At 46.1% G+C, this 576,716-nt stretch overlaps 5 protein-coding genes and 1 long non-coding RNA gene across 16 annotated transcripts; 4 read left to right on the forward strand and 2 right to left on the reverse strand.

Moving 5' to 3' along the window:
* Window positions 1–11,966: 11,966 nt before the first annotated feature.
* On the forward strand, window positions 11,967–74,173 carry APLP2 (amyloid beta precursor like protein 2). Of its 7 annotated transcripts, XM_083162870.1 has the most exons (18): window positions 11,967–12,124; window positions 51,754–51,927; window positions 52,226–52,355; window positions 53,491–53,603; window positions 56,003–56,208; window positions 56,429–56,640; window positions 58,369–58,536; window positions 60,400–60,530; window positions 60,635–60,709; window positions 61,322–61,480; window positions 62,570–62,698; window positions 64,745–64,844; window positions 64,937–65,110; window positions 67,243–67,278; window positions 68,295–68,371; window positions 68,679–68,753; window positions 72,074–72,229; window positions 72,637–74,173. In XM_083162870.1, exons 1-18 carry the CDS (start codon window positions 12,008–12,010, stop codon window positions 72,736–72,738), a joined length of 2,334 nt encoding a protein of 777 aa, XP_083018996.1. In that variant the 5' UTR covers window positions 11,967–12,007; the 3' UTR covers window positions 72,739–74,173. The 7 variants fall into 7 exon arrangements, with proteins under 7 accessions (XP_083018996.1, XP_083018998.1, XP_083018997.1 ...); XM_083162872.1 differs by lacking the exon at window positions 68,679–68,753; XM_083162871.1 differs by lacking the exon at window positions 67,243–67,278.
* A 65,792-nt stretch (window positions 74,174–139,965) lies between these two features.
* ST14 (ST14 transmembrane serine protease matriptase) lies at window positions 139,966–172,583 on the forward strand. The gene is made up of 19 exons (XM_083162877.1): window positions 139,966–140,746; window positions 157,359–157,518; window positions 157,620–157,747; window positions 157,881–157,951; window positions 158,493–158,644; window positions 161,148–161,183; window positions 161,767–162,007; window positions 162,351–162,490; window positions 163,291–163,388; window positions 163,795–163,904; window positions 165,305–165,435; window positions 166,285–166,389; window positions 167,280–167,390; window positions 167,780–167,893; window positions 168,007–168,135; window positions 169,645–169,831; window positions 170,184–170,461; window positions 170,786–170,922; window positions 171,522–172,583. The coding sequence occupies exons 1-19, from the start codon at window positions 140,702–140,704 to the stop codon at window positions 171,681–171,683; spliced, it is 2,535 nt and encodes an 844-aa protein (XP_083019003.1). The 5' UTR covers window positions 139,966–140,701; the 3' UTR covers window positions 171,684–172,583.
* A 62,682-nt stretch (window positions 172,584–235,265) lies between these two features.
* On the reverse strand, window positions 235,266–276,856 carry ZBTB44 (zinc finger and BTB domain containing 44). Of its 2 annotated transcripts, none has more exons than XM_083162878.1 (6): window positions 276,568–276,856; window positions 259,062–260,126; window positions 253,520–253,604; window positions 251,201–251,364; window positions 249,675–249,975; window positions 235,266–241,520 (listed from the first exon to the last, which is right to left on the reverse strand). In XM_083162878.1, the coding sequence occupies exons 2-6, from the start codon at window positions 260,062–260,064 to the stop codon at window positions 241,232–241,234; spliced, it is 1,842 nt and encodes a 613-aa protein (XP_083019004.1). In that variant the 5' UTR covers window positions 260,065–260,126; window positions 276,568–276,856; the 3' UTR covers window positions 235,266–241,231. The 2 variants fall into 2 exon arrangements, with proteins under 2 accessions (XP_083019004.1, XP_083019005.1); XM_083162879.1 differs by having other exon boundaries at window positions 241,378–241,520; window positions 249,892–249,975.
* Window positions 276,857–276,928: 72 nt separating this feature from the next.
* LOC146042709 (uncharacterized) lies at window positions 276,929–451,984 on the forward strand. 4 transcript variants are annotated; one of them, XR_014463986.1, is made up of 10 exons: window positions 276,929–277,009; window positions 277,909–278,168; window positions 283,215–283,274; window positions 295,643–295,712; window positions 298,605–298,711; window positions 329,502–329,608; window positions 353,822–354,038; window positions 366,557–366,697; window positions 399,439–399,556; window positions 451,803–451,984. It is a non-coding gene; the product is annotated as an uncharacterized LOC146042709 (long non-coding RNA). The 4 variants fall into 4 exon arrangements; XR_014463983.1 differs by lacking the exon at window positions 451,803–451,984 and having other exon boundaries at window positions 399,439–399,687; XR_014463985.1 differs by lacking the exons at window positions 366,557–366,697; window positions 451,803–451,984 and having other exon boundaries at window positions 399,439–399,687.
* On the reverse strand, window positions 300,386–355,205 carry ADAMTS8 (ADAM metallopeptidase with thrombospondin type 1 motif 8). Its single transcript, XM_083162880.1, has 9 exons — window positions 353,803–355,205; window positions 332,580–332,819; window positions 329,425–329,557; window positions 327,204–327,371; window positions 317,714–318,012; window positions 316,708–316,891; window positions 314,032–314,204; window positions 312,321–312,496; window positions 300,386–307,314 (listed from the first exon to the last, which is right to left on the reverse strand). The coding sequence occupies exons 1-9, from the start codon at window positions 354,631–354,633 to the stop codon at window positions 306,579–306,581; spliced, it is 2,940 nt and encodes a 979-aa protein (XP_083019006.1). The 5' UTR covers window positions 354,634–355,205; the 3' UTR covers window positions 300,386–306,578.
* A 39,205-nt stretch (window positions 451,985–491,189) lies between the features above and the next one.
* On the forward strand, window positions 491,190–540,484 carry ADAMTS15 (ADAM metallopeptidase with thrombospondin type 1 motif 15). Its single transcript, XM_083162881.1, has 8 exons — window positions 491,190–492,929; window positions 518,920–519,052; window positions 522,105–522,272; window positions 525,322–525,605; window positions 530,949–531,126; window positions 533,013–533,188; window positions 534,959–535,134; window positions 537,772–540,484. Exons 1-8 carry the CDS (start codon window positions 491,967–491,969, stop codon window positions 538,511–538,513), a joined length of 2,820 nt encoding a protein of 939 aa, XP_083019007.1. The 5' UTR covers window positions 491,190–491,966; the 3' UTR covers window positions 538,514–540,484.
* The last annotated feature ends 36,232 nt before the right edge of the window (window positions 540,485–576,716 follow it).

Consider the following 576,716-nt stretch of genomic DNA (forward strand, 5'->3'; position numbering starts at 1 on the left):
CTGGCGTAACTACTGTTAGGCAGCCCCAGCTGCCGCTTGGGGGAGCAAGTGGCAGCAGAGTCTGTGTTGGCGCCGGCACCACTGACATGCTGCTGTCTGCCGCTGCGGCCCACTGACTGAGCACCAGAGGCGAGTCAGTCGCAGCACGGGTACGACCATGGCAGAGACGACAAATCCCCCCACTGATTCAATTGACTGTACACAGAGCCAGCTATTGGCTGTGTACAGGATGGGCGCAGATCGGCGTTCTATGGTGGTCTGGGATGCGTCGGAGCCAAGGGAAGCAGCAGAGTCTGCAGATCTCTCTTTCTCTCTCCTGCTTCAGCTTCTCCGTTATGCCGGGGGGGGGGGGGGGGGGGGCACAAACATTTTGGCAGGGGGGAGCAAAATTTATAGTTACGCCACTGTATGTAACATGTGTAGAGAGAGTTACATTTTTGTCAGTTATTTTGTTTCTGGGCAGGGTAAATACTGGCTGATCTATTCTAACACTGCAATTTTGATTTCAGTTTGAACACACCCCATTTAAATCCAACTCTCTCTGCACATGTTACATCTGCCACACCTGCACTGCAGCATGGTTTTGTCCATCTGTGAAAATTGCAGCCTTGCTAACAGCTCTAAATTAGACTCTTGTTATCTAGAAGAAAAGAGGTTCGGTATATAGCTGTGGTACCCACTGGGGGTTTTCCCTGTACCTCTGTTGGCCCATCCGGCCCAGCTGGTATGCTTCAGTAGCAGTTTTCACAACCACCTCCGATATATAGTTGTCCAGACAAATCTGTGTACGCATAGAGGCAACGCCGCGGTGATAGCATACTGTACACACAAAGCAGATTTACTACTACATACAGTGGCGTAACTACTGTAAGGCAGCCCCAGCTGTCACTTGGGGGAGCAAGCGGCAGTGGGGTCTGTGTGGCCGCTGCCACCTTCTCAATGCACTGACATGCTGCTGCCTGCCACTGCCCATTGGCTGAGCACCGAAGGCGAATCCGCCGCAGCGTTGGTGTGGCCATGGCAGAGATGACAAATCCCCCCACTGATTCAATTGACTGTACACAGAGCTGGATATTGGCTACTAATGGGGGGTTTCAAGGGCACCAAAAACTGTTCGGCAGGGGGGAGCAAAGTTTATAGTAACGCCACTGACTACATATCATTGTCTAAGAAATGATATTGTACTGTACGGTGTCTTATGAGTTGATAAATCATAGAACTGAATGAAAATGATTTACATCGTGATGTGTGCGCTGAGTGCAGTCGCCACATAAGTGTGTCAGAATCCTGCATTGTGCTGATGAATTGCTATTTCTATTTGATTAAAATTATAATTAATTGGGGAGATGTGAAAGGCTTTGCCAGCTGTAAGAGCATAAAAACTTTGGAACTTCATCAGCTCATGATGTCATCGGTGCTGGTAAGGGGTATGCACGATTACTGTCCATGTAATGTCTTCTGAAGCGGTTTGCGGGAGGGGGTAATCCACACAGAGGAGAACGTAGAATAAAGAGTACGGAACTACCACCTTCTATTTGGGGGGGGGGGGGGGGCACTGCTTTCGCTGAACTCCTTGACCACTGCCGCTTTTCCACCGCTGCCTGCTATTGGCATCCCGATCGGCAACTATGCGGGGCAGGCTAACATGCAGCCAGGGAAGGGAGGATTAGGTCTAGGCACTAGTGAATGGGGGGAATAGTTAGGCTTCGGGTGAGGGATTGGAAGGTTAGGTTTAGGCTGCGGGGAAGGGGGTTAGGTAGTGAGGTGCTTGGGTTAGGCACTATCGAGGAGGGTTAGGGTCAGGCTACGGGGGGAGGAGGAGACGGTTAGGTTACTAATGGATCCCCGGTTAGGATTCTCCATATCGCCAGGATATCATATGTATCTTGGTGCACCATCCAATCAGCTGGAAGCTACGGGAGTCTCCCGATTATTGGGGTAGTCTCCTATAGCCCAGGGAGAGTAGGTGACTTACCTACATCCTGCCTGCTTCCCAATAAAGTGGGCAAGATGGCATGTTACTCACCGGGTAGCTGCGGGAAGGGGACAGGGCTAAATAACTGGATTGCATTGTTTAGCTTTGCCCCCTCGTCCCGAACCTGCGAATCAAGGGCGTTGTCCTATGTTGGGGGTGGGGCCTAAGGGTGAGACCATTAAGCCCCACCCCCTTCTTCTCCCAAAGAGACTTACAAAGAAGGTAAGTATGTCCCAACTTTGAACACATTGCAGGAGCCAATTGGCCGGAGAAACATTTATCATACGCACCGAGTATTAAAAAAATTGTTGCATATGATAAACCAGCCATATGGTTACATGGAGGAAGTGATGTTAGGTAGAAATTACAGTAACTAGATAAAGCTGCTGTGACCTGTTGGTGACATTTCCTGCACCATCATACATTAGTTCTCCAAGTGATGGAAAGTGAAAGCATTAATAGTAGCCTTTAGTACATGAGGGTTCTCTAGTATTGTGCTGAGCACTGATAAGAACAGGTCACAGCAGGATTAGAGGAATTATTACTAGACTAGTGTTTCCAGATAAGAGCCGAGGGCGGGTGATGTTATACAGGGGAAACAGACTGGCTTTCACAATATCTTCAGGATGGTTGGAGGATCGTTAGTAAATGCAGGAAAACCTCCAAAAACTGGTGCTTTCTGAGGCTTACTGTAATACATACTGCAGGGTTGCCTACCCTCCTGGACCGCTAGAAAGGTGGGCAACCCTCCCCATACCTCCCAACTTCTCCAGCAGCCTTAAGGCCCCCACAGACTAGAACGATTTCTTGTCCGATTTCCGAGCGATCATCCGATATATCGGATGATTTTTATCGATAATCGGCAATAGCCAGCCGATTATCGGTTTAAATCGGCTGATATATCGGACAATCGGTCGGAAATCGGACAAATAATTCTTCTAGTGTGTGGGTGCCTTAAGAGGGACACTAGTGCAGCTAAGCCACACACATGCCTAGAAAGGGTGTGTGGCCTATGCTAATTATGCAAATGAGCCAAAAACAGGACAATTGGGAGGTATGCCTCCTGGATACCGGCGTGCCCAGCCCCCCCCCACCGCGGCAGCATTAATTTAACACTTTGGGGGGGGGGGGGGGGGGTGCTAAAGGTGAAAATGACATCATTTAGCCCTGCACCCTCCTCAAAGACCTGCAAATTGAGGGGTTTGCAGAACTGGGCGGGGATCTGGTGATGCCCCATAGAAGCCAATGAGCTTCTAACGCGAACCCACCCCCTCCCCCCTCACCTGTGTCCGGGCAGCACAGAGCTGTGTTGCCCGGACCTGTGACCTCCTCCCTGAACAGATCCTCTTCCGGGTGCAGGGAGGAGGAGAGCCCGGTGCAGCAGCAGCGGGTGTGGGAAGCCGCCGGGACTCGGCGACTCTCACCGCAAAGGACAGCTCTTAACGCAAGAGCTGTCCTTTGCTATAATTATCGCATTTGTTAGAACATATGCGATAATTATGATTGCGATGGGCGGCGAAGGGGGGCGGAGCTGGGCGGCGAGTTTTAGAGAATCTCCCCCGGAGAGAGATAAAAAAACAGCCAATCAGCTCCTACCTGTCATTTTTCAAACTCATCCTGTAACATGGCAGTTAGTAGCTGATTGGCTGGTTATTTATCACGCTCCCTTTTATCAGTTTTTGAAGCTTGATATATCTGGCCAAAGGTCTGAAGTGGGTATTCTGATATCTGCTGTGAATCCACAGCACAGCATTCCATAGGGCATACCTTGTCGGCATTGACCATGAGGAGGCCACTTGCTGCATTTTGGGAAGAGGTGTCAAGGGATGGGACTTGGAGTGCAAATAGCTGGATGTGATGGCTGTTCATTGCTGGCCTGGCTACACCTTTATTGTGAAATCAGCAGTCATCAGTGTGTGTAGCATTGTGATGTTGCGAGCGGGGGCACGCTTATGCTCATTCGGGTGTGGTTGGAGTTGTTATCACTAGTGAGCTGTATGGTGACGCAGTAGAAGGTGTCTATTACAAGCAGACATGATTCACCCTATGTCCTAGGGTACAGCATCAGATCTAGGCTTACAGCGCCTAAAAGAGGTAGTGTATCTACACTATGCATTCCACTGTAACTTTGGGAAGATGCCTCTTGGTGCCTCTTCTTTGCCTCGCAGCAATGCATTCTCTAAATGTTCAGTCCTATGAAATCATTTGCTCAGAGCTACAAAAATAGCCAGATTTTCCAGTCTGCCAGGTTTTGGCCACAGGTAGGAAAGATCAGGGAAAATCAACAAGAAAACAATGGACAATGGGCCTAATTCAGGATGGTTTGCGTAAGCGCTCCATCCCGCAGTTTCCTGATTATTCTGTGCATGCGCCGACCAGGTCCTGCAATCACATCACTATAATGCAATCACCTCCACCTGATTGACAGGCAGAGGCGTTAGTGGGGAGGGTTCTGGCTGATGTTCAGGACTGCATTAAGTTCCTTGGCCTCGCACAACCCTTGTGACTTCAATTTGACTAAGATAAGACGTATGCCCACATTTATCAAACAATATTTGCGGCTAAATGCCAGAAAACGGGGGTTAGCCGCAGATATTAAGTATCATACTAATATACTAAAGGGCGACTGCAGCAGGGATCGGATCCCCTCTGTACTGCCACCGGCCGCATCCCCCATAGGTTTCTATGGGAGATGCGAAGCTGCCCGATGTATGAACATCGGGCAGCAGTGCTTCATATCCCTGGGCTATTGCCATTCTGAGATGGCGGTAGCCCATTGTAGCCTATGGGCTACTGATCGCACCGCTGCCGGGGCAGTGCAGTCAGCGGGGTTGTCGGAAAGGTCAGAGCTAACTGTGCATGCGCAGACCCCCCGGCTTCCAGCTCAGCATATCACAGGGATGGGCTCCTTTTGGAGACCTGTCAATGCGAGCGAGGGATGATACATCCCAGCCACCTTACAAAGGCTGCAGTTGCCGAGAAATATCTTGACCGATGGTCCTCTATGTGTGGGAGCAGCGTGTCAGTACACCTGTGTATGTGGGTGCTGGGTGTCAGTGCACCTGTGTGTGGGGAGGAGCAAGGTGTCAATGCACCTGTGTCTGTGTGTGGGGGGAAGCAAGGTGCCAGTGCATACCTCCCAACTGTCACGATTTTAGAGGGACAGTCCCGATTTTCGGGTCCTGTCCCGCTGTCCCACCCGCGGCAGGCATTGTCCCGCTGCGGGGGGGTGGCAGTTGGGAGACCCCCAATCTAGTAGAATAGACGCTGTGCGCATGCGCACAGCGTCTATTCTCGTATGAAAATGAGGTCGCGGCTAATTAGCATAAGCCGCGCCCTCATTTGCATACGCCCCGCCCCCTTTTCGGGCGCCCCGCCCCTATTTCGTACGGACAGAAGTTGGGAGGTATGCCAGTGTACCAGTGTGTGTGTGCGAGGAGGTTGTCAGTGCACCTGTGTGTGTGGGTGCCAGTGCACCTGTGTGCGGGAGGAGGGTGTCAGTGTACCTGTGTGTGTGTGTGTGTGTGTGAGAGCAGGGTGTCAGTACACGTGTGTGTGTGTGAGCAGGGTGTCAGTGCACCTGTGTGTGTGTGTGTGTGGGGGGGGGGGGGGGTGCTGGCTGCCAGTGCACCTCTGTGTGTGTGTGTGTGTGAACAGGGTGTCAGTGCACATGTGTGTGTGTGCAGGGTGTCAGTGCACCTGTGTGCTGGAGGAGGGTGTCAGTGAACATGTGTGTGTGAGAGAGCAGGGTGTCAGTACACATGTGTGAGCAGGGTGTCAAGAGCACCTCTGTGTGTGTGTGGGGGGGGGGGGTGCTGGGTGCCAGTGTACCTCTGTGTGTGTGTGTGTGTGTATGAACAGGGTGTCAGTGCACCTCTGTGTGTGTGTGTGTGTGTGTGTGTGTGTGTGTGTGTGTGTGCAGGGTGTCAGTGCACCTGTGTGTGTAGGTGTCAGTGCACCTCTGTGTGTGGGTGCTGGGTGTCAGCGCACCTCTGTGTGTTGGTGAAGGGTGTCAGTGCATCTCTGTGTGCGGGTGCTAGATGACAGTGCACCTGTGTGTGTGGGTGCTGGGTGTCAGTGCACCTCTGTGTGTGTGGGAGCAGGGTGTCAGTGCACCTCTGTGTGTGGGAGCAGGGTGTCAGTGCACCTCTGTGTGTGTGGGAGCAGGGTGTCAGTGCACCTCTGTGTGTGTGGGAGCAGGGTGTCAGTGCACCTCTGTGTGGATGCTGGGTGCCAGTGCACCTGTGAGTGCAGCTCTGTGTGTGGGTGCAGGGTGTCAGTGCACCACTGTGTGAGGGAGCAGAAGGTCAGTGCACCTCTGTGTGTGTGGGGGTGCTGGGTGCCAGTGCACCTCTGTGAGTGTGGATGCAGGTTGTCAGTGCACGTGTGTGTGTGGGTGCAGGGTGTCAGTGCACCTCTGTGTGTGTGTGTGAGCAGGGTGTCAGTGCACCTTTGTATGTGTGTGGGTGCAGGGTTTCAGTGCACCTCTGTGTGCAGGGTGTCAGTGCACCTCTGTGTGTGTGGGTGCCGCGTGTCAGTGCACATGTGTGTGTGGGTGCTGGGTGTCAGTGCACCTGTGTGTGGGAGCAGAGTTTTAGTGCACCTCTGTGTGTGTGGGGGTGCTGGGTGCCAGTGCACCTCTGTGAGTGTGGGTGCAGGTTGTCAATGCACATGTGTGTGTGGGTGCAGGGTGTCAGTGCACCTTTGTATGTGTGTGGGTGCTGGGTGCCAGTGCACCTGTGTGTGTGTGGGGGCGCCAGTGCACATCTGTGTGTGTGGGTGCAGGGTGTCAGTGCACATGTGTGTGGGTGAAGGTTGCCAGTGCACATGTGTGTGTGTGGGTGCATGTTGTCAGTGCACATGTGTGTGTGGGTGCAGAGTGTCAGGGCACCTCTGTGTGTCGGTGCACGGCACCTCTGTGTGTGTGTAGGTGCTGGCTGTCAGTACACCTGTGTGTGTGGGTGCTGGGTGTCAGTGCACCTCTGTGTTTGGGAGCAGGGGACAGCGGGTGTCAGTGTGTATATCAGGATATTACCTATACCTCCCTCCTTACAAGGCCATGTCTGACAGCGCTGGATTCCGCCAGCAGCAGGACAAGCTTTTCTAGCTGTGTAATGTACTACAATAATTTCCTATTTTCCCCATCACTGAGCACAGTATGAGGAGTTCAGCTTATAGATGGATCTTGCTGCTGGGGCTGCAGAGAAACCAAATCATTTCCCCCCCTCCCGAAACACGCTGGCGTGCACCCCCTCACCATCACAGTCCCATAGTCTGCAATAACAAGCGCCATCATCCTTCATCTACATTCTCTCTCATTTGGAGCTGGGTCAGGTCCAGACCACTGGGCTGTAGACATAAATGAGTAAACACAGTGATTAGCTAATTGGACTGTTTCTTAGCCCCAGTGCTTATTGTCTGTCATAGAATGTCGCATCCAGCAACCTACAGAAATGATCCCCACACATTGATTTCAGCGTACTCTCATTATGTCACATGACTGCGGCGCACCCACATTCTGGCACCGTACACAGGATGTATCATCAGGTGTTAAGGCCAACAGAAATTATTATGTGGGGTGTTCAATTGTTTTCATGCTGAAATATTATTGCCACAATAAATATACGGATTTACAGAACAAAGCTGCAAATGCAACGTAATAAGAAATTGTATCCAAAACAGACAAATATAATAAGATCATTCTGACCTGGAATAGATGCTTTATGGAATTCCTATATTAGATAGATAGATAGATAGATAGCTGTAGAGATGAGGTATATGTGACACAATTATATAATAGACAAACAGATACCTGTAGATAGATATGAGATATACAGTATGTGATGACACTATGGGCCTTATTCTGGTTGGTGCGGACGGAGCCGAATATGCGGGCAGGACCGTGCGTCCTAAACCCCGCCTTCCGTACGGATCGCTCACTCCGTCCGAATGCGGTAAGCCGCTGACCGCACGGAGCATGAGTGGATTTCTCACGGATACACCTCCTCCATCTCTTGGAACCTCCCCCATCATTCGATGGTCGCAGACCATCGAATGCAGGACCGAGTGGTCCGCCAGCTCCCGCAACCTCAGACCACACGGGCATTTCTCCGTGCAAAAGCAGGGATCTGGGCGGGCAGCTGACATCCGGCAATGTCATATGTCCGCCCCCTACACGTGCGTCACGGCCGCATTACCATACGTACGCCCAGCGTTTTCATGGGAATGCCCATGAAACGCGGGGTGTAAACATATGGTAATGAGCCCAAACAGCCCTTCACTCCCCTCTCCACCCCCTGTTCGTAGTGTACACATTTCATGCGGAATTTGGACGTGCGTCCCGTTCGCACATGCGCAGAGACGCCTCTGCACATGCGCAGACACAAAACATCGGCGGCACGAACGCACGCGGACATTACCGCACCAACCAGAATAAGGGCCTATATGATAGGTAGATATCTCTAAAGCCCCATACACAATGGGCTACGGGTGCAAGGAGGCTGAGTGACGGACATAAGCACAATCGCTCAGGCACACATCACAGTACACCCACTATGCTGTGTGCTGAGCGATCTGTGCAGAGCAATAGGCAAAATCCCAGCAATCTATCAGGAAAGCCAGCGCAAGCCCTTTCTTTCCCTGCGGGCAATGGTGACATGTGGGACCATGCATCCCCATTGCCTGGGGCTAAAAACATGAAGTGATCAGTGCTCTATTTCTAATGCTGTGTACACACGGTACAATTTGACATTCGATTTTAACTATATAGTCAAAATCGAATCGGGATCGCATATACATCGTATGGAGAGGAGATGCCAAGTTTTTAAGCTTTCTATACCGATTCGATGACAATGCGCGCTCCCGTTCAGCTGAAAATCGAAAAGCCAAAAACACAGTGCAGCAATGACTATATATATAGTGCAAATCAAATGTACATAGTATGAATTGTATGTAAATATTTAGCAAAGATTGCGTAGAAATCGAATCTTAAGTCGAATAGCAAAGGAATCTCATTGTGTGTACACACCATTAGTCAGTGGGTCAGAAAACAAGATATGGCAACGTTACATAACATACAAGGGGCAGAGGAGATGGGGTTTAAGAAAAAACAATTGGGTCCAAGTTTGGTTAGCAGATACTAAGACCCCCAATAAGCACCCCGTGGGAGTCCCAGGGAGTGCTAAATGGCCTCCCACCAGTCAGTACATGTCACGGTACGGTCATTACACCGACGTTGAAATCCTTGGTGAGATTTAATAGGATGAGAGATTCAGAAAGTGAGAGACTCGGTAAGAAATCTCAAGGTTTTTTTAAAACGGCAATCATTTACACTTCAAAATCAATACTGGTATTGCAGTGTAAATGATTGCCGCTTTTAAAAAAGTGGAGAGTTCTCACCAAATCTCTCACTTTCTGAATCTCTTACCCTATTAAATCTCACCCCCTGACTTTTAAAAGCCAGACAGTTGGGATCCCGACTTACACAGGCTATTCTCCCTTGTGGGTGTCCACCACCATGAGAGTTACAGGCGCATGGTGACCATACTCTTTATCACAGGGGTTCTGTTCATTGTGAGAGGACCCCCCCTTCTCTCCGTCCGCCACTGGTGGATCTGTCGCTCCTTCTACCATTAACGTCCCTGCCATAATGGCCAACACCTCCTCCAGCATTAATGAGAACTGTCTTCTGTGAGGAGGTGGCCATTTTGAGAGGCACATTTTTAATGTAGGCAGGCATATTTACAGTTCCTGATAGGGGCGTAGCAAATAGCCCATGCAGACCTACATCGCTCCAAGGCTTTCCCAGAACGTGCTGTTGCTCTGAAACAAATCTCCATAGACAGCAACACCAACAGTGCCTCTGTGTGACTGAAGACAGGAAATTAAGACCTTCCTGTCCCATTGTCACATAAGAACATGACACAGCGAGTTAGCACAGACATATGACACTCTGTGTTGTAGGTTATAACACAGTCACCAATTCTTCTAACACAATTATAGCACAATTATTTATAAATATCTCTAGTGCACAGAAGGGGATAGGTACGCTCAGGTGTTGTGAATCCTCGGGGACTGAGGAAGAAGCTCAGGGACCTTAGGTAACTGTTGCAGGAGAAGACTAAGTAGGGGAGGGGCGGAAAAGCTTATTATTGGGACACAATCGGCAAGGCAGAAATCGTAAAGTGACACACTACTAAGTATATTTACTAAAATGTGGGTTTTAAGTTGTGGAAATGAGAAATCAGATTATGGCTTTTATCTTCTACAAGGCTGCTAGATAAATGAGAAGTACAATTTGATTGGTTGCTATAGGCAACTTCTTTTCTGGAAAACATGCACCAAGGCCCTTATTCTGGTTCACTCGCAAAGGCAAATTCCTTCTCAAATGGACAAAACCATGTGCACCACAGGGGGGCAGATGCAGCATGTTTTGCGACTGTGCATGCACATAGTCAGTTATGCGCAGGTGCAGCCACTATGTGCAAGCGTCATGGCGAATAGATTATTTACCGGGCGCTCACACACAACAGTGCGGGCGTGGGGTGGTGGGCCGGGTGATACACCTATGAACGCCCAGTGTTTCATGGGCTTTCCCTGAACGGCGCTCTCATGGTAATTCCCTGATGATTGGGGGGGGGTCAGCTTACATCAGCTGCCCGACCGCTTCCCGCACAGGTCGCCTGCAGCTCTGAGACACCACAGATCTGCAAGCACTTGCAAAATGTTGTCCCGCACGAAAGGCTGATAATGGATGTTTATGCAAAATAGCAGCGTGCGAGAAGGGAGGAGGGGCAATGGGCTGTGCGGGCAGCGTTTGGTGGACTCACAATGGAGCAAAATTCGCAGCTCTGCGAGTCAACCAGAATAAGGGCCACTATGGGGGTCCTTTTGCAAGGACCGTACGTTCACACGGGGAGCGATGTTTAGTGTAGCTGCATTTCTGCGCATGTGCATACACTGGGCGCGTGTGGCTACGGAAAACAAACTGTTCGCTGGGTGAAGGCCCCCAAGGCTGCAGATAGTTGCACCCATAGGAATGCCTAGTGTTTCATGGGTGTTTCCATGAAAATGCTGGACGTTCCCATGGAAATTGAGGTATTACAGGCAGTATAGGGATATTACAGGTAGTATAGGGATATTACAGGTAGTATAGGTATATATTACAGGTAGTAGTGATGATGCAGGTAGTATAGGTATATTAGAAGCAGTATAGGGATATTACAGGTAGTATAGGTATATTAGAGGCAGTATAGGGATATTACAGGTAGTATAGGGTTATTACAGGCAGTACAGGGATATTACAGGTAGTGCAGGGATATTACAGGCAGTATAGGGATATTACAGGTAGGGATATTACAGGTAGTATAGGGATATATTACAGGTAGTAGTGATGATGCAGGTAGTATAGGTATATTACAGGCAGTATAGGGATATTACAGTCAGTATAGGGTTATTACAGTATAGTGATGATAGACAGTATAATGATATTACAGGCATAGGGATGTTACAGGCTACGGGCAGAAAAGGGATATTACAGGCAGTATAGGGATAATACAGGTAGTACAGGGATATTACAGGTAGTATAGGGATATTACAAGCAGCAGAGATATAGTACTGGTAGTATAGTGATGATACAGGCAGTATATAGTAGTGATATATTACAGGTACACAGTCAGATTCCACAGATCCCGTCCCAGCACACTGTCTCTGTGTCCGTCGGCAGGCACTGCAGGCAGCAGCATCTCTTCTGCACTTAAGTTCTGCACTCTGCAGGCAGCCTTTATCGTGGGCGTGGCCTTCCCTAGGAAGGGTGTGGTCTCTCTCCTGCACAGTCAGGTCTCGGTGCGAGACAGAGCCGCAGCTGAAGGGGCGCGGAATTCTGCTAGCACTGCCCACAACCTCGTTACTACCTGTTCTGGGCGGGGCATCTGCTGCTGGACCGTACTGGTTGGAGACACTGTGAGGGTTGGAAGGCGTGGTCTGATGACGCTAGTTCCGGATGGGCGTGTCTATGGGCTGCAGGCGCTGTGTATGCTCAGTTTAACGCTGGTTGCTGCAGAGAGAGGATCTGTGGCTATGGGTAGCCTTACTGCTGTTTGCGCCTTCGTGGCCGTGGTGATCGTACCCAGCCTGGCCGGCTACATCGAGGTATGGGCGCAAGAGAGAAGCGGGACCTAGCGGTCTGTTCTGCGCGTTGTGCGATGCTGGCTTCTATAGGGTGATAGCGCTGCAGAGACCTGGACGCTATAGGGTAATAGTGCTGTATGGAGCTGGACTCTAGGGTGAGAGCGCTGTATGCAGCTGGACTCTGTAGGGTGACAGCAGCGCTGTATGGAGCTGGACTCTAGGGGCGATAGTGCAGGGTGTTAGCGCTGTATGGAGCTGGGTTCTATAGGGTGATAGTGCTGTATGGAGCTGGGTTCTATAGGGTGACAGTGCTGGCTGCTATAGGGTGATTGTGCTACAGAGCTGGACGCTATAGGGTGAGGGTGCTGTTTGGAGCTGGACGCTATAGGGTGAGGGTGCTGTTTGGAGCTGGACGCTATAGGGCGAGGGCGCTGTATGGAGCTGGACGCTATAGGGTGAGGGCGCTGTATGGAGCTGGACGCTATAGGGTGAGGGCGCTGTATGGAGCTGGACGCTATAGGGTGAGGGCGCTGTATGGAGCTGGACGCTATAGGGTGAGGGCGCTGTATGGAGCTGGACGCTATAGGGTGAGGGCGCTGTATGGAGCTGGACGCTATAGGGTGAGGGCGCTGTATGGAGCTGGACGCTATAGGGTGAGGGCGCTGTATGGAGCTGGACGCTATAGGGTGAGGGTGCTGTATGGAGCTGGACGCTATAGGGTGAGGGCGCTGTATGGAGCTGGACGCTATAGGGTGAGGGCGCTGTATGGAGCTGGACGCTATAGGGTGAGGGCGCTGCATGGAGCTGGACGCTATAGGGTGAGGGCGCTGCATGGAGCTGGATGCTATAGGGTGAGGGCGCTGCATGGAGCTGGATGCTATAGGGTGAGGGCGCTGCATGGAGCTGGACGCTATAGGGTGAGGGCGCTGCATGGAGCTGGGTCCTATAGGGTGAGGGCGCTGCATGGAGCTGGGTCCTATAGGGTGAGGGCGCTGCATGGAGCTGGGTCCTATAGGGTGAGGGCGCTGCATGGAGCTGGGTCCTATAGGGTGAGGGCGCTGCATGGAGCTGGGTCCTATAGGGTGAGGGCGCTGCATGGAGCTGGGTCCTATAGGGTGAGGGCGCTGCATGGAGCTGAACTCGGCAGGGATGGGGATCCTTCAGCCCTCCAGCTGTTGTTGAACTACACATCCTAACATACCCTGCAACAGTTTTAGAATGGCAAACTTTTAGCAGGACATGCTGGGATGTGCAGCTCAACAACAGCTGGAGGGCCGAAGGTTCCCCATCCCTGCTATACAGTGAAAGGGTGGGACAGAGCTGGATTCTATGGGGTGAGAGGGTGGCATGGAGCTGGATTCTATGGGGTGAGAGGGTGTCACGGAGCTGGACTCTATGGGGTGAGAGAGGGTGGCACGGAGGGTGATAGTGTTGTACTCCTATAGGGTGAGAGCGTGGTATGGCGCTGCACTCTATAGGGTGATAGTGATGTTTTCCTATAGGGTGATAGTGTGGTATGGAGCTGGACTTTATAGGGTGATAGTGCGGTATGGAGCTGGACTTGGTACAGTATGAGGCAGCATAAATATGGTATACAGTAGGTGCTGTGTATATATAAATGCTGACCTGTGTGTTGTGCAGGTGCTGTGTGTGTGTCATTGCTCTAGTCTGCCCTCTGCTGGCAGCACATTCTGTTGATGCTTTATGGCCTATAGATCTGGTGGTGTTAGTCATCTCCCCTCTCACCTGAGGCTGCGCTATCCTCCCCCTGTTGCATTGTCTGGGTGATGGCTGAGGGTTAAGCAGGTGCGTCCTTAGGCTATGCTCCTACATGTGTGGTATTCCACCCCCCTCCCACCTTCTCATGGGTTTCCTTAGTGCCAGGAAAAGGAGATGAATAAGAAGGGTACGGTACCTGTGCCTTGTATGGGGTTTCCGCCTTGGTGGTGATGGAATCGCAGGTGCATTGTTTTCTTGCAGGCCTAGTCTATACGTGCGACCATGTAAACAGAGCTGTGTTTGCATATGCTCAGTGTAGAGGCTGCTTTGTGTGCAGGCCTCCTCTTGTGCGGATTATGTATATCTCTGTTTAACTTCCCATCCCAGGTAGATAGGATTGTATGACACTGTGATTCTTATATACAGCACTCGCCGTGTTCTAGAAGTCCCGTGGAACGTTAACTTTATCTTGGTGCTGGACATCCCCTGGCTTTCCAGCCTTTGTGTAACTACAAGTCCCAGCATGACCTCTCCTAGAGTCTGGAGTTGGAAAGATCCAGGTTGGCCTCTGCTGATTTAACTATTGTACTGCCAGAATAGTTGTCTGGCCTATGTGTGGGACTGGGGGCCCGGTAATGATATTGCTGCGCAGTATCGCCTGTACATAGAACATACTGACTGCATGTTTAGGCTTAAAGCTATTTTGTCACACGCAATATCTTCCACTTACGTGCTTGGAAAATAGGTAACAACATGACATGTAAATGTGTGGTTAGTTACGCTTCAGCTTCTACAAATACAAATTGTGTTGTTAGTGCACGTTAACCCATCAGTGTTAGGGTGCATTTACCATTCAATGGCAGTGTGGTGGCTGCATTAGTGCCCAGTAATTCTGCAGTGGCTGCATTAGCGCCCAGTAATTCTGCAGTGGCAGTGTGGTGGCTGTGTTACTGCCCAGTAATTCTGCAGTGGCTGTGTTAGTGCGCATGGTCCCTTCAGTGGCTGCGTTAGTGCTCATGAACTCTTCAGTGGCAGTGTGGTGGCTACGTTAGTGCCCATGAACCCTTCAGTGGCTGTGTTAGTGCCCATGAACCTTTCAATGGCATGGTGGTGGCTATGTTGGTGCCCATGAACCCTTTAGTGGCAGTATGGTGGCTGCGTTAGTGCACATGTACCCGTCAGTGTGGTGGCTGCGTTATTGCCGATGAACCCTTCAGTGGCAGTGTGGTGGTTGCGTTAGTGCCCTTCAGTGGCAGTGTGGTGGCTGTTAGTGCCCATGAACCCTTCACTGGCAGTGTGGTGGCTGCGTTAGTGCCCAGTAACCCTTCAGTGGCTGCGTTAGTGCCCAGTAACCCTTCAGTTGCAGCGTGCACAACTTTATTGAGCACAGCCACTGTTTTGTCCTTTAAGTTTATGTGAGTGTTTTTATGTCAGCGTGCCCTACGTGAGACTGCCTGAACGAGGCTGGATAAATAATTGTGACATCACCCCATTGTACTTCATGAACCAGTCCTTTGTGTATCTGTACTTCATATTGTAGAGGTGATGTCCCCTCCTATGATCCTATTGGAAGCAGATATTAATAATTAATATGCTTTAGATCTGCCCAAGGTCGTGCATGTCATCATTCGGCTCTTACTTCCCTCCGCTGCAAAGCCTCCCCCCACGCAGTTACAGCTCTGGCCTAGTTCTCTGTCATCTTCCCAGTAATGTTCCCCAGCTCAGGTGGCTGGGATGGAGCAACGAAGGGCCCTGCTCTGTCGTAGCTGTGTGTGGTGGGGTTATTGCCATTCCAGAGCTAGTTATATAGTTGGCCTTTGCTGTGTGCCTTCTGAAGAAGCAATCTTTCATGCCACAAGGCTTCTCCTAGATAAGGCTGCTTAGATTATCAGTGGCATAGGGTGCCACGTCATGCCTTGTAAATGCCCCGTGGCCCAGTCTTACCAGCAGGAGTGATTAGCAAGGTACCAGGGTAGGTGGTGCACACAGCTAATGGAAATCCTGTCACTCATTGTGGTGCTGCCTTATCTTCTGCCTTCAGATGTTAAATGTAAGTGAGGACAATGGCAGTCTCCCCTTTGATCCCGAGCAGGGACGCGACACCCTGCTGGGTTACCGGACGCTCTTTGATGTGATTCTCTATGTAATGTAGACCCCAGGTCATGTAACTGATGCACCTGCAATATAGGAAGCTGGATCTTTTTTTTTCGTGTGTTTAGCTTAATTCTCCATTCGTCTAAGCAATAGGTGTAGGTGGCATTTTCCCCGTGTACTTGTTGGCCCATGCACCCTCTGGATACCAACATCCCTACTAGTGTGGGCAGAACGGATGGTGTAGTGGTTAGCATTACTGCCTTGGCCACATCTGTGTGTTGTTTGCATCTGCTCCCCGTGCCTGCGTGGGTTCCGGTATCACTCTTTGGTGTATGACTTCCATTAGAGCGACCTGGTACTGATGGACAGCGCAGCGCAGGTGTTCGGTTATGAGCGACGCGTCTCTTCCTGGCAGACTGCTGTGGTCCTGGATCAGATTCCTCTTAATGCATAAGGCTCTTCCTCTGTACCTGTTAAATGTTCCGGAAGCATTGTCAGTATCTGGATATGGCCTTTTATCTTCCTGCTTGGGCGTTCTCAGGCAGCTAATCATTACTTTTGCTTCCTCTGAAAGCTTCGTTGGAGGGTTACACTCTCCTCCATCATGCATTATCCTGTGCCGGGTGCTTGCTGTAGAAACTGGATTAATACTCCCCTGAGGATTTGCTAGGTGCAGTCTACAGATGATGGTGCCTCTGGTGATGAGTTTTTGCTGGTGACTGTAGACCAGGAGTTCTCAAACTCTGTCCTCAGGACCCCACACAGTTTTCCAGGCGACCCGACAGGTGCATTCATTACGCATTGACACATTAAAAAAGATCCCCATGTGGAGGTAATTATTTCGCCTGTAATTTCTGTGAGGAGACCTGCAAAACATGCACTGTGTGGGGTCCTGAGGACCGAGTTTGAGAACCTGTGCTGTAGACCAAGGTTGGCCAAACATGTCCTCAAGATCTTCTAACAATCCATGTTTTCCAGGCCACCTGTGGATCTGTAGTATGCGTCGGTTAGAAATGCATGCAGCAAATGTTTCAAAATATGACCATAGTAATGACTGCACCTGTGCACTAGCTATGTAGTCTGGGAAATGTGACCGTTAGTAATGACTGCACCTGTGCACCAGATAGGTGGTCTGGGAAATGTGACAGTTGGTAATGACTGCACCTGTGCACCAGCTTGGTGGTTTGGAAAATGTGGACTGTTGGTAGATCTCGAGGACTGGTTTGGCCAGCCCTGTTGTAGAAGTTCCCATTCCTCATGGCTGCCTTTCCTAAGTAGTGCCATTTCCAGACATTTTTTTTATGGAAGTTATGGCACTTGCTTCTCGCTGGAACCATCTTCTCGGAACTCCAGTGATGGCATCACCGGAGGCTTCGGTATAATTGGAATTACATGAATAGCACTGAATGTTATGTCTATATCAGTGGTTCTCAAACTCTGTCTTTAGGACCCCACACAGTTCACATTGTGCAAGTCACTAGGAGTATAATCATTACTCACTGACACATTTAACCGGTGGAGCTAATAATTGCACCTGTGATTCTTTGAGACTACCTAAAAAAATATGAACTGTTTGGGCTCCCAAGGACCCAGTCTGAGAACCTGTTGTCTAGGTCAACCAACTTTTGTGAACCTTTTCTCTTAACTGTTCTCTATAGTGTTCTGATTATTTTGGATATATACTTTTGGGCCCCCATCCTACACCCCAACCTAAGTGCACAATATGCAACACGGCAGTGGACCCCTTATGCGGGATACACACCAGGACGACCGCTCACGATGTGAGCGGGTAGTCAGTGATTCTTCCGACCTGGTCACTATGACGCAGGGGGGCAAGACCCGCTCACGATGTGCATCGTGAGCTCGTCTGATGGCGACCCGCACCCGGGAGTATAGTCGTTTCCAGATCCTACTTGCTGCAGGTAGGATCTGAATAACGAGTGACCCGCGGGGCCGCGCATTGGATCGGTATAGGTACACACTAGGACAGAAAAGGGCCCAATCACCACACAATCTACATCCAATCGATGGGAGCGGACCCTTGTCGTCCTGGTGTGTACCCAGCATTAGTCCTCAGGGCTCCGGCACTGCACCCGCTGCAACAATAGTAGTTACAGCCATGTGCATTATTGTCTCCCACCTTTGGGATAAACTTGGTCTGGTGTAGGTTCAGTGTCTCATTTGGCAGGGTCTGCCTCGTTCGGGCCTAGCTTAGCATAGGGAACTATACTATAGTGGAATGAAGGAGAAGCCGGTGACTCATTTTATGGAGCTGCACACACGGGACTGATGAGCAAGGACACAACATGCAATTATGTTATATAGATGTACATTGTCCTCGTGCCAGTCTCATTATAGAGTGTCAGTGTTAATGTTGCCTATTTGTCATCCAGTCCGCTGTGTTTGGAGAATCACGGGACATCTGTATACATCCGTGTGATTTTTTTTTTTTTAATAGTACATTGTTTTAAAATTAGCCCTTTACCACCTCCAATTAGGAATGTCCTAGAAAGGAAACCGGATCCAGGGTGTTATGGCCCCTGGTGGAACGGAAATGTCACTTCTCCCAGGCACATGGGCCAGTGATATTAACCCTTTATGTATCTACGTCTTGTCACGTGACTTCTGAGAATTATTGGAAGTCTATGCTGGTTAATTATGCCATTAATATTATTGGAACGCTTCATTACCTAGATAAGCATTTCCCAAACTCAGCTGTTACCAGACAGGTTTTAAGGATGTTCATGCTTGTGCAGAGGTGACTTAAATAGTACCCAAGTTAATTTGATTTTAACATCTGGACTCAAGCAGTTAAACCTGGACTATAATGGCAGTTTGGGAAACTGACCTAGATAGCGTAGGAAGGCATGTTGTCTTGTCAATGTAAAATGGCCGCTTGTGCATTTGTGGTCAAAACAAAGTAAATATGAGGGGCTCTCTGTGTCCGTGGTCTGATAATATGGCGGACAAGTTGCGTCTTACATGCTGAGTATAGGGACTGTGGATTTTGGAAGCGTTGTTGACTTTGTATATTACGCAAAGTTTTGACACTTCCAACCAATGGTTCTAAACTGTGTCCCCAGGCCATGTTTTCCAGGTAACCCAGCTGATGTGCTGTGTATCCCCACCTATCCTATTTTACACATTAACAGGCGGCCTGGAAAATGTGACCTGTGTGGTTTGATGAGGGCCAAGTTTGAGAACTTGTGCCTAGATGGCTCCTCTCTGCACTCGTGAGCTTTGGTGTTTGGATGGCTGCGCATTCATTTATTCTTTGTTTAGTTAGCCCGTGCCATCCATATAACACAAAGTATTCCTTCTAGCACCTGCTATATTTGAAAACCCATGCAGTTCCTCTTCCCTGCCTGGACTATCGCTGTCTGCTTCTAGCACAGTGAGGTCAGCACTGATATGCAAACCATACCTGTGCTACAAACACCACAGCAGACAGCAACACCATAGGCAGGGAACAGGAACCGCATGGGTTTTCAAAGATAGTGGGTGCTAGAATGAACACTAAACACTGATATAAAGATCCTACAGTCTTGTTTTTCCACTCAGCCCTTACTTTCATACAAGATGTTGTGTGGGCGTTTTTGCTTTTGTTTTACCCTGTGTATGGAGTCTGGACCTGTTCAGTCTCCTGAGTTTTTGTATGTGGTTATATGACTGTAGTCTGGTTCAGTCTGCCCCATTTTATTTTATGACCATCCTATATGTTGGTGTGCCCATGTATTGTACACCTTATTTCAGGTACCTGTATAAGCTCCAGACCACTTTTCCCCAGTAACTTTGCTAAATCCCTGTGATTTCCTGTTCCTCGGGAGCAAGATAGACCGCACAAATGCTAGGTGTCTGCTTTTGGCAAAAGGAATGCTAAAGCCCGAGCAGCAGTGTTTGTAGTCAGGAATACATGTTGTGGTGATCATGCTATTTGCGTGTACAGTCTTCCACCTGTCCCTGTGGTTTTGTCATGCTAACTGTCTGTCTGCTCTTATGCCGCCAGGAAGCCACCCATTTGTAAAGAGGAAGGCTGTGGTAGGGCACGTGTTGAACGGCTGGCATGTCGCTGCTCAGAGCATGCCTGGTTCTGCCTTGTATGCATGGTGCCAATGCTCGGGTCCATGAAATTATTTTGCGCTGCCTGGGGTTTTTGTCCAGGATTTTTTCTAAACATAGAAGTCCTTAAAAGTGGCAGATTTACTGAGCCTTGGAGAGTGATGGAAGGAGTTAGGGCAGACACATGCTAGCACGATTTTCTGTATCGACACGGCAAATTATCTACATTGTGCCGTGTGTACTCACTGTTGCATGCTTCCATTGCTCACTTTATTGCTGGGAGTCGTAGGGCCGATCTGTTTCTCAGCAGGCACATATGCAAACCTGATTTCTGCCATCCAGATAGCATTTATGTTTTTTCAGTACAAGTCGAGACCTCCTTCCTGACATCTCTTTAATTAACAGGTCCTCGTTGTTTTCCTACAAAGAGCCAGCTAAGCATTTCTTTTCATACAAGCTGGGCGCCGAACTGACATTACCCCATCCAGCCAGGCCCTGAGGCTGTATCCTCTTGGTGCTCCTATTAAATGCCTGTAATGCTTCTGTGCCCTGGCAGGCCTGGCGTTGGATGGGGTCAGGTTTGTTTGTGTCTCTGCTGCAGAGATTATTTAAAAACCCCCACACATTTTTTTTCTTTTCCCTTCGTGCGAACTCACCAATCTTTTTCATATAGCAGTTACGGTAAAATCAAAGCTACGGTGAAGACTAAAAGAAAATCTAGCGTTACTGCTGTACCGCTGTTACGGCATGGTGACCCTAAAAATAATTTTAAGACCCTCGATTTGGTAGCGCTCGCATGACTCCTACATTACAAACTTTTTTGGAAAACTGGAATTCGCTCCTGTTTCCCGAGGTTATTACTATCTGCATATGTAATGGGTCGTCTGAAGCAGTGTTTTCGTTAGCTCCACTTGTACTGGGCTGAGGCCGCAAATCTGCGTGTGATATATGTACTGTGCACATTCCATGGCTTCTTTCGTGTCCAGGAGACTGAGAAAAGGGGTGGAGGGTTAGGTTTAGGCACGAGCGGGAGCAGAATTTGCATTCACTCTTCCTTGAACCGCCTGGGAGCTTAAAGCGATCTAGAGGCTCCAGATGTGCACGGGACTGGGCATTGGATCTAAAACATGTGTTTTTGCCCCATTTCACCCGATTTTTTTTTTTTGGCCCAATGTGTTGTAATTTGGCAAAATTGGAATACCGGAATAAGGTGGCTAGGTTTAGGCTATAGTTTGGGGGTGGAGGGCAGGGGAAGGTATTTACCAGACCCTTCTTGGACATCCCGCTATTGGTTATGCTGATGTTGGTAATCTGGCTGCTGGCACCCCTTCGTCTATACTTCTTTTCCACCGAACAAATAACCCGGGTCTGACAGTTTGTTGTGGTGTCTAGACGAGTCTCTGTATGGTGCTAATGTGCAAAAATGAAAATCCCATGTACAGCAACCTTCAATCCCACCCGGGTTAAAAGAAGGCAGACCTGGGTTGCTGGGCAGTGTAAATGGATAACCTGGGTCAGGCGACCCGGTTCCCTCCTCCACTATAGGGAGGAGGCCCCATGTGACGCCAGCGACCCAGCATATTGCCGGGTCTCTGAGGGGAGCTTCACATGGCAAATGCCGGGTTGCTACCGGGACGGACCAGGCATTTGCGATATGAAAGGGGTATTGGTGATATGGTAGGAGCTAGGTCCAGACTATAAGGGGTATTGTTTACCAAGATGGGAGTTCTTTTTGAAGATGGGATGTTGCCCATAGCAACCAATCAGAATCTACTGGTTTTATTTAGCGCCTTCTAGATTAGAAGATGGTATGAGGTTGATTGGTCGACACGCAATAGGTAAACCACTATTGGTGAACACTTTTTAATAAGTTGTACACTGTCAATACAAGTTTTTCACTTATTTTTTTTTTTTTTTAAACAGGTGTAACTATCCACATAGAGGGAGAATATAATATAGCCTGTAGCATGGCGAGCGCAGCAGCACACTGATCACGTGTCCATGTAAATCGACAGACACCCCAAAAACCGTGAAACTTATATCAACATTTTCCATGTTGCCCTAATGCTTATATCGACATTTTGTCCCTGTCAACCTAAGCCACGCCAACCTTTTTAAGGTGTCAACCTATGGTCTGTTGACCTTTATTGGGTCGACCCCTACTAGATAATAGATATAATCTGATTGGTTCCCCATCATAACATCCCATCCTCAATCGAACTCTTAACTAAGTAGGGTGATCGAAAAGAAAAAAAAAACCTACATGAATCTGTGACAAGTGATGGACACCCTGGATATTTGAGTTTGCTTGTCTAACAGGTCTCCCTTTCTGTGCGGTCAGGGATGGAAGAGCGCACGTCACTTCAGTCGGAGGGATTGTGTATAGTAGGAAGTGCAACATGGCCAAACACAACCATAGCAGCACCCAACTCCTGGAGCGCCAGGATAGAGAGTCCGTCTGGCCGTACATTGGCGAAGGGGAATGTTCTACACGATGGGAGTCTCATCTCTCTAGGTTACACTCGTAGCAATTAAATGTACATTTGCTAATATCTGCCTCTTCATCATAACTGAATGGCTCCATCTCTAAGCGGTGACTGATACTGGCTTTATATATCTGGGTTCTTTATATTCAGAGCAAACGTAGCCGTGAGCCTCAGAAAGCAGGCCTTCTAATCACCACCACTCAGAAGTATATATCTAGATATCCAGGACAACACGCTAGGTGCGGTGGCACTTCCAGTGTGCACACACATACACACGGTGATACCTGCTGGTTTTGTGCTGTAATATTGGCCATACTGATCTTTATCTGGTGCTTGGCTGCCTTGTGCTCTCTCCTGGAGACAGGTGTGATCACACAGGGCCTCGGAGTCACCTTGGAGACTTGGTGTAATCAGACGCATGCACCTGCACGCCATCATTAATGATCCTAAGCAGATTAGGCTTCCTGCAGCCTCCCTAGCACAACAGTGCTGGTACGACACGGAAACTTCCTCTCGTTAGGGCCGCTCAGTCGCCATGCTGACGCCCCTCGTGCCTCTCTGCTGTCTCTGAAGTGACTGTTTTAGTTGCTTTCTGGGGATTTCGTATGGTCCGTGACTCTAGTGTTGCGCGGTGTTGAGGCTTCCAGCGTCCGCAGTTTGGCTTAGTGCAGTATAGAAATGGCAAAAGTTCCAGCCTTGATTCCAGCATTTTGCCTAAAGCACTGATTTCCTATGGTTCTAGAGCTGGACAGTATGAGGGGAACAAAATTGCCCAACATTTCCCTTCTTCAAAATGTATATTCCAGTATGGAGAATGTTCAACTCTAGTGTTCGGCGCACATGCAACAGAAAGGTTAATTTGGTCTCTGTAACTGTGCTGTACTTTAATATATTTTTCTCTATGCTAACAGAATGAGGCCCAACCTCATAAAATATATAACCATTATCTGTGGAACATGCACCTTCCTAACTTGAAAGTGTGGACATACTTCCACGGATGGTGTAGTGGTTAGCATTACTGCCTCACAGCACTGAGATCATGGGTTACATTCCCACCATGGCCCTAACTGTGTGGAGTTTGTATATTTTCCCTGTGCTTGCTTGAGTTTCCTCTGGGTACTCCAGTTTCCTCTCACAATACAACCTTAAAACCTGTCCTTTCATGGAATTATCCCACTGTTTCCTGGACTCCTCCGATTATGCACTAGGGTTTGGGCATGAAGCCACTGTATAACCGGATTGCATAAAGGGTTTGTGTTCCTGGTTTTCTGCCCCACCTAGAGCCATCTAGTTGCTGTATAAGTGGAGTTTGACCCATACGGGGATGACTGTATCCCTCTCTGTCTGTTTTGCACAAGGAGTCGGTGTGTAAAGGCAAGTGTAGCCTGTTGTGTTTGCCAAAGTATGACATAATATAGAGTTCTAGCTATAAATATACTGTATATTTTGTATATATTTTTCAGTATTGCACCGTGTAGTGATCATTTTAGAACCCTGCTCCTTTCAAAACCCTTGCAGTTTCTCTTTCCTGCCTGGGGTGTTGCTCTCTGCTGTGGTGGTTCTAACAGTCATGCAGTATCACAGCACTGAGGTGCCAGGGTGATCACATTTTTGTCTCAGGACTCCCGACCACTACTGATTATGCTCATTAATGTAATGAAGGGTGATAACGTCTTAACATTCCCAGACAAAGGGATTTACACTTCCCCCTTTTCTGCCACATGTCCGTATGGACAATCCCCTAATTGCATTGTTATCCTAGATGGGATTGTCCAAAGCTGCGCTGCTTGCATGGCTATTTACCATCTCCCCAGTGATTCCCCCTGTAATCCGCACATGCTGCGCGCTTTTCCCGCCATGTTCATTAATGATTCACGGAGTGTGCTTGTCCAACGTGTATGCGTCATGGTTGACTGTATGCAGGTTGACCACTAAAGATCGACATGGCATAAGGTTGACAGTTAAAAGGTCAACATGAGTTTTTCACGTTTTTTTTATATTTTTTTTGTCCTGAATTTCTATTTGAGTTGGCATGGACACAGTATTGGTATACCGGATCCCATCACCTAACTTGTTGCGATCGACACCCTTTTATATTCTCCCTCCACGCCTTAGTGAATGGTAGGGTAAATGCCGCCTGTCGACACAAGTTGGCTCAAAAAACCTGGTACTTGTGTATTTGCAGGGCGCCCAATTAACATACGTACACAGGCGTAGCACGTTTTTGTGCGATGCGATCTCGCTAGTTAATATGGTACTTGTATATTTAGCACGGCGCCCGTTACTCAGTTAGCGTTGCTGTGCTGTCAGAATCCACGTAGTGCTGCGTAGATAGCGTAGTCAGTCAGAAGTAGCGTAGTGTTCCCGCTCCCTGTCAGATTCAGTCAGAGGTGAAGGAGAAGTGACGCAGTAATGGCTGCAGAACCTGTCACAATGTTCACCTTGCCGCAGACAGAGGAGGCGGCAGTGGTATTCTTCCAGCAGCACCAATTGCTGTCAGTGACACAAACTTGTGTTAATGGCCACCCAATGCGCTTAAGTATTAAAGAGTGCAAGTGGCGCTGCCATATTAAAACATGTCGGAAGAACGTGAGCATCCATGCGGCACATTGGTTGCCGTTTACCTTTCCTGATACGCTTCTTTTATTCATGGGCGGAGGAGCTCACAACTATCAGTTTCTGTGAGTGACAACTCAAGTTGCCAAATAAAACCACGGTGCTATATAACAACCTGATGCGGGAGCCCTGCACCGTGGACCTAATGGCGAAGCCCCAACGCCGTATTGGCAGGCCAGGGAAAATCGTGGAAGTCGACGAGAGCCTCTTTGTGCAGAGGAAAAGTCACGTGGGACGAATGCTGCCTCAACAACAGTGGCTATTCGGAGGCATTTCATGAGACACCGGTGAGTGCTTCGTGACACCAGTACAAAGATGTGACGCCAGTACCCTGATGGCCGCCATCAATAAATTCATTGATCCGGGGGGCGACTATCTACTCCGATTGCCAACGTGCCTATAATACTGAGCAGCTGGAGCAGGCAGGGTACCACCATGATCGGGTGAACCACAGGTTTAACTTCGTTGATCCAGAGACAGGTGTTAACACACAGAACATTGAGCGCCTTTGGGGATCCTGTAAATGGCGCAACAAGCGTCAAAAAGGCACCGCGCGCCAGAATCTGGACTCCTACTTACAGGAGTTTATATGGCGAAAAACTCTGGGAGCAGAAAATGCTTTTCAGCGTATTATTTATGCACTTTTGCTTCTTGCAAAGGTTGATGCAGAAGAATTACTTTTTTCTTGATTAATTATTGTTATAGTAATTTGTTCATTTGATTACTACTTAATTATGTAAACCACATCGGCGTGGAGTTGATCTTTATAAAGTCTGGCGAGCCCCCGAGCGCAGCGGATTACTTTACATGTATTCCGTGTCCCCTCGCTGCGCTCGCCACACTTTATAGAATCAACACACAGACGTGGATAGTGGGGGTATGAAAAGGTCTCGCGGGGCTCGCTGCGCGCGCCACGCTTCGGGGTGACGTGGATAGTGGGGGGTGCTAAATCCCATTGCACACAAAAATGCAAGCGATTTTACGGGTGATGCGGTCAGGGTGCAGTGAATAAATTAAGTATTGAGATCGCATTGCATCACATCGCATGAAAACGTGCCATGCGATGCGATTTCACTAAGCAGAATAACCCACTAAGCAAATAGCTTAGTGGGCGCCCTTCTACCCTAGCCATGTTGACCTATTTCATGTGTCAACATTTAGCCATCGACCTTATGTATATTCGTAGTGTCGACCAAGCGACCGTACCCCTGCCCAATGTTGCCCTGCACCATTTGCTTTATTTAAAACTCCTTTGGAAGTGCGGAGCAATCTTCCAGCAGCATGTACTCCTATCCATACTTTCCTGTTCTTCTCCACTTCACAGAGCACCGAATACAGACCCTGCATGACCTGCCCTGTACCAATGCGGTTGGCACCAATCTGTATCTGGGCCCTGTCCGTACATGGGGTAACTGGGTTATGTACAGGAAGGTGAGGAAGTGACTGTTCCCTGATCTCTTCCTGGCACCTCTCCTCCGGTCTGACCTCCTATATAACAGTCTCTTCCTGTGCTATTCTGCTACCCCAGGAACTGCGTGCGGTACAAAGTGTGCAGCCTGCTCCGAATACCAACCTGCGCCGTCGCTGCCTGGCAAACGCAGCTCGTGAGGATCATTCCATCCCCGCTTAGACCAAAGCTTTGTGCAGTTTTAAAGGGACACTGCACAGAAATGTTGCCTGCTCTTTGTTCAAGTAATAAAAACCAGTCCGACTACTATGGCGCACTGGCAGGATGCCCTGTTATTGGATTAAGTGGATGATACTGGCTTCATCGCTGGATTTGGCCAAGCGACCAGCGGCTGCTGCTTTTCTGGTTAATAAACTGAAATGAGTTGTGTGCTTCCCTATCCTCTGGTTACCTGCACACACAGCTCTGTGTGGGATATATATCAGGAGAGTCCTGCGTGGGGGGGGGGGGGGGGGGGGGGGGTTGGTGGGGGTATGCTGCTAATGAGGTCTCCGGGGTACTGCAGTCATACTAAACAAGCTCCTGGACTCTAATCACCTCCACCTATCCTTTATATAGGAGGTCGCTGGGGCCTAATTGCTACCCCACTACTGCATGTTTGATGCACTACTACTACTGATGCCTGCTCCTGTCCTTCTGAAGTTTGTGTAGAACAAGCTAGTTCTGCGATTACCACCCCATCCCCTTCCCCTTCATCTCGTAGGTCAGTAAGTCAAATGCTCTGCATGCAGCTTGGGCGGCCAGTCACATCCATTATGCTACTGATGGGTAGAATACAAAAGGCTTTTACAGCTTTCATTATGGAAACAACAGACTCCGTGTCCTGTTAGCACTCTGTAATATGTAGAAGGTGTGACGAGCGTGTTACAACTAGAGGGATAATCGCAACGGTGCCATCTGATTTTGCTTGGGGCACCCGTCTTTGAGGTGTCCCGTGAGTCCTTCAGAATGCTGCTCGGACCCGCAATGCAAAGGTGTAGAAAACCTACTACTCCAATTACTAACGTGGGTACGTAGGCTGTTGTCAGTTCATGTATACAGCGGAATATGGCTGTATACATGAACAGACAGTGTCCTCCTACAAGCAGCAGTGTAGACCGCGTCGCGAGCTGGCGTAATAGCGGCAGGCAAGGGGCACACTCCAACTGCGGTGGTATGCAGTTTTACTGTTAGGCCATGCTGGTATGTGTAGTTCCACAGCAGTGTGAGCATCACATGTTGCCTATTGCTATATAGCTTGTGTTCCGAAGGCTAATGACCTGCAGAACGTGCGTGTACAGTCCATGCAGTTGCCTTGTCTATTCCTTTTTTATGTACACTGTAATAGGGCACAGGTTCTCAGAGTCGTTCCTCAGGGCACCACACAGTGCATGTTTTGCTGGTCTTCTCACATAATCAAGTGAAATAGCTCCACCTCTGGATCTTATAAAATGTGTCAGTCAGTAATGCGTGCACCTGCCGGTGATCTGGGAAAACATGCACTGTGTGGGGTCCTGAGGACCGACTTTGAGAACCTGTGTAATAGGGTATAACATGCTGCAGGAATGATCTGACGGTTGACCAGCAGTGATTGGGTCGCACAACAAAAATGCAGTTCAGACTGATAAAATGTGCGGTATAGAACATTTAACCCATGTGCCTGAATCCAAACCTGAGTAGACCAAATACCAGCCAGTCGGCTGTGCTTGCAAAATGACAGTTTGGGGTGGTTTGGTTCCTCCTTGATATCTCTCCAAGCTTTGATAAATCTAGACCCCAGTCTACGAACTGGTCCATGGTACAAGGCCTTCTGGGTGAATTCTCTGCAGCCTTTGTGGATCTACTTCAGTGAAGACCCCCTATTGAACTTTGGCAGTGCCGGTTAACCATTGGGATTGTACAGGTCTATCCACTTACACTGAAGCATTCAGGCTGTAAGAGTGCACGCTCTATGCTCCTGTGTATAGAAGACACTGCGTCGTGCGTTTCCCATGGTGCAGGCCCGTCCTGTACGTGACCAGTCTCTCCGTGTAACTGCAGCAGCGTGAAAGCCTCTCTAATCCCCCATTGGATGACCTAAATTCCAGCCGACAACACTGAACACTTCACTTTGATTCTTAAAAGCGCGCACAAGATAAAAGACTTGTCCTCTGGTTTATATATTCCAATGCTTCGGTTACATGGCTCCCTTCCCCCCCACATACCTTCATCATGGCCGAATCTAAAGCCATTAAATAGTGAACAGCAAACTAATGAAGGATATTGGCAACCTGTTTCTATTACTACAGTATATTATTAGTAGTAATGTTTTGTGTAAAAATAAGTCAGACATTACTATATAAAGTGATGTCATCTCCTCTTACTGCATCACATGTAAATCTAGTGACGCGTACAAGTGTCTGGATCCCAACAAGACAATCATACATGTAAGGTCTCTCACCCCCCTGCATATGCGTTACACATCGTTAGTGGTGGTTGGGTGCAATCTTACAGACTCTATGGTGATGTGTGCACTCAGAATATTAGTGTGCTGCAGAATCTCAATAATATGGCAGTGCTCTATGAACAACTTGTCATTGGTTTCCTGACCATGCAAGGCCGTTCTGATACTTTGGAAAATTAAGCCAAGCGCATGTTCTGTTTTGCAAAAGTGGTAGTGATCTATAGTCATGCCGTGTAGAGTAGAATGGGGGTAGTCATCCCCTGACCCCGCCTTTTTTTTTTTTTTGGTGTGTGTGAGACCCTTATGCAGGTATTCTCCGGCCGTTTTTGACTAATTTATGAAAGTTTATTACTACTAAAGATTTCTACGCTCTGTGATTGTATTATATTAACGCGCAGTGGAGCTTGTACAGTGATGGCGTAGGTTGTTCGCTGCTGAAAACTGCATTTTCAGCAGTCCTTCCCCAATAAGAGTAGAGTTGGCAGAGATAATATCAAAGCATTGGTTGCGTATGAACGCCGTGTTACTGAAGTGTTTTTGTTCCGCAAAGTTGAACCGCCCTGAGTGGTGGTAGGATAATGACCTATCCAGCAAGTTTGATCACCTAGCACAGTGGTTCTCAATATCAGTTCTCAGGACCCCCCAACAGTTCACTTTTTCCAGGTCACCCTGCCGGTGCACTCATTATTTACTGACACATTTTAAAAGACCCAGAGGTGGAGCTAATTCCATCACTTGTGATCTGTGTGGAGACCTGGAAAACGTAAACTGTTGGGGTGTCCTGAGGACCGAGGTTGAGAACCACTGACCTAGTGAATGGCCTACAAATAACTTTTATTGCTTTTCTGTAGTACTGCACAGGCACGAGACAAAAAATGGATTCCAGCGGACATGAAAATATAGCGGCTGCGCTTTTCTTGGTGAAGGCAGTCCATTTATCAAGCTGTCGCCACCATAGTCTCGACAGTATGGGCTGAATAAGGTGCTGCCTGGAGAATTCGTGATTTTGCTGTGGTTTTCTAAATGTTAGTGTTAACTCCTTACTCTGGCGCAAATCTTGGAGATGCTAGACCCTTAGTAATTCTAGTGCAGGGGTGGCCGAACCAGACATCGAGATCTGCCAACAGTCCATGTTTTCCAAGCCACCTGTGGGTCTGTAGAATGTCTCTGTTCGGAATGAATGCAGCACATGTTTGAAAATGTGACTGTTAGTAATGACTGCACCTGTGCACCAGCTACAGTAGGTGATCTAGGAAATTACAGTAATGACTACACCTGTGCACCGGCTAGGTGGTCTGGGAAATGTTACAGTAATGACTGCACCTGTGCCCCAGCTACAGTAGGTGATCTAGGAAATTACAGTAATGACTACACCTGTGCACCGGCTAGGTGGTCTGGGAAATGTTACAGTAATGACTACACCTGTGCCCCAGCTACAGTGGGTGATCTAGGAAATGACAGTAATGACTGCACCTGTGCACCGGCTAGGTGGTCTGGGAAATGTGAGTTCGTATCAAAGACCATTTTGTCAAGCCCTGTTCTAGTGGATTGATAAGAATCTATATATTGATACTAGTAACACCTTTTGAAGCAAATGCTTCGAACCTATATATTTATATAGCTCAGAAAGCTGCTGCTTCTCACCTGGTTTTTATTGGTCCACTGTTATAAAAAGGGACATTACATTCAGTGTGTTTCCCTTTAAATGGGTCGTGTACAGCTCCGAGACCCAGGACAAGTGATATACACAACGTTTTGCCCTCTGGATGTGATCTGCCTCATTAGTGGCGGGTGGAGATGAGTTAATTAGTACGAGCCTTTTCAGGGGGGTCTCTTAGCAGAATAAGGCTCCTGGGCTCTGTCATGTAACGTATCTCTCTGCAGGGCGATACGCTCGCTCTAGTCAGTGGAGCTGACACGCCGCCTCTAATCCCCTTTATAGCTGGGTAAGATTGTGGGCGTTGCGTGCAATGCATTGCAGTATCTCTCTGCTGCACGTCTGGGTAGAGATGGATTGGAATGGCTTCTGCCGCTGTGCAGGGAACCGCCGGAGGCCTGATCACTACAATGTCTTACAACAGTCTATCTTATTATTCATTAGAGTGCTGCCTCTATTGCTTGTAACTGTGTGTGTGGGGGCTTCCTTCCTCCACCGCCTCCATATAATACATTCTAGATTTATCTATGGCACTAAAACCTGGAAATACGGCACAAGCAGAAGCCCGTCACTAAACGCACGGCTGCTGTTCCACAGGAGCGCTGCAATTTCCCTGTATTAAAACAAGTTGCGGCCAGTTCTGGTCGTTCAACTGGAATATTCTGGTGTATTTCTAAAATGCAAGTATCACTGTCATGTCTTTGAGTGCCAACATCTGTGAGATGCGCAAAATATCCACTAAAAATGCCATATTATATCAATTCAAATAAGAAATGTTGTGTAAAAGTTAAACATTACAAGACATTATGATGAATAAGAATTTTCACGTCGATTTTGATATTCACTTGGCAATCAAAGGGTTAAAGAGGCCATCACCCTTCTCCCACTTGTTTAGCAAAATGGTCCTGTCACTGGCATATTATTAATGGGTGCAGTGTGTAAGGTGCATACCAGGTCCTGGGGGACCTAATTGCATAACTTAAGCTGGTCAAATACCTGAACAAGGTGTACACGATCGGTACAATTGTGACAGATCTTGTGCGCAGGTCGAGCGGTCGGCCCACAGATCAGATGTGCTGCTCGTCTGATCCATCCGCTTCCATTGTGGTCCTAAGCGGATCATATGTACTTTTAAAGCACATACATCGGGGGGGGGGGGGGGGGGGTTTGTTGAGATAGATACGGTTTGCTTGCCAGTTTTCCAGGCCGCAGCGATGATAGAATAGCTGCATTATGTTGACAATGGCCTCAGGAACCTCCTCACTTCACGATTCCCTGTGGCGTGAGGTACGGATTGAATGAGATGTGTCTTTACTATAGTGGGAACCACTGGATACGGAAGGGGCAGATGTCCTCTGGGGCGGTGCAGGTGATATCCCCGCCGTTCGCAGTCTCCTGGCGACAAGTTGTTTAATACTGATAACATGTCCTGCCATCCTAAAGTGCCCTGTGATGCCCTTTCTGCAGGCCATGTGACACAGGAGCCAAGCTAGGCCCAATGTTGGCTACCAGTCCTCTCCCTCCCAGGCTGGGTGTTCCTGCATTGCTCACATAACTGGTTTCCATGGCTGCAGAGAATTTCTAGGACGAGTGTTTTCTGGCCAAATACTTCAACCTGTTCATTTGTTTGTGCTGGTTTTATGGACTTCAGATTAATCATTGTCTGTGTTGGCTTCTCTCCCCCCTCCCCCCCTAGTCCTCACTAATGTTGCTGCCAAATCTCCTAATTACCCAGATGTCCAGTGGGTTTCATCTTCTAAACCTTTTATTTTTCATGATAGCGTATGAAACGTGTCTCATTCTTCTAGGGAGTCAGAACACGGTAGCCGTAGGCCGACCAGGTAAACATGGACCTGAAGCCAGGGGTCTATTGGTGCTGGACTTGGTGTTTGTAGGATCGGCCTGTTCACTGCCTGGCAATTTGCTCCAGGGTGGTCCTATGACCCCATAATGCTGTGTCGGGGCTCAGGGGGATTACACAGCAGCCCTTTCTGATTACAGGTCATTAATCCTCTCTGGCTGTGTATTTGTTATATGGGGTCATGTAACTGCCAAACTGGTATTGTAGGGGCCGATGTACAGTACAGACATTAGACTGACTTTCTAATTTATTTTTAACTGCTTATTGTGCAGTGTCCCATTAGAGGGGTCTGCATCCTGTGTCATTGACACACACACACACACACACACACACACACACACACACACACACACACACACACACACACACACACACACACACACACACACACACTGCACCTTGCAATTTAGCTTAGCCAACCTTGCCAATGGCTGTTGTATAAGCCGCATGCTCTATTACATAATACTACTACTTCATCATATTTAGGAGGCCTGTAACATTTACAGCTGACATTTTGTGCATGACCACCTCTCCAATAAATTCATTAAAATGCCGTTCTCAATCCCTTCCCCGCGATGTTTGCCTTATATATATTAAAATATATATCCGCAGCTTTATCTGAAGTATTAGTTTCTGGTCTAGAAGTCGTTGCCCTGTGGGTACACCCTGATAATGTTGTGGAAGGGTTTACAATGTTCAGTTGCTCGCAGAGTATCGCACCTCCTGCTGCAATCAGATGTATAATATCGCCGCGTGGGACTCTCCAACCATACAGCTTTTTATCAGGCTTTGGAGTTCTCTGCAGTCGTGCTCAATTCTGAAGTTATGCAAAATAAACATTAATTACACAAGCTTACTCGCCAGTTCCCTGCCACCGGCAGCCCCTGGTGAAGCTGTGGCCTTGCATTTTCTGGCTTGTGCATGGTTTGTTAAATATCCTTTTCTCTTATGGGCCTATACTGGACATGAGTCATATATTGCAACGGAAATGAAACCATGAGAATTCCAGCTAATTTATTAAAGGCAATCGTGTAAATGACTTATTTGCCAGATTTCACAAATGACTCAAGGTGCCCATACACGTTACAATTATTGTATACAATATTGTATACAATATCGCATCTCATAGCATATCGGTTGTGCAATGAGATGAGATCTAGTACAAAAAATATGTGCAGCACATACTTTTTGTACTAGATCTGATCTCATCGCAAAACCGATATGCTATGAGATGCGATATTGTATACAATAATTGTAACATGTATGGGCACCTTCAGTTTTTTTGACCCTACTAAATTTGTATTGACTTTCGTGCTCTTCATTACATTAAAGGCATGACCTTTTATTATACTAGCCCAGGAGTTCTACTCTGTCCTCTGGACCCCACACAGTTCACATTTTCCAGGTCGCGAGGCAGGTGCACTCATTACTCCTTGACACAATTTAAAAGATCCACAGGTGGAGCTAATTATTTCACCTTTGATTCTGTGAGGAGACCTGCAAAACATGCACTGTGTGGGGTCCTGAGGACTGAGTTTTAGAACCTGTGCCCTAGCCCATAGGTTCTTAAACTCCATCCTCAGGACTCCATATAATTTATGTTTTTCAGGTCTCCTCAAAGAATCGCAAGTAACATAATTAGCTCCACCTGTCTTTTAGAATGTTCGTAATTAATGGCTACACCTGCGTAACTGATAGGTGACCTGGAAAACATGACCTGTTTGAGTGTCTGACTCCTGAGGGCCATGATCATATCTGCATTAAGGTTTATCTCAAGAGCTTTCAATATAAATTTAAAAAAATCCAACCAACCCCTAGCCTTCCACCCAATCATTCCTTTCATGGTCTGTGTCAAAATAGTCCTGTATGTGGATAAATGGTTGCTGAACTCCATTAATGTACTAGGCGTGCATTGACACAGGTGGAAACTGGTGGCCTAGAAAAAGAGGGTGTCACCCACAGCCACGTGTGAGGTGTTGGTTTTTCTTCTCACTGTACCGGTGATGGTCACCTAGATGGTAGTGCCAGAAATATTGCAACAACTAATAATTCTACTAGCGCTGCAGAATTGCCCTGCTGGAAACTCTCCGCCGTCTGGGGACAATTACTTATCGGTGGCTGAATACTGCAGATTACTTGAGATTTAAAACTCCCGGTGCGCTTAAGCAGTTTTTATTGCAGCCTAATTACTGAACTAATTAATTTTTTTCACATACACTGGCCACACTTAATAAAAAAAAAAAAGAAAGCTACTTCAATCTTAAGCTTCTCCAGATATCACTGTGGGACCCATGCGATGCGGCGGATACCATCGAATGGTGCCCTCTGAGATGGCCTGTATCCGAGGCTAGGAGGTGATTTGGGTTGGTGGGACTTGGTCACGGTCGGAATGATGCAGTGCCATTGTTGTTTCCCTGCTAAAAGTAACAATGATCTTGAAGGCAGTAGCAGGATGGAAAGTGCTGCTCTGTGTTGCACAAAATATGGATATGTTACTGGAAGTTCCAGGGTTTGTTGCCATAGTGACAGGAAGTGCTGCGTTTTCGGGGAAAATTATTTTTTTAAATTCAAGTGAAAAACCGCAGTATTTTAAGGTATAGGGAAGTTAGGCAGACCGTGTTTTTCCATTTAAAGGTATGTGATTTGCGAGGTCTCCTAGCAAAAGAATTGGGCAAATTACAGCTGGTACAAAACACAGCTGCCAGGCTGTTACCCTACCAGCCCTGGTCTAGCCACATTACTCCCTTCGCTGGCTGCCTGTAATAACCCTTTTACACCAGAGGTTGGACCTGGGATATTGCCTCTCCAGTCCGGAGCGGGGTGTAAATGGGCTAAAAAAAAAATAACACTGGTACTGTTCCCCTGGAAACTAACTGGCAAATGTTCAGGGTCAGACACAGGGCTTATCTGGGGCTCAGGGTAGTGTAAATGGTCATTATCCGGGTTATTTGGCGGGGAGAAGGCCGCGAAGAGCTGATTGGTGCTTCTGCGGCTTTGGCAGATTGTCATCTGCCGGAGACCCGCACATGGAGCAGCGCAGCAGCAGAAGCGGCATTACCACGCTGTTTGCAGCCTGTACCCTACACTACAGCAAGTCTTTGCTGGAAGCACTCTCCCCAGTGAGTTTACAGCCTCATCTGCAGGAACACACGCTGGCTGTCACACAGTGTGTCCCAGTGTGTTACAAGTTTGTATTCATACGCATCTTCATCTATGAGAATACATTACATCTATAAAGATTCCAATGTATGATGATTTTATGCATATTTTCAGCTTAATAAAGCAAAAATCTTGAGTGTCATGTTTCATTTGTTGTGACCTCATCAACAGGCCAAAATCCATTTTTGAATGACCGCAGCAAGGAAAGGCAGGGCTGATCCGTTTTTAGTGTAAAAGGGCATTACCCGGTAATAACGTGGATTGAAGTGCAGTGTAATGCTGCGTTTTCTTTGCCGCCCGTGCAAAATCCGGTGCTTTTCTTGCCGGATTTTTGGCAGGGTACTCAGCTCAACAGACTCCCTTCATACTGAACCTCAGACCTGGGAATTTCCAGTGTCTGCCCCTTTCACACTGCTTTCCATGGTCTGCCTTCCAACAAGTGTGTGGAATTTGATTGGGTGTTGGGAAATTTGTACAAATTGCTGTGATTGGCTGTTTAAAAACCAGCTTTTATTGGCTGGCTGTCACATATCACATGACTACACACCCTAATGAGCTTGTTTTTTGGCATCATGTGTGAAAAACACGGGTCTGTGCAGTTCACACTGCCGTACACCCGTGTATTACCCAGGAAAAAAACCTGTCTAATTCCCAGGGCAGAACACCCGGGAATTTCACAAGGACCCTTTCACACTGAGACAGGACACAGGAAATTACTGCTTGCCCTGGCAAATACCTGAATTTTTGCTGCAGTGAGAATGGGGTATTAATGGGGTCTGAGGCAGGGCATGCCCTGACAATTTCCCGGTTCCTACCCGGCATTCTGGTGTAAAAGTGGTATTAGATGGTGAATTACCTCTAACATTAACTTACTGAGTTTCAAAGCCCTACATGACCAAGGTACCTGAAGCAGCTCCTGATTCCATACTGTCCCACCTGATTACTGCCATCTGTAGATGAAGGACTTTTAGCAATACCTAGGATCTCGTGTAATTCATCTGGGGGTCGAGCTTTTAGCCATGCGGATCTGTCTCTATAGAACTCACTTCCCCACACATTTCGAGAAAAACCCATTCTAGAATTTCCTGTTTACTCGTGCATTTGCATAATTCCTATAAGTGTTGTTTATGAAAAGCTTTTCTGTACTTCATTGTTCCTGGACTGTATTACAATTATTCTATGTGTTAAGTCCTACTGGAAAAAGAGTGCTATATAAATAAAATGTATTCTTATAGGTCTCTCTCTGTCTACTTCCCTCTCATAGGGCCTCAGGGGCAAATGTACTGGGGTCATTGGCTTGATGTGTTGGGCACATTTACTGTACATGTGCCCACCCAATTATCCTGTAAGAAGTAAATTTACTAAGATGGGCGTTCTATTGAAGATGGGATGTTGCCCATAGCAACCATTCAGATTCTATCCTCTTCTAAAAGGCACTAAATAAGCTTTATATTCTGATCGGTTGCTATGGGCAACATCCCATTTCTAATAGAACTCCTTTCTTAGTAAATGTAACCACTCACAGTCCACAGTATGGCGGACACACTAGCCTAGGACTCCTTAGCTTGTACGGTTGATCTCCTGTCATGCTGTGGACCCCCCCCCCCCCCATTTTGGGATTTACATGTCATGCTGTGTCCCCTGTCCCCCCCAAATTGTGGGCTCTGCCTGTTGCCATGGGCACCACCAGTGTGGTGATCACCTCTGTGAACTGCATCTTGGTGTTTGTGTGTGTGTATGTATGTATGTATGTATGTATGTATGTATGTATGTATATAATAATACACACTCTATAAATAAAGTATGATAATGTTCCTGGTGAAGCATCTGGTGCTCAGCTCTCGACGCGTTGAGCCATATGTTGCAGACGGGCAGGCTCCTTACTCTGCTGGAGGTTGGCGGACGAACAGACCTTTTATCAATGATATGTCGGTGGCTGCTGTCTGATGCTTCCTGATGCATGGCTGTCAGTACCCCTTACTACCTGTGCCTGCAATATCTGCCTGGCTAATAACATGCATGCCCTCTCCTTGCATTCATCAGTGACTTTATGGGAATATTGCTGAAGACTACATATTCCCAACTGTATTGTGTGCAGTATAATGAGGTGTTATTGGCACCTTATATCCAGCCGCCTCCTCCTCCATCACGTGGCCTTGTCTGGGAGCAGCTGGGAAATTTGCAGGATGCAAATATTAAAGCAATCCCTTTAAATGGCAAGCCTTGTAATCAATACTGGCATTACTAGCTGTTCTAGTCCCTAGCAACCCCCTTCCCATTAATGGAGCGCAGAGTTATTGGGGCTGACGTTCTGCAAGATCCACAGTAATTAATACCAATCAATTCCAGGGAGACGGAAGGAGCAGTGATCTCATAATCTACTTTTATAATGAGAGAGAAGTGCATCCACGGTTTAATACAGAGGGGAGGGTAAGGTATAGATATAATCAGGATGGTGGTTAAGCGTCACCCACCCTGTGCTGTTATCCTAAGTGGTCGGAATAATGGGTGATGGATTCTGCAGCCTGTCATACACAGCCATGCAAGGAATAATTAAAATAAAAGGTTTAATGAGGCAGGAGATTACTCTGCTGAGTTACTGTCCGCAGGTTCGCTTTCTGCTGCGGAGGGGGTGGGGGGGGGGGGTCTCGGGTGTGTTTGGGGAACAGGAGTCTTTGTGAGTCTGATTAAACACATACGTCATTCACAGGCTGCTCAGTGCTGCAAAATAATGGAGGCAAGGCGGCATCCTGAGGATCTATGCTCCCGTTAGACTTGAAGGGGGGGGGGGCTCTCCCAAATAAAACTATATCTTAACTGGAGACCTGCCAGCTGCATCATTTAATAATACTGAGTGACACTTGGGAAAGGTCTGTTGTAAATTGGTTTTGGGACTCCCAATCTGTCTAAAAGGGGTTTGTGAGGGATTTACTTCTCCAAATTAGATAAATGAGATGAAACCTATAAAGGGAATGATTTTCATTCCATATACAGTTGTTCTGTATTTGTCTTGTTTATCTATATGGCTAGGATTATAGCACCCCACTGAGTGGGCTATGTTGGAGCGTCTGACTATAAAAGCCACGGTCATTTGGACCAGTTCAGATGATGATGATGATGATGATGATGATCAGTGTCCTAGAGTGTAAGATTTAGTCTACTGGGCTACAGATCATGGGGTGGAAGCAGTAGGGACCACTAGTCCTGGCCTAGTCTCTATTTGCAGTCATCGCCTATTACTTCCCATGAACAGTCACTACCTCTCACTTTCTCGCTACGTCTGCCATAGCTAATCAGCAGTGGCAGATTTAGAGGGTAGGGGCTACAGCACAGTTCAAAATTCAAATAGGAGAGCGGCACCCATTGCTACCAACTGCCATTCCAAACTGACTGTGGATGTAGGTGTGACTCCCCTATATGAATTTTGGACTGTGCTACAGCCACTCTCCTGGAGCAGTCACTACTGATTGGTCATTGCGTGCACGCTGTGCAACTGACAACACAAAAACTATCCTATAACAGCACAAACATCTGCACTTTTCCATCAAATTGCAGGTATCTTAAAGTAGCCAGCCCTCGGATTCAGCTTTCCTGTGCTTCTATGCAACTGCAGACACCTGGAAGTTATATCTGCAGCTCAGCTAATGTGTGCATGCGTGCACTATATATTGATGGTTGTACCATTGGATGGTTTCGATGCTACGACTTGAAGCCATTACATTGGTGGATGCCTCACCGTTACAGATTACCATCCCTAGCTTATACCATCTGTCCACAATCATGGGTATCCTTCGTAACAATATATATGGGGCCATAGAGTGTATCCAACTTCACTACCTAGAGAACTGAGAGGATATCTTCGCAAATTGACTAGGACACACAGAGACAGACTATGTTTATTTGACACCTGTATATCTGTGTGCAACTGAGTCTCTTAGTCTGTACACTAAATGCTACAATGTGGCAGCCACAGCTTTTGTCCAATACAAGTTCTGTTCTTCTTCGTGTACAGACTTAAGGTGCCCATACACTATTTTGGGCAGATTTCACCCAATTTCGGCACTTTGGGTGTGAAATCAGCCCAAAATCGCATGTGTGACATTTGATCCGATGCGCACGGGACCGTGCATCGGACCGGAACAGGAGGTTGGACGTACAGCATGTAAGATGACGTCCGACCTTCGGCAGCAGCGGCTATTAGCATTTTAAAATAATGTGTTAAATGACTGGCCGGCCTCTAAAGGGAAGGCAGTTGATTGTCTGAGCGTGCTTTCTCTCTCAGCCAATCAGAGGGGAACCAGCCATGTGAGATTATTTCAAAATTCTAATAGCCGCCCTGCCTGGCCGCTGCACTGATCACTGCCCCTAGCCCCACTGCTCAGAATCCTCACCGCCGCTGCCCACCCCGCTGCTCCTCACCGCCGCTGCACCTGCTGCCTGCCCCGCTGCTCCTCACCGCCCTTCAGCTCTCCAGTTTTGCATGCGATTAATCATTAATAACATGTCAAAAATGGCACTTAAGTGCCAAATTGTATGTGAGCCTCCCAGGGAGAGGGCACCATCGCAGGAGAATTGGGTCTGACTTGTCCTTAGGACAATTGGATTTCATCAGATTCAAGGTACAGGTCGAGTATCCCGTATCCGAATATCCGTTATCCAAATTATTCCGAAATACGGACATTCCAGAAAGTGAAAAAAATTTTTTTTTTTGCTAAAAACTCACTGGGGACATTTGTAACAGCACTACTGAGGACATGATATGTAACTGGCACTATATATGTACAAGTAAATGATTGCTTGGCATTCAAATTCAGTGCTGAGATAGTACACACATTTTGTTTCACGTTTTGAAACCTTGTTTTTTGAACAATTAAAATATATTTGTGTATTTTATGTGGTAATAAAATATATTTGTGTGTATATTATGTGTTTATACAGCATAAATGCGAGATACTTCAAAATACATCATTGAAATATTAAAATATTCCGAAATACGGAATAATCCGTTATCCAAAATTCTCCTGGTCCCGAGCATTTTGGATAAGGGATACTCAACCTGTACGTGTACACGTACAGTTTTTTTTTTTCTATATGATCTATCTGGTGGGAACAAAAACCTGGAAATGTTTGGGAGCATATGACCATAAAAAATTTCCACCCAAATGCGGGAAAACAGAAAAAAATATATGCTTAGATAAATTTGTTATATCAGAATGATTTAAACAATTTTTCTGACTGATCACTGTCTGTTTTCAAGCGTTTGGGAACAATTTTTGATTGTCATTTGCTCCCCTACATTTCCAGATTTTTGTTCCCACCAGATAGATCAGACAGAAAAATCTGTATGTGTGTACACACCTTCAGATGGATCTGATGAAAAAAGGCCAAATCTGAGCTCCCTCAGATCAGATGTGTAGCTGAGTCTCAGATCCATCTGACATAAAAATCTTGGTGCTGCACCAAAGATCCATCTGATCTGAAGCTGTCTGGTTTATAGGTCTGATCAGATGTATCTGACTTGAATAGAGTGGAATATTAGCCCAGGGGCAGATCAGATATCTGGGAGAGTTCAAGGGAAATCTGGGGAGACTTGTAGCTTCAGATATGTCTACGTCACAATATTAGTGTAATATCACATTATTCAGCACAGTCTACTATTGCGACTAAGTCGCACTTTCAGCAAATAATTATACTGGACTTGGTGGCTCATGAGCAAGCATCTGTTGCTTGCAGAACGGTTCCACCTTGCAACATTCTATCTGGCTAAAGGGTATGGTTCCGTATTCTGTGAACTCATCGCATTATGTATCCGCCTTGTTCCGCTGTACAAATATAAACATCTATAGGTTCCTACAGTGCTGCATTAGCTTTATATTTCTATATCACCAGCGTAGTCCTTCCTGATGTTAAATGTAAATCTGCTGAAATAGACTCATCTGAGCTGCCCCTGCCCTCTGGTGCAGCGTCTGATTGCTGAGTAGGCTTTTGTCTTCACTGATCATTTACACCCTGAACCAACACAGGCACATTACACAGCCGTGTACCTCGTAGTACAGTACAGCCGTAGGGTGCTGAAGTGCAGCTGACGCCCTTTGTGTCTCGTGTAGAGGCCATGTCTGTGCTTGAGTTGTGGGTTGCGGGTGTGTGTGCGTTTTGTACAGGATCCTGAAGCCCATGATCTGTGATGCTGCGACAGAGGTTTTTATCCTCCTACCTGCAGTGCAGGATTTTTTGCCTACTTGTATTTGCAGTTTTGTAGTTGCATTGATGATATGACCTTTATTCTATATGCATCCACAGTGTAATGACAGTCTGTCTGTTCGGAACCTGCAGTTTTGCATTACATTGACACCTGCCCTTTGTAAAGCTATCTAAGGGAGGTCTTGGACCCGGTGACTCTGGCCCCCTAAGCTCTGTGGCGAGCCAGAGGCTGGCATTTAACCCCCTAGTGCCTGGATCCTGATTACCGACCTAAAATGCACTGTTAAGGGCACGCCGAAGTCTATATGTGTATCAGAGGCCTATGCTGGGCACTTACACACGTTGAGTGGTGTCACCATGATGGATGAGCAGCTCTGTGCAGTCAGGCAGCTGAGGAGAGAACATGGTCCTGCTTCCTGGGACAGTGAATGCCAGAGGGGTGGTTATAAGACAACAAGGTCCCCTCTAGGGGCAGGAGATGCTGGTGGCTATTTTTGTATGCGGAGATTGCAGAGCATTTCCTTCCTACAATTAAAGGCGGCGTGAAGAGTTAAACCTGCGGCCTTCGGAAAGGTCCGCTCCTTTTGATCAGAAGAAACCCCGGGGGTTTTTTCCTTGTCAGAGTTTGGATACTACCCTTCAAATGCTAAAGAACAAATCTAGCTCTAAATCTCTTCTCTCCCAGGCCCGGCAGAGTCCTTGCCGCTGCCCTTGGTGTTGATGTGCGGGGAGCATGATCTGAATGCTTATTAGCTCCTGGGCCAGATGCATCATTCTGGCCACGCTTGTAGGTGCTCCCCCCAGCCTGTGTGGTCTTCACGGCAGCCTCCGTCTGTCATGAATGTGGCCTGCTCTGATTACCTTCTTGCCCAGCGATATACCCCGGTGCCTTAATGTCAGATCATGTACTAGATCATAATTTGAAATGTTGTCAGCCACCCTGACCTGATGAGCCCACACTCAGTAGTGCTATAGCACTTTGCCACTCAAGTGCATGAAACCTATCCACTATAACACCTTAGCGGCACTGACTGACGTAGAGCAGCGACATCTTGTCAGAGGAGCCAGTGATGTGGCCTTTGTATTGGCTTTTCACCAGACGTCGCCCGCTTGAGGCTGTGAGCGAGATGGCGAATGTCCCTTTCACTGATGGCAATTGTTTTTGGGTTTACAGTCATCTGCTAGTTGTTTCTGTATAGGCGCTATTCTGGCTAATGTCTTGTCTAAAGCAAGGCTGGGAGCATATTGCGGAAATCAGTAGCAAGATTTTCTAGGAGCAAGTCCAGGTTTTAAGAAAAATGCAGCTCATGGGTAGAAGGTAGCAAATTTAGGGGGCACCACCTTGGGAGCAATATCAAGTGGTGCAGGGGAGTATGGAGATCTACATGAGGTAGTACACCTGAGGCTCTACAACAGGTAGCACAGAGAATTAGTAGTGCACCACCTTGGAGCTATGCGAGGTAGCACAGAGGAATAGTAGTACTCCGCCTTGGAGCTATGCGAGGTTGAATAGAGTATTAGTAGTGGACCACCTTGGAGCTATGCGAGGTAGCACGAGGAATAGTAGTGCACCACCTTGGTAATATACGATGTAGCACAGAGGATTAGAAGTACACTGCATAGAGGTCTATATAAGGTAATACTGCGGATTATGAGAGCACCACCTGGTATCTATACAGACTGGTTGATAAGATTGTTGTGTGCACCATCTTGGGAATCACAAGGCAGTAAGGGTCCATCACTTGGGATGAGGTCATATAGATGATTATGGGGTGCAGCACCTGGGCATTTGTATGAAGTAGCACTTATTTATGTATTCACTAGCTGTGCGCTGTACAAGGTTGTGATGTGAACTATGGGGTAAACACCTAGGGGCTGTTCAAGGTACCTGCAGAATTTTTTTGGTATACATTAGGGAGTCCATTATGAAGTGTGCTCCTATTGGCTGTTGATGGATAATATCACCAAAACCCATAACAGGAGAATGTGGGAATGTTTAACCCATGTCCTGGTTTTGGCTCTGTGACTGTAGCCTTTTTGTTGTATTGTTAAATAAATTGGACCCACTCGCTCTATTGAAGCCTTGGTTTCCACACTCTTCTGTGTTCTCCATGCTGTGTGTATGGCAGTCTCTTTACGCCGGGAGACCATGCTCCCACTTTCCTACAAATCTAGGACCGGCTTCAGGTTCTCATCTGAAGTAAAACTGGCATTCTTATGGAAGTTGCAGCTGCGGAAGCCAGAGGCAGACTTGTATAGCAATGATATCTGGATAAGCCGGGTGCCTTTGGTTTTCTGCAGGCTAGTTGATTCTCCGACCCCTTGCCTGTTTACATCTTTCTATCTAGCCACCACCCACTTGCTTGCACCTCTTGTAATCTGTCTGTCTCCCCTTCCTACTAGATTGTAAGCTCCTCCGAGCAGGGCCCTCTTCCCTCCTGTTGTCAAAGCCCTCTTCTCTTCACATTTCACTCACAGCTCTCCTATACTCAAACACTCAGTGATCATCTTTGGCTGCATACTCATCTCCATCATTGGCCTCAAGCCTCTAGTTGTATGTTTATTGAGTCCTTACTACTTATATTTAAGCTGTAATGTTTATTGAACTGTGCGCTTTTTATTTGTACTCTACTTTTGTTATTTATTCAATGTTATGCCAAGTTTTGTCTACCTGTATTCCTTTGTACGGCGCTGCAAAACACTTGTGGCGCCTTATAAATAAAATGATTCATCTCCATTTATTTATTTAACAGTTTCTTATATAACGCAGTATATTCCGTTGCACTTTACAAAGGAGACAGTGATACAACAAACAGGGTATTTACAGACAGTCAAAAGTTAGAAGGGCTGCATAGGTGTGCATGAGCCAGTATTGCATAGAAATGCACAGAACTCACAATGCACCCAGTGATTGTGTTGTCGCCTCTCTGGATCCAGCTTTCTAGCTGTGCGAGTTGTTCATGGTGAAGATAGACAAGTGCAGAATTGTGTTTTGGGCAGTATGTTGCTCAAAGTGATTAGGAGTTTGTGCTCCGAGTGTGGCAGGATCTGGCTGGGGAAATTTAGATGCTCATCTTCCTAATTAAATCTTCCGAAGAGCCATGAAATTTGTGTCCCATTCACAGCAGCCATAACAAATCAACTAAAGGCCAGGATCCAGGCAGCCCCTCCCTCTGCGTCTTCTCTACCTGTCAGACTTCCATTATCCTTCATTAGCTCATAGTAATGCAGAATGGAGGGGTAATGAATGGGAGCAATTTCTGAGATCAGCGACCTTAGGAAAAAAAAAAAATTACATTTGAAGGGGTAGCATGGCCTTCATTGCTCCTGGATTGTAAACCAGTGGGGCACCCGCTTTCTGCATCTCTGTGCACCATGAACACTTTACACTGGCCTTATGTCAGGTGCAGTATCGGTCTACGCGAATGGCCTCTGGTGGTGATTGTGCATCTGACAACGCAGCCACTGTAGCGTACCCACAAGATGGCTTACTGATGTGCCCTACTGTGACTGTTAGGGGATTGATAGGCCGGGTATTGTGTTGGCCCATGAACTTAAACTCAATGTCAGCATTATGACAAAAGGTCAACTTGAGTTTTTTTCTTACAATTTTTGATGAATTTTTTGGACTCTTCTATTCTTTCCGATCCACATGGGCTTTGAACGGGAACCGTAAAGTGTGCCATGCAAGGCACCATGCCTCTTTCTTTTGAAGCATGCACAGTTCCTCCTTTTGAATCAGGGTGATATAATGAACACTAGCGAGAGAACGCAGTACTCTAATTGTGACTCCATGTTGACATTGACGCTAAAACCTGTGAAACTCATGTCGACTTTTTCATGTGGTGACCTTTTTACCTTCTGCAAGTTGACCTTTTGGCAATGCCGAATTATTGCATGTTGACCTTTTTGGTGTCGGCCTATTGACCTTTTTCCACCCACACCCATGGGTGACGTGTACTGGAAACCACCAAGTCTGGCATTCTAGATCATTCTCTGTATGTATATACAAGTTATCTGAAGGGTCTGTTTGCACCTGTGCAGCGGAATTCTCCTCTTCGACCAGGGGCACTTGTGGAGACACGTTCTCATACTGCAGAGTAGTTTACCTGGTTTTGTTTTTTATATATGTATTTTTTGTGGCTGGTTTATATTCTAAATTGGCAGCTAAGGATTGTCTTTATGGCACCTCAGACTGTACCCTGTGTCTATATGGCACCTCAGACTGTGCCCTGTGTCTTTATGGCACCTAAGTCTGTGCCCTGTGTCTATATGGCACCTCAGACTGTGCCCTGTGTCTATATGGCACCTCAGACTGTGCCCTGTGTCTATATGGCACCTCAGACTGTGCCCTGTGTCTATATGGCACCTCAGACTGTGCCCTGTGTCTATATGGCACCTCAGACTGTGCCCTGTGTCTATATGGCACCTCAGACTGTGCCCTGTGTCTATATGGCACCTCAGACTGTGCCCTGTGTCTATATGGCACCTCAGACTGTGCCCTGTGTCTATATGGCACCTCAGACTGTGCCCTGTGTCTATATGGCACCTCAGACTGTGCCCTGTGTCTATATGGCACCTCAGACTGTGCCCTGTGTCTATATGGCACCTCAGACTGTGCCCTGTGTCTATATGGCACCTCAGACTGTGCCCTGTGTCTATATGGCACCTCAGACTGTGCCCTGTGTCTCTATGGCACCTCAGACTGTGCCCTGTGTCTCTATGGCACCTCAGACTGTGCCCTGTGTCTATCGGTCATGTAAGATTTGGTTTATATACAGCGTGAGCTTATTTTGCTGTGTTTTATACAACATGTCGCGTCTCTTATTTGTATTTATCTGAAGAAAAAGCCGTGTAATCTGTTGAAGAGCTGATAATTACTGCCCTTCACAGCTGGAATCAATCTGCCAGGATTTCCTAAACCCAGCTAGGAGCTGGCACCGCAGAATGCTGATTACTGGCGGTCCCTGCGGGGGAGGGGTGGGGTGTCACCCTGGTTAGTCTGGTGTCCTTTTTTGGTTATTCTCGGTACCGCGTGTGAATATGGGTCATTGGGTTGACCCAATTTAGGTCCACATGCATTAGGTTGACACCTGAAATGTGTTGACACAGGTAAGGTCAACAGAGTTGGAAATGTCGACACAAGCATTAGTTTGACAATGGGAAAGTTGACAGTCAAAAGGTCGACATGAGTTTTTCACATGTGTGTGTTTTTTTTTTTGTCCCAAATGTCGACATAGCCAACATGGACACTAAGTGTACAGCGTCCCCTCGCATGGCTCGATGCACTTGCTATGCTTTGGGCACGGTGCCGAGTGCACTATTCTATTCTCCCACCACGTCAAAGTGGATGGTAGGGCATGAAATACCGCCTGTCGGCAAATGGCTAAAAAAAGGTGAAAAAAATCATGTCAACCCAATGCTTGTGTCGACCTAAGGCATGTAAAAGACTTCTCCTCTGGTTTGGTCAGTGAGCAGGGTCCATCTTCTTTCAGGCAGAAATGATGGGTCTCTACACTTGATGCTAACATGACTTGATGCTTCTGTCCTTGGGGGGGCTCCTTGGCTTGTGGCTCTGTCGTGTTCAGACTAGTACAAAGTGATCTGTATAATTAATACAGAATCCTTCCTGCTCATTGTGCAGGTGATAACGAATTTTCATGGTCTGCCAGTCTCTCCTTGTATCCTTTCCAGATGTTGCATCAGAAAAGTAAACACGAAAATACATCTTATACTGCAGGTCAGGGACTTTAGATAAAATGCCTTCTGTGAAGGGCTGTGCAATAGCCTATTGGCTTTGGGTACTTGTGTATTATCACGGCGCCTGCGAAATCGGCCGCAAATCGGATGCAATTTTTTTTTTTTGCCCGATTTTCCGCGATTTCCATGCTATTTCATCCTTGCACACCACCACTATCCAAGTTAGCCCAGAGCATGGGGAGCGGACGCGGTACGTGTCCTCCCGACCTGTTCATACCCCCACTATCCACGTTGGCGTGGAGTCTATTTTATAAAGCGGGGCGAGCCACCGAAGCGTGGCGAGCGGATGCGGAATACACGCCAAGCAATCAGTGTCCCCCCGCTGCGCTCGCCACAATTCGGGATCGGTTTCTGGGTCCCCTCGCGGGGCGCTCACCACTCTTTATAAAATCAACTCCACAACGACGTGGATAGTGGGGTATGAACAGGTCGGGAGGACGCGTACCGCGTCCGCTCACCACACTTTGGGCTGACTTGGATAGTGGGGGTGTGCAAGGATGGAATAGCATGGAAATCGTATGCGATATAGTATACGATTTAGATAAAATCGGGCGCCGTGATAATACACAAGTACCTGGCTTTGTTCTAAAAGTTATATACACCTGGTACAGAGAAGTTTTCATGTTGTATTTAGTGTGTGTGTGTGCGTGTGCACGTTTTACTGTACAATAGCTTACACTCTAAATCAGGCATGTCCAACCTGCGGCCCTCCAGATGTGCTAAAACTACACATCCCAGCATGCCTTGCCACAATTTGGCTATTAGGGAATGCTAGAATGATGGCAATGCATGCTGGGATGTGTAGTTTTAGCACATCTGGAGGGCCGCAGGTTGGACATGCCTGCTCTAAATGCTGGAGGAGATGAAGACCCCCTTCTGATGCTTGTGAAGTAGCAAAATCTCTTTTGAACACACGTGCTGCATTTTCCCAGCGTGCTGAGTATAATTGTTTGTATTCAGTATTGAGTCCAAACCTTGGTAATGCATCCCCTGAGGTGACACCCATCCCATAAACATTTATGGCTAGATTTTTGTAATCAAAAGGTCGACATGCAATTTTTTTTTTTTACTACGTTGTCAGCCTACGTATGCCGTCAGGCGGTATTTCATGCCCTATCCATTACGTCGTGAAGGGAGAATAAAATAGTGTTCCGGGTGCAGCAAGGCACCCTGCTCGAAGCGAAGCGTGGCGAGCACAATGAGCCATGCGAGGGGGCGCGGTACACTTAGACAGTGTCCATTTCGACCTATGTTGACAAAGACACCCATTAAAACATTAAAAACTCATGTCGACAGTTTGACCCTGTCGACCATATGACTGTCTATCATGAGTCAGTCTATGATTTATACCATAACCGTACCCAGCAGCCTCTGCTCCCTATCCTGGGACCTGGCACGCCGTAAGATGGTGTATAGTACGGTTACACATTGCCAGTCTGACGCACAGGGTTTGTGACTTCCATAGCACATAGCCATAAGGGGCGGTGCAGACCTGGCCTAGGCTCTGGGCAGAACCAGTGTAATTACCTTTTTTTTGTTTTTTTTTCCCTTCCTTTTGGAATGTGCAGTGGTTCAGTCACCAGACTTTATTGCAGCGTTTTTGCCTGAGCAAGAAACAAAGGGAGCATTGATAAGTCAGGAGGATTCCTGGTCTCAGGGGGGGTTTCTCCTCTTCCCTTTAGTCTGATCCCCTGGCTACATTTATTTTGGTCTTTAGACCCTGACATTCCAGCCATGTTTCTACCTGCGCAGCGATGGCACGGAGCTGGGATGGTGACTGGATCCACAACTCAGGCGGTTTATTTTTAACAATGTTCTGCCTCCAAATTAGAAGTGTTAGAAGGTGGCTGACTTATGCATTACCACTTATGTTCAGCCTGCGCCATGAGCGGTGACTACAAGCCCGATCCGCGCTTTTGTTTTTCTTTCAGGTGTGTGTGATAGATTATTTTAGGTCCTATATCTTTCCACATTCCCTGCCTTCTCTACAACGCCCGGGGGTCAGTCCTCATTATTAGAACCGTCGCTGCTATCTCGTGGATTTGGACATTCATGGTTTGGCCACTCTCCTCTGCAACACGTGTGGTAAACACAGCCATCTTGTCAGGGGTACTAGCTTCACTGCAGGCTGAATGTTTGTTTTGGAATCGCTCCGTCCCTGGAGGCTTGGGTGAAAGCCAGGCAGCAACTAAAACAAACATCCCGGCCCATCCTGTCCTTACAGCCTTTGTTTTCTGACAGTCTGTCCCCGGAGGGGGGGAGGAGGCTGCTTTCTACCTGAGTAAAATGATTCCGCCGTCATGCTTGTGCTTAATGGAAGGTACCGCCCTACCGCAGGATTTGTTTATGGGAAATTCAAGCTATTGGGGCTGTTGCTTTCACTGATTATAATAAAATGCTGCATCGTGTTGTATCTGTGGCCGCAGAGAACAATGTCTCCAGCTTCTTTTTGAATGGATCGGTGATCCATAGGGAAATATGGATCTCGATGATGGGTCAATAGTTCAGCTACACTTGGTTGGCATTGACAGAAGTTAGACACCTGGAATGGACGTCATGGGTTTTTCACTATTTTTATTTTTCGGGACTTTTTCTTAGTACTTTAACATCCTCCTGGGCTCCTATTGGAAGTGGAGCGAGCCAATGGGGGGTAGGCACTAGACTTACTGGGGCGTCCATGCTGGACAGAACGAATGATCACTGGACGTTATTTTTATTTTTGTGTTCTCCCGATAACTTCAAAATATTCCCAACATCTCCCTTCCCCTTGTTCTACTAGCTGGTGTAATAAAAGTGCCACTTGTGCATCTTCCATAATGTTACATCGGCGACAAAACCGCTGATCTGTTGTTCACATTAATTTGCTTTTTAACAGTGTGTCATGCTTCCATCGCTTCAGTGCCATTTCCCACAACCCCCTTCTAAATGCCCATCACAGTGCCCCTACTGGTTGGCCTGTGACTGGGTGCATTAGCGCTAGCACAGGAAGTATGGCGATATATGTAATCGGGCAAGTGGTGAAAGAATGTTGCATTTTCTGCTGCTGATGACCAGATAGCCTTCTGCTGCACTCTATCCCTGTGAGTTGGGGATTAGTGTTACACTGTTCCACACACGTGAGTCGGCTTACCAAGCATGTGCTCTGAATGCCAACACGCACGGGGAAAGTCTACAATTTAGGTCATGAGCTGTTAAAAGAAGAAAATAAAATGTTGGTTTCCACTCGGGGCGTTCAGATGTAAAACCATATTTTTGCTAAAAGCAGAGTGAACACCTCTTTGCCCTGTGTGATGTACTACATGGCCCAAGTGTTGGCCGCTGTCTGTTCGTGGTTGCTATCCTGATTTTTTAGATAAACCACTTAAGTTTTTGAAAAAGATACATATTTTTATAAACCACTTCAATTTGTCTTGTATCGTTACGCTGGTCTTTAAAATACAAAGCTAAACGGTCAGTAGACAGGGAGGGATTACCACTGGGTATACAGATATATCACATTGAGGATCAATGTATGTGGACATAAGTTGCGTAATACCGAATGCATGAGCCTGTGTGACTCTGTGGTACCAGTCTCTCGCTTTTTTCCGGTTTTATTTTTCTGTGTAAACGGAGTGAATAACACACACAAGCAGCTTCTGCTGATTTAAAAAGGTAATGCAGCAGGCCTATATTCAGTGTGTAACTCGCTGTAACCGCTTAAAAAACAACATGTTAGTGTTTCCCAGGAAAACACTGTATCCTAGCATTTCATGTGCAGATAAAGTGCCAGTCACACACTAAATATAGGCATGACCTTTTAATCAGCAGAAGCTGCTTGTGTGTCCTATTTGCTCAGTTTTAAAAATAAGAAGCATTTTAACAGAAGTTTAAAAAAGACTGGTGCTACCGAGTCATACAAGTCTGCAAATTAGGTTCTTGGATGAAGTCCTCTGGGGGTGACTGTTTAACGAAAAAGGAGGCCAAATGTATGTGGGCACATCTGTAACTTGACTATGAAATAGGGCAATACCTGGTTTGGAACATATATGTGGTTGTACACATTAGGATTGCGTATTTCCACCATTTTTTTTCTGTTGACTGTTAAAAGCAGTTGCCGATGTGATGTTTGTAGTAGAATACCTTAGTAAATATTACTTTTCTTCCTACAGGCCCTGGCGGCAAATGCTGCCGTAGGATTTGCAGTTTCCGAGCCACAAGTGGCAATGTTCTGCGGAAAGCTAAACATGCACATAAACGTTCAGACTGGCAAGTGGGAGCCTGATCCTTCGGGGAGCAAGAGCTGTTTTCAGACTAAGGAGGAGGTCCTGCAGTATTGCCAGGAGGTGAGTGGAATAAAGTTATTGGGGGGGTGTTTTTTTTTTTTTTTTTCATGTGGGGGCTGTTGTGTAATTGTACATTGGATGGATGTATTCCCTAATGCAAGTTTCTCCTGGGTCTCCTAGCATTGTTTCCCTGCTTGTCCTGTAATGGTGAGGCTGCTGTCTCGTGTTACATGAACGATCCATGAAATGTATCATGTAAACGTTCTGCTCAGTAGATTTGGAGGGGGGGGGGGGGGGGGGCAGATAAATGTAGCTGTCGGTCTTCACTCATCTCTCGCTCCTCTCCTTTGTTATACAGGTCTACCCAGACTTACAGATCACCAATGTGGTAGAAGCCAACCAGCCTGTCAGCATCGATAACTGGTGTAAGAAGGGCAAGAAGAACTGCAAAGGGCACAGTCATATCGTCCTGCCCTACAATTGCCTAAGTAAATATCTTCCATTGATTTGATGGCTTGTAGCCTACAAAATACCATAAAATCAGATTATTATTATTATTATGCTAGTAGCTTTGCATGCAAGGTTGGAAATTTCTTTACATGGAACCCCTCAAGAAATGGGGCTGACCATCAGTCTTCTGGTTACTTCTCCAGAGGCGATCCAGGTCACAGTTAATCATGTTTTCCTACACTGAGTTCCTATTGATAACACGGTGCCATGGGCACATTTCCATGGGAAATTTATATACCTTTTTTTATAATCAATAGAGGCGGAGGATCAAACGCACCAGAATTTGTGGCCGCCTCATGAGCACGGCTTATTGAACCATCAAGGTCACAGCTATTGCATCCGAGAAGCCATCCCTGCTAGTGATTTATTGATTGGTGTTTTCCGCTTGTCTCCCGGTGTAATTTACAGTCCACAGAAAGGATCTTTTCTGCACTCCTCCGGGATGCATTAGTTCAGTACAAGCATCCTTTTATCGCTGTGGACAAAGAAGCATCCTATGTTTCTTACATGTAGACCTAAAGCTAGCCTTCTCTAAATGGTATTTTCAGGCGAGTTTTTGTGCGGTCTAAACGCGGAAATATTTATTTCCGGAATTATAAGTCCATGTGTTAAGGGATACCCTGTTAATACCAGAACATCTGGGCTACCGTTTAATTTTGCGGTCGCACGCTGAGATTTTATTGGTAATGTTGGTAATATTCCATGAGATTTGGTAGACACTATTACCACGGGTGCCGGGTGACCTCCCAACAGACGAAGTTCCAACGGTCAATATACAGACATAAGAATCCTGACTGTTGAATGCCCGACATTCGGGATCCCAACTTACAGGGTCTATTATGCTTCATAGGGGTCTATTCTCCCATGTGGCAAGCGCTACAAGCCCGCATGTCGGAGTACCGGCGGTTGGGATTCCGATGTCTGTATACTGACCATTGGAATCCTGACTGTCGGGCCGCTATACCACATTATAGCCTCTGAAAAGTCACTCTGATTCCTAGGCTTTCTTTGTCCAGGCTGGAGACAATCTAGTAACCTTTATTTTAATTGTCGTGCTTTTATTTTATTTTCTTTTTTTATTGACTGACTTTGATGACCACTTTGTTTCTGTAGTGGGAGACTTTGTCAGTGATGTACTTCTGGTGCCCGAGAAATGCAAGTTCTTCCACAAGGAACGGATGGATGTGTGCGAGAGCCACCAGCACTGGCAGAACGTAGCTCGAGAGGTAACCTACTAGATTCATCACTGTAAAGAAAAGGGGGGGGGGGTATACGGTCACTAGGACAGTTTAACGGGCGCTACCCCTTGGGCTCCTTACTCAAATAAAGCAGCAGCTGGGTAGGGGGGTTGTCAATTCCCAAAAAGACCACATGCAATAAAAAGAGAAGAAAGCTGCACTCTGAGGAAATTAACCAATTACTACACAGTGTGCTGGATTATTAGTTTATAAACATTGATACATTTAATATATCACTGAACATAATTATACACAATATAAATGACAATTAAAAGAACGGGTAGTGGAAATATATTGCATTGATATCATGTCTGGATACTGGTGTGGGCACCCCTGGAAAAAGTTCCTTTATTAAGGATCCTGTTCCAATTGAAGGACTAAGTACACCATTTGTATGGACAATTCTGTGAACCACTCACTATTGGAGGGAAAAGTCCTGCGCTGGTTTGCAGATGAAATGGCTGGTCCCTTGGTGTGGTGCCGACGGTACCCACCGCAAGCATCAGCTGCTGTGCACTAATCAAAGACGATTAGTGCACAGCAGCTTATGCTTGCGGTGGGTATCAAAGTCCTGGTTCAGGAATCCAATATTTGTAATACACAAGGTGGGAGGATAGTAGGTGGGGTGCCTGTGCCTGACTTGTTTCAAAGGTAATTGCTCCCTTGGTTGTATCCCTATATTTATACCCAGGCCAATATGGCCGCTAATTGGTACAGCTGTCAGCGGTTTAACCTGCACGCTGTGGACATTTTTTCATTCTAACATAAAATCAATTTGCACAAAACATCATTTTATTAAAAAATAGAAGGCAGACCTAAAACATTAAAATTATATGCATATAAGGTGTTTGAATTGGATTTGATACACTTTACACTTGGTCACATGACCTTATTTATGTCACATGACCTAGAGCAGTGTGCAGTATCATATTAAATTATTTACACTGTGCTGAGCAGACCTCTCCGGCCCCCCTTTTGGGTCTCCACTTCATTCATTTCTAGGGATGTTATTCCATTCCCTATCCTTTAGAAGTTTTCATTGTCCGCTGGAAAACCGGAAGTACCGGGTATTCTAACTCACTCATGTGACCCGGAAGTTTGGCTTGTGTTCCAGACTGCATTTTTCATGTCCGCTCACGTGACCGGAAGCCGGGTAACATTAAACATACTCCGGATACGCGGTTGAGTGTGTCAGTCAATTTCTGTTTCCTGGATAATATATCTCAGACTGCGTGTTTAGGTGACATACACTGCATAGATGGACAAACCGTGTTGTCATGGGGATAGATGCCGCTTTCGGTACATCACACTTATTGACATTCATTTTGTTATTAGATTACCCTTTCTTGTTTCCATGGGTATAGGTACTTTTAATACATAACAATTCTTAGTTAGTGGAGTTACACTTTCTTTTATAGCTCACGGGTCTACATATAAGTGGAATGCTGATCTTTCTATATTACGGCAAATGATTCATTTCTGTAACTGTGTCCTGGTGCTTTGACAAATTTTTGGTCTTACCTTGCCTAAACAATTTATTTGAAAGTAAAAAAACAATGTCTCTAGTGTAGAGACTTTGTAGAGCTGGTTACATCTTGGTAGAAGGTATCGGAGACAAATTGTGGAGCAAACCAAATGCAACCACTCACGGCTCTGTGACTTTCTTTGACTCGTTTCTGTACGTGAAGAAGAGGGCAGCAACCTATAAAACTTGTAATACTTGACAAAGATGTGGGATGTTACAGGCTCACTGCTTCCATTTTGTAATTAATATTTTTGGTGAATTTATACCTTTTTTTGTTTGTCCAACAATTTGCTCTTAAACCGGGTGACACCCTAGGATTATCATCTGTCATTGACCCGATGTGTTGTGCTTGGCATCACAACTGGTTGCAGTTTGCAGATACATTGGTTGTTGGCTGTGTTGCAGGACCAACATGATCTGTCTGTGAATGATGACAACGTATTGGGAGTACATACCTGCCGACACACCAACGTTCAATGTTGGCTACTCAAATGATTGGGCGATCTATTGGGACCTCTAACAGAAATGTGATTAGTCCTAACATTACTTCAGTAATAGGTTTCTTGTCTTCCAAAGACCACCCACCATGACTCCTGCTTCACTCTGCACAATATGCTCTGCAGTTACCTGGTGTATAAACTATTAATTCCCTTGTTATACTGTATTAAATGAATTGGAAATTTGGGGAGCATAGCACATTCTACTGGGGATGTGGAGGGTTATGTTGGGTTGTGTAAGAAGTTTAGCGTCAATTAGTTGAGGGACATCTCTACTTTGATATAACAATCCTGTTAATGATTCTAGTTTAATACATAAATCCTAACCAACCCCACTCATTGAATTTTTGTTGTGACCTCTCCAGGCCTGTATGACAGAGGTCATGGTCCTCCACAGTTACGGCATGCTGCTTCCATGCGCCATTGATCAATTCCGCGGTACGGAATACGTCTGCTGCCCCCAGGCCAAGAAGGTAGAGGAACCACTCTCCAAGGAGGTAGATGAGGATGGTGATGATGATGATGAGGACGACGATGAGCAGGAGGAAGATGATTATGACTCTTACAAAAGGTTGGTGGCCTGTTGTAACACTTACCTTCCACAACTAGTAACATCCTTGAAGACAGACGTTAAATGGAACTAGCAGCTACGTCTGGCTGTATGTAGATGGAGATATTCTTGTAGGACCACATGTATTACGCCGCCTTGTCATTATTATTCTTTGTTATCAATATTCCCCATCCCCTATCTTGCTAAATGTTTTTCTTTTTTTTTTTTCTCCCTTTCTCAGAGAGTTCCCAACAGAGGCAGATGTGGAGGACTTCACGGCGGCAGCGGCGGAGGATGAGGAGGAAGAGGTGGAAGATGAAGACGATGTGGTCGAAGACAGAGATTACTATTACGACAATTACAAGGATGAGGAAGACTACAACGAAGAGAACCCCACCGAGGTGGTGAATGGACATACACTATCTGGGAAGGAAATAATGACAGATGTAAAAGGTGACTGCTGACCTTTTGTATTACCATGTGTTTTACTCATTTACTCTTCATTGTCGGCTTCTTGCCGTATGGCACTCATCCGCCACATTGACTGTAAGCCTTTATATGTAATCAGGGCGAGCGGGTAGCCTCTGACCCAGCAACCCGCAGTGTCTCCTATATCTTCCTATCGGGAAGCTGACAGCCAAGTCCCCTTCTAGTGTTACTCCGTTCATTTTCTGTTTACAAAGTTCACTCCGGGTTAGGCAGTCCGTTATCACCACCGTGTGCATCACTTCATAAGAGCTCATTAAATCATAATGAGGGTCTTCAAATGTTCTAGGCTTTGTTGCTATTCTCGGCATGGATATACATTGCCCGCGGGAGTGTCTGGGCATCAGTGGAACATTATAGAAACTATCTTTTCTGACGAGTCATTTATGGTTTGGGGGTCCCAAGTGTCCGTTGGGGGGACGACGACTATAAACCCCTTCTGTAATGTGACATGAATCTTGCATTTGAGGAGGGGGTGAGACAGGGACCTTTAGACAGATCTTTAAACCTGCAGTCTAGTTGTGCCGGCACTTGGGCAGTTTTTTTTTTTTTTTTACTTTATGGAACGATGTCAAATGTTTTAGACATCTTTATTTTACAGTTTCTTCCCAATAAGAAATCCATAGGACCTCATTGCTTTCTTAGGAACATTATTATTATTATTATTTATATATATTTCTTTGTGTGTCTTATATAGAGCAGCAAATTCCATTGCACTTTACAATTGGACACACACCTAAAATACATCTGGGTAATATAACAAATAGTAATAGAGGTAGGAAGGCCCTGCTTACAATCTACAGGCAAATAGGCATTAATACATAAGGGTAGGTGCTATCTATGCCATAGATGTCCACCGGATTGTAAGGGTTCTAAGTGGGCTGCTTGATATCTCATCACAGCAATGATTAACCAGGGTCAGAATTAAGAAAATAGTAAGAAAGCAAAGATATGTTTGGCCAGTACAGTGGGGATAAAATAGGATAGGAAATCTTATGATGGTTGAGTGAGCGATTTTGAAATGTGATAGGCTGCCTGAAGCGATTCGTTCTCAGGGAACCCTTTGGAGACTGGAGTAGTCTCTTATTGTGCATGGGAGGGGATTCCACAGAGTGGGTGCAGCCCGAAGAGAGTCGTGCATGTGAGTAAGGAATGCGTGTGGATTAGAGACGTAGATCTGGTGAGGAGCGAAGAGGTCTGGTTGGGATATATCTGGTAATAAGCAAAAAGATATAAATTGGTGTAGTTTTGGTTGATGGCCTTCCAATACGGTATCCGGATGGTTGGCAGACATCCGATCCGGATGGTTCAACTAACATATGGTCAAAAGGTTGACGCAAGCAACAGGCTATGGTCGATGCATAAGGTTGACATACCTTTTTTTTTAGGGGGGGGTGGTCTATGCCACCCCCCAAACTAGGTTATTTCATGGCATTTTAGAATGTGAGCTTGTTGCTCCAGTACCAGTAAACCAAGGCTCTGTGTATATGTAGGGAAGACTGGTAAGAGCACAGTTATTCTGTGCCCGCTAGCAGCCATATGCACATCGGGGAACAGCACGCAGATACATAAAGTACATGATAATATGGTGTAAGACCAGCGAGTGCTGTGAGATAAGTAAATGTGGGGCAAAGACACGATTTAATGTCTCCCCCCTGGTTCCTCACTTCATGCTGTTTGTAACCCATCTCACAGCTGTCTGCTCTGAAGAGTCTGTTACTGGCCCCTGCCGTGCCATGTTTCCACGCTGGTACTTCAACGCCCACCAGAAAAAGTGTGTCCAATTTGTATACGGCGGCTGTGGAGGGAACAGGAACAATTTTGAGTCTGAGGAGTATTGCATGGCGGTTTGCAAAGTGACCAGTAAGTCTGCTGCTCGTCGGCAGCTTTCCTCGGGCTCACCACGCTAATTCTGGTGCAGCGCTATCTGTTTAACCTTTTCCATCTCAGAGACGCTTCTCCTAACCGTTCCAAGCACTAAAACTGCTGCATTAGGACCATCCTTTAGCCAGAATGGTGTATGAGCCAACCCCAGGAGTGCTTCCCTTTTTGTGAATGGATGTAAAGGGTTAAAGTCTCTAACATCATGTCTGCAGAGTCTTTGATGTTGCTGCGTCTGTTCCTCCTGTGTCTCTCGCTTCCCAGCACCGTGTCTGTCCGCAACCTAATCTCCGCACAATCCAGCAAATTGCTTTCTTCTCGTCTACAAGTATGCGTGCCTGCTCTCCGCTAAACCATTCTGATCTCTGACTATTAAATATACATATATACTGCTCAATGTCTCCTGGCTGGGACGGGAAAGCCGGCGTGGACTGCAACATAGAGACTTTTCCTTACGTCTTACTGCTGAAGACCGTGCTAGAGATGCACGCCGCCATTCAGCAATCTACAAATTGCGTCATGGGGAGGGGGATGTTCATTGATGTAGAGGGTGGTGTATGAGCACATGGTGTCCTGACTCTGAGCACTCCGCTGCTGATCCCTGGCCAGAAGTCATGAAGGTTGATGAAGAGGTTAAAACTCTTATTTGGAAAATGCTATTGGTCGGATCGGGCCATTAAGTTTGTACTTTAGCCATAGTGTTTTCAGAGGTAAGATCTTTGAGGAGGCACAGAGTTCCTGGTGCCTCAGTGATGCAGTTATTGTTGCTGACTGGCAGTCACTTACTGAATCATCCAACTATATAAGTAGTAAGTGGGTTGTGAATAACTGGTGATTACAATGGGTAGAGCTGTCATAAATCGCATTCAGGCGAAGGGTGCTTTTAGCTTTGGCTTCTTGAAAGGAAGTCCTATAAATGAGGTTACAGATCTGTTCTAGCTGCGCCTGGAACCCCTGGGTCACATCGGTAACACGGGCGTAGAATCCGCTTATGGGACACCTCTTTCCTGGCATCTTACTGCAGCCTGTTGATTTCATAGATTGCCTACATGCACTTAACCACATTTCACAGCACTTCATAAGCCATGCTCGGTCTGCTTACAGAGTACCAGAGAGTGTTAGCTGCCTATTAGTACATACCTGCACTGATATTGGGAAGAGGGATTTCTAGGGTTCTCTTCTAGATGGAATTGCATCTTCAGTGCTGCGTCATGTAATTGCAGAGAACCAACTGTACCAATGTCATTCTGCTTCCTATTACATCTTCTGCTCAGATGCTTCCCTATGTTATGCCAGTCTCTCCAGCTTTGTCTGCTCTGTTGGTCTCTGGCTTTGCCATACTTGTAAATGAGGTTGTCCCCACCCTAACCTTTTCCCCTCTGTTACGTAGTGAACCTCCGGTCTGGGAAAGATGGGTGGTATACAGGAACATACAGTATGCATTGTAAGATCAGAGGGGAAATGTGCATCCTAAAGCAAAGATATCTCTGTCTTGAGCACCTTTTGCAGTCACTGTTCCTATTCCTTGAGTCCAGACTTCTCTTTAGGAAACTCTCCCCTGGTGTTTGACACCCATTTCTTTGGGTCAAGCCAGTATCACAACTACCACTCACCTCAAGCCTGATCTCCAGGTGGGATGCGCTCCACTATGGTAGTCACTGGTGGACCTCGTCTGGCGGGTTACATTTTTTTTTTAAGTCTCCCACTACCATGTAACATTTAATGAACTCCTCTTCTATTGCTTATCTGCATCTACCGTTGCACCCCTTCTCCAATGTCTAGCTGTAGTACAACCCCTGGGGGGCATTAATAATCGTGCAGGATACTGATTGTTGGCCTCTCTAGTTCCCCCTACTGCCGCACCGGCTGATGACGTGGACATCTATCTAGAGACTCCGGCTGATGACAATGAGCACGCCCGCTTCCAGAAGGCCAAAGAGCAGCTGGAAGTCCGACACCGGAACCGCATGGATCGGGTGAGTCCGGGGTCCTTTGAACAAGTGTGTGTGTGTGTGTCTTTGGTGGCTATAGGACTGTCTTATTCGAACCATCCATGTTGTCATTTTGTCTATTATTTCAGGCCAGACAAGAATGGGAAGAGGCCGGACGTCAGGCTAAAAACCTGCCGAAGGCTGAGAAGCAAACTCTGATACAGGTAAGGGCCTGAGGTGCTAGGGGACACTGATACAGGTAACGGACTAGGGGTATTTGGTCAAGTTCCATTAGCAACGTGTGAGATAAGAAGTGGACTGCTAGGAATTCTGATGTACGTACATTTTGACCGCTGCTGTATAGCGTTAATTCCTTGCATGTTACTTTCCTTTTTCTTTTGGTCCTTGGAGAAAACATAAAGCAAATAGGAAAGTCTGACGACAAGTTCTTGAACGGACGAAATGTAAATAATTGTTTCAGAGCGTTTCCCAGCGTTGCTGCGTTGGGCTTGGAATCTTATCTATGCATTTTCCACCCATCGTGTCCTTCTGAAACCTTTAGAAACAGGAGAAGGAAAATCAGCTGTTTGGCTCTGGCTGACTTTGTAATCATCTACAGTTCATGGTTAATGAGTATCCGCTGTAATGAGAAGTGTCGAGCAGATGACTTTAATGATACGCACCTGAGTTCTGGCTAATAGATTTTTTTTTTTTAACCCTGGGATCGTTCCGGCCATGGTGAAGTGCAGTCATGTCTTCCAGATGTGACCAGTGTCCTAGTGATAACTATGTATAGCGTGCCTTGTTATAACCTTCCGCCCTGTCTTTCCTTGCAGCATTACCAGGCCACCGTGAAGGCTCTGGAGAAGGAGGCCGCCCATGAGAAGCAGCAGCTTGTGGAGACTCACCTGGAGCGTGTGGAAGCCATGCTGAATGACAAACGCCGCGTTGCTCTGGAGAACTATCTCTCTGCCCTGCAAGCTGACTCCCCAAGGGTAAGTCCTATATAGGCCCTTGTTCTAAAGAGCCAATGGTCCATCCTTCCTTTTTATAATTCCCAGTGAGACACCCAGGCTCCACTTACAGGACGTGGCTTGTGAAAGGATCTCATACGCTGGATAGGAAACAAGATGTTTTCTTTATTTTCAGCAGGTAGAGAGCATACAGGTCTTGGCAGCAACAGCTCACAGGTTTTACAGCAGGCAATTCACTGGTTTCCCAAGTTAGTACAATCCAGAGGCCCCTAGCATAGTACTTACTGCCCAGCCACTAACTGGCATTGGGGACATTGACTCTGTCCTGAACAGATATTTAACAGCAAATGGCAGGTGGTAATAATTAGCCAAACAATTATTCACCTACCTTATTCAATTATTTACAGACCTTAGGAAAAACCTGGACTGGATCTAATCAGTCCTGCTGCTGCTCTAAACCTGAGATATGCAGCTGGTCTATATTAACCTAATGTGGTACTGTTTCGACCACAGTATAATATATAAATATGTACCAGCCGATTTTGTACTTTGGTGTAATTTTTGCATAAGATATCTCATGCGATTGATCAAGCCAAGATAAGTTCCATGAGATCTATCTTATGCCATACAATTGTACCTTAAAATATATCTGACTGGCTGGATTAGGGGGCTACAGGGGTTGAAAATGCCAGTCAAACTTCCTGCAATATACTGATTCCATGCAATTCTGTTAAGTCAATGGTGCAGGACGAGCGATCTAGGGGCTCCTATTTGACATTCACGGGACTTCAGATGCAAAACACAAACTATTTGATACTTTACAAACAATATATCGTCCCAAAACATTGAAATTGAATGAGCTCATGCTAAATATTTGTACTGTATATTCAGTTCTTATAAATGTCACGTTTGACATTGACAGTTTTATAAAATGAAAGGTTACTATTTGAGACTTGTACTGGTCGGCCTCACAATATATGCTGAAAGTTAAACCCTTTCCCAGTTGTGCCTGCTGCTTGTCATCACAGCGCTGTAAAATTTATAAAATCGGTGAAGTAACGCGTTTCGCCAGCACGATAATGGTATCACCTGCGTCTTGTTGTTTCTCAGCCTCATCGTATCCTCCAGGCCCTTAAGCGGTATGTGCGGGCTGAAAATAAGGACCGGCTACACACCATCCGCCATTACGAGCATGTTGTCACTGTGGATCCAGAGAAAGCCGCACAGATGAAATCCCAAGTAAGCACTCAGTTTCAGTTTGTGGCCCCGTGACCAGGGGCCGGTTTCTGTTGAGCGGATGATGTGACTAAGCTCGCAGCAATGGTGTGGTCGCCACTTTCTGCAGGTACTGGTTTTTAGCACCGTTTTTTTTAAGGGAGCACGGGGTCACGGTGCTCCCAGGGAGAAATAGGTGCTGTAATGATATATACAATCATAACAAGCGGAGGTAGCGTAGCATGATGTCGTTAAAAATGCAGAACATGGTTTCCCATGTGTCTCCTACCTCCGGCCATTCGAAAACATTAGCGTGTTGGACCCAACTTCCAGCTCTGAACCCCCCCCCCCCTACACTAACCCCAGCTGCACCGTTGTCCCTTCTGACCACCCGCCATAGGAACCCGCCATAGGAACCGTTACTGCACGTGCCTGATTTGAGGGAGACTTTAGTATCTACTGTATATAATACTACACGGTACAATGGTATCCAGGCTTTAGATCTGCTGCTATTGCTTGACATGGGCAATACAGCATAGGGTCAACAGTGGTTTTAACAATTTTTTTCGCTTTTTGCATTCCACGTGGCTACGATTAGGATTGGTGACCGGCTAATCGCAATGAGACAACTCATGTTGACCATTCACGTGGTGGCTCTAGAATTGGGATTGAGGCACAGCCCAAAATTCAAATAGAGAAACCGTCACTGCCAGTGAGTCGGTTAGGAATGGCAGTTGGTGACAGCGGGTGTGGCTCACCTATTTGAATTTTGACCTGTCCTGTAGCCCCTACTCTGGAGCCTCCCCTGGTGTGGACCCCTATCCCCATATCTTCCTAGTGCATGTCAGCCTTTTCAGATTTACCAATTTACTGTTGACCCTATTATTCATACCCACCAGAATACAGTATACCCTGCCACATTTTTAGTATTCCCTAACAGTAGAACTGTAGCATGTCATGCTGGGAGATGTAGTTCCACAGCAGATGGAGTGCCCTATTTTAGGAGTAAGATTACTAAGCTGGGAGTTCTATTGAAGATGGGATGTTGCCTATAGCAACCAATCAGATGCTATTATCTTCTAGAAGGTTCTAAATAAATAGCATCTGATTGGTTGCCATGGGCAACATATGATCTTCAGTAGGTCTCCCATCTTGGTAAATTTACCCCCTAGTGCAGGAATTCCCAACCACGGTCCTCAGGGCACACCAACAATGCAGGTTTTAGTGATTTCCAGGCCTGAGCACAGGTGACTTAATTAGTACCTGAGGGATTCTGATTAAACCATCTGTACTGAAGCCTGGATATCACTAAAACCTGCCGTGTTGGAGTGCCTTGAGGACCGTGGTTGGGAATGCCTGCCCTAGTGCTTGATGTAGGATGGGCCTGGATGTCAGTAAGCAGTCGGCAGCCTCTGATGCAGATGGCCGTGCTTTATGCACAGAAAGGTGATCAGCCCCTGATACAGCCCATCACCGGTTCCTGGGGCTTGCAGCTTAGTGTGATGCTGGCGGCAGCAGCAGTGTATTATCTTTTTTTTTGCCTGATCACTGCAACGTTACATATCTCTTACACGCCACCCACTTCACGTACAGGGTTAATGTTCATAGGTTGATCCCTGTGCAGCATTCTTTCTGTAAAACCTTAGGAGGTGGGAAATGTTTGGCCTTTGTTCAGTTGTTTTCTGTACCGGAGGTCAGAGCGTGTCGCCGTCTCCCCCTGGTGGTGAAACACTTTAATATCCTGCCCAGTATGATGTGGTTTATTAAACGATAAACAAGGCAAGAAAAGAACGCAATGCAGTTCTCAGTGTATGCTTACTGTTCTGTAACTACAATCCTTATGGCGTACACTAATGTTTGCTATTTGGTAGAATAGAACATATAGGAAATCCTACCCCATATAGCGGTTAGACAGGTTTTTGGGGCTGCAATGCATCTTGTTTGGCCAAGGCGTATTCCTGTGTAATTCATTAGGGACTTTGGTGCGTAACGTCTGTTTCCAGTATTGGTGTCCTCGCTCCACCATATACAGACATTGCGGAGATAACGGTGGCTCTTTTGTGTTGTCAGGTGGTGACCCATCTTCGTGTCATTGAGGAAAGGATGAACCAGAGCTTGTCCCTCCTCTACAAAGTTCCGTATGTTGCAGACGAAATTCAGGATGAGATCGGTAAGTAACTTCAATACCATAAATACTGTTCACCTTTTTTGGAGGTTTGAGGGTCCTCACTTCTGCCTTCTCCCCTCCATCCTACCTCGCAGATGAACTGTTCCAGGAGCAGCGAGCAGATGTGGACCAGTTCACTTCCTCGTTCTCAGAATCACAGGGAGACGTCCAGGTGAGCTCAGAAGAGAGCGAGGAGACCCCAGTAAGGGAGGGCTCCCCCTTCCGCCCCTTCCAGGTGAAAACCTTCCCGGCCATCACCGAATCAGAAGGTATTTGCTCCTCTGTAGTTTGTGGGCAGTCTGGGGACAGGACGCTGTTTTGCAGGGTATTTCATGCACAAATTACTGGACCATGGACATCATCAAGAGTACATGGGCCTGCGTGGTCCTGTTATGCCAACCATACATCTAGTTGCGTTCTACATAATGACATTTTCCATTAACTAGTCTTTGCAAATGAATGGAATAATATGCACAAGCAGTTTCTGCTGATGAAAATGATACACTGCATGCCTTTTATTCAGTTTGTGAGTGCGGCTGTAAGTAGTGGAATGTTAGTGTTTTCCTGAGAAACCGTGTAACATAGCATTTTGTATGCAGATACAGCCACGGTCATACACAGAATATAGGCATGCGGCATATTTTAATATGCAGAAGTCTCTTCTGCATCCTTTTTGAGCCGTTTTGCAGATAAGGTGCTATTTAACATAAACGACGTCCGGTGCTACAGTATCCCGCCATGGCATGGTGTGAGAGGGGCTGTTTAACTCAAAAAGAAGCTAGACGTATGTGCACACCTCTACTGTTATTACACCCTTATATGGAATGGAGTGTTTTTTTCTCCAGTGTGGAATTGTGCAATGGTCAGCATGCAGGGATTATGGGAGCCTTGCAAAAGGCTGCTAATAAGCAGTAGGACTGTACAGTAATATTCTCATATTATGGGGTCCGTCGTTTGCGGATTGTCCTTGTAGTTTACAGTGCGCTTGAAAAGTTCAAATAAATGTTTGTAGTGTGTGGACTAGACATTACCGTTACAGAAGCAGTCCTCAATTATGAAAAAAAGAACAAAAACGAAATACTAGCGCTATAAAAAAAATGTAGATAGAAAATTATTATATATTTTTTTCCTTTTTATAATTAATAGAATGGTCCCCTGCAGCGTTTTTAAAAAGGAATGCTCAATCCTTAATGTAATAAGATTTATTATCTAAATACAGATCACTGGCCAGTGAGTATTAAATGAAAAAGGTTAATAATTGACCATGCATAAGTTTACCAAAAAATTGACCAAAAATACATAGAACTTAGCAGTTTGAAATGTTAGATGTTGTAGTAACTTTGCAGAAGATGTTTTGCAGAGAAGCATGCATGTTAATAGCTGCAAGCATGTTGGTAAAAAGAGTCAAAATAGGTTAAAAGTTATTAGTAACGTTACCAGTCCTGGTGTGTCTGGCCAGACAAAAAATAAGGTCCCTCTCTCTGGTCCTGTTGGTTTCCAAACCCCAGTAGCGCATATTCAATTGTGGCTAATCTGAGGAAGCCGCTGATCCCGGAAGGAGGCGGGGAAACGCGTCATCGCTGTTTACTGATCGCTGAATGCTTTTTCTAAAGTTCCATCTGATATAACCTTTCTGGAGTACAAGGAGGCTCTCTCAGGTACCTGGGAAAACAACAAAGGAGCCATTTCCAGCCTGATCCCCCAGCCTGCTAAACAGAAATGTGCAGCCACAATTGAATATATGCTACTGGGGTTTGGAAACCAATAGGATCAGAAAGAGGGACCTTATGATTATTTTTTGTCTGGCCAGACACACCAAAACTGGTAATGTTACTAATAACTTTTAACCTGTTTTTACTTTTAACCGACCTTTACTTCATTTTTATTGTGTTTAACTTTTTTGTTCTACCGAAGACCAGGGGTGGTGAATACATTGTGTTTTTAAAATGTTTTATTATGTTTTTGTGTTTTTTAGTGTGTTTTTTTTTTTGTTCCCCATTGTTTTAGAAGTTTCTACATTTATAGTGTACCCAGTGTCACAACCAAGCCTAAAATGACAATGTTATTCGTAGCTTTGCACGATAACCTGGTAATGCTGCATACGCACTGCATAGTGACGTCTCCACCGGCATGCTCTATAGACTGGAGGGCACCGTGTGGTTCTTGTCTGCCTGCGCACATAATGTGTACCCTAGTTCCTGTACGTGACGGCAATGTGAAACCTCTTTAACAAGGGACAAGTACTCTCTCGGCTCACACATGATGCCTGATGGTCACACAAACCTTCCAGTTATTTTTAATCTCTTCTGCTTTTTTCTATTTTTTTTGTTTTCCTTTATTAACCCTTTCCCTCTCACCTCCCCATCCCCCCTCCCCCTCCTCCCTCCAATCTCCTGCTTAGAATCGTCAAGGGACTCCTACTTACCAGTGAGAAAAGGTTGGTTATGCTCTCACGCTGCTCCCCTTCCCCCCCGCCCCCATCCATCTCTTCTTCTACCACTATCAAAGTCATTTTCATGCGTGACCCTCTTACCTCCTGCTGAAGACAGCAATTCCCACCTGGTTCCACATTCGTGGAAGTCTCTAAACTTATCAATGTCTGGTGATTTTTTTTTTTTTTTATAAATATCTTGTTCTCTTTTGGTTCTTGAGCCTTTACTTGGTGAGTTGCTGACTTCTTCCTGGTGAATGGGGATTGCTACTGCTCCGGTGTTCTTGGTTTTCATCCCAATCTAGTACAGTATGTGAGGTGTAGGGGTCATAGATCAGGGTACTTGTGTGTCTCGCTCGCTACTGGAGCTGCAACCAGGTGAAGGAACATGAGGAGCTTTTTGGTGCATACCACACTGGGATATCCCAGGTGGTGGTAGTGTGTAAGGTGGGTGGGCTGGCTGTTCGGTTGGTGTCTCATGATCTCCATGACAATTAAGATGGGAATCCACCAAGGCCACAAACAAAAATGAAATTTCAAAAACATCACCAGAATCTCTCCCATTGGCCACAAATCAGACTTTTAGAACCTTCTAGTTAGATACATTCTGCTAGAGTGTTCCTGCACAATTAAAGTTACTTTTTGCAAAATTAAGGGGTCCAGCCATCAGAGGTAATGTAACTTACTGTTAAACTGTGATATGCTACCATCACTGTCTCAAAGACATCAATCGGTTCAATAGTTTTATCCACCCTATTTAATAAATATTTTGGTAAACCAGAGTCAAACTAGCTTTTTGGTTAAATGGAGGATGATGCCTGAGGAACTGTGCCTCCTATAGAATTGTGTAGAGCAACTTTGTTCACGCAGAAGATCTGGGAACGGGGGTAGTGTAGAGTAATTCAGTTGTTATGCTCCTCAGCCTTCATGTGGTAGCAGCTCCAGGTACAAACCCTCTCCTCGCTCTCCCTGTGGTTTCTGAGCACCACACACTACTAATGTTCCCCTTGTTTTCCTATCAGGCTCCGGCATGGCGGATAAACCCCTCATTGGAGCAGAAGAGAAGATTCTCAACAGCAAGAGTAAAGCCGACAAAGTGGTGAGATGTTCCATCTGCCCGGGCTCCTCCAGCTGTCCAGCCCAACCTGTAGCCATAGAGATTGTTCTGCCAGGAAAGGGTATTGAGAGAGGAGGGGGGGGATATAGGTCTGCAATGCCGATGGTTTAGTGGCATGAGTCCGTTATGAACTATAGGGCAGTGTAGTCATTTACTTTGATCACAAAGGCTGAATTATCAGACCAACCCCATCTCAAGCTTCCTACCTGTTCCTTTGCGTTCCATGTTTTCTGGTGGGTTTTTTGTTTTTATATATTTTTTGGTTGTTAACTTCCATAACTGTTTCCAGGTGATTGATGAGACGCTTGATGTGAAGGAAATGATTATCAATGCAGAAAGAGTCAGTGGACTAGTGAATGAGCCGGTATGTATGAGAACCTCGCTAAGACCTGCAATGGGTGCTGTGATAAAGTGCTACTCATAGCTTCCCAAACGTAGCCCTCAAGCCACCCGAATGGTCCATGTTTTAAGTATATCCAAGCTCAGGAACGGAGAACTTCGGATGACACCACAGTAAATTAGAGTTAACCATCAGGAATTGAGCATGCATATCCATAAAACGTGGACTGTTGAGGACTGCATTTGGCGACATTTATGTTAACTTCCGACATTGTTCTATAGATCATCCCTACATGTGGTAAGCTGTGAATGTTTTTGTGTTCTCCATTTATGGAAGTGGTTAATATCCGTGTTGTGTCCTCATACGAAAGATCTTGTGCTACTTTATAGTTCTGCTGGTCGTAAATGGGATCATATTTTATAAAATAGTACATTGTATGTAGCAAAACTCTGTGTGCAGTGATTAGATCGACCACATTGGTAGACAGGTAAAAAGTTGACACATGAAAAGTCAACATGCATTAGGTCGACACTAGAAAAAGGACGTGAGTTACATGCTTTTTTTTTTTTTAAAGTTAACTGACTTTTCCTACTTTTACCATTCAAGTGGACATGAAGTTAGATTATAATAGGAGGCAGCGAATCCGAAGCATGGCAAGCACAGTGGCACACTTATATGGTGTCCGAACCGTCCTATGTCTACATAGACACACAAAAACAATGTCTAACTTTTTGTATTGACCTTTGACAATGTTGACCTATTGCATGTCTACCTTTTTTACTGTTGACAAATAGTGATCGACCCTTTGACTGTCAACCTTTTTACTATAGATCTACTGACCAGTACCATCAAAACTCCATATTTAATGCAAATAGTCAGATATTGCTTATTGGTGAGGTTTCAGTTTTGTTTCTGTACAGCCTCAACAAATGGTCAGCAGGTGTGGTGGTGGGTAAGGGGAGTATGTGCAGTGTGGAGACTGGAGGAGTTATGGTCCCAAACATCTTTTTCATATTCCAGCCTATGTGATGGTCACACTCTGGTCTAAGAAGACAAACAGTGGTTGTAGTTTTCACTCTAGTGGGTTACGCTCCCCGGGCGGGAACCAGATTTCGAAAAGACTTGCTGGACGCTGATTGGCTGAATTCACTCAGCCAATCAGCGTCCGGCAAGTCTTTTCAAAATCAGCAGCGCTTCCCGCCGCCAGGCAAATAGCGTAGCTTGCTACAAGTGAAAGCCGCCGCTGCCAGTCCCCTGCTGCCAGTCTTGTCTGCTTCTCCTCTGGGAACTGTGGTTTCATTTGATAATAGATGCCTGCTTGAGAGGAGATTTCCTACATCGCCAGAAGTTTTCAACTGTATGACTTTTCACGATTTGTCTTCCTGGAAACCAGACCAAGCATTCTGCCATTCAGTCCTAGATGTTGTGGAAGAGCAACAAAATTATTTAATCTTAATCTCTTCTTGGTCCAGAGAGAGGACATGTTGTTCTTCCGACCCCATTGAACATCTGAACCTTAAATCAGCTACAGGGTAGATCGGTTCCTTGAGTTTCATCCTCAACAGTATGGAACCGGGTGCAGTGTCCATGGACCTCAATGGCACATAGTTGTATGTTCTTGACTGTGAAGGAAACCAGTGCCATCTCAGATTTTTAATTCAGTTCCTTCACTTGGTTTAATTTTTGACCTGGGTGCAGCCCCAAAGGGTTTTCTCAAGACTGTGGTGCCTGCCCTTCTTACGTTCTTCCATCTGAACCTTCTTTCGGTGAAAGGTTGTTTCCAGATTAATCAGGACACTGGTTTCTGTACTTATACCGGGGATGTTTTCAAAGGAAAAGGGCTCTTCTGGTTGCATCATTACCTATGCAAAATTCTCTGCCTGTGCAAAGGAATGAGTTTGGATCACAATTAGAGTTGCACTATGTGTTTTGTGGCCATATCATGGTATTCTTTGTGTGTGCATCCACGCAGAGCCACTATGCAACCATCTGTTTCATCTCTACAAGTGTCTGACTAGGAGACTGCAGGACATCTGCAGGTGAGCGTAGTGTTCTGGACGATTGTAGGTGCATTTGTAAACTATGCAGAGATCCATCTGATCTCAAATGGATCCCTTGCGCCAATAATGGGAATGGGGCAAGTGTCCACTGAAAGTGCTGCTGGCAACTTGGGATCATCCTCTGTGTTGGCATGTGCCTCTGAATTTGTGCAAACCTGAGTACTGCCACGGTCATGATTCTGATTCTATAAATGAATTCTCACGTTGTGTCCTTCATGATCAGACCAGTCATCGTTGCTCTTCAGACTGTATCATCCTATTCCAGCTTTGTCCATTTTACCTCCTGGAAATTTCCAGCTGCCATATCTGGGCTTTTCCTGTTAGACCCAAATGTCTGTTTTGCTGCGGTTCCTCCACTGTGTATGACCCTCTGTAGGTTTATATGAACTTAATGTGTTTATCTGGGAAGACCTTATTGTTGGCAGCCCTGTCTGTCTGGTGGTGGACTGCTCTAGGTAACAGTATATAGGGGAAGCTGCGTATCTGGCGCTCAGCGGCTGCATAGACTGGCATCGCTTTATGGATGAGCCTCGTTACCATCCATCCTATTACCACTGACCAAAACTGTGGAGTGAAGGAAAATGTATTTGATACCATTGTTAAATCCCCGTACTTACTTCAGGAAGACTTGCTTGTGGGGGGGAAGGGAATTTAATTAGGAGATACTTATGTTTGCTACAGATCTATGTGTAAAAGTATTAACCCTTTGAGTGCAAACTTCTAAAAGTTGTGCAAAATATCCACTAAAAATACCAGCGTCCCTCACATTTGTTATATAAATTCCAATAAAAATGTTGTGTAAAAAATGTAGATTTCCTATACAAGGTAACATTACATGTCATTATGACAAATTCACTTGGCACTCAAAGGGTTAAGCGTTTGAAAATGCTGCATAACAAACCATCTTGCACTTTCCGCTATTCATCCAGACGCTGTTGCGGTCATAACCTGCTGTATATGCCATGTACATGACATTCACTTTGGGGGGGGGGCTGTCCAAGAAAGGGGTTGAAGTGCCATCAGGTTACAGATTTTAGTTAAACCTAATAAAAGTCAAAGGGTGCGAAGTCGCAGCGGTGTATGGCCACCTGTAAGACGGAACGTATATTATGGTTCCCTCTCCCGTTCCTCGAGGTGTATTGCTACATGCTAATATGGGGTTTATGTTCTGTCTCTTTACCCCAGTTTCCAGGTACAGTTTTTTGCATGTTCCTAGTGGGCTGGTTTGTAGGCTGTGTGTACACTCTTTACTTAAACGGATGATTTTATGTTTATTACTTGCAGGACACAGACGGACCCCTGCGCAGTGAGTTCAGCTTTAGCAGCGGCACGCTAATTGGCCTACTCGTCATTGCAGTGGCGGTTGCGACAATCATAGTCATCAGTCTTGTTCTGCTGCGGAAGAGGCAGTATGGGACCATAAGTCACGGGATTGTGGAGGTGAGTGCCTGCAGTAACTGTGAACAATAACCTAACACTTCAATGCTGGCATAGACAGATACCTGTAGCTCACCCATTATAAGGCAACCTGGAACCATTTTATATTTAATCATGTGATTTAAAGTGGTCAGGGGGAGAGGGGCTATTTACAGAGTACGCATGAATTGATCCGCACAGGTGGAGTAGAAGACAATGCTACAGTGATGGTCCACTATAAACACACATTGGTACTGCTGACTTAAATTGGTCCGGATTTTGGTGGTAGCGGATGTTGACTGCCTTCGCGCCTGTTAACGCATTGGCTGTCCACCATCACCTCAAATAATGTGTGGAATTTCGCCAGCCAACATGTTTGACTTCTAGGTTTTTATTGTGCTTTGTGTACTAGTTTCCACTCTGTTTTCTAGGTGGACCCCATGTTAACCCCTGAAGAACGTCACCTGAACAAGATGCAGAACCACGGTTATGAGAACCCCACTTACAAATACTTGGAACAGATGCAGATCTGAGACGCCTGATGGGGTTTGGGGGGTGGGGAGGGTAGGGGTTGGGTACATAAGCCTGGGTAAGGGGGTATTTAGTGGGAAATGGGGCCAAAGTTAATGAGTGGGGGTTGATTTGGATTTCACTGATGACCAATCGTGTTGGAGAGAGGTTGTCCGTTTCCCTGGGCACTCTTGGACTCTGAAGTATCACTTCTACAAGATTTAATTTTTATTTTTAAACGGGTGACAGAATAGATAATACGGAGTCTTCACTGAATATTTTATCGCTGATCTCTGAAAATGTAGATTTTTTTTTGGGGGGGGGGGGGGGGGGGGGTGTAAATCAGAAAGATGCCATTCAGATCACTTTGTGTGTGCGTGTCCGTCTCTTGCATACTATATAAATATATATATAAATATATAGATAGATGGGAATATGTTCATTTCTGTTCTCAGTAGAACGTGTTGTCGCCGCCTCTTTCTATTCCGCCGGCTTATTTAAAAAAAATAAAACAAAAGAAACAAAAAAGCAAAAAGTACAAACATGAATGAATCAAATCATTGAGGACGTTAAGAGGTTGATTACCATGGAAATTGCTATCACTTTTTTTTTTTTTTTCTTTAACATTGAACATTGAACGGCTGTTAATAGTGTGGTGTTCGTGGCAACCGACCGATTAAATCCAAGGGGTCCCCATGTCCTGAATGGGGTGACTCCTATAAGCTGCTGTCGCACTATCCTGTTAGACTGGACGTCTTTAGAATCCTGCTGGTGGGCAGCCAATGTGTACTACTGATGTACCCTTTGGGTATCCGGGCCTGTGTGTCTGATGTTAGGAAGCGAAGGTTACCAGGGAACAATGCTCTCGATTTTGAGACCAATACATTTGGCCTGTCCATAAGTTGACTTCTAGCCATTGGGGTTTTGTGTGGGATGGCCAAAATTGGTACAGTTGCACTTTACTCACCCCTTCCCCCAAATTCTAATATTGGTAATGAGAAGAAGACAATGTTGGGACCCTGAATTGCCAGCTCATGGTTTTGGGTCCAGAGTCAATCACTGTGCGGAGAGACTGAGCAACACTCAGTCTTCCGTCCTGGTTTTAAAATGGGGGTATTAGGGGGGGGGCAATACCGGTTTTTGGAGTTTAGATCCCCTGCCCTGTGTCTGTACTGCTTGTATATTTACTGTCTGCAATCACTGCCTCATCTCAGATTTTATTACGTTCATTGAGGTTCCGATAACTTGTGGTTGTTTCGTCTTTTTACTTTTTATTCCGCTTTTTGATTTTAATGTGTTTTTTAGTTTTTGATTTTTTATTATTTTTTTCCCTGTCCTTTAAACTTTGATCGCACTATGCACAGACCCAGCATTAACCTGCAAGATCCTTTTGTGTGTTCTGTGGGGAATGTAAGAATTGGAAAACACATCAATAAACACTAACTTCCATAAAATGAACCATGTCTGTGTCTATCATTCTCTGTACCACTATTCACTATGGCAGGCATTCCCAACCACGGTCCTCAAGGCACACCAACAGTGCAGGTTTTGTAGATATCCAGGCTTGAGCACAGGTGGCTTAATTAGTTTCTGAGGGATTCTGATTAAACCATCTGTGCTGAAGCCTGGATATCACTAAAACCTGCACTGTTGGTGTGCCTTGAGGACCGTGGTTGGGAATGCCTGCACTATGGTGTATTCCTGCCCCTTGTATATAATGAGACGTCAGAGCTGCTTGGGTCCAAAATACACATTCAATTTCTATTAAAAATAAGGTTGTCGTACAGGACAATAAATAAAGGTTGTCCTATCTGGTCATATACAAATGTATAGAAACTGTGTAATACTATTAGAACTGGCATTGATGGAGTTGTAAAATATCATCTTCAAGGGTTTCATCTGGTTTTAACCCCTTCCCGCCCGCGGACGTACCGGTACGTCACGGCAGCGGGGTAGTTTGCGCACCTTGCCGTACCGGTACGTCCCCGCCGTGTCATGTCGCCTTGTCAAGTGACAAGGCGACATAGTAAAGATGGCTGCTGTCATCGACAGCAGCCGATCGTGTCAGTGCGCCGGCGGACCAATCAGAGTGGTCCCGCCCCGCCGATCGCTGTGATTGGTTAGTCAGTCCTGACTAACCAATCACAGCATTTCTATTGAAAAAGGGATGTTTTGCTTCTCTTTCCGGGCTCTAACCCTCTCACTCGTGTTAGAGCCTTGGAAGGAGAAGCTGTGTCAGAGCTGTGTTAGAGTTTAGGCTGTGTAAAATTGCGCTGATCACCACAATACCCCTGCCTATATCACCCTCCCTGTGGTCATCTGTGCTGTGATCACCCTCCCTGTAGTCACCACCTAATTTTGTGTGTTGTGATCCGTATAATTGTTCTGTACCTTATCCGTACACCATAATTTTTCTGTGCGTTATTCGTACCCCATAATTTTTCGGTGCATTTGTACCCCATAATTTTTTCTGTGCGTTACTCGTACCCCATAATTTTTCGGTGCATTTGTACCCCATAATTTTTTCTGTGCGTTATTCGTACCCCATAATTTTTCGGTGCATTTGTACCCCATAATTTTTTCTGTGCATTACTCGTACCCCATAATTTTTCGGTGCATTTGTACCCCATAATTTTTTCTGTGCGTTATTCGTACCCCATAATTTTTCGGTGCATTTGTACCCCATAATTTTTCAGTGCATTCGCACACCATAATTTTTGCAGTGCATTTGCACATTGTCAGTGCTACAAAACCCCACACGTGTTGAAGCACCTCATAAATACATACACCAATAAAACTATGGCCCACCGAACATATACTGCCGAGGAGGCATATGCGTTTCTGGCCTCTGAAACTGAGTCTGCTAGCGAGGATGAGACAAATTTCCGTTTGTCATCCTCTTCATCATCTAGTGACTCTGATGAACCCCCGAGGAGGCAACGCAGGACTCCCACTGCAGTAGTCGAGTCCTCTGACCCCACATGGACAACCACTGAAAACTACGTACCCCAGGTCCCTGAGTTCACAGCGAATCCAGGAATACAATTCAATTCAGCAGGGTTCAGAGAGCTGGACTTTTTGAAAAAAAAATTTACTGATGATTTAGTTAATCTAATGGTCACCCAGACGAATGTTTATGCCCAACAATTTATTGAGCAAAACCCCACCTCTAATTATGCCCAGCCCCGCAAGTGGACCCCTGTACATAAAAATGAAATGGCTATATTTTGGGGCCTTGTACTGTGCATGGGGCTAGTGAAGAAGCCCACGATTAGGTCCTACTGGAACACAGACATATTATACAATACACCAATGTTCCGTGTGGCTATGTCAAGGACCCGCTTCGAAGCGATCCTTAGGTTTCTCCATTATAGGGATAATGCACAGTGCCCACCCCGGGATGACCCCAATTATGACCGGTTATATAAACTTAGACCCCTAATAGACCATTTTAGTACCAAGTTTGCCCAGGCATACATCCCCGAGAAGCACATTTCAATAGATAAGTCCCTGGTACATTTCAAAGGGAGGCTCCAATTCTGCCAGTACCTGCCAAGTAAGAGGGCAAGGTATGGCGTGAAGATGTACAAGCTGTGTGAGAGTACATCAGGGTACACACACAAATTTAGGATATATGAAGGTAGAGACACAAAAATAGACCCCCCACAATGCCCCCCCTTACTCGGAATTAGTGGGAAGATAGTGTGGGATTTGGTGCACCCACTGCTGGACCAGGGATACCACCTGTACCTGGATAATTTCTATACCAGCGTCCCACTATTCAAAAGCCTCGCTTCCAGAAGTACTGTGGCATGCGGCACTGCACCTAAAAATAATAGAAGCCTCCCTAGGTCGCTGCTTGGGCAAACACTTAGAAGGGGCGAGAGCAGGGCATTATGCAGCGACAATGTACTGTGTGTCAAGTATAGGGACAAGAGAGATGTCCTTATCTTGACAACAGTGCATGACCATAGCAGCACCCCTGTCCCAGTGCGGGGCACAAGTACCGAAACCCCAAAACCCAACTGCATTGTGGATTATAATAGGTACAGGGGGGGGGTCGACCTGTCAGATCAAGTGCTGAAGCCTTACAGTGCCATGAGAAAAACAAGGTTCTGGTATAAAAAATTAGCTGTACACATAATACAAATGGCACTGTACAACGCATTTGTACTACATCGATTTGTAGGCCAAAGGGGGACATTCCTGGAGTACCAAGAGGTAGTAATAAAGGCCCTTATTTTTGGCAACCAGGAACAGGGGGGCCCTAGTACTTCTGGAAGCGAGGCCTCGCGAATTGTACCAGGGCAACATTTTCCGAGTGAAGTCCCCCACACTGGAAAGAAAGGAAGGTCCCAGAAACGATGTAGAGTATGCTACAAAAAGGGGATAAGAAAGGACACAACTTACCAATGTGAAACCTGCCCCACACAACCCGGCTTGTGTATCAAAGATTGTTTTAAGATATATCACACTTCCCTTGAATTTTAATGTTTTAAAATTTATTTAGATGTACTCCACACAGCTTGTACAAAGAGCCGCATGCCATTACCTTCCCTTCTGAGTCTTGCCATGTGTCCAAACAGAAATTTACAAACACATATATGCTATTGCCATACTCAGGAGAAAAAGCACCCCATAATATGTTATACAATTTCTCCTATTAACCCTTGTGAAAATGGCACATTTTGATCTAAAGCTACATATTAATGGAAAAAAATAGTTTTTTTATTTTCACAGCCCATAACAATTTGACAAAACACCAGTGGGGTCAAAATGCTCACTACGGCCGTGAGTTCCATGAGGGGGGCTAGTAACAAAAAGGTATCACTTGCTTGGGATTTCCACTGCACAGGTACAATATGGGCTCTGCAAATGCAAGATGGCGCCCGAAAACCATTCCAGCAAACTGTGATAAAATGGCACTCCTTCCCTTCTGAAGCCTGCTGTCTGCCCAAATAGCGTTTTACAACCATATATGGGGTATTGCCATACTCAGGAGAAATTGTGTAACAAATTTTGGGGTGCTTTTTCTACTATTGCCCTTTGTGGAAGTATAAAATTATGGGGTGAATCTACAAATTAATGGAAAAAATGTCATTTTTCATTTTCACGTATCGATGCCTAACAATTTGACAAAACACCAGTGGGGTCAAAGTACTCACTATACCCATAGATGAGTTCCTTGAGGGGTGTAGTTTGCAAAATGGGGTCACTTGTCGGGGGGTTCCACTGTATTGGTGCTTCGGGGGTCTTGCTAATGCGACATAGCAGCCACCATTCATTCCACCAGAATCTGTGCTGCAAAATCCAAATATCACTCCTTCCCTTCTGAGTCCTGCCATGCACCCAAATGGTATTTTTTGGTCACATATGAGGCATTGCCGTACTCGGGAGAAATTGCGGCACAGATTTTGGGGTGCTTTGTCTCCTTCATTCCTTGTGAAAATGAAAAATTTTGAGCCAGAACTGCATTTTTGTGTAAAAAAATGTAATTTTGCATTTTCACAGCCCAGTTGTACCAAAATTGGTGAAACCCCTGGGGGTTTGAAATGTACACTATACCCCTAGATAAATTCCCTGAGGGGTGTAGTTTGCAAAATGGGGTCACTTGTGGGGGAGGTTCCTAACTTTTAGCATCTTATGGTGCCTAGAACCCTACATGGTGCCTAAAAAATAATCTCATAAAAAGAAGGCTCCAAAATCAAGTAGGTGCTCCTTCTATTATGAAGACTGTGGTTTGGTCAACGTGCACACTAGGGCCACATATAGGATATTTATGAAAAGAAAAGAATTGGGGGAATCAATTTTTAGTCAAATTTCTCTAGTAAAATTTACTGTGTTCCTTAGAAAAATGTATTAAAATTGAAAATCTGCTAAAAAAAATGAAATTTTGAAATTTCACCTACACTTTGTTTTAATTCCTGTGAAACACCTAAAGGGTTAACAAACTTCCAAAATGCTGTTTTGAATACTGTGAGGGGTGCAGTTTTTGAAATGGCATCATTTATGGGGGTGTCTCACATACAAGTCCCTCAAAGTCACATCCGAACTGAACTGGTCCCTAAAAAAATCAGTGTTTGAAATTTTCTTGAAAATTTGAGAATTTGCTATTTATATTTTAAGCCTCCTAGTGTCCAAAAAAATTAAAAGGAGGTTGAAATAATGATGGCAACATAAAGTAGACATATGGTCTTTGTTAGTTATTAACTATTTTGAGTGGTATGATTATTTGTCTCACAAGCAGAAAATTTAACATTTTGCAAATTGCAAAATTTTCTATTTTTTTACGACATTTTGGTATTTTTCACAAATAAACACAGACTGTATCGACCAAAATTTACCACTAACTTAAAGTACAGTGTGTCACGAGAAAACCATCTCAAAATCAGTTGGATAAGTAAAAGCATTAGAAAGTTATTCCCACATAAATTGACACATGTCTGATTTGAAAAATAGGGCTGCGTCCTTTGGGCCCAAATAGGCCGCGTCCTTAAGGGGTTAATTCAATCACTTTGAAGTCTTAGGAGCCTAGAAGAGAATTCTTCCCCCACTCCAGTGATTTCCTCAAATTCTGTGACTAGAAAAATACATTTTGTGAAAACCACCAGCAACCATAGTACAGTAAAATTACAGACCTCTTGAATACCCCTTTCACCTGCCGCATCTTCTTCTCTTTGAAATGGAACCAGCTGCTGTGTAGTAACTGATATAGTAAACTATATTTAACATTACTTCTCTTAGGACTAGGATGGCCAAACTGGTCCTAGAGATCTACCAACTAGGCCACCTGTGGATCTGTAAAATTTGTAAGTTAGGAATAAATGCAGCACATTTGAAAATGTGACAGTTGGTAATGACTGTGCCTGCGCACCAGCAAGGGGGTCTGGGAAATGTGATGCTTAGTAATGACTGCACATGTGCTAGGTGGTCTGGGAAATGTGGCGGTTGTTAATGACTACACCTGTGCAGCAGCTAGGGAGTCTCGGAAATGTAACCTGTTGGTGGATCTCTAGAATCTGTTTGGCCAGCCCCTATACTAGGACATTCTGTTTGGATTACCCCAATCTGGTTATGATATTGCAGCCTCAATAAGTGAAGAGAGAACAAAGTATAAAAATGAACTGTTGTAACGCATCGCTCGCGCCCTTAACACACAATCAGATTTATTAATGCTATTTCTTCGTTATGGTGTAGTGTGTCTTTGCATCTTCACATAATACATCACCAAGGCCAATGTCTGAATAAAATGTTGGGACAGATGCATCAAGTAATATAAATAGTTGAGACGTTGCCCACAGCAACCACGAGCTGATGCCCTCTGATGGTTCTACCAAGGAAATGGTCTTTCCCAGATTTCATAATGCCGCAAATAGTCTTGGAGAAGCCTACTGTAATTTGCAAATAGGAGTAGAATAAATGATCAACAGTGTCTAGCTACAGTTAGTAGGTGCGAAGGGTCAAAAGTTGACCGTTAAATGGTTGATATGGTTTTGCAATATGCGTTCTAATCTCCTGGATATATGTCCCTGCAGATGCTCTCAAAGGAGCCTGTCCCTGCATTCTTCTTTGCTGGGGGGAGGAGGGGGCGCGGGTCTGCACATGCGTTGGCAGCGCTGACCGCACTACCCCGCCAGCAGTGCGGTCTGTAGCTCATGGGCTACCACCATCTCAGAATGGCAGTAGCTCAGGGACCGAATGTGATGCTGCGTGATATTGATACGTGAGTTAGCTGCAAATATTTCTTAGTAAAGGGTCCCCCTTTTAAACCTTTTTTAAAGATTTTTGTTTCTGCATATACGCATAAATTTGAGCAATCATCATCCAGAGTTTCAATGCAATCATCGTGAAACCTAAATATAGAATGGATACCTAACTGCAAAGTATACAAACCACTGCTTGGTATAACTCAGAGACAATAATGGGACATATCCATTTTAAAGAAACGTTTCATATAGACTCCTATTTGAGTAGTAAAGGCGCAAGATCTTTAGACCTGAAAAGTAGACTAGGAAACAAAGACTAATTAGTGGAAAGAGAAGAGGTTGTTTTGTTAATATAGATATTTAATGGTAAATTTATCGATAAGATGTAATGGAAAAACGCTAATATGTAAGGTATGAAAATGTTAAAGAAACTTTATCTTTAAATTTGTATTTTATTGTATTTAAAAGATGTATTTTATATAAGATTTTCAATAAAGTGTGTGTGTGTGTGTAGATAGAGCTAGAGACCTGTCCCAGGTGGTAGAGATGATCTTATACCCGGTATCGGTCATATAGAGATGAGTCACTTTGTGTTATGGATTAAGGGATATTTGACTTATTTTATATAGTCCTTCCTGCATGGCAGAGAGAACAAAAAATAGTGTCAAACTGAGCGATCCCACACAAATAAAATTCACTACTTCTTACATCAATGTTTTCTGTATAGGTAAGAAGGTTCAATGACAGTCCTGACGGTATTCTGAAACAACTCGGAGAGAAAAAGACATAGTGCAGATGGTAGAATCACCATAGAAATTTTGATATCCCACTCACATAGTAGATTATTTTATACATGCAGAATAGGGACACTGGGGTCCTTGTATTAGGCTTAAAGCGTGTTTTCGGACCTCTGTGGTCCTTCCTCAGAAGCTCACCACACCATCTCCCTGGAGCCATTTTGTGGGTTGGAAGAAAATGAGAAGTTCCGGCTGGATTAGGCGTACCGGAAATGCACTGTGCAATCATGAATGCTTCCCCAATTCGGATTTACACAAGTGGGCAGTATATGATATATATAAAAACTATGACCTAGAACAATAGTAAATCTAAGAGCAAAAGGTGTGGGAGGCAGGGTAAAACATAAGTCTTTGCAGAAGAAACGCAGCTTCTGCGTTCCATACACCCGATACCCGGAAGTGACGCAAATGCGTTCCATTTGGCCGAAAAGGCAGAAGTAGACTGTTGGATATGCGTTCCACTGTTCTGTATGTGTTCCATTCGGCCAGAAGGAAAATACATTGTTGCATATGCGTTCCACTGTTATGCATGGGACCTTTTTGTGTTCCAAATACCCGGAAGATGGTTATCTTTGTTTTCATATGACACCTTGTCCCATAGTATTTTGTCCAATGTACAAGCGGGAAATCAATCCAAATTTCATCATATGAGAAAAATATAAGTATATCAATACATCAAATATGTAGCAGAAACCTAAAAATATTATCATTGGAAGAATATTAGTAAAAACAACAATTACAGGAAGAAATAAAATGGTCATAGGGATTAAGCAAAAATTTTATGTATAGGAATGCTAGAGTGTATGTATGTAGTATATATGAGTATATATGTGTGTGTATGTATATACAGATAGCATACTGTATTTTTTTCTGGAGTGCCACCCGTCTGTGCTGCTGTGTGTGTGTGTGTGTGTGTGTATATATGTATATACGTGGGTACAGGTAAGGTCACTCGCCAGACTGAAGTTTTTAAATCATTGCTTTATTTCATCATGTTCATACGCTGCCAACACTCTGGTCAACGATTCGACCCGAATTAGGGCCTTTTATCAAGACTTGTTTTGACAGCCATCATAAATACATCGAACAAAGTACACACCTTGCGGTGTGGAAAGAGTAGCAACACTATCTGTTGCACGTTATAATAATATAATAACGTATATAATTTCCCTAAAAATCATAAACACTTCAATTCAAATTCTCCCTTTAGACCATATGGGACTAGCGTTTTTAGCTTGTAAATCCACTTCATCTCTGCTTTTGCTAGTCTCTGATCTAAATCTTTTCATCTCCAAATGGATTTGAGATTGTGACCCCCCAAAAGGTTTTAATTTTGGTCGGGTCACAGTTATGTTTCAATTTAAAATCTAAGGGAGGAAGGAGAAATTTCAATACATTTGATCAAAGATCACCTCTAAGACAAATTAGAAATCAAAATCCCTCCATTAATGAACGCCAAGGTGTTGAGAGATCTGATAGAGAGTATAGGCAGGCCAGATCTAACGATCACAGATATAAAAGAGATAATGAATACCAATACCCTAGAAAATATAGAAGGAATAGCATCGAAAGGGATAGAACTCAACATTGGTCATACAATAACAACAGATATAGAGTTCTGGATTACCTGGACACAGGAAAATTCGTCCTTTTTTTTTTTTAGACTACAGGACATACAGAGGGAGAAACAGATAAAACCAATTGTGGTAACAAACAGAAAGAAAAAGAAACAAAAACGAGGAAAAAGAGGGGGCGCTAAAAGAAATAAGAACAAGAAGAATAAAAATAAAAAGAAACCCACTACAGGTGACACTTTAACCCCTACAGAGGAGATAAAATTATTCAATTTAAGCAAAAGAAAATTAACCATACATGAAGAGAAAGTGCTTAAAAGAGGTCTTAAGTATGCACCCACACACACACGTTAGACTCCTTTGACTTTTATGTAGATTTGCAAAAATACATACGTAAACTACCCCTTAAAAAATTATTTTTAAATAAAGACCCTGAAAAAGAAGATACTGGGGGTCAACCCAGATCAGAATTCATGAACAAATCCACGTTCTATCCTAGTGGTCAAAAGGGTTGTTTCATTGATTGCTTCAGCAAAATGGTACTAGAAGAAGTAGAGCAAACACTAAAGAAAAGGAAGAATTGTAATCTAACACAGAACGAATGGATAGCTCTAAAGGCATTAAGAAATGATAGTGACCTAATCCTTAAACGAGCTGATAAGGGTGGAGGGGTAGTTCTTGTGGATAAAGTAGATTTATATTAAAGAAATCAATAAACCGTTATCAGAAGGTAATACTTATGAAAAATTAAAATCAGACCTTATCACAATAATTACAAATGATTTGACAACGAAAGCTTTAAATAGTAACGTAATATCAAAAAATAAATATGATTATATAAATATTAAAAATCCTTCCACTCTTACTCTCTATACATTTCCTAAAATCCACAAGGGCCCCCTCCACTCTCCTGGCAGGCCAATAGTTTCAGGCAATAACAGTATAACGTCTAATCTATCGGCAATTATAGATTTTCATTTACAACCACTGGTTAAAATCACAAAAGCCTATCTTAAAGACACTGGAGAACTTCTTAGAGTATTAGAAGAAGTGAAATGGGAAGATAGCTATACTTCAGCCAGTGCCGATGTTTCCACGTTATATACAATTATTAGAGAGGAAAAAGGTTTAGAAGCGGTTTCATATTTTCTGAATAAATGAGATTATTCAGAAGACCTTCATTTTAGATGGAATTAAATTTATCTTCAGGAATAATTATTTTTAGGGAACATCACATCCAGCGTGTTGGGAGCGCTATGGGATTCGCCCCTAGTTATGCAAACCTCTTCATGGCCTACTGGGAAGATCTTGTAGTGTGGCATGGAGGGGTTCTGGGGGCAAACCTGGTGCTCTGGCGAAGATACATTGACAATATTTAATTTTTCTGGAGAGGTACACCTGAGGGCCTAGAACCTTTCTGTCAAAGCCTAAATAACAATGACTTTATTATTAATCTGTTTTTCTTCTACGATCCCCATGGCAGCCATTAATTAGGGATTTGATCCCACATCCTTGAGTTAGACAGGCTACTTTTTTCCTTGGGAACCTCCCCTTCTGGTATAAATCCCAGCTCCTCCCTATCCTGAGTGTCTTTTTTTCCTGTCTCCTTGTTAGTTTGAGATAGGTAGTGTTTTTTTTTTTTCCTGGCTTACCTCATTAGAAGGGTTCACTCTGGTGGGAAGCAGCATGGAAGTGTGGCCCCTTTGGGGTGTCTGTCCATGTATATCCATGGTGGAGAAGCTGGCTGGGCTGTGAGACTTCAGGAGGTAAATGCTCTATTCTATGGGCGCCAAGAGCCGGGGTCCGGCCGGTATATGGAGACGCTAGTACAGCATGAGACCTCAGGACGCGGCTAGAGAGCAGCGCGGTACTGGACTCCATTTCCCAGCGGTCAGTGCCCGTGTGAGGTGAGCCATAGTTTTTTTTGATGCACTACAAGGGTAGTGTTTTTATTTATAGTATTAGTGATATAAATCTTCTTCTTTCTTCTTAGTGTGCCTGTAGTAGTCCCTAAGAAGAAAACTGGGAAGAAGTAGCATATCAACCTTAATTGCATGGCCTGTGATAAATTATTTGAAGGGTCACAAGAGAAGACTTTATGTGAAAATTGTGATGTTCAGTCTACACCGGTGGATAGTCATAAGAAGATGTTAAGGGATTTGATGGACTGGATGAGGCAGTCGTTTGTATCTAAGGAGGAATACAGTCAGTCACAGGGCCAAAAGAGGTCTAGGACACCGGCTGAGTTTGAAACAGTGTCCTCTGAAGAGGAGTTTGAGGCTGTAGTGGATTCAGAAGAGGAACCAGGGGAAGTTAAAGAAGAGAATAGAGTCTTTAACTTCGAGACTGTAGAAAATGTATTGAAAAATATATATAAAACAATGAACTATAAAGAAGAGGTAGTTCAGGCAGAAGGAGAAGATTTATTATTTGAGGACAGATCTAAGAAGACTAAATATTTCCCAGTACATCAAGTTATGAAGACACTGATATCAAAAGAGTGAGTGAATGTTGAAAAGAAGCAAGGAAAGCTATTTCGCATTGACCGTATGTATCCTGTGAAAGCTGATCTGTTTTTACAATGGTGCGGACTACCGAAAGTAGATGCTGCGGTTGCAGAGATAACCTCTCGGACAACCATTCCACTGGAGGAAGGTGCTTCCTTTAAGGACCCTATGGATAGGAGAATGGAGGGGTCTCTGAGAAAGATACACTTGTCTGCAGCAGTATCCTTGAAAGCCAGTGTTTTTATTGCTTCAGTAGTTAGAGCCTTGAGGCTTTGGTGTACTACGCTTCATTCTGATATTGGAGATGGAACCTCTAGACAGTATATTCTTAAGAAATTAGAGACTGTTCAAAAAGCGATAGAGTTTCTGTGTGAAGCGTCCCTAGATGTCACGTCATTTTCCGCCAGATCAATGGCAGCAGGTGTAGCAACCAGAAGAGCGTTCTGGCTGAGATCTTGGTCGGCAGATGCACACTCGAAGAATAAACTGGTGTCACTCCCCTTTGAAGGGTCGTTTCTGTTTGGCTCAAAGTTAGATGCTCTCATACACAGACTAACAGGAGGGAAATCCTTAAAGTTACCACAAGAAAAGAAGTTTAAATATCCAGTTTCTTCTTTCTCAGCGAAACAGACGTACAGAGAAGTGAAGGCATATAGGCCAGGAAGACCGTATTCGCAAAGAGGAGCGTTTGGCACTTCTAGAAGATTTTTTCGTTCCAATTTCAAGCGGGGAGCAAGACCATGACAATCAGTCACCCATCAGTAGGAGCACGTCTTCTTCAGTTCGCAAGCATTTGGGAGACTTCGATACAAGACAGATGCGTGAGAAATATAATACTAGAAGGCTACAAGATAGAATTTGTACAAGTACCGAGAGAAAGTCATTTTATTCGATCAAGGATGCCTACGGCTGTTTTGGAGAGAAAGGAGCTACTGAAGAATGTGAAGCAGTTGATAGACATCAGAGCGGTAGAAGGAGTTCCGTTCCATCAACAGAAGAAGGGGTTCTATTCCAGCCTGTTCTTGGTGGAGAAGGCGACAGGCGGGTACAGGACCATTATAGACCTAAGAAGACTAAATCGCTTTATAGAACTAAAGAAGTTCAGAATGGAAACGCTAAAGACAAATACAGCGGGCATAAAGAAGGGAAGTTTGATGGTCTCCTTAGACCTGAAGGACGCATACTATCATATACCAATACATCCCTCGCATCAACAGTTTCTAATATTTTGTATCCAGGGGGAACACTTCCAGTTTACGTGCCTTCCATTCGGACTCACAACATCCCCAAGAGTGTTTACAAAGGTGCTGGTAACACTAATTGCGAATCTAAGAAGAACAGGGATTCAACTTTGGCCGTACCTCGACGACATTCTTATTGCAGCTTTGTCAAGAGAGAAAGTTCTGAGAGACCTGGATACAGTAATGAGCATGCTTCAGGAGCACGGGTGGTTAATAAACCTTCCCAAGAGTCAATTAATACCAACTCAGGAGATAAAATTTCTAGGAGTAATCATCGATGCAAAGAACTTCAAATTGCAACTATCGAAGGAGAGATGTACAAAGGTGATTTCTCTGGCAAAAGACCTCACTGCAAGGACGACGGTTTCATTGAGGAAATGTCGACAGCTTTTGGGGATGATGTCCTCTACAATTGGAGTTGTGCCTTGGGCACAGTGGAAGATGAGGTCACTACAATGGGCCGTGCTACCTTACATAAAGAAGGTAAATCCAAAGAGAGGCGGTGTGAAGCTGAGCCCTTCGGTAAACAGATCCCTAAGATGGTGGACAGATCCGGCGCTAGAACACAGAGCAATGTCTCTATATCTTCCACCTTTCCATGTAATAACGACAGACGCAAGTCAAACAGGCTGGGGAGCTAATTTCAAGGAGCACACCATTCAGGGTCTTTGGACGAAGGTCGAAAGCCTAAAGTCATCGAATTGGAGAGAGGCAGAAGCAGTCTGGAGGGCAATATCAAGATTCAGTCACAGAATCATTCAGTCACACTTGAGAGCATTCTCAGACAACACAACAGTGGTGGCATATATAAACCATCAGGGAGGCACCAGAAGCGAGGATCTTATGACGGTGATAGCCAAGGTACTCTCTTGGGCAGAGATAAACCTAAGCTCTCTAACAGCGGTTTTTGTACCAGGAAAGGAAAATATTCTGGCCGATCTGCTCAGTCGGAGCAAAATACTGCCAGGAGAATGGGAGCTGAACATAGACATCTTCAAGGAGGTGGTGAGAAGGTTTGGAGAACCAGATGTGGATCTCATGGTGACGCATACCAACAGGAAGGTGAGAAGATACTTCTCAAGATATTCGCTTCCGCAAACATCAGCAGTGGACACCTTCTCAGTAAGGTGGAACTGCAGGCTGGGTTATGTGTTTCCCCCTTTCCCACTAATATACAGAGTGCTCAAGAAAGTAAAAGAAGACCAGGCAGGAGTGATAATTATACTTCCATATTGGCCCAGAAGGGCGTGGTTCTCGACAGTACTCAATCTAGCAGTAGAGGGGCCTTGGACTCTACCAATAAAACCAGACTTACTTTTGCAGGGTCATCAGAAGCATCCAAATCCAGCAGCATTGTCATTGACGGCATGGCGATTGAGAGGGAGTTCTTGAAGCAGAAAGGACTAGCGGACCAGGTGGTTTCGGTACTTCTTCACGCAAGAAAGAAGGTATCATCCTCAGTTTATTACAGAATCTGGAAAGCTTTCATAAACTGGAGAGGAACTATAGAGGAAGTGCAGGAAGCCTCTACAGCAGAAGTCCTGCAATTTCTATGTAAAGGTTTCTTTGATGGACTTGCTACCTCTACACTGAAGGTGCAAATATCGGCACTAAGTGTGCTTTTGAATAGGAGATTAGCGGAGGATGATCTTATTATTAGATTTGGAAACGCGATAAAGAGACTGAGACCATCGGTGAAATCATTAGTAGCACCTTCAGATCTAAATATGATTTTGAAAGCCTTGGTGAAGGAACCGTTTGAACCTCTGTCTGAGATTCCTCTGAAGCTACTGACCTGGAAGACCGTGTTCTTGGTAGCTATTACTTCCGCCAGGAGAGTGAGTGAAATCCAAGCACTATGGGCGGAAGAGCCATACCTGAAAATTATGCCGGATAGGATTGTACTAAGAACCAATCCTCACTTCTTACCTAAGGTTGTCTCGGTGTTTCACCTTAATCAAGAGATCATGTTGCCGTCATTTTACCCAAATCCTGAAAATAAGGAGGAGAAATTATGGCACAACTTGGACGTGGTAAGAAGTATTACTACGTATTTGGACAGATCAAGAGGAGGTCAGAAAGTCCAAAAATTTATTTGTGATCCCAGAAGGGACAAGAAGTGGTCTTCCTCCAACAAAACAAACCATCTCGAGATGGATAAGAAAACTGATAACGTTCGTATATAAGAGAAAATAAGGAAGTTCCTCCCATTATTAAGGCACACTCCACCAGGGCAATAGCGACTTCGTGGGCTTGGAAGGCGAAAGCTTCTATCAAAGATATATGTGATGCAGCGACTTGGTCCTCAGTACACACATTTACTAACCACGATGAGCTTGACGTATCTCAACCGCAATTTGGGGTGCAAGTCCTGCAAGGAGTCCTTGATGATTAAAAAAATTAGTTAATTCAATCTATATTGGGTCCCTCCCTTATTTGTTCATAAGCTTTGGTATTTCCCTAGGTAATAGCTGCCATGGGGATCGTAGAAGAAAACATTGGATTATGCTTACCGATAATTCCTTTTCTTCCTAGAGATCCCATGGCAGCCATCAAGTTGCCCTCCCTTGTTGTCTCTTTTTTCCTAGGAACCTTAGAAGAAGGAGACACTCGAAAAGACACTCAGGATAGTGAGGAGCTGGGATTTATACCAGAAGGGGAGGTTCCCAAGGAAAAAAGTAACCTGTCTAACTCAAGGATGTGGGATGAAATCCCTAGGTAATGGCTGCCATGGGAAGAAAGGGAATTATCGGTAAGCATAATCCGATGTTTTCTCAAGTAGGAAGGAACTAATCAACTTCCTAGACCTTAGCCCATGGGTCTTCAAACTGTGGCCCTCCAGATGTTGTGAAACTACAAATCCCAGCATGCCTTGCCAAAGTTTTAACACTCCCTTATAGCAAAACTGTGGCAAGGCATGCTGGGATTTGTAGTTTCACAACATCTGGAGGGCCCTAGTTTGAAGACCCATGCCTTAGCCTATATATAGAAAACATAATAACCTTGAGACCAAGATTTATAGGAAATTAACTGATTGCAATGGCTATATCGAGAGATCTAGCCAACATCATGATAATTGGCTCGATGGGATACCATACAGTCAATTTATAAGAGCAAAAAGGAATTGCACTGAAGAAGAAGAGTGTGAAAAACAAATAAAGGATATAAGCCAGAAATTCCTAGACAAGGGCTATAACAAAGATATGATATCTTTTTATGATCACACGAAATGGGCCTTTATCAGCCAATTCCATATCGAACACAAAGAAGTTGAATATATAAAAAAAAAAAACTGGAATTTCCTGAAACAAGACCGCACCATAGGAAAAGATTTACCTTTTAAACCTTCATTCATTTACAGAAGGGCCCCCTCAGTAAACGATAATGTAGTGAGGAGTGCAATTGAACCCCAAATTAGAAGCAGCATAAGTAGTAAAGGTCTCTACAGGTGCTGTTCTTGTAAAATCTGTAAATGTACCAAGGGAATAAGCAAAATAAATGATTTTAATGTGAATGGTATCAAATATCCCATAAGAAATTTTATTACCTGTAATTCCAAAAACATTATTTACGGGATAGAATGTGTATGTAGTCTTTTATACATTGGTAAAACCACTAGATGTATGAAAACGAGAATGGCTGAACATATTTATAACATACAGAAGGGACTGGATACGCACACCCTTTCGGCCCATTTCAAATTGAAACATAACTGTGACCTGACCAAAATTAAAACCTTTTGGGGGTTACAATCTCTTAAATCCACTTGGAGATGTAAAGATTTAGATCAGAGACTAGCAAAAGAAGAGATGAAGTGGATTTACAAGCTAAAAACGCTAGTCCCAAATGGTCTAAATGGTGAATTTGAATTAAAGTGTTATTTATTTTTATGCAAATTAGTATGTGTGTATATATATATATATATATATACACACACACACACACACACACACACACACACACACACACATAGAAAGAAAAACCCCTACCGCACCAGGAAGGTTTAAGAGCAGCAACTCTGGGAGATCCCCTGTAAGGCGGGATCCGAGGGATTTTAGAAATGAAAGAAAAGGGTTTCAGAGTGCGCTAATAACAATTGCAGTAACACAATAGTGATTAAAAAAATGATAACATTTTTTATAAAAACATTCAGTATAATGTCTGATATTTCATATTTCAACAAAAGGACTTTAAAGGGAAACTTTAGGTATGGGCGGTGGAATGACTCAATACCTAATCACCCTTTTCACACCAAGATTATTACTATAAGAATTATGTCACCTGTATTATTGGCAATAAAAACACTTTCAACCATAACATCTTTTTAAGCACTTATCACCTACACTCATTCCAATTCCTCGTATTTTGGTCTGTCTGATTGTTTTTCCTATGTAGTTTAAATTGCAGCTGCAAGTAATCATATAAACTACGTGATCTGAATTACAGGTAACGGCTTCAGTGATGTTCTACATTCTGCCGTTATCCTAAGGAAAACAAAATTGGGACTTGTAAAAAAATTGACAACAGATGCATTTATTGCAGGGGGTTGTCCCTTTTTTTTATTAAAAAAATTTGTTTTGGAACTTGGGGGGGGGGGGGGGATGATTTCAATTGGCTAGGTGCTAGGATGGACTTCAGATTCTTTGTTCGTCGATAGACCAAATTGGGTTGATGATGGGAGATGTTGCCCCAAGAACTGGTCGCGTAAGAGGATGTTTCAATGCTTTTTTTTAATTTGTTAATTTGATAGTTTTTCGCAATTATATTGTGTTACGAAAGGTCTACATTTGAATTCTTTTTTGGGTCTGGCAGACTTGATTAAAAGGTCATTTCTTACATTAAGGAAAGGAAGGAGTTGAGATTGGCGCCAAAAATCCACTTCATCACTACAATTACGCCTGATTCTAAGGAATTGGGCTTAAGGGACATTGTTCTTCCAAGCCGGAAAATTACAACTTGATACAGGTACAAAACTGTTGGCGTCCACTGTCTTGAAATGGGTGCGGATATTTCTTCATCCGGTTCCCCTTCTAGTTCCAAGTTTAGAAATTCCATTTTTTAGGGTCAGTTTTAAAGGTGAATTTCAAATTGAAGTCATTTTCTTGGATGTATGTTATGAATTTCGCGATGCTTGTTTCGTCTCCTTGCCAAATGAGGAGTAAGTCGTCGATATATCTTTTGTATATGATTATGTTGTCTTCAAAGCGAGACCCATAAATAAATTGTTCCTCCCAGACTCTCATGTGTAAGTTGGCATATGCTGGAGCAAATTTTGTCCCCATGGTGGTTCCCTGTTGTTGCAGGTAAAACTCCCCATTAAATTCGAAGAAATTATGACTGAGGATATGGTTTATGCTGTCTAATAAGAAGGAGATCTCGGATTCCGTTTTTGTTGAGTCATTTCGCGAGATTGGATTGTAGACTCAACGGATTGTAGACCCTTGGTATGGGGAATCGATGAGTACAGCTCTTGGACATCTGTTGTCAGCCAACAGTAGTTGGTCGACCATATTTTGCCCTTAAGTAATTGTAAAACCGAAGAGCTATCTTTACGATATGACGTATTCTGCAACACGTAAGGTTGCAATTTCAAGTCTAGAAAGTATGAAAGGTTCGATGTTAAGGAGTTTATCCCTGCAATTATCGGCCGTCCGGGTGGGCTGGATAGGTCTTTATGGACCTTTCGGACTTGATAAAGTAGATGTAACAAGGGTCGCATAGGCTCGAGTGTAATTAAGAGCCTGTGAATTTGCAGAGATAAATAAAGTTGTAAACATTAAGATAAGGCCGGAGGCAAATAGTGAGTGGCAGTTAGATCTGCCCTATCAGGTAGCTGGGGGGCGGCAGCGTAGAGAGGGGGTACTTATAGGCAAGCAGACAGGAAAGGACTTCCTCTTTGAGTCTGGATTTCAGCTGGGACACTCCTGTTGGAACAAACGCAAGGACACTAAGCTAAGTATTACAATTATTTGGTCCATCCTCACAGTTGCTTTTCACTAAAATGTCAGGGCGTCCTAAGCGCAGCGCTCCCCCCCCCCCCCCCCCCCGTTGGCTGGCTGACGCCGCCCGCCCCCTGATCACTGTAGCCGGGCGTGGGGGTGGTAGAACACCAGCTGCGGCCCAGTACATGGCGTCCACAGAGCCCCAGCGCGGCTCTGGGCGCCCTCTCTCCCCTCCGCTACAGCACGGAATTGTTCCCCTGTCAGCAGTCAGTCCCAGCAGCGGCAGAGCATCCGTCACGGGGGTCACGCGCTCCCCGGCGGCTGCCCGCTTTGATCCCCAGGCCGCGTCTAGCGCGGCTGGAAACCACAGCGACACACCACCACGTGGGGGGATGCCAGGCACCTCGGATGAGTCGCTGGCTGACCCCGAGTTACAAGCCGCGGGCTCCCCCGGTCCTAGGGCGGGGGGTCACGCGGCACAGATTCACCATGAGGAGGAGCAGGGGGGTAGGAGTACCCCTCCTCCAGCGCTAAGCATCCCTGTATATGCGCTGCCTTATGCAGGCAGCAGGGGTGCCTCAACTCCACCCGCACCCAGTGTCAGCCCCATGCAAGTGTCCTTTGCTGGGGGACAACCTGCGTTAACTCGCAGCAGCAGGGAGGGCACGGGGCCTGCCACGGCGCAATTGTTTCTGGGGCAGCAAGCAGCGTGGCACCAGGGCTCTGTGCAAGCCCAGGCACCACAGGGTATGTTCGCCCCACCAGCACCCTTGCAGCAAGGGCCACAAGGGTTTGGCCCCTCGACCTTTCATTCAGGGTTCCAGCATTTTCAGCAGCCCCCCGCTAGTCACCACCAGCAGGCGGCCTGGCCTTTCCCCACACCAGTAGCAGCCAGTCACGCGGGGTACCCAAAAGCGCAGCACCATGTGGCACACCAGCCTACATGGGGCCAATCCCCCAGCTTCCCATACTTCCAGCAAAGCAGTGGGACACCACAGGTGCCTTACGGTTCTGCTTGGCCGATGTTCCCCCAGCAGCCCACAGCTAACTGGGCGTCAGGGCTGCAGCATTCTTATCAAAGCGGGGCTCATACCCACGCATATGCACAGCAACCGAACTTCGCCCCTCCACGGCCGCAGTTTTCACCCGCGGGGAGTGCCGAAAGGGGGTGGGCATCCATGGGCGATACAGGGTTTTCCGCTACTTCAGGCTCCATGGGTAATGCCTTGCCTTTGTCTCCCGAAACATCAGCAGGTCCGGACAGGGCCATAGGGGCCATGAGGTCAATGCAGAGTGCCGACCAGGGGATTTTGCGAAGCTCCGGGTCGGCACCGAGGTCATCTACCCCGACCGCCACAGCGACCACCAGCGGCAGGGACTCCTTAGGCGTCTCCGGGGACGCAGAACAGTCCGGCGGGTCGTCGAGGCCCAGACTTTCCGAACCACCTGTGACACAAGAGGCGGCGGCAGATCCCGAGGAAGGGGTGGAATCCACGGAGGGTGAGAACACTGACAATTCATTGTGTGAATCCTCATCTTACCACTCCACCGCTAGCAGCGGGGACGAGGGGCAGTCCGGGCGCCCGCGCAAGCTTGCTAAATTGGTTGCGCGAGCAGTAGCAAAGAGGGTCAGAGGCACAAAGTGCAAGCAGAGAGACGCGCCCGCCCCCAGTAGAGACACGGCTGGGGACAAGGTTCACTGCTCAAACACGGCCATTTCCCGGGGTCTTCGTAGGGGAGTTAAAGAGAGGATTAAGAAGGGTAAGTTTGTAGACCTCTTTACATTAACGGCCGACATGAAAAAAGATTTCGATAAGGCCAAGAAATCCTCAGCCAATGGGGAGCTCGCCTTCAAAAGCTTCCATAACTGGCTCAGGGGCTTTCTCATCTTCTCCTCGTGCTACCTTAGCACCAGGCCAGAGGAACATCTGAATGTTCTTCGTTACCTGTTTCTGGTAAACGAAACATTCATTAGCTATAGAAACGGGGCCTGGCGGGACTACGATGAGAAGTTCCGCCGGGCGCACGAGGGGTCCACAAACATGCCTATGGGTTGCAAACACGTGGAGATATGGCTGGAGGTGATAGGAAAAGGCCAGCCATCCACTGAGCAATCTGGCAGGAAGCCCTTTCTCGGGGGGAAACCCGGGGCGAAGTCTTCGGGCAAAGGTAGATGTTTCGCCTTCAATGACGGCAAGTGCGAGAGGGGCGCAAAGTGCCGCTACAGGCATGAATGTCGTTGGTGCGGGGCAGGGCACTCGGGCAAATCTTGTAAGTCGGGAAGGGCCCAGGAGCAGGGTGACGCAGGGCCTAGCAACAAGTAAGGCACCCTCCCCCATAGTGCTGGACGAGTTGGCTCGCCGCCTAGCCTCTTACCCTGATAGAGAAGCGTCACATTTCTTATATAGTGGTTTTAAGTTTGGCTTTCAATTACCTATTCCGGAGTCAGTTTTGGTGATATCCCATAAGAACCTCAAATCGGCGAGGGATTTCCCTGGGGTTGTGAGACAGAAGGTGTATGCTGAGATAGAACTGGGAAGGATGACAGGCCCGTTTGCCGCCGAACCCTTACCACGCATGTGCTTTTCCCCTTTGGGTGTAGTTCCCAAGAAGACGCCGGGGAAGTATAGGTTAATACAGCACCTGTCTCACCCCCCCGGAAGGTCCATCAACTATGCCATTCCGGAATCCCAGTGTAGCGTACAATACCAGCTCTTCGACGAAGTACTGGAGATTGTGAAGGGTTTTGGACAAGGGGCACTCATGGCGAAATTAGACATAGAGTCCGCTTTTCGGCTGCTCCCTTTGCACCCCAACTCTTTTCGTTTTATGGGTTTTAGGCTGGATGGGGGCATCTTTATAGACAAATTCCTGCCGATGGGGTGCTCAGTCTCCTGTTCCTACTTCGAGAAATTCAGCACCTTCCTGCATTGGTGCATACAGGAAGGTACGAGCTGCAGCGATGTAGCTCAATATTTAGATGATTTTCTCTTTGTGGGAGCGGGAGAAGACGACACATGTCGACGCATCCTAGAAGGGGCCCAGGACATGCTGACGGCTCTAGGGGTCCCCATAGCAGCTGACAAGACAGAGGGTCCCACCAGGGTGTTATCATATTTGGGCATTGAAATAGACTCTGAGGGCGGTTGTTGCAGACTGCCGGAGGATAAGGTGGTGAAGCTGCAGGCGCTTATTGAGGAGTGCCGGCGGAAGGGGAGGGTCCGGCTGAGGCTGATTCAGTCCCTGCTCGGATCCTTCAATTTCGCTTGCCGTATCATTCCGATGGGTAGGGTTTTCTGCAGGAAGCTGGAGAGGGCCACTGCGGGGGTAAGAGACCCTCACCATACAGTTAGGCTCGGGCAAGATATAAAGGGAGACCTAGCGGTCTGGTCGAGTTTCCTGGAACATTTCAACAGGGAGCTGCTGTGGCCGGCAGACCCAGCCTCCAGTGTAGAGCTCAGCTCTACACGGACGCTGCAGGCTCCACAGGATTCGGGGCCTACTTGCAGGGCGAATGGTGCTGCGCACCATGGCCACAGTCATGGATTGACCGGGGTTTCACGGTCAATCTATTACTGCTGGAACTTTTTCCCATCATTGTGGCGGTCGAGTTGTGGGCCAGCCAGTTGGCGGACAGGAACATAGTGTTCTTGTGTGACAACCTAGGCGTGGTCCATGCAATTAATAACCAGCGGGCCACATCACCAGAGGCATTGCGCCTACTGAGACACCTAGTCTTACACTGTCTGCAACACAATATTCACTTTAGAGCCTGACATGTCCCGGGAGTCGACAACAGCATAGCAGACGCACTCTCGAGGTTCCAGTTTGAGAGATTTCGTGAGCTGGCACCAGAGGCTGCTATCACAGGGCTCAGCTGTCCCCCTTTTGTATGGCAGGTCATAGAGTCGGCATGAAGTCCCTGGCCCTGCTATCTTTGGCCCCTTCCACACGTAGAGCTTACGGGGTGGCTTGGAGGGATTGGTCAGCCTTTCGGGTTTCACCGGAGGCCTGTGGTAAGTCGGTCGAGGACCAGTTACTAGCCTTCGTCTGGGATCATCATAAAAAAGGTAGATCAAAGTCGGCTATGGCGGCGGCTTTGGCAGGGATAGCTTTCCATTCCAAATTGCGAGGTGAACCAGATCCCACTAGGTCCTTTGTACTGGCTAAAGCGTTGAAGGGGTGGGCTAGGGCGCAGGCGGGGGTTCCAGACTCCCGTCGCCCAATTGACGAGCGCATGCTGGGGGATCTCATGCAGTGTTTAAATACGATAGCTGAGAATGTATTTGAGGCGGCGCTCTTCAAGGTAGCATGTTCATTCGCATTTTTTGGAGCCTTTAGGGTAAGCGAGTTAGTGGCCGCTAACAAACACGCGCTTTCGGGGCTCCTCAAAGAAAATGTAGTTTTCCGTGAGGGGCGGATACTATGCAAGATAGGGAAATCTAAGACAGACCAAGCGGGTAAGGGCGTCTGGATAACATTAAGAGCGCAATGCAATAAGGCGATATGTCCTGTATCTTTGGCTGAGGAGTATGTCTCGGGCTGACCGGGCACCGCGGCACAGTTCCTGGCACACAAGGAGGTGGGGCCACTTACCCGATTCCAGTTTGCGGCTGTGTTTCGGAAGTGTGTGTCGCGGCTTTGGGTCTCCCTGAGAAAGAGTATGGAACGCATTCGTTCCGAATTGGGGCCGCAACTTGCGCGGCCGCGGCGGGGCTTCCACCTTCCTCCGTTCAGGCTATAAGAAATATGTAAGGTTAGATAAGTTGTAATTAGCGCCTGTTGCGCTGGCCCGAAAACATATTGTTTACAATCGGTTTTGGAACGTTTAGCGTTCCGGAATCGACGGTGTGAAGGGAATTTTTTTACTTTTTCCTCTGCAGGGGACTTAATTACTATTGGCTCCCCCCAACAGTCCACCAGAGGTTTTTTAAGATTTTTCCCCTTCACTCGGGTCTATAGTCAATGCATTTCGGTTGTGTTTTACAGTATAATGTTGTATGCTAACCTTAGGTTTTCTCTTTTTCAGCCCCTCCCTTGATGACTCTGGGCAGGGTTTGGTTAGTGGGGCACTCCTATATATATTGGGCTGCTAGGCACCCTTTGGCGGCCACGGCCCCGGAGCTGTCTCGGGCCCGGGAGGTGCAGTGGCTCGGCATTAGGGGTTTTCAGTGGGATGGCCTGTGGGACCTACTGGTCTCCAAAGCCCGAAGATTGGGCAGACCCGACGTGTTAGTCATACACCTGGGAGGCAATGATTTGGTCAAGCGGACCGGCATTGCGCTGACAATACAAATTGAGACGGACATGGCGAGGATACAGGCGCGTTGGCCCGGTGTACTGTTGGTTTGGTCGGACATAGTTCCCCGCTTCACATGGCGGGAGTGTGGAGCATAGAGGCCGTTGAGAAGGCCAGAAAGAAGGTGAACCACGCTGTAACTAGATACATAGTGACGAGGGGAGGTAAAGCAGTCAGGCATCCCACTATTGTAAAAGACAACCCGAGGCTGTACAGGCCGGACGGGGTTCATTTATCGGACCCCGGTATGGCAATTTTCCTGCAGGATATTCTTTTGTGTTTAGCATAGTTAGGGCGTAGTTAGTTGTTTTGGGGTGGCGGGCCTTGTGGCACAGGTTGACCCGGCTGGGTAGTGGTGCCAAGGCAGTGGCGGTTGAGCGCTCTCGACCAGCACTCAGGTGTGGTGTCAGGTGGTCTCCGTGGGGTATGGCCCACCCCTCTGCCAAGAAGGTAGGCGAGTCCCGACTCAACGCGGTGGGGCGCTGGACACTTCCTGGAAGTGCCCGCGTCGGGCCCTAGGAGGGGCGTGGCATGCCGCTGCGGAGCGGGCTGTACACACAGTTGTTGAGTGATGCCAGCGAGTGGGGCGACCTGGTCGCCGCCATGAGGGGCATCCGCATTTTGAGGGTGCTGGTCTCAAGTGCTTCTTCTTGCCATCCCTAAACAATTAGGGTCATACCATCTTTACAATAAATATTCTAGATGACCTTTAAACTTACGCAGTTGGTGTCCGTGTCTTATTTATAGTTAAGGTGTCAGTGTGAGTTATTTCTAGGCTTAAGTGTTAGAATAAGGTATAGGATAAAGCAGCATAATTCTCTAGGCGCCTTATAGAGATAATAGGATGTTTGACATTCATATATTCGAATTCTTCCTTGCAAATAGCACCACTTTGGAGACCCGATGTTAGCAACCTGTAGTTGTGCTTGGAAACTTGTGGTGGAATTATTTTGGAGTTCTGCATAGGTGGCTCAATCACTGAGTATTTTGTTGGCTTCAGTTAAGTATTTTACTTTATCTTGTAGAACCACTGCACCACCTTTGTCGGCGGTTTTTATGATGGTGTTTTTGTCCTTTTTTAGTATTCTAAGAGCTTTGCCTTCTTGTATTTTTATATTCTTGGTGAAATGCTTTTTAGGTTTGATGGTTCTGACGACCTCCCGGACTGCCTCGTAGAAAATGTTGAGGTGGCTACCCCTTGATTCAACGGGGTAAAAGCGTGAAGGTGGAGCCACAGTTGGTTTTGCCTCCGTTAATTTGATGGGGTTGGAAGGGTTTTTCAAAAAGTGCCTCTACTGTGAGGTTTCGAATATATTTATTTAAGTCGATAAATAAATTGGTGGTTTACATGTCCGTCTGGGGAAAATTTGAGATCTTTGCTTAATATCGCATTCTCTGCTGTAGATAGTTCTTTTGTTGCAATTTTGATGATTCCTGTCCTTGGGGTACTGTAGTTGGTGATCCCTTTTTCTTTTTTGGAGAGCAATTTGCTCCCTCTGGATCCTCTGGGTCTCCATTGAGTGTTCTTTTCAAACTGTGAGGGGATTCCAAGCGCGTGTGGAGTTCTTCTCTTATAGGGCCTTATTTTGGTTCATTCTTTCTGACAAAATCCTTCTTAGATGGACAAAACCATGTGCACTGCAGAGGGGGCAGATGTAACATGTGCAGAGAGAATTAGATTTGGGTGAGTAATTTTGTTTCTGTGCAGGGAAAATACTGACTGCTTTATTTTTACACTGCAATATAGATCTCACTTTGAAGTAAAACCCCACCCAAATCTAATTCTCTCTGCACAAGTAACACCTGCCCCACCTGCAGTGCACATGGTTTTGCCCATCTAAGAAGGATTTTGTCAGAAAGAATGAACCAAAATAAGGCCCATAGTGTGGTGAGGGGGATCCCGGTCTTCGCCTAAAAAATTCTTATGTTGGTTTTTGTGGGGGGACGGTGATATAAATACTTCCCCACGATTGTGACATAGTGAAACAGCGCCGGCGACTGTCACTGGGAGCAGCAGGGCCGTGGATGGGATCCACACAACAGAGATCCGATTGGGCTCCCTCCCCCCCGGTAGCGTCATGACGCCGTATGCAAATTTGGCGCTGTGCGCTCAGCACAGTGATACCCACTGCTGCGGAGTCAAGTAAGGACAGAATCGGCCCAGCTGGTCATTGGCCCCCTCCCTGTAGTATTATTTATATTAACAGCTCCCTGTCCTCTTATAAAGATTTCTGCACCCACCCCCCCCCCCTTATATTAACTTATAACTTTGGCTGGCACATGCTGCTTCCAGAGCAGAGCAGGATTAAGGCTCTGGCGGGCCAGGGATACTTAAGACGGGGCCCTAAGGTAATGTGACATCAATTTAGTTATTCCCTCTTTCCCTGCACCTCTTCTTCCATCTGTTACCCCTGCAGCTCTCACTCCCTCCTACCATGCACCTCTCCACCCCACTGTACTTCTCTGACCCCATCCCCATTGCCCCTCCCTCTCTGTCAGCGATTAACCTCTCCATCCACCTGCACCTCTACACCTGCTGTTACCCCTACACTTCTCCACCCCCTTGTCACCACTGCATACCTCCCAACTTTTGGAGGTGCCTGGTCGGGATAGGGTGCGCGCCGGATGCTCGCGTCGATTTTTCGGGGGGGGGGGGGGGGGGGCGTCCCCATTTTCACCGCTCGTCGGCGCTGAATAGACGCTGTGCGCATGCGCACAGCGTCTATTCTTGGCAGGCTGGGGGGGCTCCCAACTGTCCCCCCCACCGCGGGACAATGGCGGCCCCGGGCGGGACGCAGGAACGTCCCCGAATATCAGGACTTTCCCGCGGAAATCGGGACAGTTGGGAGGTATGCCACTGCCAGCCCACATACACCCCTAACAGCTATCTCCATACCCCTATACCCACCACACACACTACTCCCCCTGTCCACCCACAAACATCCCATATGCCTCTGACCTTACATAACCTACTGCCCATATCCTCCCACATGCAGACCATACCCCTTTACCCCCAACATACATTACTCCCCCTATTTCCTACAAATACCCCATATACTGCTACACCCAACACATCCTGCACTTCAGCTCCTGTCCTCATCATACACCCCATAACCGTCTATCCCCGGTATTCTGTTTCAGAATACCATCAGGACTTTCATTGAACCTTCTTACCGATACAGAAAACATTGATGTAAGAAGTAGTGAATTTTATTTGTGTGGGATCGCTCAGTTTGACACTATTTTTTGTTCTCTCTGTATACCTCAAACTTTGAAACTTTTATTTGGTGTCATTAGAGCTGTACCCCACCAGGTGGCGCATTTAGGAAGTTTATAAACCTTTGCTCATTTTGTCTTCCCTTATGGCAGTTTACTTGATTTGTTTCTTTTATTTTGAATCTTGATTTTGTATATTCTAGATTTTTTTTTTATTGTTTCTTAGAAATTTTACATTTTATGTAAATATTAAACTTCTGTAATTTTATACCAATGAGCCTTATTTGTTTTTCATAAGGAGAAATCCCTCTAAATTAATGAATTTAAGAGTATTCCTAGTGCAGTGGTTGGTGTTTTAGACGTTCTAGCAAGATAATAACCACGCTGCTGGGAACTCTTAGTAAACACTTATACCCCTTTTAGACCAAAACGCCGGGTCGCACACGGCTTTTTGGACCCTGGTTGAAGCCGGGTGCGACCCGGCGTTTAGGGGCATTTACACCGGACGGGCTTAAACGCCAGCACCCCCCTCCCGCCCCTTACCGGCGCTTGAAGATGACAGCGCGATGTCATCTTCAAGCGCCGATCGCGCCGCCGTACCCGGAACGCTGCTGGGGGCAGCCCAGCACTAAGGTAAGCTGCTAGGCTGCCCCCAGTCCCCGCGCGCACCCCCCCGCCATTGGACAGGAGGTGAATGGATGCCGCACACAGGCATCCGTTCACCTCCCCCGCCGCCGCCGCTGCTGTCTGCAGAGTATAGCAGACAGCAGCGCCGGCTGTCAGTGTCAGACTGACAATCCGTCCAACCTGCGCACGCTGCGGTCCGCAGGTTGGACGTTCCCCATTCATGTAAATGGGAGCCGGGTCATCCGACCCGGCGTTCCCATTTACACCGCCCTCTACCCAGGTCCTAGCCGTGTTCTACCCAGGTCAGGACCTGGGTAGAAGTCCCGTGTAAAGGGACACGGCGTTAGGGATTTACACTGCCGAAGATCCGGGTCTGACCCGCCGCTGACCCAGATTTTTGGGCGGTGTAAAAGGGGTATAAGTGATACATCATCTGATATATGGGGCTCATCTAGTGCAGGGGTTCTCAAACTCCATCCTTAGGACCCCACACAGTTCACTTTCCAGGTCACCTGACAGGTGTGTTCATTAATCATTGACACATTTTGAAACATCCACAGGTGGATACATCGGGCAGCATTGCATCCCCATAGAAACCTATGGCGAATGCGCAGGGCCGGCGCTACCCACTCAGCAGCTCCTGCAAAGCAGGGAGGCGCCATGCTGAAAAGGCGCTGTCTCCCTCCCTGCTCTGCTAAAGCTGCCTCAGCCCTCACTGTCACTACCTCCTGCACACTGCCAGCAGCGCCTGTCTGAAGCGGACGGTAGTATAAAGAGCTGCTCCCTGCACCGTGAGTGCACACAACCTGCATGCCGCCCACAGTGCCTGTCTGACAGCGGACGGCAGTATGGAGAGGCTGAGCAGCTGACAGCCACACTGTCCTCCTCCTGTGACCTGCCCCCTCTTCCTCACGGACACTTGCGCTGAGGCATGTAGCGCTGTCTGAATGCCTGAATGACATGTCCTGTCCGGATCCGCCCCCTACCCATTGCTCCCTGCGCCTGTCAGCTGTCAATCTAATGACGAACATACAACAGCGCCGACTCCCCTTCCTTCCCTCTTCTCAGTGTGCTGTGCCAGTGCCACTGCCAGTCCTCAACACTCCGCCCCCTCTATCTCCTCTCCTCTTCTTCCATCTGCTCTTTCTCTTCCCTCCTTTCCCCCTCAGTAATGAGAGGGGTGTAATGGTGTCCTGCCTACGCAGATAGAAGAGGAGGGACTACACAAGAGTTAAACAGCAAAAGAACAGTGAGTCTTTTATTATACATGTTTATAATTTTTTTTTACTAATTCTAGATTTTTTTATATTAATTTAGACACTTTTTAAATAATGGTCTGGGTTATGTGCCTAAAGGTGGCCATACACGCTGCAATAGCAGCATGCGATGTGCGCTCCTGCGGTTATGCACATACTTTTTGTACTGCTTTCGGATCGCATCACACACACATTGTATGCATGCCGTGCAATGCGATCTAGCCCATAATGTATGCAATTCTCGCTGCATGTATGGGCACCTTTAGTGTCTGCAACATTTTGCGGACAGAGCACTGAGATGGTGTATGCATAAATGTACATGCACCCGAGATTCTCCATAGGATCACATGTTGCATACGCTCCCACAATCGAGCTGTAGCTTGTTGCAATGGCAATGTGAAAGGGCGAAAAATGTATGGTTTGCAGGAGGGCGCCGGACACCCTAGCACCGGCCCTGCGAATGCGGCTGGTGGTGGGGAAGTGGAGATGTTGGGGGTACTTAAAATTTGAGGCTAACCACTGAAAACTGGTGTTTCTCTGGGAATTAGCTGCAAATATTTCTTAGTAAATGGTCCCCTTTTAAACCTTTTTAAAGATTCTTGTTTCTGCATATGCGCATAAATTTGAACAATCCTCATCCTGCTCCAGGGTTGCCTACCCTTCCGGAATGGCTGGGAGTCTCCCGAAAATCCCTGCTGTGCCCCCGATCGCAGCATTTAAATGCCGCAATCTGTGGGTCTCAGAGGAGGGGGCGGAGCTAAAATGGCAAAATCACGTCATTTTAGCCCCGCCCCCTCCACGGAGACCCGTGAATTCACCTGTTTAGCCTAATGGGGGCAGGGCTTAGTGGCGTGACGCTCAAGCTCCACCCCCGAGCAGCTGCTGAAACTCTCCTCTCCGGGCTTCTCCTGGAGAGGAGAATATTAAAGTCGGCAACCCTGTCCTTCTCCTTTCTCAGAGACACTTGAGATTCAGCATGCTGCAGCAGCAGCAAGTCTCCAGAAGTGTTTGAGTTAGTCTCCCCTGTAAAACTGTCCACAAGCTGTGAATGCTTTTACAGACACCCATATCCCACTGGTTCTTTGGGGCTTAATGGTTGATTGGGGTGCAGTGGCATAGATTTGCCCCAGCTATTATACTGTGTATGTGACTTGTGCTAGTCTGTTTTTTTCTCTCTGTACATGCTTATTACTGTCCCTTGTTGTTTCATATCTTCTGAGTCATAAAAATTATTCTGGGTACACACCAAAACGATTTGGGCACAATCCCATCAATCTGGATCCAATTCAGGCCGACTGGATGCAGATTGGGTCAAAATCGTTTGGTTGGATCCAATTCCGATCCTACCTGCTGCAGTTAGGATCTGTATAAGATCCATTCATCTGAATACAGATGGGATCGGATTGGATCGTTTGCGAATCGTATGCAAATGGTATCGCACTATTTGCATACGATTTGCATCCAATCCAAATCGTTTTGGTGTGTACCAGGGACGTGCAGTCAGGGGAGGCAGGGGAGGCAGAGCCTCCCCTGTCATTAATGATTAAAATAATACAAAGAAGATACTTATGACACTTAGTCTGTGTCATAAGTATTTTCTTTATGTTAATTTAATCCTTCTCATTGTTGCTAGATTTTTTATGTAACTTCGGAGGCACCGAAGGCGGTGCCTCCAGCTGCCCCTTACAAAAGGCTGGAAGCAGGGGGCGGGCATGGGGTGGGGACATGCAGAGGGCTGTAAAAGCCCATTTAAAAAACTAGTCGAAGCGGCACCACTACAAGTGCCGCAGTGACAGGGGCGTGCATTCAGCCCTGTCACTGCAGCCATCGGAAAGCCACCCCCGCCCCTTCCCTCCCTCTCCCCTCGCTGTCGGCACCCGCCATAGGCGTGTGTACGGGGGGTGCCGGGGGTGCACAGGCACCTCCTAATGCACAGGCACCCCCCGCTAGGTTGGAGCACCAGTTCGGCAGCAGAAGTGCTGATGCGGCTCGGCCGGGCTAGATGGATGCTGGCCAGTGGAGCGGCCGCGCATTGTAGTCCCCGCTGCAGCCCGCCCACCCGTGTACAGCAGCCTCCTTCTTCTGAAAAAATGTCCCCAGTTATCTGAAGGTAAGGAGGGGGGAAGGGGAGAAGTAGCCCGCATACATCAGGCACCAGCAGCCGTCCGTCCACCTGTCCACACTGTGCTCCTGTCCTTCTGTGCACCAGCATGAAACATGCCAGCGGTGCTGAGGAGCCGACATAAGCAACATGGAGCTGTACTGGTCCAGCTCAAAGCAAATAATTTGCTTGGGGCATTTTTTTGTGTGGGACATAAAAAGGTGTCAGCGGCATACCTATGTGTGGCATAATGTCCAAATGGGCATTACGGTGTGTGGCATAATGTTTTATTGGCATTACGCTGTGTGGCATATTCTGTCATTGCCATTATGGTGTGTGGCACAATATTTAATGGGCATTGCAGTGTGGCATAATATGTAATGGGCAATATGTTGTGTTGTATAATATGCAATAGTCATTACAGTGTGTGGTGTGATATGTAATGGGCATTATGTAGTGTGGTATTATATGTACTGGGTATTACCTTGTGTGGCATAATGTGTCATGGGTATTACGGTATGTGGCATATTGTGTCATGGGCATTACAGTGTGTGTCATAATGTTTAAGGGGCATTACTGTGTTTGGCATAATGTGACCATGCCGCTATTGTTATGAATTTTGACCACAACTATTTTTGGTACCACCTAAGAAAAAAATTGTACTTGCACCACTGCTTACAGACCAGTGCCTCACCAGCCACTGACCTCACCGCACGTCACTGGTGTGTACCCAGCATTAGTAGTCACATACTGCTGTGTTATCACTCTAGGTTTTCCAATCAAGGCTATATCTATTGTGTATATTACCTCCTTGTCTGTCTGTTTTCAACATGACTGCTAAACGGGGGGCGTACTCAGACAGAGTCTCCTATGCTCTTATCATGTAAGGCTTGTGCTGCAGGCCTGTCTGAGCAGGATGTTATCCAGGAGGGGTTATGTGTCAATTGCTTTATCCCCCAAGGCCAATCCTCTGCTGTACAGGAGCCTTCTTGGGCAGCATTTCAGTAGCTTCTGGGCACCTTAGTGGATCGACTGCAGCCCCCTGTAATTACACCGGCTGTACATGCTCCTCCACCATGGGTAGATACATGACATCGGTGGCTATGCAGAAGTTACTGCATCTATTACTCCCATTGTTAGATGATGACACTACAGGAGATGAAAATGATGATAATGGGAATGTAGATGATGACAAAGCTGATGGGAGTTACGGGGATCCCACTCTACCAGACAAAGCCAAGCGAAACACGTGTCAGGACGACGCCTCTGACACACCCCCAGCCTCCGTCGCTACTGCCGATTTCGGCACCTCACTCCCCACGGCGTCCCTGTCAATCTGGTGACGGATGCCGACCCTCATCGGTCTACGCTTCTACTGCTGCCTCCAGAACCCGGCTCATCCCGTCCGATAGTCTTAAGGGCAATTTCAGCTTCCCTTCCGTTTTTCATTCTCTCCCGGCGCCTGGAGCCCGGCATGGGGAACCTGCACTGTTAACATAAATGCATGCTGAAATCTCTCCAGCTTAGCACAACAGATCATTAGTGCTTAGCACACGGGCCACACTATCTGTAAAATTGTACTATACCTTTTCTGATACTTTGTGGAATATTTGCTCTTTCTGTGAACAGTGTAAGGCAAAAGCTAATTTAAAATACAATTGCCTAACCACTAATATATTGACACACTCTAGCCCTGCAAGGCCATATGTTCATCCAATCCTTCTCTGAAGCTTGTTAATTATCGTACCCTATCTTGTGCAATATATTCACAGTCAAACCGGCAGTATATTGTGTTGTGCATAACAATATTCACCACTATATATATATATATATATATATATATATATATATATATATATATATATATATATATATATATATATATATATATATATATATATATTTTTTTTTCTGCAACATATTTTTCTACAAAATATTTTTCTGCAATATATATTTTTCTGCAATTTATTTTCACTACTGTGCAATTGCACCTCTCGACTGATTTTGACTATTTTGTCCGGGTCAGGGGAATGACAGATGTCAATTTACCCATAAAATCCTCTTAAAACCATACAGACCAGGCAATTTAGGATCAAATTCCTCAGGTTGTCACAGTGGTTCCAGTAAAATTATACTGATACTGGTGACAAACCATTTGCACCAGCAAAGAGGATACATCCATTGTTTTATCTTAGAATCTGCTAATCTTTGTACCTATACCAACTGGTATTCAAATCACTAATACTATTCTCATCTCCACCACTTTGTTTTTCCCCCCTCCCCTTTTTTCCTTCTGTCTCTTACTAACTCACTCACGCCTAAAAGCCTATACCTCAGGGAAGGGGTGGACGTTACTCGCCTCTCTCATCCACCATTGGATACTATCAGTAGATGGTGGACAGCAGAAGGTGAGACACGCCGGAGACACCTACCCATTTCCTTTTGATCTATCTAGTTCTATGCTCTTTTATCAGTTGTGTCATACCATAAATCCCCCTGCAATACAGGCAGGTAACAGGGCGACATACTGGTGACACCTCTGAAAGCAGAAGCATTCTACATCTCCTTGGGTATCAACACAGGTGCCCTCTCACTTGGTAAACTTACTACCATACATCACTGAATCGCCTGATCCCGTACCGATTTCAGCAGCTAAGCAGTGATTGGCCGGCTTAGTACCTGGGAATATCCGGTGTAGTAATACTACGGAATAGCAGAAACACCCAGTGTCTGACCCAAGCTTATAAATTTATACCAATTCTATACCTTTCCCTTTTTACTACAGCAGTATTCCATCTCAATTTATTTCACTGTACCTCTTACCTATCTGTTAGACGGAGGCTGCGTATATCTATATTTATATATACAATAATTTTACTTTTGTGTCAAGCGTCCATAATAGACCACTCTGTCGAACCTTACATACGATTAAATTGTATTCTTTATTGTCATATGTGACTTTGGCCGACAGGTGGTACATATACTTATCCTCTCATTGCGCCGGCTGTAGCAATATTGTTCAGGACTCTCACCGACAGGTGACTAATTTGCTCATTTGTCAATTAAAACAAGTGACCAGTTCACCTTTTTCTCCTTTTAGCGCATATCTAATAAAAATTTAAATTTTAACTCATTACCATCAAACCATATCATCCCAATTAATTTTGTAAAGTGTGCCCCAAAAAACCTCATGTATGTTCCCTTGTAGTCACCCTTGTGACAACCCCTTTTTTTCAGTTTTATTGCAGAACATCTTTTGGGAGCACCACCAACCGGACACTGCAAATCATTTAGTTGCCGCAGTAAAAATGTTGGTCTTTCATATGTACAGCTGAAACTCTGTATACTATACCGTCATATCAGCCAGTGCCTTTCCCCCCCCTTCATTCTCCATGGTACCAGCGGATATGGCAGATGTACCAGGCCTTATTGACACAATACGGCTAGTGCTCTTATCAGACACTGATAAGCCTGAGCCAGTGGCAAAGCCCAGTGATGTTTTCAAAAAACAAAAGGTTATCAAAGCCCAATTCCCACACTCGGACCAATGGGTGGCTTTGAGCAAGAAATCCTCTTTTTCTATAGTTCTAGCCAGGAACCCCTTGCCACCAGAAGATTGCAAATTGTGGGAAGCTCCTCCCCTGGTAGATTCCCATGTTACACGACTGGTTAAACCATCTGTCCTCCCTATTACCACAGGATCTTCTCTAAAGGATGCTACGGATATGCGCTTAGAGCACTCTCTTACAGCCATTTTTTCCCTCACAGGAGCGGTCCAAAGACCTACTGTGGTTGTGACCTGGGACGCAAAGGCTTCAGGTCGTGGAAGACAAATTACCCATTGATGCATCGGAAGAAGCAAGACTATGCGCGTCTCATATTAAGCAGGCCGCAATATATATAATGGAGGCATTGTCTGATGCTGGAGTCATAGCAGCAAAGGCATCTGCAAACTCTGTATTGGCACATCGTATCCTGTGGCTATGGCCATGGAAGGCTGATCTAGAGTCTAAAAAGACACTAGAAATCCTACCCTTTAAGGAGGATGTTTTGTTTGGGGAAAAAAAAGTGTAGCCTCACTGGCAGTGGGTAAGACTGCATGCCTTCCCTCAGCGACCGAAAGCTACACCTTTGCAGTCCTTTTGTCCCTAAGGTAAAGCGAGAGGTCAATCCTATCCTCGCACATCAACCACTGCCAAGACAACCAAGTCTAAGCCCAAACAAGCCTGGGCTACTAGACAACCCCCAGTCAAGCCAGATAAACCTGCAGCATGACGGGATGGGCCTCCCGCAGGGGGACTTCAAAGTTGGAGGCAGACTTCTGCAATTCACACAACAGTGGCTCACCACATCGGCGGATGTTTGGGTAAGAGAAGTAGTGTCAAGGGGATACTCCATTTCATTCAAAAGAACCCCCCCACAAAAGTTATTTTGTACAGGCCTCCCTCACAATCCACAAAAAGCGGAACAATTATTGCAAATATTGACCTCCCTGTTGCGGTCTCGGGTCATTATACCAGTCCCTCAACACCAGCGAGAGATAGGTTTTTACTCCACCCTGCTTCTAGTCCCAAAACCAAATGGGACTTACAGGCCCATACTAAATTTGAAGGCACTCAACAAATTTGTCAGGGTGCAAAAATTTTGCATGGAAACCCCGAGGACAATAGTTCTAGCATAAGAACCGGGAGATTACATTGTCTCCCTGGATGTACGGGATGCATATCTACATGTACCCATAATCCTTCACACAAGAGATTTCTCAGGCTTGCGATTCTGTCCCTCCATTTTCAATTCCAGGCCCTTCCATTCGGCTTGGCCACTGCCCCTTGGGTGTTTACCAAGGTCAAGGCAGTAAGGGCGGCATATCTGCATCTCCAGAGGATCAGAGTATTTCCCTACCTGGACGATTTGCTCCTCGTAGCAAAGTAGTGCTATTAGCACATTTACAAACAACGATTGCTGTTCTCCAACAGTCACGTCAGATGTGGCACCTGGGTTCTTGTCTAGACTCCCAGACACAGAGATTGTTCGTGCCAGGGGACAACTATCAATCTCTACAACGAAGGATACGCCTCTTCTTACAGAGACCCAGAGTATCCATCCATCTGGCAATGCAAATTCTGGTGTCAACATTCGACATAGGCACAATTTCACTCCCGTCCCCTCCAGCATCTGATCCTTCAGAAATGGGATGGACAACATCAGCGCATAAGGACCACATTCATTGCACTGACTCCAGAGGTTCGGTTATCTCTCCAGTGGTGGCTATAATTGCCTCACCTGAACCTGGGACGTCCTTTCTGGTTCACAGATTGGATTCTCCTCACTACCGATGCCAGCCTGGGAGCGGTAGTAGAATTCTGGTCCTTGCAAGGCAAGGCAAGCTGGAAACACGCCTGTCCGTCAATGTCCTGGAGCTTCGAGCAGTCTACAACGCTCTTGTCCGCTCATAGGATCTTCTTAAAGGCAAATCAGTACAAGTCAGGTCAGACAATGTCACAACAGTGGCATACATAAACCATCAGGGGGCACAGTAGCCATGCGAGAGGTGTCCAAAATCCTAACTTGGGTGGAACAACACCTACTGGCACTGTCAGCGGTGTTCATACCAGGAAGTCTAAACTGGAAAGCGGACTTTCTAAATTGGCAAGACGTTCATCTGGGGGAGTGGTCACTCCACCAAGAAGTCTTCTCCCTCCTGAGCCGTTGGGGCCTTCCAGACGTGGATCTCATGGCGTCCCATCACAACAACAATGGGTCGGGGTCCAGGGATCATCAAAGCCAGCCTTGCAGATGCTCTGTCAGTTCCATGGAACTTTTATCTTCCGTATGTTTGTTTTTCCTCCGGTGTCTATGATACCCAGAGTAATTCGGAAATTCAAACAAGAAGGCGGGGATCTCATTCTGATAACCCCCATCTGGCCTCGACGTCATTGGTCCGTAGACCTAAAACAGCTGTCAATACAGCAGCTGTTCAGGTTGCCACTACAACCAGACCTGCTCAGTCAGGGTCCTTGTCTACATCCAGACCTTCAGCGCCTGTCTTTGACAGCGTGGCACTTGAAACTGCCATACTTAATGAGAAAGGGCTTCCTGCAAAGGTCATCCAAACAATGATCAAAGCACGTAAACCCGCATCGGCAGGATTTACTACAGGGTCTAGCACACTTATTTCTCCTGGTGTGCATCCCACAACTTTGACACGAAAGTGTTCAAAACTGTTAGAGTCCTTGCTTTCCTGCAGAGAAGTTTAGATATAAGTTTAAGGTTAGCTTCACTTAAGGTGCATATCTCGGCTCTGTCCGTCTGGTTTCAAGGGAAGATTGCTTCTCTTCCGGATATACGTACTTTCATCCAGGGTGTCATACATAAACAACCACCATATATTCCTCCAACGACACCGTGGGACTTGTCCCTGGTGTTACAGGTTCTAGCCAAACCTCCCTTCGAACTGCTTTGCTCTGTAGAATATAAGTGGCTCACAGCTAAGACTGTTCCTTTTGGCAATTGCGTCTGCCGGACGTTTATCGGATTTATCTGCTCTTTCCATCCGGATAGGGTGGTGCTAAGAACCAAAGCTTCTTATCTGCCCAAAGTAGTCTCCACGTTTCACATCAATCAGGAGATAGTTGTCTCTGCGTTCAATTCAGATGTTTTCTCTCCAGCTGAACGCTCCTTGGATGTAGTTAGGGCTCTAACTATATATCTGGACCGCACTGCTTCCATCAGGAAATCAGACACCCTCTGTTGCTTGCTGGACTCGTATGGTCATTCAGCAAGCTTACCAGCAAGCTAATCTCCCTCTACCATTGTCAATAAATGCACATTCTACCAGATTGGTAGGTCCTTCATGGGTGGCACGCTGCAGGGCGTCCGCTGAACAACTGTGCAAGGCTGCAACATGGTCATCTGTTCATACCTTTACAAAGTTCTATGCATTTGACACATTCGCCTCCCAGGATGCTTCCTTTGGTCGTCAGGTCCTTCTGACACCTTAGGTGGGTACCCTCCATTGAGTACTGCTTTTAGACATCCCCAATGTCACCCTGTTGGACCATGGAACTCGAAGAAGAAAACGAGAGTTATGTTAGGCCTAACTTAGGTTAACGCTTTCTCCTTCCTACTTCATGGCAGCCTTACAATGGGTTAACCCCTTATCTCCCAGTCTGTAGACAGGTAGTTTTTTCATCTATGATGCTAGGATCCTCCCCTTGCTCCTCCTCCTTATGGTATATGTGCTCTCTCCCCCTGCTCCCCCTCAGTCTTTTTCATGTCTCCTTACGAGTAGGTGTAGGTAGATAGGTTTTTTTGTTTTACCTGGTCAGCTTGCTGGTTATGCAGCTGGTCCCTGGGCAGTAGGATGGGATGGCGTTGCCTATATCCCAGTGCTTCGTCCGGGCCAGCGGCAGTGACATGTGCAGACAAGGCTTCTCCTTACCCTTCTCAGAACGCCAAGCTCTGGAGGCGTCTTCCGCTTACAACGTGTGTTTACTGGCCTGGATCTGTACAGCCCGGCAAGATGACGCATTTCCGGTCCCGGAAGTTGTGCGTTCCACTGCAGCGGCGTGTGTTCCAGGGGGCGGAAGGGAATATTTTGGCACTATTTAAGCACAGTGTTTAAAAACAGCAAGGCTGTAAGGAGCTGGTGGTGTGTTGTGCCAATATGGAGGAGTCCTCTTAGACTATTATTGCTCATCTCAGAAAAAGGTATCAAGATTTGAGCATATCTTGACCTCCTCATAACAGGGTCCTCAAGAGAGTCTGTAGCAGCAGATGCTACAGTGGTCATAGAAATACTTCAAAATCATGGATGGTTAATAAACTGGAAAAAGAGCCAACTTCAGCCATCCCAAGTAATTTAATTTCTTGGAGTGGTAATAGATACAGCAGAATTCAGTTTCTCTGTCAGAAGATCATTGTTTAAAGATTCAACAACTAATTTCTATTACTCAAACAAGAAAGCGGGTTCAGTTAAGGACAGCAGTAAGCCTTTTAGGCATGATGTCATCCACTATCAAGATTATTCTTTGGGCCAGATGGAGGATGAGAGTGTTTTAGTGGAGCCTGCGCAAGTATGCCCGGTAATAAACGGCTCAAAGCTACTATGTGACCATCCCTATGGAGGCAAACCTTTCCCTAAACTGGAGAGAACACAGTCTTCTGAAAGAAAGATTCTCCTAACTAGAGAATCCTCAATTTATCGTTATCACCACGGACGCAAGTGCAATAGGTTGGGGAGCTCACCTCCAGAACAATACCTGTCAAGGGGCCTGGTCTACTCGAGAAAGCAAACTTTCCTCCAATTAAAGAGAATTAAGAGCAGTATGGTTGGCAATTTGTTACTTCAAGAGTCAGATTCAAGGTTCTCATGTAAACATTTTGTCAGACAACATCACCACAGTGACGTATATAAACAAACAAGGAGGCACAAAAAAAGTGCAAACCTGCTAAAAGAACTGACAAATATTATGAATTTGGCAGAACTAAATCTGCAGTCAATATCAGCCTTTTACCTTCCAAGCAAAGAGAATCAGAAGGCAGACTTTTTGAGCAGGAAAGTAATTTGCCCAGGAGAATGGGAATTGCAGACTTCTCTGTTTCAGTTGATAGTCCAGAGGTCGGAAGACCAGAGATCGATCTAATGGCAACCAGCACCAACAAGAAAGTGACTCTTTACTTTTCCAGATACCAGATGCAAGGGTCTTATGGTGTACATAGTCCCACCTTTTCCTCTGATATCCAGAGTTTTGAAGAAGATTCGGGAGGAGAATGTACTGGCAATAGTTATTCTGCCATTTTGGCCCAGGAGGTCTTAGTTTCCAATGGTTCTGGACATGGCACTGGAAGAACCTCTGACCTTACCGATATCTCCTTACATGTTTAGCCAGAGTCCTGTCTTCTACCAGGAACCTCAAAAGCTGGCTTTAATGGCCTGGAAATTGAAAGGCAATTATTAAAAAATAAAGGACTGTCTGTTTTTGTAGTAGACCACCTTCTTCAAGCAAGGAAGAAGGTTACATCAGAAATGTATTATAAAATATGGAAAACTTTCCTTGACTGGTGTAAGGATAAATTTGACACATCTAATTTGAAGATCTCAGATGCACTACAGTTTTTAGGTGACGGCTACAAGAAGGGTTTGGCTAGCGCAATGCTAAAGGTACACATTTCGGCCTTGAGTATCCTATTGGACAAGAAGTTGTCAGAAGACAACTTAATTCATAGATTTTGTCAAGCCATTAAAAGGACAAGACCAAGGATAAAATCCAATGTTCCTCCATGGGATCTCAATTTAGTCCTTAATACACTTATGAAGCCACCTTTTGAACCACTGGATTGGGTTAAATTTACATTTTTAACCTGGAAAGTTATATTTCTAGTGTCCATCACATCTGCCAGAAGAATTGGAGAAATACAGGCACTGTGGGCACACAATCCTTACTTGAAGATTTTTGAAGACCGAATAGTCCTCCGGACTAATCCATCTTTTTTACCGAAAGTGGTTTCCACTTTTAATATAAATCGAAAGATCATCTTACCTTCTTGTTTCCCGAATCCGTCCAGTAAAAGGGAACAAGATTTACATATGCTGGATGTAGTAATGGCGTTGTCTATTTATCTGAACAGAGTAAAAACATTTAGACATTCAGAAACACTGTTTGTTATTCCGTCAGGCATAAGGAAAGGATTTATGCCTTCGAACCAAACTTAGTCCAGATGGGTTAAAGAAACTATTATGTTTTCTTACAAGAAGGTTGGACGTCAATTACCAGGAATAGTGAGGGCACACTCGGCAAGAGTAATGGCTGTGTCTTGGGCTAAAGAGACAAAAGTATCCATGAAGGATATTTGTGAAGCTGCAACTTGGTCTTCTATTCATACGTTTGTCAAACACTATGAATTGGATGTGACTAAAGAACAGTTCGGAAGACAGGTTCTCAATCAGGTCATGTCTTAAGGTATTGTATTTCCATCCCTCATATATGCGTTGGTAGGACAATTGCAAGGCTGCCATGAAGTAGGAAGGAGAAAATAACGGATTATACTCACGATAATTCCTTTTCTTCAGAATACTTCATGGCAGTCCATATATATCCCTCCCTGTGTCTATTTTTTCGTTTGCTAGGATCCAGCGGAGACATTCAAAGACTGAGGGGGAGCAGGGGGAGATAGCAGATATACCATAAGGAGAGCAAGCAGAGGATCCTAGCATCATAGATGAAAAAACTACCTGTCTACAGACTGGGAGATAAGGGGTTAACCCATTGTAAGGCTGCCACAAAGTATTCCGAAGAAAAGGAATTATCGTGAGTATAATCTGTTATTTTCTTCAAGGTTCATGGTACCCACCCTTAATTAAGCCTGAGGTATTCCTTTGTGATACATAGAGTGAAGGAGGACTTGACTAAGGTCGTGGAAGTCCCAATTTGTGTATGTGTGAGTAAGTGCCCTGCATGCTCTTGTCTATCGTCTTCCTTCTCTGCTTCCTGCTATTCGCTGGCTAACAAACTGATGAGCTAGGCATGGAGGCGGAGTTATATATACGTGCATCCTGGGAAACCTGAAAGCTTCGCTGATTGGTGCCATGGTCCTCTGAACCACCTACAACCCCAATGTCACCCTTTGGGTACAGTACCATGAATTTTGAAGAGATTTAACCTAAGGTAGGTCTACCGTAACTCTAATTTTATGTAATCTTGTCGTCCTAGCTTATACCCCTTTCACTCCGCAGCTATAACAAGGTATATTGCCATTTTTTAAGCATTTCAAAACAGTTCTAGCTGCAGTGTGAAAGTGCCAGAGTGAATTTACCAGTTACAAAAACACGGTATTTGAAACTGTTAAAAGAAGGATCTTACAAGTTGCAAAGCCAATCCATTTCAGTGTAAAAGCCTCAGAGCCGGTATTTTGAACACATGACTGTGCCATAGAAGGGGATAGGCTGTCTCCCTGCCTGATGACACAATCCTGAATCAGGGAACAAAAGAAATCGCATTGAAAGTAGAGGAGAAGCATTGCTGGTATATTTCTACACTACAGAGCATACACTTAGGAGGGGAGGGAGATGCTTAGAATAAGAAGGGAGGCAGACATTGCCAGGTAAATCACTGGCACTGTAAATGATTCTCTAATATATAACTAAATACATTTGTAATTGGTACAGAACATAATTATCAAGAAACAGACTTATTTTTAGCTATAATACAAATGTAAGCCATAAAAGTCCATTACAAATTACATCCATGGTTTTCTATGGGTGAAACGGGTTCAGTGTGAAAGGTACCAACCCAATAATGAATCAGTAATATACTGGCTACAACTGCCGATGGGAAAGGGGTTTAACTTGCTCAGACCCATTTTAAGAAACATTTTCAAATACCGGGTCCAAGCAGGTTTTGCGATGTGAAAGCAGTATAAAGGTGGGTATACACGGATAGATGTGGGAAAAGATCTGGGCGTTCCCGATCGATCGAAAAGACCAATCGTTCAAATCGTTCCTTGTTTTGGAACGATATGGCCAGCGATGCGCGCACCCGCCAGTCGTTAGTAGAGCTCGCTGATCTTTCCTGCATGCAGAAAGATCAGCGACCAATCGCTAACGATGTGCACAATCGTTTTGCTAATTGTTTCTTCACTGTACAATTTGGGTTTGGCTGACGACTAGGAAACCACTCCCCTCCTCCATTACGTCAACCTGTCCCACCCTGGCTGCGTGGAGAGGAGCACCGCATGGTGAAGGAGGAAGCAGCGCGTAAAAAACTGTTTACCACCGCGATGTAAGTAGATTTCTGGCCACCAATGTTGTACACACTGCACCCCCTGTGTATGTAGCTGCCGCTGGCCACCAATGTTGTACACACTGCACCCCATGTGTATGTAGCTGCCGCTGCCCACCAATGTTGTACACACTGCACCCCCTGTGTATGTAGCTGCCGCTGGCCACCAATGTTGTACACACTGCACCCCCTGTGTATGTAGCTGCCGCTGGCCACCAATGTTGTACACACTGCACCCCATGTGTATGTAGCTGCCGCTGCCCACCAATGTTGTACACACTGCACCCCCTGTGTATGTAGCTGCTGCTGCCCACCAATGTTGTACACACTGCACCCCATGTGTATGTAGCTGCCGCTGGCCACCAATGTTGTACACACTGCACCAAATGTGTATGTAGCTGCCGCTGCCCACCAATGTTGTACACACTGCACCCCCTGTGTATGTAGCTGCTGCTGCCCACCAATGTTGTACACACTGCACCCCCTGTGTATGTAGCTGCTGCTGCCCACCAATGTTGTACACACTGCACCCCCTGTGTATGTAGCTGCCGCTGGCCACCAATGTTGTACACACTGCACCCCCTGTGTATGTAGCTGCCGCTGGCCACCAATGTTGTACACACTGCACCCCCTGTGTATGTAGCTGCCGCTGGCCACCAATGTTGTACACACTGCACCCCATGTGTATGTAGCTGCCGCTGGCCACCAATGTTGTACACACTGCACCCCCTGTGTATGTAGCTGCTGCTGCCCACCAATGTTGTACACACTGCACCCCATGTGTATGTAGCTGCCGCTGGCCACCAATGTTGTACACACTGCACCCCCTGTGTATGTAGCTGCTGCTGCCCACCAATGTTGTACACACTGCACCCCCTGTGTATGTAGCTGCTGCTGCCCACCAATGTTGTACACACTGCACCCCCTGTGTATGTAGCTGCTGCTGGCCACCAATGTTGTACACACTGCACCCCCTGTGTATGTAGCTGCCGCTGGCCACCAATGTTGTACACACTGCACCCCCTGTGTATGTAGCTGCCGCTGGCCACCAATGTTGGACACACTGCACCCCCTGTGTATGTAGCTGCTGCTGCCCACCAATGTTGTACACACTGCACCCCCTGTGTATGTAGCTGCTGCTGCCCACCAATGTTGTACACACTGCACCCCCTGTGTATGTAGCTGCTGCTGCCCACCAATGTTGTACACACTGCACCCCATGTATTGCGAACAATCCAAAATACTAAAACTGAACTGAAGTAACAGCAAAATAACATTTATTTTGTAAGCAAAACCATTATATTGTCTAACAACTAGATATTTTTGTGAAAAATAACATGAAATCATAACTTTTTAATTACAGAGACATGACCACTGACCGGGAGCGGGAGTTCCTTACAGGTTTTTTTGCTATCAGGAACACGAATGCCTATGGAAGGTAAAATCCCGCGACTATGCAAACAAAAATAAGAAAGACCTCGCCATACAGCACCTCGTGACCTACAGCCTCCAATTCCACGAGGAAGCCTGCCCAAATTGGGTGCGCCGTAAAATCCAGAATGTGCGCACAGTTTTTCTAAAGGAGCACAAGAAAATTGTTGCATCGCGGTCTTCAGGTGCTGGTGCCCAGGACGTGTACCAAACCAATCTGTGGTACTACGACCAATTAAAATTCGTCCTAGAACAGGATCCAGAGCGCCCATCAAGAATGCTTTTGGTCGAGGAGGTGCCAACAGATGACACAGAAGATAATGGGGATAATTCAGCCAGTGATTTGGTAAGTTGACTGCAACAAAAGGCCACAATTCACAGCTCTATTAGTGTAGGCACTCCTCCTGCCATGGCACTGCACCAACACCATTAAAATATGTCAAGTACTGCTCGCGGACAGCTTTAGCCCGTGCACTCCCTATCTCATGGAGGGCAGGTGCTCCAACAGAGGCAATATTCGACACTTCCTCTGCTTGATTGGGATCATCGACCATGCTGATGGCAGTTTGTTGTTGCATTGCTTTGCGTCGCAAGTAGTTGTGCAACACACAACATGCCAGCACAACCCAGTCGATTTTATCAATCCGCAAGTTAATTGCCGTGTGTAGCACACGGAAGCGGTTGCTCAGAATCCCAAAAGTGTTCTCAACAACACGCCTAGCCCTCGACAGTCTATAATAAAAAATTCGCTGTTGAGGTGTCAGCCCCCTTTGAGCATATGGCTTCAACAGATGTTCGTGTAGAGCAAATGCTTCATCAGCCACAAAAACATAATTTAAGCCATATTTGGTATCAGGCACAGTTGGCAACCTTAGCCTATTAGAAATCATGCGCTCATAAAATTCAGTTCTTTTAAAGGATCCCCCATCCGAAGCGCGTCCATTTTTCCCAACATCAACAAAAATAAATTCATAGTTCGCATTTACCACCGCCATCAGTACAATACTGAAGTATCCTTTATAATTGAAATAATAAGATCCTGAGTGTGCAGGCGGTGTGATGCGAATGTGTTTTCCATCTATTGCTCCCCCGCAGTTTGGAAAGTTCCAACGCCGATCAAACTCGTTGGCAATTAAAGTCCAGTCCTCTGTGCTTGATGGAAACTGTAAACAAAACAAAAAAATAAAAATTGATTAATATCATTTTTGTACTTTCAACAGGCTTCCACACCGGATCTGGAACAACTCACACCCCCTGTTGTCTCCAGCCCTACCGAAACATCCACAGGCCTCGCCTCCAATGCTGGAAGTGATAGCTCAACTACCAGAAGAAGGTACAGATGTCAGGATGCAACGGCCAAATCTACCAATGATCAAAATGCGGTTCTACTACAGAAAGTAGAGCAAGTATTAAACAAGGCACCCGATTATTTTGCAAATTTTGCAACTCACGTTGGGGGTGCATTACGCAACCTGGATCCTGACCAACAGGTTGAATTCGAAAGACTTGTATATGATTTGCTGCACCGTGGCAGGAACAAACGCCTAAAACCAGAAACAAGTGTTTGCGATTACACTATGCCTCCGGCTATTATAGGCCACCCAAGCTCATACCTAACCCCTCCAAACATTGGTGAACCTCCATGTGCCGTGCTGAACGCCACGCCTGTTCAGCATGACCCCAGTATAACATACCAAGCCAGTGCTGGAATGGTCGCCTCCAAATTACACATAAGTAGCCCACCCACCACCTATCCCTGTACAGTGACGCCCACCGAGCCAGACCTGCATGAACCAGGTAGAACATACCAGTCCAATGCAGGAATGGTCACTGCCCCATTCCACATTACTAGCCCACACACTACCTATCCCCGCACAGTGATGGCCACCGGGCCAGACCTGCATGAACCAGGTACAACATACCAGTCCAATGCAGGAATGGTCACTGCCCCATTCCACATTACTAGGCCACCCACTACCTATCCCCGCACAGTGATGGGCAGGCCAGAGCAGAATCAACCTCCAACCTCATTTCCCTCGACCTCATTTGACGTCATCTATAGTGCATTGCAGGAATGCAATGATGACGGCAAAAATCTGGTTCAACTGTAACTACTGTTAAACTCACATTTTTGTTCTTTCCACTAATGCCTTTAATATGATACTTGAATACCACCATCCATCTTTGATTAAACATTCAGCTTCCCTTTCATAGTTATTGCTGTCTGCTGCAGTGCTTGTTGCACTGGTGGTCTCTGTCTATTTTTTTGGTACAAAATGAACCATGGGTGATGGAAATAGACCCCCCTTTTCATTCACCATGTATCCAACAATGCATGTACTTGATATTATATAGCGTGACAAGCATAGCGAGCGCCTGAGACAAAAGCATGTCTAGCATAGCAAGGCCACCCCACTGAGGATAATAGGCTGTGTTCGCCACACTTTTGTCTCGCTGGCTTGCTACGCACGCCACACTATTTAACATCAACTCCATACCTTCTTGGATAGTGTGTGAATGAAAAGGGAGGTCCTTAACATTTTTTAACATACATGGGTCACTTTTAATTTATTTTGGCACTTTAAACTCATGTGACATGTTATATTTTATTATTTATACTCCAAAAGCAGCAATATGTTTTGCGTTATGTGTACCGGTGTACAAATTAAAAAAAAAAAAGTGTTGCACCTGAGTATATTGTATGTGTTATTTACGCTTACCTTAAAGTACTGAGACTTCAGGACTTCCACAATAGCCTGGCAAGTTTCAGGGATAATCCTCCCCAATGCCTGAGGTGAGATCAGGGAGCCAAACTTTAGATCAGCCAGGGATCTTCCTGTGGCAAGGTACCTCAGGGTGACGACCAGTCTCTCCTCTGCAGAAATTGCCGCCCTCATATTAGTGCTCTCTTTCTGGATGATCGGAGTGACCAGACGTACCAATTCCTGAAACGTGTCCTCATCCATTCGCAGGAAATTGCGGTAGTCACAGGGGTGGGTACCTCGGATCTCCACCAGGAAAGACATGTGGGACCGAGTGTCCCTCCGCAGTAGCCACTCCTTGGTCCAACAGGATCTCGCCTGCCTCCTCCTTCGGGCTGGATCCCGATTATGTTTCAGCATGAGATATGCGTAGCACAACGCAAGCTGGTATTGATAGGAATCCATAATGTGAGCAAAACAGGCCAAAATCACACTTTGCTAACAAAAGGAAAAACACTGCAGTAGCTGGATAAATCCGGTATACACCTAACCTCTCCAACAACAATACTGGTGTGAGGTAGAATGGAGGATGCTTGTCTACCCTGTTTTAAGTCACACCCATTATTCCGCCCATTATTTATAATTCAAAGGACACTAGATCAATCGTCTGTGTTTTAAGAGGAACGACCAACGATATCGACTCGCTAACGACCGGTCGTTTGCTACAAATCGTTAGGTAAATCGTTTCACATTGACATGAAATCGTTGGTTCAGGAGTTCAGACCGAATCGTTAGCGAGATCGAATCGTTGGACACATCTATCCATGTATACCCACCTTTAGAGTATCAGAATTTTTGTTCACAGCACCCCTAGGCCAACATATCCTTATAGAGAAATATAGAAAAAAAAATATTAAAAGTGAATCGTGTGTATGTGTATATATATATATATATATATATATATATATATATATATATATATATATATATATATATATATATATATATATATATATATATATATATATATATATATATATATAATGTTCAATTATTTTTAATGACATATTTTATTATTGGCATCGACCAGCCCTGGTTCTGTTTATTACATTGACCATAATAAATTGGAATTGGTCCTGGCCCACCTACCCAGGGCATCTGCGTCTAGTGTTGCTTCATTATAATTATTCCGGGCACCTATGTATACCAATGTTGCTATCTCTCCCAAAAAAAAAAAAAGGATGCGCTCGTGTTAAAATAAATTATAAATGATTCCTTCATTCATATGATCACAAACCTAATAATGAAATGCAAATTCACATACATAAAACAATATACAATATTTAATGTACATCTAAAATGCTTTCACTAGTCTTTATCCAGCTGCAAGATGGTCTATTTTTTAAATTGTGGCAATATACAAATAAAGTTAAATAAACTGCAACAATGTAGAAAATATAGCAGTGGTTCCAATCTTTTCTGAATCACTGGGCCTTGGAGTATCAGAGTTCTTTATATGGCACCCCAAGGCCCGAAAAAAATTATTACTTTAAGTAAATTGTGTTTATATCGAATCCTTGGGGTTAGTTATGTGGTAATAAACCTGATTCACTTCTGTTTGTCCACAATTTGCCTATTACATTGGTCAAGGGTCACCAATCCAGAGCACCCCTGTAAGTCCCCCAAGGCACCCCACGTAGCCACGGCACACAGTTTGGGAACCACTGAATTAGTATTATGCAGACTTGTGTCCGGAGCTGCCGACAGCGCGGGATACGGTCATTGGGTCACCAGTAGGTCGACATGACTTTAGGTAGACATGCAGGAAGGTCGACATGGGTTAGGTCAACAGGATCATTTTTTTGTGCCGATAGGGGGTATTTAATGCCCTACCATCCACTAGGGCGTGGTGGGCGAATAAAATAGTGTGCCGAGCGTAGCGAGCCATGCGAGGGGACGCGGTGGTACGTTTTGGTATTTATGTTGACTGTGTCGACATTCGGGTGAAAAACAAATGTCGAGTTTTTCACTGTCAACCTTACCCATGTCAACCTAATGACCCTGTCGATCTAACCCATGTTGACCTTAAGTCATGTCAACCTAAGACCATAATGCTGGTGACCTAATGATCCATACCTGACAGCGCTGCCGGTCGCTGGTAAAAGGGGGCGTGAATAACAGGAGGGGACATGGTCTCACTCCTGTAACAAAAAAAGTGCTGGCGGCCGCCTGTCCTCTCTACTCCCACTGCCTGGCTCTCAGTAGTGGGGGAATGATACCCGGGGCCTGGGTAAAAAGTCCCCCCCCCCCCCCCTTCCCTCTCGATGCCACTGGACTTGTGTATCCTGTCTGGGGGGATGGATTTGATGTCCCAATTTCACATCCACTAGTGCAATAATTAATCTGTATTTACCATTAGTGGTGATATGCTGCCATCCCGGCTATAGGATTTGGGGTACAATTGACTGTGGATAAAGTCCTTTGCCCTGGATTTAAACAGGTTAACCCTTGCAGGTATGTAACCATGTGGGTTTTCCTCTGAATGTGCCGTCACGCTGTAAGGGAAGAATCCATCCATTCTTATGACATGAGCCCTGGTTCACCTCTGTTCATAGTATCTTTAACATCCATGTGGACTTATCTGTGAATGGTGAAGTGTATCGAGTGAAGGGAGGCGCCGGGCCCAAAGCACGGCGAGCAAATTGGGGGCCCATGCCACCATCGGCCCAATAAAGCCTGGGAATTCATGTTGACCTTTTTCATGTCGAACTTTTGACCAAGTTGACATTTCTGTCATTGTCGACCTAGTACATGTTGACCTTTTGCTGCTGACCTATGGACTCTCTAATTAGACACTCACACATCATGTAGCGTGTACCCAGCTTTATTGGTGTATATAAGTTCACTCAGCGGCAGGCGTTTTCCATTCTCTAATAGGATCAAAAAGTGATAAAGTGGAGAGTAATAAAGTGCCAGCCAACCAGCGCCTAACTGTAATTTTTCCAAACCCAGTCTGTGATGTGGCAGTTAGGAGCTGGTTGGCTGGCACTTTATCACTCTCCACTTTATCACTTTTGAAGCTTAGTACATCTGACCCAGTATGAGATACAGAGGCAAATGTATCAGAGCTTGAAGTGAGGTCATGAGTAGCAAAATCCGTAGCCTGAGTAAATGTAGGTTGTAATTTTTATTATAAGATGAATATTAGTGGTTTCCTATAACTGCCCAGAAGTGTGTTGGCAGCAGGGCAGGCGACAGGGGGGTCAAAGGGGACGCTCGTACCGGGCCCGACCAGTTGAGGGGCCCCAAGTCCTTTAAGGGTCTGTAAACATGGCTGCCTAATCACCTGTCTGGCTACCCACACTAATGAGTTTAGTGACATCGCGCAACACACCAAACCACACAATGCACAATGCTGCGCCCTCCCATCTGCCTTTTCCTATTATATTGCATTGTAAAAATGAATTAACTGTTTATTTCTAATAATAAAAAAAATACATAAAATATGCAATGTAATAACAATCCGCATTCGGTGTTAGGGGGGGCCCCAGAGATATCAATGTTCCGGACGGTCTAATGGCTAGCATTGCTGCCTCACAGAACCGAGGTCATGGGTTAGATTCCCACAATGGCCCTAACTGTGCAGAGTTTGTATATTCTCCCTGTACTTGCGTGGGTTTCCTCCGGGTACTCCGGTTTCCTCCCACATTCCAAAAATATACAAACTTACCCTAGAATGTCTGTGTGTGCGTGTACATGTGGTAGGGAATATAGATTGTAACCTCCACTTGGGAAGGGACTGATGTGACTGTTCAACTATACTCTATAGAGGAATATGTTTGCACTATATAAGAAACTGTTAATAAATCAATAAATAACCCATCTGATTTTTGGACTTTGAACATTAAACATTGAAGCTACTGACATGCTTTGTACACCAGGGGGCAGCCTATAACACATTGATGTAGATCAGTGTTCCCTACCTGTTTTCTCTCCTGTACCCCTTTATTTATGAGTGCCCCCTCTCACTATGACATATCCACAGTACTTACAAGTGGAGGGGTATGGCTCATTTGGTCGACAGTCATTAGGTCGACATGGGACAAGGTCGACAGGTCATTCTTTTGATACAAGCATTAGGTCGACAGTCAAAAGGTCAACTTGGGGTTTTTCACAGGTTTTTTTTACCCAAATGTTGATACAGTCGACATGGACACAGGCGCTGTGCTCGCTCGCCATGCTTCGGGTTTGGTGCCTTGATAAGCTCGGCAAACTATTTTATTCTCCCATCTTGCCCTATTGGATGGTAGAGCATGAAATGCCGCCTGTGGGCACATGTCAGGTCAAAAAACTGTGAAAAACCCCAAGTTGACCTTTTGACATGTCGACCTAGACCCATGTTCACCTTTCAGCATGTCTAGCTAATGACTGTCGACCTTATGCTTGTCGACCAAACGACAGAATCCCGAGTGGAGTGGTAGTGAGAAGTATGCGTGTCTTTATATTAAGTAGCGGAGAAGTAGTGTCTGGTCAGGAATCTGGTCCCTCTGTGTCTGGCCACTGGCTGTGTACTGTCTCCGGGGTTGCCACTAACACCTGTAGGATTAATGTCCTTGCTGCCTCCACCTGTGTCAGCGTGGGGCCGATGACTGCTGATGACTGAGGGCAGCACAGGTAGCTCCCAGTGGATTTTTGGTCACCAAAATCACGAAGGGACGCTGTGACGCAACAGAACCGGAATTGACGCAACGGGAGACGTCCGCCATTGGGAGACTTCTTCATCTATTACCAATATTAATTTCAAGTACCCCCAACTGGTCTGCAGTTTACCCCCAGTGGCACAAATACCCCAGGTTGGGAACCGCTGATCTTTAACTGATAAATATTGAAAACACAAGAGAATCCCCTTTATTGAGTTTTCAATATTTATCAGTTAAAGATCAATTAGACTTCACAGCGTTTATCTCTATAGTAATTAAGGAGGTAGTGCGGCTGGGCTGGCGGTATGGCGTCCTTGCTTTTGGGTGAGTATGGTCTGCTCCACCCATTCTTAAAGGTCACTTGGGCTTCTAATTGATTTGATACCCTTTGAAAAAGGTGCATGAGCACCGAAACGGCCCGTCAGGGTATTGATTGGCCCTACGGCTTGAAATTGTTGCGATCAGCTATGCTGTACCTGTGCTGTAATGGCTGCTGCCTGTAGATAAGTATCAAGGCCTTTCTTTTTCTACTTTAAATAAATTGCACTGAGTATGCTACATGGATGTGCTGGTCCCTATCACTTGCATTATCTTTGGATGGTTACACTTGGTATAAAGCTATAACATTTTTCTTCTCCTGGCACTCATTATTGATATAGATGAGTGTGCGTTTCCCTCAAGCAATATATAGTAAGGCCATGGATTTCTACGGGGCTGCAATATTGTGGGAATTTCTATTCTATACTGGATGGGAGACTGACGGTACAACCACCAAACAGCTTATAGCAGATGGATGACTACTGTTATCTTTGTTCTGGAAGGAATAAAAAAACTTTAAAAAAAAGTATGTTTTTCTTATGACGGGGCAAGAATTATTATTTTGTAGCTGCACAAAAAATGTAATCAAATAGTCCATGCTTCCCTCGTTATAAAAATAAATCAATAAACAATATTGTTTCTTAAATATCAATAATATTCTCTTAACATAATGACACAATTTTCACTTAATATATGAGAACCAATATTATAGTATTATTCGATACCTAATGGCCTTGTTATAAGTATATGGTGATTTCTCTCCTGATTGGCCAGTTTATCGCTCCCTGCCCGCACCATCTCCCCAGTGTCTTCTATCGCTGGTGTCCACTCTCCCTGCCCGCACCATCTCCCCAGTGTCTTCTATCGCCGGTGTCCACTCTCCCTGCCCGCACCATCTCCCCAGTGTCTCCTATGGTCAGTGTCCAAGCTCCCTGCCCGCACCTTCTCCCCAGTGTCTCCTATAGTCGGTGTCCACGCTCCCTGCCCACACCATCTCCAGTGCCTCATATTATCAGTGCCCACACCATCTCCCCAATGCCTCCTATCACCAGTTCCCATGCTCCCGCACCATCTCCCCAGTGTCTCCTATCGCCAGTGCCCACGCTCCCTGCCCGCACCATCTCACCAATGTTTCCTCTCTCTCTCCCAGATTTCTCTCCCATGTATCCACACTCCCTTCACTACTACAGGTTGTAGTAGTGCTCGGGACCAGAAGTATTTTGGATAAAGGATTATTCTGTATTTCTGAATATTTTTATATTTCAATGAGGTATCTTGCATTTATGTTGTATAAACACATCAAATGCATGAAATACACACACACACATATTTTATTTGTACATAAAACAAGATTTTAAAACATTAAACAAAGTTTGTGTACGATCTCAGGTATCAGCAATTTTATCTTGCACACATTTAGGGGGTTATTCTAATCCCTTTGCATCCCCCGTTTGTTCGCACGAGGGACCGATGGTGAGCATCTGCGCATGCACAGACGTATATCTGAGCATGTGCATATGCAGGATATGTGTGGCCATGACGAACAGGGTGTTCACGGGACGCACACATCCAAGAGGGGGTGGTGGACTGGGCGATTCCGCTTTTCATGGGCGTTCCCATGCAAATCACCCAGTGATGTGGGTGCAGTTGGTGGGAGAGTGCATATATATATCTAGGTGACCTGAGAGTCACTTAGATATGCGTGCACCTTCAACATCATTCAATGGTCGGCACCAATGGTGCAATGAGGAAGGGGCGGCCCGGCGGGGTCTGATGGACTCGCAAGGCTGTGAATTTGCAGCCTTACGAATCAACCAGAATAACCCTCTCAGTGCCAGTTACATATCATGTCCCCAGTAGTGCCAGTTACATATCATGTCCCCAGTAGTGCCAGTTACATATCATGTCCCCAGTAGTGCCAGTTACATATGTCCCCTGTAGTGCCAGTTACATATCATGTCCCCAGTAGTGCCAGTTACATATCATGTCCCCTGTAGTGCCAGTTACATATCATGTCCCCAGTAGTGCCAGTTACAGATGTCCACAGTAGTGCCAGTTACAGATTTTCCCCAGTAGTGCCAGTTACATATCAGGTCCCCAGTAGTGCCAGTTACAGATTTCCCCAGTAGTGCCAGTTACATATCATGCCCCCAGCAGCACCAGTTACAAATGTCCCCAGTAGTGAGACGCAGCGGGCCCGGTGCCTCGCTACGCTCGGCACGCTAATTTATTCTCCCTCCAGGAGAGTCGTGGACACCCATGGAGGGAGAAAGTGTTGGGATTTCGGCGGTCGGGATTCTGAACGCCGGGATCCCGACTGCCGTTATTTTAACTGCATCCCCGTGAAACTGGGCTGTTTGGTTCCAGAGAAATCTGCCCTCAAAGAACATAAACAGTCATGAAATTACATTTAAGAAATGAAAAAAAAAAAAAAGGTTTAACCTCAATATCCCTGGAAGTAATTAACCCATATGGATCCAGCCTGGTATCAGATTGAAGGCCCAGCGATTTGGGTTCGACTGAGATCAACCTCGAGCTTCAGTGATGCCGAAGGAGGAACTGGCAGCCGTTGAACTGGGGGGGGTCCCATGTTATCCTATAGGGAAAACGTTCCAGCTTTGCCTGGCAGTATCTTCGGTTCCCAGGGGGCAGGGGCAAACGCAGGATTTTCAGAAGGGGGTTTCCAGAGGGGCGGAGCAAAGCCGGGTCAGTTAAAGTATTATAGATCGACCAAATGTATATAAATAATAATAAATATATATAGTGGAATGGGCTTATTATTCATAATTTTCTGGTGGGAGGACAGCTTGCTTGACTGCAGATATCTCCAGTTCCCTAAAATAGATTTCTTAGATTTTAATGGACTTAAAAACTAGAGAATCCCTCCTACCAAATGGTATTGGGGACTGGGGGATCAGAGTTCAGGAGGCAGAGAAATCTGCCAAAGAGCATATAAAACTACATACCAGGTGTGTGGAGCTGGAGCAGTAACCAGCTGCTGGAAGGCTGATATCTCTGGTTTTGGGAACAGTAGAGACAAACTACTAGTGTTCATCAAAGAGGGAGAGTCCCAGCTTTTGGAATATACCCTCAGAAAAACTCTACATCAGACAGAACCTGAAATATCTGACTGGGAAAAGCAATTAACAGGCTTGGATGGGGACCACTGCTTTGAAGTCAGATATCTCTGGTTCCCAAGGGCCGATTTTTAAAATTATTGTTCCAATGGAAAGAGGGGACCCTCAGCTTTCAGCCTAGGGCACTTGGACTCCTGGGGGGGGGGTTCTGGGTACTCAGAAACCCCCCTGCGTGCGCTACTGGGGGGCTAGAGACACGGGGCTGGGCTCGTTGGAAAGCCCCATCCCTCAGCTACCAAATGGGCTAATGGGTGGTCCTGTGCACCCCCAGACCACCCCATAGATTCGCCTATGCCCAGTAGTCTCTCACATTGGGGCACATGTATTAGACCTGGTTAAGTGATATAGTAGAAGGTGATAATGCACCAGCCAATCAGCTGTGTTTGAAAAAATGACAGTTCTATATGGGGCTCATCGTCTAGTGCACAGGTTCTCAAACTCAGTCCTCAGGACCCCACACAGTTCACGTTTTTCAGGTCACCCGGCAGGTGCACAGGTGCATTCATTACTCATTAGCACATTTAAAAAAAATGCACAGGTCATTTTTCAAACACAGCTGATTGGCTGGTGTGTTATCACCTTCTACTATATCACTTAACTAGGCCTATACCTATGTGCCCCAATGTGAGAGACTACCAGGGGGTAGATTCTCTAATCCAGAAATGTGGTAAAAAACCCGTTATCTAAGCATCCCCCGCCGGGTTACCGCGATGGGCGGCATTTCCAGAAAAATCTCCTGATGTCCCATAGAAGCCTATGGCTTCTAACGCGACCCCCCCGCCACCCCACACCGACCCCCCGCCACCCCACACCGACCCCCGCCGCCCCGCACTGACACCCCCTCACCTGTGTCCGGGCAGCACAGAGCTGTGCTGCCCGGACCTGTGACCTCCTCCTCCCTGCACTGTACATCCTCTTCTGGGTGCAGGGAGGAGGAGAGCCAGCCCCCCCTGCTGCAGCAGCATCCAGGCCAGGTAAGAGAGAGAGGGGGGAGCCGGGTCAACGCAAAAGACACCTCAAGAGCTGTCTTTTGTCATAATTATCGCATGTGTTAGATCATATGCGATAATTATGTTTGCGGTAGCTGGTGATGGGTGGCGGTAAGGGGGCACGGATGTTAGAGCATCCCCCCTATGTGAGGTAAAATGCCCATGACATCAAACAACCCTGCGCTAGAGACAGTGGTGTAAGTTCGTTCCAGATATATAGTAGTGCCCTTCACACACACACACACACACACACACACACACACACACACACACACACACACACACACCTATATAAAATATATATATTCTGTTCAGAATATAGATAGATAGATCGATAGATAAAACATATATATATATATATGTATATTTCAGAACTCAGCCACAGAAGCAATATCGTTGGCTTTTAAATAACTGATTTAAACTTCAAGGGAGAGGTGCCCCTTTGGGAGCAGGAGCCCAGCGGCAGATGACTCCATTGCCTCCCAGAGTTCTGCCTCTGGCTAGAGAAGTGAAAATACTTCAGCTTCCTTGTTCTGTAATTCTTCATAGAAATCATTGCAGCGTCTGCAGCAAAACTAGAACTGTCAATTATTTTACCACCAGCTTCTGACTGGGATGATTGAATCCAGAAAGGGTATAACTTATCAATTAAAATAGGATGTGCTGATTAAGATGCTGCGCTGCAGCATCACCTACTGCTAAGGAGCCCTGTGCGGTAGATGTACAGAGAGATGAAGACGGGGGAGATATATTGTTGAGCAATATCATACCTCCCAACAGTCCCGAATTTAGCAGGACAGTCAAGATTATCAGGGCCTGTCCCGCTGTCCCTCCCGTGGCCGGCAGTGTCCCGCGGTGAGGGGGGGCTGTATGGAGTCCCCCCTGTCGGCTGCTAAGCAGCGGGGAATAAACGCTGTGGGCATGCACACAGCGTCTATTCCCGTAGCCAGGGGGCTGGGGGCATGGCTAGAGGCTCACAGAGCCTCTGGGTCATGCCCCCATAGCGTCAAATGGGGGCGTGACCTCGCGGGGGAGCCGCGAGTATAGGCCACGCCCCAAAATTTTTTGGCGCGCACCATCATTGTCCCGCCTGCTCATCCGTCAAAGTTGGGAGGTACAATATTATTCAATGTCTCCTTTTCATCAGCGACCAGAAGTGGTCGCTGATGGAAGGGAACCTCTGCCGGCGGTGCTGCAGAGGTAATAATCAAACTCCTGCGACCAGCGATTAGAACGGGGCTGAAAACGGGAGTGCGCACCTGGCGATTTATTGCCGGGGCACACTCCCATCACTGGCAATATGGTCACCAGCGACCATATTCCCAGCAATATCAGCCCCTATCGCAGCCGTGTGTACACGGCTTTTGACAGGATTGTGACAACTTTCCCTTGTACTTCCTGCCTTAGCCTGTCTTTGTTTTAAATTATAGCAAATAAGTCTGTTAATGAGGATAGATAAAAAGATAGGCCTGATCCAGAATCCAGAGACCGCAGTCACAAGTGGACACTGCTGGGTGATGCTGCAGCTGGATGTCGTCTATATACTGTATATAGTATTATAATTATTATTATTATCATTATTATATTTAAATAGTGCTTTTCTCCAATAGGACTAAATGTGCTGTACAAATCGTATGAACATAATACAGAGGTTTAAATTTGCATGAAATACAGAAACCATAAAGATAACACAAAGGTGTACTAGTTATTCGTCCTAGCCATGGAGCATCCAGGTGTGGGAGCCATTTTGGATCATCAGTTGCAGGGTTTTTCATCTTACCAGGAAGATGTGGCAGCCATTTTGGGCCATCAGTTGCAGGGTTATTCATCTTACCTATGGAGGTTCCAGGAGTGGGAGTCATTTTGGATCATCAGTTGCAGGGTTATTCATCCTAACCATGGGTCCTCAAACTGCGGCCCTCCAGATGTTGTGAATCTACAAATCCCAGCATGCCTTGCCACAGTTTTGCTATAAGGGAGTGTTAAAACTGTGGCAAGGCATGCTGGGATTTGTAGTTTCACAACATCTGGAGGGCCGCAGTTTGAGGACCCATGATCCTAACCATGGAGAATCCAGCTGTGGCAGCCATTTTGGATTATCAGTTGCAGGGCTATTCATCCTACTCAGAAGCACTTTAAGAGAGGAGGAGGTCCCGTTTCCAGGTTCTGATAGGGCACCCCCCTGTGGTGTGGAGGCTCTGGCATTGTCCCAGAGTCTACTGCGCATGCCCAAGTCTCTGTTAACATGGTGCCCACACCGCATTTACGAGTACACATCTATTTCGCATGTGTGAATCACTAGTAAATGTTGCAGTGGCTATTTTACCAGTGATTTTTGTGCTGCACAGCCGGTTCTGGTCCGACAGAGAGATAAGTATCAGTGGGAGCAGGGTGTGTGGGCACACCCTTGACCAGGGGCCACATACCGATCACCAATTATAGATGCACAAGTGATCCTACCTAAGAAGGTGTGGCATACATTTTTTGTCATCAGTTGTAGGGTTATTCATCCTATCTACAGTGGATCCAAGTGCGGCGGCCATTTTAGGTGCACTAGACATCGTATTACATTTTGCATAATAGGCAATGCTAGAAAGAAATGACATATAATGGGTGGGAGGGGCAATAAATCAGACAAAATCATCAGAACCATGCACTGACACAACAAAGAACCAGTCGAGGCAGCCATGTTAGGCATGCTACATTGATTACAACATGCGATAAGCAATACATGTAAATAAGACATACAATACATGGAATAAATACCTACAGCATAACTAATTCAATTGGTTGTTCAACCTGCCCTTGAAATTACCATGGGCCTTATTCTAGTTCACTCTTTCTGACAAAATCCTTCTTAGATGGACAAAACCATGTTCACTGCAGGTGGGGCAGATGTTACTTAGATTTGGGTGGGGTTTTACGTCAAAGTGAGATCTATATTGCAGTGTAAAAATTAAGCAGTCAGTATCTACCCTGCACAGAAACGAAATAACTCACCCAAATGTTATTCTCTCTGCACATTTTACATCTGCCCCCCTGCAGTGCACATGGTTTTGTCCATCTAAGAAGGAATTTGTCAGAAAGAGTGAACTAGAATGAGGCCCCATGTGAGGCAGTCATCTCGGGTGCACTACATGGGTCACAGTGAGTAGTATAAGCAGTGCAGTGAGGAAATACAGAGTGAAGTGAGCAATGATACTGGGGCAGTGGGACTGGTAAGATGGGGCAGAGGAGGGACAGCAGAATAGGGGGCTTAGTATGTGGCAGTATGGAGAGACATGCATAGCAGTCAGTGTGTATTGCAGATAGAAGGATAGGGTAAATCAATAACATACTGCACAGTGAGTGCTGACAGAATGCCGCAATAATAATAATAATAGTTCATACTAAGCACGAATGTGTCATATTACCGGGTGCGGCTGCAGGAGGTGGTGGAAAGTAGCATGCAATGGTTGTAATGCCTCAGAATCTGAGGTATTCTCAAGGTTAGGGTTTGGGGCAAAATTCAGTTTAAAGTCAGGTTAATCCAGCACCAGCTTCGCTCACATCAGTCCCTCTCTATTGGAGCTTTCAGTTTCTTGTAGGAAACACCCTTCCTCCATTCTTTCCAGGAAAAATACCTCAAATATAATATTTCCTTCGAGAGCAGAGGCATGGCCTAATTGTGGATGTGCGACCAAGCCCCCTACTAAAAAATGCTGGCCGTGCATTACACAGGGGGGCACCATGTGCCCCTTTGCCAGGGGTAGATCTGAAGGGAGGGGGATGCCAGTGCAGGATGCAGTCAATTTACCTACAATCAAAATCCCGACGTTCAACATACCAACAACCATTGACCAACGGTCAAAATAACGATACGGTCAAAATACCGACATTTAACTTGTTCATACGTTACCATCCCAGTGGACATGGAGGGGGAATATAATAGTGTGCCCGAAGCAAGGCGAGTGGAAGCGGTACTACGTTTGACTATCCATGTTGCACCAACATGTGCCGACAGGTGGAATTTCATGCCCTACCATCCACTAGGGCATGGAGGGAGAATAAAATAGTGTGCCGAGCGTAGAGAGGCACCGTGACCGAAGCAATCCGACCACAGCCAGGGCTGTCAACAGAAATCTTGGGGCCCCATACACTGATACTTCTGGGGGCTCCCCACCCCCTCAAGTACCAGTAGTTATGTGCAGGGCCGTTTCTAGACAATTTAGCTCCCAGGGCAAATAAATAAAAATGCGCGCGCCCCCCCCCCCCCCAAATACATAACATGAAATACAAGAAATTGCGCGCGCCGAAATAGGGGGCGTGGTTTATTTTAAAAGGGGGTGTGGCTTAAAATAAGGGTGTGGTCTAGCAGCAAAACAATTACCTTACATCTCACTTTTGCAACCTGCATGTCCAGACATTGGTTACCGCAGGAATTGTCATTGTCCTCCCGCACTTAAGTTGGCGGGCTGAAGACCACACGGTGACATAAAAATATAAAGCCCCACACAGTTACCTAGTATGCCTCACAGATCAAGGCCAAACAATGACAGGCTACTTAAATCATACACTTTTTTTATCCGTGATGCCAATTACACATTACATATTACGCCGCACACCATGATGGCAAGTACACAATACTCCCCACAACGTAATGCCTATTACACATTATGCCCAACGCGCCGCTGCCGCACAACTGATGCCGTTTACTAATATGCCCCCACAGTGCCATACATATATGCCCCCACAGTGCCATACATATGTCCCCACAGTGCCACACATATATGCCCCACAGAGCCACACATATATGCCCCCACAGTGACAGCTATGCCCCCACAGTGCCACACATATATGCCCCCACAGTGAGAGCTATGCCCCCACAGTGCCACCCATATATGCCCCCACAGTGACAGCTTTGCCCCCACAGTGCCACAGATATGCCCCCACAGTGCCAGATATGCCCCCACAGTGCCACACATATGCCCCTACAGTGCCAAATATGCCCCCACGGTTCCACATATATGCCCCCATAGTGCCACACATATGCCCCCACAGTGCCAAATATGCTCCACAGCGCCACACATATGTGCCCACAGTGCCACACATATGCCCCCACAATGCCAAATATGCCCCCACAGTGCCACATATATGCCCCCACAGTGCCACATATATGCCCCCACAGTGCCACATATATGCCCCCACAGTGCCACATATATGCCCCCACAGTGCCACACATCTGCCCCCCTCAGTGCCAGACCTATATGCCCCCACAGTGCCAGAGGATAATATCCCAGCAGCAGCACAACTCACCGTTGCTGCTGCTGGGGATAGCAGAGTCCTGGTCTCTGAGTCCCGTTGCCGCCGCTGCTTCTGTTTCCCAGGGGAGGAGAGGGGAGCGCATAGCGCATCTCTCCTTCCCCTTCACTGTGACTGGGCTGTCAGACAATCATATCTCGCGGGCTGGCTTCTTATTGGCTGCCGGCCCGCGAGCTGATTGGCTAACAGCCCAGTGACACAGCGAGGGGAAGGAGAGACTTATGCGCTCCTCTCTCCCCTCCAAGTACAAGAGAGATCATCTTTTTGGGGCGGCGGACGGGGCGTGCGGGGGGGACAGCGGCGTGGGGGAAGCTGGCGGGCGCCCTGGCTGCTAAACAGAGGCAGACAAGCCGTGCGGCGCCCCGGGCGGCTGCACGGCTTGTCCGCCTCTAGAAACGGCCCTGGTTATGTGGAGCAGGGATGGATGGTGGGCGTATTGGTGTCAAGAAGTCCCGTATAATGGCTGCCCCCAGCGCAGACAGTATAACTTCTGAACTGATAGCTACTACACATTATGCCATACACCCTAATATCTACTACACATTATACCACAAACCGTAATGCCCATTAAGACATTATGCCACATGCCAAAATGCCCATTAGGCATTATGCCACACACACCGTAACACCCATTACATATTATGCCACACATCATAATGCCCATTACACATTAGGCTACATGCCATAATGCCCATTACATATTATATCACACATCATAATGCCCATTAACTTTATATGACACACACACAATGTTCGTGAAAACCCCCAAAATATAGTGGGTCCCCGGGACCCCTCACTTAGAAAAATTGGGGTCCTACCCGACCTTTTCTGGGTCCCAATGGAATAAAGCCTCCTCTCTCCTTCCCCCAGCATGACACATGTGGGTCGGGGGGAGGGAGTGTGAATTGGCCTACTCATATAAAGCAGAATACATAGAAAACTAGAAAAGACATAATTCTGAAAACAGGGACAGTGCGTGTCTAAGGCGCGCACAAAAATTTAGGGCATGACTTTGCTGGAAAAGGGTGATGCCACATAATAGTACCAATTCACATTACACCACACACTGTAATGCCCCCAGTACACATTATAGCACCCACCGTTATGCCCAGTACACATTATAGCACACACCATTATGCCCAGTACACATTATAACACATAAGTCCTGCTTACCTATATGCTTGTTGCAGGGGTTACATGCTGGTTGCCACAGAGGGGGTTGTGTATGCATGCTGGTTGCCCAGGGTGCATTTCGTGCTGGTGGCCGGGGCATTTTGTGTTGGTTGCCATGGGGCATTTTACGCTTGTTGCCCAGGGGGCATTTTATGCTCGTTGCCCAGGGGGCTGGAAAAGCTGATAGCCGCTCAGCAGAGTAGGTGAGCAGTGTGTCTGCGCGGCGGGGAAGTGGATGTGGGTGGCATAGCTGACATGCTGCTCTGAGTTGAGCAGCCACATCCAGTCCCCTGCCAAACAGACAGCCCACTCACCTCTTCTGTTGAGAGCAGCTTTCATATTAGCATCCTGTCAGCGGCAGGAGGATGCGCGGCTTTTGAAATAATACAAACCACTAGTGATTGGCTGCCTGGTGGCCACTGGGCCCCTGCGGCTGCTACAGTGATTGGGGGGGGGGGGGGGGCTTATTCTAGTTCACTCTTTCTGACAAAACCATGTGCACTGCAGGTGGGGCAGATGTTACTTGTACAGAGAGAATTAGATTTGTTTAGGGTTTTACTTCAAAGTGGGATCTATATTGCAGTGTAAAAGTAAAGCAGCCAGCATTTACCCTGCACAGAAACAGAATAACTCACCCAAATCTAATTCTCTCTGCACATTTTACATCTGCCACCCTGCAGTGCACATGGTTTTGTTCATCTAAGAAGGATTTTGTCAGAAAGAGTGAACTAGAATAAGGCCCAGTACCCCTGCATAGTCTGGTAGATCAATTCATTTATCCAACAGCAATGAAGAAAGCCAATTTTTTGGAATAGGTTCGACATGACATTGGCTGACACACAGGGCCGTTTCTAGAGGCGGACAAGCCGTGCAGCAGCCCGGGGCGCCGCACGGCTTGTCCGCCTCTGTTTGACAGCCGGGGCGCCCTGCAGCTTCCCCAATGCCGCAGCCGCCGCAGCAGCCTCCTCCCCGGCGTCCACACACAAGCAGAGGGAGGGGAGGGGAACGCATCGCGCGTCTGTCCCTCCCCCTCGCTTAGTGTGTCACTGGGCTGTCAGCCTATCAGCGCTCGCGGGCTGGCAGCCAATAAGGAGCCAGCCCGCGGGGTATGAATGGCTGATGGGCGACGGCTCAGGACAGACAAGTACACACTACACAGTGAAGGGGAAGGAAAGAAGCGCGATGCGCTCCGCTCCCCTCCTCAAGGAATCAGTGCTGCAGCAGCACTCCCCAAGGAAGCAGCAGCAGAGGCGATGGCACAGGGGGAGACACAGAAACAGTGAGTTTGGCACTGTGGGGGCATAGATCTATGGCACTGTTGAGGCATATTTGGCACTGTGGGGGCATACATCTGTGGCACTGTGGGGGCATATTTGGGACTGTGGGGGCATATGTTTGGCACTGTGGGGGCATATGTTTGGCACTATGGGGGCATAAGTGTGGCACTGTGGGGGCATATGTGGCACTGTGGGGGCATATGTGGCACTGTGGGGGCATATGTGGCACTGTGGGGGCATATGTGGCGCTGTGGGGGCATATGTGGCGCTGTGGGGGCATATCTGGCACTGTGGGGGCATATATCTGTGGCACTGTGGGGGCATATGTGTGGCACTGTGGGGGTATATATTTGTGGCGCTGTGGGGGCATATCTGGCACTGTGGGGGCATATTTGGCACTGGTGGCATATGTGTGGCACTGTGGGGGCATAGCTGTCACTGTGGGGGCATATATGTGTGGCGCTGTGGGGGCATATCTGGCACTGTGGGGGCATATTAGTAAACGGCATCAGTTGTGCGTCAGCAGCGCGTGGGGCATAATTTGTAATGGCCATTACGGTGTGGGGTCTAATGGGCATCACAGTGTGCGACATAATGTGTAATTGTCATCACGGTGTGTGTGACATAATGTGTAAATGTCATCACGGTGTGTGACATAATGTGTAATTGTCATCACGGTGTGCGGCGTAATGTGTAATTGTCATTACGGATAAATAGTGTATAATGATTTAAGTAGCCTGTCATTGTTTGGCCTTGATCTGTGAGGTGTACTAAGTCCCTGTGTGGCCTTCAGCCGGCCAATTTGAGTGCGGGAGGACAATGACAATTCCTGCGGTAACCAATGTCTGGTCATGCAGGATGCAAATGTGTGATGTAAGGTAATTGTTTTCCTGCTAAACCACGCCCTTATATTAAACCACACCCCTTTTAAATTAAGCCACACCCCCTATTTCGGCGCGCGCCGGAGGCGCGCGCAATTTCCACAGTACCATGTAATGTATTTCATTTGGGGGGGGGGGGGCGCATTTTTTTTCCTTCGCCCTGGGAGCTAAATTGTCTAGAAACGGCCCTGCTGACACATGAAAAGGTTGAAACATTTTTGGGGGGATTTTCATTGTTATTTATTTTTCATAATTTATGACCCACTGGGCTGAGCCATGTGAGGGTACGTACACTAATTTGGGGCAGGCATGACTACTTTTAGACTACCCTCTCAGAGAGGGCAGCCACTTCTGAGCAGAAGGAATGGGGATGCCGGGTGATGCCTCAATAGAGGCAGGATGGGGCAGAGCTTATAGGAAAATGTGTTTGTTGGCAAGGCCAGCATCGTAGGCATTGCACAGCAGGGAGTGGGGCTATGATTACGCAATTCGCATCATTTTATCCCCCCGGACCCCAGAAGAGGGTGTGTGTGAGAGACCGGTGGCAGGGGGACTTGCCACGATTTTCGGGTCCACATGATGTAATGTACAAACTGACATACCATTTAGACAAGGGATGGGGAACCTTTATCCCTCCAAGTGTTGTTTAACTACGCATCCCAGCATGCCCTGCAACAGTTTTACCATGGCCAAATAGCAAAACTCTAGCAAGGCATGCTGGGATGTGTAGTTCAACTAGAGCTGGAGTGCTAAAGGTTCCCTGTCCCGGTTTATACCATAACCAAAGTTACTATCACTGTGATACTAAACACACATTGCACTGGTAATAAGTCTTGGTATTTAATAGGTCTTTGAACTGCTGCTGGTTATAAATAATTATACAGGGGTATATTTACTAAAGCAGGGATTCCCAACCCTGGTCCTTAAAACAAAGTCAAAGTCCAGGTTTTAAGGATAGCCATGTTTGAGTACAGGTAACTTAATTAGCATCTCAGTTGCTCACAGCACCCAGATTTCATGATTTCCCTGTTGCATACTAGCAGCTTTAGTACATCTTCCCTGTAGCTGTGTCCCAGCATTATAGGCAGAGCCCCCCCCCCCCCACCCCCACACACACATACACATGTCCCCCCTAATCATGTTTATATCTCTGCAGCCAGAATCAGGCTGTTCCCCCATGTCTGGGCTCCATCGCTGCATTCTTTGTTTGTTTGTTTCCACTTCCTAATTCTACTGATTACAACAGACTGCAACAAAGATAACCAAATGTATCATCCAGCACAGACTATACTACTATAGGGTGCTACTCAGCTGGATCCCCCCCCAGGCAAGCTGCTGTATTTATAGATTATATACCAGGAGGTGGTGGTGGTGCTTTCCCATGGTGAATCTGGGCTGGGGGGCTGGTTTCACCTCCCCCTCCCCTGCTGCAGTTTCTGTCCCTCTGCTCACCTGCCCGGGGGGAGGGGCCGGCAAGGCTGTCTGATGTCACAGAGGACACACCTTGAAACTCTTACCTGAGACTGAGAAGGGGGAAGTCCGGAACAGACTCACAGGAAGGCAGCAGAGGGTCCCTGGTACATTTACTGCTCCCACAGAGGGGTCCCTGGCACAGTCACTGAGCACTCAGAGATCCCTGACCTTGGAACGGTCTCGGGGGTTCCAGGAGAATTAACAGCAGCGCTGTGTGGGGTCACTGGAAGGCTTACTGCTGAGGGAGTCCCTGGAGGGTTTACTGCGCACTGAGGGGTCCCTGGAACAGTTCTTGCGCACTGAGGAGTCCTTGAAACGTTGACTGGTCTTTGGAACGTTGACTGCACCCTGAGGTGTCCCTGAAACGACTGCACTTGTGGGGTCCCTGAAACGTTGACTGGTCTTGGAACGTTGACTGCACCCTGAGGGGTCCCTGGAACAGTCCCCTAGCTTTCTGGGTGTCACCTCTTCTTCAGGGGAAAAGGCTTTTGTACATACAGACCCGGTTACTCCAGAGACTTAGGCAGGGGTGCTATCCCTGTCCCCCAAACAGGCACCATGAAGGACCCCAATTCTAATATCAAATACAACAGCAGACCACAGGTGAGTTAGGAAGTTACCTGGGGTGAGGGGAGGGGGATAAGAGTTCTCCATCCTGTGTAATATACTTCCATTAACCTGTAGTGTGTGTGTGGGGTGTATGGTTACAATATTTTTATTATTAATATTATTATTACTGTGCTGCTTACTATCGCTGGCGGGTTCCAGTTGGCATGTTGACCACTAATGGTCAGCAGTAAGTATGTAGACATTGACATAAGGCTGACACAAGTGAAAGGTCAACATGGTAGGCACATGAAAAGGTCCACACAAGTTTTTCATTATTATTTTACCCCCAGGAGGAGGGAGAATATAATGGCGCGCAGCAGTACACTTATATGGTGTCCATGTTGACATCTCAATGTAGACCTAGGACCTTATTCAGGTTCGCATGCAAAGCTGTGAAATTCACAGCTTTGCGTGTGGTTTACACGCTGTCCACTGCCTGATGTTTAGCATCCATTCGTTGCTTGAGTGTGGGGAGGAAATCATTTGATGGTTGCCGACCATCGAATGATTTCTAAGGTGCACGCAGATCTAAGACACTTTCTGTCTACCTTGTACGGGAAGATGGCGGGCAGCTGGAATGCCAGACCCCCACACTGCATAACGGCCACATTAGATTGGGAACACCCAGGAAACGCTGGGCATTCCCATGAGCGCAGCCCGTCTCCACCACCCCATGCTCCCCACCTGCACTGCTAGGTGCGAATGGGATGGCGAATAACCATGCGCTAAGCATTGCTCGGGAGCAAAAGGACCTGAATAAGGTCCCTAGTGTATTTCAAACTACTCACTATCGACCATTACTGGCTACCCTAGCGATTGTCAACCTAGACCATGTGGACCATTTATACTAGAACCAAATCCATTACTGTGCTGTGTAGGGCCGGATTTGTAACTAGGCACGGGCCTAGGGGCGGCACCTAGTATGGGCGGCAGCTACTGCCTGTGAGTCTGTCTGTGACCAGGCAGGCAGCATCTGCAGCTTGCCAGATTGGGCAGTGGCAAGTGACGAGCGGCGCCACCAATGCGATTCAGTCGGCGCCAGAGCTGCTCATCACTCGCCGCTGCCCGTTCACTACCCGCCACATCATTAATCACCCACCGGTGCGTCCCGGAGGCTCCTTCGCCGCTCAGGCTCACTAGCGTCCATCTCTCCCCACGCCATCTGCTTCCTCATCATAGCCCTTCATGTCCACCTGCCTCTATAACCTCCCATGCTGCCCAGTTTCTCCATCTCTCCCCACGCTGTCTGCACTAGCGCCTGGTGCCCATTCCCATAAGCTGTACTATACACACAGCCTATTGGCTGCTGCCTGCTGTGTATAGAACAGGGGGGACAACTGAGCAGCTAAGCGGCCCCCTGTTTCCTGAATTTGTTAAAGTGGTGGGTTGGGGGGGACAGGGGGCGGCAAAAAATTTTGTGCCTAGGGGCGCCCTGACCCCTAAATTCGCCCCTGGTGCTGTGTGTTGCATTAATGTACTGTAGTTACTTCTATCTGGTTTAGTTACAGTACTGCAAGCTTTTCAGTACTGTATAAGATTAGAAGCACAACTCCTTATGTTTGAGTGAATGTTAAAGGTTTACACGGAATACATACAATATATCTGCAGCCTAAAGGTCCATTCGCATTGGGCGATTATGCCCAGCGTGTATAGACAGCGATGACAGCTATCATCGATGGGGTGGAGAATCTGCTCAGTGCATACACACTGAGAGGCTTTCCCTCTGCCCGGCACTGTCAGGGGGGGGGGGGTGTGCTACATAGTACAGCACTATGTAAAACCGCCCTAAAAGCCGCTCATCTGCTGGTAATACCAGTAGATGAGCGGCTTTCCCGGTTATGATGCGGTAGCATGCATCACCGCTTATCACCGGGCCGTACACACTGGGCAGCTTTGAGCTGAAAGCCGCTCAAAACACCAAATTTGAGTGGATTCCAGCTCAAAATCACCCAGTGTGTATGAGCCTTAACTAAGTTCTCCTCACTACTACCTAAACCTATATAGCTAAATTGACCTGCATGTTCAGAAGACCTCAAGTATCGTTAATGGTGTGTGTGAGCGTGCATCAATATCAATATTGAGTGTACACCAGTGGCGGAACTTGTGAGTGGTGGGCCCAGGTGCAAAAGAACAATTTAGGCCCCACACCAGTGGGTGACAGGGGTACAAGCTGCTGGTCTAGACAGCAATGGGCCCCTTAGTCCTCAGGGGCACCTGCTGCACCAATGGTAGTTCCGCCTCTGGTGTACACACTAGAGGATATAGCTCAGAAGCCACTTAATGAGCGATATCTTTCACAATATCCTCTAGAGCAGGCATTCCCAACCACGGTCCTCAAGGCACACCAACAGTGCAGGTTTTAGTGATATCCAGGCTTCAGCACAGATGGTTTAATCAGAATCCCTCAGAAACTAATTAAGCCACCTGTGCTCAAGCCTGGATATGTACAAAACCTGCACTGTTGGTGTGCCTTGAGTACCGTGATTGGGAATGCCTGCTCTAGTGTGTATGGGGCTATAGGCACAACTTCAGCCTACTGAGACCCCCAACCCCACACTGCCACCAATACCCACTTCCCAAACCCTCAAGTGAAAGTGTGGAGGTGGCATCCTAAGGCCCTATAAACTAGGCCGAATCACATGCAACTTGATCATTTTTCATGCGAGTGCATACAAATTGCATGTGAATGAAATCAGGTCCGATATATATTGCATGCAATCCCAACATGGATGTCTTCTTCGTAGACATCCCTTATTGTGTGGTAGGCAGCGCCCCTCCCCCAGATTCCAACACACTACAGCTGTCTAATTGTGAAGTCAGCCCTGGGATTACTGATGCTGCTTTCACACATGTGACATTTGAATTTGCCGGGTCTAGGGTTCTAGCAAGCTGGCTAATTCCTGGATCTCTGCTCCATGATCTTTCACACATCAGGTCCTGTGGCAGGGGTAGTCAGTGCTCACTGCACAGTAGTTGATACTTTTAATATTTATATTAGAAATTGTGGTTTACCAGCTGCTGTTGAACTACAAGTCCCAGCCTGTGCAGTGGTTACATAACGCCACATGACTTCAAGGCATGTCCTTGGATTTTCAAAGACACTGTTTGTGTAACTTCAGCAGACAATCGCGCCACACCTGAGCCATTTGTTTTACGGGCCCATAACTTGGAAGAAATGAGGTGTGAACTGAAGGAAATGTGCATTTTCTAGACCGCCCCTTCCGGACTGTCGTAGGCCATAGTTTCTGGGGGCATAATATATTATAATTTTTTAGCCCCAATGAGTGTGACACTAATTAACCCTTTGAGTGCCAAATGAACTTGTCAAAATAGTTATGAAAATTGACAAACCTTTTTGTTCATCGTAATGACCTGTAATGTTTACATTATATAGGAAATATAATTTTTTTTATTTGAATCTATATAACAAAGGTGGGCATTTTTAGCGGATATTTTGCACATCGCTCACAGATGTTGGCATCCAAAGGGTTGCTGTAATGATATAAATATTGATTAGGAGACCTAAGCTCACTTTTCAAATTGACATCGATCATCAGTAGTTATTCAGAGCTGATCGCTGATGTGTGAATTTGCAAGTCTATCGGTTATTGTCAGCAACTGCACATACATACGGGTTGTCGCATGCATGTACGAGGCCAAATGTCAACATAAAACAGCAATGAATCTAATCGCAATCCCCTCATAATGTCACTGACAGGAAGCCGCCAATTGTGGGTGGCACCTGGCCATTTTATGGGAGTGTCAGGGAAAACACAGGCGTGCGCAGGCATTTAAGGGAGGTCTGTGACATCGACCTGATTCTGTCGCACAGTTGTGGAAGGGTCAGGGTTGCGCTCACTTGCATGGACTGGGAAAATCATTCGATGAGTGAGTTGCGTATGGATTTGCAGATGGAATGTGATCAGCGATTAATTTGCACATGATCATTGGTCTCTGCCACTTTGCAGAGCAGCGATTATGTATGAATCAGGCCCATTGATGAGAGTACTATTGTTTGCTAGGAACCTTCCACAGAACACACATGGATTTCGTTATCTGTACCCTTCCAACCTGATTTGAATGATGATCTTCGAAAAACAAACAAAAATTAAAGCAGAAATAACTCCAGCACTTTCTGCCTGAGATTAATGGGCTGGAGATGAGAATGTGACTAAGCAGGCTGGATTGTATTGTGTGTGTGTGTGACTCATTCCTGAGACAGCATGTAGTAATGTGACTGCTTAAGGAAATGCCTCAGTATTCTCAGAAAAAACATCCACAAAGCACAGATGAAGTGGGTATGCCCTAACATCCGTGACCCCTACCGCCGCACATCGGCGGCTACCGCTAACATAATTATCGCATATGCTCTAAAATATGCAATAATTATGGCAAAAGACAGCTCTTGTATTAAGAGCTGTCTTTTGTGGTGAACCGGCGGTGCACGGCGGGTCCCGACGGGCTCTCCTCCTTGCACCCGGATGATTTTTAAATGCAGGGTAGAGAAGGTCACAGGTCCGGGCAGCACAGCGCTGTGCTGCCCGGACACAGGTGAGGGGGGGGTCGGTGCAGGGCAGCGTGGGTCGCGTTAAGAAGCCCATAGGCTTCTATGCGGTATCGCCAGCTTTTGCTGGTGATACCCCTGCAGTGAAAACCCGCCGTATGGGTTTTGCTGCATATCAAAATGCGGTAAAAGCCCTGATAACTGGTTTTTTTTTTTTTTTTTTTACCACAATTCTGTTTTAGAGAATCTCCCCCGAAATCTGTGTCCAACAAAGGATCTGTAGAATATTTCAGTTAGGAATGAATGCAGCACATGTTTGAATACGTGACCGTTAGTAATGGCTACACCTGTGCACCAGCTAGGGGGTCTGGGAAATGTGGCCGTTATAAATGACTACACCAGTTCCCAATATCCACATGGTCATTGTCATTTAAAATGTCAACGGGCACAGTATCAACAGTATGGGGTTATGTCTCTAGCAGGAGCAAAAGGCTACTGTGTCGGCAATTTTTAATGTCGAAATAACATACCACACCCAACTCCTACAGTCAGAGACATAGTCTTCACAGTGCAGGAATGTTAGTTTTTGTTTTATGTGGGGAATAGAGGTCGCATTACACACAATATTAATGTCATTTTGTTGCACATTATAAATGTGTGCGTTTTTATGTTGTGGCTTGTTTTGTTGTAACACATGCAGTGACCTTTGTTCTGTCTGACGGCACTGACCATGTAAGATCTGGGCAGGCTGCTGCTGTAGATTCCCCCTGGCCTGACTCCTCATTTGGGTCACGTGAACATGCCCAGAAGATTGTGACTCTGATTATTTGGTGCAACATCAGCGATGTGTGGTTACAGGTTATCATCCATGGACATTGATACATTGTCTGTTATCACACACATGTCAGTAGTTTTACTTTTTGTATAGTGCTGGCATCTTTTACCTGCGGGACATCCAATTGACAGCCTGATCTAGTACTCTGGGTGATAGATATATATTCCCATCCTGGGAAGTGGGTGCTGTTTGCACCCCATTCTTATGAATGGCGAGTGTGTTGATACTTGTGTGTATGTATGTATGTATATGTGTGTGTGTGTGTGTGTGTATATATGTATGTATATATATATGTATGTATGTATGTATGTATGTATGTATGTGTGTGTGTGTGTGTGTGTGTGTGTATATATATATATATATATATATATATATATATATATATATATATATATATATATATATATAATATCTATATCCGGGAGGGGCCCATATACACTCCTATGGGGGAGACGTCTCATCTAATTTTCATGGCGGCAGAATCGCATGTGGCCCTTCTGCATGCGATGTATTGCATGCAATCCCTGCTCCTTGCCACTAGGAGGGGGGCCAACCCAGAGATCTTGCAGCACGCATGATCTCCGAGTTCGAACCGATGCGCACAGGACCGCGCATTGGCTCGAATCGGACCTCAGACACATGCTATTGGGGCCGATTTCCCAGCCTTATCTGCCAGTTTTGGGTGAAAACGGACCCAAGACCGGGGGGCGGGGTGGGGCTAACAGGTGGGATGTATATTACATTGTGCATACAGTATCTTCCCTCATGACCCGTTCCAAGAGGGACAAAATGCTCCCTGCCTGGTCTTCCCTCCAGTGGCGTAACTATAGAGGGTGCAGGGGATGCAGCTGCTACGGGGCCCGGCGGGTTGGGGGGCCCGAGGCATTCCCCTGCACCCTCTACATTCTTTTCCCTTAATTTCATTTTTTTTTTTTTAAAGCCCTCTACAGGCCAGCAGCGGCGCCGGTTGTACACAAGCAGTGCGCTTCATGGCTTCTACTAGTCGCGCACAGCCTGCGCTACTGCAGGTGCCGGACATCATGAAGCAGCTGGACTGCGAGCATACCGCTGTATGTCTGCGCGAGGGCATCGCGCTGTGTATCTGCATGAGGGCATCGCATGGAGGTTGGAGGCTGCTGCTGCGGGAGCCGGTCCAGTGGGGTTGGAGGCGGCGGCAGGAGACAGCGATAGGAGAGGCTGCAGCTAGAGTTGGTTCGGGGTGCACTGCTTGGAGGCTTCTGCAGGTGCCGGGGAGGACGCTTCATGGGAGACAGACACGCAGGAGGGTCTGGCCTGTGGGAGGGCTGCTGCTGGTGGTGCGCATCTGAAGGGTCTGAAATACTATCATTCAGGTTAGAGTGGGAGTGGAATAAGGATGTGTAAACTGCAGTAACTGAATATGAAAAGTTAAAACCCCAGGACCTCTCTCTCTCTCTATTTCTCTATGCCCCTTCTGTCCATCCCTCTATCTTTGTGCCCCCAACCGTCCAACCCTCTCTGTGTCCCCTCTTGTCCATCCCTCTCTCTCTGTGCCACCTCCCTTCCACCCTTATCTCTGTGCCCCATCCCTCTCTCTTTGTGCCCTCATCTGTACATCCCTCTCTGTGCCCCTTCCTGTCCATCCCTCTCTCTTTGTGCCCCCTCCTGTCCTTCCCTCTCTCTCTGCACCTCCCATCTTGCCCTATTGTGCCCATCCCTCTCTGTGCCACCTCTTGTCCATCCTTTTCTCTGTGCCCCCTCGCATCCATTCCTCTCTCATGGCCCCCTGTGTCTCCTCCTGTCTGTCTGTCTGTCCATTTTAGTCCTCTCCATCTGTTTATGTCCCCACTGTCTGTTCTTCTCCCTCTCTCTTACTCCTCTATTTCTCTTGCTTTCTCCCTCATTCCCTCCTTTTCTATGAAAGCTCCCTTTCTCCCTATCTCGCTCCTCACTCTCCTACTAAGGGACATTTCAGTGACTTGGGGTTTGGGGGGGGGCCCTTTTCAAGATTTTGCTATGGGGCCCCCAAAGTTCTAGTTACGCCTTCCCTCCTCTTACTATATGATTGACGTAACCTGTGTTGAACTATTTAAAAGGGAAGTCCAGGTAGAGAGAATTGTGTCCCTTCTGAAATAGGTCATGTTGGGATGTATGGACAGTATGCATTACATATAAACCACAGATGTATTTATATTTAAACGAATAGTATAATAATGTCTGGATACATTTTATAACGCCACCTAATTAGAGACAATTTGTTTTTTAAGTTTCCAAAATAACATCTTCTGTATCATCAATTTTGTCACATAATAGCAGCAGTTTCTTTACTACTTCCACACTGGTGCAGGACTCTGAAGAGCTGGTGATGTCACTGTGCTCTGGCCGAGTGGTCTGGGAAATGTGACCGTAAAGGCCCATACATACACACTGGGCGACTGAGCTGAAAGTCGCTCAAAACAGCATGTTTAAGCGGCTTTCAGCTCAAAGCTGCCCAGTGTGTATGCCCCGGCGGTGAGCGGGAAAGTCGTTAATCTGATGGCAATACCAGCAGATGAGTGGACTTGATCCACTTGATTTGCTATGCAAAGCCGTCCTCCCCACTGATGGCGCCGGGCAGAGGAAAGCCGCTCAGTATGTATGCACTGAGCGGCATCCCCCCCCCCCCCCCCCCCCCAGCGATGAACACGATCATCGTTGTCCATACACGCTGGGCATAATCACCCAGTGTGTATGGACATTTAGTAATGACTAAACCTGTGCACCAGCTAGGAGGTCTGGGAAATGTGACGGTTAGTAACGACTCCACCTGTGCACCAGCTAGGTGGTCTGGGAAATGTGACAGTAATGACTCCACCTGTGCACCAGCTAGGTGGTCTGTAAAACATGACCTGCTGGTAGCTCTCAAGGACCGGTTTATTTGTTTTCAGGTTGGTAAATTTCCAATGGGGAGTGTAGTCCTTTATATGCCCTGTGAGTGTGTAGGGCTTCTACACCACAGTATACGAGGTGCTGACCATTAAGTGCCCTAGTAGGAGAGTGTCCCATGTCTGTCTGGTCGGATGCTCAGAGATGACCAGGCTAAACATCTGCCAGGACAGAAATTGCTGGGTAACTGTTCCTCTCCACTGCAAATACAAGTCCGGGACCATAACATGCTATGTCAATATATCCTCATACTTCCGCTTTGTGTGTCATCCCCATTTACACTAATGATGCCCGATTACTGCAGCGTGTATACATGCCTCTAAATGCTCCATTGACTTCAGTTAGGATGTAATTCTAGAGAATATAAAGTCACCGGATAGAATTGTGGAAATCACGCAATGATTAATCAGACAATGTCCGAGACAAGGGCGTAACTAGCATAGGTGCAAGGGGTGCAGCTGCTATGGGGCCCAAAGGTAATGGGGGCCCATCTTTGCTGTCTAACTAATGTTTTACATACATTTATCACCCTCAGTTGCTAAATAGAGGGCCCTTACAAACTTTTGCTATGGGGCCTAATAATATCTAGGTACGCCTCTGGTCCGAGACATGCTACAGTGTTCTCCTAATATGGCATACAGTGTGCAGCATATTTTTGTCAGGGGCACTGCAGTGTGTGCCATAATGTGTAATAAGCATTTCAGTTTGTGGCATAATGTGTAAGGGGCATTTGGCGGTTATTAGCCAGATTTCTTTCCCTTTTTAGTAGCTCTTTAGGAGGATTATTTTGTCTCCAGTACTGTAACTCACGCCTGGTTAAGGTTGCAGACCACTGCAATATAGCCTACTTGTGTGGGATGTATTGGGTATTCCGGTACTTGGGATGCCGGATGTCAGGAGACCAACAGCGGTATCCCAGTAGTGAGGGCCCAGACACCTTTTTTAGGTAAGTATACTAACTGCCTATACCTGAAGCTCGAGCGTAAAGCCGTGTACACACTGCAGTGATGTATGCCAATATCGTGGGCAATATGGTCACTGGCGACCATATTGCCAGTGATGGGAGTGTGCCCCGGCGATAAATCGCCAGGTGCGCGCTCCCGTTTTCTGCCCCGTTCTAATCGCTGGTCGCAGGAGCCAGCTGATTACCTGATTACCATCTCTGGTCGTCGGAGAAAAGGGGGCATTGAGCGATATATCGCCCCGTGTGTACGCACCTTAACACTTGCTCTAGTTGCTAAAGCTACCCCCCCCCCCCCTTTCCTGGAACATTTGCAATCGATGTGACAGCAGATATGCTATCCAGATCACTACTTGTGTATACTGTATGTCCTAACACCACGACACCAAATTGTGATATTCACCCATCTCCATAGACCTCTTTACGGGGATGTGGGACCATTTGTAGACAACAAGTAGATAGACAGCCATTAGGTCGACACCATTAGTTCGACATGCTTTTAGGACGACATGTCATTAGGTCGACACTGCCTTTAGGTCGACATGGTTTTTTTCACTGTTTTTTTTTGGCTGAAATGTCGACACAGTCGACATGGACACAGTTTAAAGTGAACCGCAGACCCTCGCATCGCTCGCAATGCTTCGGGCACGGTGCCTCGCTGCGCTCAGCACACTTTTTTATTCTCCGACCACGCCCTAGTGGATAGTAGGGCATGAAATACCGTCTGTCGGCTCAAAAAACAGTGAAAAAAACCATGTCGACCTTTTGGCTGTCGACCTTTTGGCTGTCGACCTTTTGGCTGTCGACCTTTTGGCTGTCGACCTTTTGGCTGTCGACCTTTTGGCTGTCGACCTTTTGGCTGTCGACCTTTTGGCTGTCGACCTAATGGCAGTGTCGACCTTTTGGCTGTCGACCTAATGGCAGTGTCGACCTAATGGCTGTCGACCTAATGGCAGTGTCGACCTAATGGCTGTCTATCTACTTGTTGTCTACAAATAGTCCGGATACCTCTTTACGGACAGAGGTACATAGCGGGACCCTACAAATATCTGGTTTCTCCGGCGTAAACCTTTTAAATGATCTGCTCTTCTCCACTTCATACACAGACTCAATTCCACACCCACTTGAGGACCAGGGGTTAGACATCACACTGGATCTCTGCTCCATAAAATTATCATTGCATATACCTGATCTTTGTACCAATGGGAGACTGGTGACTAAAATATTACTAGAACCTTGTGGAGAGTCCACAGCAGGCATGTCCAAGCTATGGCCTTCCAGCTGTGGCAATGCATGCTGGGATGTGTAGTTTCACAACAGCTGTAGGGCCATGCTTGGTCTACAGAATATGCATGGCCTACCAGCAAAGCCACACTGTGGTTGTATGGTGGAAAAATACTAATCCTTGCATGGAGATAAAGTAGCAACCAGTCACCTCCTAATGTTATGTTACAAGCTGTGTTTGAAATATAAAAGGAACTGATTGGTTGGTACTATGGGGTTTATTCTAGTTCATTCTTTCTGACAAAATCCTTCTTAGATGGACAAAACCATGTGCACTGCAGGGGGGGCAGATGTAACATGTGCAGAGAGAATTAGATTTGGGTAAGTTTTTTTGTTTCTGTGCAGGGAAAATACTGACTGCATGATTTTACACTGCAATATAGATCTCACTTTGAAGTAAAACCCCACCCAAATCTAATTCTCTCTGCACAAGTTACATCTGCCCCACCCGCAGTGCACATGGTTTTGTCCATCTAAGAAGGATTTTGTCAGAAAGAATGAACTAGAATAACCCCCTTTATCTCTTAATACTCTGCCCCGTTGTCCCTTTAACATGCATGGGAAGTAATCCATTAGGTGGGATGTACTAACCATTTGTGATCCATCCTGCCTGAATATTATTGGCAGATTTTATAACCTATGCAACTAGTATTGCAAAGGGACGCTCTTCCGATAAGCCCTACTCTTTGCGCCATCCAAATTCCGGTTTCCAGACCCTGTTGTTAACCGTTCTTCATTTTCCTTTTTTTCCCTTTTTTCCCAGGAGTATATGTGAGCGTAGAATCAGGCCTAGGGCGTGACAGGAGATCTCTGTGTGTATTGCACAGAACTTTGAATTTGTCAAGTCAGAAATAGTTTTGTATCTGGTTTCGGCTTGTTTCTAACAATGGTTCTACTTTCACTACTGGAAGAAGTGTGTGTGTGTGTATACTGAAGCGTCACTTGGCCTGGACACAGCTCTTGTCCTGTTTCGGGCAAGGCTATTGTACTCTTATTAACCTCTTATGCAGCAACTTGCATATAATCAAATAGATATTGACAGCCCATATGTACTCACCATTAGATATAACTTTAATCCTCTCCACTTTATCACTCTTCAAGGCTTAGCACATGCCTCCTCTATGATTTGAAAATTATATTTCCTCTACCTCCCCATGGCAGCCAACCTCTGGGTTCTCTCCCTATAGGTAGATATCTGGAAAGGAACAAAAAAGACACCTCCCCTATATAAGGACTGCCCCTATGATTTGAAAATTATATTTCCCTAACCACCTATTGTTGGAGTGGTTGCATAAAAAAAAAGTTTTCAATGAGCTATGGACAGGTGCTATGGGGGCCACCTTCCCTGTCCACTTATGTGTTATTCACCATTGGGGGTACATAAGGACCCTTACAAACATTTGCCTTGCAATATGTCTAGTTATGCCCATGAATCAGCTCATTGTGATGCAGTATAATAATTGACAGGCATTATGATGTTACATAATGTTACCTAGGGGTGCAGTAATGTGACACAATATGAAATGGAGGTGCCATATTGTGGCATAATTCCATTCCGGCTGGACCTGCACCCATCGCTCCAAATTGTAGTATTATTGGGACAGCGGCCCCTTAAAAATGTTGCTATGGGGCATACAAAGTTCTGGCTTGCCTCTGGCCATTGACATTTGTTACTAATGCCCTGTTTCCTCTTTTTACCACACGGAAACTTGCACGCCAGAGTTAGTGGCCCATTTTATCAACGAGTGTTCTGACACTTGTGCATATGTTCTCACGCTCCCAACTGTCATGTGTTTGAAAAGATGGATTAAGTTTAGTTGGGGTGCCCAGGGCAACAAACTTGTGGGGGCTATAACCAATAAAATCCTTAATAAGAAATACCTGCAGTGGTGCTGCTAGCTCAGGTCTGGGAAGATGAAATGCATGGGGTTTGAAAGATGTAGGGTGCTGGAATGAACACTACTGCAATGGTAATAAAATGTGTAATGTAAATGCTGTAATCCCCCCCCCCCCCTCCCTCCATTCACATTATGCCACACAGAAACCCCAGTTTATATATGCCATGGTGCCCCCAATTCAGATGGTGTAGCTATGTGGTGGGTATTTATTTCTCTGTGTTTGACGTCCATGCTGTCCCTGTCTTGTATGAATCATCGGATTACATAGGTGTGCAGCTCCTGTGACCTTCCTTCAGGGGACTCTGACAGACGACAGGGCAGATATGTGGGCACGATACGGGCCCCCGGATATGAATGGTTGCTCCTGTCTGTGTTCCTCCTGAGCCTTTCTCCGTCCTCACTGCACGGCCACATTCCTGGCAGAGCAGGTCTGGCCGTGTCCTCGGCTGCGGGAAGCAGTTCTACCAGTTTTGCTGACTCTGACACTGACGTCTGTGTGTACCTTAGTGATGATCAGCCCTCTAGAAACAGCAGCTTGTTACTGTGCCGAGCAGTGCTGATGGCTCGCGGGCCAGTGCTCAACTGACCCCCTCCCTTCACTTGCTGTTTTTTTTTCAGTGAGGTGGAAATGGCGAGTGCCGCCATCAAAACGGCGAGGCTTGTTGCATTTGCAGCAACCTCGGCGTTCCCAGAACATTGCATACGGCGAGGATTTTCCTTGCCAAAAAAACATTAAATCAGGCCCAGAGTTGCTCACCCTATTCAGAGTTGATCGCAAACACAAAATCTTTCTCAAATGGACAAAACCATGCTGCACTGCAGGTGGGCAGATGTAACGTGTAGATTTGGGAGGGGTGTGTTCAAGCTGAAATCTAAATTGCAGTGTAAAAAGAAAGCAGCCAGTATTTAGCACTAAAACAAATCTAGTGCCCTCTGCACGTTACATCTGCCCCACCTGCAGTGCAGCATGGTTTTTTCCATTTGAGAAAGCTTTTGCAATTGTCTGAATCTGGCCCACAGTCTGTACCTTTTATCTCTCTTGAAGGCTTGTATACCCCATAGTTACCTACCCTCCTGCATTCTGCAGGTGACTCCCTGACATAGCAGCAATCTCCCTCATGTCACCTAGCCCACATTATACTGTTACATTATTGGGGAAAAAAGGAATGAGAGATAGATACATTTACATTGAATCATCAGCACCATTTACCAGCACTTTACCAAGTATAGTAGCTCTTGCTAACTGCTTTGGGGCTCATCTACATTTGGATATAAGTAAATTTAACAGATTCCTCTCAGATGTAGCAGTGCACCCCCACGCTCCTAGGTGCCACATTCACAATCTCTTTTCACAATCTCTCCATATATGTAACTAGACACGCCCTGTGGGTCATTGGTCATTCCTGTTTGCCCGGAAATGACAATCTGTCATATCAGGCAGTGTGTACACGCTTGCCCATATGGTCCCATCGCCCACCGGATCGGCCAGCTAGATGTTATTGTGATGCGTACCTGGACCATAAACTGTATATAGAACCCTTAGTGTGACCGCCGTGGGCTTATTTACATGTTATATACTATAAGTATGTATGTCCAGGCTGTTACCCAAGAGTAATGAATCTGTTATGTACAATATTTTGTAGAATGCGATAGAAAATTATAGCTAGGGAGTCATTCATTTCTTACCAGCGCTGCTATAATTAATGGGCACCCAATGGAGTAATTTAGTAGTTCTTGGCGCCCATTAATGATGGTGCCTGTCATGCCTCATTAGACCGGGTTTATACACGTAAAAGTGCAAACGGTGAACGCTGCTTGGGATTATTTTCACTTTGCACAGATGCGGCATTATCACCTTCTGTTGGGGGACATTGCAGCACTACTATTATTTTGGAGCAGAAGCACACCCCCAAGCATGTGGCATCAGTGCTGTCAAATGTGCCTCTTGCTAATTTTTTTTAATTCTAGCTCCCATGTTCTGGATCATTAGAGATGACACTGGCTGACTCACTGCGACTGGTTCCCAGTATTTGGCTTTCCCTGTGTTATGTCACTACTAGTGTATTATTAATACTGTGTTACCCACATCTGCACATTCTGTCTGTATTTGCCATGTTCTAGTTCCACTGCAATACATGCTCCTCATCCTGCAGCTGCAACCACCAGGTCCACAAATCTACCACTCGAGCGACTTCTTGGGTGGTTTATCCCTTCTGCTTGTTGGGGCAGTTATTATGGTGTTCCTGCAGCATCGGCGACCTTCTCCCATAGTCGGGAATAATCATCCGCTGAAGCCACACACAGTCCTGGCAGCTGTTGGTGTGAATCATCTCTTGTCCTGAAGTGACTCCCATTGCAGATAATGCACATTAACCCCTTCTTCCCCCTGGTTGTATAACTGCTAATAGCGCAGGATACAGCAGCTCTCCGGTATAGTGATTCCTTTTAGCAGTGGTCAGGGAACTCAGTCCTCATTACCCCACGCAGTGCATGTTTTGCAGGTCTCCTCACAGAATCACAAGTGAAATAATTAACTCCACCTGCGGACCTTATAAAATGTGTCTGAGTAATTAGTACACCTGTGCACCTGCTGGGTTACCAGCAAAACATGCACTGTGTGGGGTAAGGACACCCGAGTTCCCTGACCACTGCCTTATAGCGTTAGGCAGATTTATTTATTTAGAGGACACCGTTACCATTCTATGATTCTGTGGGTATTGGTCATTGTGTAGAACAAATTAAGGTTGACATGCAGTGGGTCAACCGCTGAAGGTCGACAGAGATTAGGTAGACACATGAAAAAGTCAACATGGCTAAGGTCGAGTTTTTCACTTCTTTGTCCTGAATGCCGACAGGGTTGTCATGGGTACCATATTGGTATGTTCGGCACACTATTCTATTCTTCCGCCTAGCCCTAGTGGATGGTGGGGCATGAAATTCCACCTGTCGGCTCAAAGAAAAGTGAAAAACTCATGTCAATATTCCCATTGTTGACCTAATGCTTGTTTTTTTTCATGTGTCGGCCTTTAGTGGTCGACCCAATGCATGTCAACCTTAATAGCTTTGACCTAACAACCTTATATCAATTCAGTGATTCTATGGTGTTCACTTTTTTATTTGGTTTGCGGTCTGTAAATCAACAGTGTCTAGGTCAACAATCAATAGATTGACGCCGTTAAGTCGACACCTAAAGTTATAGGTGTGATCACTCATGGTGGTTATATGCATGGTGCCTGCAGCACTGAAAGGTTTAGCTCTCGGTATGAAGCAATGGAATGTACACAGTGATGTCAGGCGTATGTTTGTACGAGCGTGAATAGGGCAGAAGTGGGTGTAGTCACATCTGTGCTACTGGTGAAACTGTGTCACTGCCGGATATCCAACAGTTTCTGTGTGAGTCGCTTTCCCGGTGAGCCGTCAGTGTCTTACTGTGATGTCATCTGTCCTTGTGTGATCACTGGGAGGCATTGTTACCCAGCACAGCTGATATATTAATGTTAGTAGGATCAGGCGTGTTACATGGTGTTCCTGGAAAGTATTTACAACCCTGTTAGAGGAGCCTACAATCTAAAATGTGTGTGGAACGCCTGATAAATAAGTGGGTCGTATAACGTAGGGAAAGATAAAGACATGTAGATTATACTGTAGAGGTTTTTTACCTCCACCCCCTTGACCTGCTCTCCTAATAATGGCTGAGTTTAGTGCCCCCCCTCCTTGACCTGTGCCCATATTGAGCACCATCCTGGGCAATCCGTAGTTCTAGCTCTGCCTTCTACCTCTCTGCAACAAACCATTACTAATGTTGTCCATGCTACACATTGACCAAAGTGATGATTACCATTATGTGGGACTTAATGCTGTTGCATATTTGCAGTTGGTAATGGAGTATGTTTCGATTGATTGCCTTTTCTCAGGTATATAGGATTGGTCTATGGGGGACAGATGTAGAATGGTGCGTGGGCATGACCAGCAGCTTAAAGCCCCTTATTTGTGTGGAGACATATAGGAGTTTGGGGAGATGAGCACCCCTTGATAGGTGTGGAAGTTCCTTCAAAATGGTTTTCACGAGAATAGTTTGTGTTTCCATAGATAATGTGGCCCTGTAAGGCAGAAATCTCTGCACCCCTTTGTTGTTTATCTGCCTGTCTGCAACGCAGGCCGGTAGGTGGGCCCCATTCGGTTGCTCCATGCTCATCTGGTTTCCCCTTTATTTTCTTTAGAGCCTCAATGGATTTGAAGAGATGGTGGAATTTCTTCCGGCCACAAACACGAAGAAGGTGGAGAAGATGGCCACCAAGCAGAAGGTCCTTATTGCCGGTGTAGTGGTGGGGGCCGCTCTGCTTTCGCTCACCGCCGGCCTCCTTGTGTGGCACTTTGCATGTAAGGATGTTATGTCTTCCTGTATTGAAGAATGATTATACTGCATTGCTATGAGGACAAATGCTGAGCGTTCTGGCCTTGCTTTTTCTTCTGTCCCTCAGATCGGAATGCCCCTGTACAGAAGGTTTATTCCGGTTACTTGACGGTTACAAATTATAACTTCATTGAAGCTTACGAGAACCCATCATCTCCAGAGTTTGCTGAACTCTCTTCCAAAGTCATTGACATGGTAAGTTGTTATCTTCCTGGAGCCTTGTTTAAATTGTTTGAAACACTCGGTATAATATGTCTCCTTCTGGGTGACAGTCCTGATTGGTTCTACATGATATGTTGACCGATTTCTGTCTTTCCTATTTCTGTAGCTACAAAGTACTTATAAAGCTGACCCAGCCATCGGACCCTACTTTGTCCAGTGCAATGTTACCGCATTTAGGTGAGTGTTATTTTTCTTTTTTCTTATCTTTCTATCAACTTTAAAAGGGGGACACATTTGTTCTAGAATTATTGATTTACAGGAGTCCCATAATAAGAAATGAATAACACAGTATAGAGTGATAAATTGGAGAGTGATAAACTACCAACCAATCAGCAGCTTCTAATCATTTTACACTCTGTTTGCAAAATTACAAATGGGATCTGATTGGTTGTTCCTTTATTTCTTGCCGCTTTCTCTGTCGCCAAGTTTTGATATATCTCATGCAATCTCGGCTACTATAGATGCTAGGAAATGCCAAGCCAGATAAGAAATGAGAAAAGTCTTAAACTTGATGGCCACTGCATTGGTTACGTGGACTGATTAAAGGCAACGCATCTGTTTCTGGTATTTTGTAAAGATTTGGTTTGGTCCATCCAACATGATGAGACTATTGCCTAAATCAGCGCATCATATATAGTAGGATGAATATATGCTCTGTTCCGTGGAATCTTCTCCGGGCTCTGATATGTTCTGCAATCTGTCTTTCTTCATTCTACAGTGAGGGCAGCGTGATCAGCTATTACTGGTCGGAGTTCTCTGTTCCGGCATACCGGGAGTCCGCCCTGGATAAAGCCATGTCTAATCTGAAAGTGCAGACAACCATACTGCGGCGACAGTCCACCCTGGCTGTCAGCTCCTTCGTGGCCTATCGTAAGCCGGATTCTCATTGTTCATGTGACCATTTACCGCTTAGAATTTTTATATTGCAAAAATGTAATAAGTCTAATTACAGATGCGTCCACATACACCTATCCTTCAATTGTGCCAACTAGCCTGTTTTGGTGATTCGCAGACATTGCTATTAGGCCGTGCCATGAGCATCTTAATCTGCTACTTTTAATGCTGAATCTTTTGCATAGTAATCCTAAATGTTCTGTACCCTTCGGGGTATTGGGGTTGTACCAATCCTTGACGAGCGATTAAAGTACCAACTATTCTGCTCCTAACTGTCACTAGACTAGCTGTGTTTGAAAAATAACAGGAGCTGATTGGTTGGTATATTAACATATATATATATATATATATATATATATATATATATATATATATGGAGAGTATGGGGAGAATCAAGGTGCCTTACAGTAGACTAATATTTCTCAACATCAAGTATGGACGTATATGCAAAAATATACTATAAAAATGTATTTATTAAACCAAAGTAAAAGAATATGAATATAAAACAAAAGATTTTTTTGGATACACTTAATTCATACAATGCACAGAAACAAACACATGACACTTGTACAATGGGTTGGGATGGGCAGTGGGGATGGGAAAGGTAAAATGGAGATGACACGAGAGTGGGAGGTAAAATGGCAAAAATGGTATTAAAACAGTATGAACATATAAGAACAATAGGTCTATCCCCTTTGTTTAAAAAGTATGGTTAGTACTTAGCTGGATATGGGGTAAGTGAAAAAAAGTTCAAAGTCTTTTTCGTGGTTGAAGACCTGGAGGTAGTGCTGCAGTCTCTTGGCTCAGTGGCAGAAAGGATTGGAGGGTAGTCCCGACGCGTTTCGTCCACTTAAGGACTTCTTCAAGCTCCCCTTGAAGAAGTCCTTAAGTGGGCGAAACGCGTCGGGACTACCCTCCAATCCTTTCTGCCACTGAGCCAAGAGACTGCAGCACTACCTCCAGGTCTTCAACCACGAAAAAGACTTTGAACTTTTTTTCACTTACCCCATATCCAGCTAAGTACTAACCATACTTTTTAAACAAAGGGGATAGACCTATTGTTCTTATATGTTCATACTGTTTTAATACCATTTTTGCCATTTTACCTCCCACTCTCGTGTCATCTCCATTTTACCTTTCCCATCCCCACTGCCCATCCCAACCCATTGTACAAGTGTCATGTGTTTGTTTCTGTGCATTGTATGAATTAAGTGTATCCAAAAAAATCTTTTGTTTTATATTCATATTCTTTTACTTTGGTTTAATAAATACATTTTTATAGTATATTTTTGCATATACGTCCATACTTGATGTTGAGAAATATTAGTCTACTGTAAGGCGCCTTGATTCTCCCCATACTCTCCATCTAAAACCCCTCCGGTTCACCAAGCCGGCACCCAGAGAATTGGCCAGCCACCCTAAAGATTTTACAGTTAGATCTCTGAAATCTATTAGGTTTTATTTAACACCTTCTACATAGGGTAATCTAATGCGCCAGTGTCCTAGAGCTTCTTCTTGATATATATATATATATATATATATATATATATATATATATATATATATATATATATATATATATATATATATATATATATATATATATATATATATATATATATATATATATATATATCTATATATATATATCCCCCAGAATTTCCATGGGGCATTTTTAGGATCACTTTTTGTAAAATGGCAAAATTCCCCAAGGTTATACAATATGTGAATTATACATTAACATTATTCAACCTTGGTAGGCAATGTCATACCCCAAGCAGAGGAAATGGGCCTTGCTCACCACCTGTTGGCCAGGACTGGTATGGGAGTTTGTGCTTCTCACCCCAAAGTAATGTTATTAATATAAGATTTATTCTCCTATATACCACACTTTTGTGAATTCTAATGGAGAGCTCTTTTTGTTTGTAGAACAGTCAATATCTGATCACTTTTGCACACAGTAACAAATGCATTAATTTATTCCAACTGCCCACTCAGCCTTTAAACTTGTTTAAATACTGGACAATTATATTATAATATAACACGGCTGAGATTAATTTTAGATGACCTGTTGTACTGCATAACTTAATATCCTCGGTGCAGTGCATGTGCAGTGGTCATTAGAACATTTTACTGAATGTTGGGCCTGAGTATTCGTAGCTGACGCCCACCGTGCTACCACCGCCGCTATGAAATGGTTAACACATGAAAAAGGTCGACATGGGTTTTTGTGGACTTATTCATAACGCAGCATGGCAAGTCCGCATGCTCAGGTGTTGTCGCTGACATCCCCCAAAACTTTGAAAAACTCACATTGACCTTTTCATGACCTTTTGCTTGTGGCGACCATGTGCATGTTGACCTATGACTGTTGACCCTTTTTTATACCATAAAGGTTATGGTAATGAATATGATCACACTGTGGGCAATAGAATTTCTGATACAGAAAATAAGTTGACCATTTCATTTGTTTTTCCAGCTGTGGAAGTGAATACAGCGAGGAGTTTCCGCAACAGTGAGTATTTTAATGTTTTTGTATACTTTTACTGATATTACCTTAGACGTTCGTTTTACTTGGCACCATTGCTGTTTATGGGTAAAGGAGTGGAAGTTGTTGCCATTAAATTAGTGTTCTGTTTATAACTTTTTTATTTTACTGAAACTACTTCTGCAGACTAGGGCCAGTGCCCCATTTTTATGCCCGCACAAAATCTTTAAAGTATCAGTCCCGTTATTTATTCTATTTTTATTGCTGGGATAGGTTCCTTGGTGTGTTTTTTTTTTTTTTTAGACTCATACTATTTGCTTAAAATTCAGAACACTGTCATGATGTGACTACTATGGCAACCACAGTCACAGGGCACATACTGTAGCGAGCAGAGGTGCTTCGGAGCATACTCTGAGCACAGGAAAATCATAATTTCCTAGGCAGAGTCAGCAGATTACCTCTGTAGCCAGGCACACAGCAGCATATGCTGGGAAGAACCAGCATAAGCCACTGACTGGAAATGAGGGTGAGGCGAACGGAGGACCCAATCAGGGGGATAAGTATAAAAATGCATTTCTGATTTTTTATTTTTTGTCTAATTTCCGCATAGATCACTGCAGTTTTGACCTGCATGCCAGCGCTGGAGCAATTACCTCATTTTCCACGCCTGGATTCCCCAACTCACCGTACCCAGTCAACGCTAGATGCCGGTGGTCACTCCGGGCAGATGCTGGTCACATGATACTGCTTCATTTCAAAACTTTCAAGATGGAGTCCTGCAAAATACCCAACGGAGACTACGTAACTGTGTACGACTCGCTGACAGCGGTGGAGCCTCGCATCATGGTGAAGTGGGTATTGCAGACTCCAATTATATAGTAGTACAATAGCGCTCATTTCTACACCCTGCACCGTTCAAATCCCATGCAGTTCCTCTTTTCTGCCTGGGGTCTCGTGATCTGCTGTGATGCTTCTAGCACAGTCTGGACTGTATCTCAGTGCCGAGGTATAGACAAGAGTGTGCTAGAAGCACCCACAGCAGAGAGTGATACCCCAGGCAGGAAAGAGGAACTGCACAGAATGATTGGTGCGGGGTGCTAGAATGAACACTATAGTGGGAGCACTTGGAAAAGTGGATTATAAGAACCTATATCAATGGGAGACCCCTCATCCTCCGCTGTTTCCCTTATCCAGGCTATGCGGCAGTTACCCCCCTTCCTACAACCTGACCTTTGTCTCCTCTCAAAACGTTATGTTGGTCACTCTGGTCACGGACAACATTGGAAAGCATCCCGGGTTTATGGCTGATTTCAAACAGATCCAAAAGACCACACGTAAGAATTATTATTATTTTTTTTATACCCTATATAAGAAGAACCTGGAAAGTCTCTAGCTTATATGGATGAGCCATCCAGTCAGTGGACCGTGGAAGCTTATTGGTCAGAATGTTCATAATATATGTAAATGAACCCACAGACACATTTACTGTGCCGTTATCATTTCCATGGGTCTGAGAAGTTTCTGGTCTGTGTCCTTCAATAGAATTAAAGACATAGCAGCATATCGCCCCTCCCAATTATTTTTTTTATTTAAATTTAGTGGCAACATCCAGATATCAGAGACCACAAAGAATAACTGTATTCCCTCCCACATTATTAGCAGAAACCGTATCCCCCCAATGGGTGGTAATGCATGCAGCATCTTGTCTAATCGCTTTCATGTTGCCAGGGGATTGGGGGTGGAGACCTTCAGATGATACCTAGACCTTAAGCGAATCACAGCAGTTTTATTGATGCATGCATGCCGGGAGTTCTAATACTCCCCAGTACTCGAACAATGCGCTATAACAAAAATTAATAATTCAAATAATACAGTGGACATTATATTTTAGGCAGGTTTTTATATTCTATTTCAGTGATGCTGATGAGAATATTATTATTATTATTATTACTTGTGAGTTGTACACTATTAATAAGAGGATACACTTTATGTGGGTAGTTTGTAAGTCCCTCATATTTTGGGATTAAGATTGGCTCTTGTTGGGGGCATGTTGTAGTAACTGTGATGAGGCTTTGGGAAGGTGACGTACAGTAGATGTGGTTGGATCCAGCTCTGACCTCTGCCTTCATTTCAGTCTGCGGGGGATCCCTGAGAGATGCCACTGGAGTATTCAGCACCCCCTTCTACCCAGCTCACTATCCACCAAACAGAGAGTGCACATGGGACATACAGGTACAGTATATTTTGTATTTATAATTAATTTTTACAGGTGCTGACTGCAGTCCCTGTCCCAATTTTTTTTTAACGTATTTTTGTGTTCATGCAGCCAGCCTGTAACCCGCTCACCCCATTAGTGCCACCCTTCCAATCCCATGTGCCAGTAACTGGCAGGTTAGCGATTCACCGCTATAGCCACTGGTGGTGGTTCTGATGTGCTAAGGGACATAAACATTTACTATATGCTGTAAATTCCCAACACATATATACCTCACGTGTGGTTACTATTACATACAAGGATTTGCATGTTAGCACTGGGTCATGGAGTTCCCCAAATATTTTTATTTCACTCTTCCAGCTTTGAAAATTTTTCTCCAAAGCTGAGCTCTGTGATATTTTATTGTTTTGTGGCTTTTTGCAGGTTCCTGGGAATATGTTTGTGAAAATCCAGTTCCTCATGTTCTACCTTCTTGAGCCTGGAGTCCCCATCACCAGTTGCCCCAATGATTACGTGGAAATCAATAATCAAAGGTCAGATTAATTTGTTCTCTTTGTGGTTCTTAGCCAATGTAATGGACAAGGGGGGAGAGAAGGGGGCGGATGTCACCGTGCACAGAACAGCTTTACTAATCACATAGAAAATAATTACCATTATACTGTAGTTAACTAGCTCTCACATTGATGGAGAATTTTTTGGGGGGTGACTAGTTGCACAGAAAATATCTGAGGTAAATTTTATGGTGGACCCCTCCTAAATAGATCTGATTCAGCTTGACATACATCTGATAAGGGGTGTGCTACCACAGGACACAGGGTTACTGGTACATAAGAAAGAAAAGAATGTCTCTGTGTGGTGCACCTAGAGAGTTTCTAAAATGTAACTTTTATTCAATAATTTTTTTTAAAAATGCGAAATATAAAACAAATATACACATGAAACAAAACAATGACATATAGAATGCTCACACCGTGGGGCCCCAGGGTATGTCTCCCCTTAGTATGGTAGTTAGCTGATAAGTGTGTGTTTTTAGAACTGCTGTCTCAACCCTATAGGTATATGGCAGTGTTGACACAGTATGTCGGCATCTCTGATCCAGAAATAATTTAATTAGCAGATATGGGTATGGATAACATAATAATTAGCGGCGGGAGTGATATAAATGCTGTTTTATTTCCGTGTGATGCCGTGAGCCTGGATTGCTCAGTATTCGGCAGGGAAAACAGCAATACACACAAGCCGCCGCAGCTTATCTGCTATGAGTGACAGTGGTTAAGGTACACTGCTGCACTCTCACTACTCCGTCTGCCTGAAGGTGCTGTAAGCTGGACGCCGTGTGCCACGGTGAGACATAGAGTCTTCAGGCTGAGACGGGTATGTTACCAGAACCGAGACCGCTCATTAGGTTTAAGCTAAACCGTTTCAAATTTCAACATTTTCATGAGGGAGGGGGAGGCTGGTTCGCGCACACACACAATGTGTTTGGTCTGCGTACACTTCGCAGAGAGAGCTTCAGAGCTTATTTCTGGATCAAAAATGCTGACATACTGTGTCAACACTGCCATATACCTATAGGGTTAAGACAGCAGTTCTAAAAACACACACTTATCAGCTAACTACCATACTAAAGGGAGACATACCCTGGGGCCCCACGGTGTGAGGATTTTATATGTCATTGTTTTGTTTTATATTTCGCAGTTTTTTAAAAAAAAAATATTAAATAAAAGTTACATTTTAGAAACTCTCTAGGTGCACCAAACAGAGGCATTTTTTTCTTTCTTATGTGCTAGCTCTCACATTTTCACCCCAGCAAGTCCCCCAAAAGCCCGCTGCTGATCAGCTCACTGATTCTTCCTGTTTATATGTGGGTGTATAATCGATTTTTCCCAAATAAAAGAAGGGATTCTTCATCCTGGCACCTTCTGTTTCACAGGTACTGCGGGGAACGAGCTCCATTTGTTGTTTCTAACAACAGTAGCAAAATTGTAGTAAAGTTCCGCTCTGACCAGTCCTACACGGATACGGGCTTCACCGCAAGATACCTGTCTTACGAGCCGAAGAACCGTGAGTATAGCGCGTATTTCTAAGCAAATAAGCCCATCTGCTTTCAACAATATATGTCCAGCATGTGCAGAGAACTTAGGGTGTGCTTTATAAAGCAGTGTAAATAGGGGAGATATCCACCAATCGGCACTAACCTATATGAAATGTAAAATGCCACCTCAAAGATGATTGGTTGCTATGGTCAGGTTTAGTCCTAGACCATTTGGCTCCCACTGCGAACACCAAAAAAAAAAAAGTATTTATGCCTCCGAAAAAAGGGGAGTAGGAAACACTACATTACACTAACACACCTTGCACCCTATTATTCCCCACAGTTATGCCCCTGGCTCAATACTATGGCTTACATCATAATGCTGCTTACAATTGCTACATGCTCGTAGTCAGGGATTGTTTCATGTTGCTGCACTTCTAACACCTCTTTTCACACCAGCATGTCTAATAAGTGTCCCTTCCAAAATGGCTGTCGTTCATAAGTCTCTCTATTCTGAGGTGGCGGACATTTTGGTTGGGACCTTTTTCAACATACGGTCTGAAAGAGGTAGTGACCCCTGTGCTTTTGCATGACTCGTCCGTTGTTTTTTCTGAAACTTCCCTGCAGGTCCCACTCCTTCAAATTATATGGCTTGATGCATCTCCCCACTAGTCTCCATTTTTTTTCCCCTCTTGGAATGCTGTTCCCATGAGGCATGGGGCACATGGGTGGGGATGGTACACCTATGTGTAGGCTGGGTTATTATGGGGTGGATCCTGCAATGCGGCATTAGAGCACTGTTTCATTCTGGAGGTTATTTTCATAGACAAAATATACTTTGGAACTAGTGTGATCCTTAATTATTCTGTTTTCCACAGCCTGTCCTGACCAGTTCACCTGCAAGAATGGGCGCTGTTTAGACCCTGCCCGTCGGTGCGATGGGTGGAATGACTGTGGAGATTCCAGCGATGAGGTCACTTGCAGTGAGTATATACTATATACCATGTGATATGCAACATCGCATTCAGGCTGTGTCATCAAGTTCTGAATGTCGACCGTATAAATATTGTCAACTGTGAAAATGTCAACATGGTTAAACTGCCATCATGTTTATAATGCCGACATTTAACATGTCGACAAACAGTTAATTGCTTAAAAGCGATATAATAACCCTGCGCTACTTTTGAGGAGAAATAAAATCTATTTACCACCAAGGGTTGCGGGTGGGCACTGGGGCGCCCCCATCCCCCCCTCGCCTGGGGCGCTCCGGTGCCTGGGGTCATATCCCTTATACAATTGGAGGTCACTATAGGAACGGGACTTGGACATTATCCAAAATTGTCTATTCCCAGAGAGACTGGTAATCCAAACACGGTATATATTTCTAAAGAAAGTGCCATTTACATGCTGCTAATCAACTATTTTTATAATTATTATTTGTTTTTAGTTTTATTATTAATACAAGAGTACCTTGTTTTTTCAGAGGTATCTATGAATAAATGTTTACATGTTTTTATCCCATGGTGGTAAATAGATTTTATTTCTCCTCAAAGTAGCACAGGGTTATTATATTGCTTTTTCCTCTTTCTAGTGGGCCTGACTATCCCACCCCACACAGCAGCTGGGAATTAACCCCTATTAAGCCTGTTAAGTCCCTAGTGGACAACTTGTTGTTTTTTTTCTATTGCTTAAAAGTGTCTGAAGATTAAGGGGCTATCCAATTATCGGTGAAATATTACTGGGTACAAAAAATGTTTTTATTTTTTTTCCTGATGTTTTGCTGATATTTTTATTGGGCAGTTGAAACAAAATCCCTTGGATACGGATACATTGTGATGTACTAAAAATAAAATCTTTTTCCACCTTCTTCCAGCCTGCTCCGCCCTCCAGTTCCGTTGTAAGACCAGTCAGTACTGCAAGCCCCGCTTCTTCCTGTGCGATGGGGTCAATGACTGTGGTGACGGCACAGACGAGTTGGACTGTAGTAAGTATCAGTGAATCCAATAACTGTGCTGACTGTCGCTGTGTGGTCCTCACTGTGTGGGTTATTCTGGTTTACTCCTTCTCGCAAATTCCTTCTTAGATGGACAAAACCATGTGCACTGTAGGGGGGCAGATGTAATGTGCCGAGAGATTTAGATTTGGTTGATTTATTTTTTTCTGTGCAGGGTAAATACTGACTGCTTTATTTTTACACTACAATATAGATCTCACTTTGAAGTAAAACCCCACCCAAATATAACTCTCTCTGCACAAGTAACATCTACCCCACCTGCAGTGCACATAGTTTTGTCCATCTAAAAAGGAATTTGCCAGTAGGAGTAAACCAGAATAACCCCCTGTATTGTGATCTTTATCCCGTCTATTTCCCAGAGTGCCCGGACAAGTATTTAAAGTGTAGAAATGGTAAATGTTTCCCGGAGGCCCAGAAGTGTGACAAGACCGATAACTGCGGTGACGGGACGGATGAGTCGCAGTGTAGCGAAGGTGAGGGACTAGAATTTATTGATATTATAATTAATGTAATTCTTTCATTTGCAGCCAGGCCTGTTATTTTACAGAGGGATTATATATAAATGCATGCCCCTTTTTTGTTGCAGCTGTTGTCATCAGTTGCACAGACTATACGTACAAGTGTAAAAACGGGCAGTGCATCACCAAGCTGAACCCACAGTGCGACGGGGTGAACGACTGCTCAGACGGCTCAGACGAGAACCCAGCTTTATGCGGTAAGAAGTCGTTACTCTTCTCCATTCTATACTGATGCACCATTGTAGGGCTGTGATATTTTTAATTTTCCTTTTTCGACTACAAAAAAAAAAAAAAAATACAAAAAGGTGTCAAATAACAGAAATGATATACTATAAAGCTAACTACATGAAATGACCACATGGGGGCAATGATGAATACACAATGACAATCGGTATTACACAAGGAAGTGAAACAAACCTAGCAATACATCATAAATAAACCCGACAGTCCAGAAAAAAAAAAGTTTGTAATAAATATATACATACATCAAAATGATATGTACATACAGAAATAGGCTAGATCCGTCCTAAAACGTGTATTTAGATCCCCGTAAACTAGGCATGTCCAAACTGTGGCCTTCCAGCTGTTGTGAAACTACACATCCCAGCATGCCTTGCCAAAGTTTTAGCACTCCCTAAGAGCAAAACTGTGGCAAGACCTGATGAGACTTGTAGTTTCACAACAGCTGGAGAGCCATAGTTTAGGCATGCCTGCCGTAAACAGAAGATCTGTAATGGCTAGAGCCCAAACACAGAACCATTGTATTTAAGTGGACCAGAGGATATAACTGGCAGTGGCGTAACTATATAATAGGAGCCCCTCCTCCAAAAAAAATAAGATAAAAAATTACTTGTCCCGCCGTTCCCCACCCTCTTGGTACCTGGTCATTGTCAGGGAATACCTCCTTGCCCGCAGAGCTGCTTGTTGTCCCCGCTTCAGCCACCGCTACTGCAGGTCTGTCGCACTTGCCTCCAATATAAATGTCTCTTCCAGCATCCCTAACAATGGTCACCTCTGAGGCAGTGGCCATTTTGGGAGAGACATTTCAATAGGGACTGGCCCAGGTGCACACCCCCAACGCCCACAAGCTAACCAGGGGCTATTACTAAACAAATGTGGAGGGGGTCTCATTATATTGAAAATTAATATGAAAATTCTCCTGCTGTTGACCCAGGGAGGTAAATCCACATATTATCTGCTGTAAGCTTATACAAGTCAGGGTGCAATGGGTTAAACCTTGACACCGAGAAACCCAAAAGTATCAATGATGGAGCAGAGAGTGAAACCCAACAAAGTATGCTACCCAACCTGCTTAATGTATCATTTGAGGGCCATGTGATATATAAAGGAAGGATAGGGGACATAAACCACCAGAGCAATTGGCTTTTGATAAGGTTTTAAGAGCTTCTTGTACAGACTTGTCCTCCATAGGAGAGAGGTAAGGATACCCCCAGACCCGAAATAAAAATGTAAACAAATCTAGAAGTTTATTATTGGTTTAAGTATTGAATTCTATCTAAAAGTCAGCACTTCCAATCGTGTTTATGCATGCAATTTAAAAGGCCCATGGTTTTTAGTACCTGTGTATTTGCTTGAAAAAGCATTTCCCTTGAAAATGTCAGGAAAAAACTGCACTGGAAGTAAATAAACCCACCTAGTGTTGTCCTCTTATATAATATAAATGTTGTTTCTCTTCTTTCTCTAAGATTGTGGGAAGCGCCCTTACAGCCGGAAAACCCGTATTGTGGGTGGTGTGAATGCAGATATTGGGGAGTGGCCCTGGCAGGTCAGTCTGCAAACGGCAAAGGACGGACATACATGCGGAGCATCCCTGGTCTCCCCAACGATCTTACTATGCGCCGCACATTGTTTCCAGGACGCCCCGGGAATGCGGTACAGGACCCATTTATTTTCTGTCTCTCTCTCTGTATTTTATTAAATAATGTTAGAGACCATTTAATAAGGGAAGAACAAGCTGTATATGCATACACTGCCCTCTACAATTGTGTACGCCTGGCATGTCTGAGCTGCTCCATTAGAGTTTGCAACTTTTTCAACCTGTACAGATTAAGTCATAGATGAAGCCACGGCCGCAGTTCAGACAGATGCTCAAATATCACGCAACAAATGAATCCGTGTTGGATTGTGTAGTTCAACAACAGCTGGAGGGCCAAATGTTCCTCATCCCTGTCTTAAATCCTAGAAATTCCAGGTTTCTTTGCTTATACGCCGTGTTTCCCTGCAGATACTCTGACCCAAGTGTATGGACTGCCTATCTGGGACTGCACGACCAGGGCACGAAGACCACCAGCAAGGACGTCGTACAGAAGAAGATAAAGAGGATTGAGGCTAACAAAGGATTTAACGACTACACCTATGACAATGATATTGCAATGTTGGAGCTGGAGTCTCCCGTGTCGTATACAGATTTTATTCAACCTATCTGCATCCCTGAGAGTACCCACGTCTTCCCAGAGGGGAAATCCATATGGGTGACGGGATGGGGCGCCTTGACGGAAGGAGGTGAGGATTCTCCAAGGGGCACCAGAGGGGTGCATTTTGTAGGGGGGAGGGGGAGAGAGCTGATAAGGAGATTAATATAATTATACTAAATTTATTAACGTTGAGGGATTAGAAAGACTTTGGACCAAATATAATGGGATCTGTGTTAGACAATGCATTTAGTTATTTATTTCAATTAGCCAAATATCAGCACTTTAGCAAACCTTGACATGTCAACTGGCTTTATCAAAGGTGATCATTACATGGCTATTGTTATTGGGAATAAGGGACAATTGCATTGATCATATTCGATGCGCATTCAATCCTGTGCTCGTTTACCTGCAGGTTCCGGAGCCACCGTATTGCAGAAAGCCGAAATCCGGATTATTAATCAGACGGAGTGCAATATACTTCTAGATGGCCAGCTGACTCAGCGCATGATCTGTGCTGGATATGTCAGTGGGGGTATCGATGCTTGCCAGGTGAGCTTGCACTTTATTACTGGGCTATTTTACTTTTAGTAACACAGAATGAGGACAAGGTAAAGAACAGTGGTGTCAAAACGCATGACTCTCCAGCTGTTGTGGAACTACACGTCCCAGCATGTCCTGCCACAGTTTTAGCAATCCATTATATAAAATCTGTGGCAGGGCATGCTGGGACGTGTAGTTTCACAAGAGCTGGAGGGCCATGAGTTTGACACCACTGGTATAGAACATCAGAAATCCAGGCTTTAATGTACTGCCCAAGGTACAGTATGAGTAGACGGCCTATCCCGCTGGTAAATAAGGCTGTATCCGGTTGATAAGTTGGCATTAACCAAAAGGTCGACATATATACAGGGTTGACATGAGGTTTTTTCTTCACTTTTCTTTTCCACTTTTTTTCATACTTTACCGTTCCCAATCGGAGTCCGCAACGATGGTCATGTTTCCTTTCCTGAAAGCTCATGTTGACTTTTTGGTGTTGACCTATTGACTGTCTACCTAGGCACCGTAGACCTTTTTGTCAACACACCCCACAAACCTCTACCTCTTTGAGAACCTATGTAATGTACCGTTTGTGTCTTGTGCACTTGTAGGGCGACTCCGGGGGGCCTCTATCCAGCGTGGAGACTAACGGGAAGGTGTACCTAGCTGGTGTCGTCAGCTGGGGGGAGGGGTGTGCTCGGAGGAACAAGCCCGGCGTTTACACAAAGGTCTCGGCAATGAGGGACTGGATAAAAGAGAAGACTGGTTTGTAACAAGGTTTTGGTCAACTTTTTTATAGACCTTATATACTTTGGATTATTTTTTAATAAGTTTTTATGAGTTTTTTTACTCTGATCATCCTGTGATTTGAGACTGTTGAAAATACTTCATCCATTTAATGGCAGTAATAGCAGACTGTGAACTCTCAAGCGGTTTGTTACTTGGTCTCCCCACGCTGCCATGTTGGACTACTGCAATATTCCGCTGATGAGCCACTTTTACGTGAACAGTAATAATACATTTACTGGTGGAAAACCAGTAGTTTGGAACTTTGTGAATGGAGGGAATGGCTGACATTCCTACGCTGCTGAGATCGTATTGGTAGACTGATCCTCCCAACCACTACCGTGTGGAGCATAAGGGGACGTGGAGATTACTTACTGGGAATATGCAAAATGGCGGCCAGTGTCGAGGCGATTGAAACGATGGAAAGTCACGTCGCACCTACAGAAATCCTCATTGTTCTTTTTTTTTTTTTTTTGAGTCAATATAACAAATGTCCTGTGTTTTGGATGTGTAGCATTAATACATTTTACATATTATTTTTTTTTTTTTATGTATTTTTAATTAACCACTTCATCTCTGGCTTTTAGCTGGTAAATTTTCTTGTCATTGTGATTGTAATACACTCCTTTTTAGACCCATACCCAAGTTTGGCGACTGCCTAATAATAATGTATATATTATATTTTATACTATGTGTCATAGTCAAATGTAAATTTTTAATTAAAAAACAAACAAAAATACTTTATCTATGACATCTAGAGTTGATGTGGTTAATGTAGTGCAATGCGCGTGTTGTACATTTCCGTTGTTGCATCATTGTCTCGAGCCATCAATGTTCATTTCTGTTTTTATTTTCTTCATGTTTATAAATAAAAGAGATTTGTTGAAGATTTTTGTCCAAGATGGCCGCCCGACAGGCCGGGACGGTCTGGATGTCTTTATTGGATTGTTACTTGGACCTTGCTGAACAATGTTTTCGGTCGCTAGGGCAGCCTTAACTTTTGATGGTAGGGCATGCTGGGAAATGTAGTTCCTTGACAGCTGGGATGCCCTCATGTGCCAGGTACACCAACTGATTTGTTACTGTTGGGACCGATACTAGAGGGGGGGGGGAGGAGCTATAACATCTTAGTACCTGTAGAGCTACCCAGACTGTACCGCAGTCCCAGCCTCCTCATTATGTCTTATGTTCAGGGGTGGAGCCTATACAGTACACATCATCGTACTGCTCCAGTAATGATTACTGATAGGGCCGCCCATACCGCCATATATTTATTTGAGTATGTCTGGGGCAAGCTAAAATGACGACCTATGGCCGCCAGTCATACTGTACAGCAGGAATTTGCAAGATCTCTGTCCATCTGTAGGACAGACTCTCGATATCCAATTAGCCCCAATACCCAGCATGTATTGGCGATTTATGTGTCGGGTGCCTCATGCACACAAAGCGGAGTCCACGAAAAGCCAATCGTCAGTGCCATGATAGCGATAACATGCATAAGTTTCCAGATCAAAATAGAACTTAATATATTTTGGGTCAACAGACTTTAAAAAAAAAAAGAGAAGCAAAAGTTATCCCCTTAACCCATTAAGGTCCCAACATTCTCCCTGCAGTTGGGTGCTTCCTCCTAAAACGATGCCACTGACCTGTATCATACATAGAGGCGGCAATCCCTACGGGCACTCTTCACACCGGCGTAAGGGGCTGCGCCCCCTTCATTTGTGAACTTTTGTATTGTGAGAAATATGGTTAGTATTGTATGAAAGATGCCCTGTATTGCAACTTAACTTATAGGTGAAATGTGTTAAATAGAGAGCATATGATTTGGAAGGGGGTGTGTATTGTTTTGTTTAATTAAGAAGCGGTTACAGAGTAAGATGTACATTGATAGTGTGGAGGGTACAGTGACATTTGTGGGTGTGTGTGTGCAATAGTATAGTAGGGTGTTTTTGAGTCAGCGGCTCCCTGCTGGCGGAGGTTATGACACAGGTAAACAGGAGGCTGGGTAGTGATAGGGGTGTATGGGCATAAGGGGGACTAAAGAGGAGGGTGGGGGACACTGTTCAGCGTCTGCCAGTGGGTGAGGGTCCAGCGTGGCAGCAGAGGAGAACAGGACGGTGCCCCTGAGTCAGTGTCTCCTCCTACTGGGTGGGATGCATGAGAGCAGGAGGCTGGGCGGTAAAGCAGGATAGGGGAATGTGGGCAACACAGGGTGAGCAGGTCCCACTGGCGAAAGTTACGTGGCAGGGCAGTGATAGGGTTATGTGGGCATGAGGGGTAGTAAAGGTTTTGGCTGTTGCAGAGTAGGGATGGCCATTGGTGCAGACGCCATCGATGGTTGGCATTGATGGCGATTTTGCACCCTGCCATCGATAGTAGTAAAATATTACTTGGATAACGGCCACCGCTTATCTTGTGGCCGCTCTCAGTACATCTGCCCGCCAGCCACTTACCAGCTACAGCGGCGCCGGTTTGATCCATCCTGCCCCGGCTGGTGCAGAGAGACTTCCATCACTGGCCTGCCTTTTTCCCCGGAACACATTGGGGCTGTCCGCTGCAGCGTCACAAGCGCAAATTATCTTGCTCCATTTGAAACTGAGAAACTCCGATCCAGGAGTCTACACCTTACAGACCTCACATCAGGGTAGAGCTACAACTAAGTTATGCTCCCCCAGCGGCGTAACTACATTTTGGGCACCCCTCCGCCGTTAAAGGGAGGGCGCCCAGTCACTCACCCACCCCTCCGCCTGCCTGCCGCCGCCCGCCGCACCAACCCCCGAAGTCTTACCTAGGTTCAGTACGCGCTTGTCCCGGCTCCCTTCTTCTGCTATGAGGACCACCACAAAATGTCCGCCCCCATACAGCAGACAGTTTCAGAGAACTGTGTGCTATATGGGGGCGGCCATTTTGTGGTGGTCCTCCGCAGAAGAAGGGAGCCGGGACCAGCGCATACTGAACACAGGTAAAGACTGGGGATGGGGGGGTTGGTGCGGCGGGGTGTAACGTAACTATAGCACTGCAGCCCCCGGCGCCCGCACATGCATAGCGCCCCCCCGCGGTCGCGGGGGCTGCGGTGCTATAGTTACGCCACTGTGCTCCCCGCTGCTACAACTATCTGTAGGTGAGAAACTGTATTGCTACAAATTCAACTAAATATTGTTACCTTTGATGAACTGCCTCACACCTAGTGCATGTTCCGTATACATGCTACTTGGCATTAGTAACACTATTTGCGGGCTGGAAACTTGTGATTTCTAATCAAAATACACAGAAAGATTCTGGACAAATTACCACTCATATTTGATTGTTTGCATTATTGGAGAGCCTAATTAACCCTTGGAAACACACTTGTTTGACATTGAGTCATTTATGCTTTTATATTATTTAGGTGCTTTTAATATAAATTGTACTGTTTAATTATATGTTTTCTTTTTTTTCATATTTTTATAAAATATAAATAATAATTCTACAGAGCGAGTCCAGTGTTATTTTTGGTCAAGAAATCACTACTCAGAGTTTACATATCACTTAGCAGCGCAATTGTGTTAAAAACCTCCCAATCAATAGTCTTCCATGTTCTGGGAATATCTGGCTGATCCTCCACCAGAGGTCCCCACAGAAACTGGTATAACCACTTCAGTTTGGTAATGAGATCACATATATCCGGTTTATCAGACCCTAGGTGCCCTTTGTGAGGGGATGGCTGGTAAATGTAAACAATTTGTATGGTCGGCCGGCTAGTATTGTGGAAATGTACAATTTTTAGACCTTTTTAAAATGTTTGTTTTGTATTTTATAAATTATTCTATAAAATATCTGATCTTGTCATTGTGGTGAATAATGATATCATTGGGTTTTCTTGTGTCCTGAAATTTCTGCTTTGACTCTCACCAGCCTTCAGGACCTCCTGCGAGGGGAAACCCACTGATGGCTGGTCAAGCATTTGTGCTTACCTGTTATGTAACCGTGGAGAATCTCTAGGAGGGAATTGTAAAGAAAAAGCACTAGCCAATCAGCTTCTACTCTACATTTTGTATGTTTTGGGGTCTATGTCCTCAGCTGTGGAGATCGATAAAGTTCCAAACAACCAGCTCCTAACCCAATGTTAAAACAGAACCTGTAGCATAGAGCTGATTGGTTGGTACATTATCTCTTTACAGTTAATAACTCTGAGGCTTCGTACATAGACCCTGCAAATTGTTTGTTTGGAATGGATGGCATGATATTCATTCAGTGATCGCGACTTTCCCAGCCTGACAACCCCTTCTCTGATTGTGAGACATTACGACCTGTAGGTGGGACAGGCCAGAAGGACTATCTTCAATTAGTGGGACTGTCTAACTGTAATCGGGACAGTTAGGAGGTATCTGCATACCAAATTATTGTCTGGAAAACAGTGTAGTATAACACTTTGTATGCAGATACAGTTGTAAGTACATTCAGAATATAGGCATGCTGCATATCATTTTAATTATCACAAGCTACTTGTGCATCTATTCACAGGAGACTGGGGGTATGCCAGCAGATTATGCTGGGTGTGCCCCTATAGTGACAAAAACAGAGGCGTGGCCTGCGGAATTCTTCTTTTTTTTTTTTGTACTGCTTTGTCTATGTCTTAGTGCAGAGCCTGGTGTATGGTCGCACACTCAGTGATGCTGCATCCTCATTACTGGGACGTTTGGTGGCAGAAAACAGTAGAAACTGACTGCATGGGGTTATTAATGGCTAAATAACAGCTGTGACAGAGGATAGGTCATTACAGCCCCAGAATCTCTCAGTGCCTATTTGATGAACAGTATCTACGTAGGAATAATGAGCGAATGAATGCAGAAGACGCTTGGAAATTCTGTGAAGTCCCCAAAACTGTTGTTTGTTTAGAGAAGTTTTCCTACATAGGGCCTCAAATGCTCTTGCCCCTGTAATATCTCAGAATGACCCCATGTCCTAGTGATTCTCCCTGGACCTGCTCTCCTACCTCTGAGACCCACGCTTTGTAAACACTCAGACACTGAGCTCAGAGCTTTGGTTCTAAGGAGGACCCTTAGTTGGCGAGAGGTAATTCTAGACTGTTCTGTTGGTGGCTACTGACAGAGATTTTACATAACAGGGTGCTTTAAATAGTGCCTCCTGTACATAATTAGTGCAAGATTGTAGATTTAATTTCCTTCCTCCCAAATTATTTGGCATGGAACCACAGTCGTTGGCACAATGAACCGCTAGAGGCAGCATCAAACTTAGATCTACTGTAATACTGTAGTCAAAACTTTGTCATCTCTATTTCAAAGTTATTACCTTGATATCTTAAATTTTTTAATTGTTTATTAGAAGATTCCCATTCTTTAAATTTCTAGTGCAAATAGGAGTTTTCCCCTTTAATGTCTGTAAATCTGAATATTCTTCATATAGATTTTGCCTGTAGAACATCCTTCAGATAGTTACCAGGGTTCAAGTGGATGGAGGTGAGTTTCGGAGCAACCCTATCCAGCCCCGCGGTATGACGATAGTACTCTGACTTGTCTTGAGATAAGCCTGGTGTTGGCAGTGGGGAGACCTCAGTGTCTGGGAAGCTGGGATATTTCAGGAATGTGACAGATTCCGATTGCAAAATTAAAGAAGCGTTTATTGTTCCTATGATCTGAATCTTAATGGTCCCGAATTGTGATGCTTCGCCAACCGGAATTATGGCATGCTTCAAGTATGGAATCCTAACCTCGGGGATGGCCAAGTTTATTTATATGCATATCGCTTCTGGGAAAAGAAACTTACAGGCTGTCAAGTTCCATGGATGTATTTACCAAGTCACGTCATTGTGCGTCAAACATTTAGTGATAGTGCCCAGTACAATGGGCCTGTAAAGTGTTTACGGAACTCGCTGCCGGTGGCCAGAGGCGATGACGCAGATGTAAAACAGGCAGTCATATTTTCACATTCATTTTGGGATGAGAGAACACATATCCCTGCTGTTATCTCTGCCTTGTCTGGGAGAGTTTTATTAGATGGGTGTCACATTTCTTACACATTTAAGTATTTTGGAGAAACCAACGTACGCTGATCTCATCCCGCAGGCTCTGTCCCAGGACCACCAGCCCTACGCAATAAATTAAGTATCCCTGCTTGTATTTATCTTATATTATTATCAGTTATTTATATAGCGCCCACATATTTTGCATCGCTTTTACAGATTATTTTATTTGATGATGCATCACAGTTCATAGCTTGCAATGTACCTGCTGCATCATAGTTCTGCCTCTGGGTTGCCATACAGTACATTTAACTGCCTGGATGTGGTGTTACTGTACAGAAGCCCATTGACTTCTGTCTCTTTCCCCCTGAGAGGTAACCAATCTTATCGCTCCCTGTGGTGTGAGTTCTGAACTTCTAGTCTAATTTCTTAATTTCTATCACAAAGGTCAGTTATAACGCTTTTTTTACCAAAATCCCAGATCCGACCCGGTATTTGGAACACGGTTTCAATCTGGGTCAGATCCAGGATTTTCCCCGTTTACACCGCGTTGGAGACCTACAATATACCTGGGTTGGCACAGTTTACATTGCACATGGGTGCAGTGCTTGGAGATGACATCATCTCCAAGTGCCGGGACCTCCACACTGGGGGCAAGCCCAGCACCAAGGTAAGCTGCTGGGCTGCCTCCAGCCTCCATGCACCCTCTAGCCCCCAAGGTGAATGGATACCGCACGCAGGGATCCATTCACCTCCACCCCGGGTCCGCTGCTGTCTGCGCGGTACAGCAGAAAGCAGCAGAGGCTGTGTGTGCCCTCTGCCCAACCTCCATACTGGCCGCAGGATGCTGCAGTCCAAAAGTTGCGCTCCCCTTTGGTGAAAACGGGAGTCGGGTCGAATGACCCGCCATACCAGTTTACACTGCCCCACCACCCGGGTCCTCCCTGTGTTTCACCCTCGTCATGTCCTGGGTAGGATTTCCGGTGAAATGGACCAGTTAGCAGGGATTTCCAGGATATGAGGTGGCAGGTAGGGAGAGCGGCCTTGGTCCTCTGTTATGGGGAAGGGTATGCTTTGATGAACAGGTGGGGTTTCAGTGCGTATTTGAAGCTTTGCAAGGTCAGGGAGAGTCTAATAAAGTGAGGGAGCTCATTCTACTGAAGGAGGCAGCATGGGAAAAATCGAGGTATAGGAGAAGCGAAGGTTGTTTTTAAGACTAGTGTGGATGGAAATGAGGCTGGAGATGTTGGGAGCAGTGGAGTTAGAGAGGGCTTTGTATGTGAGGGTGAGGATTCCATGGGGAGTGGAAGTCGGTGCACTGCATTGCTTGACTCAATGGAGAATTACAGGGCAGCAACAGTGTTTTTGGGGCACAGTCCTTTTTTTTTTTTTGCTGCTATGTGGTGATGTCACATGTAGTACCACTTATGCACAATACACAACACAGTAGTGCGCTACATTACACCATAGTAGTGTTAACATTACACCACACAGCAGTACCCTTTTATACACAATAGACCAAACAGTAGTACCACTTATGCACATCACACCACACAGTAGTACACTGTATTCACATTACAATGCATAGTGGTACCCTAATTAAAATAACACTTCACAGTAGTACCACTTATGCACAAAACACCACACAGTAGTATCACTTATGCAGAATACACCACACAGTAGAACACTGTATTTACATTACACTGCACAGTGTCCCATATTCCTTTGTACAGTCTCTGCATCGCCTGTAGTTGTATACATTGGATCCAGACTGATTATCCAATCGGCTGATTAGGATGCAGGCTAGGGTATAAAATTAAGGCCTAATTTATTCTGTGCTTGTAAGCTGTCACCCATCCCGATGTACTGTGGTGGATAAAGTTATTAAGGTGACTGCAGGTGGTTGTGCCGAACTTACTGATAGAACCATTCGTTCATGTACATTGTGCTACAGCACCAGCTGGGCAGCCTAAAGTCAAAGGGTCACATGCCCAGTGGCGTAACTAGGCCTCCGCAGCCCCCGCCATGGCGGGGAGGCGCAGAGTAACTATGGGCGCCGGGGGGGGCTGCGGTGCTATAGTTACCCGCTGCGCTGCTGCCCGGCCGCATCTTCGGTCACTGTCCCGTCACTCGCTCCCGGCGCCGGCTCCTGCTGATAATGAAAAGTGACACTTAGAAAATGGCTGCCCCCGTATTGCAGACAGTTTTGGCAGCCATTTTCTAAGAGTCACTTTTCATTATCAGCAGGAGCCGGCGCCGGGAGCGAGTGACGGGACAGTGACCACAGATGCGGCCGGGCAGCAGCGCAGCGGAGACTGGAGCAGCGCAGCGGAGCTGAGGGAGACTGGATGCGGCTCTGTCAGGTATGGGTATGGGGAGGGGGGGGCGCCGACATTTTTTGGCGGGGGGGGGGCGCAAATGATATAGTTACGCCACTGCACATGCCCCATGTCTCCTTCACACGCCACAAGCATTAGATCCTACATGCCAGTTGTATAACCTGTGTTACATGCACATGAGCATCCAGAACATGCGCAGAGCAACACAGTCACATGTGGTGCACTCTGCAAACAGAAGAAATTGTTGTAAAAATCATTGTTTATCTTTCATCCATTGAAGTCGTTTACAACAAAAGCTTTCAGCTCCTCTCTGTAAAGATCATTGTCATGCTGGACGCGTCACGCAGCCTCATTCTGTGTATTGTCAGTGACGCACAGGCCAATAGACACATATATACTTAACCTAATGCAATTTATCAACATATTTTAGTGTCATTTTATTCCCCAGAGAAGAAGTTTTTGAAGTTTCTGTATTGAGATGTTGACGTCAAATAAAAAAAATTTCCAAGGTCAAAAAACGAGTTTCTTGTCTATTTCCTCACACTTGGCAGACAAATTCCTGCCTGTTTTCAGACTTTTCTTTCAGCTTGTGTCTGTGACTGTTCTTCCTTGGTCTGCACTGAAGTCTGCACATAAGGAGCTTTCAGTATTTCATTATCTGTGGCTGCCACTTGTCATTATTCGGTGCACAGCTCGTCGTGGTGTTGGGTAAAGTCACCGCAAACGCCTCTATAGTCTATTTACCATTAATGATGAACACAGGGTGATGAAAAATGTTGTAATAACATTTGAAACGTTGGATCACCACCACCCTTGACTGCTGTATTTATTTCTGGAGTGCCACCCGCCTTTGTATCTGTGAGTGTGTATGTATGTATATGTATATGTATGTATATGTATATGTATGTGTATATATATTTTTATATATATATAATCTCTGTACTGTTACTGGCTACCTATCTGGCTGTGCAATCACCATGTGGCGCCGCTGAATTGGCTGCCTGGGTGCTGCACAGCTCTGTAAATATGTTTCCCATGTCCGTGTCCCTTATTAGAATGCGTCTTGTGCATATCTGTACGTGTGATGTATATCTGTACTGCCATTGTTGCCTGTTCCTTGTACTGATAACCCTTTGTATTACAGTATGTTTATTGCTATTTTTAATGTCTGTAAAGCGCCTTGAGTCCTGTTTCCTAGCACGGCACCCATCGCACACCATACTAAGGGGCGCATTTATCAAGATCGCATTTTACAATGTGATCTGGGTGGAATATTACCGCCCAGGATCGCATTGTAAAATGCGATCATATCGGGGCAATGTATAATTTTTAAGGGCGCAGGGACAGGGCTCCGATAGGAGCCCGTCCCTGCGAAGCCCTAACCCGGAAGCCGCGAGGTCAGTGCATGCGTGGTTATGCGCTGACCCCCGCCGACCTCTCTGACTGCACTGCCCTGCTTGGGCAGTGCGAAGTGTAGCCATAGGCTTCAAAGGGCTATCGCCATCCCAGAATGGCGATAGCCCATGGGTGCGATGCCGGGCTACCCGATGTTAATACATCGGGCAGCTTTGCATCCCCCCATAGAAACCTATGGGGGATGCGGCCGGCGGCGCTGCAGGGAGGATCGCAGCAGGGATCGGAGATCCTTGCTGCGGTCCCCCTTTGATACATTTAGGAGATGCTTAATAATTGCGGCTTTAGCCGCAAATATAGTTTGATAAATGGGCCCCTTAGTGTTGTGTGATGCGATATTAATGTTAAATTAACAGGAGTGCTTGTGCAATGAAATATCGCATAGCATTGCATGGCAGCAAATGGCATGCAATGCGATTTTTAATTGTACAAGCACCCTGATGGGTGCTTACAATGTTAAATGCACCCCCATTGTCAACGCCACCCCCACTATCAACGCCAACCCGAAGCGTGTCGAGCGCAGCGGTACGCGTCCGCCGACCTTTTCATACCCCCACTATCCACGGCGGCGAGGAGTTGATTTTAGATAGTGTAGCGAGCCTGAAGCGTGGCGAGCGGACGCGGAATACGAGCCCGAAGCGTAGCAAGCAGACGCCGAATACATGTAAAGTAATCCATGTCCCCTCGCACGGCTCTCCACGCTTTTCGGGCTCGGTGGCTCGCCACGTCGGCGTGGAGTTGATTCCAGATCTAGAATCAACGGTACTTGTGTAATATCTGGGCTCCCGTTTTTCTTATGAGACCGCGTCCCCTCGCGGGGCACGCTGCGCTCGCCACGCTTCGGGCACGGTGGCTCGCTGGCTCGCCACACTATATAAAATCAACTCCATGCGTAGTTGGATAGTAGGGGTATGAATAAATGGGGTGCATTTAACATGGGAGCACAGATAATACATAAGTACCGAATCAACTCCACGCCGACGTGGATAGTGGGGGTATGAAAAGGTCGGAGGACGCGTACCGCTGCGCTTGCCACGCTTCGGGTTGGCATTGATAGTGGGGCTGGCATTGCCAATGGGGGTGCATTTAACATTGAAAGCACCTGGGTGCTTTTACAATTAAAAATTGCTTTGCATCGCATGTCGCTATATTGCATGCAATGCGATTGTACTATGATCAAAATCATGGGCGTAACTATAAATTTTGCTCCCCCAAGCCAAAATAGTTTCAGGCGCCCTTCTACCATAATGCCCTTTATACATTACACCACATACCGCAATGCCACTTGCACTATGCACCACACGCCGTATTGTCACTAACTGTACACTCCCATGACATTTTAGTGCTGTTTATACATAAAGTCCCCAGTAGTGCTATTACACACAGAATGTCACCCAGTAGTTCCATTTACATAGCAAATGCCCCACAGTAGTGACATTTACATAGGGAATGCCCCTCAGTAGTGCCATTTACATAGCCAATTCCCCCTCAGTAGTGCCATTTACATAGCAAATGCACCCCAGTAGTGCTATTTACATAGAGAATGCCCCCCAGTAGTGCCATTTACATAGAGAATGTCCCCCAGTAGTGCCATTTACATAGAAAATGCCCCCCAGTAGTGCCATTTACATAGAGAATGTCCCCCTGTGGTGCCATTTACATAGCGAAAGCGCCCAGTAGAGAAGGGGGTGAGAGATGGTGTCAGGAATAGAGAGGGGATGAAAGAGGGAAGAGATAAGGGGGTGAGAGAGAGAGAGTGTCAGAGAAGAGAGAAATAGAGGGGATGTAAGGAGGGAGTAACCAGGAGAGGGGTGCAGTGGATGGACGTGTGAGGAGAGAGTGAGCAGCAGAACCTGTGTAGATGGGGGAGCAGCAGATAAGGGCCCTTATTCTGGTTGGTGCGGATATTCCCGCTTGCGTACGGGCCGCCGATGTTTATCTTCTGCGCATGTGCAGAGGTCACTCTGCGCATGTGCAGGCGATTTCGCCGCAAGGATTCTCTATACGCCGCACAGGGGGCGTAGAGGGGCGTGAGGGGCTACTTAGCCTCATTACCCTATGCATACGCCCCGCGTTTCATGGGCGTTCCCATGCAAATGCGGGGCGTATGCATGGTAATGAGGCCGTGACGCGTGGGTACGGGGCGGGCATCTGACATCGCCGGATGTCAGCTGCCCGCCCCCATACAAGATTTCACACGGACAAGTGTCCGTGTGGTCTTGTGTTGCGGGACCTGGTGGAGCGTGCGGCCCTGCATTCGATGTTCGGCGACCATCGAATGCAGGGGCTGCTCCCACCATGGAGGAGGCGTATCCCCGTCCAATTTCATGCGGATCGCCACATATCCGCGTACGGACGGCCGTGGCGATCCGTATGGAAGGCGGGGATTCGCCTGCACGGTCGGAGCCGCACCAACCAGAATAAGGGCCCTTAGGAGAGGAGAGAGATACCAAGACACTGAAATAAAGAAGACACTGCATACAATGGAGACTTTCAGTAACCGTTCGGGGGGCGGGGCTTGACTGTGACATCATTAAGCCCCGCCCCCATTGCGGGAAATAGTCAAAATCACTGATCTCCATGGAGGGGGCGGGGCTAAAATGACACAAGTGTGTCATTTTAGCTCTGAACCCTCCTCTGAGACCCGCGGATTGCGGCATTTAAATGCCGCGATCGGGGGGCTCAGTGGGGGTCCCCCTGATTCCGGGAGGGTTGCCCACCATTCCGGGGGGCCGGGAGGGGGACCCGATTTTCGGGAGACTTCCGGGAGGGTCGGCAACCCTGATTTATACTGCCTCTGTCATCCATCCCCTCACCAAACACACAGTATATACATATATATGCAGCCACACAGCCTCTGTCATACATACATACATACACATCAATACACTGCCTCCATACATTGAAGCATACACACACGCAGGGCCGGTGCAAGCCCCCTGCCCGCCCCAGGCCAGTACCTATAGTAATATATAATTCCAGTCTGCTGTTGCCACTGGCTACCAGTACCTATTGCAGTATATAATTCCAGTCTGCTGTTGCCACTGGCGACCAGTACCTATCGCAGTATATAATTCCAGTCTGCTGTTGCCACTGGCTACCAGTACCTATTGCAGTATATAATTCCAGTCTGCTGTTGCTACTGCCTACCTACTGCTGTATATAATTCCAGTCTGCTGTTGCCACTGGCTACCAGTACCTATTGCAGTATATAATTCCGGTCTGCTGTTGCTACTGCCTACCTACTGCTGTATATAATTCCAGTCTGCTGGTGCCCTGCCTACCAGTACCTATCGCAGTATATAATTCCAGTCTGCTGTTGCCAGTGCCGTGCCTACTAGTACCTATTGCAGTATATAATTCCAGTCTGCTGGTGCCACTGCCTACCTACTGCTGCATATAATTCCTGTCTGCAGGGGCCTACCTACTGACGTATATAATTGCACTCCAGTGGTGCTGTCCTGTGGCATAACTCCACAAAAATAATGAAGATCCAAAATATAGAGGATAAAAAATAGGTACCGTATATACTCGAGTATAAGCCGACCCGAATATAAGCCGAGGCACCTAATTTTACCTAAAAAAACTGGGAAAACTTAGTGACCCGAGTATAAGCCGAGGGTGGAAAATGCAGCAGCTACTGGTAAAGTCCCCTGTATAATAATACAAGGACACCACAGGCTGCTCCCCCTACATAATACAAGGACACCACAGGCTGCTCCCCCTACATAATAACAGGACACCACAGGCTGCTGCCCCTACATAATAACAGGACACCACAGGCTGCTCCCCCTACATAATAACAGGACACCTCAGGCTTCTCCCTCTGCATGGGACACCACAGGTTTCTCCCCCTGCATGGGACACCACAGGCATTGTTCAATCCAGCTCACGGTGCAGTGTAAATGGGTGACCCGGGTCACAGCAACCCGGGGCCCATTCTCACCAATGACATAGCCAGCACTGAGAGATGATCCCATCTCCAAGCACTGGCTCCAAACCCACATTACATGACAGCAACCACCTGGCATTAATGTCAATAGGGACACTGGTGTAAAACGCCACAAGCCTTTTAGCCTCACTTAAAGTGTGACTGACCTCCATCCCCTGTACTGGGGGGTTGCAGCTGCCGCGCTGTCTGGCTCCACAGAGAGGCGGGGGGAGGAGGGTGCACAGCCGCCGCTGTCCTCCTGGTGTGTCCGCCGCTGCCCTGCTCGCCGCTGCCGCTGCCCTGGTCGCAGTGCTCAAGAGGGAGGTAGAGGGTGCCGCTGACAGGCTCCACGTGGGGAGGGGGGTGCGCGGCGGCAGCCGCTGACTTCGTCGCGCCGATGCTGTCCTCTGCTCTGTAATGGCCAGGCCTCCTGCACCATACATGTCCTCAATGCAGGAGGCCGGCGGCCATGTTTCTGTAGCCGCGGCCATCTTCCCTAAGCCGCGGCTACAGTATTAAAGCCACTGACTCGAGTATAAGCCGAGTGGGGATTTTTCAGCAAATAAAAAGGGCTGAAAAACTCGGCTTATACTCGAGTATATACGGTAGTTCTGAAGCTGCTGCCACTTGTCATGACATAGACGATGACATGCCAGCAACGTCGTCTGCCAAGGCCGATGCCCAGTGTCAAAGTAGAGGGCATGTAAAATCGAAGCCAAAGTTTGGTAAAAGGACTCGAAAAAAAAAAAAAGTAAATCGTTGGATGAAAAATTTAAACTTGCCAATATGCCATTGACGACACGGAGTGGCAAGGAACGGCTAAGGCCATGGCCTACGTGCATGACTAGTGGTTCAGCTTCACACGACGATCAAAATCGTCCTGCTCCTCTCCCCCCGCCCTATAGTAAATTTAAGAGAGTTAAGGTGTCATCGACAAAAACACAGCAAACAACTCTGGACTCTCTTTGGGGATTTGTGATAAAATGTCTTTAGAAGGCAAAGGTGTCGGTGGTTGTGATGCCAGACCTTCCCATCACTGTACGGCAGGGGTGGCCAAACCTGTACTCAAGATCTACCAACGATGCATGTTTTTCAGGCAACCTGTCGATCTATAGTAGGAATGAATGCAGCAGGTTTGAAAATGTGACCGTTAGTATTGACTAGAGCTGTGCACCAGCTAGGTGATCTGGAAAACATGGACCGTTGGTAGATCTCGAGGACCGGTTTGGCCACCCCTGCTGTATGGGATGAGGTGGCTTCTTCCACCATTTGCAGTACACCCTCTGCATATGCTGGAAGGATCACCCACAGTCTAGTTCCAGAATTTAATAATGAAGGTGTCAATGTTGTACACCAGGAGGAGGATATTGATGTAGCTGGCGCTGAGGAGAAAGTTGATGAGAAGGATGCTAACATGGTTTGCTTAAATGAGGCACCAGGGGGGTAAATAGTTGTTGTTCATGGGATGAAAAAGCCCATTGTCGTGCCTGGGCAGAGGACCAATAAATCCACCTCTTCGGTCTGGAATTTTTTTTTTTATCCAAATCCGGTCAACAAATGTATTTATGATTTAGATGGTTGATGGAGGTATTGTGTCCCCGGTACCAAATCCCGTCTAGACTCCACTTCACTAGGCAGGCGATAACCGGGATGTACAGAGACGTACGAAAAGGTGTCCTCAGTGCCCTAAAAAATGCGGCTGTACCCACTGTCCACTTAACCACAGACATGTGGGCAAGTGGATCAGGGCAAACTAAGGACTATATGACTGTGACAGCCCACTGGGTAGATGCATCACCTTCCGTAATAACAGCAGCAGCATCTCCTGCATGCCAGCTGCTTCCTAGGCAGGCTACGCTGTGTATCACCGGTTTCAGTAAGAGGCACAATGCCGACAACCTCTTAGAGAAACTGAGGGAAATCATCTCCCAGTGGCTTACCCCCTTAGACTCTCCTGGGGAATTGTGTTGTCGGACAACGCTAGTAACATTAGAAAAGACAAAAAGAATAAGTCCCAAGGCGCAAAGCCCTCCTTCAGCCGGATCCACAAAGATGGGTCACCACTCAACCCAAACGTAGGAAAACTTGCTCTGGAAAATGGACCAATGGGCGCTGGAGGGTAGTGTACACAAATTCAACGATGTTCCTCTCCCGTATAGATAATATGGGGGAAAAAATACAAAACAATGTATCAGAAATGTTATGGTCTGATAATCAAAAAGTGGGGTTCACAATGAGGGTAACCATAAGCGTACCATCACTCACTATAAGAGAGGTATAGACGTGCCCGTAAAGGTTTCTTTTTTAGGGGTTCACCTCACGTGCGGTTACAAGAACAACTGGATGCGTACCGTACTCACAAGGGTATACGTAAATTCAGACGCATCAGGGTATCTTTCACTCTCAGAAGGTGGGAATACTCTCATGTGGATGTCAAAACTCCATACGGATATATATAAAAACAAGAGAGCCCACTTTCAAAGATACGCAAATTTTATTCTGAACGGATAAACAAAAAATAACTGGGATAAGCTGGATGGAACAAAGCACGGTACCTTGAGGCTGGGGTATTGGCCTTATACCCCAGTCTATCACCGTCTGTCAGCATAAAATCCCAGTCAAAGTAACAGCAAAGTCCGCTCCTCTCCTGCCAACGCGTTTCGACAGAGGACCTGTCTTCTTCAAGGCTTGGAGAGGAGTGATCATAAGCACATATTTATACCTATGCACATTAGGTTAATTAGGCATACTTCCGCCGGAAGTAATCATAGGGCGGAAGTTCCCATGAATGGAATCTACGTTGCATTTAAGGCATGTACCTAAGCAGGACTAAATCAAATTAAACAGGACAATAAACATTACCTGCTTATCATGCAGGAAAGTTCAGTTTAATAATACTCCCGCGGCTAGAACATAGGTAACGGGTCCCCGTTACCAGTGGAACGCATAGTTCCGGACTTGTGACACGCATGACTGCTTCCGGAGTGTGTCACTTCCGGAAGCCGCCTGCTTACTCGTACACTAGAATGGAGCGCATCCCCTTCGGGATGCTAAGACGCCGTCACATGACGCGCTCTGACGTCAGGACGGCGATGTGCGTCTAGTGGAACGCACAGATGCTCAGTGTATGGACCGCACAGAGTCACGCTGTATACACCATGAACCGGCTAATAGATTGTATCCGGAGGGGCCTGATTCAGCGCTGTCTGATCAGCGGGGCCAAAGTGACAAAGTGCATTTAATATACAAAAACTGCTAGTGTATAAGCGTAAAGTGTCCAATGCTTCTTAAAGTGACATGTGCATAGAAAAATATGGCTTTTACAAAGTACATAAAAAATACAATTATATGAAAATAACAGCATTAAAATGATTCAGAGAATATAAAAATATTTTAAAATGCTTAAAAGACTCATAAAAACTCATAAAAACCACTTAAGCTCAAAATCTGCATTCAGACCATGAGGTGCCAAAGAATTAAGGTCATATATCCACCTCATTTCCTTTTTAGCCAGACTTTGTTCTTTATTTTTATATCTCCAATTGTCTTTGACAAGTTCAAGACCCCAAAAACCTTTTATATGGTTGGGGGAACATTGATGGAGTTCTTTGAAGTGCAAAGAAAAAGGATGATCAGGATTACCCTTTTTTATGTTCCGAATGTGTTCGGACCACCGGATTTTTAAAGTTCTGGTGGTCTTTCCCACATATAGTTTGTCACAGGAACACATAATGGCATAAATTGCATATTTTGAATTACATGTCATGAAGTGATTTAGTTTGAACTGGTGGTTATTCAACATGAGTTCAACCGTTTTTTTAGCAGTGTTGGTGCAAGACTTGCACATAGCGCAATCTCCACACCGGTGAAACCCTTTATTTCTAATGATGCCACCTAGTGGTTTCTCTATGAAAGCACTTGAAACCAACTTATCTTTAATACTAGGTGCTCTTTTGTAGATGAATTTGGGTTTATTAGGTAAAATCTCTGATAAAATAGGATCACGTAAAAGCAGGTTCCAATTTTGATTAAAAATCTTCTCTATGTGGCGATGGTGACTGCTATAGTTAGAAATGAAGGCGAGATTAGCCCCAGTTTCTTTGGTCTCCTTGGGCTTGTTTTCTAGGAGACTCTCCCTGGGGATCGCGTCAACTTCTTCTATAGCTTTAGCTAATATTGCTGGCTTATAGCCCTTATGAAGAAATTTTGATTTAAGATTCTGAACACTCCTGTCATATTCTTCGGGCTTGGAGCAATTGCGCTTCATCCTAATAAATTGCCCCTTAGGAACATTTGTCAGCCAGCGACTCAAATGGTTACTTTTGCTATCAATATAGGTGTTTGAGTCTGACGGTTTGGTGTACACCGACGTTTGTAATGTGTTGTTCTCCACATAAATATTTAAATCCAAGAAATTGATGCTGGATTTGCTAATGGCAAAAGTAAGTTTTATGTTCAATAAATTAGTGTTTAAAAAACTACAAAATTCATTGAGCAAAGATTCCTCACCACGCCAAATAAATAAAATATCATCAATGTAGCGCCACCACTGGACCAGGTTCGCACCCCATTCATGGCCAGACCATACCATGGTGTCCTCCCATCTGGCCATGAAGATATTTGCATAACTGGGGGCGAACCTGGTCCCCATGGCGGTGCCAACTTGCTGAAGATAAAAGGAACCATCGAAGTTAAAATAATTGTTGGTTAAAATAAACGAAATTCCTTCCAATATAAAAGTTTGTAGATTGGCCTCCATTAAGGTGCTGTCTAATGTCTGTTTTATTGCACTCAACCCGTCCTCATGTTTAATAATAGTGTACAGGGATGTCACATCTGCTGTCACTAAAAACAGAGATTCATCCCATGTGACATCTTTAATCTTATTCAATACATCCTTCGTGTCTTTGAGATGAGACCTGTTATTGCACACTAAAGGTTGGAGATGGTGATCAATAAAAAAAGAAAGGTTGGAGGTAATGGAATTGGTCCCCGCTATAATAGGGCGTCCGGGCGGATTAATCACATCCTTGTGCACCTTCGGTAAAAGGTATATCACAGGTACTGTAAACTCGTCCACCACCAAAAACTCCGAAATATCTTTATCGATGGTATTTAGATCGGAGTATTTGTCAATCATTACTTTGAATTTTTTAAAAATCCTTGGAGACACTTATAATTAATTCCTTTTAAGGATCAAACAGAATTTAAAACTTTGGAGGAAAGAGTAAGAACCCGCATAAAAAAGAATAAGATGGAAATTATGGTAAAAAAAACAAAAGAAATTTCTAAGGGACTCTACAGCACGTAAGGAAGAAGTTGCTGGGAGGCCCGTTCCAGGGCCACCAATAACTGAAACCCCAAATCCTGTACCCAAAAAGATTCCAAGGAATCATGCGAGAACGCCGGCCAAACCAATACCCACTCCTCGATTTCGGTATCAGAAACCGAACCAGAGGCCGAACAGGTATAATCAAAGATTTAATGAGAATTCCAATCATTACACCCCTACAAATTATAGAAATTTCACCAAGAAATCTCATCAGCGGGATCAGCCCAATTATAACTGGGAAACTAGGAGAAATCAGCGAGTTTACCCCACACCTGAAGAATTAAGACCGGAGAGGAATGAGATTAACACTCATAATAGATTCGAGCCTCTCCAGCCCTTAAATGATAACAGTGGTACAAATTTTTTATCTAGGAGAATGCCTCGCTGGAGAGTAACATAGAAATTCCCCATCCCTCTAAAACCAAACGGGGAAAAAGGGGGGGCCTGAGGAAACGTGATAGAAAACATAAGAAGCATAAAATTACTGATGCCCCTATCACAGAAGAAAATCTTACAAAAATTTTCAATTTAAGTGACCATATTTTGAGCCCCGAAGAGTTTTCGGTCCTTCAAAAAGGCCTTAAATTCTGTCCTAGCAATCAAATTAATTTCTTTGATTTGTATATTGATGTCCAAAAATTTATTAGACGCCTATCTTTAAAGAAATTTTTCTATAGAGATGGTGAGATTTCAACCACCCCAGATCCTATTAACCCTTTCAAAAAAGCTCGACTTTTTACCCTAGACATATTAAAGGGTGTTTTGTTGAAAGTTTTCACAAAGTTATCAATGAGGAACTTAATAGTTTGAAAGATAACTTACCTCTGTATCAGAATAATCTCAATGTAAAAGAAAGAGAGGCCTTAAAATCTCTCAAAGAGAATGATGGGATTATTATCAAACCCGCCGATAAAGGCGGGGGGGGGGTGGTAATTTTAAACAAAAGCATGTATATTGAAGAAGTTAACAGACAATTACACGATGGACTCACATACAGAAAGCTTAGGGCGGATCCATCTACTTCTGTTTTTAAAAAATTCAAAGTAATGATTGACAAATACTCCGATCTAAATACCATCGATAAAGATATTTCGGAGTTTTTGGTGGTGGACGAGTTTACAGTACCTGTGATATACCTTTTACCGAAGGTGCACAAGGATGTGATTAATCCGCCCGGACGCCCTATTATAGCGGGGACCAATTCCATTACCTCCAACCTTTCTTTTTTTATTGATCACCATCTCCAACCTTTAGTGTGCAATAACAGGTCTCATCTCAAAGACACGAAGGATGTATTGAATAAGATTAAAGATGTCACATGGGATGAATCTCTGTTTTTAGTGACAGCAGATGTGACATCCCTGTACACTATTATTAAACATGAGGACGGGTTGAGTGCAATAAAACAGACATTAGACAGCACCTTAATGGAGGCCAATCTACAAACTTTTATATTGGAAGGAATTTCGTTTATTTTAACCAACAATTATTTTAACTTCGATGGTTCCTTTTATCTTCAGCAAGTTGGCACCGCCATGGGGACCAGGTTCGCCCCCAGTTATGCAAATATCTTCATGGCCAGATGGGAGGACACCATGGTATGGTCTGGCCATGAATGGGGTGCGAACCTGGTCCAGTGGTGGCGCTACATTGATGATATTTTATTTATTTGGCGTGGTGAGGAATCTTTGCTCAATGAATTTTGTAGTTTTTTAAACACTAATTTATTGAACATAAAACTTACTTTTGCCATTAGCAAATCCAGCATCAATTTCTTGGATTTAAATATTTATGTGGAGAACAACACATTACAAACGTCGGTGTACACCAAACCGTCAGACTCAAACACCTATATTGATAGCAAAAGTAACCATTTGAGTCGCTGGCTGACAAATGTTCCTAAGGGGCAATTTATTAGGATGAAGCGCAATTGCTCCAAGCCCGAAGAATATGACAGGAGTGTTCAGAATCTTAAATCAAAATTTCTTCATAAGGGCTATAAGCCAGCAATATTAGCTAAAGCTATAGAAGAAGTTGACGCGATCCCCAGGGAGAGTCTCCTAGAAAACAAGCCCAAGGAGACCAAAGAAACTGGGGCTAATCTCGCCTTCATTTCTAACTATAGCAGTCACCATCGCCACATAGAGAAGATTTTTAATCAAAATTGGAACCTGCTTTTACGTGATCCTATTTTATCAGAGATTTTACCTAATAAACCCAAATTCATCTACAAAAGAGCACCTAGTATTAAAGATAAGTTGGTTTCAAGTGCTTTCATAGAGAAACCACTAGGTGGCATCATTAGAAATAAAGGGTTTCACCGGTGTGGAGATTGCGCTATGTGCAAGTCTTGCACCAACACTGCTAAAAAAACGGTTGAACTCATGTTGAATAACCACCAGTTCAAACTAAATCACTTCATGACATGTAATTCAAAATATGCAATTTATGCCATTATGTGTTCCTGTGACAAACTATATGTGGGAAAGACCACCAGAACTTTAAAAATCCGGTGGTCCGAACACATTCGGAACATAAAAAAGGGTAATCCTGATCATCCTTTTTCTTTGCACTTCAAAGAACTCCATCAATGTTCCCCCAACCATATAAAAGGTTTTTGGGGTCTTGAACTTGTCAAAGACAATTGGAGATATAAAAATAAAGAACAAAGTCTGGCTAAAAAGGAAATGAGGTGGATATATGACCTTAATTCTTTGGCACCTCATGGTCTGAATGCAGATTTTGAGCTTAAGTGGTTTTTATGAGTTTTTATGAGTCTTTTAAGCATTTTAAAATATTTTTATATTCTCTGAATCATTTTAATGCTGTTATTTTCATATAATTGTATTTTTTATGTACTTTGTAAAAGCCATATTTTTCTATGCACATGTCACTTTAAGAAGCATTGGACACTTTACGCTTATACACTAGCAGTTTTTGTATATTAAATGCACTTTGTCACTTTGGCCCCGCTGATCAGACAGCGCTGAATCAGGCCCCTCCGGATACAATCTATTAGCCGGTTCATGGTGTATACAGCGTGACTCTGTGCGGTCCATACACTGAGCATCTGTGCGTTCCACTAGACGCACATCGCCGTCCTGACGTCAGAGCGCGTCATGTGACGGCGTCTTAGCATCCCGAAGGGGATGCGCTCCATTCTAGTGTACGAGTAAGCAGGCGGCTTCCGGAAGTGACACACTCCGGAAGCAGTCATGCGTGTCACAAGTCCGGAACTATGCGTTCCACTGGTAACGGGGACCCGTTACCTATGTTCTAGCCGCGGGAGTATTATTAAACTGAACTTTCCTGCATGATAAGCAGGTAATGTTTATTGTCCTGTTTAATTTGATTTAGTCCTGCTTAGGTACATGCCTTAAATGCAACGTAGATTCCATTCATGGGAACTTCCGCCCTATGATTACTTCCGGCAGAAGTATGCCTAATTAACCTAATGTGCATAGGTATAAATATGTGCTTATGATCACTCCTCTCCAAGCCTTGAAGAAGACAGGTCCTCTGTCGAAACGCGTTGGCAGGAGAGGAGCGGACTTTGCTGTTACTTTGACTGGGATTTTATGCTGACAGACGGTGATAGACTGGGGTATAAGGCCAATACCCCAGCCTCAAGGTACCGTGCTTTGTTCCATCCAGCTTATCCCAGTTATTTTTTGTTTATCCGTTCAGAATAAAATTTGCGTATCTTTGAAAGTGGGCTCTCTTGTTTTTATATATATCCGTATGGAGTTTTGACATCCACATGAGAGTATTCCCACCTTCTGAGAGTGAAAGATACCCTGATGCGTCTGAATTTACGTATACCCTTGTGAGTACGGTACGCATCCAGTTGTTCTTGTAACCGCACGTGAGGTGAACCCCTAAAAAAGAAACCTTTACGGGCACGTCTATACCTCTCTTATAGTGAGTGATGGTACGCTTATGGTTACCCTTATTGTGAACCCCACTTTTTGATTATCAGACCATAACATTTCTGATACATTGTTTTGTATTTTTTCCCCCATATTATCTATACGGGAGAGGAACATCGTTGAATTTGTGTACACTACCCTCCAGCGCCCATTGGTCCATTTTCCAGAGCAACGCTAGTAACATTGTGCAAGCATTACACATGGCAATTTCCAGCATGTGGCATGTGTTGCCCACACAATAAATTTGGTGGTGCAGCATTTCATCAGAAGTGACAGGAGCGTGCAGGAGATGCTTGCGGTGGCCCGCAAAATTTTGCATTCTGCCACTGCCTGCCGAAGGCTGGAGCGGCAGCAAAACTCCTCAACCTGTTCTGCCATCACCTTAAAAAAGAGGTGGTGATGCGCTGGAACTCCACCCTCTATATGCTGCAGAGGATGGAAGAGCAGCAAAAGGCCATTCAAGCCTACACGGCCACCTACGACATAGGCAGAGGAGTGGGGATGCACCTGACTCAAGCGCAGTGGAGGCTGATTTCCGTGTTGTGCAAGGTTCTCCAGCCATTTGAACTTGCCACACGTGAAGTCAGTTCTGACAATGCCAGCTTGAGTCAGGTGATTCCCCTGATCAGGCTTATGAATATCTATTATTTAATAAGCCAGTGGACAATAAAATAGTTACGGTGTTTGCTTAACCTTACTACCTATCCGTTGTTACACTTAGCAACCACCATGCCATCATTTCATTTAATGCAGTGGAGCTGTGTCTAAGGCATCTCCTTTCACAGACACTGTGAAAGTTTGTAAAATACATTTGCATATAAATAGATGCTACCACAAACCATTGTAATGTGTCTTATCAGTTTTACCCTTACAGTTTGCCTTTGAATAAGAAAACCTTTTAAGGCATCTTATACGCTATATACTTATAAAGCAATTGATATGCACAAACAATCTGTTATGGTGGGATCACGGATCTAACCCCGTGTCCGAGTATATTTAACTTCTTAATGGAAAAAGGTTATAAGAGGGTAACAATCACTATACAGGAACAATTCTACAATACAGAGATACAATGAATAGGTATTACATAAATGGTTTAAACAAACAGTGACTGTGGAACGCAAGTACAGCTGACAGTGTAACAAACACACATATAAATATATAAATTACCGTCACAGGCACAGAAAGATATGATCGCACGCGCTTCCCCCAGGATCCCAGGATTGTGCACTGTAAGATCACATGTGTCCAGGAAGCCAGTGCAGCTCTTTTTTTAAAGTAAAGGGGCTGGAGGGTCATTCTTGATGGTCATTGGGTAAGACAAAGAGACCAGGCGTCTTCTCATTGGTTTCTCATTACTTTGGTTTCAGATGTACAGTTGGGGTGTCTTCTTGTCCATGGTTTAAGCCAGTTTTACAGTTCTCTGTCCTTTGTTTGGGGTTATTTACACATGTCTCTATACACATACATATGGGCGTGGTTACTGGTTCCCGACGTGGTGACGTCCTGGTCTGGTCCGTGCTGTAATCTGTGGAAGCTCCCGGCCGGCTGCTGTGTACCTGCTGCGCTCCGCCTGCAACTGATCACTGCCTGTCATCATCGGCGCCTGGTCCTGTTACACCGCCTAGTCCACACGGCAAGCTACCTACTTATATATACAGTGGAGTACTGGTAACATGCGGCACTCGGAGGCTTTGACGTGGTATAAACAAGTGAAAAACTTTATTGCTCAATCAACGTTTTGGGGTCGAGTTCACCCCTTCTTCAGGATTCTGAAAAAGGGGTGAACTCGACCCCGAAACGTTGATTGAGCAATAAAGTTTTTCACTTGTTTATACCACGTCAAAGCCTCCGAGTGCCGCATGTTACCAGTACTCCGCAGTATACCACGCTCCTGAGGGAGCGATCAAGAGGGCACCGGAGCAAGGAAGTCCTTGGGGACACAAGGAGTGCCGGAGCACCGCTTTGCTATATATATATATATATATATATATATATATATATATATATATATATATATATATATATATATATATATAGAAGATGGAAGGTGCGGCACTCACAATCTTTCTCTCAATAAACTGCAAGAAGCCTCAGCGGTATTTGCATCAACATTTCAAAACTTTATTGTTTTGTCATCAGGATCCTGATGACAAAACAATAAAGTTTTGAAACGTTGATGCAAATACCGCTGAGGCTTCTTGCAGTTTATTGAGAGAAAGATTGTGAGTGCCGCACCTTCCACCTTCTACATTAAGCATATCCAGAGCCGAATTTCCCATTAGGCACGTGAGGCACGTGCCTAGGGGCGGCACATGTTTGGGGGCGGCACTCGGAGGCTTGTGATAGTACGGTCAGCCTGAAATGTACCAATAACTGCAGATTATCCACTGTACTGTACCATATTCCATCTTAAATAGAGTGTAAATGGATAGGACATGCAGATACTGTCCCTGTAACTGTCCTACTTAGTAAATATGCATACAGAATAACAAATAAAAATGTCACAGTGATACAATTAGGCCGCAGGGAGGGGGACATTATTGTTGTGCCTAGGGGCACCCTCACCCGTAAATCCACCCCTGAGCATATCCTATGCTGTGAAGGCACCGATCACAAAGGTATATCGTTATTGGGAGTGCCGGACCCATCCCCCCTATATATATATATATATATATATATTTCTGGGGTTAGGTAATTAATCGCATTGCGATTAAAATAATGAACGTGCGTCTGTGATGGCGGTCATTCATCATTCTCCTTCCCTCCATGCATGAGCTCCAGATATCTCAAGCTATCAGCTTCCGGTTCCCTGCGCCCTCCACTGGCTCACCCAGGTCATTGCTGGGAACACAGCAAGTCCAGGCCGTGACATCTAGGAGCCGAACGCGCTCATCTCTAATAACAGATAGAATCTGACTGGTTGCCTATAGCAACATCCCATCTGCAACAGAACTCCTGTCTCATACCCCTTTTCCACTGACTTCCTGGGTATTTGCATGTGCACCGACCAGGGATTTTTGTCAGTGGAAATGGTAACCAGATAAAAATACCAGGTCTAGCAAACCGGGAACCAATCAGGGTTTTTAGCGGGTTAAACCCAGGTAACGAGCCATGGAAATGTCTCTTACCTGGATTTTTCGAGCCATCGCGACCTACCCTGCTGGTGCCCATCCCCCCACTGGTGCCTGCCGCTGACCACCCCCCCCCCCCCCTCCTGCCATTGTCTGCCCATTGCTGACCTTCCTGTCGGAGCCCACCCTCCCTGCTTTCCCAGGTTTCTCTTTTCAGTGGAACAGGGATCAACCTGGGAAAACAATATAGTGAAATTGGGGACTATGGATGGGATCCACCAAAATCCTGGGTGTGTGACCCGGGATTTTAGTGGAAAAACGGAATCAGTGTCTGTCAGTCATTCGGACTTTACTGCCGACTTTCATAGCTAGTAGAACCCACCTAATTGAGCGTACACGCACTGAAATCTTACTTACGACCAACCGATATTTTACCTCGTTTGGGCGCTAGCAATATATCGCTACTCCTGTACACACTAGATCAACGATTAAATTAAACAATTAAATGTCAATATCAATGATGAATTTATTAAAATTCCACTTGTCTTACTGTGCTCTTGGGGCATTGACATACGTCTAGCAGACTTTTGGTACAGAAAAAAAAAATAAAAAAATGGTTCCTGCTCAAGTGACATAGCGGAGGCGATGTGTAGTGCATTGGTTTACGGCCAGCATTATAAGGTGCACTTGTGTTTATAGAGTGTATCCCCTGTGCCCCAGCTAGTAGCTGCTGAACTCGCTGCTATGTGGGGGGGTAATTGGGAGATAAAATTCAAACTGGCTCTCATGAGTCTCTCTTTTTATTAAGGAACATTCAGTCCAGCCAGGGACAACAGCCCTTGTTGGAAGCTGCCCCAGTTACCTCAGGAGGTACGGTAGAGCTGCCCCCTTCTGGACAGTAGGCCAGCATATAGGAAGGCGTCGCGGCCACATCAGTATGGGAATGCCCATGAAATGCTGGGTGTTTCCATGGGCGCTACCCATCCACGTCACCCCCGCCCGAACTGCTCTGTGCGAACAGGCTGGTGAATAATTAATTTGCTATGCCCACTCGCAAATGGAGCCTGCACATGCACATAACTAGGTATGGCAGTCCCAAACCATCGCTTCCCTGTGTGAACGTGCAGGAGAGCGTATGGATCAGAATGAGGGACAATATGCATCCAGTATGTACTTCTGCTTCTAGGAGAATCCTACCCCCCCCCCCCCTTCCCGCTACTACCACAGCCATTACTAAGATAAGGAGCCCATACACGCTCCGTTCTGGGTGTCCGTTCTGTACTTTTAAAGTACACATCGTATCGCATCGCATGCCTTGTGCAATGCGATGCGATACGATGTAAAGCTAGTACAAAAAGTATGTGCAGCACATACTTTTTGTACTGTACTATGAGATGCGCGGGAGCGCGCATCTCATAGTACAGAACAGACAGAGCACAGAACGGAGCGTGTATGGGCTCCTATACAGTTACAGGGCCTGATTCAGAGCTGGCCGGAAATGTCATAGCAGCTGGGATCCTGTACACAACGGCTGTGCGAAGATACGAAGATATGTGAATGTCATAGATGCCAGGATTTGTATTGTCACCAACTGAAGGCGCCGGGGATCCGCCACTTGTGTGCGAAATACACAACCACTAGATGCACATTGATTGAACACTGACCTTCTGGAAAAACCAATGGTCTCCCTGCATGTGCGCGGGAAGTAAGATACTGGAGACAGTGTGGCTTTAGAAGCAGGCATAGTGGCAAAAAATCACATGGTCTAGGTCGTCATTGAGAAAAGGGCAACCAGATCAAGCGGTTGACATGTCATGATTTTTTTTTTACCGACTTGTTGATACTTTACGATACAAGTGAGCATCCGTTCCCGAAGCAATGATGGGGCACAGTACACTAATACTCAATCGAATACAAATCGACAAATGGTGACATAGACGGCACAAAAACAGTGAAAAACTTGTGTCGACCTTTTCCTGTGTTGACCATTTTCATGTCGACCTTTTGCTTGTGTTAACCTTTTGTCAATGTCACACACTTTCAATCTAATAATACACACCTCTGGCAGTCAGGATGCTGGTGTTCACTGTACCATCGCCAGCATCCCGATTGGTAAGTATGCGGGGACCCAGGGAAGGGGGTGTGTGTTAGGCTTAGGTGCTAAAGGAATGGCTTAGGGTCAGGTTGTGGGAGGGGGTTAGGCTAATACAACTAGTGGGATGGGTTAGGGTCAGGTTGTGGAAGGGGGTTAGGCTAATACAACTAGTGGGATGGGTTAGGGTCAGGTTGTGGGAGGGGGTTAGGCTAATGCAACTAGTGGATGGGTTAGGGTCAGGTTGTGGGAGGGGGTTAGGCTAATGCAACTAGTGGATGGGTTAGGGTCAGGTTGTGGGAGGGGGTTAGGCTAATGCAACTAGTGGATGGGTTAGGGTCAGGTTGTGGGAGGGGGTTAGGCTAATGCAACTAGTGGATGGGTTAGGGTCAGGTTGTGGGAGGGGGTTAGGCTAATGCAACTAGTGGATGGGTTAGGATCAGGTTGTGGGAGGGGGTTAGGCTAATGCAACTAGTGGATGGGTTAGGGTCAGGTTGTGGGAGGGGGTTAGGCTGAGGTGTGGTGTGGGGGTTAGGCTAATGCACTAGTGGGATGGGTTAGGGTTAAGCTGCGGGAGGGGGGAGGGTTAGGCAGCTACAGGGGAGCTTGCAGAGAGGGTTAGGGTGCCTTCAGTGCCCATTGGGCGATTGTTCTGTGTGCAATCGCTGTCCCCACCATCGGATTTATAAGTAAGCCAACAGTAACCAGGCCCGTACATAGGTTTTCGGACTAAACCTTATCACAATATTAATAGTACTGTACATCCCAAGCCCACGTAATAGCGTGCAGTAGATTTGTGACACCGCGTCATTGTACCATTTCTCACCGATATGACCAAATGATATCCGGCCAGAAGGATCATTAGGTGGGGACACAACATCTGTACTTGCAGCTTCCTCCTGGAACTCATCACCTAAATCACAGGTCTTCAACCTGTGGCCCTCCAGATGTTGTGGAACTACATGTCCCAGCATGCCCTGACAGTTTTGGCATGCTCTTATAGGAAAAAATGTGGCAATGCATGTTGGAACATGTAGTTTCACAACATCTGGAGGGCCACAGGTTGAAGACCCATGACCTAAATGAACAAGCCCTGTTCCCCGCATTAATCACAGGAGGAGTGTTTGGGACTGTTATGGCGGCTCAGTGTTGCAGGACAGAAGAATGATGAGCTTCTCTCCGTCCTGGGTTAAAGGTTTAGTACCTGTGTCACTGGCTGCTATAATTTAGGGTGCAGATGATTGACAGGGAATGCATACATAGAGCTATGAGGAATGCCCACCCGGGTGCTGGCATTCTGCGGTAATACAACATTCTTACAGCATGGGCAGCTGGTGTCTTACCACTGCAGCTTCAGAACACCAGGTGGCGCTCATCAGTATCACAGGAGGCAAACACTGCACAATGGCCCTTATTCTGAATCGTGCGGCCGGAGCCGCACACGGTGCTCCGGCCGCACAAACCAATCCCCGCCCACACTACGGATCGCCACGGCCATCCGTACACGGACGGCTGGCGATCCGCATGAAAATGGTGGGGCGTACGCCTCCACCATGGTGGGAGCTGCCCCCTGCATTCGATGGTCGTCGACCATCGAAGGCAGGGCCGCACGCCCCAGCAGCTCCCGCAAGCTGAGACCACACGGACAATCGTCCGTGTGATAGCTTGTATGGGGCCGGAGAACTGACATCCGGCGACGTCAGCTTTCCGCCCCCATCACTGGCGTCATACCCTCATTACCATGCATACGCCCCGCGTTTGCATGGGAACGCCCATGAAACGCGGGGCGTATGCATAGGGAAATGAGGGTATGAAGCCCCTCACGCCCCTATACGCCCCCTTTGCGGCGGACGAAATACGTCTGCGGCGAATTCGGCTGCACATGCGCAGATTGACCTCTGCGCATGTGCAGACTGAAAACATCGGCGGTACGGCCGCACGCGGCCCGTACCGCACGATTCAGAATAAGGGCCAATATGCTTTCAGCTTAGTTTGCATGAGGTATGTTCATACAGTGCAAATGAGTAGCACATGGAAGTATAGGCAGAGGTGTATTCTGACTGGGGTGAGGTGTATCAGGAGCAGACATGCAGAACAGGACACAGTACAGCTTCCAAAATCACTGCAGGTTCAGACATCATGGCCAAGCAAAAATCTCTGCAGACCAACACCATGGACACGTATTTTGCTATGATCAGTAATAGTCATTTTGGAATACATCCAAGTGGACAGGGGCGTAAATCTGAGAGGCAATGGAGTGCTGCTGCCGGGCTCCTGCTACCAAGGGGGCACCTCTCCTCTCTGCAAGTTTGAATCAGTTAATTGAAAGCCGTCAATATTGCTTCTGTGTTTGGCTTCCCCAGCCTTGCAGGACCTTAGACATCACACCCTGTATTAGAACCCATGATCTGTTACACTAGAAGCAGACACCTTACTGATTGAGCTATTTGCTCCTGCATTGGAAGTATGCAAATTCTAACTACAGTATATGAAGTTACTGCAGTACATAGCTCTACCTCTGGTACAAACCTACACCGCTGCATGAGGACTACATGCCCTAAATAATAGGTGTTATATGAATATTCTGAATAATGGTGGTGGGTTCATAGATAGAGAAAAGGGACTATTCAGTCCTCTGTGGGGCCCAATGTACAAGTGCGGATGTTTACCTGAACAACAATGCTCGGAGAAATATTGCAGATTATTTATTGTTAATTAATGATTTGCTCATCTGTGCTGTTCACAATCCTGTTCTCATTCCATACTGACAGGTGTAGGCAGTGAACATTGTACAGGGTTACAATGTATCAATGTCTTCTAAGTCATGGAAAGTAAATTGATGTCAATAAAATGGAAACACGAACGGTCGGGATTCCTCATTTTCAAGTTCTGTTCGATGTCCATCGACACGTTTATTGCTTGTTAGGTAAAGTGTCTCATTCCTTTCTTTCCACATTGATACAGATATGTACATACGTCACATTATTGTGACCCATACAAGTAAGCATATCATTCCCCATAAGTTTTCCTAGAGCGTGCGCCTGATAAGACCTGGAACTTGCACAGGGAATTGCAGAGGAACAAAGCAGAATTCTACCCTACTTAGGGCTGTGTGAGCTATGAACCAAACTGAAGGCTGGGGGCAGTCTCAGAGAAAAATGACAGGGGGCAGGTCATTTCATGAGTGCTGAAGGGTGTGGCCTTGAAGCAATGGGCATGGCTTCACTTCCACAAGCCACACCCTCATTTTTATCACAATGGGGGCATGGAGTGTGTGAGGACAGGTTTGGTAGATGACAAGGTGAGAGAGTGTTCAGGGACAAGTGTGGTAGGTGACAGGGAAAGAGTCTATGGGGACATTTTTGGTGGGTGACAGGGGAGAGAGAGACTGTGGGGAGAGGTCTGGTGGGTGACAGGATGAGAGAGTGCATGGGGACAGGTGTGGTGGGTGACAGGATGAGAGAGTGCATGGGGACAGGTGTGGTGGGTGACAGGATTAGAGAGTGCATGGGGACAGGTGTGGTGGGGGACAAGGGGAGAGAGCGCAAGGGACAGGTGTGGCTCCCTGAGCAATCAGAAGGGTGCATTATCATATGTAACAAGTAGGATAGGGGAGTACATATAATCATAGAGGGACACGTGTCAAGAAGAGAAGGATAGGGGAAGCACATGTGACATGAGGGAAGGGCACGGGAGCACATGTGACAGGAGAGAAGGGTAGGGCAGCACATGTGGCATGAGAGAAGGGTAGGGGAGCACATCTGACAGGAGAGAATGGTAGGGGCAGCACATGTGACAGGAGAGAAGGGTATGGGCAGCACATGTGACAGGAGAGAAGGGTAGGGGCAGCACATGTGACAGGAGAGAAGGGTAGGGGCAGCACATGTGACAGGAGAGAAGGGTAGGAGCAGCACATGTGACAGGAGAAAAAGGTAGGGCAGCACATGTGACAGGAGAGAAGGGTAGGGGCAGCACATGTGACAGGAGAGAAGGGTAGGGCAGCACATGTGACAGGAGAGAAGGGTAGGGCAGCACATGTGACAGGAGAGAAGGGTAGGGGCAGCACATGTGACAGGAGAAAAAGGTAGGGCAGCACATGTGACAGTAGGAGAAGGTTAGGGCAGCACATGTGACAGGAGAAAAGGGTAGGGGAGCACATGTGACAGTAGGAGAAGGGTAGGCAAGCACATGTGACATGGGGAGAAGGGTAGGGGGACACATTTGACAGGAGAGAAGGGTAGAGAAAGCACAAGTGACATAGGGAGAAGGGTAGGGGAGCACACGTGACAGGAGAAAAGGGAAGGCAAGCACATGTAACATGAGGATAAGGAAACACATGTAACAGCAGAAGGGTGGGGGAGCACATTACAAGTGGGCATGGGAAGAAGGGTAGTGGAGCACATGCGACACGGGAAAAATGGTAGGTAGAGCCCATGTGACAGGAGAGAAGGGTATGGGAGCCCATGTGACAGAAGAAGGGAAAGGGAGCACATGTGACAGGAGAGAAGGGTAGGGAAGCACATGTGACATGGGGAGAAGGTAGGGGAGCACATGTGACATGGGGAGAAGGTAGGGGAGCCCATGTGACAGAAGAAGGGAAAGGGAGCCCATGTGACAGGAGAGAAGGATAGGGAAGCACATGTGACATGGGGAGAAGGTAGGGGAGCACATGTGACATGGGGAGAAGGGTAGGGGAGCACATGTGACATGGGGAGAAGGGTAGGGGAGCATATGTAACAGCAGAAGGGTGCGGGAGCACGTTACATGGGGAAAAGGGAAAGGGAGCACATGCCACATGGGAAGAAGGGTAGTAAAGCACATGCAACACAGAAAAAATGGTAGGTGGAGCACATGTGACATGGGGCGGGATTCTCTAAAATCTGCCGCCTCTTACCGCCCCCCTCTGCCGGCTACTGCATCGATATTAGAGCATATGTGATTAGTATCGCAAAGGGAAGCTCTTGAGATAAGAGCTGCCCTTGCGAAGCAGCTGGCGGGTGGTGATCGGGTCGCTGCGGCTCTCCCCCCTCCTGCTGTCCCCGGTTGCTGCTCCAGGGCTCCCCTACTCCCTGCACCCAGAAGGGGAAGTACGGGGATAGGGAGGAAGAGGTCACAGGTCTGAGCAACACAGCAGGAGGCTGCCCAGACACAGGGGGAGCAGCGCGGCGAGGCAGCGGGCGTCATGTAGGGCAGCGGGTGATGTAGTAAGAAGACCATAGGCTTCTATGGGTTATCACCAGCTTTTGTTGGCGATACCCCCGCAGCAGAAACCCGCTGTCCTCATTTGCAAAGAACCTGAACTTCCATATCGGCGCCCTAGTGCTTGGCTGGCGGAGGCTTCCAATAAGTAACTGTTGAAGCAAACCCAAAAAGTTTCTAAAATGTGTCTCTGTCCATAGTGGGCAGCCACTGGTAGAACAAAGCCGTAATGACGAGGGCAATTACCAGAGTCTGCGCTGAGCCCCATATTCCATGGCCATAATACTCAAAACATAAAACGTACAATATAAACCAACGCTAAGCAGACACCTCTATTCTTATCTAATGATCTCATGTGTAATAGAGAGCATATGAATACCGCTCTGATAATATCCTCTCCGTGTATACAATTACTAGAATATCCCCCGCAGACAGCGCTGCTGAGTATTTCTGGGCACGTGGCTATAAACAGACATGCTTGTCTCCTAAATATTCCCCGAGAGGTTGTGGCCATTCTCTATATTTAGCGCTGTGCACTTATAAACAGCTGCCTTATCTAAATCCGACGCACATACATAACCTGTCCCTACTAACATTAATATGGGTGCAGTCAGTGTGTTGGTGCCTGGCTAATGTCACAGCCGTGCTATAGCTGCCCAGAAAATGATTCTGCCTTCTACATACATGGGTTATGTACAAAGTGGCCGGTGCATTTATCCCCATCTCATTGGCTGCTGGACTGTACCTGTGATTATACTGAGGAAGGATTACACTAATACACATGTTCTCAAACTCGGTCCTCAGGACCCCACGCAGTGCATGTTTTACAGGTCTCCTCACAGAATCACAAGTGAAATGTGTCAATGAGTAATGAATGTGCGTGAGGTCCTGAGGACCGAGTTTGAGAACTCCTGCACTAATATATCATTCAGCCAACTTAGGAGCAAATGCAATGGGGCTATAACAAAATTAAGGATGACTCTAACGCCACTTCCACACGTTCACCTGAGGTTCTGGACAGTCGGTATTGGTGTGTCGGTAGTGAGGGGAGCAGTAAGTTTTGCCTAGGGCACAGGCCCTGCCACCGGGCACAGCAGCACTTCCATTAGGAGGCTGCTATTGCACAAGCCATGGCTTGCTTCTGTCGGTAGGTTACCCGGACAACGGGTAGACAGAAAAAAGGTCGACAACCATTAGGTCGACACCATTAGGTCGACATGCATTTAGGTCAACATGCATTAAGGTCGATATGCCGTTAGGTCATCACAAGCATTAGGTCGACATGGGGAAGGTCGCCAGTCAAAAGGTTGACATGGTATTTTTCACTTTATTTGGAGCCAACATGTGCCAACAGGCGGTATTTCATGCCCAACCATCCACTAGGGCATGGTTGGAGAATAAAATAGTGTGCCGAGCGAAGTGAGCCATGTGAGGGGACGCGCTGTTACGTTTTAGTGTAGATGTTGACTGTGTTGACATTTGGAACAAAAAAATTTGAGAAACCCCATGTCGACCTTTTGACCGTCGACCTTCCCCATGTCGCCCTAATGCTTGTGTCAACATAATGACATGACAACCTTTTTGCATGTTGACCTTTTTGCATGTTGATCTTCTTGCATGTCGACCTAATGGTGTTGACCTAATGGTTGTTGACCTTTTTGCTGTCTACCCGACTCCCATACCCGTCGGTAGTGGGATGGGGTGATGCTAGCGCTCTGATCCTAGTGTTTGTGATGGAAAGTGTTTCTCCGCGTAGCATGAGACGCGCGCACAGAACTGCTGAGCTGTTGCAGATCATGTCAGGAGGGACATTAACCAGAAAACTTGGCACAGATCTACGGCTAACATAAATAAATAGCATTTTATTTCATCTGCTCTTTATAACACTATTGTTGGCTTTTCGGAGATCTCTGGGATTATAATTATTCTAGGTCATCATCACAATGACCGTATCCTAGCCTTGTATAGAAATCTTTTATGGCAACCTGATTAACATTACAGATGCCGTTTACGTTGGTTATTGATTCACTTATTTATTAAAGAAAGCTGCAAAGCAGAGGTTAAGGAAAAACATACTTTATATAACTAGAAAGCATTGTATAAATGGAAAGAAGACCACCCAGTTAGCATAACCACTGCCTCACCCGTATGTGCGCATACCAAAGTCATTTTATTGGGATATTAATAAGCGCATTGGCCTACTGTATTGTAGGTGGAATATAACACTGTACTGCCTGATCAGGTGGGAGGTACAGTACCACAGATATCTGCACTTTAATACATGCATACTGCTAAGCACCTTGGCTCTACAGCAGGGCATCCTGTAGCTCCAAGAGGGTCCACACTGAGGGTGTGGGCTCCGGGAGCGCGTGGTATGAGTGGTTTGGTCAATTGGGGCAGCTGCTTCAAGGGGAGGGTCAGTCCCCACAATTGGAAAAAAGCAAAACAACAAAAATTGCAAGCAGCGCTCACAGTAAATTATTGAGAGTGAATCAATTAATAAAAGTTGAAACATTTATTAAATCATGTATTGGTATACATTTTTCTCATAAAATTTATGTGCATATACACATTTAAAGAGCAAAAGATAGTGATCACATTAAAACATGAAAAAATATTTTAGTAAAAAAAGGGGGGAAAAATTGGGTTATTATAAAAAACCACAATTGGTGACCAGATCTCACGTGTGTGTATGGGTCCCTGGTTGGAAATTGGAGGAAAGAGTGGTTGAAGAAGTCCTGCACTGTCCACACAGTGGTTATTCCCACAAGATAGATGGAATTCAAAGTGACGGCAATTTGTAATCCTCTGGGCACAGCGAGGGAGTGGCTGATGTTTGGTAGCCTACCTTCGACCTCGTGGCCTGGAATGTCCAGTGCAATTGAGCCGGATAATTCCAATTGTTGAAGCAGTGGTCAGATGAATTAGCAGGTATATCCTCCAGAGGGTTCCCAAGATCTGGCACCAGCAACACCAACGCGTTTCGCTGATCCAACGCCAGCTTTGTCTTGAGGTCGAAGGTACTTTTTTTTACTCAAATATTTTTTCATGTTTTAATGTGATCACTATCTTTTGCTCTTTAAATGTGTATATGCACATGAATTTTATGAGAAAAATGTATACCAATACATGATTTAATAAATGTTTCAACTTTTATTAATTGATTCACGCTCAATAATTTACTGTGAGCGCTGCTTCCAATTTTTGTTGTTTTGCTTTCATCCTGTAGCTCCGCCCAGTACCTGTCAAGGTGAGCAAATACTAAGGAGCTAATTTATCAACAGGTAATAAAAACCATTGTGAATGATAAACGGTGCTCCAGCCAATCAGCTCCCAGCTTCTCCCAGCTTCTGTCATGTGTTTAGCTTCTAATTGTCATGTGTTTGAAAAATGACAGGAGCCGATTGGCAACAGAACAAAGTTTTATCAGTCATTGATAAATAAGCCCCTAAGTGCACACAGGTATGCAGAGAGGGACATGGTGGTGAGTGAGGCCCAACAGGGCCAGCTACACCATTCGGCAGCTTTTAGGCAACTGCATTGGGTGCTGGGATCTGGAGCGATGGCACTGCGCCTTCTCTGTACATTAAAGGATTGTCCATATTCTACTTTGCAAAGTTTCGACTCTCTGCAATTCGGTACATAGCATATGAGGATTTAGATTTTCACTCCATCTGGTCCTGCTCCTTCTGGTCTGACCGCTGTTCTCTCCCATTTCATCCTCTTATCAACCCTCCTAAACCAATCCCAATCCTCCAAATACCATCAATGCCCAAATTTAGTCACTGACAGTTTAGCACCACACAAAAAAAAAGTAAATAAGGGGAGACAACCAGCAACCAATCAGATGTCTAGCTAACATTTTATACAATGAACTTTATAAATAGTAATTAGAAGCTGACTATAGGCAACTTCTCTACTTGACCTCTGTAGAAGGTTTGATACATCTCCCCATAGATTATAGATGACAGCAGAAATAACAAGCACAAGGCTATGCAGGCAGATACAATGTCTTAAACAATGATTCATATTTTATCCCCAGGGGAAAAAAATACATAAAAATTTCAATAATATTTTGCTTTTCCAGAATGGACGGAACCTGTCATGTGGTCAGTCTGAGCTATAAACAAACACACACATGTCCAATGTCAAATGCTGATCTATTGATCATATTTACTGACATACTATGACACAACGATATGCTGATCTATTGATCATATTTACTGACATACTATGACACAACGATATGCTGATCTATTGATCATATTTACTGACATACTATGACACAACGATATGCTGATCTGAACCATCTGCTCCGTCACATATTTATGTGCGTTGGTGAATCTCTACATTTGACATGTATTTGGATAGTTCTATTCCCCTGAGCCGAGGATGTGCATCCGAGGGGTGGAAATTAATCAAATTCTCTACTGTGGAAGCAGAGATTGAAAAAACTCCCCGCTCTAAAAACTGCATTCCGTAACCTGTGAATAGTATTCATACAGAACGAATAGCTCTGAAGGTCATGATGTATTACTGGATCCTAGGCAGTCCTCCGACGCAGTCCCAATTATATTACTGGGCTAATGCATTACAGGTTGACAGTAACACAACATAACAGAGAGGGGTAGAAACACATTTATTGAATTGTCTCAGGATGCCTGTATTAAGTAAGATGTTGGTCCCAGTCCAACTGCAAATGAACTTGCAGTGGCTGGCTAGGACATGTCATCCAACATCGGGCCTAAAGAAAGTGGTAAGAGGACTCTGCATGCAAGCTCACAGTCTATAACAGACATGTCCAAACTGTGGCCTTCCAGCTGTTGTGAAACTACACATCCCAGTATGCCTTGCCATAGTTTTAGCATTCCCTAATAGCAAAAGTGGGGCAAGGCATGATGGGACTAGTTTCACAACAGCTGGAGGGCCATAGTTTGGACATGCCTGGTCTATAGCGTAATAGGACTTTTAAACCTGGGGATAACCGCTACACATTTCAAGTGACTCCAGCCTTATGGTGAAAGTGAAAGGAACTTATGTAAGTTTTGTGTTATCTGTGTACAGGGAAGTGAATTGAGTACACTAGTTTATGGAGGGTCTTCAGGAACTTGATAAGCTGGCCTAAGGAGCTCTGTTTTCAAGCAATGACTGAAGGTTTGAAGATAACATTGATGTGGGAAGGAGGGCATTCCACAGAGGGCAGAGTCTAGGATAATACCTAGGCCGCGGGCGTGAGGCATAGGATTTATTGTTGTGTTGTCAATGGAAACAGTTGTTAACTACTGTGGGTCAGCAAGAACATTATTCTTGTAGATCTGTATTTGAAAGATTAAGTTTGAGGAGGTGAGATGACATCCAGGATGAACTGGCAGAAAGACATTCAGATAACATGCCCAACGCAGACAATAAGAGAACAAGTCATGTTGACCCCTCATGTTGCTATTGGAAACTCTCAGCCAGATGGCAACATCAAGTAAAAAAAGATATGGACTTCCCTTTCACCTCATTCCAGCAAAAAATAAAATAAATATCATGTTATACAATAAGACTTAATAAAGCACCAATAAAGGGAATGATATTCACTGCACTTTGAAATATCAGAAGTTCCTGATCATCTTTGTTGGATTTGGTTTGAGTCACACAGCATTCTACTTTGCATAGACTCCTCTGCTGTAAATGTCAAGCAGAATACTTTTGGTGCATCCGGATACCTATTGCAAACCCATCATACATGTGCGGTGCCACTTACACGCATGCAGAGGGCATGATGATGGTTTTCTGATATGGTACTCACGCTAAATCTTCTCTAGCTACAACCTTTGCCAAAACTATATACATAAATGTACTAAAACTAGGGATGTGCACCGGCCACATTTCGTGTTTTGTGTTCTGATTACCTTCAGGTTTTGGGTTCTAATGGGTTTTGCCAAAACACCTCCTAAACGTTTTGTGTTTGGATTTTTGGGTTTTGAGTTCTGATTTTTTTTTAAAAAAGCGGTACTTGTTTCCTAGCACGGCCACAATCTTAAGTAATCGTGTCCCTTAATTAAGGGACACGATTACCCCCGATGGACCCGATTTCTTTTGAAATCAGGTCCATTTAGCCGGCTAGTAGACAATATCGGGGGCATCGCGTCGGTCGGGACCATTAACATTGGTCCCGACGCGACCGACGCGATGCCCCCGATATTTCCATAGACTTCAATGTTAAAAAAAAATTTAACATTGAAATCTTGTCGGGAAAGGTAAAATATCGGGGGCATCGCGTCGGTCGGGACCATTAACATTGGTCCCGACGCGATGCGACGCGATGCACCCGATTTTTGCATAGGCTTCAATGTTAAAAAAATTTTTAACATTGAAATGCTGTAAAAATGTGAAAAAATGTGAAATGGGCCAATATGACCCATTTCACATTATAGATGTCCCCGTCGTCACCCCACGATAGACGCCAACCCGAAGCGTGGCGAGCGCAGCGAGCCCGCGAGGGGCGGCGGTACGCGTCCTCCGACCTTTTCATGCCCTACTATCCACGTCGGCGTGGAGTGAGAATAGAATAGTGTGGCAAGCGCAGTGAGCCACCGAGCCTGAAGCGTGGCGAGCGCAGCGAGCCCCGCGAGGGGACGCGGATACCTTCACAGTTATACGCGTCCCCTTGCGGGCTTCACAGGTGTCCGTGGCGACGCGGACACCTGTGAAGCCCGCGAAGGGACGCGTTTACCTGTGAAGGTATCCGCGTCCCCTCGCGGGGCTCGCTGCGCTCGCCACGCTTCGGGCTCGGTGGCTCGCTGCGCTCGCCACACTATTCTATTCTCACTCCACGCCGACGTGGATAGTAGGGCATGAAAAGGTCGGAGGACGCGTACCGCCGCCCCTCGCGGGCTCGCTGCGCTCGCCACGCTTCGGGTTGGCGTCTATCGTGGCCTGGGGTTAACGCGCTTAAATTTGGGGGGGTTGGGAATTTTTTTCATTGAATCCAATGTAAAATTGGGTCCCAGGGACCCAATTTACATTGGATTCAATGAAAAAAATCGGGTCAAAAATCGGTCGGTCGCGTCGATCGCATCGCATGCGACCAAATCGCATGCGATGCGATCGACCCGATTTTTCCGACACGACCACTCCGATCTGAATCGGTGTGGCCGTGCTAGGAAACAAGTACCAAAAAAGCATAAAAACTGTTTTTTTTTTTTTTTGCTCCTACACTATTATTAACCTCAATAGCATTCATCTCCACTCATTTACAGTCTATTCTGAACACCTCACAATATTGTTTTTAGACCAAAAGGTTGCACGGAAGTACAGATGGGTCTTGTCCCATCTTGGCAGGGGATGGCGCTGGCGTCGCCAGCCGCCATCCCCCGCCAGCGCCATGGCGATGGTGAGAAGGGGACGCGCGCGCACGAGAGGCGCGCGCGTCCCCTTCCGACGGCGCTTCCATCCGTTCCCCCGGGTCCCCGCCGGCTTGCCGGCGGTAACCCGGGGTCCCCGCCGCCTGCCCGCATCCCCCCCTAACCCCCCCTAACCCTGTCCGTCTCCCTGAGGCGGAGACGGACAGGGTTTCCGTCGCGCTGGCGACGGAGACTGAGACGCGCATGCGCGTGAGACGCACGCGCGTCTCAGTGCATTCGCTGGCGTGGCTGCTGGCGGGTCGCCAGCGCAGACGCCATGGCGACCCGCCAGCAAGGATGGGACCTGACCCATCTGTAGTTGGATAACTATGATAAGCGACACAAGTGGGCGGCACAAACACTAGACTGATATGGCACACTTAATAGCACCCCTGGACTGATATGGCACACTTAGCATCACCCCTGGACTGATATGGCACACTAAGCATCACCCCTGGACTGATATGGCACACTAAGCATCACCCCTGGACTAATACAGCACACTTGGTAGCACCCCATGAATTATACGTCAGACTTGGCTCACCCCAGGAATTATTTGGCAGACCTGGTTCACCCCTGGACTGATATGGCACACTTAGCATCACCCCTGGACTTATATGGCACACTTAGCATCACCCCTGGACTTATATGGCACACTTAGCATCACCCCTGGACTAATACAGCACACTTGGCAGCACCCCATGAATTATACGTCAGACTTGGCTCACCCCAGGAATTATTTGGCAGACTTGGCTCACCCCAGGAATTATTTGGCAGACTTGGCTCACCCCTGGACTGATATGGCACACTTAGCATCACCCCTGGACTAATACAACACACTTAGCAGCACCCCATGAATTATACGACAGACTTGGCTTACCTCAGGAATTATACGGCACAGATGGTGGCACCCCTGACCTGATACAGCACACATGATGGCATACATGGTATTATACGGCACAGATGGCGGAACCCCTTGACTGACACAGCACACATGTATTATACGGCACATATAGTGACACTCCTGCAGTAAAAATAGTTATTCTTTTAATAAAAAAATGGCAGCACCCCTGGATTGATACAGCAGACTTAGCAGCACCCCATAAATTACACAGCACACTTGGCTTACCCCTGGACTGATACAGCACACTTAGCATCACCCCTGGACTGTGACAGCACACTTAGCAGCACCCCATGAATTATACAGCAGACTTTGCAGCAGCTCATGAATAATATGACACACTTGGCTCACCCCAGGAATTATGCGTCATACATGCAGGCATCCCTGACCTGATACAGCACACATGGAATTATACGGCACAGATGGCGGCACCCCTGAACTGATATGGCACACATGGCGGCAGGCATGGAATTATACGGCAGATTATACTGCAGTAAAAATAAAAATGTGTATTCTTTTAATTATAAAAAAGAGCAGCACACCTGGAATTATACAGCAGACTTAGCAACACCCCATGAATTATACAGCACTCGGCTCACCCCTGGACTACAGCGCATTTAACAGCAGTAAAAAAAAAAAAAAAACACCTTATTATTATTTTCATTTAAAAAAAGGGCAGCTCCCCTGGTTTGATACGGGACACATGGGGGCACCCCTGGAATTATACGGCACACATGCGGGCACCCCAGGACTGATACAGGACACATGGAGGCACCCATGGAATTATATGGCACACATGCGGGCACCCCTGGACTGATACGGGACACATGGGGGCACCCATAGAATTATACGGCACACATGGGGGAGAATCCATGGAATTATACGGCATACATGGGGGCACCCCTGGACTGATATGGGACACATGCGGGCACCCCTGGACTGATACAGCACACATGTGGCCACCCCTGGACAAATACAGCACACATGTGGGCACCCCTGGATGGATACAGTACACATGCGGGAACCCCTGGACTGATACATCACATATGTGGGCATACCTGGACAAATACAGCACGTGTGCTGTATCACGTGTGCTGTATTTGTCCAGGGGTGCCAACATTTGTGCTGGATACAGTACTCATGTGGGCACCCCTGGACTGATGCAGCACACATGCAGGCACCCTGGGCACTGGCAGCAGTAATTAAAAAAAAATTGATTTTTTTTTTTAATTAAAATAATGCAGCCCCCTCTGTAGCACTAGCAGCCCCCTCTATGCATTAATAACCCCCCCTTCCCCCAGCAGGTTTCCCCCTCACACCCCTCAGCAGACAGCACGGACACATCCGTGCTGTCTGAAATCACCAGCCTGTTTGAAAATGGCACCGACCGCCGGGAACTATATATCCCCAGATCTCGCGAGAATCCAACGCGGGATGATGACGTTTTAGCCTTGATTTGGACTCGGAAAGATAGTGGGAACCGGCGAACTCCTCGGATCCGGCAAGTTCGTGGGGGTCCGGATCTCTAGGATCCGAACCTGCTCATCTCTAACTAAAACCACATGGTGACACGCTCTTTCATAACCAGAATGTTCTGTTCAATTTATCAAGCTACCTAAACTTAAACTTCATTCATCTTCCCCCCCTGTAATAAACAGCTAGATATCCGGAGAGATTCAACCTACTCATGGAAACTATCTGATCATTTTTGTTTCTTAAAAACAAGGTTGAGAACAGTGTAAGGAACCTGATTATTAGGTTCTAGCCTTGCATGGAAGCCCAGCATTATAGTATAGGCATGTTACATAGCATTGCCAGGAAGCCTTATAGACCATGTTCAGCGCCTGGGTGTGTGAAGAGGCTGAAAAATGACTATAGAAGATGCACAGAGTATCCCTCTACTAACTGACGTACCAACTGATGTAATCCTATCTCAGCCTACTGACATACCAATTAATGTCATTCTATCTGTCTGAGTGTACAAAGTGGTGTAATCCTAACCTTTGTACACTGCGATGCCAAGTGATGTAATCCTGTCCCGCTCTACAGACATACCAAGTGATAGAAACTACTTGTGTGGAGCCTATTGCAAGACCATGGAATGTCATTTATTATTGGTCAACTGTTGATATAATCCTATATTAAGGCCTGCAGCGTCCATTTGTGCATACATAGACAGTGGCACATGTGAGATTTCAGGGATTGGTTCTAAATCCCGGCGGTCGGAATCCCAGCGTTCAAAATCCCGACGCCGGAATGCCGACAGCAGAAATCCCGACAAGTGGGGGACGTGGATCGCCCCCCCTTGCAAGCTCACTGCGCTCGTCACACTAATTTATTCTCCCTCTATGGGTGTCGTGGACACCCATAGAGGGAGAAAGTGTCGGTCGGGATTTTGAATGCCGGGATTCCGACCGCCTGGATTGTAACTGCATCCCGCATAGACAGCTACAAGCTCTTACCTTGTTATACAGCTACACGTCTGCCCACCCTGAGCATCATTAGATGCAACTATCGGTGGCAGCATCGAATGCAAGGTGCCAATTTTCAGTGGACTACAATGTGAGCAATTAAAGAGAACATAAAACACAGATGGGCACCGCCACTAGGAGGGAGGAACGCTAATGTCATCTTGCCATGGTAATCGGAGCGCTGAGTAAGTTGGACTTATTCGGTGCTGCATATAGGGGGGAGGGGCATTCCATGGTGAGTGAATTGTAATGGATTTCCCTCTCTTCGCAGCTGTGCACAGGGGAGGGATTTCACTCTGGCGGGGAAAGAAGAAAAAATGTATACAGCGCTTGGGTTTGACTGAAAGATACACACTACCACTAATAAAAAAATATGAATTTATTACTTATGCAAATATAATGACATAATTAATGAGTATTTTCATAGCCAATTAACAAATAATAAATTGCTAAAAAAAAACAATATTATATTAAATGCTGTTAAAAATTGAAATAAGTTAAAACAAAAAGGTTAAGCTCCACAGATATTGAAGGAGAGCAGTTCACTTCACCAGCATATATAGTTACCAGTAGGAGAAAAGACAATGGAGTTGATCTCCTTATAATTGCAGCTGTATATGTATTTCAAGGTTCCAGATAAACGCCCAATGAATCCAAGTTCCTCAGAGCAGCAGCATGATTAACGGCAGTCCTTTTGGTATAAAATACCTTGCATGACACTGCAGGAGTTGCTGGAGTGGAGGGAGTCCTGGAGTAAAAGCAGGTGTAGACTGGTCCTGAATAAAGTGCAAGCTGGTTTGTGCAATGGATGCAAACTGGTTTGTGCAAAGGTGCAGTTTGACTAAATGGCAAGTGGATTGTTCAATGCGTTTCAATGTGATTACGTGATCGTGATCAACGTCTTCTTCAGGAGCTGGGATCAGTGTTCCCTCTAAGCTGTGCGCACAACTCGACGAGCGTGCGCAATGACATAACAACAGAGCGCACAAAGCAGCAGTGGTCCCTTTTTGCAGTTTTGGACTCAATTAATGTGTGTTTCACCCATTAACTACATTGTGTGCTGTGTTTTGAATGTTTAAATGTTTAATATCATTTTGAAGTAAAGTTAACACAAATGCTGAACGTCATTTTCCAGTTATATATAAGTGACGCACAAAAATGTAAATTTCCTTCCAACGTTGCACAGCCAAAATCTTTTGCCGCACAAAACCTTTGTGAAATTAGAGGGAACATTGGCTGGGATGTTTGGTCTGTCCAGGGTTCCTCCATATATAACATAAATTAATTGGTTCAATGATTGCAGGTGTGAGGAAACCCAATTGTTTAAAAACACATTAAATAAACAATATAGAGCATAATGAAAACTTATTTAGGTAATGCACATGGTAGGTATGCACGGGGGGGAAATATAAAAAAAAATATTGTTCATATTAAACATATAAACCTGATTAAAACATATTACTCTGATGAGGTCATGGGATCACGTGATCGTGACTGGTTACGTGACCCCGGCAGAGAGGTATTAGTGTATAGTGGGACTATGTAAAAACCGGACCGGACTAGACTCCGGACCGCCGGACAGGACAGCAAAATCTGCAGTCCGGAGTTTATAGGGTCCGGTCCGGGGGGTGTCCTGTCCGGGGGGTGTCTTGTCCGAGGGGGTCCCTGTGATAGCTATCACCAGGGACATGGGGGAGGGGAGATTACAGCCTCCCCGTGTGGTCCGGACCGTCCGGTTTTTGCTACATGCCCGGACCATTCAGGGAGACTTTATTCTACCCCTCCTCCTCTACCTGGTGACAGGTGTGACAGGCAGCCCCCCCGGACAGGACACCCCCCGGCGGTCCGGGGGTTTTGTCCTGGTCCGGTTTTCACCCATACCCACGTATAGTTGATATCTTGATCCTGCCAATACGGGTCTCAAACAATATATGGTGTTTTGCTATCTAGCAACACACATACCTGATTCGCCATTAGGTAAAGTACAGGAATCCGTATTGGCGGAGATCCGTTGGAGTAAAAACAGATCCCGTTCCGGCCGCCGTGGTTTTCGGAAGTGACAGGGCTTGGTTGGCGGAAGTAGTGGCAGTGTTAGAGACTGATCATATCCAGTTTGCCAGATATGGTATAATGAGTAGATAAAGTATTTCTAAATATGCTTAGTTTAATGGACTCATATTAGCGGGAGAGAATCATATAATCTTTTTCGTTATATAATAACAAAGAAAGAGGGTTCTATTAACAATGTCATGATGGGCGAAAAAAACCTGTTTACACAGAACATGATTAATAGAGTGACATCATTCGTCTGGAAAGAAAGGACATATGGTGGATGGCAGAAGTAACGTCAAGATTACACTTTGATTAGCAAATATATAATAACGGTGATGGAGGTAAAATCTACTTGGCCATAATAAGAATAAAGATCATTTAGATGGGAAGAAATATATTATATTATTTTGAGAGAGGGAGGGACATCCAAGAAATATTAAACATAAGCATAATCCAAAAGTTCCCCTTCTTGCTAAATGCATATGTATTAAATGTACATCCAAGAACAAGTTTAATATAAATATCAAAGGTTCACCTTTAGTAAAAAATAATATATGTCAGTGATTATCTTGGATCACAATAAATTTTCATAGAAGAATAGTAGGTGTAATTAAGTTTTTTTATTTTTTTGTGTTAATAAAAGATGATGATACAGGCTAACCTTAACGGACACTGTTCAATTCAAGGGCCTCATTGAGGCCATCAGGGTACAGGCTGTTTAGTTTAAATGTCCAATATACTTCTTGACGGCAAAGTGATTTGTATCTGTCCCCTCCTCTTGTTGAGACTGGTATATGTTCTAGACCAGGCATGTCCAACGTTGGCCCTCCAGATGTTTTAAAACTATACATCCCAGCATGCTTTGCAATAGTTTTAGCATTCTCTAATAGCAAAACTGTAGCAAAGCATGCTGGGATGTGTAGTTTTACAACATCTGGAGGGCCAACGTTGGACATGCCTGTTCTAGACCGATGATTTGTAGACATTTAGGGTTGTTCATATGTACTCAAGAGAAATGTCTAGGGACACTGTGACATGTTAAACCTTTGATGATATTGCAACGGTGTTCCATAAAACGGATTTTTAATGAGCGTGTAGTGCGTCCCACGTATTTAAGTCCACATGAACAGATCAAAGGATATATCACGAATTTCGTGTCACAGTTGATAAAATTTCTAATTGTGACTAATTCATCTTCGATCTGTACATGCAGAGTCCTGTTGGGAACGTGACTGCAAATTGTAAATTTTTTCCACATTTGTAGAAGCCTAAAGGTCGAGAAATCAACCATGGGTCTGCACCAATGTTCTCTTTTTTGTCCTGGGTCATTTTTAGATGGCTAGGGGCCAAAATAGTTTTGAAAGATCTGTTCTTTTTGTAAATAATGGAAGATTTATTGGGCAATATGTCCTTCAAAATTTTGTCTTGTTTGAGTATACCATAATTTCTATTTATTATCTGTTTGATTTGAAAGTGTGCTGTATTATATTTACAAATAAAAGCTGTTTCACAATTACGATGTATTTGGCTCTTGGGTTTGTTAACTCGTAGATCTTCCCTCTTCATTTTACGGAATTCTCTAAGAGCCTCTTGGAGGAGGGGGGCTGAATATCCTCTTTGTTGGAAGGAAGTGACAATATCAGCGGCCTGTTGATCAAATAGATCTAAGGAGGAACAACTGCAACTAATATGCATCAACTGTCCCTTAGGAATATTAGTCTTCCAAGATTTGTGGTGAGAACCTTTATAATGTAAATATGAGTGTGTGTCCACAGATTTAGTATAATTCGAAGTGGTGATATATAGATCCACTATGTCCAAGGAAATATCTAAAAATATGTGAGGGATGAAAATGTGAAGTAAAGGATAAATTAGACTTATTGTGATTAAGTGAGGTGACAAAGTGTTGTGCTAATTTAAAATCACCATCCCAAATAATAAAAAGATCATCTATATAACGGCCATAGAACACCAGATTTATGCCAAAGTCGCGCTGCCCCACACATGGGTGTTTTCAAATTCGCCCATGTATAGGTTGGCATAGCTTGGCGCAAATCTGGTGCCCATGGCCATACCCATCACCTGGAGATAATGTGTGTTGGAAAACAGAAAATAATTATGGGTAAGGATGAAAGAAATGGAAGAGATAATAAACATCTGTTGTTCCTGTGTCAGGTCACTATCTCTCCTTAGTTTATTCATAAGATGCATGATGCCAAGGACATGTGGCATATTGGTGTATAGAGCCTTGACATCTAAGGTCATAAATGCATAGGTTTCTTTCCAGACTATATTTTGAATATTTTGTAGAAAGTGTGTTGTATCTTTCAAGTGTGACCTGAGCATATCCGAATAGCACGATAGATTCCCCACATAGTCCCCGTTCTTATCATCCCAGAGAACAGGGTGCTAGACCAAAGGAAAGATGAAATTACAATAGAGGATAGAATAGATCACCCCAACAGGAATTTCTGGAACTCTGACCCCGTCCCAAACACTAGGAGAACAACTATACCCCACAACAACAAGGGACACCAAAAAGATTAAGGGAAAGAAGCCAAGAGGAAACAGAGGATGGGCTAAATCAAAGAAAAAATATCAGGAACAATTAACCAATAAAGATGGAGGAAATAATCCTGAAAATCAGAGACACAAAAATGTATTTAATATTTCTTCAAAAAATCTTAGTGAGGATGAACTATCTTTTCTAGCTAAGGGCTTAAAATATGTTCCCTCTAATAACCCAAATATATTTGAATTATATGTGGAGTTAAACAGATATATACGTACCCTCTGTCGCAAGAGATATTTTGCGAACAAAGACTTGAGAAGAAATTCAGAGGAGGGACATCCTATTGTCCTTGACTCATCTGACGATCTGGCAATTATTGCCTTACAGGAACTGATGCTGGATAACCATAGAGAGTCAGATGATGAATCCCAGATTAAAATTTCTGATTTTCAAACCCAAACATTTAAACGTAAATCAGAATTTTTTCTGCAAAGAGCGCTAATATAGAAACTTTTTTTAAAGTGACTTTGAGAACCTCTGTAAACAAAAACCAAAAGGAAAATCCTATAATTCCAATCTCACTAGAGCAGAAAAGAGAGCCTTAAAATCACTTACTATGGACACATTAATCATTATAAAGGATGCGGATAAAGGGGGGGGGGGGGGGGGGGCTGGTTGTCCAGGACAGACAAGATTATATTCAAGAATCTCAAAATCAACTTAACAATAGCAATTTTGACAAAATTTTGAAAACAGACCTTCCAGAAGCTGGTTACTGCTCCAGCTCCACACACCTGGTATGTAGTTTTATATTCTCCTTGCAGATTGCTCTGGCTCCTGAACTATGATCCCCTAGTCCCCAGTACTGGTAGGTGGGATTCTCTAGTTTTTAAATCCATTAAAATCTAAGAAATCTATTTCCGGGAACTGGAGATATCTGCATAGCGATTCCAATCCGGGGGCATTTTTTCAATCCCGGGAATCAGGATTGAAAAATGCTCAATCCCGGGATTCCATAAAAGAAAACTGCCCCCCTGAGCCCCACATTTACTTACATTAGGGGAGTGGGTATGACGGGGCGTCAGCGGTGATGAGGCAGCGGGTATGACAGCGGTGGCCGGAGGCACTTGGGACCCTGCATACTGTCTGGAAAGGTCAGGTGGTGAGAGGGTTCCGGCGCTGGAGGTGCGGCACTGCGGCCTGTGCAGTGTGACCTATGACCTAATCACGCTGTGCAGGCCGCACGCCGGGTCTGGAATAGCCGGGCAGCATCTGAGAGGGTGCTCAGATGCTGCCCGGCATTAGACTGCGCATGCGCAGTCTAATCCCGAAATCCCAGGATTGGATTCTCCAATCCCGGGATTGAAATCCCGGACATTTTGGGGCCAAATCCCGGGATCCCGCCGATCCCGGGATTGGCCACCCTATATCTGCAGTCAAGCAACCTGTCCTCCCACCAGAAAATTATGAATAATAAGCCCACTCCTCTATACACCCCTGCGTATTAAACATCCTCTACCACCCTGGAAGTTATGTATCAGGACCCCTTCATTCAGCCCAATGCCCTCTTCTCCCACCTCATCTCCCACCATCTGTGCAGTAAAGGGGTTATTAGTGGAAATTACTGATCCAGGCCCTACATGCTGAGCAGTTGATATAATACCCCCTACCACCCGCGGGACATCAAAGCTTCCCCCACCCCTACCACTGCAGGATCGGTAGGGGCCCCAATACATTGATATGCCCAGGGGTCTACACTGCTGTTGACGCCCCTGTATGCACAAATATATGTATGTATATATGTTTGTGTGTATATATATATATATGTATTTATCAATATTGCATTATCAATAAAGATGAATATCAATTTTTATTTTAAAATAACCCAGTGATACCAACATTTTATTGTCTACCCAAAGTACATAAGTAACTTCCCAGGCCGTCCGATAGTGTACGGTATAGACTCGTTAACCTCAGGATGCTCAGAATATGTGGAAGTATTTTTAAATAAATATGTAAAAAATTTAAAATCGTATTTCAAAGACACAACAAGAGTATTACAAATCATGCATTCGGGACTGCAATGGGTATGGTTTTCGCTCCCAGCTTCGCCAATCTCCATATGGGAAGTTGGGAGCGTAAATACATCTATGGGAACCATGTTTTTAAGTCCAATCTAATTGCTTTTTATAGATATATTGATGATATTATCATCATATGGGATGGCACCAAAGAAGCTTTTTTAGAATTGATGGAATATCTGAAAACCAATTAATATAATCTTTCTTTCATGTTTAAAATTGATGATAAACAAATTGAATACCTTCATCTAATACTAAACTGTATGGAAACAAAAGTTGAGACAAACAATTTTATTAAGACAGTAGACACCAACCGCTATGTGCATTTTAAAAGTGGGCATGCAAGTAAATGGAAAACTAACATTCCTTTCTCCCAATTTTCAAGAATCAAGCAAAATTGCAGTTCCACACCGGAGTTTAACAGACAATTAGAAATTTATACAGACAGGTTTAGGGACAATTTTCTTAAAAAAGCCACAGAAAAAGTTAATAATGTGGAAAGAGAAGACCTTTTAGTTTATAAGAATCAGGAGTCAACTACCAAAGACCAATGTATATTTGTCACCCAGTACAATGAAAAAGAACATCTAGTTAGGAATATTATTTATAAACACTGGGAAATTCTAAAAACAGACCCCGTATTGAGTACTGTCTTACCAGATAAGCCCTTAGTAGCCTTCAGAAAGGCCAAAACCCTCAAAGATCATATTGCACCAAGCCCATTGAAATCAACCAATGTTACAAGTCAAAATTGCTTACATGGTACTAAAGGTTTTTATAAATGCAACTCATGTATCATATGCAGATATGTAAGTCCTAACAACCAGGAGTTCAGAAATTATGATGACACTAAAAGCTATAGGATAAAGGAACTGATGAATTGCAATACTACTTGGGTAATTTATCAACTGGAATGCACCTGTAAACTGAAATATATTGGTAAAACCAAAAGAAATGTAACATTAAGAATACAGGAACATGTTAGGGCTATCAAGAATAAATAGGAAAACCATTCTGTACCAAAACAATTTTTAAGAGTTTACAACTGCAATCCAGCCCATTTACCTTTTAAAACAATTGAACATGTGAATTTGGGCCCAAGAGGTAATGATCATGAAAAACTTCATCTACAGATGGAAATGTTTTGGATTTTTACTCTTAACACCATGGTTCCACATGGGTTAAATGAGTCGTTTGAAATGACATCCTTTCTGTGAAACTTATTAACCACCCTGTCCATTTTTCACATTATATTGTTTACATCTGTTTGTGTATATTTGTATTTTAATGTAAAATGCCTATTTCTTCTGATCTTATACTATTACTGCGAAACCCATTTTTATTATTATTATTTTTTAACTACGATTTACTATTCAATTAACAGTCAAAATGTAATCCTTTTTACTCTAAACAACTGTAATAATATATATGTGTAAAAAAAAAAGGGTTTTATGCTTCCTAAACCCACAGAGATAATAAGGAATGTGAATTACACTCTGTCGGTACTAAGTCAATGCTTCATAATAAGTTCTGTCCAATATATTAATCTTGTGTATTAATCAATGAATTGTATTACTCCAATTTTTTAGTGTGGTCAAATAGCTGGGTGAAATATAACATACAAAGAAATTAACACAAATATATGTTTCTTCTCAAAATGAAGAAAACATATTTTATATACCATTATACATTTATCTGACATACGTGAATTTAATGGGGCACAGTGCGTATTAACTAAGCTATATACATTAGCCTCAATGTGAATTACATTGGGCTGGTAATCACGCGAGATTTCTAATGCGACATTTCAGAGTTAATAACACCTGAAATCTCCCTACAAATAATATGCTATTCCATGTCATCTATATAGCCCGCACTCTCATATGAATAGCGGGGACTTTGAATAAGTAAAAATAAGATAGTTTGAGACCCAGCGCCAAGCACTATAGATTCCAATACGGACGTTTTAGTCCAACATACAACAAAAAGCGGATACTTCTGCAGAAACCTCAGACATGCGCAATACACATTGCGGACGCTGAATACCTATCTTTAAAACTCACGAGATTAGCGCATGCGCATATGGGCTTAGGCAATGAATTACAGAGTGCGAACATTTCGCACATGCGCATATTGAATCTGGACACTAACACATCAACATTATGCCTGCGAGATCACGGTAATCCCGTGCATGGGCAGATGCGCTTAATTACAGAACCCGTAGTTCCATACATGTAGTAGCCATCTAATTAACATAGAAACATAGAATTTGACGGCAGATAAGAACCACTTGGCCCATCTAGTCTGCCCCTTTTTTAAAACATGTTATCTCAAACCATATTTGATCCTTATTTTTTTGTAAGGATATCAATATGCTTATCCCAAGCATGTTAAAATTGTACTACTGTATTTGCGTCTACCACCTCTGTTGGGAGGCTATTCCACTTATCTACTACTCTTTCTGTGAAAAAATTCTTCCTCGCATTTCCCCTGAATCTTCCTCCCTCTAGTTTCAGTGCATGGCCTCGTGTTCTGTTGCTCCTCTTCCTGTGAAGAATGTCTCCCACCTGTACCTTGTTAAAGCCCTTGATATATTTGAAAGTTTCTATCATGTCCCCCCTTTCCCTTCTCTGCTCTAAAGTAAACATATTAAGATCTTTTAGTCTTTCCTGGTACGTTTTGTGATGTAGGCCATGCACCATTTTAGTTGCTCTTCTTTGTACAGTCTCTAATGTATTTATATCCTTCTGGAGATATGGCCTCCAGAACTGAACACAATACTCTAGGTGAGGTCGTACCAATGACCTATATAGTGGCATTATTACTTCTTTCTTTCTACTGCTGATACCTCTCCCTATGCAACCAAGCATCTGACTTGCCTTCTTCATTGCTTTGTTACATTGCCTACCTGCTTTTAAGTCCCCTGAAATAGTGACACCTAGATCCCTCTCTTCCTCAGTAGTTTCCATTATAGTGCCATTTATACTATATTGAGTCTTTGGATTTCTGAGACCCAAGTGCATGATTTTGCATTTTTTTGGCATTAAACTGTAGTTGCCATTCTCTTGACCATTTCTCTAATCTGCCTAGATCCTCAATCATTTGTTTTACCCCTCCTGGTGTGTCTACCCTGTTGCATACCTTTGTGTCATCTGCAAAAAGGCACATTTTACCCTCAATTCCATTTGCAATATCACCAATAAAGATATTAAAAAGCACAGGTCCAAGTACAGATCCCTGGGGTACTCCACTTGTAACCTTTCCCTCCTTTGACTGTACTCCGTTTACTACAACTCTCTGTTTTCTGTCCTGCAACCACGCTCTTATCCATTCAACTATCTTAGAATCCAATCCCAAGCTTTCAAGTTTATTTAACAGTCTGCGATGTGGGACAGTGTCAAAAGCTTTACTAAAGTCTAGATAAGCTACATCTACAGCCCCACCTTGATCTATTACTTTAGTCACCCAGTCAAAAAAGTCAATAAGATTTGTTTGACATGATCTTCCCCCAGTAAACCCATGCTGTTTTGGATCCTGTAAATTGCTGGTTTTGAGATATTCTACAACTCTTTGTTTTAAGAGTGTTTCCATCAATTTCCCTACTACTGATGTAAGGCTCACTGGTCTATAGTTGCTTACCTCTTCCTTGCTTCCACTTTTGTGCAGTGGGACTACATTTGCTGTTTTCCAGTCCTCTGGGATTACTCCAGTAGCTAGTGACTGGTTGAATAATTCTGTTATTGGTTTTACCAGCTCCCCTTTAAGCTCTTTTAGTATCCTTGGATGTATCCCATCTGGCCCCATTGATTTATCCACTTTCAGTTTTGAGAGTTCTGTGAGGACTTTCTCCTCTGTAAATGTACTTGTCTCTCCCTCAGTTTTCTGACTATACTTGCAACTTAACTGTGGCCCTTCCCCTCTCTTTCAGCAGTGAATACTGAGCAGAAATATTTATTAATATTATCTGCTGTTACATTGTCCCCCTCAAGAAAACTTCCACTCTCTGTCTTCAGTCTAATTATTCCACTTTTTGTTTTTCTCCTTTCACTTATATACCTAAAAAAAGTTTTCCCCCCTTTACCCACTGACTGGGCCATTTTCTCTTCAGCCTGTGCTTTTGCACATCTGATTACCTTCTTAGCCTCCTTCTGTCTAACAAGATACACCTCTTTGTCCTCATTCTTCTGCGTCTGCTTAAATTTCTTAAAGGCCAACTTTTTTGCTTTCACAATACTTGCTACTTCTTTTGCAAACCACAATGGCTTTCTTTTTCTTGTGTTTTTCCTAACTCTTTTGACACAAAGTTCTGTTGCTTTTAGAATTGCACTTTTTAATTTTTCCCACTTATCCTGCACTCCTTCCAAGTTCTTCCAGTCTGCCAAAGAATCCCTTACAGAGTTTCCCATCTCTACAAAATCAGCCTTCCTAAAATCTAACACCTTTGTTTTTGTGTGCGATGAGTCAGTCTCTGTCTTTATTTTGAACCATACTGCTTGATGGTCACTGGATCCCAGATTTTCACCCACATTTATGTCAGATATTCTGTCACCATTCGTAAGAATTAAGTCTAATATTGCGTCCTTACGAGTGGGCTCCCTCACCAATTGCTGGAGGGATGCTCCTTGCAAGGAATTCAGCATGTCCCTACTTCTGGTGGAACTTGCAACAGGCAGCTCCCAGTTTACATCAGGTAGATTAAAGTCTCCCATGATTATCACCTCTCCTTTTAATGCCATTTTATTGATGTCCTGCAATAGGCTCTTGTCTAGTTCCTCTTCCTGACCTGGTGGTCTGTAGATCACCCCTATACGAAGAATCGCCTTCTCCCCTGTTTCTATGGTCACCCAAAGGGCCTCCGTTTTTTCTTCAATACTTTGTATTAAGGTAGTCTTTATATATTTTTTCACATATATTGCAACCCCTCCTCCAATTTTTCCCATTCTGTCCTTCCTAAATAAAGTATATCCTGGTATAGCTATGTCCCAGTCATGATTTTCATTGCACCATGTCTCTGTAATAGCCACAATATCCAGTTCATCCCTTGTCATTATTGCAATTAGTTCTGGGATTTTATTTCCTAAGCTCCTAGCATTTGCACACATAGCTCTTAATTGTCCACACTATAAATATAGCATCTCTGGTATTCTACCTTTACTCTCCTGATGAAGTCCAACCCATACCTGTAGGGTGTAAGAGACAAAACGCGTAGAGAGGAGCCTGTTTCTACCCCAGCACTTTATTCATGTAAGCTTGTTTTTTATTCACTTTATGCACTTTAAATAAACTCCCAATTTTAATTTTAAACTCCCAATTTTAATTTTTAATTCCACATTGGTACTCGTGGGGAGACAACTGGAGTGTGTCCAGATTTACAGTCTGGGTAGCAGCCTGGTAAACCATGAGACCTCTGTTTTAAAGATTCATTTGATGAGCAAAATAATCACTTGAACACGGTACGCACACTACTTTTATTTACAAGGGTAAATACCCACTTATTACACTAGAGAGCGCTGTTTCTCATCCATTTCCTTATATATATAAATATATATAAATATATATATATTTTATTATTATTTATATCATTATAATTTATATACTGTGCATTTGGTCTATCTATAATACTTTAACTGACCCGGCATATACTGGGTCACATAAGTGTCCATCTCCGTGCTTTGCTCCGTCCCTCTCTGGAAACCCCCTTCTGAAAATCCTGTGTTTGTCCCTGATATTTGAAGTAATAAATTCCTATTTTTTATTAGTGGTAGTGTGTATCTTTCAGTCAAACCCAAGCGCTGTATACATTTTTTTCTTCTTTCTTTGTTGCATATTTGGGAGATTTACACACTCCCTATACAGCAGCTTTGGCTATACTAGTTTTTGGCTATATGTTTTGGGTAGCAGCAAATGGTCCAGACATACCTTCATTGTCCGGAACACACCTACCCAAACACGTCCAGCTGGCACAGAGACTGCGGCCGCATTTTCCTGAATGCAACCACAGTTTAAGGGCTACCGTGCCCACACTTTTGCAACCAGTTCTGAATCAGGCCCATAATGACTATAAACAATAGGCAAAGCTCCGCGCTGAACAGATTGCGGTGTGCATCGCGGGTGTACCGCAATGTGTGCTGAGCGATCGCGCTGCTTAAGCCCTTTGCTCAGAACAGAGGCCGGGTCGCCATGTGTGTCCGAGGCTTTACACGTTTTACATCTCTCTAACTAGAGTTGAAGTAGAGGTCGCGGAGGAGGAAAGAGCTGAGGACAAATAAGAAGCCCACAAAGACAAACATTGGGTATTCTTATTGTTATTATTTGTAATAAATGCGTATTTTAAATGAATAACACCAGGACACTACTTTGATTGTGGCTCAGAATTGCATTCAGCAAGGCAGACCAAACTAATGGATCATAGAACCCAATCTACAATAGATACCAAAGAGTAATTCTGGATATTATTCCTGGAGCAATCGGATGCTGGCTGTGACCCGGCCTTGCTACGATAAATGAGTGAGACAGGCGCCATGAATTATCCTGTGATTCCATTATGCAGCACATGGGAGGATTGGATACCCGGACAGCAGGACACATCTCCATGGCGATGCCTCACATAGAGGACTGTGAGACCTCTTTGTACAGACCCCCTCTCTATAGTGAATGTCAAACGGTTTCCTGGCTTGTCGCAGAGGCATGAAGCGATGTCCTACAAGTGCTGACAGTAAGGAACAAGCGCCAGCACACAGGTATTACAGGATTTATCTTCAGCAAGGATGATACGGGCCTTGCTATGTACCAAGCTTCTGGCTGGAAGGGAAATAACAGGATTAACAACCGGCGATTAATTTCTTGTGAATTCCCTGTCACATTCCCTAACAGCCCCTATACAGTCCATTTATGTGCCCCTGTTATTATTAGCGTTGATATCTACAAGATAGTAGGAGTTAAGTTGCCCATACGTGGTGTGAGGGTGCTTTGCGATGCGCGATCCCACGGGCATCCCATCGCACAGCACATAAAGTGCTTTTTTTAACTAGGTCCCGATTGTATCGCACACAAATCGCATGTAATGCGATCTAGTTCAAAACGCTCAGGAATATTGTACCGTGTATGGACACCAGTTGCACTGATTGCTCCGACACCTGTAGCTATCGATTTTGATAGCTGCAGGTGGCACTGTCCCTGGCTGCGGCATCTGCCGGCTTTATGAGAGTTCTGGCGCGAGCAGCGAGATCTCATGTATGCCCAGTGAGCCGGCTGGGGGTGAGCCATCGCGCATCAGCACTAGGAGAAGTTTTCACTCCCCCACTTCGGCATCCAAAATGTGCCGCGGCTTAATGGTTTGCCTCATTAAACCCCTTCTGAGCAATATCTTTTACTATATCCTCTAGTGCAGGGGTAGCCAACTCCAGTCCTCGAGAGCTACCAAGTTAACGTTTTCCAGGTCTCCACCTGTGGATCACTTATAATGTGTCAGTGAGTAATGAATGCACCTGTGCCCCAGATAGGTGATCTAGAAAATGTGAACTGTTGGTAGCTCTCGAGGATTGGAGTTGCTACCACTGCTCTAGTGTGTACGGGGCTTTAGACACCTGATCACCTCTACAGGGGGATTCAAGTACTTTGTGCAATGATGGTAACTAGCTGGAAAGCAACAGAGCAATTCAATAGGTGGCCAGGTAATAGGGTTACACATCACTATGATTAAAGGTTTACAGGGGATCGTTAACACAGTTATCGATTAACGGATCAACCTAGTTTAAGTCGACAATACTATGGTCAATCACTAGAGGTCAACAGCAAAAAACCCATGCAAAAAAACCTCTTAGACCTTGCTACTGTTGACCAGGTTCCCGTCTATGCCTTTCTCCTTTCAATATAGCATCCCTGTCTATCTAAACGCCAACAACCAAGCATCGGTGACGCAGTCCAGCCCTAGTGGTTGACCATGGTATTGTCGAGCTAAACCCGGTCGATCTGCCTTCCGGATGCCGTTAAATACATCCATGAAACCAGCTTTACTAACATTAGGTAACTAGAAATAGTTGGCGCACATGCCAGGGAGGACCGGCTTTAGCCGAGCAAATCAACACAAAAGTACTGCTTTGGCCTTCCACTCTCCCGTTTGGGCACATAAAGTGCTGATTTATCGCACACTTCAGCTGGCACCTCAGAAGGCTGCACATGTACCCCAATCCCCAAGTATATATATATGAGGTACTTATGTAGTAGCCAGGCGCCCAATTAACATACGTACGCTTGCGCATGTCCCGTTTCAGTGCCGTGGGATCCATGCGATGCGATCTCAGTAGTTTATATGGATGGAGTATGGATGGACATTTGTCAGTTACCATAGCTATGCTTTCAGAATAAGCTTAAGCTACGGAAATAGTGTAGTCAGTCAGAACTTGCGTAAGTGTAACCGGTCACTGTCAGAATCATTCTGAGGTGATTATCTGACAAAGATGGCTGCTTCAGTCAGTGCCCAGAATGTGACAGAGGTGACAGGTGAACAACTGACCATGTTCACCTTGCCTAATTCTTAGGAGGATGCTGTGCTGTTTTTCCAGCGACACCAGCTGCGGCCCGTTACGCAGAATTGCGTGAACGGCCATCCAAAGCGTCTGTCCATGAAGGAAAGCACATGGCGCTGCCGCATAAAGTCATGCAGGAGAAAGGTCAGTCTTCGAGCAGACCACTGGTTCCTGGGGTGCCGGTTACCCGTTCTGACCCTTGTCCGCTTCATATACTCCTGGGCAGAGGAGATGACCAGTGTACTGTACTGTGAAAGGGAGCTGCAGATGTCAATAAAAACAACTGTGCAGTACAACAGAATGATGAGGGAGGCATGTGCCATGGATTTGCTGTCCCAGCCGCAGAGGCAAATTGGCGGCCCTGGCATGGTGGTGGAGGTTGACGAGAGCCTCTTTGTCAAGAGAAAATACCATGTTGGGAGGATGCTGCCACAGCAATGGGTGTTCGGCGGTATCTGCAGGGAGACAGGCGCCTGCTTTCTAACTGCAGTGGAAAGGAGAGACGCCACTACTCTGATGGCTGCAATAAACCTACATTTGGCTCCCGGGTCTGTCATTTATTCCGATTGCTGGATGGCATACAATTCAGACCAACTACAGCAGGCAGGTAATGAACATGTCAGGGTCAATCGTAGATACAATTTTGTCAACCCAGACTCAGGGGTACACACCCAAAACATAGAGCGGCTGTGGGGGGCCTGCAAATGGAGGAACAAACGGCACAGAGGAACCTCCAGACAAAACTTGCAGTCGTACCTCCAAGAATTTATGTGGAGGAAGAGTTTGGGCGCTGACAATCCCTTTGGCCGTATTTTGTACGCTCTGACCCTCCTGCCAAAGGCGAATTCAGTGGCTTCACAGTGACTGTTATTTTTTGGTTCTTTTATTATCTTTATTATTGTTATCTATATTGATTATTGTTTATATATGTCATTAATTCTTTGTCTTTCATTGATTAATCACTACTAAGCAAATTTACAGTTAACCGTTAACACATGTCCTCATTACTGTGTCAGATGTATTGTATCGCTGGTGTGAATGTGTTCTTAAACTCCCCCACTATCCACGCCAAGCTTGGCAAACGGCGACCGAACGTGTCCTCTTTTCATATCCCCACTATCCACGTCGGCGTGGAGTTGATTTCATTTAGTGTGGCGAGTGCAGCGAGCCACCAAGCCCGAAGCGTGGCGAGCGCAACGAGCCCCACGGTTTACTTTACATGTTTTCCACGTCCCCTCGCGGGGCTTGCCATACTATATAAAATCAATTATACGCGACATGAATAGGGTGGCGTGGATAGCACTAAAACGGGTCATGTGATGCGATTTCCTTACGCAGAATAGCCCACTAAGCAAACTGCTTAGTGGGCGCCCGGGTACTACATAATTACCATATATTTGCACCCGACCTAAGAACAATTGACTTTCTAGTGGTAGCCATGGTGTAAGAAAATTGATTAGTCCCCAAAAGAGTACCGTATGTACTCGAGTATAAGTCGACCCGAATATAAGCCGAGGCACCTAATTTTACAACAAAAAACTGGGAAAACTTATGGACTCTCACTCGGGTATAACCCGAGGGGGGCTTTTTCAGCATACAAAATGTTCTGAAAAAGTAGGCTTATACTCGAGTATATATGGTAATTCGCAAAAGAGATTCACTAACATTTGCTGTGATAACATTAGCGTTTAGGCTTCACGCAAATAAACACATCTATGATACAGCTCGGACAGCACGGATGGTGTAATGGTTAGCATTACTGCCTACCAGCACTAAGGTCATGGGTTCAATTCCCACCATGGCCCTAAAGGCCCCCATACATTAGGCCGACTTGTCCTAAGGACAAGTCGGACCCAATTGTCCTACAAGCCGCCCAGCAGCTCTCCGGGAGGCTCACATACAATTTAGGACTTGAGGTGCTATTTTTTACATGTAATAAATCGCATGCGATTTATCACATGTAAAAAAAATAACAACGGGGAGCTGCAGGGCGGTGAGGAGCAGTGGGGGCGGGCGGCGGCTCTCAAATGAGTGGCCGGCTGGGGAGGAAGCAGTGGGGCAGCAGCGTTAATCAGATCAGTGCTGGGGCGGGCGGCGGTGACCAGATCATCAATGTCTGTCCACTGTCCAGCGCCGTAGCGAGCGGGCGGGCAGCTATTACAACTTTAAAATAATGTGTCAAATGACTCTACGGCTTTTGATTGGCTGAGATAGAGCACTCTCAGCCAATCAGCAGCCGCGGAGGGAGGTCACTGATTGGCTGAGAGTGCTCTATCTCAGCCAATCATTAGCCGGGCAGTAATTTGCCATGTTATTTTAAAGTTGTAATTGCCGCTGCTGCCCGCCCGCCCGCCCCAGTACTGATTTGATTACGGCTGCGGCCGCACTTGCTTCCTCCCCAGCCGGCCACTTCCTCCCAAGCCGGTTGGTCCTCTTCCTCATGGCACCCCCGCCCACTGCAGGAGGTCGGACGTGATCGTTCATGCTGACCGTCCGACCTCCTGATCCGGTCCGATGCGCACGGGACCGTGCATCGGATCGGATCAAATGTCAAACACATGCGATTTTGGTCCGATTTCACGCGATTTATCGGCCCAAGTGCTCAAATCGCGTGGAATCGGTCCAAAATCGCATAATGTATGGGGGCCTTAACTGTGCGGAGTTTGTATATTTTCCCAGTAATTGCGTGGGTTTCCTCCAGGTACTCTGGTTTCCTCCCACACCCAAAAATATACTGTTAGGTTATTTGACTACCAACAAAATTAACCCCAGAATGTCTGTGTGTGTGTACATGTGGCAGGGAATATAGATTGTTAGCTGCACTGGGGCAGGGACTGATGTGAATGTTCATATATTCTCTGTACAGCGCTGCAGAATGTTTGTGCTATATAAATAACTGAGAACAAATTAATAGAGCAGGACAGGGGAGGTAAGATGAGATATGTCCTCTACTGTAAGTCACTGTTTACTTATTCATTTATGTTGTCTGTAACTGGGCGCCATATAAAAAAAGGATAATAATAGGTGAATTAAAAGCACTTGTAGGAAAAAAAAAACATAGTTTATATAGTATACACCAGTACATAACACCTTGCCAAAGCACCACCTGGGATCCATCCAGGTTCCGGGCAGAACTGTACATCTCCCAGGCATGCAGCTGGATAATTGCATCCTTCCTGGTATCTTCACCAATGGGCGGGCTTGGAGCAGATCTCTGTGACCGCTGGTGCCAGCAGGTAACGAGTGTCTTCATGTCGGAACCTTTGGGAAGTATATATAGCTGTCACGGGAGCCAAGGTGCATGTGTGGTTTGTTCTCAGATGTAAAAGTGTGTGCAGGAGGTAACAATCACAGGTATGAGTAAGCCGCTGGCAGCACTACATGGGAACCAGGTGTCAGGGCTGGGGCAATAGAGATTACCTATACAAGAGGCATGTTGAGGTAGTGTGAATAGAAGATGCAGTATAAAAGGGAAGGATAATTAGCAGAGTACATTACAAAGGATTTCTTGTGATCCCTCCTTCGCCCTGTCGGTATTCTTCAGTGGAAGTCTGTTGTGTCGACCGCCTGAGTGCGGTGCAGTGACCTCTGATCTGCCGACTTCACCCCCCCATGAAACATGCTACGATGCTTTCTGCAGAAGGGGGGCACTGGGGAGGGTTAATACCACAGGGGGTAAGATTTATTGCCAGAGACATTTATTGTTAATAGGGTTGGGGGTAATAATAAAATGGACACATACGGGGGAAATTTACTAAGATAGGAGTCATATTTCACATGGGATGTTGCTATGGGCAACCAATCAAAATCCACTTCTTGCTTATTTAGCGCCTTCTAGAAGATAAAAGATAGTATTTGATTAGTATCTGTTACATCCCACGTGAAACAGAATTCCCATCTTAGTGGGAGTGGGGGATGGGTTCGGTTTAATGGGCAGGTTAGGAACTAGCAGAGTGTTAGGGTCAGGCTTCTGCAAGGGAGGGTTAGGCCCCTTACGGCGCCCCTGATGGGATGCTCTGTATCGGGATGCCAGGGTCGTTAGTATCCTGACCGCCATGGATCCCTCCCACAGAAGAGAGAGCCTAATCTCAGAAGTGTTTTTGGAGTCATTTGTAATTTAAAAAGACTACGTAATAATCCCGGGGACATTGTGGATGAGGAAAATGGCATTCCATTTGATCACGACATACGCGGCGCAAGAAAGAAACACCCACACTATAAAACATTAATAATAATATATTTTAATGAAAAATCTTAGCATCATGTTCCTATCCAAAGACACTCAAAACTAACTTTTTTGTCCTTATTTTGACCTATGACAGAACCAGATGAGAACTGAAATTCTTTCAGCATGTTTCAGCATGTTTTTTTAGATTAAAACAACCAGGTTAGCAAAATGTACCCAATACATACTTCTCTTATATCAAACAAGCTAGGTATTCCATACAATGTAGCTATACAGAGTATATACATTACACAACAGGGGTGAAGCCAAACTTGGTCCTGGATCAACAGTGGGGTACGCGCAGATATACTGTAGTGCGCAGAAATGCTCCCATAATATTTAGGGGAACTGATACATGATCTATTCTGCTTGAGGCGAATCTGCTTCTTGTACTTAACTGAGGCCCTGATTGTAAATAATGAATCTGCGTCACAAGGGAGAACATTAAGCCCTTGCGGACCAGCTGCATCACGTCAGGGTCCCAGACGACAAGTTCTCACATTTTTAAATGAATCAGACACAAGACGTCAATAGTTGCCAGAACGGTGCAGAGCAGGGAAATGGCCGCCCTTCCAGTTTGTTCCTGCAGACAATGATTACCAGTAACAAACAGTTAAAAAACACTTAGTGTATTCTACACTTATTAATACGGGAGACAAAAACTGGAACATGAGAAAGAAAATGCGAGTGAACCCGTCCTGTATACAGGTAGAAGCAGACACTTTTGTGGGTGACTATATTCAGCCTGAAAAATCACAGCAATGCCCCTGAGCATGCATAGATTTACACCATCCCTGGTCATTGAATGCGGATGTCACAGGGAGGGCTAAAACTAGCATCCGCATATGACCACAGCCGCGAATCCAGAACAAATCGCAACAGCGAATACAACTGTTCCCACTCTTAATCAGAGGCTATGAGTTACAAAACCTGCACCACCCACAAAATTGCCGCTTCCACCGGATTTAGGTAACTGGTCAGCTCCACTAACAAGACATAAAGTACTTTGTCTAATTAAACTTATTATGCTGGTATAAAAAAATGAACAAAGAAATCATGGATACTTGACATCTGCCTGAAATCAGCAGTTAAAGACTCTCATGCCTGTTGCTGAGGACACTCCTTAGCAACATCTGTCAGCACTGAAACAAACGTTGTGGTTCAGTGACTATTTTCATGCTACAGATGTTGATAAGGAGACACAACATGTTCATCAAATGGCAGAAACAGTCATGTCTGAGTCTTCCAACTGTTCATTTCAGGCAGCAGTCAACTATCAGCAACTACTTCAGGATGTTGCAGTCATCAGAATAAAGATTTCATTAGGCAAAATAGTTATAAACAATTTGTGAGTGAGGCTACATGAAGATCTTAGGTTAAAACTTTACACATGATGATATAAAGTCCATGTAGACGGGCTAGTTGTCATGCTGGCCTATTAATAATGTCATAATCCTTGGCTGCATCACAACAGTGGCTCTCCTGTCACTCTCGGCCCTAGCCCCAAAAGTTTGACACTCCGCTATGTTACTTACTTACTAGGACACGGGGGCTCCTCATGGTGGTAAAACAAAGTTGCTAAACTTTTTATTTATTTATTTATTTATTTTTTATCAGATTTTTAGTCTCCCCCAAGTCCTAAAGGGAATGATCACATGACATGGAGTTTGGCTCTACCCCTCTCAGACATATTTGAAAACATCAAAAGCTTTACTGCTACGGGCTCAAGGAACAGATCGGAAAACGAAAGGACAATAAAATCAAACAACTGTGACCTTCACATTGATTACAAGAACTGTAGAAATAATCGTAACATTTCCAAAACGGCACTTGTTTTCCAAAAATGGACACAAAAATAGATATTGTCGCCACCAAGAACAATGGGGTACTATAAAAATGTTAAAAGCCAGATACAAGTATATAAAATGTGTACTTTTTTTGTTAAACATTGTGTACATTGAAACAAAAGAAAGCTACCTTTGCCAACAGATTAATATACATGCTAGGTGTTTCAAATGAAAATCAGACTCATAGTGGGAACCCAACAACTGAATTGTAGAAGTTACATTAGGACAGTTCACCAAGTATCAAGGGCTTGAAGGGAAAAGCAAAAAAGGTTTACAAACCAAGGACTCTTATCCGGACCCCCAATGTGGGACTTCCAAGGGGCTGCTTGCAAACAGCTCATGTGCACAGTGGCACTTCCTCCAGGCCAGGGTAAGGGATGGTATAGTTGGCAGATTTAAAAAAACACACAGACATGGACTTACCCAAATCTGTACCATCTACACAAATGTGACACCTGTGCTTAACTACAACATAATGGGCCGGATAGAGTTGGGCGATATGGTACATTTCCCGATGATTACCGTATGGAAACGCAGAATGAATTAGAGGCAGGGAGTGTGGATTTTAGTGGGCGTTTCACACATAAGCACAATTCTTAGTCCGGACCAACACAAACTCACCTAGTTGCCACATCCCTTGCGTAGCAAGTGACAAATGTAACTGAATTGCAAGCTGCATTGCGCATAGTTGCCTATACGCGGTCTGGGCATATGCACAGAGCAAAAACATGCATATGCTCCGCAGAAGGACTTCTGTTCATCTGTGCATCAGCCTCTTATTGTTCTGCCAAGGAACTGTGTACCAGTAACAATCGGTACCCCTTAATGTATACAGGCTCTATTGTATGACGACTGGACACGAGGTTAGCACACTCAAGTGTGCTGTAGTTACAAGTAACCAATCAGATGCCAGTTTTCATCTTATAGTGAAAAGGTAACTGCTACATGCAGCGTTAGCATTATACATACAGGGAGGAAAATAAACAATATCATTAACATGTCTTTCTACCGGATGAGGATGATGCACAGCTGAACCCGGCCGACTGTCCCTGTGTTTGCGGCGTGCGCATGGAACTCAATATGTACAGACGGACCCTTCTTCAACTAGCTTTCTCTTGGTAGACATGTCTCATGACCAACCTATCAGCTGCAATACAATACAGTAGGGGCTAGCATAGGATTGAGTCAGGCAGCTCTAGATCACTTAATCCTATTAAAAGGGCTAGATGCGGATGGCTCTATCTGTAGATGCGGAGTTCTACAGATCCCGCGCAGGATACATTCTGCAAACGTACTAGATTGTAAGCTCACATGGCCAGGGGTATCTAGAATAGCTCGTTTCCGGTCTTGTAATTGTGTCCTAATGCCATCAATGTACAGTTGAAGCGTAATAAGTCAGCGCTTTATAAATAAATGAGAGACTGGTGCCTCATTATTGGGGTTGAAGGAGACGCACAGGGGAAAATAAAAAGCTAATTTGTAAAAGTGGCATTTAGCGTGTCACTGGCACTAGCAAAAGAAGAAATGTGCTATGATCATGGTTATACAAACACATTCTGGGAGAAGTTGTAATAGGTGCTATCCCGCTGGCTGTGTGTGAGAGCAATAAGCATCAGCAGTGACTTGTGTAGATATATATGTACAATATTTATATAGTACCTTTTATTCTTACGCAAGTGTTTCCATGTTTCAGTACCTTTACAGATACAATCCCATGTAGGTGTATACCATTAGGTGACTTGGGTCAGAGGCGCTGATAGGGAGCGGTAATACGGAGATGTGAGTGCAAGAGGCGTAGCTAATGATGGCTACAGCGTCCAAATCACAACGCCATCTGCTGCCAGTGATAGCTATAGGACAGATGGTGGAAACACTGGAAGACAATAAGTTTTGTAGTGTAGTAATGGTTATCCATTTAGCAGGGCTCTTTGTACTAGACTAAATAAGGTCTTCTTCTTAGATTCTTATGTGGCAGAAGGTTCATCTGAAAACAAAATTCCTGCAAGTGCTCAGCCCCGGCCGCACCCAATCATGAGTATCTGGCCAATTTGAACAAACCCCACACGTAGTTTATTAGCATTAAAACCAGGTGTTGCAGAATCCCGAGGGTGCACCTGTCTGCCAAATTCTCTCATATCCTCATTTCCCGCCCACCCTCTGATCTGTGACATGTAATGGCAGCAGCGGTGAAACACCTGAAGTGGGGGGAGGCAGATGTAACCATTTACATGCATTAACCTTGTTATTGCTTGCACAGCTGGTCCCTAAACCAGGCTTTCCGTGTTATTCGGGATCTCTCGAAAAGCAGTGGTTATCCTACAACAGGTAATGTTTTGTGGATTTAATTTAATCATGCAAAGGTGAGTGAATCTTTTATGCTGGGACAGTAATCCTTGCACCTGCTTCCACCGGCAGAAATCCTTAAAACAGGACCTGTTATGGCGTAAGGGTTGAGGCCCACTACTTTAGGGAACAGATATGGCATCGGTACTCTCACCCAGACCTGGAACTCTGTCCAACAACTGGTATGATTGGTATAGATGTCTATAAAATATTAGCATTCTTCTTTGCCAGACTTGGTGGGATTGGTATATACAGTGGTCCCCAAACTGTGCAAGGCTTATGCAGGGTTGCCTGGGGTTGGTGGTCTAGGACCATGTGACATTATTGATAGGCAAAACCAGCAAATCATAAACTGTGTGGACAATCAGAAGCACAACTGTGCACCACCATATATCTGACACTAAGGGTTTTTTTTTGTTTTAAATATATCAAGTAAAAAGCTGTTACAATAGGGTGCTGTGATTTAAGAATGTTTGGGAACCACTAGTATATAAATTACACTATATAACGTTGCTATCTGTCTTGGGACTAGAGCCACTTCTGTAAGGAACCGCTAGTGATTGGCATATATGTAGGCCAAGTTTTCACATCTCATTAGCACGAGAACGTCCTAGTAAGGAGACCTTTCACGTGATGTTCCAGGTAATTAGCTTATAATCTACTGGTGGCGTTCCCTGAGCAGAAATACCACGTTCCTCTTTCTTTCTTACTCAGGCAGTCATCATACGCAATTATGCAGACGGCCAAAGGAGCCGGCTCCCAATTTCCATTGGGACCGGTAAATCCATACGTCAGAAATTTATGAGCTTGGATAAAGGCTTACAGAAAAAAAAATATATAATATATATATATATAATAATAAACTCCTAGAAAGTAGGAGAATTAGCATTTTTAGATACAATACAAAGGTTAGTAAATAAAAAGAAAAATACAGGTAATATTGTCAAGAGAAAGCAACAAGAGCGGAACTGTCAGTAAAACGTTAGCCAATTAGATCTTTGCTTCGACTACTCTAGAAGAAAGATTTTGTGCTTGCCAAGTTTAAAACCGTTAAAATTATACTAATCAAGCGAAATGTCTTTATACGACTCTCGGGGGTAAACAAAATAAGCGGAAGCAAGCGAATCCATTCATTAGGAGATGATTTGTACACTTTTCTTTGCTGGTGAACACATTTGGTCTAAGAGTTGGCTGAAATGAAAACACATTGAGCGAGTGGACAGTGGAGATAAATCTGTGTACCGGAGCGGTGACAGTCCACACCGAGACAATACAGGTCACTCTTCACATTAAAATACACTCCAATCATGTAACACAAATTACAGTAAAAAAAAAAATTCTGTTCTTCCTATGATGAAGAGAAAGTTCTGGAGCTCTCAGTGTCGCCAGTAACACGAGAAATAGAGGATCCCTGCTGCCAACGCACACATCCAATGCAGATACCATGGAGAACGGTCTCGCCGGATAAAGCCGTTAAACTCCGCCAGGGGCAGTCCCTTCAGTAAAGCAGCCTCCGCTGCCCCACCCCTTGGCTGGCCACACAAATGCAGATGTTTGAAGACTCACCAGTGTGCCAATTGGATATATTCTGGTGAAGGGATCGGGCGTAAAATAAAAGAAGGGAAAGGTTACTCCGATATATGGGTGAAGATTCCAGCTTTCTGCCTGCGGGGGAAGTGGCTGTCCTCGGTTCATTGGTGGAAAGAGTCGAAGAGGAGAACATGGTGAGAGTCCCGCTAACAGCCTCAGGAGCCTTGATTACTTCCCTTGGAAAAAGTGATGTAAAATATAATTGACCAAGCACAGGCATTTCCGAAAAGAGGAAGAATTTTTTTTAAAATAAAAACAATCATTAAAAGGAGAAAAAAAAAATAAAAAGCATTGGATGAAGTCCAGATATTTCCAGACATCGGCTATTCAACAGCAATGGAAGCCACCTCTGTTTTCGGGGTGTCATCTCTGCTGGTTTCTTCCATAGGACTGACCTTCGTAGGCTCGGTCATTTCATCCTCTTCCTCTTTCTCGGCAAGGCCACTGAGGGCGCCCAGGGGAAAGGTGCTCTCGCAGTTCTGTGTGGAGGAGACCTGGGAGATGACAGGCATTTGAACAGAGGAGTTGCTTTCAAAGCTGTGTTCTGCCAGCTCGTACTGCCCAAGGGCCTCTTCCTGCTCCTGGCTCAAGTAATCCGGCACTAAGAAATCGCTGGGGAGAGAGATAGACATGAGAGAATCACACCAAGGTCTGACCATTGCAAACACCCTGCCTTACGGCACCTTCTAACAGGGGGGAGCCCTCATCTACACTAACATCCTCTGCTGTAACCAACCACTGGTTCATATGAACACACTATATGAAATGCTGTCAAGGAGACCTGGCATACTTATTAAGGGGCATACACGGAGCAAATATGTGCTATTTTCTAAGCAATCTGACTAGATTGCTTAGAAAGTAAGCACAGATCTCTCCGTGTGTATGCTCCAAGAGATTAAATATCTCTTGCTAACTAAATCAGTGCATGCAGTCAAAATCTAGTCAGATTACTTAGCAAATGACTGCAAATCTCTCTGTGTGTACAGAATGAGAGATACTGATTGCAATCTCTCATTCTGATCCACTACCCGGCCTACTTTTGCTTAAGCAAAATTGTTTAGCACAAATCTCTGCGTGTGTATGCCCCTTTAGGAGCCATACATAGGTCACCATCATTCTCCTGCCGGTAGCTATCTCCTACATATATAAATATGATGAGGGTCTCGCTTACACGTCACAAATCGGGTCTGCCAGAAAGGAGAGGAGGGAGATCTTTTGGGGTCACATGTAAATATACAGCTTTATATTTTAGATCTAGTAGCTAATCACACAAAAATATTTCCATCACATATCCAATGGTCACTATTATATCAACAAATCACTTTTTTTTAGTAATAGTAGATCCAAAACAAACTGGATCCCCTAGTAACTACAATGGCATTAGATCCTGTTATGGAAGGAGAGGCAAAGCTTTCCTTTATAACAGAGCTTCAGGAAAATGGCTGGGGAGCACGGACAGCGTACTGTATGTTACCTCCATTTCATCAGTTCAGTTGTAAGGATTCAGTTGTCGTTTTAAAAAGAGCTAAAGTGATTTGATGGGAACACTACTGGTAAACTAATATGTGCGGGAGAAATGGGATTGTAGAACAAATTATAATCTCTGTCACAGACAAATGCAGCCGTGTCCCTGGCAATATGTAACAGGACTGAGCAGGGACTGTACACAGTACAGACGAATGCAGCAGTGTTCCTGGGTAATATGTATATCAGTACTGAACAGGGATGTACACAGTATAGCGTAATGCAGCAGTGTCCCTGGGCAATATGTAACAGGACTGAGCAGGGACCGTACACAGTGCAGACTAATGCAGCAGTGTCCCTGGGCACTATATATAAGGTCTGAGCAGGGACCATACACAGTATAGTGTAATGCAGCAGTGTCCCTGGGCACTATATATATATATATATAGTCTGAGCAGGGACCATACACAGTAAAGTGTAATGCAGCAGTGTCCCTGAGTAATATGTAACAGGACTGAGCAGGGACCGTACACAGTACAGACTAATGCAGCAGTGTCCCTGGGTAATATGTATCAGGACTGAGCAGGGACTGCACACAGTACAGACTAATGCAGCAGTGTCCCTGGGCACTATATATAAGGTCTGAGCAGGGACCATACACAGTATAGTGTAATGCAGCAGTGTCCCTGGGTAATATGTATCAGGACTGAGCAGGGATTGTACACAGTACAGACTAATGCAGCAGTGTCCCTGGGTAATATGTATCAGGACTGAGCAGGGACTGCACACAGTACAGACTAATGCAGCAGTGTCCCTGGGTAATATGTATAAGAACTGAGCAGGTACCATCCACAGTATAGCGTAATGCAGCAGTGTTCCTGGGCAATATGTAACAGGACTGAGCAGGGACCGTACACAGTACATACTAATGCAGCAGTGTTCCTGAGTAATATGTATCAGGACTGAGCAGGGGCCATACACAGTACAGACTAATGCAGCAGTGTCCCTGGGTAATATATATATATATATATATATATATATATATATATCAGTACTGAACAGGGACGTACACAGTATAGCGTAATGCAGCAGTGTCCCTGGGAAAAATGTACCAGGACTGAGCAGGGACCGTACACAATACAGACTAATAATGCAGCAGTGTCCCTGGGTAATATGTATCAGGACTGAGCAGAGACTGCACACAGTACAGACTAATAATGCAGCAGTGTCCCTGGGTAATATGTCTCAGGACTGAGCAGAGACTGCACACAGTACAGACTAATGCAGCAGTGTCCCTGGGTAATATGTATCAGTACTGAACAGGGATGTACACAGTATAGCGTAATGCAGCAGTGTCCCTGGGCAATATGTAACAGGACTGAGCAGGGACCATACACAGTACAGACTAATGCAGCAGTGTCCCTGGGCACTATATATAAGGACTGAGTAGGGACCATCCACAGTATTGCGTAATGCAGCAGTGTCCCTGGGCAATATGTGACGCCGCCGACCGGGCCCGCCCCTTTTGTGACGTCGGCAGCCCGGGCACGCCCAAAACAGTGACGTCGGCGGGCCCGGTCCGACCCCCTCCCGCCCTAGTTCCTAGAAGGAACACTATCAGGACTGAGCAGGGACTGCAAACACTACAGACTAATGCAGCAGTGTCCCTGTGTGATATGTATCAGGACTGAGCAGAGACTGTACACAGTTTGGCGTAATGCAGCAGTGTCCCTGGGTAATATGTATCAGGACTGAGCAGGGACCATACACAGTACAGACTAATGCAGCAGTGTCCCTGGGTAATATGTATGAGGACTAAACAGGGCCCGTACACAGTTTAGCGTAATGCAGCAGTGTTCCTTAGTAATATGTATCAGGACTAGCAGGGACCATACACAGTACAGACTAATGCAGCAGTGTCCCTGGGCACTATATATAAGGTCTGAGCAGGGACCATACACAGTATAGTGTAATGCAGCAGTGTCCCTGGGTAATATATATATATATATATATATATCAGTACTGAACAGGGACGTACACAGTATAGCGTAATGCAGCAGTGTCCCTGGGAAAAATGTACCAGGACTGAGCAGGGACCGTACACAATACAGACTAATAATGCAGCAGTGTCCCTGGGTAATATGTATCAGTACTGAACAGGGATGTACACAGTATAGCTTAATGCAGCAGTGTCCCTGGGCAATATGTAACAGGACTGAGCAGGGACCATACACAGTACAGACTAATGCAGCAGTGTCCCTGGGTAATATGTATCAGTACTGAACAGGGATGTACACAGTATAGCGTAATGCAGCAGTGTCCCTGGGCAATATGTAACAGGACTGAGCAGGGACCATACACAGTACAGACTAATGCAGCAGTGTCCCTGGGCACTATATATAAGGACTGAGTAGGGACCATCCACAGTATTGCGTAATGCAGCAGTGTCCCTGGGCAATATGTGACGCCGCCGACCGGGCCCGCCCCTTTTGTGACGTCGGCAGCCCGGGCACGCCCAAAACAGTGACGTCGGCGGGCCCGGTCCGACCCCCTCCCGCCCTAGTTCCTAGAAGGAACACTATCAGGACTGAGCAGGGACTGCACACACTACAGACTAATGCAGCAGTGTCCCTGTGTGATATGTATCAGGACTGAGCAGAGACTGTACACAGTTTGGCGTAATGCAGCAGTGTCCCTGGGTAATATGTATCAGGACTGAGCAGGGACCATACACAGTACAGACTAATGCAGCAGTGTCCCTGGGTAATATGTATGAGGACTAAACAGGGCCCGTACACAGTTTAGCGTAATGCAGCAGTGTTCCTTAGTAATATGTATCAGGACTAGCAGGGACCATACAGCAGGGACCATACACAGTACAGACTAATGCAGCAGTGTCCCTGGGCACTATATATAAGGTCTGAGCAGGGACCATACACAGTATAGTGTAATGCAGCAGTGTCCCTGGGTAATATGTATCAGGACTGAGCAGGGATTGTACACAGTATAGCGTAATGCAGCATTGTTTCTGAGTAATATGTATCAGGACTGAGCAGGGACCATACACAGTACAGACTAATGTAGCAGTGTTCCTGGATAATATGTATCAGGACTGAGCAGGGACCGTACACAGTATAGCGTAATGCAGCAGTGTCCCTGGGCACTATATATAAGGACTGAGCAGGGACCGTACACAGTACAGACTAATAATGCAGCAGTGTCCCTGGGTAATATGTATCAGGACTGAGCAGGGACTGCACACAGTACAGACTAATGCAGCAGTGTTCCTGAGTAATATGTATCAGGACTGAGCAGGGACCATATACAGTACAGACTAATGCAGCAGTGTCCCTGGGCACTATATATAAGGACTGAGCAGGGACCATCCACAGTATAGCTTAATGCAGCAGTGTCCCTGGGCAATATGATCTCTGAGGACGGACAAGACCCGAAACATGTTGGATCGTGTTTGAAAATAAAACCACACGTTTGTTCACTAAGAAATCCTGAGAGTGCCGCCTATCTGTATCTACTATCTGCAAGGGCGTAAGACCCCACTGAGGAGGGCACCGGGTGCTACCAACTTATTTTAACAGTGAGTGCCGGGCAACAAGAATCTATCTATATATATATCAGTACTGAGCAGGGACCGTACACAGTATAGCGTAATGCAGCAGTGTCCCTGGGCAATATGTAGCAGGACTGAGCAGGGACCATACACAGTAGCAGCAGTGTCCCTGGGTAATATGTATGAGGACTGAGCAGGGACCGTACACAGTACAGACTAATGCAGCAGTGTCCCTGGGCACTATATATAAGGTCTGAGCAGGGACCATACACAGTATAGTGTATTGCAGCAGTGTTCCTGGGTAATATGTATCAGGACTGAGCAGTGATTGTACACAGTATAGCGTAATGCAGCAGTGTTCCTGAGTAATATGTATCAGGACTGAGCAGGGACCGTACACAGTACAGACTAATGCAGCAGTGTCCCTGAGTAATATGTATCAGTACTGAGCAGGGACTGCACACAGTACAGACTAATGCAGCAGTGTTCCTGGGCACTATATATAAGGACTGAGCAGGGACCATACACAGTATAATGTAATGCAGCAGTGTCCCTGGGTAATATGTAACAGGACTGAAAAGGGACTGTACACAGTACAGACTAATGCAGCAGTGTCCCTGGGTAATATGCATCAGGACTGAGCAGGGACCGTGCACAGTCAAGCGTAATGCAGCAGTGTCCCTGGGCACTATAGAGAAGGACTGAGCAGGGACCATACACAGTACAGACTAATGTAGCAGTGTTCCTGGGTAATATGCATAAGGACTGAGCAGGGACCATACACAGTATAGCGTAATGCAGCAGTGTCCCTGGGCACTATAGAGAAGGACTTAGCAGGGATTGTACACAGTACAGACTAATGCAGCAGTGTTCCTGGGTAATATGTATCAGGACAGAGCAGGGACCATACACAGTACAGACTAATGCAGCAGTGTTCATGGGCACTATATATAAAAGGACTGAGCAGTGACCATACACAGTACAGACTAATGCAGCAATGTTCCTGAGTAATATGTATCAGGACTGGGCAGGGACCGTACACAGGGGCGATTCAGGTTGGTCTGCAAAAGCAAACTTCTTTAATTGACAAAACCATGTGCACTGCTGGTGGGGCAATGTAACAGGTGCAGATAAGAGTTTAATTTGGATGAGTTATTTTGTTTCTGTGCAGAGTAAATACTGGCTGCTTTAGTTTTACACTGCAATTTAGATTTCAGTTTGAACACACATTTCGCCCACCTGCAGTGCACATAGTCTTGCCCATTAGAGAGAGATTTTGCTTTTGTGAGCAAACCTGAATTAGACCCACAGTACAGATTAACCTTTACCTTCCCAGTTCCTAGATTGCACCAACTGGATTCTGAATTGAAGGTAAAGTGTACTGCACTGACCCTCTACCTGCACTTATGGCCTGATTCAGGTCTGCTCGCTAAGCAGTGGTCATTCGCTTCTTAGCAAAGGGCTTAACACCGAAATCCAATAAAGACATTATTAGGCTTGTGTACTATTATGGTTTCTAGGGCCGTACACTTGTATAATACGAATGAATGACTATGACCCCTTTCAGTATCTTCTGGATCAGCGTGAATACGGAATCGGAACAAAATTACAGCTCACAAATAGACATTTGCAAATGTCTGGTAAAATAATGGTTACTCTTGCGCTGGTGCACTGTAGTTCTGCAAAAAGATGATCAAACTACATACACAGTATAGTCTGTAGCCTAGAGCTGGACCAATACCCTATACAGACTTATTATGCACTTACTCAGACTGGTTATACATTATATGGTTTACAATGCGAAGGATGCTTCGATTTTCCTTTGCCATGACTTGCAGTGCAGAACCAGAGGAGGTTTCTGTGGCTTTATAAAGCATAAAGGCCAGCACCTATCACACACAAACACACACACACACTGCAGCTATACAGGGGTGGTTTGCATTGTCCATCTCCAGCAACACCCTTCTATGGGAAAATCACATGAACACATAGTATCAGTGTTGCGCTAGTTATTTTGTTCTATCGGGGTTATTTACTCAATCTTACAGCACCGAGAGGGAAAAACAAGGTCAAAAATCGTATTTATTTTGCCAGCAAATAACTTGGCCTGGAGACTGAGAGATCTTGGAATTCTGACACGCAGCAGAAGAAAAACAAGTCCTAAGGATTCATCTATAGTAGAGAATAGCAAGGCTACAATCCCTAAATCACAGAGAGGTCGACAGATGAAGTGCCGCCTTGTTAAATCTACAATTTCATATTAACCCCATACAGGATATGTGCCCCCCAAATCCACTGCACTGGACTAGAGCCCTAGAGATGAGGAGAAATAAGGTCCTCTGTATTTTTATTGCTCTGAGTGCCAACATATTCACTAAAAATGCCAGCGTCGCTCAGATTTGTTATATAAATTCAAATAAAAAAATGTGTAAAAAAAAAATAATTAGATTTTCTATGTAAGGTAACATTACAGGACATTATGATGGAAAAACAAAATGTTTGCTTGGCAATTTTCACACTAATTTTGACAAATTCACTTGGGGCTAAGAAAGACCATGGGTGAAATTTAATAGGATGAGAGAATCAGAAAGTGAGAGATTTGGTAAGAAAGCTCCAGTTTTTTTTAAAGCGGCAAATCATTTACACTGCAAAATCAAACTGGTTTTGCAGTGTAAATGATTGCCGCTTTAAAAAACCTGGAGATTTCTTACCAAATTTCTCACTTTCTGATTCTCCCATCCTATTAAATTTCACCCCATGTGTCAATTCATAGGTTTAGATCTTTATTTATATAACAGAGAACATTGCATGAAACAGGTTAGATACATTTACTAAAAGAATGCATCTATCATGCCCTGCTCCCTGTATTGAATGCGGTCTGCTCACTGCACCTGGCAGCCCCTGCTGTGCTCGATGTACCTGACGGCCCCGGCTGTGCTCCCTCTACCTGGCGGCCCCTGCTGTGCTCCCTCTACCTGGCGGCCCCTGCTGTGCTCCCTCTACCTGGCGGCCCCTGCTGTACTCGATGTACCTGGCGGCCCCTGCTGTACTCGATGTACCTGACGGCCCCAGCTGTGCTCCCTCTACCTGGCGGCCCCTGCTGTGCTCCCTCTACCTGGCGGCCCCTGCTGTGCTCCCTCTACCTGGCGGCCCCTGCTGTGCTCCCTCTACCTGGCGGCCCCTGCCCTGCTCCCTCTACCTGGCGGCCCCTGCTGTGCTCCCTCTACCTGGCGGCCCCTGCTGTGCTCCATCTACCTGGCGGCCCCTGCTGTGCTCCCTCTACCTGGCGGCCCCTGCTGTGCTCCCCTCTACCTGGCGGCCCCTGCTGTGCTCCCTCTACCTGGCGGCCCCTGCCCTGCTCACCACAGAATATGACTTACCTTTTTCTACAATTACGACACAAAATACACTAAGAAACCCTGGTGTGTTCATTTACCATTGCAAATGAATGTGTGAAATGTGCTCCTTAATAGAGTTAATATAATGAATATTAAATCTTTATAATGAATGTATTGTAACCTTGGAAATCCCCAGCACTCATAAAAGGAAGAATATCCTACATTACCAATAATACAGCTACAATCGGTGTTACAGCAGGACTAAGATGCGGGCATGTAGAAGTAGGCCCAATCACAGAGATCGCCTCTGCAGGACCTCTCAGGAATTGCTGTGTAGAGGAATATTTGGTTATTTATGGCTGCGACTGTCTGCTGCCGTCTTGCTGGGCACCTCACCTGCTCTGGAAGTAGTTTGCTAGCTCTGACGCTTCGTGGTTCAGGCTCCTCAGGTGCACGATTAAATTTCCAGAGTTGGTGAACATGGCGCCGCATGTTTTGCACTCGTATATCCGAGGCTTGCGGATAATGTGCCGGGAAACCCGCATGTGGTGTTTGTATTCCCCGAAGGAAGTGAATGTGGCGCTACAAATCTGGCACCGGAAACAGCGTTTACCTTCGTGTTTCAGCCGATGCATCTTTAGGGAGTAAGCCCGTGTGAATTTTTTCCCGCAGCGATCGCATTGAAATGGTTTAATTCCTAGGAAAGAGAGAGATATGCAATTAGCTTAACGATCTGCACTCCACTTATGCTTTAGATACAGTCCATTAAAATGACCACTGATCCTAAAGTGTATTATTATTAAGGGTTATTTGTGGGTGCGTTACATGTGAAAACTGGTATTTAACAATGATTGGTCCATTGGTTCTAAGGGCTGGAAGGTGAAGAGTTGGTTCTGTTTAGATAATCAATTATGTATGTATGTATGTATGTATGTATGTATGTATGTATGTATGTATGTATGTATGTAGTCGGTTTATACATAACACGTGAGCATAATGTGATCTGTACTGCCGACTTGTTTTTTGCAACCTTTTCTGTTAAAATTAAACTTATTTACAAAATGTAATATGACACAAACAGCATCTACTGATTAAAATGATATGCAGCATGTCTATATTCAGTGTGTTAGTGCTACCATATGCAAGATGGAAGGTTACAGTATTTTCCTGAAAAACACTGAAACACAGAATTTAATATGCAGATACAGCCAGTGTCGCACACTTAATATAGGCATGCTGTATATCATTCTAATCAGCAGAAGCTGCTTGTGAGTTCTATTCACACATATATCTGTTTTGCAAATAAGACACTTTTCATGGAAATAATTACATAAAAGACAGTGCCAATGAAAGTGGCACACACCTGCAGTGATAGGAGGCCAGCTTGAGACGGTATATTACACCTACCATATGGCCACTGAAAGTGATGTAACAATGTGCAGAGGTGCACAGTCAGACACCCGGCTGTAGACCAGTGACAGGGCTGATATTAGTATTTGCATATACTTGGAGCTTAGACTATGGCAGAAAGCACCAGAACAAACACAGCAACACTGTTAGGATAACATACCCTAAGGGTCCTAACAGCTGCTGTAGACTTAAATAAGGAAATAACTTGTTTTTTATTTGAACTATGTGATTAATTAAGCATTATGACAACACAGTAAACATTGAATAATGCTGTAACACATGCCGAGAGTACCCATATCATCATTATCTATGAAAATAAAAGGAGATTATTACATGTGGTTCATTATCGACCTGAGTGCATCATTATCGCCTGACCAATCAAGTTGTCGTACAATGAGCAGAACAAAGTTGAATGTGGCCAAGCTGGATACTGCAGAACTGTACAATGTATGTCTGAATTCTGTACTTTGACAGGACAGAGCAGTGGTTATATAGGAAGGCAGGTAACTAACCAGAATGTATGAGCATGTGCTGCTTCAGGTTCTGGATCCGGGTGAAGCGCACTCCGCAGGTGGGGCACTGGAAAGGTCTGTCGGGCCCATTGGGACTAGGCCGTTCTGTGCTGCTTGTGGAAGGAGTCAGGTACAGCTGGTAGGGATACTGGACATTTTCCAATCTGGGGGCAAAAACGGTGTTAGAATTAGAAGAGGGTCTCCCAGAGCAATAGATACCAGCCTCGACGTACCACAGAAATGCATAGAATAATGTAGTCACACATGCCTGTGCAACCTCTCTACCAATAAAGGTTTATATATTGCCATAATGGCCTAATATGCGTGCAGGCATTTATTTCCAACACAAAACGACTCAAAGCCAATTAAATGTGCTCGGACAAGGGCAGGCCAAACGGTTCTGTGAGTGACCTGTATGCACAATTTCTGACAGAGCAGGCTGCCTGCAACTCACAGAAATGCTGACACACTGAAAAACACAATAGTGTTCCATGGGAACGCTGCCATAAATACATAATACACAATGCAGAAGGGAAGCTGCAAGACGTGGCAGTGAGCTTGAAACGACCAGATTGTGCCTACACATTACTTAGTACTATGGGCCTGTTTCAGACCTGTGGAGATAAAAGCCGCCCCGCCGAATGCAATCTGCACGGGTAGACCCAGCGGTTTTTGCACTCGCCCATAAAACACTGTGTGTTCCCCTGCAGACACCACCACTGAGCGTGCGGCCCGGGGTTTGCGCAAACCCTGACCACTAGACAGGGGAGCGGATTCGGTCATAGTTAGACTGTATCATTCACAAGCAGCTAGTCACAAAACATATGTAACATGGTGCCTGTATAGATTTGAGCTGTCAAACACAGGCACCTGCTTAGTCGGTTACAACAATGGGTGTCTGCATATTCCTAGTACCATAATATGGGCCCCTCATGACTGCCCAATTGGCCAGGTGCTGAATGCTAATCTATCTATAGGATAAACTAGGGCCGGATTATCCAAGGGGCAACATGGGCGGTAACCCCGGTGCCCCCACACATAAGCACCCCCACAGACTGCCTCCCTGAGTTCTCTCCCAGCATTTGCCCTGCTGCCGGTCATTGCTGATCGGTCAGCACGACAGGACCCCTGTCCCACCGGCTGCAGACGTTAGCAGCCACTGGGCTGTGCCAAATGCTGAGCCCACACTGAGCCCCTGTTCCTACTCAGGCGAGTGTGAGCTGCCTGTAGGACTCTGGCAAAACATGACCTTGCTCCGGGCACCGTGGCACCTAGGCACCTGCCACTGAAGGCAGGGTGTCAAGCAGAGAGGGAGGTGCTTCTCTCTGACCCAGCTAGGGCAGGGCGTCATGCTGAGAGGGAGGTGCTTCTTTCTCTGAGCCGATTAGAACAGGGCATCATGCTGAGAGGGAGGTGCTTCTCTCTCTGAGCCAGCTAGAGCGGGATGTCATGCTGAGAGGGAGGTGCTTTTCTCTAGGAGCCGGCTAGGGCAGGGCATCATGCTAAGAGGGAGGTGCTTCTTTCTCTGAGCCATTTAGAACAGGGCATCATGCTGAGAGGGAGGTGCTTCTATCTCTGAGCCGTCTAGGGCAGGGCGTCATGTTGAGAGGGAGGTGCTTCTTTCTGAGACGGTTAGAACAGGGCATCATGCTTCTCTCTCTGAGCCAGCTAGAGCGGGATGTTATGCTGAGAGGGAGGTGCTTCTCTCTCTGAGCCAGCTAAGTCAGGCTTATTGACATATATCTAATCCCATATATATTTACTTTACCATAGATTACATGGAGATTACAGGGTAACAAGTATTTTTAAGATTACAAAACACGCTCCCATCATTCTAGTTTTGGAGGCAGCCATCTGAACTTAAGCTGCAAATTACTATGCAGAACTGTGGGCCTGATGAAAAAAGGTGTGCAACTGTGCTGTGGAAGGTGCACATTGTGCACCTTTAGAAAAGTACTGCACTGGTGCTTCATCCATTTCCAATTACCATTCTACATGCACATACAAACATGTGAAAACAAGGAATGGCAGTGCCACTGTCCCATAATATTCTACTGTATTTGGGGGTGTAACAGTAAATGTGGACAAACATGAAGAACATTCATTCAAACTGGTGTAAAAAGTAATAAGTATTACCGAGACATTTGCATTTAATATTCCAAAGTATAAATGAGAGTAGAATTGGTTGTCATAGGTTAACATCACTGCCTAACCTATGGCATGACGTGCTGTATATGCCATCTGCTTGCTGCCAGAACACAAGGAGGAGGACAATGAGGAAGAGTAAGGAGACAGATATAAGATACGATGTGCACATACCGGTCATCATCATCCGCATGGACATTGACGCTGGCCGTTCCCTGGAGTGTGGGCATTCCCTCCCCGACACCCTCATCGATGGAACCTGAATTACAGAGAACACTGGTCATGGACTGCAGAAAGTCAGATTGTATTTGCAATGTAACACCAAGGAACACTAGAAATACAAGGACTGAACCAAATACTCATTGCTGATATGTGAGGAGGAAATGGTTTTCTGAGGAATATATATATATATATATATATATATATATATATATATATATATATATATATATAGATATATATAGATATAGGCTACATTTCCTTTCTGAAGTGTAGTCTGCTACAGCATAGATTACACATCTGGGGAGTTGGACAATTGTTGCATTAACAATGACAATATAAGACCATAATATCCCGTCATTCTGCAAACCTTGCCGAGCCCAGCAGGTGTTATGCCATGAGATATGTGTGAGTCGGGTTACTGGTACATGTTATACCCCTTTCACATCGCACTTTTAAAACGGTAAATTGCAGTTTTTTTCCCTTTTTAAAACGTTTAAGCCTGCACTGTGAATGCACCACAGCCGATTTACCGTTTAAAGTTAACTGGCATTTCGAACCGTGTAAAAAGCAGAGTCCTACACGGTTCCTTGCCGTTTTTTGTGCAATGTGAATGTGTACAATGCTATGCATTTACAGTGCAGGCTTAAACGTTTTAAAAAGGGAAAAAAAAATGGCAATTTACCGTTTTAAAAGTGCGATGTGAAAGGGGTATAAACCGGTATTTAAAACGGTAATCTGTGGCAATGTTAAGGCTCTGACCCGTTTTAATTACCGTTTTAAATACCGGTTTTTAAAACGTGTCGGCGATGTGAAAGTGGTATTACAGTACTTGTATGCCGTGATGTGTACATTACATGCCGGTTCCTGGATGGTCCTAATAAGATTGTTGCATTTAGCATTGCACAAAACTCAGATGATTTTTATTTATTTTTAAATATTAAGTTCAATTAAATACAAGAATCTCCGTTCTTCCACTTTACGTATCGGAGGGAGAGAAGGTGTAAAAATCCCCAAAACAACCAGTTAGCTTCAGTCATTTGTCTAGCACAATCTTTGAAATGACAGCCGCTAATTGGTTGCTTTGGCCAACGTCTCCACATTACAAGCCTTCTGAAGAGTGGAGAAGAGGACAAGTTGCCCATAGCAACCAATTAGTCCCCAGTGATCGCGAAAACCCCCCAAAATGATGGGTCCCAGGGACCCCTCACTTACAAAAATCAGGGTCCTACTTGACCTTTTCTGGGTCCCAACGGAATAAAGCCTCCTCTCCCCTTCCCTAACATGGCACATACAGAAGCCTCCTCCTCTCTTCCATATGGAATATACCCTGAGCCAAGGGCCAGACTGAGCCTATTTTTTTTTTTTGGTAAGCAAACATAGATTTGGGCACCCCAAAACTGTGGGTTGGGGGGGGGGGGGTGGAATCATTTGTCAATTTGCCTACTCGCATAAAGCAAGATTCACATATACTAGAAAGGAATAGGGACACCTGTGCTGCACCAATCAGGATTGTAAAAGTAATGGCAGCAGGAACAGGAGGGATAGGGTTAGTGAAATCCCAGCAGAGTCTATAGGCTCCTCTGCTACAGGCAGCTCTGCCTGTTAAGAGTTCATTGGTGAGCTGCAGCCTCTCTGCCAGCCGTGCAGTGAGGGGAGGAGGAGACAAGTGGGCCAATAACAGCCAGCACTCAGAGCCTGGAGGATGTGACAGTGACACACAAGAAAGCAGCACCGCGAGGTAGGAAAGGAGGGAAGTCTGCAGCTCCAGTCCTGCTAGCAATAAATCCCCTTACATGACACAGCCAAGCAGCCTGCTAAATGGACCACGCACCCCTCTTACCTCTACTTCCTGCTCGGGTCTGCTCCGTCCTCACTGTCACACCTCCCTGGTTCTGGCCCCCAATGCTGGTTTCAGTTCCTTGTGCACCGTCCTCACACCAGCCGCAGCTCTGTTCCCCTGCTGAGCAGCTGCTTCTGGTGTTGGCTCTAGCCGGGGGGTGTTGAGGCACAGTGCAGGAGCCAGCTTACACGGCTTCCGTGCAATGCTGCCTATGACTCTGTGGTTACAGGGACCCTTTCATTTCCGCGCTTATCAGATGTGTGAAGCGGCCGTAAGTCACGCTGTGTCTTCTCCACGAGGGGAAACAGATATTTCCGCCCTTGTCACACATATTAACATGGCGTGCACGCTGAAATGGCTGGGTCCCAGGGGACCCAGCCATTCATAAAAAATGAGTCCCTGGTGCTCCAAAGTGGGTAAAATACTCGCTATAGCGAGTATTTGCGAACCCTGGTCCCTACAGATTATTTTATAGACTATAACTGAAAAATGCTACCTCAAAGCCGAATGGTTTCTACAGGCAACTTCTCAACTTCTTAGAAGGCTGGATGCATCTGCTTCCCCCATTAAAAAAAATATAAGGGGTGAATCGATATATATACTCCTATACTGTTTAATTCACCTGAAACCACAGAGTTAAGCTGCCCAAAGCTCTTATTTGGGTGGCTAAAGTCCTGGGAGTGCCCAAACTATGTACTTTTGATGTCTTTTTCCTTGCATTTCCAGAGAATGTGAGGAAAGAAAAATGTGTCTGCCATGACTAAAGGGCATCTGATCAAGCAACAATTGAATTGCTTTGACAGACACCCATTCATTTAGCCTGACAGCAGGGAAAGCCCATAATATTGAAGTAGTCCAATAGTATTCATTTAGTGCCTTTTTTATTTTTTTGCATAGTCAGAAAGAAATATTATCCGACCCCCGATTATTCAATTGCGGCCATTTTCTCCACTATTGAAGGCAATTTTCACCTACACCTTTTCACTTTTGTTGTTTGTTGGTGCAAAAAATGCTTCAGAAACCAGCCACCCATGCACTAATTTAATACCCCCCCCCCCCCCCCCCCCATAACGCAAGTCTCCTTTATGAAACCTCCAGAGACACCATATCTCCACCTCTTTCACACCAAATACTGGGTCTAAACCTGGCTAATCAGCATGGTTTCCCCCGCTTGTTATGACTGCTCAAAATTCCTTTCAAACCGCAGGTTGGACCTGGGTTACACCTGGGTCTCCACCATACACACTGCCTGACTGCAAAGCAGGTAAGAGTCACTAAAAGCAGGTATTACAGGCTCATAAAGGGGACTCCTGAAAGTGAGCACCAACGAGCACATTTATAGGGTGGGTACAGACTACCCGTTCCACCGCTGATATCATTAATAACAGCTGAGCTCCTGATTGAACGATGTTGGCCATGTATACTAAACGTCATCATTCAGTCGACATGCAGTCGGCAAAGATATAGGCAAAACTTAACTTCATGTTCAGATGACAGGTGGGTAGGGGGTGTCATTAACGACCCGCAGGAGTTAACGATATAGTGCATACACACTAGACGATATGCAGGATAATATAGTTAACAATATCATTATCGTTTAAAACAATCTTTTAGAGGTGGAGTAAACTGGGCCCCTCCTTTCACATTGCACAGACCCGAGAACAGCCTGGAAATGAACAGGGTTGAGCACCCAGGACACACAGGTTGACCCTTTCACACTGACACGCGACCTGGGCATTAAAGGTCAATTGCTCGTGTAAAAGGTGTAACAGCGTTAGCAGTATCAGTAGATCCAATTGAAACATTAAAAGCTAGTAGGATCTCCCCCATCAATGTGTCTGATCTTGCCAATAGAAATATCAGAGTAACCTCAAAATAAGTGTTTCTCTGTCCTTTTATCAAATTAACAAAAATAGGCACTAATACACCAAGACGTAAAGCAATAAATAACAGGTCATGTGCTAAAGAGAAGAGAAAGTATTCAATTACTTCAGTGAAATGTACAAAGGTCAGAAAAGTCAGTCATTTCGGTACTTGTGGAGTATCACGGCTCCCACGATGTGCATCGCATGCTAAAAAAAAAATCGCATTGCATGCGATCGCATGCGTTTTTGCACTGAAATGCATCCAAATGCATTGAAATGTGCAGCAAACATGTTAAATGCCCCCAAATATCATTTTTCAGAGTGTACCATCCCCACTATCAACGCCAACCCGAAGCGTGGCGAGCCCGCGAGGGGCGGCGGTACGCGTCCTACGACCTTTTCATACCCCCACTATCCACGTCGGCGTGGAGTTGAGAATAGAAAGTGTGGTGAGCGCAGCGAGCCACTGAGCCCGAAGCGTGGCGAGCGGACGCGGATACCTTCACAGGTATCCGCGTCCCCTCGCGGGCTTCACAGGTGTCCGCGTCCCCTCGCGGGGCTCACCACGCTTCGGTGGCTCGCCACACTTTCTATTCTCAACTCCACGCCGACGTGGATAGTGGGGGTATGAAAAGGTCGTAGGACGCGTACCGCCGCCCCTCGCGGGCTCGCTGCGCTTGCCACGCTTCGGGGGTTGGCGTTGATTTCAATGCATTTGGATGCATTTCAGTGCAAAAATGCATGCGATCGCATCGCATGCGATTTGATTGCATGCGATTTTTGCTAAAAATAGCTCAAAAACTGTAAAAATCGCATGCCATCTCATGCCACTACATATGGCATGCGATGGGAGCCGTGATACTCCACAAGTACCGTAATTTCTATCTAAGCAAATCTGCCTTTGGGTTGAAGAATGTTCCCTAAGTACAGGCTATTACAGCTGTTAACCAGTCCCTCCTGGCACAATGTTTGGACCAAGGTGGATTTAGAGGTACAAGGCAGACACAAGGAATGCGTCATTACTAGGAATTTAAACATTACAAGGAAATGATCTACAGCTGTTTATTATAGCATCTAAAATATATCTCCACCAAAGAAGGTGAAAGTGGACCAGTAGAAACGCTGCATGCCCTGTCCAATCAGCTGTTACACACAAGCTGTAACGCAAAGGTGCTGTCCAATCGTGTGGTATGCACACGCTGTAAAGCAAATGTCCTGTCCAATTGGGTGTTACGCATACGCTGTAATGCAAAGATCCTGTTTCTGGTCTTACAGTAAGTGGTCTTACAGCAGTGCCACGGACCTTATGCTGCATGTTGTACTATATGACAATCACTTGCTGAGGCCAAAGGGCCTGGTACTACTATAAATAAATGTATTATTTGATGTGGGGGCAGCCTTTATTATTTCTAGATAGGTCACCATCTATAATTTCAAAGTCCAACATATGTTTGCACCCATGTGAACAATTAAATTATAAATGTGACACTTTTATCCTTACCACGCCATTACTACTCTGCTCGTGGTTGTTGGTGTCTGTATAATGTCTCTGCCCAGGCTGTACTCTGCAGTTCATTGTAGTCATGAGAGGAATAGGAGGAGCCACGATCCTTTATAAAAGACCCTAATCTGCCCAGCTCCTCCCACCATAGGGTGTAGATAACTGGAGGGTGGCTGGTGATGGCAAATCTCATTAAAAGCAAAGTATAACCACTTAGAGGAAATGAAAGAAAGAAAGAAACTTTCCCCATATACCTAGAAACTTCTCTACTACAGGTAAAGGTCTCACCTATGGAAGACGACTGTGGGCTAATCAATAGATCCTCCTGAACTTGTTCGCTCCCGGGAACGGTCTGCTGATCGCTCATTGAACTCTGAGATGCGCTGACCGGCTGTGACACCTCCTCGTGCACCTCCTCATCGCTCAACCTTTCCACCTTGACCCGGACATCGTCTTCCATCACCAAGGGAGAGCTGACTTTCGTACTTTCACACGGCACATAATCTGTCACCCTTCTGGCAACTTCGGAAGGGCCGGGAAGTTCTAATGTTCTGGACTCTATCTGTTTCACCTTGTCAGACTGCAGCCTTCGATCGATGCCAAAGGGGAAAGTCCAGGGGAAGGCATGAGACGAGTCCACGGGCTGACTCCTGGTCTCGGTGTAAGAAGGTGTGGGGTTTAACACTTGTGGAGAACTTGTCTGTGTGCTGCACTTTAGCGGGCTCTCCGGCGACATGACTATGTAGCTTTTGCGTTTGCGCCGGGACTCCCGACAAATGGGTATGGTCCTCTCCACCACGCTGCACTCTGAGGACACTGGAGACAGGCTGCCATCACGGAAGTTGTTGCAGTTGCCTGGGTTCTCCTGACCGGTGTCCAGCACCTTCTCTTGCTGTGTGTTCCATAAAATGCTGGACTTCATGAACTCGGAGCAGGTGCTGGCCACGCTGAACATCTGCATATAGCTTGCTGCAGCCAACACATCAATAATGTTTTCCGTGTTGATAGACAAGGTTGCGGTGTAGGCGTACTCCAGGAGAGGGATGAACCCAGTGACTGTGACGTGATGCAGATCTAGGACGCACTGAGTGCTCTCTTCGGACTGGCCCACCAGCTTGGTACGGAAGAACTCGCTGCATGCGGCCAGTACCACCTTGTGGGCTCGGAAGATCTTATCCTGCACCCGTATAGTGATGTCACAGAAGTGCCCATCGTTCCGTAACATGTTCAGCTTCCCCAGCATCTCCTGGCTGTGAGCCGGGGAGCTGTGAGTAAACGTCTTTACCCCCATCCTGTAGTTTTTGGAGAGATGTTTTTTTCTCCTTTTTAGAAACAGGTGCAATAGCTCCGAATCTGAAAAAAATAAAAAAAAAGTGACCAAAAAGAAAATTAAGAGCATTTCAGGACCACCTCCTTATGACAAAACCTTGCATATGATAGTGTCAGTATCTTACACATCACTGAAATATGACTGATTAGAGAAGCAATAGCTGAGCAGGTAGGATATAGGCAGACCCTCAAGGAATGCATGACACAGAAACACATACAGGCTCATGGAAGGGCCTAGCTTACATACAATAGCAGCATATTAAAACTCCCCCCCCCCCCCTTCTCCAGTATGGTGGGACTGGAGCAACCTGTTGCAGTCCGAATATTACAGAACCACAACTCCCAGCATGCCCAATATATTGTCACTTGTAATAGTAAGGCCTCTGGGCAACATATTGCCCGTTTCTATACAGTAAAGCTTAAAGCCTCATACAGATGTCCCGACAGAGGCCGCGGCCAAAATAGTTTACCATATTGGCCACGGTCTTAGGCGGCTGATTCTGTTGGTACACACTGAAGGGTATCCTGCTACTTAATTTTTATTGTTGACTGACAGGAAGCCGGCGTTTTCTGGGAGTGCAGGGAAAACGCAGGCGTGCCTAGGCATTTGAAGGGAAGTCGTGTGTTGGCAACTCTATTGCAGATGCCGAGTAAGTTCCGGGTCATGCACAGACTGCACACAGTCTATGGTAACCGGCTTGGGTATGGATTTGCTGCTAATTTCCGATCGTCCTCATTTTCGCAAGCCTTGCACAGAAATTCGCAGGCTCGCTCAGGGCGGTATGTCACTCTGGCTGGGTGGTGAGAACCTGATCGCAGCCAAGCGATCAGGCCTGAATAATCCCTTATATCGACAACAACAGCATGTACAGAGCACTCACTTAAGATATCCTTCAGTGTGTATGTGTTATATAATTTGCCTGGAAGTTCAAGGGGCAACACCAAGGATATCGCTCAGAGCATTTAGTCTAGTTCTCAAACCCGGTCCTCAGGACCCCACACAGGGCATATTTTGCAGGTCTCCTCACAGAAAGTGAAATTAGTTCCACCTGTGGATCTTTTAAAAGGTGTCAATAAATAATGGATGCACCTGTGCACCTGCCAGGTCACCTGGAAAACGTGAACTTTGTCTGGTTCTGAGGACCGAGTTTGAGAACCCCTGGTCTAGACTTTACTCAGCTTTAGGCTGTATTGAGGACGGAGTTGGGAACCTCTGGCTTAGATGAAGAAAAACACCAGGGTCCAAAACATATGTACAACACTTAATCCTAGCTTCAGGCTGATACCTGTGCTTTGCCAGCACACTGCTATGCCCATGCTATACATCCAGGGTGCGTATACTGTGTGCAGGTCACGGAATGACAGCACAATGGCCGTACGGATACAGGAAAGCAGTAGTTAGCAATGACTTCACTGTAATGCACTGTGAGTCAGGGGTGAGGGCCAGGGATTTGAGAGCTTGCCTGTGTGAGCTAGTCTCTTTAAATAGAAGTCTGGTCTCATTATGTGCCCGGATTACGTGCAAAGAGTTGGAGGGGCTTGCCTGCAGGGCACATTATGGGAAAACGCTCTATGCCGAGAAGTAAACCCATGAAGGGGGCACAGCAGAGAGATTACATCTTGGACCAGAGTGCCAATGATGGCAAACTGTGTATACTTTCTGGAAGCTCTCCAGGGCCCTCCTGTAAGTGGATGTCATGCCCCTGGAATGCCAGCAAGGCAGCCCAGTATCACAGCCTTTTACAGTAGTGCGATCTTGTGGTCTCATGCTGGGTGTTATACGCAGGCCAAGAGACACTCAGCCCAGATGTACACTCATTTCCCTATGTGTCAGTCACTGCATAATAACAGCAGTGCTGACATTCCTGGATCACTGTTACGGTGCCCTGACACTGGTGAACACAATGCTGGCATAGAGTGTAATCACAAGAGAGGATTTCCCTACAGATACCTATGAATTTGCAGAAAACAATCCATAAAATGGGGGGTGAGGCCGCTGTGTTGCGACCAATGAGATAGGAGGAGGGTGGGGGGTGGACTGTTGTGCGAGTCTAATCAAACACTAAAAAGTAGCTTCTAAAAATAGCAGCAAGTTTGTTTTGTGCTCTGCAGGCGAGATGCACATGGGGAGCGTACACAGTGCAGACACTGGGACATAGCCGGGAGCGGTGTGTGTGCTACATCCGTATGTATGGCAAGTTAAACAGAAACAGGTGCCGGTCTCCACGCTGTCATCAGGACATCCACCACGGGGCACACAAAGAAATGCATTACACATGACCAAGTCACTGGTAGCATCACACAGCTGAATGGCTCTTATGGTACAGGAAAACGGTGTTCACCATTTAGGGGGCAATCCTATTAGACACAAATGGTAGAAAGTCTGCACTCATGGCTAGTAGGAGTAGCTGTTAGGGAGCATTTCAAAAATGTTGTAGGTTTAAAGTAATGGGCACCCATAAGAGCAATTCAATTATAGCTCTGATCGGGCATAAGGGTCCATAGGGCTTATATCGCCACCTGAAATAAATTGAAATCGTTAAGGTCGACAGGTTCAGAAGGTCGACACAAGCATTAGGGGTGGTTGACAGTCAAAAGGTCGACGTATTTTCACGTGTGTTTTTTTTTGAGCCGACAGGTGCTGTTAACTTTTAGCCATGTCAACTTATTTCAGATGTCGACTATTAAGCCATGCCGACCTTCAATGACTGACCCAATATATGCTGACCTTCAATGAGTCAACTCTATGACCCACTCCCATCTCAGTCCCTGGTCTGCAGCCTCTAACAACGCCCTGCATTCATAGCACCCCAAGGTGCAGCATTGATCTGAGGGCAATGGAAAGTGTGAGCTGCATGGACAAAGCATTCCTGACAAATGTCACTGATGTTCTGCATTAAGTAGACTTCAGCAGCAGCTGTGCAAATACAACACAGAGGCGGCAGAGGAGGTTGTGCAAATAATGGCATATCCAACCGCCGAGCCTACAACGCTGGTGGGGATCACACAAGCCACAAACCCCATTCAGCAAACTGTAGACATGCAAAACAATCATATAGTCACAGGCTGCACATGGGCCGACCAACTCTATAATTAGCAGCATGACTGATGGTTCCGATATGTGATATTTATAAATACCAGTTACGCAACCTTCCAAACACTGCTGGGTGAGATCTGAGTTGGGGAAAAAAACATGGCAAATATCTGAGAGGAGGGCGCAGGTCCCTATATACGGGCAGTATTAGGGGTCTGCTCTGCTACACCAGTCCTGGTCAAAAAGATAATACCCTACCTCCACATAGCGAGGGGACGGGGCAGGTCCCTATATACAGGTAGTGTTAGGAGTCTGCTCTGCTACACCAGTCCCGGTCATACAGATAATACCCAACCACATAGCTGAGAGGAGGATGCAGATCCCTATATACAGGTAGTGTTAGGGGTCTGCTCTGCTACACCAGTCCTGGTCATACAGATAATACCCTACCTCCACATAGTGAGGGGACGGGGCAGGTCCCTATATACAGGTCGTGTTAGGGGTCTGCTCTGCTACACCAGTCCTGGTCATACAGATAATACCCTACCTCCACATAGCGAGGGGACGGGGCAGGTCCCTATATACAGGTAGTGTTACGGGTCTGCTCTGCTCCACAAGTCCCGGTCATACAGATAATACCCTACCACATAGCGAGGGGACGGGGCAGGTCCCTATATATAGGTAGTGTTACGGGTCTGCTCTGCTACACCAGTCCCGGTCATACAGATAATACCCTACCACATAGCTGAGGTGAGGGTGCAGGTCCCTATATACAGGTAGTGTTACGGGTCTGCTCTGCTACACCAGTCCCGGTCATACAGATAATACCCTACCACATAGCTGAGGTGAGGGTGCAGGTCCCTATATACAGGTAGTGTTACGGGTCTGCTCTGCTCCACCAGTCCCGGTCATACAGATAATACCCTACCACATAGCGAGGGGACGGGGCAGGTCCCTATATACAGGTAGTGTTACGGGTCTGCTCTGCTCCACCAGTCCCGGTCATACAGATAATACCCTACCACATAGCGAGGGGACGGGGCAGGTCCCTATATACAGGTAGTGTTACGGGTCTGCTCTGCTACACCAGTCCTGGTCATACAGATAATACCCTACCACATAGCTGAGGTGAGGGTGCAGGTCCCTATATACAGGTAGTGTTACGGGTCTGCTCTGCTACACCAGTCCTGGTCATACAGATAATACCCTACCACATAGCTGAGGTGAGGGTGCAGGTCCCTATATACAGGTAGTGTTACGGGTCTGCTCTGCTACACCAGTCCCGGTCATACAGATAATACCCTACCACATAGCGAGGGGATGGGGCAGGTCCCTATATATAGGTAGTGTTACGGGTCTGCTCTGCTACACCAGTCCCGGTCATACAGATAATACCCTACCACATAGCTGAGGTGAGGGTGCAGGTCCCTATATACAGGTAGTGTTACGGGTCTGCTCTGCTACACCAGTCCCGGTCATACAGATAATACCCTACCACATAGCTGAGGTGAGGGTGCAGGTCCCTATATACAGGTAGTGTTACGGGTCTGCTCTGCTCCACCAGTCCCGGTCATACAGATAATACCCTACCACATAGCGAGGGGACGGGGCAGGTCCCTATATACAGGTAGTGTTACGGGTCTGCTCTGCTCCACCAGTCCCGGTCATACAGATAATACCCTACCACATAGCGAGGGGACGGGGCAGGTCCCTATATACAGGTAGTGTTACGGGTCTGCTCTGCTACACCAGTCCTGGTCATACAGATAATACCCTACCACATAGCTGAGGTGAGGGTGCAGGTCCCTATATACAGGTAGTGTTACGGGTCTGCTCTGCTACACCAGTCCTGGTCATACAGATAATACCCTACCACATAGCTGAGGTGAGGGTGCAGGTCCCTATATACAGGTAGTGTTACGGGTCTGCTCTGCTACACCAGTCCCGGTCATACAGATAATACCCTACCACATAGCGAGGGGATGGGGCAGGTCCCTATATACAGGTAGTGTTACGGGTCTGCTCTGCTACACCAGTCCTGGTCATACAGATAATACCCTACCACATAGCTGAGGTGAGGGTGCAGGTCCCTATATACAGGTAGTGTTACGGGTCTGCTCTGCTCCACCAGTCCCGGTCATACAGATAATACCCTACCACATAGCGAGGGGACGGGGCAGGTCCCTATATACAGGTAGTGTTACGGGTCTGCCCTGCTACACCAGTCCCGGTCATACAGATAATACCCAACCACATAGCTGAGAGGAGATTTGAGATCTGTGTATAGTAGTGTTAGGGGTATAACCACGTTACATCAGTCACTGTCATACAGATAATACCCTACCACATAGCTGAGGTGAGGGTGCAGGTCCCTATATACAGGTAGTGTTACGGGTCTGCTCTGCTCCACCAGTCCCGGTCATACAGATAATACCCTACCACATAGCGAGGGGACGGGGCAGGTCCCTATATACAGGTAGTGTTACGGGTCTGCTCTGCTACACCAGTCCCGGTCATACAGATAATACCCAACCACATAGCTGAGAGGAGATTTGAGATCTGTGTATAGTAGTGTTAGGGGTATAACCACGTTACATCAGTCACTGTCATACAGATAATACCCTACCACATAGCTGAGGTGAGGGTGCAGGTCCCTATATACAGGTAGTGTTACGGGTCTGCTCTGCTCCACCAGTCCCGGTCATACAGATAATACCCTACCACATAGCGAGGGGACGGGGCAGGTCCCTATATACAGGTAGTGTTACGGGTCTGCTCTGCTCCACCAGTCCCGGTCATACAGATAATACCCTACCACATAGCGAGGGGACGGGGCAGGTCCCTATATACAGGTAGTGTTACGGGTCTGCTCTGCTCCACCAGTCCCGGTCATACAGATAATACCCTACCACATAGCGAGGGGACGGGGCAGGTCCCTATATACAGGTAGTGTTACGGGTCTGCTCTGCTACACCAGTCCCGGTCATACAGATAATACCCAACCACATAGCTGAGAGGAGATTTGAGATCTGTGTATAGTAGTGTTAGGGGTATAACCACGTTACATCAGTCACTGTCATACAGATAATACCCTACCACATAGCTGAGGTGAGGGTGCAGGTCCCTATATACAGGTAGTGTTACGGGTCTGCTCTGCTCCACCAGTCCCGGTCATACAGATAATACCCTACCACATAGCGAGGGGACGGGGCAGGTCCCTATATACAGGTAGTGTTACGGGTCTGCTCTGCTCCACCAGTCCCGGTCATACAGATAATACCCTACCACATAGCGAGGGGACGGGGCAGGTCCCTATATACAGGTAGTGTTACGGGTCTGCTCTGCTACACCAGTCCTGGTCATACAGATAATACCCTACCACATAGCTGAGGTGAGGGTGCAGGTCCCTATATACAGGTAGTGTTACGGGTCTGCTCTGCTACACCAGTCCTGGTCATACAGATAATACCCTACCACATAGCTGAGGTGAGGGTGCAGGTCCCTATATACAGGTAGTGTTACGGGTCTGCTCTGCTACACCAGTCCCGGTCATACAGATAATACCCTACCACATAGCGAGGGGACGGGGCAGGTCCCTATATACAGGTAGTGTTACGGGTCTGCTCTGCTACACCAGTCCTGGTCATACAGATAATACCCTACCACATAGCGAGGGGACGGGGCAGGTCCCTATATACAGGTAGTGTTACGGGTCTGCTCTGCTACACCAGTCCTGGTCATACAGATAATACCCTACCACATAGCGAGGGGACGGGGCAGGTCCCTATATACAGGTAGTGTTACGGGTCTGCTCTGCTACACCAGTCCTGGTCATACAGATAATACCCTACCACATAGCTGAGGTGAGGGTGCAGGTCCCTATATACAGGTAGTGTTACGGGTCTGATCTGCTACACCAGTCCCGGTCATACAGATAATACCCTACCACATAGCGAGGGGACGGGGCAGGTCCCTATATACAGGTAGTGTTACGGGTCTGCTCTGCTCCACCAGTCCCGGTCATACAGATAATACCCTACCACATAGCGAGGGGACGGGGCAGGTCCCTATATACAGGTAGTGTTACGGGTCTGCTCTGCTACACCAGTCCCGGTCATACAGATAATACCCAACCACATAGCTGAGAGGAGATTTGAGATCTGTGTATAGTAGTGTTAGGGGTATAACCACGTTACATCAGTCACTGTCATACAGATAATAATTGATAATAACAATTGACATAGCTGAGGGAAGGGGGCAGATCCCTGTGTGTAGTAGTGTTGGGGAAGCAACTGCACGTGTGTCTGCTCTGCTAGAGTACATCACGGTCAGACAATATCAGAAACAATGATGGGATATTTAAGATGAGGTTTTCAGAGTATAAAAAAAACACAAAATCCACATGTATGGTCGAATAGCTTTAACATCAGTAACGGGCCATACACATTGTGAGATTCAGGCTTCATTTCTAAACGATTTGTCTAAATCACAAATCGCTCAGTGTGTATGCCCCATACCAATGTGCAACCTAGCTCGTTGCAATCGCCGGTCTACATAATTCAAGCATCCACATTATCTAGTCAGATCAAAAGTGCAAGAGACCGCAAATCGCCTGTGTTTTAAGAAGCGATGTGAGTGATCTACTCTCCTGTATAATACCAACACATTATTTAAATAAATAAAAAAAAATCCCACGTAACACTTTTTATAGTGTTCATTCTAGCACCTGCTATCTTTGAAAACCCAAGCAGTTACTCTTTCCTGTCTGGGGTATCGCTGTCTGCTGTAGTGCTTCTAGCACAGTGTGGTCTGTATATCAGCACTGATATGCAAACCAGACATGTGCTAGAAACACCACAGCAGACAGAGACACCCCAGGCAGGGAAGAGGAACTACATGGATTTTCAAAGATAGAGGGTGCTAGAATGAACACTATTTTATGTAACATTGCTGAAACTCCACACGTATGTATGCTATTTTTGGCTAAGGACTACTCTTCAAGAGGTAAAATGTCAGTAAAAAGAGGCCGCAGCGACCGGTCAGCATTATAGTGCTTTATGGCTGAATAGCCTGGGCCATACTTATACTGGCTCCAGCAGAGCTCTTTAAACCTGGGCCAACCCTTTCCAGAAATTTCATATGAATGCTTTCAGCACGTTGCAACAGGCCTTCAGTGCGGTATGAGATCTTCCTGACATCTAACATCAACCCTCGATGGTTCGCGCACACTGTAGGGTTAAAACAAAATCTGCATCTATTGCTATCTCCAAAGTGACTGGTGGTTAACACGGATGCTGACGGCAGAGCAATGTGTCCCACCTAATCTGCCCTAGTTTGGTTTCTATGGTGACAATTTCTCAGAGGGCCTGTACCATCCGCGCTGTAATCAGACTGGCGCTGTGCAGGTATAACATGCTCGCCAGCTGTCACTCACACAATGAGAGGGGCCGACGTCCACATCTTCCAGGCTGAAGATGACTGCGCTTTGCACGAGACATAAGGACATGGCATGCACTGTTGCTGGTATTTGGATGTGAGTCACAGTACACATATTGTGCAATACGCATGGGGCTTTAGTAGTTACCATGACTGACAGCTACAGCATACTCCCAAAATCTCTGCAGACAGCAGTATTCCCTACATTTACAGATCATACTGGTGACACAGCTCCCCAGTAGCATAAATATAGAATATATACCCTGCTTACAAGGGTCCAAAGTCCTCCATGGTGACACTACTTCCTCCAGTACCTTGTGTCAAACATTTATGGAACCCTGTCATCCCCCCCAATCCCCGCCCCCTTTAATACAAATAAAAATCCTCCAAGGTCATTATCTGGACCCCTCGACACTTAAGGCCCCCTTACATTACGCACACAATCCCCCCTTAAGCCGCCTGCAGGATGGCATGCAAAATATTGTATGCAGTTATTCCACATATGATATATAGCGTGTGAAAGTTTGCTAATGCAGCAGCTGCGACACGCAGTTTCCGGTGTGATGTGTACATGACCATGCATCCAATCTGCTGTCAAATACATGTGATTTGGACTTTTTACCCGATTGATCACCGCAATGACATAAAAAGTGCCCAAACTGCATCCAAATCGTCCGAGTGTATGGCCAGCTTTACAGTACACATCATCTTTAAGTGGCAGATAAAGAGACAAAGTGCACAGTCGCAATGGGAAAAAGCTGTGTCAGCGAAAGCCCACCTGGCTAATGCTGGCCACATATCAGACCAACTTTCCTCCAACCATCCAACTAGTTGGTTGGATGGAATAAAAACCTGGTACTGGATAGGAGAAAATTTAATTTGTAATTAAGTCATCTGTTTCCCAAATCGGAAAATGGACAACTGTCACTCAGACAATGTACTATAGTTGGACTTATTTGATTGAAGCAACTTCACTGAATGTTTATGTTCATTCTCCCGAGTTTGTGAGCAAATTGCTTATTGGCATTTGCCCCCATACAGTACCAGATTTTCAGTCCAACCACCAACTAGTTGGATGGTTGGAGGAAAGTTGGTCTGATGTGTGGCCAGCATATGACAGTTGTATCTTATCACACCAGTCATGTACCGGCAGAGAAAAAATCCCTACAGTGGGTCTTTTACCGTATATATTTTATTTTTTAAATGTGATCTACAAATAAACGGTCTACTAAAATGCAGTCCCATCTTTATCCCTATAGATTGTAAGCGTGTGAGCAGGGCCCTTCTACCTCTATGTCAGTTTGTTTCTACCCAGTTTGTTTAAATCACTGTTGTTTCCAATTGTAAAGCACAACAGAATATGTTGCGCTATGTATACGAAACTAAATAAATTCTTGACTAATTTGGCTACAATACTGATTTGTACTATAAAATGCCTTACTACCAGAATTTCCCAAACTGCACAATTACAGTCCTGGTTTTAACCATGTGGAGTAGAGTATAGATATTCGTAAAGCCTGTACTGTAATGGCAGTTATGCAATCGCTAAACAAGTTGCTGATGTGGGTTAACCTGGGCCACCAGAACCTCTGCGCTGATAGCTTGTAGCCTTACTGCAATGTAATAATGTCACCGAATGTGTCACAGGAGTGGGACAATCTCATTCACGCCAGTACAAGATGGCTTCCCTCATCAATGTATACTAATGGCCAACTTCATGCAGTTGTACAAATACTACAAGGGTGGTTCAATTAGTAAGGTGACCTTTCACATGCCCACCAGGCTAGGTTTAGGCTGCGGGGAGGGAAGGTTGGTGTTGGGGGGGGTATCCTAAAACTGGTCATCCGTATTTCTTCCACCTCCATGGGTAGGTGATACATTTCAGCTGTTGATGTACCTCTTTGATGCATAGATCAGACCACACCCACTGTGCCACTGTCACCATTGCCAGAAAACATTGTCAGTGATCCTACTAAAAACAAAATTGTCTCTATGGTGGAACAAATCCTTCTTCATGTTTTCCCAGCGTATCTCACATGCAAAATCCTACGGCCAGGAGATGGGACGGTACACCCAGCCAATTTGTTTACCGCACACATAGCACAATCTTCTGCCTAATGTCGGGTACTGTATGCTTGGCCTCTGACCAATTCCCCTATGACAATATATATTATATATTCCCAATAATAGAACAAAGGATGTAAAGAATGTGTGGTTCCACAAGAACGCTGCCTAACTCTGCATTGGTTTGATGAAGTAAGTTTTGTGGATCATCGTTAATGTGGTTCTATCATTCTCAAATAATATTAAATAATAATTAAATAAAAGGGTACTCTTTACCTAGAACGGCGCCCATCGCGGTGATCGCGACATCGCGGGCAGCACATAAACGGCCGCGACGCGATGCCCGCGATTTTCCCATAGGGAACAATGTTAAAAAGCCTAATTGACCGCGATTTTGCATTCAATGCCTCAATGCCCGCGATTTTCCCATAGGAATCAATGTTAAATGGGCTACAGAGCCCAAATAGCCCCAATTAACCCTTAAATGTCCCCCCAATTTTTGTACGCCACCCCACGATCCACGCCAACCCGAAGCGTGGCGAGCGCAGCGAGCCCGCGAGGGGCGGCGGTACGCGTCCTCCGACCTTTTCATGCCCTACTATCCACGTCGGCGTGGAGTTGAGAATAGAATAGTGTGGCGAGCGCAGCGAGCCACCGAGCCCGAAGCGTGGCGAGCGCAGCGAGCCCCGCGAGGGGACGCGGATACCTTCACAGTTATACGCGTCCCCTCGCGGACTTCACAGGTGTCCGTGGCGACGCGGACACCTGTGAAGCCCGCGAAGGGACGCGTTTACCTGTGAAGGTATCCGCGTCCGCTCGCCACGCTTCGGGCTCGGTGGCTCGCTGCGCTCGCCACACTATTCTATTCTCAACTCCACGCCGACGTGGATAGTAGGGCATGAAAAGGTCGGAGGACGCGTACCGCCGCCGCTCGCCACGCTTCGGGTTGGCGTGGATCGTGGGGTGGCGTACAAAAATTGGGGGGACATTTAAGGGTTAATTGGGGCTATTTGGGCTCTGTAGCCCATTTAACATTGATTCCTTTGGGAAAATCGCGGGCATTGAGGCATTTTACAGTAAAATCGCGGTCAATCAGGCTTTTTAACATTGTTCCCTATGGGAAAATCGCGGTAATCGCGGGTACCCGATTTTGATGTACCCGCGATTTACCCGCGATGACCGCGATTTTTTACCCCCGACGCCCGCGATTCTGATCGCGGGCGCCGTTCTAGGTAAAGAGTACCGCTAAAAGTTTTTATGGCAAATTAGTTTCACCCTATTCAATCTCCATGCCGATTTTTCACCATGGCAAAAACCATGCTTATCAGCAAATTTACCGCTGATCTGCGTGTTTTGTCGAATTATCAGGCTTTTCACATGGTTTTGGGTCCATTTTCACCCATGCTGATTTGAAGTGAAACGATATAGGCGAAATCGCCCATGATTAAATACGGATCAGTAAATTGTTGTTGTCTATTCGTCTGCCAACAAGAAAAATTGCAATGATTGAATACCCCCCTTAACCTTCTTAAAGTGAAAGTATTTATGTGGCCCATAGAAACTAATCAGATTCTCGAGATCATTTCTAAAAATAAGACAGAATCTGATTGGTTGCTATGGGCAACATCCCCACCATTCACTTTTATAAGCTTCAGTAAATTTTGTATGTACATATACTCTGCAAAAACAACAGGCGCTGCTGCTATAGCATAAGTGTATACTGCTAGGCACGGAAGCCACCATTACTACAAAATAAGTTAAATACGCGATTAATAATTCTGTTCAATGACCATTAAGAAAAACAGATACGACAGTTTGGAGGACAGATGTGTCATCATACACTGGTCCAGATATACTAAACGCCCATACACACTGGGCGACTGAGCTGAAAGTCGCTCAAAACAGCCTGTTTGAGCGGCTTTCAGCTCAAAGCCACCCAGTGTGTATGGCCCGGCGATGAACGGTGAGTGCTGCTGTGTGCTCCCGCAACATCACCGGGAAAGCTGATCATCTGCTGGTTATACCAGCAGATGATCGGCTTTCAGGACGGCTTTGCATAGCGCTCCGCAACACCGTCCTCCCCCCTCCGTCGGCGCCGGGAGAAAGCCGCCCAGTGTGTATGCCCTTAACCGCTTTCCCAAACGCGATGAACGCTATCATCGCTGTCCATACACGCTGGGCATAGTCGCCCAGTGTGTATGGACCATAAGAGGCTCGGAAAATGATACATTGGAGAGCGATAAAGTATCAGTCAACCAGCTCACGACATTTTTTCAAATACAGCCTGGCATTTAGGAGCCAACTGGCTGGTACTTTATCACTTATTTGAGATTTAGTATTTCTGGCCCACTGTGGTTTGAGGAGCGTCAAACACATTTTTCAGGGTGCGATTTCATTTCCCCCCAGCTGCTGTTACTAATGGGCGCCTGCAAGAAGGGATTCAACTATTACTCCAAGTGAGCATGCTGCACGAGAACACAGCACACCCCAAAAAAAGTTAAATATATAAAACAGGGTACGATATTCGCCCAAGATATTCAGTCGTATGGCATCTTATGCATTGTATCGCATCGCATGCCATATACCCCCATGCGATGCGATTTTAATATAAATATATATAGTGTTGCGAGCGAAGCGAGCCACTGAGCCCGACTTTACATGTATTCCGCGTGCGCTCGCCACACTATCTAAAATCAGCTTCATGCCGACGTGGATGGTGGGGGTATGAAAAGGTTGGAGGACACGTACCGCCGCCCCTCGCGGGCTCGCTACGCTTCGGGTTGGCGTTGATAGTGGGGGTGCTTTTAACATTGCTTATACAATTAATAATCTTATAGGGGCCCATTTAACATTGAAAACACCCATTAGGGTGCTTATACAATTTAAAATTGTATACCATTGTATATGGCATACAATGCGATGGTATACGATTTCAAATTGTATAACATCGGCTGACATTGCGTAACATTGCATACCATTGTATGGCTAATGGTATGCGATGCGATGGGCGCCGTGCTAGGAAACAAGTACCTAAAACAGTACCTGCACACCATTACACTTACCACTTGGTACAAAATGCCCTGCTCAACTGCCCCTATAGCGGTAACCTGAGCTGGAACATTGAAAACCCATCGAGTCAAGGTCATCACCACAGTAATTCAATGCAGGTGAGAAGTTAGGAGGCAGAGTTAAGGGTAGTTCATGTATGTTGGAGGGTCTGCAGGTGGGAAGCCCAGGAGAAGAGCATTGTATACTGTAGGACTAGAATATATACGTTAAAGACAGGATACACAGTATAGACCCGGGATAGGGACCGATGGGCGTCATACACAGTATAGACCCGGGATAGGGACCGATGGGCGTCATACACAGTATAGACCCGGGATAGGGACCGATGGGCGTCATACACAGTATAGACCCGGGATAGGGACCGATGGGCGTCATACACAGTATAGACCCGGGATAGGGACCGATGGACGTCATACACAGTATAGACCCGGGATAGGGACCGCTGGGCGTCATACACAGTACACACCCGGGATAGGGACCGCTGGGCGTCATACACAGTATAGACCCAAGGTATGGACTGATGGGTGTCATACACAGTATAGACCCAAGGTATGGACTGATGGGTGTCATACACAGTATAGACCCAAGGTATGGACTGATGGGTTTCATACACAGTATAGACCCAAGGTATGGACTGAGGGGCGTTATACACAGTATAGACCTGGGATATGGACTGATGGGAAGTATATACAGTATAGGCCCAATATATAGAGGGTGAGGGACATAATACACAGCCTAGAGCGGTGCTATACACAGAGGGGCATTATATACAGTATATATCGGGGCTATACACAGAGGGGCATTATATACAGTATATATCGGGGCTATACACAGAGGGGCGTTATATACCGTTTATATCGGGCTATACACAGAGGGGCGTTATATACCGTATATATCGGGGCTATACACAGAGGGGCGTTATATACCGTATATATCGGGGCTATACACAGAGGGGCGTTATATACCGTATATATCGGGGCTATACACAGAGGGGCGTTATATACCGTATATATCGGGGCTATACACAGAGGGGCGTTATATACCGTATATATCGGGGCTATACACAGAGGGGCGTTATATACCGTATATATCGGGGCTATACACAGAGGGGCGTTATATACCGTATATATCGGGGCTATACACAGAGGGGCGTTATATACCGTATATATCGGGGCTATACACAGAGGGGCGTTATATACCGTATATATCGGGGCTATACACAGAGGGGCGTTATATACCGTATATATCGGGGCTATACACAGAGGGGCGTTATATACCGTATATATCGGGGCTATACACAGAGGGGCGTTATATACCGTATATATCGGGGCTATACACAGAGGGGCGTTATATACCGTATATATCGGGGCTATACACAGAGGGGCGTTATATACAGTATATATCGGGGCTATACACAGAGGGGCGTTATATACAGTATATATCGGGGCTATACACAGAGGGGCGTTATATACAGTATATATCGGGGCTATACACAGAGGGGCGTTATATACAGTATATATCGGGGCTATACACAGAGGGACAGTATATATCGGGGCTATACACAGAGGGGCATTATATACAGTATATATCGGGGCTATACACAGAGGGGCATTATATACAGTATATATCGGGGCTATACACAGAGGGGCATTATATACAGTATATATCGGGGCTATACACAGAGGGGCATTATATACAGTATATATCGTGGCTATACACAGAGGGGCATTATATACAGTATATATCGGGGCTATACACAGAGGGGCATTATATACAGTATATATCGGGGCTATACACAGAGGGGCATTATATACAGTATATATCGGGGCTATACACAGAGGGGCATTATATACAGTATATATCGGGGCTATACACAGAGGGGCATTATATACAGTATATATCGGGGCTATACACAGAGGGGCATTATATACAGTATATATCGGGGCTATACACAGAGGGGCATTATATACAGTATATATCGAGGCTATACACAGAGGGGCATTATATACAGTATATATCGGGGCTATACACAGAGGGGCATTATATACAGTATATATCGGGGGCTATACACAAAGGGGCATTATATACAGTATATATCGAGGCTATACACAGAGGGGCATTATATACAGGATATATCGGGGCTATACACAGAGGGGCATTATATACAGTATATATCGGGGCTATACACAGAGGGGCATTATATACAGTATATATCGGGGCTATACACAGAGGGGCATTATATACAGTATATATCGAGGCTATACACAGAGGGGCGTTATATACAGTATATGCCCAGGCTATTCACAATGAGGGTTTTTACATACCTCCCAACATGACCCTCTCCAGGAGGGAGGGACACAATGCTCTGCTTCTGGACTTTCCTGGTAATGTAAGATTGCCATCACCTGTGGTGAAGCACCTTTCTTATTAGTTATCCTGTTCAAACAGGTGATGGCAATCATACATTAAGAGGAAAGTCCAGATGCAGAGCATTTTGTCCCTCCTGGCATGGGTCATGTTGGGAGGTATGTTGTTATATACAGTAAATACCCGGGTTATCCACAGAGCAGTGTTATATACAGTATATAACCAGGCTATACACAGAGAGGCGTTATATACAGTGTACATCCGGGCTATAGGGCCGCTGTGGCGGGACACGGGTGTGTGACGGGGATAACGCATGTACACACAGCTATGATATATGTGCACCAGGCTCCGGGGTGAGCTGGGCGAGTCACGAGTGTGGTTGTAGCCCTTCCCCGGTGGCGATGGGATAAATAAAGGGGAGGGGGCATGTCACCCAGCACCCCCTCCCCCCTCAGGCGGGAAACCCGGGCCAGGACTCGGTGCTACACAGCTCACCTGCCAGCTTAGTCTCTGTGCGGCCCTCCAGGCGTCCAGCGCACTCTCTTCCTTACAGGCCGCAGCCTCGGTCCCCTCTTACACTCCGCCGGAGCCTCTAGCCTCCCCCTCCTCCCGGTCACCCCTCTGCCGCTGCGCACTTGGTGCGCCCCGCCGCCAACCGGCAAACTCTGCGTACGTGTGTGTGAGCGGCACAGGCCCAGGCGCCCGGAATCTTCCACTTCTCTGCGGCGGGGGGCGGAGAAGGGGAGCACAGCGCATCAGTTTGTTTGTGTCCCACAATGCTGTGCGGCTGAAAGGGGGGGGGGGGGGGGCAGTGTGACGTAGCGCCGGGGGGGAGGTTCCTGTCTGGCCGTGGTTGCCTAGCTACGGCGGGCTAGTACTACTGACCTCGCACAACTGTGTTCTCTCCTCCCTCCACTCCTCCATAGGGGTGTGAGATGTGAGTGTAGCCCCTGACTGACTTCTCATAGGTGTGAGTGAAGCAGCCCCTGACTGACTTTTCATAGGTGTGAGTGTACCCCCTGACTGACTTCCCATAGGTGTGTGAGTGTAGCAGCTGAATGAGTAATGGTGTGTACACACAGTACAATTCAGCATACAATTTTGACTATATAGTCCAAATCGCGTCGGGATCTCATGCAGATCGCAGAGGGTTTTTTGTCTTGTGATCCCGATGCGTGCTACTGCACAGCACAAATTCGAAGCCATATGGACAGGGCTGCATTGACTATATAGTATAGATCTTTACTATATAGTCAAAATTGCTGGTGTGTCTTCTGGCTTGCTGTGCGATTTGATTGGTTCATGGCCGATGTTGAATACTTTTGCCATCGATGGGGGAGACCCAGATGGTTTCCCTCCATCAATGGAACAGCAAAATGATGTTTTGCCTTTTTTTTTTTTTTTTTAAGTGCCGAGAACACTGAGCATAGCTCCGCCCCTGACACCCTGAAGACCAGCCTCCGTGTTTTGATTGGCACACAGGCCAATCAATCGAACACAATGGCTGACCATCGATGTAACAATATCGATGGTCAGCCATTGTATAGTTTAGCAATATCGATGGCCAGTTGCAGAATTGCCATCGATGGCAACCATCGATGGCAATTGCAACAATGGCCATCCTTAGGTGTGAGTGTACCTCCTGACTGACGTCCTGTAGATGTGTGTGAGTGTACCTCCTGACTGACTTCCTATAGGTGTGAGTGTACCTCCTGACTGACTTTCCATAGGTGTGTGAGTCGGGCTGGCTGGCAACTTTTAGCCTGAGGGGCAAGTCCAGAGCACTGGCCCATAAGTAACAGAGCATCGTTAAATGGAGGTTTTCTGTTTTGCTAGATGTCAACGGCCCCTAGAAACAGGGCGGCCGTGTCATTAATAAGTTATGCTGCAGCGGCTTCCACCTGTAAGGCTTGTTGTGTATGCTCAGCTGTCACTCGATGACCGGAGCACAACAGCCCCACACAAGCAAGGTTCACGGACTATAATATGGCCTCCTCTAGAGGGATGTTGATGAATCACATGACCAGCAGCGGCTAATACACCGGACCACCAGGGCCATTTTTAGTATTTAAGGCGGCTCCAGCCTAATTTGTTTGGTAAGCAAATACAGATTTTGGTGCCGCTCACTGTTGATATTGTGGGTGGAGCAACAATGCAGCAACACAGGAGTAGAACCCCTTATACTTTTTAGTACTAGTGCCAAATGGATTTAAATACACACATTATGCCATGCAAAATGAGCCAAACTTCCCATTATGCCACACAGTATGAGCCAAACTTCATGATATGCCACACAGTATGAACCAAACTTCCCGTTATGCCACACAGTATGAGCCAAACTTCCCGTTATGCCACACAGTATGAGCCAAACTTCCCGTTATGCCACACAGTATGAGCCTAACTTCCCGTTATGCCACACAGTATGAGCCTAACTTCCCGTTATGCCACACAGTATGAGCCAAACTTCACAATATGCCACACAGTATGAGCCAAACTTCCCATTATGCCACACAGTATGAGCAAAACTTCCCATTATGCCACACAGTATGAGCCAAACTTCACGATATGAAACACACTGGGGTAGATTTATTATAGCGGCGCCTAACGCGCCGCTATAACAGTTCCTTCTTCGCCTCATTAGCGAGGCGAAGCAGGAGGGGACACCGACAAGATCTATTAAGATCTTGCCGCCGGAGTGGGGGAGCGCTAACTCCCCCCTCCGGCGATGTCCCTCCTGGAGACAGCGCATCAGTTAATACTGATGCGCCGTCTCCTTTCCCCCCGGCCGGCTCACTGCGCATGCGCGGGATCTCGCTAGTCTCGTGAGATCGCAGCTCAGCGCCAGCAGCAGGGACACAGCTGTCCCTGCTGTTAGGTATAGGGCATCGCCACCTGCAGCTGGCGAAGTCGACAGCTGCAGGCGGCGGAACGGTCAGCGATGCTGACCGTTCATAAATCTGGCAGGGGCGCAGTTCAAAATATCGCCCCTGCGCTATGCCTCCTGCCCCACACTGCCGGCGTTAGAGTAAACGCTCGGCTGGTGTGATAGATCAGGGGAAGCGCTATCCCCTGCTATAACGCACGGGGATAGCGCAGATTCCCCTGATCGCCATATAATAAATCTACCCCACTATGAGCCAAACTTCCCATTATGCCACACAGTATGAGCCAAACTTCCCATTATGCCACACAGTATGAGCCAAACTTCACGATATACCACACAGTATGAGCCTAACTTCCCATTATGCCACACAGTATGAGCCTAACTTCCCATTATGCCACACAGTATGAGCCTTACAGTGGGGGGACAAGTGACAGAGGTGACAGCGGGGAGGAGAGTGGGGGACAGAGAGTGCAGAAGCCATTCCAATCAGGAACCAACACTAGAGGTCCAGCAAGACCCGATTGGCTGCAGGACTGTAAGATCCAATTAGCTTGCGACAAGTGCCTGTGTCCCTTTCAAACCCTGCCAGCGCTGTTTGAAATATCGACGGCTTCCCAGTGCCTTCTTCATTGTGGTGCCTTACATGGTTGGGCCGGCCCTGCATGGCACTAATCGATAAAGCGGCCCGGCACCCTGCCCCCCGGGCCAGCCCACCACTGGTATGAGTGTACCTCCTGACTGACTTCCCATAGGTGTTTGTGTACCTCCTGACACCTTGTATCAGATTCGATACATTGTGGGTTCTACCACTGACCGCTGCGCGTTCGACTTATTTTATGTGCAGTCCATCCGACTCCGGTCCAATGCACACGGGACATTGGATGTCGTGCACATGCGATTTGGGATGATTTCACCCGATTTCTCTGCCTAATCCGCCGGAATCGGGTGAAATCGGGCCCAAATTGTTTAGTGTATAGGGGGCCTTAAGTCCGCAACTCTATTTGCTGAAATGCAGCCACAAATTTGCAAGGAACCTCCACCATGCTTCCACCTCTACTGTTGCTTTTCAGACAATCATGTATGTAAATATTTTCACAATTCAAAGCACCTGCTGCCATTTATCTCCAGTTCCTATGTTTTCATGCAAAGTTGAGTCTTCCATGAAAAGGTCGGAGGACGCGTTCCGCCACCCCTCGCGGTGCTCGATGCGCTCGCCACGCTTCGGGGTGACGTGGAGAGTGGTGTTGTTTTAGGTGTTTTACCATATGAACTACTGAGATCACATCTCACACCACAAAAAAGGGCCATGCGATGCGATGTGCGATTTCACTCAGGGTGCAGTGAATAAATTAACTAAATTAACAACTGAGATCGCATCACACAAGGCACAAAAAGCCATGTGATGCGATTTCACTACGCAGAATAGCCCACTAAGCAAATAGCTTAGTGGGCGCCCTGCTAGGAAACAAGTACCCACTTTCTAAGCACACAATCACCCACTTCATGGTAAGGCTCCTGTCTCTTCCTCCTGGCAGCTACTCTCTGGTCCCATGCAATGTTTCAATCCACACCTACAGTAAATGTGGTACAAGAAGCCGGTACACTAGAGATGTGCAGCAGCTCTGCTCTGTCCCTTACACTGCATGATGTGGTGTGTGGAAGTCGAAATTGCAGCTCTACGCCATTAAGGTATTGCGACAGCCCTCTGCGCAATTCCATGACGCCATTTGTGTCTTATTATCTTAAACGTAATTACCAGGGTCGGATGTGAAACATTAATGGTTAATACTTAAAGATATGTTCCCTTTTGTCTTTCTCTGTTTGCGCGAAACTTCATGAATAAACCCCAAATGTTGTTTTGATTTAACTTATCACAATTGCCGTCAACAGTCGCAAAGGTCAGTATGGTGAAACAATCACTATACATGACCTTACTGATACCTAGTCTGTGTTGTATGATGAATCAGTGTGCTTGAGAAACAATGGCTATAATTCCAGCTCATACCAGTTCCCTGTTCCACCTCACCCCAAGAACAAAGAATCAAGCATGGTCTGACGAGATTCCCATTTACGGGAAGACGTCCCCGTGAAGCTGAGAGCCAATGAAGAGTTGCCCAGGCCCCTTTCTTGTACCCAATGATCATCCAACATGACCCCACACCCCTTTGTTTTAAAAGCCCAAGCGCGGGATCCAAGAACCACATATGTGATCTAACCAGAACACATACCCAGGATCCTGGGATTTGTATCCGGCCGTGGTATCTGCTTCCCTTGACGGTAATTGCTGTTCTTTATTTGTGCCAGTTCTTGTGTGTTATCGGTACTTGCAGTTAAATCTATTGTAGTAATGTTTCTATTCCATGTATAAGCTGTACTGTACTATTTTATAGTTTATTTATATATATATATATATGTATTGTGTGTTACTCTGTACCCCCCTTGCGTTCACTATGGTTATCAATAATATAATGCACAGGGTCAGATCCGTGATCTCCATTTAACCAATGTCTTATTTCTTTATAATCAACACTAGCGTTTCGGATGCATCATCAGCTGTAAGCGTAATCAGTGTGTGATACGATAGATGGAATTGGTGGGTTGATCGTGTACTTAAGGTTATAAAGTGATATTCATTGCACAAACTCTCAAGGAGAGTCTCAGTCGCAGACGCTTCTGCATAGCACGTTTTACTTAGCTGTGCGGCTGCATTGATCACACAGTATACAGTGTAAAACAGGGCCGGTGCAAGGCACCGGAGCACCCCAGGCGAGTCGGGGTGGGGGCGCCCCGGTGCCGGGGTACCTGTTGTGCCGTCTGGGGAGCGGGCAGGGTGGTCCAGGCTGGCATCTGACAGGAGCCAGCCCTGCAGTGGTGTCCTTGCCGCACGGGTACCTCCTGCGGCGCTGAGTATAAAGCTGGCGGCGGTGGGGGGGTCCCTTCAGTGAATAAGAAATAACTAGCGCTAAGCGGCGGCGCGGGAAGCGCTTCTGTTTTGAAAACACTGGGCGCACGCTGATTGGATGAGATTCAGCCAATCAGCGTGCGCCGTGCGGCCAGTGTTTTCAAACAGAAGCGCTTCCCGCGCCGCCGCATAGCGCTAGTTATTTCTTATTCACTGAAGGGACCCCCCACCGCCGCAACTTAAGCTTTATACTCAGCGCCGCAGGAGGTACCCGTGCGGCAAGGACACCACTGCAGGCTTCTGTCAGAAGCCGGCATGGACCCCCTTTGCACGGGGGGCGAGGGGCGAACTGCCGCCCTCTAGTGGCCGGCGCCCTAGGCAAATGCCTAGACCTGCCTAGTGGTGGCGCCGGCCCTGGTGTAAAAGCTTATTTCTTGTACTGCAGAGAAATGGTTAATCTTGTAAGGAAATCTGTACCTAGAGTCAGCAGTGTTTATTCATATGCTAATGTGGTTTACAACCATTCCGATTGTTTATGAATGAAAGAGCTTTTACACACTGAACTAACCATTGCTGAAATCACAGTGGCAACCAGCCGTTGCTAGGGGTAACGGGTTGCATGGTTTAAATGGTAACACATACAGTATAATTATTTTCCTATCCACTGGTTTATTAAATTATAATTTTTAATAGGTGTCAACTCTATTGATCATATTATATACAGTACAGGTTGAGTATCCCGTATCCAAAATGCTCGAGACCAGGAGAATTTTGGATAACGGATTATTCCGTATTTCGGAATATTTTAATATTTCAATGATGTATTTTGAAGTATCTTTCATTTATGCTGTATAAACACATAATATACACACAAATTTATTTTATTACCACATAAAATACACACAAATATATTTTATTTGTTCAAAAAACAAGGTTTCAAAACGTGAAACAAAATGTGTGTACTATCTCAGATATTGAATTTGAATGCCAAGCAATCATTTTCTTGTACATATATAGTGCCAGTTACATATCATTTCACCAGTAGGGCTGTTACAAATGTCCCCAGTGAGTTTTTAGCAAAAAAAAAAAAATTTTTTTCACTTTCTGGAATGTCCGTATTTCGGAATAATTCGGATAACGGATATTCGGATACGGGATACTCGACCTGTACTATTGTTGTCATAATTTAAGGCACTTGCCAAGAGGAGGGGGGTTTCTGTGGAACCAGAAACCCCCCCTGCGTTTGCCTATGTGCTTTGTTTGTTATTTCTTCTTGGTTATTAGAACTATTCCATTTAATCGGATAGGTGAGATTATCAGGCCAATCGCTGATATATTTGTTTTTTTATCTTTCAGATATGTCTGCATCGGCTGTGCGGCAGGACCTACCTGATATGTCTGCCCGATATATCGCATGTAAATACTGTAGTGCTGGCCTATAACATTAAGTATACCAGTTATACTATATAAGGTGGTGTGCACCAGTTCTTGAATTTTTTTTAAATTAAAGTTGTTTTTGTTCTTTCTAAAAGTCACCCATATCGTTCCTATAATGTTATTTTATTGTTTTGACTTTCCCAATCATTAGTTGAAATAAATGCCGCACGAGTACATTTTTGGCATTTCCCTACGATCCCATTGGCAGCATTTGGGTATATTCTCAGAACAGGACCATAGCATTATTTATACAAAATTGATTGTTTTCCAGAATTTTATTATTTTAAATAATCTCAAGGTTTGTGTTATTTATATTTCCTCTCTGGAAGGATGCCAATAGCAGTACTTGGAACGTTGTTGAATTCTGAGTAATGTTAAAATTCAGTCTGGTACACACATCGCGATCGCTGACAACCCCAATGGAGAAAATGCATCTACATTGGGTAAAAACTGCAAAAAAAGAGCAGACGGACACATTTGCTCAAATCAAAGATAGTTGGAGATCTGATTGTTTATTATCGTCACGTAGGCCTTTAGAAATGTTAGACATGGTTATGTAATTCCAAAGAAAGTGATGCTGCTTTCACACCGCAAAACCAGCATAGACCAGGTATTTTTTTTTTTTTTAAATATATTTATTGAAGATTTTTTTAGACCAGGTATTTAAAAGTTTTTTTTTAAAACGGGTCAGAGTAAGTTTAACCCCTTTCACATTGCATGCAAATACCTGGTCTAAAGCAGGTTTGCGGTGTGAAAGCAGCTGAAACATCCCTGAGATGCACTGGGCAGTGACCTCTTGGAGGTATAAAGAGTGGGGATCAGGCACCAGAGCCTGCACCTAGACTGCCAGCAGGAGCTCCCGCACTGCAAGCAGGGGGGAGAGCTGCAGGACGCTGAAAGGGTAAGGGTAGGGGGTCTGACACTGAGTCTTAGATGGTCCCCTCTGAGCCAGCGCAGTGCATATTTAATGAGCTGGATGCTCATTACATATGTGCATATGTAATGAGCGGATCATTACATATGTGCATATGTAATGAGTGGCTCATTACATATGTGCACATGTAATGAGCGCCCGGCTCATTAAATATGCAATGCGCTGGGGACTAATAGTGCTCACTGCGGCCTGGGTACTGTTTCAGACCTGTTCAGATAGCGGAAAAAAAACGGGTCTGAAATGGGTAGGACCCTGCTTTTTTACCATTTCCAAAAAAACGTTTTTTTGGAAATGGTAAAATCACTCTGCACCTTTCAGACCGCACATATTACCATTTTAAAACGGTTAAAAATCAGCAAAATACCATTTTTTTAGTGCGGTCTGAAAGGGGCATGAGTGCGATAGATCAAGGGGAGAAGCATGCTAGGAAGAGCAGTGGGTCAGCTGTGACTTGCCTCTGCGACACTTGAGACAACGAGCCTACCACCACCTTCTGGGCATGGTGTGGGAATAAAGAGCCAACAGCTTAGAAAGCAGTCAGTGTTCTGAAGTGTGATCAGGACTGCTTTCAGAAATTGTGTGGCCTGGGACTGATCGAACAGGAAGTCCCCACCCTACTTCTTGAACCACCGGCGTGTCTGGTGATACTTCCGCCATCTGTAGCATAGACCATACTACTCTACTACTTCATTACTTTAATGGCAATTTGAACTTTGTTTATGAGGAATTATACTTGATAGACTCCAGACCTAGGCCCATTTCTGTCCAGACTGTCCCGTAAAGTTGGGAGGTATGTGATACTAATAGATGTTTAGTAAATCACACTCCGATTGCTGCCCGCCATTACAGCCTCCATGTGGGCAACATGTCGGTGTTTTACAGCACACTGTAGACCGAGGGTCTTTCAGTAAACAGTCCAAGTATTCATTGTGCTGTGTAGAATATACAAGGTTGTGGTACCACCACATACTGTATAGTGTAACAAAGAAGCTGTAGAGCCACGTTTCTATGATGAAGTCATTAAGGGTACAGGGACTCCATGGAGCACAGAACACCGATTGTCCGGGTGGGGCTGTCACCAGACCTTGTTTACTTATTCAGACTGATGTCAGCCATGAATGTAAGATGCTCTGTGAGTTTTACCTACATGGGGAGGTTCATGCCATTTCCCCCTCAGTTTTAAATGAACGTATCATTGTGATCGGAGCTACATATTGATCTAAAACGTCTTGGTTTACATCTGCTGCTTGTTGCTAAAGAACTTATTTATGATGGAAAACATTCTGGGGCCAACTAATGGAAATGGTTTTGTTATGCTGTCTGCTTATGTTTATCTATTGAGTCAGAGCTTTTGGAGCTAGTGCAGGTCAACCTGTTGTGGAATAAACTGGTAACGGAGGAGCCTGACTTGTGTACAGGAGTGAGGAACAGCAGCGCACTCATTCTCTCACAGATGGTGCAGTACATGGGACTTCTCACCGGTGGTCCAGACAGAGGTGCACTGTACGTGACTGCTCCCCGCACAGCTTATTGTGACATAATAGACAAAATAAGATTAAGGCCCTTATTCTGGTTCACTCGCAAAGGCAAATTATTTCTCAAATGGCCAAAACCAGGTGCGCTGCAGGTGGGGCTTATGTAACTTGTGCAGAGAAATTTAGATTTGGGTGGGGTTTTACTTCAAAGTGAGATCTATATTGCAGTGTAAAAATCAAGAAGCTAGTATTTTTCCTGTACAGAAACAAAATAACTCACCACTCTCTGCACAAGTTACATCTGCCCCCCCCTGTAGTGCACATGGTTGCTTCCCTTTGAGAAGGAATTTGCCTTTGCGAGTGAACCAGAATAAGGACCCTAAGTGCATGACTTCACCCTTTCCATGGATTTTTAACTCAAAAGGATTCATAGTTATGCCACCGTTATCAAGGTAACGGTACAGGGGTATCTGGTCAGATTGGTGACATTTTCTGAATGCAGGGACCTTATGTCTGCATATAACATGTTGATATGCTCTTGTTGTCCACATTGGGCATGTCGACAGTCACAATGTCCACATAGCATTTTAGTGCTAGATTTATGGTTAAGTTTAGAGTTAGGGTAAAATAATGGTATGTCAACCTTTTTGTGCTGCCGACATGAACCCATACCTCCCAACTTCTGGCCGGAGGAAATAGGGACACTCGCGCGGCTTCGAGCGCCCGAAAAGGGGGCGGGGCGTATGCAAATGAGGGCGCGGCTTATGCTAATTAGCCGCGACCTCATTTTCATACGAGAATAGACGCTGTGCGCATGCGCAGCGTCTATTCTACTAGATTGGGGGGTCTCCCAACTGCCACCCCCCGCAGCGGGACAATGCCTGCCGCGGGTGGGACGTCGGGACAGGACCCGAAAATCGGGACTGTCCCGACGGAATCGTGACAGTTGGGAGGTATGTGAACCCCAGGTATAAATGTTTCCTTCCTGAAATTGTCTAATCCTTCATAAGAAAAGTAGTTCCCTTGGTAATAATGACAACAAGCATTATGGGGACCCCAAAAATCAGGCACTGAGATGTGGACAACCTTCGTAACATCAGGTGTGTGAAATAAGAAGTAAGAAATTCTCAATTACAGACTTCTGTATACTGCTGCCAGCACTTACCAAAGAGTGTACACACACACAGACCTTGTGGTCCAATCAGACCTGTTTGTTACGAGTCCAATTTGGCCCTGTCCCCGACAGTTGGGGTTTGCGCATGCGCAAACATGTTGAGCCAATGGCTTCTGCAGGTTTCACACCAAAGCGTTCAGGAATGGGAGGAATGGGTGTGGGTAGGGGGCTGGAGCAGGGGGCATGCCCATAAAAACACTGGGGGTCAGGGCCGCCATCAGGGGGGTGCTGTGGGTACAGCTGTCCCGGGCCCGGCCTCTGAGAGAGAGGGAAGGGCACAGGCAACTCATTTAGCCCACCACACCCCCCCTCCCCCTCTGCTTTGCAGGCTTCTTCACATCAGGATGCTGGCGGCCAATTAATGGCATCGTGTGGAGAGCCAATCACAGCTCGTGTACCGTTAGACAAGTAGAGCGGCTGCTGGTATGCAAGCTCTGATTGGCTCACCACCCGATGCCACATATTAATTGGCTGCCGGCGTCTGGAGGTGAAGAAGCCTGCTCTCCATTCAGCCACTGAGCAGCGCAGGCAGCATAGCGGAAGGGGGATGGGGTAGCCGGGTGGTAAGTGAATTGAGTATGAGGGTGGGGCCAGAGGAGGGGGTGTTTGCCAGAGCCCAGACTAGAAATCAGTCCCAGGCCTCAAAATTCCTAGTGGCAGCCCTGCTAGGGGTTCCAGCTGTGTCGATGCCCACTTGGGGCCTGCGCCTGCCCCGAATTCACCCATCTCTGGCCAAGATAAAATTCAGTCTAGACTGACTTTTATCTGTGAACAGGGAAAAAAATCAATCGATGGTGAGCAACCATCTAATGATTTCTTGCCCGTACAGATGCATGTGAGGTGATGTGTAAGCATACACATCCCCTTGCATGCTAGTGAGGGGATATGCGCGGCAGGGGTGGGGTGGGGGTTACTCAGCCTAGTGAACAGGCCTGAATTCATCCCCATGTACAGAATACTGTGATGCCAGATTGTGTGTAGTGGGCATGAAGCTGCCCCTTACCAGGAGCTATAATAATCAGGGTACCCTGTATTTACTTACCCAGTATTAACCCCTCCCTCATGCACCTGAGTAATATTACTGAACTAATTGAGCATCTACCACTATCTGTATGTATACCCTGTATAAAGTACATGCTGCCTTTCCTCCCCTGGCTCATTACCATTTAACAAAACTATTCCTTATGAAGAACATTTACTTATCTCTGTTCTGGATAATTCTGGACTTCTTGGAAAACGAAGGGATGTATCACCGGCAAAATGAATAGGGACAGCAACAGTAATATGGATGAAGCTACTTAAGTTACAAAGTAAAATTACACAAGTACTTTTAAGAGCTAATTGTTACTCCCCTGTCGACACACCAATATCGAATGACTCTGAATGTTGACGTTTAGAATGTTTGTGACCTTCATAATGAGCATGTAAGGGTTTGGCTGCGGCTAGAGTTGGATAGTATTGCCAACATTCTTTACCTTCTGGAAGTGTTGACATTGTGAGCGTCATCTTGTCAAGTATCGACATTCACGACATAGTGAAGGCTGAACTCATATATATTACACCCTTCTGTAGGTATTTGGGTCAGCACCGTGATGAATTTACTAAGATGGGAGTTCTATTGAAGATGGAATTTTTCCCATGGCAACCAATCAGATTCTACTTCTTATTTATTCAGCACCTTCTAGAAGGTAAAAGATAGAATGTGATAGCAACATCCCATCTGCAGTAGAACCCCATAGAGTTAACGGACAATAGAGTGTGGCACAGTCATGCCGTTCTTACTCTGGCACCACAACGAGTAATGGGTTAATGTCTTTAGCTACTGGCATTTAAAGTAACACTGGAATGAGGTCATCTCCTTAACATTTGCCTGGGTGCCAAGCTGCACAGGGTCAGTTGCGAGAAGCAGGCGGCTGGTATTTAGCAGCAGTCACCCCAGGACAAGGCAATAATCCATCGTGCTGTAGCCAAGTGCCACTCCAGCCTCGACCTCACTCACAAGAGCTTGAGATCGGGCTCTATGTAGAAATAGCATCCACTAGCCCTCACTTTCAGCATTTTCAGTGGAATGGGAGACCTGGCACAGCAACGGCTGCTTCATTAAGGCTGCACTTCATCCATTATGATCTCATCTCTCTTTCTAGGCTCGTCTCCATGTAATTGTTTATATGTCCAAAAGTCAACTCGAGGCACGCGGCCTACTGGATGATGTGGTTGGAATAATACCACTTGTTTAGCAGAAGATTTTGGAAATGAACTTAAGTTCTTGCACCTGTTTTTGTGATTTAGGGTATGATTTATCAGCATCCGCACCCTCAGATGCGGATGTGATAATATCGGCCCGACGGCAATACGATAATTGATTAGGGTTGTATCAGTTATCACATGCAGGGACACAGCTTGCGATAAAGCTATGTTAGTGCAATGGATCTTCGCAGCATTACCGGGGTATTTTTGGGGAAAAGATCCAGATGCTGTGCTATGCATGTGCCGCTGCCAGCATCGCGCCACTACCACTACCCCTACATGTCACAATGACATTTACCCCCATGCCGATCCCCCCCCCCCCCCCCCCCCACACACACACCAGTGATCATACTTACAGACACTAGGGGTTGCACATTGGAGCTCCTGCAATGCTCTCTGTCTTATCGGCTCCCTGCTGGCTGCTGTGACCTCTTTGTAACATCACTTCACAGCATCATTGGTGAAAGTAAATATTTTATTATGTTGACGTTTATAGGTATGATGCTAATGGCTTTTTGTCAATGTCGACCTTGGGTATGTTGACCATTTCAAGGTGTTAACCTAGTCACTGTCGACCATTAGTGGTAGACCTAGTCATTGTATACCATTTATATCGTAACCCTTCAATAGAACTCGCATCTTAGTGAATAAACCACTATGTATGTTTTCATTTCTAGTTACTGTACATGATCAAACTGTATTCAGTGATCCTGTACAATGCTCATCTGTAAAGCATATTATCAATGCGTGTCTGCTGCCACATCTGTATACTGCAATTTACATAAAGTAGCTCTTGCGCTATATTACTGTACTGCATTTCATTAGAGACCTCATGCATGCACGATGGTGATTTTCAAAAGCAACATCTGGTGGACCAAGACCAGCATTACACTCACCACAGGGCCGGATTAAGCCTTTGGTGTCACTATAGACAAGGGGGCTCCTCCTAAACTTCACAGGAGAATATTACACTGTCACAACACAAAACAGTAAAGGCACTATGGGCCTTATTCTAGTTCACTCTTTCTGACAAAATCCTTCTTAGATGGATAAAACCATGTGCACTGCAGGTGGGGCAGATGTAACTTGTGCAGAGAGAATTAGATTTGGGTGGGGTTTTACTTCAAAGTGAGATCTATATTGCAGTGTAAAAATAAAACAGCCAGTATTTACCTTGCACAGAAACAAAATAACTCACCCAAATCGAATTCTCTCTGCACATTTTACATCTGCCCCCCTGCAGTGCACATGGTTTTGTCCATCTAAGAAGGATTTTGTCAGAAAGAGTAAACTAGAATAAGGACCTATAAACTTAGTCAATGGGTAACTGCAAGGGGGGGGGGGGGTTAAAATATATACAGTTGTGCTCATAAGTTTACATACTCTAGCAATGTTTGTGATTTTCTGGCCATTTGTCAGAGAATACGAATAATAACTCACAATCTTTTCTTTCACTCATGGTTAATGCTTGGGCGAAGCCATTCACCATGGCTAATATGAGTTATCATTCATATTCTCTGACAAATGGCCACAAAGTCACAAATTCTGCTAGGTTATGTAAACTTATGAGCACAACTGTGTTTACTCTTTTTAAATCATAATGACAACAGAAACTACCCAAATGACCCTGATCAAAACTTGACATACCCCAGTTCATAATACCGTGTATTGCCCCCTTTTAACATCAATGACCGCTTGAAATCTTTTGTGGTAATTGTGGATGATGCTCTTTATTTTGTCAGATGTAAAGCTGCCCATTCTTCTTGGCAAAAAGCCTGCAGTTTCTGTAAATTCCTGGGCTGTCTTGCATAAACTGCATGTTTGAGATCTCCCCGGAGTGGCTCAATGATATTGAGGTCAGGAGACTTAGATGGCCACTCCAGAACCTTCAATTTATTCTGCTGTAGCCAATGACAGGTTGACTTGGCCTTGTGTTTTGGATCATTGTCATGTCGGAACGTCCAAGTACATCCGGGCTGATAAATGCAGATTTTCCTCCAGTACTTTCTGATAACATGTTGCATCCATCTTGCCATCAATTTTTAAGTTTCCATTGCCTTATTAGCTCACACATCCCCAAAACATCAGCGATCCACCTCTTTGATTCACAGTAGGAATGGTGTACCTTTCATCATAGGCCTTGTTGGCTCCTCTCCAAATGCAACATTTATTATTGTAGCTGAAAAGTAAAATTTTGGTCTCATCACTTCAAATAACTTTGTTCCAGAAGTTTTGAGGCTTGTCTTTGTGCTGTTTGGGGTATTGTGAGCTGGATGCTTTTTAGCATTTGCAAAGTAATGGCTTTCTTCTGGCGACTTGACCATGCAGCCCATTTTTCTTCAAATGCCTCCTTATTGTGCATCTTGAAACAACCACACCACTTTTTTTCAGAGTCCTGTATTTCAGCTGAAGTTATTTGTGGATTTTTCTGTGCATCCCGGACTATTTTCCTGGCAGTTGTGGCTGAATTTTTTGTTGGTCTACCTGAAAGTGATTTGGTTTCCACAGAATCCCTAATTTTCTACTTCTTAATTAGAGTTTGAACACTGCTGATTGGCATTCTCAGTTGCTTGGATATATTTTTATATCCCTTTCCTGTTTTATACAGTTGAATTACATTTTCCCACAGTTCCTTTGACAATTCTTTTGCTTTCCCCATGACTCCGAATCCAGACACGTCAGTGCAGCACTGGATGAAAGATGCAAGGGTCTTTCAGGAGACCAGAAACTCACTGCCCTTTTATACACACACACTGATTACATGCAAACAGATCACAGGTGAGGATGGTTACCTTTAGTAGCCATTCAAACCTGTTTGTGTTAACTTGTGTGCATGTTATCAGGCCAAAATCTTCAGGATATGCAAACTTTTGATCAGGGTCATTTGGGTAGCTTCTGTTGTCATTATGATTTAAAAAGAGTAAACACAGTTGTTTGACAATAAATGGCTTCACCCAACCACTAACCATGAGTGAAAGAAAAGTTTGTGAGTTATCATTCATATTCTCTGACAATTGGCCACAAAGTCACAAATCCTGCTAGGTTATGTAAATTTCTGAGCACAACTGTATATATAAATGACTCCAGCGTCAGCACCCGGCCCATTAAGGAATAATCCTGTAAACACCTCCTCCATAAAATCATGAATTTCACTAAGGGGCAATAATATAAACTTAGAACTGGTTTAGTGACATACATTCGGCCAGATGATTGAGCAGCACTCAAAAGCTCCACAGTGGGTATATTGCAAGAAATAATCCCAACACCAAAATGTTTGTATATAATGAAACTTATGAAACAGATGTCTCTTATTGGTTAGGGACACGTTGTGGGATCAACCTAAACATTATAAATCCGTACATCGGATGATTTTTCCTACAACTTATTCAATTGCATCATCTAAGTTGAGAGTCTCTGTGTTATAGCACTGGCACATATTGGCATCAGATCCTGTGATGGGCCAATTTTGTGGTGAAAAACCCATGTTTGCATCGATATTTTCAGTTCTCCCGCTGGACTGCGAGCCAATAGGAGCTTGCGGTCCGACAGCCAATCAGGAGCGGCTACCAATTCCACCAATGCTACTCCTAATTGGCTGCCGGACCGCAAGCTCCTATTGACTCGCAGTCCAGCGGGAGAACTGAAAATATCAATGCTCTTGCTTAGTCTACAGCCGGACAGCGCACAGCTCTCTGCCCAGCTCTCTCTGCCCAGCTGTGATTTCTTTAAATTAGGTGCATCCAGCGGCTGTCTCACTCCCCCTTGGCAATGAGCAATTCCCTTAAACTATACAGCCGGGCAGCGCACAGCTCTCTGCCCAGCTGTCATTTCTTTAAATTTTATGCATCCAGCGGCTGTCTCACCACCCCTTGGCAACGAGCAACCCCCCCCCCCCCCCCCTTGGCAACAAGCTATTCCCTCCCCCCTTGGAAACAAGAAATTCCCCCCCTGGCAACAAGCATTTAACTCCCTCTTGGCAACAAGCATGTATTCCCCCTTGGCATTGAGCATGAAGCAGCTGGCATCCAGCATGAAGCCCCTGGCATCAACCAAGAACCCAGTGGTGTAACTATAAAATTTGCTCCCCCCTGCCTAAATAGTTTCTGGCCACCCTCTCCCTCTCCTATAATGTCCCATCAGATTCAGGCTTCCTTTTACCTTTTGTTGACGCAGCCGGCACTACCCATTGAAAGGGTGGATGGGCGGGCGGCAGCCAACGGAGGCAGGGATGGACGGTCGGCAGCCTACGGAGGGAGGGATGGGCAAGTGGCAGACTATGGAGGGAGGATGGGCGGGCGGCAGACTAGAAGGGAGGGATGGGCGGGCGGCACGCTACGGAGGGAGGAAAGATGAGCGGGTGGCACACTATGGAGGGAGGATGGGCGGGTGGCACGCTACGGAGGGAGGGAGGATGGGTGGGCGGCACACTACGGAGGGAGGGAGGATGAGCGGGCGGCACGCTACGGAGGGAGGATGTCCTTCTATTTGGCGCCGGTGGCTTTCAATGCGCGGCACTGCTTGTCCAATGTGGCAGCCACAGCGGCTTAATTATTCTCGGCGTCCAGGCAGACCCGGCTAGCTCTGGCTCCTTCAAGCCACCACGGGGGCTGCCTCAGCATAGCTACGCCACTGCAAGAATCCCCTAGCAAGAGCCCCCTAGCAATGAGCACTTTTGTGTCAAATATGTAATGGGTTTGTTATATAGTATGTAATAGGCATCATGATGTGTAGCACAATATGTAATGGGCATTATGGTGTGTGGCTTTACGTGTAATGGGTATTACAGAGTTTGCTAAAATGTGTAATGGGCATTACGGTGTGTGGTCTAAAGTGTAATAACACGCCCCTTTTTGTGATGCCACGCCTCCTTCATGTGAGCCCATGCCCCCTTTTAACCACGTAAATGTGCATTTTCGTCTGTCCTTGAAAATGGAGTTTATAGCTCCGAAACGCCGTTGGAATAAAGGCTTATTTTACTTGATCTTGCACAGTCTGTTGGAGTGCCGCTTTGCTGCAATACTAATATATATATATATATATATAGGTAAATGGGTTGGATGGCGGCACTCACAGGTTTTTAAATAAAGACAATACACTGATGTCGTAGTCTTAACGTTTCAATTCTATTTAAGAATTTTCCTCAGAAGGCTTCTGAGGAAAATTCTTAAATAGAATTGAAACGTTAAGACTACGACATCAGTGTATTGTCTTTATTTAAAAACCTGTGAGTGCCGCCATCCAACCCATTTACCTATGCTAACTGACCCAGGAGGGCACCCAGGAACTCTTCATACGTTGACTTATTACGTGGAGTGCCGACAAATCCCATACCTATATATATATATATATATATATATATACACTCCACTATTTATTATCAGTTAATTTAGTGTGTGCAGAGCCCCTACAATGTCTGTTTAAACAATGTGGTCACAAGCCATAGGGCACCCCAAAACTAGGAAAGGTGAGTGCCGATGTTAAGTGTGTGTATATATATATATATATATATATATATATATATATATATATATATATATATATATACACCCACCACATGAAAAGCCTGTGTTTGTCCCTCTGTACCTTACTCTATAGGAGCCTCCACAGGCTCAGCACTCTGCCTCTGAATAAACCCTCCCATGACGAGGCCGCTGCTGCTGTCCTTCATGGGCCTGAGAAGCATGTGATGAGCTCCAACAGTAAGAGCTCAGCACAAGTGTCTCAGCAACTGACCTCTTGTGCAAAGTCTCATGGGACTTAGTCAACTCCCAGTAATTCACTGCAGTGTGCCTTGGCTCCCTATGCTCAGCACCATTAATCATTGGCAGATAGGTGAAGCCTCAGCACTACCCCACTGCCATGCACAAAATCTTTAGCTAACAAAAATACATGCCATGCCCTAGATCGAGGGGGGCCCAGGGGTACTGAGCCCTCTCCCTCCCTTAAACCAGCCCTGACTCACCGGCAACTCCGCACACCACACTAAACCACAATGCACCACACTGGGACATAATATGAAGCCCAGCGACCAGGAGCAGTGCGACTACTATATCTCTATGCACTATAAGGAGGATAGATGAACATGACTACATCTGTGTGTGAATGAAGCAAATAATCATTTAATATTTGCTCTTCACAACAGCAGGCACTACCAGTCCACTAGTTATTTAATGTAAATGTATATCTAAGATCAGCTGCAGGGTCATTTATTAATCAGCCTTGGACCTATCGTGCTAGATAGAAATCTCACTAATGTTGGCTCTGATAAAGTTCTCACCACATAAATTCTGGAGGAACGCTATGTCCCTCTGACAAGATATATCTGAAGACCTCCTTAAAAATAAATGATGACGATCATACTGGAAAGGTTACAAAACATTTCTTAAGCTACGTGACACCATCAATATTAACCTAATCCTCAAATGAGAATATTCAGTACCACCCCAAACTTTAGAGTAATCCATCTATTCAAATCCACCCGAAGTATTAAGTAATAACCACAGAATATCTTCCACAGATCTACAGATGAAAATCCATGAGCAAATGTCATTACTTGCAAAGTAGCAAAACATCGCTGCTCATCTACAGTAAGTCATGTACGTTGCTCTGGGGTGAATTCAATTCAGCGTGATGTTTGACTGTGCACATCTCCACTTATATCTATATGGACCGCTTTTATCTTTTAATTCACTAATCTGCTTTGTATTAAACAATGGGCCTGATTCTGGTTCATTCGTTTTTCCCCCGAATTCGGCCCAGTGCTGATGTTTTGAGGACTGCTCATGGGCGGACATAGGGGACCGCCCAAAAGTTTTATGGGAGTGCCCACAAAAACGGTGGGCATGCCCCTGCAAACGCCAGCATGCCCATGCATCCTCGTGGTGGAAGGCTGACATCACTTGACGCCAGCGCCCACCCCCAATTCGGCCATCTGAAAGGTATATACTTAGTATAGTATATACTTACTTTGTGAAGTGAGTGAAGGCTGCAAAAATCATTCAACCGTATGCGAGCAGATGTGTAAGCTATGCTGGTGTGGGGATTCGCTTTCCGGGGGCATGCGTTCAGCCAATCTGCGTTTACCAGCTCGCTAGGCGGTAAAATATGCTGCCTATTGAGCAGGTTTGAATTAGGCCCAAAATTTGGAGGGGGGGGGGATTAAATGTTGTCAAAATTCTCAGCGGGGGGGGGGGTGGTTGGGTCGGGTGTGTGTGCACATTTTTTAGTTACGCCACTGACTGCACATGCGCAGTCTAATGCCGGGCAGCGTCCGAGCTCCTGCTGAAACACTGCCCGGCTTTTCCTGATGCCTGGCCTGCGGCTCTGTGCAGCGTGACAGTCAGAGATTTTCAGCCTGCCTATACAGTGCGGTGTGATAGGTCGGGGCTGGGGAAGGTCAGGGTTACAGCTAGCATGTTGTAAGGCGGAGGACTGGTGTTATTACATGTCAGGCTCGTGTGTGTATCATTAACCGTACAGTCATTTCCTCATATAGTCTAGCTATGTATGTGGGTGTATTAATCGGCTTGGCACACACACGTGTGTGTGCCAGTGTGCACTTGTTCCCGGAGCTTTACCTGTTGGCTGTATAAATAATACACAGGACATTGTGCCAAGATCTAGAACTGCATTTGATGACTTCAGTGATCCCAGCCGTATGCAACGTTCATGTGTTCCATTACTGTGGTATGTAAAGTGCTCTTCGCATTTCACCTGAGAATTTGCACACAGCCCTACAGCAGCCAACTCACATTGCATCTTGTACTAAGGTTATATTCTGTGGTCTCGGCATATATTGCTTGTAACAGTAACTAGCATGGGACAGATAAAAATAGAATTGTAGTTAAATATAACATATCATTATTCACCAGTCTCCTCTTCCAGAATATATGGAGGATCGGTGGTAGGGATGCCGGCAGGGATGCAGAACTTGTGGCTGATGAGCCCAGGTGCAAAAATATAATTTGGTGCCTCCTCCTCCACCCCATCCCAAATTCGCAATATGCAGCACTGCAGTGGGTGACAGGGAGAGGCAGAGGTTGACAGGTAGAGGGTGCAGGGGACACAGTACTGATAAGAATGCTCTGGAGAACTTCAAATGTATTTAACCAATTAGTTTGAACAACCATTTTTATCCTTTTTTCCTGGATTAATTGCCATGTTCTCTCATACATTACCAGATTTGGTCTGACAGATAATTGTATAGTATAGTGTGTACCCAGCTTTAAGGTGCATGCACACTAACCGATATATAGGCCATTCGATTGAATGACTAATATACAGAATCGATGCGCCATCGGCCAGTGTGTACCATCAATATGTCTGTGAATGTTGTCATACATGCAACACAGCTGATGCCCGATATAGCTAAATATATATCAGCACATTATGCGTGCTCTGTCTAGGGGGTGATCTGCTGACTGCCCATACAGTCACGCCGGGAGACGCCAGTGATTGACAGCTCAGTGCCCATATATGATGTCAGTGTTGGAGAACGCGCCGCCCCTGCAAATAGCGCAACACTACAAGCTTGCTGCTGCTGCCCGCCACAGCAGTTCCCCGGGGCAGTGCCGTCTTCCCCATTGGGGTGGGCCCCTAGAATCCTTGGGCCCCTGGGCAACTGTCCATTAAGCTCAATGGGAAAGACGGCACAGGTTTGGCTAGGCCCCCTTATCTCCAGTGAAGGGCAATCTTAATGATTCAGCATACCAAGACTTTATGAATATTGCTATGCTTCCAACTTGACTGTGCTCCAGTGCACAAAACGGGGACTATAAAGAAATGGTTTGATGAGTTCGGGGTAGAAGAATGGGCCCGGTCTCAACCCCATCGAGCACCTTTTGGATGAACTGAAATGGATATTGCGAGCCAGACCAACATCAGTGCCTGACCTCATAAATGCCCTACAGAATGAATGGGCACAGATTCCCAAATCTTGTGTAAGCCTTCCAAGAAGAGTGGAAGCTGATACAGCTGCAAAAGGGAGTCCAATCCCATAATAAAGTATATGTATTTGAATACAATGTTATTACAGTCCCTGTTGGTTTAATGGTCAGGCATTCGAATACTTTTATCCAGATAGTCAGTGTAAATGTAAACTGCAGTGTACAAATAAGGTTTCACACGATTTGTGAGCTTCATGCAAATGCAGCCAGTATTTACCCTGCATGCAAAAATATGTATTTGCTCCGATCTCAGAGTCAGACCTTATATGAGAAGGATTACTAATACCAATGTGCACATTTTTCTTAAATATTAAAATATGTCTTAAATATCAAACCGATAAGTGCCACTCCTGTTATCTCTGTTTCTCAGGGAAAACATTTCCTATTGCCCCAGGGATCACATTATGGTACGCTACTTCCATTCGAGCAACCCCCCACTGTTTCTCCATCCCATTAGATTAAAGCCATACAAACATAAAAAATATGAAGCCAACTGTACCTATACTGAGTTATCCTTTCAATGTGCATTAACAGTGGTCCCTGTGGATTGCAGTTGAGAAAAACACCTCTAATTGAATACAGTCTTTGAGTTTATTCTGTTCCTGGCAGGACGCGGGAAAGAAAATGTTGATAAAAGACAGGTGAGTCCAACAACAAGACTGTTTCTGATTGACCTCGGCCTCGCTTGCTTCCCAACTCTGATTGTCTTGTACTGTTTGAGATTACAATTCCTTTGCAGAATTTATAGCTGTAAAGTACAGGGTTAGGGTTTATTTCAGTTTGAGACTATTAACATTTTTGTGGACAATTCTGCATAGCTTGGACCCCAATACATACCTCCCAACATGACCTACCCCAGCAGGGACACAATACTCTTTTTCTGGACTTCCTTCATAATCATACCTCCCAACTGTCCCGCTTATCGCGGGAACATCCCGTTTTTTTGGGACGTTCCTGCACCCCTCCCAGGGCTGGCAGTGTTAAGTTGCTTTAATTCTTATTATTATCTAGAATCCAGTTACAAGTTAACACGTATCATCATTACTGTCTCAGATGTATGATATGGCAGGTGTGAATGTGTTACTGAAACACCCCCACTATCCACGGCAGCCCAAAGCGTGGCGAGCGGCCGCGAGCTCAGCGTTACGCGTCCTCCCGACCTTTTCATACCCCCACTATCCACGTCGGTGAGGAGTTGATTTTATAAAGTGTGGCAAGCGCACGCGGATTACCTTACATGTAATCCTCTCTGCTCATGTTACATCTACCCCCTCCCCCTACAATGCACATGGTTTTGTCCATTTGAGAAGGAATTTGCCTCTGTGAGTGAAAGAGGATAATGGCCATAGTCACACACTGTAATGTCCATTACATATAATGCCACACACCGTAATGCCCATTACAAATTACACCACACACCAGCTGCCTGGTGTTTACTGAAACACAGTGCTATCTATCTCCTTTGATCAGTGGCGTAACTACAAACATAGCAACCCCCCACCCCCGCGGGGAATCGCGATCATCTTATTACATGTGTGAAACATGAATGATGTGTTCTTATTAGAGAACATAGGGCCTTATTCTAGTTCACTCTTTCTGACAAAATCCTTCTTAGATGGACAAAACCATGTGCACTGCAGGGGGGCAGATGTAAATTGTGCATAGAAAATTAGATTTGGGTGAGCTACTTTGTTTCTGTGCAGGGTAAATACTGGCTGCTTTATTTTTACACAGCAATATAGATCTCACTTTGAAGTAAAACCCCACCCAAATCTAATTCTCTCTGCACAAGTAACAACTGCCCCACCTGCAGTGCACATGGTTGTATCCATCTAAGAAGGATTTTGTCAGAAAGAGTGAACTAGAATAAGTCCCATAGTGTCCAAGTGATGGTGGCCTGTAAAGGAGCGTACACACGGATAGATTTGGCAAAAGATCTGGGCGTTCCCGATCGATTGAAACGACCAATCGCTGAAATCGTTCCGTGTGTATGAATCCTATCGATGCCGATACACGTACCCGCCAGGAGTTGGTAGAGGTCTATAATCTTTCCTGCATGTAGAAAGATCATAGACCAATCTTTAGCGATGTGTACCAATTATTTCATGTGTATGCACAATGATTTGTACAATCGTTCCCTATTTGACGCCAAATCATTTGTCCAGGAGTTCTGAGGAAGTTGTTGACGAGATTGGATTGTTTGCTAAATCTTTCCGTGTGTATGCACCTTAAGAGTCACAGTAATGTCACACAGGGAAAAAAAGACACTTTACTACAAAATTAGAAAGTTTTATTTCAAATTTTTACATGTTTGTTCTCATTTAAAAAGCTTTACTTTATAAATTGCGTTATTTGTCACAGCCTCACATCCATATCGACAGATATAGCAGTATAAATACATTCTAGGCTCCTATTTTATCTCTGTGAAACCTATCGGACAGTCACTGATACTAGTGGGATATTGTAACGGTTAGCATTATTGCCTCACAGCAGTTCAACTCCCACTTTTGGCTGTAACTGTGTGGAGTTTGTATATTCTCCTGTGACTGCGTAGGTTTCCTCTGGGTCTATCTACCAAAATCCCAAAATATACTGATTGGTTAATAGGCTCACAACTAGAAAGTTAACCCTTGGTAGGTAAGCAGCAAGTGATGTTTGCCTCGTCCTGTTCATTGTGATTATACTGATGCTCCCACAGTAAATGATTATAAAGCCCCCCATACACGGTCCGTTTTGCCGGTCCGTTTTGTTCTTTTAAAGTACCCCTCGTATCAGATTGCATGCCTTGTGCATGCACTGCGATCCGATACGATGTGTACCTAGTACAAAAAGTATGTGCAGCACATACTTTCTGTACCGTACTATGTGATGTGCGGGAGCGCGCATCGCATAGTACAAAACGGAGCCGGCTAAAATGGAGCGTCTATGGGCTCCTTAAGTCACAATACTCCAAATGGGATCATCATATGTTTTAATTGTCAGAGAGAGCTGAGTTCATATACAGTTTCTACACTGACCAATCAGGGATTTAAGCTGATGCACTGACCAATGGCATACGTTCATACCAGGGAGAATAAAAATTCCTTATTGTGGCGATAAGGAATATTTATTTAGTTGCTGGCTGCAATAATTAATAAAACCTTGAGGATTTTTTCTTAATACAATAATAAAACTGTGAGAGATAAAGTGCCAGCCAATTAGCTTCTTCCGTACATTTTACAAGCTGTGTTTGAAAAATGACAGTTAGGGGCAGATTGGTACAATATCTTTCACAATTTAATCTTTCTCCAAGACGTGATAACACCCCCCCCCCCCAAAGTCTTCTTGTAATAATTAGTGCAATTCCTTAAAACAACTTCTGCTCTCCTTTCTTTAAGACACAGATCTGTTATCTCACATTGGGGCAGATGTATCCTTGTGAAGAGATAAAGTGGCAATAAGTAGAAATAAAGTAGATGATAATGTGCCAGCCAATCATCTATGTTTGAAAAATGACAGTTATGAGTTGATTGGCTAGTGCGTTATCACCTCCCATTTTATCTCATCACCAGGCTTAGTACATCTGCCTCATTCCGAGAATCTTCAGCTTCTGGGGGCTGCAAAGGAGATTTGAGTCAGCAGTGACAGTAGCAAATCTCTATGAAATGAGTGGAGAGTGATCTGTCCTAGTTCAACAGTCCCCTTTCTTGGGGCCCATTTGACAGCTAGAGCCTAGCGGCCACTGCCTCCAATGTCTTTGGGATTATCACCACTGGGGCTGATCCCAAAGTTTAGGGAATGTTAAAGAATGTTAAAGAAGCAGGATCTCAGATTGTCCTGAATATTGTTAGTTTGGAGGGAGAAGAGCTAGACCTCTGCAGCATTGAAGAAGATAATGCACTTGGATGACCACCTGCTATGTCCGTTACTCCTCTCAGACCAGGTCTCGATACAGAGTTTCCCACACTTGGAAGCCTTTTTGGAAATGTACTCATATAGCCCACATGTTTTCCAGCTGTTGTCTGTCAGAAACTGCATAAGCACTCCACCCAGAGGAACGTTTATCTCAGATTAACCATTGCACTAGGAATAACTGATTGGGAAACAGCCAGCACAGCTATTATAGTAGAGTATTGGTATTAATCATATTTATGGGGCTGCTTATACACCGGAGCCTCACTATTACTTCCTTACCAGTAACTCCATGAGTCCATTGTTTGTGAATTGTTACTATGGCAACAACATTGACCCTTGTTACAATATTTAACACAAAAGGGTTTTAAGCTTTGGGACATTGAAATGACTGGGGTTTTGCTAGAACACCTAGTCCCCTTCTGTAAATAAGTAGTTATTCTTTGTGATGTATGGATTTGTCCTGGAGCGCAACAGGACATGTGTCAGACTGTAACTGTAAGACATATTTGGCAAGTAGGGGATCAAGATGATTGCAAAACAAATCTATTTTAGTGTTCCCAGTAAATTCACAACAGCAGCCTTGGATGTGAGGTACTGGGGGGGAGAGTCCAGATGCCGAAACTCAGATATCTGCCCACACATCATCAGACAATAAGAGTTCCCAGCGAATGTGCCCCCAAAGGCTCAGATAGACCCAAAATATAACAGTCTGTGTGGGAGACGGCTACTGGTAACATTCAAATACAGACAGCTGGGATAAAGCTATGATCACGGGGAAGATGACTCTGCTCATCCACTTTCCTGTCCCCAACAACTTATTAGTAATCACATGGAAGATGACTCTAGTCATCTACTTTTACCGTAAATGTGCTGATCACAGAGAACAGTAGCTTGTTCTTGGCTACAAAGTGACAGCAGTGTCACACATGCCACATTTTCTCCAGGTATTTAATATAAGTATTGGGGAATTCCATCCGATATTGTAACTTATTAGTCCTCTACTGGCCTGAGCTCATTGATGGCCATGGAATAAGATATCTGCAGTTCACACTGTTATATCACTGATGGGTTGCTATGGGCAACATTCCATCTTCTATAGAACTCCCAACTTAGTAAATGTACCCCTTAATGGGGAATTTATCGAAGCTTAGAGAAAGAGAAACGGTGACAGATTTGGGGCCAGATGTACTAAGCTTCAAAAGTGATACAATTGAGAGAGATAAACCACCAGACACACAGCTCTTGTCTTACATTTCACAGGCAATGGCATATGTATTAAGCCTTAACAAGAGATGAATGCAAGGGTGATAAAGGGTGCGATGTTCTAACATCCGCAGCCCTGTATCGCCAGGCTTCGCATTCTTAATGACCGCATATTCTCTAACATATGCGGTCATTAACGCAAGGGACAGCTCTTGCAAAAAGAGCTGTCCCTTGCGATGCGGTGCCGGACTTCCGGGTTATGGATGAGTGACAGTTTGTCAGTTTTCCAGCATTTCCAAGCAAATGGTCAACTGTCATTTGCTCTCATCCATAACCATGTTTTTGTTCCAACCAGACAGATCTGCAGATAAATCTGCGTGTGTATTTCCACCTTAAGTCTTTCTTGTTTAATATATGCATATTATTTGCATAAACATCTAGGCCCTCAAACTTGGACAGTCGCAACCTGAGGACTTACAGTTGCAAATGGCCCATTGTTACTTTCTGGAGTTTTCCATTTCTCAAATGAACTGGAGATACAGCTTTTGTAAAAAAAAAAAAAAAAAATTTAAGAATGAGACTTCTCCACAGAGATGGATGGAAATAACCACTACGCAGTTGTACTCGCTCCTCTCTTGCACTTTGCCACCGTCACCAGTAGTCATCCCAGGTGAAGCGTGTACAGAAGTCTTAGGAAATGTAATGATGGGGGAAGAGTTTGCAGTTTCCTCTTTCAGAACACTAAAGGAAACTTCAATTTTTCCTAAGCTTGGCTAACAGATACCTGAATCTCCTCCACCCATTTCTCCCCGCAGGCTATACAAGGGTTCATCAGATATCTGAATACAGATCCTTATTATTTACAGTGTTCTGGAGCCAGGACAAGTGATCCAAGTAACAAAACCAGATCTTTTACTTTCTGCGCCCACTTCACCGCCCACCCATTTCCCCCACTCCTGAGCCAATCCCAGTCTCTATTCTTTATACCATGTCCAAACAATGGCCCTCAAGCTGTTTTGAAACTACAAGTCCCGTCATGCCTTGCCACAGTTTTGCTATTAGGGAATGCTAAAACTATGGGAAGGCATGCTGGGATGTGTAGTTTTACAACAGCTGGAGGACCACAGGTTGGACATGCCTGGTTTATATACTGTACAATAATGTATCTGAAACAATCTAGGGTACTCTGTCTAAGGGGGTATATTCATGAAGCAGTGAAAATAGCAGAGAATAGAGTCAGTGGAGAAGTTTCTTATGGCAACCAATCAGCTGCTACATATAATTTTATAGAATGCACTTGATAAATGTTACTTCAAAGCTGATTGGTTACTTCTCCACTGTCTCACTGCTTCATGAATGGACCTAGACCTTAGTTACAAAATATCTTAAAAGTATGGAGCCTTGGCAGACATTGTAACATAGTAATAGGACCTATGGGTGGTGACATTTGGGTCATCGTTCCGTAGTAGCTTATTGGCACTGAGGTAATGTAACTGAGCCGGTAAATGCTCTCCCAACAAGTGAGATTAATAAGAAACATCTACTGTACATCTTGTTCACATCATATCATCACTTTCCTGGATGATAAGTCAGATATCTCCAATGATGTCTATCTAGTACAAGATAAACAAATATAGGTTCAGTGTGTGATGAAACCAGGTTTACAAACACATTCTTCTCACATTGTACTGGCCCGAGGGAAAGAACACTGAAAGAATTATGCAACATGGTTGCAACATCCTGTAACACAAAGTATGACCTACTTGCAACAAAGTCCAAATGAAAAAAAAAAAAAAAAAAATAGATAATTCGGTTTTCCATGAAAAGCCATTAGACCTGTAGCTGATACAAGAGGGGGCCTGCTAATTTTTGGAGCCCAGCGATCAGGCAGGGGCGTAACTAGATATTCGTAGGCTCCATAGCAAAAGTTTGTAAGGGCCCCTTATTTAACGACTGATAAAACATATTACTTAGCCAGTAAAGATAGGCTCCCTTCAGCTCTGGGCAAAATAGCAGCTGCACCCCTTGCACCTATGGTAGTTACGCCCTTGCGATCAGGTATACACCGCCCTGCCAGAGTAAAATCCTGCCCTTTGCAAGCCTGCGCATGGCTTATCACGGTTTATGAAAAGTAACTGAATCAGGGATTCGCCTGCAAATCCATTCACAAGCCGCTGTGAGTGCAGTCTGTGCGTAGCCCAGGACTTACTCGATGGCCGCAATAAAATCAGGCTGATCAGGGCCAGAGCTGATGTCACATGCACTCCATGTGTACTAAGGGCTGTACGCATGTGCAGTCTATTATAATAACCCTGTCTGAAAATTCGCAGCCATGCAATCAGGCAAGAATAAGGCCCAAGGTTAGGTTTCTTTGAGAAGGAATTGGACGTGGAGCTCATACACAAGGTTAGATTCCTGTGGGAAGACATTGGACATAGTAGCACTTTCTCATCGCATTTCAAACCTGGGTTGTTGACGTTTTGATCCAGGTCGAGGTGCGGCATGAAAGCAGCAAACTTTATAACCCAGGTTGACCAGTTCAGCAATTCAGCCCAGGGTTATAAAGGGTTATAAGTGTGTATAATGGGTGACCCAGGTTTAATGTGAAAGTGCCGGGCCAGGTTTGGAGCCAGGTCTGACCTGTCATAGCGATGTGAAAGTGGTAAAGATAAGGTTTCTGTGAGAAGGCATTGGGCATGGGGTTGATGCACAAGATTAGGTTCCTGCGAAAAGACATTGGACATGGGGTTGATGCACAAGATTAGGTTCCTGTGAGAAGACATTGGGCATGGGGTTGACGCACATGGTTAATTTCCTTTGAGAAGACCTTGGGCATGGGGTTGATGCACATGGTTCTGCTCCTGTGAGAAGACATTGGGCATGGGGTTGATGCACGTAGTTCGGTTTCTGTGAGAAGACATGGGGCATAAGGTTGATGCACAACATTCGGTTCCTGTAAGAAGACATTGGACATGGGGTTGATGAACATGGTTAGGTTTCTGTGAGAAGACATTGGACATAGGGCTGATAACACAAGGTTAGGTATACTCTAGTGAGGTAGATTCTAGCCTGTTTCTGACACATCATTTGTGTCTCCGTTGTGCAGTTAGTCTTTAGTAGAGCAGGGCCATCTCCCGCTCCTGTCACATACTGCACATATTGCTCCTGCTGCTGCTGATGGAACCGGTACTGTCCAAAATGTGAGCTATCTTTGTGGACCAGTTGACTGCAGTACTCAATAGTGTAACCATGCATAACGCTGGACGTGATATGTGATCCTTTGGAATATGCATATATTCTATGAAAGCAAATGGTCTAAGGCCCAACAGAAGAAATATCCAGGTCCAACAGCAGCAGCAATGGGGCTAACGTTTATAGCTGCCTCTGGGCTATATATGTGCCGCAATGTCATTAGCACTCCTCCAGCATACAAGGAACTGCAATCCCTTCGGGACGTTTTCTTGGGTCACATTTGTCCTCTTCTGTCTCTTTGCCAGTGTAGTCCACACACAAGACCCTCTGTGTCCTTATTCCTTCTCCACAAGTTTGAGAACAATGCAACCAGCTGCCTACTCTCCACATTGGGCAGGGCAAGTCCCCACACGCACGAATGTCCTCAGGTCTCAGCTCTTGTGGGCAAAGGTCTGATGGTCTTCCTTCCATATCTCGGCACTCTACTGTCCTCCTTTTCCAGCCAGAACCACAACTCTTAGAACACTGAGACCAGTCTCCCAAAAACCACTGAGACATTAATAATGGTCTGAGCAAATTATGGGAGACTTTATCTTTGGTTTTTGGTCGACCATATGGCAAACTCTTAGGGATGAAGAATGTAAATTTAATTTTGGGTGGGACAGACTCTGCAACGACACGGAGGAGCTGTATAGTCAATGGTTCTGGTAGGGAGTGGAAGCTCTGGATTCTCTCCAGTGTGGTGTTGGAGCCACTGTATATCAATATTGTTCCTCTTAGATGGACATCCTGCTCAATGGAAGAAATAAAAAAATCCCCGTTTAGAAGGTAGCTTCCATCTGCTCTTTTGATTGCTAGGTAGATCCCATCATATATGATACCACGATGACTGCGTTGCTTTACATCTATGTTGGTGGCTCCAGCTGGGATGGTGACGATATCGGTGTATCCGTACCTGTTTGTAGACATGTAGCAATAATTAATGGATTTCAATGAAAGATAGATTTAGATTTAGCTTCTTGAGGAGCACTGGAGGGCTGATGGACCAATATAAGTGATAAAACTCGTTGAGGTAATTTTACGAAGATGGGAGTTCTATTGAAGATGGGATGTTTCCCACAGCAACCAATCAGATTCTACTCTTATTTATTTAGCACCTTCTAGAAGATAATAGATAGAATTTAATTGGTTGCTGTAGGCAACATCTCTTCTTCCATAGAACTACCATCTTAGTAAATTTACTCTTTTTTGAGTGATAAATCTAATTGGGCCTTATTCTGGTTCATTCGCTCGGACGCAAATTCGGAAGGGGTACTGATGTTTTGCGTATGCATTTGTATATATTGGGTGTGTGCAAACTCGGCGAGACGTCTGGTCCCCAAATTCACACTCCCAGCCTTGCGAGCAGGGGGTGGAGAGGGGTCGTGGGGTGCTGGGGCATTACCATATCTGTTCAATCTGGGCGTTCCCACTAAAATGCTGGGCGTACACATGCTAATACTGTCATGACACACGTGCAGAGGGTGGACAGCTGACATAGCCAGATGTTAGCTGCCCGCCCAATTCCCTACATTTCTTCACTCATATGTAGGGGTGGTCTGGGCCACCCTTACATATGCATGCGCCTTCGCCAACATTCGATGCTTGGCGACCATCGAAAAATGGGGGAGGTTCCCACTGGCATGCAAATGGATGTTCATGTAAAACATCTGATCGCAAGCCTTGCAAACGAATTCGGTGTGCAAATGGGTGGTGCAGGCTAACAATTCGCAAGGCACGGTTTGGGTCATTCACAAGGGTCTTATGAACCAGAATAAGGCCCATTGTGTATGATAAATGGTGCTCCAGACAATCAGCTCCCAACTGTCATTTTGCAAACACCTACCAGGAGGTGAACACATGGCACTTGGTAGCTGATTGGCTGGATCATCATTTATCACAAGGAGTTTTATCACTCAAATTTGTTTATCACCCATTGATAAATAAGATACATAGGGGGAAATTTACTAATATGGATTCGTAGAAAAAAGGTGTATTCGTAGGGAGAAATACACCTTTTTTTTACGAATTTGTATTTTCGGGATTTTCTATCCCCAAAATACAACAATTCGTAGTCCTAGGGATGGAACATTCGTATTTGTATTTACAAATACGAATGTCTACACCAGTGGTGGCCAACCTGTGGCTCTTGAGCCTCATGCGGCTCTCCCCCTTGTAAAGTGTGGCTCCTGCTCCCACTGCTGCCTACCGTCCGTCCCAGTCCCCCCTGCTGCCGGTTACTTGAATCCCTTCTCCTTCTGAGGGGAGGAGAGTGCGCATCGCGTATCTCTCCTACCCCTTACTGTGCATCCTTGTGACTGGGCCATCTTCCAATTAGAGCTCGCAGGCCAGCAGCCAATCAGGAGCCGGCCAGCAAGCTTTGATTGGTGGACGGCCCAGTCACAGGGAAGTGAGGGGGAAGGAGACGCGCAGTGTGCTGTGCTCTCCTCCCCTCGGTGACATCACAGAACTGCAGGGGGACGCCAGACTGTCCTCTCCCCACCCGGCAGCAGCAACAACAGTGAGTGCTGCTTCTGGGAAATTTGCACTGTGGGGGCATAGCAGCTTTTTGGCACTGTGGGGGCATACCAGCTTTCTGGCACCGTGTGGGGGGCATATATGTATCTGGCACTATTGTGGGCATATGTATATATGGCACTGCACTATTGGAGGTATATTTGTATCACATCCACCCAAGGGGTCAAAATAGACTACGCCCCTTTTTTTGACGCATGCGCCTTCGGCGCGCGCATGATGTCGGCTCTTTAGCTTGACTACCGATATTTTTCGGCTCTTTACCTCTGACCGGTTGGCCACCCCTGGTCTACACCATTGATAGGATACGACAGAAATCACCATTCAAAAGAATGGTGGTTCCTGATTTGCTAAGAAGCCGTATAGAAAATAAGGCTGCTTTTGTCCACGAAAATACGGCAGAAAAATAGAACACCATTTTCCTGTCGTATTCTCGTTTTAGCCTGCACGGATCAGTCAGATCCGTGCAGGCTGCGGTGTAAAAATTAATAAAATAAAAAAACGGCGTGGGGTCCCCCCCACAGCTGAAACCAGCACCAGGCTGACAGAGCCTGGAGCCGGTAATTAAAAATCAGGGAACCCGACAAATAGGGGTTCCCTGATTTTTAACAACCAGCCCCAGGCTCCTGCTCTGGGGCTGGTTCCCAAAATACCGGGGGACAAAATGAGTAGGGGTCCCCCGTATTTTAAGAACCAGCCCCAGGCAAAACCAGCCAGCAGGGTAATGCCACAGCCGGGGGGAGACTTTTTATGCAAGTCCCCCCGGCCAAAGCATTCATCCCTACCGACTAGTCAGCCTGGCCAGGGGCCCTGGGGGAGTGGGGACCCCCCCAATAAAGGGGTCCCCCCCCTCCAGGACTTACCTGACCAGGCTGAAGCCTGGTGCTGTCCCCGATGCCCCTGGGCGGTGGGCATCGGGCTGATTCAAGTGTAAAAAAAAGATTAAACTATTGTTTTTTACTGTGGCACTACAAGTGCCAGCAAGCCTCCCCAGCAAGCTGGGACTTTGAGAACCACAAGTCCCAGCCTGCTGGGCATTAAAGGGCTCGCTGGCACTTGTAGTTCCACAGTTAAAAAAATAGTAGACAAAACACACTGACACAAATTTTAAATAAAAGTTTAATACACACATCACACACACACTGATACTTACCTATCTTGATCCCGTCGGTAGGTCGCTGGCTCCGGTGTCGGCGGCTCCGGTGTCGGCGGCTCCGGGGTTGGCGTCCTGTCTGAAGAAAATCCATGGTGGACCTGTGGAAGGAAATCCTACTCACCAGGTCCTCCATGGATGGTCTTGTGTCTTCTGCTTTCTTTTCCAGGGCTTATTCCTTTATCTTCTTTCTTCTTCTTTACGCTGCCGGGCTCCCGGGACTTTCAGAGCTTCAGAGATGTTTCCTCCTCGACGTCTGGACTAAGAATGAATTCTAGCCAATCAGGAGCCGACTTTACTGGCTCCTGATTGGCTAGAATTCATTTTTAGTCCAGACGTCGAGGAGGAAATATCTCTGAAGCTCTGAAAGTCCCGGGAGCCCGGCAGCGTAAAGAAGAAGAAAGAAGATAAAGAAATAAGCCCTGGAAAAGAAAGCAGAAGACACAAGACCATCCATGGAGGACCTGGTGAGTAGGATTTCCTTCCACAGGTCCACCATGGATTTTCTTCAGACAGGACGCCGACCCCAGAGCCGCCGACACCGGAGCCGCCGACACCGGAACCAGCGACCTACCGACGGGATCAAGATAGGTAAGTATCAGTGTGTGTGTGATGTGTGTATTAAACGTTTATTTAAAATTTGTGTCAGTGTGTTTTGTGTACTATTTTTTTAACTGTGGAACTACAAGTGCCAGCGGGCCCTTTAATCCCCAGCAGGCTGGGACTTGTGGTTCTCCAAGTCCCAGCTTGCTGGGGAGGCTTGCTGGCACTTGTAGTGCCACAGTAAAAAACAATAGTTTAATCTTTTTTTTACACTTGAATCAGCCCGATGCCCACCGCCCAAGGGCATCGGGGACAGCACCAGGCTTCAGCCTGGTCAGGTAAGTCCTGGAGGGGGTGGACCCCTTTATTGGGGGGGTCCCCACTCCCCCAGGGCACCTGGCCAGGCTGACTGGTCAGAGGGCTGAATGCTTTGGCCGAGGGGACTTGTATAAAAAGTCTCCCGCCGGCTGTGGCATTACCCTGCTGGCTGGTTTTGCCTGGGGCTGGTTCTTAAAATACGGGGGACCCCTACTCATTTTGTCCCCCGTATTTTGGGAACCAGCCCCAGAGCAGGAGCCTGGGGCTGGTTGTTAAAAATCGGGGAACCCCTATTTGTTGGGTTCCCTGATTTTAAATTACCGGCCCCAGCCTGGTGCTGGTTACGGCTGTGGGGGGGACCCCACGCTGTTTTTTTTTTAATTTATTTAATTTTTCTATTTTTTTTTTACACCTTGCAGCCTGCACGGATCTGACTTATCCGTGCAGACTGCCTGTACGAATTCGTATTAGCGGCCGTATATATGGCCGTTAATACGAATTCCTATGACATCGGTGGGTTACAAAGCAGTCGTATATGACTGCTTTGTACATTCCCCTCCGGAACACGACTTTGCATACGACTGAAACAGTCGTATGCAGTCGTAGGGGAAATACCAATACGAAAAACTAGGTTTTTCATATTGGTAAATTTCCCCCATAATGTAATGTAAAATATTCTCCGGAGACACTAAGGGGGATATTTACTAAGGAAAATATGTCTAAAGAAATCGTATTTTGCACCGCAAAATACAATTTTTTAAGGTGTATTTGTATTTTCAGGATTTACTATCCTGAAAATACAATAATTCGTACTCATGGTACATTCAGATTTGTATATGGCCACCGGGGACAGCCCCAGGCTTCAACCTGGGTAGGAAAATTCTGGAGGGGGGGAATTTTCCCACTTTCCCAGGACCCCTGCCCAAGCTGACCGGTCAGGGGGTAATGTTTTGGCCGCAGGACCTTATATAATAAGTGTCCCCTGGCTGTGACATTACCCTGCTGGCTGGTTGGGCCTGGTGCTGGTTCTTAAAATATGGGGAACCCCTAGTCATTTTGTTCCCTGTATTTTGGGAACCAGGACTGTCCCTTGGGCCTGGTGCTGGTTTTAAAAAATCAGTGGAACCCTATTCAATTTTTTCCCTGATTTTTTAACACTGCAGCTGATACAAATTCGTATTTTAAAATACGCATTTTGTATTTAAACATACAAACTTGTATTTAAAATATGAATTCATATCGGCAAAAATACCATCGGAAAATGCGAATCAGTCAAATATGACTGATTAGTAAATTTTCCTCCGGAATACGAATTTGCGTATTAAGAATACAAATATTTGTATTCTTAGTAAATTTCCCACAAAATGCCTTACTTAGACTTGTTGAGTGATCCAGATATCTTCCTGCAGCTCGACCCATCTCCACCACACACTCCACACTTGTCCAGTTTATTGGAGGAATGCAGTATGTGATCACACCCAGCTTTGACGCACTGACCCTGCACACAGACAGACAGACTTTCCGGCCCACACAGAGTACCGTCCACCACCTTCCAGGGAGAACAAAGGAGAACTAAGCCAATAACTATCATGCAGGTTATCAGTTCATTAAAACATGTGCTTTCATGGTTTAATGTATTATGAATGTGTCTCCCCAGGGGGGTAGGACAGTGAGTCTAGCCCTGTAGATGACGCATTCAGGCTGATGTGAGCGGGACATTGCTGTATAATTGAAAAAAACATCCTGGACCTGACACACAGCAGAGTATTTACATGAGCGGTACGATGTCTGCAGAGTGTTCCAGTTTATGGGTTTATGTACAGTGTGTTGTGCTTATGGGTTCCAGATGTTATTGCAGAGTATTGCTTAGTCTCCGCTGATTGCACCTGTGCTGTGCTGTACAGGTGCTGGCTACTTACTGCATGGGCATTGTCCCAGTATTCTGAGTCTGACCTGCATCCTACTGCAGTTCATCTGAAGAGGAGCTAGAGGCACGAGGTTAGAAGTACCTCCCCATGCAGATTCTCACACTGTTCTATCTGGAAAAGTGTCTGAGCAAATCCTTAAGGAATGCTCAATAACCACTTGTCTGAACAGGCCCCAGGGATAACATCTGCAGCTCCAATGGGGCAGGGACCGATGTGAATAATTCAGTATTCCCTTGATAGCGATATGTAATAGAGTGTCAATACACATATAAATACCAATAGATATGGATACTGCAAGTCACCTGTCATCACAGTGACAGTATGGATCACAGAACTCAGTGTATTATTTACATGGTAAATATAGGGGTTATTCTGGTTGGTTTGCAAAAGCAAATTCATTCTTTAATGGACAAAACCACGTGCACTGCAGATGGGGCAGATACAGTACTTGCCTACTTTTGAAAAACAGTTTCAGGGAGCTTCCAGGTGCTAGATGAATGCTGCACATTTGGAGGAGTTTCAAGCTCCACCCAAGGGGCGTGTCTAACACCACTTTTTTATTGCCACTCAGGTGTGCATCCTGGCAGGTCAAATCTATCTGTCTTTGTCTAATCCAAAGACAAATCTATATGCACTGGTGTGGGATTTTGTGTTTGTATGTCCCCTTACGAAGAGGCGCACATCCCTGAAACATTGAATAAATAGGAGTGTATTTATTTCACCATTTTACCGCCTTTCTCTGTTGGCTATTTATCAGGGTATCCCTGTAAAGAGGGTGCCGGATGAGGGTTCATCAGGCTTTAAACCCTGAGTGCCGGGACTTTATACACACACCTCCATGTTACCTTACTTTAGGCACAGCCCCCTTTTCCCATATCACACCCAGTATGCATGACCTGCGGACTGGTTGCCAGTGGTCAGAAGACTGACAGTGGTATCATTCTGAACAGAATACTGATAGAGGCTGGGTAAGCATACTTTCCCTATCCCTCTATCCTTCCATTCCTGCAGCCTAACCCATGCCCAATTTACATACAATCGGTCGAGATTGCGTTGAAATTGGGGGAATTGAGGCCAAATCATTCTGGTGTGTACCCTGCATTACACACTGATATATAAAGCAGGTTAGACTCCATAGAACAGAGAGGGTGCTCACCTTGGACTGGAAGACTTTGAATTCGCTCCCCCCACGTGCGCGGCACATGAGCTTGCAACGATCCCGGGGGGACACACCAGAGAATTTAGGAATCCACTCTATGAGGTTCCCGTGCCTGTCCGAATAGTTATAGGCATTGTATTTCTCACACTGAACTTCTCGGAAACTCTTCTCTAGAAATCAGAAGTGGGAAACATAATTTATAAGGCGTAAGAACCTAAATATGCTGGGTGCACATTAGATGATAACATCCATGAACATTATCTTTAACAATTTTCCCTTGAACTGCTGACGATATACAAACGTCATAGCGCATACACATTGAACGATATAGTTAACAATACTTGCATTGTTGCTGCGCTATATAAGAAACGGTTAATAACGAAATAAATACATTTAGTGTACTTCCTGTATGTAGGGAAGACTTGAAGGAGCCTACTGAAACAATGTACTGGGTAATGGGTCATGGGGAGAAGAGGACTAGGGGGTAAATGGGGTAAATGCATGACTGTCCCTATAAAGAACATTACGTGCAAGGTAATAATGCACCAGCCAATCAGCTCCAATAGTGCTGTCCCTGCTGCTGGTTCTGGGCTGCGCTGAGGAACTTGCGTGAGTAGCAAGATCCTGCACATGCCTAGTGCAGCCGGCTGGGGCAGGAAGTATTATAGCGGTGCGCTATGCGCTGCTATAATACATCTGCTCCAATATGTGCAAGGTGATAATGCACCAGCCAATCAACTCCAATATGTAAATTGACAGATAGGAGCTGATTGGCTGAAGCATTATCACTTTGCACGTAATGGGGCAGATGTATCATAGCGGCGCGATAAGCGCCGCTATAATACTTCCTGCTTCGCCTCAATAGCGAGGCGAAGCAGGAAGGGACATCGACAAGATGTATTAACATCTTGTCTGCCGAAGCGGGGGAGCGTTAACTCCCCCCTCCGACGATGTCTCTTTCTGGAGATAGCGCATTAGTTAATACTGATGCGCTATCTCCTGTCCCCCGGCCGGCTGCACTGGGCACGCGCGGGATCTCTCTGTTCACGCGAGATCCCCAGCGCAGCCCAGACCTAACAGCAGGGACAGCGCTGTCCCTGCTGATTAGATAGGGCTTCGCCAGCATCATGCTGGCGAAGCCAAAGCAGGCTTCGTGCGGAACGGTCAGCGATGCTGACCGTTCATACATTCGGCCTGCTATCATTTTGATAGCAGCGCCGATATGGACAGGGGAGCATAGCACCCCTGTCCATTACCGCATCCCAGCTCTATCATACATGGGGGAGAAGCGGTATCAGTGCACATAACGTGCGCTGATACCCTTCTAACCCATAACGATGGATAATACATCTGCCCCAATGTTATTTATGGCGATAGATATCACTTCTCCAAGTTGTATTAATGTACCCCTGAGACTGGAGTAGCGATGGTAAGTTAGAATTTGTATGAAAGGCACAGAGCAATTCAGAGGTTAGGGGTAACAGGGGGGAACTCTAAATTAAAGTGGGAATTGATGATCAGAGACGGAAAAAGTTAGTAGTGAATCGCTAATCAGAGAATTCGCCGTGGACTGTGAACAGATTGCAAAATTAACTAACCGTGAATATTTGCGAATGAATGGCGGAAGCATCGCTAACCGCCACGCATTCAAAAATCCTTTCTCAATTCTCTGCACATCCAAAAGTGTTTGTCATCTGGCCAAATGTGAGTAAGATTAAGGCTTTCACTAATCTACAACTGAGACAGGCTGGTTGAGGCCAGCACGAATGTCAGAGATCCTCCCTAAAAACGTTTGGGCACACCTGCGTTTTTTTCAAACACAACCAGAATGGCAGGTTATCACACCCACGCGCGAGCTTCCTGTGGCTACGTTGCGATTACAATCCGTTGGCATTTTCAGTCATGCATGCACAATGAAAATGATAAGCATGCACCAATTTTCTGATTAGCGGACCATGCTGATATCAATATAGGGAGGAGTGGTGACGATGAGAGAGAGGAGTGGTATTTAGTACATACTCTCCTACAGGTAACTCCCTAATTAAAGGGAAAGCCTCCCATTTCCCAGAAAAGAGGGCATTTCTCCCTCAATCTGGCGACTCCCAGCAATCACCAACATTGCTGTAAAAGGGCGGCATGACTGCTGCTTTTTCCTCCAATATCACTATGTACTACTCCCTCTCTCTTTAGTCTCATTCCCTTGCATTCTCTTTCTCCTCATCTATCTTTTTATTTTTTTATCAGCACTTGATTTTATTATATAGCCCAGCGGTTTCCACGTTTTTTTGTCTCCTGTACCCCCCTTGATTAGGCTTTTCATTTATGAGTACCCCCCTCCTCCCATAAATCTCCCTGAAAGTGATGTTGAAGCGTTTTATCTTCACGGCAATGGGAGACCTTTCTGCCATTACCAATATTATTTTCACGTACCTCCAACTGATCCGCCGCATACCCCAGGTGGGGAACCGTAATATAGACTATTACTAACATGGTCTTTTTTTCCTATCTTTACTGTTGTACTTTTCGGGACATGATCAACTTTTCCCCTGTCTCCCACCACTTCATTCCATCTGGCATTACTTAGTAACCTCTTTATTTCCGTTTTATATGACAATCTCCTTTTAAACAATAATGGATAGAATGGTAAAAGGTTTCTGTAACTAATACACATACCTTGTAGCGGACACTCCTGAGTGTTACAGGACTCATAGATGGCTCTCTGGCCTTGACAGTACATCCCACCATTCTCTGGCTCGGGGTCATTACACTCTCGATAGGAAAACCGGACCCCTCCTCCACAGCTCCGCGAGCACTCGCCCCATGAACCCCAACTGGCCCAGTTTCCATCTACTGGCACCTAGTAGACATAGATTACAGGTCTTGATGTTGACATGTAAAGGAATGATGTCCCCTATGATCATACTGCATTATATCTGTTTGGCCGGCTTATGTTTTAATAAACAGTAGTATCTACTTTGAATGAATGGGTCAATGACTCTTGGTCGATACCACTGTATGTATATTTTACAAACAATGTATAGAATCCAGACATTGTATGAAATACCTATGTAAAGGTGCTATGCATAGATTACCCTAGTATTCCTTTAAACCGGGACACTCCTGAATTATACCGTTTCTGTGACTGCTGAAAGGTTTAGGCTTGAGTAAGTAAGTAAGTTGGGGTATATAAGGCTTCCCCACCCCCTCCTCTCCCCAGGGTGGTGAACTGTGGTCTAACCAAATATCTTTAGGCCCGTAGCAAATATTTGTAAGGGCCCCCATGTACCATCCAATGGTGAAAAAAATATATAACTTTGACAGGGAAAGTGGCCCCTTTAAACTCTGGGCCCCATAGCAGCTGCACCCCCTGCATCTATGGTAGCGACACCCTGTATATAACACATGTAACTGTTACAGGGAAGGTGGCCCCTCTCAGCTCTGGTCCCCATAGCAGCTGCATCCCTTGCACCTATAGTAGTATCGCCCTTGGTGGTGAGACCAGGACTAAGCCAGCAGCATGCAGAAGGTTCAGATCCACGTCCAACTGGTGGCACTGGTGAGTATGGAAATGCAGATTTCAGGCTTCTGAGGGGAATCGCATGCAATGCCTGGATTTTTCCACTTAAAATGCTTAGATTTACAGTTACAGCTTTTATTATAATCATAGTTATGAAGTTACCTTAGGCCTAACAACATCTTCTTCCACTTGACAGACCCCATTCCAGCACACATGATGATCTCCGCAGGTAGTCCCATCAGCCCAAAGTAGGCTTCCATTCTTGGTGTGGCAGATATGCTCATCCTGAACCTTACACCACAGCTGAGCACAAATATCCTCTTCTCTGGTGTTTGGGCAGTGAGAGAACTGTTTTCCAAACACTTGGCGACACTGGTTGTCCAAGTCATATCTGGAGGATGTTCCAGGGAGTTCCCGTGGAAGTTCCAGAGAGGTGCCCGGTGCATCCAATAAACAGTCTCCTTATGTAGGAAGGACAGATAATAACACATAGAGGACATTAGACACAATTTACTGCTCCACAATCTTCTTCAGTTCTAATTTCTGAACAATACATTTCATTTAACTTTTTTGTGAAACAATAAAGAGAATGAAAGGAATGCATTAGAATTCTCTCCTACTACTTCACCAAACCCAGCCAACTCTCATCCTAACCCTGTTTCACACTCACTGGCATATATTCAATGCCGTGGGCGAGCGGTGACTGCAAGCAGGACTTTTTGCTCACAGTCACCGCTCACCCTGTCAGTATTCAACTGACCCCCCCTCATTCGCAAATTCCCCCTCGCTCCGTTTTTTGAGCGAGGGGGAATTTGCGAATGTGCCTCCAAAAGCTGCGAGAGCCGAGGCTAATTACAGCGAGTTTGCTGCACTAGCCGCGGCTCTCGCAGTTTAGGGGAATCCTCGCAGTTTTGTGACTGCGAAGATTCCGCCGGAACGTTGAATAGTGCGAGCGGCCGGCGCGGGGGTTAAACTGCGAGGATCACTGGTTTTCTGTGATCCTCGCAGTTTAACCCCCTCGCCGGCTGCTCGCACCGGCATTGAATACTGGCCACTGTCTTCCCATGTCTGTCTGCTCCTCCCCTTTAGAATGTAAGCTCTCACGAGGAGAAAGTCCCTCCCACCTACTGTGCTTTTCCTTCTCTTAAACCATCTCCAGTGGCACCAAATCCTGTGGTTCTCTGCCACCCTGATACTTATGTCAGTGCCATCTATGTTCATCTATGTACTCTGTAATTGGACTCTGTGGATCCCTTGTGGCACCATATAAATAAAGCATATATAAATAAAGGATAATAAAAATAAAACTGTTCCATAAAGACTGTTACATAGGAAAACATGGGCAGCTGCAAATATCTGTAAATAAACCATTAATGGTCCCCATACACTCTCTGAGGACAGCAGTCCCGTACGATCTCCCTTGACCTGCACAGCAGCTTCCAGGGCGGCACGATAACATACGACACACCCTAAACGGTGCTATTGCATTCAATGCGATCCCAGCCAAATTGAGTGATTATTGAAAGACTGCACATGTGCTAGGGAAATTAGCATATAGATCGTAAATGCAATATAGCCAGAATTTGTCTGATAGGAAACTGGCCGTTCTCTGGCTGTGTTTGAAAAAATTGTAGGCGTGCTCCATGTGTCTATGAGGAGGGTCTATGACATCAGCAATGACCACTCTACCCAGTCTCAGTCAGATAGACAAAGACCCTGATTCTGGTAATCACGGTCCCCGATGTGTTTGCACGGGGGAACAATGTTTGGAATCGGTACATCTGTCAGACCTGACTTAGGTCTACAGTCATTACAGACCCCGGAAGGTCGACTGGCCCCAAGGTTGACAGGGTTAAAGGTCGACGTGGGTCAAGGTCAACATGACTTAAGGTCGACATGGGCCAAAGTCGGCATGGGGTTAGGTCGACAGTCATTAGGTCGATATGAGTTTTTCACAGTTTTTTGACCCGAATGGACACTGTTGGAGTTGAACCGCAGCCCCTCGCTACGCTCGGCACACTATTTTATTCTCCCACCATGCCCTAGTGGATGGAAGAGCATGAAATACCGCCTGTCGGCTCAAAAAATCAGTGAAAAACTCATGTCGACCTTATGACTGTCGACCTAAACAGAAGTCGACATTGGCCCATGTCGACCTTAAGTCATAACGACCTTGACCCATGTTGACCTTTAACCCTGTTGACCTTGGGGCAAGTCGACCTTTCGGGGTCGACCTAATGACTGTCGACCTAAGTGTGGTCTGACAGATGACCGTTGCCCCAATGTTTATGCTCTCCGCATGCGCATATTCTCATATGAGCATATGCAGGGCTTCTGTGCAGGCTCCTTCGCCGACTTGCATAGTCCGAGTGATGCTCACACATGGAAGGGGGGGCAGGATGGAGGCGGGCAGGGGTTGTTCCTGGGGGTACCACAAAAATGCTGGGTGCACCCAGGAAAACGCTAGGTGTCCCCATGAGGATGCAGACAGGCACCTGCCTTCCGGGGGCGTCACAAGACATCAGCCGCCCGCCCAGTTCTTGGACCCGGACGCCGCAAGTCTGTCAGCCCAGACTGACTTAGATTTGTGAGCAGCGTAGAACCATCCAATGATTTTTTCCGAAGTCGGAATCCCGACTGCTCCCTCGTGGGGGTCCACGACCCCCATAGAGGGAGAATAAAATAGGTGGCGAGAGCAGCTCGCCACCGTGCCCGCAGCATGGTGAGCGCAGCGAGCCCACAAGGGGCTTCATTGCGCTCCGCACGCTGTGCAGGCGGGATTCCGACGTCTGACTAATGACTGTCGGAATCCCGACTGTCGGGCTAATATATCACACCTCCACCCTGCAAATGGATGTTTACGCAAAACATCCATTCACAAGGTGGCAAGGATATTCGCTGGGAGGCGGAGAGCGGACATTACAAGGCTTGCTAAGCAGCGGAATACCGCTTCTTAGCAATCCAACCAGAATAACCCCTAATATACCTCCATTACTGGAAGTACACTGTCCAGCGAGTATCTCCGTTTTATCTGCATTTGCTTTGATGTTCTAGAGTACACTATTATATTACTTACTTATGACTACAGTCATGTCGGGTGGGGTATATGGTCCCGACAGTCAGGATCCCGACAGTCATTAGCCCGACGTCGATCTTCTGTCAATAACAATCTTATCCGAGCTGACCTTTTACTGTCTACATAATGACTGTCGACGTCGACATTGTCTGTGAGCTGATCCACACACTAATATGGTGTCCATGTCAACCAAATGTCTATATAGACACCCCAAAAACTTGAAAACTGCAGACTTTTTTGCTTGTGTCGGACCATGTCGGCATAATGCAAGTTGATATTTTTCATGTCTTTTTAATGTGTTGACCGTCTGCCTGTCGATCAACAGTGGTTATGACTTTCGACCTATACACTGTTTAAATAAAGATCCATACCAGAGCAGCCATCCGTCTTTGTTGTGACCGTTGTGGACGACACTTATGAAACATCCCAGCACAGAGGTTACACTAGGTTCTGTGCTGAGAGATATAAGCAGTGTTCATTCCGTATGCCTGCAGCTACAGTATGAGACATTTATAAGAGTTTCTGCAGAAACCACCTGCCATAGTTTGAACCAAGAACTCTTGTAAAATGCTGCATAACTGTTGCACATATCTCACGTGTGACAGATTTATGTTGTGCAGGGAGACAGAGAACCTTACACCATACAGACCCTGCAACCCCCTGTTCTCTCCCCCACCTCAGCATTCACAGTAGGAGCACTCTGGGCAGGGCAGCCGAGAGGAATGCCGGGCCCCGGTAAACTTTTGGGGGCATGGCCTAAGTGTGGGCACCTCCCGCACTTAGGCCACGCCCCAAAATGTTTAGAGAAGGGTGAAAGAAAACTCTAAAAACTGTAATCTCAGCAGCAGCACACACCTACAGCCTGTGCTGTGCTGACAGCAGGCTCAGCATGACCTCTCACGCTGTCAGTGAGACATTCATGCTGAGCCTGCCATCAGCACAGCACATGCTGTAGAAGTGTGTGCTGCTTTTGCTACCTCCGAGGGACGGAGGGGGAATGGAGGGGAAATTAGTACCCGCTCCCCCCCTCTCGGTTGCCCTGACTCTGGGACAAAATAGGTGGGAGAAAACCCATTGATAATGCATAGAACACAATAGCACATGTTGTCACTTCACATATAACACAATAAAAGTGTGTGTGAAGTTAACAAGATTCTGTGACACATTATGGGCCTGATGCGTAAACTCCACACAGACATAGGCATTCATCCACACTCACACCACTTATCTAAGAAATAAAGACGCGTACAACTGAATGGGCTTAAAGGGGACGGCTTATTTATTTTGAGCAGGGGCGGCCTATTTGAATCTATCTCAAATTTATGTCCCTGCTCTAACTAAGGTGGCGGGCAAAGAACGGCATGCAAAATAAATAACATTGCTGGAAAATAACAAAGTAATAAAAATAACAAACTCCGGATCTAAGGGCCACCTGCCCTTAATTGCCAAGGACCGGCCACCTGCCAGCGTCCAAGACAACGGCTCAATTATGAAGCGGACTTTTCAAAAGGGGCCAATTGCCCTTAAGGTCAGGGGGTTGACCTTCTGCTTCTGCCCCTGACCTCGCAAATATCACTAAGGCAGAGCTCACCACTCTGCCCGAGTCATCAAAAAATTGGGCCACCTGCCCTAAACTACAAATGTCCGCAAGAATTTACGCTATCCGAAGTAGATGATCGTTAAGGTCCAGATGCGGGCCCACCTGGATCGGTGATGCCCACATCTCGACATCAACCACCAGCTAAGTGTAAATACAGCTCTAATTTAACTACCGTTCTTTCCGCCAAGACAAAATAAGCCGACAACAACTAAACGAATAAGTGCAAACGACTTCTCAAAAACTAATTCTAACTAATAATTGGGGCGGGCGGGAGGGCAACGTTCCCTGAAGCAAGAGGCAGAATCTTCTGGAAGCAAGAACATCACCCCATCAATCTCCACCTCTGACCTCAACCAGCCTATCCTGAACCGTCATTCAAATCAGCCAACCCGTCAATCAAGATAAGCCGAACCCCCGGGCCCAGATCAAGTGTGGAGCTAAGGATTCCTGCCAATAGCCAGGTGAGTTTATGCTGTTTTCAGCCAGACAAGCTGGCTTCTACAGTCTTTCTCTGTACCACAGATGTTGTCTCTCTGCCTGGCTATGGCTGCTTTGGAAGCGGCTGTGGGTCAGACCCCTCTCAGTGACACGCCTGTGGCGCTCCCATAACACTCCCACAATGCTTTGTTTTGTGTTCTCTTTCACCTCCCAGACACCACTTAGCAAGTTTATTTATTTATTTATTTACAGTTTCTTATATAGCGCAGCAGATTCCGTTGCAGTTTACAATAGTAGACAGTGATATACCAAACTGGGTAACAACAGACAGACTTGGAGGTAGGAGGGCCCTGCTGCAAGCTTAAAATCTATAGATTTAGATTAACAATAGGGTGGATAGAGCTGCAGCTCCAGGGCCAGATGCATGAAGCTTCAAAAGCGATAAAATGGAGAGTGATAAACAGCCAGCCAGCTCCTGCCTGACATGTCACAGACTGTGTTTGAAACATGTCAGACAGGAGCTGATTGGCTGGCTGTTTATCACTCTCCATTTTATCACTTTTGAAGCTTAGTGCATTTGGCCCCCAGTCCTTTACGTCAAAATAGGCCCATCACCATGACACCATGATCGCCAGACAGACACCAACTGGCCACATGGTTGACACAGTCGACATGGACACAGTTGGAAGTGAACTAAAGCCCCTCGCATTGCTTGCTTCGCTCGCAATGCTTCGGGCACGGTGCCTCGCTGCGCTCGGCACACTATTTTATTCTCCCACCACGCACTAGTGGATGGTAGGGCATGAAATACCGCCTGTCGGCACATGTTGGCTCAAAAAACAGTGAAAAAACCTACGTCGACCATGCGACCTGTCGAACTAAAGCATTTGTCGACCTAAAACCATGTCGACCTTGTCCTATGTCGACCTAGACACCTGTCGACCTTCACCCATGTCGACCTAGAACCCTATCGACCTAGTTGCCTGTCGACCCAACGGTGTCGACCTAATGACTATCGACCTAAGTCGGGTCAACAATACGACCGTATCCCAGGCTGAAGGGTGGGGGGGATGGGTTAGTGTTAGGCTGTGGTAAGGGAGGGTTATGGTGAGGGTAGTAGGGGAGCGGGTTAGGGTACATACGAAGCCTTGTTGGGATCCTCCATATCTGGATGCCAGGGTTGATCCTAAGTGCCGGGATATCGTATGTATTCCTTAGCAACTTTACCATGTACTTTGTTCCCAGGAGAATTGTTAACATGGATATGTTTTAAAGAGCCTATTTCTCACAACCTGCATTTCTAATGCAATTGTAATAAATATTTGAAAATTAGTTGATAATAATTTGCACATGAATTCATTCCCAGGGCCAGATGCACTAAGATTCAAAAGTGATAAAATGGAAAGTGATAAACACCCAACCAATAAGTTCCTGCCTGACATTTTTCAAACATAGTCTGTGACATGCCAGGTAGGAGCTGATTGGCTGGATGTTTATTACTCTCCATTTTATCCCTTTTAAAGCTTACTGGATCTGGCCCCCAATCTCTTACCAGGAGACAGAATCCAATGAGAGCCGCTCCTGCCAAAGAGTTGGAAGCATTGGGCGGTATTCAATAAGGCTGATTCGCCAGGTTTTTATGGCGATTTTGTGCTGTAAGGCGAATTTCTGACTAAAACGGTGAATCACCCTATTCAATGACCAGATGGCGAATACATTTTTTGCCATGATTCACCGAGTAGCAATCGCTATTTTTTTATGGTGAAGTGGAAGGTGAACTTTTAAAATAAAGTGTTTTGTTTTTTACAATTGGTGTAAAAAAATCTGGAATTTTATTCTGAGGAGGGGCAGGGGCATGCTATTTTTATTCATGTGCTTACAGCACATAAATATATATTTAATTTAAAAAAAATTATTATTTTTTTTACACAGACCAGCCAGCAGGGGGCCGGGAGCCGAGCCGCTCATTAGATATTCATATATTCACTTCACCCGATCATTACATATGCATGATCGGGTGTAGTGAATATACCCGGTCCCCTGCTGGCACCCCCGGGGGGCAGCCTGTGCTGCCTGGCACCCGGGGAGCCCACCTCCCCCCCACAAACGTTCTGGGGCAGGCAGGGAGACTTCCATCTCCCTGCCTGCCGCCATCCTCGTGCTCCCTGCGGCGTCTGCTGCAGGAGCTCAAATTCGCCGGTCAGGGGCAGCGAGCCCCTGACTTGTTGAATACCGGAGCCGGCGAGGCTCTGGAACGCAGCGAGCAGTGGCGAATGTGCAGCGAATCCTAAACAGGATTCGCTGCACATCGCCAGTATTCACATTGAATACTGCCCATTGTGATCTCACAACGCTATAACACTGTGTCCTGTTACCGGTACCTGGTGATTGGGTCACCACGGGGCCACAGAGAGTACACATAAGCTACTATAGGCAGGGCCGGCGCCACCATTAGGCAGTGCTAGGCATTTGCCTAGGGTGCCGGCCACTGGGGGGCGGTAGTTGGGAGCAGGGACCCCCGGAAGGTAGTTGGGAGCAGCCTTCCTTCCCCCCTGGATCAGCGCGCCAGCAGGGATTGGGCGGCAGATGTTAATGCTCGGCAGCGCTGAGCACTTGGCTCACCCTCAGACGCTGCCCGGCTGTACGCGGAAGATGTCTGTGCCGGGACTGAACACACAGCGCAGCTCGCCCTCCCTCCTGCCCGGTAAGCGAGACCTCCTCACTCCCACCCGCTGAGCCAGCTCGCCCTGCCCGCTGAGCTAGCCAGCTCGCCCGCCTGCTGAGCCCCCCCGAAAGCAGCACAGCGGCCGTATTAACCCCCCACCCACCCGTGGCACCGGCACTGACTATAGGGTAACGCCACCTGGAAATGGTCTTACCGAATCCGAATACTTCACATTCCGCAGCTTGGTGAATGCATTTGGAAATGGAGAGCCCCCCACGGTACATTTGGCAGATTTTTAATATCTGCCGGCATCCTCTGAACACGCCTGTTTAATTAATTGACCCCTAAGTCGCCATAGTGTCGTCCGTGTCGGGAGACGGAATCACAGAGGTAAACTTACTAAGATGGGAGTTCTATTAACGATGACATGTTGCTATGTGCCCAGTGGCGTAATTATAAAATGTGCACCCCCTGACAGAAATTTCATCAACGCGCCCCCCCCCCCCCCCCAGTAAAGTAAATCCCGCCCCCCCAACCCTGCCTTACCCCGCTAATGCTGGGTCTGTGGCAGGGTCCCGCAGGTCTACTTGTCTGCGGTCCCGGTGCTCCTCCTGGCTGGTTCCTGCTAATGAAATTGACCATCACAAAATGGCTGCCCCTAACAGCCGCCGCCTCCTTTAGCATCCTCAAAATGTGTCTGCTGTAAGGGGGTGGGCAATTTGTTTGGACTATTTTTCATTAGCAGGAGCCAGGAGGGTCCCGGTGGTGTAAAAGCAGACTGGTCCCGGCAGCCTTGCAGGGCATCAATAGCCCCGCAGACCCCCGGTGCCCACACTTACTCAGCACCTCCCCGTAACCGCGGGGTCTGCGGGGCTATTGTTACACCACTGTTTGTGCAATCAATCAGACTTTATTATATTCTAAAAGGTGCTAAATAAATAAGAAATACATTCTGATTGCGTTAATAAACTACTTGCTGGGAACATGTCCTTCCCATGTAATATCCGTCATGCTGACACGTGTACTATGGTTATAAATATGTCTCATATTTAATCAAAGTTCCCGGTTCCAATCTCGTGTCAGCCTGGCGAGATATATGTGCATTGTTAGCACAGGTGCCGGTAGTCTGCAGTTTCCACCAGCGTCGTTGTCTCCGGGCCGCAGCTCAGGCGTGACGCCATCCGTCCTCAGGGGGTGCTGGATGAGCTGACACAGGAACACAAAGTACTAATCGTCAAGCTTTTTCCATGTCATGCAAAATGGACAGATCCAAGTCTAGAACACGAGAACATCCTGCTATGAAATCGCTGCCTGATGAATTAGCCAGAGAGCCCATTCCTCACTATCTGGCTAAGACCAAAGCACAGATACAAAGCGAATGACAGGTTCCACTATGGAGCATGTATGCAGCTCCTTAATGATTATCAGACATTGACATGCTCCTTATACGTCACATATGACACCCCTGACACAACATCTTGCTGTGTGTAACTCAGGGTTGGCTACCCTCCCGGAATGGCTGGGAAGCTTCCGAAAAACCAGGCCCCCCTCCCGGTTCCCTGGGGAGATGTGCAAGCCTCCTGTGTTCCGTTGAAATGTGTGACAGCCGGTGACCACATAGCAAAGGATATAGAGTGATGCACACAGGGGGGTTTCTGAGTACCCAGAAACCCCATTTTTCTTGTGCTGCTTTCCACTGTCCTGCGGCACACAATCTTGGCTCCATCCCCGGCAGCATTAGGCCTAACCACCTTGTGGCATTGAGCTTAGCTTCAGAGCCAGTGATGCGAACGGCAGATTCTCATACGTGTACATAATCTGTATGTGATACACCTGTATGACTATGATGACACTCACAGAGCAGGAGCCTTACCGTGACCACTGTCGAAGAATTCTGTCAGGTGCATGGCGCTGCACGGAGACCATGGGGCGGACTTATTGAGCTGCAGAAACAGCGGAGCCATCAAATGGTGTCTATTCAGCTCTCCAAACGCCTTCTTACAGTTGTTGGAGTTGTCATGTGGGATACTGAGGACATGTGCTGCGCAAATTGAGATGACAGCTGGTTAGCCATAAGGAACATTCATACTTCATTAGCGACCTTTTCATGTGTAGACTTTTCACATGTAGACCTTTTTCGCAGTGTCAACCTTATGTGTGTATTGACCTAGACATTGTCGGCGAGCTATACCACACCCCTTGATCTATAGCAGTGATTTTCAACCTTTTTACCTTGCGGCACACTAAATACGATTTTAAAATTGCCAAGGCACACCATAAGATCCCCACAGGGCAAAACACATTGGCTCCCACAGGAAAAAACCAAACCTATTGCCCCCCCATATAAAAAAAATAATCACACTGGTCCCCACAGGTAACACAAATAAAATACATTGGCCCTTTAAATTAAGAGAGACCAGTAAATAACGCTTTAACTGGTGGTTGCAGTAAACTGGTTTGGGCATCTCTAGATATGGAGGCACATTTAAGAACAGCTCAAGGCACACTAGTGTGCCACGGCACAGTGGTTGAAAACACTGATCTATAGGATCTGCCATGGTTGTATCATATGTACAGTATATATCTATGTCTCTTTCTAGCATTACCGCTTACTTTGTACTAGAGATACCATCCTTTACGTTCTTTTAGCAGTGACAGTGCGATTTTAAAACATGACTAACAATCGCACCCTATTACATTTCGCCCCCTTGATCTAAAGAAAATAATGTTCAAATGCTGTGTGACTGCAAACTATCTGTGCGAGAAGGGTGACACTTGCAAACCCATTTTAAGATATTTTAAGGTCAATGTTCCCACATTATCTTATGCGAATCTAGGGGGTGGTCCGGGGGTGCACCGAACCACCCATTAGAACGCCAGCCGCACACAATTTAAAGCAATGACAGCCGGGCTGAGAGAGCTATGTGCTGCCCAGCTGTATATGTTGAATAGGTGCCCTCTGCACCTGTCTCCCAGAGCAGCTGTAGCAGCATCAGCCCGCAGGCTGATTTGTCCCTCTGAAGCTCCCATCCCCTAGTGTAGGCGGTCCCTGTTCCCCCCGTACACTGTCAGTTATCAGCATGCCCTGTGATGTTAGTGTCAGCGCGGCTTTGCCTGAGGGAAGCCCGCACGCCCCCAATATAATGTGAATGTGTCCCATATTGTGAGAGAGGACAGCGTCACAGTCCACAGCATGTCCTGACCCCAGGCAGCTAACCCTGCCAGGAGCTGCCCAGTTAATCACCTCCTCAAAGAGAGTTCTAAAGATAGCGCTCCTGGACTGTGAGCTCCTATTTTGCTTGCGGTCCAACATAGAAGAGCCGCTGACAGCACACGGCGGCAGCTAGGAGGCGAGCGGTGCAGGATGGCATTAAAGAGGCAGCGCACCCGACCTGTACCTCTGGGCGCACCTGCATGGAGGGACCACTGTTGGCAGCACCTGGCCCAGCATAAGGTGCAGCAGCACACAGGCAGCAAGGTGAAATGGGAGTCGGCCACACAACCAGCAGGACATACCTGGCCCTGAAGACCCATGAGGAGCGGGCAGTGACCAAGGTACAGTCCAATCCCCCTTGGCAACGAGCATGAAGCCCCCTTGGCATTGAGCTTGAAGCCACTGACATCGAGCAATAACCCCATAGCAATGAACATGTAGGTAAGTGGCACTTATGTAATGTAAAGTGTATGTAATGGGCATTATGGGTTGCTATATAGTATGTAATGGACATCATGATGTGTGGCACAATGTGTAATGGGCATTATGGACTTATGTGTAAATGGCATTGCGGCGTGTGGCTTTATGTGTAATGGGTATTACGGAGTTTGCAAAAATGTGTAATGGGCATTACGGTGTGTGGTCTAATGTGTAATACCACGCCCCTTTTTGTGATAACACGCCTCCTTTCTATGAATCTACGCCCCTTTTGCCATGCAGCTTCACCGCGCAATGCTCCCATATACTGAGTGGTGGAGTCTGGGACCACCCATTACCATATTTCTAGATGCGCCTATGCGCAGTATGGTTTTACAAGTACAATCTCATTATTTAATAGCCACACCCCATACTGTATATAATGATATTGTATTCAATATACCAAGCTCATGGGCTAAAGTGTAGGCAGCCTGCAGTCCATCATCTTCAATCACAGAGCAGCTCTTGCTTGGTTCACAGACTGTTCCGATGTCAGCCACGCCAAGTGTGTCACAGCTGTCGTGTCCACAGAAATCCTGCCACACAGAAATATCACACTCAGATCCAAGTAGAGGAGCACGTAAGAGGTAGGGAACCTGCTAAGTATGTTGACACAATACAGGGACACCCGCATTCCTCCCAACATGACCCATTCCAGGAGGGAAAAAATGCTCTGTTCCTGGACTTCCTTGCCAGTGGCAGTTGCACCACTGTCCAAAATCCAACCAGGGGAGCCCCACCTGCCAGTGAGTCCGGACTATGGTATTTGGGTGGTATCTGGTAAGATGCCCAGAGTTTATGGTGAAAACCACCCATTGTGTTAAACCAATGCAAGATGTAAGACTGATTTTTTATTTTCTGGTGAAAAATACTTTTGAAAATCACTTACCTTTGCAACTATTCACAGTTTGTAAATACATTTATAAGATTACTGTATTATTATATTTTATTTATAAGGAGCCACAAGTAGTTGGCAGCGCCGTACATATGGCATACATAAGAACAATAAAGGGTATACCTATGGTCTTGCCCAGGGGCTGGCTGGCAACTTTTAGCCTGGGGGGCAAGTCCAGAGCACTGGCCCACAAGTAAGAGCGCATTGTTAAATGGAGGTTTTTCATTTAAAAAATATGGATTCATTAAAAAAGATTAGGCCTGGAGTTGATTATACCATAGATACTTTATTATAACTTTTACGTATCAAAATAATGAAAAAAAAATGCAAAAAAAAAATGTGTAAAGATAATTTTTTTTTCAAAAAGTTCACATAACGCTGAACATTATGTAAAGGTACAAAACGATTAACTTTTTAATAGGGGGGGGCCTGAGGGCTGGAAAAGAAAAAAAAAACCCTTTCCCCCTGTATAATAATAATAGCAGGAAACCGCAGGCTGCTCCTCCTCTATAATAATAACAACAACAACACCTCTATAACAGGAGGACACCACAGACTGCTCCTCCTCTATAGTAACAGGAGGACATCACAGGCTGCTCCTCCCCTATAACAACAGGAGGACACCTCAGGCTGCTCCTCCTCTATAACAGGAGGACACCTCAGGCTGCTCCTCTATAACAGGAGGACAACGCAGGCTGCTCCTCTATAACAGGAGGACACCACAGACTGCTCCTCCTCTATAGTAACAGGAGGACATCACAGGCTGCTCCTCCTCTATAATAACAGGAGGACATCACAGGCTGCTCCTCCTCTATAGCAGGAGGACAACGCAGGCTGCTCCTCCTCTATAACAGGAGGACACCAGGTAAAACATTATAGTTTGTGCATAAAGAAATGCACCAACGTTTCGGGGCTGGCACACCCCGTTTTCAAGGCAAAAAAAACAAAACAAGGTGGAGTGAAAACGTTGGCGCATTTCTTTATGCACAAACTATAAAGCTTTTTTCACCTCAGTCCCTCTGGAGTGCCATCTTTCATTTTTGCAGGTGTTTATCTATGTGAAAGGCACTGATCGCTATATCCTGAAGGAGAGTGCTGGACAGAACAAACAAACAAACAATATATATATATATATATATATATATATATATATATATATAGAGTGGGTTTTCAGCCCGGCACTCCCTGGAATGGGAAAATTCAGCCTGGGTGCCCTCCGGAGTAACAGTATATCATGCGGTGCAAATGCAAGCAGCGGCACTCCCAGGACTTTTCAAAAAGACTTTAATGTGATCCCAACGTTTCGGGGAGCTGGGTCCCCGTTTGTTGTTTTACACCTTGAAAACGGGGACCCAGCTTCCCGAAACGTCGGGATTACATTAAAGTCTTTTTGAAAAGTCCTGGGAGTGCCGCTGCTTGCATTTGCACCGCATAATATATATATATATATATATATATATATATATATATATATACATACATACATACAATATAAATAAATAAAAGCAAAGTCAACACTAAAATGGTTTGGCTCCTGTATACCTGTGTACAGCAGCTGAGTTTGTGTTAAAGGGGGTGGTGCACTCTGGAGTCAGGCTATAATTTTTTTTTTTTTTTTTTAACTTAATACAAATGTAAAAAAAGAAAACATGCTGCATATAAATGTTCCAAATATGCAGACCTTTACACATATGAGAAAGGCCACATGGAGAGAGATGGAGATATGAAGAGAGAGGGGGGATGTGGATGGAACATGGAGAGAGGGGGCATGGAGAGAGTGATGAGAGGAGAGAGAGAGAGAGAGGGGAGAAGGGGAGGGAGACAGAGAGAGAGGGGGAGAAGGGGAGAGAGGGAGTGGGGGGGGGGAGAAGGGGAGAGAGGGAGGGAGACAGAGTATACCATTAGAATGTGAAGTGCCCAGGAGGAGGCAGGTCATCTCTCTCTCTCATATCATATAGCCCGTGAGTGGTGGTGGGAAATAGCCGAAAGGATAGATTATGAGGAGGGGGCGGATGAAGCATGGTGTGTGGAGGAGAGGAGCCCACTTGCCTGGCAGTACTTGAAGTTCTCAGGAGACTCCTCTCCGCTGCGCGCTACACCTCCCCCCTACAGTGAGTCAGCCCACTTCCTGAATCCTCACACGCAGTCGGGCAGAGTCGGCATCATGATGTCACCTCTGCACTGAGGACATGTCCTCAGTGCAGGGGAGCGGCGGCCATGTTTCTGTAGCGGCGGCCAGCGCTGCTGACAAGAGGAGGACAATGCGTCCTCAGGGCAGTGTGGGCGGCGGCCATGTTCCTGTAGCCGCGGCCAGTGCTGCTGCGGCTGACAGGAGAAGGTGCCGATGGACGATGTATGGGTGGATCATCACCAGGCGGCCCGCAGCAGCAACTGGTACAGTGGCCCGGGGGGCACATGGCACCCTGCCCCCCGGCCCAGCCCGCCCCTGGTCTTGCCTAGGGCGCCATTAGGCCTTAATCAGCCTCTGTATATCAATGGTTATTTTGGGTGTGAAGTCATGTTCCTCCTCTCAGTAGCAGATGGCTGTGACTAGACTATAGCAGCAGCCAAGCCAGGAATAGCTGTAAGGTATATTTACAGCCTGGGGCGTTGTATACTTGGAGCTCAGACATTAGGAAGTGTCATTACAAGGGGTCACATACCTGTCGGGTAAGGAGAATGGCCGTATCGTAGTGCTCGGGATGACGATCACTTGGCGGATTGTAGCCTTGCTGCCACCGGCAGAAGTGACGTAGGATCAGGCCCCCATTGTCTGAGACTTCTGGACCTGAGTCTTCATCTTCAACTACCAAGACCTTAACCACCACCAGGTTGACCGAGTTCCTCAGACTCGGGTGCTTGTAGATCTGGGCGGCGATGGACATTAATGTCAGCAGGTGCAGCTGAAACGGAGCAAGAGTTTAATAGAGAGAAAATTAAATACAGAATAAATACATTATTTACAACAACAACTTTCTTATGATCTACTTAACTGACACAAGTTGCAGAGAATTTCTGTAGTTTATAACTAGTAAAATAACTCTACGGAAGTAAGCCATACCTACTATTGCAAGCCGTGGAGGGGCTCTGCAGATTCCATGGGGACAGTATGGAATCTGCAAAAATGGCCGCCATCTTCTTGGAAAAAGACGCTAATCAGGGGAAGGCAGCACGCCCAGAAGTGGGGATCCTAGGAGCTCTGGTGAGCTCTGAGCAGTAACCACATGGCAACGAGCATGTAATCCCCTGACAAAGAGCAAAAGCCCCTAGCAATGAGCATGTAACCCCAGGGAATGAGCATGTAACTCTCCAGGAACAAGCATTTACCCCTCTTGAAACGAGCATGTAACCTCTTAGGCAACGAGCAAGAAACCCCCTGGTAATGAGCATGTAACCCCAGACAATGAGCATGTAACCCCTGTTAACAAGCACAAAACCTCTGGCAACAAGCATGAAACCTCTGACAATAAGCATGCAACTCCGGGCAATGAGCCTGAGTTGCCTGGCAAAAAACCACTAGCAATGTGCATGAAACCCCAGGCAACAAGCACATAACCCCAGACAACATGTAAGTACCCCATGGCAACAAGAAGCACATAGATAAGAAAAATAATAGTTCATTCATTTGAGGGGGGGGGGGGGGGGGGGCACATTTGTATTAGCCGAGGGCGGCTAGAACCCCTACTCATGCCCTGCCTAGTGTTACACAAACTATGGAAGAAGTATGATCTCGGACACGAGGATGATGGGAGTCCTGCTATGCATTTAGCTCACACAGAATTGTTTTCCTGACTTATTCTGTAAGCACATGGAGTGATGAAGCGGTATAAATGCCACCCGTATTATGCAATGCTTCCCACTAATCTTCCCAGTATGTGTTCTGGGATGAATTTAGCGATGCCGGTCAGATCAGTGACATGATCAAACAGATGCATGCAATGGAAGTGATTGCCCACAGTAAGACTTGGGTGTGGATCAAAGAGCCGACAGTGTCTAGGCCGATGGTCAATAGGCAGGGTTGCCTACTTTTAAAGTCTCCTCTCTGGGAGAAGCCCAGAGAGGAGATTGTCAGCAGAGACACACGATTTTCGGGAGCCTTCCGGCCATTCCAGGAGGGTAGGCAACCCTGTCGATAGGCCAACACCAATAGGTCGACATGCACTAGGACAACTTTGACAAAATGTCAACACATGAAAAGATCGACATGAGTTTTTCAAAAAGTTGGTGTCATAGTCAACAGACCTTTTACTTGTGTCAACCTTTTGTCAGTGTCAACCTATTGCATATTAACCATTTGTCAATGCCGAACTAGTGCACATCAATCTTTTGACTGTGTCGACCTATTGCATGTCGACCTGTGCACCTATTAACCTCTTCCTTGTTTATCATAAGAAGTAATGCATGTATCCAGTTTTTAACTGATTGGAGATAGACCCTATTAGACCAGCAGCACATAGTATATCAGGAGATAAGTGATGTTCCTGCATGTGACACAGGCAGTGACATAAAGGGGGAAATTTACAAAAGGAAATTTGTAAAAAAACAGGTGTATTTGTATCCAGAAATACACTTATTTTTGACATTTACTATCCCGAAAATATGGCAATTCGTAGTCGTATTGATGTGCTATCAATACGAATACGAATTGCCGTATTTTCGGGATAGTAAATGTCAAAAATAAGTGTATTTCTGGATACAAATACACCTATTTTTTACAAATTTCCTTTAGTAAATTTCCCCCAAAGAGTTATATAGTGGGAGGGGCAGGGTCCCCAGCAGCACAGAGTATATCAGGAGATGAGTGATGTCTCAGTGAGGACATGGATGCATGTGACACGGACATTGACATGATGTGTGGAGGGGAATTGGGGCAGCAGGAAGCCTCAGACTGATAGTTATATAGTGGGAGGATGTTTTGTATATAACCGCGCTGTATTGTGTTTTGAGCAGCTACCAGGGCTGCCATGAGAAATGATGGGGCCCGGGACTGTCAAAAAAGGGAGGGCCCCCTGTATATGTATGTGTGTGTGATAGAGAGGAGATAGAGAGAAGGGAATAGGTGGAAATGGAAGAGGGTGGGTGAGAGAGAATGAATTAGAGGAAATTGGTGTGCGACAAAGAGTGAGAAAGTGTGTGACAAAGAGAGAGAGAGAGAGAGAGAGAGAGAGGGAAAGGCGGGAGAGAGAGGGAAAGGGGGGAGAGAGAGAGAGAGGAGTAACAGAGATCAGAATGAAAAAGAATACATAATACAAGTACTCACTGTTGTGGGGCTTACAGGGAGATCCTTCCTGCACTGTTTTCTTTGGATCCCTGTGACTTGCTGGGTCCTCCTCATCCGCACAGGCAGTGCACCATCTACATGCAACACTCTGACACCTCCTGAGTAGCAGCTCTTCCCGAGAACTGCTTCAGGCATCCATTAGTCTGGTCTGCTCTGGTCCCGGCCAGCAGGGGATGCTGGGACATGTAGTTTTTTTTTAAGTGCCTGGCTGCCAGACACTTAAAACAAAACTACATGTCCCAGCAGCCTCTGCTGTCCGAGACCAGAGCAGAGTCTGGCTGCAGCAGAGCCGATGGACACATCTGACCATAGGGACAGAAATCAGGGGCAAATAGATAGCTGGTAAGGAGCTATTTAATATTTATAGTTGTAGGACCAGGTCCGGGCCCCCTTCTCTGTCAGGGCCCAGGACTCCAGACCCCACTGTTGGCGGGCCTGGCAGCTACCTATATTAATTAGCAATCAATAGAAATTAATTAATGTGTTTAGGAGCGCTCTTTTATCATAAAAATATGTGAAATGTGTGGAGCAATAAAAATAATAAAATGTGCCAGACTTTTATTTCCTGCCAAAACAGGAATAAAGGGGGGTTCATTATTTAAAATGTTTACACTTCTTTGAGTGTTTACTCTGAGGTGGATCCTTTTTCAGGTAGCTAACTTTCCCTACCTTGGCCCAGGAGAATGGCCAGGGATTCCATAGCCTGCTGCCCGTGCAGGAGACTTGCGGCGTCTCTGCTACACAGCAATGATCTTTAATGCTGCCACTGCCTGGTCCTGTAGCCCTGATATCAGGATATTGTGGCGGTGTTCTGAGCTCCCGGCTTCAGCTATCAGCTGCACTGCCGCCCGGCCAATGACGTCACCTCAGTTGCCGGCGGAGTGGGGAACGGAGTTACCGCTGCTGTCCTTCTGTTACCGCTGCTTTCCTGTTTTGGCAGGAAATAAAAGTCTGGCACATTTTATTATTTTTATTGCTCCACGCATTTCACATATTTTTATGATAAAAGAGTGCTCCTAAACACATAAAAAATGTCCTTTAATTGCTAATTTATACCCCTTTTAGTCTAGACATACTACCCAAGATTTTGGACAGGTTTACCCGGGATTTTCAACCCAAGTCACTCTCGGGATTTTAGTAACAGACCCCCTTTCACACTACACCTCAGATCTGGGAAAAACCCGAGTATACCCCTTTCACACATAAGCCAGGCTTTTCATGCATTTCAGTGTTTCATCATTAAAATGGGACACATTGCTGGCTCACAAGAATGACCTCTGAGCCTGTGATTTGAGATTTGATCTCCTTTTCTCCACGCACATGTAACAGCTCCTTGACCTCCTCTTCTTCCAATGATGTGCCATGCCACCTGACTTCCCACAGGACTCTGCACTCTGTTGCTGCAAAGGAGCACCAAGCAGCCACTGCCTCTGCAAGCCTCCGCACATGTGCCTGAGGTGTCTTCCTCGGCTACAGCTGATGACCTCATCAGAAGACGCCTCGGCAGCAAAAAAAAACAACATCATATGTTTAAAACTGAAAAACCCGGGTTATACCATTCAGACATAAGCCGGGTATTATACCCGGGAGTAAAATACTGGGAAAAACCCTGGTTAATTGCAGGTGCTCAGTATCCGGGAGTGAAATACTGGGTATACCCTTTCAGACATACGCTAGTCCCGGGTTTGGGCGCGTTCATGTGAAAAAACCTGGGATTTTCGCGTATGTCTGAAAGGGGTATAATATAGGTAGTTGCTCAAAACACAATACAGCGCGGTTGTATACAAAACATAGCCCATTTACAAATTCTTTGAATTCTAAAATATACCGCTGCAGTATGACCGAACACATATTACATCAACACATATTACATATCAAACAAAGCGTAACAATTTAGAAAATATTTTTTCAAGCATCCCAACTATAGTGGACCAACCCATAGAAAATGAAGGGTTCTGCAGCTAGTTTCTCAAACTGGAAAAACTATACGCACAAGAAGTAAAACAGTGGTGGGAGATCACCACCCTAAATAAATACCTGGAAAACAAGATGATACCCAGAGGTTTGAGAATAAGCAAAAATGCAACATTCCAACCAACAACTGCAAACGTTTATGAGAAATGGAATTACATTTTGGACACCGGTTCATATAAACTAATCACTCTAATCATTGAGGACAGAAAATTGAACCTCTCCAATGTAAATGAGAATATAAAACAAATTGAGAACAACTTTGAAACAATATCAGGAATGGCAGATTTTAAGAAACTAATCGCCATGACTAATGACAAAACTGAGAAACTTGAAGAATTAATCATCAGTCAAAAACAGAGAAAGTTTCAGAGAGATATGGAAGAGAAAAAGAACTATGTAGAAAAGAAAAATCAAAGAAGAGACCAAAAAGAAATACGAAAACCGCAAAGACCAAATCAAAGACAGACCAACCAGAAAAGTCCACTAATTAAGAACACCCCTCAAATGAGATACCCGGTCAGAAAATATCAGCTTTACAACAAAAGGAACTTCTCCTACCAAAATAAGAACATAATTAGAGACTCTTCAAAAAGAGGCATAGAAACAGCAAAAAAGAAGGTGAAGTCAGCTTTAACACCCTCTTGAACTCGATAGGAACAGGACTGTTAGTAAGACCTCAGGAAGACATACAAGATCTGGAAACAGAAAGTGAAAAGAATAGGCTTTTTTAGAGGTGACCAGAGGAAGGCGAGAAGCATCCAATTTCCAAAAACTGTCACACAAACGGAAGAAAAAGTCACAAGAACAACAAAAAAGAGAGGGTCACGAGGAGGAAAAAAGAAGAAAACATCAGAAATACTAGAAACATCGGAGAACAAACCATCGATCTTCAATCTAAGTACGAAAACATTAATAGAAAACCAAACAAAGATAGTTCAAAAAGGCATAAAGTTTGCCCCAGAGTCGCAAATTGATAAATTTCAATTATACATTGACACAAACAAATTTATAAGAAAACTTTCTTTAAAAAAACAATGGTACTTATGTATAAGCAGGGCGCCCATTAGGTAGTTTGCGTAGTGGTGTATTGAGAATACCAATACACCACTATGCTGGCTATGTAAACTACGTAATTTATGTAACTGGAGCTGTGCTAAAACATAATGGATCGTATACCCACTATCCACGTCATACCCCCATTATCCACGTGGGCGTGGAGTTAATTTTATAAAGTGTGGCGAACGCAACGAGCCATCGAGCCCGAAGCGAGGGGACACGGATACACGTCCCCTCGCGGGTCTCACTACGCTCACTGTGCTTCGGGCTCGGTGGCTCGCCACACTTTATAACATTAACTCCACGCGCCCATGTGGATAATGGGGGTATGATGTGGATAGTGGGTATATGATTGTGTTAGTTGGTGTTGTGTGTGTCTGTAGTGTGTGTGTGCCTGTGTAGTGCATTATACTTACCTCAATGATGTCCCCGGCGACAGTGTTCCCCTCCTCTGGCTCCCCGTCCGCCATGACAGTCCCCGCAATGTACGCAATTAGTGTAGTGCCGCTGGGGGAGCAAGGAAACCATGGGATGCTCCCCCAGGGGCATTACACTGAACAATTACATACATTGCTGGCATGACGCGTCTGCGTCTCCTCCGGCCCCGGACCACCCGCCGGGATCTCCTCCCTCTGTGCAGCCGCCAATGAAGCTCCGGCGGCCACCCTTCAACCCGCCGGGATCTCCCACCTCCGCCCGCCGAAGCGATCTCCCCCCTCTGTCGGCCGAAGCTATGCAGCCCGCAGTAAGTAACTTACGTATTAGCAGGGCGCCCGGCAATGGCTACGCTGACAACTTAGGCCCGGCTAATACATAAGTACCAAAACAATAAACACAGAGGTAACAGAACCGATGGAGAAAAATGCTGAACATACCCATTCTAAATGAAAAGAATACAAGATAAAAACAAAACATATCATGCAATTCAGAAGAAATTATATACATACTACAATGCCCTTGCGGAACTGAGTGTATGGGTCAAAATAAAAGGAAAGCAAAGACAAGGTTTTACGAACACATTTATAATATAAAAAAAGGACTTCTAACGCATAGTGTGTCAAAACACTTTGCAGAAAAACATAACAAAGATCCAACCGGACTACAGTTCATAGTAATATAAAAAATAAAGTGAAACTGGAGGGGAAGAAACATATCTTCCAATCAAATAAAGTCAGAAACAAAATGGATCTAGGAACTTCAAACATTAGACCCCCAAGGTCTAAACATAGATATTGACTTACAAGTCCTTTTATAAATAATCATATAGAACACTCTTCCTTTATTAAACATCAATTCCCCCTTTTTTTAATATTAACTCCTTGAACATATTTTATAGGAACAATCAAAAACACATTGGGTGCTCAGAACACTGCCGCAATATCCTAATATCAGTGCTGCAGGACCAGGCAGTGGCAGCATTAAACATCATTGCTGTGTAGCAAAGACGCCGCAAGTCCCCTGCACTGACGGCAGGCTACGGAATCCCTGACCATTCTCCTAGGCCCAGGTAGGGACAGTTAAGGTATTTTAATAATATAAGCTACCTGAAAAAGGATCCACCTCATAATCAGAGTAACCTCTCAAAACCCATAAAAAAATATAGTGGGAGGAGCAGGGTTCCCAGCAGCACAGAGTATATCAGGAGATGAGTGATGTGTTAGTGACAGGGGCATGTGGGGAATGGTGGCAACAGGAAGCCACAGAGACAAAACCGCATCTTTACCAAACCCTGAAAACAGCCATTGACCAAGTGGCGTCACTCTTCATTTCCAAAGTGGATTGTAATGTAGAACATCACAGACATAAATCTTGTACTTCTGCTGCCTTCCTCATATGCTGCTCTCTGCCAGACATACTGGCAGGTTCTGCAGCCTGCCACACAAACATGCTTCTAGTCTCTCATCTCTGCTCAGACTTCTAACAACAAATTCTTTTTAATGCATAAATCTCTCCTTAACCCTTCAATTGCTAGAACCCCTGGCTAACATCTCTGCACAAGAACTCGCTTCCTTCTGTATTTAACGGGCACAATCAGATATAACTAAAATCCTTCTAAATGAACCAAAATGAACCTAGCACTTTCTGTTCATCCCATAAATGAAGATCTCCTGTCCACATATCGTCCTACTTAACTACTGCCTAATTATGTTAATCTTAATGCAAGAACCACAAGTGATGTAAGTAATTAGTTCCACCTATGAATCTTTTAAAACATGTCAGTGAGTAATGACTACACCTGTGCTCTTGCTGGGTGGTCTGGAAAACATGAACTGTTGGTAAGCTTTCAAGGACTGAAGTTGACTTCTCCTGTTCTAGACTCATCCAGGTGGGAGATTGGGCAAATCTCTGGTCACTTAATTTTCGGCAGGGGAGCAATGTTATATTACAGATTTCACAGAGCCTCTTTATGGACTGGTATGGCCCAATGGTTGATACATATCCCTTCCTTATCTACTGATGACCTCCTTGATACATACCTCCTTGATACATACCTCTCCGGGAGGGACACAATTCTCTGCTTCTGGACTTCCCGCTTAATGTATGATTGCCATCACCTGTTTTAAACAGGTTAATGGATAAGAAAGGTGCTTCACCACAGGTGATGGTAGTAATAAATGAAGAGGGAAGTCCAGAAACAGAGCAATGTGTCCCTCCTGGAGAGGGTCATGTTGGGAGGTATGTTGATATCCTACTGTATTCTGTTAGTATAATACTTGCAGGGGCAAACGCAGGATTTTCAGAAGGGGGTTTCCAGAGGGGCAGAGCAAAGCACAGAGATGGACACTTAGGTGACCCAGTATATGCTTTGATGTCCCGCGAGTGGTAGGGGGTATTATATCAACCGCTCAGCATGTAGGGCCTGGATCAGTAATTTCCACGAATTACCCCTTTACTGCACAGATGGTGGGAGATGGGGTGGGAGAAGGGGGCATTGGGCTGAATGAAGGGGCCCTGATACATAACTTCCTGGGTGGTAGAGGATGTTTAATACGCAGAGGAGGGGTATATAGTGGAGTGGGCTTATTATTCATTATTTTCTGGTGAGAGGACAGCTTGCTTGACTGCAGATATCTCCAGTTCCCGCAAATAGATGAAATTAAAAACTAGAGAATCCCACCTACCAAATGGTATTGGGGACTAGGGGATCAGAGTTCAGGAGGCAGAGCAATCTGCCAACGATTATATAAAACTACATACCAGGTGTGTGGAGCTGGAGCAGTAACCAGCTGCTGGAAGGCTGATATCTCTGGTTCTGGGATGAGTAGAGACAAGCTTCTAGTGTCCTTCAAAGGGGGAGAGTCCCAGCTTTTGGAATATACCCTCAGAAAAACTCTACGTCAGACAGAACCTGAAATATCTGACTGGGAAGAGCAATTAACAGGCTTGGATGGGGACCACTATTTTGAAGTCAGATATCTCCAGTTCCCAAGGTCCGATTTTAAAAATTCTAGTACTCATGGAAAGAGGGGACCCTCAGCTTTCAGTCTAGAGTCCTTAGACTCCTTGGGGGGTTTCTGGGTACTCGGAAACCCCCCCTGCGTGCGCTACTGACTTGCCTGATGGCCAAATCTGCAGATATGTGCAGTACCTCGATTCCTCATGGGTATATTGCTTGCCCCAAATGTATCCAAACTCCAGCAGAACTTTATCACTGCTTATGGCCTTGCCCTTTTGCTAAAATATTTGGCGTTTCCCTGTTAGCGACTTAGTTAATTATGCACCTCTCACTCCAGATTGGCCAATTTTTGGTCTTCTACCTCCAGATATCAGGATCAAGAGAGGTGAGAAAGTTGTTGCTGGCAATTTCATCGACTGCCTGTAAAACTATTTTACGACTATGGATACAGAATAAGTCGCCAACTCTTTAAATATTTAAAGAGAAATTCGTATCCATTTTCCATATGGATTGGTTGGAGCCGTCTCTTCAAAAAGGAAGTCATACCAAAATGTTTATCTCTTCTTGGGGAGCTTCATAGAGGTTCTGCCAATCACTGAACAAGCAATATTTAAATGTTTCCGCAACACTTATGGTGTGTACACACGGTGAGATTCACTTTCTATTCGACTGCTATACAATCTTTGCTAACTCTGTACTTTTTACATACAATACATGCTATCTACATTCGATTTGCACTATATAGTCATTGCTGCCCTGTCTATCTGGGTTTCGATTTGTGCTGTCCCGGGAGCGCGCATCGGGATCGCAAGGTAAAAAACCTGTGCGATCTGCATACGATCTGCTTGCGATCTGCATGCAATTTTGACTATATAGTCAAAATCTCATGCTGGATTGTACCGTGTGTACACAGCATCAGTGGTATTTTTCTTAATGAGCTATTAGAGTAGCGCGTACCCTCACATGGTTTGCTCCACTTGCCATGCTTTGGACATGGTGTCTCGCTCTTGCTTCGGACATGGTGTCTCGCTCCCCTATCGCCACAAGGCACCCTTTACTGTTCCCACTCGGAGTCCACGTGGATGTAAAAAATCATGTTGATCATTTTTCACGACAATCTTTTGCTTGTGTCAACCTTTTGTCAAAGTCAACGTTCTGCATGTTGACATTGTCAGTGTCGACCTTTTGCTTGTCTTTTGACTGTCGACATATCAACTGTATAGCAGTTACTGTATTGCCACATGTTCAATAACGGATAAGAATGAATACAAAAAAAAATTATGACCCAGTTTCTAGGCGGGTCAGTGGGCGTGATGACCAATTTGCATCATCGCCGCCCCACCCCCATTACACAATGCCGCGATTGCCACCATTGTGGGGGTCTGTGACGCCAGCTCTGTCCCGATCAGCCGATACAGCGATTGACGGTATTTTCACAAGTCATTCACTGACTTGCACAGGGCGTGTTTAAACTCTGGGTGGCGACTATCTGTCGCAGGGCGACCAAGTCTGAATAACCCCATAAATTCATGCATTAGGCCATGTAAATGTACGCTTATGTTCAGGCCTCAAAATCGGCCTATAAATATTATTTAGGGTACTCTTTACCTAGTACGGCGCCCGTCGCGGGCATCGCGGGTACATTTATGTATGGCCGCGACGCGACCGACGCGATGCCCGCGATTTCCCATTGAAACCAATGTAAAACATGAAAATCGTGTCGGTCGCGTCGCGGCCGGCCATAAACGTACCTGCGATGCCCGCGACGCGATGCTCGCGATTTCCCATAGGAATCAATGTTAAAAGCCGCGATGGACCCGATTTTAGTGTTAAATGCCTCAATCCACCCGATTTGGCCATAGGAATCAATGTTAAATGGGCCACAGAGCCCATTAACCCTTAAATGTCCCCCCAAATTTTTAACGCCACCCCACGATCCACGCCAACCCGAAGCGTGGCGAGCGCAGCGAGCCCGCGAGGGGCGGCGGTACGCGTCCTCCGACCTTTTCATGCCCTACTATCCACGTCGGCGTGGTGTGAGAATATAATAGTGTGGCGAGCGCAGCGAGCCACCGAGCCCGAAGCGTGGCGAGCGCAGCGAGCCCCGCGAGGGGACGCGGATACCTTCACAGTTATACGCGTCCCCTCGCGGGCTTCACAGGTGTCCGTGGCGACCCGGACACCTATGAAGCCCGCGAGGGGACGCGTCTACCTGTGAAGGTATCCGCGTCCCCTCGCGGGGCTCGCTGCGCTCGCCACGCTTCGGGCTCGGTGGCTCGCTGCGCTCGCCACACTATTCTATTCTCACACCACGCCGACGTGGATAGTAGGGCATGAAAAGGTCGGAGGACGCGTACCGCCGCCCCTCGCGGGCTCGCTGCGCTCGCCACGCTTCGGGTTGGCGTGGATCGTGGGGTGGCGTTAAAAATTTCGGGGGACATTTTACGGTTCATTGGCCCTATTTGGGCTGTGTGGCCCATTTTACATTGATTTCTATGCTCAAATCGGGTACATTGAGCCATTTAAGTGTAAAATCGCGGTCAATCATGCTTTTTAACATTGTTCCCTATGGGAAAATCGCGGTGATCGCGGTCATCGCGGGCATCGCGGCCATCCCGATTTACCCGTGATGCCCGCGATCACCGCGATTTTTACCCCCGACGCCCGCGATTTCAATCGTGGGCGCCGTTCTAGGTAAAGAGTACCTTATTTAGAATAAAGTTCCCATTGCTGGTATAGACGTATCCTCCGATCCAGATGTGCTCTGCCTTGTTTCACGGTGCGTCTTCCAAATGATTCCCATGTGTGATCGGCAGGCGGGGGCCGCAATATAAATATTAACAGATTTGGAAAGGAAGATTTCCATCTAAACTTGATACATACACTTCCTAAAGGAAAGCAAATGACTGTGATCATGTGTCACGGAGCTGTAAAATGCTCCATTTCCTGTTCTTGTTTCCAAGGTTACTGCACATAATAAAATCTGCACTAGTCATGGTGGTAATTCTGTTGGGAAGAGAGATCCAGAGATCCATTGCAGTCATTTATCACTGAAGAGATGATGTGCGCAAGTGCACCACATCTCTTCAGAGCCCAGCTGCTAGTCATGCCCCTGAAAATGGGGGTTGTGTCACTAAGACATGCCCTCCCTACCCAAGGCCATGCCCACCTGCCCCTTAGATCTGCAATAAAACTTGGAAGGTATGAAAATTAGTGTATACCATACTTGCCTACTTTTAAAAACTAGTTTCAGGGAGATTATAGTTGATAATTGAGGGGGCATGTCATGCTCCACCCAAAGGGCGTGTTTAGTTCCATATATGGAGAGATTGTGAACATGGCACCTAGAAGCGTGGGTGTGCACTGCTACTTCTCAGAGGAATCTTTTAAAATGACGTAGATCCAATAGATGAGCCCCAAAGCAGTTAGTAAGAGCTACTATACTTGGTAAAGTGCTGGGAAATGGTGCTGATGAATCAGTGTAAATGTATCTATCTCTCATTCCTTTTGCCCCCAAAAATGTGACACTGTAATGTGGGCTAGGTGAAATGAGGGAGATTGCTAGACTAATCAGGGAGAGAGGGAGATTGCTGCTATTTCAGGGAGTCTCCTGCAGAATGCAGGAGGGTAGGCAAATCTTACTGTGAGTACACATTAGGCTTTCTAGCTGTTGTTGAACTACACATCCCAGCATGCCCTGCTACAGTTTTGCTATTTGGCAATGCTAAAACTGCTGCAGGGCATGCTGGAATGTGTAGTTCAACAGCTGGAGGGCCAAAGTTTCCCCATCACTTCACTAGACCATACTTTAATCCATATGCACGGTAATGACATGTTGTTTTTCGTGTATATACTGTAGGCCTGATTCAGACCTGATTGCTTATCAGCAAATTTGCAGATTTATTATTTATTTCTTAACAGTTTCTTATATAGCGCAACATTCACATCAGTCCCTGCCCCAGGGGAGCTTACAATCTATATTCCCTACCACATGTACACAGACATTCTACCCGGAGAAAACCCATCCAAGCACGGGGAGAATATACAAACTCTGCACAGTTAGAGCCAGGGTGGGAATCAAACCCATGACCTCAGTGCTGTGAGGCAGTAATGCTAACCATTACACCATCCGTACTGCCTATGACTGTGAGTAGATAGCTGCCACCCAGACAGAAAGAAAACCTGCCCCATGCAAATGTGTTGCACATCCATACGCAATTCACTCACCATAAAATGAGTTTTCCAGTCTGTGCAAATGTGAGTAACCCTGACCCTTCCATAACTCTGCTATAGAGAGATCAATGCCAGGGCTGGCGGCATCAACAGCAATCAACTCTGAATCAGGCCCTTTATCGTTTGTCTGGGAGTTCAAGAGAAACCATGAGCGACACTGTATTGTTTACAATGTGGTCTAATGTGTACGTGAGATGTTTATGGACGCACCTATGGCGATGTGTCTTCCCTAGTGAAGGGCAGTTCAGCACAGCAGTGATACAGTTAACTGTGAGGAGAGAAGCAAGATAATTAGCTTAGAACCACATTGCCACCCACTGGTCTTGCTGTACCAATTCCCACAGAGCTGCAATAGGGAGAGGGGGGGCTGGCCACTTGGAACTAATGGAACCTTCTGGGGAGGTCGGACCACTTTGTCTGGGAACCGGCTGACTCTGAAACTATAGCCGCATAGGTAGGGGGTGGGAGGGCATAAAGGAAGTCGGAGCAGTTCACTGGAGTCTTTGTTAGGAGATTATAGATCAGTTTGGAAGCCAATTTTGTGGAGTGATCTGTGATGACATATCTGTACGAGGCCACATGGTGCCCGATGTTAGTAACACGCTGCAGTTATGGAGTTACCGGGGGCAGGGGAGGAGAGAGATCCACAGGGCAATGGCATCAAATCTGCGCACAGGAAAGTCTGCGTGCTGTGAGATACAGGGTCTGATTCAGACAGGCTCGCTGGGTTTTTGGAGCCTAGTGAGCAGGTAAAGGCCGCCCCACACCGCACTTCACGAGTGAAGTACCGCCCATGTGCATGGCTGCGAATGGATTCCCAGCCATGCACACAGGGAAATCCATTCAGAACCACTCACCCATCCAATGGTTTTCTCCTCTGTTCACAAGCGTCGAGTAAGTCTAGACATACTAAACGCTGCGAAGGCCGCTCACACCAAGCGGCTGCGCAGTCGCAAAACATTGCTCCACTGTGCGAACGCAAAGGGGAGTGAAGCAACTGGAATCAGGACCTATATATAGACACACACTTGCGAAGAAATGTACTTATTCGCACACACTCACACACACGCTTAAGAGGAAAGTGCTGTACTTCCCTCTGAACTGTTATATGAGACACATCAGCAACCGCAGAGTATTTGAGCTGACCACATGAAATAAGCGCTGACACCCTAGAGGGAATTATATGCATTAATGTTTCCCCTGCTGTCAGGACGGAAATGTGTTACAGGTGTCAGGGAGTGTGCAAGCATTCATCTCCATCTCACTGCACTGCGCTCCCTGCACTGCGCTCCCTGTACTGCGCATCCTGCAGTGCGCTCCCTGTACTGTGCATCCTGCACTACGCTCCCTCTTTTGCGAATCCTGAACTGCACTCCCTGTACTGCGATCTCTGTACTGTGCATCCTGTACGGAGCATCCTGTCCTGCACTCCCTGTACGGAGCATCCTGTCCTGCACTCCCTGTACTACGCATCCTGCACTACGCTCCCTGTACTGAGAATCCTGAACTGTGCTCCCTGGCCTGTGCTCCCTGTCCTGTGCATTCAGCACTCCGCTCCCTGTACTGCGCATCCTGCACTGCTATCCCTGTACTGCGCATCCTGCATTGCGCTCCCTGTACTGCGGATCCTGCAGTGCGCTCCCTGTACTGCACATCCAGAATTCCGCTCCCTGTACTGCGCATCCTGCACTGCGCTCCATGTACTCCGCATCCTGCACTGCGCTCCCTGTACTGCGCATCCTGAACTGCGCTCCCTGCACTGTGCATCCTGCACTGCGCTCCCTGTACTGCGCTCCTTGTACTGCGCATTCTGCACTGCGCATCCTGTACTGCGCATCCTGCACTGCGCATCCTGCACTGCGCTCCCTGTACTGCGTATCCTGCACTGCGCTCCCTGTACTAAGATCCCTGTACTGCGAATCCTGCACTGCGCTCCCTGTACTGCATATACTGAACTGCGATCCCTGTACTGTGCATCCTGTCTAGCGCATCATGTCCTGCGCTCCCTGTACTGCGCATCCTGCACTGTGCTCCCTGTACTGTGCATCCTGCACTGCGCTCCCTGTACTGCACATCCTGAACTGCGCTCCCTGTACAGCGCATCCTGCACTGTGCTCCCTGTACTGGGCATCCTGAACTGCGCTCCCTGTACTGCGCATCCTGTACTGCACATCCTGTCCGGCACTCCCTGTACTGCGCATCCTGCACTGAGCTCCCTGTACTGCGCATCCTGTCCTGCACTCCCTGTACCGTGCATCCTGAACTGCACATCCTGCACTGCAGTCAACAGCAGGCTGATGGTAACGGGCACACTTAGGGGCCTATTTACCATTGAATTATAGCGGTTGTTTGGGGCATTATGCCGCAAATATTTAATATAAATTGTCCCCAAAATATGTAAAGCAGAGACTGCAGCGTATACGTCCCTATCTGCCCGGTACCAGCACTTCTGCCAGCAGCTGCATTCCGGGGTTTGGCCACCTGAGCTATATGCTGTAATCAATGGATTGCATTTTGGAAAACTTATCGGGAGATGATCACTGCAGAACCCTCCCCAGCAATCACCAGATCCAGCATGTGCAAAACCCCATAGGTGAGCCTGTAGCAGTATGTGAAGCATAATAAATTAGGGCAATGTATCATTTCTTATTACCGATCATTAGTAAAGAAGCCCCCTAGATTTAAGGCAGCACTACTGCTTGGTTGTTTTCATTATGGAAGAAAAGGAAACGTGCAGAATTTTGGAGAATGGTGGAACTAGCTGGCTATACCCTCATCAGCACGGGATACGGTCATTGGGTCACCAGCATGTTGGTCGAAAGTCATTAGATCAACACCATTAGATACAGATAGTGGTAGATGCTCAAATTAGTTCAGTAAAACTTTTCAGGTGCATGCAAGGGAGGGGTTAATACTTAGTAAGTAACAAGACATTGGTTCCCCGGCACACTGAATAGTTTTAGCAACCAATCTTGAACACTACATGATAATAGAATTCAGAGATATTGGTTACATATACCTGGGCAGGTGTATGGTATGCCCCCCAAGCCGCGTCAAGGCTTCTCTGTATATTGGGGGTCCCTGGCGCTATATCTAGGTGCAGGGTGTGGCCCCCCAAAAAACTATCATAAGCTAGGAGGCCCAGTGCGGCATGCCAGTGAGATACTAAGTGTTAATGTATGTATGTTGTGAGAGGCAGAGAGGAGCTTGTATTAGGCGGAGATGCAGGTCCTGATATGCCACATGGAGTAGTTTGGGGTTGCTCCAAGGTAGGTAGCTCTTAGTTCAGATATACCAAGTAAGGAGCCATTATCATGTGGCTCCTTGCTGACTAATTGTAGACCCAATTTAGGGTAACAGTGGTGTGGGGTGCGGTGCCCCTGGACTGGTTGGGCTGGGTGGCTTCAATGCGGCATGCCCTTACATTCTATTAACACTTTTCCCTCACTAACACTATCTCTCTCTTATTTTAATTACATTTAATTTATCTCTTTATGTATAGCTTCGGCTTCCTATCACTAATTATTAACACTTAGGGTGAGATTTAATGGGATGATAGATTCAGAAAGTGAGAGATTTGGTGAGAAATCTCCAGTTTTTTTTAAAGCGGCAATCATTTACACTGCAAAACCAGTTTGATATTGCAGTGTAAATGATTGCCGCTTTAAAAAACCAGGAGATTTCTCACCAAATCTCTCATTTTCTGAATCTCTCATCGTATTAAATCTCACCCTTAGTATCTCACTGGCATGCAGCGCTGGGCCTCCTAGCTTATGATAGTTTTTTGGGGTGCCACACCCTGCACCTAGATATAGCGCTAGGGACCCCCAATATACAGAGAAGCCTTGACGTGGCTTGGGGGCATAGCATACACCTGCGCAGGTATATGTAACCAATATCTCTGAATTCTATTATCAAGTAGTGTTCAAGATTGGTTGCTAAAACTATTCAGTGTGCCGGGGGAACCAATGTCTTGTCAACACCATTAGGTCAACATTTATTTAGGTCGACATGAGTCTATTTCGACAGTGTCATTAGATCAACTGGGTCATTAGGTCGACAGTCAAAAGGTTGACATTTTCACATTATTTTTGAGCCGAAAGGCAGTATTTCATGCCTTACCATCCACTAGGGCGTGGTGTGCCGAGTGAAAACCCCCATGTTGACCTTTTGTCGACCTACCCCCATGTCCACCTAATGACCCTGTCAACCTAACCCATGTTGACACAGACTAATTTCGACCTTAATGCATGTCGACCTAATGACTGTTGACCAACATGCTGGTGACCTAATGATCCATACCCATCAGTACCAGGTTGATCTGTCATTTCATATGGATTTTAGATGGATTGTATGAATTTCATGTGTACTGACAAGACATACTGTAGGTATATATACACACATGGCCCTGTGAGGGGCCCCAATTTTCTATGGGATTCAGGGGCTGCAGGAATGCAGAGCTTAGCAATGGTTTTTTAAAGGTGCTGGACGCCCGCCCGCCTGGTTTCCTGGAAGGGAACATACTCGGACTCCCTTCCGGTAATCTAGCTGGGTCTGGTCACCTGTCCAGCCCCCAGTACTACTGATTTTAGTGACATCACGTGACGTACTGCACGATGCTGCGCACTGCCACCTGCCCTTCCCTGTTCTGTCCTTGTAATGTCACTCTGCAGCCAAATCAGAGTATTTTTCATGAAAACATCGCCACCGCTACCATCGCTGCTGCCGTGACAACCCCCCATGTGATGTGCCCCCCACCGCTGATCACTGCCCCTGCAGGGCTTCCCCTAATCGGAGCTTCTTGCTTCTGTGACCACCGGCTCTGAAAAAATAGATGCAGCTTTGTAGCATGACTTTACTGCTGCACTGGGGGCCACAGGTCCAGCGCAGAGCCCCGATGACCGTCAGCACTCACCAGACCCTGAGAATGTATGTTCTTTTTTAAAATGATTATTTATTAAATTTGTATTCTTTTTTTACACTTTAATCAGCTTGTGTATACACAGTACAGTATGTAATAAAAACTGTGCGGCAATACAGGATATACACAGTAAAGTATGTATTGATCAATGTGCGGCCATACAGTATATACGCAGTACAGTATGTAATGATTAGTGTGCGGCCATACAGTATATATGCAGTACAGTATATAATGATCACTGTGCAGCCATACAGAATATACGCAATACAGTATGTAATGATCACTGTGCGGCCATACAAGGTATACGCAGTACAGTATATAAAGATCACTGTGCAGCCATACAGAATATACACAATACAGTATGTAATGATCACTGTGCAGCCATACAGGATACACGCAGTACAGTATATAATGATCACTGTGCAGCCATACAGAATATACGCAATACAGTATGTAATGATCACTGTGCGGCCATACAGGATATACGCAGTACAGTGTATAATGATCACTGTGCAGCCATACAGAATATACGCAATACAGTATGTAATGATCACTGTGCGGCCATACAGGAAATACAAAGTATAGTATGTAATGATCACTGTGCGGCCATACAGGATATACGCAGTACAGTATGTAATAATCACTGTGCAGCCATTCAGCATATACACGGTACAGTATTTAATGATCACTGTGCGGTCATACAGGGTATATGCAGTACAGTAAGTAATTAATATTATGCAGCCATACAGGATATATGCAGTACAGTATGTAATGAGTACTATGCAGCCATACAGGATATATGCAGTATAATATGTAATGATCACTGTGCGGCCATACAGGATATACGCAGTACAGTATGTAATGATCACTGTGCGGCCATACAGGATATACGCAGTACAGTATGTAATAATCACTGTGCAGCAATTCAGCATATACACGGTACAGTATTTAGTGATCACTGTGCGGCCTTACAGGATATACGCAGTACAGTAAGTAATGAGTATTATGCAGCCATACAGGATATATGCAGTACAATATGTAATGATCACTGTGCGGCCATACAGGATATACGCAGTACAGTATGTAATGATCACTGTGCAGCCATACAGAATATACGCAATACAGTATGTAATGATCACTGTGCGGCCATACAGGATATACAAAGTATAGTATGTAATGATCACTGTGCGGCCGTACAGGATATACGCAGTACAGTATGTAATAATCACTGTGCAGCCATTCAGCATATACACGGTACAGTATTTAATGATCACTGTGCGGTCATACAGGGTATATGCAGTACAGTAAGTAATTAATATTATGCAGCCATACAGGATATGTGCAGTACAGTATGTAATGAGTACTATGCAGCCATACAGGATATATGCAGTATAATATGTAATGATCACTGTGCGGCCATACAGGATATACGCAGTACAGTATGTAATAATCACTGTGCAGCCATTCAGCATATACACGGTACAGTATTTAGTGATCACTGTGCGGCCTTACAGGATATACGCAGTACAGTAAGTAATGAGTATTATGCAGCCATACAGGATATATGCAGTACAATATGTGATGATCACTGTGCGGCCATACAGGATATACGCAGTACAGTATGTAATGATCACTGTGCAGCCATTCAGCATATACACAGTACAGTATTTAATGATCACTGTGCGGCCTTACAGGATATACGCAGTACAGTAAGTAATGAGTATTATGCAGCCATACAAGATATACGCAGTACAGTATGTAATGAGTACTATGCAGCCATACAGGATATATGCAGTACAATATGTAATGATCACTGTGCAGCCATACAGGATAGATGCAGTACAGTATGTAATGAGTACTATGCAGCCATACAGGATATATGCAGTACAATATGTAATTGTGCGGCCATACAGTATATATAGAGTACAGTATGTATTTATTACTGTGTGACCATAAATATAAGCAGTATAGTATATAGTCAGTGTGCAGATGTGCAGGAGCTACACTATGTAGAATGCATTATGTGATAATATTGGTGCTGGCTGCAGCTCTGCTATTGGTTGCTGTACAGCCCTCCAGCACAGTGACAGTGTGTCAGTGTCTGCAGCATTTCCTAAACTGAAGACGATTCTGCAGCCAGTTCCCCACACAAAGCAGAGTTGCCTCAAATTGCTAGGTATTAAAAGAGTTGTACCTGGAAATCATTGTCCCTTGGATTGTCCCCGCCGTAACAGACTACGGATTTATGTAACTGAACGTATATTTATATGTAAACTAGTGACCTGAATCTGGGGAGCAAATGACAGGTGTTCAACATCATGACCACTTCCACCTGAGGTTCTGGACAGTTGGTATGTTTGGGTGGTGTTGGGAGCAGGAAACTGACGTTATGACTAGGGTGCCAAAATACCTTGCACAGCCCTGGGTAGGACACATATGAGTAATCACCGCAGCATGCCCTGCCACAGCTCCAGCATGCCCTAACAATACAACATGTGGCAGGGCATGATGGGCTGAGTAGTTCCACAGCACCCAAAGGGCCACAGCTTGCAAATAAATATAAGGAGTTTGCAATTACTTCATTCAGTGCTGCAAATGGTAAAAACAAATCCTGTGAACTGCTGACAGAGACAACGCAGTCAAATGCAAAACACACCTATAGCTCTGCACCCGTAACATGTGTCACGTGTGCGTTACCTGGATATATTCTGCTTTCTGCAGTGCCAACTCCTTCACAGGTGAAAACAGAACTGGAGATGAATAGGGAGCAGTAGGGCTCATGTTCTTTACATATGCAATTATCTCTGCTCAATCATTATTATTATCATCAACCTGTGTATAGCACCAGCCAACTACACGGCCCTTCCCCTTATTTATTAATACCTCTCGCTCTTATAATTAATTTACTCCCATTATGGACTCGTAGGAAATTTAGTTGTTAAAATCCCTGACACCCAAAGAGATTCCAGGTTGCAATTTTAACCCTAGATATCTGCAGACAGAACAAGTGTGTATTATTCATACCTTTAAATCCTCCCCATAGAACTGGACCATAGAGACATCAGCCACCAGGAGAACCTCCACAAAACGCTCTGAAGACACAAACCTCCTGTGACGACGTTGGTGACCCTTAGCTGCTCCAAACAATATTTCAAGGTTGGATTTTTCCGGGATGTTTGTGTCTGAGGTCTGAGGTTCTTGGTCATCCTTGGTTTCTTGCAAGGAACTTCTGCTTCTCGAGATGGTTCCAGAAAGCCCAGGTAAGCTCCTTCCATTCTCTCTCCCAAATGTATTCCTCCACTTCTGTCTGTGGGTGCCTGTAGGATTGTCCTTTGGATTCCGATAGTTGTTGGATTGTCCCCGGTTCTGAGTGATAATTCCATGCTTGTAGGCACCAGTTTTACTGCTCAGTCTCTCTGTTGCTATATTATGAGCTTTGAATACACGGTGCTGACCCAGTGTCCTCTGACCCATCCATTTCTTCATGGGTTGGATGACATAGCTATCCCAGCCTTTCATGAAAGCCCCCTGGACACCTTTGCATATACTAAAAGCAGCTACTGGTTCTTGGCTGGAATAAAAACAGTTCCTCAGACCAGCCATACCTTCCTCATTAGCACCGTCCCTACCTATGTGTTCAATTTGTAGCCCTGGTACAAGGAAAGCTTCATCAGGAGTTAGATGGAATTCCATAGCGGTCCCTAAAGCAATGAACTTCAAGGTCACCTTTCCATCAGCACCAGGCAGCAGATGTGGCACTGTCACGTCTTCTTTAGCCAATGCAGAGATGTCAATGAGCCAAACTATAAGCACAAACCAAGTGCCCTGAAGGCATCTCAGAGCCATGGCTATCATTTTCTACCTAATATAATAAACTGTCAGGTAGGTGTATCAGGGCTTTATCAAGACAATGATTCAAGATGGTCAACTATTTCTGAGAAAAGCAAGGTATCATGACACTGGGTATTATGCAATATAGATATGATCTTTTCAGTGAAATCTGCAGTGTCTCTAGCAGAGCATTGGAGATGCAGAACTTGAGAACTTGCCAAATTCTCCTTTAAAACTTCTCCATATGTTAATCATTTACAAACGCTGAACTAAGACCTCAGAATCTGCGTGCAAGATATATGAATATTGTACAATGTGTCATGCAGCGTCAATTCTCAGTGTATCAGCTTGTAGATATCATCCAGACAGATCCATTCCAAGGATTGACGGAGGTGATGGGTGGCTGGGGGTCTCTCTATGGACAGCAGCAGTCAGATGGGAGTAAGGGGCAGGGGTGTGTGGTCAGAGGGATTCTCCTTGTCTTGTATCTGCAACTCTCAGCCCCTTCCTCTGCTTCCCTTCTATTCCCAGAAATAGTTGAAGCACCAAAGCTAGTTGGGAGAGATCCCAGTATATATACAGGCAGCAAGCACTCTCCACCCCCTAAGAGGTTTATTTTTGATCTTTAGCTACCCTTATCCCTCCCTCCTCTCCTCCTTGTCATACAGGAGAAGGAGGAGAAGCAAAAAAAAAAAATAGGATCATTCAGTAATTTAACCCTTCCTCTGCCCTGTCACGTTTTGAGCAAGTTCGGTGTCCGCAATGTATATACTTTCCAGGTAACACACTTCTCTGTCACTGGGATAATTAAAGGTAACTGAACCGGAGTTTACAGACTCCCTTTCCAAGGTGCACCCAGTTCAGTTACTAAATATTAACCCACTAAGTCGATTGCAGCTATCAGAATGCACGCCGGATACGTATGTAATACAATGGGTCTCCTATCTTACACGGAAGGGTTAATGTCCTGATAATAAAGTACTGAATGGATTTCACTGGAATCAATGAGTTGCAGATTTGTCTGGCTGCAGGGAGGTATAGTCACTTATACTGAGTAACTTGTATTCCCATGGAACAAGCGCCCTTCCAAGTAAAAAACGATTGCCAGCCCATGTTATTGGGTGACAGAAAACAGTTAACCCTTGATTTCCTATGCCAAGTTTCCCCAGGCGTAGTACTGAATTACAACTAGGTAATCGTTAACAAGGAGCTTGTCTGCACTACAGTATTACCTGCCCATGTTATGGGCAGCTTGGGTAGCTTGTCTGCACTACAGTATTACCTGCCCATGTGATGGGCATGGCAGGGGGTAGGTAACCTCTCAGTTTCCTGCTAGAACATACAATCACACGTATATAGTTATATAGGTGCATTGACATTTCATAGTCAGCAAATGTTTTCTTTTCTATGACAAATATATTTAACAAATTGTAGGTTTCTATTCTAGCTTTATTTATTAGTATGAATGTATTAGGACTGTAGAGCAACAGGAACTGTGCTGGGGAGATGAGTGTAAGCTCTACATTCATAGAAGTGTGTGCAAGCTGATTGGGTTACAGCCAATGACATTGCTATCAAGTCTGATAAGGGCGATAGAAACTGGCAGCATTGTCAGCCCATTATCAACACTATACAACATACTGTATGATGTTTTTCAGGAGACTGGTAGTTTAAGCTTTGGTCAGTATCTCTTACCCTATGATCTGCTGAGAGACCAGTAGTTCCAGCGTTGGTCAGTATCTCTTACCCTATGATCTGCCGGGAGACCAGTAGTTCCAGCCTTGGTCAGTGTCTCTTACCCTATGATCTGCCGGGAGACCAGTAGTTCCAGCCTTGGTCAGTGTCTCTTACCCTATGATCTGCCGGGAGACCAGTAGTTCAAGCTTTGGTCAGTATCTCTTACCCTATGATCTGCCAAGAGACCAGTAGTTCCAGCTCTGGTCAGTATCTCTTACCCTATGATCTGCCGGGAGACCAGTAGTTCCAGCCTTGGTCAGTGTCTCTTACCCTATGATCTGCCGAGAGACCAATAGTTCCAGCCTTAGTCATTATCTCTTACCCTATAATCTGCTGGGAGACCAGTAGTTCCAGCCTTGGTCAGTATCTCTTACCCTATGATCTGCCAAGAGACCAGTAGTTCCAGCCTTGGTCAGTGTCTCTTACCCTATGATCTGCCGGGAGACCAGTAGTTCCAGCCTTGGTCAGTATCTCTTACCCTATGATCTGCAAGAGACCAGTAGTTCCAGCCTTGGTCAGTATCTCTTACCCTTTCATCTGCCAGAAGACCAGTAGGGTCAACCTTGACCAATAAAGCCTACTCCATTATTTGTTGGGAATTCTGTAGGGCCAGCCCTGATCATTAACTTTTACACTATAATCTGCTAGGAGACCAGTAATCAGTCCTGGTTACTGTCTCTTACCTTATGATCTATAAGCAGACCAGTAGGACCAGCCTTGGTCAGTATCTCTTACCCTATGATCTTCCAGGAGACCAGTTTTTCCAGCTGCGATTAGCACCTTTTATACCATTATCTGCAATGAGACCAATACAGCCAGCCTTGGTCAGTAACTATTAAACCATGATTTGCAAGCAGATCAGTAGTTCCAGCTTTAGTCAGTAACACTTGCCCTTTGATTTGCCAGCAGACCAGTTGGGTCAGGGCTGGTCAGTAGCTCTTACCCAATGACTGCACGGATGGCAATAATTCCAGCCTTGGGTCAGTAATTCTTCCGCCATTAACTGAAAGGAGACCAGTAATTTCAGCCTTTGTCACTAACTATTAACCTATGATTTGCCACTAGGGCCAGGCCTGGTCAGTAATACTGAGCATACATGTTACATTTATCTGGTTGATCTGCCCGATACTGGGGGCGACCGATCCTGTAATATTGGTCGGTTGGACATGCCGTATCATGTCCGTCCGATTAGATGCTTTAAAAGTGGAAATGACTGACAGCCACATGGGAAGAAATGAGGAAATGTCCTTTTCCACGGATATCATGGCCTAACTCATACCATTATCTGCCAGTAGACCAGTTAAGCCAGCCTTGGTTGGTACCTCTTACCCTCGATCTGCTGGTAGACATTGCAGGTGACAGCCGAGGCCTAATTTGTCCATGCATGTTAGCTACTCCATCCAGATGTAAGGTGACTGTCAGATGGCTGTGCCAATGTAACTTACTGATGGAACTGTTACTTTATGAACATTGTGCTACAGCACCAGCTGCGCAGCCTAAAGCCAAAGTCTCCTTCACACGCCACCAGCATTTGATCCTACATGCCGGATGTATAACCTTCGTTACATGCACATGATCAGTATGACTGGCGAGTCCCTGAGCTGCCATACATGTGTTTAGCAGCATTACAGGGGGAGCTACATGTATATTAGCCTAGGGCACCTGGGACCTTTAATCAGGTCCTGGGCATCTCAATTACCCCAATGTGGTTAAGAGCAGGTCTACATTACACAGTAGACAGTAGTAGTGACAGAACAGCAGACAATGAATCCTGGAGACCTGCACCTGGTTTCATGCCACTTTGTCTCTGTCCACTTTACGACCATCCAAGGCTTAGTAAATAGATGCTAAAGTCATTAAGCAAGATTGGTATCTAGTTTTCATGAGGCAATGCAGAAGCTTAGCGGCCAATGGAGATATCCATGGGATGTGATAAAGACAGAATTAATCATCTAGTAATGGGAATGCAGTCTAGAACATAGCCAAATACAACAAGCAGTTCTTGTAAAAAACATGCATTGTAGTTCGGGGTTCCCCTTCCTTAAATCTGCTGAGGACAGATGACATCATCAAACAAGACAGGAGTGGTGCGCTGAGCATGTGCTGAGAACTGATAACGTCTGAGTAAGTGCTTCCACGCACCACATCCAATGGCAACTTACAGGAGCACAAAGCTTGGCTGGGTATTATTGGAAAAGGATCAATGAACCCGGCTAGGAGGGTGAATATTCCAAAAAGATTTAATTTTCTTTTATCTGCAGCTGATCATGAACTCCAACGGAAATCTAGCATCTTTTACACAGTGTATTCTACATTGCCATTCACTTTCACAGGCTGAGAGGCAGTTTAGGTTACTCTAGGATGCATGGAACTGCTTGGTAAGTGAAGAAGCAGTGGGGGTGGCAACAAGAGGACTAGTCATTTAAACCATTTTGCAAAGTTGTGTAATGGCAATTCGAGAATTGGAAATGAAATTCTGTAGATTCTGTAGATAGTGTTTCGGTACTTGTGTATTATCCGGGCTCCCAATATTTTCATCGGGTCAGAAAAATCGCGTTGATCGCATCGCATGCAACCAAATCGCATGCGATGCGATGGAAGTGATTTTTCCATAGGAATCAATGTTAAATGGTCCCAAATGGTCCCTGAGATCCGATTTCACATTAGGGTCAATGTTAAATGCCCCCCAGCCCCCCCCCCCATTGTTTGTATACCTCCTCATTGTTAACGCCACCCCACCATCAACGCCAACCCGAAGCGTGGCGAGCGCAGCGGTACGCGCAGCGGTACGTGCCCTCCAACCTTTTCATACCCCCACTATCCACGTCGGCGTGGAGTTGATTTTATATAGTGTGGCGAGCCACCGAGCCCGAAGCGTGACGAGCGCAGCGAGCCCCGCGAGGGGACGAGGAATACGAGCCCGAAGCGTGGCGAGCGGACGCGAAATGCATGTTAAGTAATCCGCGGCCCCTCGCGGGGCTCGCTGCACTCGCCACGCTTCGGGCTCGTATTCCGCTTTCCCTCGCGGGGTGCGCTGCGCTCGCCACACTTCGGGCTCGGTGGCTCGCTGCGCTCGCCACACTATATAAAATCAACTCCACGCCGACGTGGATAGTGGGGGTATGAAAAGGTCGAAGGACACGTACCGCCGCCCCTCGTGGGCTTGCTGCGCTCGCCACACTTCGGGTTGGCATTGATGGTGGGGTGGCGTTAACAATGAGGGGGTATTTGGCCTAATACACCTAATGGGAGGGCCTGGGGGGCATTTAACATTGCCCTTAATGGGAAATCGGGTCCCAAGGACCATTTGGGACCATTTAACATTGATTCCCATGGAAAAATTGCGTTGATCGCATCGCATCGCATGCGATTTGGTCACATGCGATGCGATCGACGTGATTTTACCGCAAAAATCGTGTCGGTCGCATCACATTGCATGCCTTCAGTTAAGGCATGCAATTAACCATATCGGGTGCCCGGATAATACACAAGTATCAGTGTTTCTTATGGTTCTGGAAGGTTTAATGGAATCTTCGACTTCAACATCAGACCGCCGTAAAGGAGTTGGAGTAGGTTGTGTGTGGGTTGTACGGATACTTTAATTAATTATTTGAGCTAAGGGTATAATGGGTCTACTGTATGTACTAAGCCTTAGAGACAGATAAAGTACCAACCCTTTGCCAAACAAAGCCTGTAACAAGGTAGCTAAAAGCTGATTGGCTGGTACTTTATCTCTCCCCAAGGGTTAGTACCTTGATGTGAACTGCAGCCTTCTGTTCTGTGAACAGAGAAGAGATTATAATACGAGGTGCAGGTACTCTGGGGATAACATCATATTGGTAATGAGCAGGAAATGTCTCATCCATAGAGCTGTGAATTTTGCATATGTGTAGCTTCCCTAGGGATGCTCAGAACAATTGGAAACCTGAGTGAATGGACAATATCTAATGATAGTTCTTGATGGTCTTGGGTGGTCTCAAAGACTGAAGGACCAGTCTCTTGAGTGAATGAAATGAGGTTTAATTGATTCCTGAGTTAATTACTTGAAAAAGCAGGCAAATGTAAAACAGTGGAATCTGGTTGGGTGCAGAATTCCAGCAGTCAGAAGACCGTCAGCAGAATCCTGTTGGATCACAGGAAATTTTTTCACTCTACCCCTAATCCTAACCCACCCCTCCCGCACCCTACCCCTAACCCATCACCCCTCCTGTAGCCTAATCCTAACATTTCCCTCCCGCAGCCTAACCCTAACCTACTCCTCCTGCAGCCTAATCCACCACTCCTGCAGCCTAACTCTAACCTCCCCTCCCACAGCCTAACCCTAACCCACCCATCCTGCATCCTTACCCTAACCCACCTGTCCTGCAACCTAACCTTATCCCACCCCTCCGCAGCCTAACCCTAACCTCCCCTACCACACCCTAACATAACCTCTCCCTCCCACAGCCTAACCCTCCCTTCCTGCAGCCTAAACCTAACTCACCCCTCCTGTAACCTAACCCTAACCCTCCCCTTCCACAGCCTAACCCTAACCTCCCCCTCCCGCATTCTAACCCTAACCCACTCCATCCCACAGCCTAACCCTAACCCACCCCTCCTGCAACCTAACCCTCCACTTCCCTCCCACATCCTAACATAACCTCTTCTTCCCACAGCGTAAACCTAAAATCCCCCTCTACATTCTAACCCTAACCCACTCCATCCCACAGCCTAACTCTAACCCACTCCATCCCATAGCATAACCCTAATTTACCTTATATACTCGAGTATAAGTAGATCTGAATAAAAGCAGAGGCACCTAATTTTACAACAAAAAAACTGGGAAAACGTATTGACTCAAGTGAGACCCTCACTCGAGTATAAGCCGAGGGGGGCTTTTTCAGCATAAAAAAATGTTCTGAAAAAGGTAGGCTTATACTCGAGTATATATGATACTCCATCCCACAGCCTAACTCTAACCCACTCCATCCCACAGCTTAACCCTTACTCACCCCTCCTGCAGCCTACCCCTAACCCACCCCTCACACAACCTACTCCTAACCTCCCCCACCTGCAGCCTAATCCTAACCACCCCCTCCCATAGCCAAACCATAATCTCCCCCTCCCGCATTCTAACCCTAACCCACCCCATCCCACCGATTTACCATAACCTCCCTCTATCGCATTCTAACCCTAAACCAACCCTCCCCCAGCCTACTCCTGGCCCACCCCATCCCACAGCCTAACCCACCCCTCCTGCAGTCTAACCCAATCCATCCAACAACCTAACCCTAACCCACCCCTCCCGCAGCCTAATCCTAACCCACAGCCTAACCCACAACCTAACCCTAACCTACCCCTCCCACAGCCTAACTCTGGGGTAGCCAACTCCAGTCCTCGAGAGCTACCAACAGTTAATGTTTTCCAGATCTCCTCACAGAATCACAAGTGAAGTAATTAGCTCCACCTGTGGATCTTTTAAAATGTGTTAGTGAGTAATGAGAACACCTTTTCGGCAGCTAGGTTGTCTGGAAAATGTGAACTGTTGGTAGCTCTCGAGGACTGGAGTTGGCTACCACTGGCCTTACCCTAATACACAGCCTAACCTTCTGGACATACCACTGGGATACAGCAAGATTTTGTTGGGATCCCACCAGTCTTCTGACTCCCTTTGAAGAAGATCACAGTAGATGATTGAAAGCGCGCTTGGAGCTCCTGTTGCCTGTTGTTTTTATTGAGGATTGGACATTGGATTAATTACCGATTAGCCTGGACGTGGAGGTACATCCCGGGTACCTACCTTCCTTTTCATGCGCTTTAGAGAACTTGGTTTGCCCCTAGTTCTCCACCAACTTGGTATCCATAATCGGGGAGGAAATTTGGTTACCTTCGGTTGGTCCAGGAACACACAATCAGTTGGTTGGTCTGTCTGATACGGAGAAGAGGATCCCTTTCCGATCAGAAGGAGCGTGGCGGTATTATATAATATCTCACATTTACGGAGAAGAGGATCGCCCCTTTATTTACAGGGACGTACTCTTCTTATTAGGGCGCCACTCGGGATTAACACCTGCACTCTGTTTTTGTATCTTTTAAAATGTGTTAGTGAGTAATGAGAACACCTTTTCGGCAGCTAGGTTGTCTGGAAAATGTGAACTGTTGGTAGCTCTCGAGGACTGGAGTTGGCTACCACTGGCCTTACACTAATACACAGCCTAACCTTCTGGACATACCACTGGGATACAGCAAGATTTTGTTGGGATCCCACCAGTCTTCTGACTGTCGGTGTGATTTTAACTGCATCTCATGGAATCAATTATGTTAAACTAAAATGGGCTTAGTAATGGAGTTTTACAAGTATGACACTATGGGAGGAAATTAGTTGAATTTCCACAGTAATGGTCAAGATTCAATTCCTGGGTTATCTAACAGGACTCCACAAAGGAAAATTAAACTAGGAGTAGAGTTGCTGCCTTGGAAAGAGTGAGAACCATGATAGGGTGACCCTGCAGAACGTGGGATGTTATTATATAGCTATATTCTCAACTTGGAGCCAGTTGTTGGCATCGGCTCTTGAGGCAGGTAGACTGCTTACTGTACAGATTTACCAAGTAGATAGTAGACTTTCCTGCACACCTACCCATTGCACTATGCTGTCACTGACAGTGGCGTATCTATAAGGGGTGCTGGGTGTGTCCCTCCAGACCTCTCTTACATTGTCTTCAGCATGTACAGAGCCTGCTCTTAGTGGCTCTTCTTCACTTCAGTGGTGGTGGCATGATATCAAATGAAGCCGCTGGGTCAGGCTTTCTGTTGGAATTACTGTGCATGGATGTGATAGAGGTGGAACTAGTTCCTCATTGCATTACAGGTGGTGGAACTGAGTTCCATCCTGTCCGTTCCCCCCAATGTAATCCCTGCACAGGGGTGATCTGATGCGTGGAGGGAGACTTTGCCTCTTTTTGGAATTTGAGTCTGGCGGGAAATAACAATCCAGACTTGGAAATGCTTAAACAAACAGGAGCTCAGTTGGAAAGTAAATGGCACATCTGTAACTTTTTAAAATGTTGTATTCATGGTCGACCGTGTGGCCAGTTGGGCAGTTTCTGACCATGGTGATTATCTGTCCCTGGATAACAGCAGCACAAGGTTGCCAATTCTACCTGTTGTTCATGTACAGAAATGTGCATAGAACCATCATTTGTGTCCTGCACCAACCCACAAAGCTCTCCACACTTTGTGCCGGGTGCCCGGGGATACTACTGCCAAGGTAGGTGGCTATGTAAATGCAGTGTACGTGCCGCTGGGTCAAAGGGTGCTTGTATAGTGCATCCTGCATACACTGCATTTACTTAACCACCTACCTTGGCAGTAGTATCTCCTGGCACAAAGCGTGGTGAGCTTTGTGGGTTGGTGCAGGACACAAATGATGGTTCTATGCACATTTCTGTACATGAGCAACAGGTAGAATTGGCAACATTCCTCAGAGAGTGTCCAGTTTTCCACCAGTATTCCCCCAGCGATGCCCATCATGTGGGCAGACCCTATAGCAAATGTCGAATGAGATTGGTTTTATATTATTATATTCTATTTTGTATTTTAATTGTTTTAATAATTATGCCTTGTTTTTAAATGTGTTTTCTATTTTAGCGCAGTTTGTTTTTCTTTTTCTTGTTTCTTGTATATGTGGCTCACGTACCCATATCTGACTGCTGCTCGAATAGAATACGTGTAAACTGTTTATTTGCTAATTATTTTGATTGTTACAAACTGTGGTGCACAGCCACCTTCTTTTTTTCCTTTTTGATCATAAACTACTGTATGTCATAACGTGAATAAGGGGCACTACTGTGTGGTGTAATATGAATCAGGGGCATTAAATGCAGTGTAATGTGAATATAATTGTGTTACTTTGTGGCGTTAAGGGAATTCCTTCCTTGATGAACCACTGTCCCTTTATAAAGTATGTGGGGGGAAACAAATTAAGTGTGCAGGAGGTCCAGAAAACCCTGACAGTGGTCCAGGCTTAGCCTAGTGGGAGGGTGGTGCCAGGGAAAATGAGTTCCACCACCTCTCCTAGACCACTTTAAGCCCTGCCCTTGTGGTTTGTACACCATATCATACAGAAGCCAGAGGGTGTGAGGTGGGCTGCATTTGGCACCTGTGGGCTACTGTGATTGTTAATTAATAGCTACATTGACTGTTATTAAGGGCAGTGGGTTACTGTGTCACCCTCACACTGTCCCATCAGTGCAGGGCTGCAGCACCGTGACTGTGCCAGTCTTAGGAAAATCTTAATAAAAAAGTATGTGTTGTTCAGGCACTGTACTTAAAAAATAGCTTTCAGCAGGTGCCACCGTTACGTACTAATATTGCTGTCAATAGACCAAATAAGCAACCCGGTACCAGAGCTGTGGCTGCTTACAGTTCTAATAGTACTTCAACATCTACTAAAGGTGGTCCAGGGCACCTGAAATATTTCACAATGGTGTCACCTTTAAAACAGTCAAATTTGTCCCATAAAAAACATTACTAAGGGGTATTGCATGAAAAAGTCCCCCTGCTGGATGAAACACATTTGAAATTCACACCACTGGTAATGTCAATCATCATTTATTATTGTCACTATTATATAATGATGTACCTATTGTCATGTCAATTTAAATGTAATGTGCTTTTTATATGAGCACTAGTGTTTAATCATTATTATACCCACCAACCCCTTATACCCACCACCAGAGTATTAGCAGCAGCTGACAAGGGGATGATTGCGCTGACGGACCAGAACTACAGGACAAGCAAATATTGCATTCAATATTCATGCATCACCTCATTACTGACACACCTTTCCCTGATGTTTGAGGGATATCAACATTAAGGAGGGATGGGATTTCCACTACGTGACTGCAAGACCCATCCTCACAACATAGGACATATTCAGAGCTTATAATTATCCACCAGAATTTCTCTACGCTTGCACAAGATTGTCGTGCCCACCGTTTTTGCTCCCAGACTATTGAACATTAGACCCCTCTCCATCTAGCCTAACCCACACTAATGCCTAAACCTAACCCCCCCCCCCCTGCAGCCTAACTCTAACCTTCCCTACCACTCCCCCCACAGCCTAACCCTAACCTTCCCTGCCACTCCCCCAGCCTAACCCTAACCTTCCCTTCCACCCCCCCCCAGCCTAACTCTAACCTTCCCTACCACTCCCCCCACAGCCTAACCCTAACCTTCCCTACCACCCACCCAGCCTAACGCTAACCTTCCCTACCACTCCACCCACAGCCTAACCCTAACCTTCCCTACCACCCACCCAGCCTAACCCTAACCTTCCCTGCCACTCCCCCAGCCTAACCCTAACCTTCCCTTCCACCCCCCCCCCCCAGCCTAACCCTAACCTTCCCTACCACCCCCGCAGCCTAACCCTAACCATCCCTACCACTCCCCCCAACAGCCTAACCCTAAGTCCCCCACCCTTATACCTAAACCTTAACCCCCACCCCCTTGGCCCATCACACAAACATACATGCATACATACTGATTGGGCTGCCAGCAATGTAATCTGGTCAAAGTTCCGGTGTTCTGATGGCAGTTGAGATGCCGGTGTCGGTATATTGAACACACTTGTACTACAGTATGTCTAATATTTCTACCTTCCACCACTTAAGGAGGTTGCAATAAGTCTGTTCTAGACACTGGTTGCATTAGATTATCATATCTACAGTTGCATTAGATTATCATATCTACAATTCCCCCTGTGCAGCACTGTCCTTAGCCCTTCAGCTTTCACTCAGAATCCCCCTGTGGCCTCCCCTGAGGCCTATATGCGGGCAACAATTATTTCATAACCACCGGCTGAGAAAGACATTCTTTTCCCTAAACATAAATCATTTCGCTGTGGAAATAAAGCTGGTTACTTGTTAACTATCATGATCAAAAGAGTACTGTGCAAAAGTTTTAGGCAGATGTGGAAAAAATGCTGAAAAGTAATGATGCTTTAAAAAAATTTAATTGTTAATAGTTTATTTTATCAATTAACAAAGATGCAAAGTGAATGCACAAAAGAGAAATCTAAATCAAATCCGAATGTGGTGTCATCACCGTTTGCCTTTTGAACAGCATCAATTCTTTTAGGGACACTGGCACAAAGTCAGGGATTTTGTAGGTTTATAGCCGGGTGTTTGATTAACCAACAGGTGATAATGACCATCCTTTTCATATGTAGGTTGAAACACAGTAATTAACGGAAACAGAAAACTGGGTGACGAACAGCCAAACTCATCTACAAAGGTGAAGTTGTGGAAGACATTTTCATGACACAGGTCACACACTATGGCAATACTGAGCACAGCAACAAGACAAAAAGGTAGTTCTACTGCATCAGAAAAGTCTCTCCCAGTCAAAGAACACTTCTGTTTTTGAAAGCATTCCTACTTTTGCACAGTATTGTACATCACAGTAAACATACAAAATCACCATAATATGTGACCCTCTCACTAAGGGCCTTATTCTAGTTCACTCTTAGAGGCAAATTCCTTCCTAGCTGGACAAAACCATGTACACTGCAGGTGGGGCAGATGTAACATGTGAAGAGAGAATTAGATTGGGGTGGGGTTTTCTTCAAAGTGAGATCTATATTGCAGTGTGAAAATAAAGCAGTCAGTATTTTCCCTGCACAGAAACAAAATAACTCAACAAATCTAATTCTACTTGGAAGTTTGTGGATGAACTGTGGTCTCCCTGCGCACCCCCTATGCAGCCCTGGAATTTATCTAGGTGTATTCAATGAGAAAAATGTGCCGTGTTTTATGGCGAGTTTGTGCTTTTCTCGCGTTGGATGGAGAATTTTGGTCTCAAAAAGCGAACAACCCTATTCAACGTGCACTTCTCGCCGTCTTTCTAAGTGATTTTCGCCGTGTCTCTCCGTGTACCAATTCTCCATCTTTTCATGGAAAAGTGGAATGTGAACTTCTAAAATAAAAGTTTTTTTGTTTTAATTTTGGTGTAAAAAAAATCAGGAATTTTATTCTGTGAAAGGGCATGTTATTTTTATTCATGTGCTTATAGCGATATTTCACATTGAATACTGCCCAAAAAGTCCCAGAGACTCGAAACGCGTTGGCCCAGGATTGCTATCATCTCCAAGGACCCAGCCCAGTGTCAAAACTCGTGGAGCCTGCAGGGTGGATCCCTTTTTTGGAACACTCTTCCTTATATCATCTGTGGCTCCACCACCAACACTGGGTGAGGGGGGAATATATGTCCATTTCTCTGTGATGTTTTTTACTGTGATGTTCGATTTTTTTTAAATATATTTATTAATAAAAACCCACTTGTTTATAGTTCACCCTTTGCGCCCTAAGCATTTTTCAATTCTCCTAGAGTGACACCTGTCTACTTGTGCCATGTCAACCTAGACACCTGTCGACCTTGTGCCATGTTGACTTAGACACCTGTCAACCTTGCAGCATGTCGACCTAATGACTGTCGACTATCATTAGGTCGACCCAATGATCCCATTCCAAAACAAGATAGCAGGTGCACCATACAGCATACATCATATACAAGTTTTTCAGAATAAAAGTGACCAATATTATGATCCTACAGATGGAGTAGGATTCTCATTCAGTGCAGGGAATCGCCATCATACGCAGGCGGAGAGGCGCTCCATCTGACAGGGACGAGTGAGCGTCTCACACGTACGCGCGTCCCCATCACACAGTGGGCGGCAGAATCCATGCGGTATGGGGGGGAGGCGGCGGGGAGCAACAAGGAGGTGGCGCAGAGCTCTGTTGGAATGGGGCACGCGAGAGTCTCCTGTGTGTGTGCCCTCTTCAGGCAGATAGCTGGGGCTGGCAGTTGACAATTCTTTCGCCAGCCCCTGGCTGAATGAGCTGTCTGTACCCAGCAAAAGTCTGGGTAACCTCAACAGATACCTAATATTGAGGGGGGTTTACTGCCCCATCCAAACCAGAGGGCACCATACAACGGATAGCATTGAAGAATCAGAGTGCTAAGTAAGTGAAAGTAGCTGCTCAGTGCGGGTGATTCAGGTTGGTTTGTAAAAGCAAACTCCATTAATGGACAAAACCATGTGCCCTGCAGGTGGGGCTGATGTAACGTGCAGAGACAGTTACATGTGGGTGAGTTATTTTGTTTCTGTGCAGAGTAAATACTGGCTGCTTTATTTTTACACTGCAATTTAGATATCACTTTGAACACAAACCTGCCCCACCTGCAGTGCACATGGTTTTGTCCATTAACCCCTTCACTGGCAAGCCCTAAAATTTTCCGTGCTATGCTTCTGTGGTAACACTAGCATTCCCGGAAAATTTCCAGGATTGCCAGTGTCTCCCCCTCCTTATTGTGCTGAACTAGCGATGAGCTCAGCTTCAGCCACTGCCCGGCTCCAGCTGCCCATCCACAGCTCCTTTCTCCTGGCTGTGTGCGACGTGAACTTGCTAACGTCACCACGCACACACCCGGGTTGCCGAGGGTAGTACCATGCAGCGAAAGAAGCAAATAATCAACCTAGGTTGATTTTTTAGAGCGCCTTAATATGGGTTGGTTTCTAATTAGCAGCTGCTACCGGGGGTGGTCAGTTCCCCAATAAAAACATATAGAGGAAAGAAAAAAGGAGGAGCAGCGCTATATCAATTTAAAAAGTGTATGCATCAATTTAAAAATAATAACAATTTATTCACATTTAGACATACATATAACACAATTTAAAAATGAAGGACCTAATCTAGGTACGATTGTGGACCTGTGGAGTATCAATAGTCACCAAAGGGGGATTGATATAACCTGCATGAATCAGGAATGACGTCCGGTTGTGCAATGAGTCGTTTAAGTGGTGATCCTGAGTGTCCTATGGTCTCCTGGTTCCGAACCCGTTGGCAAAGGATGTTGTATAGCCAGCCGGGGCGTTTCACTGTGTTTTGATAAAGCTGTGAGTAAACACAGCGAAACGCGTTGGTGTTGCTAGATCTGATTCTGGAGAACTAACATCTACCACCATCTGGAGAAGAGGTTGACCACCTGCTTAATATTGGATCGCGTCCTTCAAACCAAAAGGCATTGCACCGTTTTTCAAATACCTGACCTATTGGACTGCCGTGTATAGGTCTCCCCGGGCTGGCTATACAACATCCTTTGCCAACGGGTTCGGAACCAGGAGACCATAGGACACTCAGGATCACCACTTAACGGACTCATTGCACAACCGGACGTCATTCCTGATCCATGCAGGTTATATCAATCCCCCTTTGGTGACTATTGATACTCCACAGGTCCCCAATCGTACCTAGATTAGGTCCTTCATTTTTAAATTGTGTTATATGTATGTCTAAATGTGAATAAATTGTTATTATTTTTAAATTGATGCATACACTTTTTAATTTGATATAGCGCTGCTCCTCCTTTTTTCTTAGTACCATGCAGCGGCTGATATAGTGCACAGCAGCGCTGCCGGCCAAGGGAGACACAGCCGGGTTCTTTAGGGAACGCTCTCTAAAAAAAACCCTGCCCTGTAGGGAGTGCTCCCTAAAAAAACACCAGTGAAGGGGTAAAATAGGAGTTTGCTTTTGCAAACTAACCTGAAATAGGCCCAGTGTTCAGAGTAAAAAAATTTATGTGTGAAAGTGTGACATAAAATAAAAAGTATTGGCAGGTCAACCCGGGTTTCAACTCAATGTGAAAGGGCCCCAAAACAAATAACACTGGTCCAGTATCCTTGGAATCCAACCCAGGTACCTTGCAAGGTTGGACCCAGGGAAAGTCATATTAGTGTGAAGGGGTAATCCAAGTCATCTGATCTGTGTGCAGTAGAAACGGTACCGACCTGGGAACCACAGTATGACATGGGTCTGTCCAGACTGGGGCAAATGTACAGTATTAAGCTTGGTGAAGAGATAAAGTGGAAGGTGATAACGCAAGCAGCCAGTCAGAGCCTAACTGTCATTTTTACAAACCCTTTCTGTAACATGACATTTAGGAGCTGATTGACTGCTGCATTATCACTATCCAATTAATAACTTCACCAGGCTTAATACATCTGCCCCAATGTTCGACATCCCGGGTCAGATCTGGGACTCTGCTGTCAAAGGAGTTTTACTTATATCCTTTCTGAGGGTCATGTACCCGCATCAGGTACTTATTTTTATTACTCTTAAAGAATTATAAAGTTAAGGTGCCCACACACTAGTGGGCACACAAATGATTTTTTGGGATGCGGTCATTCGGTCTACAACATGATGGTCGTCAAAATTAGGTCGACATGGGAAAAAGTCGACATGGGTCTAGGTCAACATAGGAAAAGGTTGACATGGTTCTAGGTCTAAAGGTCATTAGTTCGACAGGTCGTTAGTTCGACAGGTCAGTAGTTCGACAATGTCTAGGTTGACAGTCATAAGGTCGACATGGGGTTTTCCATTGTTTTTTGAGCTGACATGTGCAGACAGGCGGCATTTCATGCCCTACCATCCACTAGGGCGTGGTGGGAGAATAAAATAGTGTGCTGAGCGCAGCGAAGCACCGCGCCCGACACATCGCAAGCGCAGCGAGCGATGCAAGGGGATGCAGTGCACTTGAAACTGTGTCCATGTTGACTGTGTTGACATTCAGGTAAAAAAACTGTGAAAAAACCCTTGTCGACCTTTTGACTGTCGACATAAACATTGTCGAACTAACGACCTGTCGAACTAATGACCTTACGACATAGAACAATGTCGACCTAATGACTGTCGACCATCATGCTGTAGACCAAATGATCCCAACCCGTTTTTTTTGCTAATCATCAGATTTCCGACCGATCGGACGATATTCACTGCAACATCGGCTGAAAATCAGCCACTAATCGGCCAATATCGATCAGATGCACGCTCCCGCGGATCTTTTGATAAATTTTCTGATCTTACGTGCTGCATGAAAGATCAGAAGATTTATCAAAAGATCCATAGGAAGGCACATCAGATCATAAGATAAATCTTTGGTAAAGATGTGGGCTTGACTAGTCTGTGCCCATACCAGCTGTGCGGCTCTGCAGTGTAACCCGGTCAGAGCTCACCCTGCGCAGCCCACTGGCTGCACCCCCACACCGCTGCTGTGCAGCTTCCAGTCTCACTGTCGGGGATTCCCGGACCCTCTGCTGCTCTCGCCTGACCGCACCGCTGCTGTTTAGACCCAGCCACTCAACAGTTTATGGACACACTGCCTGGGAATCCCGGATCCGCCCTCGGCGCCCGCCCACACTGTCCTCATAAGTAAATGTGAGGGGCAGGCAGTTTGTGGAGGGTAGAGTACATTTTTTTTTTTAGGGAGGCTAATCCCGGAAATTTTGGGATTGAGCATTTAACAATCCTAAATCCCAGGATTGAAAGAATGCCCCGGGATTGGCATCCCTAAAATCGACCATTTATCTGGGATGGAAAGAGACCAAAGATAAGCCTCAAAAACTGCAACGGCCTGGAATGAATGTCAGCATCGGTTTTCCAGATATACAAATACTGTATACAGTCAGGCTGCTAACTTTCTTTACCTATCTGATTTAATTAATCATAGGAACATTTATGCAAACACTGCCCTTGAAAGGGGATTTCTGAAACAGTAAAACCTACTTTACTTCCTCCATCTTCATGTCCAAGAAATACCATCCACCCTTAAGGGGTGTACACACACACACACACATTTCCCTTTTGACTACTTGGCATTATACTGTCTTCTGCATATGATGCTGCAATAAAAATATTATGAGATAAATACAAGCAAAGTCTCACGTGCTGGTTGTTAGAAAGACAGTCCACTTATCTCACATGCACGCAGACTGGTAACTGACTTCCACCGTATGTAATGTAGTAGCTCAGTAATATAAGCAAACACTTATGAATGGTTAATTTCTATGTGTTTGGTACAACCACTTTCGTCATAGAGCTCTCTGTAGAAAGCAACAGTGCCCCCAACTGGCAGAATCATGTTATAATATAAATGTCACCTAACCTCTCCAAAATCCAGGCTTTATTTACATTGAGGACAAAAATATTACCAGCGCTGGCTTGTTGCTCAAATAATTCAAAAGATAACGGTTTCTTAACAATAAAAAGGTTTAATAAAAATTAAACACATGTATTAAAATTAAACACATACATACAAAAAATATATGGGATGGACACATTAAAAATATGTTAAAAAAAGGTTTTAGGGTCATAACCCTTTTGGACACTTTTAGACTCCTATATCAAGGATAATATAAGAATGGAGGGGATGTCTCTGTTTAGAGCAGCAATATATTACCAGGTGGCCGGTTCCAGATGCATAATGAGATGGTGAATGAGTAATTCTTGTAGCTTGTCCGGTATACATACAGATAGTGGTAGATGCTCAAATTAGTTCAGTAATAACATTCAGGTGCATGCAAGGGAGGGGTTAATACTGGTTAAGTAAAACAAGACATTCCCCCCCCCCCCCCCCCCCCCCCCAGCACACTGAGTGGTATTAGTAACCAATCTTGAACACTACATGATAATAGAATTCAGAGATAATGGTTACATACACCTGTGCAGGTATATGTAACCAATATCTCTGAATTCTATTATCATGTAGTGTTCAAGATTGGTTACTAATACCACTCAGTGTGCTGGGGGGAAAAAAATGTCTGGTTTTACTTAGCTTGTGCGGTATTCCTGGGTGGAATTGTAGTGATCGCTGCAGGTCCAATCTTTAAGCTGTAAAAGATGACCAGGTAGAGAATAATAGTCCCAAACCCAGTGAGTAGTAGGCAAAGCTTTGTAATCCTTGGGAGTCTTGGCAGTGTCAGGGTATCAGGGTTCTGTGAAGCTCTACTCGTTTCTCTGGGAAAGGTCTCCCAGCTTCCTCAGGAGCAAGTAAAAATGTGTCTGACTGTGTCCATATTTATACCACTGAACCTTAATTGGGGATAACGTGCAGCTGTGTGATTGCTGCTTAAGGAAAAGAGACCATCATTTGAAACTACAATAATGTTATATGTATTTAATAATAATCAATATGTCACAGTGGTCATACAATACATAAAGCGTAAACAAAATTATACATATAAATAAAGTTTCATTGATATATATATAAATGAAGGGATTTGATAGGTTCACAGTGTCACGTGACCGGAACCCGGACCACGTGACCCGGAAACAGGGAGAATAGATCAGCTTTTTATTAGAGAATCTTTTACCCATCAACCGAAGGTGATATATAAGAAAAACAGAACACTCAAAACAATACTAGTACCTAGCCATCTAAAAAATGTGAAAAAATCTTCAGACAATACCATAAATCATTTTTTGACCAATAGACCATCTGTTTTTTTCCAATGTGGGAAATCGAGATGCACAATGTGCACACACATACCTAGAAAACTATCCTCAATAACTCTGCCAAATACAAATGAAAATTTTGAGTTAAAATCATTTATGAATTGCGACACTAATTTTATTATTTATCTATTGAGATGTGGATGTAACTATATAGGCCGCACAACAAGAGCACTGCGGACCAGATTTATGGACATCGGAGGAACATAACTAAAAAGCTCAACACACTAACGACCAGATGTATCAAGCTTCAAAAGTGATAAAATGGAGATTGATAAACAACCAGCCAATCAGCTCCTACCTGTTATTTTTACAACCCACCCTGTAACATGACAGGTAGGAACTGATTGGATGGCTGTTTATCACTCTCCATTTTATCACTTTTTGAAGCTTGATACATCTGGCCCATAGTGTATCGAGACACTTTAGTAAAATAAAGTTAGGGTAAAAAAGCAAACCTATCGGGCGCAAATGTTATAAATTAACCCTTGGAAAGGAATATATAATATGAGATAAGACTAACTGCTACTCCCAAATAACAAATTGGTATTTTTGTTAATGAGAGCACTAAAAAGAGGGAAAGGATATGTACGATAAATTGTAAATACCCAGAGAGCGCCACACAATCGGAGAAAGTAATATTAGTAATACAAATTAATTTATTAATTTATTAATATGTGTATGCATACAATATAAAACTATACCATCAGTATAGACTTTTTAAATAAAACAATAAAAGAAAAAAGATGACATATACATGTATACACTCCTCGGAATTGGTTTTAGTATACGGTTGTCCTGGTAACCAATAGTTCCAATATTCGAAGAGCTCTCCTTATGCAATGAATGAAGATATTATTATTTGAATGCTCCCTGTGCTGGATAATACGATATTTACTTGCAGACAGAATGAATTGATAGCCGGCATTAATAGTCCGCACTGTCCGCAGACAGCTCCAGCTACCCCGCCAGCGATCGTTGCCTGTTGACGACCCGCTGATGCCGGTGAGCAGGGAGCGAGCCGTCCGCCTTCTACAGTCAGCTGAGATGGAGAGCTCTGAACTGCCGGAAGCTGCTGAAGTTGGATAATAAAGGCAAACTCACCCAGGCTTGTTGGTTCTTTTATATTCAGCCGAAACCGGGTAGCGCTGTTGATGTCAGAACGCTTCTAGGCACTGGGGAGAATCCTGTTGAAAAGCAGCACCGGGAGTCGGCAATTTGAATTAAGGCAAGTGCAGGTGGTTACACAGGTCCAGCCAAGGTAAATGTAAACTGGGGTGTATGCAGACTCTGCCCCTTGACGCGTTTCTCCGCTATGGCAATGTGCAGCGGTTTCTTCAGAAGGAAATTAACAGAGAACTTGAGCCTGGATATTTAAAAGGCTACCATCCAATTGTGTTCAGTCTCTGCTTAGCACCTGTGGAGTATGTTCAGGTGATTTCTTAACCCTTACCGGGTTGGGTTAATGAATGGTGAATAGAAACACTTGTTCCTCATAAGTATTCTACAGCGGAACTTTCCAAAGGTACGGTATATATATTATATCAAATTCTCCATGTGCCGCAGCACTTCAGTATTAACATTGTGCAGTGCATATATATTATATAACAAATTTTCCATGTGCCGCAGCACTTCAGTATTAACATTATGCAGTGCATATATATTATATAACAAATTTTCCATGTGCCGCAGCACTTCAGTATTAACATTGTGCAGTGCATATATATTATATAATAAATTTTCCATGTGCCGCAGCACTTCAATATTAACATTGTGCAGTGCATATATATTATATAACAAATTCTCCATGTGCCGCAGCACTTCAGTATTAACATTGTGCAGTGCATATATATTATATAACAAATTCTCCATGTGCAGCAGCACTTCAGTATTAACATTGTGCAGTGCATATATATTATATAACAAATTCTCCATGTGCAGCAGCACTTCAGTATTAACATTGTGCAGTGCATATATATTATATAACAAATTCTCCATGTGCCGCAGCACTTCAGTATTAACATTGTCCAGTGCATATATATTATATAACAAATTCTCCATGTGCAGCAGCACTTCAGTATTAACATTGTGCAGTGCATATATATTATATAACAAATTCTCCATGTGCCGCAGCACTTCAGTATTAACATTGTGCAGTGCATATATAATATATATTATATAACAAATTCTCCATGTGCAGCAGCACTTCAGTATTAACTTTGTGCTTGTGGTCAATGATCTTACCACTAAAAACACGGTTAAGAACACCTGACTGACCAGAAAAAACGGAGTCTACAAGTGCTCAGGCTGCAGCAACTGCAAATTTCTCGCCACCGGCGAACAATTCAGCGACCCAGCCACGGGACAACAATACAAGATCCGACTTCGATTAGATTGCAATAGCAAATTTGTAGTATATTCCCTGACCTGCCCCTGCAATCTACTGTACATTGGGAAGACCTCAAGAATGTTCAAAGAAAGACTCAGCCAGCATCGCTCCTCCATCAAAAAAAGCCTCAATGCTACTAATGAAAATCTGGACCTCAAATTCCTACCAGTAGCCAGACATTACCTGGAAAAGAAGCACAGAATGGATCAACTTACCTGCCACATCATAGACCACATACCCCCACTGAAAAGAGGCGGAGACCGAGACAGACTACTACCGTGTTTCCCCGATAATAAGACACTGTCTTATTTTTTTTTTCCCTCAAAAAAGACCATAGGTCTTATTTTCGGGGGAGGGCTTATTTTAATAGATGCTCCATGTTACATGCCCCACTGTGCCTTTACAAAATGCCCCACTGCGCCTTTAAAAAATGCCCCACTGCTCCTTTAAGAAATTCCCCACTGCGCCTTTAAGAAATGCCCCACTGCGATCCATAATTTAATGTACCGGTATTTGACATTTTACATGCCCCCACCTGTTTGTTTTATTACCGTTCTTTAATGGTATGTTCGTTGATGGCGCTATGTGGTGAGCAGCATCCAGCCAGCCAGTCAGCCGCGTGATGTGCGCGGCGCGATGTGCGCGGCGTGACGTCACTCCGCGCCTACCGCAATGCATCCCTGGGAACAGGAGCTGCGGTGCTGCAGGTGAGTTAGAGGAGGTGAGCGGAGGGCAGCGGGGGTCAGCGGGGGTCAGCGGGAGTCAGCGGGGGCTACACATATGGGGTACATAAAATTACATGGGGAAAATGATAGGTCTTAATTTCGGGGGAGGGCTTATTTTGGACCAGCGTCCAAAATCTGGGGTAGGGCTTATTATCGGGGTAGGTCTAATTATCGGGGAAACACGGTACTCCAGCGTGAATTACAATGGATATTTCGTCTCAACACCCTAACGCCCAATGGACTCAATGAAGACTTTAAGATGAGTTGTTTTCTCTAGCTTGCACATACTGTGTACCTCAGTGTACTATTATACAAGCTGCAACTCTCTTCAACTCCCTGGGACGGATCATTTAAGATCCACTAACAGACAGTGTCTTGGTACACTCCCGTACAAACAGTACTTTAATGTACTACCCCATGTCTCTGCATGTTCTCATGATTATATGGTCCTGCTCATTACTTTGCCTCACACATATGCCCAGTAAGCCCTATTGATCTATGGGAGGGAATAGACAGGTGCTCTACGTTTGAGTACTTGTTTATACACCCTTCCTTTTAATTGCACATCATACACTAATATCCTCCGGTTTTGCACCGCCGTGTGCACCGGAATGTATATGAATTTTCTCATTACTATCCACTGTCATCATAGATATTGGCAATATTGCTGTGTTGAGCTTTGTGGACTTTGAACGTTTTCTTTGAGACAACTTACATTGTATTACCCATGCACTGTCTGAAGCTGGGGAAGCATGATATGTTTGATGCTATGTGGAGCAACGTATAGACTTTGAATGTTTAATGCTATGTCCTCTTCTGCAAGGAGTTTTGATGTACTCTCCTCCGCAACTGCATTATATTCACTTAACTTTCTATGCCATTCTGCCTCACATATTGTTGCCTCCCCATTGCATACTATAGTATCTGACCTTCATCCGCTCCCCGTTTGGTGCTTTATTTATCCAGCACGCTACATGGAGACATCATCCTCCAGCAGCCGAGTCTCCCCCCGTCCCTCCTTCACCCAGTTAAATTTCCCTGCACTGTGCAAACAGGGACACTTAGTCATTATGCTGTGGCAGGCACGGCATAGCACTTTACACCGTAGCCGCCGTGTGTAGTGTGCAGCTATCACAGCGCTGACACTGTACATCGCGCTTTGCAGCTTTTGACAGACCACGTCACAGGGGATTCCCTGATGACGCGCCCCCCAGCCGCAGATGAGGCGGCTCTACACAAGCACGCTCCGGCACCTCCGTGAGTGGTTTTCCAGAATGAAAAAGGTGCAGGAGAGTTCAGTTGTGCTCACCAAATTCTGGTACACTCCTCCCCCTTTTTTCCAGCGCCCTACTCTGCCAAAAGGGCCCTTATTGAAGGCCTGTCTACATTGGAATTTTTTACAAAGTCCTTTCCGAACTCTGTTTGAATTTGAAAAGATTGTTTTTACAACATACCGCATTCTACCGTGTACCCCTGAGGAAGTCTCTTCGGAGACGAAACGCGTCGGGTCGTTTCCTTGCGGTTCACAGGAATATGAATTTGTAAAATGTCATACATTTGTATTTTTAATAAATGTGATTAAATTATTACTCTACCTATCTGCTTGAAATCTGAGCACACAATAAGGTGGTGGGAATTCCTACAGCGCCCTCTACATCTTTTTCTCGTGTCTTGTCCCTCATCTCCCACTAACAGGGGGGATTTTGTAGAGGTTGGCCGCTATCTAGTATTGGAAGCGCATTCAGGGTCAAACCCCCACGTGTACCCATATATATATATATATATATATATATATATATATATATATATTGGTATTACGTGACAAAGGGAACACAGTGATGATACAAATAGATTCAGAATTGCGTGTTAGTGGGTTAATGAATTAATCAGAAGTTATTTAACTCTATGCATTCATTCAAACCTGCTGAGTTTAAAGTGTTTAGTGCAAATGTCCAATATGCCTCTTTCCTGCACAGTTGGTTAAACCTATCACCTCCCCTTGGGGTGGCATTGATGGTCTCAATACCTTGAATGGTTAAACCATCGATAACACCCTTATGTTTAAACTTGATATGTCGGGAAAGGCTATGTGTAGTTGATCCTTCAAGTATATTCCTTCTGTGCTCCAAAAATCTAACATTAAGTGAACGGGTCGTGCAGCCTACATATTGAGCACCGCATATACAAGAAATTAAATAAATAACATAAGTGGTAGTACAGCTAATATAGTTCTCAATCATATGCGGCACACCTATAACAGAGGAAGTAAAATGTGTACCATTTTTAACAAATTTACAGGTGATACATTTAGACCTTTGGCATTTATTGCATCCCTTTTGGTCATTGGATATTAGATTTGTACTCTTGGGACCTGGCGAAAAATGACTCGGTGCAAGGGAATTCTTGAGGGTAGTAGGGATTCTGACAGAAATTGATCGCTTTTAAGGAATTTAGAATTCTTACAAATAATCTTCCTCTGCTGGCCAGAGTGCGTGTTGAACTTAGACACAAAAATCGGAGTGGAATTCTCTAAAAAGGCGTTGCTTTTATGTTTAGTGCTGTTGGCTAAGAAGAAGTCATGGGTAACTTCCAATGACTCCTTCCTAGCTCTACACAAGAGATCTTCAGAAATTCAAATAGTTATGACAGGCCACTTCCTTACAATAGGTTGAGGTGTGGATAATCCCCTCTCTGGCCGAGAGAGCGATATCAAGAAAGGTGATCTCAGAAGTGTGTAAAGTGCTAGTGAATTTCAAACCATAAGTGTTAGTGTTAAGATGTGTTAGAAAGTTGTGCGCTGAGTTAGAGTCCCCATCCCAAACAAAGAATAAATCATCAATGTACCAATCAATGTAGTGATTTTTTTATAATAATTAATAATAAAGTTTTGTACTTGTTTCCTAGCGAGGCCCCCACTAAGCAAACAGCTTAGTGGACTATTCTGCGTAGGAAAATCGTGATGTGATGTCCATGTTAAGTGCACAGGAGTGCTTATACAATGAAATATCGTATAGGATAGCATGGCACCAAATGCGATGCAATATTTAATTGTACACGCACCCATGCCATGAAATGTGATGGGTGCTTACTATGGCATGTAAGCACCTCTGGCATTGTTTTACGTCACCCCCAGTATCCATGCCACCCCGAAGCGGTGGAGTTGATTTTATATAGTGTTGCGAGCGTAGCAAGCCATAGAGCCCGAAGCGTGACTTTACATGTATTCCGCGTCCCCTCGCGGGCCTCACTGCGCTCGCCACACTTGTTGCCCATTGATCCTGGCATTTCTGAAAAATATAATGAAAAAACTATTTCTGTAAAAAATGGATGGCTATGACACCGCAATCTGCTCCAACAGTACAATAACAATTACATGACACAGCAATCTGCAATATAAACATGACAACAGAGTCAGCTTCAACAGTACAATAACATGACACACCAACTTGCACATTAATAACAACATAACACAGCAGTCTGCTCCACCATTACAATAATACCAACATGACACCGCAATGTGCTATACCTGTATAACTGTATTAACATGAAACAACAGCCTAGTCACCCTGCATAACAAATAGAAAAGACAGGCTACTCATTACACCCCTCACTGCACATCATGAACACCCCTGCACATGATCACCTCACCCACATCCTGCACATGATCCCCCCTGCCACCCCCTGCACATATAACCACCTGACCCCCACCCTGTACATGACCCCCCCCCCCCCCCCCCCCAAGATAAAAATAATGAATACTCGTTTGTAGATATGAAGCACTAATGCAGGGGACATGGGTACATTAAGACAAGGTGACCCCTTATTCCATGATCTGGGTGCCATGTTATCGTGGGTCTTGTGATGCGACTGACAAAAACATATTTACATTTCAGGTGCTAGTAATAAAAATGTTATTAACTAATATTGGCTGATTTATTTAATTCAGCTGCAGAGTTCTAATATCTAATAATCTGGTATCAGCATATTTCGATAACTTTGTTACAAAGTACCAATTAAAATTTTATACTAAGGTTTGAACTCATGCACTCATATATATCTAGTCACACTGGGTTAGAATGATAGACAAAAATATTTAACAAAAATTTAATTATTTAAGAAAAATATACAATTTTAGTATAAAATAAAAATAAGAGCTCTTATTAATATTACAGTAACATATTGTTACATGCTGCTGCTGCCACAGTTTGTTTTCGTTTTGTCTTGTTTTTGTTTGTTTCCAGGTTTTGTTATGTAACCCCTGTTGTGGAAAACCTGGATATTGGAGTCCTTTGACCCCTTGTCAAGAGGGGGTTACTATTATATGCCACCTCTGGCTGGTCTGTGTAACTGCAGCCTGTCTCTGTGTGCAGTCTCACCTGTCACATATGTCAGGTTGTTCAGCTGCAGTGACTCTCCTCATTAAGGGTGCTTGTCCATTCTAGCTTTTCTGATTGGATATTCTGTCCTATATTACCCAGCATACCTTAAGCTTTGAGGTGGTTATACTACTAGTTTCTAGTGCTATTCATAACGGATTACTCATGTATTTTCTGAATAATCTGTTTCTTTGCATGTTCCTCTTATTGTGCATATCCTGTGTACTCCAGCCTGAATGTCCCTGCTCTGATAGAGCTTCTGTGTGTGACCCTTTGGATTTACCTATGTCCTGTATGTACCTGCTCTCGCTGAGCTTCAGGGCCAGATGTATCAAGCTTCAAAAAAATTATAAAATGGAGAGTGATAAACAGCCAGCCAATCAGCTCCTACCTGTCATGTTACAGGCTAGGTTTGACAAATGATAGGTAGGAGCTGATTCACTGGTTGGCCCTCAGTGTTTATGTGTATATTCTGATGTTGCTTCTTGGTGACTAAGCTGCTTGCGGATCCTGTCCTTAACCGGTGCTGTTCATAGTCTTGCCTAGTCCATTTGTCAGCCTGTAACCGGTACTGCTCTGCAGTCAGGTCCTGTTTGTTGACATGTATTGGCACGGTGACTCTACCTGCGACTGCATTGCTAACACCGTGCTCATTGTGGTTCACTGCCTAGTGCTTGGTAACTCAATCTCCAGTGCTGTGGCGCTAGTGTGTACAGCTACCACAGTGGTCCCGTGCTAAAGTGTCTTATTTGTCCTGTGTGTCTGGCCATTCCTCCTTTGTCCCAGTCAGACTCCAGTCCTGTATTTGCCTTGCCCAGTCCCCTGTAGCAGCCTTGTCCAACTTAAGAAGAAATGACAAGCGCAGATCTGTAAATCAAATCTAAATTTGCAGCTGTTTATTAAAGGGATACTCAAACCGTTTTTCTAGAAGACACAATTATTTTCAAAGAAAACAGTGCTTTTTGGATTTGATCCAATTAGTAACTTATTCACAAATAAAAAACATTACTTATAATTCCACACCGGCCGGCAATAAAAATATTAATATAACACAGATCATATAGGACTATCTGCTATAATAGCTCTGTTTAGCTCATTAATTAAGCGTAGAAAGCAGCTGTGAGTTCAGAAAACTTCATCTCCTTTTGAATTTTAGCACATTAGCAGCAAGTGCAAGAAGTTTTGGCACATAAACAGCAGGATCTTGTTGCAAGCCATTTGTTAGTATAAAGCAGTGGTGTCAAACTCATGGCTCTCCATTCATTGTGGAACTACACATCCCAGCATGCCCTGCCACAGATTTTATATAATGGATTGTTAAAACTGTGGCAGGGCATGCTGGGATGTGTAGTTCCACAACAGCTGGAGGACCATGAGTTTGACCCCACTGGTATAAAGCGTTCAGTCCTCAAATAGGAATTAATAGCATTTTGTTGAAAGCCTATTAGTAGTTAATTGGTTGCCGAACAGTGCAAGGCTTCTAAAAAAAATGTTTTATACTTAGGTTGGATAATTATTATTATTATAATTTTATTATAATTTTATTTATAAGGCGCCACAAGTGTTTCGCAGCGCCGTACAAAGGAACAATACAGGGAGACAAAACTTGGCATAACATTGAATAAATAACAAAAATACAGTACAAATAAAGAGCACCACAGTTCAATACACATTACAGCTTAAATGTAAGTAGTGAGGACCCAATCAACATACAACTAGAGGCTTGAGGCCAATGATGGAGATGAGTATGAAGATGGTCACTGAGTGTTGGAGTAAAGGAGAGCTGTGAGTGAAATGTGAAGAGAAGTGGGCTTTGACAACAGGAGGGAAGAGGGCCAAAGTGCAGAAAACGGCCCTCCAGGGTATAAGTCACGCCTTTCGCGGAACTTTCCCAGCTGCTGGTGCTTTATCCTCTGTGCAGCCTTATATTCCGGATTGCGGTACCTGGTTTAGAATATCCCCGGCCAGTGGTAGTCGATTGCTCATACAATTAACTACTAAATTCAAAAGGAGATAATGTTTTCTGAATTCACAGCTGCTTTCTATGTGTAACAAAGTTTTTATTGCCGGCCGGTGATGATTTATAATAAATGTTGTTTTTTATTTGTGAATAAATTACTAATTGGATCAAATCCAAAAAGTGCTGTTTTCTTTCTAAATAATTGTCCACCTTAAGACCTGGCGGCACCACAGTACCTGGTGGACCTAATTCACTGGGGAAAAATGTCTGTTGTAGATGAAGCCTTAGCTTGCAGGAGGCTTTAAGGACTGCTGGGCAAGTGCAACAGCGCCACCTAGTACCACCTGCTGGCCATCATAACACATATTATGATACATTGTTAATAAAATGAGAGGCGGATCATTATGGCAATTGGAGTCTCCTTCAATTTACTGTTTGCAATCAGATATTACCAAGAATAAGTTCTGCATAAATGACGCAATATCCAAGGAGGTTTTTAATTTTCTTTTTCCCATGCACCCCATCACTCCTACTTTTTATTATTTACCGAAAATACACAAATCACTTATTGTACAACCCAGTCGTCCAATTATTTCAGGTGTTTGGTCACTCACTAATAATCACGTCTAGGGTCTGAGATCATACACCAGGGATACTAAACATTTCCTTAATAAAATCCAGGAAATTAAATGGAAAGAGAACTATCTTCTACTCACATGTGTATTCAAACATCCCCCAGAAACAAGGGGTAGAGGTGATCAAACAACTTTTAGAAACCCATGACGAGATGCCGGACCCTCTACGTGACATTGTTATTCAAGCTATCACTTTTATTTTAGAGCACAATTATTTTTTATTTGACTCACGTCATTATTTACAGACACTGGGGTCCCGCCATGTGGACCAGATTTGCCACGAGCTTTGCGAACCTATACATTGAAGAGGAACATGTGTGGGGGAACGAGTTCGGGGAGAGTCTGGTCCTGTATGGCCGGTTTATTGATGATTTATTTTATAATTTGGGAAGGGGACGTTCACTCACTTAGTAAATTCCAGTCTTAATGTTAATTATTATGGTTTAAAGTTCACTTCCACTCACAGTGCATCTAACATTAACTTCTTGGATATTGCGCTCTACATAGGGAACAATAAAATTGAAACAGAAACATATGTAAAACCGGTATCTAAAATTTGATAGTGCCCATGCTAAGACTTGGAAGAATAATATACCTAAGAGTCAACTAGTTAGAATTAAAAGGAATTGTTCATCTGAAGAGGCCTTTCAGAGACAGTCAAAAAATTGAATGGACTCATTCATAGAACAGGGGTACCCGCAAAGCCTAGTTCAGAAAGCATACAGTGAAGTAACGCAGATTGAAAGGAACAAACTCCTCGAAGAAATGACATCTAAAAAGAAAATCCATCCAATAGAATCAGAAGATAGAACTGTAGCATTCGTAACACAATACAAAAACTGAGCACATAAAATTCAAAAAATAATCAATAAAAACATGTTTATTTTGAAACAGGATGACTTCTTAAAAGACTCTATGGGGACTAAAAATAAGATGATATTGGGGAGGGTTGGGATCATTTGGTCTATTGCATTATGGTCGAAAGTCATTAGGTCGAATCCATTAGGTCGACATGCTAAAAGGTCGACATGACTCTAGGTCGACATGGGAAAAGGTCGACATGATTCTAGGTCGAAAGGTCATTAGTTCGACAAGGTCATTAGTTCAACATTGTCTATGTCGACATTCACAAGGTCGACATGGGGTTTTTCACTGTTTTTTTACCTGAATGTCAACACAGTCGACATGGACACAGTTTAAAGTGCACTGCATCCCCTCGCATCGCTCGCTGCGCTCGCAATGTGTCGGGCACGGTGCCTCGCTACGCTCGGCACACTTTTATTCTCCCACCACGCCCTAGTGGATGGTTGGGCATGAAATACCGCCTGTCGGCACATGTTGGCTCAAAAAACAGTGAAAAACTCCATGTCGACCTTGTGAATGTCGACATAGACAATGTCGAACTAATGACCTTGTCGAACTAATGACCTGTCGAACTAATGACCTTTCGAACTAGAATCATGTCGACCTTTTCCCATGTCGACCTAGAGTCATGTCGACCTTTTAGCATGTCGACCTAATGGATTCGACCTAATGACTGTCGACCATAATGCAGTAGACCAAATGACCGCATCCCATTGGGGAAGAGTCCTGGCCCAAATGGCTTCACCATTGTCTATTATAAGGCCTTTAAGGGTAAACTACTCCCCCTACTCCTTGAGGCCTTTAACTCCATTTCTGACCGGACCCCCTTCTCTAAGCAGTCCTTAGAAGCTCACATCACTGTGATACCCAAGGAGGGCAAGGACCCCTCTCTCTGCCCCAGCTATCGCCCTATCTCACTCCTCAACTCGGATGTCAAACTGTTTGCCAAACTTTTGGCTAATAGATTGAAGACCTTCCTCCCGGCCATCATCCACAGTGACCAGGTGGGGTTTGTTCCGGGCCGCGAGGCTCGAGACAACACTTCCAAAGTCCTTGCCCTCATCCACCAGATATCCAAGACGAGGACTCCTGCCATCCTACTATCCACTGATGCTGAAAAAGCTTTTGATAGGATTGACTGGAGCTTCATGTCCGGTGTGTTACAACACCTGGGGCTAGGCCCTATCTTCTACCAACGCATTCTATCCCTCTACCACAACCCATCAGCCAAAGTCAGAGTAAACGGCTCCCTCTCAAGCCCCTTTGCCATTAAGAACGGCACCCGACAGGGCTGCCCTCTATCACCACTGATATTTATTTTATGTATGGAAGCTTTAGCCCTCTCTATTAGATCGAACCCAGATATTTCCGGCTATACCCTTCACGACCGGGAATATAAACTGGCCCTTTTTGCCGACGACCTTCTGGCCACTCTAACCTCCCCGACCACTTCCCTCCCCAACTTGTTAGAAGAGTTCCGCCGGTTTGGAGACCTCTCTAATTTTAAGGTTAACTACTCGAAGTCAATTGCCCTCAATATCACTACACCTCCCCAAACGCTTTCTGGACTTAAATCTGCCTTTCCCTTCACCTGGCACGACTCCCAACTGAAATACCTTGGGGTAGCCATCACCAGAAACCCTGCGCGATTATTTGAGGCCAACTTTACCCCCCTCTTGACTAAACTACGAAACGACCTGCACTCGTGGCGGGCTCAGCCCTTTTCATGGTTTGGGAGACTGGGAGTCCTAAAAATGAACTTCCTCCCGAGAATCCTGTATCTCCTACAGACTCTGCCCATCAAGATTCCCCCGGGCTGGTTCCGGGACATTCAGGCTATAATCCGGGACTTTGTGTGGGGAGGTAAACGACCACGCCTAAGACTAGATATATTACATAGAACAACGTCCAGAGGGGGCCTTAGACTTCCCAATATACAGGGGTATTATCAGGCTTGCCTGCTGTCTAGAATTCTTGAATGGACAAGGAGAGATACGTTGAAACAATGGGTCCAGATTGAACAACAAGAGATGCCCATACCGGTCTATCTGGCCCCGTGGCTCCCTTCTCCTCCTAGTTTGGAACACCCCACTATAGGGCCCACCCTGAGTGCCTGGAAGCTGGTGCGGAAATTCCCCTCTATTTCATCTAAGTCCTCTTCGTATATGTCTTTTCTGGCACACACCTGCTTCCCCCCGGGACTAGATCTCAGGGCCTATAGATGTTGGTTAAATAGTGACCTCTTCCGGGTCGGTCAGCTGGTGAGTGGGGGACGGATACTGCCCTTTGCTAAAGTTCAGGCGGATTGGAACCTACCTGATGCTGAATATTGGCGCTACCTGCAGGTCCGCCACTACCTCCAATCCATGGGCCCCTCCAGTAATCTATCTAAGCCCTTTACACCCTTTGAGCATCTCTGTAATAACACATCTCCCCTCTCCCATACGATCTCCATACTTTACAACCTCCTCTTGGACGACACTAGCAGCAAACTACCCCACTTCACTGCCACCTGGGACCGTGAATTAGGTGGGGAGGTCGGTGAAACCAACTGGGAAAAGATATTCTCCCTGGCACACGCGTGGTCCCCGAGCGTGGGCGCGCGCGAGACCCAATACAAATTACTGTCCCGTTGGTACAGATGCCCGGATGCTCTCTCTAGGATGGGCACCGGGGTTCCCAATATTTGCTGGAGATGCTCGGGGGCTCCTGGCACCCCACTGCACATCTGGTGGCAGTGCCCCCTCATAGTACCCTTCTGGTCAGAGGTTTTCAAGCTTTCTAGGACTATATTAGGAGACCCAGTCCCTACGGACCCACTGTTCTGGTTGTTCCACCTCTCCCCTGCTCCTCTCTCAAGATATAGAAAATCCCTGCTATGCCAATGAAATAATGCCGCTAAATCGGTAATACCGGTAAGGTGGCGATCCACATCTCCCCCAACGATCAAAGAATGGTTTAGGAGGGTGGACTTCTATGCGGATATGGAAGACATCCTGTCTTCAGCGGGCGATGGACAGGCCCAGTTCAGGGATACTTGGACCCGCTGGCTAGTCTTTCGGGACTCCAAGATCTATAAAGATGTTTTGGCGTCTCCAACCGTGTAGAACCCTCTCTCCTTATGCCTATATAGCTTTCAATCCCTCTGGTATTTGATGGTCCATTATCTCCCTATGGCCTATGTGTTTGTGGTATACTTGATAACCCCAACTTGAGTGACCCGGAGTGTTCCCCCTCCCCAACCCCCACCCCCATCTCTCTCTGTCCCCCTCTACTCTTCCACTTTACAATTTATTCCCGAAATATATTGGTACGATTTTACTCGCAGATAGTTTGTCTGTGTGACAGTGAAACTAAAGAATGTGCTTTTTGTACCTGTATTTAAAACCAATAAAAATTTAATTTGCTAAAAAAAAAAAAAATAAGATGATATTTAGAAAGGGTGAAAACTTGAAATCAAAACTAGTCTGCAATCATTTTAGCAGAAATGAAAAGGTTCATAAAGATGAGGAAAAGGGAAACAAAAATTGGTTAACGAATCTACCTGTTGATTTCCACAAATGCGGAAACAGTAAATGCCAAACTTGTATGTATGGAGAACAGAAAAGTGTGGATTTTATGTCTTTTCATAACAAGGGTATATGCAAGATAAAGGAATTTTTAACCTGTAAGACCACATATGTAATTTATTTGATGGACTGTGATTGCAGCCTACAATATGTGGAGAAGTCTACATGTACGCTATATGGAGCATAGGCATAATGTATTAGGAGGAATAAAGACACATCCCCTTTCTAAATATATATATTTTTGCCAACAACAATGCATGAAAAATGTACGCATCAAGGCCATAGAGCATATCAACTTCAAGCCTACAAAAAGAGGAGGGTCTCGGTTCTGCCAAATCTGAAGAAGTGAGGCCTACTGGATTTTCCAGTTAGGAACAATGGCCTAAACGATATAATCAAATTTAATAATATTTAGGCTTAGAAGACTTTAAATCTGCCCCACGTTCCTTTTTGATCTATGTCCGATGGTTTATATTGTCCTGTTCTGCATACACCTTAGAAAAACGTTAAAGGTTTTTTTGGAAAAAAAAGTGCGTCTTATGGTCCAAAAAATACAGTACTTCTGCCTATTACAGTCATCATGGAACCTGCTCATGAGACCTCACATCACAAGGCCCAGTTTAAACTGCTGGAAGATGTGAGCACATGTTCCCTGCATACGTCCACTACGCAGTTCAGCCTGCTGTCAGTGCGGGCTGAGCCGTCTATGCAGAAGGGAGACCAGCGCTGGATCCTGGATCGGTAAGTATGTTGGTGTAAAAGTGAGGTGTGTGGTTGTGTGTATGTAATAAAGTTATACTTCTCTGTGTGTGTCTTTTCTTTGAACATTCTTTTTACAGGTGGACTACAAGTCCCAGCGGGCCCATTAATGCCCCGCATGCTGGGATTTGTGGTTCTCCAAGTCCCAGCCTGCGGGGGAGGTCTGCTGGTACTTGTAGTTCTCCTGTATAAAGCAATGTTAAGTTTGGCAGATTTAACCCTATCAGGCCAGCGTCCACTGGCCACGAACGCCGGTGACAGCCCCGGGCTTCAGCCCTGGATGGGTAAAGCCTGGGTGGTCCCCACTCCTCCAGGTACCCCGTCAAAGGCTGACCAGCCACGGTGCTCATGTTTCGGCCGGGGGACCTTATGTAAAAAGTGTCCCCCGGCTGTGGCATGACACTGCGGGCTGTTAGAGCCCGGTGCTGGTTTCAAAATACGGGGGACCCCCAGATTTTTTGTCCCCCGTATTTTTGGAACCAGGACCGGTCCAAGAGTCCGGGGCTGGTTTCAGAAATACCGGGGACCCCTACGCTTTTTGTCCCCCGTATTTTTGGAACCAGGTCAGCCTCAATGAGCCCGAGGCTGGTTATGCTCAGGAGCGGGGACCCCACGCCATTTTTTTTCTCAAAAAAAAACATTTTAACACATTTTTTACCACAGGACCATGCACAGATCTCAATGCTCTGTGCAGGGTTCTGGCCAATTCGCATATCAGAACCTAGTCTGATTTTTTGGTAAATTTAAGACACATTTCCCAAATTTGCATCTCATTAAATATGCGAATTGTATACTTTTCAATGGGAAAAAATCTGGATGTGAGTTCCGGCGCGAGTAAAAATTGCACTTTCAGAAAGTTTTTCGCATCTCATTAAATATGCGAAAACGGGATTTCGGCCGTTTTTCATGAAAATTTCGCAAAAGTCATATTTTCGCATCTCATTAAATGTCACCCCATATCTCCAGAAGGATATAAATACATTAGAGATTGTACAAAGAAGGGCAACTAAAATGGTGCATGGCCTACATCACAAAACATACCAGGAAAGACTAAAAGATCTATAGTTTACATTAGACATACCTCCCAACTTTTGGCTTGAAGAAATAGGGGGTGGGGCGTATGCAAATGAGGGCGCGGCTTATGCTAATTAGCCCCGACCTCATTTTCATACGAGAATAGACGCTGTGCGCATGCGCACAGCGTCTATTCTACTAGATTGGGGGGTCTCCCAACTGCCACCCCCCGCAGCGGGACAATGCCTGCAGCGGGTGGGACAGAGGGACAGGACCCGAAAATCAGGACTGTCCCTCTAAAATCGTGACAGTTGGGAGGTATGCATTAGAGAATTAAAAGCGGGACATGATAGAAACTTAACTTTCACTTATATAAAGTGTTTTAACAAGGTACGGGTGGGAGACATTCTTCACAGTAAGAATATATGGTAGAGAGGGTAGTGCACCAGATGTCCCGTAAAGGTGACTAGGAAGGAGTGGGATTGCAGAGCTGCAGTTATGGGGGAAATTTACCAAAATGGATTCGTAAAAAATAGGTGTATTCGTAGGCAGAAATACACCTATTTTTTACACATTTGTATTTTCGGGATTTACAATCCCGAAAATACAACAATTCGTATTCCTAATGATGGGACATTCGTATTTGTTTTTACAAATACGAATGTCTACACCATCGATAGGATACGACAGAAATCACCATTCAAAAGAATGGTGGTTCCTGATTTACTAAGCAACCGTACTGATAATACGGCTGCTACTTGGTGTAAAACAGGCACCAAAATACGACAGGAAAATACTGATGTTCCTGTCGTATTTGGCTTTAGCCTGCACGGATCAGTCAGATCCGTGCAGGCTGCAGTGTAAAAAAAAAATAGAAAAATTAAATAAATAAATAAATAAAAAAAACAGCGTGGGGTCCCCCCCACAGCTGTAACCAGCACCAGGCTGAAGGAGCCGGTAATTAAAAATCAGGGAACCCGACAAATAGGGGTTCCCCGATTTTTAACAACCAGCCCCAGGCTCCAGGTCCGGGGCTGGTTCCCAAAATACGGGGGACAAAATGACTAGGGGTCCCCCGTATTTTAAGAACCAGCCCCAGGCCAAACCAGCCAGCAGGGTAATGTCACAGCCGGGGCCACTTATTATATAAGGTCCCGCGGCCAAAACATTAACCCTACCGACCAGTCAGCCTGGCCATGGGCCCTGGGGGAGTGGGGACCCCCCCAATGAAGGGGTCCCCCCCTCCAGGACTTACCTGACCAGGCTGAAGCCTGGTGCTGTCCCCGTTGACCCTTGGCTGTGGTCACCGGGCTGATAGTGGTGTAAAAAAAAGAATAAACTATTGTTTAATACTGGTGATCTGACTGATCCGTGCAGACTGCCAGAAAAATTTGTATTAGCGGCCGTATAGATGGCCAGCTAATACAAATGAATACGACATCGGAGGGTTACAAAGCAGTCGTATATGACTGCTTTGTACATTCCCCTCCGGAACACGACTTTGCATACGACTGAAACAGTCGTATGCAGTCGTAGGAGAAATACTAATACGAAAAACTAGGTTTTTCATATTAGTAAATTTCCCCCAACATGTTTAAAAAAGAGGCAGACTAGATGGGCCAAGTGGTTCTTATCTGCCATCAAATTTTATGTTTTCTGAGTCATCTGGCACCCAAATCACAGTGATAGTATGATGCCTTATTTATTAGCTTAGTTCTCCTGAACGGGAGCTAAAGGACCTTATTCTGATTGACTCGCAAGTCCATCAGATGCCACCTGCCCCTCCCCTCGCACACACGACCCCCCCCCCCCACAAATGGATGATTTGCATAATCATCCATTCCCAGACGAGGAGAAATCATTCGATGGTCGGCGACCATCGAATGATTTTTCCAGCGCTCGCAGTTAAGAGACACCTATATAGTGACTCTAAATTGCGCGCTCCCTGTGCCAGGACAGGGAGGGCAGCTGATATCCGGTGATGTCAGCTCCCGCCCCCGCGTCATGCCTCATTACCCTCAGAACGCCCAGTGTTCTTATGGGCATTCCCATATGGAAATGGGTCTGCCCATGCGCATAAATGCGCCTGCGGATGCGCAGCCGCACAACATCGGTCCTCCATGCGAATGCACAGAGGACCAAATGGATCGGAATAAGGTCTAAAGTTCAATGTGGCCGGTCTGTAATTTACATCTCCTCCACATGCTGTAGTTGCCATCTATGCTATGCATTGTGAAGCGGCTCAAGCTGTGTGTGGCTCTGCTCAGCTGCCCGTATTTTGGGAACCAGCCCCAGAGCAGGAGCCTGGGGCTGGTTGTTAAAAATCAGGGAACCCCTATTTGTCGGGTTCCCTGATTTTTAATTACCGGCTCCAGGCTCTGTCAGCCTGGTGCTGGTTTCGGCTGTGGGGGGGACCCCACGCCGTTTTTTTTATTTATTTATTTAATTTTTCTATTTTTTTACACTGAAGCCTGCACGGATCTGACTGATCCATGCAGGCTTAAAGCAAATAGAACAGGAAAATGGTGTTCTATTTTCCTGTCGTATTTGCATGCCTGTTTTACACCACTAAGCAGCCGTATTATCAGTACGGCTGCTTAGTAAATCAGAAACCACCATTCTTTTAAATGGTGATTTCTGTCGTATCCTATCGATGGTGTAGACATTCGTATTTGTAAATAAAAATACGAATGTTCCATCTTTAGGACTACGAATTGATGTATTTTTGGGATTGTAAATCCCGAAAATACAAATTCGTAAAAAAAGGTGTATTTCTCCCTACGAATACACCTTTTTTCTACGAATCCATTTTGGTAAATGTCCCCCTCTGAATCATGGCAGCTGTGTGTATTTGCAGGCCGGCATGCAATGCATCTGCTGCACCAATGGTAGTTCCTCCTCTGATTCCAAAATAGATCTTACCGTAGAGAATATTGACTTTCATTTATTGTTCCTCCACCACCAGCAGATTACACTCTGCATTTCCAGTATACGGCTTACTCTCGTACTGTGTACGTAATCGTATTCCGGACATCCGAGGTGAGTATCCGCTATTAGTATAGATAAGCACAGGAGGCGTGTGCCAGGCCCTGCCAGCTTGGACAGGGATACGGTAGCAATACAAACACACAACGTGATATCGCAAACTCAGGGACACACAGATTTTATGTCAGGTTATGTCACTTGTCATGTCCATGGCTGGATAGGATTTAACTGTTAACCAGGTTGCAGATAAATTCAGTGAATTCAAATAATGCTTGCTGGAGATATGCAATGGTTAGGAAGCACAGGACAGGTTTTCTGGAATATGCGGTAGGGAAGAGGAACAGTGACTTATCTTAGCACTTCTACCTGTGGCTGTAGTTGGCATCCCTAATTAGTTACAGCAACCCCACCAGCCCCCTTATACTGAGCCATGCCCCCCTTGCACCTCCATCCATTCTACTGCCTTGCCCTTCCCAACCCTCCCAACTTTGGATGCAGGTGATGCTGGAGTTCCCATGCCGGATGCGCCATCGTGCCTGAAAAGGGGCAGTGCCATGAAATAGGGGGTTGGGCCTTGGGAGTCATCCTTTCGGGGGGGGGGGGGGGGGTGTGCTGCTCTGCAAAACCTGCCCACCCACTGGACACTGCGACCCGTGGGAAAGTCTCCAATTAGTGGGTCAGTCCAGCTATATTTGGGACAGATGGGAGATACGACTTTACCTCCACTCTCTCATCCAGATCCTCCTATCAGCCGCTGTTTATACCTCAGATGCCACCATATATCCATATATTTCCCCATAAAGCTGTATATTTTTCACAAGAGTAATGTCAAACAAGAACATTTGTACCATAGCACATGTGGGGTACACACCAGGACGATTGTATGTAAATTGCCCATGTTTTGGGCCATTACGCTGCCGTTTTGATGCGATCCCGATCCGATGCGCGGCCCCTCAGGTCGTTAGGTCTGCAGCAGGTAGGATCTGAGAAACGACGTTGTAGTGGGTGCGGGTCGCGATCAGATCAGGTGCCTTTTCTGTGCGGGTCGGCGGCTCACGTTCCTGTGACGACCCGCTCACGAGCAGCATCGTGCCGGTGTGTACCCAGCATAAGTCATACTTGCCTACCTGACCCTCTCCATGAGGGACGGAGTAAATGCTCTGTTCCTGGACTTCCCTTGTAATGTATGATTGCCATCACCTGTGATGAGCTACTGTAGGTAATTGTTAAGAAAGGTGTTTCTAGATTGTGGTTAGCGAATTGTGTACAGATAGTACATGCATTGGCCACAAGGAGGCAGCAGCTGCATAGAAATCATTCATAGCAGCCTGAGGCTGTTCCTATAATATTTCATAACAGTTTTATCATCAGTATGAATCACTGTGAGGGCTCCGAGATGCTATCGTTGGGTGGACACTAGCCGATATATCAGCCTGTCAACTGAATAACCGATATGTCGCTGGTGCGTCGACCAGTGTGTACAAGCTATATGTCTGTGAACATTATGTCAAAGCAATATTTAAGTCATTTCTGTGCATTAATAAGCTCAACAAATAATAGCATGATAGGAAAAGGTTCCATATTAAAAGGGTGAATCCATTTGGATGCCTGTCACAGCCCTTATAGCAGGGATGGGGAACCTTCGGCCCTCCAGCTGTTGTGGAATTACACATCCCAGCATGCCTTGCTACAGTTTTGCTATGTGGCCATGCTACAACTGTTGCAGGGAATGCTGGGATGTGTAGTTCAACAACAGCTGGAGCGCCGAAGGTTACCCATCCCTGCCTTATAGGGTGCATGCAGTGGCATGACAATAGCGCCGCAGACCCCGCCAAGTGTGGACGCCCGGCATCGGGGGGTCTGCTTGAGCTATTGCTACCCTGCCGCCGCATCTGCTGCGCTGGGAGTGGACCCGCAGATTTACTAGCCTGGTCCGGCGCTCCTCCTGGCTGGCTCCTTATGAAAATGATCCCTTACAAAATGTCCGCCCCCTTAAAGCAGACAGTTTTTGAGGATGCTAGAGGAGGCTGCGGCCTCCTCTAGCATCCTTAAAAATGGTCTGCTGTTAGGGGTGTCCATTTTGTGAGGGACCTTTTTCACCGGGAGCAGACTAGAAATCTGCGGGTCCCGACTCCCTGCCAGATGCGGCGGCAGGCAATTGCAGAGAGGTAGGGCAGGGCGGGAGGAAGGAGGGGGGGTAGCGAAAGGGGGGGCTGTTCCCCCCTGCCAGAACTGTTCCTGGCGTGGGGGGGGGGCATCATTTATCATTATGCCACTGGGTGCATGTGTGACATAGGGTTGCGATGGGACCCAGCAGTGTATATGCCCTTGCTGCTACTATTAACCCCTAATTAAACTGTCTGAATTAGGCACTTACAGTGCACAGGTCCAATGTGATTACACATGACTATTGCCCTATGTAATAATGTTTGCATTCAGAATAGCCATTTACTGTACGCCAGTTGAGGTTTTTTTTTATATTGTTAAAATGTATAAATACTGTAGTACTATATAAGAAACTGTAAATAATAGTATACATTGTGTAATATCATCTTGCCAGCAGATGGCAGACTGGCTTCAGGTTTGCATTTGCTGATGTGACCCTGCTGTTAGCATATAGGCCAGTGGTTCCCAAACTGTGTGCCGAGGCTCCCTGGGGTGCCTCGGGACACATGCAGGGGTGCCGCGGCTTGGTGGTCCAGGACCAACTCAAATTATTAATGGTTAATTATTTATGAGCAAAACCAGTGCTGGTGGCTGCCAATCATAGAGGGCGGGATGCTATATAGCAGAAATGCGGTAAAAACCCCGTTTTCGGGGTTTCTACCGCATCTCTATATGCTATATGGCGCCTCCGCAGTGTCAGCGCTGCGGAGGGAATCGCCAGCTAAAGCTGGCGAATCCCTGCAGAAGCCTATGGGCTTCTTACCGCAGCGCTGTTTGAGGGATCCGTCACGGATCCCTCCCAGCGTGCCCTGCGGCCGGCGCCGGGGTCTGCGCATGCGCAGATGGACTCCCGGGTCACAGACCCGGAAGTCCAGCGCCGGCACCGCATCGCAAGGGACAGCTCTTACCGCAAGAGCTGTCCCTTGCATGAATAACGGCATATGTTATAGCATATGCCGTTATTAAAAATGCGATGTCCGGCGATAATGGGCGCGGATGTTACAACATCCCGCCCAGAATGTGTACAAACAGAAGCAAATCCTGCCCTTTACAATATAACTGCCGCTAAGAATCGCATATAAACCCAATCTAATTAATTTTTTTTGGACCTAGGGGTGCCATGAAGAAAATTCTGATTCTCTAGGGTGCCGTGAATCAAAAAAGATTGGGAACCCCTGATATAGGCCCTTATTCTAGTTGACTTGGACGGATGCGTATTTCAGACGGCCACTGAGTGTTCTTAGCCCAGCCTACCGTACGGATCGCTCACACCGTCCGAATGCCGTAAGACATCGAGCGAATGGACCGCGATTGGATGTTTCCACCCCCTGCTTGGATGGTTCCATACGATCCTTTTCTGCACAGAATTCGCACCGTATTCCAGGGGCAAACGCAGGATTTTCAGAAGGGGGTTTCCAGAGTGGCGGAGCAAAGCACGGAGATGGACACTTAGGTGACCCAGTATATGCCGGGTCAGTTAAAGTATTATAGATTGACCAAATGTATATAAATAATAATAAATATATATATATATAAATATACATACATAACAGCAGTGTAGACCCTAGGCATAGCAATGTATTGGGGCCCCTACCTATCCTCCAGCGGTAGGGGTGGGGGGGGGGGGGGGTGCTATGAGCGGAAGCTTTGATGTCCCACAGGTGGTAGGGAGTATTATATCAACCGATCAGCATGTAGGGCTCAGTAATTTTCACTAATTACCCCTTTACTGCACAGATGGTGGGAGATGGGGGCATTGGGCTGAATGAAGGGGTTCCAATACATAACTTCCAGGGTGGTAGAGGATGTTTAATATGCAGAGGAGGGCTGTATAGTGGAGTGGGCTTATTATTCATAATTTTCTGGTGGGAGGACAGCTTACTTGACTTCAGATATCTCCAGTTCCCGGAACTAGATTTCTTAGCTCTTAATGGAATTAAAAACTAGAGAATCCCACCTACCAAATGGTATTGGGGACTAGGGGATCAGAATTCAGGAGGCAGAGCAATCCGCCAACGAGTATATAAAACTACATACCAGGTGTGTGGAGCTGGAGCAGTAACCAGCTGCTTGAAGGCTGATATCTCTGGTTCTGGGAACAGTAAAGACAAGCTTCTAGTGTCCCTCAAAGGGGGAGAGTCTCATATTTTGGAATATACCCTCAGAAAAACTCTATGTCAGACAGAAACTGAAATATCTGACTGGGGAGAGCAATTAACAGGCTTGGATGGGGACCACTGCTTTGAAGTCAGATATCTCCGGTTCCCCAGGGCTGATTTCTTAAATTCTTGTACCCTTGGAAAGAGGGGACCTTCAGCTTTAGATCCCTCAGATTCCTGGGGGGATTTCTGGGTACTCATAAACACCCCCTGCGTGCGCTACTGTATTCTGACGTGCGAGGCGTTTGCACATGCGCAGAAATGCCTCTGCACATGCGCAAACAATACAATGGCTGTCCGACTCAATCAGAATAAGGGCCATGATGCCGATTACTAAGAGACCTGCAGTACTTGGACATGGAGCATTCATGTAGGGAAGTAAACTCACACTTTGCCTACGTTCATGATCCACCTCTGTTTACATGTTAATTGATATTTTGTCGTCTCTCATCCTTACCATGGGCACTGCAGCATTTCCATGCTAAACTTGAATCCAACAAAACATAAATCCCATATGCCGCACTTACGGGAGCCCTGGACTCGCTGATGGGTGAGATTGGGCGAGACAAGTTCTGCTGCCTGCACTGCCACACCATTGCAACAGTCCTTCGCCAGGCTTGTGGCTTTATGCTTTCAATCACCACTTATGTCTTTGGGCTATTTAATAAGCCTTCAATAGAGATAAAGGGGGATATTCTAATTTCTTCGGTCCCCCGTGTGTTCGCACAGGGGACCGATGTTTTGCATCTGCGCATACACAGATGAATTTCTGCACATGTACAGACGAGGGGATTGCAAGAACTACATGTTCGGCGTCCAGCTCGCACCTAGCAGTGCGGGCAGAGGGTGTGGGTCAGTGGCGGGTGTTCCCATGAAAATGCTGGGTGTTCCCATGTACATTTTCCAGTGACGCGGGTGCGGGGGGTGGGCAGAAGATGATGCTGAACTTTATCTCAGGGAAGCCTGGAGCATGCGCACTACAATCCGTGCACATGCAAAGTCCTTCTGCAATCGCTCATGTTGCGAATTGGCAACCCAGCGATCGGTTTGAATCAGAACCAAAATGTCAATGGAGAATGATCAACACATGAAACAGTCAATCTGTACATTTTATCACGTGGAGCCCAAATGAGTGCACTGCGTCACTCGCCATGTTTGGAGACACGTCCCTCGCTGAGCTCTGCACAATTTTCTATTACCAACCGGAACTCCACATAGGCCCTTATTCTGCTTGGTGCGGCCGGAGCCGCATATGCGGCTCCGACCGTGCAGGCGAAACCCCGCCTTCCATACGGATCGCCACGGCCGTCCGTACGCGGACATGTGGCGGTCCGCATGAAAATGGCGGGGGATACGCCTCCACCATCTTGGAGCAGCCCCCTGCATTCGATGGTCACCGACCATCGAAGGCAGGGCCGCACGCTCCACCAGCTCCCGCAACCATAGACCTCACGGACACTTGTCCGTGTGAAAGCATGTATGGGGGCGGGCAGCTGACATCCAGCGATGTCAGATGCCCGCCCCCAACACATGCGTCACAGCCTCATTACCATGCGTACGCCCCGCGTTTGCATGGGAACGCCCATGAAACGCGGGGCGTGTGCATAGGGAAATGAGGCTAAGTAGCCCCTCACGCCCCTATCCACCCCCTTTGCGGCGGTAAAAAAAATTGTGCGGCGATTTCGCCTGCACATGCGCAGAGTGCCCTCTGCACATGCGCAGAGCGAAAACATCGGCGGAACGGCCGCAAGCGGCCGTTACCGCTTAGATCTGAATAAGGGCCATAGATGGTAAAGTATGAAAAACTCCAAGAAAGGAATATTTAAAACATCATGTCGACTTTTCATGTGTTGGCATTGTTGTGTCGGCCTTTTGCTTGTGTTTATCATTTATTTATTACCAGTAACTAATATAGCGCACACATATTCCACAGTGCTGTACAGAGAATATTTGAACATTCACATCAGTGACTTCTAGTCTTGTGCATGTCGACCAATTGACGCTGACCTATTGACTGTCTACCTAGACAATGCCTACCTATGCCAAATGATTAAAGTGCAGCTTTGAATATTATGGTGGGTGCTACATAAATAATGGATAATAATAATAGCATCTTATATTGTTGCTGAATATAGATCTATCCGACATCTTTTTCTGTTTCCAGCTTCTCAGATTCCACGAAGATGAGGACTTGTTGGTAAATGAAGGAACGTCAACATTTCTATAAGTGTTTCCATACCTTGAGAAGACATCACAGGCCTGACATGGCACGGATCCCGGGGGTAATGGCCTCTTTTCCATATGTACACATAAACTTTCTAAATTGACTCCAAATGCTGTTTGGTTGGCCTCAAATATAAGCAAGCCTGGCCGACGGCCAATAACGGTAATGAATAAATGGTTGTCTTGTTTATTTTATGTGTAACGATTCCATAATTGAGCAATTTAGTTCAGGAATAAGTGGACTCGGCAGTTTTTCTATTTAATTTGCAGCCTCATTAATTCACTCACCCAACACTAAGCAGCAACAACATAGCAGTACTGCAGGTGTCATTAACTGTACACATACACTGCATACACATCGTTCCCAGGCATCGGATTCCTTCCCCCATTACAGGCTCTTGTAACCTGCACATAAGGACAGCTGTCATGTAATGTTGCACAGTAACACTTCATACACACTAAGCAATATTAAAAACATTATAACCCATTTTGACCCTCCTGAGCTAAATGGTTTGTAATAGTGTCCAGTGTGTACGCTCAATATTGACAATGATGCATGCTACCATGGGCCATTACCGACGTCCTCCATCATCTGTACATGCCGGTTAATTTCAGCTGTGTAGTTGATAACTGTATGTACAGAGCGGGGACCCAATGACATCACTGAACAATATTATTCACAATATCATTCAGCGTGTATACCCTATATCGTTTTCCCATGAGTTCCACGGGAATCATTAAAGGTATTGCTCCTGGAGCAAATTGTCTAGACATTAATTTCACTGGGGAACAAATAAATATTTTAATTTCTTGCCAAGGATTTAAGATCAGTTTGTGAGTACTCACAGGTCCAATTTTCACACTAGATCTTCGCTATAGCTGAATTGGCTCCAGTTTTCATATTAATGAAAATTCTAAAATTAAATTATATTCTCCATTTGAATTACCTTACTAGTCTAGGCCGCTATACAGAATAGACTTAGTTTTGCTGGTTTTTTTTTAAACGAATTTCTTTCAACAAAAATGCATTTTATTTGTGATAACGTAGCTAGTAGTCATGTTAGAGACAAATAGCACATTCCTATCTCCTCACTAACGCTGGAAGGAGATATACAGTATGCATAGCTCAAAAACTAGAGCCAATTCAATAATAAGCATGGCATATTCATGATCAAGAGCACAAAATAAATCAAATCAACGCTTAAATCCCTGTCTACAGATTGACTGTTCCCCAGTGTTATATTACAAGTGCTTTGTCTCTGTATTATTTGAGATTCACCATAGGAAATGATATATACTTTTGTGCTTAGTACCATATTTATGCTATGACTGATCATTGATTCTGATCATCATGTGTGATGATGGAACCACCTCTGAGGACTCTAGGATATATTTGAGAATATTCATGTAAAAGGTGTGTATTTTCTTGTATTATCATTATTTTGGACTGTTCACATCACTTATATGTGCCACTATGCTGTATTTTCATAATTATATATAACTAGGTGATTCATCGCGCCCTACGGGTGCTCTTCACACCGGCGTAAGGGGCTACGCCCCTTAATTTGTGAACATTTGTATTGTGAGAAATATGGTTAGAATTGTATGAAAGATGCCCTGTATTGCAGCTTCTGGCAGTGGGTGAGGGTCCAGCGTGGCAGCACAGGAGTACCGGACGGTGGCCCTGAGTCAGTGTCTCCTCCTACTGGGTGGGAGTTAGGGTGCATGAGAGCAGGAGGCTGGGATATGAGGCATGATAGGGGTATGTGGGCAACACAGCGTCAGCGATTACCCAGTGGTGGAAGTTACGGTTCAGGAGAGCAGGAAGCTGGGTAGTGATAGGGGTGTGTGGGCATACGGGGGACTAAAGAGGGTGGTGGACACTGTGCAGCTTCTGCCAGTGGGTGAGGGTCCAGCGTGGCAGCACAGAAATACAGGAGTCAGTGTCTCCTCCGACTGGGTGGGAGTTAGGGTGCATGAGAGCAGGAGGCTGGGCGGTAAAGCATGATAGGGGAATGTGGGCAACACAGGGTGAGCGGGTCTCCACTGGCGGAAGTTACGGGGCAGGAGAACAGGAGGCAGGGCAGTGTCCTCCCACATTGATGGCAAAAGTATTCAACATCGGCCATAAACCATCGATTATTTGAAAATCATTGATGGTCGATGGGCATCCCTAGAACTGGAGGAGGGTGGGGGACAGTATGCAGCTCCCGGCAGTGGGTGAGCGTCTCCTCCCACTGGGAGGGAGTGAGCGTGCATGAGAGCAGGAGGCTGTATAATAGTGGTATGTGGGCAAGACATTGATAAAAGTTGTGGCGCTGGTGCAGAGGGCAGTGGGGAAACCTGCAGTGCGGCAGCCAGGGCCGGATTTCCCACCTAGGGGCGGTACCTGCTTGTGGTGGTACAGGATCCCCCATTGTCACGGGGGTACGTGAAATGCGGGAGCGGGGGCCGCGGTGGTCCGCTGGGGGGTGGAATTGCCGGAAGGGGGTCTGGGGGGTCTGCAAATTGCGGGAGGGGGGGTGGTGTGTGGGGATCCGCGGTTAGCGGGAGGGGGCGGGGGTCCGCAAATCGTGGGCGGGGGCACGGGGGGGCTTGAATCGTGGGAAGGGGGGTCCGCAAATTGCGGGAGGGGGGTTGTCGGGGTTAGTGAATTGCGGGAGGGGGGGTTGCGGAGGTCCGTGAATTGCGGGAGGGGCGCGTGGGGTGCCGTGAGTCAAGGGGGGGTGGTGTGGGGGTCCGTGAATCACGGGAGGGGTCATGAATCGCAAGAGGCGGGGGTCGTGGGGGGGCTGCGAATCGCAGGAGGGGGGGTGTGGGGGGTTGCCGTGAATTGCATGAGGGGGGCGTGAATCAAGGGAGGGTGGGCGCAGGGGGGTGGTGCGGGGGTCCGTGAATCGCGGGAGGGGGCATGAATCGCGGGAGGGGGGGGGTCGTGGGGGGTTCCGAATCGCAGGAAGGGGGGTATGGGGGGTGCCGTGAATTGCGTGAGGGGGGCATGAATCATGGGAGGGGGGATCACCGAATGTGTGAATTACGGGGCGGTCGCAAATCGCGAGAGGTGCCGAGGGGGCCCGCAAATCGCGGGAGGGGGGCGCTACGGGGGGTTTCGTGAATCGCGGGAGGGGGGGTCGTGGGGGGTTGCGAATTGCAGGAAGGGGGGTGTGGGGGGTGCCGTGAATTGCGTGAGGGGGGCATGAATCGCGGGAGGTGGGGTCCCCGAATGTGTGAATTAGGGGGCGGTCGCAAATCGCGAGAAGTGCCGAGGGGGCCCGCAAATCGCGGGAGGGGGGCGCTACAGGGGGTTCCGTGAATCGCAAGAGGGGGCGGCGCAAATCACAGTAGGGGGGGGGTGCCGTGAATCGCGGGAGGGGGGTTCGCGGGGGGCCCTTTTAATGCCGGGAGGGGGGGTCGCAGGGGTCCCGCGAATCGCGGGAGGGGAGGATGCAGGGGTCCTGCGAATCGCGGGAGGGAGCTCGCGGGAGGGAGGGGTCGCTGGGGTCCCGCGATTTGCGGGAGGGTCGCGGGGGTCCCGCGTTTCGCGGGAGAGGGTGGTCGCGGAGGTCCAGCGAATCGCGGGAGGGGGTGGTTGGGTCTGGGACGGATATTAGACAGCACTTACATCGACAGCCATTACATCGACACCATTAGTTCGACAGCTCAATAGGTCGACATGGTTTTAGGTCGACATACCATTAGGTCGACATGTCATTATGTCGACAGCTCATTAGGTCGACATGTTTTTAGGTCGACACTGCCGTTAGGTCGACAGAGTCTATGTCGACAGTCAAAAGGTCGACATGGGTTTTTTCACTGTTTTTTGGCCGAAATGTCGACACAGTCGACATGGACACAGTTTGAAGTGTACCGCAGCCGCTCGCTATGCTTCGGGCACGGTGCCTCGCTGCGCTTGGCACACTATTTTATTCTCCCACCACGCCCTAGTGGATAGTAGGGCATGAAATACCGCCTGTCGGCTCAATAAACAGTTAAAAAACCCATGTCGACCTTTTGACTGTCGACATAGACACTGTCGACCTAATGGCCGTGTCGACCTAAAAACATGTCGACCTAATGAGCTGTCGACCTAATGAGCAGTCGACCTAATGAGCTGTCGACATAATGACATGTCGACCTAATGGTATGTCGACCTAAAACCATGTCGACCTATTGAGGTGTCGAACTAATGGTGTCGATGTAATGGCTGTCGATGTAAGTGCTGTCTAACAATAGTCCGGATACCGGGGTGGTCGCGGGGGTCCCGCGAATCGCGGGAGGGGGGTCGCGGGGGTCCCGCGAATCGCGGGAGGGGGGGTTCGCGGGGGTCCCACGAATCGCGGGAGGGGGGGTTCGCGGGGGTCCCGCGAATCGCAGGAGGGGGGGTCGCGGGGGTCCCGCGACTTGCGGGAGGGTGGAAAGCGGGGGTCCCGCGAATCGCGGGAGGGGGGGTGCGGGGTCCTGCGAATGGCGGGAGGGGGGGTCACGGGGGTTCCGCAAATCGCGGGAGGGGGGGTCGCGGGGGTCCCGCGAATCGCGGGAGGGGGGGTCGCGGGGGTCCCGCGATTCGCGGAAGGGGGGGTCACGGGGGGTCCCGCGAATCGCGGGAGGGGGGGTCGCGGGGGGGTCCCGCAAATCGCGGGAGGGGGGGGGTCGCGGGGGTCCTGGCAGAGGGTAGGGATGTGCAGGAGTAATGGTGGATGGTGGCTGTGGAGTAATGGTGGATGGTGGGCGTGTACTGTAGCCCTGGCTGGGCGGGGGGAGGTGATGTCAAGGGGGTGGAACGTCAGACACATGAAAGTGAAACTGTTCTACACAGGAACGTTCTCCACAGGGGTTGAGTGACAGATCTGGCTAAATATATAAGAGATATTGAGACTCAGATTAAATACACTGGTTGACATAGAATAAAAGTGACAGAGGATTACAGCTTCAATAAGGAATGATAGACTGCCGAGATGTAAACAGGCTGACAGAATACCTCAGTCGCTACCAAACCCATGACAGGGTATTGTCTAATCGCTGTGTCCAATTATCCCCCCAAAAATGACATAACTCTCCTGTTTGATAAAATTGGCCACAGCAGCCATCTTTATTGAAACAATACAATTTTAACAATAACCAAAAACATTCCCACGGAAGGTGGTCCCCGAGGCCCTCAATAAATCTATCCACACCTCTAAGCACTTCCAGGAGTTCTTACCCCCAGCCGATAGCGATTGGCTCGAGGGCACCAATTGTCAACACCCAGTGCTCATTAATTAACCTCACCCAGGGGAGTCCAGCCCCCTCATGGGGCCCTCCCCGCCGCATAATTAAGCCTCAATGCCATTAACCTCGAAGACCCCCCTCCGCACAGGCCACTGTGACAAAAAGACATCCTATCAATTAATCTACCTAAAACTATAAAAAACAGGGAGGGTGGGTGGGGGCTGTTAAGAAAATTCTCCCAGAGACCCCTATCTCCCGCCTGAACCCTGCTTATATACCCCTCCAACACCCCGTTAAGCCCCTCCCCCTATGACCCTCTCCTTAGACACCCCTTCTATGACTATCCTGCTAGTCAGCTCCCTACAAACCCCTGTCAGGGGAGCCTCCCCCAAGGCTTTGCCTCCAGTCCAGCTCCTACATGACAGGGTATTGTCTAATCGCTGTGTCCAATTATCCCCCCAAAAATGACATAACTCTCCTGTTGGATAAAATTGGCCACAGCAGCCATCTTTATTAAAACAATACAATTTTAACAATAACCAAAAACATTCCCACGGAAGGTGGTCCCCGAGGCCCTCAATAAATCTATCCACACCTCTAAGCACTTCCAGGAGTTCTTACCCCCAGCCGATAGCGATTGGCTCGAGGGCACCAATTGTCAACACCCAGTGCTCATTAATTAACCTCACCCAGGGGAGTCCAGCCCCCTCATGGGGCCCTCCCCGCCGCATAATTAAGCCTCAATGCCACTAACCTCGAGGACCCCCCTCCGCCACCAAGCACGGGGTTAAACCCTTAACCCCGAGCGCCCCCCCCACATCCGGAACGCTGTTTCTATTCCCTCTTGTAGACCCAAAGACCAAACATCTATCCCTACAGCGTTAAGATGTACACCGTCCCCTCTCCAAAATGCCCCGGCACCAGACTCAAGTTCCCTGTGCCTCACCACCACAGCGCCATTTCTAGCCATAAAACGCCCAATTGCCCTGTTGACTTTGATCCGAGCCTTATTGATCTTGTCAGCCGACCTTGCATCCCTCCAATAATGGCGTGGCACAATATCCGACCAAACCGTGATCACTTCCGGAAACATCGCCCATAAACGTAGGAGATCAAACTTGATATCCCGTATCAACTCCCTAAATGGCCTGCCCCCAACGTCATTACCACCCACATGCAACACCAATATGTTGGGAGCCCTATCGAGCCGAACAAAGCGGTGAAATTCCTGTAACACTCCACTCCATACCATACCGCGCTTCCCCAGCCAGCGAACCACTGCTTCCTCTCTATCCAAACCTAGCTGGCGGCCGTTCGGTCTGACATCAGCCCGCAAAGCTCCCCAAAAGACATAGGAATGTCCTAAAATCCAAATCAGGCACGGGGGATGCCCTAAAACAGAAAGAACACAGTCAACCTCAACAATCCCCTAAACGAACATAGGAACGAAAACGAGACGATTCCCACCGCCCAATCCGCTTAATTAACTCATCCCCAAATCCCATTCTAGCAGCCTCAGTTGCGGCCCCAATGTGGAAAGAGTGACCCGCGTATTCCTCCCCCTTGAGGCCCAACGTCCGCAGTACTGTTCTAAACACACTTGTGAACTGGAACCGTGATAAAAAGGATCCATTTGCATGCATCAGCAAAGGATCCCTTTCCCTGCCCACTCTGACTTCCTTAAACATCCTTAGCCGTGCCACCGGGCACATATTTGAGCCTGGTACAGAGAAGAGAACTACCTTCTTCCCCTCCCTAACTGATCCGTCTTAGACCTCCTCACCACTAGCTCCACCCTATCCGAGTATAAATCCACATCCTCTCCCAACAAACCTCCCGGCCTGGACACGCTTGGACTCACGAGCTCCCCAATCCGCAGTGCCCCGAAGAAGGCAAGCGAAAAGGCTGCCCCGAACAACCTTTCCTCGAAATTGGAACTACAGACCTCCCCTAACTTCATACCCATATTCTGCAACAACTGGAAAGACACCGGCCTTCTCTGATCCTGTACGACATGCCCTCTCCTCCAACCTTTTAAAGCCTGCGCAATCAGGAAATTCTTCGTGACGTCAGGCCTACCGCCTGCACGAAACCCAAAAGCCAAGCCCGCCATGCAGCGCGTGATTTTTGCCACTGACCAACCAATCTCCTTACAATGGCCTATATATAGCAAGACAGCCAACTCGTCATCATCCTCCTTCAAACCTACTACCTCACGCCATTCTAACTAGCTCCGCCATTCCTGATTGTATGCCGACCACGTATTCGGGGCCAAGGATTCCCTGATGAGCTGATCAACTACCCGTCCAGCAGAGCCCAGAGCCGACTCGGGAACCCGGTCCCCTCCCTGTCCGCCTCTGGTGCCAACTCCCGGAAACGTTTCCACTGTGAACGAGATAAAGAATCCGCAATGCCGTTAGAGACACCGGGAACGTGCCTAGCCACAACCCACAAATTCAAAGCCAGACATTCCAATACTAACTGCTGCAAAATAGTGACCACTGGCGGTGAAGATGCCGACAATTGGTTAATAGCCATGACAACGCCCAAATTATCGCAGTGAAAACAAATCTTCCTATTGCGGAACAACTCCCCCCAAACAACTACTGCAACCAAAATAGGAAACAACTCCAACAATGCCAGGTTTTTTACCATGCCCCTCTGCACCCAAGACTCCGGCCACCGTCCTACACACCAATGTCCCTGGCAATATGCTCCAAAACCGCCACTCCCGGCCGCGTCTGTGAAGAGGTCTAGCTCAGTAGCCACGCACGTGTCTGACATCCACAAAGCTCTGCCGTTAAAAGCTTCTAAAAAAGTTGCCCACACCCGCAAGTCCCCTTTCAACTCACTACCTAACCTGACAAAATGATGAGGAAGTACCACCCCTGCTGTCGCTGCTGCCAGCCTCCTGCTGAAAATGCGGCCCATAGGCATAATGCGACACGCAAAATTCAATTTGCCCAGCAAGGATTGCAATTCCCGCAATCTAATCTTCTTCAACAGCAATGCCCTCCCTACCTCGGCCTTTAAACCCAGCAATTTTTCCTCGGGCAAGCGGCACTCCATATTCTCGGTATCAATGACAATACCCAAAAAACTGATCACAGTCGCAGGGCCCTCCGTCTTACCTGGGGCAAGCGGGACCCCAAAATCTGCCGACACCCTTTCAACAGTCCCCAACAATAAATCACATACTCCGGTCCCCCCAGGACCAATACATAAGAAGTCATCTAGGTAATGAATAACTGAACTGCACCCAGAGACATCCTTAACCACCCACTCCAAAAAGGAACTAAAGGCCTCAAAATAAGCACACGACAAAGAACAACCCATCGGTAAACAGCGGTCAACAAAAAACTCCCCGTCCCAACAACATCCCAACAAACGCAAACTGGTTGGGTGAACCGGCAGCAAACGGAATGCCGATTCAATATCAGTCTTTGCCAACCTGGCCCCTTTCCCAAACCGCTTCACCCACTGAACAGCCGCGTCAAACGATGTATAAACCACCGAGCAGATGTCTGGGTCTATGCCATCATTGACCGACGCCCCTTTTGGAAAAGATAAATGGTGGATAAGGCGAAACTTGTTCGCCTCCTTTTTAGGCACCACCCCCAATGGAGAGACTATCAAATCTGGCCATGGTGCCGACCCAAAAGGTCCGGCCATCCGACCCAGCTGCACCTCCTTAAGCAGTTTTTCCTGCACCACCTCTGGATGCTCCCTTGCAGACTTCAAATTCCTCTTAAAACTCCCTGAAACCTGCACGTCAGAAGGTATCTTAAAACCTTCCCTAAACCCCTCCTCCAACAACACGGCTGTCTGCTGGTCAGGATACCTACGCAGATAGCCCAGCATCCTTTCCAGCCGAACCGGTGTCTCCCCCTTTTGAATTACCGTCCCGTGACTTCCCTCTGAAGCATTTATTTGCACCATGGGTCCCTCCACACGAGGAACATTCATGTTTAAATTAGCATTTTGCCCCAAACCGACATGACCCGTCATTAAAGGCAAAGCAGAGTCCCTTCTGCATGGCCGTCCCATTTGTGGCCTCCCTCGGCCCCCCCCGTCCCCACGAAAGGGCTGCCCACTTTTTATGGGAGCCGTCACCTTTAACCATAAAGCAATATCCTTATGGTCCCAACGTATGTTAGGGCGAACCGCCTTTCTCTGCCTAAACTGCTCATCGTACCTGAGCCAAGCCAAGCCCCCATAAACACGGTATGCCTCTCCTATTGCATCCATGTAACAAAACAAGCCTGAACAATTGTCAGGTGCCTTCTCCCCAATCACACTAGCTAAAATAGCAAACGCTTGCAACCAGTTTGTGAATGACCGCGGTATCAGCCGATACCGCCGCCGTTCCTCCTCCTCCTTCTTCTCCTCCTTACGGGGCCTATCCAGATTAAAACGCTCTAAAGGGAGCAATGAAAATATATCAACGTATTCCCCTTTCCAAATCTTCTCCCTCACCTCCTGCTTCAGGTGGGCCCCCAATGGCCCCTCAAAGCATACATACACCTCCCCTTTTGCAGTGTCACTGAGCCTCCCACACTCCTCCTGCGTCCCAACACTGCCCCCTTCTGCCCCTGCACTACTGCTACTTTGTTCCCCGCCGGATACCAGCACCCCACTGCTCACCGGCTCCCTACTGCTAACCGGCACCCCACTGTTAACCGGCACACTATTACTGACTGGCACACCAATGCTAGCTGGTGCGCCCGAATTCTGCGGCGCCCACGCTGCCGCCGGGGACGGCCCCGCCCCCTGCCGCAAACCCACCAACCAATCTGCAAAACCACTCAATAATTCAGTAAAACCCCTACTCATTTCCCCCTGGAGGGCTAACCCTCCCCCCCCCTGACTCTGCGCTAAAGCATTAACAGACATAGAGACAGACTCACCAGGCTGCCTGGGGGCTGTGAACCCAGCAGCCGCAGGTCCAGTGTCCTGACGAACCCCAGCCAATGACGAAGGACCAGGTATTTCTCCATCAGCTGCTGACGCTTCCATCTCTCCTCTCCTGTCATCCCGACCCTCAGGTACAGCACCAGCCGGCGTGACCTCATTGGAGGCGGAGCCAGCTGTGCGCCTCTCGCTCCGTGTACCAGGCCTGCGGTCCTCAGCCTGTACTTCTGCCCCCCTGGCACGACTCACCCCGCGCTGGGCAGCAGCATGCCCCGCATGCCCCGCCGCACCAGGTCCAGTACCACGCACCGCCGGATCTTCTTGCACGTGGGGGGGATCCCCCCCGCGCGGAGGGTTCCGCCTGCTGGTCGGATTCCTCCCAGACCTGGTCCTGCGGGCGGAAGGCGCCCGGCCCGCAGCCTGGCCTGGAGGGTCCCTAACGGGGCTCCGTGAACGGCGCTGAACCCTGGGGGACACAGATGGGCTAAAGCGCTCCGGAGGCCTAGACCTCCGAGGCCGTGCACCCGCTGGAGCAGCCTCCTGCGTTGCTGCTCCCAGTCCCCCCAGCAGACCTGACATCTGCTGCTGCAGCCAATCAGCCCCTCTGGTGCCCGCTGCCTCCCTGAGGGCAGCAAGCGCAGCGGATACCTCCGCATCAGCGTTGCCTGGGGAAGCCATGGGAGATGCCACGCTGCTTGGCTGTTAAGAAAATTCTCCCAGAGACCCCTATCTCCCGCCTGAACCCTGCTTATATACCCCTCCAACACCCCGTTAAGCCCCTCCCCCTATGACCCTCTCCTTAGACACCCCTTCTATGACTATCCTGCTAGTCAGCTCCCTACAAACCCCTGTCAGGGGAGCCTCCCCCAAGGCTTTGCCTCCAGTCCAGCTCCTACATTCAGGTAAATAGAAATGGGACAGAGGTCTTCTAGCAGAAATCCCTTAAAAAGATTTAACCCCTTCCCGACATTTGACGTATATATACGTCATGGCCGGGAAGTACTTCCCGACACATGACGTATATATACGTCATGACTTCTAACTGTCACTGCGTCTAGAGACGCAGTGACAGAGGGACGATGTCTGCTGTCCCTGACAGCAGACATGTCCCTGCATGCCCAGGGGGGGCTGCGATGCCGCCCCCCCGTCGGCGATCGCTGTGATTGGCTGTTCAGTGTGAACAGCCATTCACAGCGTTTTCTGTGTCACCGGTGAATAACGTTCGCCGGTGACACAGGGATCGGAGGTGATTGGTGCTGTAAAGTACAGCACCAATCACCGCGGGGTGTAAGGGTGACACTGGTGTCACCCCACCTCACCCCGCCCGCCCCCAAAGGCCGTGATTGGTTCGTCGGACCGACGGACCAATCACAGCCATGGAGGGGGGTTTAAACTAACGGTGACTGCACTGCAGACGCCATTCCGGTCTGGAATTGCGTGCAGTGCGGTCACCGTACCCAGCTGCCGCGATATACTGACCAGAACCCCTCTAAATACTTACCTGATCACTGCCTGGATCTTGCTTATTCTTGTGACATCCTGTGACATCCTGTGACATCCTGTGCTGTGTTGTGCTGCTGCGAGTTATTAGATAGAGAGAGAGAGATAGAGAGAGATAGAGAGGCCTAGTGACAGAGAGTGCTATATTTTGTGCTGCTGCAGTGTGATAGAGCTATAGATAGAGAGATAGAGAGATAGAGAGAGATAGAGAGAGAGAGATAGAGAGAGATAGAGAGATAGTGACAGATTGTGCTATATATTTTTTATATAACTGACTGCTGCCCCCCCTTTTGTGCTGATCAGTATAAATTAACTGATCAGCAACTTTTTGGGGGCGCAGGTTTTTTTTTTAGATATACAGTATATACCTGTCAGTGCTGCTGCTGCAGTGTCATAGAGTGAGAGATAGAGAGATAGAGAGAGATAGTGACAGAGAGTGATAGAGACTGCTATATTTTGTGTCTGCTGCCCCCCTTTTGTGCACCCCCAGCAACTTTTTGGGGGTGCAGGGGTTATTTTTCATATATATAACTGTCAGTGCTGCTGCTGCAGTGTCATAGAGTGATAGATAGTGAGAGATAGAGAGATAGAGAGAGATAGTGACAGAGAGTGATAGAGAGTGCTAAATTTTGTGTCTGCTGCCCCCGCCTTTTGTGCTGATCACTATATCTGAGGTGATCAGCAACTTTTTGGGGGTGCAGAGGTTTTTTTTTTTTATATATACCTGTCAGTTGCTGCCAGTTGCACTGTCAGTTGCACCAAAGGTTGTGCACCTGCTGCCCCTCACTGGTAATCAGTGTCGCATCACTGATCACCTTTTTTTTTTTGTGGGTGCTGTGGGGTCTTTTTTTAATTTTTTTTTTACACACACTGTGATTTTGTGGGTGTCCTGTGGCCACTGTGCGCTGATCAGTGACGTACATCACTGATCAGCTTTTTCGGCACAGGGTTGATCTATTTTTTATTTTTTTTTTGATCAAATTCCTGTTGCCTTTGAGCGCTGTTCAGTGACGGACGTTACTGACCAACATCTGTGCTCAATTTTTGGCGCAGGACCTTTTTTTTTTTTTTAACCCCTTCAATTTTTTTTTTTTTAACCCCTTCAATTTTTTTTTTTTTAACCCCTTCAATTTTTTTTTTTTGTATAAAGTATTTTTTTTTTTCTGCACTACATACACACTACACACTACATACCCCCCGGGTTGAAATAAAGTTTGTACCCCCCCCTACACTATACACGTGTTGAAACATTTCACTACCAGTAACACAAAAATAAAAATGGCATCCCAAATGTCATCCCAAATGTCATCCCAGTCATCCAGAAGAATGTATTCAGTGGAGGAGGCATATGCCATGCTTGCCTCTGACTCTGACACAGCCAGTGAGGCAAGCGGGGAATTTGAAGGATTCGTCTTAAGCTCCTCTTCCTCCTCTGGTGATGAGGGACCCCCTCAAAGACGTACATCACTGATCAGCTTTTTCGGCACAGGGTTGATCTATTTTTTATTTTTTTTTTGATCAAATTCCTGTTGCCTTTGAGCGCTGTTCAGTGACGGACGTTACTGACCAACATCTGTGCTCAATTTTTGGCGCAGGACCTTTTTTTTTTTTTTTTAACCCCTTCAATTTTTTTTTTTTAACCCCTTCAATTTTTTTTTTTTTAACCCCTTCAATTTTTTTTTTTTGTATAAAGTATTTTTTTTTTCTGCACTACATACACACTACACACTACATACCCCCCGGGTTGAAATAAAGTTTGTACCCCCCCCTACACTATACACGTGTTGAAACATTTCACTACCAGTAACACAAAAATAAAAATGGCATCCCAAATGTCATCCCAAATGTCATCCCAAATGTCATCCCAGTCATCCAGAAGAATGTATTCAGTGGAGGAGGCATATGCCATGCTTGCCTCTGACTCTGACACAGCCAGTGAGGCAAGCGGGGAATTTGAAGGATTCGTCTTAAGCTCCTCTTCCTCCTCTGGTGATGAGGGACCCCCTCAAAGACGCCCCCGTAGAGCAGCTGAGACCCACCCCCCAATAATTGATCTCGTATGGACCCCACCACCAGACAATTTTGAGCCCCAGGTTCCTGAGTTTTTGGCCATGCCAGGAATCCAATTTGATTCCACAGGTCTCAGAGAAATTGACTTTTTCAAATTATTTTTCTCTGATGATTTTATAAATTTAATGGTGGACCAAACTAATTTATATGCCCAGCAGTTTATTGCTCAAAACCCCACGTCATCATTTGCTAGGTGGACCCCTGTAGATGCAGTAGAGATGATGACGTTTTGGGGTCTGGTGTTTCATATGGGCATAGTAAAAAAGCCAGAAATTAGGCAATATTGGAGTACAGATGTTCTGTACAGCACCCCATTTTACCGTATGGCCATGCCCCGGGCTCGATTTGAGACGATCCTTAAATTTTTGCATTACAACGATAATGCACAGTGCCCACCCAGAGATGATCCCACCTTTGACCGGCTATTCAAAGTCAGGCCGGTCATTGATCATTTCAGTGCCAAATTTGCAGAGATGTACATCCCAGATAAATTCATTTGCATAGACGAGTCCCTTATACATTTTAAAGGAAGGGTTAAATTCCGCCAGTACCTTCCCAGTAAGAGGGCAAGGTATGGCATAAAAATGTATAAGCTGTGTGAAAGCACCTCAGGGTACACCCACATGTTTAGGGTATATGAAGGGAAGGATTCAAGAATTGAACCGCCAGAATGCCCCCCCTCCCTCGTAGGTGTTAGTGGAAAAATTGTCTGGGATTTAGTGCACCCCTTCCTGGATAAAGGTTATCACCTCTATGTGGATAACTTTTACACTAGCATCCCCCTGTTTAAGGCCCTTGGTTCAAGAGGTACAGCAGCTTGCGGGTTCAAGAGGCCTCCCAAAAACGCACATTGCCCAAGTAATGAGAAGGGGTGAAAGCAGGGGAATATGCACCGAAAATATGTTGTTGGTCAAATATAAGGACAAGAGGGATGTCCTTATACTGACAACAATTCACGGAGACAGTACCACCTCCGTCCCTGTACGAGGTACCAGTACCCACACCTCAAAACCTAATTGTATCCTGGATTACAATAGGTACATGGGCGGAGTGGATCTTTCAGATCAGGTACTGAAGCCGTACAGTGCCCTGCGGAAAACAAAAATCTGGTACAAGAAGCTGGCCGTGTATATCATCCAGATGGCACTGTATAACGCTTACGTGCTATTCCGTTCTACCGGCCAGAGGGGGACATTTATGCACTTTCAAGAGGAAGTCATAAAGGGCCTAGTATTTGGGAACCAGCAGGCAGAGGGCCCCAGTACTTCTAGTACTGGCCCCCGTATTGTACCAGGGCAGCATTTTCCGAACGAAATCCCCTCCACTGCAAGAAAGGGCAGGACACAAAAAAGGTGCAAAGTTTGCTATAAAAAGGGAATAAGAAAGGAAACTATTTTCCACTGTGAAACTTGCCCCGACAAACCCGGCCTATGTATAAAGGAGTGTTTTAAAATATACCACACATCTATGGATTATTAGGTTCATCATTTCACCGTGCTTCGGGGGTCTTGCTAATGCCACATAGCACCCACCAACATTCCACCAGAATCTGAGCTGCAAAATCCAAAAATCACTCCTTCCCTTCTGAGTCCTGCCATGCACCCAACTGGTATTTTTTGGTCACATATGAGGCATTGCCATACTCGGGAGAAATTGGGGCACAGATTTTGGGGTGCTTTTTCTCCTTCATACCTTCTGAAAATGAAAAATTTTGAGCCAGAACTGCATTTTTGTGTAAAAAATGTAATTTTTCATTTTCACTGCCCAGTTGTATCAAAATTGGTGAAACCCCTGGGGGTTTGAAATGTACACTATACCCCTAGATGAATTCCCTGAGGGGTGTAGTTTGCAAAATGGGGTCACTTGTGGGGTGGTTCCACTGTATTGGTGCTTTGGGGGTCTTGCTAATGCGACATAGCACCCACCAACATTCCACCAGAATTTGTGCTGCAAAATCCAAATATCACTCCTTCCCTTCTGAGTCCTGCCACTTTTTGGTCACACATGAAGCATTGCCGTACTCGGGAGAAATTGGGGCACAGATTTTGGGGTGCTTTTTCTCCTTCATACCTTCTGAAAATGAAAAATTTTGAGCCAGAACTGCATTTTTGTGTAAAAAAATGTAATTTTTCATTTTCACTGCCAAGTTGTATCAAAATTGGTGAAACCCCTGGGGGTTTGAAATGTACACTATACCCCTAGATGATATCCCTGAGGGGTGTAGTTTGCAAAATGGGGTCACTTGTGGGGGGGTTCCACTGTATTGGTGCTTTGGGGGTCTTGCTAATGCGACATAGCACCCACCAACATTCCACCACCAAAAATCACTCCTTCCCTTCTGAGTCCTGCCATGCACCCAACTGGTATTTTTTGGTCACATATGAGGCATTGCCATACTCGGGAGAAATTGGGGCACAGATTTTGGGGTGCTTTTTCTCCTTCATTCCTTCTGAAAATGAAAAATTTTGAGCCAGAACTGCATTTTTGTGTAAAAAATGTAATTTTTCATTTTCACTGCCCAGTTGTATCAAAATTGGTGAAAACCCTGGGGGTTTGAAATGTACACTATACCCCTAGATGAATTCCGTGAGGGGTGTAGTTTGCAAAATGGGGTCACTTGTGGGGTGGTTCCACTGTATTGGTGCTTTGGGGGTCTTGCTAATGCGACATAGCACCCACCAACATTCCACCACCAAAAATCACTCCTTCCCTTCTGAGTCCTGCCATGCACCCAACTGGTATTTTTTGGTCACATATAAGGCATTGCCATACTCGGGAGAAATTGGGGCACAGATTTTGGGGTGCTTTTTCTCCTTCATACCTTATGAAAATGAAAAATTTTGAGCCAGAACTGCATTTTTGTGTAAAAAAATGTAATTTTTCATTTTCACTGCCCAGTTGTATCAAAATTGGTGAAACCCCTGGGGGTTTGAAATGTACACTATACCCCTAGATGAATTCCCTGAGGGGTGTAGTTTGCAAAATGGGGTCACTTGTTAGGGGGGTTCCACTGTATTGGTGCTTGGGGGGTCTTGCTAATGCGACATAGCACCCACCAAAATTCCACCAGAATCTGAGCTGCAAAATCCAAAAATCACTCCTTCCCTTCTGAGTCCTGCCATGCACCCAAATGGTATTTTTTGGTCACATGTGAGGCATTGCCGTACTCGGGAGAAATTGGGGCACAGATTTTGGGGTGCTTTGTCTCCTTCATTCCTTGTGAAAATGAAAAATTTTGAGCCAGAACTGCATTTTTGTGTAAAAAATGTAATTTTTCATTTGCACAGCTCAGTTGTATCAAAATTGGTGAAACCCCTGGGGGTTTGAAATGTACACTATACCCCTAGATGAATTCCGTGAGGGGTGTAGTTTGCAAAATGGGGTCACTTGTGGGGGGGTTCCACTGTATTGGTGCTTTGGGGGTCTTGCTAATGCGACATAGCACCCACCAACATTCCACCACCAAAAATCACTCCTTCCCTTCTGAGTCCTGCCATGCACCCAACTGGTATTTTTTGGTCACATATGAGGCATTGCCATACTCGGGAGAAATTGGGGCACAGATTTTGGGGTGCTTTTTCTCCTTCATACCTTCTGAAAATGAAAAATTTTGAGCCAGAACTGCATTTTTGTGTAAAAAATGTAATTTTTCATTTTCACTGCCCAGTTGTATCAAAATTGGTGAAACCCCTGGGGGTTTGAAATGTACACTATACCCCTAGATGAATTCCGTGAGGGGTGTAGTTTGCAAAATGGGGTCACTTGTGGGGTGGTTCCACTGTATTGGTGCTTTGGGGGTCTTGCTAATGCGACATAGCACCCACCAACATTCCACCACCAAAAATCACTCCTTCCCTTCTGAGTCCTGCCATGCACCCAACTGGTATTTTTTGGTCACATATGAGGCATTGCCATACTCGGGAGAAATTGGGGCACAGATTTTGGGGTGCTTTTTCTCCTTCATACCTTATGAAAATGAAAAATTTTGAGCCAGAACTGCATTTTTGTGTAAAAAAATGTAATTTTTCATTTTCACTGCCCAGTTGTATCAAAATTGGTGAAACCCCTGGGGGTTTGAAATGTACACTATACCCCTAGATGAATTCCCTGAGGGGTGTAGTTTGCAAAATGGGGTCACTTGTGGGGGGGTTCCTAAATTTTAGCATCTTATGGTGCCTAGAAACCTACATGGTGCCTAAAAAATAATCTCATAAAAAGGAGGCTCCAAAATCAAGTAGGTGCTCCTTCTATTATGAAGCCTGTGGTTTGGTCAACGTGCACACTAGGGCCACATATAGGATATTTATGAAAACAAAAGAATTGGGGGAATCAATTTTTAGTCACATTTCTCTAGTAAAATGTACTGTGTTCCTTAGAAAAATGTATTAAAATTGCAAATCTGCAAAAAAAATGAAATTTTGAAATTTCACCTACACTTTGTTTTAATTCCTGTGAAACACCTAAAGGGTTAACAAACTTCCAAAATGCTGTTTTGAATACTGTGAGGGGTGCAGTTTTTGAAATGGTATCATTTATGGGGGTGTCTCACATACAAGTCCCTCAAAGTCACATCAGAACTGAACTGGTCCCTAAAAAAATCAGTGTTTGAAATTTTCTTGAAAATTTGAGAATTTGCTATTCATATTGTAAGCCTCCTAGTGTCCAAAAAAATTAAAAGGAAGTTGAAATAATGATGGAAACATAAAGTAGACATATGGTCTATGTTAGTTATTAACTATTTTGAGTGGTATGATTATTTGTCTCACAAGCAGAAAATTTAACATTTTGCAAATTGCTAAATTTTCCATTTTTTTACGACATTTTGGTATTTTTCACAAAAAAACACAGACTGTATCGACCCAAATTTACCACTAATTTGAAGTACAATGTGTCACGAAAAAACAATCTCAAAATCACTGGGATAAGTAAAAGCAAAAAAAAGTTATCCCCACTTAAGTGATACATGTCAGATTTGAAAAAAAGGGCTCTGTCAGGAACGCAAAAACTGGCTCTGTCAGGAAGGGGTTAATGCATCCGGCCAGAAGGCCAGTTTGGGAAAATTCTACTGATGGAGCACCTCCCAGTCAGCTTGAGGAATCGCCAGATTCCCTGAGCTGGACAGGCTGGCGGTCAGGCGATCCATCTGATGGGGACACACGAGCGTCTCACACAATCACCCAGGAAGCTGAAATGTTGTTGAACACGAGAATCAATCCTACTTGTATGATTACATGCATTGTGTGTATAGGATTGTGATTTCTCTTCAATACCTCAGTCACTCTATAGGTTATTACAGTCTGGGATATTGGTCTTTGTTTTCTCTAATTGCAAGAATATGGAATAAAGATAAACAGATGGAGCACAATTATGTCTTGGGCTAGGAGTCCATGGTTCTCAGTAGGAGGAGCTAATCCTTGTGAAACAGCCTGAACTTCTACCTCAGGGTCCGGACCCAAATCAGGAGATGCGTTTCATAATGGTGTGGAAATGGAAAGGTCCTTACTGAGAAAGAAAAGAATCTCACATGAGGTTCTGTAATCAGAGTTTTTTTCAAGCATAGAAGAAGTATTGTTCTGAAGCAGATGATGGGGTAGGAAAGACCTTTACACATTGGAGCAAGTCACAACTGATATTGGCACCTAATGCCAACATTCCTCCAGTACTGAGCTTTCTTCAAGAAGGTTTACAAAGTTCTTGCCCTGAGCACACTGAAAGTACAAGTGTCAGCACTAAGTGTATTCTTGGATACTAGATTGTTTGCAGATGATTTAATCGAGAGATTCTTTCAAGCCAATAAAACCATTTGCAGATGTCTTAAGTCTATTAACGCTCAATGACATCTAAATCTAGCCTCATAACTTCTAACAGGAGATCGCTTTGAACATGTAATATTTGTGAGATGGCTAATACTCAAAGTAATTACATCTTCTAGGAGTGTAGAAGTACAGTACGAGCTTAGTGGCACAAAGAACAACCTCTAAGCTCACGTGCAGATCCAGTTGTGATGGGCAACAATCCAACCCTGTTCCAGAAATAGTCTTCAAGTCTCATGTCAATCATGACATTGTTTTTTTCAACTCTTTGATTGAAATCAATAAATTAAAAGAACCAGCCACAGCGGATAAAGAGAACCACCACACGTGGATGACTCTCCAGCAACTTTATCTGGACTGACTATCCCGAGCGCTGGGCAGTGGTGTTGGCTTCAGCCAGTCAGTAGGGGGGTTGTGTGGTGACATAGACTGCTTTCAATCATCAGGCAACCTGCTGTGTAGCCAATATCCCAGCATGGCCTAAGAACGATGTACAACAAGTGGGATGCCAAGCGATCCATGAGCTTTTGGTCTTTGCTACTGCAGCCCACTGGCGGATTGACAATAGAAACCACAGGGAAGATTCCTGGTGGGTCAGCAGGCCTATGAGACTACCTGTAGCTGGAAGAGGATAGTAAATGACAGACTGGTGATGTAGGTGTTAGGAGAGAGAGGGCGGCATGTTGGTGTGGGTGTGTTAGAGAGTACAAGGTGGCAGAGCGGATATGTGGGCATAAAAGGTAGACACTTCAAGGACATTTTTCTGGAGCCACTTTAAAGTCATTGGGCATTGTAGTGGACTTTGCATAAAGTCACAGACACAACTGCAGAAACGATACAAAGGACAGCTGTGACTTTGTCCAACTCAGAAATAAGTTATATGAGGAGGGATCCCGCCTGTTTAACAGACCCCGCCCCCTCAACAGGCCCCGCCTCCAGATATTACCCAGCTGGTTTTCCCTTCCAATCCACTCCTGTTGCAGTATTTGCTTATTCTGCTGCACATGGTCTACCCCCTCCTGGTCTGCTGACTTCTCCTCCCTGCTGCTTCAGTCTCCTCTCCGTCTCGCCTGGACTTCAGGCCACTGGCGAATCTAGAAATGTGCAAATGGGTGGTCCCATTATGTGTAATTCACTTTTCCCACTACATCTAATAAATATATGTTTAATGATATCCCCCATGCTTTTATAAACTAATCTCTGCAGGAAGCATAGGCAGCTTCCTGCAAAACCTTAGATTAGGCTCCTGGTCTCTGCAGCCCCAGTGTCGAGCAGTGAAGCTAGTGGTTGTCCGCAGCAGTATCAGTATGTACTGCTGGTGGTGGGGCGGCGCATGTGTCATCAAGGAACTTGCGGGAAGTGCGTAGGCGGGCTGGGGTTTGGGAGTGACTACTTAATATGGAGGGAAGCGCGGCTACGGCCGGTGCAATTTGCATGCAGGTGGCTCAGTGCTCAGCCTCAGAAGCATGAGCAGAGCCGCCGCTGTGATCCGGGTCTAATGGGTGGTCCAGTGCACCCCCCCCCCCCCCAAAGCATCTCCACCTTCCATGCCTGCACCCCCCCACTCCCTGCAGCTGCCATGCGCCCGCACCCCCTCCCCCCGCGATCTGCTGCCAGCATCTCCACCCCCTTCCAGCGGTGCCGATGACCAAAATCTACGCACACCCCCAGGAAAACCCAGCAGCGCAGCATTCATGCCCGCACCCCACTTCCCCGCCAGCTTGTGGCAGTTTACATGCCCACCAACCCATACCTCTCCCCGCAATCTGCTGCCAGCATCTCCGCACACCCATCCCCGGAACATCTCCATCTGCATCACCCCATGCGAGCTCCTGCCTGCTTCCATACTGGTGGACGCTGCTTAGCGCTGCTGAAATACTTTGTGCTGCTGGGTCCTGTCCCCTCCAGTTAATGCCGCCGCCAGGACCCGCCGGGAATGGAAGACCCAGCCGCAGCTGCTGCTTACACGCTGTGCCACTGTGACATGAGAGGTAAAATTGTCAGGGGTGCGCGGTGTGTTGAGCAGTGGGGGGATGCGCTGAATGTGTGTTAAGTGTGTGTGGGGGGTGCACTGTGTGTAAGAGCAGTGTCTGTGGGGTGTGCACTGTGTGTACCTGCAGTGTCTGTGGGGTGTGTGCTGTGTGTAATAGGGTCTGTGGGTAGGGTTACCACCTTTTTGTTGAGAGATTCCCGGACATTGGCCCGCCCCTTGACACACCCACTGACCCATCCCAGCCCCACCCCCAGACCCGCCCCCAGACCCGCCTTATGTTGATTTTTTTTAAACCTTTGCTTCCATTTCATTCTTGATTTTGCATACCATAATTCCAGTTACATGTTATATCACATACATTAATGGCCATTACAAGTTATGCCACACATCGTGATGCTAATTCCGTGTTATGCCATATACCGCAATGGCCATTACACATTATGCCAGGACTCAACAGAATTTTTGCACAGGATGGACAACATGGACAGTGCGCGCCGAAGGCGCGCGTCAAATTTTTGACATAATCCCAACACACCGCAAACCCATTATATAGTATACCACATGCCATAATGGCCATTACAAGTTATGCCACACATCGTGATGCCAATTACGTGTTATGCCATGTACTGCAATGGCCATTACACATTATGCCAGGACTCAACAATTTTTTTGCAAAGGATGGACAACATGGACAGTGCGCGCCGAAGGCGCGCATCAAAATTTTTGACATAATGCCGACACACCGCACACCCATTATATAGTATACCACATGCCATAATGGCCATTACAAGTTATGCCACACATCGTGATGCCAATTACGTGTTATGCCATGTACTGCAATGGCCATTACACATTATGCCAGGACTCAACAATTTTTTTGCAAAGGATGGATAACATGGACAGTGCGCGCCGAAGGCGCGCAGCAAAATTTTTGACATAATGCCGACACACCGCACACCCATTATATAGTATACCACATGCCATAATGGCCATTACAAGTTATGCCACACATCGTGATGCCAATCACGATGTATTATTCCATGTACTGCAATGGCCATTACACATTATGCCAGGACTCAACCAAATTTTTGCACAGGATGGAAAACATGGACAGTGCGCGCCGAAGGCGCGCAGCAAAATTTTTGTCATAATGCTGACACACCGCACACCCATTATATAGTATACCACATGCCATAATGGCCATTACATTTTATGCCACACACCGTAATGCCCATTGCACGTTTTAATGAACTTTGTAATTCCGATTACTCATAAGCCCACACATGATGCCCATGACATACTATATAACACACCGTAATGCCCATTACATACTATATAACACACCGTAATGCCCATTACATACTATATAACACTGCAATGCCCATTACATACTATATAACACACCGTAATGCCCATGATATACTATATAACACTGCAATGCCCATTACATACTATATAACACTGCAATGCCCATTACATACTATATAACACTACGCAATGCCCTTGACATACTATATAGCACCGCAATGCCCATGACATACTATATAACACCGCAATGCCCATTACATACTATATAACACTGCAATGCCCATTACATACTATATAACACTACGCAATGCCCTTGACATACTATATAGCACCGCAATGCCCATGTCATACTATATAACACCGCAATGCCCATGTCATACTATATAACACTAAGCAATGCCCATGTCATACTATATAACACTAAGCAATGCCCATGACATACTGTATAACACACCATACACATTTGACACATAAGTGCCACTTACCTATATGCTCAATGCCAGGGGCTTCATGCCGATGCCAAGGTGGACTGAATTTGCTCGTTGCCGAGGGGGATAGATCTGTGCCTCTGTGCTCGTTATTTGCAAGAAATGGGGATGGGGATCTGCACTATTTAATCAGGGAAAAACACAATTTGTGATAATATTTGGGAGGGGACTGACTGATAATAATTGGATATTTATCCTATATTAGTAATTGACATAGCCTAGTGGCTTTCACCAACTAGTTTTATGCTCTATTGGCTATGCTCAGGGGTGCACCCCCGAGTTATAACATGTATATCTGAAAAACTGGGGGAGAGAAAGAAACTCGGGTGGGGTGCACTCCAAGTCCCCTATTTAAATTATTCTGCTGGAATTAGTATTCTATTTTCATTTTTATTTTTATTTTTATTTTCTCTGCTTGTGCTCAAATTAAATCTTTGATTCTTGTTTATTTTTATGAGAGAACAGAATAGTACAAAGAACCACCTTAAAGTGTGCTGATAAATTAAATTAAAGTTAGCCTGCGAATATAGGTAATAAAAGATATACAATGGTGCAAATAACACCCCGTCTGCTTAGTGATTTTCTCTGAAATAAAGGATGACCATCATATACCCATCAATCACACACCATTGATGTTATAGGTGTCACTTATATAAGTGAACAGGGTCTAATCATTGGTCAAATAATAATATAAACAGACAAACGGAAGTATTTACACCTATCTATATTTACAAATATATAGTATCTGCCTTTCACACTTCTCTTCAGGGAAAAATTGTTTGTATATCTAGACAATTCATTGCTGCAATTTCTTTAAGATAGCTATACATAGTATCAATTGGTGATGTCTATTAGAAGTATCAAAATTGTGCTCACTTCGTTCAGTAACAAGGTTGCTATTTAACTCTCGTTCACAGGCAAACTAAGCGGCATGCCCACAGTGTAATGTGGGGTACACACCAGGACGACCACCGTCGTTCACGACCGATAGACGACCATGGAACGATTTCCCTTGGACTTCCCGGGAGCTCCCAGGCAGTCCCCAGCAAACGATTAGCAAAAATTGTGTTTTTTTGCGGAACGATCTAGATCCGATCCCGATGCGCCCGCGATGGTCGTTAAGACGGTCGGATCGCTGGTTTTTGTTTTTTTTGCAAGAACACATGCGACCGTCGTCAGATGGGCCTTTGAAATTTGAATGAAGGGGCTGGACTAGCAGAGGGGGAGGACTAGCAGAGGGGGATAGGAATAGCAGCAGCCATTTTAAACCAGTGTATTTCTGCTTTGTTACTAGTGAGGCTTGGTTTATACCTGCTGAACGCTGGACATAGCTATTTACACATTACTTTGTTTTGCCTGCCATTACAAAGTGTCTTTTAACCCTGCACTATGGAGAATGCAGTGATGGGTAGTCACCAGCAACAGTACCTGCTCTATTATGCAGTTTTGAAGCTCAGGCGTCAGAGAGCCCAGCGCAGGAGAGAAAGATCATGCTGGACAAAGCAGTGGCTACTTCAGCGTCAGACTCGTTCGCACATGCCACTGCTCAGGGACATCAGGGAGAATAACCCAGACGATTTCCGTAACTTCTTGAGGATGGATGATGCCACATTCCAGGAATTGCTGCGTCTGGTGACTCCCCACATCGAGAAGCAGGATACCAAGTATCGCATGGCTATCCCTGCTGAGGAACGGCTGGTGGTCACCCTGAGGTTTCTGGCGACAGGACGGTCTCTTGCTGACCTAAAGTTTGGATCCCTCATCTCCCCGCAAGCTTTGGGCCTCATCATCCCGGAGACCTGCAAAGCCATTGTGAAGGTGCTGCAGTACCAGTATTGCAAGGTAAGGATGAAATATACACTGTACACTTTATTGTGCAAACAAAATATTTTTATTTATAATTTAGGCCTAGGACAGAAACAGGTTTTTTAGGCCTTTCATGGTTAAAACATGTAAAATAGTAAATAGATTGTGTCAACAAAAATATATTATAATACCATATATAAAAGATATTGTACAAAAACACACACTATATATAAAGATTTAAGTATGTATGACCCAGTTTAAACTTTCCCAATAAGTACAGGCTACTGTGTGGCAGAGGATGTCTGCCGCAGATAAGTAAAGGCTGCGGCCCACATGGCGCATGGCGCAGATGCAATGGCCCCCGCCCCATTGATGTGCGCCATACGCCATGTGAGCAGTGGCCATCACATACCTGCAGCTGAGACCATGTCTGCCGCACAGTACCCCATACTATTGGTAAAGACAAAAGGGCAATAAATGGAGTTTGCTATCCAGATTGAGGAGAATCCTGTTCTCCCTCTGGTAATGCAGGTACAGGTAGCAGCATATATGTAGAAAACCAAGACAAAAGACACTCTGGTAACTTCTGGAACATGCCCTTACAACAGTAGGGATAAGGTACTGTGCGGCAGAGGATGTCTGCTGCAGATATGTAAAGGCTGCGGCCCACATGGCGCATGGCGCAGATGCAATGGCCCCCGCCCCATTGATGTGCGCCATACGCCATGTGAGCAGTGGCCATCACATACCTGCAGCCGAGACCATGTCTGCCGCACAGTACCCCATACTATTGGCAAAGAAAAAAGGGCAATAAATGGAGTTTGCTATCCAGATTGAGGAGAATCCTGTTCTCCCTCTGGTAATGCAGGTACAGGTAGCAGCATATAAATAAACAAAAATACACACTGTGGCCCTTGTGTGGCAGAGGATGTCTGCTGCAGATATGTAAAGGCTGCGGCCCACATGGCGCATGGCGCAGATGCAATGGTCCCGGCCCCATTGATGTGCGCCATACGCCATGTGAGCAGTGGCCATCACATACCTGCAGCTGAGACCATGTCGATGGTAAATGATAAAGTAGCCTATTTTTTAAGACAGATCCTCAAAAACAGGACACTCTGGATCTTCTATCAGTAAAGAACTGTAGAATTGACGGTACTGGGGGGGTTGAGAAGGCTGTGTAGGTGTTGACTGGGTATGTGTTGGAATTGTGCTCGACTGGCCTGCTACGGTGGCAGGCGGAGTAGGCACTGGTGATTCTAATGACAGTGGTGTGTCTGGTGCACTACCAATGCCAACTATTTTAGTGCCACTGTTGAGATACCCTAAACTGCCATTATACACCAACTCCATGCATAACTTTTCAAAAGTAAGTTGCTGGTCAGGAGCCATGTTGCGAACACACTCTGCCACATAAGTGAAGTAGTTGTCATGTTTGTCCGGGTTTCTTTGCAGGACTTGATGTGCCCGCATCATAAATTCTTCATGTGCCGCTGCTTCTCCTTTTTTTCCTTTGCCACGCATTTTTTTGGCACGGGGGAGTGGTGGAGTGGGTTCCAGGGTGGGTGGCGGAGTGCGTGCCGGAGTAGGAACTTCGTTAGATGTGCATGCATTATCAGATAGGACAGATAGGTCTGGGGTTGCAGGTGGGTAGTCACCAAGCTGTAAAAAAATTGAACATGTTTACTAATCAATTCTATTTACTTCTAATTTCAGTTCCCTACCAGCGTGAATGAATGGAAAGTCATCGCAGAGGAGTTTGAACAGCGATGGAACTTCCCAAATTGCGGTGGAGCCATTGATGGCAAACATGTCCGCATAGCCCAGCCTATCAATAGTGGTTCCTACTATTTTAATTACAAGGGCTATTTTAGCATTGTACTAATGGCTGTGGTGAATGCCAACTATGAGTTTATCTTCCTGGATGTAGGAAGGAATGGCCGTGCATCGGATGGTGGCACTTTCAAGGACACAAAGTTCTACGAAAGGCTCATAGCGAACACCCTTCACTTGCCGTCTGTCCAGGAAACTAAACAGGGGCTTAACTTTGTTTTTGTGGCTGACGAGGCTTTTGGCCTGCACGAGCATGTCATGAAGCCATATGCGCAAAGGGGCCTGAACCATGACAAAAGGATCTTTAACTACAGGCTATCCAGGGCACGGCGTGTTGTGGAAAATGCTTTTGGCATCCTGGCAAGCCGGTTTCGCATTTTTCACACTGCCATTAACCTGAGGGTGGACAAAATTGACTGGGTTGTCACGGCGTGCTGTGTCCTGCACAATTTGCTCCGCAGAAAAGCCACACAGCAAAGGGCTACAGGCACAGCACTCCAAGAAGACCAAGAACTGCCAGAGGAGGTAGTGCAGATATCCTCCTTGCAAACCCCAACACAACGCTACACAGGGAGTGCACGAGCCAAACAGGTGAGGGAAGAGTACATGGCCTACTTTAATGGGGAGGGCGCTGTGGATTGGCAGGAGGAATCAATTAGATAGCCAAAAAAATAGACTCACCGATGCAGACTGCGAATTCTCCTCCTCCTCCTGCGCCGCGACTTCTTGGTTTTCCTGTTCGACCATAAGGACTACTCCTGTCCTCATCGACTCCTGGCTGAGGGTGAATGTCAACCGGTCATAGTACCAGAGCGATGTTTGATACATCTCGTCGACTCCAGCACCAGACTTCTTTGCAGCCTCCATCTTCTTGTGTTCCTTTAAGAACACCGTGCGCATATTCTGGATGCGTTTCCTCACCCATTCAACATTGGCCTCTGGGTGAAATGGAAGACTGTAGCGTGCCAACTCCTCCAAGGCTTGGTTTCTTTTCATTTTGTTTGAATACTCCTTGGATTTGGTTCTCCACAGGCATTCGTGTGTACGATATTTTTCAATAAACCCTTCCAAAAACTCTTGTTCCTTTGCGTTGGACATTGGGACTGTAAAAAGATAAAACCATTTTAGTTGTTATAGTTATACCCATGTTTTGTTTCATATTTAAATTTTTATAGTTATAGTTACCAGTTTACCTAGTTCTTATGTTTTAAGTATTTAAAATGTTAATAAACTTTTATGAAAACCACTATACATTTTATTGTGCAGATTGCTATTCACACACACAGGTGAATGGGGCCTAGCAGAGAGGAGTGCTTGGAATACTGCAATGGTGGACAATGGTTTATGTATATATATCTATATATACACAAACACACACACACAGGTGAATGGGGCCTAGCAGAGAGGAGTGCATGGAATACTGCAATGGTGGACAATGGTTTATGTATATATATCTATATATACACAAACACACACACACAGGTGAATGGGGCCTAGCAGAGAGGAGTGCTTGGAATACTGCAATGGTGGACAATGGTTTATGTATATATATCTATATATACACAAACACACACACACAGGTGAATGGGGCCTAGCAGAGAGGAGTGCTTGGAATACTGCAATGGTGGACAATGGTTTATGTATATATATCTATATATACACAAACACACACACACAGGTGAATGGGGCCTAGCAGAGAGGAGTGCATGGAATACTGCAATGGTGGACAATGGTTTATGTATATATATCTATATATACACAAACACACACACACAGGTGAATGGGGCCTAGCAGAGAGGAGTGCTTGGAATACTGCAATGGTGGACAATGGTTTATGTATATATATCTATATATACACAAACACACACACACAGGTGAATGGGGCCTAGCAGAGAGGAGTGCTTGGAATACTGCAATGGTGGACATTGGTTATATGTATACACACAGACATGGGGCCCACCCAAAAAAAACAGTGACATGGTCGGGTGCACGGTTGCCAAACCAGTGCTTTATACACACTATATACATTGGTGGCAACAGTGGGCATGCATAGAAGAGCATTGGGAGTGCAAACATACCAGGTTGTTGTTCTGGGAGATGAGACAAGAAGGAGAGTCCAACTGCTGCGCCAGCGCTGTTTGCTATGTGGAAAAACATGGCGCCGGGGGAGTGTTTAGGAAATGCCACTCAAATAGGCTGGATCAAACGACGGACGCACCGACGGACGGACGACGGAGGCGGCAAAAAACACTCACGATCTGCATACGATTGACGGTCGGTCGGCCTGGGATTGACGGATCCTACCTGCAGCACGTAGGACCAAAGATGCGACCAAACGAGCGGCGTGAACGCGCATTTGATCGGAATCGGATCAAATAAATGTCAAAAACGCACGATAGTACATACAATCTGCATACAACCGGTCGGAATTGGATCTAAATTGACAGAATCGTGCCCTAGTCGTCCTGGTGTGTACCCAGCATAATACTTAATTAGCTGACAATCTAATATGCCACCTGTGAAGTCTGGTTTAGCAGCAAAATCACTCAGTTTTTACATACAGCAAACATTGGCATATAATTAGAATGATCATTCAAATAAGTCTGCCCATTGCCGCTAGTACAGCCCGGTAATTAGGTGAGCCAAAGAACATATACATATAACTGGAAGAAGAAGTGGGGGGGACCGTGATCCTACTCAGAGCCAGCGGCAGCCTTCCTGGGTCGGCTAGCCGCGGACTCACAAGAGGGGTCCCGTTACCAGTCTGGCGCTACGTAGCGCTTGTCTCCAGCGGCAGCTAACACAGGAAAATCCCGGCGTAGTGGAGACGGACAGCCGGTCACGTGAGCGCCCACGTAATCGGCTTCTTGCTTGTTTGTGTCAGGGGGTTCTGTGATAGATCTGTGATAGATCTGTGCCTCTGTGCTCGTTGCCGAGGGGGATAGATCTGTGCCTCTGCTCGTTGCCGAGGGGGATAGATCTGTGTCAGTGTGCTCGTTGCCGAGGGGGATTGATCTGTGCCAGTGTGCTTGTTGCCGAGGGGGATTGATCTGTGCCTCTGTGCTCGTTGCCGAGGGGGATTGATCTGTGCCTCTGTGCTCGTTGCCGAGGGGGATAGATCTGTGCCTCTGTGCTCGTTGCCGAGGGGGATTGATCTGTGCCAGTGTGCTCGTTGCCGAGGGGGATTGATCTGTGCCAGTGTGCTCGTTGCCGAGGGTGATTGATCTGTGCCAGTGTGCTCGTTGCCGAGGGGGATTGATCTGTGCCTCTGTGCTCGTTGCCGAGGGGGATTGATCTGTGCCAGTGTGCTCGTTGCCGAGGGGGATTGATCTGTGCCAGTGTGCTCGTTGCCGAGGGGGATTGATCTGTGCCAGTGTGCTCGTTGCCAAGGGGGATAGAAACCCCCTCCCCCGCCTGCGGGAGGCAGACAGGCTTGTCAGTGTGCCTGTGCCTGCCTGCCCGTCCCCTCACGTCTCCCCCGCTGTATTCGCGGAAGAGACGTGCTGCTGTGCTGTATGATTTTAACATTTCTAACTCCCGCTGCTGGACCGCTAGCCAATGGCCGTTCGCGGTCCAGCAGCCAATCAACTGGTGGCTGCTGGACCGCGAGCGGCCATTGGCTAGCGGTCCAGCAGCATATGCAGCACCGCAGCAGCACGTCTCTCCCGCATACACAGCGGGGGAGACTTGAGGGGACGGGAGCAGGGCAGCGGGGGAGCGGGGAGACGAGGGGGCGGCGGCGGGCGGGTTATTCCCGGACTATGTATAGTCCGGGAAAGCCACCCGTCCGGACTCCGGACGCCGGTCTTAATTACCGGACTGTCCGGAGTAATCCCGGAAGGGTGGTAACCCTATCTGTGAGGGGTGCACTTTGTGTAAGAGCAGTGTCTGTGGGGAGTGCGCTGTGTGTAAGCGCAGTGTCTGTGGAGTGTGTGCTGTGTGTAATAGGGTCTGTGGGGGGTGCACTGTGTGTAATAGCAGTGTCTGTGGGGGGTGCGCTGTGTGTAAGAGCAGTGCCTGTGGGGGGTGCGCTGTGTGTAAGAGCAGTGCCTGTGGGGGGTGCGCTGTGTGTAAGAGCAGTGTCTGTGGGGTGTGCGCTGTGTGTAATAGCAGTGTCTGTGGGGTGTGCGCTGTGTGTAATAGCAGTGTCTGTGGGGGTGTGCTGTGTGTAAGAGCAGTGCCTGTGGGGGTGCGCTATGTGTAAGAGCAGTGTCTGTGGGGGGTGTGCTGTTTATAAGTGAGGTGTCTGTGGACTGTGCGTAATAGGGACTGTGGGGGGTGCGCTGTGTGTAATAGCAGTGTCTGTGGGGGGTGCGCTGTGTGTAAGAGCAGTGTCTGTGGGATGTGTGCTGTGTGTAATAGCAGTGTCTGTGGGGGGTGCGCTGTGTGTACGAGCAGTGCCTGTGGGGGTGCGCTGTGTGTAAGAGCAGTGTCTGTGGGGTGTGCGCTGTGTGTAATAGCAGTGTCTGTGGGGGGTGTGCTGTGTGTAAGAGCAGTGCCTGTGGGGGGTGCACTGCGTGTAAGAGCAGTGTCTGTGGGGTGTGTGTTGTGTGTAAGAGCAGTGTCTGTGGGGGGTGTGCTGTGTGGAAGAGCAGTGCCTGTGGGGGTGCGATGTGTGTAAGAGCAGTGTCTATGGGGTGTGCGCTGTGTGTAATAGGGTCTGTGGGGGGTGCGCTGTGTGTAATAGCAGTGTCTGTGGGGAGGTGTGCTGTGTGTAAGAGCAGTGCCTGTGGGGGGTGCACTGCGTGTAAGAGCAGTGTCTGTGGGGTGTGTGTTGTGTGTAAGAGCAGTGTCTGTGGGGGGTGCGCTGTGTGTAATAGCAGTGTCCGTGGGGGGTGCGCTTTGTGTAATAGAAGTGTCTGTGGGGTGTGTGTTGTATGTAAGAGCAGTGCCTGTGGGGGGTGCGCTGCGTGTAAGAGCAGTGTCTGTGTGTTGTGTGTAAGAGCAGTGTCTGTGGGGGGTGCGCTGTGTGTAATAGCAGTGTCTGTGGGGGGTGCGCTGTGTGTAATAGCAGTGTCTGTGGGGGGTGTGCTGTGTGTAAGAGCAGTGCCTGTGGGGGGTGCACTGCGTGTAAGAGCAGTGTCTGTGGGGGGTGTGTGTTGTGTGTAAGAGCAGTGTCTGTGGGGGGTGCGCTGTGTGTAATAGCAGTGTCTGTGGGGGGTGCGCTGTGTGTAATAGCAGTGTCTGTGGGGGGGGGGGGGGTGCTGTGTGTAAGAGCAGTGCCTCTGGGGGGGTGTGCTGTGTGTAAGCAGTGGGGGTCCACTCTGTGTAAGAGCAGTGTGTGATTAGTGAACATAGATGTAATAATTGCTACAGAGAACCCGCACTTTTCTATCCTTTCTCCTCCTCTCCTGTCTCCCCTATTCCTCCTCTCTTCCGTCTCCCCCTATTCCTCCTCTCTCGTCTTCCACTATTCCTCATCAGTCTCCCACTATTCCTCATCCTCATCAGTCTCCCACTATTCCTCCTCCTCATCAGTCTCCCACTATTCCTCCTCATCATCAGTCTGCCACTATTCCTCCTCCTCATCAGTCTCCCACTATTCCTCCTCCTCTCCAGTCTCCCACTATTCCTTCTCTCTCCCATCTCCCACTATTCCTCCTCCTCTCCAGTCTCCCACTATTCCTCCTCTCTCCCATCTCCCACTATTCCTCCTCCTCTCCAGTCTCCCACTATTCCTCCTGTCTCCCATCTCCCACTATTCCTCCTGTCTCCCATCTCCCACTATTCCTCCTGTCTCCCATCTTCCACTATTCCTCCTCTCTCCCATCTACCACTATTCCTCCTCTCTCCCATCTACCACTATTCCTCCTCTCTCCCATCTACCACTATTCCTCCTGTCTCCCATCTCCCACTATTCTTCCTCTCTCCCATCTCCCACTATTCCTCCTGTCTTCCATCTCCCACTATTCTTCTTGTCTCCAATCTCCCACTATTCCTCCTCTCTCCCATCATCCACTATTCCTCCTGTCTTCCATCTCCCACTATTCCTCGTCTCCAATCTCCCACTATTCCTCCTCTCTCCCACCTACCACTATTCCTCCTCTCTCCCACCTACCACTATTCCTCCTCTTCCTCTCTCCTCCTCTTCAGTCTTCCACTATTCCTCCTTCTCTCCTGTCTCCCACTATTCCTCCTCCTCTCCCACTATAAATATTTTTGCAATGATGGACTGATGTCCTAATTTTTGGGAGTCTGGATATGTGGTGTGGTACACTGTATTTAGACATGCCCCTTTGTGTAGCCACACCCTCTTTTGAGTGAACACAACCCCTTTTCTGGAGCGTGCACACCTTCACCATGCACATAACTGCATCCTTTATTTTGCCATACCCCAACTTTAAAATTTCCACTTTGAGCAATGCCAGAAGTGACAGGAGCATCCCTCCTGCCATGTGATCTGCTATCTGACCCCCCCCCCCCACATACACGCCCCGGCATTACACACGCACCCTGTCATCACACACATACTGTATCCCGGCAGAATCACCATCTGCACACACGCACCCCCCCCCCACCTCCCCACCCGGTGATTTCCCACCATGTCCCCAGTCATCAAACACCCGGCAACATCAGCAGCCGCAACCCCCCCTCCCCACTATCTCCCAACAGTGTCAGTATCCCTCACACTCAGTCCCCCAGCGGCATCATCACCCGCAGCCCCCACCCCTGTGCATCTCCCGCAGGTGGCACCAGCCGCAACACCCCACCACGATCACCAGCCAAACCAATAACCCCTTTCCCCCCATCCCAGGCGATCTCTGGACAGTGCCCCCAGCCCCTCTACAGCATAACCACCTGCACCCCATCCCACTGATCTCCCGCCACTGTCCCCACCCCACGCCAGCATCACCAACTGCACCCCCCTTACACCTCCCCCACCCACATGCGGCCATGCACCTAACCAAACCACAACACCCACATGGCCCAACCCAGACCCTGCATCTACACAACCCACATTATCCCCAAACCCGCCACTCCCCCACCCACACCACCCCAAAGCACCTACCCCCACCCATAGAACCCTTGCACCCCACCCTCACCCATGCAATAAATGCCTGCACAGGTTAAGGGGGCACAGCCCCTTACAACAGTGTGAAGAGCACCCGGAGGGCGTGATGCATCACCTAGTATTATATATTTATCCCTGTAGTCTGTGCCTGTGCCTCATATACACTATGTGGAAGAAAGTCATTGGACACCCTGGTTTAACTCTGAAATAATGGAATCTTTCTGACAAAGTGAATATGGACTCTTCCTACATGTATAAATATGGAAGCAAGCGTCGTAGAAGATCATTTGCTGATAAAATGACGGACAGGAAACGCACTCGGTTATCATGGTCGATACACGACAGAGACTTTCTTGGTGTAAGAAGTGGAAAAACTGGACGGTGGCGCAATGGAAACAAGTCCTATGGAGCGATAAATCACGCTTCACATTGTTTCGATCAGATGGGAGAGTGTGGGTATGGCGATTGCCTGGAGAATGCCTGTTACCCGAATGTGTATTGCCAACAGTAAAATTTGGAGGTGGAGGCATCATGTTCTGGGGTTGTTTCTGCTGGCATGGCGTGGACACACTCGTACAGGTGCATGGGAACATGACATCGGCGACCTACCGAGATATTCTGGATAACTCCATGCTACCTACATTATGGCGTTTCTATGGGAATGGCGATTGTGTGTTCCAGGATGACAATGCGACGTGTTATGTTTCGAGGGCTACAATGGAGTGGTATGACGAAAATCGCGTCACCCGAATAGCGTGGCCTGCGCAAAGCCCTGATTTGAACAAATAGAACATCTGTGGGATTAACTTGAGCGCAGGTTGTGGTCGCCTCGCCCTTCTACACTACCACAGTTGGTGACTGTACTGCAGGAATGGCACACGACGATCCCAGCCCTCCTCCTCATCCTTCTTCCCTACCCCCCCCCCCCCCCGAGAAATGTGAAGAGAGTTAAGCTGTCAACAAAAAGACAGCAAACAACTCAGCCTTCTAATGACACGGTATCACACATCCCCAAGTAGAGTCCAAGGGTGTTGGTGGTTGCAAAGCCTGATCTTCCCATCACTGTATGTAAGACAACCTAAAAAGTCACAGGAGCGTGCAGGAGATGCTTGTGGTTGCCCGCAAAATTGCTGGACACTTTTGCCATTCTGCCATTGCCTGCCGAAGGCTAGAGCGGCAGCAACAACTCCTCAAGCAGCCCTGCCATCACCTCAAACAAGAGGTTGTGACATGCTGGAACTCCACCCTCTATATGCTGCAGAGGATGGAGGAGCAGCAAAAGGCCATTCAAGCCTACACTGCCAGCAACAAGACATAGGCAAAGGAGCGGGGATGCACCTGACTCAAGTGCAAGTGCATATACTAAAGGAGATATAATAAGGAAGGGGGGTTATGTTTGGCCAGTAGGTTCTGCTCCTTTGCAGCTCTGCTGTGCAGCTATTCCATTCATTGGCTTCTCTTTTCGACCCGTGTAAGAAACCATTGGCCATTGACAATGTATTTCTGTATTGCTTCCGCTCACCTAACTTGCTGGAAAACAATTTCTTTTAAAAGCTCAGAGAAGATCTCAGTGCAGCCCAAATCATCCATTACTCCTTTTTACTAGTGCTGGCACATGGACATCAGCTGCCGGTACCCATGATCTCTCCTCTGGTCCATAACCTCTCCAATCCACTAAGAACTGAAGCCTGCCCCGAACCTGGCGAGCATCTATAATTCTTCGAATTTCAAACTCTCCACCCCTTTCCGTCTTAACCGGGGCAGTCTTGGGAGGATCCTTTCGGAAGCGATTCAGAATTAGAGGCTTAAGCAGCAAAACGTGAAAGGAATTGGATATTTTGAGAGAGGAAGGAAGTTTTAATCGAACTGCTACAGGATTGATCACCTCCACTATGGTGTAAGGACTTATAAAAGCGAAGAGCCATCTTCATTGTGGGGACTTTGAGACAGAGATTCTTGGTTTATAACCAGACTCGATCACCTATGTGCAATAATGGAGCTGCGGATCTACATTGATCCGCAAAATTTTTGTACCTTTTGGATGCCTTTTGAAGAGCTGAGTGGACGTTCTTCCAAATGTTAGCGAAGAAACGAACCGAAGAGTTAACTGCGGGTAGTTTGCCAGCAGGTAGCTTGGAAAATTAAGGTACCCGAGGATGCATCCCTTAACCCACAAAGAAGGGAGTAGACTGACTGGAACTATGGTAATTATTGACCCAACGCTTCCTGAAAATAAACATGGCTAAAACTGAATTTCTAATCTTCCATCCCCCGAACATCCCCTCTTCTCCCACTATCTCCATCAGCATTGGTGAAACCGAGATCACCTCACTGACCAAACACGCTACCATCATTGACTCCTCCCTCTCTTTCATCCCCACATTCGTGCTCTCTCACAGTCTTGCCGCTTTCACCTCCGCAACATCTCGCGCATCAGACCATTCCTCTCCACTGACGCGACCAAAATTCTTATTCACTCTCTTGTCATCTCCCGCCTTGACTACTGCAACATCCTTCTCTCCGGGCTACCTCTCGCCCGCCTCACCCCTCTCCAATCCCTTCTTATTGCTGCTGCTAGGCTCATGTTCCTCTCTTGTCCCTCTACCTCCGCCTCCCCCCTTTGTCTATCTCTTCACTGGCTCCCCATTCCTTTCCGAGATCTCTTTAAACTCCTCACCACCACCTACAAGGCTCTCTCCTCCTCCACTGCTCCTTGCCACACTTCCTCCCGTCCTCTTCCCTCCACTGCCGACCGCCACCTGACCTTTCCCCTAATCACCTCCTCCCACTCCCATGTCCAAGACTTCTCTCGCGCTGCCCCCCTGCACTGGAACAACCTCCTGCCACCCATCAGGCTTTCTGATTCCCTTACCTCCTTCAAGCGCTCCCTCAAAACCCACTTCTTCCGACTAGCCTATCCCTCCTCCTCCTAACCTCTTTCGCTCCTCCTATCCTGCCTACCCTACCTCACCATCTGTTCCCATCCGTTCCTACTTATCCTATTGTTTTTCGTTTGTCCACCCACCTCCTTTTGGTCTGTTAACTCTTATGAGTATGGCCTTCCTTCCTCACGTACTTACCCTACCTCTTTACCTCACCAGTGCTCCTGCCCTGTTCTTCCCTTCCTCTACTTCATCTTCAGTCTCCTCGACAATTTCGACACCCACTTCAGAACTGATGCTGATTTTTAGTTCTACCAACTATACCACTATTTATGCTGTATTTTATCAAACATACCCTGTACGTTACCTTGTAATTTGTTTTTTGTTTTCTATGTACGGCGCTGCGGACACTTTGTGGCGCCTTATAAATAAACAAACTACTAGGTATTATTATGGCCAAACTCCGCCTAAGGGAGAAGCTCGGACCAGTTATCTTGCGAGGATGATAGGTTCCAATCGGAGCCTCCTCCTCGGAAGACGAAAGAGACTGGGATAGGGCATCAGCTTTGACGTTCCGGAACCCTGGATGAAATGACAACTTGAAGTCAAAGCGGGTGAAGAAGAGAGCCCACCGGGCCAGACGAGGATTGAGGCATTGGGCGGTTTGGAGATAAAGCAGATTTTTGTGATCCGTGAAGACTGTGAAAGGATGCTGAGCCCCCTCCAAAAGATAGCGCCATTCCGCCAAGGCTAGTTTTATCACCAGGAGCTCCTGTACCCCTATGGTGTAGTTGTGTTCCGCAGATTAGAAATTCTTTGAAAAGAAACTGCAGCGATGCAAGTTCCCATCGTCTCCATGCTGTGAGAGAATTGTCCCTACAGCTTCAGAAGAATCGTCGACTTCTACGACAAATGGACACTTGATGTCGGGCTGATGGAGAACCGGAGCAGAAACAAAGGCTTGCTTCAAAGATTGAACGGCTTTGATCGCTCCTGGAGACCACCGAGCCGCATTGGCCGGCTTCTTAGTAAAGGCCGTAAGGGGGGCCACAATGGAAGAGAAGCCTTGGATGAATTTGCGATAATAGTAAATCGAGAAAATGCTGGATTGCTCGCAGTGTCGTTGTTTGAGTCCAGTCTAAGAAACTGGAAACCTTCTCAGGATCCATTTGCAGCCCTTTACCTGATACAATGGGGGACATTTACCAATATGAAAAACCTAGTTTTTCGTATTGGTATTTCCCCTACGACTGCATACGACTGTTTCAGTCGTATGCAAAGTCGTGTTCCGGAGGGGAATGTACAAAGCAGTCAGATATGACTGCTTTGTAACCCTCCGATGTCGTATACATTCGTATTAGCAGCACATATATACGGCCGCTAATACAAATGTTTCTGGCAGTCTGCACGGATCAGTCAGATCCGTGCAGGCTGCAGTGTGTAAAAAAAATAGAAAAATTAAATAAATTAAAAAAAAAATCGGCGTGAGGTCCCCCCCACAGCTGTAACCAGCACCAGGCTGAAGGAGCCGGGCCAGTAATTAAAAATCAGGGAACCCGACAAATAGGGGTTCCCCGATTTTTAACAACCAGCTCCAGGTCCGGGGCTGGTTCCCAAAATACGGGGGACAAAATGACTAGGGGTCTTTGCAAAAAAAAAAAACCGAGCAAGGCGAAACCAGCCGGACAGCAGAGAGCCGCACAGTGTTTGTGCACATCGTGCGGCTCCGCCTCCCTGGCAAGGCGGCCAATAGCGGCATTCGGGAGGCGGAGCCGCACGATGTACACAAACACCGTGCGGCTCATCTGTCTGGCTGGTTTCGCGTTGCTCGGTTTGTTTTTTTTGCAAAGACCCCTTACCTGGACTACGTCGCCCTGGGACAGGTGAGTATGGTTTCCTTCCACAGCTTCCTCCATGGATTTCGTCGGACTCTGGACCGCCGACAGCGAGGACGACGTGGACAGCGTCGTCGACATGGAGGCAGAAGACGACACAGGACCAGAAGACGACACAGGACCAGGGCTACCTACGGAAAGAAGATAGGTAAGTATCAGTATGTAAGGGCTTTGTATGTATTAAAGTTTTATTTTAAGTGTGTGTCAGTGTGTTTTATTTTACTATTTTTAATACTGTGGCACTACAAGACCCAGCGGGCCCTTTAATGCCCCGCAGGCTGGGACTTGTGGTTCTCCAAGTCCCAGCTTGCGGGGGAGGCTTGCTGGGACTCATAGTGCCCCAGTATTAGACAATAGATTATTCTATTTTTTACACCACAATCAGCTCGATGCCCACCGCCCAGGGGCATCGAGGACAGCACCAGGCTTCAGCCTGGTCAGGTAAGTCCTGGAGGGGGGGGACCCCTTTATTGGGGGGGGTCCCCACCCCCCAGGGCCCCTGGCCAGGCTGACTGGTCGGTAGGGCTGAATGCTTTGGCCGGGGGGACTTGTATAAAAAGTCTTCCCCCGGCTGTGGCATTACCCTGCTGGCTGGTTTGGCCTGGGGCTGGTTCTTAAAATACGGGGGACCCCTAGTCATTTTGTCCCCCGTATTTTGGGAACCAGCCCCGGACCTGGAGCCTGGGGCTGGTTGTTAAAAATCGGGGAACCTCTATTTGTCGGGTTCCCTGATTTTTAATTACCGGCCCCGGCTCCTTCAGCCTGGTGCTTGTTACAGCTGTGGGTGGGACCCCACGCCGATTTTTTTTTTTTATTTATTTTTTTTTATTTTTTTTTACACTAAAGCCTAAATCAAAAGCAAATACGACAGGGAAAGCAAGGTGTATTTTCCTGTCGTATTTGCGTGGGTGTTTCACACCACTTAGCAGCCGTATTATCAGTACGGCTGCTTAGTACATCAGGAACCACCAGTCTTTTGAATGGTGATTTCTGTCGTATCCTATCGATGGTGTAGACATTCGTATTTGTAAATACAAATACGAATGTTCCATCTTTAGGAATACGAATTGTTGTATTTTCGGGATTGTAAATCCCGAAAATACAAATTCGTAAAAAAAAGGTGTATTTTTCCCTACGAATACACCTTTTTTCTACGAATCCATTTTGGTAAATTTCCCCCAATATACCCGAAGAAGGGAATAGCCTCTATTTCGAAGATACATTTCTCAAGTTTACAATACACTCCCGGAGTCGGCGTAAGACCTCTCTGACTTGGTTTTGGTGAGACACTAGATCATGGGAAAAGATTAGTAGATCATCTAAATATACTACTACTGCCGAGTACAGAAGGTCCCTAAAAATCTAGTTTACGAAGTTTTGGAAGACAGCAGGAGCATTACAGAGCCCGAAGGGCATCAGCAGGTACTCGTAATGCCCGTACCGGGTATTAAAGGCCGTCTTCCATTCATCTCCGTCACATATCCGGATCAGATTGTAGGCTCCCCGTAGGTCCAGCTTCGAGAAGATAACAGCTCCCTTTATTCTATCAAACAACTCGGGAATAAGAGGCAATGGGTAACAGTTCTTGACAGTAATCTCATCTTCTATGCATGGCCGAAGAGAGCCCCAGCCGGAGAGTAAGAGGGGCGGATGAAGCCCTTCTGTAGATTCTCGGAGATGTAATCCAACATGGCTTTAGTTTCCGGCAAGGACAGCGGATAAATACGTCCATGGGGAGGTCTGGATCCAGGCACAAGATCAATAAGACCATCCCATTCCCGATGGGGTGGTAGGGAGTCTGCGGCTCTCTTGTTGAATACGTCAAAGAAGGAATGATACGGAGTGGGAATTCCTGCATGTCCGTCAGACTTATAGCATATAAGGGAACTACTTTGGTTAAGCAGGAGTTTGTACAAGAAGGACTCCAAGAAAGAATCTGCATTGACCCCCAAACAATGTGCGGACTGTGTCTCTATAGCCACGGAAGACCCAGTACTACTGGGAAGCAGGTTCAGGGAATAACCAGGAAATCCAGTCTTTCATGATGGAGTGCCCCCACACTCATGTCTAAAGGGGTCATCACACAGGAAATGGAACCATGCAGAATATAGCTGCCGTCAACCGAAACGGTGACTCCAGGCACTGAGTAGGGATGTTGTATTGCTGAATGAATTCGGCAGAAATAAAATTCCCTGCGGCTCCTGAATCTAATAAGGCAGAGACCTCGACTTTGCTTTTGAAATTAAACTGAACCGGAAGCAGGGACTCAAGATGGGTTGGAGAGATATTTATCTGTCCTAATCGGTCGTCTCCGGACCCAATTAGGACCGGGGGTTTCCCGGACGCCGGGAACACTGGGCTATCAGATGACCTGGTTCTCCGCAGTACAAGCAGAGATTCTCTCGACGACGACGTTGCCTCTCCTCTACCGAGAGATAAGCACGATTCACCTGCATTGGCTCCTCTGGGGCTACTATGGGATTGACCGGAGCACGAGCGAGAGGATAGCTTCGGGCACGATCTTCTCTAGCTTTCTCAGCCTGTCTCTCTCGATAGCACAGATCCACTTTGTTGCAGAGTGAAATCAATTCCTCCAAGGTTTCGAGAAGATCCCAGGTCTCCAGGTCATCTTTAATTCGTTCAAAGAGTCCATTCAAAAATGCTGATGACAGGGCCTCCTCGTTGCATCTTACCTCGGAGGCTAGTGTTTGGAACTGCACTACATATTGTGCTACAGAGCGATTTCCCTGCCGAATACGAAGGATCTCCATGGCGGATGACGAGGAATGACCTAGTTCGTCAAAGATCCGAAAGAACTGAACAATGAAATCTCAATAATTGGATAAAAGAGGATCGTTTCTCTCCCACAATGGTGAGACCCAGTCCAAGGCAGTACCAGATAATAAAGAAACAATATAAGCCACTCGAGTTTTATTGGATGGAGGCCCGGTTGCAGGGTGAAATGCATGTCACACTGATTTAGTAAGCCTTGACACAGCTTTGGTGTGCCATCAAACTTGCTTGGAGGTGGCAGATGAAGCTGTCCAGGAGAGGAGACATTGCCTGATAGAGACCGAACCAACTCTAGAGTTGCACGGGGAGGAGACGGGACTTTGGAAAATGAATCTTGCAGGAGGTCCTGCCGATGGGAGATATCTCGCAACCCCTGGGCCAATTGCCTTTGTGCACCTTATAAACTCTCCAAACGAGAAGCAATTTGCTGGAGCAATTCGGCACCGAAGTCAGATCCCGAGGCGGAATCCATGTGGCTGATACAAACTGCCACGGCTGGCAGAGTTTGATAATCCACCTCAGGTGATGGGTTTGGATGCGGGATGACCAGAACGTCCTTGAAATTTAGCGGGTTGTATGTAGGACCTTCGCATTAACCCTGTGCTGTGAGTATTGGTGTATACTCCTTGATGAGGGCGCGGAGTCTAATTGCCCAGCGGTCTTCTCCAGGGACCCCCGCAAGGGAATTTGGGTTTCGCTGCGTCTGGACAGCAGGTCGCGGCCCCTCACCCGGAGAACTCACAGAGCTCGGGAATAAGCAGTCGACCAGTAGACCGGCTATGAGTAGGAGTGGAGAACCGCTGCAGAAACAACTGAAACAACCGACTTGGCTTGTGGGTAAATGATAACTGAAATGGCTGACGGGAATCTGGGGAGTAATAACGATAACTGAAAGGGCCGATTTGGCTTGCAGGTATCCGGGGAGTAATAACGATAACTGAAATGGCCGCCTTGGCTTGCAGGAATCTGGGGAGTAATAAAGATAACTGAAATGGCCGACTTTGCTCGCAGGAATCTGGGGAGTAATAAAGATAACTGAAATGGCCGACTTTGCACGCAGGAATCCGGGAAGTAATAACAATAACTGAAATGGCCGACTTGGCTCGCAGGAACACAGGAACAGGGACAGACAGAACCAGGGAAGAACAGAAGCTGGAATTGGTAGTAGAGCTGGGACCGAAGCGTAGTACCACACTTAGACACAGGAGGTTGCTGCAGAGCAATACTGCTGGCAGCTACAAAATTGTACCAGCACTGTCACTCTCAGTCTGCTGGGATTTATAGCCCAGCAGATCCGCCCAGCCCTTTCCTCCAGAGAGGAGATAAAGCACCTCCTGATGCCGGTCACATGACCCGGCCAAGATGGCGGTGCCCAGTCCTGGGAGCCGGTGCTGAACACGCCACCGGACCCGCCGCTGACTAAGAAGCCCCCACAAAGACTGCCCCCCCCCCCCCCCAGGACCCTCACAGCCCAGCGGAGGAACCGGAGAGCCCGGCGTGGTGAGTAGCCACGGCCGGGACCCCACGCAGCAGCAGGATGGGCCATTTTCTGGCTCTTGACTTGAAGGACCAGATGATTGTTCTTGGTTCCACTTTCATAATGTTATGCCCATTTTGTTCTAGGCACTTCTTTCCCAGTTGCTAAATCCTTAACTTTTCTTAAAGTGATTGTACGGCTCCAATCAATACTCATTCGCACACCTTGAAAGCATCCATGGTGGTTGTAAATTTGATATTCTTCCCAATGACATTCGTTAGGAAGCTTGTATCAGTTACTATGTCCATGCTAATTGTATATTACGGGCACAGGACCAAGAACAGGACACACCGCCGGCAGCAACTGCAAACAACCGCACCCTCCTAAAGACATTTCATCACAAATCCCCAAGGAGAGTCATAGGGTGTTGGTGGTTGTGATGCCGGACCTTCCCATCACTGTAGTGGAGGATTACTTTGCTGACAAGATCCAAGTAGACATGTCAGACAGTCCTTACCTGTACTGGCAGGACAAAAAAGACAGTCTGGAAGCCCCTCTACAAAGTCAAACTAGCTCTATTTTACCTGAGTGGTCCCCCCTCCAGTGTGTACTCTGAAGAAGTTTTTATTGCAGAGGGGAACCTGGTCAGTGAGCAGTGTAGCAGGTTGCTTCTTTTGTGTGTGGGACCCAAACAAACCAATCATTTCAGCCACAGTCGTGTGGCAGACCCTGTCGCTGAAATGATTGGTTTGTTAAAGTGTGCATGCAACATAAGGGTTGGTGGGAGGGCCCAAGGACAATTCCATCTTGCACCTCTTTTTTTGGGATTATGTGCTTTTTGGGGCCTAGTTTTTCAAACAGCCATCCTGTCTGCTGCTGTCTAGATGAGCCACATGTTTGTGCCGCCCACTTGTGTGGCTTAGTATAGTTATCCAGCTACCTTGATGCAACCTTTTGCCCTAAAAAGAATATTGGGGGTTATTCTAGTTCATTCTTTCTGACAAAATCCTTCTTAGATGAACAAAACCATGTGCACTGCGGGTGGGGCAGATGTTACTTGTGCAGAGAGAATTAGATTTGGGTGGGGTTTTTCTTCAAAGTGAGATCTATATTGCAGTGTAAAATAAAGCAGTCAGTATTTTCCCTGCTCAGAAATCTAATTCTATCTGCACATGTTACATCTACCCCCCTGCAGTGCACATGGTTTTGTCCATCTAAGAAGGATTTTGTCAGAAAGAATGAACTAGAATAAACCCCATTGTGAGGTGTTCAGAATAGACTGGAAATGAGTGGAAATTAATGATATTGAGGTTAATAATAGTATAGGAGCAAAAAAAAACCGCAAATTCTGCAATTTTAGCAGTTTTTATGCTTTTTTAAAATAAAATTCACAACCCAAAACATGAAACACGAAAAAAGGTGGTGTTTTGGAACAGATCCACATCCAAACACTGCCCGAGATACAGACCCAAAACGTGTTTCACGGAACCCAAAAAGTGCCCGGTGCACATCCCTAGTAAAAGTATCACAATTTATGGTACTTGTGACTTATCTGGGCCCCCGATTTTCTTCATCGCACCGAAAAATCTCGTCAAATCGCATCGCATACAATCAGATTGCATGCGATGCGATTTGATGCGATTTGCCGCGATTTTAATATGTGAAGGCACCAAGATGCCTGTTTCATATGTGAAATGGCCCCCCCAGACCCCATTTTTAATTGTATACCCACCCTGATGGCTAAATGCCCCCCATTGTTAACGCCATCCCACTATCAATGCCAACCCGAAGCGTGGCGAGAGCAGCGAGCCCGCGAGGGGTGGCGGTACGCGTCCTCCGACCTTTTCATACCCCCACTATCCACGTCGGCGTGGAGCTGATTTTATATAGTGTGGCGAGCGCAGCAAGCCACCGAGCCCGAAGCGTGGCGAGCCCCGCGAGGGGACGCGGATACCTGTGAAGCCCGCGAGGGGATAGCTGTGAAGGTATCCACGTCCGCTCGCCACGCTTCGGGCTCGGTGGCTCGCTGCGCTCGCCACACTATATAAAATCAACTCCACGCCGGCGTGGATAGTGGGGGTATGAAAAGGTCGGAGGACGCGTACCGCCGCCCCTCGCGGGCTCGCTGCGCTCGCCACACTTTGGGTTGGCATTGATAGTAGGGTGGCTTTAACAATGGGGGTCATTTAGCCATCAGGGTGGGTATACAATTAAAAATGGGTGCCTGTACATATTAAAATCGCATCAAATCGCATCGCATGCAATACAATAGCATACAATGCAACGCGATTTTCTCTTCAAGGGAATTTCAAGGGAAATCTCATCAAATCGCATGCTTAGGCTACTGGCATACAATTTCAACATCGGGTGCCCAGATAAGTCACAAGTACCCAATTTATTTAATAAAACTATATATAATGCCGACCTCCCCTTTATTAATATGTTTGTTATGATGAGAGACCATTCCTAATTAGCTAGCTATTAAATAAGCATAAGGCCCCCATAAACTGGCCCGGCGGGCGGCGAGATGCGACTGCTGAATATTTTGAAATGACTGGCCGGTCCGTTGATTGGCTGAGACTAATATTCAGCAGCCGCATCCCACCGCCCGGCAAAAATGCCGCTACAAGCTCCAGCTGGCCGGATCCCACGCTGCATAGGAAGGAGGTCCCAGGTTGGGTGGTCGGACGGGCAGCAGGTACAACCACCTGCTCGGGTCCGATGCGCATGGGACTGCACATCGGACCTGAGGGGGCATCAAACTGAGACAATTTTGACCAATTTCAGTGCCTGATTCCTCGCAATTGCCCAAAATCGGTCCAAATTGGCTCGGTATATGGGCACCTTAACTGTACTCCAAAGTTACAGACAATTTTAGTTCTAATTAAAGGCATCTCTATTTGTGAGGCACATTTTACGGCCCAGGACAGTAGCATGGCCCATCCATGCGGGTTTTGGTTTTAATTCATCATCCTTTTTTGGTTTTGGTTAGTTTTTACAAAAATATTACCAAAATGCTAAAATCACATAGTTATGTGGGCCTTTTTAATTCTGGGTTATTAACCAAAGAGTGCAGTGAGCTGGCTGGTTACTAAGCAACAGAGCAGAGGCACAAACCCACGGCAGTGTTTGGTAATGTTTCACAGATGTGCTATATTTTGCTGTGTAGCAATGTTTCACAGATGTGCTATAAGCTATCTATCCGGTCTTACTTTCTAGTACTGAGACGTAACTCTGCTATATGTGGTCATATACAGAATGGTAACGTTTTCTTTTTTGTTCACCTTTATAAAGTTTAATTGTTTCCCCCCCAAACTCAGTGGGAAAGTAAAGCTTTCTTATTGATTGGAATTTGCCTCATTCATTTTGCCTGTCCATAAGACTCTGGTCCCTCCCTCTGGAATCACACAGTAGGTCTCTGCCAGAAAAGGCATTAAATGTTTTATTGCACGGTTTATTTATCTGGACATTTTCATCGTTCTCGGATATGAGATGATCGGGACAGAAAAACAAAAACAGACTGAAATGAATGTTCCTGGGAGCAAGAATAACTTTCTTCACAAGATATATTTACAGATGAAATGTCTTATAAGGAAAGCTGTTTCTTTTTTTCCTGCTTATTTTCTTTCTCTGATTATAGAAATATTTAGATGTTTTCGACTCCTGCCAAATAACATTATAATAGGGCATGTAATTATAAGAGAGGGCTCCATATTAAAGGGGAACTGTGTCTTCTAAGAACTGCGGTGTTCATAAATAGAAACATCCACGAAGAAGCATGAGGGCGTGGCGGTGTCCATGAGCGCTGTGCAGGTTTGGGGCGTAAGTTGCACAAGTGCGCACTGGTAATAATGACACATAGGAAGCTAGATGCACAACTGCAGAGGTATAAAGCCGAATAAATGAATATTTTATATGCATGCTTCATTCGGGTAAAATAGGCCAGATTTACTGTACCTGTCCTGTGCATACCTTCCAACTGTCCCGAATTTTTGCAGGACTGTCCACTGGAAGAGCAGGCATACCTCCCGCAGCCTGCCTACACCCTACTAAAGTGGGCAGGATGGAGAGGTAATCACCGGCATTCACGTGCCCGTGAGAAGGGGCTAAAATTACACGACCCACATAATTTTAGCCCCACCTCCTTCCTGTATTTTCCAAGGGGCTTGATGATGTCAGAGGCCAGCCCCGCCTCCCAAGGTTCCCTGCAGCTTCCCCTCCACTATCAGTGATTGAGATTGCATGTATGACCTCTGTTCTATGTACTGTAAAAAACTCTACAGCAACCTCTACAAATAGTCTTGGATTATTGCGGATGATTAATGATATTTGGTTACTACAGATATTATTACCCTTTTGACATTAGCTCCATTAACTCACTTTGACTTCTTTGCATTAGAAGTACTGGTTTTATAGAAACACTATTGATGTGACCTAGAAGCTGTCACTGATTGCATGATGTGGAACTAAATAATGAAGGGTTTTTTAAATACAGACCATTGGGTAACTATAGCCGACATAGGGTCTCTGAGAAATGTACACAACAGTATCACCTGACCCTGGCCTTGTTAAATTGTAGTTTTTCAGGACATAATATACTGCAAAAACTACAGAGTCCATGAGAGAAAACAGTTTGCAAATAGAAGGCAATGGTGATGTCTCTGGCAAAAGAAAGGGGTTATCACTGTTTCATAAATAGACTCCTAAAACTGCAACAGGTAGGTAATATCTATCTATCTATCTATATATATATATATATATATATATATATATATATATATATGGTGCACACACAGTGATTTAAATAGTGCACAGTGCACAGAATATAGTGATTGCAAAAAATATATTAAAAACACTCCAGAGTTCAAACTGTGTCGTCAGATGTCATCAAATTGGCCTAATTTCCATAGGTGATTTTAAGTAAAGAACAATGAGTATAACTTGCGCTCGAGGAAGCTGCTTTTTATTGAATAGGTACAGTTTTGAATAAGAATTAAAAAGCGCTTGGGGGTGTTTGGTAACAAATATATAAAAAACAAATAAGTAAAAGTGCTTAGCCGCTCAAAAGATAGGGAGAGAGTAAAAACAATGTTTACAGCCCTTTCCTGGTGGGTGGGGTTGCTGGTCCGTGCTGAGGCAGTGATAGTGTGGCACTATTTGCGGTGACCTGGTAGCCCCGTTTCGAGAGACAGGCTCTCTTTGACAAAGAGAGCCTGTCTCTCGAAACGCGTTGGAAGCCTGGGGAAGAAGCGAGTCCGCACACCGCCGCCGATACCAGAAGTCATCAAACCCGAACTTCCGGCCGAGCGCGGCACACTCGCGGAGGTCCGGAACACGGCGTGGAGGAAGATAGAAGGCCAGAAGACCTAGGTAAGCTTAGGGACAGATAGGGCTACCAGGTCTCCACAAATAGTGCCACACTATCACTGCCTCAGCACGGACCAGCAACCCCACCCACCAGGAAAGGGCTGTAAACATTGTTTTTACTCTCTCCCTATCTTTTGAGCGGCTAAGCACTTTTACTTATTTGTTTTTTATATATTTGTTACCAAACACCCCCAAGCGCTTTTTAATTCTTATTCAAAACTAATTTCCATAGGACCAGAAAGTACAATGGGAACGTGGTATGACTTCTGCGCCTTCAGTGTTAATTAAAACACTGAAGGCGCAGAAGTCATACCACGTTCCTATATATATATATATATATATATATATATATATATATATATATATATATATATATACCATGCTTGCCTACTTATAAAAACTAGAGTCAGGGAGCTTACAGTAGGATGAGCCGTCAAAAAAAAAATGCTGCCTCTATCCTGTGACGGTTCTCCTAAGGGGGGATAATGAGAGTCATCAGCAGGGACTCCTGAGCATCTGCAGCAAATCTCAGTGATTACAGCAAATCACTGTCCTTGCAAATATATGCCTTAGTGGCACCCCTGGCAAAATCTGGGAGATTAGGAGTACAATGCAGGGCAGCAGAAGATTTATGTCAAAAACAGGAGCAGCAACTATGATAGATACTCTGCTAATCTGTGTACAGAGTTAGCGACTAAGGTACCGTATAAGTAAAAACATGAAGAATCTGGAAGATTAGGAGTGCATTGCAGAGCAGCAGGAGATCTATGGCAAAAACAAGAGCCTCCCGCAGGATGCAGGAGGGAAGTCAACTATGATATATGTTTTTGTGAGATGTTACCTGGGGCTGTTATACATGTTATACAGGTGAATAACGCATGTGCACATTATTTCAGAACTTTACTTACATTTATCAAACCATACTTGACGACTTTTTGGCTGCCCTCTCCGGCAGCCAGCTCAGTGATTCTGGGGGGAGGGGCCATCGCCGGCAGCAAAAAGGGCCAGTTTGGGGGCAGAGCCATGGACGGGCTGAACGGCTTTGGGGGAGTGCCTAGAGTGATTGCGTCATTTTAGTCATGCCCCCGCCGCGCAACGCCAGTATATCAGGCATTGCACTGCGGGGGGTGGGGTTAAAATTATGCATTCCTGTCATTTGACCCACGGACCCGCCCGCGGAGGGGCAGTTCGTGGGGGATAGAGGCTATGCTGGAGGGTTCCCCCCTTTACAGAGGGCCGGGAGAGGGACCTTCCTGGCCATTACGGGAGGGTAGGCAACCCTGCAGCAAACTCATCTGAAAGGAAAATGATGTATAAAGTTTATTGTAAATTAAAAATCGCTGTTACGAAACTCAGCTGGGCTCTGGGTAATGCGTCAGCTGGCAGGAGGGAAAAGGTCAGGCGTGAGCCCGCAGCTGGGACCGCTGTTTAGGACAGCCACAGCGAAACCTACAGACTCTGTTGAGTCCCCCAGGCAGATGGAATACCCCTTCAAGTGCTAGGCTTCGCCTGTAGCCGCCGCGTTCGACAAAGCCAGTTAGGCCTGCTCTGACCCCGATGCAGCCAGGTGTTAGGTAATGACAAGGGGTGAGCAATCTCCAGGGGGTATCTCAAAAGGACCGTCTAACTAAAGGGCCTAGCTGGGGAGAGACCCCTAACTACCGGCACCTGGCCAAGAACGGGGAATGGCGACCCAGTCGCAGACACAAATAAGACAATAGGGAATCTCGGGACAGAGAAACCCCGAGACTGCGACTCCCCAAAACAAGGTGCAGCTGGAAAGGGAAATACCCCTGCCTGACCGAAGCTAAGGCAACAGATAATAACCAAGCAGGAGGGACAACAGAGAAAATGATACCGCAAAGTAATAACGGACCCACGGAGGGGTACAGCCACGGCGGGCCAATGATGTTACAAGAAATAACCACCAGGCTCCAAAGGAGCACTTACGTGACCCACAGGCAGAGGGGATACGTGGATAGGCACAGGCTCTGGCCCAGGACAGGATGATAATCCAAGCAGGCTGGAAGGCAGGAGAGCAGGAGAGTTCAAGAAAAACTCCACAGACAGGAACAACGATGCTCCGGAGACCGGGTATGGGCGCTGATGCTTTAGGAAGCAATAAGCTATAACCGGCGTCTGTGCCCAGCAGACGCCGGCTATTTATTTGTAGATCGTGCCGCCTGAGTGATATCAGGCGCGCGCGCGTTCCCCGGCTGCTGGGCGGAAGTTCCGGGACGTTGCCTAGCAACGCCCCGACGCCCGTCTTCAGAGCGAGGCTTGGGACGCTGCTCGGCAACGTCCCCCGCCCCCAGCCTCTGAGCCAGAACCGCCGTCCGTTCGGGTGTAGCGGCTCCCGGACGGCGGCATGTAACAATCGCTGCCTTTATTTAAAGCACTCCACACTTTTACCTGAGGGGCTGGAAAGTGGTTATTGGTGGCAGTGTGGGGTTGATGAAAGAGTAGTGGGCTGAAGTTTTGCCTAGTTTGCTGAGAAGCCCCACACCGGCACTGTCAGAACCCCAGCTACTCCTATGTAAAGCTGTGTGCCCTATCCAGCAAGTGTGCGACATTTGCCCCTATCCACAGCTACAATAGAATTCTCAGCGGGTAGCTTATGGAGGGCCTCAGAGACAGACAGAACCTGCTACCTCATCTTAGTCTCCCCTTTTCGGCGCCTTCCTCTGACTTAGTAAAGTAATAAAGTCCAGATTCCACATGTAGAGAGCAGCGTATTTAGGCCTCGGTCACAGCAGTGTAGGCGAGCTAATTAAAATGTTCTGGATGGAGCTTTGTGGTAGAGAGCCAGCTCAAGCCGAAAACAAACTATTTTTATGTATTATGAGATATAAATTTGGCTGCGCTGTTATTAATCCTGTTTTGCTAAATGTTCGACGGACATTTGCATTGAGCTGATTTCCTATCTGTCTAAACATTGCACTTGTGCTGCGTCTCGTATTGTACAAGCAGAACGCTTTAGGCTCCCATGTAGTCTCATGCCACGTGCGCTGGGTCACAGTGACCGGTGGTTTATCCTGCGTGCTGCAGCCCAGCCACAGCACCTTACATTACTGAGGAGAACAAAAATCTTCCATTCCCCAAATTACTTGATCATCAAATATTGTTGCACCTCTGCGTGTGGGCGTGCAGTGCCCAGGGGCTCCAGGTTCCACACCCACACACCCTGTGTCAATTCACACTACTGTACTTGCTGCCCTTCTATTGCTGCAGATATAAGCGCTTTGTTCCCAGAGATCTGCACCACATAGATAACCATAAATATAGCACAGACGCCAAGTTCCTGGAGATATTGTATGCACACTACAGAAATAACTGTTTTTTTTGCCACTGAACTCCTGCAAGGAGTAGATGGTTTGTATTGCCCAGACGCACCCCTGTAATCCCAGGAGTACAGGAGAGGAACTCCTGTGGCCATGCCACCTCAGCACACATACCTGCTTTAAGTCTTAGCTGCCCAGGTCACACGCCTTGCAAGGTCAATGAGAGGTCTTCTTTAGCAACAATGAAGGTCAGAATTTTAGGCAACCAAGACACTCTATGACTTAGCCATGCTTAGATGTTCTTGTCTTAATTACCGAATGAGCCACACTTGTGTTGAAGTCTACGCTGTCGGTGTACTTGGTGCAGCACACTCAGTCCTAACATGTGATGACATCATTACAACTTGGCCTGTTAGAAGCCCAAAGGAACTGGTGCAAGGAACCTTTGTCTTCGATCAGCGTCCAACTATCAATTATAATTGAGCTTTTTCTGGTTAAACCCTAGTAATTGAAACCGATCACTTTGGGAATTGTGTCTTAAGTATATAAAGCTGAACGTATTCCCTATGTTATATTCCACCACTAGCATTTGATTGGCCATTAAGTTATTGTCTGTGTTGATGCATTTTTAAATAACAAAATAACCATTTAAATGTTTTTCGTTTGAGGTTTTATTTGACTCTCAGAACACACAAAGGATCCAAATCCAGCCTCCCAGCTGTATCTCTGTGCGTGCCAAACCCCAGCGGCACTCTGAGGAATACCGTGCCTGGCAAGCCAAAGTTAGAATTTCACTTGTAGGATTACTGCGCTGCAACATGCCAAATCCAAATTTACTTCTCGGATTACTGAGCTAAGTCCACATGAGAGGTATGAAAGGGTAGGACATGCCAAATTGTAGTGCAACCAGTGGGATGAAGAGTTATTCCATGCCAGGGTGTCACTGTGGCCTATAGGAATACCCCGCCATACAAAAATGTGGGTATCGCAATGTTTACAAGAGCTGTTGCACGTTCTGTACACAAGGATAATGGTTCCAAGCAGTTTCATGTCTCATAAGACAGAGGACAGTTTGCACCTGTTCATATAATACAGCAGAGTGGGATTCAGTTTGGCGGAGTGCAGCTCCTGCGTTTTTGGATTCCCCGCCCCCAAACGGTGACGGGCTCTGGCTTAGGAGACACTGCTTTTATCGACGCATAACCCGTTCTGCAATTTTGAGCTGCTGCATATGTATTTTTTCTTAATTTAAATTATTTAATAATATAACCCATCTGCTACTGTATGCGCTGGAATTATAGGTACTGTACTGGACATATCAACAGGTTAGGTGCATTCACTCCTGCATATGCCTTCATGACAAACAGGTTGCAGTGATAATATATGGGAACTTTTACGGAACCGTACGGTAGACCTCAGACAATCACGTGTTGTCAACATGCGGAATTCTCACAATGCTGACAGGGTTAGGCTGTGGAGTGGAGTTTAGGGTTAGGTTGGGGGGGGGGGGTAGGATTATAGGTTAGCATACCTCCCAACTTTTGCAGATGCCGGGTAGGGACAGGGTGCGCGCCTCAGGCGTGCAGCGATGTTTTCGGGGGCGTGGCCTATTGGAAAGGAGGCGTGGCCTATAATCACGCCGCTGCCGCAAGGCCACGCCCCATTTTTCGCCGCTGTGGGGGCATGCCCAGCAGCTCTATGAGCTGCTGGCCAGCCCCTCTGCCTGCAAGAATAGATGCTGTGCGCATGCGCACAGCGTCTATTCACGGACTACAGGGGGGGGACTCCCAACTGCCCCCCCTCGCCGCGGGACACTGCCGGTGGCGGGAGGGACACGGGAATGTCCCAAAATATCGGGACATCCCCGCGATAAGTGGGACAGTTGGGAGGTAGGTATGGTTAGCATTACTCACCCCCAGAACCACCGTCGGAACACCTGAAACTCCTGGTCAGCTGATTGCCAGACCTGGAAGACATTGGCAAACATTGTAAGTCACCACTGAACATGTTGATAGCACTATAAGCATGTCAGCATTTCATAAGTGTCAATAATTAACGACAAAACCAAATTTGAGTGGGCATTCATTACTACGTACAGTAGTCAGTATAAGACATTAGAAAAATCACTTTGAAAACACTGGGGAGTATTTCAAAAAGACCCCGTAATAGGGAATTTGCTACCAGATAAACCCAAGTGCATCTATAAGAGAGCCTCCACTATTAGGACTAATTTGGTTAGAAGTGCGGCACCACCAATAATGTCCATGACAACAGTGAAATCTAAAGGTTTCTTTAGATGTGGATTATGCCTGGGGTATAGGGGAATTCCGGGGGTATCTTCTAGAATAACTGAGGTGACTATTAACCAAAATCTTCACAATCAGAGATTTTGTGACCTGCAATAGTAACAGCGTAATCTATGCAATTGGGTGCAAGTGCAATTTGTGGTATGTCGGATGTACGTCTACACCACTTAAAATACTCATTAGTCTAACCTGGGGGGCGTGGCCTAGCTGAGAAAAAGACAAGACGCACAGGCAGAGAGATCCGGCAAATAAAACCCCAAAAGTGCCCTTTGTTGCCCAAGGCTGCCTAAATATCCCATCACCAGCAACCCAGATATCCCTCAGACACTCTCCGGAGATAGGTTGACGGTGCTGCGGAGCCGGGGGGGGGGGGGGGGAGAAATCTCTCCCTGCGGGTTGCGGCCCTCACCTGCCTACTCCGCGCGGGGAAGCGGGTTCCGGAGTCCGCCCAATAAGCAGATCTCACTGGAGGTGGTAAGCGGTGGGAGCCCTAACATCACCCTGCTGTCTGGCCGGAGTGGGAGCTCTGTGGACGGGAGGTAAGAGGGGATCCCTGGGAGTCCTCCTCAGCCACAGGTTGCGGTGGCCATCTTGGATTCGGCCGCCCTCGCAGGCGCAGCTCTCCCTGCCTCCCATATCACTCACCCGGGCACGGCTGGAGGTGGGGAAGGTGTACCCCCACCCCCCCTGTATGCTTCTGGTCTGCACAGAGGACCCGGAGGACGGAGGCTGGGAAAGGAGCTCCAGACGCCTTCCTATGCTTATAGCAACAGCAGCGGCCATCTTGGATGAGGCAGTCTCTGCAAGTCCAGCATTAGCTGCCTGAAATACATAAGCTGCATCTGATTATGACCCTCTCTCCCCTCAATTAAGCTGCTGTGACAGAGTTACCCACTCCTTCCAGCACTCCCAAATAATCTGAGGTTTGATAGCACTTCTATATAATCTTCCCTGCTTCCCCTGCCTGCCTGCCTGGGGGTTCATTCCCACTTCTATCTCCTGCGCCCAGAGTAAAAAGCCCTTGGAGTTGGAGGTCTCTTGCAGTTCCAGATGCCGGCTGCGCTGCAGGAGACGGGCCGCTTCTATATAGACCCCATTAGAGGAGACCTGAACTGTTACTATATAGGAGACCCGTACTGTCAATTCTCGGCCTCAACACCCAGCCACATTACTCCTATTTTAGTGACAAGTGCTCTCACTGATACAACCCAACCACTGCGTAAGCATGTGACCGGAAAGGCCTTATGATGCAGCTGTGTGCCCTTTGATGTCACCCTAAGACCACTCAGGGGAGGGGGGGGTGGCGGATGAATCCTAGCATGCCAAGTTTATACAAATGACACATGTAATAAGATGTGCGAACTAAGACTAACCATGGTCCATTAACCTGAATACTAAAGTTTCCCTACCGCTGGCAGCATTCTCGCAATTCCGCTTGCTGGGCCAGGAGTTCTGAGCTTACAGGATGTTCTTTATTCCATGAGAGAGCATACATGAGTTCCAAGAAACGCAGGGGAAAAGGAGGAAGCTCCCGTTCTTCACATACACTGCCTAATACTGATCTCCGAAAATACCTGAGCTCCCAGAAAGACCGTGATATGGCGTCCCGATCGAATCCTGCTTCCCCAACCCATTCCTCAGTATCGGAAGCCTCATTGGGATCCGGAGAGCCATCCATGTTCCCGACACAACCTGATAAGCACGATCTTCAAAAAATTTTCAAGCTTCTACAAACGCTTCCCACTAAAGCAGAGGTTCCTACAAAAGAGGACTTCACCTCCCTAGAGGACAAACTGCGAGAAGTGGTCTGTGCTGAAGTATCCAGCCTTAAACAAGAGATGACTCAACTCGGCTCTCGAGTGGAATCTTTGGAATCAGCAGGAGAAAAGATTGACGCCTTTAACAAATCTCTTGTAGACACTATCAGAACACAGGCAGAGGAAATCCAATCCCTCCGTGATCACCTTGATGATATCGACAACAGAGGACGTAGGAATAACCTGAGAGTCAGAGGTATTCCAGAGGACATTTCTCCACAAAGTCTCAAAGATGTCCTTACAAAATTTTTTAATGAAGTACTGGAGAATAACCCTAACGACTCAATTGTCTTTGATAGAGCCCATAGAGCACTACGTCCTAGAGGCCTGCAGTCTGAACGTCCGAGAGACGTGATTTGTAGACTCCACTATTTTACTCAGAAAGAGGAGATCCTAAGGAAAATATGCAACTTGGATAGCCTCGAGTTTGACGGTCACCCCATCCAGGTGCTTCAAGACCTCTCTTGGCTCACGTTGCAGACCCGACGACACGTCAAACACTTGACGGACACTGCGGAAACTAAATATCAAGTATAGATGGGGCTACCCCTTCAGCATTACAGCATCTAATGGAGGGAAAACTGCAACACTTCGGAAACCTTAAGATGTGGACTCCTTTTGTGTTACCCTGGGAATCCCACCAGTTAAGACTCCTAAATGGCGTTCCCTCTGCTCCCGGATTGTTCCTCCGTTATCTCCTATGATGAATCCTCCGTTTCAGATAGTCGAGAGAAACTTCAACGCCAGTCGCAGTCATCAAAATCTCCACGTTCCTCCTCTTCTACACAACCGATAACCTGACTTACACTTATCATACCAATGCACATTCGGTTTATGGGAGACTCCATGGAAAACAGAGAATCTCAACGGTTATCTTTATAGTTGAAACACACGGTCGTAGATAAGTAGCCTTTACAGGCAAGAATATTCGGTACTTGTGTAGTTTCACGGCGCCAGCATGGTGCTACTTCCGGGTTCTACGCTCGCCACAAACTATGTTAAAAAAGTAACTTAACTCCATGCCAACATGGAAAGTTCATACCCCCACTATCCATGTTGGCATGGAGTTGTTTTTAAATAGCGTGGGCGAGCCCGCAGCGTGGGCGCGCGAAACGCGCCCCGCAAGGGGACTCAGACGCACGGCGCCATACTGGCGCCGTGAAACTACACAAGTACCGAATATTCTTATTACTTGCTTCTAATTAACCTTTATAAGTTTTAGTTCATCTAGCTAGTTAATCCTTTCTTGCAGAGGAGGTTTCCCCGCCTTTTCCAGTGGCCTCACTTACCAGATGTAATAATGAGATCATCTATATATTAGGGGCGGGAATCTTCTTCTGCTTGGGAGCTCATGCTGTTTGCTAACAGATTGGACACCTTTGCTGTTCAAGAAAGTTATCCTCTTAGTTCGCATATTTTACATAAATCTCATATACTATAGAATGTAATCAATATTTACATTATCCTTTTTAACTGTAGATTGTTTTGTCAAAGTTTACATCCATGCTTCTTGGTGTCTTTGGGATGGGCCCCTTCCCACCCCCTGTTGCCCCCCTGTGCACTGCACTCCATGGTCCCAACCACGGGGACGGGAGTGATTTCGCTCTCGCCCAGTGAAATGGGAGCAGTGTTCCTGTTTTTGTTCTGGTTACTTATATCTCTTCTAATATTTGACAGACATCTGTTTCTGTCTTTTGTACTCTCTCTACCCCTATTTCACTTTTTCTTTTCCTTCTCCATACCCACTTCCCCCGCTGCGTCTCTCAGACCAAACCTTGCAGTGGCCGCCCTATTGTGAAACCAAAATGACTAACTTTAAATTACTATCTGTAAATGCTAAAGGTCTAAATATCCCTGAGAAGAGATCAAGAGTACTGAGGTAATTGAAGATAGAAAAAGCAGACATAGCGTTCTTACAAGAGACGCATTTTAAAGAAGGGGCTGCACCTGCACTCAGGAATAGGGATTTCCCTGTGGGTTTCTTTTCCAATAACCCGCTAGGGAAAACCCTGGGAGTAGCTATTTTGTTCTCTTGCCACATAGATGTAACTGATATAGTTCCTTATCAATTAATCCCAGGAAGAGCTTTGTTAATAAAATGCAAAATCTCCAATAGTGATTTTACCCTACTTAATATTTACGCGCCCAATAAAAACCAACCGTCTTTCCTAGAGAAAGTACTGTCCTTATCCCAACCTCATTTACAGGGAGTGCTCTTGTGTGGGGGGGACTTCAACTGGATAATCGATCCTAGACAAGACTCTTCTCACCCTTCCCCGCGCTACTCAGACAAACTCCACCGTAGAATGCGTAGACTCCTCCACACATATCAACTAGTGGACCCTTGGCGTATTCAACACCCCTCATCAAAGGATTATTCTTTTTTTCCCCACCCTCATAAAGTGTATACCAGAATCGTCTACATCTTAATATCACATAGATTCCTACATTTAATAAATAAAATTTCCATTGGACAGATTTCATGGTCAGATCACGCCCCAGTTTCCCTAACTTTTAATCCCCCTACTCCAAATTCCAAAAATTATACTTGGAAATTAAATACCTCGCTAATACAAAACCCTCAATGTCGACAACAAGATTATATGGTGACTAACGACATTGCTGATACTTCTAAAACTATGATCTGGGAAGCACATAAGTGTGTAATCAGAGGTAGACTGATACAAATGGGAGCCCAACTAAAAAGACAGAGACAAGCAATAAGGGAGACTTTGATTCAGAAAATACATTCACTGGAACTCCTACATAAATCCTCTCTCTCAGCTGATACTCTAAATGAACTTACAGAGGCCCGAAAGGAATTAAATTCCTTTATGTCAGAAAAACTTAAAATGGAGGCACGCAAGTGCCGTAGCCGGTTTTTCCTCTTTGGAAATAAACCTGGTAAACTATTAGCGAATGCACTACGAGCACAACGCTCAGCGACATTTATACCGAATATCAAATCCCAAGAGGGTCGCATTTATAACTCCATCAAAGATATTGCCTCGGCCTTTAAATCTTTCTACTCCCAACTGTATAACCTTAATAAGACTCAAAAATTGGACTCACACATGATTAAGAAACTAGTTATAGAAAATTATCTTAAGGAGGTTGAGTTCCCGAAGCTATCAACTGAAGAAGTTGAAACCCTTGAGTTACCCTTTTCCTTTAAGGAACTAGAGGCCGCTAATAAAACTACGCCGAATGGTAAAAGCCCCGGACCTGACGGTTTCCACATAGAATATTATAAAACTTTTAGTGACATCCTGTCCCCACTGATGCTGGCCACGTTTAACCAGATTTCTGATGATTCCCCATTCCCGAGCCAGTCTCTGCTTGCCCATATTTCTATCATCTCCAAGGAGGGGAAAGATCCAGCACAATGTGCCAGTTATAGACCGATCTCCCTGTTGAATGTCGACCTGAAATTATATGCAAAGCTGATAGCTAACCGCTTTAAGCAACTCCTCCCACAGTTGATCCACTCGGACCAGGTTGGCTTTGTCCCTGGTCGTGAGGCTAGGGACAACACTGCAAAAGTCCTAGATTTAATTCACACTGCTACTAGTGGTACAGCACCAGCTATTTTGCTTTCAACAGATGCAGAGAAGGCATTCGACAGGGTAGATTGGGACTTTCTTCTGGGGATTCTGACTCACCTTGGTTTAGGTCCTGTGGGCTTTCAGAGAATTAAGGCTCTTTATTCAACCCCCGCTGCACAGGTTAGGGTTAATGGAGATCTCTCAGAGGTGTTTCAGATTTCGAATGGCACTCGCCAGGGATGTCCCCTGTCCCCTATGATATTTGTTCTCTGTATGGAGACGCTGGCGAGGGCTATTCAAAAAATGCCAGTATACAGGGGCTCAACGTGGGGGGTCGAGAATATAAACTGGAATTATTCGCCGATGATTTACTGGCAATAAGTTCGAACCCCCTAACCTTGATCCCCAACCTTCTAGACAAATTTCGTCGTTATGGAGAGCTTTCTAACTTCAAAGTGAATCTATCTAAATCAGTTGCACTAAACTTAACACTGGACCAGGCGAGTTTACAAGTTCTGAAGTCTATATCTACTTTTGCTTGGCACCCCACACATCTTAAATATTTGGGCGTTAATCTAACTAGAAAGGTCTCTGATATATATTCTAATAATTTCCCTCTGTTACTAAGTAAAATACAGGCTGACCTCTCTTCCTGGGGAGCAAAAAGTATTTCTTGGATGGGTCGCATCAGTGTAATTAAGATGAACATACTACCCAGAGTATTATATTTTCTCCAGGCACTCCCAGTCAGTATTCCTAGGTCTTGGTTCCTATCTTTACAACGCAAGCCGAGATTTAAGCATGAGATTTTATTTAAAAGGAAGCACGCAGGAGGTCTTCAACTGCCACACTTCCTCTCATACTATAACGCAGTACTACTGACTAGAGTGCTGGAATGGACCTCTCAATCAGGTAAAAAGCAATGGGTAGACTTAGAACTAGCCACTATCCCATCGGCCCACCAGGGCCTTCCTTGGTGCAAAGGGTCCCCAAATACCTCACATCCATTGGCGACTACCATGTTCTGTTGTTGGAAACGCTTCCGCTCACTGCCAATGATCTCTCCGTCCCCATCTCCTCTTATGCCTCTGTTTGGTAATCCGGAGTTTCCTCCAGGAATGGCTGACAATTCATTCCTCTTATGGCGCTCAGGAGGTATATCCCGAATAAACCACCTGATAACTACATCAGGAATTTTGACATTCCCTGATATCCAGAGAGGTTGGGACTTGCCAAACAGAGAAATACCTTCAGATCAAACACTTTCTGTTAAATTTAGGTCAATCATCAAAAAAGTTGAGACCCAATACGCCATTTGAAAATGTATGTATGGCTGACCCATGCCCCCGGCATACTCTTTCGACTATTTACAAATTAATCATTGAGGAGGCCTGTCCAGCCAAGCCGAAATTCATGGGGGACTGGGAAAGAGATCTTTAGGGACTGGCGGGAGACCATAACTGGTCAGAAATATTTAGGAATACTTTTTCCTCTTCCCTGAATGTTCTAACGTTGGAGACTCATTATAAAGTTCTAACTAGGTGGTATCGTTGTCCTGACCTCCTAGCAAAAATCTATCCTGGAGTCTCAAACCTCTGCTGGAGATGTGGTAGCCACCCAAGTACAATGTTACACATTTGGTGGGAGTGCCCGTCTATACAGACATATTGGAAAAAAGAAGTCGAAACTGCAAAAATAATTCTACAGGAAGAGTTGCCTTTTAGCCCAATCTTTTGGCTGCTTAATCTCATACATAGGCCCCAATCTATATATAAAAGAACCCAACTGCACCACCTACTGAGTGTTTCAAAAGCTGTGATTCCAGTGCATTGGAAGACGAACATCACTCCCCCAATGTCGGAATGGTGTGGTCGAATTGACCACTATATGGCGATGGACGATTTTATCTCTTCTATAGACTCCAAAGAACAGACCTTTAATAATACTTGGCTACCTTGGTTAACCTATAAAGAATCGGATCACTACAAATCATTATAATGGTTTCGTTTATTTTTACTCTTTATTGAAAACATTTTCAAGAATATGTAAATAAGGATGTGGGAGTCGCAGCACTCTTCCCCCTCTCTTTCTTTCCTCCTTTTGTATTGTCTTTGTCTCCTTTTCTTTCCTTCCAGAAATAGAACCAAAGGAATCCAAATTTAGCCTAAATTCTTAATTGTTATTTAGTCTCATCATAATTACTTGTGATATTTTAGACTCACGTTTTAATATCAGACTATGTAAAGCTTTCTGAAATGCGTGTTTTTTACACATTCTGTCTGTGATTTGCTATGTTCCTTTGATAAACTCAATAAAAATCTATTTGCAAAAAAAAAAATACTCATTAGTGAGCAACTTAGAAATATAAAAAGGGGTGTCACAACTCATGCACTTTCGGAGCACATCCGCCATTGTATGTTTTTGTGCCCTAAGACAGATCAAAGAGAATTGGAGACAACGGGGATTGGCTAAACAGCTAGCCAAAGCAGAGATGCAAATGATCTATGACTTAAACACCTTAATCCCTGGTGGTCTCAACTCTTTGACTTGAAATTAAGTGTTTTTTGTAAATCTGTTTTATAACCTGTACCTGACCTATATTATTCTCTGTTTAAGCATAGACTACTCGGTGAAAATGGAATCCTGACTTTTAAATGGAACCCTAACTTATAAAGAAAAGACCAGCAGGCGTCACCATAGCAACACAGTCACAAATGGGAGACTGAAAGGAAGTGACGCGGCGATAAGCATACAATGCGGCACACAAGCTATACCTTCCTTCATGCTAGAAGACGCCCAGACGGAAGTGATGTAGCGGCACCCGGCTGTGTCAGAAGCCGGAGTTTCCGGGGAAACCCTGGACTCCGCGATTGCGGCGTAACCGGAAGTCCGCGCCGAAGCAGAGGACTATGGGACTAGTAGTTCTCTGAATGATTAGGAGTCCAGCTGCGGCGCGGATTAGTATCAAGTATATAAGGAGCTGTTTTGCAGACTGTGGTACACCTTGAAAAAGTCCTCACTTTGGAGGAAGAAACGTGTTGATAAACTGCATTACAGCTTGAGAGTCGGAGGAGGGTCTACACGGAGAGCCCAGCGGTAACATCAGCTGTGGAGTGTGTTTTGAGCCTATTGGGAACTGCTTGGTTGTCCGTTCCTACCCATCCGGTAATTTCCAGTTATTAGACGATTCATTGTGGCACTTTATCAATCAGTGCTCAGTGTTTTTATTCCAAAATATATTTTTTTTTATTGAAGCACCAAATGAAACAAATACAGAAGAAAACACAATCAAATTCAAGAGTAAGAAATAATGTGGAATAAATCGGACATTTTCCTGCAATTTAAGAATGTGTCATAGAAGGTCCTATACATTTTCAGAAGATATTAACAATATCTAGCATGCATACTTTTGTCAGCAAAATCATTTGTTAGAAGTGATAGAGTACAATACAAATTCAAGAGTCACAAATGATGTGAAGTGCATCAGGCATTTTCTTACATTTGAGAAGGTCTTTATACATTGTTATGGGGTACTAACAATATCCAGCATGTATCCTTTTTTTTTTGTTTTTTGCAGGTTTTCTTAACAGAATCTTTTGTCTGAAAGTATAGTAAACTAATGCAAAATTAGAGGAGAATTGAATAAAAAAATTAAACAAAAACCAAAGAAAAACTGTGGCTCCCCCCCCCCCCCAGCCCCACCCTGCCCAAGGACAGTGCGTCTATAAGTTGTCGTTGTCTAATGTTACAGGTGGGTCCCCACCTATTAGTCGCAATAGGTAACATGATGTGTTCTTGAGACCTGAATGGACCTGGTTTCTCATGTCTAAGGAAAGGGTTGCGATATAGGTTTCCCACATGGAAAATAACTTTTCCACCTTCACTTCTTTCTCGAAAGAAACCTCCACCCAATCCATACGAAATAAATTGAAGAGTTTGGATTTAAACAAAGATAGGGATGGTATTGTAGTAGAAATCCAATCATGGAGAATAGTTTTTTTTGCAGCCGCACTTATGGCTGTTAATAGGCGTTTACATCCCTTTGTTACCTTAACTCCTGCGGGGATAATTCCGAAAATCGCCCAAGCAGCATTAAAAGGCAGATGACTGACTAAGTGGGTTTCAACGTAGTGTTTTATTTGGAGCCAGAAACCCCTGACCACCGGGCATGACCATAAACAGTGATATAGATCTGCTGAGTCTTCACCGCATCTATAGCACGCATGTGATGTAGATCTTCCCAGTAGGAAGCTTCGGTGGGGTAATAGGTAGGTTCTATGCAGGACGTTGAGAAACATCTCTCTATACATAGACGAGGTGATCCACCCACAGGAGACATTATAAGCCCGTAAGAGGTCTTCAACCGTCAAATTAGAGAAGTTTTTAATCCAATGAATCATCCCACTATCAGTGGACTCATGATTTAAATAAGTTCTAAAGCAATTATAATAGTATGAAATAGCTTTTTTGATGATTGGTGGCTTTGCTAGTAATGAATCAATTTGGTTGCTCCAATCTTTCTCTGAGAAGGAGTTAACTACTGTTAAAATATAGTGTTTTGCTTGCAGGAAGGCCAGTGCTCAGTGTTTTTAAACTGTGTTTTATTGTTTTTATGATGTAATTAAACAAAGTTTATTTTTTTAAAAGAACAGACTTCACTATTATATGTAATTTTCTTCATTTTTTATGATCCAACATTTGGGAGGAATCCTGGTGTTCTTTAAGATCCCAAGCGCCTGTTAAGTTGTTATTCCACGTTTTGTTTTGTGTGGTGTATGGTGGAGGTTATATTGAGGGACCTCAAGGAATATCAATTTTTGGGCTGCTAGATGCGCAATATACCCATCCACTAAAGCTTGTTTGCATACAGTGTCAAGGCACTCTCTACTCTTGACAAAAGGTCAACATGCTCTAGGTCGACATTGACAAAAGGTCAACACAAGCAATAGGCAAGGTAACGTAGGGATCCCCAGACCTCCAGCCAAATCAGAGCAATGAACCTCATCCTTTTTTAACCCCACCCCCCCTTTTTTTTTTTAAAGTTCACTGGTTGAGCGGTTCTTCCAATGCAGAAAAAGTTAATTCTACTAATCTTGACTAATTATTAGACCCATTCGGGTGCAGTCTCCTCTCCAAATGAGTTAGCTGTACTGTAATAACAATAGGAGTAGTGCTGCGCTCTGCCCCTGTCTGTGCTTCTAGTATCTACTAAATGAGTTCCCCTCCAGAATTTGCACATAAACTTTTTATTTTGCTCTAAATAAACAGTTAATAAACAATATAGTGTAAGTGATATATGCACAATAGTGTCTTGTCCACAAAAAAAAACCCTTTTCAATAAATGATGACCATCTCCTGGCTCTGTCAGTCATCTCCCTAGTAGAAGGCTGCGAGCTGAAACGCGTTGGTGGACATCCACACCACCCTGCCAGAAGTCAGATAACCTCTTGGAACCATCCATGGGAGCCTCGGGAAGTCACTATTGTGCAAACATCACTTACAATATATTGTTTATTAACTGTTTATTTAGAGCAAAATAAAAAGTTTATTTGCAAATTCTGGAGAGCAACTCATTTAGTAGATACCAAAAGCACAGACAGGGGCAGAGGGCAGCACTACTCCATATTGTAATTTCGGTAAACCAAACGGAGACAGTCATCCGTTAGTGCGGCAGCTAGCCCAATCAAAAGATTCAGTGCGCAGGTAATTCCCAAAAAATCCTGTACTGTAATAGAGCTCTGTGTCTTTGAGCATGCATATAACAGGAGACACAGAAGTGTGATTACTAGGACGCATAAACTTCTGTCATCCTGCATTTGCTGGTCTGACACATGAACCCCATGAAGTTTGGATATTTGCATGGGCCCATTTGGTCCTCCGCTGCTGGCTAATCATTTGTGCCCACCACAGGTAGGAAATGATGCTTCCAGATATTTGTAGTGACCTGACATTTCCATCACCCCTTCTTATGTTCCCTGAGCCTGGCGTCTTTAATGAGGGCTTAGTTCTTGGTCACAGATGTCAGATTGGAAATCATTTTCCATTATTTCCCACATGAAATAAAAATATCCAAGTATTCAGAATGTTCTTTAAACAGAAAGCGCCTGGGGAGAAGAATGTGGAACTCTGCGAGTTATCTGATTATGGGCTAAATCAGTATTCTGCAATCTGTTCTTGCCTATTTGGTGAGAGTAACAAGACATTACACAGTACTGTACGTGCCTTCACAATGGCCTCTACTTTATAGACGTCTGATTGGGATTCCAGCCAGGGATGTCAGAGGGTTGCGCAGTGTAGAAATGGAGATTAATCCTCATGTTATTTATAAAACCACTTAACGTAATCAAGTCAAGGGTTGCTAAACCTTACAGGTGGCTCTACAGAAAGGAGTGATCAGTAATAGTCACAAATCTGTGTGGAAAAGGTTCAGGAACTTTTTATGTCACTGACCAAATCGAAAGGAAAGAAGTTTAATTATCTTCATTTCGCACTCCCTCCATAGGCCACAAGCTGCCAACGCTAAGCAACGAGATCATTATCTAATATGGTGACACGTGTGGGATCAGATCTGTGTTTCCTTTGTGCTCTGGACAAGTAACTGGATTACTTCATGGTTCTACTTGGGCCTGTTATTTATGTTACAAATATTATAGAAACCGGAGAGACACATGAATGTACAGGATAGAATGAGTTGATAATCATGTGGAGGGTGCAGGGCAGCCATCGAGGGGGGACTGCCAGGACACTAGTCCTGGGCCTTGACACAGAGGCAAGACTGCCGTTGGCCTTTACTGATGATCAGAGCGTGGCATGACATGGGCGTACCCAGTGGTGCAAGTATAAATTGTTTCTGACAGAGGACCTTATTCTGGTTCGGCCGGCCAAACGTATGTACGTTCCGCATCACCGTACGTTTCCCGTACGCGGACGGTAAGCGAAAGTCCACCCACAAAACATCCGCATACGGACGGCCACAAAGACCGACAAAGCGTACACTTGTGCGTATGCCACCGTACACGGACGGATCTTCTCAGACACCGCTAACTGGCGTACAATAGAGCGTACGCCAACGTTTACGGACGGTTCTCCTCCGCTAACACACCGACAGCTTACGGCTGTCTGAGCGTAAAGCCACCGTGCACGGACGGGTCTCGCCTGTTTTCAATGGAAAACTCAGAGTATGTCAACCATCGTGAGAGTGAGCGTACGTCCGTGCACGCTGGCATACCCTTCACATATATGGCCCTGCTAATCTAGCCTTTCAACTATGATTAAGGCAATTAAATGAATTATTCTAATTGTTATTCAATTATTGTTTTCTATTACCTCAATTGTCTACCTTAATGAACACCCTAATAAAAATTAATTTTAACCCTCCTTACATGTTTATTTATTATGTTCTAATGTTGCATTTTTATCACTATCTATGTGTCCCCACATTGCTGTTACTTTTAACTCAACTTATGTTGGTGTTACAGTGAAAACGTTGACACATGTCGACTTGTGTAGATTGAGTGTGCTGCTGTTTAAAGTATATGAAAACACTTATGTAGCTTTCACATCACATAAAACATTTTGAAATGTTTTGAAAAACTGTAATTTTAAATGGTATTTTAAACGGGTCTAGTGTTCATATAGCAGCAGATTACCATTTAAAAATACCGTTTAAGTACCATTCACATCACCAGTCAAGCCGTTTAACCTCTAAACACGTTTCTACCCACAGCTTATTTCCTGGTTCAGGGAAGGGACACAAGACAAGGGACAGCCTATCACAGTGCTCTAACCTTTATTTTTTACTAAATACCATTTCAGTGCCATTCAGACAGCACAAAAAACGGCTCTGAATTGGCTTTAAAACGGGTAGGACTCTGCTTTTTAAACGTGTTGAAATACCAGTTAACTTTTTGGCTCTGTAGTTAGGAGCGATTTTTTTAGTTTTACCTTAAACTCCAGATTGTCTATAAAAGTTATACTTTGATACTAGGGTAGGGGGCATGACTATTTTGTCAGTCCCAGGCAGCACAAATTCTAATGGCAGGCTTAGGAGAAGGGCCGGCACTACCTGCTCAGCAGAGGATGCAAAGCAGGGAGGCGCCAAGCAGGAGAGGCGCCCTCCCTGCTGTACATCCTCTGCTGTCCTCCTTGGCTGCCAGCTGCTGCTGCACCTGTCACACTTCATCACAGGCAGCAGCACCGGAGGCACAGAGCTCCTCCCAGCAACTGATCACCTGGTCATAGGCAGGGACCAAAAGGGGGCATGGCTAAACTGACAGAGGGGGTGTGGCTACACAGACCAGAAGGGGCGGAGCTGCAAGGGAGCAAGAAAACTTACTGAAGTTGAACTGAAGATACAAGGAAACAGGAGAGGACGAGCTGCCACCATTGTCAAGTGTGAGTGTATTAATGTTGGCAACTGGTGTGGGCACGTGTGTAGGCAGTGCTACTAATGTTGGCAACTGGTGTGGGCACGTGTATAGGCAGCGCTACTAATGTCGGCAACTGGTGTGGGCACGTGTATAGGCAGCGCTACTACTGTCAGCAAGTGGTGTAAGCACGTGTGTAGGCAGCCCTACTAATGTCGGCAACTGGTGTGGGCAGCACTACTAATATTGGCAACTGGTGTGGGCACTTGTATAGGCAGCGCTACCAATGTCGGCAACTGGTGCGGGCATGTGTATAGTCAACTGGTGTGGGCATATGGTTTAGCAGTGCTACTACTGTCGGCAACTGGTTTGGGCACGTGTATAGGCAGAGCTACTACTATCAGCAACTGGTGTGATCACGTATGTAGGCAGCTCTACTAATGTCGCCAACTGGTGTGGGCACGTGTATAGGCAACTCTACTAATGTCGGCAACTGGTGTGGGCATATGATTTAGCATTGCTACTACTGTCGGCAACTGGTGTGGGCACTACGTATAAGCAGAGCAACTACTTTTAGGCAACTGGTGTGGGCACGTGTATAGGTAGCGCTACTACTGTCAACAACTGGTGTGGGCATATGGTTATGCAGTGCTACTAATGTTGGCAACTGGTGTAGGCTTTACATATAGGCAGTGCTACTACTTTCGGCAACTGGTGTGGACACTACGTATAAGCAGAGCAACTACTTTTCACAACTGGTGTGGGTGTTATGAATAAGCAACGCTACAAATGCGGGCATATGTAGGAGTACTCGGGGCATTATGTGTAGCATAATGTGTGTCAATGTCATATGGGCATTATAGCGCATGGCATATTGTGTAAGGGGAATTATGGTGTGTGGCATAACGTGTAATGGGCATTATGGTGTGTGGTATAATGTGTAATGGACTTTAAGGTGTGAAGCATAATGTGTTATGGGGATTATGGTGTTATTGGTACTTTTATGTGACCACGCCAATTCCCCATGAAGCCAGGCTTCTCCAATTTTGCACACTCTCCCTGTTTTTTAACACATGGCACCAAAATGGCTAGTTATGGCACTGGTGCTGTGTTAGGTGAATAAACTTGTGCTACTGTAATTTGGAGTGGAAGTACTATTGTGTGGCCACGCCCTTCCCTTTGTAAAGTTTGGTTGGGCGCAAATGTATAGTTTGCAGGAGGGCGCCGAACCCCCTAGCACCGGCCCTGCTTAGGAGGGTGTAGAATATATAAACCATTTGAGGAGGAACAAAGGAACAGGCAGAGGAGCATTCAGGTAGGTACATAAGAGGGTGAGAGTGAGAATGAGGGAAAGAAAGGTTGAGTGAGAAGATGGTTCTGGAAACAAGAATAAGTAGAGAAAAAAGAGGTTCCAGGTAAAAGGAAAAGGTGGGGATAGAAGAAGTTCCAGGATCAAGAGGAGGTGCAGCGATATAGAAATAAGTGGAAAGAGGTGGTCTGGGAAATAAGTGCAGAGATGACAATAAAAGGTGGATGGAGGATAGGTGGAGGGAAAGTGGGACAGATGGTGACAATAGCGCAGGGGAAAGAGAAAAGGATGGATGAAGAGAGGTAAGGTGGGTGGAGAGAGTAAGTACAGTAGATATGGAATGAAAAAGGAGTATATGGAGGGAAAAGGGACAGGTGGAAAGAGGAGGAATGTGAGAATATATATGCAGAAAAAATAGGAGGAGAGGAAATTTGTGATGGAAATGAAGAGTGAGGTAGAAGAGGGGGATAGGTGGATAGAGAAGAGGCTGGAAAAAGGATCAGACTGTGAGATAAAGATGGAGAAGCGAGAGGAGAGGTGGATGACACCAGGAATAAGTGGAGATGGAGGATTGGGTTGGGAGAGAAGAAGTGGGTGACACCAGGAATAAGTGGAGATTAGAGGATTAGGTTGGCGGAGGAGAGGTGGATGACACCAGGAATAGGTGGAGATAGAGAATTGGGTTAGGAGAGGGGAGGTGGATGACACCAGGAATAAGTGGCGATAGAGGATTAGGTTGGCGGAGGAGAGGTGGATGACAGCAGGAATAGGTGGAGATAGAGGATTGGGTTGGGAGAGGAGAGGTGGATGAAACCAGGAATAAGTGGTGATAGAGGATTGGGTTGGGAGAGGAGAGGTGGATGAAACCAGGAATAAGTGGAGATAGAGGATTGGGTTGGGAGAGTAGTGGATGACACCAGGAAATAGAGGAATGGTTTGTGAGAGAAGAGGTAAATAACGCCAGGAATACGTGGAAATAGAGGAATGAGTTGTGAGAGGAGAGGTGAATGACACCCAGAATAAGTGGAGATAGAGTGGAGATAGAGGATTGGGTTGGCAGAGAAGTGGATGACACATTGAAAACCCGCCCTGTGCAAGTCTGAAAGTGATTTGCAAAAATCTCACTGTCCGATATTCACTGCAAATACATACACAATTCACACAAATTGCGTCCAAATCCTATTTAGGCTTGCCATGTATACAGATAACAGACACACACTTTTGTACTGAGGATATGCTGACATAAACCAAGGTCACAGAAGAAGAGAAAATGTTTTTATAGCACACACTGGGACACATTAGAGAAGCCCCTCTGGGACAGTGAGGACAGAAGGGTGTGGGAGAATGCCGAAAAATAAAAGATCTGCAATTAACAAAAATAAAAAAATTGGACACAAATGATAGAGTAGGAACATCTGCTTTTGGTTCTAGGCTTCGAAGAAAAGCGACTCCATTATAAAATAAATATATGCCACCGGCAGGACATGGAATGTGATTGTGAAGGACCTACTTTATTAATATTCCAACACTTGCTTCATTAAATGAGTTTAATCTTACCATAAACATGTGGTGTTTGTCAGGGGGAGAGCATCAGGTTATGTTCTAGACTCCATAGGGCTATTTCACACGCTCGCTCCCGCTCGTGCCGGGCAGCGAAACCCCACACAGTCAGGAAGCCGTGCCGCACACAGCAGTTTACAATGGTGGGGATGGCCACAGCCTGGCAGCTGTCCCTTCCAGGGGTGGGATCCGACTGCAACCAGGCGGCTGGGCCATGTCCAACCTGTGTGAATGGACACATTTGTGTCCATTATTACCTATGGTGTGTAGCACGGCTTCGTGGCCGTGCAGGGTGTCGCCGCCCGGCAGGAGCCGGAGCATGTGAAATAGCCCACAGGCCTTCTCTTTCCACATTCTTTATCACAGTGGAGATTATTCTGGTTCACTCGCAAAGGCACAATCATTCTATAATGGACAAAGCCATGTGCACTGAAGGTGGGGCTGATGTAACATGTGCAGGGAGAATTAGATTTGGGTGTTTTATTGTTTCTTTTCTTTTGCGCCCCCCCCAGCAGGGAGATGGAGAGCCGCAGCGCAGACTGATTTGCAGGCGAAAGGTCCCGGGGCAGACGCAGCGGGGTAACAATAGCCCCGCAGCCCCCTCCGGCGCCCTCACCTTCCAAGCGCCTGCCCACCACCGCATGATAGTTACACCACTGATGTTACATCAGCCCCACCTGCAGTGCACATGGTTTTGTCCATTAGAGAGTGATTGAGCCTTTGCGAGTGAACCAGAATAACCCCCAGTGTGTGGGAGACAACCTTACGCATTTCATCTGTTGACTTCTTCAGGGATGTGGAATCCTACCCTAACCATTTCGTACATTAGTTGGCTGTCTGCCCTTCTGTACATCTGTGGCAGCCTTAAAAACTGTAAATTCTGTAATTCTGTCTAATAATAAAAATGTTATATATTGTTATACCTCCAGCTTATCGTATTCGGCCCACCCTGTGCTTCGGTTCATATTAAACCAGTGATGGCTAACCTTGACGCTCCAGCTGTTGTTGAACTACACATCCTAGCATGCCCTACATCATTTTTAGCATGGCCAAATAGCAAAACTGTACCAGAGCATGCTGGGATGTGTAGTTCAGCAACATCACTGTACTAAACAAACATATGCTTCCATTATTCAATCCCTTGTCATTTAAAAAAAAATAAAAAACATAGTGAGCAGATGGAGACCTCCTGACGGATTATGATATGTATGATATGTATGATCCATTCCAATCAGGATTCAGGAGAAGATATAGCACTGATATACTGTATGTGCTAAATGATATTGTGAAGAGGCAGAGGTGACTGTTCAATCGTAATCCTTCTGGATCTCTCTACAGAATTCGTTACTGTAGACCATGAGCTTCTGATTGAGTGACTGAAAAATTTCTATGGACTCGATGGGACAGTACTAAGTTGGTTGAAATCATTTCTCATTGGCAGGTCTAAAGTGTTACCTGGCATGGCTGGTTAGCCACCTCCTAACTGTCATTTCCAAACCCAGCCTGTAACATGACAGTTAGGAGTCAATTGGCTGGTGGCTTATCACTAGAGACAGGATTATATGCAACATAAAAAGCTTGAAATATGCATGCAAATATGCGTGGAAAAATACTTAAAATATGCATAAAAAGTGTTAAAATATGCTACATTAAATAATAAAAAAAGTAATTTTTAACTTATTTATTTAAAAATCAGCATACAATTAGTTGCAAATAAACCTCAAAAATAGGCCCACAGCATCTGCAGATGTCTAGTGCTCAACACAGGTTTTTTTTCTTCCTGGCTGCTACAGCAGACTGCAGCGTCCTAGGCTCTTCTGGCATCAACTACACGGACCCTCATCTCCAGCGTCGATGGATGAAATGTCAGCATAGCGTGTGAGGGTGGCACAGTGGAAGGCTTCCTCCCTGCGCCTCATACTCACTGTTACACGGCATTTCCTCCACGCCGCGTGATGTCACAACCCTTCCGCCCGCCTCCTCTGCTGCAGAAGTCGGTCTCTTGGTGTGAAGTCCCAGACCAGGGGCAGGCAAAGGTTCAGGAGCTTCGTAATGGCATCCGCCCCGACTGACTTATCAACATGGATTGGCAGCCTAGAGCAGTGTCAGACATAGCGTAATCCAAGGTTCCCCACACTGCACACATATTGCCCCTGCCTGCACACTCTACCACTACCTGGCCAGCAGCAGCAGGGCGAAGCAGTGCTGTAACTCGCGGGTGGGAAGAGGGCGGGGCCTAATATATGCTCCATCACTAGATTTTAGGTAACATATGCAATAAGAAGTGAGAATGGGCAAAATATGCAAATGCACATGCAAATGCATATAATCCTGTTTCTACTTATCACTCTCCTTTTTATTACTATTCAAGGCTTGATAAATCTGGGCCTAAGGGTCTCCACCCACAACTTCTCTATTAGGCCAGAGTAGTACAGCACACCACAGACCACACTCACCATAAAATCTACCTGGCAACATTGTAACGTATCACAAAATATAACACTCTTATATAGCTTTGGGCTTATACGGCCCTCAGCTAATCTAATGATCTTAATGAGGAGACAAAAGGTGACTATTCAAACCGAGGGAGAGATTCTCTAAAACAGAAATGCAGTAAAAACCCCGTTATCGGGTTTTTACTGCATTTTGATATGCAGCAAAACCCGCACGGTGGGTTTTCGCTGTGGGGAGGTATTGCCAGCAAAAGCCTATGGGCTTCTTTATGTGCCCCACACTGCCCCGCACTGAACCCCCCCCCCCCCCCTCACCTGTGTCCGGGCAGCACAGCGCTGTGCTGCCCGGACCTGTGACCTCCTCCTTGCTGCACTGAAAATCATCTTCCGGGTGCAGGAAGGAGGAGAGCCCACCTCCCCTAAAGCAGCAGCAAAATTATCCGGGTAAGGGAGGGAGGGGGGAGCCGCCGGGTCCCGCTGTGCATCGCTGGCTCACCGCAAAAGACAGCTCTTAACGCAAGAGCTGTCTTTTGCCATAATTATAGCATATTTTAGAGCATATGCGATAATTATGTTAGCAGTAGCCGGCGATGTGCGGCGGTAAGGGGGCACGGATGTTACAGCATCCCCCTCTATCTTCCTTCAGATCTCTCTGTAGCATGGACCATGGGATTCTGTTAGATCTCCTGAAACCATCTGTGGACTGGATGGGACAATCCTTAGCTACTTAAGGTGCCCATAGACGGTCCGTTCCCGGACCGTCTGTTCTGTACTATGAGATGCGCGCTCCCACGCATCTCATCGTACGCTACAAAAAGTATGTGCTGCACATACTTTTTGTACTTGGTTTACATCGCATTGCATGCACAGTGCATGCACAAGCAATGCGCAGCGATGCGATGTGTACTATAAAAGTACAAAAGGGACTGTAAAAACTGACCGTGTATGGGGGGCATTATACTAATTTCTCACTGGAGGGTCACAGAAGGTATCTTCAGGAATATATTCATCCTCACGTTATGTTACTGCCACCTTGTAGTCCACAGGATTCTATACTCCCATGGTACTTGCTACCACTAGGTGAAATAATTTGATATCATGACTCCCATGCTTTGCAAAAGATACACAACTTTACCTGCCCTTTGCTCCAGAGCACAATACCAATATTAAATGTCTGTATACAGGTAGCTGAGCTAATAATCATCAACATACAAGACTACAGCATAGCCAACTAACTGGATTGTGCCCTGACACTTCTGTTGACATGTAGCTAAATGGATAAATGCTACAAGCCATGCCTTAACTGATTATTGTGCGTGTCTCATCAGCCACAACAACATCACATATTTGAGTCACCAGACTTTAAGGTCATTCTGATTAGACTACATGGGCACATTGTTTACTTGGCTCTATAAAAAGGGTCTGCAAATGCCCAAGCCTTTTACTGTGTGATTGGAGTGTCACAGTGCTTTGTGGCAGCCCAGGAAAAACTGATAACCTTAGCATATTGTACTGCTGTTTAAAACCTACTCTGGTCTCGAATCAACGTTTTGGACTAACCTCCTTGCTCGTAAAATAAACATCAACAATCAACCAAGATAAAATTCTTATTCTTCTATGAGCATAGCAAGATTAAATTAATTCCCTCAAAAGATCTGACTACAACCTGTATAGCAGAGGTGGAACTAAAGTACTATTGGTGCAACATGTGCAGTGCACCTAGGGCCCGCCCCTGTCACCCACTAGTGTTTCCCTGTCACACTCTGCTTCCCCCTGTCTCTCCCTGTCACCCAGTTATATTACGTACAGTATTGTGAAATTGGCTTGGGGTGGAGGAGGGAGGCCTAAATTATATTTTAGCACCTGGGCTCACCACTCACAAGTTTTGACACTGATGTATAGTATCATCACACTTGGACTTTTGCAATGTCCTTTACCTGGGGTTTCCTGGGAATGAATTGCATTGCTTGCAGCTGGTGCCACCACCTGCAGCAGCCAGTTACCTACCAGCCCCATTCAATGTTCAAGATCCTTGGCGGGGCACGCAGGGCTATTTAAGAAGTGTGGAACCACTACAACATATCTATATCCCAGATTCTGTGCAATCATTGCTGCATTCATAGCCCAATATATCACTGTTATGTTAAATACATTATTAAAAATATATTTATGCACAAAACAGCATGCAGTAATATTCTGATAGAACATCTGTAAATCGGTTCTGCAGATAAAAAGCAATAAATACAGGGCAAATAAGCTGACACTCTTGGCAATGTAAAGCTGGCATTCTACCCATAACGATATGGAGTTTTATATCCCTGTAACTGTAATGAAAGAAAATCTCATCCAGTACATTAGCCCAGCAGTGATGCTTGTACAGCGTTATGCGGCTTGCATAATGTCAGCGCTAATTGCATCTGACAGAGTGCAGTGGATTTGATTAATAAGCTTAGACTTGGGTACTGCACCGCTATTTTCTATCACAACAGGGATAGAAGTTGTGATTTATGAGACCCTCAAGAGAACAGGGCTGTGAACTATATTATTAAACTGTTATTTAATGCTAGGCGAGGAGGCTCTTACTCGGCATCCCAACAGTTCTGCAAAGTTCTATGAAGCCATTGCCACAATGAGCACAGGGATCAAAAACATGACGCAGGCTTAATTTTGTGATCAGGGGCATATTTAAATGGGTGTAGTGTGCGCAGTGCCGACAGGGGGTCTGAGTTCCAGGGAGGCCCACACTGAACCCATATTTTTTTGTAAAACTCCCCATCCAGAGTCCTGTGTTGCTGGGACTTTTGGTTCAACAGCCAAACCCAAATGTTCTGCATTTAACTCTTTGCAGACACGCTTTTTTTGAATGATGTAACACTTCCAATAAAGATCATGTGCAAACAAAACTCTGACAGTACACTAGTGTAGTACTGTATGCCAAATGGAGTGGAGATCCACAAAAAGCATCTATAGGGGATGGGCAGTACTGTAGTCAGTGGTCAGATAAATTAAGCCGGGTATTACTATTTCTAAGGACACATGGATCGTACGCCAACTCACAAGATAGGGATCTAGCTATGTGTATAAAGGTATCTTTAGAACTGGGCAGTTGATCAATTCCTAAGATTGGAAAACTGACTGGTCTACGCATAGTGGTCGTAACTCACATGGGTGAAGACAGAGTGCATGAAGGTATCTTTCTAGTTCTTACAATAGGAACGGAACCCCAACTCACAAGCCAAATGGTGAGGACGGGTGCATTACAGTATCTTTATATTTCAGGATGCAAATTGACTGGTGTACCTTAGATCAGCAGTATTGTATATATTGGGCACCATGCAGCGCCCAGGAATCAGCATGCTTCTCTTAAGGTGCCCATACACATGCAGATTTATCTTCAGATCTGTCTGGTTGGAACAAAAACATGGTTATGGATGAGTGACAGTTTGTCAGTTTTCCAGCATTTCCAAGCAAATGGCCAACTGTCATTTGCTCTCATCCATAACCATGTTTTTGTTCCAACCAGCCAGATCTGAAGATAAATCTGCATGTGTATGGCCACCTTCAGGCCCGCCGCCAGATTCAATTTCTCCCCTAACCAATTGGAGACTGGGGGAAGTCATAGAAGGTGTGTGTAGCATTATGCGGATTCCCAGGCACCCAATGTATACAGCCTACAGATCCCCAGAAAAGTTCTATACTGATCTATCCAGTAATCAAAAACTAAAAACCTCAAGAAAACAAAATAAGGTAGCGCTGTGGAGTCACCGGGAAACATATCACCAAATTGTAGTAAAAACGTTAAAACAACATACTGTAATATGTATTCCAAAATAAAATTATATATATAATAATGACTGTGTTTAGTTGCATAGGGTCAATGGTGCCCTGGAGACTTCAGACATAAATCATACTCCTATAATATAAATAAGCACAATGTAAAATCTGTTAAATCAGTCCAATTAAAAACAGCTGCTAGGTTAGTGCAGCCTATCCGCAGATTTGTATTAAAAAGTCAAAAAGCAATCAGTCTGCTAAATGCTATAAGCAATCCATCTGTTACTAGTCTGCGCTACATGCTGTGAATAATATATTATTGTCACCTTTTGTCATCTGCTTACAGAGCTTTTGTGAGGAACTCCCATGAATAAATAAAGCAATTCTTGGGCAGGGGTACTCCAGTCCAGGCACCCGAAATATAGACAAAGAGGAACCACTAAAGGATTGGAGGGAATTGACGCATTTAGTTTTTATTTTATATCTAAAGGAGGTCTCAGAATCACCTCTACAGGAAAAATGTTCCTTCAATGGAAGCACCATCATTTATGGGGTATTTTAAGTCCGCTCTGGTACTTCAGATGGATCCGGAGAAGGTAAAAGCCATGGATTGGCTTCGGTGTTCAGGCCATAAGGCTGCCCAGTCATTCCTTGGCTTCACCAACTTTATAAACAATTCATCAAGGATCTTCTTCTTCTGGGAGTCCTGGCCTCCTGAGACAGTTAAAGCCTTCAATACTGTACCTTCAAGAAAGCTTTCACATCTGCTCCCATCCTGAAGAAGCTGGAGACCACTAAGAGTTTTTCTTTGAGTTTCTGTAGAAGCTCCATCTTTCAGGATTGGAACAATTCTGCTCAGTTGTTGGAGGGAACAGTACATCATAGGACTGATCGTCTTTACCGACTAGTGACCGCAAACCTCTGTCCCACCTGCCAAATGCTCACTGACCAAATCATCATCAGACATAGGCCCTTATTCTGGTCGGTGCGGATATATCCGCGTGCGTTCGGGCCGCCGATGTTTTGTGTCTGCGCATGTGCAGAGGCGTCTCTGCGCATGTGCGAGCGGGGCGTACGGCCAAATCCCGCATGATATGTGAACACTCCGAACAGGGGGTGGAGAGGGGCGTGAAGGGCTATTTGGGCTCATTACCATATGCATACGCCCCGCGTTTCATGGGCGTTCCCATGAAAACGCTGGGCGTATGTATGGTAATGCGGCCGTGACGCACGTGTAGGGGGCGGACATATGACATCGCCAGATGTCAGCTGCCCGCCCAGATCCCTGCTTTTGCACGGAAAAATGTCCGTGTGGTCTGAGGTTGCGGGAGCTGGTGGAACACTCGGTCCTGCATTCGATGGTCTGCCACCATTGAATGATGGGGGAGGTTCCCTTAGATGGAGGAGGCGTATTCCGTGAAAAATACACGTGCGGTCCGTTCGGCCAGCTTCTTACCGCGTACGGACAGAGTTTGCGATCCGTATGGAAGGCGGGGTTTCGCACGCACGGTCCTGGCCGCATGATCGGATCCGGCCGCACCGATCAGAATAAGGCCCATAGTGGTCATTCTTCTTTAACCATTCTAATCTCATAATTAACTACCATAATACAGAAGAAAAAATAAGCCAACATTCTAACTAGTTCTTTCGATTTACAGAGTTAAAACCTAAATGGATATCTGGAAGTTTAATATTAGTCAGTACATCTCATGTAAACCTCTTCCAGGAAAATCCTTTGTGTTTCGGGATTTACACTCTTTTTTTAACTTTGGCCTATTTTTCTCAATTCTCAAGAATGCTATAGCCAAAAAAAAAAAAAACCAACCAATGTGATTTCTAGTAGTTTTTGGAGGCCAATTATTATACAATATGCCTAACCCTTGTGTCTGATTGCATCATCTATGCACAACATATATTTACTATCCATATATTGGACTCATCATCTCTCCATGGACCTCACCTGTAAATTACCACCTTCGGAAGGATGTAATACTATTTGGATGATTGTAGCATTCAATTTATGTCTCATTTCTAGAGGGCTTTATGTAAAAGAATTGGGCATTTACATGAATTACTCCATGGCAAAGCACCCACAATCTAAAGGTCAAACTGACAGAGTGAATCGATATCATTGGGTAAAAGTAGCTCACATTGGGGCTGATTCGAATTTGGCACAGTACCTGATGTTTGGGGTTTGCGCATGCCTGATTAAGTTGTGTACCACTCCAAACACATAACTTCCAAGGCAATCTGGGCTCTGTAGTGCATCTGGAATATAAATACTGGTGATAACTTAAATGATTTTCAGTAAAAGGATCCCATTGAGAAAATAAGCCCTACCTGTGCTGATGGGGGTGGGTCAGTTATTATGTTGACATTGTCTAGGTCAACCCCAAAAGGTTGACATGCACAAGGTCGACAAAGAACAACATGCAAAAAGTTAACATGTGTGTCGCCGTGGGTTTTTTAAAAAATGTGGTCAATGTGTAGATTTGAGCACGTGGACCCCCAATTAGTGGCTTTGCTTGCCATGCATAGGACCCTGTGCTTCGGTCCACTACTGCTTGGCACACTTTACGGTCCATATTTGGGATCCACGTAGATAGTAAAGTATGGAAAAGGAAAAAAAATAAAATAAACCCCTTACATGTCGACCTTTTTGTGTGCCGATCATTGCCATGTTGACCTTTTGCCTATGTCGACTTTGTGCATGTTGACCCATTGACTTTTGACTTAGACACTTCCGATCTATCATCCGCACTGACCATTCTTCTGTAATTCGGTTATACCTGCCGTGGCCAGTAGGTGTCCCTATTGTTATTAAACAAAGCAGTAATTGAATGAACCAGTAATACACAAGTACAGAGCAATATTATAAAGTGGGGCGAAGCTCTAAACATATCAATGAAAGTTCTGCTTCATAAACTATATGTCAAATGACTAAGACAGCAAAGCGTATTGTTGGTACATCGGTGCGCTGATCGCTCATGTCATCTATGTGGTCATTGCCCACGGTCATTCTTGTTTAACCCAGTGACGGCATGAAGATGAATTGGAAATTACTCACATACATCACTAAGTACATCTTGGAAATGTGCGCTATTTGCGGAATGTTATGGATATTTCGATCAGTAATTAAAATGTACTTCCGGCTCTGCCATGTGTTCCTCTATATGTGACCTGTAAATCAGGGGGGAATGGGCCACATTACTGCTACAGATTTATAGCTGTTGTAACAATGAACCTTCACGCCTGAGTTACACCTTTCACATTGCCGGAATCCCCCGTGTTTACTCCAGGGTAATATGCACAGCTGTGTAATAGAGGAATGTGCTGTACTGTACATCTCTGGTTATACTGTACACAGGGCTCGCTTCACTTTCACAACCTGTTCCCCATAATGCTGCTTGTAGGGATAATAATCAATGGTGCACACAGGGAAGGTGGTGGGTACATAGTACCTGGCCGGGTCTGACAGTGATGGGCGCAGCTGCATGCTGTTTCTGCACATGGCCCCAGTATGAACTGCGTGGCCTGTTCACAGCCCCCACACTTGGCCACAATCTCTCTCAGTACCAGGGTCCCTTTTTCGGTTGTAGTTGGCATATCACCGCTGGAATACCGACACTGCTGAGAAGACCGAACCTCTAAGAGTGCAATCACTGGAATGCCAACTGTCAGCATCCCAAACATAAGTATGCCAGGAAGGTCAGTGGTGGTGGGGGTGATAGATTCAGGCACTACATGACTACATGGTGTATTGTTAGGCCATTGGTGGGTAAAGATAAGTGTTAGGGGGAGGGGCCCTAAACTGCACTCCCTGGACATATGAGGTGCTACCAGCTGAGACTTGTAGTGCAGCAAGCAGGAGGAGGAGTTTGCAGGTGCACACTAAATATATATGCTAGACCTTTTAATATCTTGCTATATTGCATTTGAGGTTATTAGCATAGTGATGGCCATTAGTATGGGCTTGTCCACCGCATCCAGGTTACCTCAATAGGAGTGTTAAGTGTTAGGCCATTATGGGGTTACAGTTAGGGTTAGGCACTAAGTGGGTATGGTGAGGGCTAAGCACTAAGGGGGTACAGTTAGGGTTAGGCACTAAGTGGGTATGGTTAGGGCTAAGCACTAAGAGGGTACAGTTAGGATCTAAGGAGGTACAGTTAGGGTAAGGCACTAACTGAGTATGGTTAGGGATAGGCACTAAGGGGGTATGGTTAGGCACTAAGGATGTCCTGTTATGCACTAAGGCAGTACATTTAGGGTTAGGCATTAAGGGGGTACGGTTAAGGTTAGGCACTAAGTGGGTATGGTTAGGGTTAGGCACTAAGGGGGTACAGTTAGGCACTAAGGAGGTTCAGTTAGGGTAAGGCACTAAGTGGGTATGGTTAGGGCTAGGCACTAAGTGGGTATGGTTAGTGTTAGTCACTAAGTGGGTATGGTTAGGGTTAGGCACTAAGGGGGTAGGGTTAGGCACTAAGTGGGTATGGTTAGGCACTAAGGGGGTAGGGTTAGGCACTAAGTGGGTATGGTTAGGGTTAGGCACTTAGGGGATATGGTGAATAGCCACCTCCCTGACTGAATTGTTTTCAATTATGTCTGTGAGTGCGGGCATTAATGTGCCCCACCCAGTGTAGCTAAATGCTGGTCAATGGTGAGGGGACGGGATCAATATTAAAGAGTCTATTACAGTAGATTCATGTTGCTCTAGCCTCCCCCCCCCTTGCAGGTATGCTTGGTGACCAGTTAGCATACCTTATGTGATAGCAATTACCATGATTATAATTTATTGTCATAGTAGGAGCTTGCAGAAAAATGGGGTCCATTGACGGTGTTGGAAACTCAAATTATGTATATATATATATATATATATATATATATATATACGTAGCGGTGAGGACCGGCACTTGGACTGATAGGGGAGATGGTGAGGGTGCCTTCCACAAGGTATTATATACAAGCGAATTTGTCCAAATGAATGGAGAAACAGGAGGTGGCACTCAACGTGAAAAACAGTGTATTGGATCAATCGCTTGTATATATATATATATATATATATATATATATATATATATATATATATATATATATATATATATATATATATATATATATGAAAACTGGTGGGAGTAGCACACATTAGGTGATATATGATGTTTTGGATGGGTGCAGGATCCTATGCAAATTTGTAGAAAAACTTTATGTCATACAGACATATGAGGCAGCACTCCTTGTTAATATGAAACAAATGAAAATTTATTAAGTGGCCAAGGTCCTAGCCACAAATGGACTGAAATGCAATTGATGGCAGAGGTAGAGAGGCATGGAGACATTAAATAGCATAGTCACCCAAGTACAGCATCACTTTACACAGTCTGGTAGTAGTCAACGGAGCCGTTTCGGCTTATACAGCCTTCATCCTGGACTGACCCACACTAAATGAGTGCATCAGTCCAGTATATAAGGCTTCCACCAAATTGAATCAATTGCAAAAACCTGTGTAGATCAGGAGTGCTAAGTGTTCATAGGTCCAGCCGTCAAGCACAGAATGCCAGTCGGAACTCCATATATGGAGCTTCCGGCTGAAAGCCAATCAGACCAATTTGTCTGTTACACACCTCCTTGATGAGGAATAGTTGCCGAGGACGGGCGCATCCAGCGTCATGACGCAGGCGTGCGCACCACGTCACCCGGCAGCAGGAACATCAGCGTCTCACGACACTGCGTCCTGCGTTGCCAGGTAACGGTGTACACTCGCGTCAATTGTACTGGAGCCCGTACAGACTACTGAGAGCGCTGGGGGCACCTGAGTGCATGCGTTCAAGTCTGTTCGTGAATGGCTAAGTCAGATCGTGCTGGTCCGCAACAGAGTGCGGGGATCGAGGCATAATGAGCCTCCAGAGGATACCGTGACTCCTCCCAGTGACGTGTACGGTCGCCCTGGCAACCCGTTGCTACCGTGTCACAGCATATAATAACACTGGGCACCGAGCTGGGTCCCATCAGGGTCATAGACCTATGGTACTTGGTCACCAACGCTGGGGAGTTGAGGCTTACTGGTAATCAAACTATTAGGATACTACCCTGGTACCCTGTAACAACAGACCACTGGTGCTCATGCAACAATGCTGGTGTCAGGTCTCATCGGGGCATGTGTACCCAAAGGTAGATGGTGGCACAATTCTGACTTGAAAATTATTAGAGGTGTGTATATAATAATTTTAGACACGGGAATACTATGGCAGACTATGGTTACGGCATAGACCTAAGACCAGAGGCACTCTCCTAGATCAAGTATACAAAACAATTTAGAAAATACAAAAGCAAAAAACATGAAAAAGATATAAAAAATATGCAAAAAATTCGTGCATAATTGCTAAATACTCGAGCACGTGTGATCATAATTAGTCACTGTTCAGACACAGCATGAACCTCCTTTCTTTCAGAGGTATCTGGTACTAGAAAAAATATCTAAATCTTATAGATAGACTGATAAGGGAAATTCCTCATTAAGGCCGATAGGTGACAGAGAGTCCAGTTTCCTTATCCACTGGCATTCTCTCTGTAACAATAGTTTATGACGGTCCCCCCCTCTTCTTAGCGGGGGTATATGGTCAATAGGCATGAAGGAAAAGTCTCGTAGAGAGTGCCCAGCGGAATGAAAATGCCGGGCTACTGGTGGTGTACTGGGGTCGATGCATTTTAGTGCCTTTTTTATGGAAGACCTATGCATCGAGATCCTTTCTTTTACCATCCTGATGGTTTTCCCGACGTAAATTCTGCCGCACGGGCATGTGATGGCATATACAATATATTTAGATTCACAATCGAGACGATGAAATAACTTATGTTGTGACTTAGTTATCGGATGAACAAAAAAAGTCCCGGTCTTCAAAAATGGGCAGTTTGCACATCCGGAGCATTTGTATGCTCCAGGTGGTCTATTCAGCCATGTTCTGTTGGTGTTAGGGGATGGGCTGATGTCGGAGTATGTAATCCGTTGTTTTATGTTCGGACTACGTCTGTAGCTGAACAATGGCAATCGGGTCCAATAATCGGGTCCGTACTGATGATATGCCAGTTTTTACAGATAGCGGTCTTCATTAAGTTCGAGATGGTAGAGTAGGTTGTTGGAAAAACCACTCGGTCCAATTTCTCATTGGTTTTAGAGGTGGGGCTCAGAAGGGTTTCCCGTTCAATGGCCATACACTTTTCTACTGCCATCTCTACCTCAGTTTTATCGTATCCGCGTGCTAAAAATTTGTTAGCCATCAATCGCAAGTCATGCAATAGGTCCTCCTTCTCAGACGTGATGCGAGTCACTCTAATTAGCTGAGAGAAAGGGAGACCTCTCTTTAGGGGAGCAGGATGGAAACTTGAATTGGCCAATAGAGTATTCTTGTCCGTTTTCTTTACAAAGACTTTGGTCATATATCTATCCTCAGATGCAGTCACCGTTACATCAAGGAAGTCCATGATGTTTCTGTGATGATTGAAAGTAAAGCGGATGCGTCCAGGTAGTTGATTTAAGTGGGTGATAAAGAGTTCCAGTTGGTCAACACTACCCACCCAAATCAAAAATAAATCGTCTATATACCTGGTATAGAAACGGATGTACTTAGAAAACTCAGGATTGGACATGATATGACGACGCTCATAGCTGTACATGAACAAATTGGCATACGATGGGGCCATGTTTGACCCCATCGCAGTACCGGATAACTGCAAATAGAAAGCGTTATTAAATAAAAAATAATTTTTATGAAGTATGATGTTCATGAGTAAAATGAGGTAGTCAATCGGTGGACCATGGTAATCAGGGCTGTCGACGAGGATTTCTCGGACAGCAGCTGTACCTTCATCATTAGAGATGTTAGTGTAAAGACTACTAACGTCTAAAGTCACAAGTAGGCTTTTTTATATATATATATATATATATATATATATTACAATATCTCTAGAATTTGCGCTGAATATGTGTGGTCACTATTAACACTAAGTCTCCTACTAGAGAGACCAACCAATCCAATGCCACAAACAATAGTGTTACCAAATGATAATAGTCCTTCCCCTAATTTATACAACCATGATCAACCAAGTTTTCATCAGAAATAAAACATTTATTAAAACAATGGTACTTGTTTCCTATCTGGGCGCCCAGGTTTTCTACGTACGGCACCGTAATGAAATCGGATCGCATCGCATCGTACACATACACGATATTGAACGATGCGATGCGATGCGATTCGATTTCCCATAGGAAACAATGTGAAATGGCTCAATTTAGCCAAATTCTCATAGGAACAATAGTAAATGGGCCAAAAACACCCCTGAACATTGAAATGTCCCCCCAAAAGTAGTTGACGCCACCCCGCCATCAACGTGAACCCGAAGCGTGGCGAGCGCAGCGAGCCCGCGAGGGGCGGCGGTACGCGTCCTCCGACCTTTTCATGCCCTACTATCCACTAGGGCGTGGAGTGAGAATAGAATAGTGTGGCGAGCGCAGCGAGCCACCGAGCCCGAAGCGTGGCGAGCGCAGCGAGCCCCGCGAGGGGACGCGGATACCTTCACAGTTATACGCGTCCCCTCGCGGGCTTCCCAGGTGTCCATGGCGACGCGGACACCTGGGAAGCCCGCGAAGGGACGCGTTTACCTGTGAAGGTATCCGCGTCCCCTCGCGGGGCTCGCTGCGCTCGCCACGCTTCGGGCTCGGTGGCTCGCTGCGCTCGCCACACTATTCTATTCTCACTCCACGCCCTAGTGGATAGTAGGGCATGAAAAGGTCGGAGGACGCGTACCGCCGCCCCTCGCGGGCTCGCTGCGCTCGCCACGCTTCGGGTTTACGTTGATGGCGGGGTGGCGTCAACTACTTTTGGGGGGACATTTCAATGTTCAGGGGTGTTTTTGGCCCATTTACTATTGTTCCTATGAGAATTTGGCTAAATTGAGCCATTTAACATTGTTTCCTATGGGAAATCGAATCGGATCGCATCGCATCGCATCGTTCAATATCGTGTATGTGTACGATGCGATGCGATCCGATTTCTCTACGGAGAATAGCATGGTGCGCAATTAACTTAGCGGGCGCCCAGATAGGAAACAAGTACCAAAACAATGATATAAAACAAGTGTATTGTTGATTTTTGGAATGGTAATATTCTCCAATATGTATCATAACAATCAGGGGTGCAGTACTTTTTATGAATCTTTAAAGATTCTGTAGGAATTAAACAAGGGTGGAGATGCGATATAATCTTAACCTCAACTGTCCAAAATATATGAATAATTGAGTGTAGATCTTTTAGTTATTAACTTGTAATCAACTAACTATAAATATGTTACCGTAATCTTCTTCTTAAGGGTTGGTGGTGTGAACCATTTTAGATGAATAATAACTTCACCTTTTTATTGTATAGTAAATTATGTACCGCTCAAAAGATACGTCCAGACATAAAATAACCACATAAACGGGGGAACTTTATTATATATATGTATATAATTTTATCCTCAAAAAAGAATGGAGTCCCTTAATCCTTTAAATGGCTTAAAATCAAGGCAAAGGAGTCTCCTTAGTGCTCCCTGTGGATGTGTGCTCTCCAGTGTCCAGATAGCAAGGACACTGGAGAGCACACATCTGGTGTGCTCTCCAGTGCAAACTCCCAGCCGGCTTTGGAATCTGCATAATAGGACTTGATCACCCATGTGACTCTTCAATTACCGCCATCTCCAACATTTTTTACATTTCTTTAGACACTGATTCCCATTGGGATTTTGGTATTCTATAGGGCGTTAGGTTAATCTTAACCCCTGGGTCAGTGATTATGTCATGTTTAATGACTGTTGTTTTATTCGGTATGTCTGAAAACAAATCTATATTTCTTATGTGAAATTCTTTAGGCTACTGATGTTGAACAGTTTATGGGTCTCAGCTATTGTTGCTTCAGGAATTAAATGCACTGGGTTTACTGAAGGGTAGATCTGTTCTGGCTTTCTATTCCCAGGCTGGTACACATTATAATTAACCTCTCCAACCTTTTTGGGGATGTCAGTGGACCCTTGCCACTCACCCAAAAGTTTATTTTCTAAAGTAGGAACCAAAACCAGCTCTCTGTCCCCAGGAGCACGAGTAATTCTAACCTGCGGTAAAATTCTTCATGCTTTTATACATGAATGGGGTATCATGGTCATCAAGATTTTCTTAGGTATTGCTAACCTGCTAAAGACATGTACTAGTTCTCTAGCAATGGTCTTTGATGACGTACTGCAAAATAGTATCACTTCACGGTATCTGGTAAACTTAAACCAATTGTCACCAAAATATATTGATGGCTCTGGTTGTATTTTATTAGCGGTCCAACCAAATCCACCGCTGTTCTTTCAAACTGAACCACATTGACATTCCGGACTCGGAAGACACGGCCACTGTATGCGTAACATTCTCAAACGGGGATGGGTCATTTATTTCTGTATCAAATTGGCTTTCCTGCAGATTCTAGAGTCTTTCCCCAATATTGCATCATACATCAAGCCAGGAGCCAAACCTATAATGACTACAGTGGAGCCACATTGTGTTTCTATGTATATCTCTGCAGTAACATACTGACAAATTCCTTCTTAGATGGACAAAACCATGTGCACTGCAAGTGGGGCAGATGTTACTTGTGCAGAGAGAATTAGATTTGGGTGGGGTTTTTACTTCAAAGTGAAATCTATATTGCAGTGTAAAAATAAAGCAGCCGGTATTTACCCTGCACACAAAACAAAATACCTCACCCAAATCTAACTCTCTCTGCACAAGTTACATCTGCCCCCCTGCAGTGCACATGTTTTTTTCCATCTAAGAATGATTTTGTCAGAAAGAGTGAACTAGAATAAGGCCCATAGTACCCATGTATGCAAGACGCACCAACAGTTTTCCCCTTACAGGGTTTCAATAATTTGGCTTCATAAGAGTAACTATTCTGCCAGAATCTAATAAAGCCTCTACCTGGTTGCTTTGTATAGTTACTATGCATTTGCTTGTTTGTCTCACCTTGTCGATCTGTAGTGCTGGGTAGATGAGCAACGAAAGACACTCTGCAATTGACAAAAGCAGTATCACATTGCATAGATTCAGAGATAAGCGAAACATTTATTTATTATTTATTTATTTACAGTTTCTTATATAGCGCACACAGATTCCGCAACGCTTCACAGAGAATATTTGAACATTCACATCAGTCCCTGCCCCAGTGGAGCTTACAATCTATATTCCCTACCACATGTACACACACACACAGACATTCTAGGGTTAATTTTGTTGGGAGCCAATTAACCTACCAGTATATTTTTGGATTGTGGGAGGAAACCGGAGTACCCGGAGTAAACCCACGCAAGTACGGGGAGAATATACAAACTCTGCACAGTTAGAGCCATGGTGGGAATCAAACCCATGACCTCAGCACTGTAAGGCAGTAATGCTAACCATTACACCATCCGATCTGCCCCAAATTTGCACATTTGCAGCAATATGATTCAAAACACCAAATTAAAAACATTGGATAATATAATTATCAAGTCTTTTACAGAGAAGAACCTTCCTGGCACTGCAAACCAAATTCCAGGTTCCCAAACCACTGCTGGTCAACTTCCAGGTTCCAAACCCTCTGCTGGCCAACTTCCATTTTCCAAACTCAATTCTGATCAATTTCCAGGTTTCAAACCGACTGCTGGTCAACTTCCAGATTCCAAACTCACTTAAACTTCCAGGTTCCAAACCCACTTCTGTTCAACTCCCAGGTTCCAAACCCACTGCTGGTCAACTTCCAGGTTCCAAACCCACTGCTGGTCAACTTCCAGGTTCCAAACCCACTGCTGGTCAACTTCCAGGTTCCAAACCCACTGCTGGTCAACTTCCAGGTTCCAAACCCACTGCTGGTCAACTTCCAGGTTCCAAACCCACTGCTGGTCAACTTCCATGTTCCAAACTCACTGCTGGCCAACTTCCATGTTCTAAACCCACTTCTGATCAACTTCCAGGTTCCAAACTCACTGCTGGTCAACTTCCAGGATCCAAACCCACTGCTGGTCAACTTCCAGGATCCAAACCCACTGCTGGCTAACTTCCATGTTCCAAACTCACTGCTGGCCAACTTCCATGTTCTAAACCCACTTCTGATCAACTTCCATGTTTCAAACTCACTGCTGGCCAACTTCTATGTTCCAAAACCACTGCTGGAAAATTTCTATGTTCCAAACCCACTGCTGGTCAACTTCCAGGTCCAATAGGTTGACACCAAAAGGTGTACATGCAATAGGTCAATACAGACAAAAGATCGCCATGCAAAAGGTTGACCTTCACAAAAGGTTGATATGCAATAGGTCAACACTGAAAAAAAGTAGACACAAGGAAAAAGTCAACATCGCAATCACATGGAAAGGTCGACATAATTTTTCACGAATTTCACCATGTTTTGGGACTTTTCATTCTATACCATCCACATGAAGTATGATTGGTAACGGTAAAGTGGTGAAGCATGGCGAGTGAAGCGAGCCATGCGAGGGTACATGCTACACTAATTGGAGGTCCTGTCAACTTTGACACAAAATGTGAAAAACCCATATAGACCTTTTTATGTCAACCTTTTCCATGTCTACAGTTTAATTGCGTCAACCTTTTGACTCTGACAACATGTTGTCGACCTATTGTGAACGCATATGCAGCTGTGCGCAGGGGGGAAAATCAATCCCCATCCAATGCTTTTTCCCCCTGCCGCAGCGCTGAGTAAGCCAGAACTCACTCGGCGCTGGGAAGGCCATGGGGAGACGGAGGCCAGTGATGACGTCAGTGGCCCTTCCTCCCAACAGCCAGGGATTGCCTGTTATTTCTGAGGGCTGCTTGGAAATCGCCAACAACATGCCCCCAAACGCCCACAGGGTGTCAATCACACTGTCAGCAGCAAGCGAAAGGCTAGCCTTTGCTCGCTGCCTTTGGGCTCATGGTTCACGCATGCACACTGTGTACCATGCGCACACGCGGTCATATGAAACATAGGGGGTTAATCTGGTTGATTCGCAAGGCTGCAAATTCGCAGCCTTGCAAATCCACAAAACCCCGCCCGGCAAATGAACACCTATATAAGTGCACGCTGGCATGAATAGGGGCGGGAAGCTGACATCCGGTGATGTCATCTGTCCGCCCTCCACTCCTGCGTCACGGCCTCATTACCATGAGAACACCCAGCGTTCTTATGGGAACGCCCATGGAACGCTGGGCGTTCAAATATGGTAATGAGGCAGCCCGACGCCCCCAACCCTTCTCCACCCCCCCCCCCCACACACACACACGCCGGCATGGGTGCGTACACCCGGTGAACCAAAAGTATGCCATGGGTGCAGGCACCATACGTCTGCACATGTGCAGAAACCCGCCTGCGCATGCGCAGATGCGCAACATCGGTACTGCGTGCGAATGCACGCAGGTCCGAACAAACTTGAATAACCCCCATAATTTCTCTAAATTACCCCCAGTGTCTCCTGTGCCCTCCTTAACCCCTGGAGTGGTGGGTTTTTCTAGACAGGACAAACCTACCAGGGCAGGTATGTCCTGCCCCATAAATACCCACCACAGCACCTAGGGACAGCCCCCACCCATGTCGCTCACCACCAGCCAGTGCAGTCCTGACTCCCCACCCCGGATCCCCATGTTTCTCCTACCGCTACACCCGCCGCCATTTCCAGACAGCACAGCAGTGACCAGGCAGCAGGCTCAGGGATGTTCGGGGCGGCTATGGGGGCACTCAGCACTTGGGCACCTCAACTCCCAAGCCACCACCTCAACTCCCAAGCCACCCCGAACTTTGCCGAGTGGGGCCTGCCGTCTGCTCACTGCTACGAATGGAGGCGGCAGCAGGAGAGCACGGCGCTGGGGTGGGGGAGTCTGCTCTGGCTGGAGGTGACAACCTGGGGGGGAGGGGGGAGTGACAGGGGGTGTGCCCCTAGAGGTGGTGCACCAGTGGTGCACAGCTGGAGGCACCACCATACCTCCCAACTGTCACGATTACAGCGGAACAGTCCCGATTTTCGGTCCTGTCCCGCTGTCCCACCCGCGGCAGGCATTGTCCCGCTGCGGGGGGTGGCAGTTTGGAGACCCCCCAATGTAATAGAATAGACGCTGTGCGCATGCGCACAGCGTCTATTCTCGTATGAAAATGAGGTCGCGGCTAATTAGCATAAGCCGCGACCTCATTTGCATACACCCCGCCCCCTTTTCGGACCCGCGCGAGTGTCCCTATTTCTTAAGCACAGAATTTGGGAGGTATGGGCACCACTATCAATCAGTGGCATGACCAAAAATGTTTCGGGCAGCTCAGCCCAAGAAACTTCTGGGCAAACCACTGAAGTGGTTAATCTCTCAAACAACAGGGCTGCACTTTACACTGAAAATGTGAACAGAAATTATCGGGTAAATTTACAAAATCATTTCTCTATTGCATCCAAGAAAATTATAAACAAAATCTGGTTTGATGCTATGGGCAATGTCCCCTCATTATTAGAAGTTTTAGTAATTTTACCCCCTAGGTATAGTCCAAGCATTGTGTTTTCCCTCCGCTGTGGCAAAGAACGATTTCCAAAATAAGGTGGTTATCCTTCCCGCAGGAGTGGTCGTGCAAAGCACAGATAGACAGAGACAGTGACAGCCCTGAGCTCAAAGAATTATCACTGGACTGAAGTGATGCCAACATCAGCTCATCATGTAACGAGCTGGGGGTGGAGCTCTCTGTCCTTATTAGCATAAATGCAGTAAGTAAAGTAATCAGCTAAGTACTAGTAATAGTTCCCAGCTGTCCTGCTGGACACTAGTGGCACGGCGGTCTCTCTCTATTACATCTTAAAAAAACAAAAAACTCTGGAGGAAAAAAAGTTTTAGAAAGTACAGTCACTTCTTCCCAGCAGCTCATTCTCCAGCATACAGAGGCAGGGTAACAATGCTTTTATATACAGTGCACTGGGGACATCTGGCCCAGTTCCTCCATGCGGGTCGCAGGGGAACAGCCTGGTCTTATTCTGGTAACTGTCCTGCAGAACACAACAGATCTGTCCTCTAGAACGTTACAGCATTGTGCAAAGGAGAGTTGGCTACAGCTGGGAGAAAACAGCTGTTTCTAGCAGATGATGAGATCTGCTGGCTCTTTAAACCCTGCCGGCAATGGAAGGAGAGGGAGGCTGTGTGTGTGTGACTGATAATGAGCTACAAGTCCAATAAGCCTTCACAGCACCTCCCAGAAAGAAAAAAAACACCCTATGCACAGAACAGGGATGTATATATAGTCCTAGAAGAGGCTGATGCTGCCTGTGAGCAGACAGGTAGAGGAGTGTGCACTGTGGAACTCCACCAGTGGGACATACACCAGCATGAACATCTGGATTACTGGCTGAGAGATCAGTGCAGGCTCTTCTAGTCAATGGGCCAGCGGACTACGACTTATGGACAGCTCTTGTTTTACTTTGCATTTGCTTTTCATTTTTTTGCAACATTTTTCACATTAATTTTGCAGAGACCTTTAAGCGTTGGGATACGTTTCGTATTTATTTCTTGCAATGTTTCCTGGAGATATATTCGCCCGGCTGTCACCGATTTTTCCTCTTTCTGCATAACGTGTTGTATATATATTTTTTTCCCCAAGTTTTTGGCCAGTCTGCGACTGAGTCAAGAACACCATGAACACACATCTGGCTGTCACCTCGCTGCTGGCATTAGATGTCTTCTTCTTTAGCCCTTCTTTGTGTTCCTCTCTGGAAGGAGTTCTGGTCACCCCCAAAAAGCTTGATTCTGACATAAATGGAAGGCAATATTTTAAAGAAGGCAATGAACAGGCCAACGACTTGGGGGTCATCTTCCAGATCTCAGCATTTCAAGAGGATTTCTACCTAAATCTCAGCCCCGATTCTCAATTTCTTGCACCAGCTTTTACCATGCACTTTCCCGGTGCCTTTCCGAAATCGTCTCAAAACCTCAGACGTTGCTTCTACTCTGGAGATGTCAATTCCGACCGTGATTCCTTCGCTGCTCTGAGCCTCTGTGGAGGACTTCGGGGGGCTTTCGGCTACCAAGGGGTGGAATATTTAATCAGCCCTTTGAGAAACGGCACATGGGACCAGTTACGGAGTAGCCAGCAGGGGCCGCACCTGCTGCAGCGAAGGAGAGCTCAGCACCAGTCGATTGACACTACTTCCAGGTGTGGGGTTAGCTCTGGTTTGAACCATGGCATCATGGAGGCTCTAGAGAGATACAAAGGCTCCAAGCACAACAAAAGCCAATCCAACGGCACCAGGTCCAGGGGCAGCCAACGCTCCAGACGCTTCGCATCGATAACTCGGTACGTGGAGACCTTGATTGTGGCTGACGAGACAATGCTCAAGTTTCACGGAGATGACCTTCAGCACTATTTGTTGACCTTAATGGCCACGGCAGCTCGTCTGTACCGCCATCCGAGCATCCAGAACCCAATCAACATCGCTGTGGTAAAGTTTATGGTTCTCACCGATGATGGAAAGGGACCCAAAGTTACCACCAATGCTGCTATGACACTGAGAAGCTTTTGTGCCTGGCAGAAGAAATGGAACAAAGTGAGTGACAAGCACCCCGAATACTGGGACACTGCTATCCTCTTTACCAAACAGGTGAGTCCCAGAGAGGAAGACAGTTTCAGGAAGCACTGTGTGTGTGTGTGTGTGTGTGTGTGTGTGTGTGATGTCCTTTCATGTTATGTCATCCACTACTATGACATGTACAAAGCAGAATTCTCTGCCCTGCGTAATAATTATTATCTTTATTTATATGGCGCCACAAGGGATCTGCAGCGCCCAATTATAGAGTACATAAACAAATAAGCCAAACAGTGACTTACAGCTGAATACAATAGAGGACAAGTACAGGGCACATAACCATAGCTGCATCAGCAGGCGACACTGACATAAGTATCAGGGGGCAAAGAACAAGGGATCCCCAGCACCTGGTTACAGAGTATATAACACAGGAGACAGTGACTTACAGCTGAATACAATCAGCTGTTCCCAGTGGTTCCCAAACTGTGCGCCTAGGCTCCCTGGGGTGCCTCGGAGCACTTGCAGGGGTGCCTCAGATTGTTGGTCCAGAACCAGTTCAAATTATTTATGTTCAATGTAATAGGCAAAAATCAGTGCTTGTGGCTTTCAATTATAAAATGTGGATAAACAGAAGTAAATCATTTTCTTCAGCATATAACTGGACCTAAGGATGACATTTAAGCACAACTTTCATTTTTTGGGGGGGGGGGGGGGGGGGGGGGTTAAAAAAAAACTTTTGGCCTAGGGGTGCCCTGAAAAATATTCTGATACTCTAGAGTGCCGTGATTCAAAAAAGTTTGGGAACCACTGCAATAGAGGAAAAGTACAGGGCACATAACCATAGCTGCATCAGCAGGCGACACTGACATAAGGAGACAGTGACTTACAGCTGGATATCAATCAATGATGTGAAAACTGCAGATATTAATTCCTCCCTACTGAGAATCCTTTATTATAATATTTGACCCTATCATTAAGGCAGATACAGATAAGGGATTGCTATAGTGACAGGCTGTGAGGAGAGATGCATGAATGTACAGTACAGTAGGTGTGTGGCAGCTGGGTAGGATCAGGACACTGGGAGAGACCGCAGGATGATCCTACAGTAAACTCCGAATCATAACATAGCAGGTTACTCCCCGCTCGCTGCCACATGCCAGTACTTCAGCAGGTGGAGGCAGAGCAGTGTGACAGGCAACTAATGACACATTACACTTTCATCTCACTGACACAGGCTGCTGCCAGCACCGTATTTAGCAGGTTTACATAAGGAAGACAAAGTAGAATCTTTATTTTAAGACCCACGTGAGTATTGGAGCCTACAGTCTGGTGTTATCTACCCGTGCAATATAAAGACGATTTAGGAACCTTGTGTAACAGGATCCAGGACTTGTAGCGTGTTTACCCTGGCTGATGTTCAGGCCGGGACAGGGATATTTATTCATAAAGTGCTGACACACGCCGCAGTACTGTAACATGGCATCACCAGCACCCAATGACTGCTCGCCGTGCAGGGCTGAGAATGTGCAGCCCAGCTCTTTAAGCAGACTTGTGAAACTGAACTGCCCATAAAGTTATTGTTGCTGCTGCTGCAGCGCATTATGGCCCTTATTCTAGTTCACTCTTTCTGACAAAATCCTTCTTAGATGGACAAAACCATGTGCACTGCAGGGGGGCAGATGTAAAAGGTGCAGAGAGAATTAGATTTGGGTTAGTTATTTTGTTTCTGTGCAGGGTAAATACTGGCTTCTTTATTTTTACACTGCAATATAGATCTCACTTTGAAGTAAAACCCCACCCAAATCTAATTCTCTCTGCACAAGTTACATCTGCCCCCCTGCAGTGCACATGGTTTTGTCCATCTAAGAAGGAATTTGTCAGAAAGAGTTAACTAGAATAAGGGCCTATGTCCGCAGCACCTGTATTATGTGTTTATGTCCATGTGACTTTTGTATTTGATTTTCAGCAAGTAGAACATAAACCTCCATTCTGGGCTGTTAGGGGGTACATTTTGAAATGTGTGTTTCAAGTGACTGCTGTGTTGCAAATACAACTATATGGTTAAACACTTGGCTTTGCCAGCCAACAGGGCAGTGTTGGCACAACAACAAATGTTTGCGCTGGCTTCTGGGGATGGATAGACGTATTGATGACGTTCCCAGGTGCGGATCAAGTGGATTTAAGTGACAAAGTAGATTTTGTTTTGTGGATGGGATTAATGTACTGAGCTTTGGGTGGAGGTGGCACCTATTGTACAGGTAGCAGCAGTAGCGCACGCAGGGGGGGTTTCTGAGTACCCAGAAACCCCCCCCCCCCCCCCCCCCAGGAGTCTAAGGGCCGTCAGCTGAAAGCTGAGGATCCCCTCTTTCCAAGGGTACAAGAATTGAAAAAAATCGGCCCTTGAGAACCGGAGATATCTGACTTCAAAGCAGTGGTCCAGATACGGCATTCAAATTTGTACATAAACTTGTAATAAGAAACCATAAACAAATGAAAGATTCATATATAACCCATGGCGCCCCCTCACTCCGGTACCCGAATGGTAGGTCGACATTCACTAGCTCGACGTTGACAAAATGTCGGCACAAGCAAATGTCAACATGCAATGGTTGTCACATTAAAAGTCAACTTGAGTTTTTCACAACAGTGTCTAGGTAGACATTCAATAGGTCAACAACAAAAGGTCGACATGCACTAGGTTGACACACACAAAAGGTCAACAACATCCAATGTGTCAACATGGTCTAAAAGGTTGTGTCAAAATGTTGACACAAGCAAAAATGTCAACCTGGAAAATATAAAATGGGCGACATATCCATCATAATGTTTCTGACCTGCACGTTATTTAGTGAGGTCGCTATCCAGTACTGCCCGTGCTTGCGTGGGTTTCCTCCGGGTACTCCGGTTTCCTCCCACAATCCAAAAATATACTGGTAGGCTAACTGGCTTCCAACAAATTAACCCTAGAATGTCTGTGTGTGCGTGTATATGTGGTAGGGAATATAGATTGTAAGCTCCACTGGGGCAGGGACTGATGTGAGTGTTAAAATATTATCTGTACAGCGCTGCATAATATGTGTGCGCTATATAAATAACTGGTAATAATAATAAAAATAATTTTCTGAATCCCGACAAGGGGGGGACGTGGACGTGGATCGCCCCCCCCTTGCGGGCTCGCTGCGCTCGCCACGCAGCGGGCCCGGTGCCTCGCTACGCTCGGCACACTCATTTATTCTCCCTCCAGGGGTGTCGTGGACACCCCAGGAGGGAGAAAGTGTCGGGATTTCGGCGGTCGGGATTTCGGCGGTCGGGATTTCGGCGTTCGGGATTCTGAACGCCGGGATCCCGACCGCCGGGATTTTAACTGCATCCCATCTTAACGTATGGGCTTAATAGGCAGCTGCCCAAGGGCAGTGTTCGCAAAAACGTGCTATATTGCGTATTTTACCCTAAAACGTTTTTAAAACTGAAGGGGTCCCCGAGGACTCGCTGTGCTGCACCTGAACCAATCACTGTAGCGGCTGCCAGGACCCAATCATTGCGCAGTGGCCGCCCGGCAGCCAATCACTGCAGGTTTTCCTAGTTGCTGCCACTGCGCGCCCTGAGCGGGTTGAGTCACAGACTCATTCTGTGCTTGTGTCCTTTGGCCGCCCGCCCGCCCACCACAATGTAAGTCAATGCATCTGCTGAGGGCGGGGGAAGCAACGCGGCTATGAAAGCTGACAGCCGCTCTCAGTAGAAGAGGTGAGCGGGCTGTCAGCGCAGTGGGGGACTGGATGTGGCTAAAAGAGCAGCTTTTCAGCTCTTCCAGCCACATCCAGTCCCCCACCGGGCTGACAGCCTGCTGAGCAACATGCCAGCTTCTCCAACCCCTGGGCAACGAGCACAAAATGCATCCCTTCCCCCGGCAACGGCCATAAAATGCCCCCGTCCCTTGTGGCGACCCCGGGGAACCTACCAGCATGTAACCCCTGGCATCAAGCATATAACCCCTGGCATCAAGCATGTAACCCCTGGCATCAAGCATGTAACCCCTGCCAACAAGCATGTAACCCCTGGCATCAAGCATGTAACCCCTGCAAGGAGCATGTAACCCCTGGCATCAAGCATGTAACCCCTGGCATCAAGCATGTAATCCCTGCAAGGAGCATATAACCCCTGGCATCAAGCATGTAGATAACCAGCACTTATGTGCTATAATATATACTGGGCATTACGGTGTGTGTTATAATGTGTACTGGGCATAACAGTGTGTGCTATAATGTGTACTGGGTATTATGGTGTGTGCTATAATGTGTACTGGGCATTACGGTTTGTGGTGTAATGTGCTCTGGGCACTACGGTGTGTGTTGGAATGTGTACTGGGCATAACGGTGTGTGCTGTAATGTGTACTGGGCAATACGTTGTGTGCTATAATGTGAATTGATACTACTATGTGACCACACCACTCCCCCCCCCCCCCCCAAAAAAAAAAAACATGCCCTAAATTTTTAGCGCGCGTCTCCCGCGCGCACTGTCCCTGTTTTCAGGATCATATAGTTTCTAGTATATCTGTATCTTGATGCGAGTGGACCAATTGATACTTCCCCCAACCCACATGTGCCATGCTGGGGAGAAGGGGAGAGGAGGCTTTATTCCGTTGGGACCCAGAAAAGGTCAGGTAGGACTCCAATTTTTAGAAGTAAAGGGTCCCCGGAACCCACTTTTTTGGGTGGTTTTCGCGAACACTGAAGGGCCCTCCAATTCTAGGGGCCTTTGAGCAGGGGCAGAGTGAGCTGTGCTCATCTGCCTCCTGAGATTCTTGGGAGGTAGTAGAGAATCAGAGCAGCCAGGCTGCATTCTCTTCCTGCTTCTCAGCCTGCAGCCAGACAGTGAATGGCTGCCTGCATGCTGATTGGTGGAGTTATCTACAGTACCAGAGTGCTGACAGCCATTCATTGTATGGAAGCATGGCGAGAGATGGTGCAGGACTGCAGGAAAGGCATGTTATGATTTGTTTTAAAATAAATTGCAGTTAATTGGGTGTGTAGGGGCCCCAGTGCACTGCTTTGCCCAGGGCCTACAATACTGTTAAGACAGCCCTGGGTGTAATCATTATAAAAGGTGTCTGTTAATAAAGAATTCAACTGACAGTGAGTTGCGGTGGTGTATGCTATAGTACCCTAGCAATTCATTCCTGCTCCGGTGTGGGGACGGCTGTCCTCAGAAATGTCTGCCCCCACAATACTTACCACTGCTGATCTGCTGTTATTAGTGTGCATGTGTGAACTTGATACATTTGCACAGCTGGAGGGGATGCAGGGAGAAGGGATCCAGACAGATCCCTCTCGGCAGCCTAGACATCCTTCTCATAGGAAGAAATAGGACCATGGAAACTAAGACCACCTGAAAAGTACAGTACGTTCTAGCAGTCAAAAAATGTAATAAAAAAAAAAATTGTTATGCATGGGACGGCCACTTCATGTCCCCAGTAATTAATGAGTCTCGTCTGTTACTTAAGAGTTAAGACAAGTGAAAAGTAGCATTTCTGCGTATGTAACAGGACCCAAGTGATGATGAATAGGCTCTTCAGACACTTATATATCAATATATTTGTCTATTTGACAAAGCAAGAAAGTCACTGCTACATATACTTATAATCAACAGAAGCTGCTTGTGCATCCTGTTCAATCCCATGCCACTCCCATAGTACACCCAAGCCACTCCCATAGCACACCCATGCCACTCCCATAGCACACCCATGCCACTCCCATAGCACACCCATGCCACTCACATAGCATGCCCAAGCCACTCCCATAACCCTTCCTGTAAAGACAGTAGGTCACCTCCCAGTCCGCCCTGAACTGCCCATGGATTGGTCAAGCCACCTCAAGCAATAGCGATGCCATAGACACATGCGAACACTGTGACACTATTGTTCTGGACTGCACATGTGCCAATTATTGCACCTAACAGGTAATAAATTGTACCAGTATAACAAAGCTCATACTGTACTTGTAATAAGGACATAGGTAGACCAATATTGTACATTGAATGATATAGTTGTTTCATGGATGTAACCTTCTGCCTGTAACCTTCATTCCTCTGATCATGCATGAAACATTCCCCAGACATGTTATTCCAGCATGGTAACAGCATAATGTAGGGAAGCGTATGCCTGGTCACATCCACTTACTCCTGCTGGCACAGCAACTGGCCGTCTGGAAAATAACTGCAGGTACATAACTTACTAGAGTATAGCATAAGTCAAGTAACAATAACCAGCATTACCTCTTTACCTATCACTGCATTCTTTATTTCATTTTTAATTAATTAATTCCAATAGCTCCGGCCCTTTCCGGACTCATTGATCCGCACTTCCCCCACTGCAATATAGCTGATAAATACTAGAAGCTAAGAGCTGTCAGACCAACTGCGGCTCAAAGTTACTTAGGGGGAAATTTACTAAGATGAGAGTTCTATTTCCCAGGGGATGTTGCTATGGCCAACCAATCAGATTGGTTGGCCATAGCAACATCCCCTGTGAAATAGAACTCCCATAGTAGTAAATTTCCCCCTTACTATCTTGTGCTTGACCACTGTCCTGTGCCAAAAGGCCCTTTTTTGGGGCATACATCTTTATACCACATTCTTGCACTTATGTGTTTGAATCCTGGTCATGTCAACATGTAAAGAACAGAGCGGCTGAATAATAAAGAACTCCCAGAATAAGTTCATGAATGTTGTATAGGTATCAGCACAGAAGAGGTAGGGGAATGAGACAAAGGCAGACAGCTCAGAGAATTGGAAGGATGTGTTTGTGTGTGTGTGGGGGGTCATTCCGAGAGAGTAGGCAAGTATGACACTGAGACGATTCAGAGTTGCACGCTGAGTGGATATCTGCACTACTGAATATTACCCAGGCTGGCACAACCACTATCATTCAGCTGTATGGAAAGATCCGCTGAGTGTGTCCTTGCAGGCCCATGTTCCAACAGAAGCAACTATATTCTGCCACAAACAGCGATCATGACTGCAGTGTGTAAGACATAAGGCCTGCACAGTATTACACACTGTCCCCACTTTATCTACGTACAATAGATTTATAGAGAGAGAACTGGTCTCATCCAACATTCTTCACTGCTGCCTAGGGAGCAAGGGGCTATAATGGGGTGTAAGAGGCTCAGATAAAGCCACATTTACAGATAAGCCTCATATATACAGATATATATTTACACACACACACACACACACACACACACACACACACACACACACAAAAATAAGGTGTAACTTTGCTTCGGGAGAACGCCTGCTACAATGCAAAGAGGGTGCATGTAGGAAAAATACTGTCAGCTTTATTTTCACCATGGAGTCTAGTAAGGATGAGCCCCCTCTCCTTCAACATTAAATATGACACTAGCCCCCCTTCAGTGCAACAGGGGTCTGCTGCTATATTCCTGGGCTGCTCACTCCAGGCAAGGCCCAATGTGCTGCATTGATTGGCTGAAGCACCCCCTCTCATCTGGCAGAGTCAGCGAATCTCATCCCACAGCTCCTGACTGCTGCTTCCTGCTGTAGGAAACATCTCCCAGCTATGTTTCAGGGCTCCCTGGGGTTCACAAGAGTTCACCTCACACAGCTCTCCATCCTTCTGCCTGCCTCTGTCCTCATTTGCACCGCTGGCCAAATAAATACACATCCTACCAAAATTACATGTCATTTCATTTCCTCCTCTTTCTCTGCCCATCCCCGCACAGACAGTGCATTCTGTTTCCAGTCTTGTTTCACAGCTCAGCTGTAACTGAATATAACTGCGCTGTCTGGTTCTGTTCTGCAAAATAAGCCCCGGCGCGTTACCGGTGCCAGATTGCTCTACGCTTCCTTGTGACAAATGGACATGTGCAAAGCTTATGGGTGTAACCCCAGAAATCATTCATTAAACCAATCTGGTGCCTGTGCACCTGCTGGGTGACCTGGATCATGTGACCTTCCACAGGGTCTAGAAACTGTGACAGTTATGTGCAGCCACCCACTAAGCAAGGATACTATGGGGTATCGACTCCAAAGGGGGAGAAATATTCTGCCCAATCAGCTCATTAATGTAAAAAAGCTGTCTCACATTCATTTTTCTAATAAATAAACCTCACACCAGCTGAAGGATCCTGGGGAGACGTACCAGACCTTCTACAGTGTGTTGTAGACAAGGGAAGCTATTACCCTCAGTAACCAGTCAGCTTCCAGCTGTCATGTTATAGAATATACCTGCATACTTCCCAACACCACCCTCTCCAGGAGGGATACATTGCTCTGCTCCTGCACTTCCCTCTTGATGTATGATTGTCATCACCTGTGTTGAAGCACCTGTCTCATCAATTAACCTGTTCAACACAGGTGATGATAATCATACATCAAGAGGGAAGTGCAGAAGCAGAGCATTGTGTCCCTCCTGGAGAGAGTCATGTTGGGAGGTACAGTATGTACCTGACAAATGCTAGCTAGAAGCTTATTGGTTACCACTCATTAGAAGGATAATACATTTCCCCCACGGTGGGGTAACAGCAGTAATGGTCCTGTGTGTGGACAATCAGGCACTTCTTACACATTACTGATGCTAGGGTTACCACCTTTCCCCTTTATTTCCGGACACATATTAATTACACAGGTTCTGTGGCTGGCTGACTTCAAGACTCCATTTCACCTGATTTTAAACTTCCACAGAACCTGTGTAATTAATATGTGTCCGGAATTAAAGAGGAAAGGTGGTAACCCTAACTGATGCTCAGCTCCAATATCCATATACACCAAGGCAGGGGTAGCCAACTCCAGTCCTCAAGAGCTACTAACAGTTAACGTTTTCCAGGTTTCCTCCCAGAATCATAAGTGAAATAATTAGCTCCACCTGTGGATCATTTATAATGTGTCAGTCAGTAATGAGTGCACCTGTACCCCAGCCAGGTCAGCTAGAAAACGTGAACTGTTGGTAGCTCTTGAGGACTGGAGTTCGATACCCCTGCACTAAGGAGTACATTTACTAAAGTGTGATTTTTATAGAAAGTGAGAGATGTTGCCCATAGCAACCAATCATATTATACTTATCATTTATCTAGCACAGGGGTGGCCAAAACTGTCCTCAAGATCTACCAACAGTTCATGTGTCTCTGGCAACCTGTGGATCTATAGTATGAATGAATGCATCAGGTTTGGAAATGTGGCAGTTAGTAATGACTGCACCTGTGCACCAGCTAGGGGGTCTGGGAAATGTGACAGTTAGTAATCACTACAGCTGTGCACCAGCTAGGGAGTCTGAGAAATGTGACAGTTAGTAATGACTGCACCTGTGCACCAGCTGGGTGGTCTGGGAAACGTGGACCGGTGGTAAATATCGAGGACCAGTTTGGCCACCTCTAGTCTAGCACCTTATTGAATATTATTGGTTGCTTTGGGTAACATCTCTCTAACTTGTAAAAGCTCACACTTTAGTAAATGTAGCCCCAAGTGGCAGTGTCTATCCTATCACCATACCGAGAGCCGGATTAAGGTTCCAGAGGGCCCCAGGTACGGGGGCCTGGGGTGACATGCCCCCCCCCCCCCCCCCTCTTATTCTGGCTCTGACCATACTTCTCATTTTGTCTTTTGAAAATCAGGACCTGTCACGCTGAAGGCACAGCTGGCCTGATAAAGGGACCGGGCTACACACCAGATGGGTGTGGCCCACCAGCAGGAGGGACAGTGGGACAGTCTCCAAATAGCGGGACAGTTGGGAGGTATGTATTACACACAGACACCTTATACAAAAACACTAGATATCCACAGTAAAAGGAAAACCCACACTCTACTATGACGTTCATTAGACGTGTCACCTATCACACCTATAGGGGGATGCATCTGCCACCCATGATTGAGGATACAGGTCATACTTACCTACTTATTGTTTCTCCTGTTTGGGAGAAGCCTTTCCTGGGTGGGGACGAAGCTTGACGTTATTATGCCTGCCCCAAAAAGTATATAGCACGATTAGGGCAGTGGGCGGGCCTAAAGTCACGTGATTTGCCTCATTTTAGCCCCACCCCTCTATCTATTATCTTCTAGAATGTGCTAAATAAATAAGATGTAGATTCTGATTGGTTGTTATGGGCAACATCCTATCTTCAATAGAACTCCCATCTAAAGCCCCATAGACTCTAGCCGACCTGGCCAATGCTGGAACTGCTAATTGTCTTACATATCAAGTATCTGTTATCCGGATATCTGAAAACTGAAATAAATTATTCCATAAACCATAGTTTTTTCTGGTGTTTTGTTTTGCCACCCCCTACCAGTTTTCATACCCAGTGGGTCGCCTGGCGGTCCGCCGACGGCCATAGGGCTCATCTTTAGAGGATGCATTGCGTGGGTGTGTAGGTGAAATCATGACGTCACCGGCGCACACATGCAATAAATCTTTGGGACTGGGGATACCTTTGAAGATGAACACGATGGCTGCCGAGGATCATGTGGACATCGGGGGACCAGGCGAGTATGTAAAAAAAAATGTTTTCCAGATGAATCCCTTATATAAATTGGTCGTGATCCCGAACTTTTTGGATAAGGGATACTCGACCTGTACTACTTTATATAGGAGACCCTTCTTCCTCCTGCCCCAGCTAACATCTGCTGCAGTGTGTCTTGGGCTGCATGGCACTGATAGGCTTCTGCCCTGAGCATCCCCCAGGAGCTGACATCCGGTCACCTCCCCTTAGAATCACACATTATTACCATGTTATATCTCTGTGGGAAGAACAGCTGATTGTATGGGAATGTGGACTCTCTGTACCAGATCTTGACCGTGTGCTTTTCCCAAACTGGACTGAACTTGCGCTCACTATCCCTAAAGATAAGTCGCTAAAAAAAGCAGCGTGACGGACTTGGCCGGGACCATGGAAACGAGCGTCAGTGAAACGCTGTGATCTGAGCTGCAATACAGATGCATGGAAATAATTATATATATATATATATATATACTCATATTCCCATACCTGGGTCTGTGGCCTCATTGTCCAGTAGGGTAATGCTCTTTGTGAGACCCTTTCTATGCTATAGGTTAGTGAAGAGACCCTTACAGCCAATCACCAGCTATGTTATATGATGTCACTTGATGGACTTTCTTATTTATTTACAGTTTTATATAGGGTGACCAACTCATCCCTTTAATCCGGGACACATATTAATTACACAGGTTCTGTGGCTGGCTTTCACCTGGTTTTAAACTGCCACACCCCAAGACTCCATTTCACCTGGTTTTAATCTGCCACAGAACCTGTGTAATTAATATGTGTCCCGGATTAAAGGGATGAGTTGGTCACCCTAGTTTTATATATGGCAGCAGATTCCTTTGCGCTTCACAATTGTAGACTTCTGTTTACATTTCATATTTGTCAAATGCCATAGAAACAAGGGATTCTTGTTACATTGATAAAGTTGTGAACAACGGATGTATTTAATGAACTAATAATATGGGAACATACCATACTTAAGGGTACATTTACTAAAGCGTGAGCTTGTAGAAGTGAGAGATGTTGCCCATAGCAAACAGATTCTTGCTGTTATCCTCTAGTACATGATGTGGACCTATTGCCTGTGTACACTGACCGTGTACCATCACCATATGGTTGGTTGTTGTGGCTAATGGGTCTTCAGTGCATATATGAGGGGTAATGCAATATACAGGGGATACCTGCCCTTGGAGATAGAGCATACTTGCCTACCCTCCCGGAATGGCCGGGAAGGTCCCACAAATCGGGTCCCCCTCCCGCCCCCCCAGGAAGGTGGGCAAGTCTCCCTCATTGTAGCCACAGCTCCTGCTCCCCCCTTCCCCGCGGTCTAAAAGTCTGAATTTCGTGGGTCCGCTGGGAGGGGGTGGGGCTAAAACGATGCAAATTGCATCATTTTGCATCATTTTAGCCCCTCCCCCATCCAAGGACCCAAAAAATTAACGCGGCTGTTGGACGTGGGGGCAGGGCTTGGTGACGTCAGCCTCCCCCCACCCCCAAAAGGAAGCCTCGTCCAGCCCCCCTTTCACTCCTCTCCGGGCTTCTCCCAGAGAGAGGTGTTTTAAAAAAATTGGCATGTACGAGATAGAGCAGCCTTTATTTTCTCTCCTGCACAATAACTATTAGGTGCAGCATTTGTGTCAGACTTCTGGGAACTTGGGGAGGAAAGATAACAAATGATCTTGTTCTCCAAATAGCTGCAGGCAGCCGGTGCACCATGAATCAGGAATGCTAAGAATCCCCAGCAGAGAAATAGGATGAACCTGCATCATGTCAGCGAGGTGCCAGCTCTGGGTTACTTCTCATTAGTTCTGGGAAGTGTCATGTCAGCAGCCTGTGGGCTGTCTGTATAATGTGACAGCGCTGGGCTTCAGTGCATGAGAAAGCCAGACGGAGCCTACACCACAGGCATATTGGCCCCTTATTTATAATATAGTGGTATACACGGGGGTTCTGAGTTCCCAGTAGCCCTGTGCAATATCCATTGAATTGGTCCATGTTATTTTATTGGGGTGTTCTCAGCTAAGCCTTGGAAATGGTGCACTCAGGTAGTTTTGCCCAAGACTCATCTACTGCTATGGAATTGCAAACAGTTAAACCAGGGGTTCCCAAACTTTTTCGAATCACGCCGCCCTAGAGCATGAAAATATTTTCAAGGCACCCCTAGTCCAAAAGCTGCTTATCGAGAAATTCAGAAAAAATAAATAAATTAAATTAAGTGCATTGTGTTTATATGTCACAGTTATCTGGTGAGGGACAGGATTTGCTTCTGTTTGTCCACATATATTATGATTGGCAGCCACAAGCCCTGGTTTTGCCTGGTACATTGACCATAAATAATATGAATTGATCCTGGGCCACCAACCCAAGGCACCCCTGCAAGTGTCCTGAGGCACCCCAGGGTGCCTAGGCACACAGTTTGGGAACCATTGAGTTAAACGGTCTGACAAATTAAGGTTTGTCCCAATGGACCAATTGAGATCTGCAAGTTTTATGCATGCAGCTTCCTATTGGATAAAACAGTGTCAATGTTTCTGTGAGAGATGTGCAAAATATCCGCTAAACATGCCAGCGTCGGGGTCTAGGCCCCAGTGGCATAGTGAAGGACTTGACCTAAACCACTACCCGTCATGGCATCACTCGCATCATGTAAATCATGGCAGCCAGAAGCTCGGAGCAAAAGACAAGGCTGGATGATTTAGCAGAGCCGGCCCTAGCTAATTTTCTGCCCCAGTCAATATTTTGTGGTGCCACCTAGCACTATTGCTAGTTCCGCACATGACCCATTGCTTATTATTCACATCACACCACACTGTATTGCTACTTATTTACATTACACCACACTGTATAGCTCATTATTCACATTACACCACACTGCATTGCGCCTAATTCACATTAAATTAAATAGTATTTCTCCCTATTCACACTGCACCACACAGTGGTACAGTGCCCTTTATACACATTATGCCACACAATAGTGCACCTTATACACATAATGCCAGAGGCTGCTTGCTCAGTTGCATGAGCTGTGTGCCCCATGGCATTCTAAATGCCCTAGGCATTTGCATAGATTGCCTATGCCTAGGGCCAGCTCTGTGATTTAGGGATAGCCTACTCCAGCTTACGGTTGTCAGACCGCATCCCCTGCACTCGACCGGCCCTCTTGGTGAGTGCCATGCGGCCAACCAGTAGTTGCGGCTGGCCCCATTCAGTTGTGGCCCTTGGTTCATAGTTATTTCCTTTCATTAAATGGAATGAACCACTGTATACCAGAATCCCGACACAGAGAATGACAATTCTATTATATTTTGCCAGCATAATGAACTGGTATTTATAATTACACTATGCACCCATGGACCGCCTTCTGTTTGACAAGCGTATTATTATTATGTATTACGACTATGTCAGCAAGATGTACAGTAGTAACTATAATAATGTGTCAACATATTCTTCAGAGCTGTTCTACCCGACCATAAGCCTCTATGTCCCATTACTACATAATGTGCATTGTATTTATGCTGTCAGCCAGACTGGGGTCAGTGTGCTGGGCAGGTGCTGGGCGCCAAGCCACAACCTTGTCATCAGGGATGGAAACCGCTTGTGATAACAGCACAATGATAAGCTGCAGGGTGTCCCCTGCAAATTGGATATTTATAATTATTGGGCAATTGAGAAATGTAATTTTGAACACATCAAAGACCGGTGCTGAGTGTTATGGCGCAGGGTCAGACAGGCGCAAGAACTGGATGCTGGGTTACACAGCAGTGTGCGAGTTACATGCTTTGCTGGCAAGAAGAAGACTATAGTGGGCTATGGAGGCTGTCAGTGTGCACAGCTGGCCCATGATACACTGATTGGAAGGCTGTCTGTGCCTGGTACCATATAGTACAGCACTGGGATGTGCTTCATGGCGTTCTAGTCCTTTGTCAATGATGGATATGTTCCTGAGCGGGATGAAATAGGAATTTAGGTCATATTTGTTGTTCTTGTATTCTGTTGTGGGGACGTGGGAGGTTTCAATTGAAAAATGTTGGGGGGGGGGGTTATTCAATACAGCTTCCCTGTGTGGTCCATACTGGTAGGACCCCCCACCAAATGGGACACCCCCGGACCGGGCAGTACAAGCTCCGGAATGGAACAGTTTTATGAATGGAGTCTGGCGTTCCGGGTCCGGTCTTCACCCATTCACAAAGATGTCCATGTAAAATGTATTGGTTACCATGTAGTGTTCCCTTCTTCCTGCCCTCTAGGTATTGGCACTTTTTAATGCAATCTTGTGCATGTCTATCGTTTGACCATATCTAGACATTTTAGGGTAAATTTACTAAGATGGGAGAGCTATCCCAGATGGGATGTTGCTATGGGCAACCAATCAGAATCTCCTTTTAGCACCTTCTAGAAGATAATAGATTCCGATTGGTTGCCCATAGCAACATCCCATCTGAAATAGAATTGCCCATAGCAACTCCCATCTTAGTAAATTTACCCCTGTAGATCTGTTAATCCAGAACCCATGCCTGTGTACCCTGCATGATCTCCTGTAGCAGGGTCTGGCCAACCTGCATCTCTCTAGTTGTTGTGACACTACACATCCCAGCATGCCCTAACTCAGTTTGAGCATTCCCTGCGCAGGGCATGCTGGAACATGTAGTTTCATAGCAGCTGAAGAGGCACAGGTTGGTCAATCCTGCCCTATACAGTCACTTCTATGACACTTTATAATGGATGGCAGGTGAGACCTGGACGACATCCATAGCTTGTAGTGTCTGTGTCCTGGAAAGTCCATGGAAGTAATGTAAAATGACAACACAACTCTCTTGAGTGAAATCCTATAGAGCATTTAATGACTCTGGTGTAAAACATTTCCTGCCGAGATCTGCAGAGCATCGCGCAGCGCAGATTATGATGGATAGGAAGTGCTGACAGGCAACTGTGAAGGCACTGACAGACCTGGATGAGCACTCAGCCGGCTGAGTGACACGTCCCCGCAGAGATGCGTCTGAACATGCCACCTGCAGGGCTTCTTGTCAGCCTGTGTTTTGCCTTATAAAGCTCTCAAGATTAAAACATACAAGTGCCCCCCCCAAAGTCAGTCAGGGGTCACAGCATCTTCTCCCCGCTCTGTGGTTTACCAACGGCAGAGTCAAGATACCTGTTTAACCCTTGTGAACAATGACGCAGACACAGTCATGATGAGCAATCCAATCTCGTGCATACATGTGTGATCCAGTGCTGCATCCTGGGATGCAACAGAAAATCACCTGCAGCACCAACAGTTGGGAGGTCCAAGGGGGACCCAAAGGCACGATTTGCGCTGAGTTTTGTCATCGTAGCTCTGCCCCCTCCGATACAGTGCCAGATTTTTCAGCACTATAGTGTTTTGGCGGGGCCATGATAATGTAATCATGATGTCATGCCCCCCGCACTGGCCACCTTACCTGCTGGCCACGCCACTTATGTGCCTACCATGCTAGGTATGGCCATGGTTGTGCTCATAATGGATGGCGATACTGTGAGTGGCCATCGATGGTCACCAACTAAGCGTTGGGAGATCATTGATGGTTTCACCCACCGATGGTCATTACTGTACTGTCCATGGGGCGGCTTTGCGTCCCAGCACATTACCTGATCACTTAGCTCCGAAAATTAGCAGCCGTGCAATCAGGTGTGAATCAGAATCATATCCTTATAGTGCAAGTATTGGCCCTAATTCCGAGATGCAGGTCACATCTCCGCTGTGTCTTTGGTTGCAGCAGCGATATGACACTACAGTATGCAATTATAGTGGGATAGAGATGTTGCGAATCCAAGTGCTATGCCCCAAGAGTTGGGTGCGGGCTCGTGTTGACTTAATAAATGGGTGTTCCGTATCTTAGGGGTCAGTCTGATCTGTTCGCATTATTGCACATGTTTTCCAGGTCTCCTCACAAAATCAAAATAATTAGCTCCACCTGTGGATATTTTCAAATGTGTCAGTCAGTAATGAATGCACCTTTGCACCTGCTGGGTGACCTGGAAAATGTGCAATGTGTGGGGTCCCGAGGACCTCATTTGGGAACCCCTGCATTAGACGACATGCACAATAATAAAATAAACAATAACACTATTGTGCATATCGTTAATGATGATTATCCCCTAGTGCAGGGGTTCCCAATCTTTTTTGATTCACGGCACCCTAGAGAATCATAATTTTTTTCACGGCACCCCTAGGTCCAAATTTTTTTTATTAGATTGGGTTTATATGCGATTCTTAGCGGCAGTTATGTGGTAAAGGGCAGGATTTGCTTCTGTTTGTACACATTCTATGACTGGCAGCCACCAGCACTGGTTTTGCTCATAAATAATTAACCATTAATAATTTGAGTTGGTCCTGGACCACCAAGCCGCGGCACCCCTGCATGTGTCCCGAGGCACCCCAGGGAGCCGCGGCACACAGTTTGGGAACCACTGCCCCAGTGTGTACGTACCTTTAGAGGTGGTGTGGGGGGCAGTGACGTGTTACATGGATTACCCCATGTACAGCCTATGTCATTTAGCTTTAGAAGCAATCACTGTATTGTTCTCCTTTAAATGATCTCCCAGTGCACCCTGCTATAAAGTGCAATGCTAAGTGAATACATGCTACAACATGATAAGAAGTATATGGGGAGAATTTAGCTGTTACAGAGAAGCCTGAAGATGACTTTTCCAGGTTTATTACAGGATAAAGATGCATCAAACATCCAGGTTTTAGCCGTAAAGTATCATTTCTTATTGCTGTAAATCACGGCATCTACAGATGTAGCAGGCTACATCTTTGCCCAGCGCCCGCCAGATCCCTTTCACTGGCGAGCGCCGGCGATAGGGACTGGGACTCGTGTGCGTCTCACGCGCATGCGCGTCCCAGTATCACGGCGGCTGGGCAGCGTCTCCCTGGAGATGCTGCCCAGGGGCAACCGGCGGCAGGCTCTGTTGGCATGGGGCGCGCGCACCCCTGGTGGTAGCCAGCCACTGGCAGGGACTGGCGATATAATATAATATATAATATAGCCTGCAACATCTGTATTGAAAGGAATCTGCCCCATCCCCATCCCAATGGCAGCTGCAGTTTCTTCACCTCTAATGCCTGCAGCTGTGCGTTGTTAACACTGCCACTTGCATTAAAACAACCGTGACACTCCTAAGACACACCCACAGAATCTAGACAGATTTGAGGTGCGCAGCAATACCCCCAAACCTTACCCTCTCCTTCAGGGAGAAAACACTCTGTTACTGGGCTTCCCTGGTAATGTATGACTGCCAGCACCTGTGGGGAGCTATGTAATTGATAAGAAAGGTGTTTCACCACAGGTGATGGCAATCATACATTACCAGGGAAGTCCAGGAGCAGAGCATTTTCTCCCTGAAGGAGAGGGTCAGGTAGGCAAGTATGCCCAAAAGATCTTGAACTGCACCTTGCTCCATACAGGCCTCTCCTGCTTAGTGTCTATAACAGCTTTGTTCATCTGACGCTGGGCTGATGCCAAAGCATTTACTGTATTTCAGTCTTGGCCCATGTTATAAAGAGAAATAAATGCTGAGAGCAGATTCCAGGCATCCAGCGATCACGAGGCTGATCCATCATCTGAACCGACACAAACGCTGTGCATCCCCCCTCTTGTCTCTCTATACCGCATACTACTTTTGAAAATCATTTTCAGGGAGATTTGAGCGGGTCGAATCTTCCACAGCAGATGGGGGACATGGGGTGGCAGACCGTGGTCGCGGCCATGGGAATGCCCTGCTTTTCATGGGCGTTCCCATGGTAATTCACTGGCAATGCAGGTGGCAAGCAGCTGTCATTGGCACCCGCCCGAGTCTCGCTGGCTGCAGGGGTCCACTGCAGGAAAAAACACATTAGCAGCTCAGCTTAACCCAGCACCTGGCCTCCTGCCGCTGGTAAATTCGCCGACAGCCTGCACACACACACACACACCATTCCAGCGCATGACATCGCCCATGCAGGCACCACTGCTCCCTCTCCGGGCATTCTGGACTTGCGCATTCACAAGTCTGTATTTTAGGGGAGCTATACACTAAAACTAAAGTGCGGGGCAGCAGGTGGCTCATTCACAAATTGTAGGCAACCCTGATATACACCATTATATTAGACACAGCAGGGCCGTAACTAGGGGGGGGGGGGGGCGCTAGGGGGTCACGCGCACCGCACCGGGCGCTGGAGGGGGCGCTGTCAGGTCCGGGAGACAATGAAGAAGCGAGTCTGCGAAACGGCCGTCTGATCCCTTGGGCACACCCCCCAATCCCTTCCATCACACTGACACGTACCAGATGTCAGCTGACGGTGGGACTTTGCGTGCAGCTGCCGCTGGAACCAGCAACCCGGCAGTTCCTTTTCTATCCGGCTAACGCTCAGCAGCCAAAGAGGGGGAGACCAAGCATCGGGCAGGCACCACTGTCAGAGTGACGCAACGCTCCTTGTTTCTCCCGGCTTAGTGGGTGACGGACGCCGGCTACATGCAGCGTCAGTGACGCTGCCAGGTATCTCTGACCTAGCATTTACATTTCTTTTTAATTTCTGTCGCTAGGGACACGGTGCAATCGCACGGACGTTGTCCCCTATCTGCCCCCTCTCATCCCGGGGAATCCACGTGTCGCTCGTGTATCGCTCACTCTCCACCTCTACTCATGTAAGTGGGGAGCAGCAGCGTACACCCGCCACAGGGACCCCACTGTCTAAACTATACTTTGTCACTCTCCCTTAGTTTCTCTCCCTCTTGGGAATCTCTGCACCTGCCCAAGTGTCGCTCACTCCCCACCTCTGCTGCAGCACATACTGGACGAACAGGGACAACCACTTTTCTATCCAGTACCTTCTTCTACACAGGTGCACACTCATCCCTAGTGTTTGGACCAACACCCCCCCCCCCCAAAAAAAAATGCCCTAAATTTTTAACGCGTGCCTACGGCGCGCACTGTCCTTATTTGTAATCCTATATAGAATATCGGCTTGTTTGTTGGTTTAATATCACCCTTCTGCTGTCTGTAAGCATATATATATATATATATATATATATATATATATATATATATATATATATATATATATAATATTTTTTTTTGGCGGGGGGGCACTAAATGAATGTCTTGCCCCGGGCACCAGAAACCCTAGTTTCGGACCTGGACACAGCCCCCCAGATTACACACCACTATATTACATTACACAGCCCCGGCATATTACACCCAGTACACACAGCACCCCCCATTACAATACACTTAGTACCCCACATTACTCTTAGCACACACACAAAACCATATAACATAGCACACAGCACCCCCCATATTACAGTACACATAGCCCCCCACATTATTCTCAGTACAAACACCACTATATACCATTTGAAAACAGTTCTCCCCATATTACACAGTACATACAGCTACCCCCCCCCCCCCCCATATTACAGCCTGTACACACCACTATATTACACACAGCCCCCCTTGTGTAATAAGCCCCCCCAAGTCTATACCTTTCTATATTGCTCTGTCTTCTTAGGAGGTGCAGGGAACCGGCAGCGCACTGGTGAGGGAGGCAGCTGAGCAGGGAGAGGAGCAGGGAAGGCCTGATCTGCAGATGCACGGAGCCAGAGCCTGCTCTGTGTGTGTGGTGGGCGGGGCCCCGGCTGCCGGCTCTCCAGCTCCTCTGTCAGTGTCCTGATGCAGATGCAGCAGAGCCAGACTGCCATAGACTTCCTGTGCGTGCATGCACACACAGCAGCACGGCCTCCGCAACCGGCTGTGACCCCACGCCGACCCCTGCCATTTCCAGACATACGCGCATGCGGGAGGGTAGGCAAGTATGCTATACCGTTATTCACTGTATGTATGATTACTGTCATCCAGGACAATGCAGTGATCAGTTAAGACAAGGGGTGAGATTTGGTAAGAAATATCCAGTTTTTTTAAAAACGGCAATCATTTACACTTCAAATGATTGCTGCTTTACCCCCAAGTTACCCCCAAGTTGTCAGTAATCTTCCGGAAGCGAAACTTAGATTTTTGTTAGTCATTTTGTTTCTGTGCAGGGTAAATACTGTCTGCATACCTCCCAACATGACCCTCCCCAGGAGGGACACAATGCTTTATTTCTGCACTTCCCTCTTAATTTTTGATTCCCATCACCTGTGGTGAAGCGCCTTTCGTATCACTTAACCCAGGGGTTCCCAATCTTTTTTGATTCAGGGCACCCTAGAGAATCAGAATTTTTTTTACGGCACCCCTAGGTCCAAAAAAAAATATTTAGATTGGGTTTATATGCGATTCTTAGCGGCAGTTATGTGGTAAAGGGCAGGATTTGTTTCCGTTTGTACACATTCTATCATTGGCAGCCACCAGCACTGGTTTTGCTCATAAATAATTAACCATTAATAATTTGAGTTGGTCCTAGACCACCAAGCCGCGGCACCCCTGCATGTGTCCCGAGGCACCCCAGGGAGCCACGGCACACTGTTTGGGAACCACTGACTTAACCTGTTTAAAACATTTCAGTTTGAACACACCTCACCTAAATCTAACTCTCTCTGCACCTGTTACATCTGCCCCATATGCAGTGCAGCATAACTTTGTCCATCTGCAAAAATTGCAGCCTTACTGACAGGTCTGAATCAGGCCTATAGCACCATCTTAATCAAAATGTATCCATTTACTAACGCCAGTAATCCTTCACTCTGTTCTTTATTACACACTCTGCATACACACGGGGGGGGGTTATAGCAAATATCGCTGGAAATATGGTCGCTGAGTGACCATATTGCCAGTGATTGGAGTGTGCACAGCGATAAATCGCCGGGTGCGCGCTCCCGTTTTCAGCCCCTGGATGGTCGCTGGTTGGAGGAGCATGCGACTTCCACTGCCTCTTCTCCCGGCAATGTGACATTTTCATATGCGACCATCTCTGGTCGCAGATGAAAACGGGACACTGAGCAATATGATTGCTAGCAATATATTGCCAGTGATCATATTGCCCCATGTGTACGCACCTTTACTGCACCAAATGCGATTTAGCGCCCGATTTGCCGCGATTTCCTGATGATTTGCATGCTATTCAATCCTTGCACACCCCCACTATCCAAGTCAGCCCGAAACGTCGGTGTGGAGTTGATTTTATAAAGTGTGGCGAGCGCAGCAAGCCACTGAGCCCGAAGCGTGGCGAGTGGACGCAGAAAACAATCGTAATCCATGTCCCCTCGCGGGCCTCGCTGCGCTCGCCCTGCTTCGGGATTGTTTTCCACATCCGCTCGCCACACTTCAGGCTCGGTGACTCGCTGCGCTCGCCCCGCTTCGGGATTGTTTTCCACATCCGCTCGCCACACTTCGGGCTCGGTGACTCGCTGCGCTCGCCACGCTTTAGAAAATCAGCTCCACGCCGACGTGGATAGTGGGAGTATGAACAGGTCGGGAGGATGCGTACCGCGTCCGCTCGCCACGCTTCGGGCTGACTTGGATAGTGCAAGGATGGAATAGCATGCAAATCGGCAGGAAATCGCGGCAAAACGGCCGCAAATCGCATGCGATATTGCATGTGATTTGTGGCCGATTTTGCGGGCGCCGTGATAATACACAAGTACCTCCTTTTATAATAATATCTTAATGTATGGATTGCATTTAGTGATTGCATGTACTGTTTGCACAAACTGATTGCACAGTCTGATTGATTGCAGAGACTGATTCCATGCACTGATTGCATGTACTGATTGCATGGTCTGATTGATTCAATGCACTGATTGCATGTACTGATTGATTGCACAAACTGATTCCATGCACTGATTGCATGTACTGATTGCACGGTCTGATTGAATGCACAGACTGATTGCATGTACTGATTGCATGGTCTGATTGATTGCACAGACTGATTCCATGCACTGATTGTACGGTCATTGCATGTACTGATTGATAGCACAGATTGATTCCATGTACTGATTGCAAATACTGATTCCACGGTCTGATTGATTGCACAGACTGATTGATTGCACATGCACTGATTGCACAGACTGATTGCATGTACTTATTGCACAGTCTGATTGATTGCATGGTCTGATTGATTGCACAGACTGTTTCCATGTACTTATTGCATGTACTGATTGCACGTGGTTCTGTCACCCAGGGAAATTACCATCATTTGCACACTGCTGAAAACATTCTTAAGGGACTGACAATTACACATTTCTCTTTAGCTTGCAATTTGGAAGTCAGATTTATGACCCCACCTTTAAATGTATTGGGGGCCCCATCAAAGGAGCCGCTAGGAAGAAATCCTTGTTGAGACAGAAATAAGAAAGATCTCTGTCCTACCAGGATGTTATTGTTACATTGTGATGACAGCATAATAACACTGTAAACAGATTCTACGGTATCATACAGTATGTATCATACAGTACAAGTGCGGACAACATGAAAGAATCCTGCCTCCGCTTATTACAGAGTGACACATAGGATTACAGCTAGATGGTGCTGACCACTCCCAGAAGTCTTGGCGACGGATTATGGGCACAGGCAGTATAATACCCCTTTCAGACAGAAAAGTCTGAAAATCCCGGCAAATACACGGCATTTCAAATGCCGTGTCAATTTGCCGGGAGCAGCCTGACCCCCCTTCACACAGAAGATTAAATTACCGGGTTGAAAATTTCTACCCGGTAATTTGCTGAATAACACGGGTATTTCTTCTGTGTGAAAGGGTCAACACGGGTCATAAATCCCTGGACACGGGTGTGCCCTTTCACACAGAAAAAGGACCCGTGTATTTAATGAAATTCCCGGGTGGAACTGCTTCACCCGGGTATTTCATTTTCTGTGTGAAAGGGGTATTATATAGATGAATGCAGGGTTGTGCACCAAGGCCGTGGCAATGCTTACACTATGGGAAACCACTGGTCCATCAGTTGTTGATTAATAAATGCCTCGGATAAAAATAAAGCACCGCAGAAGCAACTAACTAATAAGTATAAATATATTGGAAATCAATACAATTGCTTATCATACCAAGGACCATTCAGGGGACCAGAGTTCATCCAATGTGACTGGAAGAAAGGGCGTCGGCATAGGAATTAGTTGTTGACTCTATGGGCGGCTGGCAGAGGAATTCCGTACCGCATGGTTGGTGATGGCAAATTCACTAATACAATCTGCAGACGGATTTCTGTTGTGCGAATGATTGATCCAGATCATTTCTGGGGTCAGTAATCTCCCCTCCACCATGAGGCCAGGCTGGACCTATGTATCTTTTGTGTTCTCACTGTAAATATATATCTATCCTACCTACCTGTGGAGCCTTTGGTTCCACTCACCTCATCATAATTCATCAGGAGTTCAGTATAGACATTTACTGATTGTTTGAGGTTCAGATTCATAATTAACTTGTGCAAGGCTGGGGACAAAGGTGAGAGACCTAGAATCGGAGTCTTCTCTTCCTGTATTATTCATCTATTAACCGAATGTTGGTTCAGTGCACATAGCTGCAACTGATTCCATGTATGCAAACAGTACATTCCATCTGGAATAATGATACATAGGGTACATGACACGTTCTGCACACACTATAGGGGTGATTCAACAGCAAACGACGCTGCTTACCATGCGGATTAATGCCGCACTGCCCCATGCACATGCGCAAATACGCTCTATCCGGGGCCATATCCGGATCATAGGATAACAGTGTCTTTAGGTCGACATTGACAAAAGGTTGACATGCAGTAGATCGACATTGACCAAATGGTTGATGGTTGAAAAAGTTGACCTGCATTTTTTTTTTTTGATTTTTTTGCCCATAGTAACCAATGTATTCTGTATTGCATCCTAGAAAATGATAGACAGAATCTGGTTGGTTGCTATGGGTAACATAACTTTTCATTTTCAAAGCTACAGTAAATTGACCCCTTACTGTAATTTATATCTTATCTCTTATCACCCGTTACCTAGAACAACCCATTCCAGTATTCAGAGTCCATCAATAATTACACATAGGCAACAATGCAAGACATTAAATCCACACGTGATTTCTGTGATACATGCGTACAGGAATCCTGCCTCTGGTCTTAGCTCTTTAAATCCTGAGAATAGCGCTACCTTTACGAAACAATGGCCCCCAGTCCACACAGGTGGGGTAGCCATCCGTGTCCCATCGTGTTTACGGGGAGGGTGCCAGGACATGCTGTCTGTTCTTATACAGGAATGTACGGGGAAAGTGCTGCAAAGTAGGTCATGAAGGTGAACCGAAGGACAAATGTCAGCAGTATGGGTGTGGTAAGGCACAGGTACTGTATAATACCTGGGGCCTTAGCTAAAGGATAGCGTTAGGAAGTCATATAATAACAGGCAGGTGTGGTAATACAACAGGATAAATACATACAGGTGCTATACAACCAGGATTACAAAAATACTAAGGTTTATGAATAATGGCTCAGTGATTAATAACATAATAAAGAAATTATACCAATATTTGCTAATTACTTTTTATCACATCATGCAATTATCACCGACTACTGACTTGCTGTAAAACTGGTGGGTGCCCTATTCTGGATTCATACAGGATGTCACCCACTGAAATTCAATGGACGAATTTCCCTTTAAAAGTGCTACATTTCCCTTCCATGCAATGTTTAGAAAGGATGGGGTGCCCCAATCTCAGGCAAAGGCATGCTCCCTAACAGAAACCTTTGACAAAAGCTGGACCCCTGCCATAAATAACAGAGGGTTCTGCCAACGAACCCGACTATTTAAACAATCAAAATGGTTCTTAAGCTGGCACAAATGAAAATGAGTAATTTCATAGCATTCACAGCCTTCCCCGGATGCCAGATCGACTCTTTCATGTGTACTTATGAACTATTACATAAAACAGCCCAAACAAAAGGACTCTGGGTATGTGTAAGGTGCCAGGGACATCGTCTAGAGGAATGCCTGGCAGAGGTGGTTAATGTACAAACACAATGATTGCTCCGTTTCGGTACTGTCTGAGCTGTGCTGCGCTCTGCAGGTCACACAGCTGTCTGGTTGCGTGAGCCATTATCGTTCCCATTACTGTTCTCGAGTGGACCTCTTTTATTTATTGAATTCATCAATTAATCTACCAGGCATGGCCAAGCGAGCCCAGCATGCCTCGTGATTTCGGTGGAAAGGGGGCAGTACGGATCATGTAATGGTTAGCATTACTGCCTCACAGCGCTGAGATCATGGGTACTATTCCCACCATGGCCCTAACTGTGCGGAGTTTGTATATTCTCCCCATGCCTACATGAGTTTCCTCTGGGTACTCCGGTTTTCTCCCACAATCCAAAAATATACTGGTAATTTAATTGGCTCACAACAAATTGACCCTAGAATGTCTGTGTGCGCGTGTACAGTACATGTGGTAGGGAATATAGATTGTAAGCTCCACTGGGGCAGGGACTGATGTGAATGTTCAAATATTCTCTGAAAAGCGCTGCGGTATATGTGTGCGCTATATAAGAAACTGTTAATAAATAAATAAATATTCTCGGTAAAATGTGAGGAGAATGACGTTTCTTTCCCTTCCCTGCAGGACCTGTGCGGTGCCTCCACTTGCGACACCCTAGGAATGGCGGACGTGGGCACAATGTGTGATCCTAAGCGCAGCTGCTCCGTGATAGAGGATGATGGGCTCCCATCCGCCTTCACCACAGCTCATGAACTCGGTGAGTGTCCCGGAACACAGTTAATAGGGCAATGATTTCAGGACTGGAAGCTAAACACTTCACCGGTCAGTGACCCCAGCAGAGAAGGGTCCAAATTAGTCTCACAGGGATCTCTGATGAGGAGAGGAATTAATTAACCATGTGTAGGAAAAATGCTGGATAAAGCAAAGATACAGCTACAAGCTGACGAGAGAGGCACAGAACCATTTAGAATGTTTTGCTCTGTTGGAACCGTTGGTGCTGTCTGACATCCAGTAACCGGGTCTACCTGAGGGGTGTAACGTTAGATCCGGAACTGTCTATTGTGGCAAGTGGAGGTGTTTGAAAATGTTACTATTATTATTACCAGTTCTTTATATAGCGCACACATATTCCGCAGCGCTTTACAAAATATAGTTGAACATTTACATCAGTCCCTGCCCCAGTGGAGCTTACAATCTATATTCCCTACCACATGTACATGCGCACAGACATTCTAGGGTTAATTTTTGTTTGCAAAAATGTAACCTACCAGTATATTTTTAGGAATGTGGGAGCAAACCGGAGTAGCCGGAGGAAAACCATGCAAGCACTGAGAGAATATACAAACTCCACATAGTTAGGGCTGTGGTGGGAATCAAACCCATGTGCTGTGAGGCAGTAATGCTAACCATTACACCATCCGTACTGCCCCAACTATGGAGCTCCAGTCGGGAGTCTCCATATCGGGATGTAGGGTTCCGCCTTTTGACTGCTGGCACCCTCACAGCCGGAACATTGTATCTATCTCCAACCATTAATAAGCAACCTGAGAGGGCAGAACTGCCACCAGTGCATGGTTCTGCAGCAGCACCAGTGCTGTACTGCTAGCCTGATGGCTCAGATCAATAATGTCACCCACGCGGGCGGGTGTGGCTCATTGTATTTCCAGTTAGTAATAATGTCAGGCAGAATGTTTCCGCGAATGTTACTGTTTACACATTACATTCCTGTTCCAGTGCTGCTGCGGGGCTAGGCCAGATTACTGCCACTTTGTCCTGCTGGGACGTTTGTAAGAGATCCTTCACCTCAATCCAGGCTGAGGAAGAGCACATTACAGATAGGACACTTGGGGCTGATGTACTAAGCCTGGTGAGGTGATAAAGTGGCAGGTATTAATGCAGCAGCCAATCAGCTCCTGTCAACTTACAGACTGGTTGTCAGATGTACTAAGCTTCAAAAGTGATTAAATGGAGAGTAATAAACAACCAACCCATCAGCTCTTGCCTGACATTTTTCAAACACAGTCTGTGACATGGCAGATAGGAGCTGATTGGCTGGCGGTTTATCACTCTCCATTTTATCACTTTTGGAGCTTAGTGCATCTGGCCCTGGGTTTGAAAAATGACAGCCCATGGTCTCATCCAAGCCCAGTCTCACCCTAGTGTTCTCGATGTTACCTCCTCATTTACATTTATAAAATGCAGCACACTCTATTGTTCATTTGTTATACCTGCGCAGATAATGAGGATGTTAACGTTTGCAGCATTTTCATGTATGTTTAGTGGCGTAACTTTAAATTTTGCCCCCCCAAACAAATGTTTGGCACCCCACCCCCATGCATTTTTTTTTTTCTACCAAAATGCTAGGGTTGAACTTTAATTGGATGAGAGCTTCAGAAAGTGAGAGATTTGGTAAGAAATCTCCAGTTTTTTTTAAAGCGGCAATCATTTACACTGCAAAATCAAACCAATTTTGCAGTGTAAATGATTGCCTCACTTTCTGAATCTCTCATCTTATTAAATGTCACCCTAGATGTCAGTGGTTAAATGCTAATTGACAGGAGTTACATGCTCATTACCAGGGGTGTCATGCTTGTTACCAGGGGTGTCATGCTTGTAGCCAGGGATCTCTTATTCATTACCAGTGTTTTTTTTACCAGTAGGTTACATGCTCACTGCCTGGGAGTTACATGCCCATTGCCAGGGATTTACTTCTGGAACTTTTGGGTAGCGTTATACCCAGAGGGACCTTTAGAATCTGTCTCCTGCAAGGCAGTGGCCATTTTTGGAAGGACGTTTTCATCAGATTCTTTACAGACGTCCAGACCCAATGGAATCTGTAAAGTACATGCGCCATCACAACACCGGCTCCCCCAAGCCACCACTTGGGCTGAAGTGCCATTGTTACACCATTGGCTAGCTCCTACCTGTCCCTTTTCAAACCCAGCCTGTGACATGGCAGTTATGAGCTGGTTGTTTATCACTATCCACTTTATCACTTTTCAAGCTTAGTACATCTGGCTCAGGGGGTGGGGGGTTGGCAGCAATTTTACTTGTGGAGGCCCCCGCAATGTCATTGCTCCTAACCTCCAAGCATCAGCCTTGATCTGGTCCTGGTAACAATGTCTCATGTGACCTCTAGCAGAGTAGGGATGCGCACATAGGGCCTTATTCTAGTTCACTCTTTCTGACAAAATCCTTCTTAGATGGACAAAACCATGTGCACTGCAGGGGGGCAGATGTAAAATGTGCAGAGAGAATTAGATTTGGGGGAGTTATTTTGTTTCTGTGCAGGGTATATACTGGCTGCTTTATTTTTACACTGCAATATAGATATCACTTTAAAGTAAAACCCCACCCAAATCTAATTCTCTCTGCCAAAGTAACATCTGCCCCACCTGCAGTGCACATGGTTTTGTCCATCTAAGAAGGATTTTGTCAGAAAGAGTGAATTAGAATAAGGCCCATAGAACTAATCCTACACTTTGCAGCTATCCCATAGGGAACCCTGACTGAGATATTTAAGGACTTCAGAAAATGGTAGATGGACATGTCAGCAGTAATAAACCCTCTGTCACCTTTGATTTGTGGTGTAGCGTCTGACGAGATGATTTACAGACATCCACATCCACTTACGTACAGACGTTCGTCATATCGCCTACAGATTAGTGCTCCCCTCCCTGGTACAATGTTTTCTGTAACCTGTGCAATGGACAGTAACCGCCCCGGGGTGTGCAGGGAGTATATCACTACTGGCCAGTGTTACAGCTTGTCTTACAGTCTCCCCTTATCTGTGTCCTTCTCTCCTGCAGGTCATGTGTTCAATATGCCCCACGACAATGTTAAGGCCTGTGAGGAGGTGTTTGGGAAACTGAAGGAGAATCACATGATGTCGCCGACGCTGATCCAGATTGACCGCGCAAACCCCTGGTCTGGGTGCAGTGCCGCCATCATCACAGATTTTTTGGACAGTGGACATGGTGAGGATAACCGGAGAGATTTCCCCCAAAACTGTCAGGAAAATGGGACCAGAACTATGCTGATATATTTATCAATAATACCATACATATAAAATACAGTGATGCTCCAGATATTATGCAAACATTAAGAACACGCAGACTGATACTGTACATCAGGAGTACACTGACAACTGTGCAATAGAGGCTCCTGGCTGATACAATGGGGGTACACTGACTGCTGTACAGCAGAGGCTCTTGGCTGATACAATTGATGTACACTGACAGCTGTGGAATGGATGCTACTAGTTTGGTACATCATGGGTACACTGACAGCTGTGGTATGGATGCTCCTAGTTTGGAACATCGGGAGTACACTGACAGCTGTGGAATTGATACTCCTAGTATGGTACAATGGGGGTACACTGACAGCTGCGACATGGATGCTCATAATTTGGTACTTCGGGGGTACACTGACAGCTGTGGAATGGATGCTCCAAGTATGGTACATCAGGGGTACACTGACAGCTGTGGAATGGATGATCCTAGTATTGTACATTGGGAGTACACTGACAGCTGTGGCATGGATGCTCCTAGTTTGGTACATCGGGGGTACACTGACAGCTGTGGAATGGATAGTCCTAGTTTGGTACATCAGGGGTACACTGACAGCTGTGGAATGGATGCTACTAGTTTGGTACATCGGGGGTACACTGATAGCTGTGGCATGGATGCTACTAGTATGGTACATCAGGGGTACACTGACAGCTGTGGCATAGATGCTACTAGTTTGGTACATCAGGGGTACACTGACAGCTGTGGCATAGATGCTACTAGTATGGTACATCAGGGGTACACTAACAGCTGTGGCATGGATGCTACTAGTTTGGTACATCAGGGGTACACTGACAGCTGTGGCATGGATGCTACTAGTATGGTACATCAGGGGTACACTGACAGCTGTGGCATGGATTCTCTTAGTTTGGTACATCAGATGTACACTGACAGCTGTGGAATGGATGCTACTAGTATGGTACATCGGGGGTACACTGACAGCTGTGGCATGGATTCTCTTAGTTTGGTACATCAGGGGTACACTGACAGCTGTGGAATGGATGCTACTAGTATGGTACATCAGTGGTACACTGACAGCTGTGGCATGTATTCTCTTAGTTTGGTACATCAGGGGTACACTGACAGCTGTGGAATGGATGCTACTAGTATGGTACATCAGGGGTACACTGACAGCTGTGGCATGGATGCTACTAGTATGGTACATCGGGGGTACACTGACAGCTGTGGCATGTATTCTCTTAGTTTGGTACATCAGGGGTACACTGACAGCTGTGGAATGGATGCTACTAGTATGGTACATCAGTGGTACACTGACAGCTGTGGCATGTATTCTCTTAGTTTGGTACATCAGGGGTACACTGACAGCTGTGGAATGGATGCTACTAGTATGGTACATCAGGGGTACACTGACAGCTGTGGCATGGATGCTACTAGTATGGTACATCAGGGGTACACTGACAGCTGTGGCATGTATTCTCTTAGTTTGGTACATCAGGGGTACACTGACAGCTGTGGCATGTATTCTCTTAGTTTGGTACATCAGGGGTACACTGACAGCTGTGGAATGGATGCTACTAGTATGGTACATCGGGGGTACACTGACAGCTGTGGAATGGATACTACTAGTATGGTACATCAGGGGTACACTGACAACTGTCTGCAGCCTCTAATGATTTCCACAGCTGATTGCTTTAGTCTGATTGTTGGCTTAGATATGACGCCTTTTTAAACATTTTATTCCTGGCATCCGGTTTTATTTGTAAACGTGACATGAAATCTGGCTTCATGTGTTGTCAGATCGAGCTCTGTGCAGGGGATAGGGGACAACATGTGTTTGTAGCCTTCAGGGCAGGAAATCTGGAGACGGTACCCATTCATGTCAGCAGATTATCACTGGGAAATTTGATGTGTCGGTGATATGTTGACAGGTAAGGTAAACCAGAGCGGACTGTTTACATTAATAAGCAATTCCGCATAATAGGGGGTATTAAATAGTTTACTCAGTTTCTGTCTAGAAAAATCTAAATAATGTTCTATTCTTGACTTAACATTTACTTTAAACTTGTTATTTGTGAACCCTACGTTACCCACAGATCATCCCTTGGAAATATAATTAGTCTTCAGCATTGAAAGAATGACCTGAGCATTTTTTACCAACAGAGTGCCACAGTGAGTCTGTGTCAATGCGGGCTTATGTAGAGGGCCACAGTGAGTTTGTGCCAATGCGGGCTTATGTAGAGTGCCACGGTGAGTCTGTGCCAATGCGGGCTTATGTAGAGTGCCACAGTGAGTCTGTGCCAATGCGGGCTTATGTAGAGTGCCACAGTGAGTCTGTGCCAATTCTGGCTTATGTAGAGTGCCACAGTGAGTCTGTGCCAATGCAGGCTTATGTAGAGGGCCACAGTGAGTCTGTGCCAATGCAGGCTTATGTAGAGTGCCACAGTGAGTATGTGCCAATTCTGGCTTATGTAGAGTGCCACAGTGAGTCTGTGCCAATGCCGGCTTATGTAGAGGGCCACAGTGAGTCTGTGCCCACGCTGATTTATGTAGAGTGTCATAGTGAGTCTGTGCCAATGCTAGCTTATAATGAGTGCCAGAGTGAGTCTTTGCCAATGCCGGCTTGTGTAGAGTGCCATAATGAGTCTGTGCCAATGCTGATTTATGTAGAGTGCCAAAGTGAGTCTGTGCCAATGTGTGCTTATGAAGAGTGCCACAGTGAGTCTGTGCCAATGCCGGCTTATATAGATTGCCACGGTGAGTCTGTGCCAATGCCGGCTTATGTACAGTGCCACGGAGAGTCTGTGCTAATGCTGATTTATATAGAGTGCCATAGTGAGAGTGCCATAGTCAGTCTGTACCAATGTCGCCTTATGTACAATGCCATAGTGACATCCCCAGGACAGGTGGCCGCTGTGCCCTGGCTGTGCCAGCTTTGTGCAGTGGTCCTCAGGTGTCTTGGAACTGTCTAACCCTGTGCTCTGTTTCATGTTGTGTTTAGGTGAGTGCCTATTGGACGAGCCAGCGAAGCCTATCTCTTTGCCTGATGAGTTGCCGGGTACAGTTTATGGTTTGAACCGACAGTGTGAGCTGGCATTTGGCCTGGGGTCCAAACCTTGCCCTTACATGCAGTACTGCACCAAACTGTGGTGCACGGGCAGAGCCCGGGGGCAACTTGTGTGCCAGACGCGACACTTTCCTTGGGCGGACGGCACCAGCTGCAGCGATGGAAAGTTTTGCTTGCATGGGGCATGTGTGGAGAAGCACAACACCAAGCGGTATAAGGTAAGAACTGATATCACCATAGGCAGTACAGTATATGCTAACCCTTCACTAGCTGATGTGCCCTGCTTAGTGGGTGGCCGCAAATAACTGTTACAGCTTCTAGACCCTCCACCAGCGGGTCACATGTTCCAGGTCACCCAGCAGGTGCACAGGGAGAATTCACTAACGGTTCCATTTTCCAGAGCACAATGGTGATGCATTGTAAATGGCATGCAGATGTTTTACCACATAACTCTTAAACGAAGCAACCAATTACAGCGCCAATTTTTTTTCTGCAAATCTATGTGATGCCCTACTCAGACATCGGCATCATAGAAATATGTCACTCATAAAAGTTATTCTTCTGTTTTTAATATATAGATAATAATGTGCTTTATATAACAGTTACTAAATGCATGATTTCCATTACAATGGGTTATTAAAGTATGTATATACATGGAACATGTCTGAAAATCTGGGACTACTGTATCACAGCTCGTGGCACTACTGTATCAAGGTGCAAGGCACTACTGTATCACAGCATGTGGCACTACTGTATCAAGGTGCGAGGCACCACTATATCACATCACAGTGCATGGCACTACTGTATCAAGGTGTGAGACACTTCTGCAGTGATGGCTAACCTTGACACTCCAGCTGTTGTTGAACTACACATCCCAGCATGCCCTGCATCAGTTTTAGCATGACCAAATAATAAAACTGCAGCAGGGCATGCTGAGATGTGTAGTTCAACAACAGCTGGAGTGTCAAGGTTAGCCATCACTGCACTACTGTATCACAGCGTGTGGCACTACTGTATCACAGCGCATGGCACTACTGTATCAAGGTGCGAGGCAGCACTATATCACATAACAGTGCGGGCACTACTGTATCAAGGTGAGAGACACTACTGTATCAAGGTGCCTGGCAACTATTGTCTTAAGGTGAGCGGCACTACTGTATCAATGTGCGAGGCACTAATGTATCAAGGTGCGAGGCACCTTTATCAAGGTACATGGCACCACTGTATCACGGTGCATGGCACTACTGTATCACTGAGCATTACATTACTGTACCACAGTGTGTAGCACTATTGTATCAAAGTGTGTGGCACTACTGTATTAAGTTGCTTGGCACTACTGTACCAAAAGTGCATTTTGCATGCCTTGGCAGCTTTGTGTGTTATAAATGAGTATTGTACCAGTGCCTCAAGGTTTAGGACTGTATAAAGCTGGTGAGCTATCTAGTTAATTAGTTTATACAGTAATTATACAACATCAGGATTTATAACTCCCTTTTCCTAAGAAGAGCCAGTGATCAGGGAGGTTGCTGGGTTGGCGCTGTTATCGCACTGTCCACAGTACTCCCTTCATGTGTCTGACTAATGACTATGGGAACATTTCTTTCCTGTTGGGACTGGGTAACATTGTGTCAAATTAGAACAATGATCTCTCTGGTCTCCTGATGACGCATGGTGAGATAGCACTGGATACATGGAGACTTAAGTGTCCAAGTTTGTGTGATTTATAGTGTGAGAAAGTCAGAACTGGATCATCCAGTAAATACCATAGGGAAGTGTGAAATGTCCAGCACATTATGGCTGGACACACCATGCTAATTGTTGGAAAATTGGGAGAGCCATCATCTAAGCATTGATATTGCAATTAGAGTAACTGTAAAACTAATATACAGTACGTCCCTCTTCACATAAAGAGCTTAGCTAAATACAACATGAATAGTACAGTATGTAATGTATGTATGCTTCCTGCAGCTTATCCGGGCTAGTACAGAGCTTTATATCTTAATGATCTTTTCTGTCCAGATATTGACCAGCGAGATGGTCTTCACCAAATTAGGTCAGCGTAGAATGCAAGGTCAGTCAGGTGACCAATGCATCTGATCATAATTGGATCACTCAGGATGGAGAATCCAGTGCCCTCATTAATCACCTTGACCAATGGTCTACTCAAGCCTTGTCACCTGAGTCTTCCACCGTCAAGGCTTCTGTGCTGTTTACCACTTGTGGAACTGCTGTCCCCAATGGACCAGGCTCTCAAACATTTGGTCCCTCAAAATCCAACTCTTCACTTATGCTCATATTGCTGAGCCCTTTGCCGTCATCGTTAGGCAGCCGGTGACAGGGAGAACACATCTGCTTAGCGTGATTATCGCCACTCTCCAAGCCGAGTCATGTCCTGGTAGATACCTGCTGTAGGACATTATGTATTGCTGCAGTAAGCAGAGATACAGAATGGTAATTACTACAGCAGCATGATCATTAGACCTTATATGTTCTAGGTAAAGCCAGAACACACCTAATAGGATTATACTTTCCATAGGTTGCAGAATCAGATCTGTATGAAGAATAGAGGTTATTGTAGTGTATGTTACCGAGCAGGCCATGAGTGTCACTGTACACAAGCGTGCATTACGTACATCCATTAGCAGCGGTCTGCGGCCGCACATCTGTTTGTACTTGCTGTCAGAATCATTAAGATGAGTTCTGAAGAGAGAGTTGGGAAATACCTACTGTGCTTAGATGTCCATCACAGTCTATAACATCAAAGTGTTTACTACCATTCACTACAGTACATGCTGATTTACATACTTGTCAGGAAGTCCTGGAGGTACAGTACAGCGCTAGCTTGTGTCACCGCACAGAACCCAGACCCTGGAGGTATAGATACAGTACAGCGCTAGCTTGTATCACAGTGCAGAACCCAGACCCTGGAGGTACAGATACAGTGCAGTGCTAGCTTGTGTCCCAGCACAGAACCCAGACACTGGAGGTACAGATACAGTACAGCGTTAGCTTGTGTCACCGCACAGAACCCAGACCCTGGAGGTATAGATACAGTACAGTGCTAGCTTGTATCACAGTACAGAACCCAGACCCTGGAGGTACAAATACAGTGCAGTGCTAGCTTGTGTCCCAGCACAGAACCCAGACCCTGGAGGTACAGATACAGTACAGCGTTAGCTTGTGTCCCAGCACAGAACCCTGAGCCTGGAGGTACAGGTACAGATACAGTACAGCACTAGCTTGTTTCCCAGCATAGAACCGTGAACCTGGAGGTACAGATACAGTACAGCGCTAGCTTGTATCACAGCACAGAACCCAGACACTGGAGGTACAGATACAGACAGCACAGCGATAGCTTGTGTCACCGCACAGAACCCAGACCCTGGAGGTACAGATACAGACAGCACAGCAATAGCTTATGTCACAGCACAGAACCCAGACCCTGGAGATACACAGATATAGTGCTAGTTTGTGTCACAGAACAGAACCCAGACCATGGAGGTACAGATACAGATACAGCGCTAGCTTGTGTCACAAAACAGAACCCAGACCCTGGAGGTACAGATACAGATACAGCGCTAGCTTGTGTCACAAAACAGAACCCAGACCCTGGAGGTAGAGATACAGTACAGTGCAAGCTTTTGTCACAGCACAGAACCAGACCCTGAGTGTACAGATACAGTACAGCGCTAGCTTGTGTCACAGCACAGAATCCAGACACTGGAGGTACAGATACAGATAGCACAGTGCTAGCTTGTGTCACAGCACAGAACCAGACCCTGGATGTCCAGATACAGTACAGCGCTAGCTTGCGTCACAGAACAGAACACATATCCTGGAGGTATAGATACAGTACAGCACAAGCTTATGTCACAGCACAGAACCCATACCCTGGAGGTACAGATACAGCGCTAGTTTGTGTCACAGCACAGACCCAAGACACTGGATGTAGAGATATAGTACAGCGCTAGCTTGTGTCACAGCACAGGACCCAGACCCTGGATGTACAGATACAGTACAACACAAGCTTATGTCACAGCACAGAACCCAGACCCTGGAGGTACAGATACAGTACAGCGCTAGTTTGTGTCACAGCACAGAACCCAGACACTAGAGGTACAAATACAGTACAGCGCTAGCTTGTGTCACAGCACAGGACCCAGTCCATGGATGTACAGATACAGCACTAGCTTGTGTTTCACAGCACAGGACCCAGACTCTGGAGGTATAGATACAGTACAGGGCTAGCTTGTGTCACAGCACAGGACCCAGACCCTGGATGTACAGATACAGTACAACACAAGCTTATGTCACAGCACAGGACCCAGACCCTGGATGTACAGATACAGTACAACACAAGCTTATGTCACAGCACAGAACCCAGACCCTGGAGGTACAGATACAGTACAGTGCTAGCTTGTGTCACAGCTCAGGACCGAGACCCTAGAGGTACAGTTACAGTACAGGGCTAGCTTGTGTCACAGCACAGAACCCAGACCCTGGAGGTACAGATACAGTACAGCGCTAGCTTGTGTCACAGCTCAGGACCGCGACCCTAGAGGTACAGATACAGTACAGTGCTAGCTTATGTCACAGTACAGAACCTAGACCCTGGAGGTACAGATACAGTACAGCACTAGCTTATGTCACAGTACAGAACCTAGACCCCGGAGGTACAGATACATTACAGCATTCGCTTGTGTCACAACACAGAGCCCAGACCCTGGATGTACAGATACAGTACAGTGCTAGCTTATGTCACAGTACAGAACCTAGACCCTGGATGTACAGATACAGTACAGCGCTAGCTTACAGTATGTCACAGTACAGAACCTAGACCCCGGAGGTACTGATACAATACAACATTCGCTTGTGTCACAGCACAGAGCCCAGACCCTGGATGTACAGATACAAGGCTAAAAATGCAAATCTCTCTGAGGAACTGCCAGATTAGACAATTATGATATACTGTACACTCGTTTTTGGTACAGACCATCTGAGACAATGTTCCTTTAGTTCTGGGCAGGGGGTGCTACGAGGTTATTAACAGGTTTGCACACATATCTGGGGTACATCACTTGTATTCATGTCTATTGCTGTGGACCGCTAAGTCTATCCCCAATGCGGCCGGAGACATGCCGCTATGTGTATATAGGTATAATGTCAGTATAAATCACTGCCATATAAGGTGAATTATAGGATGTATTTCTCAGTGTGAGCCGGAGATGCCAGATTAGCGCGTTCCATAGCGATGTCCTTGGCACCACTGAGGATAAATAAACGCCTGACCCGTGTTCCTGTATGCCTCTCGGATCTGCTCACACTTGTTCTCGGGTTCATACAGAATGTCACCTTCTCTCCATCATTACACAGAGATCCTATTGTAATAGGCTGTCCATGCACTGCGGAATGCCCCTCTGTGGCACAAACACACGCTGTAGCGCTGTACAACAGGAATAGGATAGTGACTGTGATGGGCAGATACAATGAATGTACCCTATAGGACTGGTGCAATATGTATAATATAATAATATAATCTGCCTGTTCCGTCCTCTCTCCAGGTGGATGGTTCCTGGGGGAAGTGGAGTCCATACGGGCATTGCTCCCGGACCTGCGGCGGGGGCGTTCAGCTGGCGAAACGAGAATGTAACAATCCAGCGCCATCGCATGGAGGAACCTACTGTGAGGGACTACGGGTGAAGTACCGGTCCTGCGCCCTGAACCCCTGCCCCGATACTGGTGAGTGACCTGTATACACTGGTGTACAGCACTGTGTATATCATACTGAGCTGGCCTGTGTGTTCTAGTGTATAGTGCTGTGTATATCATACTGAGCTGGCCTGTGCGTTACAGTGTACAGCGCTGTGTATATCATACTGAGCTGGCCCGTGCGTTCCAGTGAACAGCGCTGTGTATATCATACTGAGCTGGCCTGTGCGTTACAGTGTACATCGCTGTGTATATCATACTGAGCTGGCCCGTGCGTTACAGTGTACAGCGCTGCGTATATCATACTGTGCTGGCCTGTGCGTTACAGTGTACAGCGCTGTGTATATCATACTGAGCTGGCCTGTGCGTTACAGTGTACATCGCTGTGTATATCATACTGTGCTGGCCTCTGCGTTACAGTGTACATCGCTGCGTATATCATACTGTGCTGGCCTGTGCGTTACAGTGTACATCGCTGTGTATATCATACTGAGCTGGCCCGTGCGTTACAGTGTACAGCGCTGCGTATATCATACTGAGCTGGCCTGTGCGTTACAGTGTACAGTGCTGTGTATATCATACTGTGCTGGCCTGTGCGTTACAGTGTACATCGCTGTGTATATCATACTGAGCTGGCCCGTGCGTTACAGTGTACAGCGCTGCGTATATCATACTGTGCTGGCCTGTGCGTTACAGTGTACAGCGCTGTGTATATCATACTGAGCTGGCCCATGCGTTACAGTGTACAACGCTGCGTATATCATACTGTGCTGGCCTCTGCGTTACAGTGTACATCGCTGCGTATATCATACTGAGCTGGCCTGTGCGTTACAGTGTACATCGCTGTGTATATCATACTGAGGTGGCCTGTGCGTTACAGTGTACAGCGCTGCGTATATCATACTGTGCTGGCCTGTGCGTTACAGTGTACAGCGCTGTGTATATCATACTGAGCTGGCCCATGCGTTACAGTGTACAACGCTGCGTATATCATACTGTGCTGGCCTCTGCGTTACAGTGTACATCGCTGTGTATATCATACTGAGCTGGCCTGTGCGTTACAGTGTACATCGCTGTGTATATCATACTGTGCTGGCCTGTGCGTTACAGTGTACAACGCTGTGTATATCATACTGAGCTGGCCCGTGCGTTACAGTGTACAGCGCTGTGTATATCATACTGAGCTGGCCTGTGCGTTACAGTGTACAGCGCTGTGTATATCATACTGAGCTGGCCTGTGCGTTACAGTGTACAGCACTGTGTATATCATACTGAGCTGGCCTGTGCGTTACAGTGTACAGCGCTGCGTATATCATACTGAGCTGGCCTGTGCGTTACAGTGTACAGCGCTGTGTATATCATACTGTGCTGGCCTGTGCGTTACAGTGTACAGCGCTGTGTATATCATACTGTGCTGGCCTGTGCATTACAGTGTACATCGCTGTGTATATCATACTGTGCTGGCCTGTGCATTACAGTGTACATCGCTGTGTATATCATACTGAGCTGGCCTGTGCGTTACAGTGTACAGCGCTGTGTATATCATACTGTGCTGGCCTGTGCGTTACAGTGTACAGCGCTGTGTATATCATACTGTGCTGGCCTGTGCATTACAGTGTACATCGCTGTGTATATCATACTGTGCTGGCCTGTGCATTACAGTGTACATCGCTGTGTATATCATACTGAGCTGGCCTGTGCGTTGCAGTGTACAGCGCCGGTATTTGTAAGTGTATAGCAAATTAGCAGCCTAGCGAGCTGGTAAGCACTGGCCGCCGCCCCAACAAAGAGTCCCTGCCTTCTTTCTCTAGAATAGATAAGAGGACCGTCTGTGGGAGAGCTTACATATACTGTATGTGTGCTATACTATGTGTACTGTACAGGATTACTTACTGAAGGCGTCCTCTCTGTTACAGGTAAAGGTTTTCGGGAAGAGCAATGCGAGGCGTATAACGGTTTCAACCAGAGCACAAACCGACTAACCTCCACTGTGGGGTGGGTCCCTAAATACTCAGGGGTGTCACCCAGGGACAAATGCAAGCTGATCTGCAGAGCTAACGGCACAGGCTACTTCTACGTGCTGGCAAAAAAGGTTAGTATGGTAATGGACTGGCACTGACATCATCAGTTAAGGGAGCAGGGGATCACTGAATCATCTTACAGTGGGAGGAGGGGTGCCGGGGTCGGGTGTGGGTCATAGGGTTGATGCAATTATGGTCGACACTCAAAAAGTCATCCACTATTTGTCGACAGGCCATATGTCATCACCTTAAAAAGGTTGACATGGCTTAGGGCAGGCATGTCCAAAGTCAGGCCTGGGGGCCAAATGCGGCCCGTGCTGTAATTTCAAGCGGCCTGCAGCCTCCAGCTGGAAGCAGGCAGAGCATCAGATGTGGGAAGCACAGCACAGGACACTAAAGGTGGGGCCCCGGCGAGCGCACCTTTACCTTGCTGTCTGCTGCAGTGAGGAGGTGCCGGCCACAGTCAGATGTGTTTGGCATCCTACCCCTGCTGCTGCAATCGTATATCACCCTACTCCACAATCACAGTGACAGCAGTGTTTGGGGAGGGGGGCAGCAAGGGGGAAGCTTGCTCCCGTAACATGCAGAGTGGAGGAGGGCAGCAGCGGGAGCCCAAGCATCTCCTCTCCTTCCTCTGGCTCACACAAGGGGCTGGGAAACATACAGAGAAGGGAGGGGGCAGAGTGGGGGACATACAGTGAAGGAGGGTCAGGCTAGGGGACATACAGTGAATGGAGGCAGTGATGGCCATTCAGAGAAGGGGAGCAGGGGCAGACTGGGGGACATACAGTGAATGGGGGCAAAGTGGGGTACATAGTGAATGGGGGACATACAGTGAATGGGAGTCATACGGTGAAGGGGACATACAATAAATGGAGGCACTGATGGACATTATGAGAAGGCGGGCAGGTTGGGGGACAGAGTGAATGGGTGCAGCGTGAGGAACATACAGTGAAGGAGGGGCAGGCTGGGGGATATACAGTGAATGGGGGCAGAGTGGGGGACCATTCTGATGTGATTAATGATTCAAAGAATGTCAGGCTGAATGGTCGGCCCCCACACATTTACACTTCACCAAATCTGGCCCTTGTTGCAAAAAGTTTGGACACCCCTAGCTTAGGGTGACAGGGACAAAAGGTTGACGTGAGTTTTTCACGGTTTTTGGTGTGTGTTGACTTACCTTGACATGGACACTCTGTACTGCCTCCCCTCGCATGGCTCTTTTCGCTCGCCATGACTCGGGCACACTATTATATTCTTCCTTTATGTCCATGTGGATAGTAAAGTATGACAAAACACCTGAAACGTGAAAAATGACAACCTTTTCTTATTGCTTGTATCTACCTTTTGACCCTGTCAACCAAAGTTATGTTGATTGAGTGTCGATTGAGTGTCGACCTATTTAGTGTTGACCTATCAACCGCATACCCCGGGGTCACGGTGATAGGCCATGCCCCCTCTGTGAGAAGCCACGCCCACATCCCGATGATGGCTGCGCTTACATTTCCCTTGTCAATCATTTTACGTCTAATTTCTCCGCATGACCACTATTGCCATATAATCACTAGGGAAATGCACAGCAAGAAGCATTGAACATTTTGCACCTGGATTTGATGCACTGTGACCTAAAATGTATCAGACAAACACTGAACACATTGCACAGCTACAGGCGGTGTTATTTGGGGCGCATATGTAAACCACTGTCTGGTGTTCTGGTTATGGCATGTAATGCATGTTAGATTATACATACAGTACATGACTCATTCTGCCAGTATTCTCTGACTGTCCTGTAACCCCCAGATACATTATAAGTGTGACCCTGTGATTCTCCTACCACACAGGTGGTGGATGGCACTCCATGCGCTCCAGACTCCACGTCCGTGTGCGTGCAGGGCAAGTGCATTAAAGCCGGTTGTGACGGCCAACTGGGCTCCAAGAAGAAGTTTGACAAGTGCCGAGTATGTGGTGGGGACAATAAAAGCTGCAAGAAGATCTCTGGTCTTTTCACTAAGCCCATGTGAGTGTCCTGATCTCAGTATTCCCTGGAAAGTATTGCCATACAACCTAATTCAGACCTGTTCACAAAGCGCAATTTTTGAAAATGGCCAAAACCATGCTGTGCTGCAAGTGGGGCAGATGTAACATGTGCAGAGAGAGTAAGATTTGAGTGGGGGGTGTTCAAACCGAAATCTAAATTGCAGTGTAAGAATAAAGCAGCTAGTATTTATCCTGTACAGAAAGAAAATAACTCACCTAAATCTAACTCTCTCTGCACTTTTTACATCTGCCCCACCTGCAGTGCATAGCTTTGTCCATCTTCAAAAATAGCTAACAGCTCTGTATCAGACCTATTGTTTTGCATTGTATTAACAAATATCTACTGATAAAATGCATCCAATTTATTTCTTTTTTTTTTATGACTGTGACTACATTTGTGGGGGGAGAAATAGAATATTCTGAATATTACATTACCCGCTAAGGAACTAGTGCTGGTAATGTATACATTCAGTCGTTTGACTTAGAAGTCCCTTTTGCTTAGTATTAGGGAGCAGTGTTAGGGGCAGATGTATTCAGCCTGGAAAAGTGATAAAGTGTCCATTGATAATGCACTAACCAACCAGCTCCTAACTGTCAAGTTTTAGGATGGGTTTGAAAAATGGCAATAAGGAGCTGCATTCTCACCTTCCATATTATAATTTATCCAGGCTTAATACATCTGCTACTTAGGGGCCCATTTATTATTCAATATTTGTGGCTAAATCCCCCAAAACACCCATTTTCTGGGCTTAGCCGCAAATATTAAGTATTGCCCCAATGCATGTAGGAGGGGCCGCAGCAGGGATCGGAGAGTCGGCCACCTCCCTCATAGGTTTTTAGGATGGCGGTAGGCCTATGGGCTACACACCGCACTGCTGCCGGGGCAGTGCAGACAGCGGGGTCGGCAGGGGGTCAGCGCTAATCACGCATACACAGACCCCCTGGCGCCTGGCTCAGCACATCGCAGGGATGGGCTTCTGGTACTTGTTTCCTAGCACGGCGCCCGTTGTGGGTAATCGCATACCTTAAGTTAAGGTAACTTAAGGTATGCGATTGACGCGACCAACCCGATATTTTGGTATTATTAGCCTTTTTACCCCGTCAATGAAAAAATTGCGTTGATCGCGACCATTGCATGCCATTATAATGGCTTGCGAAGTGATCAACGCGATTTTACATAGGGAGTAATGTTAAATTAGCCGTCAATGACAAAATCGCGTTGATCGCGACCATTGCATGCCATTATAATGGCATGCGATGTGACCGATGCGATCAACGCGATTTTACATATCGGACAATGTTAAAAGGGCAAATGGCCCCGATTTTTTATTGTATAGGCACCCTAATGGGTATTTTACATGTGAAATGGCCCCCCCATTGTTAACGCCACCCCAGTATTGACGCTAACCCAAAGCGTGGCGAGCGCAGCGGTACGCGTCCTCTGACCTTTTCATAACCCCACTATCCACGTCGGCGTGGAGTCGATTTAATAAAGTGTGACGAGCGCAGCGAGCCACCGAGCCCGAAGCGTGGCGAGCGCACGCGTAATACCTGTGAAATAATGCGCGTCCCCTCCCGGGGCTCGCTGCGCTCGCCACGCTTCGGGCTCTGTGGCTCGCTGCGCTCGCCACACTTTATAAACTCAACTCCACACCGATGTGGATAGTGGGGGTATGAAAAGGTCGGAGGATGCGTACCGCCGCCCCTCGCGGACTCGCTGCGCTCGCCACGCTTCAGGTTGGCATCAATACTGGGGTGGCGTTAACTATGGGGGGCCATTTCACCCATGAGTGGGGGTATGCAATAATAATTGGGGTCTGGAGTGCATTTTACATTGGTCCCAATGTAAAATTGGGTCCCAGGGACCATTTTACATTGCTTCCAATGTAAAAATCGCGTTGATCGCATTGCATGCTATTTGGTTGCATGCGATGCGATCGACACGATTTTTTAGGTCCCGATGCCTGCAATTAAAATCGCTGGCGCCGTGCTAGGAAACAAGTACCGGGCTTCTTTCGGAGCCCTGTCCCTGCACTTATGGGATGTTGCATCGTGCTGTTAGGATTGCATTTTACAATGTGATCCTGGGCGGTAATATTCCACCCAGATCGCATAGTAAAGAAGAGGTTCGGCCTGCAGGTAAATGCATATATTTTAGGCCGGGAAAAGTAGACGCCATAAATTTGGGGCACCAAGGGGGAGATTTAATAGGATGAGAAATTTAGAAAGTGAGAGATTTGCTAAGATATCTCCATTTTTATTTAATAAAGCGACAATCATTTGTACTGCAAAATCAAACCGGTTTTGCAGTGTAAATGATTGCCGCTTTAAAAAAAACCTGGAGATTTCTTACCAAATCTCTCACTTTATAAATCTCTAATCCTATTAAATTTCCCCTTATAGGTCATACTATAAAGAACTGAGTATAAGAAAAATACTAGTTTGTGTTGTCCACCTGCAATTGAAGGTTATCTGCCTTCTTCTGACTTGTTGGTTAGAAAGTACAGCCTATAGGTCATTTATATGTGTTTATCGTGTGTGTTGTCCTTAAAAGAGCATTTAGAATTTTTTGTAATCCTCTTATTTATTTAACTCATCTATTCCCCCTTCTTTACAGACATGGATATAATTTTGTGGTTTCGGTCCCCCCTGGGGCTAGCAATTTGGACGTGAGACAACGCGGGTATAAAGGTCTAATTAACGATGACAACTACCTAGCGGTAAAGAACGGCCAAGGGCGTTACCTGCTGAATGGGAATTACATTGTGTCTGCAGTGGAGCGTGACATTCCGGTACGTGGGAGCCTCCTGAAGTATACTGGTACAGGGACAGCAGTTGAGGCACTGCAGGCCGTCAGTGTGATTCAAGAGCCGTTGAATATAGAGGTGCTATGTGTGGGGAAAATGACCCCGCCGCGGCTCAGGTACTCATTTTACATCCCACGGGAAAAGAAAGACAGTAAAGCTGGGGATGTGATAAGCAATAGCCTCGCTGGCCTGCCACCCCCTCCGCCCCGGCCCAAACCCCAGTCTCACTGGTCGTCAGGAAAATGGGGACCTTGCTCAGTTAGCTGTGGGAATGGACAGCAAACCCGACTAGTTGAATGTCGTGACCCTTGGGAACAACTGACGTCAGATTGCCAAGCAGCCCTGAGGCCACCGGAGATAAGGAACTGTGGTGACCCATGTCCGATGTGGGAGGCCGGAGAATGGACAAGCTGCTCTAAGACCTGCGGAAGGGGGTTTAAGAGACGGCAGCTACGGTGCAGTGCGGGTGGAAAAGTCAGTCTACCTAGAGAGCACTGCAAACTGAAGAGGAAGCCGCAGGAACTGGACTTTTGCCATCTTCGGCCGTGTTAACTCAAGGGCTTAGGAATTAGAACGGGTGACAATGTAGAGCAGCAGGCATGTCTGCATCTGGCACTGAACTCTGGAGATGTGCTATGATAAACCAGTGGCCCCTTCTAAGGACCAAAAAGTTTACTTCTGAAACTAGAGTAATAATCTCGGTAGTTTCAAACAAAGGGACATTTGAAGGCTAATGCTTTGCACTTTTTATCAGCGTGTTTCTTGTGTTAGTTAGTGTCTAATGTCTTATTTTCAGTGTCAAAGGTGGATAATGTCTCAGTGTTTGTGTGGCTTCTCCTAAGATGACTTGTCCATGGTAGTGCAACGTCGGCCGGTGGCTTTGTGAAAAAGTTACGTCACTGTTTGTCTTCTCGCATTTCATTTTTGCCGCTGGAGTTTCGGACATCGTGAATTTGATAAAGGGCTTCACGTACTTAATAAGCATCAAGTCACATGGCACGAGCTCCGTGATGTTCTTAAATCACAGCGGTGCGACCTCCTTAAAGAAGAAATGAGGACTGCAGTCCATGGAGCAGCTTTTGTAGCAGCAGTGCTGGAGAGGCTTTGAAGAAATGGGTGTGGATCATTGGTGGCTCCAGAGGAGCGGCTGCAGCGCAGTGCAAAATTCAGATAGTGCAGACACACCAACTGCCATGGAGTCAGTTTGCAATAGCATTTCTTGTCAGTGGGTGTGGCTTCCCATATTTGAATTTTGAAATGTGCTGTAGCCCCGCTATGGTACCTCCCCTGGTGGGGATCATAGGATAGACATTGTCTTCTACAAAACCTGAGCACGTGGACCCTGAATTAGTATAACATGTACCCTAGCATGGCTATCTCCAATCGCCATGCGCTTTACCTTTCCCAATCAGAGTCCATGTGCATGTTGAATTATGAAAAAACCTTGCTAAAAATTTACATATTGCGCAAAACCTATGTTGACCTTATGTGTTGACCATGTTGAGATGTCGCCATTTTACATGTGTCGATCTTTTGTCAGTGTTAACCTAGTTTATGTTTATCTTTTGTCAAGGTCGACCTGGTGCATGTCGATCTTTTGGGGTCGACCAATCTACTGTCGACCTATAAACTGTTGACCCATCATCCGGATCCCGTAGAAACTGTTACAGACATATGGGCGGATGTATTAACACTGGGGAAGTGATAAAGTGGAAAGTGATAACCTACCAGCCAATACTCTTAACTGTCAAATTACCCGCTGGGTTTGAAAAATGCCAGGAGCTGATTGGCTGCTGTGTTATCACCTTCCACTTTATCACTTCCCCAGGCTTAATACATCTGCCCCATGGTGAGGTCATCAAAGATATGAAGGAGAACAAAGCAGAAGAGGCACTATATATATTTATACTCTGACATTCAGCCAAAGCAGCTAGTTAGTATTATTGTATGTTTCTCTCATTGGACGACTGGTCATATATGATCAAAGCAAGCGTTAGAGATATCTAGCAAATGGGCAGATAAGAGGATGAGTTCAGGGATGAAACGGGACCCTCCAGAGAAATAAAGGGAGTAAATGAAGTCAGAATATTGCAGGGATCTTTTATCGCGTTGAGCCATTCTCACATGTACCTCCAAATTGCAATTCAGCCCCAAAACATCTGTGTTGAGCTTTTATATTTAGAATAGCAACTTCAGCAAATGTCCAAAATATATATGAAACTCTATCAGATGTGTCTAGGTCTGCTGACAACTTTCAGAAGGGCTGTGTGGCAAATAAGGGGTACACAAACCTCCGAGATAATCTACCTCTATGTATCTCCTGTATGGGATGATGGAGGGGCAAGGGGTGTGTGTAGGCCCTGGGACTGGCGTGGAAGATTGTCTCCGTCATTCATATTCATATAAAAGGAGTCCTAACCAGCTGACGCGTTTCACATAATGAATCTATAGGGATGAAGTTTTACTGTTTCTCTGACATGCAGCAGGGGCCACTGGGAATCACTTCGGGTTTTGGAGCTTGGTTAGCTGGGAGCTAGGCACTACTTAGTTTTAATACAGGGGAGACTAGCTCCTCCCCTCCAAGACCCATCATCCCCCAGTGAGAAAATTGTGCCTGAGGGAGCTAGTCACAGCTCTCACTGCTCCTGCACTACTCATTTTCTTTTGAGCCTTTTTCAACATTTTTCTCTGTTTTTTCTACTAAAAACTGAGGATCCCTTCCCTGCTTATTGAAAAGCTAGGGTCCGGGTTCCTGCGCCCCTGGGTTTTTCCCAGGCTGTCAGTCAGGGCCTTTTCAAAGGCACCTGCCGCGACATTACAGCGTTCCTGCCACCCTCCATCAAGAAGGGAGTGACAGACGCTACTTCAAGCCTCAGCAGGGTGAGTACAAAAACCCAGTTTTATGTACGCCGCAGCGCTTATCCTGCAGATGCCGCGCTAATAAGGGCGCGGCGGAAGGGGTTAATGGCGGCCGCGGCGGGGGTCTGAAGCGCGCCTTGTAGAAAGGCGCGTGTACTAGCCCCCACCTGTCCCTACCCTCTACACGCAGGCAGCGCTGTCCCTGCAAGGCGCCGCCGCCATTTTGACTGGCGCGGCGGGGGTTAATGGCGGCCGCGAGGGGGGATCTATAGCGCGCCGGATAAAACAGGCACAGCTAACCCTCCAAGCGCCGACAGACTCTGTCCCTTAAAGCAGGGCATAGGCAAAGCTGCGCTGAGGAAGGGGGGGAAGGTGCGCGCTGAGGTGGGCATGGCGCGGCCCTATTACAACACACACACACTACATGCTGCTCTCTCCTCTTGTATTTCAGGCAGACTGCAGCTTCTGTAACCCTTTCAGGGCTTTATCTGTCAATTGACTGTAAAGTGTAAATTGAGTGTAGAGGGGACTTACTCCCTTCCAGGACCCGCTCTCCCAGGGGGGATTTGGGTATTGCCCTAGGGTTATCCATTGTCTCGTGTGTGTGTGTGGGAGTGTGTGTGTGTGTCTCTGCGTGTGCTTTGGACCCACGTGCAGACATGGCGAGCAAGTCCAAGGCTGCTCAAAAGTCTTTCACCTGCACGGTCTGTTCAAATAAGTTCTCCCAATACTCTGATGGGGGAACTTCAGTCTGTCAGACCTGTGCGGTCTCCCCGTCAGGGTCCCAGACTACCGCCACACCAGCCCCCCAGTGGGCTGCAGCCTTAGTCGGCTCTATGACTAAGTTGTCTGAGGAGTTGGCAGTATCCCGCAGGGCAGAGCCGGCATGGGCTACGGCCTTGTCTAGGTCTGTGGACTCCTTGGCAGGGGCCCTTTCCAAGCCCCAGAGGCCGGGTCCCTTAGCCCAGAAGCGCCCTTTTCAGATGATGCTTCAGGGAGAGGACACCGACGAGGAGCCTGAGCCCTTTGAAGAGATGGAAGAGGGCGAGTGGGAAGAGGTACAGGATACCCCTCAGGAGGCGGAGCCAACTCCGGTGGGTATAGAAGCCCTTATTCTTGCAGTTAAGGAGGTGTTGCATTTACCTGACGATCCGCCTCCGGCTCCCCAGGAGTTGGATTTATTTGGAAATACACAGAAATCCTCTGTGGTTTTTCCTTGCCCTAACCAGGATCAGCTTCTTGAGGCCTGGAAGCGACCGGACAGGCGTTTTCAGGTACCGAAGAGGTTCCCTTCAATGTACCCTTTTGAACCAGCAGCCTTGAGCAAATGGGAAACGCCTCCACCGGTGGACACATCCGTGTCTAGGTTATCTAAGAAGACTACCCTGCCAGTCCCAGGGGCATGTTCGCTTAAGGATCCGTCAGACCGGAAAATGGAGGCCACCTTAAAGGCTATCTATACGGCGGCTGGTACCCAACTTCGGCCGGCCATAGTGTCGGCCTGGGTAAATAGAGCAAATGCCAGGTGGGCGGAGCTCATCACTGAGGGTCTCGACTCAGGGATGCCAGCAGAGGAGATTCGCCAACTGGCGGAACATATTAAGGAGTCGGCGGAATTCCTTGGTGATGCTGCTAAGGATATCTCCCTTATTTCATCTCGCATCTCTGCGAACGCCATTGCAGCTAGACGGGCCTTGTGGCTGAGGTCTTGGCAGGCCGACGCCGAATCCAAGAGAGCGGTCGAGGGTCTACCCTTTGCAGGTGATATTCTGCTTGGTCCAGAACTGGACAGATGGATTTCGCAGGCAACGGGGGGAAAATCTGCCTTTTTGCCAACAGCGGCGCCGCCTCAAAGACGCCAGTATGCAGGACCCTCTTTTCAATCCTTTCGTCCACAGCGTTCCTTTCGTGGCAGAGGAAGAGGCTTCCAATCCTCCAGAGGTACTAGAGCCAGATCTCGACCACAGGCCTCCTCCCGGGTCCAGGAGCCAAAACAGCCCCCAAAGCCGGCAGCATGACGGTTTGCCAGCTTCAGTGGGAGACTGGTCAGTCGGAGCACGCCTCTCCTACTTCAGAACCCAATGGTTCTCCCTAACGGAGGACCCTTGGGTTCGCAGGATTATCGCGGAGGGCTATCGTATACAGTTCGACGCTCCTCCTCCCAACAGGTTCTTTACCACAGCACTGCCAGAATCCTCAGTCAAGAGAGATGGGATTCTCCTGGCTATCCAGACGCTCTTGAACTCTCAAGTCATCTGTCCGGTTCCGGTCTCACAGAGAAGGTTGGGGTATTACTCCAATCTCTTTGTGGTGCCGAAGCCGGATGGGTCAGTTCGACCCATCCTCAACCTCAAGGCTTTAAACCTACTGGTCTCGCACCAACCATTCAAGATGGAGTCAGTCCACTCAGTAATAGCTTCCTTAGAGCCAGGGGAATATATGATTTCCCTGGACATAAAGGATGCCTATCTGCATATCCCCATCTGCAGCCATCACCAGGTTTTTCTACGCTTCGCAGTAGGCAGAGACCATTTTCAATTCAGGGCTCTGCCTTTCGGGTTATCGTCAGCCCCCAGAGTGTTCACCAAGACTCTGTCGGTGGCGATCGCCGCTCTTCGGAACCAGGGGGTGACGATAATCCCTTATCTGGACGACCTTCTCGTCAAGGCTCCATCAGTTCGGATGCTCGAAGATCATACCAGGATGACGATTATGATGCTGACCAGCTTAGGTTGGGTCATGAACTACAGGAAGTCCTCGCTGACCCCTACTCAGAGGATTCGGTTTCTGGGCCTTTGGTTAGACACAGAGGCTCAGAGAGTCTTCCTACCGGAGGAAAAGATTTTGGCCATTCAGGAGCTAGCACGAAGAGTGTTGCTACCTCAGAGGGTCAGTTTGCACCTTTGTGTGCAGTTACTAGGGAAGATGGTGTCGGCTTTTCCAGCACTGAGCTGGGGACGCTTTCACTCCAGGACGTTTCAGATGGACCTCCTCAAAAAGGGAGCAGGTTCTCATCTATTGCTTCACAGACAGATCCGGTTATCCCCTCATGCCCGTCTATCCTTGACTTGGTGGCTCCAGCGAGATCACTTGAGCGAGGGCCGTCGGTTTGCAATCCACAATTGGACGGTAATGACAACGGACGCCAGTCTGAGCGGTTGGGGAGCGGTCCTCCTAGACCTCAGAATGCAAGGAAGATGGACCACCCAGGAACAGACCTTACCGATCAATGTATTGGAGTTAAGGGCTATTTACAATGCGCTGGTCAGATCGGAGAATCTACTTCAGGGTCACGCAGTGAAGGTCCGCTCGGACAATGCGACAGCGGTGGCCTATGTGAACAGACAAGGGGGAACGCGCAGCCGAATGGCCATGACAGAGGTCAGAAGAATCCTTCTTTGGGCAGAGCGTTGGAAGGTGGTTCTGATGGCGGTGTTCCTACCAGGGGTGGAGAACATAGAAGCAGATTTTCTCAGCCGAAAAAGTCTGCATCCAGGAGAATGGTCCCTACACCCAGAGGTGTTTCAAGACCTCACCAGGAGGTGGGGCACTCCCGAGGTGGACTTGATGGCCTCGCGGGAAAATCATCAGCTACCAAGGTATGTGGCTCGCACAAGAGACCCAGGAGCAATAGCAATCGACGCCCTATCAACTCCGTGGAACTACAGGTTTGTCTACCTGTTCCCTCCGCTGCCTCTCCTAGCACCAGTCTTGAAGAAGCTCAAGAGAGAGTCAGTCCAAGCGATTCTCATTGCACCGTTTTGGCCTCGACGGTCATGGTTCTCGGACATTCAGAGGATGGCAGTGGACGACGTCCGGTTACCGGTACGCCAGGACCTTCTACAACAGGGCCCATTTTGGCATCAAAAGTTGACACAGCTCCATTTGACGGCGTGGCTATTGAGACCGCAGTGCTGAGGGAGAGAGGCATACCTCTTTCGGTAATTCCCACCATGCTGAGGGCTCGTAGACCTTCGTCAGCGGCCCATTACCACCGGATTTGGCGCGCATATTCGAGGTGGTGTGAGGAAAAGGGCTGGCCTTATCGGATTTTCAAGCTCTCGCGCTTATTGCTGTTCCTACAACGTGGTCTGGATGGAGGCCTTAAGCTAGGATCGCTGAAGGTACAGATCTCAGCGTTATCCATCCTTTTTCAAAGGAGGTTAGCACTTTTGCCTGAGATCCAAACATTCTTGCAGGGGGTCCTTAGAGTGCAACCGCCGTTTGCTCCACCTGTTCCTCCATGGGACTTAGACTTGGTCCTGTCGTTCCTCCAGTCAGAGACCTTTGAACCGCTGGAAAGGGTGGAACTTAAGTTCTTGTGTTGGAAGACGGTTCTTCTGCTAGCTCTGGCCTCTGCGCGCAGAGTATCAGAGCTTAGTGCTCTATCCTGCAGAGCTCCATATCTCATTTTTCATGAGAACAGGGCTGAGCTACGCACCACGTCGGAATTTCTTCCAAAGGTAGTTTCCTCATATCATATGAACCAGCCTATAGTGGTACCGGCTTTTCAGGGAGACTCTTCTCAAGAAGAATCTTTGGATGTTGTGCGCGCCTTAAGGATTTATGTGTCCAGAACTCGACGAATCCGTAAGACGGATAGTTTGTTCGTCCTGTATGACGCTTTTCGCCGGGGACGTCCGGCTTCAAAACAGACATTAGCAAGATGGATTAAAATCACAATCAGAAGTGCCTACTTAAAGGCGGGGAGAGTTCCGCCTTCCTCCTTGACGGCACATTCTACCAGATCTGTAAGCACATCTTGGGCTGCAAGGCGAGGTGCTTCAGTTGCGCAGATTTGCAGGGCGGCCACTTGGTCGTCCGTAAATACGTTCGTGCGCTTTTACAGGTTCGACACGTTCGCTGACTCTACCGCAGCGTTCGGCCGTTTGGTCCTCCAGAATCCCCAGCGCTCTCCCACCCGGGGCCTGGTCTTTGGAACCTCCCCGAAGTGATTCCCAGTGGCCCCTGCTGCATGTCAGAGAAAAGAGGATTTTGGTACTCACCGATAAATCCATTTCTCTGAGATCAGCAGGGGCCACTGGGCGCCCAACCCAGCCTGCGGATCCTGGTCGTTGTGGCTGTACGTGGGTCCAGTTTACTCGCTTGCCTGTTTGTTGTGTTATTTTTGTTGTTATAACGTTGTTTGTTCCTATCTCCTCTAGTTTACCAATTTTCTCACTGGGGGATGATGGGTCTTGGAGGGGAGGAGCTAGTCTCCCCTGTATTAAAACTAAGTAGTGCCTAGCTCCCAGCTAACCAAGCTCCAAAACCCGAAGTGATTCCCAGTGGCCCCTGCTGATCTCAGAGAAATGGATTTATCGGTGAGTACCAAAATCCTCTTTTATTGCTTTTAAAGGTGCTAAAGCCGATTTGTCCATCTAGCGTCCTCTAGACATTCTCCATGCGTCCATAAATCATGTCAGGCTTACTGATGATGGTGGTTCTCTGATATTTCAAGTATGGCTGGTACTTGTAGTTCACAGAAGTGCCAATAGTTTAAGCTACTTGTCTGTTCTAGACAGTTGTGTTCCATGACCATACTGTCTACTAAGAGCACTGGTATTTTTCTTGAAAATCAGGTTTACAACATTTATGTATAGCAAAATTCATTAGTACGTTACTTACACAGTTGCATATACTGTATTACATATGCCAGCATTTGGTAACATTATATAGCCAGGCATTGGTTTTACTTTATGACCATGTTGATAAATGCCGAACGTTTTAGACCCATTACTTTAATTTCTTATCATCCAATTACCCACTGATAAAACATGGCAAATGTACATTTTTGCTATTTTTTTCTAATGGCTCACCAATGTTTTTTATCGAGCTATCCGATTAGATCGGATAATTGGATCAACGATCACGGGTAATTGTATACCGCCCTTGTGTGTTTTATTTGGGCTTTCCATTGTCAGGGACAAAATAAACATTGTAAAAATAGATATCATTATTGTTCTAAAAACATTCTGGAGATAACAGCTGGAATTTATTTCTGTATCTTATATACAGATACAGGAAACATGCATTTTCCTAAGCAGTCATGTTTATGTGCATAGAGTATGGTTGACGGACGTCATTAAGCGTCGGGTCACTTTTGTAACATGATACAGACTTAAGGACCTTTCTCTTAACTAGTAATTTCCCAGTTATACATCGCTGATCCTACTTTACCAATGGAAATCTAAGACCTGTCCGCAACATCATTGGGCCTGATTCAGACCATGAATTTGCACGGCCAGCAATCAGCTTAGCTCCGCCACATTGCAGTGCAATCCCCTTTGTGAAGAAATGTGCACCCTGAGCGATTAGATGTGAAAAGCTGCACATCCGTTCACACCCAAGCGAATATGTCCAAATCCCATCGAAAGCCTCTTGCCATCTAAAGATTTTTTACAGTGGGCACGTAATCGAAGCAGACGCGTAGCCCAGGACTTACTCGGCTTCTGCGATAAATACAGGCATGTCCGAGCTGGTGCTGATGTCACTCCCCCTCCCCTAAAATGCTTGGGCATGCCTGCACATCCAGCATTTTTTTTGCGTACGCCCAGCGGTTCCTCTGGCACTCCCACTAAACGGATGGTTACCGCTCCTAGAAGCCTACTACTTGTCAATTATCTTGCAAATGGCTTGCGAAGGGAAATAGTAGCCGTCTTTGTTCGCTAGCCCTGGTCGCTTAGGCGCATTGTGGATCTTGCGCAGTCTATCTATCTCTCTCTAATCCGCTGTTGTGTGAATTCACAGCGATGCTATCAGGTTAGAAACAGGCCCATTGCCCCCACGCCGGTCACTTTCCAGTCCCCAGGAGAGAAAGCCCTTACCCTGGGACAAACTGGTCCAGGGCAGGGCATGTAATGTAATGCGTACAGTCATATATTTTAGGCTAGCAAAGAAAACTGAATGATCATTTATTTCCAAACTAAAAAAATGACAGTTAGGGTGTAAATCAAATGTCTTTTGAGTTCCATTAAACAGCAGCGGCCACAAAGGGCCTGATAACTGTGATCATAAACAGAATTTTTCTAGATAACTTGGATGGACAACCCTGTATTTACAATACATGTTTTCTACTCTTCCCAAAAAATGTATGTCAGATCGCCCAGTTCTGCAGCCAGTTTTCATGCAGCTTGGACCATAAACACTGATGACCTTTGGAAATAACATCTGGTATGCATAGAACAGTCCCTGACTGGCTGATGTTGGAAGGCAGAGACGAGCTGATGAATCCCACATGGGACTGCTGTGTTCCTCTGTATTATATGTTTTTGTACATTTATTTTTTATTATTTTTAATACAGCAAATGACACAGACAAGCCAAGGTACAGACTGTATGTATATAAATATGTATACTGTGTATACTCTCTATAGGCATGTGTGAGGAGAAATAAACACGTACAGACCCAAGTAAACCCTTGGTGTATGTACTGCACAAAGTCTCTCTCTTACTTTATTTCTCTCTGGTGTTACTGTTACCATATATGACCATTTCAGCTATGCTGTATAAAGCCGGATGTGAATAGTCTGTTTGGGTTGACTACACTGGGGTACATACGGATGACCGCCGGTCAGGATGCTGGCAGTCAGAATTTCAATGTCGCCATTCTAAAGGAGGGAATTCTGACAGGGCAGTTAAGTATATTTACCCTGCCCGCCCTAACCCTCTCTTCCTGCAGCCTAACCCTAAAACTCCCGCTCGTTCCTAACCCTAACTCCTGCACCATGCGGCCTATCCCTAACTTCGGCTCCCTGTGTAGTACTCTGGACAGGGTTATCCCTCTGTCCCTTTAGTGTAACACTAGGGGTCGGGTCACTAGGGTTCTTTGTCTCTGTGGTTGAGAGGAACTGTTCTTGAATGGGAGGCAAAGAACAAGGGGTACTTGTGTAGTTTCCCGGCGCCAGCATGGCACCCTGCGTCTGAGTCCCCTTGCGGGGCTCGCTTCGCTCGCCCACGCTGCGGGCTCGGTGGCTCGCTGCGCTCGCCACACTATCTAAAATCAACTCCATTCCAACGTGGATAGTGGGGGTATGAACTATCCACGTTGGCATGGAGTTAAATTACTTTATTTTAGATAGTTTGGTGAGCGTACCCAACCCGGAAGTAGCACGGCACCATGAAACTACACAAGAACCGAACAAGGTTTAGTTGAGTTGGTTTATTTTGCCTAATGGAGGATAGGCAGTGTTCGGATATTATGAAAAAACAACACAATATGACCAACAGGACTTCACTACAATGTATTTGTGAGAATTCAGAAGGCTAACCGTTAATTTGGCACGTAACCTAGAACATCATTCCATGAGTTGTGCCGATGGTTTGTAGTAATGTTACTCTGCCCAGGCCCTGTGGGCCAAGTTGCGATACTAGGGGTGAGATTTAATAGGATAAGAGATTCAGAAAGTGAGAGATTTGGGAAGAAATCTCCAGTTTTTTTAAAGCGGCAATCATTTACACTGCAAAACTATTTTGATTTTGAAGTGTAGATGATTGCCGCTTTAAAAAAACTGGAGATTTCTTCCAAAATCTCTCACTTTCTGAATATCTCATCCTATTAAATCTCACCCTAGGGGTGTCACAGTGTCACCACCAAGATCGGGAACTCAAGGACAATTGATACAATAAAACATAAGTATCTCTAGCTGTCAGTTCTTTGCTTTAGCATTTTACTTAAAAGTATAAACAACATTCTATCAGCATGCAGGTATCACACCTTATCGACTTCCTCCACTAAATTGGCTTTTCAAAATACCAACAAACTTAACTAAATAAACATTTGTTAACATGTACGTATTATTGTCCTACTGTGAGCGGGTTCTGCAACCCAACCTGTGCACAGGGTTTAGGGGGAGCAGCTGCAATGGGGCTGGGGTTTTCCACGTGGAGTGGAGAAGTTCTGCAACTATTTTATTCCGTGGTAATAGCAGGCAGTCTTTAGTAAATTGGGGAGGTCTTACGGTAGGGAGAGCTGCAATGTTCCCTTGTCTTCTTGAACTGATGTGTTCTCAACTGAGACCACTAGGGGAAGCAGCCACTTTGTCCTTCCCTAGACAGCAGCCATTCATAATCCAGGGGCTGGATTTTATACCCTTATGGATAAAAGGGAAATATTTATTTAATTTATTTATTAACAGTTTCTTATATAGCGCAGCATATTCCATTTCTCTTTACAAAGGAGACAGTGATACAACAAACTGGGTATTTACAGACATTCAAAGGTATGCGGGCCTATGCAGTGAAACTGGTAGAGTTTTGCGGGGACAGGGTTTGGCAATGGGATCAGTCCTTCCAGCAATATAAAGCCACAGGGTGGCACACGGGAATCCCAGCCCGACAATAGTAAAGTGGGGTAATCAGTCCCTTCTCCTAAAGCACAGCAATGTTACTGACTGGGGAGGCCGACTTGGAGCACATGGGTTTCCCCTTTTTGTGGCCAGACTCTTGATTTGTGCCTCGTCAGATGTTGGGGCCACCTGCACTATATGTGCCTGGATACTTTGCGTCACCACGCGGGAGGCTGATGGAGGGAGGTAGGGAACTGCAGGTAGCCTCCGCTCTCGGTGTGTTACTCCTGCTGCTTCCACTCTCATGCTCTACCCACTGGTCACTGTAATGGGGCTCCTATTCATCCAGTCACCAACGCCACTCCTCTCCTCTCTAGCTGGTGCGGCTGTGGGTGGTCTCGGCAAGACGAGACACATCCTTCCACTTCGCTCTCTCCGACTCCGTCACTTCCCTTTCTGCTTTTCACTCTATAGCCCCCTTAGCCACTTGCTCTTCTCTTCCTTGCCTATCCTTCATTAGGTCCCACCTACCTCAACTTGGAGACTGTCAATCAAAAGACCTCCCCTAGCCTCGCTCTTTCTGGCAACATTAAAGGGACTCTGACCTGTTGAAGGATGTCCCATGGGGTATTTCACCTGCACCCAAGCCACCTTCTATGTGCCCCACGCAGCCTAACCCTAAGCCCACCCAATGTCTAAACCTAAATCCCCACTTCCCCAGCCTGAAGCTACCATTCCCCGGTCACTACAGTACCAGCATCCTCATTGGTGTTGAGATTCCGGTCTTATGAACATATCCCACTACACTAGGTTGTCTATCATAATAATCAAGTCAGTGACAGCAATGTGTTCATACTTGTGCAGGTAATCTTCTTTTATATGGTTGCTACAAGGTAGAGGGCCTAGATCATGATCGGATGGAGTTGTACAGCTACATGGAGGCCTCTGTAGTAGGTAGATGCCTCCTGTTAGCATTAGTGGGGATCCGAGTACTGCGTCGGGGGGTGCTGCCCACCTTATGGTGTAATTTTACTAAAGTTTCAAAAAAAAAATCAAGAGATGCTGTTGCCCATAGCAACCAATTAGACATAATCGGATTGGTTGCTACGGGCAACTGCAACTCTTTTTAGACATTTTAGTAAATTTACCCTAATGGTTTATTTAATAAGATGGGAGTTCTGTTAAAGAAGGGATGTTGCCCATAGCAGCCAATCAGAATCAATTTCTTATTTATTTAGTATCTTCTAGAAGATAATAGGTAGAATCAGATTGGTTGCTCATAGCATCTTAGTAAATTTACCTCATAGTATGGATACACACAAAGAGAAAAATTCCCGCACCAGTCTGTTGGTAGAAAGTCCTCTACCCTCAGAAAATTTCCTCAATGGGATAGAAAACAGTATTTTGCCCAAACAAGGTCTGAGGGGTGCTACCCACTACTTAGATATAGACATAAACACCCACAAGAAAAAAGAAGTATTCCTGTGGGTGCACTGAGGACCAAATGATAACTATTATAAAAATTAACCTTTAATATTTATCTTCTAAAAGAGTCTCATATACAAGAGACCTGATATCCTTGTTGTGGTGAAATATTAAAAATAGAATGTGAATAAAGAGATGAAAATCTACGTGTAAAGATTAAAAAAGAGAAGAAAGAGAGACATGCAAATGTGTGTGTTTGAGTCTATGATTTTCAATATTGTACTTTATAATGCTTTTTTCATAGATCTCAAAAATTGTAGCCTTATTATCTCTAGTAGAGAGTCACTTTTCCCTTTTGCACAAATTATGCGTCTACATAAATTGTATGGGTTCACTGGATATAGCTTTTCCATAAAATGAGGAGATTAATGGCTCCTAAGGATCCAGTGAGAAAAGTAGCCTTTCAAGTTCACCTCAGCGTCTAAATGAGTGTGGTGTCTCCTAAGGTAAGCACCCCTCAATCATATATAAGGGTACATTCAATAGACATCACTGTGCAGTATTCCGTACAGGATACAGTTGGTAGATTTAGTTGCCCAGTATTACTGTAGGCGTCTTGTGTCTTTATACACAGTATCAGATAAAGCTAGTGGGAAAAATTCTGTAGAGATGCGGTATCCGTATTTAAGCGGTTTATCCGCCGGATTTCCTAGTAACGGAGTGGGGGTACTCAGTGGTGTTTTAAAGGTTTGGTATTGTTTAAGCACATCCAAAAGGATTTATCACCCATATCATGAGCGGGTTACCGCTGGGATAAAAGTTGTGTGCATATATCCATGCCAGCCTTATACACCGTTTTTAATGATCTAGTGCGATCTGTATATATTGTCATATAAGACAGTAATAGTACCTCTACTTTCTACCCGTAATTATAGCGGTTATACCGCCGGGTTTTAGACAGTCGCTCTTTCTACAGGTAGTTCCCACATTAATACTGTATATTATGTCAGTGATTTGAATATATCCACACTGCCATTAAATAGCTATCTTAAATTAAATATGTATCCTGTAGCTGATCTGTAAATATTCAATGATCCCTTTGTAAGGTTTATCCCCTCCACTTCCACGCTATCAGAGTTTCTATCCTTCAGTGGTGTAGGGTACACACAGTGCACGCTCTATATGTAATTTCCAGATCAGGGTGTCAGAACCTGTATTCCAACTAAATTATTGGAGCTGTACGTCTGTTACTATTGAACATATAAATCTTAGTTCTTCTCACTGATTACGAGGGTGCCTCTCATGGGACAATAGATGTACAGGAGTAGGGAACAGGTTAATGTGTTCCCTGTATTCCGCGCTGCGTCGGCTTAATACAGAAGGAAATTGCCCTCAATCATACACACCATCCAATATCAAAATAATCCCCTAAAGAGGTGGACTTATTTATACAGTGTAATTATAATGTTGGGGCTTTCACATCTCCTTCATCGCTCACGCATAAAGGCACATCAGTGTGAGCGAGATAAATTGTATATAGACGTGCCGCTTTTTATTAGCCACTCACTCCGCCTGTCCAGCGTGAGTGAGAGTTTGCTGCAGTGATTACAGAATTTTTTCACTGAGACTATCGCAGATTAGGGGTTGTGTCTTGAAACACGCTGTTCCCCTGTCCCTGCTTGGTGGCTGCAGTGTGGATATATTCAAATCACTGACATAATATACAGTATTAATGTGGGAACTACCTGTAGAAAGAGCGACTGTCTAAAACCCGGCGGTATAACCGCTATAATTACGGGTAGAAAGTAGAGGTACTATTACTGTCTTATATGACAATATATACAGATCGCACTAGATCATTAAAAACGGTGTATAAGGCTGGCATGGATATATGCACACAACTTTTATCCCAGCGGTAACCCGCTCATGATATGGGTGATAAATCCTTTTGGATGTGCTTAAACAATACCAAACCTTTAAAACACCACTGAGTACCCCCACTCCGTTACTAGGAAATCCGGCGGATAAACCGCTTAAATACGGATACCGCATCTCTACAGAATTTTTCCCACTAGCTTTATCTGATACTGTGTATAAAGACACAAGACGCCTACAGTAATACTGGGCAACTAAATCTACCAACTGTATCCTGTACGGAATACTGCACAGTGATGTCTATTGAATGTACCCTTATATATGATTGAGGGGTGCTTACCTTAGGAGACACCACACTCATTTAGACGCTGAGGTGAACTTGAAAGGCTACTTTTCTCACTGGATCCTTAGGAGCCATTAATCTCCTCATTTTATGGAAAAGCTATATCCAGTGAACCCATACAATTTATGTAGACGCATAATTTGTGCAAAAGGGAAAAGTGACTCTCTACTAGAGATAATAAGGCTACAATTTTTGAGATCTATGAAAAAAGCATTATAAAGTACAATATTGAAAATCATAGACTCAAACACACACATTTGCATGTCTCTCTTTCTTCTCTTTTTTAATCTTTACACGTAGATTTTCATCTCTTTATTCACATTCTATTTTTAATATTTCACCACAACAAGGATATCAGGTCTCTTGTATATGAGACTCTTTTAGAAGATAAATATTAAAGGTTAATTTTTATAATAGTTATCATTTGGTCCTCAGTGCACCCACAGGAATACTTCTTTTTTCTTGTGGGTGTTTACCTCATAGTATCCCTGCAGACACGGATTTACCTTCCCCACTGTGCATCCCTGTTTAAAGCCATCTCCAGATCCCCCAGGGGGAACTACAGGATGGAACATAATGGTCTTGTAAACTTTTATCTTCCGGAAACTTCTCCTGCAGAGCGCCTGGACTTCTCTGCAAGTCATTTCATTCAGAACATGCCTTTCATGCCACTTCTCCCAAGTAAACACCATTTTGTAATGCATTGCATTATATCAGTGCCAAGTCATAACATTACAGTGAAGACAAGCACAGTTATTATTACCATAGTTCACGGGTAGGAGGTTGTTGGAAATACGCTGGATTGGGACTAACAGAGGTAACAGAAATCATTTGTTTGAAAGTAAACCTTTCATGTAACCCCAGGATCTCTAGAAACCCAGGTGGGGCGATTCAGGAGAAAGGAACAATAAGGCATCTATTAAATTATTATGATTTACTTTTTAAAAATTTTTCTTCAAAATTTGATTTTTATTAGTTTTTATGAAACACTTATAGGGAAAAGGGTACAGAATAGAAAAAAGGGTGGGAAATAGGCAGTGGCGTAGATGGCGTGAGGCAGCCCCCGCTGCTGCTTGGGGGAGCGGGGGCTGCGTGGGCGCCGGATGCTGGCACCGGCCACTGCCCTCCACCCCCCGTTCTTACCATGCCTCTGTATTCCGCCGGGAGTCGGGACCGCATATCTACTAATCTGCGTCCCGGCGCCTGGCTCCTTGAGTCAAATGTCCATTACAAAATGGCCGCCTCCTTAGAGCAGACCTTTTTTTAAGATGCTAGAGGAGGCAGCAAACGGTCTGCTGTAAGGAGGCGGCCATTTTGTAATGGACATTTGACTCCAGGAGCCAGGTGCCGGGACGCAGATTAGTAGATATGCGGTGCCGACTCCCGGCAGAATACAGACACGGCGGGGGAGGCATGGTAAGAACGGGGGGCAGCGCTAAATTTAGGGAGGGGTGGCGCCAAAATTATCCGGTGGGGGGGCGCAAAATTTGGTGCTACGCCCCTGGAAATAGGGATACATTCACATAATTACCATTACAAAATATAATCGTGAGAGATAAAGGCAACAGTATATAAAACTCCAAGACATTCTATTAGGGTGTGGCTACCTGGTCAATTACACATGGGCACCGAGTACAAGAAAAATGAATCTGTTGTAGTATAAAGGAATAACTGGCGAAGTCATGAGTCAGCTGGGCACTCATGTCGCATGGAATTTTAGGATTACTGTTCAGGGGGCTCACTTCAACAGGTGAAGGGATCTATAAGCACGCCAGGTGGACCATCGTAGAGCCTGGTTAGGAGGGCTACCTCGGAACAGTAGACCAGCAGTTTCATATTCGTAGTGGGATTGGACCGCGTGTTCGACTGCTGATAAAGTGGGGACTTGGGTGCGCCAATATTGGGCAATCAGTAACCTGGTAGCTACTAATATACGGCCCATCACGTACCTATCGGACGGGGGGAGAGTGCCAAAATAAATATGTAGAAGTGCTAGTTTAGGCAGGGGGTGTAGATAGTAACCTAGGACATAAGATATGAGGATGAAACTTCCGACCAGTGGAGGGCGAGGGTAGGGCAGGACCAGAAGACATGAATTAGGGTGCCAACACCACCACAGTTACCCAAGCACTTATTTGAGTGAGATGGCCAGATTAAGTGAAGCCTGGCAGGGGTGAGGTACCACCGATGAAGTAGTTTATAGAAATGTTCGATATGAGATGCACATTTTGACACATGGAAACAGTTATAGAACACTCCCTGCCACTCTTCATTTGTTAACAAGCAGGAGAGATCAGATTCCCACTTTACCAAGGCCCTCAATTTATGGGGTGAATAAAGGTCTATGATGCAAGAATACCACTTACTGATTCCCTCTTTACTATAATTTTTATAGGTTAAATCTCTGAGGTAATTTGGAATGACATACATTTTATAAGGGGCTTGTGTTATGCTATATAACCAGTGGCTAATTTGTAAGAATTTATAAAAGTCTCTATGTGGTAGGCAGGGGCGTAGCTAAGGGTTCATGGGCCCTGGTGCGAAAGGTCAGCTTGGGGCCCCCCTACATACCTGACAGGACTGGAGTCAGTGCTGTTGTGGAACTACACGTCCCAGCATGCCCTGCCACAGATTTTAGATAATGGATTTCTAAAACTGTGACAGGGCATGCTGGGACGTGTAGTTCCACTGTAACAGTGGAACTACACATCCCAGCAGTTTTAGCTATTTTCCCCATAATCTCAAAAAAAGCCTGACAGACTGGACTCACTGTAGTCTGTCCGATATAGGGCGCCGGGCGGTCCTGCTCCTGAGTCCTGTCCTGGCACAGCCTACAAGTGCTGTGTGATGGCGCGGAAGCGGTGGGAGAGGGAGGGGGAGGTTGGAGCCCGCGTGCGTCGCGCTGACGTCACGCGGCAAGGGGTCCCCTTCCTATTGGCTGCCTGCGGCTGGGGACGCTGCAGCCAATCACAGCTGAGATACGGCCACCGTGTCCCGTCCCCAGCCGCAGGCAGCCAATAGGAAGGGGACCCCTTGCCGCGTGACGTCAGCGCGACGCACGCGGGCCCGCAAAGCAGCACTGGGAACGGGTGCGTCCTGTTCGCATCCCTCTCCCAGGCCAGTGGCGGGGGTTGGGCCCCCCTGGCTCAGGGGCCCAGTCGCATCTGCGACCCCTGAAGCTACGCCACTGGTGGTAGGGAGAACCTAGATTGAAGTTGGCTAAAGGATAGGAGATGGCCTTCGCTGGTTGCTTCGTGAGTGAAGGCATACCTCTAGATACCCAAGAGTCTAAATTCAGGTCCGGGATCAGAGACGTTAAACCTGCCATCGACAGGTTAGGGGATGGAAGGTGAACGTTATCTATTTTAGATACCAATTTCAGCCAGGCCCTCCGTGCCGAATGAACCACCACCAAACGCGACAACAGACTATGGCCCTCACATTCTGGAAGCCAAAGGACATCGGTCAGAGGGAGGGGTGAAATTAAACCTACTTCCAATCGAACCCATGTTTTGGGGTTGCTATCTGCAAACCATGCGCTAATAGGGGAAATAATGCACGCTATTTGTAGGTGTAAGTCCCGGAATGATAGAGCTCCCTCTGATTTAGGGAGTGACATTGTAGTGCGAGCCAGCCTAGGTTTTTTCCCTTTCCAAACATATTCTATGAGAGCTGAGTTAAATTTAGAGATCAAGGCTTTAGGGAGTAAAAAAGGGATTGTTCGGAATAGGTACATCATTTTGGGGAGGACCATTTTCAAAGCAGCTATGCGACCCACCCATGATACATGATGCATCGTCCCATCGGATAATTACATGGAGATTTTGCGAAGAAGGGGGAGGTAGTTGGTGGGTATGAGATCTGAGACCTTCAGGGTGAGGTGGATTCCGAAATACTGCAGGCTTCTATCCCGCCAAGAGGAAGCTATATTGGGTCTTCACTGATTGGAGAAGGATAGAGGAAAAATTTATTGGAAGGGCTTCTGTTTTGGATGTGTTTAATTTGTAATATGAGACAGCGGAGTATTGCTCCAGAGTCACATGTAAATGTTGTAGCGAGGCCACTGGATCTACTAATGTGAGTAAAACATCATCCGCAAATAGACTAATTTTGTATTCTTTGCCAAAAACAGTGGGGCCCTGGATCAACGCATTGGATCGGATAGCTTTAGACTAAATAAATTCCTGTGGACTTCTGTCAGGGCAATAATGATTGACTTTTAACACTAACTTAATGCTGTATTACCCCTAGAAATAAATCACACAGATACATCTTAACAACTGCATAAGATAAAAGGTCATAGAACATTTATGAATTGGTATAACCCTATTTGTAAAGGGATGGCAAGGAAGGCGCCAAGAGACCAGCTCCGGTCAATGGGTGTTAACAATCACGTCGACTAAAATGCCACGAATTATAACATGAAGACATATTACGTGTTGTGACGCTCTCGCCGCCCCTTCTATGACATGGGCCCTTATTCTGATCGGTGCGGCCGGATCCGAATATGCGGCCAGCACCGTGCGTCCTAAACCCCGCCTTCCATACGGATCACCAACTCCGTCCGAACACGGTAAGAAGCTGTCCGAACGGACCGCACGTGTATTTCTCATGAATACACCTCCTCCATCTCAGGGAACCTCCCCCATCATTCGATGGTCGCAGACCATCGAATGCAGGACCGAGTGGCCAGGCAGCTCCCGCAACCTCAGACCACAGGGCATTTCTCCGTGCAAAAGCAGGGATCTGGGCGGGCAGCTGACATCCGGCAATGTCATATGTCCGCCCCCTACACGTGCGTCACGGCCGCATTACCATACGTACGCCCAGCGTTTGCATGGGAACGCCCATGAAACGCGGGGTGTAAACATATGGTAATGTGCCCAAACAGCCCTTCACACCCCTCTCCACCCCCTGTTCGTAGTGTACACATTTCATGCGGAATGTGGCCGTGCGTCCCGCTCGCACATGCGCAGAGACGCCTCTGCACATGCGCAGACACAAAACATCGGCGGCACGAACGCACGCGGATATTACCGCACCAACCAGAATAAGGGCCATGGTGAGGACATTTCCAAAGAAATGCCCAACATCCCCCTGTGAAGGCAGGATTCAGCAGCCATCCTGGCAAAGGAGGGTAATGCCGCACAGTGACAACTTATACCCCAACATGACCGCTGATCGAAAACACCTTCCCGACAATTTATAGAATTGAATTGAAAAGTCAAATTAAGTGATCGGCTTGGAAGCGAATGAGAGGGTAAGGGAAAGGGAGGGTGGGCTTCCAGGACTCAAGAGGAAGTAGAATTATCCAGATCCCCCTAATATACACTGACAAAAGCTACTGCCCATTAACTACCTACTGTAATTGGCTACAAAACACAAAACTTTAAGGTTCCTGGGTAATCTACCTAGCAACAACCTTTCATTAACCAATCTGAAAATTCAAAGGCTCCTAAATACTCTCATGCCTATGCAGCCCTTGCTTAATCTAAGCGCCTGGGACTTAACTAGGACACTGTGGGCTCCATAAAAAAATTCTTGAGAAGCCCCCCCCCCTCCCCCCCACGCACACACACACAGCATCAGCGAGAGGGGAGGAGGCAGCGTCAGAGAAAGGGGGAGGATAAGGTCTAGGAGAAATAGGGGGGAGGAGATGGCACCAGAGAAATAGGGGGAGGAGACGGTGCAAGAGAAAGAGATGGAGGAGACAGCGCCAGAGAAAGAGCGGGAGGAGACTTGCCAGGAGAAAAGGGGGAGGAGACAGCATCTGGGACTGGGAGGAAACAGTTAGAGAGGGGAGGAGACAGCATAAAAACAAGAGGGAGGGGGCAACATTAGAAAAAGAGAGAGGGGGGAGTTAGGGGCGAGCATACCTCATTACAGCAGACAGCAGTCTGTGGGAGCATAGCCAGAGGCCACTTATTGGGGCGGGAACATCACTGCATTAACCCCCTTAATGTCCACGAATTGCAGGACTGCTGAAAGCCGGCCAAGAGAGTGAGAGGGTGGAGGGAGCGCAGCTTCATCCTCCATGGACGCGCTGAAGCGCGCGCGGGGGGGGGGGCGGGCCAAGGTGAGTGGGCTTTATTAAGGGGGAGCAGGGAGCGCTGACTGCTACTGATCAGGACTGGGTGCAGGGGGAGCAGTTTGCCCTAGAAACAGCTCAGGCCCCATAGCAGCTGCACCCCCTGCAACCTTGGTAGTTACACCACTGCTAAGCACTGTCACTAGGTCACAGAAAAGACCATAAGGCAATAGGTAACTTGAAGGTGTAAGGCAGGGCTGGGCAATTGCGGCCCTCCAGATGTTGAGGAACTACACATCCCAGCATGCCTTGCATAAGTTTCAGCATGGCCACATAGCAAAACTAATGCAAAGCATCCTGGGATGTGTAGTTCCTCAGCATCTGGAGGGCCGCAATTGCCCAGCCCTGGTGTAAGGGGTAAATCTGCTAAAATGTGAGTCCTATTGAAGATGGAATGTTGTCCATAGCAACTAATCAGATTCTACTTATTTATTTAGCACCTTCTAGAAGATAATAGATCGAATTTGATTGGTTACCGATAGCAACATCCTATCTTTACTTGAACTCTCAGCTTATTAAATTTACCCTTCAGAGTCTGGAATGGCCTTGGAAAAAGGTTCAGTTTGTCAGTGTACTTATCTTTATTATTATTATTATTATTGTTTTCGTTTATTTATATAGCACCACAAGAATCTGCAGTGTCTTAGGGCAAATTTAGGGATAGGGAGCTCTTCTGGGTGTAACTGAGTGTAGACACCTTCACTGAGTCTACTGTGCATGTGCAGATCTCTGTGCCATGTCCCCGGTGATTTCTGTGCATGTGCATATCTATGGGAAGATGGCGGTCACAATATTTTCTCAGTGATTTTTGCAGTGCTGAGGTAGGACTCTGGAGTAGTAAGTATAATAAAGGGGTGCAGGATATGGGCCCTTCACAACACACACAGTGGCACAGGAATAGCCCTGACTTACAGGGTGGCTTGTGGGTGCAGATTCTGTAGTGCCTGTCTGCAAAATTTCCCTCCCAAAACGGTGGATACCGCAGAGTAGACCATTATTAAGTATGCTAGAGGTGGCATACAGACCCACAGCAGAACAAGGATGGGGGAAACCTATGACAACAAGCTGAATCTCTGGCTACAAGCAGGATGCATACCTCCCAACTGTCACGATTTTAGAGGGACAGTCCCGATTTTCGGGTCCTGTCCCGCTGTCCCACCCACGGCAGGCATTGTCCCGCTGCGGGGGGTGGCAGTTGGGAGACCCCCCAATCTAGTAGAATAGACGCTGTGCGCATGCGCACAGCGTCTATTCTCATATGAAAATGAGGTCGTGGCTAATTAGCATAAGCCGCGCCCTCATTTGCATACGCCCCACCCCCTTTTCGACCTATTTCGACCTTTTTTTGACCTATTTCTTCAGGTCAAAAGTTGGGAGGTATGAGGATGTGAGGCAGTCACAATGGGACAGGGGGCCATCACCTCTTCTAAATACGACACTGTGTGTTTACATAATGTCTCAAACATGGTTGCCCCGTTTCAACCAAGCTCAAACCCAGAATACAGTGCACTGGTCAGGGGCTTATTCCTCAGTCACCGGCCTTCACACGGGACCAGGTCTTCTGGCATTCAGTGGGTGCTTGGACATGATGTAAACTCCGAAGCGCCCACTTGTATCCCACATATACAATATGCCCCTCCTATTACCCTCATTTGTTTCATTGTTATCCTGAAACTATGGGGGCTTAGTGGCTCCCTAAGGGGGTATTTATCAAAGCTTGGAGAGAGAGAAAATTGTAAGCGATAAAAAACTAACCAATCAGCTACTAAATTACATGTTACAGGCAAAGTTCCCTGCACAGCTGCAAATAGATATTTTGCATATACATTGATGGTCAGGGACCCTCAAATGATTTCTACAGTGCTCGCAGATGTAAGACACCTCTCTGGTGTCTTAGATTTGCATGTTCCCTGTATGGGAAGAGGGCGGCAGCGGACAGCGTTGATGTTAGCTGCCCGGCCCCAGCAGCTGCGTCACTGCCTAATCTCCATGGGAACACCCATGAAATGATGAGCACTCCCATGGGCCCATCCCCTCATTGCCGCCCAATGCACCCTGCCCGAACTGGTAGGTGCGAACGGGACGGTGAACTAGCAGTTCGCTATGCCCGTCACACCCAGCGTATGCACATGAGCAGAAATGTGCATGCGCAGAAGGGAAGCATTGCTCCCCTGTGCGAACATGCGGGGGAGCGAACAATCCAAAATAAGGCCCAAAGAACACACATAATTGGCGGCAAAAAGATGTTCCCATCTCAGACACTTAAGTTCACAGTGATTCCCGGTGAAACATCAGATGGACCTAATGCAGGGGTGTAACTATAGCACCGCAGCCACGAGGGGGGAGCTGTGCATGTGGGGGCGCTGGGGGCTGCGGTGCTATAGTTACCCCCCCCCCCAATCCCCCGCAGACTTACGTATCTCGCTGGTCCCAGCGGCTCCGTTCTTCTGATGAGGACCACCACAAAATGGCCGCCCCCATATAGCATACTGTTCTCTGAAACTGTCTGCTTTATGGGGGCGGCCATTTTGTGGTGGTCCTCAGCAGAAGAACGGAGCCGCCGGGACCAGCGCAGCGCGATAGGTAAGACTGCGGGGGAGGGGGTTAGCATAGGCGACAGGGTGACGGGGCGGCCGGGGGGGGTGCTTGACGGGGCGGCGGGGGTGGGTATGGGCGCCCCCCCCCTAACGGCGGGGGGGCGCCCAAAACGTAGCTACGCCACTGACCTAATGGATCGGAGAAGCAGATGTGACACAGTCCAGAGCATTGTCATGCTTCTCTTTGCAGAGGTAGAAAGTTGAACATAATCTTCTGAAGATACTGAGATAAGAGGTGGGATCATCAAACTCCTTAATGTACATTTATGTATTATATCTGCTGGTTCTCAGGACTGATGTATGACTGTACAGTGTGTAACTCCAGAGCCCCACAGATTACATTGCTACGTATTGTAAAATAACCTAGTTCTATTCATTTCAAGGTCATTCTACGCTTACGTTTCATACTCTTTATAAATGTGGAGATATTGCACTTTTTATACTACTATAACCTTTATACATCTGTATTGCAATGTATATTTATCTAGTGATACAATATCCTTAGTGATTTCTTATCTGCTGAGTAAATACAATCCTTATCATGCAGGAATGCAAATTCTATTCTGGATGGGAAAGCCCAGCAACCTGGGAGAATTGGTGCCAGTGTTGTAGAAAGAACAGGCCGGTTCTATCCGCCCCTACTTACTTAAACAGTCCAACCTCCATGAGCACATGGAACGTATTGTGGTTACATATCTATTGGGCAAAGAACAGACAGAACTGCCTGGGGTCAGTGGGGACGCGGTGCCCGCTGAGGTCTAACATACAGGCTGTGGCAGTGGAGAAACTTGTGGGTGGTGAGCCCAGATGCGTATATATAATTTAAAGCCCCCTGCTCCACTGCTGGGGGTGTTTTGTGAGCACAGATGCACATATATAATTTGAAGCCCCCTGCTCCACTGCTGGGAGTGTTTAGTTGCGGCAGCCGCCTAGTCGCTGGGGGGGGGGGTAATGACCAGAGCTTACCTCCATCTGGGGGTCCCTGCTCCCAATTACCACCCTCCATGCCTAAAGCTGCCTAGTGGTGGCACCGGCCATGCCAGCATGACCCGCGGCCGCCAGCTTCTCTGCGCATGGGCAGTTGGATTTCCCCATCAGAAATGAGGAAGTCCAAGTAGGGATTGCCATCATTGCCAGCAGTAGTACAACTAGCCATCAATAGTGTTAATGGATGACCATTGATGTTTTTACCTATCGATAGTCATCCTTTTTTTGACTGATTGGCCTGTGGGCTAATCAAAACACAGGGGTGGGGCTTTAAAGGTGTCAGGGATGGAGCTATGCTCAGTGTTCCTGCACTTTGAAAAACAAAAATTTAAGCAAAACATCAGTTTTGTTGTGCTATCGATGGAGGGAAACCATTTGGTTCTCTCCCATCGATGGCAAAAATCGGCCATAAAGCATTGATGATTTAGAATCATTGATTTCCGATTGCCATCCCTAAGCAAGCAGCGGCGAGGATCGCAAAGGGCAGCTCTTATCGGTAGAGCTTCCCTTTGCGTTGATCACCGCAGTACATATGCGGTGAGCATCGGCGCAATGGGCCGATCCCGCCGCTGCTTGGTATATCCCGCCCAGGCTGTATTATACAATATACAAGTTAGCAATGATTTGATTTGTGCGATGCTGGAACAACTGTGACGTTCTTTCACCATTTCCTGGAACTTTGTTGCGTGTTCCAGGTACTGGATATAACTCATATAAGGATATAAGTACCAGGGCTCTAAACTCGCCATAGTTTGAAGTTTATGCATTTTTGCAGCCAGAAAAAACACATTATAGGATGGATCGTGTCAAATGCCCTTTAAGTCATGTAATTATCAATCATTTCAAGGACTGCTCGGCTTCTAGGATGGCTGGGGTCACATATGGGGAAGAAGCCTTATGTAATTCCTGCATTCCTCACAAGACTGATAGGCTGCTGAATTAAAGCCTCCTCAATATACTTAATCATTTCCCACACACATGTAGCACAATATCTGATTGGCTCCCATGTCCTCCTCTGTTGCACACGGCTGTTTGTGGCACAATGTAGCGATTGCTGTTATAGCGCGGTACAGTTGTGCTGTTATTATTTGTCCTTCCCAGGACAATGCACTGATACACCGCTTATCAGTCGCAGCCACAATACACTGTTGTCTCTGGTGGGTAGAACGCTGCAAGCAAGAAAGGACCATCCCCTGCTGCATATATTATCCATTTTCTGCCACAGATATGTGCATGCAGATACCAAAGTACTATAACCAGAGCTGGACCTGGCGCCAATGAAACAAAAATATAGGTGGAGCGCTAAAAATAAGTTGATGGCTAATTCAATTAATAATAATATTTATTAAATATTGTGCCTTTAAGCACAGGGTATATGAATAAAAAATACACACATCAATCAGTATTCACAATTGTGTACAATACAATATAAAATTAAAAATAAAATGCAATGTAAAAAGAAATGGTTCTGATACCTGTACTTATTGGTCTGGAGTCCCGCTTTGGATTCCTTTTGGTAAGGAGGTGGTTCTAAGTTTTGGTTTCTTAGGGTTAGTCCATCAGAAAGCTGGATGGTATGCAGGGCCGGCGCTGCCTGCAAAGCAGAGCCTGCAAAGCAGGGAGGCGCCAGACTATGTAGGCGCTCTCCCTACCCTGCGATTCTGCCACTGTGAGTGTGCAGTGCAGGCATGTGTGGTGCTGCTGGCTGCCACTGTCAGTGTATGACAGACAGCAGCAGCACTGGCAGCATGGGAGAGAGAAGAGGACACTTACATCAGATGCTGTGACTGTCTGACTCTGAAGGTAGAAGACGTAGAAGCAGCAGCAGCAGCAGCAGGGGAAGTCCGACTTCCTGCACGTCCCTCACTGCGGTGCCCAGATCCTCCCCATCATCTCAGCATCAGGGGTCAGAACAGCATGTGCCGAGGTGTGTTTGGAGGAGCTCGGCACATGCTGATCAGGAGCCCCTGATTGGAGGAGCGACATGCTTCTTTGATCCCTGAAGCAAACACTGAGGATCTTGCAGCATGGCTCCCTCTGTGAGTATGTATACCCTCTGCTTTGTCTCTGTAGCTCCTGCCTCTCCCTGCAGCTTCTCCCATTTTCTTTCTCTCTTCTCAAAAATCTCTGAGCGTCTGATGTTCCCAACATTCTTTTAACCCTAAACAGATTAAGAAACCCAACCCTTAAAGCCCCCCCCCCCCCTCCCTTTTCCCTTTACCTGGAATAACCAAACTGAGTCATTTATTTATGGCGAATTAAAGGTCACATTTATTAATCAGATTACAAATATAATCCTACTCTCTTAGGTGGCAAAGATAGCACTGCGGTCCACCAGCCCTCCAACGTAACTGAATCAAGCTGCAGGGGGGGGTGAAGAACCGCTTCTCGCAACTGGAACCTGTAACCGCCCGGGGTCCCCCAATTGCCCCCTCCAAGGCCAGGCCTTGGATCTTGCACCCCCTCTTCTGGGGTGCCTCCGTTTTACTGGTGCCAAACTTTGGCTGGCCCGCAGTACTTCCGCCTCTGTTAAGACAATCTCTGCTGTAACTAGATGCTGTTTGGATGTTGCTCCTTCTTCGTCCAAGGGTGGGTGGGTGGGTCCTTACAATCCTTACGGTGTGCACTCTTTGCTCTCTCTGATCCTCCCCCTATACCTGTCCTTAAGTATGGGTCTACTCCAGGCATGTCCAAAGTCAGGCCCGGGGGCCAATTGGGGCCCATGCTGTCATTCCAAGTGGACCGCAGCCTCCAGCTGGAAGTGGGCAGAACATCAGATGTGGGAAGCACAGCACAGGACACTAAAGGTGGGGCCCCGGTGAGCGTGGGTCCCCACCTTTAGTGCAGCAGTGAGGAGGTGCCGGCCACCACAGTCAGATGTGTTTGGCGTCCTACCCCTGCTGCTGCAATCGTATATCACCCTACTCCATAATCAGAGTCACAGCAGTGTTTGGGGAGGGGGGCAGCAAGGGGGAAGCTTGCTCCCGTAACATGGAGAGCGGAGGAGGGCGGAAGCGGGAGCCCAAGCCTCTCCTGTCCTTGCAGTGCCTGCTTTGCCTCTCCTTCCTCTGGCTCACACAAGGGGCTGGGAAACATACAGTGAAGGAGGGTCAGGCTGGGGGACATACAGTGAATGGAGACAGTGATGGCCATTCAGAGAAGGGGGAGCAGGGGCAGGCTGGGGGACATACAGTGAATGGGGGCAGAGTGGGATACATAGTGAATGGGGGTCATACAGTGAATGGGAGTCATACAGTGAAGGAGGGTCAGGCTTGGCGACATACAATGAATGGAGGCACTGATGGAGATTAAGAGAAGCGGGGCAGGCTGGAGGACAGAGTGAATGGGTGCAGAGTGGGGAACATACAGTGAATGGGGGACATACAGTGAAGGAGGGGCAGGCTGGGGGACATACAGTGAATGGGGGCAGGCTGGGGGAAATACAGTGAAGGGGCAGGCTGGGGGACATATAGTTTAGGGTCTCTCCCGGCTAGTCGCCGCTCGCTCCTATTTTTATGTGCCCCTCTCCCTGTTCATCAGCTGTCCCCCTCCCCTGCCCAGCATCAGTCCTGTTCCCCTTCCTGCCCACCATCTGTCCCCTTCTCCCTGCCCAGTATCTGCCCCCTATCCCTGCCCCACCCTCTCCCTGCCCATCATCTGTCCAGCTCTCCCTGCCCAGTATCTGCCCCCTCTCCCTGCCCAGTATCTACCCCCTCTCCCTGCCCATTATCTGTCCCACTCCTCTCTGCCCAGTATCTATCCTGTCCCCTCTCCTGCCAAAGACAGGAAGTCCATTTAAGCAATTAATATATCAATTAACCAATGAAGCATAATAAAAATTAATCTATACATATAAATGTTCACATATATATACTGTTGTGCATAACGGAGGCAGACCTATTATGAGAAGAAAGAAAGAATTGCATTTACCCCCTTTTTTTTTTCTTTCTTCTCATAATAGGTCTGCCTCAGTTATGCACAACAGTATATATATATATGTGAATATTTATATGTATAGATTAATTTTTAGGTACTTGTTTCCTAGCACGGCCACAAATCTTGGCCATCGGGGGTAATTTTAGTGGCCTGCGACGCGACCGACGCGATGCCCCCGATTTTTCCATTGAAATGCATTGAAAACAGTGAAAAATCGGGTCGTCGCGTCGTGTGCGCCTAAAAATGCTTAAATGGTCCACCCGCGATGGCCGCGATTTCCCCATAGGGAACAATGTTAAATGCCTCAATTTAGCCGCGATGCCCCCGATTTCCCATAGGAAACAATGTTAAATGGGTCAATTTACCCAAATCCTCATAGGGAAGCATGGTAAATTAGCCAGAAAGCCCAAAAAAACCCCCTGACCAGTGAAATGTCCCCCCAAAAGTAGTTCACGCCACCCCGCGATGAACGTGAACCCGAAGCGTGGCGAGCGCAGCGAGTCCGCGAGGGGCGGCGGTACGCGTCCTCCGACCTTTTCATACCCCCACTATCCACTAGGGCGTGGAGTGAGAATAGAATAGTGTGGCGAGCGCAGCGAGCCACCGAGCCCGAAGCGTGGCGAGCGCAGCGAGCCCCGCGAGGGGACGCGGATACCTTCACAGGTAAACGCGTCCCTTCGCAGGCTTCACAGGTATCCGCGTCCGCTCGCCACGCTTCGGGCTCGGTGGCTCGCTGCGCTCGCCACACTATTCTATTCTCACTCCACGCCCTAGTGGATAGTAGGGGTATGAAAAGGTCGGAGGACGCGTACCGCTGCGCTCGCCACGCTTCGGGTTCACGTTGATCACGTGGTGGCGTAAACTACTTTTGGGGGGACATTTCAATGTTCAGGGGTGTTTTTGGCCCATTTACCATTGTTCCTATGATAATTTGGTTAAATTGAGCCATTTCACATTGTTTCCTATGGGAAATCGCGGGCATCGCGTCTGGCCCATCGCACCCGATTTTTTTGCGCATGCGATGCCCGCGATGGCCCCGATTTTACCCCCGATGACCGCGATTATGATCGTTGTGGCCGTGCTAGGAAACAAGTACCAATTTTTATTATGCTTGATTGGTTAATTAATATATTAATTGCTTAAATGGACTTCCTGTCTTTGGGTATAAATACATGGACTCTACACACGGTGCTACACCTTTGAAAAAGCCTGTCAGTTGGATGGCGAAACATGTCAGGGAGCACCTGCTAAATAGAAATGATTGGGTCACTTTGGTTGAATTTGGATTCCTCTCTTCTGGAAAAGCATAGTGCAAATTGCTTCCATTTGGTTAACCAGCTGCAGCAACCACTTTGGGACACCACCACCTGCACAATAAGGATTACAATCCGCATAATCGTGAGGATTCCCCATATTCCAACAGGGGATAACAATCTTCCTGCAGCGTGACAACAATCCAGCAAGGTATATGGACCCACATACCATCCAGCTTTCTGATGGACTAACCCTAAGAAACCAAAACTTATAACCACCTCCTTACCAAAAGGAATCCAAAGCGGGACTCCAGACCAATAAGTATCAGACCCATTTCTTTTTACATTGCATTTTATTTTAAATTGTATATAGTATTGTACACAATTGTGAATACTGATTGATATATGTGTGTTTTTTATTCATATACCCAGTGCTTAAATGCACAGTATTTAATAAATATTATTATTAATTAAATTAACCATCAACTTATTTTAAGCGCTCCACCTATATTTTTGTTTCCTTGTACTTTCTATAGGGGTGTGACACCCCCTAGTAGGAGCAGCTTGATCAACCACCCTATTAGGCGCCCGTAAAACTCCTAGCCGCAAGGCTATTAGTTCATCTCTTTTGCAACCTGGCGCCAATGCAGCCTTCTAACCAAACGAGGATTTTGCTTCCACTAAAACGATAACATGAATAAAGTGTTATTGAAATATGTAAGCTGCCTCCAGCGGCGTAGCTTTGATTGGGGCGCGGCGCCCCCCCCCCCCCGCCGTTAATGGTGGGGCGCCCCCCCTCCCCGCCCGCCCATCTGGCCGGCCCCCCGTGCCCCCTCCCCCCATTGCCGCATACTTACCTGTCCGCGCGTCCCGGCTCCCCTCCTGGCTTCAATAAATTCTATGCAGACGGACCATGATAAAATGGCCGTCCCCATACCGCAGACAGTTTCAGAGAACAGTCTGCTTTATGGGGCGGCCATTTTATCGTGGTCCGTCTCCATAGCATTGATTGAAGCCAGGAGGGGAGCCGGGACGCGCGGACAGGTAAGCACCGCAGCCCCCCCCCCCCCCGGCGCCCCCATATGCACAGCGCCCCCCCACGACTGCGGGGGCTGCGGTGCTATAGTTACGCCACTGGCTGCCTCGTATTCTGCAGTATATCATCATTGCCCCGGTGTTCCACAGTTGTGACCATTTATCATATAATATAATAGGTTACTATGGGGATGCAATGCTGCCCTATGTATCAATGTCTCAGGTGTACACATTGACATCTTGAAAACATGAAAAACTCATGTCGACCTGTTCATGTGTCAAACCTTTCCACATAGACCTTTCCCTTATGTGGACCTTTTGCCAATGCCGACCTGCTCCGTGTTGACCTTTTGCTGTTGACCTATTTACTGTCTGCCTAGATACTGCTGACCCTTTCAGCCATACTCACGCTGCACACCTCAGCTGCTTGTAATGAGAGGTGCAACCATGTTTCTATTCCCAATGAACCTGGGCCAGCGTTACTGGTTCTATAGCTGTATAAAGCAGGACACTCTCTCTAGTCACCTTCCCCTCCTGCATATAACCTTATTGTTACCTCTACACATATGACTACACACCGCAGCGTCTCATATTTCCTCTGTTTACCAGAACGACTCACTGGCTCTTCCATAAGCAGCAGAAAACCTCACATCCCCGGACTGAAGTAATGAGCATGTGAACGTGAGTCACTACTTACTACTCAGCTTGTGCCCATCCTTCCATATATATTGCTTTCTTAAAAGCTTATTTCTTTCTAAAGGGGTTGTAAATTGTCAATCCCCAAATTAATACATTGGTGGAGGTCACAGTATGTAACTGGTGGCGCCCGTAAACCTGAAGAAGACGTGAAGCAACATCAGAAGAGATACATTTGTAATTTACCTCAGACCTCACATCGTTAGCGGACGAGGAAATGCAATGTAACCCACCCACATTGTTACCCAGTGATAAATCTCGTTAATAATAAGTAAACCAAAGGACAATAAGTCAGTTGCGCAGTTTGCGCAATGCTACTTCAAACTGTTACCCTTTATTCCTAGCTACGGACATACCAAAGCATAGCGCCACGTGGCGTACCTTATCAGCGTTTGTGGCACTCTCGTTATACCCTTAAGGCGGTATTTGGTTATCAGCAATTCACACACTCAAACCTTAATATATATACCTTAATATATAAGTGACGTTCAGGTCCGGCACTTTCAAATAATTATGCAACAACCACAGAGCCTTCCATTAATTAATATAGCAGGTCAATATCAAAGATACCTTGGGGCGGCACTCAGTGGGTTTTTCAAGCAGTATAAATGATGCAGACCAGTCCCCGCATATATCTGACATTTCGGTATTTTAATACCTTTTTCAAAGACAAGAGAATCACAAACAAGTACTTACTTATACCAGTAGTCATTCGTGTGTGCGCCAGCGTCCCCACGCCTGCTCCATGGCCGCGCACCTCGACAACATCATCAGACACCGCCCTCTGCCGTCTCGACCGCGCTGCCTGGTGCGTTGCCTGGGAGACCACTGGACACTACAAAACAGACATGTGTGAAAAACAAAATGGGCAATCACAAAAAGCATCACTAAAGAACAATGGAGTAATTATGGTGTGAATACAAGCGTATAGACAGCACATATTGCAGCTGTAAGGGTAATTAGTGAATTAGGGGAGAGTGTATGAAGAATCTATTAGCTCGGTCCTATCACAGGGTTGCCGACCCTCCCGGAATTAAAATCGGGTCCCCCTACCGGCCGTCCGGAAGGGTGGGCAACCCTCCCGGAATCTGGGGGACCCCCCTGAGCCCCCCGAATCGCAGCATGTAAATGCCACAATCCGCAGGTCTCAAAGGAGGGGGCGGAGCTAAAATGGCACAATTGTGTCATTTTAGCCCCGCCCCCTCCATGGAGATCAGTAATTTCTCCTATTTCCTGTAATGGGGGTGGGGCTTAATGACGTCACAGTCAAGCCCCGCCCCCCGACTGGGTAAGCATTTAAAAGTCGGCAACCCTGTCCTATTATGACAGACAACCCCAATCTTTATATCACATCTGCGATCTGGCTTGTCTACTTGTTAGTCCTGCTGTCATCCTGTCAATTAGGCATATTTGACATACTAGGCATTATGGGCCTTATTCTAGTTCACTCTTTCTGACAAAATCCTTCTAAAGGTGTCCATAGTCGGTCCGTTCGTGGACCGTCCGTTCTGGAATATGAGATGCGCGCTCCCGCGCATCTCATCGTACGGTACAAAAAGTATGTGCTGCACATACTTTTTGTACTAGCTGTTCATCGCATCGCATTGCATGCACACTGCATGCACAAGGCATGCAGTGCGATGCGATGTGTACTATATAAGTGCCGAACGGATCCGATGAACGGACCGTGTATGGGCACCTTTAGATGGACAAAACCATGTGCACTGCAGGGGGGCAGATGTAAAATGTGCAGAGAGAATTAGATTTGGGTGAGTTATTTTGTTTCTGTGCAGGGTAAATACTGGCTGCTTTATTTTTACACTGCAATATAGATCTCACTTTGAAGTAAAACCCCACCCAAATCTAATTCTCTCTGCACAAGTAACATCTGCCCCACCTGCAGTGCACATGGTTTTGTCCATCTAAGAAGGATTTTGTGAGAAAGAGTGAACTAGAATAAGGCCCATAGTTAGATATTGCATAAAAGGGAAATATTGAGATGAATACTGACTATTAGAGGAAGAGGGGCCCCAACCTCCTTGATAAGTTGGTGTAAACCGATGTTGCCAACTTAGGTACAAGTATTTCGGGACATTTTCTTACAAAAAACCTGGAAATTATCGGTGCACGGGATATGTTACATGTGGTTACCTGGAAACAGGTGACACATTTGCGCATCCACACACGGGGCACGGTATAAAATTAAACACAAATTAAAATGCACCAGCAAATATGTAATCTATATGATTCGCTGCCCTTGCAGGCTGATATACATGGGGAAGACCAGCAGGACCTTCAAGGAGCGGATGGCAATGCATCGATCGCCCATCAAACATGCATTGGAGGGAGTACCATCAAACCAGCAAGTACTGTAGCACGGCCTTTTGGGGACTACAAACATCCACTCCCGACCCTCAAGTATAAAATGATCGATCATGTACCCCACAGTGTATGGGGTGGGGACCGTGATAAAAACTGCTTCAAAGCCAGATGGATTTTCAGACTTTGGGCTAGATTCTCTAAGCTTCAATAGTGATAAAATGGAGAGTGATAAACAGCCAGCCAATCAGCTCCTACCTGCCATGTCACAGACTGTGTTTGAAATATGTCAGACAGGAGCTGATTTGGCTGGTTGTTTATCACTCTCAATTTTATCACTTTTGAAGCTTAGAGAATCTGGCCCTTAATGCCATCTTTCCGTCAGGGATCAATGAGTATTTATCTTTAAATTGCTTCCTCTAATAGTCATTATTCATCTCAATATTTCCCTTTTATGCAATACCTAACTATGAGCATGAGCAGTCCCATAGGTTCATAATGCCTAGTATGTCAAATATGCCTAATTGACAGGATGACAGCGGGACTAACAAGTAGGCAGGCCAGATCGCAGATGTGATATAAATATTAGGGCTGTCTGTCATGATAGGACCGAGCTAATAGATTCTTCATACACTCTCCTCTGATTCACTAATTACCCTTACAGCTGCAATATGTGCTGTCTATACGCTTGTATTCACACCATAATCACTCCATTGTTCTTTAGTGATTGCATATTTTGTTTCTTACACATGTCTGTTTTGTAGTGTCCAGTGGTCTCCCAGGCAACGCGCCGGGCAGAGCGGCCGAGACGGCAGAGGGCGGTGTCTAATGACGTTGTTGAGGTGTGCGGGCGTGGGGACACTGGCGCACACATGGGTGAATACTGATATAAGTAGGTACTTGTTTGTCTTTGAAAAAGAAACTAAAATACCCAAACGTCAGATACTGTATATGCGGGGACTGGTCTGCATCATTTTCTGTATACTGCTTGAATAACCCATTGAGTGCCGCCCCAGGGTATCTTTGATATCGACCTGCTATACAGGGGCGTAACTGTAGTACCGCAGCCCCCACGGTCGCGGGGGGGGGGGGGGGGGGGCGCTGTGCATGTGGGGGCGCCGGGGGGCTGCGGTGCTATAGTAATGCCCCCGCCCCCATCCCCTGCAGGCTTACCTGTCTGCGCGTCCTGGCTCCCCTCCTGGCTTCAATCAACTCTATGGAGACGGACCACGATAAAATGGCCGCCCCATAAAGCAGACAGTTCTCTGAAACTGTCTGCGGTATGGGGGTGGCCATTTTATCGTGGTCCGTCTGCATAGAGTTGTTAATTAAAGCCAGGAGGGGAGCTGGGACACGCAGACAGTTAAGCCTGCGGCGATGAGGGGGGGGGGGGGGGGCATTATAAGTGGCAAACGAAAGGAGATATATAGAATAATGTTGTTAGTTTCTGGATTCCCCCAGCAGCTTTGCAATTCATCTAAATGCCATCCGCTGCCCCCTCGCACTGCCCTGTGCAAACGGGCTGTCAAATAATCAATTTGCCGCGCCCGCTTGCAAATGGAGCCTGCACATGCTCATACAAGTGTATGTGCATGCGCAGTCGCAAACCATTGCACCCCTGTGCGAACGTGCAGGGGAGCTTATGGATCAGAATCAGGCCCACTGTCTACATCTCATACTGTATCCATAGACACTTCATACAGTCTGCACCAAGGCTTTCCTGGCAGAACCAGTTTTCCCCAGACCATTTCCTACTGACTCACTGAGGGTTACAGGAACCAGCAGACTCAACCGGTAGACATGTAGAAGATCCGGGAAAGTGTGCAACTATGGCTTAGGAGGATAGTCTCAAGCTTTAATGTGTTTTGAGCCATATGGACCCTGAAGGCCCACATGCAGTCCACCCTACACCCATTTACCCAATACTCACCCCTCTGTCAGTCAAGTGCCAGCTGCACAGAGCAAAAATCACTTGTAAAATGGCAGACGCAACCATTTTCCAGTTATTCCTGTATGCCCAATAGAGGTGTCCTCGTGCACATGTTGCCGGTGCCATTTTCTCAGAGTCCTGTGCATGTGTAGTGGACTCTGGCACAATGACAGTCTCTGTAAAGCCTGAGTGGATTGAGCCCAATCGGAATCTGCTCATGGGACCCCTCCTCTCTTATAGCACCTCTGGATTAGGCATCAGATCAAATTGTTGGAGGAGGAGGTAGGGGGGGGGGGGGTGGGTGACATTGAAAACTAAAAATAAATAAGCTTTCAAAATGTTACTATGGGTCTCAGAAATGTTTCGCTAAAACACTGGCAAAACAGAACATTAAACTTACAGGTTATCAGCCAGAGTTATCTGTACTATAAATGCTACCTGACAAGGTCCTCGGAAGCACATGTTTATAGAGACTGCTGTTGATAGCACTCTTTTCATAGACGTCTTTCACCAGAGAACATAAATGAAACAAATAAAACTAAAAGACAAAACACATTCCCCAGGATTTCTGTGTTTGCACAAGAAGAAATTCTGAGATATCCTTTAACAGGTCCCAAAATACAAGTAACATCACGTCAACACCTGTGCCTACAATAAAAACATACTGTAACACATCATATATCTATATATATATATATATATATATATATATATATATATATATATATATCCAAATACAGGGGGTGGTACTAGCGCTGAAGGCCCTGAACTTAGTAGTCCCACACTAATGTCCACATAAACACAGTTTTTGTGTTCTTTATTAACACAGGCCCTCTTATTCAGGGCGGAAGCTCCTCTCCTGATGATTTCTGTTCCAAGAAACCTTTGTGAGTAATCTAAAAATGAAAGGGTGAGAAGGGCGCCTACTAGTGTAGTATTTTAGTGTAATGTGGCTCCCACCACCACTATAGGACGGAACGGCACCCCACAAATATAGTAGTACCGTATACAGTGGTATCCCACCACTGTTATTTCAGCTTGTCACAGCATATATTCCAACAGCCAGGTTTAGCATATATTCCTTCTCCTCACGTGTACTGACATCAAAGTATACAATGACAAGGATAGAGGAAAGCAGAATAGTGTAATATTGTTACGAAAATTTATTAATACCGCATCAATGACAATAAGAATGCGTACAATGTTTAAAAAAATCAGTGCTTATCATACTTCCTCACTCCTGAGGAAGTTCAGTTTGAGGAAACAAGGACGAAACGCGTTGAGGGACTCTCCTATGCCATATGGGGATATTTACCTGACTGAGCGGATGTGGAGCCAGTATCAGATAAGCACTGGTGTATGCCCAAAGTTCTTGATAAAAGTCTAAGCGACTGAAACGTTGAACGGAAAACCCCAAAGTGGTCTGACTGTTTTTTTCAAAGCTCCAAGTCCTGGTGAGTGCCGCTTCATTGCTCTATGTATCAATTGGTCCTGTACCTTGGAAGGCACGCAGGCAAGTAACATATCATTTGAAAGGTGGAGTGCCAGCCTGCTGAGATTATATATATATATATATATATATATATATATATACACACATACATACACACATACATACTGTGTATATGTTCTGAAATACCTGTCTATCAATCTTTATGTCTGTCTATCTATAGAGAGAGAGAGATAGAGACGTAGAGGACACATATACATTGCAGAACTCCGCCACAGACGTGATATGATTGGCTTTTAATTAATTGATTTAAATGGCGGCAGATGACTCCCAGAGTTCTGCCTCTGACTCCATCCAACACAAACACGTGGGAATTCACTTGTACTCAATGTACTGTAATGTTCTGGAGAGGCACATTGTGCCCACTGGCAATCCTTGGAAAACTTGCTAAATCAGCAATACTGTAACTGGCCAATATGGGCACAGGCAGGCATCGCTGCAATGTCCGGAGACACATAACTTAGAATTGAATTCCCCCCATAGAATTATCCAGAGCAAGCATCAACTTACTGTATCCCTTCACCCTCTACTATCAGCGTCCCGCTCCCTCATGCAACAATAGTGGGCTGTGGGCAGGGGATGGGTTACTGGGTGGAAGTGAAAACAATCAATGCTA

This window comes from Crinia signifera, chromosome 19 (assembly GCF_055691185.1).
Source record: "Crinia signifera chromosome 19, ASM5569118v1, whole genome shotgun sequence".
Classification (NCBI taxonomy): domain Eukaryota; kingdom Metazoa; phylum Chordata; class Amphibia; order Anura; family Myobatrachidae; genus Crinia; species Crinia signifera.

Excerpts from the sequence above, each read along its gene's own strand:
- ADAMTS15 (XM_083162881.1), top strand. The coding sequence starts at position 491,967 with ATGAACACACATCTGGCTGTCACCTCGCTGCTGGCATTAGATGTCTTC. Across the intron at positions 492,930-518,919 it reads CTATCCTCTTTACCAAACAG|GACCTGTGCGGTGCCTCCAC; the intron begins GTGAGTCCCAGA and ends CCTTCCCTGCAG. Across the intron at positions 531,127-533,012 it reads GAACCCCTGCCCCGATACTG|GTAAAGGTTTTCGGGAAGAG; the intron begins GTGAGTGACCTG and ends TCTCTGTTACAG.
- APLP2 (XM_083162870.1), top strand. The coding sequence starts at position 12,008 with ATGCTCAGTTTAACGCTGGTTGCTGCAGAGAGAGGATCTGTGGCTATG. Across the intron at positions 61,481-62,569 it reads TGCAAGCTGACTCCCCAAGG|CCTCATCGTATCCTCCAGGC; the intron begins GTAAGTCCTATA and ends GTTGTTTCTCAG. Across the intron at positions 65,111-67,242 it reads GGCCATCACCGAATCAGAAG|AATCGTCAAGGGACTCCTAC; the intron begins GTATTTGCTCCT and ends TCTCCTGCTTAG.
- ZBTB44 (XM_083162878.1), bottom strand. The coding sequence starts at position 260,064 with ATGGGGGTAAAGACGTTTACTCACAGCTCCCCGGCTCACAGCCAGGAG. Across the intron at positions 251,365-253,519 it reads CATGCGGATGATGATGACCG|ATTGGAAAATGTCCAGTATC; the intron begins GTATGTGCACAT and ends TTTTGCCCCCAG. Across the intron at positions 241,521-249,674 it reads GCAAACTACTTCCAGAGCAG|CGATTTCTTAGTGCCGGATT; the intron begins GTGAGGTGCCCA and ends CTCTCTCCCCAG.
- ADAMTS8 (XM_083162880.1), bottom strand. The coding sequence starts at position 354,633 with ATGATAGCCATGGCTCTGAGATGCCTTCAGGGCACTTGGTTTGTGCTT. Across the intron at positions 312,497-314,031 it reads TCAAAGTCTTCCAGTCCAAG|GTGGTGGACGGTACTCTGTG; the intron begins GTGAGCACCCTC and ends TCTCCCTGGAAG. Across the intron at positions 307,315-312,320 it reads GGATCACTCAACAAGTCTAA|GTACGGATACACCGATATCG; the intron begins GTAAGGCATTTT and ends GTCTACAAACAG.
- ST14 (XM_083162877.1), top strand. The coding sequence starts at position 140,702 with ATGAAGGACCCCAATTCTAATATCAAATACAACAGCAGACCACAG. Across the intron at positions 157,748-157,880 it reads CTTCCAAAGTCATTGACATG|CTACAAAGTACTTATAAAGC; the intron begins GTAAGTTGTTAT and ends CTATTTCTGTAG. Across the intron at positions 167,894-168,006 it reads TGAGTCGCAGTGTAGCGAAG|CTGTTGTCATCAGTTGCACA; the intron begins GTGAGGGACTAG and ends TTTTTGTTGCAG.